Genomic DNA, 552,500 nt, shown 5'->3' on the forward strand with positions numbered 1-552,500 from the left:
CCACATGCTCAGCTCGGCAGCTCGTGTTTCTTATTAATGTGGCACCATTTAAAAGGGAAATAAACAAGCTTTCCAATGGTATAAGAGTTATTGCCAAGAAGCTTTATTGCAACCAAGAAATTATCGACCAAACACAACTTTCCTTTTTTTTTTTGTTGTTGGAAAGTTGTTTTTACCCAATAGGGGGGTTTAAAAAAAATAATCCCAAAGCACTACCAAAAACCAGGCTTCATGTTAATTCTCTGTGGCAATAAATGTTGAATACATCAATATTTGTTGAACAAATTGATGTTGTTGCAAAACTTTAATCATTGTCAAAGCCATGGTAGATTCAGAGAAGGTCAGTGGTTTGTCAATCCATTGACCTGCTGAAATAGCACATGGAATTGTCTTTACGTTGTTTTTGTTGTGTCGTTTTTGTTGTTGTTTTTCAATCGTAAAGTGGCCCTAGCTTTAGCTCATGCATCTTTCTGTCTGTGCAAGCAGTTCCATCTTTTTTTTTTGCAAGCTGGATATCTGCCGAGTTTGAAGAATAATTGTTTTTCCAACCAAAAGCCTGTCTATGAAATAGAAAAAAGGTGCAGACGTTCCCAGATACACATCCTCCTCACTGCTGACTCACTGCTCTCGCTCTCCCTCCACTCTGCAAGAGGAATGTTTTGCATTGGTTTTTCTTGAAAAGATTCAAAAGAAATCTGCAGCATGTTCGAGCAAATTTGAGCGTTAAGTCACAGACCACACATACAGTGTGAGTAGGCACGAGCCTCGTCCTGATACCCAGCCACTCATTTCTCTTTGCAGTCACTGATAAGAAATGAATTCTCAGTGTCCCTTGCTATGAGTTTAAAAAGTGCACAAAGAAAGTTGTGTCTGTGTTCCGTGGATCTTTGTTTGGTGAAACACAATTGGCAGGGCAGCAGCCACAGCAACTGGAATTAGCCAAATTATCTGTAATTGATGTTTATTGAACATCAGGAAGCCCGATTCGTATCCCGCTGATCGAAAGGCCGTTTCCTATTAAATCTCGCTCCCACTAATTGGAGGCAGATGTGCGCGGCACATCTGCGGAGTTGAGGAAATGGCTTAGCTAATGCGCTGGCATTATTTCAACGCACACCTCAGTTCTCTTGGCAGAGCGGCGTCTGCACAATTGGAGGAGCCTGTCTGTCGTCTCGCAGGCCAGCGGTCGACGGGCGTAAAACAGTAGTCATTTTAGCAGCACAGGCTGGACCCGAGCGAAGAGCTCTCGGGTGGACATCTGCACTTTTGGAATATGGCTGAGCCGCTACGAATGTGCTTCGGCGAAAATTGAAGACATTTCTCATAAGTCAGACGCACAAAAATTGATGAAGCAGTTCAAAGATCTCAATAATCAGTTTGCGGTCATTTGGTTATTGCATTATTTTTGCTTGCTTGAGCTTTATCACGGTTTCTTTGTGTGCACGTACAAAAGCTAAGCACTGGTAAAATGGCACTTGGGTCAGACACCATCTGTGAATCTGGCCTGTGTGAAATTTAGCAGCTGCTATCAATCTGGGCTGCGACCAAACTGGTGCTAGTTTCCTTCCCATTCACTTCATTCATTTTCAAGACATCATCTTTAGGGAGATCCTGCTACAACACTGTGGAAATCGTCGTCAGTGGATGCACTGACGACGATTTCCACAGTATTTTCGCAGGGACTGAAGACCAGCTTGGCTCTGACACAAATACCTATACTTTTACTTGAGTGCATAAGGATTGATAATGAATGCTGGCACCTCTGCTCGACTCTAACCGACAAAAGAACAAACCCCGCCACATCTCAGCATCAGCAGTCAGACACACACAGAAACCAAACGTGAACGGGAAATAAGGCAGAATTACGTGAGTTTATTTCTCAGGTTGCCAACAGGCCAAGTATTGATACACAGGTAACAGCGTGCAGATATGTTACAGCTATGGGAGGGCGGCAGGAGGGAAGGTGGCGGGGTCCTCTGCTCAGTCAAGGCGTCGAGCGGTGGTGCAGGAAAGTGTCCTAGACCTCCCAGCATGGCCGGTAGACCCGGCCCACCATGCACCTCATGGTGTCCCTCCTGAGGATGGGGATGTTCAGGTCCTGGCTGGCGCCCCGGTGGTCCGTCACCTGGTCGTTGTCCTCGGCCCTCTTCTGGAGGAGCGACAGCCCGCCGTGCGGCGCCCGCAGGTCCCTCCACATGCCGGGGTCGGCCACCACGATCACCCTCTGCGTCCTGGTTTTACCGCCGCCCGCCGGCTCCACGTCGGCAAAGTTGCTCTCTTGCCCGTCGTCGGCCAGCAGAGAGGCCAGCGCTTCCCGCTCGAAGGAGCCGTCCTCGCTCTTCCCCAGGGGCAAACCAGCACAGCAGCCCTCGAACAGCAGCGCGGCGACAAAGACGACGAGTATGATGGTCGGTCTCATGGCGGTGGTCTTCAGACTGGCGTTGGCTTCAGAGGTGACTCTCAGTGCGCTCTCGCTTGCTCCTTCTGAAACTGCAGACAAACTTCGCCTACTTTTATATGGTTTTGCGCAGGACTGGACCACGTCGGCACCATTTCCCATTACGGCTTCTCCCGTCGCGTTGGGGAAATTAGCTAAAGGACATTGAATGGCCGTCGAGCAGAACCCTTGCGGCGTTCAATAGTGTTGTTTTCTCGCAAAGTTAATTGAAGGCATCTCCAGCACGGTGGCTGATGATTGAACAGTGGGTATTCTTTGTGGGCATCCGCGCCTTGGAAAACATTCATCCAGAATAACTGCCCTTTGAAAACAACGAGCACGGATTAGCGACCTGCGACGTGGCATTGTCGCAGGGATTGACGTCCGATATGGGATTTGGCCTTGGATTAGAGCAGAAAAAGAACCTGAGCTAATGGCTCCTGAAGTGTTTGTCCACCTTCAAGTGTTTTTGTGTTTTTCCGATAAAGGGAAGTCAGAAAGCAGCACTTGGAGGAGCAAACATGTGCCAACGTTCTGCAGGAGGTCTGGGCTCAAGGGAGACGAGCTCGATGATGGTGACGTCTCACCATTTCTGTGCAGAAGATCGCAGGAGGAAAAGAGTTGCGCCCGCAGAAGATCGCACAGCCGAAAAAGAAAATCACTGCAAACTTGTCAGGTAAGGGAAAAGAGGTCTGATTAAAGCGCGGCGGGAAAAACCCGATGCCTGAATGTAAACTGGATGTCATTATGCCATTACGCTTATTTTGGTCTTGGTAATGCGCAGACGGCTCTTGCAGCTCCCGATGCGTAGAGGAAACCGTGTCTGTGGTTTGTGCAAAGTCTGGCATCTGAGACACATCTGCAGCCTGTTTTTATTACTGTCTGAAAGGCCCTGTGTGGGTTTGTAGACTCAGACAGTTTTGTTTAAATCTTATCACCATTCCTTGGTGTCAGGTTGTTGTGTGTCTCATTACGGAGGACTCTGGAGGAACTCTTCTTTTGTATAAATGTGGAGACACACCTCCAGTGAAATCAAACAAATATCGAAGAGGGATGCAAAGTAAGTTGTTTTTCAAAATAAACTCTTGCGTTGCCAGTTCCATGTTCACGCGGTAAGCAAAATACTTCAAGTGGGAAGACGAACCAAACAATCCACCAAACTAAAAGTAAGAACTGAGAAGGAAAATAAATGAATTACAAGGCGGGTAATGACTCAGATTTTGTAACCGACTTAATTTACAATTAAACGAGCCAAGAGAATATTGGTGTCTATATGTTTACTGCTTTCTTTGAGTGATACTCACACAGGGTGTTACTCTCAGTTCAGTTTCACACCCACAGGGTTTTTAAATCACACTTCTGTCAATGCTTTTTGCTTTATTTGTTCTTCTCGAGGCCTGATTAAAATCTAACCACAGATAAAATAAATAGTTAAACCACAACACATCCGACGCTCAAACCCCAGCATGTGCTGTTAAGCCCCCACCCACCCCATCCCTTCCTTTATATAATTAGAAAGATCTGTGTTTATCCAGATTACATTTCAGGAGGCTAAAATGGCAAGATTTAAAGGAAACCAGCACTGTCTGCTGGTAAATGATGAAACCTGAATCCTGGTTTCTGGTATTGATGTCACAGACTTACCCTTAATGGCGTCTTTAGACTCGGTGCAAACAACAAAGCTTATAAGTGCATGTGGAGACGATGAAATGAAAAAGGTTTCGACTCAAATTCAAAAAAAATAATCAGATCAGATTCTCCAAGTTAAAATGAAAGAACACAGGACACATGACATTAAAAAAGCCAGTTACTCTACCAACACAGAACTTCGTATTCATTATTCTTGATGCGTCTGGATATTATCCCTACATGAATGCGTCTTCATTTACGGACATTGTTTTTAGGCTCTATGCCCACTCAGAGAGCCAGAGCAGAGGGACGAGGGACTCGCTGGAAGAGTCCTCAGAGGGAGCTGAGCAGCTGACTGCACTGACGAGGGCTGGCCAGACAAAACAGAAATTCTTTCTCTTAAGGATTTTGAGAAGCGGCTGCGAGAGGAAACCTGGGAGGCTGGTGGCCCTGGGGAGACTCTCATAACATTGTTCCCGAGGGCACAGGAGCACTTCTCCTTATGATGATATGAATCAGAAGAGCCGCCCGACGTGTGTTATTCCACCTAGGTAAACACAGGACACGGATCTAACAGCAGCAGGCCCATCAGCAGGCACAAATTGAATTATGCTGTCGCAGTTTCCAGCTCGGTGTGATGTGCCAGCAGGTTCTGAGGTCGGACACGCTGGAATCTCAGTTTACTTTTGCACGCGGACGAGCTGGGGAGTCGCTCACTACATCGTGGAGGAGGAGCACTGCCATTGACGGCGGCTGGAAGTCGCTGGCAACTCCTTTAAGGCTCTCACTTTGCAAAGTAGGTGACAAGACACTCGCGTTGTATCTACCGGCACTTTCTATGTATCTACCTCTTCTTTTGAACCCCACCTCCCACCTTCAACGGCATTATCACACTTTCTCCTCAGCCAGGACTCGAGGGAGATAGAAGGCAAGGTCACTGGCAGTCTGAACAACAGAGCAGCTGCTTATGTGATCCAGTGAGATGCTGTTTTGAATTAAAGAAACCCAAAGTTTCTGTTTTAAATTGTTGCAATGTCCCCTTGGCAAACTCCTCTCTGTGTCCACACCTTGACATGCACATCCAAATTGGCTCGGAGTGTGAAATCTCACGCCACGCAACTCAATTGACACGGCTCTTGAGTGAAGTTTCATTCCGTCTTTGTACAACGATGAGATCGATCAAACAGGTGATATGGGCAATAATTACACCTCTCATAGAGGAGGTATAATTGGTGTTGATGCCGGGTTGTCAAAACTGAGGACATATGGTCGTGAAAGAAAAGCCATAATAACGCAGCACGACGTCCAACTGGATTCATTTGTCAATAATATCGATCAATTTGAGCTAGTTTACGATCGAAGCTAATGTACCTGTAATTGCAACAATCTTGCTGCTTACGCCAGGTTCAGATTGAACAGACTCTGGCTAGCTTCTCGTCCCAACTTCATTTCTGTTCTGGCCAAAACAAGTCATTGAGTACTGGACAAATGGTGCAAAAAGAGCAGAAGCAGGAAGGATCGATATGTGGAAAGCCCGCAAGAGGTCACAAAGTCTGACGGAAGGACGGCAGTGATGCTCCACTGAGAACTGATGGCAGATCAAGAAGAGCAGTCGGGAGGTTCGGCTCTGAATTCACAGTGTAAATCTGCCTAACAACTCCTAAGATCTCAGGGCAAAATAGGCTCTGCCATGGTTATGTGCACAACATATGCCAATAGCTGGCTGGAGATTGCTTTTATGTGCAATTATGTGCACCACAGTTATTTCAGCTAGCTCTTCCATTGATGAAGGCGGACCTTCCACTGCAATTGGTTTTTTTTCTGTCCGGTCTTCAGGGTCACTTTGGTGCCACCGCTCCAACAAAGACCCGCCGACCTCATCCAATTTCGAGCCTGTGATGTGAACGCTTACAAAGTCCTACTCGTGGATGAGTCTGAGATGGATGCTACGTGTGTTTCACCACGATAGAAGCGCAAGACACCATTTTCAGACTCAGTGAGGCGGGATGAATGGCAAACGTTGCTTTAAGACTCTCTGACGCCGGAACCAGAGGGCGCCGCATTTAGTCGAGGAGCCACATTGGGATTGCAGAAGAAGATGAAAGGCAGCAGATCTTGGGAAACGGTGCTGCTTCCAGGAAGTAATAATCCTGAATTCCAGAAGGCAACGCTTTCAAATCAAATATCGGTCTCTTCTGTCAAAGAAAGGAAAAGCTGTGCTCTCCGAGCAACACAAACAAATGCTCTGAGCAGCTTCCTGTTCATAAAAACGCATGTGGAATGACGGAGCAACACTTTCAAAGTGGACGAGCTCTTTGATCGAGGGGGAAGAGGGGGGGTGGGGGGGGACTGGCAGTAAGACGTGTTCATATCTCATAAACACATCTGCAGAGACGCTTGTAGCCATGGAGATAGCTGGATCAACATGTAATGACCAAAAATAGCAACATGGGAATACGGCTCGTTGGTGAGCAAGTGGTCGATGCCTATAGAAGTTCTTGGCATCGTGTTTTCCCCCCTGCAGAGATGGAAAAATAACTACCAGAAAAGGAATTTGGAAAATGTGATCCTCGTCTATTTTACACCAGCAACGGTGTCCAGAGAGCCAAAAAATGTGAGGGGGAGCGTCGCTGTTTGTTTTAGTGAGTCCGGCCGAGGCGCTTCCATGACAAGCTCCTTTCATACCTTGGAAATTGTCTTAAGACATATTTTAGTCCATTTGTTTTTCCTACATATGTGATGCATATGGGTCTGTTCACAGAGTCAAGACAGGATCTGGACCTGAACACGCTAGCACGACTCAGAGACCAAGTTCAAACGCACAAGCTTGTCAATAACGAAATACAGAAAAACAGAGAAACATAATAAAAAATAATAAGTAGTGATGTTTTGGAATTATTATTCTCAGAATATGTTCACATCTAAAAAACAACAAGTGTACTCGCTTTGGGTGGCTATCAGGACTCCAAATGTGCAGAAGGCCAAGAGCTCAAATCAGTCCAAACAAACAAACACAACAAGCAGGGGCAAAGTCCAAAGACAACTAAACAGGCTGGTAAGAGAAAACTGACACACCTGCGGTAGACATGGCGGAAGCAGAACTGCTTTAAAGGCACGTTGGTGCAAGTCAGTGACCAAAACTCAGGCAACTGCAAAGCCCAACAGAACCTTTGAAAGTAAAATGGGAAACAGACCTGGTGTCAAACATCACAAAACGGGTAAACGCAACAAATCACACATTGCAAAAAAAAAATAAATAATAATAATAAAGCATAACAATAAAAACAGCTGCAACGTAAAGACGTTTTAAACAACGTCTTCTTGGGTGTCGCAATAGAGTCCACGAATGACATTTTTTAGGAAACCAGTGTGTAACAATGCTCATGCGTTGCTGTCCTCTGCTCATTGTGTGGTGTGAGTATGTGTTTTATATACGTGCTTTATGTATTGTGTCCTGATGTAGCTTCAGCCCTTTATTTGACGGACTGTGGATTATGCGAGTGGTGAGAAGCCACGTCTTGCGCAGACACACTGCTCCTGCTCTGTGCCACTGCTCCACCGCCCACGGTGACACAACATCGGCATCGTCAGCGCCGCCGCTCTGCTCTTGCAGTACACCCAACACCACGTTTTCTTGTTTGTTTGATTGTTTCCCACTCCCCCACGGCTATCACAATCAATTATCTCGTGCCGCTAACGCGGTGGGCGGACGCCGATTAGCTCGTGTGACACAGTTTGACAGGCCTGTCGTTCCCACGAAACGTCAATTAGTTGTGTGACTACGCCTCATGCTGCTCTCGACTCGCTGGCCGCCTGTCGAAGGAAACTCCTCTGCTGTTTCTCAGCAACAGACTCGCTAGTTTGCTCCGCCACTCACATCCACAGCAACGAGCGCAGAGGGTTAAATTTAGCAGAGTTCGCATCCACACAGCGATTCAACCAGGCGGCTGAATGGACAAAGCAGAGTGGGTTGGTTCGTTGGTCTTTGTTTAAGGGAGTTGAGAGGAATTTGTGCGTGATTCTGCCGCCGTCGGCGGAGAAATTTCTTCATCCACTTTCAACCTGAATCATTTTCAGCCCGTCCAGGTGTTACAATTTCCAGAGCACTTTTTGAATGAAGCTGACAAAGTCCCTCCAAAATTTTAATTATTCCATCTTATTATGAAGGTACATACATCACACCACTGTACACAGAAAGGAGGTCGAAACCAGGACTCTTTCGTCAGAGGAAATGTTGTTGTTGTTGTTTGTTATTTTTAACCCATGAAGTTAAGGTTTTACCGTACCATAGGAAAACATTCATATTCAATCCTATTTATTCTTATATTTAATTTCCGATATTTATCTAAGTAGGTGCTCATTTACTTGGGATTCCTGCAATACGTGGTTAGAGAGCTACACAATTTAGTAAAGATGAAAACAAGAAAAATTGAAACACAAATCGCAGACTCTATACAAACAGTCCATTTTTATTGGAGTTATTAACACGACCCCCCCCCCCCCCCCCCCACACACACACACACACACACACACACACACACACACACACACACACACAAAACAAACACATAGCAAAACAAATGATTTCAACCACAATTTTCATTTCAAGCTTCACAGCAGCGGTAGGCCGGACTTTGAACACTCTGGTTGTGCCGGTTGCCACAACAACCCTGACTGGAACGGCCGGGCTGGGTGGAACAGTGGGTGATGATTGGATGGATCAATCAGTGGATGGGCGGGAAGACATTTTGAGCAGGTGATCAGAGGAGCGGCGACATCTGCATTCCCTCTAATTGCACCCCAGGAGACGACGCGTTCCCAGCAGCTGCCTCCCCTGCAGGGCGCCGGCTCCTCCGCTCGCTCACCTGGAGGAATGCGGCGCTTCACTGCTTCCCCAGCATTATGCAAGCTCATGTTTGGTACGTCACTAATTCAGAGGGAAGAGGTGAATGTGTTCTTATTGGGAGCGAGTTATAAAAAGGCCACACAACCCCAGAAATAATTCTTGGGGAAAAAAAAATGTGATGCTCATCAATTTCCGTGCACTTGGGCGACTCCCCCTTGGCTGACGCTGTCCCAGTCTGTTAGTCATGAGAACTGCTTATCACCTGAGCCCATGGTTGCAGACAGCGGCACGGAGACAAGACCTTCTCATCGGCTTGTGCTCCAGCCAGTTGACCCCGGTTCAGTTGACACCAGGCTCCTCAGTATTCCATCCTCACCACGACACAATAACCACCAGAATGTTGTCCTCCGAATGATCACGAATATCTGCTCCGAAAAACATTCCAGGTAACTTTGTATTTTCTCTCTTTTTTTTTTTTCTAGAATCTGTTAAACTTGTCTTGGTTTGGTCAGTCGTTGTCAAATGAGTCCCTTGTCTTTCCCACTTAAGATCAGAACTCAACCACACGACATTCTTTGCATACATTTGGCGTAAAATAATTCATCGGGGTTCAAGAAATGTCATTTTGTGCAGGTGGCAGTGTTTTTTAATGTCATTTTCAGTGGCACACATCTCATTACAGTCAAGCTAATTAGATAAGAAATATTATGGACATTTGTGAGAGAAGCACCTTGCAGGATTTGCTTTGCGGTGCACCGACAGACAGGATTCCTTCTCTTCAATATTATTTTTAAACTGTTTGGCCAGTTGTTGTGATGAATAATAGGAAAAATGTGTTCCAAAAAGAGAAACTTGGGAGATTCTCTGCCTGTGTTTCAACTTTAAATCCGTCACCACTGTGGGAGAGAAACTGCTGGAAATATGGCACTCCCCCCCCCCCCCCCCCCCCAGCAGTCTTATTACTCGCAAGTGACGCTGACATTACCGTTAAGTTTTATACGACAGACCCAGCGAGCCAGTCAATAAAAGTAAATTTTCCAAGAATTTACGGCATTACATCTTCATCACATCGTTTTGTTTTCTGCAGCAAAGCCAAGAGCAAGAACTTTTTCTTACTTTTTTTTTTCTTTCATTGGGCTGGTTTAATATCACATGAAAAATTCCTTGCATGCGGGGGGGGGGTCCGTGCTGAGGACTTTGGTGCAAACGTGCAATGAGAAGTGAATGATTGCTCTACTTTGTTCCTACCACGGTGTATCCGTCAGATGGCGTTGCCGTGGCGACACTTCCGTCAACTGCAGCGGTGCCGTGTTGGTGCCTCATCTCTTGACGTGCATCGGCGCGGGCGCGCGCGCTTCTTCACCTCGCTGCTGCGTTTGAGTCACCGTGGAGCCGCGATGAGCCTCCAGTCTCGGTCCACGCAGGAGAACGAGGTTGGACACTCTTTAGTTTCTGCTGTTCTGTGCGTGGCTGATGTCACGCCGACCTCCGCAGGCCGCTATCAGCTCTCAGAGACTTGAATGACTGCTACGCCGCCGGAAACGGAAACGGAAACTACTCTTTAACTTTAAGTGTTGCTCACGCGTGGTCCTATTAAGAAACCACTGTGTTTCTCAGTAGTCATTATTTAGCTTCACTTCACTCGTATTTCATCTCTTACATTCATTTCCTTCTGCGGTTGCGTTTTGTTGTTTGTTTTTGATTTATTTGGGGTTTAAAAAAAAACAAAAACAAAAAAAAACAGCGGAAACACACTGACAACATCCAACTATAAAGTCAAACAAGTTCTCTGAATTCCGGGAAAATAAATTAATAACGATAATAAAAATAATAATTAAAAAAAAAATCGGAATTCTGACTTTAAACTTAGAATCCTATGGGAGAAGTCAGACTAGTAATAAAACACAATGTTGTGTCAAGCTTTGACATTCTTCCACCGTTCGATCCGAGCCAGGGACACATGCCCGCGCTTTCCGTCAGGCATGCGCAACTGTGCATAACATCCGGGGGAAATGGAGAGTGGGAACTGCGTGGTAAGAGGCAGGCAAACTGGATATGTACAGTTTAATAATAATACTTATATATTATTGTAATAACCCATAAGTTTGATAATAATTTTATATATAACATTATTATAACGTTGGATTTGTACTCTCTCAGAAGCTTTTCATTTGAAAAAGATTTTTTTTTTTGTTTCAATAAATCAATAAATAAACCAATAAACATACATACATACATACAGTCTTCAACACTTCACCTTTTCCATATTTACGCAACTCACTTGCAGAAGAGGCGTCGCAGTCAACAAATGCCATCACATCAAGACTTTGATGGCTGCATTTCAATGTTGTCTCACGCACTTGAAAACAAACCTCTGCTTCGTTTTAGCTATTTAAAATGGATCTGCAAAACGTCCCATTTGAACTCGTTGCTCCAGGTGCCTTGCAAAGTGGACGCAGCCTCGGCAGTAGCAAAATAAACCTCCTTCTGCCTTGTTTGCAGAAATGTGTATTTTGCTTAATTAATCAGTTCTCATCAAGTCTCTCACTTTATTTTTTTTACATTAAAAAGCGAGCCAACAATGTGTTTGTTTGGTGTGTTTGCTCACCTAGACAACAGCTGCAGACCTCAGGGCAGAGAAGATAAGGCTACAGAAACATGGACACAAAGGCATCATCTCGATGGACCCCAAGGCGAAGATGGAGGCCGTCAGTACATTCACAGCCACTTACATCCCGCCTAAGAGCCCCGGGGTCAGGCTGCGAGGTGAGCGTCTGTGTTTTTCCCCACATAGTCCAGCGCAAACTCAAGAGCCGGTGTTTTTTTTTTTATGACTCATAAAAAGCTTTAGTTGACCTTGTTGAAATTTCTGCCCAACCGGCCTCACTTGGTTGTGTTCCCATGGTGCAGGCATCAGGAGCGAGCGCTTGGAAAAACACGTCACTGAGCTGATAAGGTACGTGCACCAGGAGATGATTGCAGGATGTGGATGATGGATGGAAAAGCAGCGCGCTGTCTGAGACAACGTCTCAGCGAGGGGAAAACCCCGACCCAGGGAGAAGGAACAGCAGGAGGGAAGCATGGCGCAGGACAGTGATGTAATATTTGTGCCTCCTGGCCGGCTTTATTTACAGATGCGGCTGTCCTGCCCTTAAATCAGCGTTTATGATGTTATTTTACACGGAGGGCCAGTCATGCTAGGATCCTCGGGGGGGTTTATAGAGTGACGCCAACTTTCCGAGGCCTTCACCAGCGCACACCTTTCTAGAATGGGTTGTGATGAATCACAAGCTGAGAGGAGTCGTTCCAGACTGACGCAGGCACTCTGTACCAGCGCTTCTCAACTGCTGGAGTCTCAGGACACACACACACACACACACACACACACACACACTCTTTGTCCTTGTCACGAAGTCGCAACTATAATTTATTCCTCAAAAATAAAAAAGCTCGCCCACTTTCTATCATGGCTAGTCAATAAATTACTGAAAATATTCAATAGAATTGTGTCTTGTAAAATGAATGCCTAAAGTTTCTCTCTCTCTCTCTCTCTATATATATATATATATATATATATATATATATATATATATATATACACATATATATATACTGTATATATGTATTTTCAAATCCCTTTAAAAAAAATTTAAATGGAAACTGCCCACAAAGTTGTAGCCCAATCAAAACAGCTCTGCGACGCACTATTGGGTGATCCACCAGTTGAGAAATGCTGCTCTGTGCTACAACCTTGGATCGACCTTGGGTCGCGCAGGGACCCAGAAACTTTCACTTTCGTCGACGGGGGGTCGGCGGTGCCGGCGGAGGCCAAGTTTTTTTTTTTGGCCAGTCTTTGGGTGCCCCCCCTAGTGGCCGGGGCTCCAAGCAACTGCCTGGCTTGCCTGTCCGCTAGCCCCGCCCCTTTCCCCCTCGACACCTTGAATTCAGGAGGAAGCGGGTATTGAAAATGGATGGATGGATGGATGGATGGATGGATGGTGATCCATACTTGTACTGTTACAAGGCTCTCATTTGATGTTTTTAATTTGGTGGTTGAAAAGGGAGCGCAGGATGAGCGGCTAGACACCTTGAAGACCCAGCGACTGGTTCACTGAAGGATTGCCAAATGTTTTTAGAGAAGCAGAGTCTGCTGCTGCTGCTGCTGCTGCTGCTGCTGCTGCTGCTGCGCCTCTGGCCTGATTCTTCTGCTCCTCCTCCGGTGCACTTTGCCCACATTTGAGTGAGAGTGAGGAAAAGCAGCCCATGTTTATGCAAATCTCTGCCACGGCCAAAAACTAAAACAAATCATGATTTACCATCTATCAGCCACCCAATTTGTTCTTCCCAGCACCATCATCATCATTATTAGAATTTCATTTGTCCTCCCCTTGACTGAAGCCACCGTGTCACCGTCTCCTCCAGTCTGCTGCTGCGTGGTGAAAACAACCACAACATCGGCTCTCATCAACAGTTGCCACCGTGATTGCAGTTCTCCTCCAACCGAGCGAGGCGTCATTCCGCCGCTTCTGTGTAGCCTCTGCGCCTCGTAGGTCACGTTCTTCATCCATCTCAGCCTTGTGACACAAGTGCGTGTTTAGCCGCAGCAATTGCAGGGCGCATGCAGCGAGGGCGCAAATTGCTCACGACTGCTGACCCCGAGGGGCGTGTTTGATATCGTAAGAGGAAGGAGCTTCGTGGAGGCAAAGCGGATCGCGGTGGAAATTCCTGTCCAGTTTCCTCTACAAGTGTTTGCAGAATTTTGTTTAAATTTATATCACAATCAAAATGGCATTTTTGTAGAAACATTAAAAAAAGAGGATGAAGAAACACGTAGGTCTCATATACGATATATATATATATATATATATATGTATATATATATATATATATGTATATATATATATATATATATATATGTGTGTATATTTACAAATATGGCAAAAATGTAATTTGTTAATGGAGGTTTTGGTATATTATTATAATACATGACTTGTAGACCAGAGGTGGCAAACAGTGAAAGCACCGATTCAACTCCTTGACTAAAATAAAAGTAAGAAAGTTCAGGTTCTGAAATGTATTTCAGTAAAACAGCAGGTCAGGCGCCTCTTGACCTTCTGACCTTGTTTCCACAGTCAGAAGGTCAAAGCCGAATTTGAGCCGCCGACTCCCAAAATGTCGGACTTCCGCACCACCACCAGGACGGATTTCTGTGCCGACGGCTTCGTGCCCGCAGCCCCGCAGCCGACGCAGGTGAGTCAGTTCAGGTAGAATCTCAGGTGAGGGAACAGGAGAGAGAGCCGCAGACAGCAGGAGACAGCAGAAATACATCAAGGTGAAGAACAGTGAAGGCCACAGTGCTGCTTATCTAACAGGGGCTTCTTGCTTCCAGGGTCTCGACTACCGGACGGACCAGGCCATCACCTTTTGGAGTGAGAACTACCAGCGGCTAGAGGTGTGTAAGTTACATCCAGGGGGGTGGGGAGGGGGGTTTGCTTAACGGATGGATTTTATTTCCACACATCAGGTAAATAAATGCCTTGATCCCCCAGTGGGGGAACAATTGTTGGCACTAAAGATACAGTGACCATCATCTCGTTAGGCTGATGTGAATGTGATGGACGGGAAGGTTGGTGGCGCTGATTCTGGAAGCTCCTCGCCCACTCGTATCTTCTCCATGAACACACTGGATGGCAGCGCATTGACATCAGCCACTGTCCTTTCCACTCAGTCTTTCTGTGGCCCAGGTTTAGTCTTTAAAATCACACCAATTACCGAACAGCAAGCCGAAAATAATTAGCGCCATTACAATGAGCCTAACAACGCATTTCCAAAGCACAAAAGACACATTCATGTCACATTCATTGGCTTTTTCCGCTGCGCCTTCGGAGGGAAAGACGCCCAATTAGCCTCCAAACAAATCCCCCCTCTTCTTTGCGTCTGGGCGCTGACAGACTGAGTGACACTTGCCGAGTTTTCCAGCGACACGCAGTGATCGAGCGACGCTAATGGCACCGCATAATGGAGGCAGAGGGCGACGACGGTCGCCGGAGCTTTTAGAGGCGCTGCTCATAGGTACCAAGGTCAAGAAAGAGAAGATGAGGAAGAGGAAGAGGAAGAGGAAGAGCAGCTGTAGAGGCTGAATCTGAAAAGTTCATTTTGCCATTAGTTGCTCTTTGTGTCATTCAAAAGCAACTCCTATTATCATGTCCCAACCATTGATCACTGATAATAGCTCTGTGTGTGTGTGTGCGTGCGTGTGCATGTGCGTGTGTGTGTGTGTGTGTGTGTGTGTGTGTGTGCAGGGAGTGACAGCCGTGCACAGCCTGACGGCACCTTTCAGGAAGTCGGCGAAGTTCAGCACCCCGATCAGCGAGCGGCTGAACGACTTGGAGCTGCCGGCAGACAGCTGAGGCTGCGCAGCGCCTCACCATCTCGTCACCCAGCGGTGGAGTGCAGGGTGCACGCTGCAGCGTCCCCACTCACTCCTCAGCCAGCACTGTGTTCATCCCTCCCCTGTAAAGACATCATTCAGTTGCGTCTGCAAGCCAAGTGGTTGGATTTTTATTGATTATTGGTTAAATAAAACCTGTTTATTCAAATTGCAGCTGTACCTAAGCGAGGCTCTGGTCATCTATACAAAGTTCTGTTTCAGAATCTTTCATTGACTTCCAGGTCCTGGAAGTGAAGCACGAACAGACTCTGCTTCTACCTCTCGCACTTCCTGCTTTTCTCTTTCGTGCTGCTGTGATTTCTCTCAAGTCCTGAACCTCTCGTTTGTTTATTTGCCCATTGATGGTCTTGTGTCGCTCTGTCTGTGTAGCACCACAGCACTGATCTGCCGCCTTGGCTGCAGACTTTGCCTCTGCAGCTCAGCAACAGTGTGTGATGGGGGCCACGCCATCATCTGGTTGGGCTGCCCAGTAGGTTGACTGAGCTCCTACACTTTCACCTTCAGCTTGTGTGTTCATCAGAATCAGAAATAAGCTCCTCAGAATCGTCTGGTTTCAAATCCCTTTGAATGGATGAGATGGACGACTGTGTTGTATATGAATGTGCTCTGTGAGAAGAGGTGTTCTGGTATCTCAGGCCACACATTCACCTGGTGGACGTACAATATTCAGCTCTCATCTATGGCCTCAACACACACACACATAAAAATGAAGAATACATATTTTTAGAATGTGTATTATTGTCTTTATTCCTCTGATGCCAATGTTGCGTGTTTCATGCATTTTTTAAATCTTTTCTTTGATGGTTTGAAGTTTTAGAATTAGACCCGCAGCTAAAAACAAGGGCCAGGTTTGTGATGTCTTGATCTCAATGCTCTCAATGCTCTCTGGTCTTGATAAGGTCTTGGTCTGGGGTTGGTTGGTGCGGTCTTGACTACAACACTACAGCAAACCGCACCTTTTGCAAAAGAATTTGGATCAATAGTTGCCAGCTGAGCTCAGTCTCCTCCTCCTCCTCCTGTCCAGGACTTCGATCTTTATCTGCTTCCCTCTCCTGTCTCTCTTTCTCCTGCTGGGGTTTCTTTGGGTTTGTTGTTTTTTTTTTTTTTAAAAAAATCAGTGTCTTGCTTCCAAAATGCAACAAAGCAATTAGAGCTCAGCACAGCTGCAGCAGCAGCAGCAGCAACAACAACAGAAGCCACTTCTCTCCACTACCAGGTAAACAACCGCTGTCCTTGAACAATAACAGCCTGTTACCGAGCCTCCTTTCTTGGTCTTCACAAAGAGCCCCGTGCAGAAGCAACAATGCCCACAGTGGAATCACATGTTGCACTCCGTCAATGGAAGGACACTCCTGGCTGCTCGGGCTCCTCGCTCTCTGAGCTTCGGCAGGGATTAGACGGGCGCTGGTCGCTATGGCGACGGGTCACTTTCTTTCATAGTTGTGCCGCCTCTCCTCCCCAAACACTTCATTATCTCGTCAGCTGACACAGGAAAACCAATTTGACGGCTTGAAATTAAAAGATACAAAGTTAGATTCAATTTGCTTGGGCAGACTCCCTCAACAGCAATCAAATATTCTGAAGCCAGGGGATGAGACGTCTGCCAGACTGGTTCAACAGACCCACTCCAAAAAGCAGGTTGGCTGACTTGGATTAAACTGACTTTATTGACATCATTCAAAATGTTATCATGTCCCCCCCCCCTCTACCTAAGAGACTTTTAGTTAAAGACAACCTGTTTATTCAAATTGCAGCTGTTTATATGTGAGGCTCTCATCATCATAGAAAAGGTTTGGTTTTCGTATCTTATATTTAAATTGACTGTCAGGTCCTGGAAGTGAAGCACGTCGGCTTTTAATGCCCTTCAGCACAGAGCAGTTGATCACACAGCAAGTCTGCCGCTCATTTAATCCCAGAGATCCAAGTGAAACAGTGAAACCCAGTCCAGGTCGGCCAACCATGGTGATCCGCGAAATTAAAAAAAAAAGAGGGGTCCAACAAACTGTGGCAGAGTCACTGTGAGGAGGTGGGCGGTAATTACAGGCCGTAGGTTGGTTGGGGAGGGGGGGGTTATGAAAACACACACACACACACACACACCAAGCAACACGTGGCCTCACACATGGCTCCATTCCACAGCTGATAACGAGCTTGTAATGAGCGCTGATGTCATTACCAGCAGCTGCCTGCACATCTCTGCAGCAGCTGCCTGCGCTTAATTAGGCTCCACTTACTGCTCCCTGTCCACTTCTTCATTGTACTTGAAATCCTGAAATCCTCCTCCTCCTCCTCCTCATCATCATCATCCCCCCCCGATGTGTCTTCAAAAAGAAGAAGAAAAGCTTGTTCAGGCCGAGCCTGAGGTCCAGCCGAGCTGTTTGTCAGGACCTTCAGCTAAGGTAGAACCACGGTGAGATGTTTTCTTCCAGCCGGCAGAGCAGAGGATGAAAATAGAAGCTGATGTCCTCCACTGAGCAGAGCTTCTAGTCTCTGGACTGAGCCCAAGCACTCGGTAACTCCTCCTTCCTGGGGTGGTGAAAATTCTGCATGATTGTGGATATTTTTTCCAATTCAATGACAATTTTAAAGTAACAATTAAAAAAAACATCCAGTGAGAAAGAAACAAAGAAAATTCTGTGTGTCAAAAAGTTGTTTTTTTCCCCAAGAATCCCTCTTTTACACGCAGAGCACACACCTTGCTGTGGAGGCGTGGCCTAATTGTGGGATAAAATGTCTGGTTTCTCTGGAAATAACGAGGAGGAAAAACCTAAAAATCAATCCAAACCAAAGCATTTCAGTTTCAATTTTCTGGTGGTGCAGAAGAACACAGCTTGGTCTACAAATGGAAAAAAAGGAGTGTTTTATTCAGTTTATTGAACAAAATATCTTACAGTATCTTGGATATACATATATACATATATAATGTACGGTGTAACTCGGTCAATGAACCCCTGCAGTGACAACAATGGAAAGTCGGTGCCTCCAAAACTTCAACAGACCTCTAGGAAATATTAATACGTCATTGACGTCCAAACACATGATACAAATCTTAATATAGAAAGCACGAAAAATAAGAATTTATCGGTGAAAAGTACTCACTCTGGGGACACAAATGTTCTTCATACAAAACCAACTGTTACAATATTTTGTCTCGGTTTCTTTTTCTTCTTTTTTTTGCTGTTTGAATACTCAGGTAATAAATATACCTGGACATTCGTCTCCTCCTCCTTCTCCTCCTCCTCCTCCTCCTCCTCCTCCTCCGTCCTCCTCCGTCCTCCTCCTCCGCTAAGGACTTATTCTAGAACAAATAAAGTAGTGACCGGGCCGCTGGAGCCCGACTGCTGGCGTCTCCGCTGGTGCTGCCGCGCAGTCAGCAGGCCTCTCAGATAACGTACACATCAGTCTTCTCCCCGAGGAGCCAGTACGTCCTCATTTTGCCTTTGCCCTGGAACAACACACACACACACACACACACACAATCAATGAGCTCATCAATGGAGATGAAGCCGAGGAGGGATGCAGGGATGGAGGGATGCTTGCCCTTCATTAGAGGGTGACCCTGGTCACAACTGCGGCTCCACTAACACCACAAACTCCCTCACACTCTAATCCACCATGCTGGAAGGTCAAACGCCATTAAAAACACTGACATCACAGAAATGAACGGAGACCTCTCAAAATATCGTCATGATTCTTATTTTTGTTTGTATTCACATTCATGTTCTTTTTTTGGACGCCTCAGTCTGAGGCACTGGAGGCCTCAGACTGAGCTAAGAATCAGTGCGAGGCCTCCAGTGCAGTTTATTTTAGTGCACTAAACCAACACTGACCCACATGCTGCACTGTGCAACTGATGGGTCCAGATCAGAAGTGTGTGTTTCAGCAAGACGCCGCCGCTCGCAACACATGCACAGTTCAAGAAGCACAAGGATTCAGTTCTCTTATTTCGTCTAATTAATAATAAACAAACAAAAATATTGTCCATCTGCTTGTGTGTCTCTGATGCAGCCAAAGACAAAAACATAATCTGTCAAATATTTATTATTTATTATCATTATTATGATGTATTTTATTCTATTTATTTTTAATCAATATAAATCAATCTAGTTGCTGTAATTATGCACATTTCCCCAGTGTGGGATTAATACAGGCTTCTTCTTCTTCTATTCAGGCAGCGAGTGTGCAGGGATCAGGCCTGGATAATAAAGACGTCCTTCCAGGCAACGGAGGCCGATTTTACCTTCATTTCCACGTCTCCTCGCAGCTGGAGGTCGAAGTAGCCAAATTCATCCAGCACTTCTTTGGTGGCGGAGGACAGGTGGACCTTTAAGGCTGCAAAACACAGTGCAGAGCACCACAAGCCTGAGCTTCACTTTCACAGCGCAAGAGTCAGAGTGAACTGGGAGAGTCTGCAGCGCCGCTGCATCGCACTGGCAGTCTGGAGAACTGGTGTCACTGTCCCAGCCCGACAGTGAGGGCCGTGGCCAGTTGCTCGCGCGCAGGAAGAATCAGGAGGCAGATTTTACTGTCAACTCACGGCCTCTCAGCGCCGGTGCCTCGCTGCCATCAATTATTTAGCGGCGGAGGCGCAGCAGGAAGCGGCTCAGCAGTTAATCAATACATTGGATTCGCCGGGAAGATTTTGACCCCCACTTCAGAAAAGCACGCGGGGTGCGTGTATTGTATTTTATACCTCCTGTTGCAGCAGCTCACCATATATAAAATGAGAGAGTTACATCTATACTGTTATATTGTCACGAGACAACATAAACGATATTGTAATTATGAGTAAAACAGCTTTTGAAAGCATTATAATGCCCTTTTGCATGTGTTCATAGTGCAATTTACAACAGATTCTGCTAAAAAAAAAAAAAAAAAAAAAAAAAAAAAGAATAAAAGTTGCCAAACAAATGTAAATGAGAGCGAGAGGTGTCAGGTCATGGAAGACTTGCCGCTGGTGTTGCTCCAGACGTCGACACTGACTCACACGGTCACATGATCCCTGCCTGATTTTGTGATGCGTGTTAGTTTTGACATCTGCGACTTTGTTTTGTATCGGGGGGGGGGGAAAGAGAGACAGAAGGTGGCTGCGGAGGAATCGGCCAATCGGGCGACGGCAGACAGACAGACTCACCCTCTCCGTTGGACTCCATCCGGGACGCCGTGTTGACGGTGTCTCCAAACAGACAGTACCTGGGCATCTTCAGGCCCACCACGCCGGCACACACTGGTCCTGCAAGAGGCAAAGTCAACACACTGCTGCTGTCACAGAGGAGGAGAGGCCACGCTGAGCTGCTTCCTGCTCTGACGCTTACGGCCACGTGCTTGAAACAAGATGACCGAGGTGCCAATCAAACTGTCCTCCAGACGCGTCTCGCTAAGAGTGACTCTGTTCAGTGCCCTGGATGGGAAGCAGTCAGCCAGCGACTCACTGCAGCCGCTCCTGGAAGCTGCAGACGGCTCGAGATAAAATGTCTGGCGCCGTGTTTATGTTCGCTCACAGCGTTCGGTTTGGTTCAGTTTGGTTGAGACTGGTGGGAAGTTACAAATCACAGCCGCTGGCTCGTCAGCTCGGCGCAGTCCAAGCTCACCAACACTCAAAGAAAAACACATTGCTGGGATGACGAAGGTCGGAGCCGCTCGCTTCTTTTGCTTTTTTTTTTTTTTTTTTTTTTTTTTTTTTTAGCTCCCTGAAAAAAAGTTCTGGTAGAGCCGAGATGGTTGACAGAGCCGCTGAAATGATACTTTTAATGATAAAATATAATTATTACTATTACTATTAATTTACTATTACAAGAAAGAGAGGAAAAAAACGCATTTGCAGTGTGAGAAGAAAATAATGATTGAATGCTTTGTCAGAGAATTTGTCAACTGGAGGCATAAAAAGGTGAATTTGAACTGTTTGGTCAGTCATTTCAATGTTCAAAAAAATTGTCAAGCACTGTACACATTATCATACAGGCATTAAATGCCTCAAATAAATCCAGACGAGGGCGGCTGGGTGACTTCTCAGCAGGATGACATCATTAAAATCCCTCCAATCACCTTCAGCACCAAAGAGGAAGATTTACAAAGTAGCTTCAGTCAGTTTGTGCGGCGTGTTTGAGCGCTCGTCACCAAAAGCAACTTTTCAGACCTTTGAATAGACTGCCCGCCCGCCCGCCCCCCACCATTATAAAATCCTCTGCTACCGCATCCTCAAAATGGCCTTCTTTCCCCTCCTCCGATCAATCGCTCATCCTCGCAATTAAGAATGAGACAGTCATCATCCTGAATCGCTGCGAGAACAGAAGCGGATCAATAGGCAGCAGTGGGCGGAGAAAAACGCTCTCAAAGTGGAGACAAACGCGTCAAAAAGAAGAAGAAGAAGAAGAAGTGAAAGTGGGAGCACAATGTGGACGGATGAATGCAACGAGGAGACGGTCGATAGGTGATGACTCTGCTGCTCAACACAGCCGTTGAAAAACACCATCCCTCTCTCTCTCTCTCTCTCCCCATCCCTCTCTCCCTCTCTCTCCATCCCTCTCTCCCTCTCTCCATCCCTCTCCCCCTCTTTCTCTTAATGTTACAGCATCTTATTCCCCAGCGCTCACCGGTGTGGATTCCTATCCTGAGCCTCAGCTGGTCGTTGGGTCGGTGTCGGATCTTGAAGGTCTTGACCTGCTCCAGCAGCGCCAGCGACATGCCGGCGATCTCCCTGGCGTGCAGCTTCCCGTTACGCACCGGCAGGCCCGACACCACCATGTAGGCGTCGCCGATGGTCTCCACCTGGAGAAGGAGCAGACCAGACCAGATCAGACCAGACCAGACCGCCGGGGGCTGAGAGTGCTGAGACGACTAAACACTACTAATCGCGAAGAACAAATCACAACTGAAGAACGACAACTTCTTCACTTGAAGATGACTGGAAATGCAGCGGTGCGATCATCTCCACTGACCTTGTAGACGTCAAAGTTGTCGATGATGGCGTCGAAGCAGGTGTACAGGTCATTGAGCAGCGTGACAACCTGCGGAGAAACAAGGAGATTACACATCAAGGCTGGATCAGGAATGCGCAGATGCAGGTGGAAGTGAGCTTCAAGCTGAATATGGAGCTCCACATCTTTTCCCATGACTGTGATAAACGCGCGAACGTCACACGGACCCTGAAGAACAAACTGAGAGAAGACACAGCCTCGTAAAAACACCTCACTGTGATTTATTTGCCGGTTGACAAAACTGAAACTACTAAATAATCCATCGAGTTCCTCTTGTTTTCTGCCTGAGTTTGATCCAGTGGCCTCACAGGGCTCACTGGGCTCACTGGCCTTCTCCCATTCGACTTGGTACAACTGTCGGACCAGGAAGCTGAGGCCAGTTTTCAATCTGAAAGCAGCCTGGACTTTCTCCAGATGACGTCTGGCATCAACAGAGTATTTCTGGACTACCGTGCAGCTGGGAGAAAACAGTGGAACACTGATAAGGCACCTTTTCATTTGCCGGTCCAAACTATATTTATCTGATTCACGTCCACGCCGCTGCTTTTTTTCTCTCCTTATTTTCTCACAGCGTGACTCAACCAAAACAGCTATAAATCCAGATGGCGCTGTGGCATCACTTCCACTCATTGAATCTTCTCACAATCTTCTGCTGACCTGTCAGTCACTCTCCCTCACAGCACTGATGATGAACCTCCTGGTGAGACAGCTCCCCCGCTTGCGGATTGTATTTTGAACCATTAAAAAAACACTTTGCTTCATAAAATTTCTTAACACGTGAACTGGAAATAAAGGTGGAGGTGTGACTCTGGGTGAAACAAGCTAGCAGCTAGGTTTCTTTCTGTTATTACCGTGTCATTACAGTGTTATTACAGAGTCCTGACCGGTCTGGATCAAAAACCAAGGGTCCTCCCAGTTCGAGACTGAGACCAGACCCAGTAAAAATGCTTCAGACTCAGAGACCCAGACCCGTGAAAAGTGGCCTAGAGACTGAGACCAACCTGCAGTAGAGCAACACAGTGGCAGCGGAGGGGAGCGACGGCCGCTGACGGTGACGTGCAATGGTGTTTTCTCATAAATTGAGGAGGACAGATTGAGATGGTCAGCGTGTCTGCAGGCCTCCCACTCCGTCCTGACCGACAGCGGCCAGCGCTTCCACTGCATCGTACATCACATCCGCGGACGCAGCGCCGCACACAGTGGGAGTGCAGTGGCTCAGCCAGTGCAGGGCCACTGCAGGAGGCAGATTATCATTCTTATTGTACAGCGCAATATATTGACTAATGTTTCTACGGACTCATGTGAACTTTGTGAATCAGTCCTTGGCCTGAAGATTTGATTTGATGTACTTTATTAATCCTTTACAGGAAATTCCATTGTCACAGCAGCGACATTCATACAGCACCCTCACCTCTTAGGTAACAAAAATAAAACCAGTCCACCCACAACTAAAACCAACCAATATAATAAATAAATACACACACACACACACACACACACACACACACACACACACACACACACACACACACACACACACACACACAACCAAAACCAAAACAACTTGGGCTTAAAACCTTTACTAAAAGAAATAAAAAGCAGGCCAAGCAACGCAACGTGCAGGAGTGATTAAAGTGCTGAACATGAGTACTGGGCTCACAGTTATTGCTCATTAAAAGATTGAATGCACATTAAGAGTGCTGATGGTGAATTCAAACAGTTCTCTGACCTTTGAAACCAACGTGGCTGTGTCTGTCTGTGCTTGTCTTCAACAAGGACACACTGCATGGAAACAGAACTGCATGGAAACAGAACTGTATGGAACTGTATGAGTTCTTCCTACCCCCTTTCGAACATGAACAGTATTATTCTCTTGTATTTTCACTGGTGTTTGCGTACTTATTCTTACCTTGCTGCTTTATTCCTAGATATTTTTTGTTATTTTCATTTTCTTTTGTGTGTTTTGGTTTTGTATCCTTTTTAATTCTCTTTCCTTTCTTACATGTTTGAAATAAATCAATCAAATGAAAATAAAAATCAAATATCTTTTACACAGAAACCCTCTGTCTGACTGATTTGCCCTGAATTTCTTGCTACTGAGAAAGGCAACATGTGGCGCCACGGTGTGACTCAACTCTGCGTCAGTCCACTCGCTCCCCTCTAACTTTGCAGCACTATTTTAAGTTTGGGCCTGCGTGGGGAGTGGGGGGGGGGGGGGTGCGCTGTGAGCACTGTGGGAATGATGAGACACACTGTAGGAAGTGAGGGGGGGGTCGGCGTGATCACGACTACTGATTAATACCAGCGTCCACTGTGGTCTCATCCTGAGCGCTCGGTCCTTGAGAACACAAAACATCACGGCAGAGAGAGAGAGAGAGAGAGAGAGAGAGGGAGAGAGCGAGAGGGACAGAGAGACAGAGAGAGAGAGAGAGAGAGAGAGAGAGGGAGGGAGAGAGCGAAAGAGAGAGAGAGGGAGACAACGAGAGGGACAGCGAGAGAGGGACAGAGAGAGAGAGAGAGATAGAGAGAGAGAGAGAGAGAGAGAGAGAGAGAGGGAGGGAGAGAGCGAAAGAGAGAGAGAGGGAGACAGCGAGAGGGACAGAGAGAGAGAGAGAGAGAGAGAGAGAGAGAGAGAGAGAGAGAGAGAGGATGACGTGTGAGAAAAGAAAGAGTGAAGGTGGATGTTGTGAGTGAGAGGCTGTGGTGTTGGTTGAGGTCTTTTCCATCCCACAGTGTCAGTGCATGTGAGTCTCCGCCTCCTCCGCCTCCTCCTCCTCCTCCTCCCCCCGCCCATCCCAACAGCTGTCCCACCACCAACCTGAGAAGCAGTGAGAAGCGCCGACAGAGGCCCAGCGCCTCCAGAAAGCACAGGGCAAAGAGCAGCAAACGCACTGCACATGAGCGACGACACTAATCCCAGCGTTGTGTTGTGTTTCCGAGGGGACGGCTGAAGACAGTGACAGCGGCGGTGGAGCAGATCCAGTGTGCTGCTGCCACTTTAACTCACTCTGTCCGGGCCCGGTGTAAATGATTCACTTGTACTGCACTCCCAGAGGCATCGCAGGGCTCTGACTGTTTATAAACACACGTAATAGTATCATCATCAGGGATGACGGGAGGCAAAGAGCCAACCTGGCAACCCTGGCTCTTTATATGATGTTATAACGAGCAGCTACAAAAAGTAAAGACCTCATTATAAGACATCAACGTTTGAATGGAGTATTACCTGAGCCATGCTGTGTAACGCTGTGTGAATGACTGGTACTGTATTACACAACAGACCTCCTCCGCCGGCCTATGTTTGCAGTACAAATACTCTGCTGCTGTACCCAAGTGCAGTTTTCCCAGTCTACCGTACTCTACCTGGACTTTTACCGTGGAGAATTTGAATACCCGTCAACGCCCCCCCGCACGCTGAGAGCTGCGTCGCTGTTGTGAGCCTGCGGCGCAGTGTCTGCCCGGGCGGCTCGCGTACCTGCAGCGGCGTGCTCTCGGCCGACATGGACGTGAAGCCCACGATGTCGCTGAAGTAGATGGTGACGCTGTCGAAGGCCTCGGCCTGCACCGTCTCCCCTCGCTTCAGCTGCTCCGCCACGGAGCTGCAGGGAGGAGAGGAGAGGTGTTACTGTCAGGGGAGCTCCGTCACCCCGGCGTCTGCAAGCAAGCGGCTCCAGTCGACGAAGACGCTTGAAGCGAAATATTGAACAACTTCCTTGGCCCCAATCACAAAGGCATGTTTGGTAAATTGGCCTCTTGCGCTACGTTAATAACTTCCACATAAAGTATGTATAATATTTTATTTATTTATTTATTTATTTTAATGTGAATGTATCTAGTCGAGCAAATTTTCTTTTTTTGGAAGGTTTTTTGTTGTTGTTGTGTTTGTGTGTTTGTTCAATTTACATTGTCAATGAAAATAAAATTCAATTCAGTATAATATAATTACGCATGATGCTTGACGTTGAGCTGACTGGCAGCGATACAATAACAAAAAACAACAACAATAACAGTAGTAACAACTACATCATATATTTTTAATATAAAATTGTGCATGATTCTCTGGCCTCTTGTTGACTAAATGTGTGTGTGTGGGAGAGTGTGTGCGCGTCTTACTGGGGCAGGATTTGGTAGAGGAGGTTTTCGGCCTTGCGCTTCTCCTCCAGGTAGGCTTGAGTTCGTTCCTCCACTAGGTTCTCCAGGTTGTTGGCGTACTGCTCCATCCTGGACAGCAGGTTGTTGAGGATGCTGGTGCTGCCCTCCCTGAACACAACACAAGCACGGGGGGGGGGCTTTTACAACACAGCATGTGAACGTGTAGAAATATTCAACGTTTTCTTCACTTTCACTTTTTCCTGACACAAGAATGTTATTTTGTGTTGACTCTGCGTCGCTTCATTTAATCGATGCTTCAATCATCGCTGCTTGGCTGGGACTGACGGGGAAGAAGCGCGTGGAAGAATTCACAGTGGCCTCGCAAAATGCAAACGCATCCCTGGCAGGTGGAGTTAATGAGGAAGCTTCCCTTGAAACTGCATCTGTTTCACCTCCCCACCAGGTAGCAGGAACAATGGCCCTCCCAGTGGCAGAGCAGCAACACACACTGAAGCAAATCTCCATGAACAAATGACACACACACACATAAATACATACATATAAACACACGCAAACATACACAGATAGATAGATAGATAGATAGATAGATAGATAGATGGATGGATGATAGATGGATGATAGATGGATGGATGGATGGATGGAGGATAGATAGATAGACAGATAAATAGATAGACGGATAGATAGATAGATGGATGATAGATAGATAGATGGATGGATGGATGGATGGATGGATGGACGGACAGATAGATAGATAAATAGATAGACAGATAGATGGATGATAGATGGATGGATAGATAGATAGATAGATAGATAGATAGATAGACGGATAGATAGATGGATGATAGATAGATAGATAGACGGGTAGATAGATGGATGGATGGATGGATGGATGGATAGATGGAAGAAGTGGAAAGTTTGGCATCACCACACGCTCTCTAACAATACGGGCGACTGAGCCGCGTCGCAACACAGCAAATGCAATGTGTGTGTTTGTTGTGTTTGCCATTTGTAACAAATGTTTTTGTTGACGTGTTTGTTTCATTCCTCTGCCGGCAGCGTCTTGAAACTGCACCACAGACCTTCCGCAGCCAACCGCCAGCACGCGCGTACACGTAAAAATACATATTCCGTGTTGCATAATGCTAATCCCATGCGATTTCTAAAGCACCGCGCGCGCACACACACACACACACAGACACACACACACACATGCGTGCGTTTCCCCTGCCGGAGGAAGACGGTGAGTCATCCGCGCCACCGTAGCGGCTAAGAGCATCAATGCCTGGCATCCTTCCACGCTGCTTGTAGGTCAGGGAGCCTACACACACCCACACCTTGTTTAAGTTGACAGAACAAAACATCGGCGGGAGACATGAAAGGCGGCCCGCGATCATCTGGGCAGCCGCGCGCCATGGAGCAGCGAGAAGAGAAGAGCCGCGTCTTCTCTCCGTCCACAGAGTGCAGGAACGGGACATCAGTTTGGCTGACGACGCAACGCTCGCCTTCCACACATTCTGAGACAACGCTTATCCAATCAGAAGACACCGCAGAGCGCCGTGAGGCCCAGCAGGAAGAGGAATCCAAAATCCTATCGAAAGTCTGAAATCCGGTATCGTGACAACACCACAGCAGACACATGGAGAAGATGACAACTACCACACAGAGAGGCCAAAGGAGACCCTGGGAATCAAACCCACAACCTTCGTGCTGCGAGGCACCAGCGCTAACCGCTGCGCCACCGTTAACTTTTGTATTCGGTATTTTCTGAAAATATCCGAGAGCGTTTTTGGATAATTGAATAATAACAAAAAAAAATCAGTTTTATTCTGAGGATTGTCGCCCCAAAAGACACAAATATTGGAACAACAAATGAGAAAAAACGTTCAACTCAAATTGAGCCTCATTCCAATGAGTCGTCTGACTTGTTTTTCACAAGGAGACGATGCAACAGGTTTTCCGGGAACTGTGTGTGTGTGTGTGTGTGTGTGTGTGTGTGTGTGACACCGCCCAGCTGGCGTGCTTCGCGTCTGTGTCTGTCCAGATGTCGCCGGCCAGATGTTTGTTAGAAGCCGGAGCGTTGTTGTCTGAGGTGCTGGCCTCGCTGAGGAGCCTCCACCTGGGCTCCAAACTGGCCCAGCCAGTCTGGAACCAGAACCATTCACACTGCACGTGGCGTGGACTCACTAGTTTATATAATAAGAACTTTAAATAAAGGGTGAATTGAAACACAGAGCCCTGTGCAGGGCTGGGGATCATTCTAAGTCTTTTCATATGCTGCCAGTTTTGGTATCGGTTCCAGAACAAAACTATTTTTGATACCAGATTTTTTCTTTTTTTTCTTTTTTTTTTTTTTAAGCAAATTGAGCAACAATAAAAACACATTGCCATGACAGCAGAAACTATGATGATTCAAATCAGGATTTCCTCCAAACGCAGTGAGCTGTATTCCCGTCACTGCCTCCCAGCATCCAAACTCTCCAGTTTGCTTTATTTTCATCCACCTCAATCTGGCCAAGACAAACTCTGGAACTCTTTGGCACGATGCTAATTCTCACTATGACAAAACAAAAGTCTTGTTACAGTGTGAAAACCCATCACAACTTTAGACCTTGACACACGTTTGTCAAAACTATAAGCATGTTTGCTTTTTTTTAGTTTTTCAGTTGTAATTAATAGCTGAGGTACTGACAACTGGTGATTTGTAAACGGCCGTTATTATATTTGAATATATTGGAATAAGGATATGTTATTATTAATAATTAATTATATTATGACTACAACAACAGTGATGCTGCTGCTGCTGCTGTTGCTGCTAATGAGATGTAAAAAAAATAATTGCTATTATTTATATAGAGATTATAAGGAATAGAGAGCGGGGTTGGAATATTCAATTTTAATTTTTAAATGGTAGTTATTTTTATCTTTTCTTCTGTCGGTTTATTATTATGTATTATTTATATATTATTTATTTATAGTGCATGTGAGTCTCCGCCCCTCCCGACTACTCAACACCCAGACTCTGGTTTCCTGTTACTATGCCCTTCAAGAATACACACACACACACACACACACACACACACACACACACACACACACACACACACACACACACACACACACAGACACAGTCCATCCATCACATCTCGTCACTGTGCTACATTTACCTAATGAAAGTCGGCAGCAAACAGTTGCATTAAGGCTGGAGGAGCTCGCTGAGGTTCCTGGTGTCCAGGGCTTCCTGCCTGTCAGAGCTTTAGAGGACGTCAGTCACAGGAAAGCTCTCAACTCCAAGCCCCTCCCCTCATCCCCCACCCCTGCCCCTGCCAATGTAAAGCCATCCATCAGTGGGGTGGTGGGGGGTGCAGTGGAGGAGAGGTCAGGATCCAACAAGCAGTGTTGCCAGTGCAGCAGCAGCAGCAGTTACTGCTGACGAGGATGCTGGTGTTTAGATATTCATTGATTTTGCTTCCTGCTGTTGTTTGGCTTTTTTTTTTTTTTTTTTTTAACTTATCATCATTATTGTTATTATCATTATCATTATTTTAGGAAATCTGGTGAAAATCTTCACCCATTTTGATTTGTAATTCTTGTAATGGCTTGATTGTTTTTCCATGGAGCCCAGGAAGAAAAGTCTTCACATTGTGGAAACTAATGGGGATCCCGATTAAATAAACCAATCAACACACAAACCAGGAGATGGTGCCCCTCCCCCCACCTTCAGTTTACTGCACCAGCCATCAAGGCAACAGCACCCTGATGCTTTGAGATGTACTGTATGTCCGGTGCGTTTCCCACAATCTGGCTGCCTCGTGTCCACTGTCATAATATACTGCAGCATATTCTGAGGCGTAGCCCTCTTTGGAGCTGTCGCTCCTGTGACTTCAAGACGTGTAGATGATGAAGCCTTTGTCTTGTAGGCAGGTGGAAATATATCTCTGATTGACCAACTTCATTTCACCACAAGTTGGACTTGGAAAAAAAAAACCAAATGCTTTTAAAGTAAACCAAAATCGAGTATAATAATCATAATACTCCTAACAATAACACCTGGCACCGCTGGCAGAATGGAGGCCAGTTGGAAGAAGCTTTTCAGCAGCTCTGTGAACACAGCTGAAAGTGGTGAGTTCCAGTCTGGGAGCCGCTGGTTTGAAAAGATCCGTCGCCTCGGGTCTTAAAGTGAGTATGCGGAACTAGGAACAACCTCTGACCCCGCCGACCCCAATGACCCCAATGACCTTGGACTGTGTGGGAGGGGGGGGGGGGCGCGGCAGTCAGAGATGAATGCACAGAGCTCTGAGAGTTACCACACAGACTAATAGAACCTGTGGGAAGTGGTGATGGCTGAGGCAGCTCTGATCTGCTGCTGTCTGTTAGTTAGTTAAGCAGCGATGGCCATGGTCTCCCTCCCTCCCTTCCTCCCTCCCTCCGTCCATATTCACTTCACATAACACTTGAAAGAACCGCTGCAGTAATCTGAACAAAGTGGGGTAAGAGCCTGGCTGATTAGATCCCATTACCTGCAGCTCTGGGTTGTAGAATCTTGGAATAAAGCGCGTCAAATTAATGTGGCTTTCAACGTCTTTCACCTCCCGGCCGCTGAAGAACAAACTGCTCCAAACTGCTTCATGCAGAAACGCAACAACTTGCATTCTGAGCAACACTAAACTAAAATGTGTGTGTGTGTGTGTGTGTGTGTGAGGTGGAATCGGCGTTACAGATGTTCACGCAAACATATGCAGACACCCCGTGTGGCTTCACACGGTGCAGTGTGTGTGTGTCTGAGAGGAGAAATAAATCTGCATGTATTTCCTTCAGCTTGGATATTAAGCTGTGAACAAAAAGCAACACGCACATGAATCATTCATGCGACCCTCGGAAATTGGACTGGAGACACGGACGTGTGCACTCTCCTGTCTGCACTCCCAACACACCAGCGTTCACACTGAGGAGTGGAGCAACGGGAGGAGGCTGTGGGAGGGGGTCGGTGATCACTTCCTGTCTAGCGTTGCGAGGCCCGGCTGACTGGCTGTTCACACGGTGGCCTTGGCAGGAAAGAACCCGACTGACAATATCAGCGCTGACCCTGACCCCCAAAATGGCCACCGCCGGTTTCAATGAGTCCTGCGGCTCACTGTGAGAACCCACCGGTGGATGAGGAGCACGAGCTGGGAGTTCACTGAGGGAGCGCTGGTGAGGACCAGATCAATTCTTCCAGTCAGAGGCTGGTTGACCCGCTCAAGTGAAAAGCCTCTGACTCTCACCAGGACGTGGACGTGCACGCACGCAGATGGTGCACCAGCAGCCTGGTGAAGTGGCCTGGTGCACACTGCACCACACCCTGGCTGCAGGCCAGGTGGACACTGCACACCCTGGGTGGAGGCCAGGTGCACACTGCACACCACACCCTGGCTAGAGGCCAGGTGCACACTGCACACTCTGGGTGGAGGCCAGGTGCACACCACACCCTGGCTAGAGGCCAGGTGCACACTGCACCACACCCTAGGTGGAGGCCAGCCCCCCCCCAACACACACACACACACACACACACACACACACACACACACACACACACACACACACACACACTTCCTGTCAGGACACTGTAGACAGTGAAAGAAAAGGAGGAGTCAGTCTCACTTGTTGAGTTTGGCCACATAAATTTTGATGTGGCCGAAGTCGGGCCTCTCGGCGGGGTCCTCGGCCCAGCAGCCGTCCATCAGGATGGTCAGCTCCTCCGAGTGGTACCTGGTGTCGGTGGTGGGCCGGAAGAACGGCTTCTGGCCGTTCCTCACCTTCTGCACGATCTCTGCGGTGGACACAGGCAGCGGGGGAGGGAAGTGAAGGTGTGTGTCTGTGCACGACGCAAATATAGCACCAAACAACAACTATGACATTAGAAAACCTCTGCAGTTACCAGACCAAAAAATACATATATGTAGAAATACATATGTACATATGCTGAACTAGATCTGTTTTGAAATGTTTTTTTAAAAAAATTCTAAAGGCCAGAAAACCATCAGAAAAGAGTTTCTGCCCAGCGTGACGTCACCACGTCGTAGTGCTGCTGCGTCTCAGCTCCTTCTGATTGGCTGCGTCCTGACGTGTCCAGGATGGTTCTGATTGGCCACACAGATCATGTGAGTAACATGATGGGAAGTGGCACTACTGCGCGTGCTCTATGGGCCCATTAATACAGAAGTCAAAGACTTTTTGGGCGTCTGACATTGGACCCTGGGGGTTCGGGACGACCAGACTGTCAAAACAAAACCAGGAAGTGAGCAGACAGCAACCTGTCCAATGAGACTTGCTGTTTTATTTTGGAAGTGTCGCTGTCCGCTGGTGCCCCCCCCGACCCCCTGCTGTTCTGCTCTGATTGTCCTTGGCTGCCCTGATTGTTTCACCTCTTCCCAGATGACCTTGTTTATATATAGTCTGCATCTCCCTCGGCTGCGACGCCTCTTCCAGCCGCTCAGTGGCTCCATGTCACAGTTACCCAGCCACCATTCTTGGTTAATATTCTATTTAGAGCTTTTTGTCCACTTGCACTTGATATGAAAAACCTCCTCAGGTCAATCTGGCAACTAAGAGAGAGAGAGAAAAATCTCAATTGTCTAAAGAGTTGTGGTTCCTGAGATCTGTAAGTCAGACGCCGTCCCGTCGACCTCCTGGCTGCTGCGTCCTCGCTGACTGGCTCTCTGATTGGTCCTCCAGCTGTGTTGCTCTTGCTCCGCTCTTTAAACTCCTTCCTCTCCTCTTGGTTATTTACTCGAACCGCCGTGAAGCGCTCAGGAACGCTGCCGCACCACTGAACGGAGACACAACGCTCTGTTTCACGGCTGTTATCTGCTGAGTGTGTCAATGTTCTCCTCCGTTCACATTTTTCTTTGTCCATGAGCTCTTCATCACAACACAAAACCTTTACTTATCTGCTACCCAATGTCACAACTGCGCAACAATTAACTATGGATGCCGACAGATCTTCAGATTGGAAGGAATCCACAGCGGAGTCTCTGACAACCTTCTCCTGCTTTAGTTTTAACTTGTGTTCCCTTGGCCTCCTGCTGACTGCTCAGTGTGCTTTGCTGTGATCCATGAGCTTCACGGAGCTCCACCTGCCCGTCACACGTGGCCACCATGTGTTCCGTGTTTGTGCTGCATAGCTGCAGGGTCGCCACGTAGTAGCCCGACCTCGGCCCGACCTCGGCCCGACCTCGGCCCGACCTCACTTTGAAACATTAGCGAGAAGCCAACAAATGAAGATTTTCATGAACTCATAGTGATGGCAGAGAACTCCAGATCATTGTTTCATCAACTGCTTCTAATGCAGAACTGAGTCAGTGAGCCTGAACTGTTGCACGCAAGTGCGTCAGATGTTTTCTTGAGCCAGAAGAAGAGACGCTGACTCCTGGCTCGCTCGCTCACTCGCTCGCTCGCCGGGCGGCTGCGTGCTGGCAGAGTGAGAGGATCCCGGCGCTGCTCGGCCGAGGCCCAGAAAAGACTCTGGTGTTTACCTTTGGGGCTGAGGTCCATGCCCTCCACGTAGAAAGGTCCATTCCGCAGGGCTATTTCTTGCAGTATGATGCCAAAACTGTACACATCCCCCTTCTGGGTCCCCTGTGGAGGATGGCGGTCGTACAGGAGCTGCTCCGGGGCCGTCCACAGCTTCTCTGAAAAAAATAAAAATAAAAGCGGCGGTGAGAAAAGCTCACGGGCCGAGGTAAATATAGGCCGAGCTGACGGCCGTGCTGAGCGGTCGAGCGGGGAGACGTACTTGCGTAGAGGGCGTGCGAGTCGTCGTTCTCGCTGGACGAGCGGAAGCTCACCAAGCCGTAGTCGGTGATCTTCAACACAAAGCGACTGTCCACCACGCAGTTGGACGACTTGAGGTTGCCGTGGCAGCAGATGTAGCTGTTGTGCAGATAGTTCATTCCCTGGTGTGTGTGTGTGTGTGTGTGTGTGTGGAAGGAAATACACATTAAAATAGCCAGACAATAAAGTCCATCCATCCAACCATCATTCATCCATCCATCCATCTATCCATCCATCCATCATCCATCCACCCATCATTCATCCATCATCCATCCACCCATCCATCCATCATCCATCCATCCATCATTCATCCATCATTCATCCATCCATCCACCCATCATTTATCCATCCATCCATCCATCATCCATCCATCCATCATCCATCACCCACCCATCCATCATTCATCCATCCATCACCTTATTTGGCCAAAAAAAAAGTGAATAATAATTTTAAAAATGTAATATTAGACAGGGTGATGTTAAAGACATTTAGTGACAATAAGTGACAATAATAGATATGTGTGTGTATATGTGTATATATACAGTATGTGTATGTATACATACACACACATATCGACACACTACAGTACAGACAAGGTTTGTCTACTATGATCCACTCTTGTCATGACGAGGAGACGGAGGTGCCAGAAACTGACTCTGACTTGGAGGGTACACCACTGGAACACACTAGACTCCACCACTGCCAACCCCCCAATCCGGAGAGCTGACCTCCTCCAGTGGGGGTCCGCCAGCTCTTTGTGACCGGGAGCCTTTTCGTGGACTCGGCCGTCTCGTCTGAGTCCTGCGGTCGCTCAACGCCACAAAAGGAAACATTCGCTCGAGCCGCGGCGCAGACGCACATCTGTCTGTGTGTCCGTCCGTGGCCTCTCTCTTTCTCCGCATCTCTCGCTCTTTCACCAGCCCTCCGCACGGAACCATGGCAACTGAGAATTTTTCTTTTTCTCTGCTTCCCCTGCGTCTCTGAGGCACAGGAGCGCTGAATGCGGCGTGGACCGGTGACCTCTCTGGAGACAATCATGCAGCGCTCTCATCCCCTCTTCAACGTGCGTCTCGTCCTCGCAATTTTTTTTTAACCGGCTCCGGAGTTGCACGTACCTTCACGATGTCGTTGATCAGCGAATAGCGGAACATCCAGTCCAAATTGATGCTTTCGTTCTCCAAGATGTCCTGGAGGAAAAACACCAGAGAAAAAAATCCTTTTGAAGTTTCTTCAGAAAAGAAATTCATGTCCGTCCAAAGTGTTTGTTTTTGAAATCCAACTGTAAATCCCACTGCTCATAAGATGTAAATATCTTGTTTTCATTGTAACCACACAAATACTTTATTGCCTTATTTCTTTTTGAATCACTGTAATTTTCCATCTTTTTCTGCACAATTTCTTTGCTGCTGTAATGATGCAAATTTCCCCAATGTGAGATTAGTAAAGGTCTTCTGTTCTTTTCTATTATATATGTATATATATATATATGTATATATATATATATATATATATATATATATATGTATGTATATATATATATGTATATAAATATATGTATATTTTTAAAACTACACAACTGCCAATGTTAATGTTGGGGCTAAATATTTGCTCTGCCTCACCCTGGGGGTCATGGACCTGCTGGCCGCCAGTGCAGCTGGCTGGTGGCTGCGACGGTTCAACCATCAGGCAGCGGCTCTTTGTTTTTACACACAGCTCCGTCCCTTCAAGTGAGACTGATGAAGGCCGCGCCACACTGTTTCTCAGTGTGATGGGAAAGGAGATGGGTAGAGTGGTGGGCGGAGTCGGGGGGGTCGCAAAGTAGACTTAAAAAAAAAAACCAAGACTCTAATGTGTCGGTGAAGAGGCTGAGCGGCCGTTCCCCTGGACCTCCGTCTGTGGGCTAAATAAGGACCTGACTCGGTACCGAGCAGCTCCACACAAACACACCGCCAACAGCAGCTGGACCAGTGTGTCGGCACTGAAAGACCTCCGCCCGAAACATTTCCTGCTCCCATGATGCCTTTGGCTTTGTCTCACTATCTAAACATGCGGCAGCAGCAGCAGCCGCTCAGCGTTTGGAAATTCACAATGAAGCCAAATGAGTTCTGTTCTGCTGCTGGGAATTCACTTTGCAGAGGAGTTTAGTTTTTGTTACCAAGAATTTAACAAAAGTTGACTTTGTTTTTATTGAAATAAATTGAGATGTGCTACTGAATATAGTACAACTCAATATCTTAGTGCACTTTAAGCTGGTACTGAAGAGTATTTTCCAAAGAAATAATGGTGAGGTTTGGTTGTCCACAGGCCTGTAGGTGTTTCCTGCCGCTTAGCGGCTACGTGTTGACTGTGTTCAACAAAAACTAAATACGTACAAATAGGTTTAATAAAACTCAGCAAGCGGTTGTAACTTTGCTCTTGGTTGCTAACGGGGTTGATGATCCCCATCGCCTTCATATTACCCTCGTACATCTGCTGCGGCCACTGACGCCAGACTCTGAGAAATCCTGCACTTGGCCAGTTAGCTTGGTTGTCAGTTTAAAGGCGACATACATTTAAACTCGTCTCTGGCGCCCCCTCGCCCAAAAAAATAAAATTCCCCTAATTTCATCCAAATATCAGATGAATGGGATTAATATCTGAGGTCGCCTGCCTCCTCCGCTGGGTTTTCAAACCAGATATAAACCTATCAGCCTATAAGCCACGCTGCCCGTCTTATCTGATGCCTCTTGCTGCATGACTGTATCAGTTAATTACTGCTTCAAACTCAACTGCCCCACAGTAACATTAAAGATTAATGAGAGATTCTACTTGGATTGTAATAGCTGACGGGCATATTTCAGTGCAGTAGAGGTGGCAAAGTACTCGCATTCTGTGCTTGAGTAAAAGTACGGATGCTTGGGTAAAATAATACTATTTTGTAGTTAATAATACTGATTCAACTTTGTTACTCCAGTAAAAGTAAGAAGTACAGGTTTTGAAATGTACTTGATTGCTTCCCACCTCTGCATAAATTCACTCAGACTATGGCCCGGGGGCCACGTGTGGCCCGTTAAGCTTTCTGATCCGGCCCCACCGAACTTGAAGAAATTACATTAATGGTCAGTCAGTCATAAAGTAGCTGTATGTCCTCCATGTGTCCAGTGTTACTTTCAATAAAGAGCTAAACACCCTGGTGGGGCTTCAAACACACTGATCTGCTCCATGCATCTGCTGCTGCTCCGCTACCCCCCCCTCTGGCACACTGCAGAACCCAGTGGGGCCCCACCAGTCAAAAACTCTGCCCACCACCTGGTTCCAGTACTGCCTGCTCTCCTCCACCATAACCTGGATCTCTCTGTGTTTCCTCCTGGTGTGTTTTGCGCCTGGTTTCTGCTCCCCCAGCCTGGTATGGAGCTGACGGGTCCTCACCTGCAGGCTGCCCCTGGGGCAGTACTCCGTCACGATGCAGATGTTGGGGGGGTCGATGCAGGCGCCGATGAACCTGGTCAGGTGGTTGAACTGGACGTCTCTCATCTGAAAACAAGCACAGCGCAACTGTGAGGCGGACGCAGGGGTGTAGTGTCTCTACGTGATACTCAGCTACACGCTGTGTAACCACCAGAAAAGGTCCCGAATGACCGTACAACCACTAGAAAATGCACAAAGATACATTTCAGTGTGTTTTCATTGACTCAAAGTTCACTTTCCAGTTTAAAAAATGTGATTAAAAGGAGGTTTGATGTTCTGATTCATTTGTGAGAATCATTGACTTGTGTTACCTCCTCCCAACGTGGAAACAGAGGACGGTGGGAGGAGGAGGTGAAAAAGGGGGCGGGGCCGCAGGACTGACGCTCCATTTATACACCGGGGTTTTTCGAGGATAAGCGGCGTCGCCAGCGGTTGAGGGTCAAAATAGTCCATTTGTCGTCTTTTCCAGCGTGTTGAGACGCATTCCTGCTCGGGGCAGCCGCTTGAAACGTGTGCATAAATTGCCCTCAGAGGTTATGAATGAGCCTGTGTGCTCAGGGTGATGAAGACATTTTGAAAAAAAGAGAGAGAGAGTGAGAGAAAAAAGTGAGGTGTTGAGAGGATGGACAGACAGGAGTGTCGGCCAATCAGGGCCCAATGTGCAAAACTGCCCAAACTGTTGAGCTTTTCAATCCGGCCCACCAGACGTGAAGAACTGATCCTAGTCAGCAGTCAGTCATCAACACCCTGGTGGTCTAGGGGAGGTTCTAGATGGTCCTAGGAGGTTCTAGATGGTTCTAAGAGAACACCGTGCAGCTTCAATCTATCCCATAATATATTTTTTCCTCCCCTTGAGGCGGCTCAACAAGACACTCCATCCATCTGCTGCTGCTCCGGCTCCTCTGTCACATTTTACAAGCCACTGTGGCCCAGCAGTCAAACAGCTGGCCCACCCCTGGACTTGATGCTAAAGGATGACACCAAGATGAATCCAGAGAACAGCGCAGACTAAGAGTGAAAAAGTCCCTGCGGGGATTTTTTTATTTTTCATTTGAGATCCAAAAAAAAAAAAAAAAGCTGAAGCGACGTCGGCCACGTTTGCGTCCTTGGTTTTCTTTCATCCCGTGGTGCCAGGTGAAGTCAACCCTGGAGGTGTTTCATAATTTCAACAGTGTGCTTCTCTTCTGCGAGTGACTGACAGCTGCTGGGGGGAAAAAAGCAGCAGCGGGCAGTGCAGTGAGCCGCGCTCCTGTTTCACGGCTGCGGAGATGTTAGCCTACCCTTTGGCCTATATAACTTCCCCCGCTGCACTCTGGGGAAGTGGTGGGGGGGAGGTGGGGGTCTGCGGTGGTGGAGGTGGGGGTCGGGGGGGGGGGGGGGGGAGGATCACCACCAGGAAGGGGAGGAGGTGAGGAAGACAAGTGGTTAAGTTTCCACTGGCAGGCCTGGCTGTCTTCTACCCCATCTGGCTCTGGCTGCTCCTCGTCGTTCTTTCTTCTTTCACGAGCTGAGGTTCGACAGCCGATCAGCCCCCCTCCCCCCACCACCACCCCACCCCCCCGCCCCCGGAGGAGGGCTGGGGATGGGCGAGTGAGGAGCTGCCAGCTCAGACAGCAGCCTCTGCTCTGCTGCTGACGGACCGAGAAGCTTCCAGGAAGCCGGAGCTCCTCCTCCTCCTCGTCCTCCTCCTCCTCTGAGCTCACGGCCCACCGAGGCTCCACAAACACACTGACTTCGTTTACATACACAATGCTTTTCTGTTCAGGACCCAGAGTCCTTCTCCGGTTCTGTCAATCCAAATGCACATGGCCCGGACTTTGTCTCCACTTTGTCGCGAATCAAGCTATGCTCAAAATTCACTTTTCTTCACTTCTCCTTGCCCCAGCAGACATGCAGCCGAGAAAATCCAATTACTGATGGGAATGTGTCCTCCTCCCCAACACTAGGGGGCGATACGAGTCTCCCCAGTGTGTTAAAACTTCCTGTTTCCGCTTGAACTCTTGCGTCGCATAATAACAAAACGACTGGAGTGCGATGCACATGGATCTGTGGATCTGGGATTATCAGAACTGGATACCGGACTGGCAATATGGCAGCGTGACGATTTTTCCCAGTGGCCACTCGAGGTACTGTAGCAAAAAAACAAAAAATCCCAAGGGCCAAAAAAAGTATTTTTCCCATAGACCACAATAGAAAAACAAATGGCTTTCAAAAGGCAAATCTTTCTATTGTAGATTTTTCACTTATGGTCCGGAAATCATCAGCAAACAAACACGAGCAGCTGCAGATTCAGTGGATTGGCCAGAAATTCACCAGCATACACAAAATATTACTGGCGATTCCTAAGGTCGCAGCTACAACTACTAACTCTAGTAAGCGAGCGCTACGTACGAGCGACGTAAAAAAAACAAAACGTGATATCTGCTAATTATCGTCGAGCTGGACTTCATTTCATCCGAATAAAAACTCGATATCTACAATATCTACAATATACTATATACACTACATACTATACTCCAGTATCTCTGAGCCGTGAGCCTCTGAGACTCCAGGCAGCAGTGAGTGGTGTGGGTGCAAGAAGGCAAGCAGGCCTTCAAAGGGAGGCAAAAAAAAAAAAAGAAGCTAAAAACAGCACGAGGTGCACATGTGATTTGATGTGGCGCGCCGTGTTTTCCATCCCGACACCCTCAACCACATTCTCTTCCCTTCTCCGTCTCTTTATCGCTGATGCTGGGAAGCAGTTTGCTTCTTTAGGGAGGCGGGAAGAGGAGGGGGTGGGTTTTTTTTTTTTCATCTCCCATCAGCTGCCCGTCCGCTGCTTTAACAAGCGACTTCCTGCATCCTGCAGCGCCGCTCGCTAATGACGACGCGGGTCCCACATCCTACCCACGTATTAAAAGGAAAAAAACCTCAACAGCTTAAATGAAGTTTTTTTTGCGGGGGGGGGGGGAGAAGTTGCGAGTGCGTGGTGGGAATCGCTCCATGTTGGTCTTTAGAAAAGCAGGTGAAGACTCAGGTCTCTCCCCTCCAACCTCCCCCCACGGTGCATTGAAGTCAATCATTCAACGAGGGACTCAGAGATTGGCCCCAGAAAAGCGCCGGTTCAAAGTTGGAGGGTTCTGGCGCTGTGCAGCTGGAGCCTCAGGTCTCCCAGTTCGCCAGCAACTTCTCCCACCCATCTCATGGCTGAACGCAAGAATGTCTGGATTCCTCCTGCCTTCAAACAACAACAACAACACAAACCCCACCCATGAAAACCAGAGGGCCCAACTGAAAGAGCAGGAGACTGACAGAGGAGGAGGAGGAGGGCGCGACCTGGGATGGCAAACATCCAGTAGATAGAAAATCTCAAGTTGATGAGGTCGATGAAGCGAAGTGAACCTCGTCGGCAGTTGCTCAGCAAAACATCCAGCAAACTACGGCGCGGTAACTTGAAACTACATGAATAAACCTTGTTCGTGATTTTGTGTCTCTGATGACGATGATAACGATGAATAACCTGAGGACGGAAATTCTCACTAGAACCGAAGCAGACGTGTGAATGTGTGAATGCGGTGCCGTGCAGGTTGATCAATATACATGAACATGCTCTGATCTCTTGTTAAATTCAAAATGTTGTTCATCACATTGTTGCAATGCATGACTTTGCTTTCGCTCTCCTTTATTTATTGGTTTACGCTATGGAGCAGAAGTCTGACTGCAGGTCACCTTCAAGAGGCCGACAGAAGTGCAGCACAAGTGAGAGTTGTGAGAGTTGTAGAAAACCAATCAGAGATGGGGGGGGGGGGATGACTTCACAGCCGTTTCACTTACTTATCAGAAGCTGAAGGGAGGAAAAAAATGAAATTGAATTATTCATAACTCAGCAGTCGTGTGCGGCGCAAATTTTAAAAGAGCAGAGTGACGGCGAATGGTTGCAATTTTGGAATAAGTTCACGTGGAAAGACTTCATCCACGTCATCGGTGTTCGCCCCACTGCAGTGCAGCTTCGGAGCCACTTCAATTTCATTCCATGAAAATAAAGAAATGTTTTTTTCGCTCAATGTAAACCACCGAAGAGACGTTCGCCGCTTCCATCCCAAATCTGGCAGGTGATTGGCCCGTTCGTTTTCCAGTCAGACGCCCCCCCCCATGATGCGGCACTCAAGGTCATCAACAGACCGACAGACTCAACTCCGGTGTTGAAGCCCTGGTGTTTGATCAGACGCTCCGCAGCGCAGCCCTGCCTGCCTCGGTGGCAGCTTCGCCAGGGTTGTAAAGCAGCGCAACCTTCAGTCCAGCTCTCCACAATCCTCTGACTGCTCTTCCTTCTTGTTGAACAAAGCTAATTCCCCAGTGATTAAAGGCTTGAGCAAAAGTAAATAAGGCCGTGCGGTTTGAGCCGCGCCGAGAAAGACATCAACAAAGTCAAGACACTCACGTGTTTGAGTTCCAGCAGAACTTGTCGGGTCAGCTCGATCCTCTTCTTGTTGACGTGCTTGATGGCCACCAGGTTCCCCTGCGAGCGGCACCAGAAGCCAACACAGTGAATCCTCACGCTCCACTGCAGTTTTCTGTTTTACAAAACTCTTTCTGACACGAAGGAGACGTCAAAAGGCCTCAACAAAGAAGCGTTTTGGCTCTTTGTGTAGATTTGGCGAGGAAATGTGCAACACAATGCAGGATTTTTGACATTTTTATCAAAGAAATGAAAGACAAAAAAAAGACAGCAGCATCGTTTGAGCCTGCAGTTTGAGGAACTATTTCAGTCTGCTGCAGCAAACCCAGCAGCATCAGTGGCTGGGAGGTGGACTCAGGTCTCAGAGTGGAGCTGCTGGTGAGCCGCTGCCAGTTTGTGAGTCAGTGTGCGTGTCCACAGCGGCCGTGTCGGAGCTGAAGCGCTGCGCTGCGTTGCTACATGCAGTTTCCAGAGACTCCAGTTGCCTTTACTGGTGACGGTGGGAGAATCACCGGGCGGATTTGTTCAAAAGAGCCGTTCACCGAATCGTTCGTTTGTCGGCCAGCTATTTTCTTTCCTCTCAAATTTGGTGGATTTGGTTTTTAACTTTAGCTTGACGGCAACACAATCTGTGAGCCGGTGAGAAGAACGACGTGTGGTTTCACAGCCGAGTCTTCAAGACGAGCGGATAAAGCATCCACATTTGCCGCTTGTCGCCGGAGGGATCCAAACACTGGGCTAAATGTATCGCGGAACCAGAGTCTTCTTTTTTTTTTTTACGCATTCGCAGGAGTTTCTGTTTGTTTCCGTTTGCAGCTTTGGCGAAAAAGCTGCAAACAGAGACAAAGAGAGAGAGCGAGAGAGAGTGAGAGAGAGAGAGTGAGAGAGAGAGAGAGAGAGACAGGGAGTCTCGTCCTCTCATTGTTCTCACTCTTCGCTGGTGTGTTTGTGCCACATTCTCTCACACCTCCGCCATCTCAAGCGGACAAATTAGCGGCGAGCGGCGAGTCGACAGCGGCGTCCAGACTGCGATGGATGGCGGCCGAGAGGAGACAGAGAGAGAGACAGAGAGGAAGAGAGAGAGAGAGAGGAAGAGAGAGAGAGAAAGAGAGAGAGGGGAAGGGGGGAATAAAATGAAAGAAAAAAAAATAGGACGATTCTGCCGCTCACATTGAAACTACCTAAATTCGCCCACTCACTCTATTTCTCTCTCTCTCGCTCGCTCGCTCTCTCTTTTCTCCAGCTCTGCAGCGCGCTCTCTCAGAGTGAGTGTGTGTGTGTGTGTGTGTGTGTGTGTGTGTGTGCGTGTGCGTGTGCGTGTGGGTGGGAAAGGAGTGCGCAGGAGTTGAAAATGTCAGAACTCACTAAGCCTTACCTTAAAATAGCCCGTTTTTGCGAAGAGCTGATATTTTCCATGGGCAGTTATCAAGGAGCCGTAGCTGGAGCCTCTCTGTGGGGGGGGGGGACCAGAGGAGAAGAAGAAGACAAGTCAGTTGTGTTGAAGAACCACAGCATTAAAAACAGCAGCAGGAGATTAAATGTTGGACGAGAGGCGTCGAGAGGAGAAGATTCCACCTCTCAGCCAATCACACTGCACACAACCACCGTGTTCACTCTGCTTTCACTCTGCTTTCATTCTGCTTTCACTCTGTGTTTTTTCCTTTTTTTCCCCCTAAAATACCAACTGGAGTCCTTGGGCAAACGTCTGCAGCGCACAGAGTGAATAGAAATCAAGTGGGCAGCGCTGGAGCACTGCTGCAGACGGGCGGCGCGCTGGACTCAGTATTTATACAGGATGCAAATACTGGCAACACATGGAGGTGGGGGGGGGTTAGTCTGGGAAAAACCGGGATGTTGTGAATGTGCGTGTCGGCCTCGGAGCCTCGGCGCCTCAGCGCCTCTTCTCGGAGCTCTGCGCTTTGCAGCTTCGTCTTCCACCAAATCAACGTCTCTCAACTGGTGGCTCGCGGCCCAACAGTGGACCGTGGAGCTGTTTTGATTGGGTCGCAGCTTTGCGGCCACAGGGGGGATTTTAAGATTTATGTAGCTTAATATATTGATTAACAGGATGTTTTTACGTTACGTGACGTGTTTTGACAATCAGCTGTTGCTTCGGCGTCGCTTCAGAGGATTGATTTGTGTTGGCACCACTTTTTGCACCTGGTGGCTGAAACTTTTTTTTGTTGGTGTTATTTTGAAGTAGAGGAAGAAGCAGCAGAAGAATCAGAGGAATCAGAGGAATCAGAGGAATCAGATGAAGCAGAGGAATCAGAGTTCTGCCCACTACAATAAACCAGACTCCACCACTGTGTTATGTCTTAGTTGAAGCCAGATGTGGAGGGGCGAGCGCAGGCAGGCGGAGGTGGACGTACCTGCGACAGGGTGAGTCGGCTGCCCGCCCGCTTGTGGTATTTATTGGGGCTCTCGAACTGAAGGTCCTCCCATCGAATTCTCCACAGCATTCCAGCCAGCTCCTTCTCCAGCTTCAGCTTCCTGCAGAAGCAGAGGTGAAAGACAACAAGAACACACCAGGCGGTGGAGGTCAACAGGGAGCCAGAAATCCCAACTATTCCACTGGAAATGAAAACTCTTGCTCTTTGAACTCCCGGCGAGACACCCGAGGAGCTCACCGCTCCGCCGTGTGGCGGAGGAGGAGGAGGAGGAGCAGCACCGTACCAAGAGTACTCTCAGTCTGTACTTGAGTAAAAGTATGGATACTTCAAATACTTTGGTCAAAGTAAAATTACTGACACAACTAATTTACTCAAGTGAAAGCGAGAAAGTACAGGATCTGTAAAAAGAAGTTATTTTTTTGCACTCAATGCATCGACACACGTGTTGATATATTGTTGCGTAAAGCCGAGACACTCGAAAATATAAATCTCCCTCTAAAATATGCTCCAGTTTTATATTGAACTACACAACACTGTGGTTCAATTAGCTCCACTTCAGGTAACAACAACTGCAGTAATGATATGAATGACTTTGTGTAATGAATGTGTGACTTCTCAAAGCTGTTGATAACAAACAAGTACTTCTTGAATTGAGTTTTGTTTATTTCGATTGTGTGTTTGTGTGTTGTGTTATTGTACACAAGTTGGTCAGTCTGGACCAGTCTGGACTGGATATATATATATATACATATATATATATATATATATATATATATATATATATACATATATATACATATATATATATATATATATACATATATATATATATATATATATATATATATATATATATATATATATATACACAGTACTAGCCAGAACATGAGACTCTCTTGTGAGCCAACAACCCAAGACAGATTTTTTGCAGGTGTTTTGGATTCTTTGGACTCTTTGAAGCTACAAAACTGAAGCTTTTCACAGTATTCTCATTTTCTCAGTTTGTGGCTTTGTGGTTTTAATAAGCTGAAAATCTTAAATCAACAAAGTTACAACAAGGAACTGCTTGAGATGTCAATTTGCGTGGAATGGCTCAATAAAATGTGTTGCTTTCATCTTTTATGTTAAATTGCCAAAATAAAACAACTTTTACTGATATTCTCATTTTTCAGGTAGTACCTGTATATTTATATATATATATATATATATATACATATATATATATATATATATATATATATATATATATGTATAAATCCCAATTCGATCCCATGGTTTCTTAAATGTAAATGTCTCATCCACCAAGTTCAGTTTGCTATTGGTCGGTACTCTGTCCTGGTCCAACCTGTCCTGGTCCACCAGCAGTGGATTCTCCAGAGGGTCAGTGGCGTTTTATCGAGAGCCAGTTCACGTGCAGACGTGTTTGTTATCAACCTTGAAACGATGCAACCACGATTGAGTTTCTCATAAATTCCCAGAGCTTCGTCCAGTGCCGCTCAATGTTTTGACTCCATGTTTTTCCAGTTTGCTTTGTCACATCGAGGTTTGCGATCTTGTGCGTTGTAGCTACTCTGGGTATTCCGCTACATATATCGTCTTACTCCATACACAAAGCTGTTTTATTTTTGTTTTCGTTTGAGCGGAAAAAAAAAAAAAACAACTTCAATTTCTAGTCGGATATCATTTTTGGCATCCGTCGTGTTTGGGAATATTTCCAAGCAACGTGCCGGGTTTAAAAATCCCCCCCCGAGCGCCACGGAGGAATTCCAGAGTGGAGTCGACACATCTGGCGGGAATCTCGGCTGAGCTTCTGTTTCCCCCCTCACGTTTCTGACTGGGTGCGAGACCCTCAAATGAAACAATTAATCCTGACTTGAGCAACCCCCCCACGCCCCCACCATTGCTTTTTTCTTGACTCAAAAACACAGAAGAAAACCCCGTGAGTGTTGGGAGCCAGCGGGGAATTCACTCGACAGTCTGAGACGCTCACAAATGGAAAAAGGAGCCGAGCGAGCGCATTCCAGCCTAATCTGGAAGGTGTAAAACACTTCCAGATGGCAGCCCAGAATTATTGCAGAGTTTGCATATGACTATTTTCTCTACCCCCCCCCCCCTCCGTCCCCTCCACCCCCCCGATCACGCCGCGTAGCACACGGCCTCCCGTGGATGCAGTTTGTTTGCTCTGTTTATTTACTCATTTCTCTTTCTGTTTGGGTCCAAGAGTTCGAGGCCTTGGAAAACTTGTTTTTTTTGGCGTGGAGGGTCACGCGCCAGGCGGGGGCGCTCTGCCCCGTGCCACCATTTCTAGGACAGGAAACGGCGTTCACCCGCCGGTGCCGCCCCCCCCCACCGCCCCGACCACCGTCCGTCCCGCCCCCACCTTCTGCCATTGAGGTATTTTTCTATTTAAGGAGCCGACTTGTTTGGAGACCTCTGGCCAGCCAGAGGGGCCAAAGTTGTTGAGCTCCACACTGGGCCTTTTGTTTCATAAGTGCCATATGTGAAAATACCTCTGCTGGACCGGGCCGCCATTAAAATAACAGAGCTGCTGCTGCTGCTGCTCAACGTCTGGTCGCGCTCGTGGTCGCTGGAGCACCTGCTGCTGCTCCCACATGGACAACGAGCGGCAGACCCTCCTTCCATATTGACCCAACCCGAGTCAGCGTTATCTTAGGATGACGAAGGCGCGCCGTGCCAAAAAACAAGTCTGTTCCACCCGCGTTTTTTCATTTTATCCCACCAAGCCCCCCCCCCACAAACCCAACCCAACCCAACCCAACCCACCCTCAAAAAAAAAATCAAAGACGCTGCAATTTCATACACAGATTGTTATTTTTTTTATTAAATACTTTGCTCACCAAAAATGATACCATCATGTGCATTATTTTTAAAGTCGGGCAACAGCTGTGACACAAATCACATACATATTATTTACCCTCATACAAGATTAAAAAAAAACGAAACAAAAAAAAAACCCAACCAGCCACCGATTATATCCACAAAAAAAGGAAACAATTTGGTCCACGTTTAATACATTCAGAATGGAACTCTTGATACTGCAGCGATCCCACTAACCCAGCAACAACACCTTTAATTGATAGGATCTTACATGTATTAAAACACACAAGTAGCAGCAAATATATAGAATCACCGATGGAAAATATAAGATTTCCCCCCCCCCCAAAAAATACTGTTCCGATTAAAATATTTCTAATATATTTCTTTTATTAAAATAAATATTTGCATGTCATTCATGTGAATCACAACCCTCGTTGCAAGTCGAGGTGAAGAAGCTCCCGACTAGACTGCTGACAGTGACTGAACTCCAGAGTATCTGCATCGTTTTTAGTGGTGCATTTGTTGTTTTTTGTTTTTTAAATTTTCATATATATATATATATATATATATGTATATATATACATACATATATATATATATATATATTTTTTTTTTTTTGAACATTTTCAGAGGCCTTTCAGCAGTTCGGCGATCTTGGAGACGGCTGTAAACAGCTCTGCTGGTTCTGTGTCCTGCGCCCCCGTCAGCATAGCTCAGCTGGTGTCTGTAAAAACAGGAAGCTCGTTAGTCACGAGGCTCGCCGTCAAAAAGACGCACAGCATCAAAACATGCTCATCATGCAACTCTCATGCTCGGCACTGTGAGCATTTGTAAACGCTGTCGCGTCACTCAGAGGGCGAGATGACTTCAAATCCCAGGGAATATTCCCGTGGGCAAGTCTGTGCGACCAGCTTCCCATATCTGTATTTGTCACTTAGAAAAATAAATATAGCAGGACTGAAGTAATGAGAGCAGAGCTCGGGGGTCAGGGTCCATCATGGATCATAGCTTCTCTGCACAGTTGTCAAACAAAAAAGGGACATTAGTGTCAGAATCTCATGTAAAATATGGAGGCAACTGATGCCCAAAGGCTTTGAAACACAGGTGTCAAACTCTGGCCCGTGGGTCAAATTTGGGCCCCCCAGTGTAATTATATTTGGCCTGCGAGGCCATTACAAACTCACTGCTAGAGCTGCTGGCCCGCTGCTATTAAACTGCATGTTATTCTATTTTTAAATGCATTATCAGCCCGTGGAAAAAAGGTTACTGTTGAAATTTAAATCAGAAGGCTGCAAATCAAAAAAAAAAAAAAGGCATACCATTTTTATTTACATTTTATTTATTTAATTTACATTTGAAATTCAATGCTGTGTGTGTGCAATATGAGGTTATTTATTGTATAGTAGTAAGCTTCGCTTGTCCCATATTCAGGTTGAAGCGAAACCTGTTGGGGTCCACATGAGGGGACTCACTGTTCCGTCTGCAGGGAGATTATTTCAGTGTTGACTTGCTACCGTGTCCAAGTTTGAAATGCTGGCCCACTGTGTTTCTGAGTTTGACACCCCTGCTTTAAAACAAAACAAGGGAAAACGAGGCTGAGAAAGTGAGAGAACTTACTGGCCATGGCCGCAGCCAACCGCTGGCTAGCTAGCTAGCTACTGTAGCTAGGTAGCCCATGTTGCGCTTGGCGAACTGCAAGCTGGCGAGAGGGAGAGAGAGGACATAGAACAGGTCAGCCACCTCCGCAGGAAGCACACAGACACACACACTTGCTGTTGCCAATTGTTGATTTGAAATCAGGCATGACGGAGTCAATCAGACCCAGGGTCAGTGGGAATTACCTGGAGTGGATGGCCGCTCCTCCGTCTCTCTTCCACCATCCCTCTGATTAAAATCCATTCTGACAGGCTGCTGATTAACACTCGCTTGTGTTAGTCAGTATTAGAAAATTGATCGGATTACCGGTACGATGCGTTAGTGGGGGGGAAGGGGTGGGGTTAGTGACCAACTTTCATCCAGACAAATAAAGGAGGCCTCTGTGACCATCACAGGCCGGTGGCTCCCAGTGGTCGTCAATCACAACTTCACAAGTGTATGGTTCACATCGTTCAAACCGCTTTGTTCCCAATATACATGAGAAATAAAGTTTAAATTGTATTGAAATCTTTTCATTGAACATATTTTTTTTACACAACAGTCAGTAAAGTGCAGGATTAATGGCTTTTAAGGAAGAAATGAAATCAACGTAGCTGAACAGAACCAGTGATGCTGAGTCACAGCCTGCTGCTCTGTGAATGCTGTGAATGGGTCGGCCCATGGTGTTGCCTGCAGCTGCATAGACGACGACGGTTAAGAACGCTAAATCTACAGAAACTAATGCGAGTTTGCGTTGAAAATAAACGGGACGAGTCAGAAATGACTCGGACGAACCGGGCCGAACCGTTTCATTGTCGAGTACGGGACAATTGTGTATTTTAAGGGACTGCTGGCAACTCTGTGCGAAAGCCAGAGGACGGTCCTGTTTGGCGCCATCGGGCCGCCAACGCACACAGACGCCCCTTGAAGGAAAACTGGAAAACTGGGGGAGGGTGGGGGCAGGGTGGGGGGGGGGGGGTGGAGTGGAGGTAGAGAAAGGTTGATTTTCTTCCATTACACGCAGGCTTGGACCGCCACCTCATCCACTAATGAGGCCAATGATGGCGTGCACCATTAACCTGCCGGGGTTTAATAGAATTCCACTGAGTGCAGATTATGCCACATGGGAGAGCTTTTTTTTTCCACACATCCAGCTGATTGCAGATTACGGCACGGCAAAGACACGCCCGGTGCACAGCGGCCGGCGTTACTGCAAGGAACGCCGCGCCCAAGCCGATGGCATCGGGGGGGCGGGATGGCATTTATTCCTGGCCGAGCCGTCAACACACGCAGTCTGTCTCAGACGTGAACGCCGCCCTTGCTGCGAGCTGATTTTTCGTGGTTTTTTTTGTTTTTTTTGTTGATGTTGTTGCGCGACTCTGCCTGCCAAACAACTTTGAGGGGAGTTGTCTGTCGCTGAATCAAAGAACATTGGATTGGTTTTAAGGCAGCAGCAGCAGCAGCAACAAGGCCACAGTCATTGGGGAGGATATTGGTGCTGGAATGCAGAGACACACCAGTGCGTTGGCACTGCAACCGTGGGGTGAAGCGACCTCGCAACATCACAGGAACAAATTCTCACCATTGTGAAAATAGATGAATAATAACTTTATGAGGTTTTAGAGGTTATTGACCATTTAGCTCGACTGTTCTTTGACTGTAGTTAAAGTTTGACTACTTCCAGAAAAGTAAAAAAAAAAAATAAAAAAAACTGATCCGATGATCTTTGCCCAAAGCCACGGCCCGGTCGAAGCAAACATACAACAAAAAAAAATGATTGACAGTTTTGTGCGGTGAGTTTTCGGGGAAAACCCGCTCGACAAGGCTGAGGAGAAGCTGAGGGAAAGTTGAGGAAAGACATCTCACACCTTCCCTCACCTCCGCGTTCCAACAGTAAAACAAAAGACTCCAGCGAACAAGTCACACATTTCGTTGTTGTCAAAGCGTCGAAGAGTTGCACGCAGCAGGAACCTCGCACAGCGCAGATTTACAGTGTTGGAAACGAGCGTCGTTCTCCCGACTCGGCTTTTGAAAGATTTACGACAGAGCCGTCAGCCAGGAGCGGAGAAACCCGGCCCGCTGGTTCTGTTCCACCGGCAGCGAGTCGGCCGTTGCTCTCCGACGCCGGCGCTTCGGCTGGCGCTCGCCGTCCGTGCTCAAATGAGAATTGCGGCAGGGCCTAATTAGAAGCAGCGTACGAGCTGGTTGGCAGGTCGCGCTGCTGCCCCCCCGCCCCCCCCCCCCCCGTTGCTTTAGCACCGCCACCTGCTGGGGCAACTCTTGTGTAAATATCACCGCCGGCGCCCGTCAACGGGCCAGACCCATAAATCCACTTTCAAACACAGCTCTCCTTGAGAGCAACAATGCCGTTTGTGCTGTTTGTGCCGTCTGCACAGCAGCAGCAGCAGCAGCAGCAGCAGCAACAAAGCCCAAAAAACAAGAGTCGTCTGCAAACTCACCTGTAAATGAGGAAACTGGAGATGCCGAAGATGATGAGCGCCAAGCCCGATCCCACCGCCACGATGCCCAGAACTGGCAGGTGACCTGGAAAAGCAGGAGAGGGACGTGAGAGGTCTCTCTGATGACCAACAGATGTCCACGCTGACGTTTGTTCCCCCACTTCAGGCTGGTGGGAAAAAAACAGAACTAAACGACCGGGACTTCCTGGAGCTCAGCTCGGCGACGCTGCTTTTGCAATCGGCGAGCCGCTGACGCCTACGCAACCTCTCACTGCTCTGCCTGTGCTCAATGAAAAGACCTGCAGTGATACCATTAGCAGTGAGTAGCCAGATAAGCCGACGCTCGCCCCAATAAAAGCAACGTGCTTTCCAGAAAGTCACAGAGGGCTTTCCTGAATTCTTCTGACCGCAGCAACGCTCTATTCTGAGACTGAGATAGGATGATTGACGTCAACAGGGTGCATTCGCACAGGTGGGAGTCGGGACACATTTAGAGCGGCTGGGTGAAACCTCCCCCCCCCCCCAGACGGAGGAAAGAGCCGCCTCAGTCTGCATCCAGGGCTCCGCTCGTACACATTGAAGACGTCAAGGACGACGTCTTGTTTCAACTCAAAGCCACTGGAAGGATTGGAATTGATGCTGATCACACGCTGGTGGTAGAAACTGACAGCCTCACCTCAGATTTTTTGATGAGTCTTTAGTCCGATCCCTTCCAGTATTCCAACTCTGAATATCAACCGGTGGCATTTAGAATGGGTAGCCGAGCCTCTTTGGTACGTTGAAGAGTCGGATCCAGTTGCCTGAACTCAGCCTACAGTAACACAATGGCGACTGACGGACCACCTGATTCCACACTCCCAGTCATTGTCACATCCTGAAGGAATGCAAAATCTGTCCTCTGCATTTGAGCCATCATCCTCTGAGAGAGAGGTGGGCGGTGGTGGTACTGCACCCTGGAATCATCGGCTGATCCAAACCCCCCCCCCCCCCCAAACCCTGAATGCTGAGTGCCAAGCAGGGAGGCAATGGGACCATTTCTTACAGCGGGCATCGAACCCACAACCTCCCAGTCTCAGGTTGGACACTCGACCACTCCAGTTTTCTGGAGTTTTACTACAACATTTCAACAGTTTGTCTGCTGCATGGACTCCTCACTGAGTGACTCTCTGCAGAGGAGCCGCTCTCACAACTCACTGTAAGTGAGTTTGACTCATTTTGCAAATCCGAGTACGTAACCCAGCCAAAGGCTTTGTTTATTTAAAAAAAAAAAAAAAGTACCACAATCCCTCTCTGACTGTCTAGCAGATGGTTTGGATGGGCGGGGGCGGAGTCTCGTACCGTCGTTGCAGGAGGGGTCGTCTGAGGAGAAGACGCAGGGGGGGTTGTCCAGCGGCGGCCCCCCGCTGGGCCACTGGATCTTCTCCGTCGGGGACCACGTGATGTCCTTGGTGGTCCCGTTGTAGTAGGCCACAATCTGCACACACAAGGACCGGCGTCAGCGACGGAGCAGCCGCTGCCGTCCACCTCCCGTCTTTCGGCAGCGGGGAGGAATGTGGACGGGAGTCGGGGGAGTCGTTGCCGTTTCACACAAAAACCACCTCCGTGTTCTCAAACTCGCCAGGTCCATGTCGGAATATTTTCCAGCGCAATTTTACACTCGCGCAGTATTTATGTTGCGGCTAATTATCGCAGGAGCTCGGCGGCGGCTAATTATTTCAAGAGGTTGGCCGGCGTGCTGGAAAAGAACCCCCCCCCCACCACCACCAAACACACCCCGGGGGGGTGTCAACGGTGCTTCTCTGTGTCTCCTGGCAGTGAGTAAAAACAGCTGCTTTCTGGAGGAAAAAACACACACACACACACACACACACACACACTGGTGTGTGTGTTGTGAGGAAGACGCTAGCAGGACAGTGATGCCTGGAAGGTCTCGGTGGTTAAACCAACCGGACCCATCCTCTGGAATCACATGGCGACTGGCTTCAGTTGACTGATCCAAGGTGGAAAATACTAAGCTAGCCTAGCATTTAGCACCAAAACACAGCGTGGCCAAATGTACTATTGTGTTTTATTTTGTTTATTAAAGAAAAAAAAAAGAATAAAAGGCTTGATTTAATTTGAAATACTGCTAAAATGAAATCTCGCACATCTTTTCCGTCTCTTATTGCACCTATCAATGCGAGCCCGTCAAACCACATGATGGCTAATAGGTTGGTGCTATATGAGAGCAGCTGTCCTGCTAGCTCCTTGGCTTATGGACATTACAGTGGCGTGGTTCTGGTTTAGCGCCACAGCACAAGAGATGAAAGGTGCATCCTTCCCAGGAACAAACCTCCCAGGCCTTCAAGTCTTTATCAAGTCCACCATGCAGGATCCCACTTTGGACACTTTGGAACGTTGACCACCCGTCTGCTGTTCACGTCAAAATAAGAGCCGGAGGCAGGCACGTGCACAACCCGCGAGCAAACGGTATCCATCCAGAGAGAACGCACTGGTGGACGGATAACCCTGCCAAACCACGTGACCTGCGCTCTCAATCGAACCGGGGGAGCGAGCAGAGTTTTCCCGCAGCAACCCGAGCCCCCGGCGGCGGCGGAGGCAGCGGCCCTCCCGACAGCGCAGCCTCGTCAGGAGCATCTGCTGCCCTGCTGTGAAACACGACTCCTGGGGTTTTTTTTTAACAAGCCCCAGGGACCTTTTTTTCTTCTTCTTCTTAATGTTTTGCGGGCATGTTGCCACCGTGTCGTCTCCTCCCTGCTGAAAGCTTGAAGGGCCGTCACCGACGCCCCAACAGAGGGTCGACAAAACAACGCCGACCCTCAACCAGCTCTGGTTCTCCCTCATCGACAGATTCCACTAAGAAATCGCCAAAAGAACAACCGCAATGTGCAGTTTCATCACTGGAATACAGCAGAAGTGTCACGGGAAGACTTTTCCCACATTGACACGTCGGCGGACGTTGACCTACGGGGTCACGTGACCAGTTCACTGACCGGTGAAAATGGCGCGTTACGATTGGACGGAGGAGGAGGAGACGGAATATATTTTTCATATTTATTTTGTCATCAAAGAGAAAAATAGAACAAGCATTCTGGACGGCAAACAGCTGCAAACAAACAATCGCATATACGTGACTTTTGTAAATTTCGCCGGACGAGATTTTTTCCCCCGAAAACTACGGCTCCTGCGCTTCACACCACTCAATGGAAACGGTGCCTTGTTTCACCCGATCCAGCAACTAAAGCCGCGTTTCCGTACGCCGATCAATACAAGCGTATGCCACTGACACTGACGAAGAACTCTCTGACTGGAGAGATGCTTGATTTGATGAGGCTGCTGCCGATTCGAGCAGCGCTGGTGAACTGAGACAAGAGCGCCCCCCCCCCCCGCAGTTCTGAAAGAAACTTAGCGGCCGTCCAGTTTAGCTCCTCGCTCGGCTAATCGCTCCTCGTACTCTTACGCGACAGAGATCGTCTAATTATCGCCAATTATGACTGTGATTACGGTCATTTGGCACGCACCTGTCAGTTCACGTCAAAAAACCAGAGTGACAGACGGCCAGAAGGTCGTCCGGCGCTGCACATTTCTCAGCCGAGCGCTGAGGTTTGAGTGCACGGGTGTGCAGTGGTGAAATAACAGCGTGTGCTGTTCGTACACTGAGAACAACAATCACAAAGTGACTGTGGGAACCATAAAGGCTTCACGCCGTTAATACACGGCATACCTGGGGCCATTAAACAGCAGTTGGTGCTGGCGCAGGTTAAACAGCCTGTTGCTGGGAGTGCACATCTCAATCCGACTCTAATATTTTCTCTCACTTTCTTTCACCGACTATGGTCCATGAAACGCCCCTCGGCGAATCAAAAACCCATTTCCTTTCAACTTCCATGCAGAACCGACTGCCATGTTAACATCCAACAATCCACCAGGACAAATCCCTCTGTAAGTCAGACCTGAATATTTCATATTGGAATACGTCTCGCTGCGTTCCCCGGTCTCTGAAAGCTCAAGTTTGACCCGCGCTCCTCTCAAGCGGGCCGCTCGGCGGCTCGGGTCACTCGGCCGCGCCAGCCAGCCAGCCGGCCAATTAGGAGCCGGGGATAAATGAGTCCGGGACATCATGCCGACAGCCTCGGAGGAGCGCTGTGAAACTCTGACTGAAGTCACGTCCAGCTAACCCACTTCGCCTGCACCGGGGAGGAGGGCACGTTGCGTGCGTGGCCGTGTCTGCAGAGCACAGCATGCACTTCTGGGGCTGGTGAAGGAAACCTGATGCTTTCTTTTCGGAAAGAGTCATAATATATTATGTTACTCTTAATCAACTTAATGTCAGAATTGGTCACACTGGACCCTCAACATTATCCAAGCGTTAAAAAATGTCTTCCTGACACAGTTTTCATTGTGAAATGTAACTTCTCAGGAAGAAAAAAAAATGTTGCTTATCAATTAATCATTAATCGATCAATAAGGTCAGCCAACGAACGATTAATGAACTAATCGATAATTTGTATCCTTTGTCAAAAAGCTAACAAGTAAAATCTTGAGGAATTGTGTGAAATGTGAAACAGTATTTTGCAACAACACAACAGTTTGTGGGTGCAGTTTGTGTCCCGGCAACAGATTGGAACATCTCGACCACTCACCCCGTACTCTCCCGTCTCCTGATTCGTCATCGCCCACAGGTCCACGTCGATGTTTCTGGCATTTTTGTCGTCTGTCGTCACCAGGCCGGTCACTCCTAAAAACCAAGGACACGGTCAAGGTCGAGTGCCTGGCTGAGCTGTCAGCATTGGGCTGAAAGATTTATTTTATAACACATTTTTCAACTTGCTCTAAATTCCTTTGACATTTCATGAAAATTGATGTCGACCAACTGCTGATTACATTCAGACGGAGTCACTGGCAGGGATGTCAACGCCACCGCTGCAACATTTCTGGTCGACGCACTTGTTTATTATTTTGCTGAGACAGTTTTGTCTCAACGTCTGTGGGAAGTCCCCTCGAAAAGATTTCAGCAGAATTCCCTGTTTGGAATTGGGAATTTCTTCGTCTGTACCAGCTGCTCTGACAAAGCCATCAGCCACACTTGAGATTTATTTTTTTATTTTTTTTTGCAAAACATTTATTTAAACATAGTGCAAGAACAACAACTTAAAAAAAAAAAAAAAAAAAGAGACTCTGACCTCCAGTAAGCAATAAAATCCAACAGTGGGTAAAACCCCGACCAAGGTAACCGCAAGACTCGCCAAATCTACACAAGTCGAGTGAAACTCTCCAATCTTATTCTCAACTCGTGCCTGTTATTCTTCTCCACTCGCCATCGCTGAGGCGACTTTCTCTCATCTCTCTCATCAAAACTGAAGCAACGGAACCCCAACAGAAACCACTCAGGCTGCCAGCAGAGAAAACACTCACAACTAACAATGAGTGCCAGCACCTGCACCACGAGGCAAATGGATGATGGTGATGATGATGTTGCCGATGATGATGCCATAATTGTTTGTTTTAATCACATTCAGGGAGTTGGCAGTTCTTTAAACAACCAAATTGCTCAACAGAGAAGCTTTAGGGCACCAATCAGCTGCCTCACAGCCTCGGTTTTCACTGCATCTTTGGCCAGCCAGAAATATCACCAAAGCAGAGAGAGAGAGAGAGAACGAGAGACAAAGAGAGAGAGAGAGAGAGAGAGAGAGAGAGAAAGAGAAAGAGAGAGAGAGAGAGAGGGAGAGAAAGAGACAGAGAGAAAGAGAGAGAAAGAGCGAGAGAGAGAGCAGGTCGGCAGGAAGAAGAACCTTAATGTCCTCCTCTCAGTGCTAGCTGATGCTTCGTATCACAGTGCAGTGGGAGAGCACATCACATTTATCCTGATAGGAAATTTGGCGCTATTTTAATTTTTATGAATTTCATTAAAAAAATTTTAAAAAGGTCCAGTGTGAAACACTTGGCTGCATGTATGACTTTTATATTGGTAAAAGCTTAACATGCTGCCCATTACATACATTAAAAATGTATCATCGCAGGACAATGAGTCATTTGCTTTTCTTACCCATAGAACGGTTCTTTTATAGACAGAATATAAAAAATCTCCATAGATCTACAGGAGTCCATTGCTGTGTCTCAATTCAGGTTCTGCACCCTTGAGACCGAGTGTCCTCCGTCTGAAGGAAGCGTTCTTAGAGTTCCCAGCCTAGAAGGACGGACCAAACCCCGCCTCCCCGGTCACCACTCGGGACGGTCTAGCCTTCGGCGTATTTCCTCGTTTCGTCACCGCCGTTCCCTCCTGCTGGCCAGCCCCGGAAGTGACGTTTTCATAGCATCAAGCTAACCATTGGTTCGCCATCTAACGATGCCGTTGAATGTTCAAATAAATAACAAGTGCGTATTTCCGAGTGCGCATTTTGAGCGTCCTAAGCACCCTCGGGAATTGGGACAAGCCTTCGCGTAGTGCGATGACGCAACTTCCTTTCAAAATGCGTACTTCAAGGACGCAGAGCCTGAATTGAGGCACAGCATATTTCCTAGTTAGCCGCCATCTGGCCCCAGCATCTTTCTAAGGAAGCCTGGTGTGGACAATCCAGCTGCCTGACAGCAGAGAGTGTGGTGTTTAGGCTGAACCCTAGGGGGCGTCCTCGAGTAAAGCAACCAATAAGAAGGTGGATGCAGTATCCAGGTTTGTGTCCACAGGCCACCGTACTTCACAGGCAAACTCAGGAGGGGGAAGGAGAATGAAATGCCATCTATAATAAAAATGCAACCGCGTGATGTCGCCGCTTCGTCATCAAAATCTCCAAATATCACACACCGGCCCTTCAGGAGGTTCAGTGTGTAAATTAACTTTATCTGCTCCACCGTCGTGTTGAGAAAGCTGAATTTAAAAAAAGAAACGAGCGGATCGGCGCTAAACGTAAAGTTCCTCTCTCAGTTCAGACGCGTCCGTCCTCATTGCTTTTTCTCACCCCAGATCCGGCGGTTCTGCATCTTCCGGGTGATGCTGATGCCGTCGTTCTGGGCTCCGCCCTCTGCCAGGGTTTCCTCCAGAGCCATCGCATACAGCAAGAATCCATCGTAGAAGCTCCCGGCAATGAAGTCCATCTGCGTGAAGAGCAACACGCCGCGATGAAGACAAACGGAAGCCAAAGAGCAAACAACACACCAATCCCCGTCATTCTTCATGTAAATGATATAGAAAGAACTTGAACTGGATGATTAGCGCTCCCACCCCCACCCCCACCCCGCCGAGTCTCCTCCCCCGCTGAAGCCCAGATGAAAGGGACGAAGCATTTGATGGTGAGCATCACTGTCGGCGCCATCCATCATTAATGGCTGACAATTAGTTTTGCCCAGTGGGGACACAGCGCTGCGGCTGATAAAACATTGAGGAGGCGACGCTCAGCTCAGAGTGTGCGGTGCTTCGGTGGGCTCGCAGCTCACCAGCGATGGCTCTAAATGCACGCCAAAGTCCCTCTGAGCCTTGGCGTGGAGCTTCCTCTGGAACTCCTTGTACTCGGGATTGTCGGGAGCGCGGTACGTGATGACGAACACAGACTGCAGGGGACACAGAGAGAGAGAGAGGGGCAGGGGGGTGGGGGGGAAGGTGCAGAAACAGGGTCAGAAACGACAAACGGCGGCTTCGTAGACTCACACAGACACAACGCGACACCGAGCCTTCAAAAGTGCGTCAGTTGGTGACTAATCTGTGGAATAACGCTGCTCCTCACCGTCTCCGTGGAGGATAAATGGATGAATTCCTGTGTTGCTGTGAGAGCTTTCTGGTGTTAAAACCTCCTGTGTAATGATAACTTCTGGTTCTGGAGTTACAACGGCAGACACATCTGACTTTGTGCCACATGGTATAATACGAGTGGTGTGGCTATATTTTGTATATTTATAATGAGCATCAAACTGGGCAGACAGATGTTCTGTAGTAAAGGATGAGACGGTGCTTTACTTATTTAATTGTACTGGCATTTGCAGATGTTTTATTAAAACTGGGATGCAAGTTAAAAGTGTCTCATTGAAGGAGAAGCTCCAATTATAAACTGGATTATTAGTCCTTCAGCAAAGAAAATATTGTGGTCCTAAAATGATTGACAGCATATAATTACTTTTTTCACAGAAATTGGTTCCAACTTGGTTACAAATTGGAGTGAAAGAAAAAAAAATCCCCCTTTCTGTCAAACTTTCTTCCCCAAGTGACCCTTTGCTAAACTGCAGTTACGCCTGTTATAAAAAATACGTGTTGACATTTCAATGAAGCGCTCCAGTTTTGCTCTTAAATCAAAGTGGTACGTGTCTGCGTTGCTCTTTTAGGCAAGAGCCACTGGAACGCCACCACCAAGTCCCACTTACTGCTGCCGAGGGAAAGACGCAAGGCCGCAAGGAGCCCTGTTATGGATTAGAGTCGTATTAATGGCCCGCCGTCGCGAGAGGGGAGCCAGAACGTGCTCGAGCTGCAGTTAAAGAGGTTCACTCTCGTAGGGAAACACATTCACTCACACACACACTCACTCCAGGGTTCCTACAGGTTTCTTCAAATTAAATTCAAGTCTTTTTAAGACCATGTATATAAAAAAAAAATAAAAAAAATACCCGTTTTTCCAGAACATTCATTTATTCAACAAACAAAACAGCTAGCTGGCTAGCGTCTGCTGCTTTGGGCGCATTAGCAGCTAGCTGGCTAGCTGGTGGGAACCCGGCGGCGATGGAAGGAGTTTGTTCCTTTCCTAGGACATACTTGAACATACTTCCATGTGCTTCGTCGATTTGGCACGAGAGTCCGACGCCTTCACTCCCATTGTTCCGGGTTGAATCCTTGTCGTGCACACAGTGCAGCAAGCCTCAAAAACGTTGTCCGACTTTTTAGACATTTTATCCATCCACGCTGCGTAAAACGTACATTTCCACGTGTTCCCAGCACGAATTAGCTAGCTGCTCGCCTCATCGTTTGTGTCTGTGTTGTGACGCTGTAGCGTGCTTCTTTTTTTTTTAACCGGCAGTTGGCATCCAGCATATTGGTGCATTGACGACAAATGCGGTACAGAGAAGTTACATACGGCACAATTTTTAACACCCAGATATCAAAACAGCCGCTTTTAACCAGACGTTTGCTTCCCTTTGTGACTCTGTCGCGCTAGAACTTCGATAAAATGACAACCACTCACTCCTGACTTGCGCTCCTCTAAATCAGTGATGAATGCGTGTGTGAGCGTGGCCGTCTTCCCCTCCTGCTGCTTCTGCTCTCGCCACACCTGCTTTCAGCTCTGCTAATCAGCGCACCTGCAGCTGCTCCCTGCAATCAGTGCAATCAGCCGCCGCTCCACACTCACTCACTCCTTCTGCCTGATTGATGTCCTGCTTCCTGCTTGTGTAGCGCATTATTCGCCGTAATTCCAGGCAACTCTTGCGCTGCGACGCCCCACCTTGAGGAGGATGGAGGTACAAAACATTCTGTGTTTTAACTGGTCGGTGAACTGGTCACGTGACCCCGCACGTGTAAAAATGAGAATAAAGTGTTTCCATGACATTTTTTTTTGTTGCGATATTCCTGGATATGGATACGTGTGGGAAAACCACCTCGCGAGAGCATCGAAACCTTTCAGCCATGTTTGAGAGGTTTTTCCATGTGGCGCTGACTGATTCTGAGCCTTTTCATGAGCTCGTCATGGCAAGAAAATCCTGCACATTAAACAATTTCCTTGCACGGATGGATCTCACTGTGTTTTAAAGCTGTTTATTCACACTTGCATTACTTTAAGAGGAGTCAACGTTGAAATAAACTGTGGATTTTTCAAACATAATTGAAACGTTGGGGGTTTGAGTGAGTTGCTATTAAAAAAAACAACAAGCTCAGAGATACAAATAAATCAGACATAGAATGGATTGATGATGATCCCAACGAGTCGAGCGGTAAACGCACCTTGAAGACGTTGATGGGGTCGAGTAACTCCATGTCGGACTTCTGCCAGGGTTTGCCCTCCGTCAGGCTCTCGGCATACACGTCCAGGTAGAAGATGGCGTAGTTTTCCGGGTCCTGGATCTCACTTTGGAACAGCTTCATGATGTTCAGGAAGGTGTCCAGGGGGCCGCAGATGTACACGACTGCAGACACAGGAAGAGGAGAAATGCTCACCACTTTTGTCCTCTGCGCCCTCCAAGGGGATTTTATCCTGTCCGTCCTAAAGCTAAATGCTAAAGCTAGACGCTAAAGCCTAAGTTTACTCCGCTGCCGTGGTTTTGCAAAAACACGTCGTGACTTTTCTTCAGCCGAGTCGTCTCTTTCTTGTTTAAACACTACACAACACTCGATCCCTTGCCCCCAGAAACAAGTTGTGTGCTCCTAACAGACGGGATGTGGAGTTGGGGAAGCAGCTGCGACTGCACCACCAGCCTGCAAGCTAGAAATCGCTGTCGGCACATTTCTGCTTTAGACCCTTTTAATGTTTTCAGTCGCAAACGTTGCTGTTTCAGAATTCAGAAGTGGGTTCCTGCTCCTCACGGCTTAGGGACAGTCGAGTGTACACGGATGACAATAAGGTCTGAGAACCTCAAACACACAGTGAGTTTAGTGCGGAGCTCTTTCAAAGAGCCAATCCCCTCGATGAGTTCACGGAACAATCGGCCGATGCATTTCTGCTCGTCACGTGAGCACATCGCCGCAGCCATGAGCGCCGTTGCCAACTATGTTCTGGCAAATACGACGATTTTCCAGACCCTCAAGAAAAGAAGTACAGCCACCACGTCTGGACGTTGCAACAATAAAGAAATTCACAACACAAATGTTTGAGTGTGAGCTGTGTGTTTTCACATTGGGGCCACTTATGTGGACGGATATAACAAAACAAAAAGAAAGTTCATTCCTGTTCTGTGAATGCATGTGAATTTCATGGCGGAGATGCACACAACCCAACGCACGCTGGAGCGTCAATCTAAACACTGCAACCCAGCAAGCAGACAATGTAAACAACATCCAGGTTAGCCGACAAAAATCAAAACATGCCTATATGTATGTGTGTATATATATATATATGTATATATACATATGTATATATATATATATATATATATACATATATATAACAAGCGATGAACACATTTGCATAAAATGAGAAGTGAACATCATTTACATACAGATACCTGGAACACAATGCGTGAACACCTGCACCAGCATTCATTGGCATCGAGGTCGTTCTCGGCCTTCACCTCCCCGATGCCGCCGGCGCTCTGAACCAACATGCAGCATTATTTCCAGTGGTGTGTCAGGGCCGCCTGCCACCAGGCCCTTTCACTTTGCAGACGTTTCTTCATGAGTTTGAGCCGCCGCAGCCGCCGCTGCTGCTGCTGCTGCTCAGACCCCGAGCTGCACCTCCACCTCCTCCTCCTCCTCCTCCTTCCCCTCCTCCTCCGCCTCCTCTAGCGGGGCACCCCGTGCCAAGGGAGCCCTGCTCTGGCCTGGTGGACCTCTCCCAAGGTAAACACGCAGCGCAGCCGGGGGAAAATGCTGTAGTGGGCCGGCAGTAAATGGGCCCCGCTCAAGGCTCCGCTTTACACACAAGATCATTAAACTGTTGAGTACAAGCCGTTCCACAGCACACATCGCCCTGCGCTCCATCTCAAATCATCCTGGTGTTTTTGCACAGAAGACCGAAAATAATATCACCGTCAGACACTTTGAAAGCTTTTCACCTCAATTCACTTTGTCTGGAACTGAATGCAGCACAAACACGATGTCCTCACAAGACATTCATAGGGAGAGACCCCAGTCCTTCCATTCACTGTCAAACACACTATACACACTTTTTCTAATGAAATCTGACAATTAAAAAAAAAACTTTATGCAACACGTCCTACATGCACACGTCCAGTCGGGGGTGTCATTCTTTCAAACACACACACACACTGGTGCACATTATGTGCTCCAGTTGCGTCAGGAAGAGAGAAGCTGGGCAGGCTGAAGCTTCCAGAACCAGAACACGCAGTGAGGAAAGACTCTGAGTTTTCACTCCTGGCTGCGGCCCCGTTGGAAAACTTTTTAATTGGTCAGGGTTCGCAGATCTGAATTCCTGCAGACGGATCCTCGAAAACCGACGGCGTTGGTGCGCGCGTTTCACCAACAGGGGGTGAGTCGCTCACGCCCGACTGTTGCCCCCCCCCCTGATTGGATTATGCTGGATTTTGAAATGTGATACTGCATCCTGTTTGTCTTGCTGGGGATTATCCTCTCGCCCCACTGTGTCTCTGTCATGCTCCAAACAATCTGAGGGGTTTTTCTTCTTTTTTTTTTTTACCTCGCTGTTGAAAGCACATGACTCAAATCCATATCTCTCCCAGGGGAAGAACTTGGAAAGGCTGAACCCATGAAAGAAACATGAAGGTCTCGCAGCACGTATCACACCCAGCCTCCTCCGCCGTCCAATAAAACAGGGCGGCTGTGATTGAGCAGATGCGCCGGCTTTGGCTGGATGGCGAAGAAAACCTTCTTTCACCACCTACCAAATGCAAACCACATGAATCCAGCAGGACAAAAGAAATGTTTCAGAGCCCAGTGTTCCTCCTGCACTCGCCCAGCTGTGATTTTTTTTCCCCCCGTCCATCGGGTGCCAATAACAAACTGAAGAGCATGAAAGCATGATTGCTGGCGGGAGCGAGGCTCAGCCAATATGGAACAATGTGGAAAAGAAGGAAAATAAAAAAATACTGTGACAGACACGTCAAGGCAGCGCATTACCCCCACGCGCAGCCATCGTTTCTAAAGTGAAAGCGGTGTTTGGAGGTCGCCGGAGTGATTTATCGTCCTCCGGCTTTGAACTGCACACACAGCCGCAGCACCGCACCGGGGGAACCGCTTCAAAATGACACGTGCTTGCAAGAAAAACCCAAAGTTTTAGGGTCAAACTGCGGAGGAGTTGATAGAGAAAAGACCCTCGGGCAGCGACAGGGTAGGTCAGCGGATGATGAAGTGCCACATGGTAACACTGAAGCACAGCTAGTTCACTGAAACACCATCACTCTTATCAGGAAACACAATGGGATGGCAGTGAGGTGGGAACAGAGCAACAAGCCAGACAGGAAGTGACGCGACTCTAAACACACCACCAACCTCCAGATAGATTTCATTTCAGTTCCGTGCTCGACTTCAGGAGTGTGTTTACACACGAAACTATCCAGCAAGCCATCGAACAGGTAGCGGCACTGGTGCAATGGTGAAGTGACTGCACTTGAAATATTGCCGTCCATCAGGAGCTGCGTTTCCATCACGCCGACAATCACACCAAACCGAAATATGGCCATAACAAAAGTGCTGATGGAATCAGCTCGACTCAAATTACGGCTGGAAGGTTTTGAGGCTCTCATCAGGTGGTTTTCCCACATGTATCCATGTAGAGGAATATCGCAATAGTGTCATGGAAACACTTTTTTGGCATCGACGTACGGGGTCACGGGACCAGTTCACTTTTTAACCAGAATTACGGCTGAAGATCTTCACACCACTCAATGGAAACACCTGCAAATTGCATTTGAAATATTGCTTTTATTTTGTATGGAACTGTGATGGAAACGCAGCTAGTGACTCATCATCGACATGCGGCTGCGATTCTCAACTTGCACGGTGTGACTGGTGCTTTTTGCTCCTTGCTGGCTGCTTTGCTGACCGTATCTAACGTGCAGCACAGGTCCACCACAGACTGTGGGACTGCAATCAACCCCATCACCAGTATCCAAGACAGTCTTTGATTGACAGTGTGCAACAGCCTGTGCTTGCAATCACTTGATTTCTTGCTCACCTTTCAACGCAACATTATTTGGCGTCTCTGCCAATCAATCCCGCCCAAAAATGTAAAACAGTGAAGATCAAGGTTTTTTATTTTGCCACAGTTCCTTTCTCGACCTTTTTGCTTTATAAATTTTGATTTAGCGCCACTAAAGACCAGCGAGCTCAAGTCAGCGACTCAATTCCAGACATTCACACCTTACACACAGCAACGCAACGACGCGTTTGATGTTTCACTCGACGGCAGCGGCGTCCATGAAACCTCACATTTCCAAAGCACGGGGAGGCGTGCGCGTGGGAAGCGTGGCAGGAAGGCTTTCTCCTATTTTCAAAGAGTCGTCCTGGTGTCAAAGATAAAACGCATCCCTCGAGTGCCTCCAATTAATCTTTGAGCTCCAAAGAACATTCAAACCAGGCCTGCGCCGTCTTCTACGGCACCGTTTCCAGGGATTCAACACGAGTTACTCGGCAAACTGGGGTTGCTTCACTTTTCCCCTCACCTCAAAGAGCCAGCAAGCTAAATGTTATCTATGGAATAACAGCGAGGTGGACGGCAGGTCGAGACAAGCTTGGAAAAAACAGAAGGCAAAAAAAAAACAACAACAAGGAAACATTGGTTTCTCTGACCTCCAGCCTCTGCCACAGCTCCATCATTCTTCTGCTGGAGGGTCAGGGTGGGGGTTGGGTATTGGGGTAGGGTTTGGGATGGGTGAAGGGGGGGGGGGGTGGTTTGGCAGTTTGCACTTTTCACCTCTATCCACTGCAGCCGAACCCTCCCTTCCATTCTAACTTCACACTCTACTCATTGTGTTATTTGTTGCTGCCGTTACTGTAATGACAGAGAAACACGTTTTAAACTGTTTGTGAGCGGCTGTGCCAGAAACCCCAATCAGATTTAGTGGTTTTTGAGATGCCTCCAACAACGGTTGCCTCCAAGTGTTCCCACTGCGAGGAGATAAAAAACAAAAGAAAATAGCAACGTAGCACTGACTGGCAGAGGTGGATGCAGGTCTCAACACTCGGCACACTTTTTTAGTTCTTTTCATTAACGGTCCTGATTTTTCATATGTTGCACCCTCCCTGAGGTTGGAAGAGGGGAAAAAACCCTCAGAGAGTGGAATCAACCCCTGGCTGGGGGCGTTGCCACTGATCCCAGAGAGGTTTCACTGCCCTCTGTGACATCACAAAGGGCTGGTTTTCAGCAGACATCTTCCAAAAGGTCACGTGCGTGCAAAAGAAGGTGAAGGCCAGACTTCTGTCACTCCTGGTTGGTTCATGAACACAGACGCTCATTTAAATTTAATTTTAATGTTCATTTTTTGTTTGTTTGTTTGTTTGCTTTACAAGCACTGTGTTCCCTTGTCTCTGTTTCTTTAACAGAAAAAGTAATGATTGGGAAACTATGAGCTCCTCCTAGGATTTCTGGTCTGACTGGTACAGTGAAGGTTAACATTAACTTCTGCCTCACGACAACGTGTCCTCCACAATCATTTTCTCACGTCTTTATTTTCTCATCTCTAATTTTGGTCAATTTTGCAAAGAGATACACGGCAAAATATGCCGACGCTCACATGCAGAAAGAAAAACAAAATACTTTATTTCTCCCCCAGGTGTCAACTGAGACTAATGAAGGCCTGGAGCAGAGGCGGAGGGAAGCCGGTGGCTCTCCCCAAAGTTCAAAGACACAACCACTCATCTGCCAAACTCCCTTTTCTCTAATCAACAGGCTGCATCTTGTCACCGCTCCGTGCGGTTGTGGGCCGACGGTCCTGCGTCATTAGTGGTTCCTGACGATGCAACAGACTTTCGTGGGAAGACAAGACAAAACACACACACTGCACCGTGTGAGTTCACTTGCCCTGGAAACACGCTAACCTGGGACCTTTTCTCTCATTGTAAACCAGGGGTGACCAAACTGTTTTCATTGGTGGCAAATAAAGGTCATCTGAAAAGACCCGCGGGCCAACACCGGCGACCAGCGGTGGAGATCGCCATGGTTGGGGTCCTGCTGAGATCGCGTCGGGGAGTCCAGCGGTGCAGATTGAAGAATTCCGAATCAGTCGGCGGGCCGGATTTGGCCCGCGGGCCGGACTTTGGGCATGCCTGCTGTAAACCTTTCAGAACAGTCAATGTTCATCAGACGTTCTTGTGAAACCAACGCAGGCAGCAGGGCCTCCTTGCATCTTCAGTCAATGAAGATCTACGGCGGCTCTCTGGTGCACCTGACAGGTTGAAACAGTGCAGGTGGGACTCAGCGACACCTCACCTCATAATGTTTCCTCTTTGAAATTATAGCCATGACTGCAATGAGCTTCACTCCGGGGTTTGAACCTTCACATGCACAGGAGGCGTGGAAACCACGACCACAGTGAGGCTCAGTCACTACCAGATACTGAAAAAAGGGTCTGGAACACTCAAACACCTTATTGCACTTTTTGTTTTTTTGTTTTTTAATTCTAAAAAAAAATATGTCTATGCAGCCTGCGTATTATCAGAGCAATGAGAGGGTTTGAACTGGTTTCAATCACCAGCGTGCGACCTCAGGGTGAAAACATCCGGGACGAGGCAAAAAAACAAGAGAAAAAAACGATGACAGATGACGCAGCGGTGTCTCCCCTCGCACGCACACAGCAGCTGCGGCCGCACGAGCCGCCGCGCACGCCTGCAGACACACAATTAACTTTTCAAAGCGGCGCCAATCATTAAGTCCGCCCCACGCTGCTCAACTTAATCACACTCGGGGAGGGGACGGCGAGGAGTGATTTAGCCGCCGCTGGAAGTGCGGCTCCGAGCGCTCCGAGGAGAGGAGGGAACCACTTCATCACCGTTTGAGATTTAACAAAGAAAAGTTGCCATTTTGCACATGGAAGACAATTTCTTGTGATTTCACACGTTGACTCATCTCAGTCTTTTTCTCTCGTTCCTCCATCATCCCCCCGTCCGTCCACAGTTTTCAGACAGAAGCTCTTGCTTGCACTTTAAAAGATAAAAAGCTCTCCTGGGTCACCAGAACTGAGATTAATATCACGCCCCCAGATCCCCCACCCAACCTCCCACATTTTTACTATAAACCCTTAAATTGCTATTTGTGCTCTTCAGAGGCAGCAGGCACATTTACTTGTTTGTGTGTTTGATGTTCTGACAGTTTTAATTCCACCGCCCGTTCGGCGAGGTCACGCTTGGAAGTGGTCATAATCTCAATGGAGTTTGTTGTGTTTGTGTGTTTGTTTGCTGCTCGCTCGCTTCCTATGTCTGCTTCGACACGCTTCCTCATTAAACTCCAGGCCCATTCTGTGAACTTAATCAACTTAATCCATCCTAATAATGAGGTGAAGCCTGGCTCAGCTTCTGAACGCTTTAATGAGCAGTGAACTAAGCAGTTGAAAGAACTTAAAGGAGTGCGCGTGGACACACACACACACACACACACACACACACACACACACACACACACACAGCGTCTTGCCCTGACCCCCCCCCCCCCCCCCCCCTTTAAAGACGCAGGTGGTGGTCTCTCTCTTCCAGCAGTAAACTAGCAGCAGCAGCGCTGAACTGCCCAAAGCTTTAACATTCCTTTATAATAAGTCAGGGATAAACAGGCCTTTCCCTGTTGCCCACAGCAGTCCACATCTGTTTGAACACACACACACACACACACACACACACACACACACACACACACACACACACACACACACACACACAGACAGACAGACAGATCACCCTTTGTAAAGCCTTAAATACAGATGTATCGTCCCTGACTGCAGGAGGCAGAGGTCGGCGGATGAGCGCATCATTTACTCCCCCGAGGAGAGTGAGAGAGAGAGAGACATTGAGAGAGAGAGAGAGAGAGAGAGAGAGAGAGAGAGAGAGAGAGAGAGAGAGAGAGAAGTGTCAATCAGCCCGAGGGGGCGACCACACCGCTTTACTACAATCCCCCCCTCACACACACACACACACACACACCGTATTCTCTGTGCTGTGAGATTGCGCAAAATGTGCGCCCACCCAGCCAACAGCACCAACACAAAGCCAAACTCCCAGCAACAAGAACAACAACAAAAAAAAACCCAACTCACTTCTGCCGTGCTCCTTCATGAAGGTGATGAGGTCCTTGTAGTACTTGTAGTCGTCCTCGTAGGGCTGCGCCTCCACCGTGACGTTCATCTCCACCTTGAGGTTCTGGTAGATGCCCTCGGACAGGAAGTAGTGCGGTCGGTCGTCGTGGCGCAGGTCGTGGAAGATGACCACGGCGCGCGACGTCCAGTTGAAGTGCGTGTGCAGCGCGTTGGCGAAGTCGCCCAGCTTGGTGGTGGAGGGCCCGCTGCGCACGATGGTGCGGAACTCGTCGCGCTTGTCGAAGCCGTACGCGGGCCCGCCGGCGGTGATGAGCGGCAGCTTCCAGTGCGAGGCGAAGCGCGCCACCGAGGCCAGCGGGTACACGCAGCCCGGTCCGAAGAAGGCGTCCGGCCGGATGTAGAGTTTGGCGTCCACCACAAGCACCTGCGCGCGGCTCTCGGCGCACGAGCCCGCCACGGGGTCCTCGGTGCTGTAGTTGCGGATGCTGACGCTGCGCCCGAGCAGCAGCCCGTGCTTGCTGTGCAGGTCCTCGTGCGCCATGAGGATGGCCGGGAAGGCGCGCGGCAGGGCCCACGGGTACTTGTGGTGGTTGTCGGGCAGCATCACCGCCACCGTGATGTTGGCCGAGCAGCCGCGCGGCGCGCAGCACGAGAGCAGCAGCGCCAGCGCCGCCGCCGCGAGCAGGCAGCAGCTTCTTCTGCTGCTGTTACTGCTGCTGCACCCCCCCATGGAGCCCATGTCGGCGCGTGCCGCCGCCGGCTGCTGCGCGCGGATCCCCGTCGGGAGTGAGAGGAGTGCTGCTGCTGAGGAGCAGGAGGAGGAGGAGGAGGAGGAGAAGGCACGAGGCCCACGGTGGCGACCCGAGTCCGGACCACAAGCATCCGCGTCCCGCCTCGGTACCTGGCCACTGGAGCTGCTCGCTGGCTCTGGTTGTCGGTTGGCTTGAAGCAAAGAAAAGTCAAAGAAAGTGGAGAAAATGCGTCATCCTGCTGCGCCAGTGCGGGTGCGCCATGCGTAAAAAGTGCGTTAGGATGAGTTGAGGAAGGCAGGAGGACGACAAGAAGAAGCTCAGCGCAACGCAGCCCTTCGCTCCGCTGCTCTCTCGCTGACTGACTGACTGAGACTGGCTGAGTGAGTGAGTGAGTGAGTCCATCCATCCACAAGACTGCAACTTAAATCAGAGCGGAGCGGTGCAGCCCTCTGCTCGGCCCCCACACGTCACACACTGCGAGGAGAGGCAGAGAGCCGCGGCTAATGTGTTGACCAGCAGCCTGCAGAATAGACTCACTAGTTGGAAAATAGTGGGAATTATTCCATATATACTTATATATATTACTGTGACTGACTTCACACGCGTCATCTCTTTTCATCAGCCTTGATCAAACCTGTCCGACTCTTTCATGGCTGTCCGTCAAACCATTGCAAGCTTTTTTACAAGTTTGTGAGATTTGTAATCAGAAGCAAAATGAAGAAATAAAACAATGACGGTTTACAGGACACGTTTGTTCAAGGCAGCGGGTTCGTCCGATACGGCGCGACACAAAAACATATCAGCCGGTCTTGGTCGCCACCTGGTGGCCATCGTTCGGCACTATATTGATATTTTAACGTTTACCTTTTTTCTTTTTCCCAACGCTTGAGCGTCAGAACTCTGAGAAAGTTGGGACAGATTGGGATCTGGATGCCACCAAAAATATGTTTTGTTAATGTCGATCATTGAACCGACATTCAAAAAAAAATCATCCAGATTAAAGATAATCACAGAATGATGTTTGGTGTTCACTCAGACTGCCGCAGGCTCCGTCATTCCTGGTCTGAGGTGTCGTCTGAACAAACTTTTTGACAACACATTTTCAAATTTATAACGCAGCAAAACTCGAACAGTGTGTGAAGCAGGGAGCAGGTGGGTCTGAGGTTCGGCCCCCTCAGCCTCTGTCAACCACTGATACGCATGATAGCAGAGAACCAGAGAGAAGAGATGAAAGATTCTCCAGCGGCTCCCTGCTGCACCTTCCAGGAAAAACACACACACACACACACAGGTCAGTGATTTAAATTTATTTGGGGGGGGGGGGGGTCAAGGAGTGGCAGAGCCGTAAGTGTGTGTAGTAACAGGTAATAACAGTCATTTGCTCCGGCCACATTTACAGCAACATACGGTCCATGACAATCATCACAAACAGCAGTTGAGTGAGATGGTGGTTAATGCAAGGATAATGCAGAAGCTTTGACATTTATCACACCAGGGCCCTCTGAGAGCATCAACACTATGAAACTGATCACATGACGTGAGCATCTGATTGAACAAACACAAATCCCTCAAAATCTAACAATAGACTAAACGCTCTTTAATTTTGCTTCTTTGTCCACCGCAGCTCCGTCCGTTGGTCCATCTGGGCGTCTTCTGACCATGGTCTGGTAGCTTCTGGTCTTGGTTCTTCACTCCTTCAGCCAGCTGAGCAGCTGAGGTGTGTAATAGGTGATGATGATGTCAGCGCCTGCGCCACAAAGCATGAAAACACCATCAAAGTCATGATACTTATATTCAAGGGACTTGGCTGGGAGGTTGATCAGGCAGTGAGAATAATTGCACTGATAAGCCAGAAGCTGAGCGGTCGCCTGGTTTGGGGGTTAAATGGTGAAACAGCTGAGAAACACGAGTTACTGTCATGCTACACAGGTCAGCTAAGCTTTTCTTTTTCTAAATAAAAACCAGGAAGTGCAAGTTAGCAACTTGAGCCTCTGCCAGGTTCAGGAAGTTGCAACACAATGCAACGCATCAGGAAAAAGACAAAGCGCACAAAGTGCTGCAGAACGCCTACAAGAACGGAGGTGTGGGTCTGTGAGTCAAACCTGGCAACCTGCAGAAACCACAACCGTAGAGAGGCAACAGTGAGTCTGGCACTCACTGAACGGGAGGTAGGAACCACATCACCTTTAAAGAGTCAAGACTTTGCACACGTGTCCGTGGAAGAAAAACTACCCATGATCACCTGCGATGTGATGATGTTGCTCCATTAAAAATAAATAAATAAATAAAAATAAAACAAACAGAGTTATTTCCTCCTCAGACTCACCTGCTCGGCGGAAGGCGGTCATGGCCTCCATCACGGCGGCCCGCAGGTCAAAGGCTCCGGCCTGCGCTCCGTGCCACATCATGGCAAACTCTCCCGACACGTTGTACACGGCCAGAGGGTGGCAGGGGAACTGAGGAGGGAGACGGAAGAGGTCAGAGGTCACGGTAACCGCGAGGGGAAAAGGCTTAAGGCCGTCGGTCAGTTTGACAGGGTGCAGTTCACACCCATGACCACTTGGTGGCAGTGCTGAGTGTACCGCAAGGTACCCTTTGTGGCTCTCTCACACAACCACACCTGAGCTCAGCCAATCACAGGTGTGTTGCCTTCACTGGACAATGTTCACCAACACCATGGCTGTGTCTCAATGCAGGCTCTGCATCCTTGGAAGGAAGCGTCCTCCGTCTGAAGGAAGCGTCCTTCAAGGACCCGGCCCAGAAGGACCAACCCAAACCCCGCCTCCCCAGTAACCACCCGGGAGGGTCTAGCCTTCGGCGTATTTCCTGGTTGCGTCACCGCCGTTCCCTCCTGCTGGCCAACCCCGGAAGTGACGTTTTCATAGCATCAAGCTAACCATTGGTTCGCCATCCAAAAATGGCGTTTGGATGATCAAATAAGTAAAAACCCTGCGTTAAAAACTGAATATTTGATGTGAAATTTCAATACTTAAATTTATACGTCGTGTCTTTGCCAGTAGATGGCGCTAATTTCAGCTGACTTCCCAGGATCCCAGGATGCTTTGCAGCAGCACACAAAGCATCCTGGGATACAGAAGGAGGTGAAGGATAGTAGCGGTGCGGCCTTGGAATGGGTTAACAGTAGGGCGCATTTTCGAGGGTGCATTTGGAGCGTCCTTCGGACTTCTGGGAATTGGGAGGAGCCTTCGCGCAGTACTATGACGCAACTTCCTTTCAAATGCAGCCTTCCAAGGATGCAGAGCCTAAATTGAGATGCGTTAATATTTAAGGTAAGCGACTGACGTGGTTGGAGCCTGAGGGCAATTAAAAGACTCTACTGGTCAAAATGGGCAGTGAGGAAACAGTCTAGCGCCACCTGTTGCAGTCACCAGGACATTTCCTCTGCAAGGCATTCAGTGTTGAGTGGGATTTGTGAACGCACCTTATCCTTGACTTCTCTCACGATGTCCAGGTAGGGCAGCCCCGGCTTCACCATCAGCATGTCAGCGCCTTCCCGCACGTCTCTCTCCTGCAAGACACGTCAGAGTGGAGGCGTTGCGACGACTGTTTGAAGGCAACGGCAGTTACATGAAAACAAGGAGGAGTTCCAGATTCCAGACTGACCACAGCTCTGATGGCCAGTCCTCTGGCTCCAGGCGGCAGCTGGTAGCAGCGGCGGTCTCCAAACGCAGGCTTGGACTGTGCAGCGTCTCTGCAGGGAAACACAGCAACTCTCACCACCGCTGCTTTCTGCTATTGTTAATCACAGAGGCAGTGGGCCTGCACGACTCGGGGACTTGGAGAGTTAGATCCGCTGTGGCACCAACAGTGGGTTTTACGTTACAATGAGGTTTCTGCAACAATGCATGTGACTGCTGAGGCGAGCCTACCTGAAAGGGCCATAATAACAGGAGGCAAACTTTGCACTGTAGCTCAACACTGACACCTAGAGGCAGAAATCAGAGAAGGAAACTTCAAGAAGCTCCTATGAAAATGTCTTATTTATGTTTTATTGGCATAAACAAGTAAAAACAGACTCGGTTCGTTTTCATTTGCATTTGGCAGGAGATGAATCACAGCCTCGTTATCAGTTTGCTTGTAGAAAAAAAAAACAATTGTTGTATCGAAAACAAATCAATCAATCTGAATGCACAAAATCACCTCACCTTGTTTCCCAAACCATTGGAAATCAGGCCTTGCTTGATGGCTCGGACTCTTCCATCCATCATGTCAGAGGGGGCGATGATGTGACAGCCTGCACAGTGAAAGAGAACCACACAGGACTTCACTTTACAAAATCCACACACAAACACAACGCGGCGAAAAAGTGGCAATTAGAAAGTCAGAAATATAATAACCCGTCCTCATCTGCAGGTGCTATAAATCCAAGGCAGACATTTATACAAGCAGCAAACCTACACAGAAAAATAAAATGTATAAAGAAGTAAGAGGCTTACCAGCTCGAGCATAGGCCACTGCCACCTCTGCCAGGCGCAGGCAGCTGGCGTCATTGTTCAGAGTGCCGTCATCGTTCAGTATCCCTGTGGGAGAGTCAGCAGGACCGAAGCTCGGTGTTTGCTTTGCGCTTTCTACCACCACCAAATCCTTTTTCTCGAATAAACACAACATATCACATCGCACTGACTGACCACAGTGTCCGTGTGACGTGTAGGGACACAGACAGACGTCACAGGCCACCAGCAGCTCCGGGAACAGAGACCTGATCTTCTTCACTGCCTGCACAGCCGGCGTGTCGCTGGTGTCTGCACCTGAGCCCCTCTCATCCTGCCAGCGCAAAGAGAGAGGGAGGAGGAAATTAGGGGGGAGGTGCTGAGGGAGAACTGAGGAGAAACAGACTTTTAACTTTTAACCCCAAAGTTCTCCTATACCTTTGCGATTTTAGCAGGGACCCCGAAAATCAGCACACATTTCAAGCCATTGTCCACTAGCGGCCGCAGCATCGCTTCCAGCTTGTTCACCCCATACCTGTGGATGGCAACATGTCACTCAAGAAGATGAAGGGGAAAAAAAACTCACACACAAAAAACATGGAAAGCTTAAAGTGATGACAAAACCTCTTAAGAATGGAATTCAAGGGAATTGGTGAGAAAAAAAACCCACACATTGGAGTGCATTCAGGGATCAAATTAAAGAAAAGAACTGCAAAGGAATGGAGTCACACCTTTAGCAGACAGCATCGTCCCATTTGGAAGATCGAACTCCGAGATGCTCGCAGTAGAAGTGTAACGGACTGTGTTCTTATCTCAGCCCCAGTGTTTGGCTGTGGAACCGCCCTGCCTGCCTGCCTGCCTGCCTGCCTGCTTGCTTTTATCAGACAACCACACCCTCGCTGGCTGATATTTGCTGTGGCACTGGGCAACGGTGCAATGAGACACAACTGGAATTCAGTCAAGAAATGAAGATCTAAAATTGGTCCCTGAGTCCACGATGGCATCATTTCCAGCCACAAGCTGTGGGCTTTACTGAGGTTCTCACCTGGCCTGGCCCGGCAGACTGCCGATGGGCTCCACGGCATCGTCGCTGTCCCTGCGAGAGAAGACAAAATCAAGTCCATGAAGTCGAGTGAGGTGCTGGAATTCTTTTGAGAGGTGCCAGAGACTTCTTACGTGACGAAGATGGGGTAGATGAGGTTCTGCGGGGTCAAGTCGGCGGCGCACGTCTGCCAGCACCGGAGTGTTGGGTGGAAATAGCCACTGTGCAGGATGGACTCGGCAGGCGTCTGCATCTTCACGCTTCAAACACACACAACATGAGTGACAAAGCACACGGACTCCAACATTCCTGCTCAGCCGCCAGAAAACAGCGGGCAGGCACGCGTGAAGCAGACTGAGAAAACACAGAGTCCACTCTGCGTTCATGCAGGGGCAGCTTCAGAACAAAGTGCCACATCTGGTATCAGCAGTTCTTTTGATTTCCTTGCTTAGGCAAGAATTAAATATAAAGAATATTTATATGCATATTTAATAAATGTTGATACAAAGTACTTTCTTGGAGCCCTTCACTAGTGTCTATGGCACGAGCTGGCCACGAGTCACAACACACACATTTCTTTGCAACTCTATCCTGTCAACAAGCCAAACTGCTGCAACGGAATTAAAAAAAAAAGAAAAAAGCATCAAGTCTAAGGAATGCAATACAGCCTTAACTTGACAAACTATCTCATCCGCATTAAGGCGTGACGTATGCAGCAAGTTTAATTTTATTTTTATTTCTATCAAACACAATATACCAGCCAGGTGACTCGACACAACGCCGCGGTCAAGACAACACAAGAATAAATAATTATTGTCAGGCTCTTAAATTCACATCATCTTTTCTTGCGTAAACATGACGAGATTCAGTCTTCTCGTTTAGCGCGTCACTTGTCACCTTGGCTCGTGCGCTTGCTATGCGCTGTAAACTCGTCAGACTTGCAGTAAAACAAATCGAAAGTGCGAGAAAGTAACGTTAAATTTGAAGTTCGGTGAGCAGAGATCAACGCATAGAACACGAGACCATCAGTAAGCGCAGCCCACTCACCAGGGACGAAGATCAAGATCAACTCGACCACACGTTCAACCCACTCACTCACTCAGTCGAGAGGGTGTTTCTTCTTTGCTCCTCTTGCCAGTGACCGAGTGAGAGGTGCGATAGAAGCACATTACCGCCACCTACTGGCCATTGTGTCTAATGTTGAAAAATATTGAATAACATATTGAAAAATAAAGTAGCGTTGTTTATTATACCCACTCCGTTTTATAAGAAATTATTGCATTCTGAATTGTATAAGTTTGCACTAATGCATTAGTACAAAACTATGTTAAAACGAATCGATTACGGTTTTTCCATTTTCTGTCGCGTCAATACACTTCCCGGCCACCGTCCAATCCGGGCTCGTCTTCTCGCGATACTTGATCGGAGGCGAAAAGGAGTAGACGAAGCTACGCTAATGCTGAGATAGCGTTGTGTTCAGACAGTTTAATTCCAGCCCAATGGACGAGGAAATACGCAAATATTGTTGAGGTAAAGTCGTCTGTGACCACATTAAAATACATCCCAGTGTTCGCTGCTGTTGGATGGTCTGCATCGCCACATTGTCGCCGGTTAGCCTGAATTGTTGCCACAAGATCTCGGCACCAGTCTGTAACATTCCCAGTGTGTGTCTTCTGACACAGTACCACAGCCTCGGCATTTGCCCCTCAGTGTGTAACGACGGCTAATCAAGCGAAGCGTTCAGCTGACAGTGTGATTAAATTGTCAATGTCTCGTGTTTACTCATCTCCTGATATGATGTGGCGTGGCGTGGCGTGATTCGCTAAATTGCCATCTAGAAATGTTTAATCAGACTTTATTGCTTTTTACGACACAGAGGACAGTAGTGTTGTTATTTTGTTTTGCTAACGTGATGTTTCCTTCTCAATTGCACAACGAAGGCCTTGAAAAGAAGATGGTGCTGGTGGCAGTTCCTGAGGCCACTTCCTGGATCATTCACCTCAGCGTGGGTTTAAAGATGTAGCCTACACTAAAGCAGCTCCACCCAGCACCATCTCGACATTGACCCTGAGGTACCCGGGGACCGCCAGCACCCTGGAGCACCTTCAGCTCTAACCAGGGCGACCCAGTGCGAGACTCGACCCCCCCACCGTCCAGTCCGGCCCTGCTGGAAGACCCTGTTGGCCTCAGCCATGCTGTTCTCACTGAGAGAGCTGGTCCAGTGGCTGGGCTTTGCCACCTTTGAACTCTTTCTCCACCTGCTGGCTCTGCTGGTCTTCAGCATGCTGGTTGCTCTCCGAGCGGACATGTTCACCCCCACGCTGAGCTGGTGGCTGGTGTTTGTCCCGCTGTTTGCTGCAGATGGCCTGAGCACCTACTTCACAGCCATCGTCTCCATCCGTCTCTACCAGGAGAATGAGAAGCGCCTGGCGGTGCTGCGGCTCCTCTGGGTGCTGACGGTGCTCAGCCTGAAGCTTGTTTGTGAGGTGCTGCTGTGCCAGAAGCTGGCAGAGCAGGAACAAGCCAGAGACCTTTGGTTTGGCCTGATTGTGTCGCCGCTATTTATTCTTCTGCAGCTGCTTATGATCCGAGCGTGTCGCGTCAATTGAGGAGAGGCTGTCGGCGGCGGTGCTTTCACGATGCAAAAAGCAATCTTAACGTTGCATTCAAGATGTAAACGCATAACAAAGACGTAAAAGCATAACATTTTATTTGTGTTTTCATTTCCTCTGATTGCTGCATTGGGCTTCATGACATGCACATGCAAACACTAGTAATCAATCAGACGTGGTTGTAATGATGAGTACAAAAACTCTTGTTTTGTTTTTGTTTTTTTGCGTTAGCACCTAGCTTCACTAATGCTCTTGAACAACTTGAACTCTGCAATAGTAATGTCTTGACATTTTAGGCTTAGCTTTAAATCAATCCAACTAAGCCTGTTTTTTTTTTTTAAATGAAATGTTACGGTGAGAAAAAAAAAATCTTATGAATTTCAGGGTGACCACGTGCTCTTTCTCCTGCGCTCTTGTGAGAACATACTGAATGGTACGAACATGAATGGTAGCCAATGAATTTGTGAGAAAGTCTATATCAGAGTTATATTTTAATACACAAGTGCATGGATATTTAAATAATTGTTTCGACAAAACTGCTTTTATATCCCGTGCACCTGTGTGTACTTCAATTGTCACCCGGCCTTAAGTGCCATCTTTCCTTCTTTCTTTCTTTGTCTCTTCTTCCCTGAGCAGTGCATCGCTCGCCAGTACAATTCTGCTTGATTATCTGGTGTCTTACTGTGTCTCCTGTTGCTGCCAGTGTTTGCCAGCCCTACTCCCTCATACCGACAGTAAAAATGGTTTTTAAGGCGGTGGGAACCTGATTCTGAAAGTGGCCGTTGCGTGCCAGTCATGCAACAATGTAGAAATGCTGAATGTGATTCCCACAAGCAGTAAACTGTGTATTCATTGAATATAAGTGTTTATTTGTAAAATATTAAATGTATGAAGTTTGTTTCCGACCATACTTTAAGTATGTTTTGCATGTATTTAAGGTAGCTTTTAAGTCATTTCTCGTGAAGTTTGCAATATGTATATAATGTTTATTTTGATGGGTTTTTTTTGTTTTTTTTTTAAAGAAATACACTGAATATTATTTATGCTCTTTTGTTATTGCCATGGCACCCTTGTGCTCATCTGTATGTATTATATGTAAATAAAACATCCACGTTTAAACAATTATATCCAATAATGATGCGGTTGCATTTGTGAGTGTAGGTGCTATTATATGCCGCCACACGGGGGCGTCCCTGCCTATTTATATGGGCGTGGTGTTCTATGAAGTGAACCACAATACTGAGATTTGCCTGCTTTATCTATTGGTCGTATAGCGCATTGTGCATTATACAAAAGCACCAGTTGGTGACCTCCATATTCTGATCTGAATTTCTTTTAAAAATAAAAATTTCCTTAAATTATTAAAAAAAAAAAAAAAAAATTAAAAAATTGCTGTAATCCTGAGGGAGTGCATTTCACATTGAATCCTGTTGATAGTATCGTACCTGGTCTAAAATAGGCGCCGATTTATGAGTCATGACTCTGTATGTCAGTACATTGTTGATGAAAAATAATGATTGTGGGTGGCATAAAAATTCTCAAGAGCCATGCGACGATCATTCTTCCCAACTCGTAGTAGTTTTTATTTCCTCCTCTTTTTTTATATATATATGACCGGCCCTACGTCATTTTATCGTAGCGCTCTTTGTCATTCTTGATTATGGTTCGACGATAAATGTTTAATGAGCTCTTGTCGTACCAAGAATAGCCCTCTTAAGTGCTGATTCATGTGCGTGGAGCTAACGTTTCTTCTTCTCGGCTCATGTGTGTTTACTTCAGGAGGAGGATTATCGACAGGTGGCGTCGCCAGCGAGCGCTGTCGTATTTTCCGTTTCCACATAAATGCCTCGAGGGTGCGAAGAAGCGGAGATACAATCCGAACACGAACGGAAGGAATTCTGGTGGAGACAAAAACAACAACAACAACAACAACAAACACAATTAATGTACATCAATTACATCAATAAACCTTCGAATATAAATGCTATTTCTGAAATATATCTTTAGTCTTTTCAATGACCGCCGAATCCAACGGCAGAACTGTGTGATAATTGGCGTTATCAGGAAATGGTACGCAACCGTAAACCTCTAATTTTCGTTTCATATCCGTGTTTTTAAAATAGAACATGGTCGGGTTGAGGGTTGGGTGGAACGTGAACGCGGCGCAGCGTTTGATTGGCAGCTCCTCCTTGACCAGTCAACAATAGAAATGGGAGTGGCTTGGGGGGGGGGGGGACGTGCTGAGTGGTGGGCGTGTCTTCGGCCGAAGCCACCAGTCGTGAAGCGGATCGTGCTGTCGTAAATGCTGTGTGTGGTGTGGAGGGGGCGGGGCTTGCGGAGAGTGAGAGAGCGAGAGAGAGAGAGAGCGAGAGCAGAGCCGGGGGAAGAGAGGAAGAGGAAGGAAGAGGAAGAAAGAGAGTCGGCAGGCGGCAGCCAGGGATGCATTTCAGTGTATGGTGATCGGTGTCGCAGGTACACCTCGGGCCGGATACAGCTTTTCTAGCCGCATCTGATAGCGGCAGAACCGAGTCGAACCCTCCCCCCTCCCCCACCTCCTCCACCTCCACCACCTGCAGTCCCTCCGCGATGTCTGGCGGAGGAGAGGTCCGGGTCCTCCTCCAGGAGGCCGGCCAAGAGAGCCCGAGAATGCCGGCCTGGAAACGGGAGATTCTGGAGCGGAGGAAAGCCAAGAGCGGTGTGTCTGGAGGAGCCGCCGCCGCGGAGACGGCACCACCCGGCGGCGCGGCCCCGCAGCGGGCCAACGGCGAGCTGACGGGAAGCGTCAACGGCGGCGGAGGAGCCAGGAGTGACGGTGGAGGAGCGAGCGGCGGGTCCGGGCGGAACTACACCATCAGCACAGCCACACAGCACTTTGCACACAACAAAGAGCCCCGGCCGATGGCCACGGAGAGGTCGGTGTCCAGGGAGGACGACAGCCAGGAGAGTCTGGTGCTCCAGGAAAGCCTGGGCCCGCTGGAGGAGAACCCATTCATCAAGCTGGAGAAGGAGCGGCGGAGGCGGCAGGATCAAGAAAACACCTCCCGACCGGTGCAGCACATCCTGGAGCTGTACGGCAGCGTGCCCGGTATACGGACTATCCGCGCCGAGAACATCATCATTATCGAATCGGATCCGGATTACTTTCAGGAAGGGAAAGGTGGGTCGAGGTGGCAACAGAATGGTGTCAGTGGTTATAGCTCCCTGAATGACCTTCTGGACCGGAGAGGTAGCGCTGTTACCGAGATAAGAGCCAAGGAGGTGGTTATTTACGACACCACGTTAAGCAAGAGCGAGGAGAACCTGAGCACCCTGGGCCGCCCTGATCGTGATGTCTCCTCGTATGAGACGGGCGAGGGGCAGGGCAGGGTCAGCAGGATGCTGCAGAAGTTCGACAGCAACTACGGCAAGCTACAGAAGAAGTCGCACAGCACCGAAAACCTGCTTGACCTGGATTGCGGTTCTAGCAGCAGCAGCAGGCAGAGACCCTGGCCCAAGTCACAGCCAGATCTGGTGCCAAAGCCCAGGCGGGGTCCGTCTGTCAGTAGCCCCGGCGGCAGCCAACCGTCATCGCCCGTCTTCCAGAGCCCCTGGTCTCCCAGAGCAAAGTCACAGCCTGCTCCCCTCTCTCCGCTGGGCAGTCCCAAGCACCTCCCCGGTAGCCCGCAGCCTTTGTCTTCCTTTCGTCAGCGGTTTGGGGACAGCGGTGCGGCCTCCGGCCCCAGAGACGAGCCCGACAGGGGGCCAACCAAGCTCACCAAAGAAAAAGAGTGGGAGAGCACAGACCTGTTTCCCAAAGCCAAGGTGCCATGCTCTCCGGAGACCCTTCGCGCCCGTGCCGAGTCCTCCGCCAGCTCCGTTTCTTACAAGGCATCGGGCGACTATGAGATCCGTCCTGCCCCAAAGCCGGACCTCACCGAGATCCCAGACGGGGACATCCAGGCGCGGGCCCTGGCAAACCTGCGCTTGCAGTCCAAAAACTCCTTCACGGTCATTCCCAAGCGCCAGCTGTCTGCCTCGCCTACGGGCGGAAGCCCAACTCCGTCCAGCCCCGTCAAGGGGTCCTCCTCGCACAAAGCGGCGGAGGTGCCCAGCCCAGGAGTGCCAACCCCCCGGAACGCCGTCTCATCCCCGGATGCGTTGAAGAGGCTTGAGGAGAAGAAGGTCAAGACGCCAGCGAGGCCATCGGAGCCTAAATCCTCTCCGTCCTTGCCCAGGAGTTCTTCACCCTCTAGAACCTCACAATCTTTCCCAGCATCTCCATTAACTCAAGTTCCCACCGCCCCCCCTGCTGTGTCACCCCCTTCTTCTTCCCCCGCTGTCCCAACCTCAACCCCGTCCCCCGGGTTGAAGTCACCCACCCCGGCTCTTTCCCCCCCTGCCCCAGAACAGCCCCCTGTGGACCACCTGCCGGTGACAAACATCGACGACATCGAGGTCGAGCCCCCGCGGCACGACAACGCGCCTGCTCCGAGCCCCGTGGCCTCCAGGAGAAAGGGGAACACCTTCACCGTGGTGCCTAAGCGCAGGACAGAGCCCGTGGGCCAGACGGACTCACCCGAGTCCCAGCTGGACGGCCCGAGCAAGGCCCCACCGGGATCCACGCCGCCGCAGGCGCCCTACTCTCAGCTCGGCACGCTGATCAAGAAGCGCTATCCTGCAGTGGATGAGATCGAGGTCATCGGCGGGTACCTTTCCCTTGACAGGTCCTGCCTCTTCAAGGCTGGATCCACCGGCAAGAAGGTAAGAGCATTGCTTCTTCTTTTTTTTTTGCGGTATTGTCAACAGGTTTTGCCCTGCGATGAACTGATGACTTGTCCTGACGGAGCAGTGGGCAGCAGGCTCCAGCGGACCCTACAACCCTGAGTGTAGTTGGAGGCGGGTGTAGAAAATGGGTGGATAGACAGATGTCTTTGAGTGTGTGTGACACGTGCACAACAACAACAATCGGCAATCAGTTAAGAATCGTTTTAAAGTGGGAGGAGCCCAGTTGTGGAAATAAACGTTTTAATCGCAAGAATTAGCCGTCACCTTAAATTCTTTACCTTTCAAACTGACTCCCTGGTTTTCATAATGCCAGACCGTTATGTCTTGCAGTGAAAGATTGAATAAACAGTTTATCAAACGATACACTGGAGCATGTTTATGATGCCAGAACCAAATTGCCTGCAGCCCTGGTTGCACGCTACCTTTTACAATACACTCTTATCCAGACTATCAGTGTGCGTGCCAAATTTGCCTTAAAGTGCAAACATGTCCTCTGATCTAAATTTAGCAGACCCGTCATGCAAGAAAGGTAGTTGTTCCCTTTTGTTGTCGCCGCCGCTCTGCTGTCACTGTATTATACTTTCACCACAGTGCTGCTCTTCACTCGCCTGCACCTGAGACATTTGCGTTCCCTGCCGGCGAGCGGTCCTCACTGCTCATTTTCGCCGTGTGTTGTGGTGTCGGTGACCGCCTGCCCCCTCTTCGAGTCTCTGCGCTCGCACCTCTTGACCCCGCAGTCGGTCGGGCCCCGACGGATTAAACGCGTGTGGGACATTTCCTGCTGCCCGCAGGCCCACACGGGCGTGTTATTGGTCACAGAGCGCATTATTGAGTTAGGTGGCACTGGCCCTCCAAGCCTATTGACTGAAACAATCTCATCAAGGCTGTATTCACCTCTGTAGGATTTGGCTCGGGGATTCGGGCCAGCTTCGCAAGCCGCTCTCAGGTTTGAGCGGCACACTTGCAGCCGCCGCTGCGAAGGACAGCTTGTTCAAATGGCAGCAAACATTGCTCAAGCTCCCAGTCACAATGAGACGATCGAAGTCTTTCTTGGCTCAGGTCTCGCCCCCACTTCGTCTGTTTCAGGGATTAATTAAATATCTGAGAATGTGTCTAATTAATGATGCAAGATGCTGCAGGGCTGCCACGGGATTCTGCTCTGGATCTTCCCCCAGTGTGGAGCGTTATTCTGCAGCACGCCACTGTTGATGTTGCTCTTGACAGCAGCCTGCCTGTGGCTTGAATTTTAACAGACATTCTTTGGGGGCATGTACTGGCTCAACATACCCGAGGCACGGGTCCTGGTGCGGACCCGGCTGGGTTACACCTGTGGGTACTGAGGTGTAATAGACGGTTTGACAACTTTAGGATGCGTTTTGGTCTAATTCCTCCCCTCTCTTATGCACAAAGCCTCGCTGGCACATTCATCCTCAATATTTTGAGTCTTTTGGCAGCGTTTCAATCCAGACTTGTGTGTCAATTCCTGGCCCGCAGTCTTGTTTCCGAAAGGGTTCGCTCTAATCCTGGGCTTTCCAAGTAAATCCAGATACCTCTCAGGAGTCATGGCAAGAAGATGGAGCCGCCGTGCCCTCTGATCAACTGCACCTACCGGCTGCTGTCAGTGTGGAACTTGGAAGGTGTTTGTTCGAGGCAGCTCCAGGCTATTGAATGTCTCCTTCACGGTCCTTCCTTCATCGTGTTGGGCTTCAGCGTGTTCAGTGGTGACTCGCCACTGGAGCATTTTGTGACTTCCTTTACTCAAATGAGACGGGGCTAAATATGTTTGACCCTTGTTTTTAATTTCCTGCAAGCATGAGACCGACAGACTTTCTGCTGCGTCTGTGTGTAAATTGGCCGTCGTCGAAGCAGACACTTTCTCTCGCTAGTATTTTCGGTATTGTCGCTTTTGACTTTTAAAGTAAAGTTTTGTGGGTTAAAGTAAGGAGCGTCTGTGACATATCTGCTTGTGGCATTCATTTTCTATTATTTGTCCCTCACAAACCAGACACTGTCTATCTTTGTTGTCATTTCTATTCTTCTGCGTCATCCCCGAACCTTTTCTTTTTTTTTGTCTTTTCTTTTCTGGGCAGGGCAGCCTAGGCAATTACAAAAGCATCAAGGCTTGGCCTGGCCTGTGTAATTTGTGCGGAATTTCTTTTCTTTTTTTTTCTGATCAGCAGTGCCTCTGTGTGAGAGCGGCCTCGGCCTCGGAGAATGTTTGGTTTTTCCAACACGGACCCAGCCATATTTTTTTCTTATGGTGAATTCTGCTGTACAAGAATGTTCCATATGTGCTTCGGGACCTGGGAAACTCACTCAAGTGTATAATCTTTTTGCGTTTTTCCAAAAATATGTCGCCGTGACCTCCACATTCAGCACTCTCTCTTGGATTGACTTGCACGGTTGCTAATTGCAGGAACACATCCAGCACCGTCCCTCATTTTTATCGCTCCACAAGCGCCATTATACTTCCCCCACTCTCCTCACAGCTCGTTGCCTCGTTCCTGTGCAGCGCTAGTTAATAAGGCCTGTCCCCCAGCTTGCCAGCTTCCTGTGATCTCCCCCTTCTCTGTTGGGGAAGGAATTGTGGATGAGCTATGTAGGTCAAGTGCAGCTTCTTGTACCGCATCACTCTTGCATTAGCATAAAATTGACTTTGGGTTTTCCGTGGAAGTAAACAGGATGAGGAATTGACTTGGTTTTCACCTCCAGCGTGATTGGCCCAGCCTCTCCTGATATCCCCCAGACAGGGTCTTTATTTTCTGGCTGTTTGATTGAGTAGCGACTGCTGGCAGCCGCGCACTGAGGGCAAGCTGCGTCTCTTTTAAAGACTTTCCTCAACATGACTTGTTATTATGGAAAGAAACTGTGGTCATTTCTTCAGCGCAACATACAATTTTTTCTGAAATACATACATAAATAAATAAATAAATAAAGGAACATTTTTACAAGCACAGTTTGATTTGGATCCAAAGAGACATTTTGGTCAAGAAAATAGTGTGGCCGCTCCTGAAAGTGCAAGTGCAAATTAATAAGTTGTACGACTGTGATTACTCCAGTGGAACTTTGGAGGTTTGGTCGGATCTGTGAAATTACTTTTGACTTGAAATGAGCCCGAGTACGTGACTCACCTCGCCAGTCTGATGGATCTTCAGCTCAGTTTAGTTTCGCATCATCAAAGCTTCTCATCAAAATGCAGCAAGTACGGTGACATGTGACTGTAAGCATTAAATCAAAGGCAACATCCATCTCCTTATCTGCTGTTGGTGGGGAAAAGGAAGTCATTCCCCCTCATTACCTTCGGGGATCCCACTGACCCCATTTAGTTGGTTAGTTAAAAACATCTCACTGCTTTCAACAGCAGGAAAGTCTCTGGGAAGCACTGGGATACCACTGATTCCTGGTCACCGTGCTTCCAGTATTATCATATCAATGTTGTATTAGTCTATGCCAGGAAAAAGGCATGGTGCTGTGCCAGTAGTAGCCCAAAGATTTCCCCTAATGTGGAGCCCCCTTGTGGCTTCTCTCTTTCAACCCATCATTTTCCTTTGCAGCCAAAGCAGCTTCTTCACATCACGAATTCACTCAGCTGCTGAGGAAAAGTCTGTCAGAGTGCTGGTGAAAATCCCATCTCTGGCATTTTTTTTTAGTTAGTTGGTTGGTTGGTTGGCTGGTTGGAAGATTCAACCACCACCCACCATTTCTAAAAATCACATTTTTTATGTCCCAATCCGCTCAATCCGTAGATTGACCGCGGCGTTGGTCGGTTGTAATTATGTTTATTTAGCTTTGAAGCTCTGGACAGCATCAGTCACGAGCATTTGCATCATCCATGGCAAATACAGTCGTAGTCACATTTCTGGCCCCTGAAACATCTGCGTTACCTCAGAGTTCACTTCCTCTCCGCTGCAAAATGTCAAGCGTAGACCGTAGTAGTTTAAAAATACCCAGACTGTATTATTTGCAGGCTCTCCGTGACACAGGAAGGCCACTGAAAGGCCACGCTCCTCCATTTACTCCGTGCGTTTGAGCCACAGGTGTGAAAGTCCATTGTGTTTAATTATTTACCAGCCAGCAGACATTCCCGTCGTCTCCTCCCTGACACTTCCTGAAAAGCCAACGCCCCTCCCACCTGTTTAAAAACACACAGGCTGTCTGATTCTGAGCAATGTTTTTGAAGTGCCAATATAAGTCAAAGCGCTTCTTGGGATAGCATTAGCTTGCTGGGGCCTTTTCAGCCATGAATTGATTAAACGGGAATAAATCCATTCATCTCTTTTGCAACGGGCTATTGGATGTCAACTCAGCTGATCGCTTTTTATTGCGCTGTTATAATGTTCATCGATTGGCACATCACACGGCCCTGAGAGAGTTGAGCGGCGCTTCCTTGCATGCCAAAGTGGAGCTGCTTTACGATGTGTGCCATTGCTGCGTAGGCCACTCGGCGTCCTTGTGGTCCTCGGCAATGTCACGCCATCTCCGGGTTGGACAAAGTCTGGAGCACTTTCAGGGGGTCTTCGCTTAGCAACTGTGTAGCATTGTGTGCATTTACCCGCAGGGTCCCCCAGTTGTGTAAGCACGCACATCGACACTGCACGAGACTGGAGTTATGCATATCAGGAAGAATTAGACGCAGAGCAGCTCAAGAAATTCTGAGCGGTTTCACTTCATGGATATACAATGAAATCACAGTCTGCAAACTTTGAGATTTTAATTTTATTTAATCACCTAAACCAAAAAACAACAACTTTTCTGAATAAAGGCTACGAAAATGATCTCATACTGAAGTCAAAAGCTCAGGTTTTGTGATAAAGTGAAGGGAGGTAGCCCTGCATATATACACAAATATATATATATATATATGTACAAAACTTCTTAGTTTTGCACGTGGCCGCTTGCTTGGAGCTGTGCAGTTGTGAATAAGACGTCTTCGCTCGGCCATCATTCCAGTGAGAGAACTGAGACCCCTGTCTGTCTGTTAGCTAGCTGCTGTCACTTGAAGACAGACGTGTTTGTTTCATTTCACTGATCACCGAGAACCAACCCAACACCCCAACACCTCCCCCCCCGGCTGAGGCCTCTGCGGCTGCAGGATGTGGACGACACACGTGTACTCATTTCTTCTGCACACACACACACACACACACACACACACTGAGTGAGCTCAGTGCCTCTCTGGCTGCTGTTTGATAAAGACGCGACTTCATTAACCAGCGAGCAGGCGCTGGGAACACTGGAAACATGGAGGGAATACAGCGACTTTAGGACTGACTGGCTGTTAATATCATTTCTTCAGGTTCGGCAGGCCGGATTAAAAAGCTTAACCGGTCGCATACGGCCCCCGGGTCGTAGTTTGCCCACCCCTGTGCTCGCCTGTAAAGTCAATGTAATTAGAATTCATCCTGCCAAGCCCTACTATCAAAGTCATGTTTAATTCAATGTGTGTGTGTGTGTGTGTGTGTGTGTGTGTGTGTGTTCAGAATGTGCAAGTAAAAAGGCGAGGCAGCTAGCAGCAGTCCCTCAGAGACGGCAGTTTAAGTTTTCTGCCATCCTCATATCATTCCTGGGTCAACACGTCGGAGCTGTGCTCATCATCCCAGCGCACAGGTGTACAGCTAGAGATGCAAAACCACTGGTGGGGATCTTCACACCTTCCTTTTCATGCTCAACTTCAACTCAAATCAATTCAACTTCTCCCGCCGCCGTTTCTCGCCCCCCCCCCCCCGAATCGTCCGACGCCTTTCGGTGACGCGTTTCCCCGTCCCGTTTGGCTCGACGAGGCTGTCGAGCTCAGGCACGGGCAAACTACGGCCAGTTCAAGCTTTTCAATCCAGCCCACCAAACTACAAAGTCACAAAACAGCTGCTCTTCATCCACTTCTTCAGTGTTTAAAGAGTCATTTCAGTAAAGAGCTCAAGACTGTCAAGCTGCAAGGAATGGTTTCTCCATGATATCCCAGGATAGATGGTTTCCTCTAGTGAGGTGGCTCACCAAAACACTCCATCCATCTGCTGCTGCTCCGCTACCCCCTCTGTCACATTTGACAGCCCGCTGTGGCCCCACCAGTCAGACGGTTGCCCACCCTGGTCCAGCTCTCCCACCATGTTTGCTCCTCGCTCCGGCAGTCCTCCAGGGGTCAACGCAGCCAGTGGCCGTGCTGTCCTCTCATTGGGACTTCCAGGATAACACACGTTTCCCTCCGTCTCGCTGCTTCTGCTGCTGCTGCTGCTGCTGCTGCTGCTGCTGCTACTGCTGCTGCTACATCACGCTAACAAGGAGCTTCTGGACTCGGATAAAGTCCCTCATAAAAGAAGGAGATCTTATCAGAGAGGCTTGCAGTGGGTTTCCTTCATCTGCCAGTCAGGGTGGTGGTGGTGGGTGGAGGTCCACCCCTGCACCTCCTATGTCTTCTCCTTGGAAACGATGTGTTCTCTGATATAATAAGCCCACCACGGATTATCCCTGCCTCCATCCCAGTGACGCTGGCGCTCGTAGAGGGTTACACAATACATTATTGATGGTTGAATATAAATTATATAGAGTGACATTCCTCTTTATCCTCGGCTCCTCGGCTCTCCAGCTGAAGGTGAGCGCTGAGATGCTCATTGTCAACAGATGAGGTGGTTTCATTCAGGCCAGTTGAAATGTGGTTATTCAATAGGTGTCCAAAATGGAATTGCTTTGAGGGTAATTCTGGTAGTTAAGTCCAGGTTAGGTTGTCGGGGTCTCTGTGGCACAGACACACACAAGGGCATGATGAGGATATACAGCAGCATGACCACAGGTATATTTGTATGATGTGAGTTTTAGGTTCAGGATCTATCTATGTGTATATCTACAATCTATCAATACTAATGGCTACGTTTTAATTCCAGACTTTAACCATGTTGACCCTTTGTTAAGGTTTTATCCGCTCAACATGGAACGCAGTGCTGCACAAGTGAATGCAATATATCAAAAACAAACACCCACCACAATACAACCGCCATGTACAAGTGAAAGAACATCGACGACAAAACATCACAAGAAGACAAAAATGCACGTTTGCAAAACAAACAAAAAGCAGCATTTCACTTCACACACACACACACACACACACACACATATTTATATCCACTTCTGTGAAGGTATTTATTATTGGGTTTATCCCATTTCTAACATTATCTTTTTGACATTTCTCTATCACGCGACGTCTCCACTGAAACTGGTTCTGAGTCACTGCCGACTCTGACAGCGACCGCATGTGGATCATCGAGCCGTTCCCTGTTTGGGCTCCTGAGCCCAGCCAATCAGGAGCTGAATCGGTACCGGTTGGTTGGCCAACGACCTGTCACTCGTAGTTGTACAGCAGCAGCAGCAGCAGCAGCAGCAGCAGCGCAGGGCCTCCACGTCCCCACTACGCTCACCCTGTTGCTCACGCTCGCTCCACACTGGAGGTGGAGATGACTCACACTGTGTCGGAGGTGAGAGCCGTGTTCAACTCTCCCATTGGCTGCTGCCCACACACACTCTGCTACCTCGAGCCCACACTGCTGCTGAGGAGTTTCCAGCGGTTTGGAGGTTGTGATAGTTGACTAGTGGTGCTTTCCACCGTGGTTTTTTTTAGCTTCAACGCTGAAGCGGTTCCACACTGATTATTTTTGGAACTCGTGACTCATGTTCAGTTGTCTTTCCCTGCCGTCGCTGTTCACCCTGAAGCCCTCACTGGCCAGCCAGGGCGTGGCTTTATTGACGTCCTAATGTGGCATCAGCAGCCATTTGCTGGTAATCACCCTCAGGAATTTACTGACAGGAGTGATTAGGTGAGTTTCTAGTGAGCCGTCTTGGTTAATGATTGGAAGTCTTTCCGGCCTTGTCATGTTGAGGTTGGACACTCCTGCTGTTGAAGACCGTAGGAGAGGAAGGTTGATGTGTGCAGTCTGAGCTCAGTGCTCTCAGTGGTGGTCAAGTGAAGTCCCTGGGAACCTGGTGGTGATGCTTTATCCACTGGAGGAAGTTCAGCACTTGGTTTTTGAGTGACTGGTTCTGCTCCTTACGAGTGTGTACTTTTACACACTTCAATACACTTTTATTTTTTTATGTCCTTCTCAACAAAATGTATTTTTTGCTCACCTGTGTCTTGTTGTCAGTCCTGCCCTTGATTGAACCCAGGCAAACTACGGCCCGGGGGCCATTTGCGGCCCATAACGCTTTTTAATCCGGACCGCTGAACTTGAAGAAATGATATTAATGATAAGTATATTATAGGAAGTCATAAAATAGCTGTATACCAACCTTTTTTCTCAGTGTTATGTCAACTTCTTGTTTGTTGTTCAAAATCAAACAGCAAACACAGAAACAAGAGATTGCAACAAGTGCGGCAGCAAATGTAGGGCGACAAGCAACGAAACAAAGATGGACCAAAGCAAGAGGTGACTTGATGCGTGACTTGATGCGTGACGTGATTGCGGCGCTGCTTTGGTTCCCTCCAGTCACCGAGGGCCTCCAGCCTGGCAGGCAGGAGGTCTCAGTCTGCTGCTGTGTTCAGCAGCATCCAGGCTGTCAGCAGCTGAACTACTCGCCAGCTTCATGGTGCCGCTGTTCTAATATTATCCACCTGGTCTGGAGATTATCTCTAATCACCTGGCCCAGCTGCCTGCTCCTGCTCCACCTCCTCCTCCTTTCACCTCCCCCTCTAACTCCTCCTTCTTTCACCTCCTACTCCCCCCCCGCCTCCCCCTCCTACATCTCCAGATGGCTCTGATGTACGGCGCTCGCATCCAGCCGTCGTCTTTTTTTTCTCTTTGATTTATTTTCATGGAGGCGTACCGGAGTTGTGGCCTGATGTTGCCGCTGTGCCCCTCGCCGCTGTGCCTCACGCCGCCTCCCGTTGGAAAAAGGAGCACAGGCGGAGACGATGCAGAGGGAGGTGCAACCGGTGGCGCTGGTATCGGAGGGAAAAGCGCCATTGTGTCGGCGCTCCGTTGTAACTCAGCGGCTTTCAAGTCCGGTCCAATCAGCTTGCCCTCCCTCCCTGTGTGCGTGTGTGTGTGTGTGTGTGTGTGTCCATTCAGTAGGAAGCACTTTCCTCCAAACCAGGACACGCCATGTTGGTGGCCTGGAAACTAATTCCTGGCCTCCTCCACTCCATCATCTATTGGCCGCCGCTCCTGTTTTTAACCCTGTCGACTCTTCGCTTCCTCTTTGTCTGACTTCAGCTCGACCTCGTTCACGCTCACGCTCGATGACTGGACGCAAAGTTTTGTGGAGCTGTCGTCTGTTCAGCTGTGTCTCTACCAGCCGGTGGAGTAGACGTTGCTGCTGCTGCTGCTGCTGCTGCAGCTGCAGGCAGTGACCACTCAGACAGGTGTTCTTGTCTTCTTGACCTTCTTTCGACGACTCCAATTCCAGTTCCTCACCATTCTGGATTCTGATTCTTTTAAGAAGCAGCGTCAATAAAGTTTACACGTTTTGAATGAGCTAGCTCTAGCTAACCAGAGCTCTTTCCCAGGGGTTGTTTCTTTTAGATGTGTGTTTATTCACTGATCCTTTTTGCAGCAGTTTTTGTGACTTTTGGTGTGATTTATTTTGGTAGAGTGAAGCTTTACTGTTGAATGACTGCCTTCCCCAAATCACAGCAGCAATAGAAAAAAGATGTGAAGATTTCCTTCTCATCAATACTTCCTCAAGTGTTGGAGCAGCAGAAGAGACTCTGCTGAAGGTTGCCCAAAGGTTTCCCCTCTCTCTCTTTCTCTCCTCCTCCTCCTCCTCCTCCTCCTCCTCCTCCTCCTCCTCCTGTCAACTTTAGACGCACTAGTGCCATGATAGTCGTCCGTCTTTGAATATTAATATGTGAGACGGTGCCTGGGTGGCTCGTTAGCGCGGCGGCGGTGGCGGTTTTTTCTCTCCCCTGTGGTGACGGAGGGGTACAGCAGGCCGGGATCAAACCCCTGTCGGCTCGTCCTACAGCCTGAGGACAGCAGACCAATCACTGCGTCCTCCTGCAGTGGAGGCTCTTCATCAGCCAGATGAAAAAGTGCCGTGACGTGAGACTCAAACATCAGCCGGATGGGAAAGTTGTTCCGCCAACGTCTCACTTGTGTTCCCCTCCCTTAACCCACTTTCTCTGTCGCCCGCTCTCTCGGTCCTCTGCCGGTTTAATGCTGCAGCTAAATTGTGAAGTCAAGGAGAGGACACGCTGGGGAGAGTCGCGTGCACACTGGTGCGCGTGCACGCAAGTCAAGAAAGGAAAGAGAGAATGGAGAGCAGCCCAGCAGCCCAGCAGCCAGTGTGATTTATGGACAGAGTGGCTCTTGGCTTCCACTGGCTTCCTCTCAGACAGGATGCCAGTTTGGTGGCGGGTTGAACAGGAACTGTGAAAGAGTTTTCAGGGACTAAAAATAGGTGGTGCCCAGCAACCCAGGGCCTTTCCAGAGGCTCCCGCATCCTTTGCACGGCAACCAACTTTGTTTGTAGGAAGTACGAGAGAAGTCATCTGAAGAGCTGTTTGGAAATGACTTTACTGCTTACTGTGCAAGCAAGATCTGTTAGGGTTGAAGTGGATTTGAAGCCACACGTTCCAAGTTCAGGTTTTAATGTCGGACCGTCAAAGACTTTGAATAATTCCTGGGACCGGAGCAGCAGCAGATGGATGGAGTGTTTTGGTGACCTGCCTCATAGGAGGAAACCATCTATCATGTAGAAAACATGTTGCTTAATGTCAGTGTGAAATGAAGCAAAGCAACGTTGCAACCAAGTCAGTGTCTGTGAAGCCCCACCAGGGTGTTTAGCTCTTAGAACCACCCAGAACCACCCCTGGACCACCAGGGTGTTGGGCTCTTTATTGAAATGACTCTGAAAACACTGCAACATGGAGGAGATGCAGCTGTTTGATGACTGACTATTAATATCATTTCTTCAAGTTCGGCTTAAATTCCGGATTAAAAAGCTTTATGGGCCACATATGGCCCCCAGGCCGTAGTTTGCCCACACCTTCGTTAGCCCTGTGATGAGTCCCGCCCACGGTGCCTGCAGCGCTGTCAGCTTTCACTCTCGTTTCTGTTCTGCAGGAAGTTCAGTCGACCACATCTGCCCAGCTGCAGCAAGACATTTACGAGATTTCCAGATGTCCCTGACTAGAAGTGAAAGTTTGAATTTGTTGTCAGCAACCTTCTCTCTTTTCATGACAGCACCCACTGTGCACGCACCTTCCGGAGAGTCACTGGAAAACTGAAGGTTCTGGAAGTGAGACGGAACCAAGAGCAGAGCAGCATGTTTGCAAAGGAAATGTGTACCAGCAGCGAAAGGCAGAGCTTCCTCCTAAACTTGGCTCCCAGGCTCAGTGAAGATGTAATTCTCTATCTTCAGAGACATAAAGAAGACATTGATATATCAGACTAACCGGACTGAAAATAGGATATCGGCTCGGACAAATTGTTCAGAAAGAAAAATCTAAGAAATGTTCAGTGAAGAAAACCCAAAGTGCTCGGACAAACTTTGTATCCCGGCCCTGTTTCATTGCCAAAACTATGCTGTAGTTTGTGAACTTGTCAGCCAGCACACTGGAAGATTCCAGTTCATGCACTGCATGGCTGGAGTTATCAATCAGAGTGGCATTAAATCCTTCATTCTTCTATGGGGCTCTCCGGTTCATGAAGTTTTTTCCCAGGCGTCTTCCAGAGAAAAGTGATGTGAAAACACCAAACCTCGCTAGATTTTGCTCTGCGTGTGTTCTCGCTGACTCAGACAAAGTTCCACGAATAAAAAGTGATTGCGCTTACGCAGAGACTGGACACAAGAGGAAGTCGTGGAAGAAAGAAAAAACAAGCAAGCAAGCAAATGGTTGTGCCTGGAGGTTAAATGCATAAGCCCTGGCTGGTGGTGTGTCAGAGGTGGCCGCTGGCTCCTGGCCCTTGTGATGGAGCTTAGGGCAGATTTGGCCTGCAGGGTAGAGAGAGCCAGGTACTGCATGTGGAGAGCAGTCAGCTGACACATCACAACACTGCTACATGTGAGAGTCGACTGTCAGACCTCGGCTCTGCTTGGGTTTTCGCTGTGAAACGTGTACACACCAGTGGTGGACCAGCGTCTTGACTGGTGGGGCCACAGTGGGTTGTACAGTGTGCCAGAGGGGGGTAGCGGAGCAGCAGCAGGTGGATGAAGTGTTCTGGTGAGGTCACCTCATAGGAGGAAACAACCCATCATGTAGAAAACATGTTGCTGTAATGTCATTGCAAATGAGACACAGGTGAGCACAAAGGTGGGAAACCAGAAACAGGAAGTAAAGCAGAGAAAAATGCAAGGAGACGAGACTATCAAAATAAAACAGGAAACACAAAGCACAACAGATGATGACACAACTGCGTACAAACCTCTCATTTACAGCTATTTTATGATTTACTTACTATTAGTATCATTTCTTTCAGTTTGGAAGGCCGGATTAAAAAGCCTAGCGGGCCCCATATGGCCCCCAGGCCATAGTTTGCCCATCCCTGGCATAGTTCATGTTGCTGGAACACATGAAGATAAAACGTTGAGAAAGGAACGATTCAAACCAAATTCTTTTTTTCTTCCCACAGTGAAAACATCTGTGTAGTTTGAAGATAAAAGTCTTATTGCGCACTGTAGCTGAAGATTGCCTCATGTTTATAAAGCGTGCGAGAATGAGAGACGTGTTTTCTGGGGATTTTCTGGTCTTTGTCATTTTTGGAGAAAGATTAAAAGTCCACGACGTAAAAATCTACCATAGAAAGATTTGATGAACAGGGGTTTGACTGGGATTTCTTTTTGTGTTGAGGTCTTTTTGGCTGCTGTACCTCGAGTGGCCACTGGGAAAAAGTTGTAAAAAATAAAATAAAATGGGAAACCCGACTCCCCCAGCCGGCCTGTGAAAATAACTCAGAAGATGAAAACAAAGGAAAAGGCAGTGGGTGGGAAAGCGTAGGAAAACATTGAGCGCAGGTCACGTCAGTCGTAAACGACAATGATTAGCGAGCCCGTAAAAAAACAGCGCCGCCCCCGAGGACGGCGGTGAGGACGGTCAGAGCCTGGGCTTTGGATACCAGCGGCGTCCTGATGTTTTCTCCACTATCAGGATCTTTCAACTTTGTGCAGCGCCGCCACCGGCAGAAATATTCATCAGGGAAAGAGTCGGTGGCAGAGCAGCAGCAGCAGCAGCAGCAGTTGTCTACCAAGACACCCAACTCAATATGGTGGTGGCGTCCAATCAGCTGAGTGTTTCCTTCCTGTGTCAGCTGATGTTATATTGGCCAACCAGCAACAGCTGGTGCACTGTCATCATCGGTCAAAGGTTAAACCAGTCGTGGGGAAACTACGACCCGTGGGCCATATTAGGCCGCCCCTTCAGTTTAACCTGGAGAAATGATATCAACAGTCAGTCAGTCATCAAACAGCTCACCCACCCGTTTGTGGAGCCACATTATTTAAGCTGTTGCTTTGATTTTTAGCCCTCTGTTTGTACTAAGGAAAAAAATTCTCTTTAAATAATCATTAATCAGACAAATTAGGCTTTAAATATCCAGCAAATTCTTTATAAAGAATAGAAATGATGTTTACTTTGCTAACATGGAGACATTCATCACCTGCATTGCAACCAGCTGCCAGAGGTGTCACAATATTTCCCAGTCACTTTTTTTTAACATTCAAATTTGAGCAGGCTTGCTAACTGCAATTCAACAATTCTGTAACATGAAATAACATCGTAATAAAATTTGAGGGAGCAAAATGATGAAAACACAGAAAAGAAAAGGAGTGAGAAGAAGAAAAGCAGGACTGATCTCTCTCTCTCTCTCTCTCTCTCTCTCACCCTCCTTGCAGCTCAAGATCTCCTTCAACGAGTCCAGCCTCCACAGCACGCACGAGTATCCGTCGGAGAGCAGCGTGTGGGACAGCAGCGAGGAGGAGGAGGAGGAGGAGAAGGCGGAGGAGGGCGAGGAGGAGGAGCAGCCCAGCATGGTGGGACGGATCCACATCCCCCGGCCCACCTTCACCACCTCGCCCATCCACACGAGCAACGGCAACGGTGAGGCCACAGCGGCAGGTTCCGTTCTTTCAGTCCTTGGCTGGGTCCTCACAGTGGTTGGTGCTGCCACCTCACTGCAAGAAGCTTGAGGTGTCAGTGGTCACAGTGTGTGCAGACCAGGACGCTGAAGTCAACCAGTGGCCGTCGATTTGAATGAGATGTTCTCCAGCTGGAGAGTTCTGGAGCCCCAAGTGAAGTGAAGATGAAGATGCCACGTTGACTTTTGCTGTTCAAACTCTCCCTGCGTGGGTTCCTCTCAATGAGAGGATTAGAGGTCCATTAGTGAGTGGAGGAGGAAGAGGAGGAAGAGTCCCGGTGTCATTTCTCCTCCGTCTGAAAGCTTCCTCCTGTTGACAGTGAGCAAACACAGCCCAGTCAGTTTTCTGCCGCAGCTTTGTTTCTCATTTTCATCTTGTGTTTGACACTGGAGTGTAGAACTGCAGCAGTGGCGGAGTCTCTCCATGTGGTACGCAGCTATACACTGTACAACCACTGCAGAAGGTCCTGAATTCCTGTGCACTGTGCATCAGGGAGTTTTTTTTTTTTTTTGTCTCAACGTTGACTTTCCTGTTTAAAAGTGTGATTCAGCGGATGTTTCGTGTTCTGATGTGTTTGAGTGAGCGTCACTGGAGCACTGCGTTAGAGGATTCATTGGTGTTGGAGCCACATTCTGCACTCGATTGCTGCAACTTTAAGTTTTTTTAATCATTTATTCATTTTCTCTTTATTCTAACAGATTTGTCTTGCGATGCTGCTGGTCAGTTCATTGAAGTGCAGCAGTAAATGACTGTTATACGTCACGTGTTGCCTACATCGTCGGTCTGTCATGATGTCACCTCTATGTGGATGATGGACAGGTGCGCACGAGGCTGAGAGGGGGATGAAAGAACTAGAATAAACTAGACCACACCTCTCAACTCCAGCGTTTTCCCCCTCAAATTCTACTACTGATAGAAAATTCTCAACTGAGAAGACAGAGACCCCTGCTGGACGACCTGCGAACTACATTCAGTGAAACGTGCAGATGGCTTCTCCAGTGGGCTGGCCGCTGGAAATGCAGGAAGACAGGAGGTGACGTTGAACTGAGGGTGTGTTCTTCATCTTCATCTTCTTCTTGTGTGTTTTTCAGACCTGGCCAGCTACGTTCCCAAGCACGCCATGGACTTCAGCGCCTGGCAAGAGCACAAACACAGCAACAGTATTAGCACCCAGGAGGACGGCAGCGGCCCGCAGGCCGAGCTCACCCAGGAAGTCATGGTCAGTCTCTGAAGACTCTCATTTCACCTCACGTGAGCACCTGTGGAGGTTTCTAACTACCGATAACTACAGTAGAAAACCAGGTTTATAGCAGGGGGTGGGCAACATGTTTGACTGGTGGGACGGGGGGGGGGGGTTAGCGGAGCAGCAGCAGATGGGTGCAGTGCTGTGGTGGTGAGCCACCTCATAGGAGGAAGCAATCGATCCTGGGATATGATGGAGAAAACACGCTGCTTTGCTAGTTCAATATCAGAGTGGTTGGTATTTTATTGGGAGATTATTTTTTCACTCGAGAGTTTTCATGATAGCAATTTAACAGTTTTACTTTCTACTGCAGTGCATTTCAGGCAGTGCACTTTCTTACTTTAACTTGAGATGGGGAGTTGACACATACTCGTTCGTACCATTACCTCATTACAGACTGTGAATATATTTGCCACCTCTGGTTAAAAGCACATATTAAAGCCTGAGTGTCGAAGGCAGCAGTGTTTCCAGTGTGACCCGGTGTTCTGCTCTCCTCAGCTCACCCCGGCCGACAGCTCCTCTCTGACCGACTACAGCAGCGAACCAGCCCTCTACTTCTGACTGGCTGCACTGGTGCTGCAGCCACTGCAGCTGCTGGGGTGGCAGCTACTGCAACCACTGGACTCCTGCACTGCAGCCACCGCAGCCACTGCAGCCACTGCAGCCGCTGGGCTTCTGCACTGCAGCCACCGCAGCCACTGCAGCCACTGCAGCCGCTGGGCTTCTGCACTGCAGCCACCGCAGCCACTGCAGCCACTGGGCTCCTGCACCGCAGCCACCGCAGCCACTGCAGCCATCACTGCAGCCACTGCCTCCAAGCACAGCAGCCTGATCAGCACCACTCCAGGACTCTTCCTCCTCCTGCCACAGTTGTAGCTCCTCCAGCTCTCAGCTTCAGACAGACAGACAGACAGAACTCCCTGGATCCACCCAGAACCAAAAGCAGCTGGACTCTCTCTCTCTCTCTCTCTCTCTCTCTCTCTCTCTCTCTCTAGCTACGTTGCTGTAAAGGCAGTTGACCTGTCTTGCCATCACCCCCCCCTCTCTCTGTCTCTGTCGCCCCCTACTGACCAAACATCTGGCTGGCTGCTGCGTGCCCTCCCTCTTCCTACTTGAAAGCAGCAGTTGGATGAAGTGGGATCATCAGGATCCTCCTAGTGAACAGGAAGCTGCCAGCGCCGCCAGTCAAAGTCAAAGTGCAGCAGTTGTTGGAGAGAAAGCAGAAGAAGAAGAGGAGGAGGAGGAGGAGCCCTCCCCCACCTGGAGCAGACGGTGGGCACACTTGAAGAAGAAGAAGAAGAAGAAGAAGAAGTAGAGACAGCAGATGAGGGTGACAGGGTGCCACAGTTGTCTTTTTGTACCTGCATGTTGTTTTTTTGTGTTAGTTTTCTTATTTTCTCCATCAGCCCAGCCGGCGCAGTCGCTCCTCCTCTTGTCAAGCTTCAGCTTCTCAATGCCTTTTGGTTGTTTCAGCTTTTCTGCAATGCAGGCGAGCTGCTGGACATTCAGTTCAGAGCCTCTCGGGGGAGGAAAGAAGTGAAAAGAAAAGGAAACTTCGACCCAACTTCCTCCACTGAGTGTCGCAGCAGCGGCGCAGGGAGGGTTTGTCTCCGTCGACGGCTCCTTTCTGAGTGAAAATGTGGACAAAAAAAAAAAGAGACAATAACGCAGCAGTGGTGAGACTGTGGAATGTTTTCCGTGTATTGGAGGAACCGTGTGGCCTGTCTGAAGCTGCTGAGGCCTCCACTGTGTCCTGCTGCCCTCTCAGCTCATTGTGTCTATTTATTCCACCTCCAACTTGATGAACTTTGCATGTCTGAGACCTGCTACTGTATGTTTCCTCTCCCTCTCTCTCTCTCTCTCTCTCTCTCTCTCTCTCTCTTTATTTTTTTTGTAAAGGCGACCTCGCCAGTGTGGAAGGAAGCCGGAGACATTTTTACGGTTTTATTCTCCTCGGACCTCATGTACTTGACACATTCCACGGCAGAGCAAGAGCAGCCAGTGACGAGAAGCAGCTGGACCTCTGGCAGCGGTGGCCAGTGCGCCAGAGAAAAGATGCAAAGACTGTTGTCGCACGCTTGAAAGAATGTAAACTCTTGGATTTTTCTTTTTTTTTTTTTAACAAAAAAAAAAATTGAGATTGTTTTATATACAAGGATGCGTCGTCAAGTTTTCAGATGATTTTTTTTTTTTTTAAAACTCAAAATGCCAACACGATGAAAGTGGTTCCTTCCACACGCGTGGAGTCGAGCCTCGGGCCAGTATTGCTGTACAGTTTCCATCACATTTTCACACGGTGTGTTTTCGTACTCCTGTGGGATTTTTTTTTTGTTGTTGTTGTCGTCATTTTGTTTTTTATAAGCAGTCAGATGATCGGCTGCCTGGATGTCGTGTCTTCACCCCGTGAGTTATGGAGGAATGAAGGAGTTTTTGTCTCTGGATGTTCAACGTCCTGCTAGGCAGCAGTGGCACTGGAGGTGGACAGCAGCAGCAGCAGCAGCAGTGGGAACAGGAACATGTGCACTTGAAGGAAGAAAAAGAAAAGAAGAAGGGAAGCCGTCGCTCTCTCTCTCTCTTGCACGAGATGAAGATGATAAATTGTTTTTGTAGCCCTGCAGGTCTTGTTGCTGTTGTTCATTTTTTCTATATCGAAACCAACGGTGTTTCCAAGTTCGTCTTCTTCAACTGTACATGAACGCACCGCCCGTGAATGCCATGTTTGTCTGTTTTTTTTTAGTTTTTTTTTTACTCTGTTTCACTGCAGCTTGGTCTGTCTGAGAAAGAAAAGGAACGGAACCGTCGGCCTCGACGCTGCCACTGCAAACTGTAGCCTGCTGGCTTCCCTTTTGTTTTCAAAAGTCCCTTTTGGAGTCAGCTGACCACGACATGTGACCACGGTGGTTAAAGGACCACACCGGTGGTTGTCGTCACTTTAGTGCGCATCACAAACGCTGCATTTGTCGCTTGTTTTTGTGTCGATTCCACACAGTAGCCGACTGTTAAAGTTGTACCGGCGTTTTCAACGTTTCTCAAAAAAAAAAAATCTACGTCTCAAAAAAAAACAAACAATGGCTGTAGGAGTATTATATCCATGCTTTTTGTTATGATCTGCAAGTGAATGTCAGAAAAGCCCCCCCCCTTTTTTTTCTTTTTTTTTAAACAAACAGCGGCTGCGAGCTCGTTCAGCGGCTGCCAACACACAAAACACAAATTTGCAAAAGCAAAATCAAGCCGTACGTGCGACATCAAAATAATTGTCAATTTGGGAAAATTGGTCAATTTTTGCTTAAGAAGAATAAAAAAAAAAATCCAACTGAAGCCTGTGATTCTTGGCTGCATGTTGATGTTCAGCATTGATTGCAACTGGGCAAAAGCTGCAAGACACAAATGTTCTTGCAACGCTGAGTGACGACGCTTGAAACAGTTGTGTAGAGTGAAGTCACCAGCAGGTTCAACCCACTGGCTGTGTGCATTAGTTGCATTAGGCCACTAGGGGGCGCTCTGCCTGCAGCTCAGAGCCAACAGCGCCTCCTGTCTGGGAGCTGTGAAAGCACCCAGCACAAACACCTGGTCAGTGAAGGTCACCTATGGTCAGTGAAGGTCACCTAGAGGAGCCTCTGCCCTCTCCAATGGGACTGAAGCAGGCAGCAGAGTGGAACTGTGGGAGAATCCTCCAGTGGTGGAGGACCTTTACTGAAGCCAACCACTGCCAGTGTGGACTCCTCGCTCTTCCCACTGGTCCGTCTCTGCCTCAACTCTGGTAGCAGCATCACCCCCCCCCCCCTCCCCCCTGCTACCCTCAGTCTCAGCAGATGTGCTCACTGTAAATTTATTGTCACTGACTTGGCGAGATTCCAAGGAGGGAGAAAACTAAACGTGGCAAACTTGTACAAATGAAAGCCCAATAAATAGAAAACTTGAATAAATGTAAACGCTGTGAATCTCATTTTTCATTTGAGGCACAACTGAAAAATCTTGCAAATTTACATCTCGTGCAAAACTAATGAGTTTTCTCATTCTGCAGAATTTTCACATTTTACAGACTTACATAAGCGAGACGGCAATAAAGCAGAAAAAAACATTTATTAGAATAGACATTTCACAATAACATTCAAGATATTCCAAGTGGTCCAGAGTATGCAGAGTGTGGAAGTGTGCTGTGTGCTGTCGGGTCGGAGCCACTAGTGCTCCTTCCTGCGAGGTTCTGTGGCTTTACTGAAGTTTCCCGCCTCCTTCTTCAGGACGTTGAGGAGCGACTGAGAACTCTCCAGGATCTGAACGGTGAAGAAGAACACAGGAGCATCATGTGCACTGAGCAGATAATTGTGTGATACTGTGTGTGTGTGTGTCGACCACTGTGTTGTTTTTTAATAAGAGCAGCTTCAGGTGGGAGGGACTGGGGGCAGGGGGGTGTGTGTTTGTAGGGAGCCGTGCGATGCGTTCAGGGAGTTCAGCACAACACTGAAGTGATGACCGGTAGAAACTTCCAGCAACAAGGTGAGGACTAATGAGTAACAATGTAACAGGATGACAGACTACGATTGGATGAAGACGCACATGTTTGAAATAACTAATGACGACCTGCAGCTTTCTAGATGCATTTGCCTGGAAACACTTGGTCGCTATTAGGATCTAGAAGTCCATGTACCTTTGTGTAGGCAGCTTCAGTTTCTGCAATGGTTCGGTCAAAGGTGGCGCGGGCGGCCAGTCGCTGGGCCAGGCTCTCGTTGACTCTGCTCAGCTTCTCCGACAGGATGCGGACGTCGTGCTGCAGTCGGTCCTTCTCCTCTTCCTCCTGCCGGATCTGGCGGTTCAACTCCTCCCGCTTGGAGTGCAGGTCCTCGATGCCTGGCGGACAGCCAGACGTCAGCGCGGTGCCAGAGGGACGCGAGGCGCCAGGACGTGACGGTAAAAAGTGTTTCCCCCAGGTCGGCGGTCACGAAACCATTCAGGATTATTAGTTCAATCAATGCCGAGAATAATTTTTATCGTCACGCCTCAGTCATTCAAGCGGGATGATTATCATGAAAGAACTATAAACCACTTCTTATTATATACTGGTCGTCATAGCAGCGTTAATATGTCAGTTATAAGACATCTTCGATGGAATGAAAAGACGTTTATGTTTGGCTGAAACAAATATGGGTCAGTTGTGGTTGTTGTGGTGATAGTATAGACCAGGTATGGGCAAACTACGGCCCGAGGGCCATGTGCAGCCCATGAAGCTTTTTAATTTGGCCCGCCCAACTTGAAGAAATGATATTAATAGTCAGTCATCAAACAGCTGCATCTCCTCCATGTTTCAGTGTTTTCAGAGTCATTTCAATAAAGAGCTGAACACCCTGGTGGTTCTGGGTGGTTCTAAGAGCTAAACACCCTGGTGGTTCTGGATGGTTCTGGGTGGTTTTAAGAGCTAAACACCCTGGTGGGTTGCCCTCCCCTGGTATAGATTGATGATTGACATGGTTTTTTGTTTGTTTAAAAAAAAAAAGAAGAAAGAAACAGATTCCCTGGATTACAATCCATGGGACTCACACCAAATAATCGGATGAAAGCCTTGCGGCTCCCCGTCAGTGTGGAGGTTAATCTGATGGTACAGAGTCAGACTGTAAAAATCCTCTTTAGCCTCGACAGTAGCTGCTCGATGACAGACAAGAGGAGTGAAGGTGAAGAAGGTGAACCAGTGAGCCAGTGAACCAGTCGACTGTTCAGTGAATCCTAGCAACAGTAGTACGGACACCATTCAACACACACAGTAGAAACACCAGCAGGCCTTATCGCATTCCTGACTATATATAGCACACTAAATATTTAACATCAAATTAAAAACAAAGAAAGTAACAAGGACCATCACTTACATTTGACAAGTTCGTTGTTGTAGGTCTGCAGCGCAGCAGCTTGTTGTGTCATGATGGATTGAACTCGCGAGAAGCCGGTGAAATGCGTCACCTTATCCGGCTTTATATGGATTCACAACTTCCAAGGTGTCATTTAAGGTTGTTAGCAGAGCAGCTAATGATTGAAATCCGTCAACTCCGGAGGGGTTTTCGCCGAACGAAGCGTTCATATGTGGCGGGTTTCCCTCAACGACTGAACTCCAACTCACTACCGGTTCTTTCACCACACACTGACGGGACGGAGGAAGGAGTGTGAACCAATCAGATGGAGCGAGGGGCGGGACACTTCTTGGACATTTGCGAAATCACCTCCCCTCTTGCGCCCTCTAACGACTAATAAATGTATCTTCAACAGGTTGTTGGCTGTTTATTTACTGAAACTTGAATCTATTCAAGGTTTCTCGGCATACGTGTGACACATGGGTTTTATTTGATTGTAAACGCCACCCTGCAGCAGGTACGGAGGCCTTCTGGTGACAATAAAAAAAATAATAGTAATGACAATCATAATGCGCGGCCAAGGAATAGTTTGTTCTCTCCGGTGGTTTTGAACGGCTCTCTCTCTCTGTCAGTTTTAACAGGTTGTCATGAGAATTCCCGAATCTTTTCAGAGAGAACTGGTTTTTCGGCTCGGCTCACTAAAAAGAACCGGTTGACTCCTTAGGCTCCCAAACGACTCTTTTTAAAAAATGTATTTATTTATTTTCTTTCTTTTTTTTTTTTTTGTTGCTTACATTATTTTACGACCAAATTCTGTGTTAAGATTAATGACGAATGTTCATTATATTAACGACATTAAATACGTATTACTTATACATGCTTGCGTCATCAAAGTGCGACCTAAACATTGAGGCAAAACAAATGAAGGCAGCAGCAGCAGCAGCTAAAGTTGAGGCGCTACCACGCCCACCGTCACTGCGTCTTCGTATGATTACTGAGAAGAATTTTATGAGCAGGTCAGTGATGATCCAGGTGTGGAAGATCCACCACCACCATGGCTCTCCTGTTTTTACTTGCATAATTCACAATTTCTGAAACCAACCTACATGTTGGTGTGGACTGAATGGGCAGTGTTGAACTGACCATGTGGAACAGTGCTGATATAAACAGTGATCATAATGATGGATTGATGGAATGGATGGACTTTGAACAGTGTTGGTGCATTTTTGATTCTTTGAACTGAACTTTGAACGAGTTGGTGTAAAAAGTGAACTTTCTTAACGCTGCCAGACGGGATGGCCGATCTAAAAAAAAAAAGGGAGTGGATGTGTGATAGTCATGACTTCTGTGGTATTTATGTCATTTGTCCATGTGTGATTGTGAGGCCACAAATGATTACACTTCGGTAGTGTCCCTGTATTGGTCTCAACAGTAATGAGTCATGCTTAGGAAATAACGTGTATTAAAGATAGTTGGACACACAGCTGCACGTCTCTTAACAAGCAAAACAAACACAAATAAAATAAAAATACGGCTCCAGTAATATTCTACCTCCACTGGCTTTTAACGTATAGCACCACCTAATGGTGTTATAGATAAACTCACTCTGACACTGTCCACACTAGTGTTGCATTAAGGTCTCAGTGACTGGGCGTGGGCGTGGCCACTAGTGGTCCTTCTTGCGAGACTCGGTGACTTTGCTGAAGTTTCCCGCCTCCTGCTTGAGGACGTTGAGAAGAGACTGGGAACTCTCCAGCAGCTGTCAGGTGGATGAGACAAGTCACAACATTATATTGGGTTGCTAAGAAAGCAAACACGCAGCGGTGTCATGAATCCCCACTCACATATTGCAATGGATGTGCACATCCCAATAAAATAATGATTGTGGAAAAATACAGAAAAGTGTTACTTCACATGTTAGTATTTTCTATTCAGATTTTTTTTTACTTTGTCGTTCTTATAATGAATTACTTTGTTATTTTTTGTGATTTGTTTTCAAGGATGACACTGTTAATCTGAGGCTGTGTGTCCATGATATTTAAAGTCCACTGTTAAACAGTCAGCACACCTGCAACCTTCCTATATGTGTCTTGATAACTCAAACCAGTGATAAGATCAGAAGATTAGATCATCCACTGCAGAAGGCCATGTGGGCTGATCCTGTTCCAAGATCCCAGGTCCATCAAACAGGCTTGGAATCAGGAAATTGTTCATTAACATTAAGATCTAGAAGTCCATGTACCTTTGTGTAGGCTGCCTCAGTTTCTGCAATGGTTCGGTCAAAGGTGGCGCGGGCGGCCAGTCGCTGGGCCAGGCTCTCGTTGACTCTGCTCAGCTTCTCCGACAGGATGCGGATGTCGTGCTGCAGTCGGTCCTTCTCCTCTTCCTCCTGCCGGATCTGACGGTTCAGCTCCTCCCGCTTGGAGTGCAGGTCCTCGATGCCTGGCGGAGGTGACAAATAACCAATAGAGGTGTTTTTCATTGCATTGGTCTGTCTCTCTCGGTCAGGCAAAGTGGGCGATATAAAGTTAGTCTTTAAACTAAAACACAGTCCCATATCCTCATCTGACAATATGAAATCTGTTTTTCCAAACTGAAGTTCAAAAATCATAACAATAAGGTGGCCCAAACCATTACACCAGTGTTTATCTCCAGTGTCAGAGGACAGGAGCAGGAATATTATCATGTCACTGTTCTCATAAGGATCTTTTTTGAATTTAGAAGATATATTGGACAAACTAAAGGTAATGTGGACAGAGCCGCCAGGCAGGAAGAAAACAGAGAAAGTTGATTGAGTTGACAGTCATGATGTTTGCAGTTCCAGTTTCAATAAAGGCCGATCCCATCTTAACTCCACCAGCTCCAAAATGACCAGGAGGAAATTACTGGGAGCCACCAATAGCACCTGGGCTTACATTTCACAAGTTCATTGTTGTATGTTTGCAGCGCAGCGGCTTGTTGGGTCATGATGGATTTGAACAAGCTTCTGCTGAGCCCACAGCCTTTGCTTCAGCTGGCTCTTTGTCGCACCAGTGTCTCTCACAGTCTGCTTCTGAGTTTGCTGAAGATAAAAGCGCCTTTCATCCCAGAAGGTTATCTCACAAGAGATGTCTGAGGCAAGGTGAGCTGAGAAGAATTTTCTCCGGCTGTCTTTCTGTCGGCTGACCACACCTGCTGTTTTTACTGGACATGTCTTTTTTGTTTTGTTTTTCTTTTAAATATAATGTGATTAAAATGTCCTGGTTTTCATAATTTTCCATTGGGCTGTTAGACTGACCGGCAGTAGGACACAAAAACTGCTGAGAAAGATCAGCTCTACAGTACAATATAGATGGACAAACAAGGAGTATGGTGGGAAAAACAAGATGAATAGAAAACCAAAGATGAAGACGAAAACTAACAAAATTTGTTGTGCGTTGAAATATATTTTAATTGCTATAATTTCATCACATCATTATATTGAAAAGTTTGTTAGCGATAATTTTGTTAAAGCTGCATTTGCTAATATAGGATAGGAGTTATTTCATATTTCTGATGCATTTATTTGCACAAAAAACTTGTGGTTCATGTCGTCATCTCCTCTGGTGACCTTTGCCCCCTGCTGTGGCACCTGTCAATAGCACCGCTGACACCACTGACACGGTGGACAGAAGCAGCAGACAATCATTTCTCAAGTGTGAAATGAGTCCAATGTGTCCTCTTGGCCTCTAAGTGGTGCAGTCGAGCCCGTGTGCCCCTTCCGCCCTTGTTCCTGGTGCTGAAGGGTGATTGGCTGGTGCCCGTATTTAATTGGGAGGACCGCAACTCATCTCTCTCTTAGTTGTTCTTCTCGCTCTCAACTGGAGGCCAAGTATAGTAGCAGAACTTGTTAAGTTTGTTCTTACAATTGTTAATTTGCTGAGTTGTTCTTTGAAACAGTCCACTTGCCTTTAGGGAAGGAAAGACAAATTTGTGAAAACCATTTTCCTGTTTTCAGCGAAGGAGGTTAGTTTTGTTGTATTTCTCTCTCGTTATTTTCCTTTAACAGGTCAGATCTTCAAAAGAGCCATTGTGTTTATTTTGGCCACGCCCTCCCTGATGTTTATGCTAACATGGTTGACATGAATAAAATCCTTCTTGTGGACTGTGGTATGCATGGTCTTCTTTGAGAGCTGGGAGAAGGGGGAGGGTCTTTATGCTGTGCTGTAGTCGCTGCCCCAGCACTTTCGTTCTGAGACATCAGAATGAAAGTGAAAGCATTTTGTTGTGTGTCACTGCAGTCAAGACAGACAAGACAGTTTTGTGCCAGGCTACCAAAGGCAGTTTCTCGTCAATCTAAAGCAGGGTGAGTCCTACTGAATAATAACATTCAGTTTGATACTTCATTACTTTTGGTGGGTTTCTGTGGGATTTTATTCTTCTAGGAACTCGGTCTGACTTTGTGCTCCTCTATGCTTCTTCCTGTTCTTTCTGTTCCACACTTGCGTTTCGAACTGACTGCCAGATATCTTAAGACTGACTCGAGTTCAGAAGATGGACGTTTGTGCGGATGAAGAGGAGGACGGAGGTGAATCTCGTGTTTCCAGCTGTGAGTCTGTCAAAGAAGCGTCCATGTACGAACCTATCTCCTTCAGAAATGGGAGTGGAGAAGAGACAGCCAGGCCCTGCTGGAGTGGAGCCTCAAATAAGAAGTAAGATACAATACAATTAACTCTGGACAAATCAAACAAAACACATCCTAAACTTTAGTTAAATTGTCTTCATCCTGAAGTGATCATCTGGGTGGTTCCCAGTTTGTGGGCCATCACACGGAAAGAGATAGCAAGAGATTCAGTAAAAGTGAAAGTGAAAGCTTCCAAAACAGTGATTCTCCTGCAGATTATCATAAGATATCTTAATAATTGTTTCCATCTTTGTGAAAGATGAAATATGATTGGCAATGCTAAACAATGTCACTGAGCCTAACCCAAACTTCTCCACAGAAAGAGAAAGATGAGTCATGGTTGTGTGGAGCACCAGTCTGCTACATCAGGAGAGTCCTCATGTCCTAAGCCTGGAACGGGACTGCAAACTGTCAGTCACATCAGCCCTGCTCACAGTAAGTCTGTCCACTGTGCATGTCCTTCACAGACCGACAGTGAGCCCATTCACTTATACACCAAAAGATATATACACAAAAATAATGAATCAATCATTCAGGAACAATGCTGCTTATTCTTTTAACATCTATCCGTGTGAGTCACAATGACTTTGAGGAGTTTCAGGATCAAGTTGGCCACACAGTCATACTGACATTTTATTCATTTTATTGTGAAACCTTTGCTCTCTTGCAGTGGATGATGTTCCGCAGGAGGTTTTAGACCAACATAAGATCAGTCTGAAGAGGAGATGTGAGTGTGTGACTGAAGGAACCAATGAAGGAAACAAGGAAACCCTCCTCAACAGCATCTACACTGAGCTCTACATCACTGAGGGATTCAGTGAGGAGGTCAATACCCAACATGAGGTCAGGCAGCTGGAGACAGTTCCCAAGACCAAGAACCACCTCCATGACACTCCCATCAGGAGCAGCGACATCTTCAAAGCCTTGCCGGAGCAGCAGGGACACATTAGAGTGGTGCTGACCAGCGGCGTAGCTGGAGTAGGGAAAACCTTCTCAGTGCTGAAGTTCACTCTGGACTGGGCCCAGGGCCTGGAGAATCAAGACCTTCATCTGGTGATCCTGCTGTCGTTCAGAGAGCTCAACTTGGTCAAAGGGCAGCACTTCAGTCTTCTGGAGCTGCTCCGTGTTTTTCATCCAACATTACAGAAGCTCACAGCAGAGAAGTTGGCTCTCTGCAAAGTTCTGTTCATCTTCGACGGCCTGGATGAAAGCAGACTACCACTGAATTTTAGGAGCAATGAGATTGTGACTGATGTCACGCGGAAAACTTCAGTCAACCTGCTGTTATCAAACGTCATCCAAGGAAATCTGCTTCCCTCGGCTCTGGTGTGGATAACATCCAGACCTGCAGCAGCCACTCAAATCCCTTCACAATGTGTTGACAGGGTCACAGAAGTGCAAGGCTTCACTGATGCCCAGAAAGAGGAGTATTTCAAGAGGAGGTTCAAAGAAAAAGAGGTGTCCAAAAGTATCATCTCACACATCAAGGCCTCCAGGAGCCTCCACATCATGTGCCAGATCCCGATCTTCTGTTGGATCACTGCCACAGTTCTAGAGCACATGTTGATCACGAATCAGAGAGGAGAGCTGCCAAAGACCCTGACTGACATGTACTCACACTTCCTGCTGGTTCAGACAAAGACGAAGAAGAAGAAGTATGAAGGGGGAATTTCAAATCTCCTGACAAATGTGGCATCTTTTCTGTCAGGCAAGTCAAAGAGGATGAACGGACTGACAAAGGATGACCAGGAGGGTCTTCTGAAGCTGGGTCATCTGGCATTTAAACATCTAGAGAGTGGAAACATCATGTTCTACAAAGAAGACCTGGAGGAGTGTGGTCTTAATGTGACTGAGGCCTCTGTGTACTCAGGAGTTTGTACAGAGATCTTCAAAAGAGAGAGCGTGGTCTTCCAGAAAACAGTCTACTGCTTTGTTCATCTGAGCATTCAGGAGTTCCTGGCAGCAGTCTACTTCTTCCACTGTTACACCAGCACAAACACAGAGGTTCTAGGGCATTTCCTCCAAGAATCTTACCATGGTGCTGAACATAGGCTGGACAGCTTTCTGAAGAGAGTCATGGAGAAATCCCTGCAGAGTCCAAACGGCCACCTGGACTTGTTTGTTCGATTTCTTCATGGACTCTCTTTAAAGTCCAACCAAGGACTCTTAGGAGGCCTGCTGGGTCAGACAGACAACATGCCAGAAACCATGCAGAGGGCCATAAACAACCTGAAAGAGATGAACGTTGATGGCATCTCTCCTGACAGAAGCATCAACATCTTCCACTGTCTGGTGGAGATGAAAGATCAGTCAGTACATCGAGAGATCCAAGAGTTCCTCAAGTCAAAGAACAGATCAGAGAAGAACCTCTCAGTGATCCAGTGTTCAGCTCTGGCCTACATGCTGCAGATGTCAGAAGAAGTTTTGGAAGAGTTGCACCTGAGAAAATACAACACAACTAATGATGGGAAACTGAGACTGATTGCAGCTGTGAAGAACTGCAGAAAGGCCATGTGAGTCCAGATGTGTCTGTCAACTGACTACTTCTGTGAAAACAAACTACATACAGCTGCACTTGATAGTAGTTCATTTTCCAAAGAAAACAAGCATACAATGCCCAGGAAACAACACATTTTTAACACATTGGAGGTTCATATCTTTAGTTTTGTAAAATGAAAGGCCACATTAACCATATCACCTTCTCCACTGCCAGTGTTACATAACTAATCTAATCTTAATCTCTCATCATAACACATCCATGTCTTCCATGTTTTGCCTTTCAGCAGCTCAACTTTTCTTCAGAAATGAAAGAACTGTCGTGAAACTAGATCTTCACAGTCTGCTGATTTTGATATGAGTCGTTTGGAAAACAGTGGTGCACATTGCTGCGCTTGCACTTTGTTGTAGTCGTCAAGGATGGTTTCATTTTTGCAAAGTGTGAACCTTGTGTGATACCCTGTGGCAGTCATAGTGTTACAGTTATAATGTGCAAAGTGTCCCAGGGTAACTTCTGCTTATTGTTTACTTCATTGTAGATTTGCCTGCAGTGGACTTTCAGTGACTCACTGTGAAATTGTGGCCTCAGCGCTGAAGTCCAGCACTACCAACCTCATGCAGCTCACACTGAGTGAGAACTCTCTGAGGGATACTGGGGTGAAACTGCTCTGTGCTGGACTTGAGAGTCCAAACTGCAAACTACAAGTTCTCAGGTCAGTCTCTGGTTTCTACCGATGCACAGTGTGTGTCCCCGCATGAAAATCCATTTCAACATTTAGTCTAATTGTTTGGATTCTCAGTTTGTTTGTGTGCAAAATGAGAGCTCATCTTTCAAACGTACTTCATCCCAACAGTTTGGACAAGTCTCTGTTGGATCTTCTCCTCACTTCTCTTCCACAGAAAGAAGTCAACAGAAACGTGATTTTCTTTAAAAAAAAAAAAAAAAAAATCATATTTTGTTCTTTGTTTAAATGGAATCTGCTGTGCTTTTGCTATTGAGAGATGCTGAAGAAAATGTCTCACATCAAATTTTTTGAAGTGATTGAATGTTTTTTATTGGAGTCACGTGACTGAGCAGAAGATCCTCAGAACAAATGCTTGAGACGTCTTGAAATTGCAGCAGAATTTCAACGTGTATTTAAAGAAGAAACATTTCCACAAATCAGTCAGTCACAAGAAGGCTGACATTGTTTTACATGTTCACCACTTGCTACAATGTACTGAGACAATGTTGAACACATCAACATATGAATGTTCCGTAAATAGAAATTAATGACATAAACATACAATAAGTATTTATTCTGTTTTCAGATTGAAGAGCTGCAGCTTGTCAAAGGTCAGCTGTGGTTCTCTGGCCTCGGCACTGAAGTCCAACCCCTCCCACCTCAGAGAGCTGGACCTGAGCAGCAACAAGCTGCAGGATGCAGGAGTAAAGCTGCTCTGTGATTTTCTGCAGAGACCAAACTGTAAACTGGAGACCCTGAGGTCAGTGCGGTCTGATCATATCACACATCTCTGTCTCTCTCTGTCTCTCTCTCTCTCTCTCACACACACACACACACACACACACACACACACACACACACACACACACACACACACACACACACACACACACACACACAATACATACATTTCACTCTCAATAATTGATTGATTCATTGATTGATTTTTTTCAGATTGGTTGGCTGCAGGTTATCAGAGGTCAGCTGTGGTTCTCTGGCCTTGGCGCTGCAGTCCAACCCCTCCCATCTCAGAGAGCTGGATCTGAGTGACAACAAGCTGCAGGATGCAGGAGTGAAGCTGCTCAGTGGTTTTATGCAGAAACCAAACTGTATTCTACAGACTCTGAGGTCAGTTCCCTGCACACGTTGAGATAAAACGAGGCAAATTCAGAGGCACTTTACATTATTCATTATTTTTATTTGTTTTTGATTCACTCTCTCATCTTCCACGGAATTTGGATTGAGGCAATCTGATAAAAGTCTGCTGCCAACATTTGGACTGCCCCCTGTTTTGTGATGCTCTAATATTGACAGATGGATTTAGAAATCAAAAGGGTCAGTTTGTGACAGGAAAGGAAGCAAATGACTTGATTTCTGTCTTCTTTTCAGATTGTGGTGCTGCAGCTTGTCAGAGGTCAGCTGTGGTTCTCTGGCCTCGGCGCTGAAGTCCAACCCCTCCCACCTCAGAGAGCTGGACCTGAGCAGCAACAAGCTGCAGGATTCAGGAGTGAAGCTGCTGAGTGGTTTTCTTCAGAGACCAAACTGTAAACTGGAGACCCTGAGGTCAGTTCAGTTGGAGGTCAATTGACTCAGTCCAAGTAATATGTGTACAATTTATAAATGACCTGACTTAACTTAATTACCAGTCAATCAGTTCATCAAGTTTTTCTGTGCTCTCTCTGTTCAGATTGTTTGACTGCAGTTTGTCAGACGTCAGCTGTGGTTGTCTGACCTCTGCGCTGGAGTCCAACCCCTCCCACCTCAGAGAGCTGGACCTGAGTTGGAACACTTTGCAGAGTTCAGGAGAGAAGCTGCTGAAGGATCTGTCTGTCCATCCACATTATCAACTGGCCACCCTGAGGTCTGAGCGCTGGTTCTGATTCAGTCGATGATGGTTCTGACACTCATGTGCAGTTAATGACAGAGCAAAGACCCAGAGTTTCCTGTCAAACTTTGTCTCAGTGAAGCTGTGAGTGGAGGATAGTGACAGGTTTTGTTCATAACAACAGAGAGGCCATGGTCCTCAGTCATTGAACTGTTCTCCCTTCAGATCTGCTTTTAAACTGTTGCCTCTATCATGTTTAGGCTAAATTATTGCATTTTGCATGGCTTACTATCAGTTCAACAAACTCCATATTGCCACTGGTAACGTAACATTAAAGGAACATACTGTAAATAGTAATGTTGAAATACTTCAGTGTGATTGACTCCATCATCTAATGAACAGGAAACTCTGTGTTGCTGCAATGACACTCCATCCTCGTACCAGTCTTGACTTTTGCCTTCTCTTCTCTCGTCAGGTATTGAAACATGTTGGTGCTGAGCAAGGATCAACTGGTCCTGATGACCCACCAGCAGCATCTCTTACTTGCAGGGGTATCTGAAGTATGGCACAAAACAGCATGTTAAAGAGCTGAAAGATAGAACAAAACCTTATTTATTGTGTATTATTGTCACTTTAAAGTGCTATGAAGAGTCTCATTCAATGTCTGAGCTGCGGAACAGTCAGTGTCTTTTTTTGCAATGCAAGCTCCTTGGTCTTATTAACCCCACAGATATCATTTCCCTCCTCATACCATTTGGACTGTGTTGAATTAAGTATTTAAAGAATTATGCCTTGGCTTCACAAAAATGGACATTTAATCCAAGGACAGCAGAGAACTTGATACTATGTATTGTTTAGCTTAAGATGCGTAGTATGTCTTAATAGCATTGATAATGATGACACAGGGCCAATTGATGCCCTTTTTAACTGTATTTTAGATGTAAAGTCATGGATGGCAGAAAATTTCCTACAGCTCAACCAGGACAAAACTGAGGTTTTAGTTATTGGTCCTGAAGGCCAGAGAGAGAAACTTTTACCAAAACTACAAGATCTTAAACCCACACAATATGTTCAGAACCTGGGCGTTATTTCTGACCCTGAGCTCACCTTTGTTCCACACATACAAAATATTACGAAGAAGGTTCTTACCATCTTAGCCGTTCCCCTCTCTCAACTTTATTGTCATTGCACATGTCACAAGTACAGAGCAATGAAATGCAGTTTGCACACATCCAGAAGTGCTTAGCAAGTATAAATATTTTTACAAATGTACACAGTATGAAGGAAATATATACATTGGTATACCTGATTATGTAACATTGTTATGAATATGCTACAACTATAAGTATGTACAGGCTATAAACAGTTTATACAAATGATTATAAATATGAAGGCTATAAACAGACTATAAATATAAGTATATGACGGATAGCTTATGCAGTAGTGAAATGTTGGATGTATTTACAGTAGTGCAGTGGGAGTTGACAGGTTTCAAGTGGGCTGTACAGATGTCAGATGTCAGGAGGCAGAGTTCAGGAATGTGACAGCTGTGGGGAAGAAGCTGTTCCGTTACCTGCTGGTCTTAGTCCGGAGGCTCCTGTAGCGCCTCCCAGAGGGTGAGGTTCGTGTGCTGGGCGACTGAAGTCTTTAATGATCTTCTCAGCCCTTTTCAGACACCGCTTCCTGTAGATGTCCTCTATGGCAGGAAGTGGTGCTCCTTCGGTGAAGCGATGGGCGGCCAGGTGAAATTCTCGGAGATGTGGACTCCCAGGAACTTGAAGCTGTTCACGCGTTCCACCGCCGTCCCCTTGATGTAGATGGGTGGATGTGGGCCCGTATCGGTGGAACAGCCTGCCAGAGAGCCTCAGGGCCGCAGAGACTGTTGATATTTTTTAAAAGAAAGCTCAAGACACATCTTTTTAATTTTGCTTTTAATTTTTTATTTATTTTTAACTCTTACTTGTTCCTATTTTATATTCATATGCCTTTTATTGTCTTTGGTGAATTTTTAGACATTTCCTATATCCATATCCTTAGCGCCATGCTATTTTATCCGTGTGTATATGAGTGTGGATGTATGTGTGTGTGAGTTTGTGTGGAGGGACGTCCCTCCCACCCATTTGAGTGGGTGGGAGGGACGAGCTTTTTGTCCATTTTTCAGCATGTTTTGTTTTAATGAAGCACTTTGGGTTGCATTTTTTTATGCATGAAAATTGCTATATAAAATATATATATATATGCTATGAGTGAAATAAACTTAACTAACTAAACTAAAAATAAACATCCAACAAATGTGTTTCTTCATGTTATAATATTTAATTGGACTTCTTGCAATCATTGCTTTGATCTTTAGATTTGTTTTCTGTTGTTATTGGTTTCCATTTTTTTGTATCTTTGATTTTGAAAGAAAGAAAATATGATATATACATTTCCAGCTGAAATAGTTTTAAAATACTGAACAGTTGAAATTGGAATAAAATTAGGAAATTGAAGTGTTGGTATTGTTAACAATCTCCTGGGTCCCTTTTGAGTGATATCTTTATTGTTGTAACCCAAACACATCGTTAACGTTTGTTTCGCTGCTAATAAAAGCTGCACTCGTGCATCCCACTTCTCTCTCACACTTATTCTGTATCCCTTCCATCATCCACTGATCAGGACTTTAGCTCCCTCTAGACATGCACGGGAGTGAGTGTGAAGTATTGTGTGTCTCTCTGTGGTGGTCATCGGGAGAAGTGGTGAGGACTGGATTACTCTGATGCTAGCTACTTTTGTTTTAAACCTTTTTAAAAGTTTTCAAAGCTTATATTGATATTTATTTATTTTTTACATCGCAATACTGTTATTGTGTTGGATTTTGCAAAGTCTACCGATCACAAACACATTTTCATCCATTTAATGAAAATCAAATGTTATTCAGCAACAGTTTGATTGCGTTCGTCTACACTCGAGTTTGTGGTTATTACGCGAAGCAGCAGTTTTACATTCATGAACTCAAAACCCCGACGTGATTTCAAAACACTTTCCCAGGCGGAGTATTGCGCCTTCTAGCGACTCAATAAATGTGACGTAATGGCTGAGGGCGGAGTTAACGTCCAGGCACCATGGCTTCGGTTGGACCCGAGGTGAGTGTGTGCTCAGCTTTATCTACAACCGAGCGCCTTTTCCTTCCACACACACCGTCCATGTTGCGGGAATGTCGTCCTTTCCGCCACGGCCACAGCCCTGTGCTGGAATGTGACGGCTCGGTGTCACCGTGTGTGTTTTTGCTCGTCATTTGCTGGCTGCCAGTGCCGAGTGTCTTGCTTTGTGCTGGACCGGAGGGCAATTGAATGTGCAGGAAGATGCTGCGCCCCGGAACCTGAATGATTCATCCGGGTAGCGTTGTTGGCTTTGCCCCGGAGTTTGTTCATGCATGGTCCAGGCTCGCCTTAATGCCCAGCTCCTGTGCAGCTTTAGCGAGTCAAAATCAACCTCGGCCAGACGTCTACTTGCTAGTTTCTGAGTTGAATGTGCTGTTTTATCCGCCAGTGTTCGGTGTGAACCGGCGCACCGCTGGCTGGCTAGTGTGTCGGCTGGTTGTGAGCTAGTAGCTGCTAGCACAGTGTGAACACTTCTCCCCACCTCCGCCACCCGAATCCACGTTCAAAAAACCCATTCTTTGCTCCTTGTATGACCGAACAAAGTGTTTCGCCTCTGTTGGTTTGATCGGAACCGGTGTCGAAGCAGAAACACCGGGCGGAGAATGCCAAGTTCCCCCCTTTGTCGTGATGTGTGTTAGCTCCATGATAACTGATGCTGAGGAATCATGTCAACGCTGGCAGTGCTGCTCTCTGCCCACTGTGGTAAACATGCACTGACTCCCACACTCCCAAAGACCCGCTTCTATCTACATGGTTGGGTTAAAACGTCATTTATTCATTTATCCGAGACTATTTTCCCGCCGAACGCTTGGTTTTGGTCGGATTCATGGGGCAAATTGTTGCTGTTGGCAAGTCGCGACGGACCACTTCCAGCCAGAGCAGTTGCTCCGCTGATGAATCGTCTCCGATGTAAACGGTCAAGGGGGTTAAATGCAGCAGTTGCCCGGCGAGAAGGTTGCAGAAGGACTGTTTAATCGTGCCAATTGGTTGGCTTTGCTCTTGAGCAAGGTAGCGTCCAACATTGGTCGACAGAGGTCGCTGGCGCACCGTGAAGCAGTGTTGGCAATGTCCTGGACTGTGGACCGAGAAGCGTCCATCTCACCCAGCAGTTGCTGCTCATTTACTCTCTGTCAGTTGTCAAAGTGCGTCCCCACTCCTCCAAATCTCACTGAATGTCCGTGGTTTGTTATTATTATTATTATTATTATTATTATTATTATTATTATTATTATTATTATTTAAATGAGGCCTGGAAATGCATACCCATAAGTCCAACATGTCAAAATCAACTTCACAGGGTTTTTTCTCTTTAAAAAAAAGTTTTTTGGGGGCCATATGCGGTCCGTTCAGTTTTTTTTTTTTTTTTTTTTTTAATTTTACAACTGATTGTGGACCCACCAGTCAAGAAGTTTGCCCAGCCCTATTCCATCCACCAAGAATAAAGAAAAGTCTTTTTACGTGCTCCTCTCTTCAGAAAGGGTGTTCTACAACATGCACGTCTGCAAAGCGGCTCTTTGTGAAGTCCGTGCTCGGGTTTTGTCCCCTTTTCAAACGTGTGCGAGGTGCAACAGCATCAGTTTCTGCAGGAAGCCGAGTTTGAGAACATTACTGCGGTGGCAGTGATCAGAGGGCAAGACTTGGGCACTGTAGTTTAGGAAATGGCAAGTCCACCTGTAGATGTTTTGAGGGTCGTATGGCTCAAGTTTACCAAAGGGTTAAATCTTGTGTTCCTTGCACATTTTTCATTGTGAAATTTAGCTTCCCAGGAAAAATCGCCGCTTATCAATCGTTAACGATCGGTAATTATTAACATCTAGTATGATTAATAATGAATTAATGGATAATTTGCATCCCTCGTATTGGTGCAGCCATACTTCTTATGTAACTAAATGTTTGATGCTCTTCACTTCAGTCTGAACAAGTGAAGATACACAAATAAGTTGGCTTTTGTTGTCGAAGTAAAGTGCGTTATTCAGGTGTCGTCACCGTGATCTCGCAGCGTGACGCATGTTCTGCCGCTCTACATGAAACTGAAAAGGTAGAGCAGGTCGTACATGTTTTCAGCTGCAGAGGCCAGGCTGAGTTCTTTGTATGTGAAAAGAGGAGAAGGGACAGATTGAGTGTATCAGTAGAAGGATGCTGAAGTGGAAACTGGCTGGCAGGAGGCCTGGAGGAAGAGCAAAGAGGAGATTTATGGATGTGAGTGAAAGAGTTCATCAAGTCAGTCAGTGAGGGAAGAGGAGGGCGAGATGGAGACAGATGATTGGCTGTTGCGGCAGCTGAAGGGAAAGGCCCGTCGGAAGAAGAAGAAGGAGAAAATGAGAAACGGGCACGAGAAGAAATTAATCTGTGAAAAGTTTCTGTGTCTCCTTGAAGTGGCTTTTAGTGGTGGAAAAAATGGAGTTAGCATTTAGTGAATAGTGATTGTGATCGAGCGAGCGAGCCTGAGACTTTCTGGCAACGCTCTGTTGGTGCTGCTGATGGCATCTTTCCACTTTCCCCTTCACGCCATGGCAACACATCCGGGAGCGACAGCAACAATGGATTTGCGTCAATGAATGAATGGAGGGGAAAGAAATAAATATTGACTGGTCTCATCTGTGAAACATGTAGAGAAGCACAAGTCAGACTCAACCCCAAAGCAACATGCCAAGTTGCATGTTGCCAAGGAACTTCTTCTGCCTCTCTTATGGAACACAGTGTTAGCTGCCCTGAAGCTATCACAGGAGGGGGCAAACTTTTTGACTGGTGGGGCTAACACAGTGGGTCCTGTAATTTGACGGAGGGGCCGGAGCAGCAGCAGATGTTTAGCTCTTTATTGAAATGACTCTGAAAACACTGAGAAATTGATGGAAATACAGCTATTTTATGACTTACTTAGTATTTATAACATTTCTTCAGGTTCAGCGGGCCGAATTAAAAAGCTTTAGGGGCCTCATATGGCCCCCAGGCCGTAGTTTGCCCATGCCTGACCTAGGACCTTCTACACGGGTCGCTCTGTCTCTCCCACAACAGTCTGTGACCCAAGAAGACTGAAATGAGAATGTAGAAGGTGCCAGTTTGAGAGGGTGAAGTACGGTATGGGCCTCGGTTTCCTCCTGGGTTTGGCTCTTGGCAAGGCTTCCAGGCTGACTCAGCTGCTCGTGTGAGACGTCGGCAGTTGCTGAATAACAGGAGCAACAACTCAAGCGTGTCACTGGCTCGTCAGGGAAATTCTCCGCCTCAGCGCTCGTGCCTCATCGAGCTTTCTTTTGTTTTATTCCGTGGACAAACTAATTTTATCCGAGACTTCCTCCCTCCCTTTCACTCCAGTCAACAGCAACAACAGCAAAGGCCCACGCCCATTCACACATTGCATTAAGAATTGCTCTAGAGGTTCGCTTCAGTGTTTTGGATGTAGGACCTCTTTTCCAAAGTCAGTGTGCTATATCTGTTGCCACGGTTTCAGTCAGATCTCACCCCTGGACCATGGCTGCTACACAAACTTCGTTTGGTTCTCTTTTCCTAGAAGCGAGAAAATAATCATTTTTTTTGTGTCTATCTGATGCAGCCACAACTTTTGAAACGTAAGACATCGGAGCTCAGGTGAGAAGAGTCTGAGGTGTCTGATCCACAGCACAGACTAGTGAGGTTTTTGAGAAAGATGCACGTTTTTATTGACACCACGAGGGGCAAACAGTCACTGTAGCTTCACTTTCAGCCAGGAAGTGTTTGTGTTGCATTGTCAACCGTGGCCATTTTTATGCTACCTTTTTTTTTACACAGTGGTAGGCGCCAGACCAGAGGCTTTGGTGTGTCTCCTTTCAAAGGTCTGGCTGTACATCGAGTGAAAGTTGGGTAAGTTCATGTCCACTTCCTGTCTCTCTGGTGCTGCGCACACGGTCGGCCTTCCAGTCACAGTGAAACCAGAGGAGGCAGGGGAAGGTCGCACAATGACGACAACGGAAACTTGTCCACCCCGCTGTCACGGAGGCAGGAGTTGCAGTGCGGCCATGGTTGGCGGAAGGCACGCGTTCACTTTGTCCAATGTGTTTCTGAGGCAGATCAACCAGTAGTTGACCAAAGAAAATGATGTCCGATTTCTCAAAAAACCTGTTCCGGAATCAGGGAGAAGTAGGCAGAAATATGTACAGTATGCGTACGACGGCCGCATTCACATGATCATTTATTATGTAAAGAATGACAAGCAGCCATTCACACAGTAGGAACAATTATAACGTTCCTGGGTCGTGCCTCACATGCATGTTTTTGGAATGTTGGAGGAAGCAGGAGAACCCAGAGAGAACCCAGAGAGAACCCAGAGAGAACCCAGAGAGAACCCAGAGGGAACACTGAGAGACCACTGAGAGAACCCAGAGGGAACATGTGAAGTCCACACAGAATGAACCCAGTGACTTTCTGGCTTTGAGACAGCAGTGCTAACTAACCACATTGATACGTTTGTCAATTGTAGCTACAGCCTTTGTGAAAGGTAGGCAAACTGGTTTGACTGTGGCGACTCGGAACAATAGTTTGTCTTTTCATTTTCACTGCGGTTCTTTCTTTTTGCATTTGGACTGCAAAACAAAACAAAACAAAAAAACATGTTGGACACTTGTGAATAATAGTTGGCATTTTCTGTTCAACCTAAATGAAGCCGCGTTAAAAGATTGACGGCCACATGAGAGCGCTTGCAAGTTCTTTCACACCATGTGGCTTGAATCTCATTCCTTCCTTATTGGCTATAACTTGACAAGATTACTTCCAAAAGTATACCCAACACCTAGGAGTGGTCTTTCTATATGGCAGTGTGTAATACTTTCTCATGTGGCCGAGAGGGTCCTTGTGAAAATTGAAATGGAACCAAACTGAATGTAGAACCAATATTAGTCCACTGCATTGAGCGCTGGACAACTTTGGAACGTTAGTGTTGCCTTGCTCTTAGCTGAGCATTGAAGTGACTTCATTCACTACTAAATTCATCCAAGCGTGTGTTAATTTACCCGCTCAATGCTTTTGTTGGTCTGCATTCTGCAGCAGAAACATGGTTCTGGTTCTGTCTGCCCCGAGGCTCGCCGAAGACAAAGAGCCACCTGTGCAGAGGTTTGGACGTGGCTTGACGATCTTGATTAGAAGGCTTTGTGATAGTGATGTGTCGGTCGCGAACGAAACGGCGCGATATTATGATTTAGCGCACGTTACGCTCAACGTCATTCCGTGCGGCAGGTAAAAAAAGGTGGTGTTGTCCCGGGTGTCCCAATTCCATCGCAAGCCGATCGGTGCGGAGCCGATCGGAGCTGATTATCACCCGGGTCGCTTGCCGTGTTGTTTGACCCGTTTTGTCGCGCAACAGCGCGGCTCGGTGAGCAGATTCCACCGCCACGAAACTGCAGGCTTCAATTGACCGACGCCTTACACATGTGATGGCATGGAGACTGTGCATTGTAGCAACATCAGTCCCCTCAGAGAGAATCTTCTCCAAAGCAGGGCAGATATTTACAGAGAGAAGAAACAGGATCAGCCGCACAAAGCTGAGGCTCTTGGTTTTTCTCAATGTCAATCTTCACTAAAGGACAAAACTGTTCTCTGAATGCTGATTTTTTTTTTCTTTTTGTTTTACACATTTTAATTTATATTTTGTTGTGTGAGTTTCTGTAAGCTTATGTTGTTTGACTTTAAATTTGTTTAGTAGTAAAAAACTAAACGTTTAAAATTGGTTTCATTTCAAAGTTCATTTGTAAATAGTTAAACATTTGTTTTTTGCACTTTCTGTCTTAGTTTTTATCACTCTAGAGTGTATAAATAAAGGTTTGTTTATATTATAAACATTGGATATAATCCATGTTTCTTTTTTTACATTAGTAATTCATATTACGCATAATCTTTAATTATTGTTGGTAATAAATTATTTTAGGCACCAAAAAAATTTGAAGAGCCGTTTGGGAGCCGAAAGAGCCGGCTCTTTTTAGTGAGCCGACCCAAAAGAGCCGGTTCTCTAAAAAGAGCCGGAATGCCCATCACTACTTTGTGACTGCCGTTTACCTTTTTTTTTTTCTTTCTTCTTTTCGTTTTTTTGCCACCGTCCTCATTGCTTTTGACTGCAGGTACTGTTGTTGCTGACCATCAGAATCCAGTGGTTTGTGAGACACTGTACGGAAGATGCAAAGTAGGGTTAGTCTCCTGTGTTGTCCAAACCAAGCAATCGAGTATTAAAACGGAAGGCAATAGTCTTGCAGTCTCAACAGGCTGGCTATGCTCTGTGGTTGGGCCTTTTTCAAGGCAGCAGATCCGACAGAGGGAGCCACTAAGTCACATGACTGAGGTAAACGTGCGTGCCGGCAAAGGAGAGGAAAAAGACGAACAATCAGTTTGAGGCGCTCTTTCCCTGTCCTCCTCCTCCTCTGTCTGTCCCTCCCTCTTTCTTTCTCTCTATTCCATGTGCACACTCCTCTCTTGCACTCTCCCTCCCTGACTCCCTTTTCAATGGAGGCCTTGAGAAGAAAGCAGGTACGGGGGGGGGGGGGTATTCTGTGGTAGCACGGACGGGAGCAGAGACGTTTTAGCCGAATGCTCGCCGCCCTCGGTTGGCTCCAAATGCAGTCCTTACTTTGAAGCTGGTGTGACGTGCAACGGATTGCCTCAGTCTGCTTTCGCCTTTCGTCTGCATGGGGTTGTTTCTCTGAGGGTTTCTCTCAGACACTTGCTGCCGCTGCTGACTATCAGCCACTGATAAATGATCTCTCCTCGTGCACAACCCCGTCTTGTGCTGCTCTGTTTATTCGGGTAACAGTCACGAGAAGGACAAGACGCCAGTGCTGGTTTGGATTCATCTGTTGAGATCAGAGATCAGCTCTTGAATTAGCATACCGACTGTGTTGAAGGCAGCCACGGCAGGGATGTCAGGATGTGGCTCAAACGTGCTGATGGGGGCGGTCTTTGGGTCTGACTTCCCTCATTTGCTTTGGTCCGACCTGCGTATGTCCCCAGTGGTTGGTGTATAATGAAGTCTCCTGAGAACGGCTCCATGGCGCCGACTGATCTAGAGTCGTACGGTAACACGAGACTCCCCTGCCAGAAGATTCTTTTCAGGCTCTGCCATCAAGTTCCGTGTTTGCTTACAGAGTCGTCGCTGAGGTTCAGGCCTTTCCCATCTCGATCAGTCAGATTTGTGCAGTAGATGACGGATCGAACCGAGTTGTTGCTTGTGCCATTAAAATAAGGTTCTCTTTCAGCTCCACTTCTCTTGTCAGATGTCATTTGGATATCAAGGTGTCGAGCTTTTTAGAAATATATTAACACAAAGTCAAATATTTCCAAGTCGACCTTGTTTTTCCAGACGGTCCTATTTGAACATGGGGGAATCGATGCATTTGTTTGAGATTAAGGCCTTTGCTGTGGAACGTCACCCAGGGAGAAGTTCACAGGCCTCGTCACGCACCGCAGTTCCTGAATGTGTTGCAGGAAATGAGAGGTGCATTTGAATGTTATGGTGACCAAACGACATTCATGAAGAGAGAGAGAGATAGATGGTGGCTTGTTTCCAAGTTTCACATTCAGGTCTCATCTGGAATATAAACCCAAGCACTCCAGATCTTCAGCCTTCAGGTCAATTCTACCTTTATCCGTCTTAAAAAAAATGAAATGCGCTTTTTCAAGGCTCCCCTATTAGCATTCAGAACGTTGGCCTCACGTTTGGATCTCCTCTCAGCGGCCCACATTTCCCTCTCATAAGCCTCCAGGCCTCCTCGCTCCACCATCTAGTGGAAGAACACTGCCACTGCCTCGCCGTGTCAGTAAACAGCCTGGTTGCGAAATGGCGGAGATCTGCAGACGGCCTCCTCTGGCTCTCCTCCTCTCCCCTCCCCTCTCCTCTCGTCTTTGCGGCCCTCACTGTGCATTTCCACTCTGTGCCACCAGGGGGAGAGATGGAGCCAGTGTCCTTTGCATTCCTCAACTCGTCTAACAAAAAGAAGGGAAGGTCTTTCCCCCCCCCCCTGTCGCCTGAGCTGTCCCGTGGCTCCTGGTTGTCCTGGACTAGATGTTCTTTGGGGAAGCACCCTTGATCATTAAGACCTCTGACTGACTCTCACTCCTGCCTGGACCTGGCCTCGTCTCACCCTGTCACAAGGTTCACCTTTCAGGGCCAGGGTCTTCATAAAGCACCTATTCAGAGGTTGATTTGAGAAACGCACCTTTAAGACTGTTCTAGATGGGCTCTCGGGTTGCAGGCTGGATTTAGGACACACATGACCACAGGGGTCTCGGAAGAGGCTTTTAAACTGGCTACACTTGTTTTTGTAAAGGAAGTCTTTAGTGATATCTTCCTCTTTGGTGCTGACTTCCTATTACTGCTCACTCGTCATGACTCGGTAGCACCGCATGTCTTACCGAGCCTCAGGTTTTGCACAAAGCAGACCTCTTTAGTACCAGCACAATTCCTTTCAAAGTAAAGGAATGGCTCCATTTGCTTTTGACATCTGTTCTGTATGGTCACCTGCATTCATTGGAGGAGTGCTTGATGAATTTCTCTCGTTCCAAAGCGGGGACATACTCTCTCGGGCACTCAGGAGGAAGACGCAGGCTTTGATTTTCATGTTTCGCCTCTTGAGCTACGTCCTGTTGTGAAACCAAGAGCTTGTCTGTGGGTGGTGGAGGTTTCTTTTCACGTCTTGGCAGCTCATCCAGAGCGAGAGCGAGAGAGAGAGAGAGAGAATGGTTGTGGGGGTTGGCCTTCTCCTTTCGGGGTTATTCAAAGCTTATTGAATGACATTCTTGAGAAGCACAATGAGCCGTTGCTCACTGATCGGATCGATGAATTGTGTTATTGCTGAGTTATTGAGTTTATGGAGAGTCCTCTGCTGTTTTCACCTGTGCTTCCAAGGAGAGGTTGGCGTGTTTATTTAGGCCTGTTTGTCTTGTTTCTGGCAGTGCAATGATCTGAAACCCTCTTTCCTAAAAGTATGTCAGGCCCGAGTCTTCTGGTAGTAATTTAGTTGTTTATATCAGTGCTGCACCGCTTGTTGGAATAATGTGACTGAGATCACACTGGTCAGCGTGATTAGAAGCAATTGACATTGGAATGGCACTGGTTTGGTTGTCAGGGACTGCTGTCATTTGCTGTGTGGGGAATTTATTTTCTCACTTCAAATTAAGATAAGGAAGAAAGTGACTCACCACCATGAAGAAGCACTGAATATACAGAATAACAGAGATTGGTACAACTATCAGGCTCACTCCGTGACTGCAACTTATCGTGATTTACATTGTGGAGTGCTCATGTAAATCACTCCACAGTGCGGTCTGCTTGCGCTAATCAAGTTACTTAGACCATGACAAGACGCCGCACGCTGTGCCTTCCTACTCAGCAGCCCAAAATAATAAAGTTTGCCTCCTACCACCCCTTTCAAATGGTGTGAAATGGTTCAGTCCACACCCTAGCTTGGGGAGATTCAACTCGGAGTGAGCGGACTGTGGACAGAGCAGGAGGAAGGTGGAACCTGCCACGGTCTCGTCAGCTCTCGGCCCAAGAGAGAAGAATCATGCTGCTCAAATGGATTAAAAAAAGATTCTAAAAATATTTAGCAAATGATGAGGAGTGGCTGCTGACTGATTTATTTGCGATGACCACTGAGTGGAGAGCAGCACTGCTCAACAGTTAGTTTGAGCTAATGGCTGCAGCATTGAATCTTAAGACGGCACAGATAAAAAAACAACAACAACAACAATCTAAATATCACTTGTCCAAGACTTTGGTGTGAGGTTCTGCATGATTGCAAGGTCAAGTCTTCATTGTGACTCCACTCACTATATCATCAAAATCTAGCAAATGAAGTGTTCTGCAGCTGTTTGGTGACAACCTCAGCGGTTCCGAGTAGCAAACTCCGTCATGAAGTCCAAGTAAGACGGCTCGGGGACAAAGTTGTGGAGAAGTTTGAAGCAGGGTTCGGCTGTGAGAAGCTCTCCCATCCTCTGAACTGCTGATGGGGATTCTGGCTCTTTGGAGAGAACCGTTTCTTTTGGCTCGGCTCACTAAAAAGAGTCGGTGGCTCTTTTGGCTCCTTAGATTCTTTTTTTGTTGCTTATATTATTTTATTTATAACGAAATTATGTGCTAAAATGAATGACTAATGATGATATCAAAAATATTGAATGTGTATTATTTATACACTCTACAAGATTAAAACCAAAATTTGCAAAACAAAGAACAGCATTCAGCTAAATATGTTCAGTTTAGCCAAGATTGGCATTGTGATTGATCCTGTTTCTCCTTTCAGTCATTGAAATAAATAAATAATGATAATATATAAAAAGTTGTTGTAGTATTTTTTGGCAACATGCAGAATTGTTTTGGACCCTTACCTTTAAAATTGTGTTTTTGAAGAGACTCAGGTGAAGGGAGTCTTGAGCTGAGTCAGGGAATGGTCGACGGCTGAGCGACTCATTCTGAAAATGACAAACTGATGAGGTGCGGAATCAAAATTTTCCCTAAATTTGAGTTTGTTTTCCTCGTTTGTCCCCCAACAGCCGGCTGGTCCAGCCAAGGGCAGCATGGACAGCGGTCCCTCTGCAAGCCAAGACCAGATGGACAAAGAAGAGAAGAAACCTGGTACGAGCAGATCTTCTCCTCCAGAGCTCACAAATCACTTCCCGCTCTCACGCGTCTGTTGATTTTGTTTGTCTGTCGTTCCTGGGCTTCAGTGACGGACAGGGAGGCGTCGGCCAGGCTGCGCTCGTCGCCGGCCCCGGACGCCGTGCCCAACGGCGTGGAGTGCGACAACGCCAGGCGCAGGAGCCCCAAGCGCTCCTCTGAAACGGACGGCGACGAGGCCAAACCGTGGGCCAAGGAGAATGGCGTGTCCGACTCGGAGCCGCCGCACGGCTCGGTGGTGGGCAGCAATGGATTTATTCTGGCCAAGCCTCAGCAGCAGCAGCAGCAGGGGGTGAAGCCAGCTTCCCCCCACAGGACTAACTGCTTGCCTTCGGGCGCACTAAGGACTGCGTCAGGGCAGGGGACGGCAGACACTAGGAACCGGCCGGCCTCCACACCCCCCCCAGGTTCCACCCCGGCGCCAGCAGTCACCATACACAGAGCACGCAAGACCATGTCCAGGCCCGCCGTGAGCCCGGCACAGAAGGTACAAACACAACAAGCGCACTGCAGGAAAAACTCACTCATTAATAACGGGGGTATATTGGTTCGTGAATCGTTAGTTGATTGACAGACTGGGATGGAGCGGGATTTGAACCGCCAACCTTTGGGTCATTGGACCAGCTGCTCTTCCTCCTGAGCTGCAGTCACCCGGTAGAATCGTATTGCCTTCTCCATGCTAGATGTAAACGTGTGTTTCTCATCGCTCCATCGGTGCTACTGAGCCGTATTGCTGCTAAAGTATTCACATTGTGTACTTAAACTACACATTCAACTCCTTTATTCAGTCAAAGCAGGAAAGTACAGGTTCTGAAATGTACTGAAGTCAAGGGAAGTTAATTCGTTCAGAATTTTGCCAAAATAAAAAGTGACCCATCAGCAATTTTTGTTTGTTGACACTTTTAATAACAATAACCAATGTTGTTTTCTACATGTTTATTTTTCTCTCTGTTGAAAACTGTACAACAACAACAACAGTAGCGAGTGTGGAAGCATTTCTACAATGTAAGAAGAAGAAGGTCCAGATATTTGTGTACCAATGTTGGGGGGGGTAAAAGTATAAAGTTGGCATGAAAAGACAAGTAGAGTCCAGCTAACTGTAAAATCTCCTTCAGTACAGTAACAGTAAGTCTGTGTACTTTGTTACTCCCCACCTCTGTTGATTATTAACAGTGTGATTCCCTGTAGAATTCATTACAATGCTAAAACCTCCTGAAGACTTGAAGTCATTAGAGGAGCAACACTGTGCCTGGGTCTTCTTGCCGCTACACTGCGGCCTTGGGCTGTATAACTGCACCTCACGTCAACAACTTCCCCCTCAGAGGTGTTTGAAAAACTCTCAGTCAGAGCGCCTCACTGTGGTGGGAGTCTGTAGTGCGATACTTCCGCTGGCCCTCAGCTCTAAGAGCCTGCTCTCTGCTTATTTATCCACCGTGATGATGATGATGATGATGATGATGATGATGATGATTGAGTAGCTGAGTCCAGTTTGTCAGCGTTGCCTCTCGTCACTGCAGCTGCTCAACAAGGAACTAAGAGAAGCAAAGAGCGCCCGGCTGGAGAAAAGCAGGAGCAGCGACCCGGACTCGTGCTCGCGCCAGTCGCCTCTTCAGAACCACCTACCTCAGACTCCAGCACACACGCCAGCAGCTCCAGCACAAGCTCCTCCACCAGTCTCACCAGCGCCTCCTGCAGCCCAGCCTGCTCTTCCTCCTCCTCCTCCTCCACACTTGGCCAAACTTTTTCTAGGTTGACACTTTTTTTCTGTCTTTGGTTCTTTCTTCTAACTCAAAAGCTTTTGAAGAGAGGAAGTCTAAAGAGTGGTCTTTCTCCAGGCACGTGCCAAGGCCAGGGGGCGCTGTCGTCCCGCAAGAAGAAGAGGAGAATGGGGACGTACAGTCTGGTTCCCAAGAAGAAAACCAAAGTGCTCAAACAGAAATCTGTCCTGGAAATGTTTCAGGAGCTGCACAAGTCGGCCAAGCATCCGCAGGTTTCCGCCCTTACACACACACACACACACACACACACACACACACACACACACACACACACACACACACACACACACACACACACACACACACACACAGGTCTAGTCTCCAGTGGAGAGAGAGTTCCTGCTGCAGCTGTCATGGGGCAGATGCATATTTCACAACCATTCAAACCACCACAAAGTTTTTATTAATAATCACAATTGTTTATAATCTACTGAAGTGCTTTGCGTTCACCGGATGAAAACAAATCTTATCTCATCATTACGAGATCAGGATCTCGCATTGCACTTCCGTACCTGCGCAGTGTTGACATGGTGACATTATTACCATCCTCAGTTTGAAAAAATGCAGGTATTTCCCAGTGTGTCAAAGCAAGGAGGTAGTAATAGCAGATTAACGGCAATAGCGCCATCATTGGCCACAAATTAGAAAGAATTTACAGTAATTACGAGATCCTGATCCCTCTTTTTTTTTTTTTTTTTTTTAATCCAGTGAATGCAATGCGCTTCCGTAATAATCTCTTTGGTTGGTATCCAAACTTTATTTTTATTAGAATCGAGTACATGTTTTGCTTTATCAAAATAAATACAAAAATAAAACTCAAATTGTTAAAAACAGAATCAAGAAAAGACAAAAGTTCTGAAGAATAATTTCCAACCTGTCTGCAACACGATGATTATTATTATTCTGATTCTCTTTATTAACTGACCTGACATGACGCTTCAACCACGACTCCAGTAGAACATTGGAATTGTGTTCATCCCGGACTCCAGCATTGAAAAAAATGTGAAAATGTCCCAGCAGCTCCTCGTGCCATGTTTGTGTGACCGTGTGCTGTCGTGCAGATCGAGGAGGAAGTCGCCGTCAACGGCGAGAAGGTTGAAAACGCCTCTGAGGAAGAGGAGTCTGAAGAGATGGAGTCTGATGAAGAGGAGCGGCTGCAGCTGGCAGAGGGAGCTGCACAGAGAGGATCCTGTGAAACCCTCTCTCAGGTTGGAACAAAACAACGACTCCGCCTTCGCTAGAGAGCAGCTTCCCAATCTGGGATCAGCATCGTCTGCCTGCCTGCCTGCCTGTCTGTCTGTCTGCCGCCTGTCTGTCTGCCTGCCTGCCTGTCTGTCTGTCTCCCGCCTGTCTGCCTGCCTGCCTGCCTGCCTGTCTGTCTGTCCGTCTGCCTGCCTGTCTGTCTGCCTGCCTGCCTGTTTTGCCTTTGGAGTGTTACTGTGTGGGTACATTCATTCATTCTGTATGGACTGCAGGTGGAGGACGAGCAGGAGTCTGAGGACTCTGGAGAAGGGGAGGAGGAAGAGGAGGAGGAAGAAGAAGAAGAGGAGGAGGAAGAGGAGGAGGGCACCGAGTCGGACCTGGTACGACCAAACGCTGGTGCCTGATCAGAAGTTGGAAAAGTCGAGTTTGCCTTTTTCAAAGTGCGTGTTTTGTTGCGTGTGTTTTTGGAACGGCGCCCGGCCGCCTCAGAGCACCGAGTCCAGTCTGAAGAAGAGGATGAAGAAGAAGGTGACCAAGGTGGACGCTGCGTGGCTCAGGCCACCCAGGAAACGGAAGAGGACGATAAAGGCCAAAGGTGACAGACGCACTCCACGTTCTCCCTCTTTGACTTGGAGACGTTCTTCTGGAAAACATTTGATTTCATGGAATTCTAGCACGGAAAGGGAAAAAAAATATTTTCAATTCCCTCCCTGATCCTAAATGTTAAAACGAATGTTTGTGCGACAGAACGTTGCTCCAGGCTTCGTCGCGTCTTTCCAGATTTTTTTTTTCATTACACCACGATTGAAGAAAATAGTGGAGGTTATATTGATTAAGAAGAAATAAAGAAACGAAATAAAATATTCATCGGCCAAGAAGGAACAAACAAAATATTCACATTGTACTGACAGTTGGAATATTGTACAAGTTATGTCCACAATATTGACATATACTGTAAATAAGTGTTTTATTATGAGCTGTAAGTGAGGAGATTGAACATCGTCTCCTCGCACTCAGAGCTGGAGGCCGTGGATCAGCCTCAGACTTCGGCTCCTGCCCAGGTGGCCGACCACAAGGCCTACACGCAGGTGGACACGCACCAGCCCGGCGGCCTCAGCAGGGCCCTGGAGCCGCAGGTTTCCCCACAGGACAAAGGTGAGCTTGAAGAAGAACAACATTCCAGCAGGTTTCTCTGACACTAAGGCCTCTACACTGACCACCTTGAGAACCGCTGGCTCACTGCGCCCCGACCCTCCTGCAGACTCTGCCAGCTCGGCGGTGGAGGAAGCTCACGAGCTGCCGCTGTGCAGCTGCCGCATGGAGACGCCAAAGAGCCGCGAGATCCTCACGCTGGCCGACAGGAAGTGCATGGCCACGGAGAGCGTGGACGGCCAGCTGACCCGCTGCCAGGGCGCCATCCTCAAGCACGAGATGATGCGCCCGTCCAACTCGGTCCAGCTGCTGGTGCTGTGCGAGGACCACCGCGGCGGCATGGTCAAGCACCAGTGCTGCCCGGGCTGCGGCTTCTTCTGCCGGGCGGTGAGAAGACACGCAAGTGGAAAAAAAACTCACAACACGTTTTATTTTGAAATTCTTCAAAATAGCCGACTCTTAGAAAAAGCATATTTGGAGTTATCGAAGGTGTTTTTCTTTGCTGTATAATAACATACAGTATATAGTGCTCATATATTTAGTGTCTTCAGTATCTGCAGTGGAGAAAGTTGTAAAGATCAAAAACAACTTGCGTGAGAAGATTTTGTCCAAACTGTTGGCTGCTAGTGAGGCTGTAACTGGCACAGAGCCTTGAGATTTTGTTCCTCGGCGACCCCTGGTGGAAGGTGTGGGTTTATTTTCTAAGTGTGTGTGTGTCTTCTTGCTTGCGGTCCTACAGGGGACCTTCATGGAGTGCCAACCGGACGTCAGCATCTCTCACCGCTTCCACCGCGACTGTGCCTCGGTGCTGAAAGGTCAGAGCTTCTGTCCTCACTGCGGCGAGGAGGCGGCCAAGGCCAAGGAGGTGACCATCGCCAAGGCCGACACCACCTCCACCGTGCCCCTCGCCCCCCCCGCCGCTGCCACGGCCGGCGTTCCGGAGGGCCGGGCCGACACCACCACCGGCAGGTCAGCCGCTCTACTCGCCGCTCCTCTTTCTTCCCGCTCGTGGCGGCGCCGCCGGTGAATCAACGGCCGCTTTCTCTCGTTGTTCTTGGTGAGCAGCTCCTCTCGACTGCTACTGGGGACCGAGGTCAGCGGCCGAGCCGACAGCTCGCTGGCCGCCCGCGCTGCTCACGGCCTGGAGGCCTCCGCAGCGCCGCCGGTCAGGGTCGCGGAGTCGACGGAGACGCCCCCCGGCCCCCCGGGACCGACCAGGGAGACGCTGGAGAGCATCCTGGTGGCCCTGGACACAGAGAAGTGAGTCTGACCTGTTTGACGTGGACGCAAAATAAAAGCATCCCAATGTTGTTTCAATAGAAACAAGTCAGGCGCGTGCACACTTACTAGAAGAAACGCTGCATTGTCTGCACCAGGCGTGGGCAAGCTACGGCCCGGGGGCCTTATGTGGCCCATTAAGCTTTTTAATCCGGCCCACTGAACTTGAAGAAATGATTTTAATAGTCAGTCAGTCAGTCATCAAACAGCTGTATTTCCTCCATGTTCCAGCGTTTCCAGAGTCATTTCAATAAAGAGCTAAACACCCTGGTGGTCTAGGGGTGGTTCCAGGAGGTTCTAGATGGTTCTAAGAGCTAAACACCCTGGTGGTCTTGGGGAGGTTCTAGATGGTTCTAGGAGGTCCTGGAATGGTTCTAGGAGCTAAACACCCTGGTGGTCTAGGGGTGGGTCTAGGAGGTTCTAGATGGTTCTAGGAGGTCCTGGATGGTTCTAAGAGCTAAACACCCTGGTGGTTCTAGGAGGTTCTAGGTGGTTCTAAGAGCTAAACACCCTGGTGGTCCAGGGTGGTCCAGGGTGGTTCTAGATGGGTCTAGGAGGTTCTAGGTGGTTCTAAGAGCTAAACACCCTGGTGGGGCTTCAAAGACACTGATTTGGTTACAACTTTGCTTTGCTTCATTTTCCATTGACATTACAGCAACAAGTTCCTCCTATGAGGTGGCTCACCAGAACACTCCATCCATCCTTGGGTCACTCTTGAAGCCCCACGCGTTCCCTTCCTTTTCCGTTAGCTTCCTTTTTGGTTCTTTTTCTTCACTCGAACCAAAAACCTTTACCTCCTGCATAAGACGCCATGAACCTTTCTGAGCGAGGTCCACTGTTGCCGTTCTCTCCAGTCAGCCGAGTAACATAACGGTGTGTGCTGCAAAGGCTGCCTGAGGTGATGATGCAAACAGCATTGACTTTTTTTCAACTTGTCGCCACCCTAGTAATCTGTGGATGTAAAAGTGTCGCTACTGTTGCCGTTCGTCTGCCTGCAACCTTCAAGAAGCCAATCGTCTGCTCACCCTTTTGAATTCCTGCGTTGCTTTGTCAAGGCCCAAAAAGCTGCGTTTTCACCCAAAGCAACTGTACCTGTCGGCCAAGCAGGGGGAGCTGAAGAAGGTCCTCCTCATGCTGGGTACGTAGTCCGACTCCTCTGTTCTGTTCTCGCTGTCCGGGTTCCCGGCGCTTGACCTCACGAGACCTTTTCTCTTCTCTTCGCTCCGCTTCCAGTCGACGGCATCGACCCAAACTTTAAGATGGATACCCAGAGCAAGCGCACGCCGCTCCACGCTGCGGCCGAGGGGGGACACAAAGACATCTGCCACGTGCTGGTGCAGGTACGGCGGCCGGACCTTCTGCTCCCTTGGCTCCTCAGACTGCGTTGTGGCGTCATTGGCTGACACTGTCGCCCTGTCGTCAGGCGGGCGCCAACTTGGACATGTGCGACGACGATCACAGGACGGCGCTGATGGAGGCCTGTGAGAACAACCACATGGAGGCGGTCCTCTACCTGCTGCGAGCCGGAGCTGATGCCAAGCACAGGGTGAAGGAAATAGTCTGTTTAGAAAGGCAGCTGTGGTTCCAAACGGAAGACGATGTCAGTTTGAAGTTGCTAGATGTCAGTGACTGGCTCGTCTCCTTGCTGTCCACTGGTTTTTAAGCCGGGACCCCCCTTGCTGTCAGTTAGTGTCTTTGTAAAACTCTGCTCTGACCCACAATAACTCCCTTCTGCTGCTCTCAGGACGCTGAGGGGTTCACGTGTCTCCACCTAGCGGCAAAGTCTGGTCATTACAGCATCGTTGAGCACCTCTTGACGACTGGATTGATCGACATCAACTGTCAGGTCAGTGGCATCTGTCTGTCCTGTATTGGCTGCACGGCCCACTGCTGGGTCACTTCCACAACTCCTGTGCTGTAGCGCCAATATCCCTTGGTTGACTGTGATGTTGTTTCACTGCATTCAAGTTATTCAAGTATATATATATTCATTGTCATATGCAGCACAGCAAAGAAACACGTTTCCCTGTACAATGAAATTCTTACCTTGCTGTCCACTCAGAGTGCCAGCAATAAGTAAACAAAGAAATGAGTAGTATAAAAACACGAAATGGTAAATATTAAGAAAGTAACTGTACATTAGAAAATGAAGGCGTGTTTGAAACAGAGTAGCCAGGTTGTGTTTTACAAACCCAGACTTTCTTTCTGTCTGGTGCAGCTCAGTGTTACAGAGTCACTGTGAAGTGATTAATTCACAAATTCCTGGAATAACACTGATTTATTCCCATCTGAAAGATTCAGAATATTTCTGAATCATGATGTGAAGTCTTTTCTATGGAATGCATATCACAAGTTTTGATTCTATTCCTTTATTTTAAACTGTTTCCTCTCTTCGCCCGTGGAGTCGTGCCAGATTAAAAGTTGAGATTTTTAAATGTCCACTACGATTCCAGTTGTCTTCACCAAAGTGTTGAATACCATCTAAAGCTCAGTTACTCATCTGTGACTTCCTCTGGTGTCCAGTCGACGTGGTGACTCGTAGAATCGTGGCTCCTTTTGTTCCTGTCATTAAACACTAAACTGAGAGTGGGTGATTGACCTCTGACCTGAAGAAGCTCCTCAGAGGACAGAGTGTCTGCTTGTGCCCTGAGAAGCTCCTCCAATGCAGAACCCTGGGGAACGGGCCTCCTGTGTTTCCAGGAGTTTCATGCGATTGTCATTCTCTCGTACCAGGACGATGGAGGCTGGACAGCCATCATCTGGGCCACGGAATACAAGCACGTGGACCAGGTGAAGCTGCTGCTGTCCAAAGGGGCTGACATCAGCATCAGGGACAAGGTGAGCCCAGCCGGAATAAAGCCTCCAACATTCCAGGATTTCCCAGCTGCTGTCAGAGGTGGTAAAAAGTACTCGCATTGTGTACTTCAGTACGAGTCAAATACCTGAGGAAAATCAAGCAATACTGTCAAGAAAGTAAAAGCACTGATTGAACTACTTGACTCGAGTAAGGAAGTAGAGGTTGGTTCTGAAATGGAAAATGGAAGCGGCATTGGTGAAGAATCCAAAGCGTCTCGGTGTGTGGTCTCTCGCTCAGGAAGAGAACATCTGCCTCCACTGGGCGGCGTTCTCCGGCAGCTCCGACATCGCCGAGCTGCTCCTGAACGCTCGCTGCGACCTGCAGGCCGCCAACATCCACGGAGACTCTCCGCTGCACATCGCTGCCCGCGAGAACCGCCTGGACTGCGTCACGTGAGTCCAGGCCGATGATCGAGAGATGGATGTGTTTATTTCTAACGGCCCAGCGCCGTCACTAAACCCTGGACCCCCCCAGGCTCTTACTGACTCGGGGAGCAGATGTGTTGAAGAAGAACCGGGAGGGAGAGACTCCTCCAGACTGCTGCAGCCACACCACCAAGACCTGGGCGGCGCTGCAGGCCAACAGGCGCGAGCGAGAGGCCGAGAACAGCAGGAGCAGGCCGGAGGAGAAGCTCCTCCACAGGTCAGGATCAGGCCGGGCTGGGCGGGGGGAGGGGGGGGGGGCTCTAACATGAGACAGAGGGGCCGGAGCAGCAGCAGATGGATGCAGTGTTTTGCTGAGCCACAGCCAAAGCAAAGCACAGTGATGACAAAATATCTCTTGGCTGAAGTGATTCTTTCAACAGATTTCTTTTTCTAGTACTGACAGTCACTGCTGTTTAAAAGTGATTTTTTTCACCTCATCATCATCGTCACTGTGGAAGGAAACACCAGGAGGCTAAAACATTGATAAGGTTTATTAATATAGTTTCATGTTTAGTGGGCCGAATAAAAAATGTTAACGGGCCGCATATGGCCCCCGGTGCCATGGTTTGCACCATCCCTGGGTTAGTGCCACGTAGCTATTTCACTGGGGGTCAGAGAGGTCACAGTTGGAAGACCACACTGAAGAACACCGCAGCAGTTTAAAGCAGGGGTGGGCAAACCGCGGCCCGGGGGCCATATTGCGGCCCATGAAGCTTCTTAATTCGGCCTGCCCCACTTGAAGAAATGATATCAGTCATCAAACAGCTGCATCTCCTCCATGTTTGCAGTGTCTACAGAGTCAATAAAGACCTAGACACCCTGGTGGTTCTGGATGGTTCTAGGAGGTTCTGGGTGGTTCTAAGAGCTAAACACCCTGGTGGTTCTAGGAGGTTCTAACAGGATCCCAGGATAGATTGTTTCCTCCTATGAGGTGGCTCAACAAAACACTCCATCCATCTGCTGCTGCTCCGGCTCCTCTGACACACTGTAGAACCCACTGTGGCTCACATGGTTTAAAGTTTTAATCTGGAGCAGAAGTTGAAGTCTTGTCATGTTCTCCCTTGTGTCCTGGCTGCCAGTCTCTCCATTCTGGACCGCTGTTCTCTGTGTGGCGCTCAGACAGCCAAGTCATCCTAGACTGCCTGTGCTGTGTTTGCAGTGACATCGCCCTGGGCCAGGAGAGGGTCCCCATCCCCTGCGTCAACGGCGTGGACAGCCAGCCGTACCCCGACGGCTTCAAGTACATCTCTGAAAACTGCGTCACCTCCCCCATGAACATCGACAGGAACATCACGCACCTGCAGGTCAGTGGCACGTCTGAAGCCGTCCGGCCCGACCCCTGGTGAAAGCACCGACCCTGAGCTTTGTGTGTGTGGCCAACAGTACTGCGTGTGCAAGGAGGACTGCTCCACCAGCATCTGCATGTGTGGACAGCTGAGTCTGCGCTGCTGGTACGACAAGGTGAGGAGCTCTTCTTCTTGCTCTTAATTCCAGCCTGCGTGCTTCACTCCATTCAATGGAAACACCCGCAAGTCGCAGTTGTGCTTTGTCGTAACTTTGGAAATATTGCTTTTATTTTGCAAACAACTGTCCTGGATGGAATTGTATCTTCTCTCGGTGTCCAGGGCGGACGACTCCTACCTGAATTCAGCCGAGAGAAGCCTCCTCTCATCTTTGAGTGCAACCACGCCTGCTCCTGCTGGAGGACCTGCAAGAACCGCGTGGTGCAGAACGGACTCAGGTATTTCAAATGCAAGAGCAATACGCCCAAACATCTTTGCCTGTTTAAGCACACGGGTAACTGGACGTCTGGTGCTCGTTCCAGGACCAAGCTGCAGCTCTTCAGGACCAGTAAGAAGGGCTGGGGCGTCCGCGCTCTGCAGGACATTCCACAGGGAAGCTTCGTCTGCGAGTGAGTCTCATCTGCAAAGAACCCAAGCTCCTCCTCTCTTGTTGTTGTGGAAGCCGCCTGGATCCACTGACCCAGCCCTCTCGTCCCGCCCCCCACCCCTCCTGCTACCCCAACATCAAAGGCTTCTCACACTCTAACGCTTCACCCGCCTCTGAACAGGTACGTCGGCGAGATCGTGACGGAAGCAGAGGCCGAGATGAGGCAGAACGACGCCTACCTCTTTAGCCTGGACGACAAGGTAAGGAAGGGAGGGGAGGGAGGGAAGGGAAGAAGGGAGGGAGGGGAGGGAAGGGAAGAAGGGAGGAAGGAAGGAAGGAACGGGAGGGAGGGAAGGAAGGAAGGAAGGAAAGGAGGGTGTGAGGGAGGGAGGGAGGGAAGGAAGATGGGATGGAAGGACGATAGGAAGATAGGAAGGAAGATAGGCAGGGAAGAAGGGAGGAAGATGGGATGGAAGGACGATAGGAAGATAGGAAAGAAGATAGGAATAAAGGAAGATAGGGAGGAAGGAAGATGGGAGGAAGATGGGATGGAAAGACAATAGGAATAAAGGAAGGAAGGTAGGAAGGAAGGAGGATGGGAAGGGAGGCAGCAGTCTCCTCATCCTCGTCTCCTCTTCCAGCCGCAGGACTTGTACTGCATCGACGCCCGTTTCTACGGCAACGTGAGTCGCTTCCTCAACCACATGTGTGAGCCCAACCTGCTGGCCTGCCGAGTGTTCACCACCCACCAGGACCTCCGCTTCCCCCACGTCGCCTTCTTCGCCAGTGAAAACATCTCAGCCGGAGAGGAGCTCGGGTCATTTTTCATTTATTTGTCTTTCTCAACCCATTCCTCCGCCGCCGCCGCTCTGAGATTCCTGAAGTTCTGCTCGCTGCTGGTGGCGCTGTGACAGTTGCAGCGGTTGTGTCACACATCCATCAGGTTGTGTAACTGTCTGAAAGAAATACCAGCCGCTGCTTCATCTTTCACCTGGCAACACCAGCTTCAATATCAGTAGTTTGTATTCAATGTAAAGATTAATTTTAAAATTCATCAAATATGCCAGAAATTTGTTTTTTGGCCATAAAATCTTAATATCAACATTCTGTGTGCGGCAAGAAAAGTGTGAAGCTTTGCTGCCTTTATGCTCTCAATTTGAAACAAATGGACTTTATTTGAAAATTCCGTATTCCATTTTCAGTTTAGCCTTCTGTTTAAAGCCTCCAGAGAAAAATCCTGCTTTTATCTTCTTTCTAAAACAAACGCTGTTTGAAAAAGGGGCAAAACAAGCAAGCAGTGACGCAGCAGCAGCAGCAACAGCAGCTGCGGAAGAACTACTTCCTCTTTCTAGAGGAAGCTAGAACACAGGTTGTCTATTATTATCAGTACTGCACCTTCATATCTCCCCCGTCCTCCCTGTGCAGCTTCGACTACGGCGACCACTTCTGGGAGGTGAAGAGGAAGCAGCTGAGCTGCGAGTGCGACTCCTCCAGGTGCAGGTACTCCTCGGCCGCCCTGGCGTCGCTGCAGGCCGACAGCACGCCGGAGGAGCAGCAGCGGCAGCCCAGCGCTTCGCCCGACACCAGCTCCACCACCAGCCCCTCCTGAGAGACCACCCTGACCCCTGACCCCTGACCCCTGACCCCCAGCCCGCCACAGGACTTCACTACGTGTACATACATACGACTGACGGGCTCGAGGAGGAGGAGGAGGAGGAGGAGGAGGAGGAGGAGGAGATTTCCGTCCTTCCTCCCTCCTCGAACTTTGTTGCTTCTCCTGCGTCTCACCACCTCCGACTCCGCCCACCACCACAGGCCCTGCCAGGCGCACACACACCAGACGCACAATCCATCCCAGCGGGAAGTCACTCCTCTGCAGAGGGACGGTGCCGGTGGCGGCATGCACAGGAAGGAGAGGAAGAAGGGGAAACGGTCTTTACACTTCAGTCTCCATGAGGAAGGAGCAGGACATTGTGCATTTTTTCCTCTTATCTTTTTAACACGAAAACGGAAAACAAGGCCTCAGCTGGCTTTGACTTTTCCTTTCTTTTTTCCCTCTTTTTCCGCTCGCTTGTCATCAACCATTCCAGCGAAAATTAGCCGATATCTTTTTTTTTTTTTTTTTTAATTTCCTCGTCACGTCCGCCCGCGCGGCGTTGTCGTCTTTGTCTGCAGAGTTTGAGCGGATGTTTGATGCACCAGAGCCTCTGGTGGGACTCACCGGGATGAGGTTCCTCTGCTGCATCGTCATCCACGTCCATCCATCCATCGTCGCATGTTTGGAACAAAGACTGGTGCTGAAAACGCTTTTTACATGGTTCTTCTTTTCTTTTCTTTTCTTTTTTATGACAAAAGTGAACATAGTCTGTAAAATAAGAAGTTTAAAGTTTTTTTTTTTTTTTATGTTGTTTACCCCCCCACATCGCCTCCCACTCCCCCACCCCTCCCTCCTCCACTTTTCTAATGCTAGGTATTGTAGTTAGGTTGTTTTAAATTGCGTGCCCTGATTTCGCTGACAGAAGCCACCTCGTCTTTTTAAATGTCGTTAGTGAAGCCGTGACTGTTGTGCAAAGTCTTGAAAGGTGTAAATGGGAACGAAAAAAACCAACTATAAAAAAAAAAAATGCACTTCCATAACTCTGTTACATATTTCTGGATCATCGACCATCCATCCACTTGGTTGTATGTTTTTCAATAAATTTACTACTATTGCATTTTGCTTTCAGCAAGCTGTCCTTACTTTTGGGAGACGTCTCATTCTTTTTTTCTTTTTTTTTTGGGGGGGGGGAGGGTTGTCAGTTCCAGTTTGTCAGTGGAGGATGTTCACAGTGGAGCCTGCAGTCAGGCCCTCCCACCGCCCTGCAGGAACTGCAGAAGCCGCAGCTGCAATTTGACAGACGGAGCGCCGAGTGCTGAGATTTTTGAAGCATCTGCGGCATCGAAGCTGCTCGCTGCGGCACAACGTCTCACTCCCCTTGCTCGTTGGAGTTGAAGAATTTTCCGAGCTCCTCGTCAAACTAATTGAGACTGAGAACGCACTGAGAACCTCCTAGAATAACCTACGACCCACACAGAACCACCCTAGAACAACCTAGAACCACCTCGACTTCCTAGACCCACCTAGAACATCATAGAACCACTACAGAACAACCTAGAACTGCATAGAACCCCACAGAACCACCTAGAACTTCATAGAATCACCTAGAACCTCGTCGGACAACCCAGAACTACTTAGACCCACTGAGTCCGTCTAGACCAAGAGTGGTTTATTGAAATGGATGAAATTCAGCTTTTTCATGACTGACTGTCTATTGATGGTTTCCTTAAGTTCCACTGTCCGAAGTAAAAAGCTTAACGGGCCACTGTATGGCCCCCGGGCCATAGTTTGCCCACAGCTGTCCCAGAATCTCTAGGGAGGTCGAGCTCAATCAGCAGAGATCTTGTCCAACATGGAGGACAAGGTTGAGGTTTCTGGAAACAAACTCCTGGGAGTTTGGAGCAGAGCAGTGGTGCTGCACTGTGTGAAGGCAACATCAAAAACTGTCGGGAATCAAAGCAGTTGAATCTGTGAGATTTGTGCTCACCAGCTTCCCTGTGGTGTTCACAGAGGACCCGGGGGGTGGGTGTCTGGTTTGCAGTGTGTTGGTCTGATAAAGCAGCTGATGATTGCACCTTTCCTGGTTACCAGGGCAGGCTGCCAGAATGGTGGATGATTGAATCGGGTTTCAGAGCCTTGAAGTCCTCTGCTTGATGAGATAACACCACCGCTGAGTGGCAGAGCAGGAAGCTGCCTTTCCGCATTCCAAGGTGGGAAGTTCTCTGGGTTCTCCTGCGCTGCTCGGCGACCTCCACCCTGGCTGCTCTGGCACACGGGGACGGTGAGAGCAGAGCTGCTCCTCAGGGTTCATCTTCTGGCTGCATTGATCTCAGTAACCCTGGTGAGAGAGAGAGAGAGCAGTCATGATAAGGACACCTCCTCATTCCAGATGGGCGGAGCGAAGATCCTCAGTGATTTACGGTACGCTGTTTGCCACCTTTGTTTGATTGTGTTCTTCTGTTTTGTTCTGGTGGGGCACAATTGGGTCTAAAATGTGCCGGGGGGGGGGGAGCGGAGTAGCAGCAGATGGATGGAATGCTTTGGTGAGCCACCTCATAGGAGGAACTTGTTGCTTTAACTTGTTGGGAGAAGCTCCAGCAGAAGAAGCAGGTATTAGAGATGGATGGATGGATGGCAACAAAGATCAAAGAGTCTGTTCCTCCAGTGGAATGTGAAATCCTCCTCTCCTCCTCCAGCGGTGCGCTCGGCCACGCTGGGCTCGTGGAGGATGCTCACCATGGGGGCCGAGTACGAGGACACCTGGTTGGTTCCGTCATCCGCCAGGAGCCACAGCACCAGGCACCGCCTGCAGGTGGAGGAGGAGCAGGAGGCGGAGGAGGCGGGGCCTGAACAGGAGGCGGAAACGGAGCCGCCGTCATGGACGCACAGCGACGCCCAGAAATATGACGCAGTTCTGCGCCTGGACGGGCAGAGCTGCAGCAGTGGTGTGCGTCACATGATCAGGAGGCACGAGGAGCAGAACCGCAGGTGAAGCCAAGACACATCACTGAGGTCCTCAAGTCCATCACGAGGAGCTCAGGGTTATCTTAGAAAATAAGCTTTTCTTTCTTTCTTTCTTTCTTTCTTTCTTTCTTTCTTTCAAACCCTGCACCAAAATGGGGAAGAAAAGGGGGTCCAGTGACTTTAATGGTGGCTTTGGTGCCGCACCTGCTGCTGTGCATGTGAGCCTGGTGAAATGACCAGTGAGCAGCAACCAAATGGCAGTAACTGGTGCATCCGCTTTACTAACTGACTCCCTTCTAACCAGCGAGCTCCACCAGTTTGAACTCTGAAGCTGACAGACTGCACATTTCAGCAACTGTTGAAATCCTTTGCAGTTCACCATATGTGCCACCAGGTGGCACCTTGGCTAAAGGAGCCATTCAGTGCCTTTATGGCTTCACTTCCATCTCTCTCTCTCTTTTACACACACACACACACACACACACACACACACACACACTATTGGGGACTCATAGAGATGAAGTCAGCAAATGGGAACTCAATATAAAAACAAAATAAGCCTTGTATTTATGAGACAATAATGTTTTTCTTTTTTTTAATGTGCTTTCTAAATGCAGTTTTCCAAGCAGTGACCTGCTGTCCTCAGCAGGAAATGCCACAGAGAGCATTGCCAGTGCTAATCAGCGCTGGGCGGAACAGGCCCATTATATCCAGTGATAGTGCTGTGAAGCACTGTAGCCTCCTTAAATACAGCTTGCTGCTCTTTACTCCCCTCCTGTGCCACTGACACGTCCAGCAACACAATGGATCATTGAGAGCCAGTGCTGAGTTCACTGCCTGCCTTCCTCTTCCCTGTCACTGGTGAACACCCAGAGTTTGTGCCGCTGGTTGTAGTTATTGTTTGGGACAACGACAGTGGTCAACAACTGAAGGTCAGATCACAGAGGAACAGTTTGACACTGTGGAGGGAAACAACAGAGAGGCAGCAGGAGTGGAAACAACGAGACACGGGTGCAGCACAGGTGCAGTGGGTGGGTCACTGACAACCACCTGACCAGCCAATGGCAGGGAAGGAAGACTCAGGTTGTTTCACAGCTCACAGTCCAGGTAGACTCAGTAGGAGTGGGGGTGCAAACACTAAGAAACACTGTGGCAGTGCAACTCTTCATCAGGCTGCAGGTCAACGACTCAACCTGGAGCCATGTCTTCTTCTTCTCTCTTCACTCTTTCATTTTCATGCTGACGCTATGACTTTGTCTCACCTGCTGCTGCTGCTCGTGCAACTGAGAACATGGCTGGTGAGTGTATAATAACAAAACTATAACTATCATAGTAGTAGTGAAAACAATTGGTTTCAAAAATGTCCTTTCTTACCATGATCCGAGCATTTTTTTTTAAAAAAAAGTAATGTATTTATTTTTCTTTTAAAAGACGCGCCTAAATCCACCTGAAGCGTCTTTCAACAAGTGGCCTTTAACTCTGCGTCACAGTTGGTAAATAGCAGTGACTGTTTCATTGTCTGCAGTTCACAAGATACACCACTAGATGGCTCTTTCACTCAAGCATTTTACAGTATAAGGAGGTATAGAAATTTAGTGAATACAAAAAAAATTCTTTATACATGTCAGCAAAAGAAAAAAAACAACCATATATGTAATATATATATATATATATATATATATATATATATATATATATATATATATATATATATATATATATATATATATATACACACACACACACACACACACACACACACACATGCTCATGCATTTGCTTTTAATCTTTCCAACTTTCCACTGCAGATACTGAAGACATCAACTATATGAGCAAGATATATGGAATTATGCAGCAAAGAAAAACACGTTCAATAACTCTAAATATCTAAAAACTCTAAACTTTGAAGAATTGAAATATAAAATGTAGTGTTTGAGTTATTTGACACTTTTATTGTTTGCTCCATAATTCCATGTGTGCTCATACGTAGTTTTGATGCCTTCAGTGAAGAAGTGCAACGTCAGTAGTCATGAGAATAAAAGAAACTGCATTTAATTCATAGGCCGAGTCCAAACTGTTGACTGCTAGTGTGTATATGGCGATGTGTAACATGTGTACATGTTGTCAGAAATAGACAATTAGCATGTCATGTATGATCATGTATGATATGTATGACCTGAGCTCCTCTGTGCTCACCTGTGTCTGGCCCTACTGTTCATATAGAATCAGTGGGGATGGGTGGAGGTGGGTGGAGCTAAACACTCAGACTTCTCGCTCATTTGCCATCGTTTCTCTTGTCAACCTGCTTCCTTCAAGGTGCGTTTGTTGCCCCGGTCGCTGTATTTTAATGAGCGCGCAGCCGCGAGCCTTTGCGCGAACTTCATTACAGTTGTAAAGTATTTTCCCCCTCAGCAGCCAACAGACGGTGAGCGCGTCTGCACGCTCCACTCGGCGATAGGCCGGCCGTGGTCACATGCGCTCTTCCTGATTCCTCCGAGGAGCCGCTTTATAGCCTTCAGTCGCATCCAGCCAGCGATCAAACACATCAGCCGCCCAGCCAGCGCGCGCGCGCGGTGGATTCTGCCTGGGCTCTGACTCGCTGCTTGTCACCCGCTGCCACCAAAGGGAGGAATTTTTGTTGTTTTTTTTCCTATGTATTTTTCTTGTGATTGCGTTGCTGCGTGTTTCCACCGGTCGCCCGCGCGCCTCAACTGGTGTGTGTCCGCCGCTGACACGATGCTGTTAGGGTTGTGGAGCGAGACGGGCTGATGTGGTGTGCTTTCACCCCACCCTTCACCTCCGCCTGCCATGGATTCAGCCGCGTCCCTGAAGTGAATCGTGTTTTTCCTCCCACCACCTGCTGAAGAGATTTTTTTTTTTTTTAAATCCCAAACTTTGTTTTTCCTCTGTCGTGTTTTTTGCGTTGCCACCGAAGATCCAAAGATGGATGAAGGGAGAGGAGCCGAGGAACCTGCTTTTCTATGAGGACACCTTGTTTTCCATCCCTGCCTACACACACACACACACACACACACACACACACACACACACACACACACACACACACACACACACACTCCCGCCGTGGCTTGGATGAAGCGTGCCCGTGGTGATGCGTCTCCCCTTCATTTCCACTGACACCACTTTGGATTTTCCCGATCGGATCTGTGCGTTTCCAGAATGGCTCGCTTCGCGGAAGATCTCCCCACCCGCTATGGAGGCAGCGCGGGCGGAGGTGGAGGCGGCGGCGGAGGAGGAGGAGGAGGCGGCGGCGGCGGCGGCAGAGGAGGACCGGGCGCCGGCAGAGGGGGAGCTCGGGGCGGCGGCGGCGGCGGCGCTCCGGGCGGCCAGAGGGTCTACAAGCAGTCGATGGCCCAGAGAGCCCGGACCATGGCCATCTACAACCCGAACCCCGTCAAGCAGAACTGCCTCACCGTCAACCGCTCCCTCTTCATCTTCCGCGAGGACAACCTCATCAGGAAGTACGCCAAGCGGATCACAGAGTGGCCATATCCTCCCATCAGCGGTGAAGTCTGCTTTATTCTGGTGGAGATGCTCTGATTTGGTTCTCCTCCCAGTCTGTGGTCGCATCTGTCCATCAGCAGCCGCTTCATAACACAACCAGAAGCACCGCCAGGCTCAGTAGTGCGTTCAGTATCCAGCATCCACATAGAAGTGACATCATGAAAGGTGTATAGATACATTTATTGCAAGCAACACAATATGTGTAACTGTCGTTTACAGTTGGACTTTAATTAACTGGCCTAAAATAAAGAAGACGTAGATAATCAACTCAAGTTTCAGCAAAAAGTGGCGCAAACACACCAATCAGTTCTCTCAATTCAAACTGCGACTCTCAAACACATCAGGACATAAAACCTCCTTTGAATCACATCATTAAACGGCAAAGTTAACGCTGCGTCTCAAAAACAGACCTATCTTTGCGCATTTTATAACGGTTGCACGGTAATTCAGGACCCTTCCTCGCGGTTATACGGCGTATAGCTGCGTATCGCGTAGAGAGACTAGTTGCACGCAGCAGGTGCACCAGAAGGCTTTACAAAGCGCGACACACACACACACACACACACACACACACACACACACACACACACACACACACACACACACGTCCCTTTGCCTGGCAACCAGATACACACGTTTGCCGAGCAAAGGAGGGGGAAAAAAAAAGAAAAGCAGCAGCAGCACCACCACCACCGCCGCCCTCCGCACCTGTTTGTCAGCTGCTGAGTTTGACCGTCGGCGGTGGCTGCGAGTCAGGGTTTTGCTCGTAAAGAAAAACAAAAGGCTTCCGGTTGTTTTCAGCAGCGGCCGCATTGAGCGCCCTGTGCGGCTGCACCTGCCGCTCCTGCCGGCCCTTATCTCGGTGCTGCTGCTGCTGCTGCTGCTGCTGCTGCTGGTGGTGGTGCTGCTGCTGGTGGTGGTGGTGGTGGGGTCGACACACAAAAGACGCCCCCTAGATGAGTTTCTGTGTCCCCACAGTAGTCTTCGTGGTGGGCAGCGTCACTGGTCACCACATCGTGAGTGACGTAAAAACCAGGAAGTCCGGTCGGTGCCGTGGCTTCTGTAGAGCAGACTACGCATGTCACTGGCCCAAGTTCCGTTTCAAAGAAAATCCTGGAGACCCGCTAGAACTCCTGCTGCTGCTGCTGCTGCTGCTGCGCAGGTCCGGGCCGCGCGAAGCCGCCTGCTGCCGCCTCGTCACGCGCGGTGGGAGCCTCTGTCCATGGTGCTGAAGGCGCCCACTTTATGCTGCAAGGAAAGGCAAGGCAGCTTTATTTATTATATAGGGCGTTTCATACACGAGGCGACTCGATGTGCTTCACATGATTCCAAGTTCAAGAGAATAGAAATAAAAAGATGATGGTTAATTTATAATAAGATGAATAAAAGGCGCTCAATCGTCAGAATAAGAGTCTCTAAGCTGCATTTAGAATCACTCCCACTGACTTCACTGCTGCTGGCCGCTTCTTCCATCAGTGTGAAGCATCGCAGCTCAATGCTGCTCCACCATGTTGAGGTTGAACTCTGGGCTCCACTAATCTGGTCTGAGTCTGCAGAGTCCCACAGTCCTGCCTGGTTAGGGTTAGAGTTGGGTCTAACCCCAACCCATTGCATTCTGGATTCAGTGACTCAGTAGCAGAACTTTACAGTGTGTTGTACAGCTGACCTGGAGCCAGTGGAGGGTCTTCACAACTACTTGCCGTTAACATCAAAGAATAAATAATAATGACTTTTTCTTTTTTAGTATTTTCTCTAGAAATGTCAGGAGCAAAGTGTTCACTTTGTTTCTGAGTTTAAGGCCAAACACAGAGACAAAGCACCAAGAGGATGGTGACGTTTAGTTGAACAAAAGTCTTTGAAACTCGTTATTATCTGTTTGAAATAGTAAAGGTAGCCATAGGCTTCCTGCAAAAAAAAAAAAAAAAATTGAAAATCATTTCTACAGTAGATTATTCTCGTCACATAGTTCCTCTTAAACCTGCTGGATTACCAACAGAGAGAATCCCCTGGTGCTGTGGCAGCCGTGTCTCAGTGCGGTGCAGCGGCGGCGGCGGCTTTAAAGCCATTCGTGCAGTTTTAAGACCCTGCGACGTGGGAATCGGCTCTGAAAACAAGTTTTTTTAGAAAAGTTTGAAGAATCCGCCGCTACCATCCCCCCTCCACAATCCCCAGTTTGATGAGAAAAACAGGATTAAATACATGCGTTTGCACTGCAGCTTCTGCCTGTGTGCTCGGCAAACGGGAAGAGCATTAGCTGCAGTGGAGAGAGAATATTGGGATCACGGTGATCCCTCTTTTCCCTCTGTTTGAGGAGGAACTTCAACTTGTGACCTCACAGGAGACGTGCAGACACTGTGTTTGCGGCCAGTTGCTAAAGTGAGCGCCGCCGCCGCAGCGTCGTGCTTGTGTAATCCCGCTGGGTGGGCGTCTCATGAGTAATATTTCTACATCTTTGCTTTAATGCTCATCGGCTTCCAACTCTCTTGCCATTCACATGCCTTCAATGGGCCCTGACCTGCGGGCAGTGACCCAGTGAAAATGCATTGCAGAATGAGCCGAGCATTGAAAATGGTTTGAAATGGTCGACCATCTGGAAGGATCGGGGCCGCGTGTATAGGAGGCCTTTCTCCTCGGAGCCTCGATCATTGTGTGATGGGATGTTTCTGCCACAGCGGGCCGCATGCATCCCGGTCTAAATGTAGCAGCATCTCGCTACGCAGCATCATGTCATAGTTTGTGTCCTATACGCTCTGCTTTAATCCGCATCAGCTGTTTATTTCATTTAGACCCATTGTAAATGCCTGCCCCACTGTGCTGTTTCACCTCCTATTGACCCACAATAATAATAATGTTGTTGTGTTGTGAATTGTCTGTGTGAGCGCTTTGATTTTCACATGTTAACCTTAACCCTCGCACTCCATTTGAGTACATGATCCTGGCTACAATCATCGCCAACTGCATCGTCCTGGCCCTGGAGCAGCACCTGCCGGAGAGCGACAAGACGCCCATGTCGGAACGCTTGGTGAGTCTGCCAAACATGTTGCTAAAGCCAAGTCGCAATCAGTGTCTTTGAAGCCGCACCAGGGTGTTTAGCTCATAGAACCACCCAGAACCACCCAGAACCATCTAGAACCATCTAGAACCATCCAGACCACTACACTGGAAACACTGAAACATGGAGGAAATGCAGCTGTTTCGTGACAAAAACAGCCGTTTAGCTGTGTTTTCCTTCCATCGCCTGACCTTTTCCTCTGAGCTGCCTTTGATCCGCGCTGCCTCTGGCTCCTTGTTCCTGCACACCAGCTCTTTTCAAAGCACCGTTTGAACTTTGACAGTCACATCATCGTGTGAGAGAGAAAAACCAGAGAGAGAGAGACTAGAAGCACGGACGGGTCAAGTGGCGAGTCACTGCGAGCGAGTCTCTCCGAGAGTCGCTGTTCAGCACTTTGCTGCTCGGTGGCCGGACCTCCTCCTCGCTCGGGGGCGGGAGGGCGGGGGGGGGGTTGACTGTGTCTGAAAATAGGGAGAGTGTTACGACGAGCAACAGCTTGACGCTGGGAAGGCGGCGAGCGAGTTCCTCCCTCTCATATTCAGCCACCTGCTCTGCTGTGATGGCAGTTCGGCAGGTGCAGCCGCTGAAGTGCTGGTACTCTACTGGCTGTGTGAAAGAGTGGTCGGCATCGGCGCCATGTCACATAGGAAGGTGCTGCGTTCAAGTTCGCCGACCAAGTCAGAGACAAATCTCGTTGGTCTGCTCGAGAAATACGAGACACCATAAACAACGCCGACGACAACGCTTGTCCGGGTTTCCAGGTCACCAAATTTCAGATTTTAGAGGGGAGGTGCTTCTGAGAATGTTGCCTACATGTTCCTTGATCAGATGGATGGATGACATAAATCATATCTGCTTATCTGGGCAAATGTTTCTCCACTGTGCTCGACCGACGGAGCCGTTCTCTTTTCACCGCGGCCGCAACCTTCAGACTTCACCCAGTCGCTCTTGTCCGACAGATCTATTATCACTGGATGTTCCCTGGTGGGCCGCCCCGCTATAGAAAAGGTCACATGTCTTATAGAGCGCCGCGCCTGTCACACCGCTTTTATGGCGTTATTTATGCCGGGAGGCGAGGGGGGGGGGTGGGGGGGTTGGTTGTCAGGTTGTTGCATGCTGGGATGGGAACGAGTGGGAGAGAGCGGACGGAGGAGACGGAGGAGGAGAGGTTAGCGGTTAGCGCAGGCGTGAGATGTCCTCTGCTCATGCCTTGTGAACTGCCCCCTGGTGGTGGTGGTGGTGGTGGTGGGGGGGTCTCGTGGATATTAATGGAGGAAGGAGGTGGGGGGGATAAAGTGTCACATCCTACGTGGCTCCTCGCTGTTGTTTTTGAAGCTGTTAGCTTCGCAGTAGCTAACAGCTAAACCAGGCGGTGGTCAAACTGTTTGACTGGTGGGGCCACAGTGGGTTCTACAGTGTCCCAGAGGGGGGTGGCGGAGCAGCAGCAGCAGATGGATGCAGTGTTCTGGGGAGCCACCTCATAGGAGGAAACCATCTATCCTGGGATCTCATGGAGAAAACCTGTTGCTGTGATGTCAATGGAAAACGAAGCAAAGCAAAAATGACTGTGAAAACACTGTGAAAAACAGATGAATTGCAGCTGTTTGATGACTGACTGACTGTTGATGTCATTTCTTCAAGTTTACACAGCCAGATTTACAAGGCTTTAACGGGCCGCATACTGCCCCCGGGCCACAGTTTGCCCACGCCTGGTCTAAACCGTGGGCGGGCCGTTATAATGCAGAGTCCCAATCAACGGTGCTCAGTCATGTGTGCTCTGCTACCCATCATGCTCTGAGTGCCCATTCGGGTAGAAATGTGTTTTTTTCCCCTCTGTTTTCCTGCTAGTGGGTGAATGTTTTTTGCTTTTTTGATTTGCCCTTATTTTATTCTGTCCTGGTTCCTGCAGCCTGACGCTCAGCAGCCGCTGCTGCTGTGCTTCTGCTCTGCGGCTGCTTCTCTGCTCTCTCTCTCTCTCTCTCTCTCTCTCTCTCTCTCTCTCTCTCTCTCTCTCTCTCTCTCTCAAGAAGCCTGTAGCTCCTGCACTTTGTTTTCAGATTTCCTCCCTCTAGTTTACCCCAAAGTTTTCCTAAGTACCTTGGACAGCAGCCCACCGTCCATCCAGCCATTCTCTTTAACCCTCTCAGTCTCCAATGCTTCTTTAAACTAAAAAAATGGTTTCCAACAATCATCCACAGTCCACCAATAAGATCTAAAGCATCCAGAGCAGCAGGCACAGCTCCAGCTGTGTTTCCATCACCACTAGAGTCGCACCAAACCTAAATATGTCAATAAAAACTGGTGATGGAAACGGCTCAACTTGGAAAAACCTCTCAAATATGGCTGAAAGGTCTCATGAGGTGCTTTTCCACACGCATCCATATGGAGGAACATCGCTAAAGTGTCATGGAAACACTTTTTTGGCATTGACACGTCAGCGGACGTGACGTACGGGGGTCATGTGACCAGTTGACTGACCAGTGGAAACGGTGCGTGATGATTGGAAAAAGGAGGAGGAGACGGAATATTCTTAACAAGTGACGAAAGAGAAAAACAGAGCAAGCATCCTGGACAGCAAACAACATGCAAATGCAGATTTCAACAGGGAATGTTGTCCCTCCATCCTCCTCACAGTGGAGTCTCGCAGGATGAGATTTGAGCAGAATTGCAGCTGATCATCTTCACACCATTCAATGGAAACGCCTGCAAAATCGCAGCTGTACTTTGTCGAAATTTTATTTTAGAAATGTGGCTTTTATTTGACTTTAAACTGTCACGGAAACGCAGCTGCGGTCGTGATGATGCACATCAAGAAAGAAAACAATGAGCGCCATCTGCTGTTCTAAAGGCCACAGCAAAGCAGCGTGAAATTTTCCAACATGGCCAAGTCACCTGATAGGAGGTGTTTCAAAGCAGCAGGTGCAGGCGTGGTGTTTTCCACCGACAGCAGTCAGACGTCGCTGCCTGTGTGGATCTTTGCTCCTCCGCTATTTCCTCTCATTTTCATTTAAATGTGCCGCAGTGAGCGGTGAAAGGAAGCCATCTGTCGTTCTGTCTCTTGCTTACTTAACAGCGTCCTCCTTCACGTCACGCTTCACTTCCCGCTCTCTTACCTTCTCCCCCACCCTCTTTGACTGTGTGTGTGTGTGTGTGTGTGTCTCTGCAGGACGACACGGAGCCCTACTTTATTGGAATATTCTGTTTCGAGGCTGCCATTAAGATCATCGCCCTGGGCTTCGCTTTCCACAAAGGCTCCTACCTCCGCAACGGCTGGAATGTAATGGACTTCGTGGTCGTCCTCACGGGGTGAGTCAGTCGCTTGCCCCCGCCGCCGGGTGTCGGCCCGAGATGGAAGTCATAAGCCAGAGAGAGAGAGAGAGAGAGAGAGAGAGAGAGAGAAAGAGAGAGAGAGGATTCTTTTGTGCGTGATGTGCGAGGAGAGAGCGGTGGAATCCCCTCCGTGCCTCTGTCTGTCTGTCTGTCCGTCTGTCTGTCCGTCCATCCGGCCGCCAGCGTCCCCGCCTGTTCAACAAGTAGCAGCAGCCTCTGAAAGCCTGAATAGAGCCCTTGATGTTTTCTTTTTTTTCTATGATAACATGTTGCTGGATTACGCCACCGATTGCTGGAAAGCCCTTTTTAGTCTGCAAGGCCGGAGCCATGCATGAAACAGAGGGAATCTCAGTGTCATGTGTGAAAATGTCCAAAATGAGGATAATTTATTTTACAGGATGTCGAAGCTGCAGATACACCAAAACACACCACCACCTTCAGAGTGACGTCACTGACAGTCAAAAGCCATGGCTGTGTTTGGAGCCGTTCACACTGAGGCACATCTGTCCAAATGAAACTAAGCAGAAATCGGATTCAATGTTACTGTTGGGACTACCAGACTGAACGCCGGGGGCGTTCAGTCTGGATGGGCTCAGAATCAGATTCGGGCTGCCAGTCTGAACGCGGCTCCAGTCTGCATGGAAACACAGAAGCGAGATCCTGTGTTTGGTTTCTCTCAGTGTGTGAGGACCGGTGTGTAGCTCGTGAAGCCGCAGTGCTACTCAGTCAGATGGGGTTTATAGTTAAAGGTTGCAACTTCTTAAAATGGACTTTGGACAAGTTGAAGATGTTGCGGGCGAGCCGCCAGACTGAGCTTTGAAGAAATGGACTCTGTTTCTTTTTAAGATGGGGAATCAATAAAAGAGTAATGGCCAACTCCATCCTTCCCACTAATTACTGCTGCGCTTTTTATTTTGCTCTGCACTGAAGCTCTTTGTCTGCGAGGCGTTTGAGGAGCCCTTCATCTGCTGCTGGTGTGACTCCTCCTCACTGCTGGAGGAGAGCGGCTCATCTATTGATGTTTTCCATTGGCACCATGTTGTTGTTGTTGATGTTGGGTGGTGTTCTGCCGCTTCAAGCGGCAGGATGAACCCTGAACCGAAGTAGGTTGTATGATGATAGAAGTGGGAAGTATGCAGAGTAGTGGAACGCTTCCACCATGCATCGCTCCAATGGCTTTGGTTTGTTCTCTTGAATGCTGCAGGTGTCAAACTGTGGCCCGCAGACCAAATCTGGCCCACAGTGCAATTATATTTGGCCCGCGAGGCCAATACAGAATCACCACTAGAGCTCCTGGACCGCTGCTATTATACAGAGCCGCTAATACTCTAAATCCCAGACTGCTGTGCTGGTATTTTGGCGCTCCAATCAGGGCATCAAGTGCATTGATGGATATTATTATTATGACTTTATTGGTTTATTGTTGTTATTTTATTTAAAAGGGTTACTGTTGAAATTTAAATCGGAAGGCTGCAAAGACTGCAAATGAAGAAAAAAAAAATCATTTATATTTATTTACTTTTTTAATTATTTGAAATTCAGTGCTGGAGTTTTAGGTGTTCCATATTCAAGTAAAACTTGTTTGGGTCCTTGTAAAAAGGTTCACAGTTCTATGTGGAGGAAAACATCAACGTTGGCCCGAGACTCCGCTGGGTGTTTGACTCTGACTCTCCTGCTGCCGCAGATCCTGATCCATTTCTAATGACGCCTCAGCTGTTGAGTGACTTTCCTGCTTTGAAGACGTGTGAGTTCCTCTGGAGGTGTGTGTGTGTGTGTGTGTGTGTGTGTGTGTGTGTGTGTGTGTGTGTGTGTGTGTGTGTGTGTGTGTGTGTGCAGTGAAGAAGGTCCCTCCTATTAGGAGTCTGCTCACATCTCTGAGCACAACGAGAGGGAGAGTTCCACCTGAGGCTGAGTTTCATCAAGCACCTCCACACTGTGTTGGTCACCTCATTACGAGCGGATTATCAACGCAGATCAAAACAAGAGTAAAGGCTGCTGCTGCTGCTGTTGTCTGCTTGTTGTCACTTTGAAGAGCTGCCTTGTTGCTTTTTCAGCGCGAAGAGAAGAAGAACAATCAGGGACTCAACAACAGGGATTCATTTGAGCGCTGAAATATGTTTTACTCTCTGTTGATTTCATTGGGTCGCCTCGACTCGTAGTAAACGGCAACGACAAATCAACGTGAGAAGGGTGTTCATGGTTTATTAGCCTCAAGAAAACCATGACATTTGAACTCTGAAATCCAGAGCTGGTTCTGGACTCTCGGGAACCTGTGGTGGTGCTGACAGAGCAGCTGAGAGACGGCTTTTCTTTCACACGGAGCACAAGTGGGACGATGTTGCTCCGCAGCCTGTGATTGGATTGAGTGTTCCTGCAATACCTACACAGTGGAAGGATTCTGGCGTGTTGGAAGATGAAAGGAGGCGGGTTTTTTTTTTTCTATTGTGGGTCGAAGATCACACGGAGGCACGTAGCTGCAAGCAGAAAACACTCGAGTTTCTCTCTTTCTGCAGACGGAGCCCAGAGTCCTCGTTGCTTCTGCCATGGCGCTCGGCTTCTCCTGTAGATTTGTTGATTCCGCTTCCTCCTGACACATCAATACTGGTGATGCTTTCAAATCAGAAGGGCTGTTGACTGTCAGTGGGCTAAAAGAGTTTCAGAGATATCCTTTACCACCTTCCTCCCCAAGTGATGAATTAGTGACTACTACGTACATTTTCACAGTGTTGTATTTCTTCTCTGGAGTTCTGCTTGGGTTACTGTGTGTGGTTTAGTGGACATCTGCTCAAGTCAAGCATGAGCAGCAGGGGTTGCAAGGCAACAAAGTTGCTCCCCTTCGTGTCGTATGCAATCAAAGGAACAGCCAGGGGAAGATCAGACTGGGAGCCCGGGCCATCTGGCCAAACCCAAGTTCTAACCACGTTTATTATATTAGACTTGGAAAAAAAAAGTTGCAAATTGCTTCATCCATCATAATAAAAGATCTCCGGTCCAAATAATCAATGCTTCTCGGCCAGTTGAAGCGTCAGGCGGCTGATTTGTGTCCTCGCACTTGCGACCAAAGTCAGAATCAAAGGTTTGCGAGCGTCTCCCTTCAAGACCGCGGAGTCAGCAAGAAGTGGGAGGTGCAGGTGTGTTGGCTACACCAGGCACTAGCATGGATGCTGCAGTGACGCTGATGACATTTGTTTTGTTTTTTTTCCAAATGGTGAAACAGTCACAGCAAGCAACAGTGTCATGGTTGGAATTGTGGAAGAGCAGTGAGAAGCGCTGGGTCGCCGCACACTGGTCGTACATTTCAGTCCCAGAGAAACATCCCCATTCTTTCTGTCCTGTATGGAAAAGTAGCTTTTTTCCTTGTACTCTCTCTCTCTCTCTGTCTCTCTCTCTGTCTAAAAAACAAAGCTGAGGCAGCGACGTGTCAGTTTCCGACTCTCCATCGCTGACTCAGCTGGATACAAGTGGACCATTATTTTGTTTCTTTGCGCGTCGCTCAGTGTGGTAGCCCAGCAACCACAGCCGTTAGTGTTGCACAGTGTCATCGGGGGGGGGGGGTTTCTGTGTGTGTGTGTGTGTGTGTGTGTGTGTGTGTGTGTGTGTGTGTGTGTGTGTGTGTGTGTGTGTTTGCTCTCTCCTCAAACGTGCTCCTGTGGGATGGGGTGGGGGAGGGGCCATCCGGTCGCAGACCACCTTAATGGGAAATTGATCAGATCACCTCTGGATGGGGTCTGGCTGGCTGGATGGCTGGAGTGCAGACCTGACGGCTGGAGTTCTGGTCCTGGTCTGAAGTGGCGGTGCTGCCTCCCTGAGGAGTTGGAGCGGCTTGAGGAGGCACAGCGGGGCGCTAAAGTCCCGTCTGGTGTCACAGCCGCGGGAAGGGGGCGTCATCAACGGCAGCTCCAGCAGCTGCACCTTCACCTGCACCGGGTTCCTCTGAGAACAAGTGTCTGGTGAGTCAATATAAAGAGCTTCAAGGTCGGAGGTGTCATTCAGCAGGAGGTCTTTGACTCGCTGCTGCCTCTCTAGGGTCTGGGACTGGTCCGCCCACTCTGACCTCTGACCTCTGACCCCTGCAATCAGTAAGCCATTCAGCTCCACCCACTGAATGTTTTTTTCTGTAAACCCTGGAGATGGTTGTTGGTGGTTGGTGGTTGATGGTTGATGCAGCGTGAAACCCCTGCGAGATCACTCAGGACTTCCTGTCTGCGTTAACAAGTGACTCAACGCTGGACGTGATAAAGTCAAAATGCTTACTGCATAATTTAAACAGGAAGTGCAAATGGAAAACATGCAGACCGCTAATAGGTGAACGGGATTGGCCGATGCTTGAATGATTGATTAAAAAAAGAGCAACTATTTAAAAACCCTGGCTAATCCATCAGCAGTGTCTTGGAGGTTCGATCCACTGGTTGGAAATCTCATTTGCAGCCACTGCAGCTGCACCGGGACAGGAAGTAAACGATGTTGCTTTGAAATTAAAACATATTCTTTTCTGCTCCATTGATTATTTTGTACCGCTTACGTCAATAACGCATCAAACCCCGCCCACCCCCTCGCCTCCAATTTACTGAAAATGAGAATCAATTCTGCTTTGACAATTCCAACGCGTGCTTTCCTCGAGCCATGCAGTCACAATGAAAGGCTCTCCAAGCATGCTTGTAGCTGCAGGCAGCGGGAGACCTTTCATCCGTCCTGATCAGGCATCAGAGGCCCTAATAAGAGGATAAATCTGCCCTGGTTGCCTCAGGCCTGATCAATACAACAAGGAGCTGGCCGCGCCTCATCAGGAGCCCAGACAGGACCAATCAGCAGAGCTCCAGCGGCAGACCGAGGTGACGAGCCTGCCAGGGTCTTCCATGACCCCTGGAACTGAGCCAAACCTAAATATGGCCATAAAAACTGGTGATGGCAACAACTCAACGTGGAGAACCCTCTCAAATATGGCTGAAAGGCTCGTCGGTCTGCAGGTTAAAGCTGAGGTGAAGTCCAGTCTGCAGTCTGCAACCAGGGACTTTCCAGCCAGGTCAATCATTGTTCATGGCCGCTCTCTGACTGTGGAACAAGACATTTCCTTCGTCCTGAAATGTGGCGGCTGTAAAGCAGGGAGCAATATTGTAACGCACTTCCTCCGACTGACAGCTTTACGGTGGCGCAGCACTCTGGTGGGAGATTTGTGAAGTCTGAGATAAAACAACTCCATTGGCATCATGCAGGTATCAGGAGCAGAAGGTCCTTCCAGGGTGACTGAGCCTGGCAGAATAATCTCTGGCCACGTGACTTCAGCGGCTCCGCCTCACTTTTTATTGGTCGTTTTCGTTTATAGTTTCCTGTCGCTAGAAGACCTCCACAGCACTCTCACATTTATACACCCATGGCTGAGCACCACAGTGGCAACATGAACACACACGCACACACACACACACACACACACACACACACACACACACACACACACACACAAATGGGACAGCCATGCGTAACCAGGGACTGAAGTGTTGCACATCCAGCAGGATGGTGTCTCTGATTGGTTGGTGCGAGTGAGCCGTGTGATTGGCTGGATTTTGGATGTCTTTGGTTTCTTCTCTTCACCTCACATATACAGTGGCCCACCTGCCACTGCCCTGTTGTAATAATGAAAGGCCCGCAATGGTAATCCAGCCCCTTCAGTTGCAAATGAAAGTGTGAGTTGTTGTGTGCGGCGTTTTAAATGAAATAAACGCAACGCGTGTTGTTGGTGAAAGTAAGCACCTCTGACATATGCAGAGCCAAACCCTCCAATAGTATTAACACTGGTGACCAGTGTGATAACAATGGAAGAGAACATTGGTGAAAACCTCCGGAGCTTTGTTGGTATTCAAAAAGAAATCAAACACTGCATCTGGTGGCCGCACCTGCTGTCTGTGAGGAGAAACAGTGTGTGAGAAGGTTTCCTCTGAGGAAACTGTCGCACTTTGACCCCCTCAGCATCAACACGCTCTGCTCTATGGATCCTTACCTTCTCAATTGAAGGCATTGTTGGGTGAAATTGAACTCCGGTCACTTTGTCCTGTGCAATGAGTCCGTCATTTGAAATCATGTCTTTTTCTTGACGTGAGCACATTGACCTCTTCTTAAACTGGCCATGGAGGAGTCCATTACTGTCATCTTGGCAACCTAAAGGGTCTCATAGTTTCTCCCATCAGCCAAACTTTCACTTTTTTCCCTGACAACTGTCAAGACGTTTTTCATTTTTCACGTTTTTTTTTTAGGTGTGAAGTCAGATCATCCAAAATCTCAGCTCCCAATAAATTGCACTGCTGCACTATCTGGCTGCTACTGGGCTTTTCAAATGTGTAGGAGCGCTAGCTGGCACTCATTTGCCTTATTTGCTCAATTATTTAACACGCCCGGTGCAGATAAACACTGTTATATAAGAACATTGCATTGCACTGCTTCCAGCTCTTCTTCATTCCATGCACTGGAGATGGCACGACGACTATTGCATGGATGACGTGACGCCGACGAGGCGGCGAACACGCTTACTGTACGCGCTGAAATGCACGTGTGATGACCAAGATATGTTGGCGCGCATGATATGCGGCCGCTGGAGCCTTTTACAACTCATTCATTATTCAAGTTTGTTGTTGTTTTGCCCGACTACGTGTAATGTTTTATTTAGGGGGCAAAGACGTCTCACGTCTGTGAGCTTTTAACCGGCAAACCTACCTGACCAGAGGTCCACGTGTGTGCATTAGAAGGCTGCATTAAAGCCCAGCCTGCCTGCCGCTATGACATGTTTGATCAATTGAGGGTTTTCTCCCGGGGCCGCGGCCATTTGAAGCACGCAAATATAATACAGCTCCCGTTAGATATGAACCTTCAGCAGAGCCTTTTCCCTGCTCATACGTCCCAAAGAGGAAGCAGCAGTTTGCAGGGTTTCTTCTGTCCACCCAGCGGAAGTCAACATCCAAGCACTGTGGATTTTAAATGAGTTATGATTGGATGCAATTAAACTCTAATCCAAGTGCACGACCTGGACCAGGAGGCGGTGCAACTGTTGGACTGGTGGGGTGACAGTGGGTTCTATAATATGACCAAGGGGCTGGAGCAGCAACAGGTGGATGGAGTGTTCTGGTGAGCCACCTCATAGGAGGAAACCATCTATCCTGGGATGTTATGGAGAAAACCTGTTGCTTTAATGTCAATGGTGCTGAGCTCTTTATTGAAATGGAATATTTTTTACCCTTAATATCATTTCTTCAACATCGGCGGGCCGGATTAAAAAAGCTTGGCGGGCCGCATATGGCCCCCGGGCCGTAGTTTGCCCATCCCCCGTTCTCGACATTTTGTGGCACAAATAAATGCAGAGACAGAAATTAGGCTCAAGTGTATCAGGAGTTTCCATTGCGCTGCCTGTGCCTTTCAGAAGCAGTTATGTCATGACATGAACACGTCTGTCTTCTGCAAATTGCAGCATAGAGCCACAATTTATGACTTTAGTAGCCATAGTAACAGGCTGGCTGCTCCCGCTGCTGCTCCTCCGTCTCCAGTGAGCCAGCCACTGCCTCTTCCCATCCCCTCAATTGGCTTGATGGAGCTCTGCCAGCAGGACTTTCCTCTTCCTCCCAGCTGATGGGAAAGTAACTGGGCAAGGTGGAGACTTTTTCAGAAGAAAGACTGAAGATTCTCCAATACTCACTTTGAAGATGAACATATACTGTTTTTGCATATGTATATTTTGAAGACATTGCATTAATAGTCAGTCAGTCATCAATTCTGGATGGTTCTATGAGGTTCTGGATGGTTTGTTAGAGCTAAATACCCTGGTGGGGCTTCAAAGACACTGGTTTGGTTGCAAAGCTTTGCTTCATTTTCCATTGACATTGAAGCAACATGTTTTCTACATTTCTTCTTCCTATGAGGTGGCTCACCGAAACACTCCCATCCATCTGCTGCTGCTCCAGCTCCTCTGGCACACTGTAGAACCCACCAGTCAAACAGTTTGTCCATACTTGAATTGTTTATTCTTCAGAGCCAGCAGCTCCGTGGTCTTGGGCTCCCGGGCAAAGTCTGCGAAAACAGTAATCCTGCTGTCATCTCGGGGAAACCTAAGCCCGGCGTGCTTGCTTTCCATTTATTCTGTATGTTGGATCGGGCCGCACTAAGTGGTCTGGACACAGCGGCGCTCCTATCATCTTCAAAGTTGCGCTTCCCCTTTTTATGTGGCTCTCCAGCGTCGTGCCGAGACACAATAGGAGGCATCAAAGTGCAGCAGGGACCACACACACACACACACACACACACACACACACACACGCACACGTACACACACACACACGTACACACACACACACACACACACACACACACACACACACACACACACACACACACACACACACACACAGGGGTGGGCTCACTTTGGCTGGCGCTCAGAACCCGGCGAGCAGCATTAAACGCTGCCTTTGAACCCGAGCCTGTGAGAATGTGTGATGACTGGGCAGGCAGGTGAGACCGAGCTGCAGGTGAGACTGCAGGTGAGGATAAGCTGCAGGTGAGACTGCAGGTGAGACTGAGCTGCAGGTGAGGCTGCAGGTGAGGCTGCAGGTGAGACTGCAGGTGAGGCCACGCTGCAGGTGAGACTGCAGGTGAGGCCACGCTGCAGGTGAGACTGAGCTGCAGGTGAGACTGCAGGTGAGGCTGCAGGTGAGGCCGAGCTGCAGGTGAGGCTGTGCCACTGTACAAGTCAATGATGAGCTGGATCTCACATTTACACTCTGTTTTCTTTGAGTCAGAGTCCTCTCTCTCTGTCTCTCTCTCTCTCTCTCTGCATGGAGCAGAGCAGCTCATCTCCATCCTCATCGTCATCTTTGACAGAAGCAGGAAGCTGCAGCCTGCTGTCAGGGGTGTGGTGGTGGTGGTGGTGGTGGGGGGGAGGGGGGGGGGCGCAATGGTAGATGAAGAACGTCAGGAAGGGACTGCAGGCCTGTCAATAACGCCTGCCGCTAAGGAGATCAGCATGGATGCTGCAGCTGCGGCTGCTTTATCAGAAGCGGTGGAGGAAGAGCAGTGGCGGGCGACGCCTCCAGTCACACCACTGACACCAGCAGAGAGCTGCGAGAGGTTAGCAGCTGGGCTACAGGCAGCAGGGGGCGCTGTTCGCGCCAGCAAGGCTTCTCTAATATACATTTTCCTGTCAATATGATAATAAAGTAGATAGCCTCCATAGTCTGTTCCTATCATATAATATCCACCTGGTGGCGCTGCTTCATTTGTTGTGTATTACAGTGGTTTTTATCCAATCAAATTCCAGCTAGCGACTCCTGGCTGGAAGCTGTTGGAGCCTTTAGTGCGCCACCACTGGCGACTAGACAAACTCCTCAGAGTTCTGACAGCGGGCTTCTTTGAGCACCGCAAGCGCCACCTAGTGCCCATAGATGTCAGCAGGTCGCTATCATAGAAACCAAAAAAACAGCCATGAAGAAGAAGGAGCCCTACAGGTGAGAAGGTGGTATTTATTTCACCACCACCTGTTTCCTCACTGGCGTCTCATCTCGTCCTTCACTCACATCGCCGACCCTCCTCCCTGATGTCCGCTGTATGGACGGGAGCGGGTCGGTTGTTGCCGTCGGGTTTGGGAAGGTGTGAGTGTTGCGTTGCGTTGCGTTGCGTTGCGTTGCGTTGCGTTGCGGTGGTTGTGTTCCTGGCCGCTGCTGCTCCTCGTCTCCCAGGCAGTAAGTGATCTGGTTTTATCGAGCGATCGCTGTGTGCTGTGCGAGGCCCTGCTGACTGCTGCTCAGGCCAGAGCCCTGCCGCTTGCATCAGAGCGGACCGACACCATCTGTCTGTCTGATTGTCTGTCTGTCTGTCTGTCTGTCTGTCTGTCTGCCTGTCTGCCTGCCTGCCTGCCTGCCTGTCTGTCCCTCTGTCTGTCTGCCTGTCAGCCTGCCTGCCTGTCTGTCTGTCTGTCTGCCTGTCAGCCTGCCTGCCTGCCTGCCTGCCTGCCTGTCTCTCCCTCTGTCTGTCTGCCTGTCAGCCTGCCTGCCTGTCTGTCTGTCTGTCTGCCTGTCAGCCTGCCTGCCTGCCTGCCTGCCTGCCTGCCTGTCAGCAGCCGCTCTAGAGTTGTAGAGCAGCGGGAGCGAAGGAGAAGCACTCAGCTCCTTGGCTTCCTGCTCACGCCCCACACAGGGATTAAGTCCACAGTACAAACTCCAGGGAGGAGCTGCTTTCAGCCATACATGTTGCATTGTAGTATGCGCTTATCAATTATGGCAACAAATATTGATTCTAACGCAATGTTTGGAGGCATATAAAAAGATCACAGAGCAGAGATGGCAAAGTAGAGAGTGCCTGTGTGTGTGTGTGTGTATGTGTGTGTGTGTGTGTGTCCTACATCCATTGTGCTTCTCCTGTGTGTCTATATGGTGAAGACTAGAACAGTGTGTACAAAGGAAGCCGATTGACCTTCCAGACCAAACACACGTTTCTTTTATGACCAGCTGCCTCATTAAAATCTTGCCGAGGCCAGCCAGAAGTAAATAAAGCATATATCCACCCATCCATCCATCCATCCATCCATCCACCCACCCATCCATCCATGCATGTTCAATCCCTGCTTCTTCTGCTGGAGCCTCCCAGCTGTCACTGGGTGAAGGCAGGGTGACACCCTGGACCAGTGGCCACTTTATTAGGGCCACATACAGACACACAACCATTCACACACACACACACACACCTACTGACAATCTAGAGTTTCCAATTCACCTCACATGCATGTTTCTGGAGTGTGGGAGGAAGCTGGAGAACCTGGAGAACCCAGCAGACACATGGAGAACAACACAGAAAGACCACAGGAGACCCCAGAATAATAAAGCAAAGCCTCCCAAATGTCCTCAAGTCGATGCTACCACAGCATCGATGTTGTTTCTGATACAAAAGAGTTTTTGGTCGCCCAGTGTGTTTGTGATGCACGGCATTAAGAATCACATTTAAGTTTCCAAGCGCAATTTCCTTAAACAGAGTCAGCCACAGCCCACACGCTCGGCAGTCGGCACATAACCAAGGAAAGCACAGGAATTGAATTTTTCTTGTTAAAAGTAAGTTATTAGCATTTTATTTAGCATATTTTTCAGCTCAAACAGCTGATTATGTTTAGAAACCTCAGACTGACTACAAAGAAGCTGCTTCTGTATTCAAACTTTTTTTTTTTTTTTTTCTACTGCGACTGAACTGCAGCAAGCAGCAGCAGCTTTGATGAAAGACTTTTCAAAGACCAACAGGCTGGAGTCTCCAGTAGGTCCATGTGTATTCATGAGACGTGCAGTTGGTCAAGGTGACTCGGCGCCACGCCACGGCTGGAACTGATCCAGAACTGATCCACTTCCAGCCGTCTGCGCCGTCGACGCTCTCGTGCCTCCTGCCACCCCAGTGAAAAGGCTCCTCCGCAGGCAGCGACTCCACCTGCAGTCCTCCCGACCGAGCTCGCCAGCGTCTTGGTGGCGAGACAGGACCGCTTTCTGACATCTGCAGCAGTTGCCACACGCAGCCCCCTGGTGGCAGAAGAGAGTGTTGTAGTCCTGGAGGTTGGTCTTGGTCTCCGGGCCGCTTTTGAAGGGTCTCGGTCTGGAAGCGGCAGGCTGGCAGGTTGCTAGCCCTCACTTACCTGCAGTCGCAGAAAGCTAAAACAAAGTGAATCCCTATTGGAAATCCTCTGCCTCCAATCATCTGTCATTCTCCGAGTTGGTCTTCCTTTGTTTTTCGGAGCTTTTATTCAGTCACACTGAAGACAACACTGCTGTTGTTTTCTCTCGTGTTGAACTTGTGTGTGTGTGTGTGTGTGTCTGTGGTTGTGTTGAGGAGGTGAGGGCGGCTCTGCAGCCCGCTGGCTGTTTGTTGAAGTGACGTTTGACACGAGCCAACGCACCGTTTTCCCTTATAATTCAGGGGTGTGTTAAAAAGCGCCAGGCCTTGGACCGCAGGTCGCAGCTTCACTGCTGCGCTGCCTTCAGCCGGCTGGATGCTAACACAGTTTGAGAGAGAGTCACTGTCGGTTTTGCATGAAGAACACTGACCAGGTCCGGTCAGGTTTAATTGGACCTGCGTCTTCCTCCCAGCGTGCACACATGATGGCAGTGGATCTATATATTGACCCCAGTGTGTCTGCGTCTGCTGCACTCTGCATCTGCTTGTTAGCATCACAGCTTCCTGCGGGTGATGCACGAAGGAAAAGTTCCTCACTTTGATGAATCATCTTCACCCAAAAGTGCTTCAAACCGAACTGAAGCACTCGTGCATCTTAAAGGAGGGCGGTGTGGACTGCAGGTCCGTCACTGACACCGGCCCCCCTGGAAACACAGCAAGGCCACAGGAGTTCTGAGAGAGTGAAGGTTACATACGGTACTGCCCAGAACATGAGAGTCTCCTGAGAAGGTTGTTGTATTTGCCCATGTGTGAACTCTGCTGAGCCAAGACAGACTTGTTAAAGGCTCAGGAGCCTTTTGCAGGGGTTTTGGATTCTTTGGACGCTTTGAAGCTACAAAACTGAAGCTTTTCACAGTATTCTAATTTTCTGAGTTTGTGGCTTTGTGCTTTTAATACACTGAAAATCTTAATCAGCAAAGTTACAACAAGGAACTGCTTGAGATGTCAATTTGCGTGTAATGGCTCAATAAAATTGCCAAAATAAAACAACTTTTACTTGATATTCAAATTTTTCGGGTATGTATATGTGTACATATATATATCATGCCATTTGCATGCCTTGTCTGATGGTGGGCGTGTCCCACTTCCAAAGCTTTCCTAGCATTTGGTTGGTCAGATGAGTTGAGTGTGAATAAGACGCAGTTCCATTGCGCTCCTATGAGGTGCATGCACTCTATGTTAGCATTGCAGTTTGGAAGTGACGGCGGTCACATGGAACCTCAGTGCTCAGAACAGCAGGTGTTGCCACCGAAAGGCCCGGTGCAGGCGGGTGAGAGGGGAACGTGCTCTCTCTCAGCTCCAGTGCACTGGGCCGGGTCTTCACACTGCGAGCCGTCCGTCTCCACAGCAGCCGCCTGACCTGCGACACGGCGCTGTTGGCCCGACTTGGATCGGTGAGGCGGTGCTGCTCTCAGGTCCCAGGATCTTTCCGTCGCTCGCCGTGTTCTTCTCACTGTTCAGCTGGATTTCACTCCATGAATTCATCAACTGATGCAACCAGCCGTCACGCTCGGATGCTGTCAAGTATTTTTGAACAGTGCGCCGGTCATCGTCCTCGCCTCTACTAAATCCACCTGAAGCCTGTAGGGCTCTGCTCTCTTTCTCTCTCTTTCGCAGGAGGTGGAGTGGAGGGTGGAGGAGGTGGGGTGGAGGGTGGAGGAGGTGGGGAGTTCTGCCAGTGAGCTTTGGTTGGAGAAGCAGCAGCACTGCTTTTGTGTTTTCTCCCTCCACCCTGTGTTTCATTAGACGCACCAGGAGGATGCAGCTGCTCCTCCTCCCCGCCGCACCCCACCCCACCCTCCTCCTCCTCCCCCACCTCCCTCTCCTCCTCCTCTCCACTAAGGCGAGACGAGGTGCGTCGTGTTTGCTCCTCCTCTTCCTCTTCCTCCTCCTCCGCCTGTGCACGAGCCCTATCAGCCTGGAACAACCGATGGAGGGGTGGTGGTGGTGGTGGTGGTGGTGGTGGTGGGGGGGAGTAGGGAGATAAGCGAGGCTGAGACGGTCGCACCAGAGTATCAGCCGCCAGTCATAATTGCGACCTTTACGCACTTCCATTCTTTGGCTGCAACAAGGTGTTTTTCCCTCCTTCCACTTCCTCTTCCTGTCGCTCTGTGGAACCATCCTGCACTGCACTGCACTGGACTTTCCCAGCCAGTGGCTGCTGAACAGCTCCAGTACGCCTGCGGGTTTCACCGTCGCTCAGCAGGCCAGGGGGAACGCGGTGTCGCTGGTGGGAGCATAGAAAAGGAAGATGGTTCATCATACATGACTTCTCGCGCTATCAATGCAGTCTAATAACAATGCCATACATTAAGTATGTCATTATTATTACATGATGTTACATTTCTGAGGTTTTTAAACACAGCATCGCCACCCTAATCCAGTTGCGTCGTCTTCTGTGGAAGCTGTCTGGTTACGAAGGCCTTTGACATCTTCACTGCTGACAGAGTTCAGAAAACATCCCTTGTGACTCAGTTAACTGGACGGGAGCATTTCTCACAGCAGCCACTAGTGGCAGCATCTGAACACAAACAGTTTGTGAGGGTGAAGTTGGGAGTCGTTGGTCCAGAGAAGCAGTTTGGTGCTACTGCTGCTTCCTACTGCTGCTTCCTACTGCTGCCTCCTCCTACTGCTGCCTCCTACTGCTGCTTCCCACTGCTGCCTACTACTGCTGCTGCCTACTGCTGCTTCCTACTACTGCTTCCTACTACTGCTTCCTACTGCTGCCTACTACTGCTGCTGCGTACTGCTGCCTCCTACTGCTGCTTCCTACTACTGCTTCCTACTGCTGCTTCCTACTGCTGCCTCCTACTGCTGCTTCCTACTGCTGCTTCCTACTACTGCTTCCTACTGCTGCCTCCTACTGCTGCTGCCTACTGCTGCCTCCTACTGCTGCTTCGTACTGCTGCTTCCTACTGCTGCTTCCTACTGCTGTCTCCTACTGCTGCCTCCTACTGCTGCTTCCCACTGCTGCTTCCTACTGCTGCCGCCTACTGCTGCTTCCTACTGCTGCTTCGTACTGCTACCTCCTACTGCTGCCTCCTACTGCTGCTTCCTACTGCTGCTTCCTACTGCTGCTTCCTTCCTGTGATGCTGCACAGCTACTGATCCTGCAGGGCGAGGCCGTTGATATGATGAGTCGCTCGTCATCCTTGGCTGCCGGGACGGTTTCATTCTGTGACGTTTTGCCTGTGTGTCGTAATGGCGGAGCGAGGCAAATTGTGTTTGTCAGCCTAAAAAACAGACAAACCCAAAGGAGCCCAAGAATAAATCGATTGCACTGGAAGCCGTCAGGCAGTTGTCAGCTGTTGCACACGTGAACTCATTTGAGAGTGGTCCTCCCTTCCTCATTATTGCAGTGGGCGTTTTCTGCTGCGCACACTCATTATTGCACTTAGCCTGTTAATATTATCCCGCAGCTAATTTGATGTTTTGCAACACCGTAATTAGCTGCCCTGTTATCTCAGCAAATGAAACAAACAGAGGCGGCTTCCTCCTCTGCAGCAGCGCAGCAGCGCAGCCGCAGCTCTGCCGAGGCCTCCTGACAACCTGAGTGCTTCACTGGAAATTCACCAAATCAATATCCTGCACGGATGGAGGAGGGGGGAGGGGGGGTGCTGGTTGAGGCAGGAAATCGGCGCGCCATCTCTGGAGTGATGTGCCAGCTGGGTGCGTGTTGATTGGCCCATGTGATCAGGCTCCAGGCCCGTCAGCACCCTGGCCCGAGGAACTGGACCAGCTTGTGAGCATGAACGGGACGTCAGGGTCCATTTGGTTCCCCAACATTGTTTGACTGGTCTGAATGATGGACTCAAACACTGCAGTCTGCACTCGCGCACGTCCCTGATATCTGTGAACAACCGTCGGCTCCTTTTAGTTTTTGGTTGAAGGGCCGACGATCCTGAAGTAAAAGTTGCCTGAACAAACCAAACAAAGGCACTTTTTCACCTTGGGTCAGCTGCCTCAGGTAGAATTGGGGTCAAGAGAGGTCAACGTAGCTGCAGCTTCAGACTTGTACGATTTCAATAAAGAGGGACTGATGATTTCATTTTTAAATGCATTTTTTCCCTCTTTGCCCATCACATTAATTAACGCAAATATTTCTCTGTATTCTGCGACGCGAGTGAATAATCATCGCAGATCCAAGGACTGCAGGCTGTTAATGTCGACTGGCAAATCCCTTGAAAAGAGGCGTTGGAAAAGCCGCAGTGAAAAGCTTTTTTTTTTTTTTTTAAACTTTGAAATGTAAAACCTTGGAGGCCGTCCAGGCTTTACGTCCCAGCCATCCCTCAATGCAGAACGTTCAAATCAACGTCCAACACATTTTCAGGGCTGCTCTGCTTTTGTCGTCTCTGTTGTCGGTGATCAGGTGCGTTTTGAAGTCGGGACTCCTCACGGCTGTTGCTTCTGCTAGTCGGCTCTCTGCAGTTTGCCATCGAGTGTCAAACGAGCCGAGTGAATAGCCGAGCCGAGTGAGCCGGCCAATAACACTGTAAGGCCTTGTTTCACTCCGTTGGTGACACCCTAAATTATTGAAAGGCACCTTGCTGCAAAGAGATGTTGCTGTTCCATCTAGAAGCAAACTCATTTGTTCAGTTTGGTTGTGATTTTTCTTTCTATCTGCAGTCTTGCTCTGGTCTGGATCTGGATGCCCTCTAGTCTGGTTCAGGTCTCGGTTGGTGCCGTCTTGACAGCGCTACCTCCGCTGTGGGCCGCTGCCAACAGGCACCATGATAACTGTCTCTGTCTCCATCCCGACACCTCCTCCTTCCAATCAGCACCATCGCTGACCCGTGACGGGTCCTTTCCAAAGATAGAACCAGGGTGTAAACGGAGTGCGCGGCTTCTTGACAGTCTGAGAGCGAGCGCCCTGAGAGAGGCGGGGCAACTGTGGCCGTTCAATCATCGCAGACCCCCCACTCTATGAGTGTAAATAGGAAGGAAGTGGCCCATCGCCCCCCCCAAACCCCCGGGGGGTGGAGGCACAAGCTGTTTGTCCTCTTCGTTGCTAAGAACCTGCAACGTGTTGCCATCGCTTCTCAAAATGTTCCTTTGAAATGAAAAACGGAACCAAAACAATCCAGGCAGCTTGAGTGGTTTCCACGAGTGAGTTCATGGGAATGAAGAAGCTTGGCTAAAGTCATGCAAAGGAAGTCAAGCAGAAAACCAGAAGAAGAAAAATGTTGGATGTCTTTTCGCAAATGAAACTGAAGAAGTCTTTGGTCTCCTCGCCTCCTCAGTGGTAATTGGTGCTGTTTCCACTAGAGATTTTGCGCTCTGATTCACGTTGCTTCCAATTCTGCTCTTTCTGTAAATTGTGGAATGCAATATGCATTACTTGCTTCATGCTTTCACACGCTGTCAGGCAGCCACGGCACGCCGTCGACCGCAGAGGTGACAAAATCTATTCAAGGTAGAAGCGTGCGAGAAGTTTCCACTGCTGTCGACCTCTTCAGTCGCCATGACGCCATCCAAACTGACCTTCAACAGGTTGGACACACTAACGGACTGATCTGCCCACACAAGTGGAACTTTTTGCTGCTGTGATTGTTCACTTGGCCATGGTAGCCTGTTAGCCATCAGCGCTAGCAGACGTCGACATAGACACAATATCGCTTCCCCTCCTCCGGGCCAAGATGCTCTGTGTAACTGATCAATAATCCTGTTTCTCCCTCCGGCTTCCTTCTGGGATGACGGATGGACTGCATCCCAAGTGCACCTCCTGGGGATCTACCGTGCTTTTTGCCTGCTGTGTGTGTCTTGCGATGGCAGAAACCTGTGAATCAGCAGCTGTGGAGCCACCAACACTTGATGCATTTGAACAAGCCCTTCATTCACCCCTCAAAAACAAACAGAAATAAGTAACAAGAAAACAAGTGGCGTGTTTCCTATTCCAGGCCGTTAAAGGTCCTGTGTGTCATCTTTCATCTAAAAGAGCAAGTAATCTTCCCAGTTGGCTGCCATCTGGCACCACCATATATACAGTGTATATACTGTATAAGGAAGCCTGGTGTGGACAGTCCAGCTGCCTGACAGGGAGTTTCATATTTAGGGTGAACGTCTTCAAACAGACCAACGAAGAAGAACGTGGACCAGGTATCCAGGTTTACAGGGCCACCGTAGTTCACTGGCAAGCTCAGGAGGGGGAGGTAGGGTGGGAGGGTGAAAGGCGCTACAATCTAAAATGTAACCGCTTTATGTCGCTGTCTCCTCCAATATTACACACTGGATCTTTAATGGATATTTCCAGTCCGTCTGCTTCCAACAATTTGGTAAAAAAAAACAACCAAACTCTTATTAAAACAAGTGTTTCTCTCACTCTGCTTTGGAACTGCTCACTCACTCTCCTGCGATTGGCCAGCCACTCACTGCTAGCGCCAGCTAGCGTGGAGGATGATGCCTACAAGCTTCCTCTCTCCAAACAGGAGCCTTTAAAGTGGCAGGACTCTGAGTGAGTGAAAGGAGGAGATTGATGAGCGCGACTGAAAATAATCAGCGTGATATTTGAATGGCTGCCGGGTCGATTGCTGATTCTTTTCTCTTTCCAAACCTTCAAACGGCGTGCGAGGAGAAGACAAACCAAGAATAAGCAGAGCAGGTTGAGAAGCATTTGCCACGTCTCCATGTCAACCACGGCGTGAATATTACATTTTATTCACCTCCTGAGGCCGGCGGCGGGGGTTTGTTTTTTGTTTTTTTTGTAACGCAGCCCTTCCGAGAAAACAAAAGGAGCTCCTGCTGCTGACCGCAGTGTTTGTGCACTTTTGAATCGATATCTCTCCCTTCTTGATTCCCCTCTTCCTCTCCGTTCCCACCGCAGTGTCTGCCTCTCGCCCAGCGCCTGAGGATTTTTAGGGGCAACGTTTGAGACTGTTGGGAGGATCTTTATGCCACATGGGAGAGAGAGAGAGAGAGAAAGAGAGAGAGAGAGAGAGAGAGAGAGAGAGAGAGAGAGGGAGAGGTGGTGAGGTGGTGTTTGAGTGGAGATGAAGGGATAAATCTAGCAGCAGCAGCAGCAGCGACTGGTGGGATTTGAACGGAGGACAAAGGCCACTAATGACCAGGCGTGAGGTTTCTGCTCCCGCGGGCGCTTGGCTTCGCCTCAGCCGCTTTTGACAGAGTTGTATATATATATATATATATATTTTTTTTTTTTACTTGTTATTGTCGAGCCCCAAACGGCCACAGTGCCACCTGAGCACCGGGACTGCGGGAGCCAATCCAGCCTCATCCTGCATGTGTTCTCATAAATACGAGCGTCAGAGGAAACCAGACAGGTTGCAGTGAAGCCAGTGGCTGCATCACTGGATTGTTGCCACAGATGATGGAGATAATGTTGACTGATTATTGATGATGCTCTCTTTGGACCATTCTCTGATGGTTGTGCGCAAGAACTGGATACCAGACTGGAAAAATGGCGGCGGGCCGATTTTCCCCAGTGGCCACTCGAGGTACTGCAGCAAAAAAAAACGAAAAATCCTATTGGCCCAAAAAGCATTTTCCCATCGATCACAGTACAAAGATGAAGACCTTTAAACTGTGACCTGTGACCTGTGGGCTGGATGTGTGTGCTCAGTGTTGTGTTTCAGCGCCACTTTAAACTCCTTTCTTCCACATTCTGTCGCCCGCTCTGAACTCCAGCACTTCGTCTTGGCCGCTTCCTCGGATCTTAATGCGCTGAGTTGCCGCCACGTGATTGGCAGACGAGCCCATTGTGCAAACAAGCAGCTGGACGTCGTGCCTAATAAAGCGGCCGCTTGGTGTAAGTAGTCATGCAGGAAATGGCCTCTCTTTCTTGGAAAGCGCTTTGACTCATCCTCACTCCTATGTGAAATCTGGCCTCAGCCAGGAACCTGATGACACCGCTGGGTGTAAATCACAGCACGCTGAACACACTGAATGAACAGCTTTTGCTATATCTACATTTTTGACACATTCCTGGAATATCGTGCAAACACGTCCCGACGTCAAAGGCAGTGTCAACATTGAGAAACAGACATTGAAAGTGTTTTGGCAGCCATATTGACAGGCCTTTCTCTGGGGTCTCCATCTGAGCAGTCTTCAGTTAGCTCTAATGTCATTAGCCCCGCTGCTAACCCACTTAATGGACCAAAACTATTTGCAGCAGAAACCAGACACCCGTTCTTTCTTTTAAGACAACAGAAACAGTGCTCACTCACTATCAGCTGGACAGTGCACCAGCACTCCATGTTTATTTTCATCTTCCATTCTTTCAACTTTCCTAATATTGGTGGCTAGCTAGCGCTACGGTGGAAGTGTGTTTTCTCATTCACTCATGCTAAGAAGGGGCTACACGCTACCTTCACATATAGAGGATGTTTGTAGGAGCTTCAACCAGACGAACTCTTCCTTCCTGTCCTTCCTCATCCCGTTTCTCATTTAGCATTTCCCGCTCGCTTCTCGCAGTTCATCTTGAATTTTAATGTCTTTCCGCGATGCTCTCACATCTATTTATTTTTTTGCCCAACTGCGATAATTACCCCGAGGTGAGGCGCAGCCAACAAGTGCTCATTTCTCTGCAGATGACATTTAAAAGCCAGCCGAAGTCACCTCAGACGTCCCCAAGACCCTCTCAGCGCACCGCCTCGCTTCCCCGCTTCCCTGCTTGCCTGCTTGGTGCAGGGTGTGTTCCTGCACCTGTGCCTGACACATCAGAGGGTTTAAAGGCCTCCAAACACAGCCAGTGATCAGATCAAAAACTGGCCCTCCCATCCTTATCACGGAGACAAACACCATTCAGAACGCTCCTTCTATTTCTATGGAAACATAAAAATCCAGCCGGCGTGTGATGTCAGTCCAGGGTAGACAGGAAGCTCCTGGGAGTCCGTTTGCATCCCAGGAAATAAAATATGAATCCTCCTCTTTATATATTATACATCCACACATCCAGACCTCACTTGTTGGCTGTTTTCCTCCTCCTCCTCCACCACCTCCTGTCCGTCTCTGGCAGAGTCTTCCTCTATCTTTGGCGGATTATCTCTGCCTGCTGTCAACGCACGGCCACGTCGACGCTTTGGGATTCTTTTTTTGCAAAAGAGGCGAGGGGACAAAAAAAAAAAAAAAACAACGCATTCTGGGATGGTCGTTGGATGGCTGTTGATTTGGAACAGCTGGTCCACTTGGAGAACCTTTAGGTCTCTCATTAGTTTTGATTTGCACAGTTGCAGAGAAGATTCTCTCTGTATGCGTGGGTGCGTTGTCGCGGCTGCTGGCGCTTTTTACACGCGTGTGCTGCAAAAAAATACATTCGTACGTAAGAATTTCACAAGCAACATCTGGATGGGCGGAGGGTGGAGGGGTGGGGGGGGTGGGGGGTGGGGGTGGAGGGGGTTGGGAGTGGGGCTTCCGTCCAAGACGAGGCCCGGTGGTGTCGTTTGTTTCTGCTGTATTGTCGTCATTAAGAGCGTCCATATGTCGGCGCCACCACACAGTGGGATTAAGAAAACAAACACAAGCTGTGATTCATTCCTCATCTCCCTCACCCGCCTCCCCCACCCACCTCCACCCTTGTCTCCGTCCCACCCGCGTCACTCCCACCCTGACTCTCGTGCTGTTTTTCCACCGCTGCTGCCGCCCAGACCAGCGCAGCACCGCCGTGGTCGTGTCGCCTCCCTGTTGCCATGGCGACCAAGAAGTGCGATCTGTCGCCGGGAGTCTCTCGCCTCGTCGCTCCCTCTCTCTCTCTCTCTCTCTCTCTCTCTCTCTCTCTCTGTCTCTCTCTCTCTCTCTGTCTCTCTCTCTCTCTGTCGCTCTCTCGTGGCTGACAGGTGGATTTGGGTTCTCACTCCGTCTCCAGTTCCGTCCAGACGCACAAGCACATTCAGGCTGTTCAACTACCGCGATCGACGACGCATCCGATCCCAGAAAGATAAAAAAAGAAATAAAATAATAGAAGGCATCGTTTTGTCTTTCAAAGTGAGATTTTAAAAGCACGCTGTGACTCAGAATGCACCATAATGCAACGTTCAGTCGCTTGTTACCACAAATAGCTCATCAACCAATCGCATGGCAACTACTGATTGCCTTCACAAGATGGAAAGGTCCTGTGTTTTGAAGGGAGTCTGCCTGACAGTGCGTTTGGTATTCAGGCCATGCAAGATGGCAGCTAACTGGGAGCACTGGGACCATTATGGATCTATGTTCCATTCTAAGGCTTGGACAACCAAATGACTTTCATTGTACTGGGAGTATACACTGTTATCAATGCATTTGTGGGCAGTATGTTCAGCTTTTACTCATATAAAAAAAATCCTAAATCAAATTTGACACACTGGATCTTTGAAGGTGGTGTGTGTGGTGGTGTGAGTGTTGCACAAACTGCTGCTCTCCTGGGATGTTCACGCTGCTGCAACCATCTCCAGGGTTGACACGCACGGCCTATAGAAGAGGAAACAGGTTGTGCTGCTGGAAGTGTTGATGACCGGGCACCGAGGAGGATGGAGGAGGATGGAGAAGGTTGGAGGAGCATGGAGGAGGATGGAGGAGCATGGAGGAGGATGGAGGAGGATGGAGAAGGTTGGAGGAAGATGGAGAAGGTTGGAGGAGCATGGAGAAGGATGGAGGAGCATGGAGGAGGATGGAGGAGCATGGAGGAGGATGGAGGAGGATGGAGGAGCATGGAGGAGCATGGAGGAGGATGGAGGAGCATGGAGGAGCATGGAGGAGGATGGAGGAGGATGGAGGAGGATGGGCAGACTGGCCTTGAAGCAGTGCACATACACTGTATGTCAACCCTGTGTTTAACCCCCTTCACCGCAGACATGCAACAGTCAGAAGCTTCCTCTGCCCTTCAGGCGCGCAGCTTCTCAAATTCTGAAAGCTTTGTCGTTGTTTTTTTTTTTTGAAATGCTAATTGTACACACGTTTCTGCGAAATGAGTGCGAGAGCTCACTGCTACCAAGAATCAATATTTATCGATGTGTGACGCCATCATGGTTGAGCTCAGCATGTTGCCGTGGTGTAAACAAGGGAGTGTAATGTTGCTGTTGAATTGCATTTTTCATGTTTGCACCGGCGATAAGTGCTTGCTGACTTTGTGTGCAGCTTTTTTTTTAATTGTTTTTTTTGGGGGGGGTGAGTCGCTCCAATGGTTGTGGGTGGATCACAGCTCCGCTATGTGGCTGTCGGGCATTGAAGCGCAGCAGCTCGACTCGGTGGTGTCGTTGGTCCCTGTAGAAGTGGATGCTCTCTTAATTCATGGCCTTTCTTAATGCAGCCTGGTCAGCAAATGATACACACCTTGGTTCATAAACACTGCCATGTAAGGCGACTATCGTCAGTTTTTTTTTTTTTTTTTTAAAAAAGGGCCAGTACTGTTTGCACATTGTCACATCATTCTATTGATGAAATGATGTAATTACTGACCCAATACTGCCCCCACAGGCCAGTGGAAGACGGTGACATAATGATGCATTTGGAGTGAAATATTCCTCAATTCTTCATCCACCTACACCTGGATATTGGACACCTGCTCTGTCACCTGGCCACTACTCCTCAGTGGCCACTAGTTTGCTTTGTTTGCTGTCTCTTGGAACAGCTGATCTGCAACAGGATGGTGAAGGCCAGAGACAGTTTGCCACCAACCCTTTTAGCGCCGCGCTCCAGTTGAATGGACCGCCAGGAAAACGGTGGTGTTTTCTAGATGTAATAATAACAAAGGTGAATCCACTGTGTTCACGTTTGGAACATTATCAGCGGCTGCCTCTTAACATGGCGACAACAACACAACATACAGTACGCGTAGTAGGGTGGGTCAAGCCCTCGCCATCCTATGAAAGAAAATGGGACCACTTGGCTCGCAGGCGCGACTGAGTGATGCAGTATAATAGAATCAATAGTGTGTGTGGTGTGTGTACGCCATGCTGACTGAGGAGTGAGTGGCTGTAGTAGATGCACTCTACACCACTACACAACTACACAACTACACCACGACACAACTACACAACTACACAACGACCTGATGAGGGGAAACACAACACGGCTTCCCTCCAGCGTGCCGCCGCTGTTTCCTGCTCCCTGTCACCAGCCTCCTCCAGGACCTCCTTCCCAAACTGCCCTGTCTGTATCTGGAGGTGTGAGCCCAGCAGCGCCCAGCAGCGCCCAGCAGCGCCGAGCAGTGCCGAGCGGCGCCCAGCAGTGCCGAGCAGTGCACACCTGCTCTCCCTCGCGCACGGGGGAAAAGGCTTTGGATGTGTGTAACGCCGTCGCTCAGCTCAGCTGGTGCCGGACCCTCCCTCTCTCTCCCTCTCTCTCTCCCTCTCTCTCTCTCTCTCTCTCTCTCTCTCTCCCCCTCCCTCCTCTAACACGCGTGTGCACCGGTGTTGGCGAGCGTACGCCAAGCGTGATTAATTACATGTTCTCTCTAATGTGCGTCTCTCTCTTGGCCGCCGGGCCTCGTAAACAGACATCACGCGCTCTGCCGTCAGGCCCCCAGGGGGTCGCTGTGAAAAATACTTGTTGTTTTGTTTTGTGTTGTTGTTTTTCTGCGGCGTGTTGTAAATACGAGATGAGCTGCTGCTGTTTCTTCTTTTTCTCATCATTTATCATTTATTTTTCCATAAAAATGCTCCCAGCAGATAACTGGCACAGGGACAAACCCAAGAAAAGATTGAACACGTGTGGGAAACCCCCTGTTTAAACAGGCTCCAATACAGGCCGGTGTTATGTAACACTGCTGTCATGGCAACATCTATCTATCTCTCTGTCTATCTATCTATCTATCTATCTGTCTGTCTGTCTGTCTGTCTGTCTGTCTGTCCGTCCACCTGCACTAAACTAATATTTAGTGTCGAACAACTTGTCCAATATTACAAATGTAGCCAGCATGTTTCGTATATAAAAATCGCACCACAGTTTTCTTCGCTTCTCCCCCGAAGACGCTGGATTATATTCAGGCTGCCTGCTCGGTGCTCTTTCAGCTCAGCCAAAAACTGATTCTAAGTGGAGCATTTGAGAGAGTTAACAAAATGCAAGCCACCTAGTAAGATTTTGTGCTTAAAAATCAAGTGCTGGATGCCGCTTATGGTTAAAAGCAAGTTTAAATTAAAAAGCCTCTCAGTGATCCTACCTGCTTCTGGTGGAGTGTTTATCTTAGGTGTGGTCATTTGTATTGTACGTCTTTCAGTCATTGCGATGAACATGTCGTCCACTGGGCAATAAAGACGACTTCTTTTTCTCGGGTTCACACAGGGTCCGTGGTGGTGGAGTCCAGCAGATAAACTCCTAACGCCGCCCCCCTGGTTGCCCTTTAAAAAAAAAAACAGCATCATTGTTGGCTGGATGGAGGACGGCGTTTTCCCTCCCTGCAATCTCCCCTTTCATTAACAACAGAGATTGCAGGGCTTGATTTAAAGGAGCAGGCCGCTGTAAATCAAGGCTGCATGTGACCTGCTGCTGCAAAGAAAGCCCCATTAGAGGCTCCTCTGCGTCACCTTAACGACTCCACTGAGAAATCATGCGGCTGCAACAGTGTTGGACGGGTGGGCTGAGACAACAGCAAAGGCGAGATCCTAAAGTGGGCGGGGACTATCTGCGCACGTCGTGATAAGCCTTGGCTCTCCTCAGCTGCGAGCGTAGAGAGCCTTCTGGAATCATCCATCAGCATCCACACAAAACAATGCTTGGAACGAGGAAGCAAAACAGTCATCCAAACTCCAACGGACCAATCAGATGCTGCAGATACTTGTTATGTGTGCTACTGTGCTACTGCTAAGCGGCTAGCCGCTGTCGACCATAGATGGAACTAGGAGCCTTGCTAAGGCAAACACAGGGCCAAGGTTCAGAGACTGTCCACTAGGAAAGCATCTGGTTAATGCATCTCGTTGTCACCCAGTTGCGCCTCTCAAGCAGCTTCCATGCTAATTGCTTTAGCAGCAGCGGCAGCAGCAGCTGCTGTGTTCCCAGCTTCCGGGCTTCTTCCTGGTCCTGGTCCATGGTTTGGACTCTCACTCTGCACCTCCTGCCCACAGACCCGTGAAAAGAGGGAGCTGATTGATTATTGAATCAGCTGAGATCTTCTGTTTTTTTGGCTTCACTCGCAGTTCATCTCGCAAAAATTGCTTCTTCACAGTCGGCGTGAAATGAAGCCTTGGCGAAAATACAGCTTGGTGAGAATATTTTCCAGCTGAAAACCTTGACCAGGTAATAGAAAGTGTGATTCTTTTGATGGCAGATATGATTCAGTCTAACTTGAAGGTTTTTCTCGTCTTTTCTCCACTCCGCCGACAGCACCGTGTCGCCAGAAACAGACGCAGCTCTTAAACACACCCGACCAATCATTTGCGTGTGTCAAACTGCTTCTTTATGTGCAAAGATTGTGCTTTCTCTTCCTTTAGCTGTGAACTCACTGCTCAGTCGGTTCAATGCTGCCTCGCTTCCCCATTCGATGCAACGTCCTGCAGAAATTGAAGGCCATTACTTGTTTTATGTGCAGCCCCATCGACGTCTCCTTGCGCAAATGCTCTCTTAATTTATGGCGCTCTTTTATAATCTATCTGAACCCAAATCAAATTTTCATTTGAATATAAAACGCAACGTCTTGGCGATATAAAGAAATACCGACATGGGTTTAAGACTGATTGAGAGCAGGTTTTTTTTGCAGTCTTAATCCTCGACACCATCGGGGAAAAAACCCGAGCAAACCCTCCACTATTTCTTTTGTTCCCTCCGGCTACAGCTTGAGCATCATCAACAACATGCACGTTGTGCAGAGTGGAGTGCGAGCGGCCAGCTGGTCCGCTGTGTTTCCAGTGCAGCTCCAGTCCACCACTGCGGCGCTAGATGGGCACAGCCGTGCGCATGATGCGTGAGTGCGGCGGCTCTGCATTAGCGGCTCAGTGTCAAGGCGTCCCGCTTTCTCTTCAGCTCCAATTCACCGCCATAATAGCGCGGCATCAAGGGTGTGGGGAGGGGGAGGGGGGGGGGTGCGGGGGAGGCGGAAGGAGACCAAACACAGTCACCGGCAAGTTGTTTTTGTGCACGTGTGGCTAATGTTCTTGCGCGCTTATGCTCTTGTGTGCATGTCGTCCTCTGTGGCTCCTCCCCTCTTCTTTTTTTTTTACGGTTGTCATGACGCAAATCACTCGGGGCACTCGGGAGATGGATGATGTATTGCTGCAGCGCTGCCGCTGGTGTGTAAGTAATAAAGATATTGAAGGTAATTAATCATGAAGGGACTCCAGTCAGTTTGTGCAGAGGACATTGTGATGAGCAGCAGCCTGTGTGTGTGTGTGTGTGTGTGCGTGTGCGTGTGTGGAGGTGGCACAGGTGTGAACTTTGCCGGACTCCTTCAAATAGAACCTTTTCACAATCAGTTTTCATTAACCTCCACCTTCGGTGTTCAACATGAGGCCGGTGGGAACGACGCTGAGCGGCCACATTGTGAGAGGGGAGAATGTCCAATGGTTCTGTGTGAACACAAGTAGCTCATCAGTCAATTCCAATCACATGGCATCAACAGAGAATGTACTTAGGAATTTAAGACCAGGACAACTTGTTGTGCTCCAACAAGAAGTTGCTGCTGTAGCAGGAAGTTGCTGCTCCAACAGGAAGTTGCTGCTGCAGCAGGAAGTTGCTGCTCCAACAGGAAGTTGCTGCATCCACACAGCAACAGCAATAGAGCGCCTCTAGTTTGCTGAAACAGATCCTTCTGGTCCTCTGGAAAAACGTCAACACCTCTGCAGCTTTTCAAGCTTTTCACAGCCAACAGCACGACCAGTAGGCGTCTTGAACTTTGATAGCGCGCCGCCGATGCTACCGCAAATCGGCGTTCTGATTGGATGGAATGTCTGACCGACGATGGCTTCGTCCAGCCAGAATCAGTCGTAGCTTTGGCTGTTTTTGGGCTCTGCTGCACTTGGTTTTATCAGAACCTTCCTTTGCGTTCCTTCTCTTAATGAACACACAGCAGCAGGCCGCCTGCTTATTTGCTACAACAATCAATGTGTTTGTGTTAAGATGTGTTTTTGTTGTGTTTTACGGGCAATACTCATGGGCCGCGGCGTCTCGTGTGCTGCTGTTTGTTGCCGGCGCTCATAAACAGAGATGAGTGGGATGCTGGACCGCCTGCAGCCACTGACTGGAGTTCCTGTGATAAGAGCCCAATTACGCAACGGCCGCCGTGTTGATTTATCTTCCTGTTACTAATGAGCTGAAGGCTGATTGCTGCATTCCTAATAGCTCTCCAGTAAATGGCCGCGCGTGGACAAGGTGATTTATGGCCGATGGAGTTCAGAACACAACTGGCCGCTCACAGGTTCATTTTCCACATTGATTAGCCGTCGGCCCCGCCTCCTGGTGGCGGCCCAGCCAGCCAGCGTCTGGGGAAGAAGTCGATTTTGAATTTCGCTGCGTAATTACAATTTTTGATGAAACTCCCGTTTTATTGATACTGCTCAGCCTTTACGGAGGATCTGATTGGGTTTGGTTTGTTGTTGGTTAGGATGTTGAAGGCTGGAGTAAGGGTTGTTGTTGAGGGGTGCCAGTGCCCTTTGTGACATCATATAACACTCTAGGCAAAGCAGGTAGGTCATTTTCCTCTCCCTTGCAGGGAGAATTGATGAGCAGTGTACAGTCAACTCCAACAAAGACATAAAGAGACGAGCGGACAGATTAAGAGAAACTACGTAGTTTCAATAATGTCAAAATACAGGAAGATTAAAATCAATGCAACAAACAACGGAAGCAACTGCAGTTGCATCATTAGTGGGAAGCTCACTGACACACACATTATCGTAAAGTGAGTTTTGCATAAAATCCAATTTGCTGAGCGGAGGCCAGAGACCTTTTAGCGCAAGAGTTGTCACAAATAACCAAAGGTGAGACCAACACTGCAGCATTAAACGCGACAACTTCACATTTCACATGTCGCGCGCGTTGCAGTGCGGCGCGTCGTCCGCGGTCATGATGATAAAAGTTGTGATTGTCCCGCAGCTGCTGGGTTTACCGTAACGTGGTGAGATCATTTCCCACACGCTTCTCCCTGCGGGTGTCATTACAGAGCACTTCTGCTGCAAAGAATCAACTCGGGATCAACTCTTCCCCCTTCTCCCAAGTAACTTGGGCAACAATTAGGCCAGCGGTCAAATGGTGACGGACCGAAAACGTCCGCCTTGAAAACGGCGGCAAATGATCTTTTGAAAGCGACGTGATAGTAACACAATAGGCTAATCGATGCGCGCCCATCATCCCCACAGCGGGCCTTGAAATTCATCTCATTGCTTCTCATCCAACCACGCACGAAGGAAATAATTATCTCCCCCAACCAGACGCGATTGTTAATAAGCACCAGACGCACAACAGCCAGCCCAACCTCCATGAAGGCAATAACTCAATGACTTCTAAATCTCATTTTGCCTGCTGAGGGAGGTTTCACATACGCCACAGACCTTCATTCAGTCGGCAGAACACAGCCTCTGCTCCAAATGAACATTTTGCACATCAGGATAGTTTATTTATTTATTTATTTTTTTTGGTGATGAAGTTCCGTGTTTGAACGCAGCTCTCGGGCTCAGAAGGAACGCATCAGTCCGCTACCTCTGGCGCTCAATAACTTTTGACAGGAGCCTGGAGGGCTTGAAGGAAGTGGAGCTGTGACAGCAGCACTTGTGTAAACAGATTAGAGGCAGTGAAACAGGGCCAGCGTGGAGCTGCGTCCTTTCCTTGCTTTCTGAACCACGTCTCGGAGTCTCTTGTTTCCAACGTTGCCTTAAAGGTCCAGTGTGGAAAATTTGACCTCATTTATGTTTTGTTTTTTTTAATTAATAAAAGCTTAATATGCTGTCTATAAATACGTTAATAAAACACGAGGTATCCAGGTGGCCTGCGCAGGCCACCGTAGTTCACTGGCAAACTTGGGAGAGGGAGGGTGAGCGAAAGAGCGCCGCAATCTAAACTGTAACCACTTGATGGCGCCGTTTCTTTTCAAAATCTCTAAATATTACACACTTAACCTTTAAATGCTTTAAAAGTTTATTTTTTTTTTTTTTATAGCCGTCAACACCAACGCAAGGAGCTCTGAGAGATTCAGTGGATGTCAGTAAAGTGGAGAGTGTGAAAGTTGCTTGGATTTGTGCTGGCAGATTATCTGGAAATTGTATATGGATGGATCACATCAGACTGATACCCTAAACCTGCATAGATTGGCTTGGGTGCAGTTTATTGGATTTGTATCTGACTGTGTCTACAGTGAGACGCTGTGATGGAAGACAGGGCCCTCAGTTGCTTGATGGCTTGGTTGACTTGGCCAAGGCGGCTGTTGAGCCGCTGCAGCTCTCCGTGGCCTTGGCCCGAAGAGACGTCCATGTCCAGATTCCGGTCCGCTCGGCTGGTCTGTGCCACGGCGGACCGGGTTTGATTTGGGTCGCAACAATCAGCCGGTCTGAGTTTGTGATTGAAAAACGTTTAGCAGCTCTTCACACAAAGGAAACGTGTTCTCTTTGTCTGTGGAATTGCCACTTTTGTTCTCCACGGCTCCGCTGTACGGACGAATCCTCGAGGCTCCATTAGCTGCTAATTAGTTTGCAACACTTCATTGTTCTTGTGAGTGCTTCCCGCCAGTTGTGAAATAGTTTGCCCTGACCCACTGACTGTATACATGGATGGTCGGTGGATGGAGTCATCGTGATGTCACGCACCGGCTGGTTTTGGCGCTCAGCGCCATCTCCAGTTCCCAGGAGGTGTGGAATGATTGAGCGCCTCAACGCTCGCCCACCTGCTGGTCACTGCACAAAGCTGTAGCCACGCCTACAACTTCATGGACATTTTCAGTTGAAATCAGACAAAATCTCATTTTGTGTTTTGTTAAATTTTTTTAAAAATAGATTTAAATGAATAAAAATTGTTCAACAATTTCTTAAAGGTTTGAATTTTGCTTTGTTTCTCTGCTTGTCTTTCATTTATTGTCTTTTTGCAACCATTTTTGGCGGTCCCAGCTGGCCAAACGATAGAATGCGGTCTTTTTGGCACTTCTGGGTCGGCCTCATCTTTTGCATACAGAAGCTCCGTTCATCTTAATGTATAGTCAACATGCTTCACGCATGTATGCACAGGCGGTGCAGCTAAACCCACAATGCCCTGCGCCGTGTTTGCTTGACGGCGGTTCACTTCTTTCATCCGCATTGGAGTTTGATTGGACACCAGAGCCACAGATAAATGCCCACCTATGCTGAGATTAATATACATATAGCCTTAATATATGTATATGAAACAACCTATCTACTGATAAGGGCAACGTCCCAATAATATTTGAGCATATTGGAACACACAGCGACGGTCATTAAAGCAGGTTGTGGATGAGTATTGGCAGCTGTGTAGGACGGCTGCTGCCCTTCCATCATTTCCTGGTTAACTGAGCACCAACGGGTTTGATCTCCAAAGGTTGCCAACGTCCTCATCCCCAGTTACATTCCGCCAGTCAGTGCATCAGGCAATATGTTCTGTTTATACATGCAAACATACGTCTCAAAAAAATATTTTTTTGGACGTGAAGGTTTTCTCCTGCCACACTTTAGTTGTGCTTTTCCACCTTAATTCAGAGAATGTCCTGGCATATTTATAAATAATATAAACATATGGTTTGATTATAAATATAAAAGCATACATCAGCATTGGCAGACAGTGTGTGGCCTTGTTAACTGGCGTTGGGCCTGTGAGCAAACAGGATGACGTTCATAGACAGCACTGGCTGATGTTCAGCCAAGCGTTTTGTCTTTGTTTGTTTGTTTGTTTGTTTATGTATTTATTTATTGAGAATATCTCACTGACTCTGGAGCAGGTTTGAGTTGTTATTTTCTTTCTTTATTATTATAATTTTTTTTTTTTAAGGCAGTTTAATGTCAAAAGAAGTGTGTGAATCAAGGTAAATGTTTCCCTTGTGAGTGTGATTCAAATTCCGGCCCAGTTTTATTAATTACTTTGTGTTGTTTTTGTCTAATAAAAGAAGAAAATTAATATAAAATGCACGAAGCCTTGGCGCTGCGTGAAACAAAATGAAAACCAATCAAGCATCGCTGTTGGAAGACTTTCATAAGAGTCCAATTCCTTTTTCACAATTTCTATCTGCGGCATTTGTTCACATTCCTGCCATTCGGGCTTCTCGCCGCGTCATCGGGTTTTTGTGCGTGTGTGTGTGTGTGTACGAGTGGGATTATTTCCGGCGTGCGGATGTCCTTCCACAAATATTTGAGATTTCCTCCCCATGGTGCACACGATGGACACGATCCCCGGCTGAAATATTTGAAGTGCGTCACTCGTGCGCCACGCAAACAGCCAGACATGGACGGAGATGCTTGTCCAGATCCCTGCCAGGCCAGATGAGATAAAGAGAGAGGGAGGAGGGAAGGAGTGGGGCGGAGGGGGGGGCATCACTCTTCTTCCTGCCTGGGTGCAGAGCTCAGGGTGTGTCCTGCTGGAGCCCTGCCCTTCCTCGCACTCTTCCTCCTCAGTTAGCTTCGCTATCTGTGGTGGTGTTAAACCCGCACTGATGGAAAACCACCTGTGATTCTGACACTGAGCTGCTTTCTCTGGTTGCTTGGTGTGTGTCAATGTGTGTGTATTTTTGCTTCAACCACCCTTGCTTTTGGAAAGATTACCGTGCATCTTTTTTTGTTGTCTTGCTGCTCTCGTGAGCAGTGTTATGCTTCGTGACAGACAGCGTCTGCCTGAACGGCTGCTGTACACATCGCTATTTGCCTGACTGAAGGCCTCAATTATTTACAAATTCTATTTTTGGTTTCTTATTAGCATTATTGCCCGAGTCCCCACAAAAAGCCTCTCGCAATTCAGCAAGGATGGATGTCTTCACAAAAACATCCTGAGATGGATGGATGGATGGATGGATAGATAGATGGATGGATGGATAGATGGATGGATAGATGGATGGATAGATGGATGGATGGATAGATGGATGGATGGATGATAGATAGATAGATGGATAGATAGATGGATAGATGATGGATGGATGATAGATGGATAGATGGATGGATGGATAGATGGATAGATGGATGGATGGATGGATGGATGATGGATGGATGGATGGATGGATGGATAGATGGATGGATGGATAGATGGATAGATGGATGGATGGATGGATGGATGGATGATAGATGGATGGATGGATGGATGGATGGATGGATAGATGGATAGATGGATAGATGGATGGATGGATGGATGGATGATAGATGGATGGATGGATGGATGGATGGATAGATGGATTGATGGATGGATGGATGGATGATAGATGGATAGATGGATGGATGGATGGATGGATAGATGGATAGATAGATAGATGGATGTACCTTATTGATTCCAAATTGGGAAGCTCCAATGCTGCAGCACTAAAAAAAAAAAAACAACAAACTGTTTTTTTTTTACACTTGTACTGTAAATTCTTGTATTGAGAACGTTCATGACAGATTTGAGGGAAACACTTTTTTTTAAATGACCGTAATCCAACATCTCGTGGCGGTTGCACATCGGGGAGCTCTTCCTCTACGGCAGGAAGAGCTCCCCGCTGACGCTGCCTGTGCACGTGGCAGCCTGGCTGAAGCAGAGCCGCTGGGGAAGACTTTATTTTCGCCGTCGCCGAGCAGGAGACACCAGGAAAACACAGCTCGCGCTTATTTTAGCGCAGCAAAAAAAAAAAAAAGTGGAGTCGCGTTGCAAAGACGGCCCTGAGAGAGGATCTTGTTTTCCCGCCGGACGCTTGTTGTGTTGTTGAATTTGAAGTCCCTGGCGGAGCGCAATGGTTGTTTTTGATTTGGTCTGCGGTGCAAACGTTTCCCTAAACACAGAAACCCCAGTCAGATGTGTAACAATTTCATTGGACTACCCGCCATAATCACCACAAAAATAAATATTCTGTAAATCATAAAATCTTCCTCACGACTGAAAATGTTTGTCACTTATCAGTCAAATGGCAAACTGAGAGAGGTCAATCCCTCCGCTGAATTTGCCGTCTTATTTCTGGAATGTGTGGCGGCTCATCGTCAGGGAGAGAACTGCTTTCTTTCTGTTCAGGACTGCAAGGCAATAACTGCAAACTCTAAATCTATAAATAATAATGTGCTTTGCTCAGTTTTATAAGATAGTAGATTAAAAAAATATATATATATGTGAATTATTATATTTCAGCATAAAACACATGGTTCCAGTGAAGGAGCTCCGGCTGCTTGTGTGTTAACCATTAAAGAAACATAAAAATTGATTTTTGCAATTAGCAATGCTGTTAATTTAGCGACTGTGGCATAAACCTGGCACTGGCAGGTGATCTAATAACTCCTCAGCACGGCGTCTTCATTTTTCATTTCACAGTAAGCATTGCCTCGGCGTGCATGCTAATGTTGGAAATTACACTCACGATAACTCAGTGTCTTGTGATTTATTGAACACTGTGACTAAAGAGTGCACGAAGCCGGACGACTGCACGAAACGTGTTGTTGAAGAGTGTTGTTTCATTGACCTGCAACCATCAGTCAATCAGGAGCTTTCACTTTTTCCACGCAGCATAAACATTCAGCCTAGAAGTCCGTATGAAGTGGAAAACTGAGAGCCATAAAAGTGCAGATAGTTGTGGTGCAACATTCTTGTTGGTCTATAATGAACTTCCCCAAGCAGTGTCGTGTGTTTGGTGTTGCAGGTGCAGACAGGTGGAGCTTCACTGCTCTCAGCTTCTATATTTCATCCCTTATAGACTCCTGAGACAAACGCAGTCTGTCTCCATCCGACCTGTCTGGCTTTATATTAATATCAACTTTTATTATCACTATTATTATTATTATTGTTATTATCATCACCACGGTGTGCGTTTGTGTTTTCCGTCTACTTCCTCCCTTTTGTTGTGCTTTATTACTTTCATCATGGAGCTCCTCCCAGAAGGGCGGCGCTCATGTCACCAGGAAAACAAACTGGATGAGAAGCAGAAAGTCCAGCAAGTCTGGACCTTCGTCTCCGGGCTGCGCTTCCAACGAGGTTCCTGAGCCGCACGACCAACATGCACTGCAGTAATGTCACATAGGTGCATTGAAGGAGGCTCCCGATGACTGCCTTCCCACACATCAATCAAAGCAAATCCACTCAGGATGTCTCTGTAGGGGAGGTGGGGGTGGGGGGGGGGGGTGAAGTGTCCTCTGACGCCAACACTCCAGCCGTGAATACATTGTCTTCCAGCCAGCTGCTGGGTTTCTGTGCGTTTGCGCTCCTGCTCCTCCTCCCTGCTGTTGTTGTTGCTGCAATGGATTCACTTTCATGGGGTTGGAGGGATTAAATTGGAAAAGAACATTTTGGCAGGGACTCGTGGGAGGGGGTTGCCAGGCTTGTCACTCCTTGTCATGTCTGCCTTCTTTAAATTGACTGTAAAGACATCCTGTCGCCGCTGAAGGCCATACTAAAAAAAAAAAAAAAAAAAACGACTCTTTTTTCTGTGTGACGGCGCCTCTTTGACAAATTTGACAGGCGCTCAACAAACTCCCCCCACTGCCTTCATGTTGTGCATCTGCTTCTGATTCAGCTGAACTGAGCTCTCACCTGCACACCTGCACTGCATCTTTTCACGCTTCCAATCACTCGTCTGTTGGGACACGTGGTCCTTCTGTTCATCTTGAAGCAGGTGTAGCCTGTTGCCTGCGAGTGTGTCCATGTGGCACCACTGAGGGAAAAGATGCTTCTTATGCTTCTTGTGCACAAGCTGTACCTCCAGTACACACTTGATGGAGTGTTGCGGTACTGGAGGTTGGTCTCCAGATCACTTGTTAAGGGTCTCAGTCTTGTGTCAGACTCTGAGGCATTCTTACGGGGTCTGGTCTCGGTCTCTGACTGGACGGACTGGGTGGTTTTTGATCCAGACCAGTGGATACTGTAATAACACGATAATAACAGAGAAGAGTCCAGCTGCTGCCTTGTTTCACTCTGTTGGTGACACCCAGAGTGACACCCTGACCCCTTATTCCGAGTACATTTGTTTTTTAATTTTATGAAGCAAAGCTGTTTTTTGAAAAATGTTCCAAATATCTGGCAAAGCAGCAAAAATGTTGAAGACAATCATTGAAAGATGCCTTGCTGAAAGGAAACGTTGCCGTTCCGGTTTAGGACTTGGTCTGGTCTCGGTCTGGATGCTCTCTGGTCTTGATCAGGTCTTGGTCTTGAATGGTCTCAGTCTTGACTGCGACTCTAACCTGATGCTTCCTATGCTTCCTGAAGGTCTAATCCTCGATTTCTGCCTGAGCTGCTAAACGCTCGTGGTGGGATTCTACAGCAAATTCACCTGTTGGCTGTTTTGCATTCAGCGTGAGCAGCGTGGTGCTACTCGCATTTCCTCCAAGCCTGGAAGCCAGAGCCTCATCATAAAAGAATGTTATCGTCAAGCACAGCGATTCAACCCAACTTTTTCCAAAGCCCAGTAGCCTCTGAACGTCCAGACGTCTTCTTATTTGCATCGGAGGAGTCGAGAGCAATTCAGACTTTGCCCAGGAGCTTCCTGCTGCTTGGACGGCACAGTAATTGGCCTCCTACCAGCAGAGGGGTCATGCACTGTGTCGTTGGTAAACATGAGGTGGCCACGCCCATTCCAGGGACAGGAAGTCAAAGCCGTTTGGTTCCTTTTGTGCAGCTGTTGATGCTCCTGTCATGCAGCGTCTTGGCTTCAGAAGACGCGAGCTGCCTCCGTTACCTCATGTCTGCGTTTGACTTCGAGTGATATGAGCGTGCACGGGCGCGTGCGCGTGCGCGTGCGTGCAGCGTTATTTTCAAAGCGCAGCTGTGGAGCGTCAGCCATGTTTGACGGCGAGCGTCTCTGGCAGCCAGGATGAGTTCACCAGCCCCCCCCGCCCCCCTCTGTCCCCATGTGCATTGTGGGAAACGCTCGCTCTCGCAGCTGTCCGCTCGCATCCTATATCATCACAGATGAAACCCAGCCCCCCCCCCACTCCCCCTGTCCCCGTCACACGGAGCGCCGCCTCATTTCCTGTTGAATGAAATCATAGAAATCTGAAGTAATTGGCAAAAAAAATGTGTGTGTGTGTGTGAGAGAGAGAGAGAGAGAGGGAGAGAGAGATTGTGTGTGCATCAGATAATACTGATTGCGCACAAGTGATCACATTTTTACGATATGACATTTTTTTTTATCACACACACACACACACACACACTTCATGAACAAAGCCCAATTTCAGACTGCATGAGGCGCCACAGTGAGACGGTGGCAGAGTTGAAGGAGATAAACAACAGGTTTCCTCCTGGCTGAGGGTGACTGGGGATCACTGGTTGCTGCTGCTTGAATCGCAAACTGTGGCTTCACCAGCTGATCACACACACACACACACACACACACACACACACACACACACACACACGCACACAGGTCCTCAGTGCCATGTTCTCCTGCCTGCATGTGTGAAAACTCCATCTCAGCCCTGCGGCCTCCAGCTGGGCTCCACCGCAGCAATTAAACCTCCTCCTCCTCCTCCTCCTCCTCCTCCTCCTCTCAGCGCCGCCTGCTCCTCCATTCTTCTCCCTGCAGCACCAGCCTCACCTTTTCTCCCCAGTAATACGTCCACATGGAGCCACCCCACGCGCCTCCAACAGTTTTGTTGGAGTGTGCCTCGCGTTCGTTCTTTTGTTGGTGCTTTTCACGAGAACCTGCGGGATTTGATGCAATTCCAAGTCTGAACTTCTCACACACCGTCGGTCACAGGTGGGACGGAGGACGCCGCCGCCCGCGCCAGTTTCTCCCCTCGGTGGCACTGCCAAGTTATTACGTTCCAAGATGAAAGCACGAAATTCGTTCGACTCCCAACAATAATCGTCATCATCTTCAAGATATTCTTTCCTCCCCAGTGTTTGCTCTCATTGTTGCTGCAGCACGTCGCACACTGAATGTCAACCAGAGGTGTTTCAGCACATCAGTCTGGACTTGGCAAGCAGAGCGGAATAAATATTGGACTTGCCTGCCGCTGTGCAAAGTTTAAAGGATAAAAAAAAAGAAGAAAATAGATAACCAAAGGTGAGAGAGAGAGAGAGGAGTCGATATGAAAAATGAATGAAGAGCAGAAGAAGCTTCCAGCTTCTAGGATGTCATTTTCCGACGGTGCTCGCAGTGTTTCCCCCGAGATGGGAGAGTAAAGCCTGCCCCGCCCCCCGCCCGTTGAGCATGTCTCTGATTGGACGTCTTCCACACTGTTATCCATGTGTAAGAAAGCTCATCCGTCCAGCGGCACGGAGAGGAGTTGGTTTGTGGTGCATATCCATCCAGCAGGCCGAGCGCCACAATCAGTCCGATTCCCTGAGCCCAGAGTGCACAGGCAGCATGAAGATGAAGATGAAGATGAAGATGAAGATGAAGATGAAGATACTGCTGGACGAGCCGTGCTGCGTTCGGGTGCGCCCGGGTTCTTTGCCTTCTCCACATCCGTCCGGCCTTCGCTTCTTTCACCAGGACAATTGCACGTTTTTTGAAAAAAAAAAAAAAAAATTAAATCCACTCCGTCCACGCTGTCGGGATGTTTGGAAAAGCTCCACCCGCTCCAGCTGATCTCTGACAGCTTCACCTGTTTGTCACCGGGAGACGTCGGCCTCCAGTCAGTGCCAGACGATAGAATCGCCCTCCAATATATCTGCTGCGCCCGCATGGAGATACTGTGCTTCTAATAAAGGGATATTAAAAGTCATGGCTTGCTCTTCCTCTGCCCCACTGTCTGTCCATACGCCATCAACACGCCCCTCTATGGCCAAACACACACACACACACACACACACATACACGCAAACACGCACAGGTCCAACAGTGACTCACCTGCAACTTTTCATCCCCAGTCATCACGTGTAAAGCTTCATATGAATGTCTCAAGGAATCGCAAACAGGTTGATGGTTGATGGGTTTTTTCTAGACTGCAGTATGCAGAACATTAATTGAAGCCAATGAAGCATCAGCAGTGGCTCGGCCACGCCTCCATGGAAGAGAGCCCAGCCAGAACCAGCGCTGCCATTAATATTTATATCAAAGATCCTTTGGTAACACAAGACACTTACCCAGAGTGGCGTCACACTCTGCCCTGCGCACTGAGACGGAGACAGAGTGGAGATGGAAAACAGAGCAAACTACTGACTCACTGCGGCTCTGAAGCAAGAAGACAGTCATTATCCTGGCTGTTCTGTGCACTTTGAGCCTCGCAGGAGTTTTTCATGCCTTTTATATTGGAGAGGGTGCTGGTGGTGGTGGTGGTGGTGGTGGGAGAGGGTGCTGCTGCTCGTGGTGGTGATGATGGTGTTGGCGGTGGAGGGGGCGACTCGGCCGATTTCTCCCCGAGGCGTAAATCTCTCGCCAAGCGGCGGCAATTATTAAACATTAACACAACTGAGAGGCCTGGTGTGTCTTCTGGTGGCTGGACTGTCGGTGATCCAGCGCCCATTGATTCCAGTCTTCAATGTCCCCATGTTTGCACACACACATACACACACACACACACATGTACACACTGTCCATTGTGTTCTTGTGGTGGTTATTGATTTGCTTTGCTTCTAATTGAAACGGCCACACGGTGGCGTCATCTGGACTCCAGCAGGAATCAATGGTGACAACAACAACAACAACAACAACAACAACAACAAACAACAAACAACAAACAACAAACAACAACAACAACCATACATACATACATACATACATACGCACACACTGGGGCCACACTTGTTTCTGATGGTGGTGGCGACCGCGCAGGGCGACGAGGTTCAGCACCACGGACAGAGACAATGAGAGCGGCGGCTTTGTCCTCGCTGTAACGCTTCCTGTAACTTTAACCTCATCTTTATTATGTATTATGTCATCTTTATTTATATATCTGGAAAAGTAATGGAACCCCCCCCCGCCCCCCACTTTCCGTTCATGACATCACTACCTTCTGTTCCACTGAATGAAGAGAATTCTAGCATGTGTTTTATTTATATCCTCCCTCAGCATCCTTACATGGTCTTTGCCCCCCCCCTCCTCCCTTGTCCCCCCTCCCTCCTGCCATAGGCCCCTCCTCCTCCCTCCCCCCCTCTCCCTCTAGCCAGAAGCAAGATTTTCTAGGTTTATTCAGTTATTTATTTATTTCCTCAGTTTCAGCGTAGCACTTAACCCCCCCCCCCCCCCCCCCCCCCCCCCCCCCCCCCACACACACACACACACACACACTTGGTGTCTGGGCTGTAACGGGAGCTGCCAGCTGTGGCTATATAATGACCAGCAGCCACTCCTCTCACTCCCTGTCTCTCTCCATCCCTCCGTCTCCATCTCTTGTCCCAACCCGTCCTCTCCTTCAGGGATCTGTTTTCAACAGAATTCAGCTCGGTCCGCTTGACTGTTTCTTCTGTTCACTCCACATTTCGAGGAAGCGTGATTAAGAACAGGCGTGGCTGCTAATTAGCTCTTTGTTTTGGAGTTTTAGCAAGACGCTCAAACTGAGTGTGTTTTTTTTACGCCGTCAACAAAAGGCTCAACGTGCTGCTTTCTTGAAAATGTTTGACATTTTATTACATTTCCTCACTGCTGTGGCTGCTTCCTTAAAGTCTACTGTGAGAACTAAAGATCAGGCACAGGTCGGGCAGCCTGTGGGTCCTTCCAGCTTCTTTCCAGCCACTGCCTCTCAGGAGCTGCTGCTGCTTTTTAACCGTCCCCTTTTTATATACATGTAAACAGGCTTTTTGCTGTATGCTAATGTATGGTGCGTGGTGTATGGTAATGCTGTGCATGTGTCTGCTATGATAACTGTCTCCTTCATACTGATGCAGTTTGCAAAGCTTCTGTCTTAATGTGGTTGTTTCTGTGTCCTGTTTAGTTTCATACTCACTTTCATTTCACTCTTACTATGTGATTTTTATTTATTTATTTTTTATTGTCAACCCCGCAAGCTGACAGTGTCTATGAAATTTTTAGTTGATTGTGATTTGTCAGCCTAACTTTGTGCTGCTTCTTGGCACTTTCTCTTCCAAGCGTGAGCAGGTTAGCTGTGGCTGAGCAGAGGAGGTTCTGACTGCTTGTGTTGCTCTGCCTGCAGGATCCTGGCCACGGTGGGCTCAGACTTTGACCTGCGGACGCTGCGGGCAGTGCGAGTGCTGAGACCCCTGAAGCTGGTGTCAGGAATCCCCAGTGAGTCACTCCTGCACAACATCTCATCAACATCTCATGGCTTTGACTCATGATAAACTCATTCTAACCAAATCCAATCCCTGTATTTCTTTCTTGACCACTTTTTCACTCCTTTACACAATCAATCATCCCAACCTCTCCTCCCTCTGCCCCCTCGCAGGCCTCCAGGTGGTGTTGAAGTCCATCATGAAGGCCATGGTCCCTCTGCTTCAGATTGGCCTGCTGCTCTTCTTCGCCATCGTCATGTTTGCCATCATCGGGGTGGAGTTCTACATGGGCAAATTCCACATGACCTGCTTCAAGATAGACACCAGTGAGAGCCCAGACTTCTTCTTCTTCTTCTTCTTCTTCTTCTTCTTCTTCTTCTTCTTCTTCTTCTTCTTCTCTTCCAGAATTGTTCTCTTTACTCTTTGTCCAGATCATTTTCTTCATTTGAGTGGTGTCCAGCAGTTGGGAAGCACTGTGGCAAATCTTGTGAAGGAAATAGAAAATGAGAGCTCAGGTCAATTATGAGAGTTAGATCTCAATTTGGCCAATCAACAGCCACTGGTAGTTTTTCATTAAAACTCCCCTCATCCTTCTTCACGTCAACAGTCCTTTCCAACTCGATGGTAAAGTCTCTGCTGTAGATATTGACCAGGCCTTAAAATAAGACGCAGTTTCCTTTCAAGAGGCCACCTGTGTTTTTCCAACGAGCTTCACCGTCATTATCCTGGTGGCAGGCTCCTCACAGCCGACAATGGGAACCACTCGGCTGCCTGAAAACAAGGGGGGGGGGACGCCTCTTCCCCCCCCGCTGGGAGACAAAAAGCGTTTGCGACAAACGGCGGCCCGACGCTTTTGTCACGGCATTACGGAGAAATAATTACAGGAAACAGTGGCACGGCGTTGCTAGAAATGAGCCATTGTGCGACTCGGTGGTGAAAAAAAATGTACTTGGCGGCTTTGGCTTCCCCCGCCCTCCCCTTCCCTCTCCCCCGCTGGTGTGAGTTAGAGTGTGAGGCAGTGGTGGAGTTTCTCTACCTGATACTATATGCCCGTACAACCACTAGAAAAGGTCCCGAATTACCGTACAACCACTAAGAAATGTGCCAAGATTCGCATTCGTATGTTTTGTTTGTTTGACACAACGCTCACTTCCCCACTTTAAAGTCTGATGAAGGCAGCAGTGAGCCTGATGGAGCTGCTGCTGTTGTGTTGTTTTACTGGAGAGCTGAGAGAGGAATGAAAAAAAAAAAAATCAGCGCATAGAACTAGAATAAACTAGACTACACTCTGGTGTGAAGCCGTGTCTGGATGGTTGCATCTGTCTTTTTTTACGCGTGCGCTGGCACGTGATGCCGGCTGCGTGGCTGAGCTGTTGCGACAGGCCGCTAACGTGCAGCGCATGTGTGGCTGAGTTATTCCCGGCACGGGTGGAGCCAGCTGGGTGTGATGAAGGCTAGTGGCGGCGGCAGCAGCAGCAGCAGCAGCAGCAGCAGCAGCAGCGGCGGTGGTGGCTGCACCCTGAGGCTGCTGCTCAGGCCTCTGTGTGTGCTTGTCAGTATTGTGCATATTGGAGAATTAGGGAGGAGATGGACTGTAAAGGCTGCAAGTAGCTACAAGTGTGTCATAAAAAGGAGGTGGACGCTACTATCGATGAGCTAATAGCTTGAAAGCTATTGGAACAGCGTGGGTGCTTCAGTGAGCCAGACCACCTGTTGAGAGAAGGATGACACGTCAGTGGTTCAGAGACCTTTCAAAAGCTCCACGTCAGTATTTATTATGCAAACTCAAACAGCTGAGTGGTTCCTGTTCATAACTACATTTGAACTGGTTCACCGAGCCTCTCCCAGTCTGAAATTAGCATCAAGCTTCACATTCAATCACTAAAACTCATGTTTCTGTCCAGGAATGCACGTAAATGACCAGAATTTAGTTATAATAAAGAATAATGCTCCAATGGTTTCCTATGTTGTCTGCTTATTTGTATAACGGTAAATAAAAAAAATGATCAGTCACTGACAATCGTGGTCATTTTAGACCTGGAAGTATCACTTTGATTGGAGAGCGTCCACATGCTGGTGCATCAACGTTTTCGAGGAGCTGTGGCGTATTGTACAAGTTAAGCACTAATATATTCACTGCACTCACTTATTATGAATCCCTGCGTTCTTCCCTCTCTGAATTCTCTCTAGATTTGTTTCTTGAATCGTATCATTTGGCCGTTTGGTCATTTGGGCGTCAATTCTTCTTCAATCCTCACTGCCGACCTTTAATTCTTTCTCTCTGAGTCGCCGACCACTCAGATCTTGTGCGTGCGTCGCCCTGAGGTGCCCCTGCGTGGAGGTGGGCTGACGCAGCAGCTGTCAGTGTGCAGGAGTGGAGCGGCTCCACTGCACTGACACCAGTGGAGGGATGTTGGCGGTGCAAAGTGGCTCCGCACATCATTGTTAAGACTTGGCACAGGTTGCTGGTGGCCAGCGTCCCCGGTGAAGTGCACCAGGCATCTGTTCCACTCAGCACATTTATTCCTCATTCCTCATCCCCATCTGCTGACGCCTGTGCCAGCGCATCCTTTAAACAAACTCCCGGCCGGCGCCCTCAGCGCCCGCTCCACATTTCACTGCCGCCTTCCTCTCATCCGGCTCCTCAACTCTGCAGTATATGGGTCACATGACAATCAGAATCTGCGAGAAATCTGTGTGTCTTTGTCATATTCTTGATAAGTTTAAACGACATTGTGACAAATGTTGAGCGTGTTCACTGTATTCCGCAGCGCTTCCATTTGGAAATGGCTGTAGTGGCGTGATAAGACAGAGACGTGTGAACGCAGGCTTAATAATTAATAAACACCACCTGTCATCACAGAAATTAGTATCAGAATTAACACATCTGAGCTTGACACCGGGCTTCAGGCTTCTCTGTGGTATTTCTGCTGCTCCCTGCAGTCTGTTTGCTTCCCCTGCTGCCCTGAATGATGCTTTATGAGTTTATTTTAACGCTGCTGCAAGAAGCGGGTCAGAAGTGGAAGACGCTGCTTCCACCTCCAGGCGGTGTCAGAGAGCGCGTGATGCACAAACCAACAGGCTTGAACTCTGTTTACACTTCCTGTTTGATTTGTGTGTCAGCGGGTGATTTGATTCACTTGTGAAAGGACGGTGCCGCTTCTAAAGTGAAGGAGAAGAAGAAGCTGCAGATTTGCATTTTTCTTTGGGGAATCAGTGTGAACGTAGAACCTGGAACAGGGAAAACCTCCACTGAACCAAGCGCCCATGTTGCACGGCGCTGGTCACTCTGGTAGCTCGCAGGAGGAGGAGAGATGGCAGCTTGTGACTTCACTGGAGGCCAAGTGTGTAGTGAGAACTCCTGAAGGCTGGCGCCACATCATGAGAGACATTCAAGGCCGGATGGTCCCTCAGCATCTGGCTGGACCATCCTGCTCTGTGCTCGCGCTTTCTAACAGTATTTTTGAAAAGTGCATCACAAGCAAATGAAATAAAGCGACAATGAACCGCCGCCTCCTTAGAATGATCGCCTCATTTTTGTCTGAGTCAGCAGATTATGAGGCTGTTAAAATTGTTAAAACCATTTTGTGTTTCTTTGGGGGGGAAAAAAGCAAAAAACTTGAACGTATGACTTTGGCTTTTATTTGAATTGTATTGTAGGTAATTATTAAAATACTTACAATACAAACAAGTTAATGCATGCAGTGTCAGTGCTGGACAAACATCTCCGATAGATATTCAAAGTACAACTAAAAGAAATACAAATTATTTAAATAGTAACGAAATTTGTTCGGAGCATCCCCATCACCACTGGCATCAGTACTCGATAACAATAATCATAAATGAATGGGGAAAAAAAATCACCAAAGTGCAATAGTGCTAGTGCATATGAAATATTTTGAATGCCAGGGAACCACTGGCAGACACTGGAGGAGCACCTGGTGAAAGCAGCTCCATCCAATGGGTTCATCACCAGCTGCATCAAAGCAGCTGATGCTGAACTGGCAGCTTTCCAGTGTGTGGCGGCCTGACAGAGATAACAGCAAAGAGTAATTGAGCCCGGCGGTGCCTCTAAGTGTTTCGCCACTGATAAGCTCACTATGTAGTCCATCATGTAAAAGCCATTACTGCCATGTAGCACATTCAGCAGAATTCCCTTTGCCATTGTTTTATCCCGGTGCCTGCGCTGATAATGAACTTCTGGAAAACAGAGAAATCCATCTTTGCTTTTCCGGAAGTGTGTGCTTCAACTATGTGATGTCACAAAGGGCTCTGATGTCCCCAGGTTAGCGACAGGTGACTTGATATACGGTCAGTCGACACAGCTTGACCTCAAGGGGGCGCTCTGCGAGTGAATGCCAGGCTCTGACATCACTATGCCAAACCAAACAGGCCAGTTAATCCACTGTAGTGACCCCTGCAGGAAGCCGCTGGACTGAGCTGCTTTTCTGAGTGGTTGCAACAATCTTTCAAATGAAACTTAAATTCATTAGAATGAATAAAATCAAATGAATAAAAATGGAAATTGGGTAAAATTGGCCGTGGGAGTCGGTTGCTATTTTTTATTTTTCCTCATGCCACTGTCATAGAATGCACTGATATGAGCGCTGATGCCCGTGCAGTGGCTCCTCCCACCAGGAAGCCCCTCAAGCAAACAGTCACATGATCCGGACTGACAGGCAGGCCAGGGAAAGTGGCAGCTGAGCAACAGGGAGCTTGGCGGTGTTCCGGGTGAAGACTGAAAGGAGCAGTGGCTTGGTGCTGGCTTCAGCAGCCACTCCAACAACATGCATGTGAGGTGAACTGGAAGCTCTAGATTATTGTCAGTACTGGAGGGTTGTGTGTGAGTGTGAATGGTTGTGTGTCTCTCTGTGGCTCTAATAAAGTGGCCACTGGTCCAGCGGTTACACTGTTGACTGACATTTCCACAGTGCGTCCCGTAAAGAAACAAATGAAAAATGCGGATGCTGTGTTGTGTGTTTGCAGATGAGACGGCAGCAGACTGGCCTTGTGGTTTAGAACCGCCGGCCAGGTTGTGCCCCAGTGGAACCAGGTGCAAGGAGTACTGGACCGGGCCCAACTTTGGCATCACCAACTTTGACAACATCCTATTTGCCGTGCTGACCGTCTTCCAGTGCATCACCATGGAGGGCTGGGTGGACATCCTGTACAGCGTGAGTCCACCTTCTGTCTCCACCGCCTACAGCAGCGTCTTCCCTTCCTCTGTTTTTATCCAACCTGCTTTTAGGCTTCGGCTTGTTTATTGAAACAGCTGTGTGTGTGTTTTTTTTTTTAGAAGCCTTCATTGAAACTAATTGATGTGCAGTCGATACAAAACAACAAAAGCAAGAGCAACCGTTTCAAAGGTTGAAAGATCCAACGTTAGAGTTTTGTTTTGTTTATGATTTTATATTAAGACTTAATGTGTGTGAATGCATAATCGCAGTACGAACAAAAAAAAAGTACTTTGGTTTTGGTTTTCCTACCCTTAGGACAGTAAATATATATACAGGTACTACCCAGAAAATTAGTAGCGGTAGTAGTATTTCTGCAATTCAACTTAAAAGATGATTGTGACATATTATATAAAGGAATAATATGCAAATCAATATATTTCAAGTTTTTATTTCTTTGGATTTTGCTGATCAGGTCTTGCAGCTTAAAATAAAAACCCTCAAATTTTATAATAATTTTCTGAGTTTGTGGGTTTGCGGTTTTAATAAGATGAAAATCTTAATTAGCAAAGTTACAACAAGGAACTGCTTGAGATGTCAATTTGCGTGGAATGGCTCAATAAAATGTGTTGCTCTCATCTTTTATGTTCAATTGCCAAAATAAAACAACCTTTACTTGATATTGTAATTTTTCGGGTAGTACCTGGATATATAAGAATCTACATAGAGCAAAGGTCCCAGTGCTCCCAGTTAGCTGCCATCTGGCACCAGCATATTTCTAAGGAAGCCCGGTGTGGACAATCCGGCTGCCTGACGGTGTGTTTGGTAATTTGGCTTGCTCTTCAATTAAACCATTGAAGAAGAAGGTGGACGTGGTATCCAAGTTTGGGTGCACAGGGCCACTGTAGTTCACTGGCAAGCTCAGGAGGGGGAGTGAGAGTGCAAGACTCACTTGACGTCACTGCTTCTTCTTCAAAATCTCCTTTGAATGGCGTCCAGTATGCAGCAGCTTCTCTACCTTCCCGACCTCTCTGCTGGTTTGAGAGCTCGCAGCTCCACGCAGGCGGCGAGCTGCAGATTCCCTGGCGGTAACAAAGCAGGGATCAATGACAATAGGAATCACAATGAAGTCCGAAGTTTGCAGCGTGGGGGCGGCGATGGGATTCACGCAGCTTTGGGAAGATGCGGGAAAAGCAGCTTTGTTAGCGCGCTCCGCTAGCAGAGCCGGCGGGGCGAGGGGTCCCGGCTCCCAGGCGTGGGATTTTGCCGAGACCCTCGGCCGAGCTTTTCCTCCGATGACGTAACGCAAAGCTGACGGATTCCTCAAGTTTCTCCCGAGGATTAACCCCCCCCCCTCTCCTTTCTCCCTCTCCTTCTTTCTTTCTTTCTTTGGTCTGTGCTCGGCTTCTTCTGACGCAAGGCCACAAATCAGGACCCCGCAGGCCCCCGTCCCCCCCTCCCCCCTGTCCATTCTTATCCTGGAAACAGCAAGGCGTCTCATTCTCTAATGAGCAGGCTGCCGTTCATATGTTGAATATTTTTAGGTGGGCTTGGAGATAAATCAGGCTGATTTTAATGACCCTGCGGACCCCCTCAGAGTGGAGGCCAGGCAGAGCGCAGTAACAAGCCAGCAAAGACTAACTAACACCACCCCATCACTGATTCCATCCGTCACTTCTGATCCCCCCCCGGTAACCATCTTCTTTTCGGACTCAGCCAGGGGAGATGTTTAAAACTGATGCCAGCATGAATAATTTATTCACTGATAGATTTGGTTGACTATGCATTTTTTTTTTTTTTTTTTAACTCTGCCATGTGAGCGCAGCAACAAAAAACTTATTAATGAGCAGCCGAACCACACCAATGATGAGAATTCTTTTTTTAAGCTGGCCATGCTCTCATTTATTAATTTGCCCTCATAGATTTTCCACCTCATGGATTCCAACACTACAACCTTCTGCTGCAAACCTGCACAACCCACTGATGCTGTGAGGCTGTGTGTGTGTGTGTGTGTGTGTGTGTGCTGGCTGTCTTTATGCAGGGTTCAGTAAGTGGATGCTGATTGGATGAGTCCACTGTTCATGAGATGTAAATATCTTGTTTTTTTTCCTTCTATAAACTACACATATTTTAATTAAATTTTTTATTTCCTTCTGTCTATTTAATTAATGTAATTTTTCATTTTTTTTCACTGTACTGTTGCTGTAATGATGCAGATTTCTCCACTGTGGGATTAATTAAGGCACTCTATTCCAGTTTATTCTCTTTTTTGTTAATCTCATAAATTTTTTTTTGGTCACTTTCCCGTCGGTCACCTGCGGGGAGAACAGGTGAGACTTGGCTCGAGTCGGTGTGGGTGGGGAGCGGAGCTGCTGAGGGCGGCTGGCAGTGTGGCTGCGGCTGGACCGGCGAGCAGAGATGTTGTGTCTCATGTTACATCTCGGTCACTGGGACAACGCCTGGAGCCATTCAGCTTCTTGGCCCAGTCTGTCACCAACCCAAATGGCTTTGTTACCTAAATGCTGGCATCTTTTAGCGCTGCCTAAAAAAAAGACAAAGTATGATAGAGCACACCCGAAGAAAAGCGGGAATCCCCGAGGGACGAGGTGAACCCGGCCGAGCAGAACTGAAGTAATGACTGAGTGTCTGCAAGCATCCAGCAGAGCCCGTCTGACTCAGAGAGTCGTCTCCTCTGGTGTTAACGTTGCAGGGGGGAAATGGCTCCACAAATCATCTGAACAAACATCTTGTACACTTCCTATATTGGCCATTTCCATGTTGGATTTTTCCCAAGTGATGTGGAATTATTCCAAGGGATTTGGACGAAGGTTATTGTACATATCGATGTTGAGGAAGCTCAGATCTTTTTCTGTGCCTGTAGACCAATGAGCACTTGTTTCTATTGTCTTCTACTCACGGGATTTTCAGTGCTGGCACTTCACCCACGTTCGCCAAGCCGTGGTTCCACCGTGAAGGCGAGCAAACGTTCTGATGGAGACTCATTCAGTGGATTTTAAGGCACTCGGTTTAGGGTTTAACAGCTATGTGTGCAAAGCCAAAGGAAAGGAGGGGGCGGGGAGGGGAGGGGGGGGGGTCGTTGAGAAGCACGCTGTCAAACAGCAGCTAACCTAGTGGCTCAGAGCACAAACAGTGCAGAGCCACTGGAGGAGAAAGGAAAGAAGAAAAAAAAATGGAGTTGGATTCATGCTAAAAGGAATCAAGGCTTCTGCTCCATGGATTCTGTCCTGGTGATGAAAGTCTAGAGAGATCAAACTGTCACAGCATCTCCTTGTTTTATAGATGTAGCAGGAGAACCGCTCGCAACCGCTCTGGCGCCCCCTACGTTTTCTTTAGCTGTGAAATGTTGCTAGTTTCATTCTTTGTAGCTGCTCGCCAGCCGTACCTCTCAACCAAACCGTGGCTCTCGACCCTGAGTTGGGTCGTGTATCGGTTGCTCTGGGCCTCTTGGGTGAGGAGGTGCGAGGAGGTGTGAGTAGCCGGTGATTACAGGAACTGAGGTGCTATGAGTTGCAAATAAAAGCAACAAAAAGCATCGCTGAAAAGCCTTTCGAGCAGTGTGGACGTGCAAATTGTAAAAGTTGAACGACGCGACTCTCCAACACTGGAGACAATCTCAACGCCTCTGCTCATCCGTCTGCCCCCTCGAAAAATCCTCGCTGACGTTGATGTTGATTAGCTGTCTTGTCATCTCCTCCTCCTCCTCCTCCCCTTCTTCCTCCTTCTCCTTCGTCTTCCTGCTCTTCCTCCCTGCTCCACTCTCAACACCTCCTGTCGCTTTCTCTGGCTCATTATCCCGAGCACTGCAGACCCTCGCTGCTGCGATCTGAGAATGCCGTCTGCCTCAGCAGGTGGCGTCCCCCCCCATCACTCCAAACTTCTTTAGTTTTGATCCTTCCAGTTATTTTTGCTCTGGCTTTTTTTTTGGTGGTTGTTGCTGCTGCTTTTGATGCAGCGTGTTTGCTTTCCACTGCGCCCAGTTTAATCTTTTGTCCCTCCCCCGCCTTCCGATGGCGACGCTTTCCTGCCGCAGTGTGTTGTCAAACACCCAAGTCAGACTGACTTGTTGCCACTCTCAAAGTCCGGTTTGCGTTTGGTCGCTAAAGTTTCCACGGCTCCTCCCACCCCTCCGCGCTCGCAATCGTCCGTCGCCTCTGCAGCGGAGCGTCAGCGCTGCCCATAGATGGCGGAAGCGATGATGTCATGGTAGCTCCACCCCGCCTGATGGTTCAGTCCAATCTTTAGCACCGCTTGAGTTTGTTTTATGTGTATGTGTGCACTGACTTTGCCAAAATGTAACTCTGAGCAGTCGGTCCACCTCAAGAACTGCATTGAATTGCTGTTCGTGCTTCTGTTCAGGCCTCATGTACTCAACAGGACCGGGACTTTAGCGCGTTCATTCGATATTTAATGCACCAAAAGAAACATATTCCATTTTATAGTCTAGACAGCATAGGCAGTGGAAGAGTTTTGGGCATATGTAGTGCTGGACTGTGTGACGTTCTACTGTGCGGCGCACTGGTGACAGCAGACGAGCTGAAGGCGGAGTAGCAGTTGTTACTTATGCCAACTGCAAACATGCTGGACAACAACGATAGCACCGCCTAGCTTAGCTCAGCGGGTGATGGGAAATTAACATTTCAAAACCATTATAGGAATAATACGATTAATGACGACTAATTCAATAAAAAGGCCGTAATTCATTTTATTAATTTTTTTAAAAATAAAGTCCCATAATGATAATAATAAGGATTTTCTTTGTGAACCGAACAAATTTGAATATTTCAGACACCTGACAGAAAGTCTCCGTCCAATCCTACGTTCGAAACCGACGACTGTGTGGGAGGTGATGGGATTGTTGGCAGATTTTTCACCAGGACGAAAGAAACAGCAGCGCTGATTCTCCTGTTCACACTCAGATTGTTTTGTCTGCCACCTGCAGTCTTGTTCAGGGGCTGGAGGACATGGAAAGGTCCTCCAGACCCGATGGATCGCACCCATGGTTTAAGTTAAGAAGACAACATGAACGTCGCTTGATGCGAGTGGAGGAGCGGGAAGGAACAAACCTCCTGCTGTCGTCGTCTGTGTCGTGCAGGACGGTGGCAGTAAAAATTTAGTGCTCAGTTTGTTTGTGTTCCTCCCTCAGTTTTAACAGCCTTGTTTCTGGGCCATCCTTTGTTGTACTGGCCCACCCAAAATACAATTTCCACCTACACTGCTGGCACCAAGGAGGACTTCCTTGGAAAAGCACACACACACACACACACACACACACACACACACACACACACACACACACACACACACACACAGCTGAAGATTCCGGTCAGTGCCATAATGTTCCTCAGAGTTCTTCCTGGGAACGATGGTGGTGGTGGATGCAGTAGCAGCAGCAGCAGCAGCAGCAGTGGCAGCAGCGGCAGCAGCAGTGGCAGCAGCAACAGCAGCAGTGGCAGCAGCAGCAGCAGCAGCAGAAGCAGCAGCAGCAGCAGCAACAGCAGCAGCAACAGCAGCAGTGGCAGCAGCAACAGCAGCAGTGGCAGCAGCAGCAGCAGCAGCAGAAGCAGCAGCAGCAACAGCAGCAGCAACAGCAGCAGTGGCAGCAGCAACGGCAGCAGCAGCAGCAGCAGCAGAAGCAGCAGCAGCAACAGCAGCAGCAACAGCAGCAACAGCAGCAGCAGAAGCAGCAGAAGCAGCAGCAGCAGCAGCAGCAGAAGCAGCAGCAGCAGCAACAGCATTAGCTGCAGAGAGTGCAGAATGGCGTGCGCGGTGGCGCCCTCTATTGTGCGGCTCTATCGTGGTCTCGGGTGCGAGGCAGCGTTGTCCCAGCAGACCCTGCAGACTGATGAGCAGCGCGGCCCCAGGGGGCTTCGCTCAGACCTCCCCCTCCCCCGCAAAGAAATGCAGCCAACCCCCCCCGCCCTTCCCGTCACTCCGGCCCCTCCCCCACTCCTCATTACTCCCTGTCTGCCCCCCCCCTCTCCCGCCGCTCCGTCCATTTCCTGCTGCGCTCCACCTCACCCTCCCCACTGCCAGGCCACATCCTGCCATCCTGTGGCCTCCCGCCAGCTGAGGTAGTGAGAGGCAGCGGTGACGGTGGTCAGCAGGACTCTGCAGCACCACCACCATGGCAGCACTGACACTGTGTTCTTGTCGGGCGTAATGGAAGCAAATCAAAAAATGAAAACCTGAGACGGAACATTGAATGAAAACCCACCTGCTCCACAAATATGGTCTGATATTTTTGATTCATTGTCTTCTCTTCTGCGTTTTGAATTTATAGCTTCTATGTTATTTATTTTATTTTGCTCTTGCTCTGCATTTGTAATTGCAATTTTATAATAATGAAAAAGTAGTTTTGGAATTAATTTAATAGTAAACAACAATGACAATAATGATAATAATAATGATAATGATAATAATAAATAACTCCATCTTAAGAACCAACCTGGAGCTGCTGCTTTAAAAATCTCCTGCACACTTCGTCCCTGCTCCGTTCCCTCCTCTTCCCCGGCGGAGCCGTCCAACAGACACTAACTTATATAACTGCACACACGGCCTTGCCTTGCAAGATTTCTAATTCTGCAAATGTGCGGCTACATTTATCACTGAGATGAGAAGGAGGTGCGCTCGCAGCTCAGAGCTCACTTCAATATGCGCTGCTACATTTATCACATCCACGCCCGACTGGGTGAAATACCAGGCGCTTCAGGGACGTCCCCGCTTCCACCGACTCAGCCGTTTTTTTTGCAGTGCTGGGATCCAGCAGGGTGTAAAAGCGATAAGGCAGAGTCTCAGTGTCTCCCTCAGAGCCCTGGCTGCATCTTCAACTACACCAGATAAAACTCCACTCATTGACGGGATCAATGTCGGAGGTGGCAGCACAATGCCGCACCAGTACATTGGAACCACGTCCATGGACGTGTGCGCTCCAGTCCAGGTCCTGAAGAACCCTGATGGCAAACTGAGGCCAGAGTGCCGCAGCGTCTCCTTGACGTTGAAGTGTTGAAGTGTTGAAGCGGAGGGAAGAGAAGCTGGTGAGGCTTCTGCTGCTGCGGTGGAGTCGCACCCTCCCCTCACTGACCACCACCACCGCTGGAGAGCAGAACATAGACCATCATCAAGCTAGAAGACATGAACATCAGCCAGTGCAGCAGTGAGAAGACAACACTGCTCCCTCCCACCTCTCCACTCATTCACCACATTATCCACTATTCCACCTTTCATTCTAGAGAGTTTCATCAGGTTTACTGTTGTTGTTAAGGCCAGGACATTATCAAGCGATCATGTACGATGAGGTTCAAGCGAATGCAATGAAAGCAACGCTAGGGTCAGGGTCAGGGTCAGGGTCAGGGTCAGGGTTCTAAATCAGCGGTGCCCAACCTTTTTAGTACCATGGCCCGGTTTAATGTGAGACAATATTTCCACGTTGACGAGGGAAGGGGGCGGGGGGTCATGTTGCTAGCTTGTGGGTTTAATCTGGCGGCAACGTATCAGGTGACCGAGACGAGCGTCAAGAGTCGAGCGTTAGATGGACGTAACGGAGAGAATGCGGTCATTTTTCTCACGGGTCCGCGGGCCGGTGGTTGGGGACCTCTGATCTAAATGTTAAAGCCTTTTCCTGTGGGCTAGTGTGTACCATGTATTGATCTTTCCTGTCACAGTCCTCAGTTCCACTCACCACAGTGTGTTGGAGGAATTATCATAGTAATCACTTTAGTGGATTGTGGGGGCCACAGAGTGCGAGATGCTGAGCTAAAATGCTAAAAAACAATTTTAGCTCAGGGTTGTCCAAGTCGCCATCAATCCTGAAAATATATCCTCACGTACGCCAATGTCCCTTTTTCTCCAATATTCACATTTTCACAAACGACCCGATCAAAAACCTCTTGAATCAGCTTCTGCCTTCGCCTGCAGGGGCACCGCTGTCGCACAGAAGACCTGAACTCCTTCAGTTGAGTTTGAATGGGATCATCGGGGGCGCTGACGCACCTGTCTTGGCTTGAATTGGCTGGGGGAGGCGACGCTGGCGTAACTGTTGTAGCTGCAGCACGAGGTGGGCGGAGTCTGTCCCGGCGTTAACGATGTGCCAGTCTTCCTTTCATGGCCCCTGATTTTATTTCATTTCCTTTATCTCTCCTGGCCACTCAACTGCTGCCATCAAATTAGAGGCGGCGCTAATTAGCTGGGCTGTGGCTGAACGCTGTGATGGGCGGATCGCAGCGTCTCCTCCACTCTGAGCGAGAGAAAAAGAGAGAGAGAGAGAGAGTTTCTCTTTAAACGGCCCAACTAGTGTGGGAGCGTGGATGTTACGAGCCGCTTTGTTAAACAAAGGCCCGTAAAGCACAAAGAGTCGACCCGATTAAATTGCCATTGACTTAATAAGTCATTTATGAGTAGGCCTGACTTTTAGTTAATAAAAGGAAATGAGCCAAAAGTACAATAAAATACAAATGAGCAATAAATGCCTCCAAATCACTGAGATCTAAACCACAGCCAGCCATCGTCTGGAGAACACGGTGCATTTGTCACGTAGAAAGTCATTTCTCATGTGATTTCTGCAAAGTGGAAGCAGACTGTGTGGCTGGAAGGTGACAGAGTCGACCAATCAGAGACAAGCAGACAAATGCAAGCAGGTTGTTGAAGGCATCTTTGCTTTGCTGTCTTTTAAATGCATTTAGCAAAGTAAAATATAACTCTCAGTCATTTCCTATTGTGTTGCTCCGTGCGTGTGTGTGTGTACGCGTGTGTGTGCGTGTCCTCATCTCTCTTCATTAGCTCCATGTGAGCGGGAGAGACAGGTGCACCTTGACGGTGTCAGGCTGATGTCAGGCTGATGTCAGGAGTTGAGCGGCGCAGACGACTGTTAGTGACGGCGTGGACGCTTCACTCACTGCCGGCTCTCCGTCCCAGGCTCCATGTGTTGTTGTTGTTGTTGTTGTTGTTGTTGAGCGTCCAGTCGCTTCTCACATCCTCTCAATCACCTTTTGTGTGCAAGCCAAGGCCTTTTTTGTGGTCCGACTTGAATAATAGAGCAAAGAAATCCAAGTTTGAGGCGGTGAAATATGTGCGGAATATTTCAAGTATTCCAGATTGTATTGTTTGGGCGTAGTTAGTCTGACTGACCAGTAGTGGAGAAATTAGTTGAATTCACAGAGTGGCCATGAAGCATTAAAGGTCCCTCATGATCAGAATCACAAGCTGGAAACTTTCTCACCTCCGCCTCCTCATTCAGGAAACGTCACTTTTGGGAAGCGCGTGCTGGGTGGGTGTGCGCCGGTGCGTGCACGTGTCGTTCACCCAGCGCTCTTCACACTTTCACAGCGCCTGCGTGACTCCGCGTGATTTGGCGCTTTTCGCTCCCTCTCCTTGCTGGATAACTCGGAGCAAGTCGGCCAGAAATAACTCACGGGAGCGACGGAGGTGGAATAACAACATCCAGCAAACTCTTCTAAAAACAAACATCCAGCTCGGCATCGGAGTCCACACCCACTGTTTACTGTTAGGTGTGGAAAACAAACTGAAAGCACAGAGAGAAGGAGAGAAAGAGCCGAGCGCTGGCTGGGCGTCCTGGCCTTCACCTCTGATGATCCATCCATCCATCTATCCATCCATCCATCCATCCATCCATCCATCCATCCATCATCCATCCATCCATCCATCCATCCATCATTCATCCATCCATCCATCCATCCATCCATCCATCCATCCATCATTCATCCATCCATCCACCCATCCATCCATCATCCATCCATCCATCCATCCATCCATCCATCCATCCATCATTCATCCATCCATCCATCCATCCATCCATCATTCATCCATCCATCCATCCATCCATCCATCCATCATCCATCCATCCATCCAGTCTTCTAGGTTTTATCAAACTGCATTTTCTGGGATTCATGGAAAGACGGCCTGATGTCTACCAGACAGAAGGTCAGCTGGAGGTCAAAGAGAAGCACCTCAACATTAACTTTTCATCCTGCTGACACTTTGCTCCATGTTAGAAACACTGTTCCTTGCTTTGCTAACAGGCTGTGTTGCCTCTGACTGCTGGCGTTCTCCTAAAGAGCAGATGGAGTGACGAGACTGGCTGAAGGCAACGCAGCGCAGCGCATCAGCACTCTGATGAGCTAATGAGCTGCGTTAGCGTAGCCGCCAGCCTCCCGGGCCAGATGCTGTGTTTGTGTCCTCCGTCCTCCCCTCCCGTGCACCCGCTGAACTTCAACGGGGCCTCGAAGAAGAGGAAGAGGAAGAGGAAGAGGAAGAGGAAGAGGAGGAGGAAGAGGAAGAGGAGGAGAGCGTCCTCGTCGTCAGATGATGCACAGATGCTGCAAACGGCAAAGATACAGGATACAGGGTTGTCAGTGTAGGATGCTGAGGGCGTCAGGTGTGATTGGTGGTGATTAGACCTGCACACGCAGCAGTGAGTCAACTCAAGTCATTGACTGGACTTACTGTCACACTGCTGCTGCAGAGCGAGGGAGACTGGGCTCATCGTTCACAATGCAGCCAACGTGCACTGCAATTCCTCTCAACTTGTTTTTAAAAAAAAAAAAAAAAAAAAACTTCATCCGTCTCAATGTCATCGTTGTATTTCAACAGGCCTCTGGGTGTCAGTGGTCCCACTGAGGGGGCATCGCTGCTGCTGCCACGTGGGTCAGGAGAGCTGACGCCTGTCCATGGCTTCTGTGTTTCTGCGGTGAGGGAAGCGAGGGATTTGTTACCGCGCGCAGAAAAGAGCTTTGCTGAATTTAAAGCGCAGATGCAAAACAGGAATTACATATTTACATCTAAAAAAAATGGAACGTCCCCGTGGGCCACTACAGCAGCTTGAACCGCCTAATAGCACAGCTATGTCTACGTCACACACATCCCTAATAGCGACAATAACTCAGTGAAATTCTCTCCTTTGCATTTCTGTCGTCCTCGTGAATACGATTTCCTGCTGCTTTTGCTTTTGTTCTCTTTGGAACCTGTGCAGAAATACCAGGCACCTCTTTGAATACTTTATACTTTTCACTCATACAGTTCATTTACCTTCAATTGGTTTATCCGAAGCTCAGGCAGAACTGCTGCTGCTGTGAATCAAGATTGCACTGAAAAACCTGTTTCACCCTGAATTACAATCTAGACTCACATCTGTTACACAACAACAACTGGCATCAATTGTGTGATGCAATGAACACAATAATCATAAAGCCAACAGTCTGTCAGGGACAGAGATCGCATCACTCTTATGTTTTAATGTAAGACAGAGGGAAACTTGTGTTGCTGGCTGCCTCCAACAGTCCTCAGTGGGACTTTGGCCCGAACACACGCAGAGGAGTGATGCAGATGCTCTCCCTCCCTTTCTCTCAGAATGAAGGAGCATGTTTCTCCAGAATATTAAAGGCATCCTTGACGCTGGAGTAACTTGCGTGGAATTAGGGGAGAGTTGCGATCGCAGGACGTTGATGCAACTTTGAAAGAGCGAAGAAGAGGAGGAGGCGGAGGGGGAGGAGCAGGAGGAGGAGGGGGAGGGGCAGGGACGGAGGAACTTTTTGAAGAGCACAGTGAGGAGATGATGAAACAGTGACGACTTGTTGGACATGACCGGAGAAAAGAGGGAGAGGAAAGCAGAACGCAGAGCGAGGCTCCTTCCTGTCATTTATCCACTGCTGCTGCGTGGGTCGCTGCTCCTCTGACAGCTGCTCCCTGTGTGTGTGTGTGTGTGTGTGTGTGTGTGTGCCTACAAGGGGTGCACAATATGAGGTCTGCGGCGGCCGGCTGATTCAACCGCCCCGAACCTCCCGTCACAGTTCCAGGCGGCGAGTGGCAGCACTGCGACGCTGCTGCCGTCTGTGAAATGTCAGCGTGCTTCACACAACTCATCAGTCCATCCAGGGCTGCTGCTGCTGCTGCTGCTGCTGCTGCTGCTGCTGCTGCTGCTGCTGCTGTGCTGACTGGGAGGGCTTGGTTTGCTCCTGGACTCCTCCTGGCTTTGTTCAGTGGAGGCTGATGCCAGTGGCCTTGGTCAGTGTTGATGAGTCCAGAGCCACAGCTGTGTTGAAAGCATGGGCGGGTGGTTTTTTTTTTATATCAAATACTCACTTCTATATGATAATGGCTCCATGCAACATTCACATGGGATTATAAAACTGTTCTTCTAGTTCAGTATCACAACCCTCATGGGACAGTTCCAGTTTGAGTTTGTTCAAGTGTGTGTGTGTGTGTGTGTGTGTGTGTGTGTCCAGCATGACTCTCGTGCACCAGCACTGGCACCAGTTGAGCTGTTGCTGCAGTTCAGTTGGCCAGTTGTCTTGTTGTCATTGCCAGAGCAGACTGACCTTCTCCTGCGGTCGGGAGCTCAGACTGATGGATTCTCTAACGTGACTTTTCCGTCCATATTGAAAAGTTTTCAATTTTTTTTTGTTCACTCAGTCAGTAACAACAGTAAAATCCACTGCTGCTAATTTAAAGCACATATCAGCTCTCGGCTCCTCGTGTTTCTTCTGGGCCTCATTTTTCTGTTCTTGGTTTTCGTTAAAAACGTTTCTAAAAATGCATTTAGGTTTCATAAACGAGGGATTATAAACAAAAAAAAAAACCCAACAACAATCCGTATGCTATTACTTGCCCACTTTGTGTGGTGAGGGTGGAGCAGACAGTGGTGCTCCTGCAGTGTCAGATGTAACATGGACCTTTGTCTCACCGCTGCCTCCGTTCTCCTCTCGTCCGTGTGCTCAGACCAACGACGTGGCGGGGAACGCCTGGAACTGGCTCTACTTCATCCCCCTCATCATCATCGGCTCCTTCTTCATGCTCAACCTGGTGCTGGGCGTCTTGTCGGGGTAAGTCACGCAAACAGATGTCATATCACCTGCTATCCTCTGTGATAGCAGAAGATGCTAATCACTGTGTACAATGGGATGATGGTCGATGGGGACCAAGCGGTTTGAGGCGGAGCTCCGCCCTGCAGCGCGTCGGTGTGGCTGGGAGCAGAGCTCAGCCTCAGTCACCAGGTCACCAGGTCACCAGGTCACCAGGTCGGACGCCTCCTCCTCCTCCTCTCAGTCGGGGACCTTCAGCTTTTTCATATCTGCCCTCTGATCGTCTCTCAGCCCTGGGGGTCATTTATTAAAAAGGGGAAAGAAAAGGCACTGCAAGCTTTAATCATGGTGGCCCTCGCTGCTCTGATGTCTGTGTGTGTCTTTGTGTCTTTGTGGCGCCCGCACCTGCCGACCCACACTGAACACCTCCCAACTGCCTGCTCATTAGTTTAAACCCAGTGTTTATGACGCTGCACCTCATCGCCTGATGCCGCAGACCCACTTTGTTGTCGTTTACACGTTGACTATATGTGTGCATGTCAAATCAATACCGAGTACACTTTATCCATCTGGGAAAACAGCCCACAGAAAACACTTTCCAAACCGCCTCCTTCCTGTACGTCACTGTTCAGTTCTGGCCAATCGGCAGCCTTCGGCCTGCAGCTCAGCCAGTTAGTATAGTTGAGATATCAACTAATATCTCACCGGCCAGTCAGCAGAGCAGCAGAGCGTAATTGGCTCTTCCTTTACTGAGGAAACACCGTCCACTTGTGATTGTGTTTCCTCTCAGCCTGCAGCAGCAGCAGCAGCTTCCTGTTGTTCCCCTCGAGCCAAGCTGATTGGTCCAGTCACATTTCAGCCACTTTGTGGGGATTTGCTAGGGATTTAAATGTGGATTTTCCACTTGCACATTTTGTCTTTGTGGTTTTTGGGGAACTTGGTGGCGCAGGAAGAGCTTTGCTTATTCTCCGCCTGCCAGATGGTGAATTCCCCACTTCCACTTTTTGCCAGTGAGACACCAAATGTTCCAAAGTTGCTAACTGAATGCTAGCTTTCCTCACAATGACTCAAACAAGGTTTGAAAACTTCAAGCACAGCGGCGTGACTTTTCATTTTGCTCCTCTGTGGGTGAGATGACTCTGCAGAATGCAGTTTGACTGCTGGAACACGCAGGTGCCTCGGCTGTCTGCACTTCTAATAAGGTCTCAGTACGTGGGGAGATAACGGCGCCCTCGCCAGCTCGCCACGCGTCATTACTGTGCAAGACGGAAGAAAAAAAGAAAGGCTCCCCTGTGACATAAAAGACTGTTGAGTAACGTCAGCTTTCAAGCGGCTGAGCTGCCGATGTAAAGGAAATGATTTTACACCATTTATACCTTTTAATGCTGTTAGCATTAGCATAGTGAAATTGGATCTTTCAAATTGTCAAGGTTTCTCTGGAATTTTCTCTGGGGAAATGTGTCCAATTACGCTGAACATATAGCTCAGACAGAGGTGAGGCCATGGCTGCCACCTCACACAGCTGCACAGCAGCATTAGTCAGAGTGGAGAGGCTCCGTCCACACCAGCAACCACATCGAGACCCAGTCTCAACTCTCTCACTCTGATATTTTGCCACACTTGGACTGAAGAAACAACGTTTATCACATCACATTTATATATGTTGTATTTAAACTCAGAGAAGCTATTTTCTCAGTTGCGCTGCCTGTTTCCTTCATGCTAAGCTAGGCTAGGCTAAGCTAGGCTAGGCTGAGGAAATGCTAGCTTCTGCATTCAGACTAAAACATGTGGCAATTTTTTTTTTATTTCCAGGAAGTGAAGCTGAATATTTTTTTATCTTGAAGCTTCTGACGATTTTCAAACTGAACTGAAATATTTCAGTGCTAATCGATCCATTACATGAATATGTTGATATTATCAACTTCCCTCCGGGCCTTTTCATGACTTAGTTTGCTCCAATAAAAAAACTACGTACTTCTGCTCGTCCGCCGTTAGTCCCCCTTTATTTTCAAAGACTGACTTTTAATGGCTGTTAAAAAAAAAAAGAAAAAGAAAGACACGTTGCCGTCTTATTTTGCCCTTGGTGTGTCCGTGTTCTCGACAGCGAGTTTGCCAAAGAGAGAGAGCGCGTGGAGAAGAGGCAGGAGTTCCTGAAGCTCCGCAGGCAGCAGCAGATCGAGAGGGAGCTGACCGGCTACCTGGAGTGGATCTGCAAAGCAGGTCAGTCACAGCGTGTGTGTGTGTGTGTGTGTGTGTGTGTGTGTGTGTGTGTGTGTGTGTGCGTGTGCGTGTGTGTGTGTGTGCGCTCATATGCACTTTGTCATGTTGGGATATGTGTTGCATCACAGCAAGAAGGTCGTGGGTTCGATTCTGGGCCTGGGATCTTTCTGTGTGGTAGTTTGCAGGTTCTCCATGTGTCTGCTGGCTTCTCTCTATGTTCTCCATGTGTCTGCTGGCTTCTCTCTATGTTCTCCATGTTCTCCATGTGTCTGCTGGGTTCTCCCTATGTTCTCCATGGGTCTGCTGGGTTCTCTCCATGTTCTCCCTGTGTCTGCTGGCTTCTCTCCTGGTTCTCCATGTGTCTGCTGGGTTCTCTCCTGGTTCTCCATGTGTCTGCTGGCTTCTCTCCTGGTTCTCCATGTTCTCCATGTGTCTGCTGGGTTTTCTCCAGGTTCTCCAGCTTCCTCCCACACTCCAAAAACATGCATGTGAGGTGAATTGAACTCTCTCTCTCTCTCTCTCTCCCTCTCCCTCTCTCTCCCTCCCTCTCTCTCTCTCAGAGGAGGTGCTACTGGAGGAGGAGGATGAGATCGCAGTGGAGAAGTCTCCGATGGATGGTGCCTGGTACAAGAGGAAGCAGAACCTTCCAGGTGAGAGTCGGCCAGAGAATCTGTTCCCTGGTTTCTTTGTGGCCCAGTGGAAAGCAGGCAGCGAGAGCTTCAATTCATCATTTCCCCCTGGTTTAATTGTTCTGCTCGGCACCGGTGCACTGGCATTAATCACTGCAATATGCAGCCACCAGCATAAACTCTCTTATGTGAGAAGGTTCAATGATGCAGTGTTCCTGGTCAGTGGAACGTGGAGGACTTCATGCTTTATAAAGGTTGTGGAGAGAACCTTTCTTGGGATTTGATTTGAAGGATTTTGCTGGAAACTAATAATATAATATAATATAATATGATATAATATAATATAATATAATATAATATAATATAATATAATATATTATAATATATACACCAAAAAGCCGGCTGCCTTTTTGTTGTTGTTTTTTTTCAAACTCAATCAGGGTCGCTTTCATATTGAGTCACAAACCACAGGTGTGTCTGATGTATTGGAATGCAACTTTCAGAAGACATGGAGTGTACATTTGGAGAAGTGGGTTCCTCAACCTGCGTCACAACCGCAGGACAGAGTTTCAGCAGATTGCTTTCACTGCGGCTTTTCAAGCTCCTCCCGGCAGTCTTTTGAAGTCGAGATGCTGGATGGATTTTTTTGAAATTATATTTTGCACCCTCAGAAAGGAAACCCGCCGCTGCCACGACGCAAACAGCTCACGTGACGCTGGCGTTCATGTTGACGTTCATTCCATGGCTGGAGGAGAGAAATTCTGTTGCTGCTATTCATAGTTTCCAATTAGCTGCTGGCTTCTCCTGTCGCTGCTGCTGCTGCTGCTGCTGCTGCTGCATGTATTTCACGCATTAGATCCGCCAAACATTCATCATCTGTTTCTGCTTTTCTGCTTCTTTTGTTTGTCAATTCTTTATTTTTGTCAGTGCTGAAACGAGGGAAACCAAAGAAGGGCAAGAACGACCTGATCAGCGCCGAGGAGGGAGACGATCCCTTCGCTGACATCTCCTCCGTCGGTACGCCTCACCCACCCTCTCTCTCTCCATCTCTCTCGCTCTCTCTCTCGCTCTCTCTCTCCCTCTCTCTCTCCTCTCTCTCTCTCTCCCTCTCTCTCCCTCTCTCCCTCTCTCTCCTTCTCTCCCTCTCTCTCTCCCTCTCACTCTCTCTCTCCCTCTCTCCTCTCTCTCTCTCTCCCTCTCTCCCTCTCTCTCCTTCTCTCCCTCTCTCTCTCCCTCTCTCTCTCTGTCTCTCTCTCCCTCTCTCTCGTCACCTCTGACCTTCACACCCTGCCCTCACAGAGACACAGATAAAATAATACAGTAAGAAAATTGAAGGAAGCAAAATGATTAAAACAAGTGACTTGCTCTCATCCCTTTCTCCATATATAAACAAAGGAGATAACAGTCAATCAGTAGTAATAATAATACTAGTCAATCTAAACTAATCTTTGCTGGAAAGGCCAAGGTGGGACTCTGCCCCTCCCACACCCCACACACCACCCCACGCCCCTCCCCTCGCTCATCTCCCTCCGTCCGCTCCATCGCCCCCTCCAGGGGAGAAAAAGCATAATTAACTTTTCCAATTAGACTGTAAAATTAGAATAGCAGGAGAATCACCTGCAGCACAGTGGATTTTTCCTATTTTATTTTAATATTAATATTAATGGACTTCTCGGTTCTCGCACAAAGACAACAAGTTTCTTCTCTGTGGGCAGAGGACGAGCGTCCAATGATGAAGATTTTCCTGTTTTGTTTTTTCATGCGAGAGATTTCACTCTCCAGCTCACCCCAGTTTAATTCTGCAGTCACGTTGCAGCTCAATTAGGAGAGTTTTTTTTTGGTTTCGCTTTCTTCTCTGAAATCAGCTGGTTTGTTAACATAACAACAATTTAAATCCATTTCAAAAATCAAAAAAAGGAATCAAGTCTGTGCTGTTCCCACTTCAGACAGAAAAGCAACGTTGTCATTCGCAGAAGGTGAAAGACTCTTTTTGTCCTCCATCCATCCCTCTCTCCTCTCCACCCCTCCGCAGCTCCGCCCGGCTCGCCGTTTGGCCGCGCCAGCGTGAAGAGCGGCGGCAAGCTGGACTCCTCCTCCTACTTCCGCCGCAAGGAGAAGCGGCTGCGCTTCTTCATCCGCCGCATGGTGAAGGCGCAGAGCTTCTACTGGATGGTGCTGTGTGTGGTGGGACTCAACACGCTGTGCGTGGCCATCGTGCACTACGACCAGCCGCAGTGGCTCACCACCGCCCTCTGTGAGTGCCTGCGCACGCAAACACACACACACACACACACACACACACACACACACTCCCTGGTGGAGCCTGGCTTGCGCCCCCAGTGGCTGCTCACCAGCTGTGTCTCTCACTGTGAACACAGACACGGCAGAGTTTGTCTTCCTGGGTCTGTTCCTGACCGAGATGACCTTCAAGATGTACGGCCTGGGGCCCAGGAACTACTTCCACTCCTCCTTCAACTGCTTCGACTTCGGGGTGAGTCGCTGCTCCACCCTGAACCTCCAGCTGGACCAGCGTCACTGGAGACCGAGGCTAATGTCCTGCTCCTGCTCCTCCTCCTCCTCCTCCTCAGGTGATCGTTGGCAGTATTTGTGAGGTGATCTGGGACATGATCAAACCAGGGGCGTCCTTTGGAATCAGCGTGCTGAGAGCCTTGAGACTCCTCAGGATATTTAAAGTCACCAAGTGAGTTCTTCTGCAAAGCTGCTGGATTCATGTGTCTCTGTTGATCTTCCTCCTTTAACAAATGAAAAAAGAAGAGAAAAAGGAAATAAAATGAAAAAAAAAAAAGACGGATGCACGAACCCGACCCAACACCTGGTGCATATCAAGGCGGCCGCCACCTCTCTGAGCTGGGCAGATGAGAGACACTGACGGCCATCCTCTCTTCTTCATGAGACTGAGCTGTAATGCTGTGATTCACTCACACTGGCAGCTGCACACCCTGATGCATCCGCTCACTTCCTGCCACCTACCTACACTTTTTGGAATAATAATCATCATTATCATTATTAAGATGATGATGATTATTATGGTGATTTACAATGATTCCGTCCTGTCTCCTCTGGTCCTCAGGTACTGGAACTCTCTGAGGAACCTGGTGGTCTCCCTCCTCAACTCCATGAAGTCCATCATCAGCCTGCTCTTCCTCCTCTTCCTCTTCATCGTGGTCTTTGCTCTGCTGGGCATGCAGCTCTTCGGAGGACAGTGAGTCATTTCTCTCACTCTCTCTCTCTCTCTCTCTCTCTCTCTCTCTCTCTTCCTCCGCTCCCCCTCGTGTTCTCCGACACACACACACACACACTGGCAGGTCTAATCCCCTGTCACACACTGTGTCTGTGTGACCCCCTCCTGGCCCGGCATGGTGACACTGACAGACATGTGGACGCAGCAGGTGGTTCAAGCAGCCCTTTGATTCGACTCTCAGCAGGAGCCTCATGTCACCTAATGATGTGAACACCTCCTGATTCTGAGCCGCTGTGGCAGCCGAGCCTTCCTGTGTCACTTTGACACCGTGGCACAGTGGGTAGTGCTGCTAAGCAGCTAGAAGGTCGTGGGTTCCATTCCCAGGGTCTCCTGGGACCTTTCTGTGTGCTAGTTTGCATCTTCTCCCAGTGTCTGCTGGGTTCTCCCCATGTCCTCCATGTTCTCCGTGTGTCTGCTGGGTTCTCCCCATGTTCTCCATGTTCTCCATGGGTCTGCTGGCTTCTCCCCATGTCCTCCATGTTCTCCGTGTGTCTGCTGGGTTCTCCCCATGTCCTCCATGTTCTCCATGTGTCTGCTGGCTTCTCCCCATGTTCTCCATCTTCTCCATGTGTCTGCTGGGTTCCCTCAATGTTCTCCATGTTCTCCATGTGTCTGTTGGCTTCTCCCCATGTTCTCCATGTGTCTGCTGGGTTCCCTCAATGTTCTCCATGTTCTCCATGTGTCTGTTGGCTTCTCCTCATGTTCTCCTTTTGTCTGCTGGGTTCCCTCAATGTTCTCCATGTTCTCCATGTGTCTGTTGGCTTCTCCCCATGTTCTCCTTTTGTCTGCTGGGTTCCCTCAATGTTCTCCATGTGTCTGCTGGGTTCCCTCAATGTTCTCCATGTGTCTGCTGGGTTCCCTCAATGTTCTCCATGTTCTCCATGTGTCTGCTGGCTTCTCTCCAGGTTCTCCAGCTTCCTCCCACACTCCAGAAACATGCATGTGAGGTGAATTGGAAACTCTAGATTGTCAGTAGGTGTGTGTGTGAGTGTGAATGGTTGTGTGTCTCTAGGTGGTCCTAGTAAAGTGTCCACTGGGTGTCACCCTGCCTTCACCCAGTGGGAGAGGCTCCAGCGGACCCTGCTAGTGCTGGCTGGCTGGCTTCATGTGAGGTTCTGCTGGGAGTGGACCTCCTCCAGCAGGACGTCTTGTTGCCACGGCGCCGGGCTAATTTACCACCGTCGGCGTCGCCATTAGCGGCACATTAGTGTGCGGTGACGGAGACGGAGTGTGAGATGAGTCTGACGTCCACACGGCTGTAAACACTGCCGCCTGCGCCGTGACAACAACAACAACAAGAACAACAACAATAACAGTCGCAGTTGTTTCAGGAGCCGTGGAAAGTTTCGTCCTTTTTGTTGGTGCTGAGAATGACGGCGAAGCCGAAAAAACGCTCTGCGTCTGGCTCTTCCAAGCGCTGCCGTTGTTTGAGGGAAAGAAAGACAGAGAAGATGCAGACTCTGACTCTGACAACACGCCCTGAATGGCTCAGCTGGAACGTTGTGGCGTCTGCAGAGAGATTTCTCTGAGATAATTTTGGAAACTCTCCGAACGCTCGACTTAATCTCCTGGTAAAATTCTAAGTATGAAAAATTAAACAGCTTGGAGCAGACGAGTGTCTCTGTGCAGAGATTCCCAGGACGTCACTGTCAACGCGCCACAAGTTGACGAGCTTAAAGACGACACGCTCAATTTATCCAATAGTCAAATTATATATACATATGTATGTATATATATATATATATATATATATATATATATATATATATATATATATATATAATATATATATATATATATATATATATATATATATACATATATACATTTAATTATTTTTTTTCAGTTTCCTGCTTGATAAAATCCACTTTATTTTTTTAAGGTGCAGCTTCTCTCTCTCTCTCTCTCTCTCTCTCTCTCTCTCTCTCTCTCTCTCCCTCTCTCTCTCCCTCTCTCTCTTTCTCTCTCCCTCTCTCTCTCTCTCTCTCTCTCTCTCCCTCTCTCTCTCTCTCTCTCTCTCTCCCTCTGTCTCTCTCTCTCTTTCTCTCCCTCTGTCTCTCTCTGTCTCTCTTACAGTCTCCGATACAAAGTCCCAAAGTGAGGCTATAAAAGGGATTTTGAGCAGCGCCAACAAGTCAATTTGCATCCTGAGCTGCTGTAGCTCCTCTGAAAATTTACAAAGTTTCAGCGTCTAATTGTCTGCTGCGTTGAGGAGCTTATTGTCAACACCTTGATAATATTTATCATTATTGGTTTTGAGCAATACGACTCGTTCACGTGTCTGTGTGAACCTTGGCTCCAGTCCACTCTCAAAGGTCAGTGTGATGTGATGTCTGTATGGTTTTGTGGTTCATTCAGAACCATCCCATGTGGTTTGTTGTGTTGGTTTATTTGTATTTTATTGGTTTCATTGCTTTGATTTACTAAATGGAAGTTGACCCTGCCACTGAGAAGATGAAGCAATTTCAACGCTGTTCATCTAGACCATAAATCTAAAATAATAACACGCCTGTCTATGGCCTGCATGGTTTCTTGAGTCTCCCCCTGCTGGCTTGCAGAGAGAATGCACCTCTCAGACGGGATTGTGGCTAATTTCTTCCAGTATGAACAGTTGACAGACATTCTAGTCCAGTGGAGTCAGTACTGTGGCTGACTGCAGCTTCACTGCACTCATTAGGCTGCCTCCTTGTTTACCGCTGCTGTCGGACAATAAGGAAACAGTGTCAGGATGTGGTTTCTCCTGCTGCAGCTGCTGCTGTCTTTAGCACGTCCCCCGTGCACGTCCCAGTCAGAATGCAAAACCGCCGCTGCCAAAGGGATGGATGCAGGGAGGTGGTGCTGGTGGTGGTGGGTGGAGGTGTGGTGGGGTCAGGACACAGGCTTGTTGGGAGTTTGGCCTCGCACCGCTCTGTTTTATTCCAAATTGATTTAATGAAGTCCCTGTGGACGTCAGCCGAGGAAGACAACAAGCAGCGCTGCAAACTGCTGCTACTGCTGCTGCTGCTGCTGCTGCTGCTGCTGCTGCTGCTGCTACTGCTGCTGCTACTGCGGCTACTGCTTCTGCTGCTGCTGCTACTGCTGCTGTTGCTGCTGCTACTGCTGCTGCTGCTGCTACTGCGGCTACTGCTGCTGTTGCTGCTGCTACTGCTGCTGCTGCTGCTGCTGCTACTGCGGCTGCTGCTGCTGCTACTGCGGCTACTGCTGCTGCTGCTGCTGCTACTGCTGCTGCAAACCCTCTCATCACTGCAAGCTGCTGCTGCTGTTACTGCTGCTGCTGCTGCCAATCCCCCTCATCACTCTTCACTCACAAAACGATCTGATTCAAATCTCGATTCGCAAGCTACGATCCGATTCAGGGACGATTCATAAAAATCGTCTGTATGTTTCTATGTCTTGCTCTTGCTGTCGAATTCTGGTCCGACTCCATACCAATTTACCGAGGTGACCAGCGGGACCCCGCAAACAGCTCCGCGGTGCGAGTCCAGAGTCGCAGGCTCGCAGCTGCCGAACCGATCCGCTCCGCGAACCCGTTTCCTGACGAAACACCTGCGGCTTATAGTCCAGTGCGGCTTGTATATGTACACATTTGTTTCCTCCTCTAAATTTAGCTGCTGCGACTTATATTCAGGTGCGCTTTATAATCCGGAAATTACGGTACTTTACCGATCTTTACCGATCCAGGGCTCCATCAACCGATGCACTCGGATCTTATACGTCACAGACCGATAACCGATTCAAATCGGTTTATCTTTACACCACTACTGCAAACTGCTGCTGCTGCTGCTGTTACTGCTGCTGCTGCTGCCAATCCCTCTCATCACTGCAAACTGCTGCTGCTGCTGCCGCCGCTCCCTCTCCACGCATTAATCTGAAAGGAGATGAAGAAGGCAGGAGAAAGAATGGAGAGGTGAAATGAAGAAAGTGATGGAGGGAGGAGCTGTGGGTGGAGACTGTAGAGAGAGAGGGGGTGGCGGTGGAGGGGGGCAGTAATGAGTCTGAGCGGGAGAAGAAGAGAGGCAGCGAGGGAGAGATGCTATGATGACACGCCGCTGGAGAGAAAAGCCTTATTGGATCAGAACCTCATCTCCCTCCTGCATGTGCACCAGACAAAACAGAGACACTAGTGACTGCCTGATGCAACTAGTCAGTGGTTTCATCTCACACACCGCATGGAACCTTGCCCAATATGATCATGTAGAGCAATCTTACATGTACATGACATGTTTGTCTAAGATGTCACAACATTGGCGTTCCTGGAAGAGCCGATGGTGATTGGTTGAACCTCCCCTTCTGGGTTCCCCTAGTGGCTCTTTGACGAAACCCTTCGCCCTCTCGAGTCCATCGCAAGAGCAGAGGACTGTGAAGAGGCTCTTTGGTTCTCCTTCACTGTGAAAACAGCCATCCACTTCAGATGAAAAATGCTCTACGCCTGTTGCACGAGCAGCAGCAGCAGCAGCAGCCGTTGTCTGCGTCGTCGTATGAAGTCCTGGTTGCTTCAGAGAGAAGGTCTCCTCTCATGAAGGTTTCCTCCCATGAAGGTTTCCTCCCACGAAGGTTTCCTCTCATGAAGGTTTCCTCCCATGAAGGTCTCCTCCCATGAAGGTCTCATCTCATGAAGGTCTCCTCCCATGAAGGTCTCCTCCCATGAAGGTCTCCTCTCATGAAGGTCTCATCTCATGAAGGTTTCCTCCCATGAAGGTCTCCTCTCATGAAGGTCTCATCTCATGAAGGTTTCCTCTCATGAAGGTTTCCTCCCATGAAGGTCTCCTCCCATGAAGGTTTCCTCTCATGAAGGTCTCCTCCCATGAAGGTCTCCTCCCATGAAGGTTTCCTCCCATGAAGGTCTCCTCCCATGAAGGTCTCCTCTCATGAAGGTCTCCTCTCATGAAGGTCTCCCCTGCTGCGGCCAAACTCTACATCATGCAATAAAAACTTGGCCCACCTGCAGATCAATATTTCTGTTCTGGCTCTGAAGCCACTGGAGCCCACTGTGCCAACACACAGTGGGCTGCAGCCGTGACGTTTAAAGATGCGTTTTGCCAACTCATCATTGTATCCTAATTCATCTGCTCCTGCAGTCCATCGTCCCGATGGCTCTCTGCACCGTCAGCTGCGCTTCATTTAGTCGCACAGCCTTTTTCAAACGCCGCCACGGTTTTGTGCGTCTGCGACAGCTGCCAGAGGAATTGTGTTGCCGAGCTGTGCGCGTGCATCATTGTGTTGGCGGCAGCGCTCCGTGTCCAGGACGCACGGCGGGGATTTTCTTTCTAAATCCAGCACGTATATCATTTATAAGAGCGGCTGCAGATTTCATAGGAGAAGAAAGTGGAAGAAAGGATTTGTGCTCATACCAGTCCTGCCTCCAACGTCCCAGTGCAACCGTGTACATCCACGGCAGTATGAACATAAAAACCTGCGTGCGCGTATTAAACGCACAAATTACCAGTTGCGGTGCTGTGAGTGCACCAGGGAGCTGTGTGTGTGTTTACGACTTCACTGGAAAGGCATTAGCAGTGAATTAGAAAAAACATCAGCGCTCCCACAGTGCACCGTGAATGCAGATGTTCCTGCCAGAGATTGTAAATAACGCTAAAAAATGCAAATCATAGGATTCAACGCACTTGCGCAGTTGTTGACTCATTTCCTCCTCATCTGTCTTCAAACCGTCCAATGAGGAGGGTCGAAAAACACTGGCACTGACTGATGCCCCCCCATCCTCCACCTCATCCATTATCAATACAACTCCTTTCCTCTGAGTGAGTACCCCTGCCAGGCCAGAGAGGAAGACGAGTGGAAGTGTGGGTCTTTCTCTCTCAGCGGTTTCACTCCTTCCTTCACAGGGCTGCAAATCTCTGGGCAAAGCTTTATTCAGACCTTGTGCTGAAACGTAGAATAGAGGCTTAAAAAAGGAAGATATCACGCTGTCATAATCTGACAAGTTGTAATCCAGGGAATGTGTTTTATTGGCTGCTATAAGCGCTTCTCCTCAGGAAGTTTTAATTCACTCAGGCACTTGCAGGTGAAGTGCAAGAGCACTGAAATCCAGTTGGTTTATTTGAAGACACCAGCGTTCGCCCTATACATGAATCTCTCTGCTGTGACGGGCTGGATTGTCCACACCAGGCTTCCTTAGAAATATGTTGGTGCAAGATGGCAGCTAACTGGGAGCACTGGGACCCTCAGTGATGGAGATTCTAACATATATTTATTGTACTGCAATTCTACTCTGTTGTTAATGTATTTGTGGGCTGTATGTTAAGTTTTTACCAATCTAAGTGAAATTGTAATAATCTAATAGTCTTAGATCTGGGTTTAAAACAAAAACATCCTTGCAGTCCCATGTCAGCAATAACCACACATTTCTTCATATTCATTAACTTTGAAATATTTTTCCTCCATAGGTTTAACTTTGAAGACGAGACGCCGACGACAAACTTTGACACCTTCCCAGCCGCCATCCTCACAGTGTTCCAGGTGAGGCCTCCACTTCCCACAGCAGCGCCGCTCCAGTTGAAACACACCAGACCATTTAGACTTTTACGGAACAAGAGAGATTCTTATCCGTCTTTTTAATTAGAGAGAATGACTCGTCTGCGTACCTTCTGCCTCCTAACGGGTTTGCTGATAATCCTTCAATTAGTCGCCGCTCCTCACCCCGACGCCTGCAAACTAATTTGAGTTTTTTCTTTTCTTTTTTTTTTTTTTTTTGCGGCCGTGCGGGTTTTTCTCAGCGCTGCTCCGCTGTCTTTTCGCCGCCTCCGTCTGACTCGTCTGTCTTCCTCAGATCCTGACCGGCGAGGACTGGAACGCCGTCATGTACCACGGCATCGAGTCCCAGGGAGGGGTTCGCCGCGGCATGTTCTCCTCCGTCTACTTCATCGTCCTCACGCTCTTCGGAAACTGTATCCTCGCTGACCTCTCCGGTGTTCCAATGTTAAAGTTCAGAGCGTAAATATTGAAACTTTGAAAAATGTCAAAAACTCTATTCAAATTCTCAATTTGTTCATTTTAAAGACAGATCAGTTCCTGCATTTCAGTTGATCAGAAAAAGAAACTGTTCAACAGAAAATAGTTTCCTTTTTCCTTTGAATACAACTTACGTTTTGAGAACCAGGTAGCAGCAGTAGAATATAATGATAATATTTCCAATAAACTCATGACTCTTAATGCTTTAACATAGTAAATCAGTGAGGGATTGAAGCAAAGTTCAGCCGCTAAAAGCCTTTTGAGGTTTGGCCTTTTCTGGTGGAAACCCAGGGATACTGGTGGCGGTGTCCTGGTGTTGCAGCTGCAGAATCTTTCTTTGTTTGTGTGTTTGTTCGTCCGCCTTTCTTCGCTTTGCACGCCTGCGTTTTCTCCTGAGCGCCGCCGCCAAACCGCAGACACTCTGCTCAACGTCTTCTTGGCCATCGCCGTCGACAACCTGGCCAACGCGCAGGAGCTGACCAAGGTATTTCTTCTCGCCAATCCTCCACCTGCGGTTAACCCGCGGTACGACGTGATGCGAGCTGTCTGCGCCGTGTCTCTAACGCCCCCTACAGGACGAGGAGGAGCAGGAGGAGGCGGCCAATAAGAAGCTGGCGCTGCAGAAGGCCCTGGAGGTGAAGGAAGTCAGCCCCATCTCCGCCGCCAACATCTCCATCGCCGCGTAAGTCTGAACCCCTCCCTCCCCCCGCCCCCGGCTGAGCCCCTCCCCCTCCCCTTTGTCAGTCAGTCAGTCAGTCAGTCAGTCAGTGTTCTGTCTGTGAAATCCTCCCCTCATGCGCTCCCTCCTGCTGTGAGTGTCGCCCGCTTCTACCGCAGCTCCATCGCGACGAGCGATTGAGGAAGCCCACCTGTCGGTTTCTTCTCCTGCAAACAGCAGCGCCAGCTCTGTGTCTGTGGAGCTTCTCAGCCATCCAGGGCATCTTCCAGGAGAAGGTTCAGTTAGGTTAGGGCAACTGCACTGCTTCTGGTGCAGTTGGTCAGTGACGTCTTCGTCTGCTTCCTGTCGCAGCGACGCCTCTGACCCCGCCCACCTCCTCCCCCTCCCCCGCTGTCGGCCTGTGACTGACAGGTCGGGGTCTCTCTGTGTCAATGAGGAGAATTAATTGCGACTCCGAAAAATTTGGGCCTATTTTTAGCGGCGGAATGATGAGAGACACTCCGGCGTCATTGGTGGTGATTAATAGCTTTAATATGTAACACTGGAAATTAGAACGGGGCCTCCTCGTTGATAGCCATCTGCTCCACTTCATCTGGGGGGCAAAAGGGAGAAATAAACCCCCAGTTGAGTCGCGACTCGGCCTCTCGGCTCAGCGGCTGCAGGAAGGAAGGAAGGAAGGAAGGAAGGAAGGAAGGAAGGAAAGGTTGCAGGAAATAATCAGCTCTCGCTCACCTCCGCCGTCCACCGTGTGTGATTGTGCCTTGTGTTGCCTTCACTGTCCTCCTGACTGTTTTGTCCAGAAGTCTTTCAATGCCTCAGTTGGTTGAGTTCAATGAACACTGTGTGTGTATTGTGTGTGCGGCGAGACTCGGGGCTTTCACGCCAAACCGTGGCGGCGAGGAATTTTCCCAAAACCGAGACGTCGTGTTGACATCATTTCGAAAAGGAAAAAAAATAATAAAAAATTCCGCCGTCACTTGGATTGGATTGACAACCCCCCCGCCCGTCCCCCGCAATGTTTATTTATTTCCCGCTCTGAGTTTCCTGTTTCCAAGCATCTCTAGCTGCACACTTCACTTTGGTTTGCTGTTGTGTTAACACTGTAGTTGCTGTGAGAAGGTGGTGGGGGGAGGGGGAGAGGTGTGGGGGGGGCGTCAGGGGGGTGCCCCTCACCCACCCACCCGCTCACCCCCTCCTCTTCCCCCCACCGACCTGCACATTTGTGTCTCATTTTTTTCCTTTTTGTTTTTTTGTTCTGCATGTCCAGTTTTGTAAAGCAAAATCGAGACGCGCTCTCTCGCAGGTCGTCCGTCAGCAGCATTCAGTCACCGTGAGTTACCGACTCTCTGTTACAATCTTCTCCCCCCTCCCTCACCCCCTCACCTCCCAACCCCCCCTGCCCTGCTCTGCTCCTCTCCGTGCTCCTCGTGGTTATCGCCTGTTTTTATTGGCTCTCTCCCTTCATCGTCTCCCTTTCTTCCTCTTCTTCTTGTTCTTGTTCTTGTTCTTGTTATTCTTCTTCTTCTTCTTCTTCTTCTTCTTCTTCTCTTCACGTTGTCTCCCCTCTGGACCTCTGGACCTCCATGAAGTGAAACTGCAGCTCATGGTCTTGTCATAACTGCTGAAATTCACTGTATTCATGGTTAAAAAAATACAAAATGTAATAAACACAAAAGGGCTCACAGAGTATTTGAGAAGAACCACAAACAACATAATGACATAGGCACAAACCCTTGCTTTTGAAGCAACGAAGGCCAGCCTGAGGGTCATTTCCTGCTCTGTCTGGACCTTCTGAACCCTCTGGACCCCTACACTCTGTGGATTGTGGCCCCTCGGAGCCTTCAGTAATCTCGTGGTAGAGCGTCCGCCCTGAGGTTGGGAGGTTGTGGGTTCCATTCCCGGCTGGCTCAGACCAAAGACTGTAAAAATGGTAGCCATGGCCTCCCTGCTTGGCCTCAGTGTTGGAGAGTTGGATCAGCCAACGACGCTTCCCTCAGGGGATGATGGTCACATGCAGAGGACACATTTCACTGGGCCTGTATCTCTCAATTGGCCTTTGCTCCTCTCCCATGGAAATAATTTGTGCGTCAAAAAGTTTCATTTCCCTGAGTGTTTACATTGTTTCAAAAGACAACATGAGACCTCGTGGGAATTTAACGGAGCCAAACCCTCTGGCGCCACCACTATGTTATTCTATTGAAGTGAATGTTTCCCCTTCCTCTTCCTCTCAATTGATGTGAGTGGCTGCTGAGACACTGACTTGGCACCTTTGAGACATGGCAGCCATTCCAGTCCAGCCCACTGGCCCTCTCTTCCCCTTCTTTTGTGTGTTCTTTAGTGTGTGTGTGTGTGTGTGTGTGTGTGTGTGTGTGTGTGTGTGTGTGTGTGTGTGTGTGTGTGTGTGTGTGTGTGTGTGTGCTGGAACCCTCGCTTCCTTCCCATCTCTCATTCTTGTCCTGCTTGTGAACTGATGAACTTTACCTGTGCTTGTCTGTCTGTCTGTCTGTCTGTCTGTCTGTCCATCTGTGTGTGTGTGTGTGTGTGTCTGTGTGTGTGTGAGTGTGACAACCTGCCGTGTGTCCTCTGTGCTTCCTGTGCGTCTCCTGTCTTCTGTGTGTCTTTCTAGGAGTTACACTGTCTACTCCTCCCCCGCCCGACGCATTATGAGGTACAGGTGACCAGACGGACCTAATTTGACTAAACCCATAAAGCCCCCGTGTAAATGAATCTCACTGTGTACAAACCAATGCCTTCATACATACATGCATACACACATTGGTGCGCTGGGCTAACGTTGGTAAATCCCATTTCATCCTCGGACGTCTCGCCAAGCTGTTGCTCCCAGCTCGGCTCGCCATGTCTGCCTGCCTGACCCATTGACCTCGGAGGCAACGCTGTTTTACTGCTTGCTTCCTGCAACCGCTGGAACGACAGGACGCTTTCTTCAAAAACAACCACCTAGACTATTTCTTGCTGTCTTTTTGCGCCTTTTTTTTTCATGCTACTCGAATCTGATCGTCGTCCACATCCTGTGATTCATTTTATCTGAGAGAATCACTCACGAGTCTTTACTGATTAGCCTTAAATTTCAAGGCAGCAGATAAAATACAGCTCCAGGAAGTCGTCCAACCGGGTTTCAACTGTCCAAATACACGTACAGTATGTTTTTCAGCAGGCTTCTAAAGCGGAAAAATGTCTTTAATTCTGGCGTCTGATAGGTTCAGAATGCACATAATTAGCAATTAGTGTAAATTAGACAGTACAACCTGTAGAGATCTTGGTACAAATTTTCACCTGCTTTTGCTTTTGTTCATTTTTTGCCAAGATGTTGGAAAAACTTTCCATTCTTGCCGAGGAATTTTCCTCCATGTAGCAAAAAGGTGACAGAACTTCCAAGTCCTACAAAGAAAGATCTTCCAACATCTACTAAATCATATTATTAACAGTTTTTTATTGTATAAAAAAAGGAAAGTGAGATTTTAATTTTATGACTGGGTCACCATTAGTCAGGTCAGGTCATGTGACAGGGCTCAGCTGTTGCAATAACGTAGCTTCATTTGGTTTTCCGGGGCAATAAGAATCATAATCTGTGGTGGGACCCTGCAGCAACTTTTCCATGCGAGAGCCGAGCATGGTAGGAGAAATCCTCACCATGGGAGACGTGAGTGGCCGCTCATCCATAGCTCCGCAGCTCTTGTCACTTTTATCCCTGTGACGAAGAGCGCAGTTTGGCTGCGGCTATGGATGACGAATCTCCTGCCGCCTCCATCCAGTGTTCAGACCAGTGTCACACATGAGAGCGGCGTCATAGGATGGTCACGTGACCGCCTGTTGGTTCTCCTGTGTGCAGCAAGGAGCAGCAGCGAGGCTCCAAGACCATGTCCATCTGGGAGCAGCGGACCAATCAGCTGCGGAGGCACAACATCCGGGCCAGCAGCGAGGCGCTCTTCAACGAGCTGGACCCCGAGGAGCGCCGCCGCATGTCCACCGCCCTGCACCTGCACCCCGACATGAAGACCCACCTGGACCGCCCCCTGGTGGTGGAGTCCGGCGGCGGCGGCGGCGGCGAGGAGGAGGGGGGGGCGGCGCCCGGCGAGGGGGGCCGGCACGACGGCCACGCCACCAGGAGGCACCACCGCCACCGCGAGCGCAACGGGGATGGCAGGGAGGGGGGCGGGGGGGTCGGCGGGGGTGGGGGTGGGGGTGGGGGAGGGGGTGGGGGAGGTGGAGGGGGAGGAGGGAGGCACCACACCCACCACAGCCGCAGCAGCAGGGACCACAACGGCGAGCAGCGGCGGGGGGGCCACGGACGCAACGGCGGCCAGGGGCACCGACACCACCACCATGGCGGCGGGGGAGGGGGGGGCGGCGGGGGCTCCCCCGAGGAGGAGGGGGGCGGCGGGGGAGGGGAGGAACGAGCTCATCGCCACCACCACTCCCACCGCCCGCCCAAAGAGGGCGGCAACAACAACGGCGCCGTCGCCAACGGCGATCGCAAGGGGAGGGGGGGCGGCGGAGAGGGGGGCGACGGCAACGGGGAGCAAAGGAGGGGGCGCGGCCCCCGCCAGGTCAAAGGTCAGCCCGGCGGGGACGGCGACGAGGGCCGAAGGAGCAAGAACGGCGCTAAGAGCCACTGGTGAGGATCCAGACAGACGCCACCTGGTGGTCGGGAGGGGCGTTACCACACTGACATCGTCCCGGTGTTTGATTGATCTCATTTTCATTTCATTACACCCCCACCCCCCACCAGGGAGCGCCAGCCGGACGGCGGTGAGGGCAGCCTGGCCTCCAGCCCCCTAGAGGCCATGCGGAGGAGCAACCTGAGTCTGGGAGAGAAGCAGGAGGACGCTGACAACCAGAAGAACTCCACCAGGGCCAGCCAGGCCGGACTCAACAGCAACACCATCCACATCCCCGTCACCGTCACCGCCCCGCCGGGGGAGACCACCATCATACCCAGTGAGTAGCAGCCCACCGCAGGCCGGCCAGGAGGCCAAGACCTGGAGATGAAGCTGTTGAGTCAAAGTGTTTCTCTGTTATATCAAAATAAAAGCATATGAATTAGCACTATTGTATCAATAGGAATCTGAGTAAATTCCACAATACAGATTGTTCATTGTGCCAATTTGTATTGAGACAACACTGCGAAATGTTGCCACGTTACTACATTCACTTCTTCATTGATTGAACCTGATACTCTAACATCAGCGTCTGTTTTATAACCTTACCTTCGTGAACTGCGTTAATGTGGTAGCCTCGGAGGAAACAGTCTCTGAGACGGGCTGCACTAAATGCACGGCCCTGTGACCATTCTTCCACGCCAGTGAACAACATCGACTGCGACAACTTCCAGCTCAGTGAGGAGAAGAAAGATCTGGAGGAGGAGGAGGCCAACCAGCCGCGGCAGATCCTCCCCTACAGCTCCATGTTCGTCTTCGGCCAGACCAACCCGTGAGTTCAACTCATGTTCAGGGTGGCAGAAACCATTAGAGGAAGCTGAGAAAAACTTGTAAATTAATAAAAACTGTAAGTAATAGAAATTCAGCCGTCTCTCTCTCTCTCTCTGTCTCTCTCTCTCTCTCTCTCTCCCTCCCTCACTCTCTCTCTGGCAGGGTGCGGCGGCTGTGTCACTACGTGGTCAACCTGCGCTACTTTGAGATGTGCATCCTGATCGTCATCACCATGAGCAGCATCGCGCTGGCGGCCGAGGACCCCGTGCAGGCCAACGCACCGCACAACAACGTGAGTCAGAGCCGCGCCACGACTTCATAAAAAAACATGCGGGGGGGCAAGGGGGAGGCGGAGGGGGCGGGGATAGCGAGGGGCGGGGATAGCGAGGGGAGGGGGGCGGGGGGGGTGGCACTTGGACGCACAGACGGGGGTCTCTGAGCGGAGCAAAAGGATTGGCGCTCACTGAAAACAGCCTCTCGTTGCTGTGAGTGATTTGTGGAGACTGACTTGAGCAGTGACTCCTAATGGGAGTGATGGGAGCCGACAGCTGGGCTGCACTGAGCACCAGGAGCTGCAGCAACAATAACCACACTGCAATCTTCAAGTGAGGTCAAAACCAAGTCACTGTCTTATGTCACAGATATGAAAAGACACATCTCAGTGTTTTCGCCAACATGTCTCGTGGTGTGTTCCTGTGTCGGGAACCTGAAGGCAACACGAGCGCCAGAGAGGTTCGTCGTATGGACAGACAGTGACGCTAAGTGGCCAGCAGGGAAGAAACACAGACGTACAGGAAATAACATTGGTTGTCGTTGACAGTAACAGAAAAACCTGAGCTTTCTTACGATTTACTGAAGGTGGAAGAGTTGAATCAGTTCTTTTACAGAAGTACTGTCAGTACCTTCACTTCAGTACATAATGTGAATAATGTTAATTCACATTCAGCTCAGGATGGCGTTGGAGCTCCCAGGTGACGTCAGGCACCGTGTGTCCCTGCGTGGGTGCTCAGGCACCGCCTGTATGTGTGTGTGTGTGTGTGTGTGTGTGTGTGTGTGTGCAGGGGGGTGTGAAGCAGACAGACCTCTGACAGGTCAACGGACTGTGTCTGGCTTGTGTCCGTCCGTCCGACCGCACAGTTCCAGAGTGTCAGTGGGTTCAGTCTCACTGCCGTCTTCCTTCCTCTCCTCCGCAGGTTCTCAAGTACCTGGACTACGTCTTCACCGGAGTCTTCACCTTTGAGATGGTGATCAAGGTGAGAGAGGGCTGGCAGCTCACTGGCGCGCGTGTGTGTGTGTGTGTGTGTGTGTGTGTGTGTGTATTTTATCTTGGTATCTTGGTGCAGACCTGGTTTGAAAGGTTGATCCAGGACCAAACCAGTGGAAATGCTGCGTTCCATGGCAATGACTGATGTAGAGTTTAGCAGCAGAGCAAGGGTGTTGCTGTCAGTGCTCCTTGTGACATCACCCAGGGCTGATACCCAGAACGGTGGGTTTTAGGACACGTAATCCGACAGGTGGAAAAAGTGAAATGTTTTTTTTCATGTTTTCAGAGAAGTTCAGTCGACAGGGAAGGAAAACAGAATGTTCAGAAATGTTGATGTTTTAATGAGTGGTGAACTCTGCATCACATAACATAACGCAAGGCTGTGTGTGAACTTTTCATCTTTCCATTTCCTGAGATGCAGCAAAGCTCGGAGGAATAAATCAGGAGAGAAATCAGACTCAAACTTTGTCTTCTCGTGCTTCTTGTTCCTGAACTCCTTGCTGTGCCTCCACAGATGATTGACCTGGGCCTGCTCCTCCACCCTGGTGCCTACTTCCGAGACCTGTGGAACATCCTGGACTTCATCGTGGTCAGCGGCGCCCTGGTGGCCTTCGCCTGCTCGTAAGTCCCCCTAAAACCCCCCTCGCTAGCTTCACTTCAACCCCGTGGTTCTCTCCAGCTTTAGACCAGGGTGGTGGTCACACTGTCAGAGTGGTGGGCCACAGCGTTTAGCTCTTAGAACCATCCAGAACCTCCCAGAACCAGCCAGAACCACCCCTGGACCACCAGGGTGTTTAGCTCTTTATTGCAATGACTCTGGAAACACTGCTAACATGGAGGAAATACAGCCGTTTTATGACTGACTGACTATTAATATGATTTCTTCGTGTTGGGCCGGCCAGATTATAAAGCTTAACAGGCCGCGTATGGTCCCCGGGCCATAGTTTGCCCACGCCTGGTTTAGAAGAATCCCCAGGACTGTTAGTGGATGGGTCGACCCAGTTTCTGAGCGCCTCGGCACCGAGCGACACTGTAATTAACTGCCTGTATTTAAGGTGGCGCTCTGTCTTAAGTCTCACCACCGCCGGCTGGCTGAGACATTTGAATGCCCCCCCACCCGCTGTTCCACCTCCATCCGTCTGTCCGTCCGTCCGTCCGTCCGTCGCCGAGCAGAACGACGTGGAGTCCTCGGCCAGGATGGAAACTCGAGCGCCTTCCTTCCTGATGGAGTCTGTTGTCCTCAGTGAGCGACCACCCGTCGGAGGCTGAGGCAGTTCATTAAAGAAGCGCACCTCAGCGCCGTCGCTTTAAAAAAAAGTGCCGCTTTAGCAGCCAATGAGAGCTAAATGTCATCCTGTGAGAGTTAACGAGCCCCCGTGAGTCCTCCTCTCCAGAACCCCCAGAGCAACAGGAAAGAAAAGAGGATTAATCTGTGTTTAAACCGCTTGGTTTCTACTTCCTGTTTCCTCATGTTGATGCTCAGAATCATTTTCCCTTCCTCTTTTCCTCAAGTTCCCCCTCAGAATGTTGATTCTAGGGATCCAGGTTGTGAGGTGTGAAAGAGGTGAAAGAGGTGAAAGAGGTGAAGGTCTATTAGAAGCAGACAGTGAACGATGCTGCTTTGCTCTTCGCTCTTCTTCCGTTAGTTGTCTTGGATCACTTGGAGATTCCTATCCACCTTCTGCACCTGATGTTAAAGCTTCTACTGTCATCAAGCTTTGTATTTGGAACCACAGTTCTCCACAGTTCTCCACAGCGACTCAGATCATCCAACCACTCCAGAACACAACAGTGTTTCTTCGCTGTCGGTTTCTCCAGCTACCAACTGTCTTGAATATATGAGTGTGTGTTTGCCTGTTTATTTTGTCTCTGTGCTGCTCTGTGTCTGCAGAGCGACGCTGCTGTCCGCCTTATATCTGTCGCTGACTCCTGCTCTGTCTTCTGTCTTTCACTTCTTATCCCCCTCTTCCTCCTCGTCCTCCTCCTCCCCTCTTTCTGGCTTGGATTGCTTTCAGGAGTCTCATGGGGTAAAGCTTGTTCTCTCTCTCTCACTTTTCTCTGTTTGTGTGTGCGCGCGTGCACACCCGTGCAGCTCGTCCACGTGCTCGTCTCTTTGTCGTGCCCCGCGCATCACTCCATCACCCCACCCACCCTCCTCACTCCCCCCCCCTCCATGGCGTCCACAGCTGCAGAGGTTCTGATCAAACGTCCTGTTTTACCGGCCGCTCGCTCTCATCATCCACGCCGCAGCCATAATCACAGACGCTGCCATTTGCTCTGTTTGCATTGCGTAACGGCGTTCCCGTCGCAGGCTTGCGTAAGCGCCATTACCTTCCTCCAGTGAGGGGAGGGGCCTGCTCCGGGATGTGTGTTAGTAGGAACACTCTGCTAATGCACGCAGGCAGGCAGGGAGGGAGGGTACCGTGGCGGCCGAGAGCCGTTCCAAAGCTTTTCCAGCTTCAAGAATAACAAGAGGCAAACGTTCCCGGCAAAGGATGAGAGCGCCACCGTCAGTCAAACACAACACAAACACAGGAAATAGATCTTGTGAGCGTTTCTCTTTCATTATCGAGTGACTATGAGGATCTGTAAGTGCTTTTTTTTTTTTTTTTCAAGAAAATGTCACAATTCCTCCAGTGCTCGGGATAGATTTCCCATTAGAGGAAAAAAAGAAAACACTGGAAAACATTGTTTTCTCCTTTTTTCCCACACTGTGCGGAGCAGCAAAGCAGCCGAGTGACTCAAGTGGAGCCGAGCTGCTGTTAGCAACCCAGCGATTTGTTGGCCTACAGCTCAGCTCAGCTCAGCTCCAAAGCAGAGCTGCTGCTTCTCCCACAGGGCCAATAGAGTCATTAGCTGGATATATTTACACAAACACGTGCCGTCTGACCTCTTCTTGGTCGTTAGCCAGCCAGCGGCAGTCGGGACGAGTCAGTCAAGGTGTTTAAATAGAGACAAGAAATCATGACTCACATGGCGGTAAAGTGACTCTGTTCAGGGAGCCGTTGAGAACCGTTCATTCAGGACTAATTCAAATCTTGCATGCGGTTGAGTCGCTACCGCTGCTGTTCCTCACAATCACTTTAATAGAGGCCTTTCTACAACTTGAACCATAAACAACTATTATCCACGGGTTCTTGCTCTTTGGGTTCTTTAAGTTTACAGAAATGGAGACATTACATCACGGCATGTTTCTATATTATTTTTACCTCATAGGAACGAGAAGAATATCACGCGTATCCCTAACAAAGGAAACTATCCCTCTGCTGTGTTGTGCTTGCTGGACCCTCCAGGACCCTCTGGTTCAGTTGGCTCTCAAACCAGTGCAACTGTTTTTTCAAATTGCTAAGCTAAAGGAAAAAGCCCCACCAATCAAACCGCTATCATAGACACATAGAGATGCAGCCGCTGCTGTACGAGTCAGTTTGGGAGCGAGAAGGACAGCACGTCCTTGCCTTTCCCTCACTGTGACTGCGTCACTACGTCCAGCAGCCTCTGTCCAGTGGCTGCCACCTCGCCTCAGAAACTCGCAGGAGTCAGATTCAACCGCCCAGGTGTTTGCACTCATCTCCTTCCTCCACGCCCACTTCCTGTCCGTCCTACTGTCGCTCTCATCCGAGGTGCACTCACGTCCTCCATCTCATGGTTCCCGTCAGCCTTTCTTCTGAAAGACAAAAACCAGATCCATTCACACGTACGGTACCAATTCATTTCTGTTCCTCTTTCTTAGACTGTTTGTCTGTTGCTTTGCTCTTTTGCAGGATAGTTTCAGTGCTTCTTTTTTTTTTTTTTACTTTATTTTCCTTATAGCCTGTTATGATGTTTGATGGCAAAAAAAACAAGCAAAAAAAAAACAGTCACTGTTTCTGCACTTGTGTGTGATACTTGCATAAAAAAAAGCCGATGTTTCTTTTGGCTCTGTCTTTCTTTACACGCTTGTTTGCTCTGTTCATGCCGACGGTGCGTGTCTGTGTGCTTCTCATTGCTTTTCTTCTCATCAGATCGCAACAAAGCGTGGCCAGGTGGGAACTGTCGCTATCTACCTATCACTTCTAGACCCCGTCTGCCCTCCCCCAACTCCCCCGCACACGTGACACACAGGACGTGACCTGGTGTCAAACCTCCAAAAACGACTTTGCCATCCCAAGACTCTTGGGATCTGCCCATGATCCCCCCCCCCCTCTCTTCCCTCATAGAGCCGAACTTTTGTCCCAATATTTGAACATCCGGGTGAAAAGACAATATTGGGAACGCCACCTCATAGCTTTCAGAAGACTCTTTCACTGCCGCTGACTCGCTCATATGTGACTTTTGCACACATTTTGCAACCTACGATGCATCGAAACCAAATCCAATCCATGCTTTTGTCTTGGAGTGACAAACTCCTGAATCAAACTCCTGAATCAAACCCCTGAATCAAGCAAGTGCATTGATTGGTTAAACCAGCAAAGGCCTGACTCAGCCCACTGCCTCTCACTCACATCTGCCTTTAGTGAGACAGTATTTTCATTAAAGTCAATCGAGTGCCTGTATGGCTTTGCACCTGCATCCAACTTCAGCTTCTCCACTCAGAACAATGCATGGTTGCATTTGGTGTGCACTTGCTGGATGAATCATCTAGTGGCAGTCTTGAATTCCCCAGAGGAAGTTTTCCAGATGTTCCTCGAGCCATTTTAAATGTGTGCAGAAATATAAATACGAGGTCCTGTTTAAAACACAGCAGAGTGCAGGTCCATGCGAACACATAGAGGGAAACTCTGCCAAATTACTCAATAGCAAACAAACATACAAACTACCAACAACGCTGCACTGGTTCAATCTTTCAAAATGAGACCAATTCCAAACTATGACAACACAACTGCGATGTGCGCGGCTGCACACGGCCGTGTTTGCCGCTGTGTGTTTGCGGCGGCGAGACAAAGTGCTTGTGATGGGACGTCAGCTCCACCTCCAGAGGATCAGAGCGGTGGTGACTGAGCACGACCTCACATGCCTTGCTGCCCAGCACGTGAATTAATCAGTCCTGAACTGATGCCAACACGCCCCCTCACACACACACACACACACACACACACACACACACACACACACACACACACACACACACACACACTCCATCTTCCCGCCCCCGGCCCTTCTGAAAGCTATTGGGAGGCTGTTCTTGCCGTCTCAATGTGTGGAGGTCCTTGAATAGCGAGGCCTGGCATTGACTCTCCAGATGCATGCCGGCGTAACCGAGTCATCCGAGCATGAGCGCTGCATGCCATCTCAGTCCAGTCCTTCATTGAGAAAGGAAGAGGGCCCGCGAGCCAAGAATGTATGGAGCCGTGCCCCACTCCCGCCTCAGCCCGGCCCCCACTACATGTCAGAGGTCTCATCAAGTCATCCTTTCAGTAAACAAACAGAAACCACCACCATCGCAGTGCTTCTGTACAACCAGAGTCTTGACTCGCCGGTCGACGGCGGCTTCAGAGTTGTCTCATCATGTTTCAGGACCAATCCTCACTGATGACTCGCATTTTCTCCGGTGTTCACCAGTTTAAGAGTCAAAGTTCTATTTTAATTCTGTTCTCCATGAGTGATTATTTAGAAGAGGTTTGCAACCCAATATTAAGAAGCAGCTGGGATCCCATTCCTTTGCAGTCTTTGCAGTTCTATTGTGATCTGTTTTACAAAGAAACAGCAACATCAAAGTGTGACGTGCTCTGCTTACAGCCAAGGATGTATTTTAGAGTGACGGCTCCTTGTTACAGCCACTGCTGGAGTTAGCAGAGGTCTTCTGGAAAGATCACGTAGGCGTGCAGTTTGATGTTTCAAGGATGAAAGACAATCCTGACAAGGAGCTAAAAGTGTAAAAAATAGTGAGTGCACATTGTACAAAAGCTGCATCTTTGTTGAACTGGCCTGTTGGATACATTTTTCCTGCAAGAACAACAGCTGTTTGGATCCTGGAGGATCCTGACAGCTGTCTTTTTATAAAGACGTTGGTGGAAAGAACTAAACAGCCTCTAGAGGGCTCTAGAGCTGACACACTTTGTTTTATTTCACAAGGAAGATATTTCCAAAAAGGAAAAGTGTGCATGTTTGGCTCTGCCGCTGTACAGCGTCAGCATTATTTAACTGTCAGACCACTCCCTCTCCCTCTTTTTCAAATGAGTCTTTCTTTTTTTTTGTTTTTTTTGCCAACATGCGTTCCACTCACAATGGAAATTAGTCATAGAATGACTTTTTTGCTGCCTTTGGCAACCGTCAGTCTCTAAGCAAACAATCCAACTCAGCTGGGCTCAATGCTGTTAGCATGGCAGCTACTTTTTGGAAGGCGCCACACAGAAGCCAACTCGTAGTGGCTTCCAGCCAGGGTTCCTGTAGTGGGACCTTGTGAACATACTCAGACTGCAGTGAAGAACCTTTATGTCATTTAAAGCAGCTCTAGGTAACTTGAGCTTGCTACGAGTTTGCTACGACAACAACGTCATAGCAAACGTTCAACACTTTTATTACTTCGTCTTTCATCGAGGTTACTTATTGGGTTCCATTCGGCCATTTTACAATCTTATGTATTTGTAATAGTAGTCTGTAAGACCGCCTCCAAATAAACGTGTGACGTTGCCGTAAAGTGGTTCGTCCGGCGTGTCGGGTCGCGCGTGAAAGTCACGCAGTGCAGTGGAAAAGTTACCTAGAGCTGCTTTAACAGGATGATAATACTGAATGTTCATGGCCTTTGAGCTGTTTGCTGGAGGTCCGATACAAACAAAGTCTGCAGTGGTGCCAGGTTGAGTTCCTCTAATCCAGGAATTAGAGCCGTTCAAGCCTAAGAAACTAAAAGAAATGGCAGGAAGACGCAGAACCCAAAAGGTATACATGAAGAAGATGAAGGATAAATAGAAAAAGAGAGATTACAGGGTAACTGAACGCTGTGAATGATGAAAGTGGCTGACAATGAGCTGAGACTGAAGGAAAAGGAAAAAGGTCAGAAGCTGGAAGGAAATATCAGATTTGAAAGGAGGGAACAGGAAGAGTGTATTGAAGCGATTCCAGGCAGCAGCCAGAGCAATGTGTACTGGAGTAAATGTACTGGAACAACTCTGAATATTTAATCATCTCCACAGTTGCATGCTTCTGTAGAAGACCAGAAACAAACATGACAAACCCACATGCATGCCCTCTACTAACAGAACACACGCAGGTACTTCTCACAGTATACCTGCTGTTGGGCGGCCGGCGCTTAGTAGCGGCCCAATGGATAAAAGTGACAGTGTTGCTCCTCAGGCGGCTGCCGTGGTCCACTCTGACTGTACTTTCCATCTGCACAGAGGGACAAAAGGCAAGGACATCAACACCATCAAGTCCCTGAGGGTCCTGCGGGTGCTGCGGCCGCTCAAGACCATCAAACGTCTCCCCAAGCTGAAGGTACAGGGATGCATCTGTCACTCCACTCATCCTAACCTGGCCTGCCAGAGAGGATGCCAGATCTCTCGATCCATCTGCTCAAGATCCCACTGAAGGCAGAGAGAACAAACTTGGAAAGTGGCTCAGTTGGTAGAGTGGGTTGGTTTCCTCTTTAGCAGCGACAGCTGATCAATCCAGAGCAACGGAGCAGAAGACCAAGAGATGTGATTGCAGTAAATAGAAGTGTGATGATGATTGAAACAAATGGGAGCTGGCTGACACGCCCTCATCCACTGTGTCTCTTCCTTAGTTGGGCGGGGGAGGGGGGAGGGGTGGCTTGACGGACAGGCTGTCAGCAGCAGGAGAGATGTATGGCCTGCCCTCTCCGAGGAGACAAAGAGCCGCGGCGGCAGCCGTTCATGCGGCAGGATGATGTTCATTGGCTACATTACGTACGTGTCACGGCGTTGCTTCTCTCTGTGGGAGATGGCAGCTCTGAAAGGACGGAGCTGAGCCACGGAGAGTGACAGGCAGGGGGCAGGAAAGAAGCATTCAGCGCATGAATTCAAAGCGTCTTCTCAGTGGCCTGCAAGTGCAGCTGGATAATAAAGATTTCAAGCATTTTATTTTAGTGGGAGAAACCAGTCAGTGTCCGTTTTAGCGTTTGTTTTGGGACACCCTGTACAGTACAATTTCAAACACCTAGAATGTTAAAAGAAAGGAGAGCCACTCCAGCAGACAGTCTGTCCCTTTGCTCCTGGCCGCTGTGGCCAGAGTTGAGGCTGGAAAGAAGAACCTTCACAGATCTGTACTGCAGGTTAAAGTGTCTCCACAAGCAGAGATTCCATGACGCAGCCAACGTCACCTGAAGTGTGTTTGTGTGTGAACCCCCCAGGCCGTGTTCGACTGCGTGGTCAACTCTCTGAAGAACGTCCTCAACATCCTCATCGTCTACATCCTCTTCATGTTCATCTTCGCCGTCATCGCCGTGCAGCTCTTCAAGGGCAAGTTCTTCTACTGCACCGACGAGTCCAAAGGTCTGGAGAAGGACTGCAGGTAAACCCTCCACACTCCCTCCATCTCCTCCGGCCTCTTCATCGCTCCTCCTCCTCTTGCCTGACTGCGAGCTGCTGTCCTTCCCAGGGGCCATTTCCTGGACTATGACAAGGACGACGTGACGGCCAAGCCCAGAGAGTGGAGGAAGTACGACTTCCACTATGACAACGTTCTCTGGGCGTTCCTCACGCTCTTCACCGTCTCCACTGGCGAGGGCTGGCCAATGTGAGTGGCACTCACCTACGTCTAGCTTCGATAAAGACAAAGTGTTGATAATGAATCAACTTATGGCGTCTCTGAAACCTGTGTGGAAGAATTTGTGAAATTGTGCTTTGGAATTGGGTTTGGGATGATTGTTTACACTGGCAGCTAACTGTGGTGGTCGCTGGTGGACCAACGTTGCCCACAGTAAAGTGGAAACTGCTCTGGTGAAGATGTAGCTTCACCCCTGGCCAACAGTATTGAGACTCTGAGAGAATAGACGGGACAGGTTTAATGACTCTGAAATAGATGTTAAACATTTGTTAGTTTCATTCATTCGTTGCTGTTTTTTTTTTTTAATTGAGACAACGTCCATGTGGGAAAGAGCCACTGCACTCTTGAGTGGATGGATGTGTGGATGGATGATTAGAGTGTTTCTCACCTCCGCCTGTTTGTCCCTGCAGGGTCCTGAAGCACTCTGTGGACGCCACCTACGAGGACCACGGGCCCAACCCGGGCTTCCGCATGGAGACGTCCATCTTCTACGTGGTCTACTTCGTGGTCTTCCCCTTCTTCTTCGTCAACATCTTTGTGGCTTTGATCATCATCACCTTCCAGGAGCAGGGGGACAAGGCCATGTCCGAGTGCAGCCTGGAAAAGAACGAGGTTTGCAGTCGCTTTGACATCTTCTCAGGCATCGCCAGCGCTCGCTGATTGTTATTCCAGGAGAGGCACTTCTTCAACAAACCCCTGACATCATTGCTTGCCAGGCTCCTTTACTTTATTAGCGCTCAGGCTGATCTACTTTAAACAAACCGGTTCTGACATGACTCCCAGCATTCTGAAATAGAGGCAGCGACAAACAAGCCGCTGTATTAATGCTTCCCTGCCCTCTTTGTCTGGGGGACGGAGCGACACAACAACACGGCGACACAGCGACAGTGCGACACGGCGTCACAGCGACAGTGCGACACAGTGACAGTGTGACACGGCGACACGGCGACTCGCTGCCTTTGTCTTGAAAATCAGGAGTCTGTTGATTCTCTCCTTGAGGAATGTGCGAAGGTGCGATAAGAGAGGGGACGAGCTCACTCTGTCTTTTTTTTTTTTTCTTTCATTTTGGTCCCCGTCCTCCAACAGAGGGCCTGCATCGACTTTGCCATCAACGCCAAGCCGCTGACGAGGTACATGCCAGAGAACAAGCAGTCCTTCCAGTACAAGATGTGGAAATTCGTGGTGTCGCCCCCGTTCGAGTACGCCATCATGACTTTAATCGCCCTCAACACGGTGGTGCTGATGATGAAGGTCAGTCGCTCCTCAAACCAGGGACACAATAAAGTGGTTTATTGGCTCAGCGGCTCAGTGCAGCTTCCCGCGATGATGAAGGCTATTGAAATATTCAGAAGGATTGCAAAAGTAATGACTGTGGAAGCGTTTACAGCAGGCAGGCAGGCAGGCAGGCAGGCAGACTGGGCTGGCCCGGCAGATATGGCGGTACCACTGCCAGCCACGACCCAATCCGGTCTTGGCACTTGTTTTGTTTTCAGAGGAGCGAGAGCGACTCCCAGGAGAGTCACTTTGACTCAGTTTGCAGAGAGACTCGGCTTCTTCCGCCAGTCGTTGCTTCGTGCACTCGTTATTGTAACAATCGGTTAATGTCAACACTGTGTCTTATTATTATATCCTTGTATTTTAATGATGAATTCCAAATGGGAAGGAAACTGTGTTGTGGTGTTAAAGTGTGTTGCAGTGATCGTAACGCAACCTCAGATTTCAGCCACTTTGCCAACTCTCTCTGTGCAGCATTTTCATTTGCTCGTCATATATTATTTCTAGGACCAATCAGGTTCCCTTACTTCCAGATAAAGAGGTGGCAGCTACAAGAGCATGAGGTTGTTACAAGCTCTCCTGAGAACACAGAGAAGATGCTGCCACAGCCGCATTTCATCAGAACTGAACAGCACGTTCATATTTACAGAGTAGTCATCATTGAAAAATAGTAGTGAGGGCTTTTGTCAGTAATGAACAACGTTGTTACCACAGATGATTGTTCACCAATTGGGTCCGAGTGTAAATATGACACCTCTTGCTGATTTGGCCAAAACTTCTTTTGCATGATGTCAGAAAATATTCAGCAGTCGAGAAATCGTAACTTTACGACAGCGTGAATGTTTTGCGTACCACTGGGGAACTTTTCTGTGGTGGTTATCAGAATACTGACTGCCTGCTTTGCCTTCTGCCCAACAGTTCTATGGAGCACCAGACCTGTACGAGGCCATGCTGAAGTACCTGAACATCGTCTTCACAGCCCTCTTCACCTTAGAGTGCATCCTCAAGATCATCGCCTTCGGTCCGCTGGTGAGGCCTGGACGCTGGGGGTCCACCTGGGCTTCTTGGGTTTAACACTGGTGTGGAAAAATCGCACAAACCATTCAGAATGTTTGCGGTGCTGATGAAGATGTAGAGGTGGATAAAATGGTGAATCCTCCTGGCCACCGTGGGGCAGTCTAGCCCAGAGCCAGGCACTTTGTCTTCGGCTTCCCTCCATTTCCCAGACTCATTTATCCAATAGCTTTTCTCACACACCGCTGGCCTCGGCCTGTTTAGCCGTTAAGCCCAGAAGGATGAGCTCGGCCCATCAGCAGCAGCAGCAGCAGCAGCAGCAGCAGCAGCCTCCTGCCTCAGGGAGCCAGTGAGTGACCAGCATGATGGCACCGAGGCTGCAGGGACCGCTGGCTCCGGGCATCATGTGTTCAATATGCGCATATATGCAGTTGTGTCCTCAGGGGCGATGGCGATGTTTGTGTGTTAGTGCGCTAGTAGTTCTGGGAGGAGTTTGTTTGTCTTTGTTTTGTCCACAAGACCAAAGTGACTCCGGTGTTTTCTTCTGCAGACTTAAAAATGTAACGTTGAAATCCATCTGTTCATGCAGCCGTGACCAAGGAATGACTGGCTGTCACTGCTGAAAGACGTGCATTGTGACGTGAAATATTTACAGAGCTTTAAAAGGGTGAAACACAGGCATTTAAAGGTCCCATGCAATGACATGTTGATTTTAAGATCTTTATTGTTTCACTGGCACTCAGAAAATCTGTTCATTGAAATAATGCTTTCAATATAGCAAAGACTCCACTGCTCTCTCTCACATCTCTGTGTCATACCTTTTATATTTTTGAAGGCAACTGCAAGTTGGTTGAGAGAGTGGAACCAACACCTTTCTTGGACATGGTGCCACAAAGCTGGAAGAGATATTAGGGGGATAGAAGGGCCCTTTGTGACATCACAAAAGGCTCATTTCCAGAGCTATGAGCTCTCCTAGCACAAACTCTCTCTCAAAAAAAAGTGGAGCAAACAGTGCCGGACACGTTGTTGAAAGCACCGGTGAAGTGGACGTGTCATGATATGACTGACTAAATGCAACGGAATGCAGTCTGCCCACCTGCTGTAGCTGATGTTTGGACCATGTCAGCTGTCCAGGAGTGCAGGAGAGCAGCTCAACTACCGTGACCTCTCCTTGTTTTGACAGAACTACCTGAAAGCCGCCTGGAATGTGTTTGACTTTGTGACGGTGCTGGGAAGCATCACAGACATCCTGGTCACCGAGATCAAGGTAGGAACCAGCGGCAGCAGCACGTCGACCCCCTGGAGGCTGCACTCAGCACTGCAGCTGGTGGCACTGTGGAAACACACCAGGCAGTGCACTTCATGCATTGAAGAGTGGATGTTTTTCTTTCATGTTAGATTTGAGTTTATTGTGTGTTTTTGATAACGGATTGATGGATTGATTCCAAACTTGTAAAGCTGCAGCAATGTAGGACAGAGAGAAAATCTGCATGATTTAGCATTTTTTACTTCTATTTTTTTTTTTTTTAAATCCTTGATTGAAATTCATTGTTTGTGGGGAATTATTGATGTGATTGTGTTCTTTAACTCTTGCTTCTCTCTGTCAAGGTCCTGCGCCTGCTTTATCTCTCAGCCTCAGACCCTCCGTCCAAACCTCAGCACGGCAAAAGTGCAGGCGGCAACGCAAAATAGAAACCAATCCTGCCAAAAATTACAATGAAAAAACACGAGACTGATCAAAACAGAAGCGGCGGGACGGCCGACGGTTGCCTGCCTGCCAGCAGCAAATTTCCAGTCTGTATTTGGCTGAGTGGCTGCAGACCAACCTCAGCTGGTTGGTCTGCAGCCGAGGTGGAGGGCCGAGGACGAGCGCTGCTGCTTTCTCTCTGTGCCAGAGTCGCTTCTCTCTTTCTTTCTCTTGGTGTGACCTTCTTTTCCATGTGACCATTAGTGTTCTTCTCTCTGGCTTTCCTCCCCCTCTTTTTCTTTTTCTCCCTGTCGCTCTGTTCATCCTCTGCTGTGTCTCTCCTGGCGCCTGTGCCCTCCTCACTCTGCTCCTCTGTCGCATCTTCCACCTCCAGACGGTAAGTGGCTTTCCTTGTTGGCCGCTGATTGGGTTTTTATTTGATTATTTTCTTGTCGATTTCCCCCGTCGATGTTTTTTAAGCGTCCGCCGTCCTCAATCCTCTGTGGGACATGAAGATGTAATAGAAGAAGTGGGTGGTGGACGGAGCAAAGATCTCAGACTGAGCTTCATGAGAGCAGTTAAAACAAAGCAGTGGCTTGTTAAACGTAATTGGCCTCGTTTATTTGCGTAGCAGCTTGACATGAAGCCCCTCCATGGATGAATAATATAATAAATATTTCACTTTACTTAGCACGGTGCTATAACAAAGTCATCTCAGGGCGCTTCACAGCACAGTTAAACCTCCGGCTGTTCAGGTGAGGTGACACCGGCAAATAAAAATGAAGGGCAGGCAGTTTATAGACAGCATCGTCTGTGTGCTGCGTTTGTGAATGAGAGGAACCCCAGTGGAGCGATAGAGGAGTCAAAGCACCCTGCACGCCAGAGCAACAGAGAGTGAGGTGGGGGTGTGACCTCTGCATGCAGGTTGGAACAGGTGGAGATACAAAGAGAAGAAGAAGAAGAAGAAGAAGAAGAATTTTTCCAAGTATCATCAAAAGAAAGAAGTGTATTCATTTTCTGTTCTCCAAACAGTCCACTTAGGCAGCACAACGTACTGTACGTGTCAATGTAGCATCGCTGTGTTTAATGGAGAAAAGGGTGTTTTTGCTTGTGAATGTGTTTGGAGCTGAGCTGCAGACCCACCAGCCGGGGTTCTGTCTTCTCTCCGCAGGACAAAATGATCAACCTGAGTTTCCTGAGGCTCTTCAGAGCCGCCCGCCTCATCAAGCTGCTGCGGCAGGGCTACACCATCCGCATCCTTCTCTGGACCTTCGTCCAGTCCTTCAAGGTGACTCCACGCTCAGCAGAACTAAATACACACACACGCACGCAGGCAGGCAGGCAGGCAGGCAGGCAGGCAAGCAACAGCGCTTTACAAATGGCCATTTCAAAAGAAAAAAGTGACTGTGTAAACACGGAGCTGTTAAACTGTGCGGTGCAGCGCGGAGCTCTTCCAGGCAGGCTGATGAATATCAGGGTGAGAGGCTGGAGAGCAGGCGAGGACGAGGCCGCACTGCAGCCCTGCGCTTCACTCACACAATATTTGCTTTCAGCAGACGGCGGCTGGGATTTTCACACAATGCTGATTTGTTTGGCAGAAGCTCCCTCGGATAGAAGTGCAGCTAAAGGCCACAGACGCTCCGCCGCAGCCGCTTGGAATTTGTAGCAGGTTCAGTGTTGAGGGAAGCTTTGCAGCACCGCTGGAAAGGTTGAGGGGACTGCAGAGTGTTAAGAAGGTGACTGACTGTGCAAGGTGATACACACTGCTGCTTTAGAGGCAGCGACCCCACAGGGTGGTCTTCCCAAGCTGGCACGCCAAACGTACAGAACTGAATCATTTCCCCAAACGATTTGTTCATTTCACAGTTGATTCAATTCACTTCAATTCAAATAACTTTATGTATCCGTAAGGAGCGTGTTTGTGTGTATTTGTGTAAAAGTGTCAGTGCGTATACAGCTGACGTACAGCTCAACACAACAACAAGCATATGATAAATACATTGTAGGCGATGGTTAGACGAATGAAAGCATGCAAAGTGAGTCACAAAAGTGAGCAGCACCAGTGACTCGCTGGACATCTGTGCTGCCTTCAGTGAACGAATCACTCGGGGAACGTGCTGCCTTCAGCGAACGATTCACTCGGGGAACGATTCACTCGGGGAACGATTCACTCAGTGAACGTGCTGCCTTCAGTGAACGAATCACTCGGGGAACGTGCTGCCTTCAGCGAACGATTCACTCGGGGAACGATTCACCCAGTGAACGTGCTGCCTTCAGTGAACGATTCTTGCCCTTCTTTCCGTCACTGACTGATTGTGAGTCGTCCCGCCAGCCAGTGGAGCCAAATAAAAGTTTCCAAAATGCGTCAGATTGGGTGGAAGCGGAACGCTGAGCTGGACGTCAGTTGGAAAAACTGGACCCGCATATAAAACGGGTCACAGTTGTCTGCATTTATTGAGATTTTGAAACTGCCTGCTGCGTGTTCATGAACGCGGCGGCACTTCCTGTTGACGCGTTGATCAACTGAATGATTCGGTGAAGGAGCGATTCGTTTCGTCCTACTGATTCAGTTCCGCGTAAAGAACTGCTTACAGGCTTACAGCTCAGGCTCCTGTCAGACTTTCCAAGGCCTCCGTGGAGAATCCAATTATTGCGAGGGAGCGAGCAAGCGAGCAAGGGAGAGAAAGAGAGAGAGAGAGAGAGAGAGGGCGAGGATCAAAGCAGTGGCTGCCTGAGAGGATTCTGTGTGTGTGTGTGTGTGTGTGTGTGTGTGTGTGAACCTGTGCTGGTCTCCTCCAGGCTCTGCCCTACGTCTGCCTGCTGATCGCCATGCTCTTCTTCATCTACGCCATCATCGGGATGCAGGTGAGTCTGACTCAGCGGAAGCAGCGACTCCTCATTAACCCAGAGTCCTGACTTGGGCCCACCCCACCCCACCCCACCCCCCAGCCCCCACACTCATTAAGCCCTCCCTTTAAACGTGCTGCTCTCTGGCTGTGAACATTGACCTTCTCTCAGTTCTCTGCCACCTGCTGCTGCTGCCTTCACTTCATTAATACTCAGTGCAGTGCAGAGTCGGTGGAGGGCAGCAGTTGGATTAGAGACTATCAGGGGGCGGGGCTTATCGAGTGATCATGCATGAATAACGATGTCGCCGTCTTTAACTGAAGTAAAACACAATTGAAATGACATCTCAGTTTGATCATGTGACCCTGCGGTTGAACGAGCGTCGCGGTAGTTTGGTAGTTTGGCTGCGTTGGTCCTGCTTCACCTTCTGCTCTCCTCAGGTGTTTGGAAACATTGAGCTGAGCGACGACACGGCAATAAATCATCACAACAACTTCCAGAACTTCTGGCAGGCCTTGACCCTCCTCTTCAGGTGAGCTCCCTGCTCCTGCTCCTGCTCCTGCTCCTCCTCCTCTTGCTCCTCCTGGTGACTTTATTGAAAGCCTGCACTGTGTTTGCTTTGGCCAGGAGTGCGACGGGCGAGGCGTGGCACGAGATCATGCTGTCGTGCCTCAGCAACCGTCCCTGCGACAAGCTGTCGGGGACGGCAGGGAAGGAGTGCGGCAGCGACTTCGCCTACTTCTACTTTGTGTCCTTCATCTTCCTCTGCTCCTTCCTGGTCAGTACGGACGGCGGGAGGTCAGAACCGCTCTCCCGGGTTTCCTCAGCATCAAAACAGTGATTTCACTGGAGCGTACATCCACTTGCCAGGAATGAAGCACAATTAAACTGTTGATGCTGGCCGGATGCCTGAGTGCTCAGCGCTGGCAGCTCACAGCAAGAAGGTCACTGGTGCAGCTCCCTGGTGGGCAGCTGAGTATAAAAACACACTTTAGGCTAATATTTAGCCGCTGACCTGCAGCAGATGCACTGATGGACCTCTGGCCCACCACTGCCCAGAAGGCAGTGGGTGCAATGCAAAAAGCACATTTCACTCAACATCGAGGAAACGTTTTCCAACACGTAAAAACCAACAAGCTAATGTCTAGCACTTGTCCTGGGTGTGTGTCATAAAGCCATGTTATACTGAAACATCTCATTGTTTTGACCTGAACAGAGCAGCAAACACTTTCCCCCTGCAGCTGCATAATAATCCACAGCACTGAAATAATCCACAGCAAGTAGGCTGGAAGTAATACTGGAATGCATTTATGAGATACAACATTCATCCATCCATCCATCTTCCATACCCTGAACTCAGGGTCCTGGGGGTCTGCTGGAGCCTCTCCCAGCTGTCAGAGGGTGAAGGCAGGGTGACACCCTGGACAAGTCGCCAGTTCATCGCAGGGCCACATAGACACAGACAACCGTTCACACTCACATGCACACCTACGGACAATTAAAGTCTTCAATTGACCTCACATGCATGTTTCTGGAGTGTGGGAGGAAGCCGGAGAGAAGCCAGCAGACACAGGGAGAACAATGCAAACTCCACACAGAAAGGCCCTGGGCCCCGGAATCAAACCCACAACCTTCTTGCTGTGAGGCGGCAGCGCCGACCACTGCGCCACCGTGTGGCCCTGAGATACAACAACAAAGATGAAATAACAATTCATTAAAAGAAGATCTTGGAGAATCAGTTTTGTGGTCTGACTCACTCAAGAGTCTCCTCATTGCTTTTAACGTCATCAAACACTTTCAGATGCTGAACTTGTTTGTGGCCGTCATCATGGACAACTTTGAGTACCTGACCAGGGACGCCTCCATCCTGGGACCTCATCACCTGGATGAATTCATCCGCGTGTGGGCCGAGTACGACCCTGCTGCCTGGTGAGACCTCCGGCCGCACGCTGACAGTCTGGGTCGACACAGGGGGCCTTCAGCACTCATGGGTTTTCATGGCAGAGATGCATATGATAAGCACAGCCCACACACTGCTACTGCATTCTGTCAACAACCAAGTTGGCTTGAGTCATAAATCCTGTGTGGATTTAAAGAGGAGCAGAGTTTATCAGTGAAGCTGCGCAGCGCCTCCTTGTGGCCGCAGCTCTAGCGGTCAGCGCCGCGCAAGTGCCGGCCGAGGCGTCGCCGGCTGTGAATTGTGCCTCACATTACGTAAGGCCCGTTCAATTTTTCAGGAGGCAGCGCTGTCGCTAAGTTGTAAGACGTGCAGAAATATAAAATAAGCATCTGCTGACAGAACTGACGGGGGAGGAATTCATTTGTACGCTGGTGAATATGTATTAGCTGCTCTCAGATGTGCGCTGAGAGAAACACACAGCGCGCCTCCACCACTCCGCTGCATGTTAGCGGCTCATCCTCTTCACACTGTTCAAGAGGGAGGTTTAATTTTATACCAAAGTCCATCATTTATTTAAACACTGTATTAGCTGAAACATCCGCTCCACTCCAGTCTGAGATGGAGGCAAGTATACACTTTGCATTGTAAAGGTTTGTCCGTCATGTTGTGGCTTAGAGTCAACACTCTAAACCTCGTCCACTCTACAGTGGCTTTCTCCCCTATGATTTCTTCTGAACGTCCTCATTAATGAAAGCATGCTGCCCATCTTGTGGGCCGAGTGTCTTCGGCCGGGAATCCCCACCTTCACGGATACATTGATGAAAGTCTCACTCCGAGCTGGCCAAGCACTGGAGCTCCAGAGCCATGCTCCAGTCACAACCAGCAGTCCGCAGCACCTGTGTGCTTCCTCTCAGTGGGCGCGACTCACCGCCGCGCTCCTCACATGCTGCCCGCCCTCACAGAGATCAGCGCCGAGCGAGTCCACAGCGCGGCCTAGGAGGGAGCGCTCATAGGTGGACCGGTCCGCTCGTCACTGCCAGCCCTGTCAGCCTGCGAGTCTGGAAGCCTGGCCTGGCGCCCTGGCTCCAGAGCAGCCAGGCGCTCTCACCATGGTCACCATGGTCACCTTCAATCACGCACAACTGCTGGCTGATAGGGAAATATATACAAATATAGAAAATATATATATTTAATGTCTGGATATATGTTACACACACACATATACACTACTTGTCAAAGTTTGGACACACCCTATGAATTTATGACAATTGAATTTATGACATGTTTCATATGTAAATTCTTCAAAGTAGCCACTTTATTTTCCATGTGCTTCTGTGTAATTGCAGATATCTTGCTCATCTGTTTGATGTCTTCATGGTCAATGTACAAGATAGAAAGTACTAAAGATAAAGAAAATGCATTGCGTTCGATAGTGTGTCCAAACTTTTGACACATACAGGTACTACCCAGAACATTAGAATATCCTGAAAAGGTTGTAGCATTTCTGCAATTCAACTTAAAAGGTGAATGTGACATATTATATAAAGGAATAATATGCAAATCAATATATTTCAAGTTTTTATTTCTTTGGATTTTGCTGATCAGGTCTTGCAACTTAAAAAAAAAAAACTCAAATTCAAAAATTCAGAAAATTAGAATGTTACATAAAGTCAAATCTTTATGAAAATCTTAATCAGCAAAGTTACAACAAGGAACTGCTTGAGATGTCAGTTTGCGTGGAATGGCTCAATGAAATCTGTTGCTTTCATCTTTTATGTTAAATTGCCAAAATAAAACAACTTTTACTTGATATTCTAATTTTCCAGGTAGTACCTGCACATAGTGTTTATTAATAACAAATAGGTCATTGCTGCTATAAAGTGCAAGTATGAAATGAATAATCTATATATTGATACAGGTATGCACAGAATATAACAGGTGAATGAATGAATGAGATGAGATGAGATATCCAGATAATCAATGCTAACTGCACTTTAACCAATCTGGGAAAAAAAAGAAGATTATTGTGTCTTCGTCTTCTTGTTATGAAGCCTGGACTCCTTATTGACTGGCTGCTGCGTCACTCTGACAGTGGCTGTGGTCAACTCCTGTGTGAGCTAACCCTCTTCAACGTGTCTCATGTCTTTCAGCGGGAGGATTTGCTATCAGGACATGTACAAATTGTTGCGTTTTATCTCCCCTCCCCTGGGCCTGGGGAAGAAGTGCCCCAACAGGGTGGCCTATAAGGTTTGACTCCCCTCACAGCGCCTTTGCCTCCAAAGCAAAGGGGCCGTGGTTGCTCCTCGTACTTGTGCCCCCCCGCCGTGCCGCGCCGCGCCACTAGGGTGGCCCCCGGCGCCACATGCATAACAAACAGGCATCGATCCTCCACTAACCAGCCGGCAGGTAACCATGGCCAGAGCAGGAAACAAGGCCGCAAGTCAGCCTCACGGAAAAAAGAAAAGGAAGATGAATCAGGCACCGTGTGCCACGCCTGAGACCTTCCTCTCTGCTGGTGCTGGCTGGGAGGTGACCAGACAGAGAGAGAGAGCATTGGGGGCTTTGTTTCCATCCCTGGTTCCTGCTTTATGCCTCTTAGCATGCTGAACTGGAGGGCATCTTAAAGCGACACTCCTCCCAAAATCTGTCCACCGTGGTCGCTGCCGCCGAGCCTGGAGGGCTGGAACTCAGTCCACCGTCTGACTGAGTCAGCGCATCGCAGGGAGAAATAGCCAGGGAAAATTCTGGAAGCTCTCGCCGCTGCCTGTGCTGCCCGCCTTCCCAGAATGCCGAGTTCTGAGCTGTGTTACTAAGAAAAGCAGTGCAGGAGGCAGAGAAGCGGAGCTGCCTCGGGATGTTTGTCGTTGTGTGACTGGAGTGTTGTCTCGTCATCATATAGACATTGTGAGATGCACTCAGTGAGCCAACGACACTCCACTACTGTCGCTACAGCCACATTTCAAACACCGTCTTTATGGCCATGAAACCAAACTGGACCATGTAGACTTTAGTGGCTGTTTATTGATCGATTCATCTTTTTTTTTTTAGAGCGATTTAGACCAAAAAAAAAAAAAAAAATGAAGCAGTTTATCAAGGTGTGAATTTTCTGCTGCTTTCCAGCCGAGCATTTAGCAGTTTATTTGCAACCGTTTTTGGCGGCCCCTGCTGGTCAAAGAATAGAATGCAAGTTTCCTCGGTCCTTGCTTCTGCACAGGCAGCGGTTGGCCAGCAGTTGTCTTCCACCTCTCGAGCTCCATGCGTGGCAACAGGACAGGTTTTTGGGTGGAATGCTTCTTTAAAGTGAACAGAAAACAGTCATTGTCCACCAGGATGCCGCCATTCATGCAGCATCTGCTGGGCTCCTGGGAATCCTCTGGACGTCCGGCTCAAAGGGCCATTCCACAATCCCGTTCACCTGGAAATCTTATTAATGAGGATTTCTGTGTTTTCCTCTCTCTCTCCCCCCCTCCTCATTCTCTCCACTGGGCATGGCCCACTCTGGTGTGATGGTTTGGCCCTCCCTCCCCTCCCCTCCCTTCCCCCCCTCCCCGCCCTCCTCCACCTCTCCCCCTGGGTGGAACTCTTCATCCTTTCTTCCATGGGTTCCCGCCAACTTTACCCCCCCCCCCCCTCCTGTGAAGTGGCCGCATGAGTTACCGCGACATGTACGAGATGCTTCGCGACATGTCGCCCCCGCTCGGTTTGGGGAAGAAATGTCCCCCCCGAATCGCCTACAAGGTAGAAAAACGACCCTTCCTCCTCCTCCTCCTCTTCCTCCTCCTCTGCCACTCTGCCACTGGTTCCCTGCTTCATCCCCGTCGCTCGAACCCTCGCCTGCTGTCCTCTTCTTCTCTCTGTTTGTCCGAGCAACTCTGTCGTCTCGTCCTGCTTCAGATTTTATTTTCATCCTACCTTATTTTGGTTAAGTTTTGCTTAAGTTGCAAGGCTGTTGCCTTCTTATGAGCCACAGACAGTGAATTTAAAGAGGGAAACACTCAACAGTGGCTTTCCCTCGACATTGGCCTCATGCAGGACTTTAGCTTTAGTGATGATTTATCATCTTTTCTCCTTGTGTGCCCCGTGAGGTTCATGTTTTTTTTTGTACTTTTTTTTTTTTTTTTTTTATCCCATGCAAAGTCTCCCAGTTGTGGTGACCCCCAGGGATGTCGGCAGTCTGCCTGAAATAATTAAATATGTGCTGGAAGGAAAAAGCCGTTTTATTCCAGCAGCAGCGGAGCTCACAACTCTGTGACTCCTGAGAGCGACTGGAGCTCAGCAGGATTTCCCTCACGCTGCTGTCGTCCTGCAGTTGACCTGTTGTTATTTTATTAAATCCAAAGGATAAAGTTTTAAAGAAAACAACAGGAGGTTTTTTTTTATTTTTTTTTTATGTCAGTTGAATGGCGCCCCCTGTGGGAAATGGCCTGAAAAATATCCACGGTGCATTTTCATCATTGATTGGAGTCGATTAATCAGTGAATTGATGGAACATTTCAGCCCTGACTGTCAGCCTGCTGTCATGGACCGATTTGAATCTAAAATTTGACACGGTTTGCCAGAACACACACACACGCGCACACACTTGTCAAGCGTGTCTCTAGTGTGCAGCTTGACAAGTGTCCAGGTAGCGCCGGCGCCAGCTGCTTCACCTCTTAGCATGCAGACTTAATGCGAGTGGTTCCACCGCCTGCACAGCTGTCCAATCAGATGGCAGCTCAGCCGTCGGCCTGGACTGACTGTCTGGCTCTGACGTGGCCGCAACGCCACCACGCCAAATATAACTGCTGGCTTTTTATGAATTGACGGACAAAGACACCAGCAGAGACGCCTGGGACGCACGCAGCAAGTGCACTTTAGAGCCTTCAGTGTGTGTGTGTATGTGTGTGTGTGTGTATGTGTGTGTGTGTGTGTGTGTGTGTCTCCCCTTCCCGTTATGTCTTCAGCTTGCTAAAGTCACCAGTCTTCTTTTTCCCAAAGTCACATTTGTCCTAGTCGCCCTCCCTCTCCTTTTCCTTTTTTTCTTTTCTTTTTTCTTTCTTGCCTTCCGGCGGAGCTTCTCTCTCTTCTCTCTCTTCTCTGTCTTCTCTCACCTTCTCCTGGGATTTCTGTCGCCTCTTCTCTCCCCGCCAGCCCCTCTCCCTCTCTCAGTCTGCCTGCCTGCCTGCATGCGGATGAGCTCTTTGATTATGCGACTCTCCATTTGTCCGACGTCTTGCAGCCTGCGTTCTGCTGCGTTCTCTCTGTTTCTGGGGAGAAAGATGCAAGACGTCCTGCAGCGTGGCTGCTCCCCACTGGAGCTCCTGCTCCTCCTGCTCCTCCTGCTCCTCCTCCTCCTCCACCTCCTCCTCTTCCTGCAGCTTGGCTTCCCTCCTTCCTTCCTTTGTTCCATATTGCTCGGCTCACAAAGTGAACTTGTTGTCGTCTTGCACTTGTTTCAATGGAATCAAACATTGGAGGTGATCTTCACGCCCTCCACGTGTTGCTCTCTCTGCATGTCTGTCTTGTCTTCTACCTCATTTCCACCTTTTCAGTTTCCTGTGTGAGGCCGCCCGTGCAGCAGAAACCTGAAAAGTTGTTCACCCATTTCAACCACGCCCGCCTGCATCATTTGTTTCACCCATTTCACGGCCCTGCATGGTGGCCAGGTTCCAATAGATAAAATCCATCTGAGCTGCCGTCTTTCACTTCAATGCCAAACAGAAAATGTTAGGTTCATATTTCACCGTTTTCTCCATAAAAAGGTTGGAAAGCCGTGGATTGGTTGGTCTTTAATGTCTTCATCCAACCGGCATCAGCCACCAACATAATGACAATGAGCAGACAAGCTGGACGCTGTTAAATGATGTGACTTAACCACACATATTTCCATTCAGACAAGTGTTAGTCCTCCTACAGACAGACTGCTTAAAGAATCTGTCTCATTAATGAACAGAGCCGTCTCCCAGGCCGAAGGGGCTTTGATGTTGGATTCTACTCACAGAAATATTTGGAGAAAACAGCTGAGAGCAAAAGAGTTGATGGGAGACTTTGAATATTTCAAGGATGTGGACTTGTTAAAGCTTCTCACTTTCATTCTCAGACCTTTAAATCATTCATCATGTGAGAATGAAGGCAGTGAGTTCCAAGCAGTGAGAGTGAAGCTTGTCTGCAGGTTCATCTTGCAGCCTTGAACAGATGGTTGCTACCTTTCAACGTCTCAGCGACGCAACAGCAACCGTTCGTGTGGAATAGCATGAGCTCAGGCATAAACACTATAATATATATATACATATATATATGTACACACATATATATGTAAAATCCAACCAAATAGCAAGTCATTGGCATTTGTAAACTTGAGACTGGAGACTTATTTTGGAAGCTTGTGATTGGTTGCTGCCGCCTTATGGCTCCTCCCCTCTGCCTCGACCTGTTTCAGCGGTTGGTGAAGATGAACATGCCCATCGCGGACGACAACACGGTCCACTTCACCTCCACCCTGATGGCCCTCATCCGCACGGCCCTGGAGATCAAACTGGCGTCTGGTGAGACTCCGACTGAGAACCGGGAAGTCCCACAATGCCTTGCAGCTGGCCTCAAGTCAGTGGAGGCGGGTCCAAGCACGGTCAACTGGGATCAGTTGAAAAATGGCAATTGTCTCATTTTGATGTTTAGAATGTGTCGTTGATTTGATGGAGGGTCCTCACACAGCCCCACCCTCCCTGGACATGTGTAGAAGGAAATGAGAAGCAGACTTTCTGGAGGATGAAACCTGGTCTGGAAGGTTATCCAGGTGTCATCAAACCTCCCTAACAAACGCACATCCCCTGGTGCTCCTCTTAGTCATTGTAGTCTGCTAATCTTTCACATCAAATATGATCCCGACTGGGTTCACATGGGTTTACATTGGAGATGGAGATGATACTGGTTGCAGATTTGATGCGGCCACTCTTCCACACAGGGGTTCTGGCTCAGCGCTTGAACGACACCGACTTGAAGAGGGAGATCAACCAAGTTTGGCCCAGTTTGTCTGCCAAGACAGTCGACCTGCTGGTGACGCCGCATAAATGTGAGACACCACAACTATGTCCCTCTTTCTGCACTTATTCTCCTTGTTTTTTGTCCTCCTTCCCCAGCCTTAGGTCCAGAAGTCTCGTCTCAGCTCTTCTATTCAGGCTGACATTCAGACGCAGTTTTGTAGAATGTTCAGAAAAAATATATTTTGTTCATATTTTTCAATTGATGAAGAATGTTGGATCTACTCTGGCTTACCCACAATGCTCTGTTGCCCGAATGCATTTGGACATGGCCACATCGTGCCGAGTCTACAAGTGAAATCCTGCTGTTGTTCTATTAATTCTATGCCTTATAAATAAAAGCATGCATGTAATTACACAGTAACTCGTTAGCCACATGTTTTCATGTTTTACAGCCTGGGCCTTGTTTATTTCACCTTCCTGACGCAGCAGCGTCACTCAGCTTCAGCTTCAGTTCACACAGTGGCACTTTAGCTGCTCCTCTTGCGCCACCTAATGTCCACCTGGTGGAACTGACTCTCATTCTGCAGACAATGAGCTGACGGTGGGGAAAGTCTACGCGGCTCTGATGATCTTTGACTACTACAAGCAGAACCGAGCCAAGAGGCTCCAGCTGCAGCAGCAGTCCACAGGAGGACCTCCGGTGAGTTGAAGTCAAAACACAATTGTGATTGTCTTTATTTTCTTGTCTATTTAATTTGCTGCTTGTCATTCTATTTATTTGAGAGCCTTCCTCGAAACACGTGCCTGTATTTGTGATAATGACACCAGAGTTTCTCCAGGCATTCATTCAAACCCACAACGTCTTTTTCTTCCCACCGCTCCCGACTTGAGATCACTGGCACGAGCGGACGATGACGAGATTTCTCCTGCGTCTCTGCAGAGCAAACTGGGTGCGTTGTTCCGGCCCGTGCTGCCCCGCACTCAGATCCGGGAGGTGGAGCCTCCGTTCCCCGGCCTCAAGAAGCCTCTGTCGCCCCTGACGGAGCCGGAGGCCAAGCTGGACTCGCTGCCCTCCGTCACCACGGCTCTCACCGCCAGCGCCGCTCTCAGCGCCACCGCCAACACCACCTTGGACAACAGAGAGATCATGTGAGATATCCACCAGAACAGTTCATCCATCTGCTGCTGCTCCGCTACCCCCCTCTGTAGAAGCCACTGTGGCCCCAGCAGTCAAACAGTTTGCCCACCCCTGGTATTGATAGTATTTGATGTTATTATTACACAGATTATTATTATTATTATTATTATTATTATTATTATTATCATAATTTTGATTGTTGTTAGCGCTGCATCATGCCCTCTTGGAGGTCATTCAAGGAAGGGGATGGAAGCTGGAACGAGAGTTCTGTCTAGTTTGGTTTCTGTTGCTTCTCTGACTGACGGCCTTCTTATCAAAACCAGGAGTTATTGAACAATTTCTGATCAGACACGGTGTGTGTGTGTGTGTGTGTGTGTGTGTGTGTGTGTGTGTGTGTGTGTTCGCAGACCAAACAAGAGGAGTGCCATCAAACATTCTCAGTCGGGAGATGTTTCTCAGGCGGCCTACAGACCCAAAGGCAGGAGGAAACTCCAGCGGGGCCAATCGGAGGACGTGCCATATTCCACCAGACCTCAGGTTCTTCTTCTCCTTCTTCTTCTCCTGCTTCTTCTCCTTCTTTTCTCCTTCTTCTTCTCCTGCTTCTTCTCCTTCTTCTTCTCCTGCTTCTTCTCCTTCTTCTTCTCCTGCTTCTTCTCCTTGCCCTCTGAGCCACCAGTGGCTGCATCCACCCACGTTCTTGTCGCGTTGTTCTTGCAGGAAGCAGTAGAACTCCAGCGGGTGGAGAACGTGTCAGACACGGAGGCCTATCCCAGCCTGGAAGGCCAAGGCAGAGCTGCCTCACTGCCGCGACTCAACGCCGAGTACTACGTAAGCCCTCCCCTGCCCCTGCTCAACATCTCTGCAGGCCATCCTGGTTGTTGTGTGCTCTCAACTCTCATGGCGTTTTTTTTCCGCACAGTTTCAAATCCACTCGTGTTGTTGTTGTTGTTTTGCTTCGTGGCGTTGTTTAAAGTCCAGGAAATTCATTTCTACTGCAATAAGCAGGCCTCACTTCTTCAGTGAAAATCCACCTGCGGTTGTCGCATCGCACATTTGCATTTTTCTTTGGAAGCGCATTGATGAGTCATCACAGTGTCTGCAAAAAGTAAACAAACGGTGTTCTGCACTCTTCCAACTCAGAAGTGAGATGGGGTCTGCGGGGCAGAGATGGCAACATTGAACCTTGTCTTGCATTCATAAAATATTCAAATATTGGAAATAGAAATGGGACACTGAGCCCATCTTTTTTTTTTTTAGTCATTAAGAGCCTTGAAAGCGGCACAATTTATTTTTTGATATTAACAAAATGAATATGTATTATCCAGCTGATGTAAGCCTGAACCTTGATGTTGTTGCATGATGATAGATCATTGTGCAACTCGTAAATATGAAGTCTTTATTAAGCCTGGTTTATCAATATACTCATCATTTCAGAATGGTCTTAATTCATGAACGCCGTTGTTATTGAGTGGATGATTGTTCAGATCCTTCATGCACTCTGTTGCAGTGTTTCCATCCTTGTCCTCCTCAGTCCATGTCCTCATGGTTTCTTAGTTTCTGCCGTTGATTGTCTTTGATTTTTTTTTTCTGTGTGACACGGACGATGTGCTGCTGTCTGCATATGGAGGTCACGCCAGGATGACTCCTCAGCCGCTCATCTTCTCTGTGGTCGTCAGATCTTTGGTTCTTTCAGCCATCTTATCCTGTCTGTCTGTCTGTCTGTCTGTCTGTCTGTCTGTCTGTATGTCTGTCTGTGTGGCTTGGCTGTTTGCTCCGTGCTGGTTGTTTTCCACAGCAGTAGACTCCTGCTGTCTCTTTGTTTGCATAGTATTTTTAACTTTCACCTTGTTTTTTTTTTCCCCCCCCCGTTCAAAAGAAGGCCGGCCTTGTGCTGTGATTTTCTTTTTGTGTATTTCCAGCACACGCTGTGAAAGGACCAGTAGCAGCAGCAGTGTGTGAGCTTCAGTTCAAACACCTCCAAACCTTCTGCATTCAGGTTGCTTTCTTAACGACAGTTAACAAAACGCTTATTGAGACCCTTTCAGAGTAAAAATCTGAACTTTCGGGCTTCTGCTGTATCGTGGCTCCATCCAGGAATACAAGCTGAAGCTGCGCCACAACTTTCTGTTGTTCAAATTCAGGCAGAAACAGTGGAGTTATCAGAGTCTGAGACATAATTAAAGTTGAGCTCCATTCAGGTCTTAGAATCCAGTCGTGGTTCAGCTGAAAGGCTGTGAACTTTATGAAGTTCAGCCCTCAAGGTTTCACATTGACTCAAACATTTCCTGCCCACTTTTTCAGTCCGGTGTTGTTTGCAAACAGGATTACAAAGAGCAAATATGATGGTATTTGGTGAGTATGTGCCACGCTGTGGCTTAACTAGTGAAGTTTTTCTGGGTGCAGTCATTACACTGAGCTGCACGCTAAAGTTTTAAAGGAGCCATATGCAATATTCACTGTTTCAGACCATTTCTAGACCGTTTTAAGAGCTCGCCGTCATGAAGTCTGCGGCAGAGAGTGACGTCTCCACCCTCCTGTCTGTTCTCTTCCTGCTCCGTCTTTCCCACCTTGTTTTCCACCTTGTTTTCCACCTTGTTTAGATGCACTTTTCCTCCTACCTCCCTTTGGAACGCTTCATCCTCTCAGCAAACAAGTCGTGTAACTTGGATTGCAAAGCAGAGGCGATGGCTTTGCGTCCGTTGCGTTCGCGTTGGTTTTAGCAAAACTGCGACCCCCGGTAGTGAAGTGATATTACATATGGCCCCTTTAAGCATTGGCAGGGGACGTATTGACGTGTTACGCTCAGCTTCGACTTTCATAAGAATCGTGGAAATGATCACCGGCCTTTGCCCCTCTTGTGCATCTCCTCTTCTGTTTTCCCTCTCTCCTTATTTCGATGCGCACTGCTAATGTTTTTGCCCACCTCCCCTCTTGTGTGTGCTGTCTGATAGCGGAGCCACCCTCGCCACGCCCCTGGGACCCACCTGGCAGTATGTACCACCTGTTGTATCACCTCTCTCCCTCTGTCCTCCTCCTCCTGTCCCTTCTACCTTCTCATGTCTGTGTGTGCCTCCGTGTGCTCCCACCATCTCCGTGCACAGCTCACACTCATGGACCCACCACCACCACCACCACCACTGTGGATATACACGCGACTTGCTGGTTAATTAATCTGTAAAGCTTCTGCACAGCAGCACACACAGCATCCACGGAACAAAGCTGTCCTTGAAAAGGAGTGGGGTGTAGTTGTCCGGGATGCATCAGCACTTTGTTCAGCCATCAGCTGCAGCGGCACAGTACTACACTTGGGTCAAACGTGGTTACGTGTATGTGATTGTGGTTTTGTAGTCGAGTAGAAGTGCAGTAGTGTGTAGTATTTTTGTATGTCAGTGTGTGATTCTTAACACCAAGCAAAGGCTTTTCTATTCTTTTTTTCTGCTTTGAAAAGTGACTGTTTTTCTCTCAAGTGCACCACAAAACCCATCAAGCCGTTTATGTCACTCGATGTTATTGCCAGTCTTAAACTCTTACTGCTTGAATAGAGCATTTTTAATCCCAGCTGTTGGATTAATTCATTCTTAACTGTTAGATGAATAAATAAGCAGAGACAAAAGCTAGTTTGCTGCTCTCTGTTATCGCTAGTTTCGCTTTACTAGATCTAAAGTAACATTTTAAGACTGCATACATGAACAAATATTGGATTTGTATATTTTTCTGTTTAATTGTGAGATTGTCTTTGTTCTGACGGCAGCTATTGGCTGCACTGTGAGGAAGGGATAAGAGAAACGGAACACCACCGAAAAATACAAAACAACAAATGTTATGTGTTCAACACCTCTTGTAATCAGTTATAATTATTATACATTTAGTGCAAAGACTGAAATCACTTTTTTTTTTTTTTTTTTCAATAAAAAAAAACAAAAACAAAAAAAAAGGATTGTTGCCATCACCAAAATCAGCCACCAGGTGGGGTAGTAGCTCAGTGGTGACTGCCGTTTCCCGCTCCCTGACAGTTTGGCGCCTGATAGCTCTGTCGGTCAACATGATAAGAATCAGGTGGGGTGAGTGTCAGCGTCCTCCAAGCAGCAAAGCCCTGAGATTGGTTGGTTTCAAAAGTGAAAGAGCTAAAGCCAAGCATCCAGACTGCGCTTGAGTCTGCTAGGACGCGACACAGGGTGATGTTTTCATGACCAGAAACCAGGACACTTGGACCAGCAATGAGATGTTCAAATGTTCAAAAGATGCCTTTTAATTCCAATATAAAGAAAGTATGCCAGGACATTTTCCTCTTTTTTAAATAAAGGAAACAACTGGACAGGACATGAAAAGATGAGGTTTGGTTCGGTCACTCTGATATATTAGCATATTAGCATTAGCTCTGTTTTCAGCTGATTTGATTTCCTCTCGCACCTCAGTTGTTGGTGATATTCACCAGTATCCTGAGAGCAGTCAGTTGGTTGGTTAAAGTCAATATAGTGTGGTGTTCCACAGAATGGTCAGTGTTACTTTGCAGCCAGTGACAGAGAAGAGTGCGGATTAATGGACAAGAAGAACACTTTCCTTTGAGGTTCGCCAAGAGTTTTATGTGTTAAGAAGGTCCAGGTCAACACCCCACCTCTTCTTGGTTTGCCCACTCAGACATCAGCTAGAGTACAAATTAGTATCAGCTTTGTAACAGTAAGTATTTCAAATGGATGTTCATTCTTCTCCGACGTTTCTTACATCTGTGACTGGTGAAGAACCACTGGGATGAAAGGTTGCCGTCCGCAGGGTTTTCGTGTCGTTTTTTTGTGTGTCGTGGACGTATCTGCTGATCCGGAGCGACGGACTGCTTGAAAATCACCAAACCTGCCTCTGTTTGTCCCCCTTCTTCTCATACCTCCCACCTTCTCCCTCTCAGCCCATTGTTGACCTCAGTCCCATCAGACGCTCGGCGTCCTCGCTGACGCAGAGGCACCAGTACGAGGACGGCCTGACGAGCTACAACCTGGAACGGGCCGAGGTGGCCCACTCGTCGGCCGGGCCGGGCCAGAGCCAGAGTCAGGAGAGAGCTCACCACCATCACCACCATCACCGCTGCCATCGACGCCGAGACAAGGACAGAGAGAAGAAGCAGAAGTCCCTGGACCGAGTGACCACTGTGCAGCCGTCCAGCACTGTTGGTGAGTGAGGACGGACCGACCAGAGGAGACTGTCATGTTTCTCCTCAGTCACCGTTGGTGCTTAGTATTTATTGAACACTTAGCCTTTTGTTTGCATCCTCCTGCAAAAATGTTCAGTTTCAATGTATGACTGGTGCTTTATGCCATGGTGATGCAGCTGAATGATGGCTGAAGAACCAGAACAAAGTCTGGCGAGGTATTAGTGAGGTGTGAGCTCCCTTTGTGACATCACAAGGAGCTATTTTTCCAGGACTGTGTGTGTTTTGGCTCGCAATAGCTGAAAAAAGTTCAGCAATTAAGTAAAGAATGTTGGGTTTTTATTTCTATTTATTACCTCAGGATAGAGACCCCTATACAGAGTGGAAAAAAGATTTCACACACAATCACATTTTTTCTCAATCCCAAATATTGTCATTAAAGTCTTATCATCCTTGTACTCTTAAACTCTGGATGTGTTGCTGGAACGTCCAGTCCGGAGCTGGACAGCACAGTGCACATGCAGCATGTGGACGAATGCTGTAGACTGCCTTGAAATAAACTGCACTTGGAGGCTTAAGACAGAACTTCACACAGGCGTCAGGTGTCCACAAAGGTTTTTTTTTTTTTTTTTTTTCCATCACCGTCAATCATCTCACACGTCACTATAGCTGCGGACATTCTTTCCTGGATTACTGTTGTGTGATGGGGTCGTGTGGGTGAAGAGACTCCCAGCCAGTAGGACTGGACAGTGAAGACAGCTTCTCCATCTGTCCAGCGGGTGGAGCATCAGAAGAAATGTCTTCACCGCCTCACTAGTGAGGGTTCTTGAATTTACCAGAGAGTCCTCTTGGTCCTCAGCCTCCTCTCCGAAAAAAAAAAACAACTACAATGTTGTGTTGTTTTGATACAAACACAATACAGATACACAGTGAAAGGAAGAAAAAGTTGCTAAAACTAATATGCAAACTCCACCTCTTGATAAACTGGGGGGGGGGGGGGGTGCCGACTCATCACTTGGAAGAAGCAAGAAGTATAAAATGAAGACAAGATGTCTTTGGCTGGACAGTCTGCTGCATTATGCAACCTAATGCTATAGACCGCAATGCAAGATACCTGCTGCTTGGAATCCATGAATGTGTGGATTCAGGAGGAGATTAAACCGATCTCGGCTCAGGGGGGAGGAGGGGGCGGTGGGGGGGGGGGGGGGGGTTCATTTTCATGGGCTGGGGATGAATGGAGGGACTCTGAAGGGGGAATGGTAAGCGTCAGACAAGGTGGCACCAAAGACATCTGGCTGGGATTAGCAGCGCCGCCACTTCAGGTTCTGATTTGTTTAATAGAAGTTCTGGATGGGAAGCCTCAGGCAGCGGGTTGGACCAGTGCTTCACTCACCCAGTTGACAAACTGAACCAGCGTGATAAATAAAGCACTGATTAACTGTGAACCAGTGGCCTCACACACCTGGGTCTTCAGTCCGTCAGTGCCACTAGTGGTCAAACTGGGCATTGCAGCGTCTGTTTCTTTTTTTAATCACTCTTTCAATGAAATGTTTCACTGTCACTCTGTATTATCAGGCATTGCTGTCGATGACAGCACAGTGAGGCTTGACACAGGACGGGATGGTTGCATTATTCCAGCGTTGGATGTTTTTTTGTCTGAGCAGACGTTCATTTGAAATGACTTTGCAGGAATGAGTTTGGTTTTGATCCGTCATGAGTGAATATTCAGCTCGACGGTGCAAGAATCCCTCCTGCCTGTGGGACGTACAGTCGTTGGCTGCACATGTGCGAAACAGAGACAGTGGATGAGCTCACAGCTGACTCAACAAGTGACAACAAGCTCTTCCAAAAAACCTTCTCTTTAATTTCCTCTTCCTGGAACCTGTGACGCTCTCCACTCAGGTGAGGTCAGAACCCAGCCAGAAAGCTGCTGGCCGTGCGCTGTTAGTGTCCACACTGGAGGGCAGCAGCTGGGCTTTATTGCTGAGATGAAAGGCAGTGGCAGACGGGTGCACGCTGGGGATTTATGGGCACCTTTGGGTGAGATAGCAGAGCATCCTGCACCCCTCCACCAACCTTGATCCATGAGAGAGAGAGAGATGGAGAGAGAGGGGGAGAGAGAGAGAGAGAGAGAGAGGGAGAGAGAGAGAGAGAGAGAGGAAGAGAGAGAGAGAAGGACTTGCTCTGGGTGAGGCTGATCTGACTCATCAGAATGATGAATGGACTCCTGTGTTTCTGTCATCACTTTCAATCTGAAAACTGGAAATAATCCAGCGCCCAAGCGAATATTTTCCTGACAGTGCTCTGCTTTATGCCCACACTGCCGCGGCCTATGCATGCACACACACAGATAGAGAGATGGATGAGGAACACTTGCTTAGAGGGATGCCGTGAGAAGATGGTGGAGGCGACGGCGACGGCGACTCTCCACAGCATCTTGCTTTTCATTCACAGTTAATGCAGTCTTATTGTTTTATTACCTTCTCCATGAACGTTGCTCACCAGATTGGATCTTCTTGATGCTGCTGGATGCATTTTGCATCGACACAGAGAAGATCTCTGGAGCCAGATCGCACCACGTGCAGCATTTCATTTGGTGCAAGCCGTCACTTGCGTTTCAACACGACAGGCCGTGATCACATCAGGGAAGAGCGGCGAGCTGTGGCGGTGGGGAAAGGGAGGAGACACATTTTACTGTGGACAGGCTGGAGCAGCACTGTGACGCACAGTATAGACAATATGCACTTCACTTTTCCCATCATTTTTTATGTTACAGCCTTATTCCAAAATGGGTGAAATTCATTTTTTCCTCAACGTTCTACACACAACAGCCCATAATGACAACGTGAACAAAAGTGTTTTTGAAATTGTTGCAAATTTATTAAAAGTAGAAAACCTGCCAGGACCGCTGCTACCAGACTGCAGTATCTACGTCAAGGTGGGCCTGTGTGGCACTGCCTTGCTGACACACTTCTCTCCAGTGTCCACTGGGCGAGCAGACACATATCCAGTTTGGCTGCAAAAGCATGACCTGGTTCTCAACTATCAAAGTGCATTTTTTATGATCTGCCCGAGGCAATGTGAAGATTTCCCTGCTTGTTTGCTTGATGGGTTCATGTGAAGCAGGCTGTGAAGCACCGCCTGGCAAGCTTTGCACTCCGGCGTTCCATCACGACACACACAAGTGACGTTGCAACATCTTCCCTCTTCTCCAGGATCCTTCACTGACCCTTCGGCTGAAGGACTGTCCAGAGAGAGAGCGAGGGAGCGGGACCGCAGCCGGCCGCACGAGCGCAGGCACCACTCCTCGGCCGGGGAGAAGCAGCGCTACTACTCCTGCGAGCGCTACGGCAGCCGAGAGCAGTGCCACACCAAGTCGGCCGGCCCCAGTCGCTCCACATCGCCGGGCGAGAGCCACGACGTGACTTTGCTCAAGCAGGTAGGAGACCGACCTCAGTCATTCATAGGCAACCTGTCATTCACATGTCAGATCTCATTGATAATACACACCCATCATGTGAAGATAGCACATCCCAAAATCTTGCAGAATGTCAAAAATGTAAAAAAAAAAAGAAAAAAGCTTTCTGGGACTGTCGTGTCTGAAAGACCGAAGCAGAGAGAGCCAATTGACCACAGGCTGAGTCATCTTGGAGGCAGCAGTCAAGATAATGATGATGAAGTGTGGATGGCCCAACAGGGGCCCACCCTAAGGAGGGGCCAGCCAGGACTGTGCATGTCTGAAGTGACTGCTCTCCCCTCCAAACATGTTCTATATTCACTCTGTAACATCTGCAGAAGCTTCCCAGAGTTGCAAAGATCCTTCCAATCATCATTGCAACATCATATATATTGTTGGAGACATATCGTTGCTCTGTGGTAGCCGGACCGAACCAAGTATTTGGCTTGCAGATATCGAGTTTGACTGCAAAAGCATGAACACGACTATTGAAGTCCTTTTTAATGGTTTTCCACAGTCAACATGCATATTTCCCTTGAGTTGTTTTCTCAGTGGGTTCATGTGAAGCAGGCTGTGAAGCACCACCTGGCAGGGCTTCTTCTTTGTGTCTGTATATACCCATCTCTAGTGTTGTGTTCTAAAAGTCATCAGTCATGTATTAATACTTCTCATCAATGGGATGAGATTTGACCAGAATTCAATTGAATTCAATTTTTTTTGTGAGAAACTGTCATGGAAACGCAGCCAATGTTGGATTTAAAGAGTTAAGGGGGAGAAGACGGCAACAGTGTATTCTTCCATTGAGGACGAAGGCTCGGCCATTTGACAAGGTGGCTATGAGGAAGTGGATGAAGAAGAGGAGGAGAAGGAGGAGGAGGAGGAGGAGGAGGAGGAGGAGACACCACTCAGCTGTTGATGTGCAGCTGACTGCAGAACTGTTTGAGAGAGGAGGACTGTGGTTTATTCTTTGAACGTGAGTGTGATGAGCAGACTGGCCAGGCGGTGTGCGATTGGCAGACTGCTGCTGGCCCTTCACACTCTGATGCAGACGCAGGAAGAGCTCGGTCCTCGGTGGGACTGAGCTGCACCAAAGCTGGCTGAGGGTGGGTCGCCCTCATCCATCAAGACAGCAGTGGGAGCCCCCCGCCTCTGTCATCAAGACATCACAATCTGCCACCAACACTTACAACACACAAAACCATTCATGAGCTGAGATACATGTGTGCTCGTACACACACACACACACACACACACACACACACACACACACACACACACACACACACACACACACCAGTGCCGTCCTCCATTTAGCCACATAGTCTCATTCCTCGCTGTCTTATTTCCTCTGACAAGCCATCAATAAAACAATGTCTTTGCTTTAAAGGGATTTCTCCTTTATCAGGTTAACATGTATTTGGTCTCCAAAGCTCTTCAGACTCATTTCACTCCTCTCGGCCAAAATAAATCAGCGCGCGAGCTATGTTTGGATCTCCAGAGGCCTGGAAAAGTGCAGTGGCATCGTGCAATAATCAACACTAACACATATGATAATATTTCAATGCAGGGTTTCCATCACTATCGCACTTCACTAAAACTGCACTTCACCAGAACATTCTTGTCCAACTGATTGTCACATTCCAATGCATGGGATTTTTTTTTTCTTTGCATTTTCTCTGATAAACTGAAAGAATTAATAGCGGCTAGACAGCAAACAAATTCCAGCAAGTCAATACACACATATTGTTTCCCCTTGAATGTGCTGTGGTGTGAGAGAACTCCTTCAAAAGAAGCAGCCCTCTGCTTGGCTGTGTGGGAAGTCATGATGACAGCAGCTACAGAGTGATCTGCAGGTCACTGCGGTGCAGCAAGGGGGTGAAACAGTTCACTCCGATGTTCCGGCAGGTCAGTGCTTCCCAGATGTTGGACGTCGCGCCCAATACATGGTGGATTTAATTAAATCTTGAGTGAATGAATGACAGAGAGTGACCATACAAAGGCCGCAATATATGGAAGTATGAAACCAAATCCTTCTGATAAGGAATCTTCTGGCAGCCACCCTGAGAGCCTCAAAGCCACTGAGGAGGAATTGAAACCTAAACAGAGGAGAAGCAGGAAGCTCAAAGAGAAGCAGAGAGGATGGGCTGGACGTGCAGTGATGTGCAGTGACGTGCAGTGTGAGGTTGTGTCCTCAACTCAATGAGTAGCTCAGCTTTCAGACAACTGATCTATTTTCTCTATGGCAATCTCAGCTTGCTTGTTGGCCGAGGTGCAACAGTTTCATTCTGGGTCTCACCAACTCAACCCGAGAGGAAGCAAAGCCTGTCGGAACAATGCAGCCACTCAATCCAACCAACTGTTGAAATAAAGTGCATCCAGTTTCCTTGTCTTCCAACTTCTCTCTCCCTCCCTGCGATGAGGCTGAGCAGTGAAGCAACAGATCACTCAGTAACAGCTCCCAGTAGCAGGACTCCACTCACAACATGAAGTCACTCAGTAGCTCTGCCTTCCTGCAGTCTGCAGTCTAACCCTGGCTGACAGTCATACAAATGACTGGAAAGCCTGATTGGTTTGGCTGTGGTGAGTGATTCCTACAAGCTGGACCCAGTGAAAGGAACAGAGTTTCCCATCATTAGTCAGAAATCCTTCAGTCTGCACTGGAACTCCATCTAAAGCAACTTAGAGCTGTTTAATGTTCAATAAAGTTTTTAATCACGATGAAGCTCTGAATTTCCTGTGACTGTGATTCATCGTGGTTTGATTTGCATGTTCAAAATTCTATTACTTTTCCTTTTTATGTCCATATTTATGCAAGCAATTCTTACCAGAGTGTCTTATAGTGTTGTAGTCCAGACCACACCAACTGAGCCCAAGACATCATCAAGACCAGAGAGCATCGAGACCAAGACCAGACCAAGACCAGACCAAGACCAGACCAATACTGAAGATATCAAAGAAAAATAACACCAAAACAGAACCAAATGACTAGAATCTTTGATCAATTCCAGTTTGCTTCTAAATGGATCAGCAACATCTCTTCTCAGCGAGCAGTCTTTGAATCATCTTCTTCATCGTTGTGCAACTATTTTGAAGCATTTTCAAAACGACAGCTTTGCTTCCTGCTGACACCGCTGCTTCTAACACTTTGTCTTCTGCTCTGCTTCCTCAGCATGGTAGCGGAGTCTTCAAAGCCGGCTCTGGGATGCAGGCCCCTGGTTCCGTCACCCCGGGCCGCGGGCGGAGGCAGCTGCCGCAGACGCCCCTGACCCCTCGACCCGCCGTGGCCTACAAGACGGCCAACTCCTCCCCGCTGCCGTCTGCCGGCGGCACCGCGGGGTCGCACGCCCGCTTCAGCCACGGCCTTTCGGAGCACGAGCGCCTGTTCAGGGCCTTGGACGAGTCCCCGATCCCGGTCACCCGCATCGGCTCGGACCCCAACCTGAGCCAGCAGCCGGAGGCCGGCCCCTACCGGGCCCTGCTGGAGGAGAGCGAGGACTTCCAGGACACTGTGAGCAGCCACGGGGGGGGCGGGCGCTCGGCCAGGACCACGCCCACCTCCTCCTCCTCGGCCTCGGCGGGGACGGCGGCCGCGGCCGTCACGGCGCCGGCCGTGCAGGCCCGGGCCGGGGTGGTGGCCAACGGCTACCACTTCACCCTGGGGGTCAACTCGGCGTCCGGGGGCCGAGCGGCAGGGAGTCTCAGGGAGAGGGAGGAGGAGGACTGGTGCTAACCTGGCACCGCTCGGCCCACGTCAGGCCCAAGCAGGCCCAGCCAGGCCGAGCCAGGCCGAGCCAGGCTGACCCAGGCCCCACGCTGGAGAGCCTTGGTGGCACAAAGCCGGAGGAAAAGTGCTGTAAAGGGGTGGGGGGGTCAGAAACCATTCCAGCTTTGTCTTGTTACTCTCCTTTTTATATGACACAACTCTTTGAGGGACACAACAACTGACAATGAGGATTTTTCTTTTCTAGCCCCTTTACTTGCACTGAAATTATAGCACATGTGAGGACCCTTAAATATTTTTGCCTTGGCCAGTAAATCAGTGTTGGAGCAGAAGACCAATGCCAAAATCTCCTCAGTCTCTGAGAGAAGCGAGCTGTTTCCGAGTGACCCAAATGCCTCATTCCTGGTTTCACCACGGCTGCTCACAACACTCTTTTCTTTGGGTTTTTCATTTTTTGTATTTTCCATTGACTTTATGTTTGGCATGTGGATGAGAAAATGACTTTTCTGATCATATAAATGGCAGCGGCCAAACTGCTTCCTCTCCCTTTGGGTTTGGGTTTGGGGGGTTACTGCTGCATTCTGACCCGAGCCCGTCAGTCTGAGACATCTGCCATCACGCCTGCCGTGCAGAGAGTCAACGTGGCCAAACTGAACATCAGACGCGCTGTGATTGGTCCAGGCCCGACTTTTCAGATCACCTTTTCTTTTTCTCCTTTTTGTAAATTGTACGAGGTGTAAATCTTTTGAGTGCACGCTGGGAAGAATCGATCTCTCTCTTTTCTGTTGAAGTCGTGTGGCTAAATACTAAGTGCCTCGTTTTTTCAAGATGTATTAAGATGCAGCCTGAGCAGGTGGACTTGAATATAGACATAGCGGTGGGAGATTACAGTGCGTACACTGCGGATGAACAAACGCTGGAATGGCTACGGTGGAGAGAATGCAAAAAAAGATGAGAAAAAAAAGACTTTTTGTACTGAATCTTGTGGTAGGTAAGTCAGAAATCGCAGATCCAAAGTAAGCAACGTAGTGCATGCCAGGATCTTGAACTTGTCGATAAAAGAAAAAAAAATAGCATCTGTACTTTTGCTTAAGGGTGTGTTGTAAGCGTTTGCCTTTCTCTTTCAAATATACTGCCAGACAGTTGCGAAAAAATGGTCTCTGAAAAATTGAGAAAAGTGCCATTTTCTTTTTCATCTCCAGTCCACCCAGTCCACCCAGTCCACCCAGTCCACCCAGACCTTCCCCTGTTTAGACTCCGCCTGCCTGATGATGACCTGTATCTTGTCTTGGCCATTCTCGCCCTCCTCTCATGGGGCTCCGCCTCCTCGAGTCTTCTCCTGAGAGCAGTATTGTGTTAGGATGTGTGTCCCCCCCCCACCTCCCTCCACCACCCACCCCACCGTGTTGACAGGCACAATGCAGAGTTGTGTTGTTGTTGCTGCTGACTGTTGACTTTAGGGCTATGCAACAAGACGACACTTCATCTGCCCTGTAGCTTTACCCCCCCCGCCCCCCCGGGGTGCCCAGGTTCAGGCTTTAGTGTGACTGCCACCAAATTCTTTTTCTTCTTTTAGCTATGAGCTATGGTGTAAAGTTGTATTATACACAATGTACAGTTCAACCCGACAGAAAACGTCCGCCAGGCGTAAGGATCGCAGCGTCCTGCAAGTCGCAGGGCAGTTTTTTCAGCCCCTACTTCCAAAACAGGTGTGTTTGCTTCAGACTTGGATCGAGTTGTGGTTCTCAATGTGTCTTCATTGTGTTCAAAGCTGCGACAACAAAACGCAGATCAACACTGAGATGTCATTTCAGAGCTCTTGTGCTAGAGTTTGCGTCAGTAAATCAATCGGTGCAGAAATGGCATCGCACAGCTGAAACGAAGTGGAATTCTCTTCTTACTGGTCACACTCGGAGCCTGCCAGCCGCACTGTTTACACCAACAACAACTCACACACGACTTGCTAAAAATGCTCTAACAAAGAACTCGTTGTTCTGTTTCATGATTTGAAGATTTCTTTGGCTCTTGATCTGTAACAACTTGATGTTTATGTGATTAGCCTCTACTGCTCTAAAAGGTGAATACGGACCTCAAACTGCAGACTGCGTACAGCGGTCACAACAAAGAGTCACGAAGGAACAAGTTTCACTCTGCCTGTGGCTTTCCAAGTTCATCGGTTGCCACGACTAAAAACATCCATCTTTGAATTATCTCAGCAATTTTCCAAACTAGCCGGGCGCCGGCGTTCAGGAAAACATGGCCCGATGTCATTTAGAGCGCTCAATGGTGCATGACTGCGGGCCATCTACAGTAATGGCAGTGATTTCTCTTTGATTTTTTAACGATGGGCACGACAGAGTGCGCAAAGCTGATCAAAAGAAAGCGCCGCTTCTGCACGTTTGTGGGTGCACTGCGGTTCACTGGAAACACTGCAGGTCATTCCTTCCCACTGACGTGGCTCCACTAACAACACTTTCACCACTGCTGGGGGTTTGGGTTTGCTTTTCAATCGTGAAATTTACATCATGTTGAACATTATTTTTTAAACAGTGATCCTGTCTATTCTATTGAGAGAGTGTGAGAGAGAGAGAGAGAGAGAGAGAGAGTGAGAGCTTTATATTTAAAATCTATCACAATGTGGACATTGAAATGGATTAGATCAACAACATGAATCTGAGGCTCTGAATCTGAGCTCGTTCTTTGTTTGGACCCTCAGCAACTTTCTAAAGATGTAAATTTGAAGCGTCATTTGATCCAAGTCTGATTTTTTTGGGGCTGTTTTTCCCCCTTGCTGATGTCTAATATTTGTGCAATCTGTTTCATGGATGATATAAAAGGTAACATTTGCACAGCTGCGAGGTCTAATGGCAGGATGTGGCTGTGTCGTTTGTCAAGGTAACCTCATAAACTGCTTGTTGTCTCAAACTTGTTTGTGTCAGGTTGCCATCCTGGAGCAGACGTTGGTTTGTGTTTGATTTCTGCCGTAGTTTGGGAAGAAGGAGGACGGTGTGCTTTCAGACTTTGATCGAGCCCCAGACCACCGGGGTGGGGTGGGGTGGTGGTGGTGGTGGTGGGGGGGGGGTCTCACTTCTCCACGGCTGATCCTTGTTCTCGGACCTCTTCTATTTGCATGTTCTGCAATGAAAATGTGCATGCGCGTAAAAACACAACACACACACACACACACACACACACACACACACACACACAAAAAAAAAAGATTTATCCATGATTTGTACAATTTGTTTCCTGGTTGTACAATCTGACTATCAAAGCAAAGTGTGTCTCTTTCAGGTAAAGAAAAAGAAAAAAAAAAGCAAACAAACACAAGCTTGAATGAAAAAGTCACAAAAGCACGACGGTTGAAACAAAACTCTTGCTTACAAGGAGTCTCTGGAGTGGCTGAATCCTTTGAATCTGTTACTTGACTGTCTCGCCCATGGTCATTTCGACTGTACCTATAGATTTTGTATGAATATAAATCCTTAAATAAAAAGGTATGATTATGAAACGCCTTGTCGTTTGCTAGTAGCTCTTCATTTAATCCCATGTTTTGTTGTTGTTTGTTGAAATGTTTCACTCCTCATCCACTCCAGTGTGCAACCGACCACACTTCTAGTCACACCAGTGGGAAGTGTAGAGTTCTCAGCTGGCCGCAGGTGCACGTCTCTGGTCTGCTGGAGGAACCCAGGACAGAGCCCACTAGCACACGAGCAGACAGGACAACATCCAAACTCCCAGCTTGACCTTGAACCCGTGACCTTGCTACGGGATGACACTGAAAGGCAACAGCAAAAGTTAAAGATGTAGAATCTTTTTGAATTGACACATCTGTGAATCTAAGTCATTATTTTACCAAAGAACACCAGCAGGAAGAGGAAATCATAAAGTCTATGTCGTTGAAATGGTGATATTTCTGCATGCTGAAGATTCATAAATCTGCTTTCCTGGTCCATTTGTATTTGTCTGTTTCCCACCCATCCTCTGCTATTAATCCTGAACATCCTGTGGTGAATAGCAGGCTTGAAGCTTGCAATAGACTTTGTGATGGGGACCGAGGTGGAGGTGGCACCTGTGTCACTGATGCTGCTGCTGCTGCTGACCCCAGCAGGTGCCAGTCTCAGAGTCTCTGGAGAGCCTGCAGCTGGCTTTCCATTCGAAGCCTCGTCCTCCTTCCCTGGTCTGATGCTGCTTAGAGCCTCAGCCAGCATCTTCACCAACAGCCTGCAGCTCTCAGTGGATGAGTTGCTACCACCTGATTGGCTATTAGCTATATGCCAGTGTAAATCAATTGAGTGTGTATTGCCATTTACCCTCTGTGAGGCAGGCGATGCAGGTGATGCAGGTGATACAGGTGATAATGGTTTTTCCACATGTGAAGAATCAAGATGATTGACTTCCAGGGTCGGTGTTCAGCAGCAGTGGGAGGTGAGAAGATGTTTATGAGAAATGACGCAGCTGAAATACTGTAAACTACGTGCGGTCACTTTTCCTTCTTCTCTTCTCTCTGTATAGGAGAGGTGGGCGGGGCACTGAATGGTTTTAATTGGTTCACATTAGAGGCGAGGGGCGTGTCACTGTAGTTCCGAGGAACTTGTTTGTCTTTGGCTGGCCGTTGATTTGATGCAGCTGGTGCGGGAGGAGAGGAGGAGGAGGAGGATGAGGATGAGGACGAAGAGGCTCAATCATCCATTTCCGAACAGAGCCGAGGAGCTTTGTGTCTCGCCTTGACTCCAGCTACACTTTACATGACAGCAGGCAGCCGGTGGAAGCGGGAAGATGCGCTGCTGGCTGCTGACTTGGTCTCTCTGTCTGCCGGGGCTCCTGGCTGCACGCGCCGCCGCACCGGACGAGCCGCCGCCGCCGCCGCTGGAGTTCGGCGGAGATTCCGGCTCCGGGATGCTGGACACAGGTGAGCTCGGAGCGGGAGTTGTTTTATTGACTTATATTCTCCAGCAGCGGCTCCTCGTTTAGCTCGCGATAGTCATGAGCACAAAACAAATGAAACGCGTGGGATGCTGTTAATATTACATCGAAGTGGAACAGTGAGTTTATGCAAACTGCAGCGTTCATTTCTCACTATCGCCACCTGCCTGATTGTGATGCTCGCGGCTACAATGTGCGTTAAGTAGCTGCAATTAAACACATTTGATGTGCAATATGTGCCAAAAAAAAAAAAAAAAATGATTTAACATTTTCCACCTTTGCTCCAAAAACACAAGTTTATTCATTCATTTATTTATTTATTTATTTATTTCAATGTATTGTAAGGAATGTGCTCTAATACTGCCGCTGCGCTCCACACTGTACTGTCAGGGGGTGGATTTCACAACATTAAATCTAAAGAGTAACATCAAGCTTGAAGCTGTGTTTCCACTCTACCTTGTCGACAGTATTCAAAAGCAGATGTTATCAGCTGGACCTCATTCCGTCGTGCCCAAAACAAAGTCTTTCTTTTCTCACCAGGACACCGTAAACGGATTACGTATCCGGCTTTTAAATCTCCAGTCGTGTATTTGTTCTCTATTAGTCTTTACAGTGACTGTAAACCCCCAAGAAACTGCAAGGGAATAACTTTAGCCAGTTAAGGGATGGCAGGGTTAGGGTTAGGGCAGATAACAGACCACAGATATGCTTTTGGGTTGTTTTGCAGGATTCAGTGTGTTGTAGATCGCTGGCGAGCCTCATATTTATTTTGACAGCACAGCGTGCCACAGAGCGCCCGTTAGAAGAACCAAGTCTCCCAGAGAGAGGAGAAGTAAATGTATCTCATCTCTGATTGGAAGTAAAGATCCAAGACATCGTCTGGAGAGGAACCCACACACTTTGATGGATTGCTACACGCCTGGGCCAAGAGAGTTTATTCAGAACTCGTTAGAACTTTGCTGCACTCACAGTTTTTAATTGACTTGAGACACACATGGGAAGCAGAGCCAGAACCTTGCCACAGCTGTTGGTCTCTATCTGGCAGCAGACTTGGTGAATAACGGCACAGCTTTTGACCTTCCCTTTTTTTTATGATTTCCTTGTTCTCCATCTGTACCTTCTGATGTCTGGATCTCAACAAGCTGCAGCGGAGTCGTTGTTATCCGTCATGTTTTAGAATGACACGGACCTCTGGGAGCCTTGAGGGAATCCACGTCTGGATTCCATAATGTTGGCTTTTTGGGTTAAAGCTCTGCTCATCGGTGCTCATTGATATAACTGATTTCACATGGATGTCAGTGAGGCGCATTACAGCCCAAGAGTGGTGTCAAAGGGCGGGAGAGCAGCTGAGAGCCGAGGTGATGGAGGAGTCATGGAGTGTGTTGGCTGGAGCCCCTGCTGCTGGGATGTTTTCACTGCGTGGCTTCAAGTGCGTCTCCAAGTGCTGAAGAACAAGAAACTGTTGTCTGAACTTTGACTGGGGGCCATTAAAGAGGTCGACGGTTGGATAATGCTGCAATTTCTGTTGTTCTTAGGACCTTCTCTGTCTCTGTCTCTGTCTCTGTTTGCTGTTGCTGAGCGTACAGTTGCTCAACACCAATGCAATGCTGTAAAGGTTAAAGAGTTTGACAAAGCAGCCTCAGCTGGCAGTCTGTCTGTCTGTCTATCTATCTATCTATCTATCTATCTATCTATCTATCTATCTGTCTATATCTATTGACTTGCTAGATTGTTCAATAGGGTTCTCAGGTTTTTGTGTGATTGCAGAGTTGCTTTTTCATCCGTCTCCAAGAAGCACTGCTTTCTGATTGGCTGATAGGTTTCTGATTCAAGACAATTGACCAATGTGTGGCGAGTTCAATCACTTCCCCACATGAGAGATGTCATGTGTGACCTTGTTAAAACAAACCTGTCTCCCATGAACTGCGTGAGACCTGAGAGCTGTGATCTGTCTGTCATTTATAATTCCATCATCGTCTGCATGCATCATGACATGAAGTAACCAATCAGTTGTGCTGCACTGATATCACCTTATCAACCTGCTGGCGTCACCACCACCACCACCACCACCACCAGCAGCAGCAGCACCAGCGCAAGCAGCACCAGCGCCAGTCGCTCAGTCTTCAGTCGGCTCATCTCATGAGGTCATTGCCAATATAACGCCACATTTCCCTAAAGGCATCTGCATCCAATAAAAGGATTTGTGTTCTGAGCCCTGCTCTGGAGCCCATTAGCCACATTCAGCCAGGAGAATCTCTGCGCTCTGGTATGCACTGCAAGTCTACGCTGCAATATACACAAGGGGGTCATCGGTCTGGTTGCGAGGGTGAAATAGGTTACAGCTTGTGCGCTGCTTTATGTGAACAAAGCTGGTAGAGAATGCTTGGTGCAGAGCACATGTTCGACCAGACCGCTTTTTTTCTCCCCTTGTTCTTTAATCCCTTTTTAAACCAACTGGAACCAGATGGCAAATGGAGTGAGCTGATCGTGTTCAGACAAGCAAGTCAGATGTTTGCTGTTAGAGAGCGCCAATAGAGAGTTGTTAATTTATTTGCTTTGCTTTTAATTTTTCTTCTTCTGAGTATTTGCAGGAATACACTCTGGGACTCTGCAGCTGGGTCCTTCATCAAGATGTCTTTTTCCCCTGAAAGAGCCGTCAGACACTTGCAGTCTTTGAGAAAACACAACACGAGGAGATGTGAAGTGGATGTTTCTGCTCTACCTGTGTTTGCATGAGTGGTAGTTGAAGATCTTGGTGTTCAGTAACAGAGTTGGTGGTTGACGACAAGCATCTCGAGGTCTTCCAGCTGCAGTGCTTCTCAGCTGCCTCCTACAGGCCTTTTGCTTTGTGGTGAGTTGTGAACTTGGATTTGAATGTGTGTGTGTGTGTGTGTGTGTGTGCGTTTACAAAGTGCCACACGGCCTCAGTGTCAGCGCTGCATTGGCTGCACTAAGTGGGGCTGTCACTCGCTGCCTTCACTGTTTGCTTTGGCAGGAGCGCAGCGAGGACAGTGGCTCCAACATTCTAGCAACACGGACAGGAAATTCCAGTCATTGGTAGTTTTAGGGCGCTGAGAGAAACACAGGGTCCAGGGTATCATGATGTCACAGGAGATGATGGCTGAACGCCAGCCACGCTGCACACATCACAGAGGCTGAAATCAGACAGCGGCCAGAGGCTGGAAAGAGTCGCACAGAAAAGCATCCTGAGGAGTTTACATTGCACGAAGCATCACACTGAGTCACAGTGGTGAGAACATAGCTTGGATTGTATGGTACAAGGTGCAGAGAGGTTTTCCCCTGTCGGCCTTTCATTTCATGTGCGGGTGTAAATCACTCTTTATTAGCACCTTTGGGGAAACGCGGCAGACGGTGTTGCCACTGAGAGCAGCTCACTGGCTGCTGTGAGGCCTGCAGCTCTGTCTTAATGTCGCAGGCTAGACGGCTCAGAGCAGCTCGCAACACCACAACCCCACAGGCAGTGCTTGTAGTGTGGAGGCCGTCAAGCTGCAGCAAGGCAATTACTACACACTGTGCAGAATATTAATCACTCAGCTCAGCTCGGTTTTATTTGACAATGTACCAAAGAGGATGAAGAGAAAAGGATATCACAGGAAGGATATTTTTATTGAAGTTATCATTTCCCGTTTTAAGTTGAAATCTCATAAATAAAGTCGACGTAAAAAAAGACGAAATTTAGTCAATAAGGTTGATGCAATCCTTGTTTAAATTTTGTCTTTTTACGTCAACTTTAAGCTTGAAATTTCGATTTTAATCTCGAAATTTTAACTCGAATTCCATCTTAATTTTCGTTTCTCTTCTCGTTGCCCTCGTCCTTCCGTGCCAATATGTGGATTGGTCGTCGCCGTCTTCATTCTTCAGAGGATTTGGTCGCTATTTATTATCGCCCCCCCCCCCCCCCTCCCCCGTTGGAGGAGGAAGAAAGTCCCTAAACAACATTCTTCACGTGGTTGTAAGATGCCACAGCAATATTTATAACCCACATTGTTCAGCGGTTAGAGAAGTTGAGGAAGGTGCTGCAAGGCTGCTTTTAACTGGCGCAGCTGCGACAGGCGTCAGCGCCTTAATGAACTGGCCCTGCACTAAATGGCTGCCAGGCCATGGTGTCATCCGGCTGAGAAGAACACACACTCCACACTCTATCTGCTCGACACTCTCCAGCTCCACTGCAGCGCTCGGCCCATAAAAAGGTGCACGCACGTTGGTGACACCTCATCCCACCTGCTATCTACAGCAACCAAACCATGAGGCCGGAGGGAGTTATGTTGGGGGAATTCTTGATGTTTTCAGGCATTCACTCTTCTCTGGTTTCCATCTGAGTTCTGACATTTGGTACTTTATAGGAAACCAGCAGCTTAAAGGTGAAGTGTGCAATATTTGGAGAGGGGAGAAAAACTAAGTTGCATTTATTGTGCAGAGATCAAGCCAAGCATTGCACACTGGACCTTCAAGGATATTTCATCGTCTAGAGTTCATCAGCAGACGTACTGATCAACTTGAACTTGTGTGTGTTTCAGTGGTAGCTGCTCTGAACTTGACTGAATGGTTCTGACTCCCAGTGCTGGGGAGGCCTGAGGGAAAGGATCCAAATGAAGATCACACTCCTTCTTGCGGTGTGATGCGGCTGTCAGCTGCTGTCTGTCAGGACTCCTTCAATATGTTGAACGTTTCTTTGCTCAATGTGATGGATTTGTTCTGAGGTGGCTGATCAGTTCAGACTGCTCAAGGTTTGTCAGTCCAATTACCCCCAAGCTCCTTTGCTAATTTTTCGGCCAGTTTGATTTGAGGAGAAACATTTTGCTCAGTCTGTACCGTACGAGTAAGTCTTGCTGTCAGTCCCGGCAAATGAAATGTCATCAGTAACAAAAAGGATTTCTTTTTTTTCCACATTAAAACAACTCATTATGCGACCCCTCAGTCACGCTGGCAGAGCGAAAATACAACAGTTTAGGTTTTTTGGACGACTATTTTGCACAGCTTGTCTGCTATTTGGGACAGTTTATTAACGTTGCGTTTGCACTGGAGGAACATTTAGACCAACTGCACCTCATCCCAGTGCAGGCTGATCTTTCAAAAACTGCAGTTTAGCGCCTGGAAAGGCCTCCTCTTGTACTGAGGCGATGAGAACCTGCCTCTCGTCTTCCAGCTCTGTCATCTGCGCTGAGGAGGTGAGAATTACGCAATCCGCCGTCGGGCCGGGCCGCTGACAGGCCTCAGGAGGAACACGCTAGAGTTACCTGCTGGCCGCGAGGCTTGTTCTCGTCAAGATGTCCGAAGCGCTGCAGTCGTGCACTGTTTCAAAATGCACGAGGGAGGATGGAGTGCGTCTGTCAGTTCGTGCAAAACAGGCCGGTATGGAGGTTGTCTTCATGTTTAGTCATGATTAACGGGTCCAGATGATGAGCCTCGTTGTGACAGAGGAGACGCACTGTGCTACGGAAGAGTGATGGTGGTTTAAACAGGACTGATCCTAGAGCTGTGTTGGAAGGTCAGGATCCTCACCACAGCTAATCAGCGAGTCTTGTAAAGGTTTTTACAAGAAGGTTTTTACAGGCGCCTAAATGATTTTGGTCAAAGTGAGTCTGGTGTTGGCTTACAGCCGTCTCTCTCCAGAGCCTGTGTGACAGTGACAGTGGTGGCCTAAACCAGACCGGTACCGGTCCGCGGGTGATGTGGTACCGGGCTGCGGGACTTCTTCAGCGCCATCTCTAACCGCGATCTCCAAGGTAAAGAGAACACAAAGACGACTAGAACCTTGGGAATACCTGAATCAATGTCGGCTTACCAGGATTTTCAGGAGTCTGATTGTCAGTGTCGGACTCATCAGCACATCACCGCATCCCTCAGTGTTGGTTAGTTTGGGTCTACGTTGGTTGCAGCCACAGCCGCACTGTAAGATCTGAGTGTTGCAACATAATGTCCTCTGCTGGCAAACTAAATACAGGACAATTATTTCCATTGTATTGCAGATTCCAGTGTTTTCCACTGCTACTCCTAGACTCCTAGACCACTGACCAAAGACGTCATGGTGTTTCTCCAACAGCCGTTATCTTCACGTCTGTTTTTACCATTTCACCTGAAGGACTCCAGTGTTTGTCAGTGAATGCACCGCAGAGACCTGAGGTGCTGACTTGATCTATGGAGCTGTCATCCCCCCAGTCTCTAAAATATAAGCAGCAGTTGCAGTTGTGCTCATAGGGTTAGGGTTTTTTTTTTTACCACATGGTATATTTGTGAATCCAAGAACAAAAAGAAGTCAAATAGAGTTTTTTTTTCTTAATAATGAAGTGGTGAGGAGTTCTATTGCAGTTATGCAATCAGAAAGCTCCTTGTTTTGCCTCCATGATTCACGGCTATATGTTTCCTTGGTAACAATAATAATCATGGACAGAAACCACAAACTGAAGGGCGGTGTAAAATTAAAAACAAATTACATTCTGCTGATGTTAATGTTTTCACTGGAAATACTGCGGCTTCACTGGCCACACACACACACACACACACACACACACACACACACACACACACACACACACACACACACACTACTGTACTGGTATTTCTTTCTTAGTTTAACCCTTAACCTGAACTCTAACAAGCTTTCATCTCAAAGACTGCGTCCCTGCAAACGTCCGTCCTTCCCGCTGCTCTGATCAAGAGACAAAACCTTTTCCCTTTTATTTATTCCTTGAAAATCCAAAAAAGGCAGTTTGGTCTTTTAAAGAGCAAAAAAAAAAAAAAAAAAGAGAGAGAAGAGAATCTATGAGTGAAACCCCTGAGTTCCTGTTTAATGGAAGACCTGACCTGTCATGGAAGAGCAGCTCTCCTGTTGCATGGGGATCATGTCAGCGCACGACTGGAGGTGCTGGTCGTGTCTGCTCACGGTGCAGCTTCAGGGACTTCTCCAGATGTCCTCGCAGCTCGTCTCGCTGAAGCCCTTTCACCCTTCTCATCTGCTCCACCGCCCTGCAGGTGGCGCCCGGGGATGCGGCGCTGCGTCCCCGGAGCCGAACGTGCATCTCACCGTTGGCGCCGAGGAATAAAACGTCCCTCATGCGAAGCTGCGTGTCAGGCGCACATCTGTGAAAACACGCAGCTTGTTTGCTTTGGTTGAAGCCGCCGAATCTATAGACTGCAGCTAACGTCACGTTCCCACACAAGCAACTGCAGCGCGGTGCCATTCAAGCTGCAGTTAACAGTCAATAATGATGTAATTGATGGTAAATAACAAAATGAATTGCAGGTAATTTAAGACCTTCGCCGTAGAACTGCATGAATGGGAATCTACCAGACTTGACTTGTTTTGTCAGCAGTGGCAGACAAGCCTGCAAAAATACACACCACCTATTTTTCACTTTTACTAGACCAAAAGTAAAGCCCTGCTTGTATGAAAATCCTACTAGCAGGATTTTATCTGTGCATGTGATGGAGGGATGAACACAGTAGAAGGAGAAATCCTGAAAATGACGTTCAGAGTTCTGTTATTGATTAATCTGCATTGTGCAAATCTCACTTCGTAGCTCTGAATTCTCGTGCGTTCTCTACTTTGCAAACTCCAGGGGTTTTGTGAGCTTGTTGAGGCGGCTGCTGAGTGTCATGCCGACGTGAAGACACCATCATGACGAGGCTTCAACCCTCAAACTGTCTGCAAATATGAGCGTTTATATTGGGATTTTCTTCCAGGCCTGCAAGCTGCTTCCTCCAGTTGCAGTCGTGAGCCTGGTGGATGTAAACCTGACGAGCTGATGGCTCATCATGCTGTCTGGGAAACCGAGCCGTGATGGATGAGCTGCATTCCCCGCAGTCAGAATGAAGAACAGCTCTCTGCCGCTCTCGTGTCATCCACCAATCACATAAGGCAGTGACTGGCCACTGAGTCTGGCGTCTTCATTAGCTGCTGGCGTGTTGTGTTCACTAATTGTCAATATTTTGGGAAGGAAGAATTCCCACCAAAAAAACAAAAAAACAAATGTGCAGTAATGTTGTGCAGAGGGAGTCTGGAGCTTCAGGGCGGAGAGCCGCCGTAACTTCAGCGCCATTGGTTCCACCTAAACCAGCAGGGAACCTGACCCCAACAACGTGTTCACCTCTCCATTCACTTCCTCTGGGCTCCACAGATGAGTTGGATTTTTTTTTCAACTGATATGTTTTAAAGCCCGGTCAAGTGTTGACGACTGTTCTGTTATGTTTCCTTTTCCGAAGAAAAATTCCTCCCGAGGGAACTCTGACATTGTCCGGTCTGCAAGCACGCGGCTGTCTTGACCATGCAGTCGCCAATCCAGTCCGAGTAAAAGCAAACAGGCTTGGATCAGCGCCGCCCAGTGTGAAACTTCCTATGCCGCTAATACTTCCCATCTGGAAAACAAAGTTACCATCTGGTCATGAAAGCAGGTCTAATGAGGAATTGTTGGTTGTAACAGAATGTGTAGGGTCAGAGTTATAAAGACTTTTATGCACAAACTTTATGTTACTTGACATTACAAAGAATTTAAAATAGGATTCTCTATTGAAATTTTTTGGGAAATTATTTTGAGGGTAAAAAAAAAAAAAAAAGACTTGCTACAGAAAGGATACAACATAGCGTGTTTTATTGGTTGGGTGTTTCCTCTAGAAGTCTGCTGCTTTATTTCAAGCATTAGCCGCAGCTACAGCAACACTGAGCGACTGAGGGGGAAACTGTCTTGCTCTTCACATCTCCTCAGACAGTTCTGGCTTTTAAAGTGTATCTCATTCGTCATATGATGGGTGAGACGGTGCACTAATTTGTGATGTCAAGATTTATTCTTGAAAGTCCTTTCCTGGTCGTACTAAAGCTGGACAATGAAATTTCAAACTCCAACCTTTGAACAGGACGATGCTGTATCATGAAGATGCTTGAAGGAAGCATTTCAGCTTATTTGATGCCAGCAGCAGAACTTTTCCATAGTCCGCTTCCAACTGGAGCCCAACATGGTACCAAAGCTTCGGATCTTCGGCGTGGTGCTCTGAACAGCATCTGGCAGTGTTTCACACCATGTTGCTGGTGAGCAGCATCCAGTGGTGACTCACTGCTTTGTTGATGTGAGTCTGATTCAGCTGTTTAGACGACGACGTCTTCCTGTTTTCTCTTCAGTTTCCCATCTCTCACTTCCTGCGTCTCCGGCCCAGTGCCCCCCCAACATGACCACAGCAGGCGGAGGTCTTTAATGTCCTTCACCACCAACATATAATGGTGAAAGGTGGAGCTAAGTGTTTGTCCATGAAGGTGGAGTGATCCCTGTGCAGGATACATGCTTCCTGTCTGAACCAGTGCAAATCACTCCAGTCCAAACCAGTGAGACCAGTGCAGTGAGGCCACCAGTGATGGATTTTTGGAACTTCACACTTACAAAAGGAAAATGTTGCTCCCAGTGTTTTCATTGGAATTCCGTCAGAAAATCATAGCATTCTCTGTTTCAACTGATCCTGTTTCGCTGCTGTCACTGCTGGGTAATTAATACTAGAGCTCCTCACCCTTCCTTTCGTAGGAAGTCTCCTGTCGAGCCAATCAGGCGGCTCAAGGTGATTGACACACTGAGAGCTGAGGCGTCTGTGAGATGTCTCAGGTTTGAGGTTTGATTTTCTGTCTTGTTTGCAGCTGTCAACCAGATGTGTTCTGTGTGATTTAGTTTGCAAGCAGGAAAGCGGCGCAGCCTCTGGCGCAGCACTGCAGTGTTTGTGACCCAGGATGAATCGGTCAGTTAGCAGCAAGGAGCCTCCTGGACCAACCACTTCTGAAAAGTCCTCACTTATCGTGCGTTTCTCCTGGAAGAACATCTGTTTCACTTCAGCTGGGAGTAGATCAGATAGATCAGGCGTGACTGCCCCCCACCTCCACCTCGCCGAGCCTTGTAATGGCGTGATCCTTTAATTATAGCTTTGGAAGAAAGTAACACGACTTTGTGTCTTGGTTTTCCTGGAGGGTAAACGCAGCAGCGGCAGCAGCAGCGGCAGCAGCAGCGGCAGCAGGTGGAATCTTCCCTCACGCACCCATTAGTGTGTGCGTGTGGGTGTCAGTGTGTGCGTTTGCCTTTCGTGATTTGCATATTATGATCACGCAGCGCTTTTCATCAGAACTGGCTTCAGTGGGCCTGCGGTGCAGATGTGCGGCTAACTTTTCAAAGTGGAATCAGATCAAAGCAGGAAGCAGTCAACCCTCAGTTCCCAACCCGATGGCTTGGAGAAGAAAGAAGGTCTCCACTCTCTGTCCGTTGCACCTCGGAGGATCTGTGCAGATCTTAAAAATCAAAGGAATAAAAGGCCGTCGTCTTCTATTGCGGCAGAGCAAACTATTTGACCTCACGGCCCTCACGGCTCCCGACTGAAAGGTGGAGAGTTCAGCGCGAGCCATCACTCAGATGATTTTGTCCAACCCACTGCTTCTTGTCCATATATCTTGAAGCAGTCCATGAAACGCTGGTATGCTGGAATTCCTGGTGAGACACCAGATCCGTGTGCGGCGCTGCTGCCATTCCTCAGGGCGGCCGAGTGTGACGGCGTTCTCTCTGCGGGCCGCTCGTTTGTCTGCCGCTGCCGGGCCTCCGAGGCTTTGCATTAATTCACTGGAGTGCGGCAGCGACGCCGGCTTTAACCCGCACCAGCACCGAATCACTGCCGGGTGTTCTGCAGCGTTTCACGCCTTTTTTTTTTTGAGTTCTACTGCAGAGGGCCGAGGCTGCGCTAGCGATCATTCCTCCATCTTTTGTTCTTGTCATCTGTTGGCTGTTAGCTGCCAACTCTTAATTTCACACAGTCAATCTGCCGTTTTTTTTATTTTTTGCTTTATTCTCCAAAATAGAAACTTTCAGTCCATTCCAAAGCGGGTAAGACGGTGTAATGTACCGAGGACTGAGGCGGGATTCCTGAGTGTGGAACTGCGCACGACTTCACAAGTGGTTTTATCCTGTTGGTTCCGCCATTAGTGGTGCGTGTACAGTATTTTAACATTTCTACACGCAGGAGTATTTTTATGGTTCGGTCTCTGCAAATTGTTCCAAGCTGCATCCCCCCACCAAGCAATTGTAGGAAATGTAGAAAACATATGCTGAACAAGGCGCCATGTGTGCGAACGAGTGTTGAGACTGTTAAATGGCTCAGTCTGAACTGGAGGCGTTCACTGGGGACGCTTTAACCCGGAGCTGCAGTCCTTCTGCTGCGGGGTGAGGAGGGGGAGGAGGAGGAGGAGGAGGAGGAGGAGGAGGAGGAGAAGACGTTGACGTTTTCTCCCAACGCGTGTTGGCAGAAACACAAAAGTTGAAGAAGAGAACAAAGGTGCACAGCTGCCAAGCCAATGTGAAGACAATGACGCAGCAAACATTCACTCAAGAACATCTCCATCTCCACAGTGAAGTCTGGCCAAGAAAAGCTGCTGCACACGCATGCATACGTTTTGTCTCATGGATGCATAATGTATAGATATATATATTTCCATCCTCTAAGCCTTTTCCTGCAGTTTGTACGCCAGAATCAATCAAATGCAGGATAATTTCTCTCCACTGTGTCGCCTTGCTTCACTCCATCCACCTGCAGCTGTCCGCAGGTTTGACGAAGGCCAAGTCACTTTCCAACATGTGTATCACTGATGCGAAGACAACCGCATCACTTTATGGACACAAAGTGTGATCCAAGATAAAACACTGCATGACAACATGCAGTTGTTTTTATATTATTAGTGATGAGACATTCACTTCTTCCATCGTACGAGTTGGACTTTGCTCCTGTATTTGCACATGCAGTCACACACCGCAGTGGCCCAGCAGAGGCAAACCTGAGCCGGCTGCTTGCTTTCTTCCAGGTGAGGTGGACGTCCTGCAGGAGCTCCTTCTGCTGCCGCTGCACAGGAGCAACGCCTCCATGACCTTGGACGACCTCCAGTGTCCGGTTCTGCTGGTGGGACAGTACTCTACCTTGTCTTTGCCTCTTCGCTGGTTCCTCACTGATGGGTAAGCATTTATGCTGCTTTTGTTTTCCATACAATTTCGAGAAGGAAATGCAAGATGTTAACTGGTTCTTAGAAGGTCGTCCAGTAGAGAAGTGTTGAAGCCTGTTCTTTAAATCATAAATCAACTGCCTTTTCTTTTCCAGTCTATTATGGTGGTTTGTTTTTGATGTCGGCTCTGTGGTTGTGTGCAGACTTGCAGAAGAGTTCAGCCTGCTGGTGGAGCTACAGAGTCTCCGTCGAGAAGAATGCAGCGTCTTCACGATGCTCAGCCCCGAGAACCACGTCATGCTGCAGATGAGGATCAGCCCGCGAGCCGTCACCTTCACCGCAGCGCAGGAACAACACTACGAGTAGGTCCTGCTCTTTCATCGCTGACTAGTGCGGAAAAAAATGTTAGTTTTGCATTAATAGAGGTTTATGAGACCTTCACGTCTAACAAGAAACTAACAAATTAAACAAAATACAGTTTAATGTAGATTGAAACATCTGTCTACTGACTGTGTGTAAAGATGGACGATCTTTCTCAGGCGAAAGCAAACGCAAAAGTACCAGAAACCTGCATTATATCGTTTGGCCAGCAGGGACCTCCAAAAGTGGTTGCAAAAAAAAACTAAAGAAAGGCAGGCTGTCACTACGTAAAGGAGAACTAAATTCATACCTTTACGAACTGACTCCAATTGTTGTGTCAGTCTAAATTGGAAGTTAAAAAATGGTTAAAGTGACCTTAATGTCTAATGTGTCTAATTTTGAATACAAATGGCCATAAAGGTGTGGGCGTGGCTCTTGGTCAAGCAGTGGGTGACAGTGGCTCACAATGACTCCATTCATCTTTGTATACAGTCAATGATCTATGGAGACCCAGCCAATAACAATGTTCCCTGCTCTGAGGAAATGAAGGTCGGTGGTGCCAGATCAGATTAATCTGTTGCTTCTATCAATACCTGTTTGAATATGAATCTCAAATGGCTAAAATAATTAATTGCGAGTCTCCTGGCAAGTGTCGCCACCTCTGGAAACTCAGCGCCATCCATCAGCGCCTGCCGGCGGAGAGGAATCGGCCACGACACGTCGTCTCCCATCTCCTTTTTTTCTGCTCGTGGCGCCTCGTCAGCCAGCCAGCGTCTGTTGTTGTCGTCTGTAGTCAAGGCTTTCAGAGGAGTCACTGCATTGAAATAAAGGTGCACACAAGAAAGGACTTGCGGAGCGTCTTGGGGGGTGGGGAGGTGTGATGATGTTTAGACACGATGCAATCCTCGCAGTAAAACATCAACATTCATCACATATGTGCTGGGCTTGGTTTAGATGATGAGCCATCCATCCATCCATCCATCCGTCCATCTTCAATCCCCTCTTCTTCCTGGCTCCAGCAGAGGCCCCACACCCTGAGAGCAGGAAGGAGAGGGGATTGCGGATGGATGGATGGAATCCAGGTGATGAAAGGGAGAGAGAGAGATGCTGTGTTGCAGTGACCACTGTGTCTCCTCCAGGTTCCCGTTCAGCGACCTCTCCGACAGGAAGTGGCACCGTGTGGCCCTGAGCGTCTCGGCCCAGCGCCTGGCTGTGTATGTGGACTGCTCCCTGCTGGAGAAGGTGGACTGGCCACATCCAGGCATGAGGATCAGCCCTGATGGACTGCTGCTGGTAGGGGGCGCCGTCCAGCGCTACGACACACCCTTTGAAGTAAGTGGGTTATGACTGTGACATTGTGATGCACAAACGGTGATTTTTTTTTTTTTTTTTTTTTTCCACACATCGCCTTCAAATTCTTTCTGAGCTTGGTTGTTTTTGCCAGTTAGTGCAGTGAACAGTTAAAGAGTTCATTGACCAGAGTTATGAGGCCACAACAACATGAAAACACAGTCGTTAACTGAGTTAACATTCTTCTCTCTTGCACACACACACGCACAAACACACACACACACACACACACACGTGCACACACACACACACACACACACACACACACACTAGGACATCCCTCTATCTCATTGCAGCCACCAATGCTTGGAAACCGTGTTTGTTGAGTCGTTTTGGTGACGTGTGCATCAGAATCCCAGTAATTACCTGGCACCACTGTGATTACCTCCTGAGCAGCAGTGTTGCACTGCAGACCACAGAGAGCAGCAGTGTTTGAGACACATGTGGCTGCAGCGTGACGGTGAATTGTTTCCAGCCTTGCCGATAAGGAAAGTCTGCTTCCTGTTTGAGGCCGCTCACGTCTTCAATCCCCCGGCTGATATTTCTTAGAGGTTCCAGAGATCCTTTTTCTACTGAGTGCATCACATTGCACCAAGAACATATCCGCCTCATAACAGCAGTCATGTTTCATTCACACTGTGTTTCCCCCCCTCTTCTATCCCAGTGTGTGCTTCCATTCATGAACCTCATTAGACACTGATGTTGTCCTTGGCTGCTGCGTCTCCCAAAACAACTGCTCCATCACCAGAGCGCAGACGACCAAATCAACTTCTGTTTAAACTGAGAGCGACATTAGCCGCCGCACAGCTAATGTACCTAAAATAGTTGTGTTTCATTCGCTTGATCGGCTGATTAAAAAAACAACAAATCTGATTGGTAGCAGATGGATGAATCAGGTTGATCCTCACAGAAGGAATCACACGGATGAGAGAATTCACTGAGAATTAGAAGTGGACGGCACGAAGGCGCTGACTCATTAAACTGTTCCGATTGAACAGTTAGTCAACTGTGACTGTTGTAGCTCCAGAGTGTGGGCTGGAGCAAGTCAGAGTTCTGCATCTCGTTCACAGCACCCAAAGGTACAGTTGGCCTGATGTATGGTTTTTATAGTGGTAAAAGCTTAGTATGCTGCCCATAAATCCATGAGTTAAAGTGTACACTCACAGTACACTCACAGTAATGTGCTTTTCCTCCCCTTGAAACTGCTCTATAGACCAATCAGGGTCCCAGTGCTCCCAGTGAGCTGCCATCTTGCACCAGCATATTTCTAAGGAAGCCTGGTGTGGACAATCCAGCTGCCTGACAGCAGAGCCTTTGGTATTTAGGCTGAACACTAGGGGGCGTTCTCAAATAAACCAAGAAGAAGGAGAAGAAGAAGGTGGAGCAGGTGTCCAGGTTTGGCAAGCTCAAGAGAGGGAGGGAGCGATGGAGCGTTGCACTCAATGCAATGTAACCACTTGATGTCGCTGTTTCCTCTGAAAAATCTCCAACGTTACACACATCACCTTCATTGACTCTTCACTGTCCTGGTGTGTGCAGGGTGGTCTGCGACAGTTGACCCTGCTGATGGGAGACCCTGCTGCAGCCCAGCAGCACTGCAGCCAGCGACCACCGAGCTGCAGCGACGCCGCTTCAAAACCCCCCCGCTCTGCTCGCACCAACGCCGCCCCCAAGGTGAGAATGGATGGAAATAAAACATGACGTGACGTTGCACCTCCTCTCTTTTTATATAAACCTGCATCCAGCTTCAGAGGCTTCGTGTGTCGAATAAACCATGACTCCACGACTACAGTAACTCCTCACTCATAGCTGCTTTCAGCTGTAAGATGTTTGCATTTCTGTGAAATGTCTATCAACTCGGGGTCTGAACCGCCGTTTAAACACAGACCCTCTCGTTCAACCCTCCTCCCCCACACAGACCGGGCCGCTGTCCTCGAACGACCTTGAAAGCCTCCTGGGGAATCCAGACGACGATGAGTCAGTGTGGAGCTTTTACAGAAGTGTAAGTTGGATTAGAAACACTGACACACTGACACACACTGGCGGTGACGTGCGTTGGGGCCTTGGAACTGAGCAGAAGCCCTTTCCAAGCGTCACCTTGTTTGACACGCAGGCCCTCTCACTCAGCCCTGACCTCTGACCTCTGGACCAGAGCTCTGTTCTCAGTCTGGAACAGTCCCAGCACCTGTCACTCATTAGCCTTGCTGTGCATCGCCTGAGGCCTCAGCAAGGCCAGGCCAGGCCAGGCAGCGTTCATACACCAGGCAGCTCAATGTGCTTCACATGATTCAAAGTTCATTATTTTAAAAGCATTTTAAAAACAAAAGAAGTGCAGATAGAAATAGAGACGGCTTCAATGCATCAGTAGAGGAGAATTAAAACACACTGTGCAGTATATTGACAGTAATAAAACACAATAGAAATAAAAAGATGATGGTTAATTTATAATAAGATGAATAAAAAGCGCTCAATCATCAGAATAAGAGTCTCTAAGCTGCATTTAGAATCACTCCCACTGACTTCACTGCTGCTGGTCGCTTCTTCCATCAGTGTGAAGCATCGCAGCTCAATGCTGCTCCACCATGTTGAGGTTGAACTCTGGGCTCCACTAATCTGGTCTGAGGCTGCAGAGTCCCACAGTCCTGCTGGCTTTATGTCCCATTAGCATTAGAATGAGAACCTGAGCTGCAGAACTTCACATCCCAGTCACCCTGCCCAGGTCCAATCAGAGTGTGTGTGTGTGTGTGTGTGTGTGTGTGTGTGTGTGTGTGTGTGTGTGTGTGTGTGTGTGTGTGTGTGTGATCCTATGGCTACATGTCTGTGTTGTGTTTATCTTCCTGGGTCTGCAGGACACCTGGTACTGTCCAGACCTCCAGAACCAGAACCGTGCTCAGCCATCGGTCATGTGTGTTTCTCTGCGGGGTTGAAGAGCTTTGTGTTTACTGGTGGTTTTAAACCCAGCTGTTCCTTCCAGCTCCAAACCGCAACAGCGACAGTGTGCAGCTCTTCAGACGCGCACCGGGGGTTTTTTTTGGTTTGTTTTTGCTCGGAAAACAAACGGTTTGTGCGATCAGCGCGTGTTTGAGATGAAAAGAAAGCAAAGGCAGCGCTCTCTGCGACGTAGGAAAGCAAACTGTTTTTTCTACGTTTACATACTTTACATTTTTCGAGACGGCTCCGCGGTGCTGGGGAGGAGCTCGCCAGACTGAGCTGAGATCTCTCATCCAGATGGGATGTGAAGTCACTTTCTGATGGTGGAGGTGAGAACGACCTCGATCTCTGCAGCTGCGATGAAGCAGAGGAGGATTTTAAAAATAAAATCCCCGGTGGGCTTCAAGCCCCATCTTTCCTCTTTTCTTCTGTGTTTAGGGTTTTGTTCTGTTAGAAACGGTTGCAGGCGACTGTTAGCGCATCTCTGCTTCTCCTGTCTGCAGAATTGATTTCCCACCTCTTCCGTCTGGAATGGTGGGACATTTTAAACATGTATTTTTTATGGTTGTGGGGTTAATCAAGGTAAAAGCGATGCAGTTTAACGAGCTGTGAAACTGCAATGTCTTTAATGGTGTTGAAGACGGCAGATGTTTCCACTCATGAACGCATCCTAGTTGTTGTCAAGTTCACTTGGAGCGGTGTCGTCAGCGTGTTGCGTAATTTATGTCTCTTTATTTTGCCTTGAACGCTGATGACTGTCTTGAAATAGCTGCAGTCTGACTGAGGAGCCTTTATCTCTAGGCCGACTGCCTGTTTCTCATTAGAAGAAACAGAGCAGAGTGGTCCAGCACTGCCTGGCTCTCTGGCTCTCTTCACTGCGTGCACATTTGAGAAAACATGAAACAACATTAGTGCATCAACTGGATCTTTTTCTGCTTGGTTGACGTCAGCAGCTGTCGTCTTTGAAGCGCAACGTGTGCGACTGCGCTGGCTTTTCCTCCAAATTGACAACAAAGCTAAGCTGGCAGTCACCATTTTAAAGCCATAGTTGGCAAAGTCTAAACAAGGGTGGAGGTGTTTCACAGTGGGGCAACACAGGAAGTGCCTGCTGGGGTTAAGTGTTTGTGAGGGTCTTGATGGCACACATGTGTACACTCGCTAAAAGATAGATGAATTGTTTAAGTGATGTCAAACATTAAGTTCATTTTTAAAGGCTCATTCCGTCAATTTTATTGTTTTGTTGTTTTAAGGAAACTGCCTATAAAGATGAAGGAGGGCAGCAAGCTTTTCTTTTTGACTTCAGCCCATGTTAAGTAGAGGAAACTGCTCCCCAGTGGTCTTCAGGGAGCCTTTGCTCTGCTCTGACCTCCTCCACCTCATTGTCTGCTTTGGAAGTTTGCTTTGCCAGAGGCAGTAACTAACCAAGGTGAAGGTCGGGGGTCAGGTCAGGGTCATCTGGCCAAGTTGGAGACGCTCAAACGAGCCGCTGGCTTTCACCTCTTTTGAGGGATGTGTGAGCTTTTACAAAAGGAATTGACTTGGGGCAAATGAGTTAAAGTGCACAGGCTGTGAACTCACCTTAGCAGTGAGAGAGAGAGAGAGAGAGTGTGCAGTGAGTGCACTGCACACACTGCTTGCCAGTTGCCTGTGTTGTGCGATCAGAGATGCTATTCTGCCTCTGTTGGTTGTGACCAGTGGCAACCTGAGTTACACCAGACTTTCTGTCTTTGGTCTCATACATGTAAGCACATGCTGACCTCTGACCCCTGACATCAACAAGGCATTTTCCCTACACACTTTCATTTTTATTTTGTGTGGAGATCACACTTAAGTCCTACAATTATATGTGTGTAGATAGATGGATAGATAATGTAGATACATAGATGTATAGATGATAGATAGATACTGTAGATACATAGATGTATAGATGATAGATAGACACTGTAGATACATAGATGTATAGATGATAGGTAGATGTATAGATATATACTGCAGATAGATAGATAGATGTATAGATAGATAGATAGATACTGTAGATGTATCGATGATAGATAGATAATAATAATAATAAACCTTTATTTGTACAGCGCTAAATCACAACCAATGGCGTCTCAAAGTGCTTTATACAATCAAGCAGGCCTAGATAGATAGATAGATAGATAGATAGATAGATACTGTAGATACATAGATGCATAGATGATAGATGGGTCTCTGCTGGTCTCTGCTGAAAATGGTCTTTTGGGTAAAGTTGTTCTGAAACTACGTCAAAGACTAAAGCGCTGAAAGGAAGGACTGCAGTTGAAGCAGTGGGACTTGCCAGTGTGCTTTGAACGGCAGGCCTCTTTCTTTCTGCTAATCAACGGTGCACGGCTGTAATGCGTCATGACTTCCCTTAAATGGCCATTGACAGTAAGTGTTTCCAGTTTACAGTCAAGTAAGTACAGACGAGCGCGTCCTTCAAATGACCGAGATGAAGAGAATGTGGGTTGTTGGAAGGCCAGGATGAAAGATGGGAACCGTCTTCCTGGTGGAGTTCGTCTCTGTCTCCTGTCCCAACATGTACGAGCTGACAGTTTCCACGTCCACAACTGTATTTAAGCTCTGATTATTTATGGTGGATGTCACAATAATGGCACATCAGCATTTTTCAAACTGGTTTGTCTACCGACCTACAGTTCAAAGCTCCAGTGCAGCGGAGGAGTGTGTGTACGTCACCGTGTTTTGAAGGCCACATTTTCATGTTTACTGACCGAAGCTGGACTGCAGTGCTACAGTGTCCACCCACCCCCCGGTGGTGCTCTTACTCAGCTTTTCCTGTGAATTTCTTCCCTCCCAAGTGGTGCGCAGGCATCCCCTGTGAACGCAATCCAGCACCGTGTGAGGGGAAAACCCAAGTTCTCCACTGTCACTGGTTTCAATTATCCATCCATGTAGCCATTCTTCACTTTCAGCCTCCTGGAAGGAACAGCAGTTGTTCGCTCTCTCTCTGATTTGCTGCTTGCCAAAGTGAGTTATCTTGATTTAATGAGGAGTTCAGGCTCCTCGGGTGAAGATGATTTATGCTACTTTTTAATTGAAGATAAAAACTCCAAAGAACCCTTCCACACCTGCTGCTCCTGTCCTCTTCCTCTTCCTCACCGCCTCTTCCTCTTCCTCACCGCCCCTTCCTGTTTGTTTGCCAGCAGAGATGACGCTCGCCATAAAAGGACTGCGTTTATCTGTCTTGGAAATTCCAGATGTGATGCAGGTAGGTTGGTGCTGATGGAGGGTGTGCACCCAGGAGGCGTGGAGGAGTGTCTCTGCCTCTGGCTGCAGCCTGGACCAGCTGAAATAAAGACAAGGCGGCAGTGTCGGTGCCTGCAGTCATGCTCCACCATGTCAGATGGTGCTTACTGCTGGGATGCTTGCTGCTGGATTTAGATGGATTACACGCGCAGGGTCAAAGGCAGCGGAGAGGACAGGTACCGCCAGGTGCACGCCCACCTTCTGGCGTCTCTGCTTGGAGGATCTATGCATGGGGATTTTAATTGGATGCTTGAAGTTATAGTTTGCGTCTGCTGGTATTGACACCTTGACATTTTTAAAAGTGGGTCAGGTGCTTTACCCAGGTTTTCTCCTGACGTGAACTTCCGTCTCTTTGTGATTTTGGCCTCGCTGCAACCTTCTGCTGCCAGTCACTCAATATTTGCCTGATTCTTCTGTCATATTAATGCTTTCTGTCGCTTTGTTTCCATCGCTGTCTGACTGCCACAAGTCTCGTAAGGTCTCATGTGGTCACTTCAGCTGGCAGTGATTTTGATGTCGCGTCCACTGGGTCCATGCTAATCCGGACCACACCAAAGTGATTTCTCCTGCATCTGAATTGTTGCCTTTGTGAATATTGTTTGACCTGCTAATGGCCAATTGATTAGCAGCATGACAGAAGCCACTTTACTATCAACAGAGATTAGTGAGCTAACAACCCCCTCATGTTGTTAATAACGAACACTGCGTGTTGTGTTTGGACCAAGGTGTCACATCTGCGACTTTGTTTGGGGGGCTTTGAAAGAGCCGGAGCTGCAGGATAAAGTCTGGAGTGGCGGCCGGCTCCACGTTACACAGAAAAAAAGCTCTTTTGTCCGTCCTACGTGCCTAATAATCTTATAGCGCAGGACCACCACTGGTGGCTCGCTGGGCGCTTTGAACACGGACATGGGTGGTCCTGCAAGGAGCAAAATCCCTGACGATGACATGGTTAAGACTGCGCTTAACCCGTTAAGCTACTGAAACAGCAGAAAGCCACGCAGCAAACACACACACACACACACACACACACACACACACACACACACACACACACATATTTGCGCGTGACAATTACAATGAACGCTGAGAGATGTTTAGACATACGTGCAGGTATTAACATGCATTCTATAATTGACTTATTGAGACTGTGCTTCACCCCAAGGGATTCAAACGAGTGCATGAACACACACACACACACACACACACACACACACACACACACACACACACTATACACTCTAAATGCAAAAAACAATTGGCTTGGCTTTGTGGTCTGGAGTTATGCAACTGATGTTTGCACCTGGCAGGATCTTCTTGTCTCCTGAAACGTGAACCTCCTCACTGAGCTGCTCGCTGCAGCCTACAAGACCGAGCCAGTCTGAGGATGTCTGCATACCTCCGTCTAGGCCAGATTTGCAAAGACTTTTCGTCTAATTAGTCCTCTATCTGGGCAATTGTTCATTGTGTGCAACAGGGCTTTTGTGTGGCAACAGCAGCGTTCTCGCTATCAGCCTTGGCATCAGGCTGTAGGCTGTCTTTGCTCCGCCAGCAATCACATTGTCAAGGTGACTACTGCATCATGTCTAATGTTTGTGTGTTGTGGTTTCCGTTCTGGTTCCTGGGGATTAACCACCTCCCACCCCTGGTGTGTGAGTCAAGAGCCGCTGGAGGTTTGAACAGCAGGGTTTTATTTCTTGTCTTCTGCTGGTGAGCACTGGTGAGTGGGTGCCAGTGAGTGGTCTGATCCCCTCAACAAAAACTCAGCTGCCCTGAAGTCGCTCTTCTGACATGGCACCCAACAAAACAAAGAAAGCTGAATTGAATTAAATTGAACTGAAATGAATTGTTTCCTTTTGAAGTTCTTTTTCAGGTCTCATGCTGATATTCATCACTTGTTTCATGACACCGTCCATTATAATGCCATCACAAACAATCAGTCATGAAATGCACCACATTGCTTCCACATTCTCCCATGCAGTCTGATTACAAAACATGCAACACTTATTTCAATGGTCCCGCACTGCCCTGCCAGCTGCTGGATTGTGTTTTAATGAGAGCGTCGGGATTCATCACCATGTGACCAATAAGCACAAGGCTTCCTTAGTATTTCGTCCTGAAGGTGGAGACACTGGTCGACTGTTGGTGCAGTGTTTCCTTCGCTATTATTGTAACCTGACTTGACTGCTGGAATGTTTTACATATCCATGGGATATACTTCATGTGTGTCTAGCGCACAGCCTGTGGATAAATGTTTGGGAAGGGGAGGCCTCATGTGTCGTCTTTCACATTCAGCAGCAGCAGCAGCGGCAGCAGCCAGGTAGCCCGAGAGGAAGGAGGAAGCCTTCGGTGCTGATCTTCACTCATTTAATGAGAAAGTGATGCCCAGTTCAACTTTGACTGGTGCCTTTACAGAACACACACTGCGGCCTTTCAGCCTTCACCTCCTTTTATTTTTTTTTCTGCAGTGGCTGAAAATCTATTGGCCAGTATGTTTTGTTTTTTTTTTGTTTTTTTTTAGGATGGCTCTACAAGGTTTCCTTCTTGGAATGTCAGCAATGTCGCAGGCCTCAAATGGTTATTGCGTAATGCATATTTCCTGGCTATAGAAAGCAGGACAAGCAAACGCGATGATAGAAATTGTGTCACTGTCGTGCTCGTTCTGTTGTAATATTGACACAGATTCTGTAGGTGTTGGAGGAGAATTTTGGGCGGCAGTAAATCTGTCCGCCTGCAGCAACGATGCGCTGCTTGGCATGGAGTCGCGGCCGCAGTGAGACTGGCAGAGAGCCTCACGATGACTCCACCTGGATGTGAGTTGTTAGGACACAGATGGCAAAACAGACCTGGTCGTATCTTCATGCATGCTTCGGCTTGCTTACCGCCGAGCCTGGGCAAAGGTGTTAAATGCAAATACGCTGGGTAGGATCCAGAAGGAGATGCTGATCAAGATCATGAGGTGATTGTTAAGAGATAACTGAGCAAACCTGCAGTGACTCCAGGTGAGTTAGAACATGGAAGCGTCCTGCTCAGCCAGCAAGACTTTCATTATTTTAATGCAATATATGCCGCATTTATTTATTTATTTTTATACATACAATGGTTAATTCCATATACAAGTACTTCAACCTTTAATAGGTCGAGGAGCGGTGGCTGCTAAATTCCAGAGGCATCTTATTATTGCCGCTGTTTGCTGGTTGGATGCAGCAACTTGCTGAAAAATGGTTTTCCACTGCATCGTGCACTGTTTGAGCAAGGAGAGGTTCCTCATTACACTGTCTTGTCTTGTCTTGTCCCAAACAAAGTGAATGTTCCTCTAATTTTCTTGTCACATTAAAAAAAAAGTTAAAACAACAAATTGGCGATGAACTGCAATAAATGTCACAGTGAGAACTCGTTTGCCACCTTGGCTCATCTCTAAAGGCTATGCTGGGCTTTTATTTGGATATTTGTAAGGAAGGGCCGACCTGTTTCTCATGGACTGAAAGCCTTGAGATTGTGAATAGATGTGTTTGGACGAGTGTTAGCACCGTCGTCACTCACACTTCCAGAAGGAATCAACCGAGCTGCTCTCAGCTTACTGGCAGTGACATGTCATTTTTTTTCTTCTTTTATTTTGTAGTGGGAATGCACATTACCCAATGCAGCTCAGTTGACATGCATGTCACAACACGTCAGTCAACAAGTCTGCATGGTGGCCGCAAAGTCTTTGTGTGATTCCGATTAACATGAGCATTAAAGCTCAGAGGAATACACAGGAGGAGGAGATGGACTGGAAATGGGTTCCACGCGTGTTCTATATTTACTTCACTTGACCATTTAACAGCACGCATAATTCCATGATGCTACAGAGTCTGTTTGGTGGCCTAAACAGTGTTGTATAGCATAGTGTGTGTCCATGGCGTGTCTTCTTGTAAGGGCCTGATCATCATCTTCCATGCTGGCTCAAAAGTGTTGATATACCAAGGACTGCCAGTCATGTATGCAGATCAATGCCATGTGATGCCCAGAAAAGGTGTTAGTATAACCTGCAACATTCTGACCAATCACAAACAGTCTTGCAGGCGAGTGGAGCTCTGCATGACCTGCCGTGTGAACACAAACTGAGAGCAGCACCGTGTGAAATGATTCCCTGAATTGGAACAAATCACTTCAATCACTACACGGACCGCAAATATACAAACATAATAATGAAAGGAAATCCAACTGTACTGAGAGGAGAAGCAACTCCTGTTCAGTCAATTATTGCACTGTGGAGTGAAGATTATTATTATTCCTCCAAGCTAAACCATGCTAATTGCTTTGATGATTATCAATGTGCAGTAGTTTCCTCATCCACCATTCACCTCTTCACTGTAATGCTCTGCCCTCATGGAATGGCCCTGAGATCCATAGTTTTCTGCCATGTGCGTGTGTGTGTGTGTGTGTGTGTGTGTGTGTTTGGGTTGCGAGCAAAAGGTATATACCCAATTGTGGCTGAAATGTATTTTTTCTGGCAAAAGCAACTGCGTGCAAAAATCTACATCAGAAGTTTAAATTTGGGCTGATTTACAATGAGAACAAAAAACTAAAGTGTAATAAAAAAAAAAGAAAAGAAAACGTGCGCCTGGTGCAAAGATGGGTGCGTGGTTCTGTACTGTTGAATGCCAGCATTCATTTAATTATGTTTGTGGTTGGTTACTGTTAGGAGAGTCAAACTGGTACAATGGTGCTTGTCCTTCAGGCCAACATCTGCACCCAGTCTGGATAATTACATGAAACCTTCTCGCTCAGAAACCATGTTGATATAAATCATTGAATCTTCCTCCATGAGACCCAACCGGTTCTTCTAATTCCTTGCAGAACGTGTTGGCACGACGCGCTAACCTCCGGGGAGACGGGACGGTGCCTTCAGGAGCCAGCCGTTCCAAGGGCCTCATTACTGGGAATGTGTTTGTGGTGGATGAAGACGTCGACTTGCTCGAGTCCTTCAATGTTGGCGGTAAAGTCAACCCTGACTGGAGGCCCCCCAGAAACGGACCTAAGGGAAGCGTGAAGGGGAAGCCTGACACGCGGTCGAAGGTCTTGGAAGATAACATCACCACAGATAAGAAAGCCGATGGTGCGGGAAGGAGTCCGTCCCTGTTTCCCAGGAAACCATCCGACAATGTCATCGACCTGGACATTGAAAGTGCCACCAAGAAACCTCCAGTGAGATTTACCTTTTATTTTACACCTCCCTACCAATCCTTCAAATCCATCCACTCATTCCATCATGTGAAGAGAGGTAACAAATCAAAGTTTGTCCCTCCCGTACCTCAGGTCGTCAGCGCCGGTCCAACTGTAGAGGCAGGTGTTGAGGATCGGAAGCCAGTGACCACCACCGGTATTGCTGAGGTCGATAACCAGCTACCAGAGAAAGAGCAACCGGGCACTGTGACAGTCATCTACCGGGACAACGAGCTGGTTGTGGGCTCAGATGGGAAAAGGTACAGACTTCGGAAAGGACCTCCAGGCAGGGTGGGAGCCAGCGGACCACAGGTGAGTGGTCTGAACGTCCTCTTGTGGTGCCATCCACTGACTGTGTATGACGATGGATGGAGCTCCACTTTCAAAAAAATGTGTTAAAAATTTGCATTCTATGGTTTGACCAGCAGGGACCGCCAAAAATGGTTGCAAAAAGGCTTCAAGTGACTGACTGTCAATACGGAAATGAGCACAAAATTCCTCCTTTTACAGTTGTTTGTTGTTTGTCTAAATTGCCAATAAGAAATTCGAGATTGCGCTCAAAGTGAAAGCATCCTCTAGGCTGCAGACCTTGTCTTTACAAAGCAGTGGGTGACGTCACCAGAACTGAGTCCATCTCAACCCAGTCAATCACGTCGCCACATGTCAGCAACAGGAAAGAAAAAGGCCTGCCAGGCCTGCAAGATGAAAAGGTCCTAATGGGGTAATGAGCAGAACATTTCTGCGGTTTGTTTTGTGCTTTGTGAGAAGTACAAGCCGTTGGTCCTGTATCACTGCCGGATTGGTTTGTAAAAGAAGAAAGATAGTCGCAACTGCCTGATCTTCATCCCTGGTCATCTGAGTTTGATCAGGAAAGTTTGCGCCGCTCAAACAGACCCTGATCCACTTGGCTTTGATGCCACGGGCCGAGCATGACGGCCACTGCAGGCTTTAAGACTCTCCACTGTTTTCAAAGCATGATGCTCAATGTTGTTCTTGATCTGCTGCCAACTTTTCATGTTTTGTTCGTGACAGCTGCCAAGTTCTGAAGTAATGTATTTTGTCCAGTCAGGTGGTGTAAGGGGGCGGGTCATTGCAGGGACTACAGGGCAGACAGAACCAGGACCAGACTGCACATCTGCTCATGTCTGGGCCAGTCTGGGCCGTCAGGCAGCATAAAATCCAGGCGGTGCAAAAGCAACAGTGCAGCGATTGAAAGCAGCTGGAAACATGCAGGAGGAAATCCTGAAGGCCTGCTCCTCTCTGCTCCTCTCTGCTCCTCTGTGCTCCTCTCTGCTGCACCTCCTCTGTACTCCTCTCTGCTCCTCTGTGCTCCTCTGAGCTCCTCTCTGCTCCTCTCTGCTGCACCTCCTCTGTACTCCTCTCTGCTCCTCTGTGCTCCTCTGTGCTCCTATCTGCTTCTCTCTGCTCCTCTCTGCTCCTCTCTGTGCTGCACCTCCTCTGTGCTGCACCTCCTCTGTGTTTGGGTTGCATTACTCTGGGCGTCAATCCAACAGGCTGTTGCAATAACAATTTAGTCTTTGAGGAAAAAATATCACAATATAACTGGCAACTATTTTTCAATAGTACATAAACGGGTGCCTGTACGGCCAGACCTCCTGAGCGCTCTGATCCTGGTTGTGTTGGTCTTTAGTGCTCGGACCAGTCCAGACCAGTCCAGAGGCTTGCAAAAGTTGCATCATTTGTGAAATTGTCTGTTGTATCAGTTCAGTGTGCAGCCTTATAGTCTGTTATACATTCATATGGTTTGTTAGCATACACAATAGTTTGATTGAATATCTCTGTGTGTGTTTTTGTGTTGGTGGAATGAGAGCTGTTCAAGCTACCTAGTAGAAGTTACCTTTTCCTTTTTCATCATCATTGTTGTTGGAGGGATCATTGAGTTGTTTATTGACATTGTGTTTGTCAATGTCAATGTGTTTGTGCAGGGTTGTGCTGGGGAGACTGGCTTGCCAGGGTTCAAAGGTGACAAGGTCAGAGAGCCTGTTCAGCCAAAGTTCACTGTTTGGTCATCATGAAGTCGATTGCACCACATTATCATACATTCGTACATTCATACATTCATACGCTGACACTTGGGCTGCCGAGTGAATAAATGGCTTTATTGATGATTTTTAGGGTAAAACGGGACCTGCGGGGAAACCTGGGAGGAAGGGCGACCAGGGAGCTCTAGGACCTGCAGGCCTCCCCACCCTCTACCTGTGGAAGAACACAGCAGAGGAGTGGGCCACCTTTCAGGTAAAGTGATGGCAACTGTCCACAGCCTTGGCTAGCTCGCTCTCTCTCTGTCTCTCTGTCTCTCTCTCTGTCTCTCTCTGTCTCTGTCTCTCTCTCTCTCTCTCTCTCTCTCTCTCTCTCTCTCTCTCTCTCTCTCTTTGTCTCTCTGTCTCTCTCTCTCTGTCTCTCTGTCTCTCTCTCTCGCTCTCTCTCTGTCTCCAACTTGTTAAAGCAGCAGCGTGTGGATTGCTCTGCAGCATCTCCTAAAGTTCTCCTGTGGCTTTTGAGCCAAAGAGGATTAAATGGATTTCAGGTGACTGTACCAGGAAGAATGATGGAATCTCTGTCATGTTCTTCACGGAGATAAGATGACTCCGTTCAGTGATCTTTAAAGTGCCCATAACGGTGTGCTCTTCTACCTCCACCGTCCTCCAGTTCTTCAGGGTTCACTTGCAATATGTTCCCCAAGTCGGCATCAAATATTCCCCAAATCCTAAAAGATCCATAAAATCTTGACTCTGTGCTTAAACCTTTGACCTCGCGCTAACGGTGCGTGCAGCCTAAAGCCCCGTCTTCATCTGTTTTAAGTCTGTGCCGTGCCTGCAGCTGCATGTTGTAGAATACTTCCTCCACCATGTCAGCGTGATGGAGAACCGCAGGCTCGCCATGGAGAGAAGACGACCAAAGTCAAAGCCTGTGGGTGCTTTGTGAGGGAGATTGGTTTCTGCCTGGGCTTTGATCTCGGGTCTGACGCCAGCAACCTGAGGACCAAAGTCACATATTTCACTCCTTCAACATGTCAGTCAGTGATAAGACGAGGTTGTGTTTCAACTACAATGCTCAGTTTTATCTTCCAGCAGAAGGCTTGGTTCAAACATCCTTCACTCTGCTAGTTTGAAGTCATTTGGTCATTCTGAGTTTTCTCTTCTTCTCTCTAGTCAACAAACATGTACCAGCTTCTTCTGTCTGGTTGGCCAGTAAGTAAGATGCCTCCTATGATGTTCTTTGCATGTTGGGGATGAAGCGGTCGGTTGGTACCGGTCCACATGTGGCCACTCATCCCTGTTCTCTGTGAACTGCAGCCTGCAGAAGGGCCCATGGGACCTCCTGGAGAGATGGGAAAGCCTGGCGTCCCGGTGGGTGTGAGGCCACATCTCGTTCTTATTATAACGACAAGTCGCTTCTTAACACTGTGTTGGTTTTCTCTCTGGAGGGTCCACTAGGTGAACCTGGGGAGCGAGGGCAGCCTGGGATGCCTGGGGAGATGGTAAGCTTTCCTAACTACAAACATTCAGTTGCTTTGTTCAGACTCTCCAGACACAAACCCAACACAATGAAATGAGAGCAGCAGTAAAACACATGACCAGAATTCTCGCCTTCTCGTCCACTTTCTTGCCACTTTAAACGCTAAATAAATCAAATAAATGGCGGGGGGAAAAAACTGCCAGCATGTTATTATTATGAGCCTGAATTGGATGTGGGTGAGCTGTATGTGGACGCTCCAATCTGTCCCGGATGACGAGTGCTGCTACTGCCCAAACATGCAGAACATTGGTGACAACAGGGTGTGTCGCCATCCGCTGGAGAAAAGTGCCCAGATGTGAGACCTTTGGACAAGATCCCTCAAGGCCGGACTCCACAAGTTGACCTGTAAAAGTCATGGTGTTTTTTAGGTGCACTCTCAAAGTGTCATCGTCCACTGTGGCTAAAAATGTGAAATTTCACGATCAGCTTGGTGGAACGAGCCGTCCATAGTCTTGAGGGAAGGGATAGGAGGGTTTATAGCCGCTGTCTCACACACCGTTTATCATCATCGCTTTTATTATGGGCCCAGTCTGTGTGATGAAATGACTTTTGCCCAGTGGTGGGACTTTGCTCAGTGATTTAGCGGTGCCTCCTGTGGTAAAGTCTAGCAGACTAAACTAATGGGCTTGCCCTCTGTTTTTAATGAGGTCGCCCACATCTACAGTGACTCAGTCATAACTTCCCATGTTTGCTAGGGCGAACGGGGTCACCTGGGTCGTCCAGGACGAGACGGCCCCCCAGGGAGGGATGGAGATCACGGTGAAGATGGTGAACCCGGAGATCCCGGTGGTCCTGGACCACAGGTACATTTTTATTTCTTCATAGAGAGCTTTTACCAATTGTACTTTATTACTTAATTGTGCTTTTATTTTGTGAAAAACTGCGATGGGTTGCCAAACACACTGATGCTCCTAGTAAGATGGCACAAGGTGGATGCAGCGGCCCTCTGTCTGCATGGCCTTTGTGCTCCTCAAGTGTTGAGAAGCAGTGGTGCTGCCCTGCTTGGACAGTGAACACTGACTCAGGTGCTTCCACTTCATGGTTCACATGGTTGATGGCAGGACTGAGTGTCCTAGACCTCTCCCCCAGCTGAGGGGAGGAGCCTGAGTGTTTCCAGTAGCATTCTTGGTAAATGATCGCACTCCTCCACTCACTCCAACTCACTCCTCCAATGAAAGCCCATTGCATCTGACTGCAGGGTCCGTGGGGGTTCAGAGGAGAACGAGGATCCAAAGGGGAACAAGGTGACGAGGTGAGTCATGAAGCGACACTGTAGCCTCTCAGTCAGCCAGTCAGTCCATTTTGGGATTTCCTGCTGATTTCCTACTGATTTCCTTAGCAAAATCCAACCAGCGTGACAGGTTCTTGATGGCGGTGAATGGCTCAAGCTGCAAAGTACAAGAAAACAACTCACCGCTGTCTGCTGTTTGAGTTTTGCTTCAGAAACATTTGGAGTGACGGGGTGGTGCAGTGTTAGCATCACGTCACACCAGGGAGGTTGCGGGTTCGATTCCTGGGTGTGGAAGCCAATCAGAGGCCAGTCTGAAAGCCAACAGCCAACAGGATCACTGCTGCGCTATGTGCCTTTTAATTGCCCCCTGGGGACAAATAAAATCTTTCGAATTTGAATCTGAAAATCCAGACTGAACAACCAGTTTATTTAGAATGACTCTCCAAGCCCAGCAGCAATGTGACAGTGTTTGATGTGTTTGACACATCCTGGTGTTTTATTTGAAAGCACTTTACTCAACACTTTGTTGAGTTTGTGTGTGTGTTTAATTTCTGCAGGGTTTCATTGGGCTGAACGGTCGCACAGGAGATCCTGGTCAAACTGGAGAGAAGGTAGTCACCTTCACTGTGACCTCGGTCATCAATGCTTTCCCAAATTGAACCTGATCATCATCTCCTGATCATCTTCTGTGTCTCTTTGTCTAGGGATCTACTGGCCCTCCTGGTCCTCCTGGTCCTATTGGACCACCAGTAAGATTTTTCAAACATGTCATATCCCATCCTGAAGGTATGACAGTGTCGTGTTGTGGACGCTGAGCACCTTCATCTTCTGCGCAGGGTCCTCAGGGGATGAGAGGGATGCTGGGGCCTGAAGGTCCTTATGGAGCTGATGTGAGTCATGGCTTTGACTTTAGTCTCTGACACACAAGGAAACTAGTTGATGAATACTAACCTTTGCTTTATTGATTCAAAATGTCACCATGATGTGACTCGGTGACCTCAACCTTCCATGGTCAGATTGAAAGATTCACTCAGTTGCCTCAGCTGCGTGTTCACAGCATCAGTGGGTCAGCACAGTGCATTTGCTGTTTTTGGATCCTTTCTCAAGAAAACAACAACACCAACAACAACAGAAATCCATTAGTTGCAGCTCCTCAGACACATCGTTTTCAAGACAACAGTCACTCCACACCTCCTGGATTGAACCTTTGTGTCATCATCATATTATTGACTTGACCTTTGTTCACTGTTTTCCATCATATTTGAATTTCTTCCATTGTGTTCACTGTTCTGCCTCTCAGGGTGAGAGTGGACTTAACGGCGCCCCAGGACCGCCAGGCCCACCGGTACGCATCAGAACCACTGACTGAGCGTCTATCAGTCTGTTGGAGCCAATTCTGGAAGTGTTTGATTTGATTTGTGTGTGTGTGTGTGTGTGTGTGTGTGTGTGTGTGTGTGTGTGTGTGTGTGTGTGTGTGTACCAGGGTGCCACAGGCTTCACGGGGAGGGTTGGCGCACAAGGAGCCAACGGCTCACGGGTGAGTTGACGTCACCGCAGGAGCCCAGACCTGGCCAAGCCTGCTGATTGGATCAATCAATCAATCAATCAATCAATCAAATTTTCTTTGTATAGCACCTTACAACAGCCAAACAGTGCACAAGGTGCTTTACAGAACAAACAAACATAGTTAAAACACAAAATTACCGCAAATCCTTGAATTATAAAACAAGAATAAAATGCAAAATGAGTGAAGCGTAATGAAAACACAGATGTAAAACCAATGAGCAGCCGTCCAGTCAGAGGCTCAATGGATAAAATGCCTGTCTGAACGCATGAGTTTTGAACTGAGCCTTAAAAGGTGTGATTTCACTTCAGTTCCAGTTCAGATTGGATGTGAATGAAGTTTCTTTCTGGAGAAGAAAAAACAAGCAAGTGGAGAATGAAGAGAAGGGCTGGGCCCTCTGCGTTATTTAGGGGAGAAATCAGCTGCGTTCATTCAAAGTGTCACTGGCAGGGAACACATCATGCCTGCAAAGTTTCACAGGATGTCAAACTAAGTGTCACTGTTAGTCGCTTGTTTATTATCTTCTTCAGGGGGACACGGGACCTGCTGGAGGTGTCGGTCCCAAAGGCCCACAGGTGAGCCTTTCAAGGCCTCGGATACTGAGTGGGTTTTCCAGGAATGTTTAGACCATTTTGGCCCTGGATTCAATTGCATTACCCTCTTTTCCCCACTAATTAGGGACCTTCAGGTTTGGATGGACAGATTGGACCTCCAGGACCAAGAGGTCCCCAAGTGAGACAAAACTATCAATGGCACTTCATGCTTTATGCTCTTTGCATCCAGACTGGTGTAGAAAGTTGATGTCTGTGCCTTTGTCCCAGGGCTACCAGGGACTGATGGGGTCTCCTGGACCTAAAGGAGACCTTGTAAGTTTCATCCTGGTCCACTTTCCTCCTCTGTTGCTGGTGTGTTAGGAGTTTCATTTCCGAACAGTCCGTGCAAAAGACACACACACGGTTCCGCACGTTCAGCCTTCAAGGAACCTCGCCAGTGAGAGGTCCAGTCGTTTATATAAGACGAACACTGTGTTGTTTTAACACGTATGCACATTCACACAAATCAGCTTTGTCACATTCATCACAATCCCACATGGATGGGAAAGAGAGCTGCATCTTCTTTACTTCTTGCTTCATTTCCACTCATTTCTGGCCAAACTGAGCTTAAGCATCATTTCAAAATATTTGTGTGAACCTCCTTGGACCAGTGTGGCACCTGCAGAGGTGAACCTGCAGAGCTCCTCAGCAGCAGTCAGCTGTTTGTCCCCACCTGGCGTCTCTCCTTTTGGCTTTCCTGCTTTGGAAAAGAGTGAAAAGTCCAGAAACTGCCTGCACATTTTTCCCTGAAGAGGCCGTCAGACACGCAGCTCCTGTTAGCACAGCGTGCCTGCATATTAGCTTCTGCTGAAAGCTTGACAGGCCACCCTGCCCATAGTTACAGTTGGTGGACAATCCCAGCAGAGCCCATCTGAACTGAAGGCTCACTTTGGGTATTTATATGGAGAGATTTATAGCAGGGAAAAAGAGACGGAAGATCAGTTTGTTTTTCTAAGAGTTAACAACTAATAAATGCAATGTTTTTTTTTAATTGAACTGAAGTGATCTGATTCTACTGAGGCAGCAGGAGTGTGCAGGTCTTTGGTCAGGCAGCATCAGGTTCCTACAGAATGCACAGCAGCAGGTGTTCAGTGTCTTAGTGAATTCAACCTGTGTCTCTCTACTGCCAGGGCTCAGTGGGGCCCACGGGGTGCCGGGGGGACCCGGGCTTTGAGGGACCCATGGTGAGTTGCAACGGGAACATGCTGCAGTCTGTGTTGTCCTGCTGAAGCTCACTGTGCTGGAGAGATTTTATTTGTATTGTTTATTCCTATGTCTCTGTTTTTCTTGCTCCAAACTCAAATATGAAATGATGGCAGATGACAAGAAGAGAAGGAGAGTGGGAGACTAAAATAGCATCATTCATTCATTCATTCATTCATTCAATGTGCCTCCCTGGTCATGGCAACAAGTTAACAACTAGCAGTTCATGGCAATAGCAAAACGAGTCAATGAATGATGTGACAAGCACTGCTTTCTGGCTCAGTGTTTTTTCAGAAAGTGCTTGCACAGCACCATCTGCTGGCTAAATTGTAGAAGTGCGTCTTGACGTGACACTGAAGTGACCATTTGTATCCAGTATTATTATTGTCTTTGCTTATTTACTCTTGTAGATAGTTTTTTTTTATTATTTCAATCCTGTCTAAACCTTTGTCATTTACTGAGCACTTCTTTACTTCCCCAAGTCGTCATGTTGTTCTCTCCTCACAGGGGACACCAGGAACTCGGGGTCCGGTGGGTTTTCCCGGGGTAGTGGTAGGTGTTTGTTATCTGTTTACATCCATACAGCAACAGTCTAGGGGGGGAAACACATGTTAACTTGTGCATTTCAACACATCAGGGTGTCAGGGGGCCGGACGGAGACCAAGGAGAACCAGGAAGCAAAGGTGGAAAAGTAGGTGGCTTTATGAAATCTTTAAAAGAAGAAGAAGAAGCAGTGAACCTCAGAATAGAGTAGAATGGAACACCTCTTCCATTAAACCTCCCCATGTTGGAGACCCTCGGCCTTCTCACCGACTTAGACTTTCACTGTAGGATAATGCAGTTATATATAATAATGCAGTTTCCTTGTCATCCCAGGGAATTATGGGAGCTGCAGGCATTAATGGTCCTCAAGGAGAGAGGGGAGCTTCTGGCCCCCCAGGATTCCCAGGTTCCAAAGGCCAGCTGGGCCCCTCAGGACCGGAGGTACTGCAGGCGCTCAACTTCTTCCTGGACCCTGCATTATATCACTGTGATTGTTATATTCCAGTTGAGACAACAGACCTGCAGTAGTTGTGAGAAGTGATTCCGCTGTGGCAGCGTGCATGCTGTGGTGTTTGAAGTGATTTTCTCTTTGTGTTCTTCAGGGTGCAAATGGAGAAAGTGGAGCTCAGGGGAAACAAGGCAGCCGAGGGTTGAAGGTCAGTGAAGGTCACTCAGCTGTTAGTTGCTAGTGTTGCCTGGGAGCTGCGGCAGTAGAGCTTCTCACAGCCTCTGCTTACATTTAATGATCAGACTTTATAAATGATTGGATTTTTATTAAAAACATTTTTCAGCTGTTGAGTTGAATGCTGACTCATCAGTAATGAACATTTGAACCTCCTTAAAGGGCAACAGGGGACCGGACGGACGAACTGGAAAACCAGGACCCAGAGGAAACAAGGTTCTTCACAATATTCCAGCTGACTGAACGTTGATGAACCATATGATTTTCCATTTTATTGCCATGATATGGAAGCTCCCATAATTCCCTGCCTGCCGCTGATGTCGTCTGTCCCTCTGTCCCTCTGTCTGTCTCGGTTCCAGGGTCGGACTGGACAGAGAGGCCACGGCGGCAAACCAGGTCCAATGGTAAAGTCACAAATCTGTCAACTTCACCTGTCCAACTGAACTGATCAAGCAACTGTCAGTGAATAATATTGGATTGTGTTGTGACTCCTACCTGCCACTAGGTGGAGCTTCTAGTGAGATGTTCTGATGCAAGCAGATTAAACAGTGTTGATTCCTGACAGGGTTTGCCTGGGCAGCCTGGACCTGAGGGACCAGAAGGAAAGCCTGGTACACAGGTTCCCGTTCTCTATAATATTTCAATTGCATTATCACTCATTGCTTTGTTTCTGCACGTGTTGTTTTTAATCTTTCCGCAATACATTCATACAAACTTTCTGCAGTTTTTTTTTTTTTTTTGTCTTTTCTGACTTTAATTTCCTTGTGTGTGAAGTAAAACAAGCAAAATTCAGACAGTAAATGTCCATGTGATAACAGAAAAGGTGGCGTTAGTCTCCACTCCTCTGTTGTAATTTTGGATATGACCAGGAGGGGGCACTCTTTCACCACCCAGTGACGCTGGTTTGGGAAGCGGTCATGAAAATCAGCTGGAAAATCTCTTTATTTCCGCTCTCTTCCCTGTAAAATGGGTTATTCTTCTCAATCATTATTATTATTAGGGCATAGACACAGCCATTCCTAATTTCATTCCAGTCCTGGAGGCTTTTGCCATCTCACAGTGTGGATGCTGCAAGGCTTCTATGCATTGCAAATTGCAGTGTTTCGATTATTTTTTTTGCTTTCTGTATTTCAGTATATGGATAAAACAAAACATTCATTCTTGAGTTGATCAAGTGATTTTATTGCCTTTACTCTTTTACACCAGTGTTGTTGTAAAGGTGTGGCTGTATTCATTGTTTCACTCGCCTGTCATTTGTTTTTAAAAGAGCAGATTGTAAAGATGGGATCAGGGTTTTAACCGCAGCTTTAAGCCCACCTGAATGAAGCCAAGCCAGCGTGTTTGCTGCTTGCTGGCTCTGCGTCACCTCTGCCCCTGGGAAAATTGCCTTGTTGTGTTTTTCTGCATGTTCAGGGACCCCCGGGTGCAGACGGAGGTGTCGGCTGTAAAGGGCTGATGGTAAGACGAGGCCTCAGGTCCAGCACGCTGCTCCTTTACTGACATCCTCTCAACAAAGCCGCTGCCCCGCTCACCAAACGACAGCGCTTTACTCAGCCTTGAAGTCCTGGTATTCAATACGAAGGCTGTTATTGATTAACCAGGCTGCAAACACACCTAACATGATTTGAAAGGACGGTGGCGCTGTGGTTAGTGGAAGAAGAGCTGAACCTTAGCCAGTGGTGGCTGAGGTTCAGCTGTTGGTTAAGTCTGAGTGGAGACATCAAGCTCTCAGGCGGTGAGGCAAACATCTGCACATCGCTGAGATAACAGTCAAAGCCTTTGACAATTACTAAAGGAACACAGCGCCAGACTGGGAGTGAAGAAATACATATCAAGCTGATTGTGGTGTTGATATTACTGGATGTTTTTCCTCAGTGACTGCACCCTGATAAAGGAAAATACGCACTCTGAGTTCATTAGAACTCAATAACTGACAAAGCTGTGCCTCAAAACAGAACTTCTGCATTTGTAAAGGTTCGGCTGCAGGAGACAAAGTTTTATTCTGCTGAAATGAAGCACAAGTCTAACAAAGATGAACAATGTCACTTCAAGTTTATAACTAAACTATTTATAAAGGGGTTCTCCATATTGACATTCATGCTAAATCAGCTGATCTTCATCATTGAACAGCTCAGTGGTCAGACGTTCAGACAAATCTTCTGTTTTTTCTGTAATATTGTCAAGTCCTACTTCCAGCTGCTGTCCCTGTTGATGTATTGTGGTATTTTTTTCTCGTGTCTCTGCCACCTGGCCAGGGTTTTCAAGGGATTGCTGGCGACAGAGGCCCTGACGGAGCCAAAGGTCCTCCGGTAGGTTTTTCCAATCAGACACATGTGGCCCCCAACAAACACTTACACAAGTTGTTCACACTCTGCAGTGAAAAGGAGTTTTCAGACACCTTTACAATTTTACAAGGCCTTAAGTATTTGCAGAAAAAAATGATTTTTTTTTTTTGCGTGTTCTCAAAAGATGTCACTGAAAAAATTCTTGTTCTGGTCCTTGGACGTCTGTCAAGGGCCATTTTCTCTGTAAAAACACCCAGTGTTGACTTGGATGGAACAGTGTATGTGGGTTGTGGACTAAATGAAACTGCACTCTGAGACTGAAGGGTGGTTCAGAATGCGTAATGTGAGAAGTTAAGAACCTTCCCCCCCCCCAATGGTTCGTCAGTCTATCGTTCAAGTCAAACAAAATCATCAGCGTGACTTCAGAGTGTAGAAAGAAATCATGGTGACATCACCGGCTGCATTTGAGCTGATAGTCAGGATTCAAGGAACTTTATTGTGGTACCAGAGTTCAACTCAACTCATAGCCCAATGGTTCTAATGTCAGTGCTTTGTTTGGGTGTCTTTCAACCTGACAGGGTCTAGAAGGGAATCTGGGACCTCAAGGACCCCCCGGAGCTCCAGGAGAGAGAGTGAGTTCACTGACATCACTGCGTTGTATCTCTTTCCATGTGAAGAAGACGAGCCGTCATGTTCTGGCTTCTCCTCCTTGCAGGGTTTGACAGGGAAGGCCGGCTCGGAGGGACCGCAGGGTCCAGTAGGCATGTATGTAAGTGATTCTGTAGCACAGCCCAAAAAAATTAAATTACTCCTTTTCTTCTCCCTCACTGAATATCCATGATGGATGCAAGCTGGAATCAACATCACGCAGGCAGTTTACTCAGTGTTGACTCCATAAACATCTTGGCTTCTTCCCTCCCAAGAGTTCACTTCTTTCTGCACAGCAGCTCAGAAAAACTGACTGTGACACATTGAGCTGCTGCTGCTGGTGCTGGTGCTGCTGCCGCTGCTACTGCTGCATAAAAAAGCCCAGGCCTGTGGGTCGGAATGAATTTATTCTGCTTTCTCCTTCCATGGATGCAAACACAATAGTGTCTCACAAGAGTAAAATGACTTTTCCACAGTCAACACTCTGAAACACAGTATGGTGTTGTGTGAGAAATGTGTTGCACGCTTGCAGCCTCTGACCAGTATGAGACTGCAATTGAACAATTGGAGCTCCAGTATATTGGATTTTCCAAAAACTTTGATCCACAGACAATAATAAAATGCTAGTATTTCACACACATGCCGCTCGTCACCTGGTGATTTCTGCCCTTTATGGCAGACGGCTCACACTGCAGCAACAGTGTGATGGTGGGAAATGTCAGTGGTCTTGAACGTGACTTTCTCACATTGAAACCAGTAGCTGACCCGTAATTGGGTAATTCGCTGCTGTGTCCACTGTCATGACTGACAGCTGGTCTCTCTCTCTCTCTCTCTCCCCTCAGGGTGTCCAGGGAAACACTGGCATGCGTGGACATCCAGGAGCCATGGGGGAGCGGGTGCGATCATCTCGCTCGTCTCTTCAATGAAGCCTTCACTGTTGATTAGATTCATATATATATATATATATATTTTAAAAAGATAACTTTACTGTTTATGTTTTTAAAGACATTCACAAAAATATGTATTAGCTATGAAGCCATCAGAGGTGGGAAGTAATGAATATAGTACTGAATACTTTGTTCTATACTACCAGAGGGTTTGGGCACAGAGTGTGAATCTTCTTTGGTCTTTGTTTCTCCACCTGTGAGCAGGGTGAGCAGGGCTTGCGAGGTTTACGTGGGCCACTTGGGAAACCAGGACCTCCAGTGAGTATTTGTGCTCAATCTCACTCTGCTTACCATTTAACCTGATGCTCATCTTGCTGTTTCTGACCTGCCCGTTTTCATTGTAGGGTCTGCTGGGATCCCCTGGAGAGAAAGGACTGAAAGGACCTCAGGTGAGAACAAAAGTGTGCTTTCAAATGGAAGAAGACGCAACAGTTTTTGTGAGCCAGTCAACCGCTGACAAAACTGGTCGCCTGTGTTGTGTTTCGCAGGGTCGCCCTGGAGACATGGGACCTAAAGGAATCCAGGGCCCACTTGTAAGTCAGTGTTTGTCATCTCACACAGAGATCTGCCTTTGAATCAAACAACTGAACATCTGTCTTGTATGAATCCCAGGGTTCACCTGGTCTGCCAGGTCTGCCAGGGAAACCAGGAAGACCAGGACCCAAGGGGAGCCAGGGAGCACTGGGACCTCAGGGACCAGCTGGTCCAACAGGAATCCTAGTGAGTGGGTACTAACATCCCCTGCTGCTTGAACACATCTCTGTCTTCCTGACTGTCTAGATAGAAGCACATGTCTCACTTCTCCTGGTGTCAAATAACATTAACTCACCATCTATTGATACATGACCTCAAAGGCCTAACTGGATGGATGGATGGTTGGATGGTAGGATGGTTGGATGGATAGATGATGGATGGATGGATGGATGGATGGTTGGATGGTAGGATGGATAGATGATGGATGGATGGATGGATGGTTGGATAAAATTGTAATTTTTTCCATTCTTTGGTCATTTCCAGGGGACACAGGGTACGGTTGGATTGGTTGGAGTTGCAGGAGAAAGAGGCCTGAAGGTAAAATGCAGCCGTTGAAGGAAAGTTGTCAGCGTTGTATTTTGACTGTGTTGTGTAACCTTGAACGCTCACTTTGCGTGCAAAAAAATGCAGAGAAAGGGGTGCAGGAGGGCCAGTAAGCAGTCTGAAAGTATGGTGATGCTGGAGTTAAGCAGCGTCTGAAGTCGGTCCAACCAACTAGAGTTTATATCAAGTGTTTATGAAAAGGGATGTTTTCCATCTAAAGCAGCAGAGTCAAAGTCCTGTTTACACAAAACCGCTTTCATGTCAAGCTATGCAACTGTGTCTATCATTTATTCTCTAACGCAAACAGTTGACTTCCCCCTGCGCTCCCAGAGCTGCTCTCTACTTCCAGCCCCCAGCTGGTTTTTGTGCATCGTCAGAACTACGTCACTACAAGTAAAGCAATGATATTATGCAACGTAACCGGCTGATATTGCTACCATCAGGGTTTACCTGGATTACCTGGAGACCAAGGCCTGATTGGACAGGATGGACCACAGGTTGGTGAAGCTTTTAGGCAAAAATACACTATTAGAACATCTCACAATACAAAGTTTCAGCTATTAATTTTGAAAGGCAACCCATAAATGACTTCTACTACTACAGTATTTATGTACAGTAAAAATGAAAATCTTCATTGTTTATTAACTTTTTCCAACTATGGCTGAATAGTTGACAGAGCTAATTGATGCTTTTACACATCAGGGTCTTGATGGTCCAACGGGAAGTGAAGGTCCCCCAGGACGGAAAGGAGACCAGGTCAGTGAACGCAGCAGCAGCAAATAGTTGCATTTATATGTGGCTAAGCTGGAGAGCTGCTTTACTGCTGACAGGACCAACTTCAATAATGTTGATAATAATAAAGTGTTTGATGTATACATACACCAGGTACTCTTTACATTTGAAAAATTATGTTTTGATGATCATGGCAATCATATAATTTTTTTTTTTTTTTTGAAAATCATGGTCACCTTCTTGTGATTCTCCTCCTGTCAGGGGGACATCGGCTCTTGTGGGAAGCCCGGTCCAGCTGGTATCCCTGGAGAACGAGGGCTTCAGGGTGCTAAAGGCCTGCAGGGTTCAGCGGGGGATCCTGGAAAAGACGTAGGTGTCTGTGCTCCTGCTTCAGGAATGCTGTAATATAATAAACAGTCTTCTGACCATGACATTATTAGCTCCACCTTTGTTTTGTAGAAAAGCACATCCATATAGTTAATAGATACAACAGATTGAGTTTTATCTACCATCCTAAAAGTCATGAGTTGCAGGTGACGCTAATCACATCCTCCCTGCAGGGCGACGTTGGGCTTCCTGGTGAGACTGGAGATCCTGGACCAAAGGGGGAGAAGGTCATTATCCCTTAGTTTGCTTCGTCTTTCCAGCGGACGACTTCTTCATGACGAGAACGACTGTGTCGCTTTGACTTTGAGAGTGATGTCTGTTTTATTAGATCTCGGTTATTGTTGGTAGGGTGCAGTGGGACCTCTAGGACCACCTGGGCGTGAAGGTCCTTGGGGAGCCCTGGGAGACAATGGAGAAAGAGGCCCAAAGGGGGAGAAGGGCTTCGTTGGACTGAGGGTGAGGAAAGCTGCAGTCGCTTCGACTCAGTCAATATGTTCACTTTTCTTTTTGCATCAAATCAATAAAGTATTTAGATTAACTACCAACTATCAGCCTGTTCTCTGTGCTGGAAGAACAAAAAGACTGTTTGATGTCACCCTGAGGTGATGTTTGTCTCCCCTGACAGGGTGAACCAGGCTTGATGGGTGGACTGGGACCTGCAGGTCTGATGGGGCTACAGGTGGGTTGGTTTATATTCTTTCCTGCCATCCAACCATCAGAATAACGTCCTCTAATTTGTTCTGATCCGTTTTGATTTCATGTTCATGTTTTGAATGAAATAACAATGTTTTGTATTTTCTAGAATGTGTGCTTGTGCTTATTTCAGGGAAACGTCGGCCACCTGGGACCTCCAGGACTGGATGGACCTCAGGGACAAAAGGCAGGAATTGTTTTTCTTTGTCTTCAGCTCTAAACATGTTGCATAGCGTGCCTGGATTTGTTCATGCAGTCAAGTTGCTTTTCTGTTTTTTTCCTGAAAAAATAATCACTCACGCTACAGTTTATAATGGTTCCACCTTTAGAATGATTTCACACTTTGGACGTCAGGTTCAGTCAGTGCTCGCCTTGAGTAATGACCATCTTGCTGCGCTGCTCCTCTAGTGTATTTAATTGACCTCGAGCCGCAGTGCTTCATGACATCCATTGGTCTCTGCAGGGCAAGTCTGGGCCTAAAGGCAGTCCTGGACCCCCGGGCTCTATGGGCCCTCAGGTAATGTCAGTCATTGGCTCTCCAGGATGCAAAGTGCAGCTACGAGTTCCATCCATGTGCTCTTCATCCCTGTGTGTGTGTGTGTGTGTGTGTGTGTGTAGGGAATAATTGGAGCACGAGGTGTGAGAGGCGATGTAGGACGACCGGGGCCGCCTGTAAGTCTTCATAACCATCAGAATGGTTTTGTTGGTTTTTGGTTTGTTGGTTTGAGCAATAGCAGCAGCAGTAGTAGAACGTAATTGAATAGAGTTTTCTGCCAATAGTCTTCTCATTGCATGCATGTTTATTAACAAACATGGTCATTCCTCTCTGTAGGTAATAATGACTTCACTGAAGGCTCATGTCTGAATGTGTCTAAACACTAGTTTACCCACACCTGAGGAGAAGTGGGTGTCATGCAGCTGATGCCCTTTGTGTTCATGTGTGAAAAGTTTGCATAATTCTTGTGTTTTGTGATGCTTGCATGTCAGGGTCCCACGGGGAAAGTTGGTTCCCAGGGATACCAGGGAACGAAAGGGGAACCAGGACCTCAGGGACTGAAGGGGGAACCAGGAGACCCTGGTTCAGCAGGTGATCAGGTTTGTGAGAGGTTCTAATGGACATAAATCTTTATGAATATTAAATATTACATTTGTGAGTCAACGTTTATATTTAAATTTTAGCGCAAAAGTTTTTCCTGCGATTTTTATCATTTTATTCTGTATTTCTTTTTTTCCAGGGGGAAGACGGTCTGACAGGAATTCAAGGTCCTCCGGGTCTGCTGGGTCTAGAGGTAAACGTTTGTGTGTGTGTGTGTGTGTGTGTGTGTGTGTGTGTGTGTGTGTGTGTGTGTGTGTGTGTGTGTGTGTGTGTGTGTGTGTGTGTGAATGATGCAAGGAGCACAACATGTCTAACTTGCAGCTTTGTTGCTCCTCCCTCTCTTCTTCAGGGGCTTCCTGGAGAGATGGGACCTCCGGGTTCTCCAGGTTCCCCAGGGACTCCTGTAGGTCTTTGGATGTTATATTATTATGTGTTATTAATCTCTACAGATGACTGATCTCACGTTTTTCCTCGACAGGGCCTGAAAGGGAGAGCAGGACTGGAGGGGAAAGCAGGGCAGAAAGGAGAGAAGGTCAGGCCGCTGGGTTTGAGCTCACTGACGCAACATGAACCGACCTTGTTGAAATGTCGTCCACTGACTTTAGAATTCGACACATCTCCATGTAAAAACACATTTTTAACAACGGCTGAGATTTCAGGAGCATCAGAAATTTATCACAATTTCCAGTTATATATATATATTTTTTTACTGTTTTATTGACTTTAAAGGTAAAGTGTGTCATAAATGGATATCTCATATATACGACTGTTCTAAGGATAGGAAAACCAAATGACTTTTATTGCACTGCAGTTATACACTTTTATTAAGGTGTTTAGGGGCAGTATATTAAGCTTTTACCAATTAAAAAAATAATCATTCATCAAGGCAAATATTACACACTGGACCTTTAAGCTGCCAGGATAAGAGAAAAACTAAAGCTTCAGTTACTGCTTGTTAAAAAGAAGCCCCTCCCAACCTGCCTGTGTTTTCCCCAACAGGGAGACGATGGACAGAGCGGCTCACCAGGAAAGACCGGTCGTGTTGGAAGGAGGGTACGAGCTCCTCCTCTGTGCCCTTTGAAATCTCTTGAAGGAAAATACTGTGAAATAATGTAAAGGCCTCGCCAAGATAGAAACACAAGGAGCTGTGATGAAGTCTGTAGACAGCATCAGCTCTGTACACACCAGCCAGTCAACATCCTGGTGGTGGTTGGTGGAAGAACAGTTTGTTCAGTTTGATCTGTGTGTGCTTGACATGAGCGTGGAGGTGGAAACAGCCAATCTGAGAGCTGCATTCTCAAAGCATTGAAGTCAATTTGCTTTATTTCTGCTGCCCCATTAAAAAAAAAACTGTTTCTTTTAAAGGGCAAGAGGGGAAAGACCGGAGGCCGAGGGAGCAGAGGGAGCAGAGGGCCAAAGGTGAAAAGGTCACGCCCTTTGTGTGCATCTGCACAAAAGAGCGAGCTAATAGTGGTTTTCATTGGTCGTTCAGGGTGAGAAGGGCGACCCAGGAGCGGTGGGCCTGACTGGCTGGCCGGGCTTCATGGTAATTCACCGCTCCTCCATCTGTCCGTCTTTATTGTCAAAGCTGTGGACACGAGAGGTTGTGATGTGGACGCCGGGGATTGATGGTGGTCTCACGCATCGCACCCTCCAAATGCCTTTACTCTCCATCCCAACAGGGAACTCCAGGCCTCCGTGGCGAGCCGGGGGATCCTAGTGGAAATGGACCAGAGGTAAACTACAGTTCTGAAACCCACGGAATCCCACATGTCAGTGGCTTGAACAGGCCAGGGCAAACTATGGCCCGGGGCCCATGTGTGGTCATATATGGGTTAAGACTTTTAATTGGGCCCTTCAGCCGAACTTGAAGAAATGATATTGATAGTCAGTCAGTCATAAAGTAGATGTATTTCCTCCATGACTCGTTTCAATAAAGAGCCAAACACCTAAAACACTGATTTGGTCGCAACTTTGCTTTGCTTCATTTTCAGTTGACGTTAAAGCTGCATGATATGTTTTATACCTGTCCCTCAGTCACATTTCAGAACCCATTGTGACCCACCAGTCAAAAAGTTTGCCCCCACCCCCTGGTCTAGAATGTTATTTTAATCCCATTTCTCACCTGCAGACTTTATAGTAAGCTAATGTATTTTCATCTAATGCCCCAAAAATGTCATTTGCACTGACTGGCCACTTTTGTTTTTTGGTGCTCAGCCTCACTGCAGTGTTTGTGTCCTCAGGGAGAGAAAGGAGACGCGGGCCTGTCTGGAACACCTGGGCCCGATGGCATGAAGGTCAGCTGGTGGCTGCACAGACCTGAATCATCCAATTAGAGAGAGAGAGAGAGAGAGAGATCCCTAACCCATTCTTCTGCTGTGTGGTTGCAGGGACTGCGTGGTCCTGCTGGGTTGCCAGGAGTCCCAGGACCAAAGGGGGAGCAGGTGAAGCAAGTTGAATGTGCAGTTTGTGCACTCGTCACACAGTTTGCACTGCTGCTCCATCCTTTGAACTGTGCTTTATGTTCCTGTCCTGGTCTCTACACCAGGGCCACGTGGGGAAACCAGGAGGCCGCGGTGCCATGGGAACGCCGGGACTGCCGGTGGGTTTCTGGACACCAACACTCCTTCTTCCACTCATTATTAATGATCACATATTCAAAAGAAAAAATGCCAATGAAAATGCGCTCATTCCTTTCTTCTCCTCCTCTTCTCTTTGGTGCTGCAGGGAATATTTGGATTGAAGGTATGACAGGATCACTCAAGCACTGCACTGCTGACAGGTTAACCTCACTGCAGCTCCTAGTCGCTGCTCTGAAGCCCTTGAAGATTCACGCATGTCTTAGCGAGGCACAGTACTGTAAGGCTGCCACACACAGGGAGGTGTGGGGGGGGGCAATGCCAGAGGCATCTGTGGCATCTTCATTTCCACATGATGCTGCTTGATTGTACACCAGTGCAGTCTGACCTGGTCTGGCTGTTTCCACTCAGCGTCTTCTCTCCTGCCTGCAGGGCTACAAAGGCTACCAAGGTTTGCCTGGTTTACCTGGGAGAAGAGGCCTTCCAGTGAGTCTCATTGGCTGATCCTGGGGAGATACCTGTGATCATTGTATATTTCTATTATGTCGCTTTTCACTGTTTGAATTGACATGTGTTCAGGGTCCACCAGGAGCACCTGGACCTCCAGGGAAGTCACTGAACATGACAATGACTCAGCTCAAGGTGAGTAACAGCAGCAATATTGAGAAGGTGGAGTTATGCTGCGTGTTTTTAACAGTGCCAAACACTGTGGCTGTGTGCTCATTTCTTTCTTTTCCTTTCCTCTCCTGCAAGGACCTGATGTACATGTCAGATAAGCCCAACTACTCGCTGATCCAGACAGTGCTGGACTCCCTGCAGCTGGAGCTGCGGCTGCTCCTGGATCCTCCAGATGGCACTAAAGAGCATCCGGCCACCACCTGTCTGGAGCTGTGGCTCTGCCACCCGGAGTTCACCAGTGGTCAGTCGCACCTCCAGTTCACCTCCTCCACGGACTGACCTCCGTGTGGCTTGATTGCATTCATGTCACTGAGAATGATTCACAATCCCCAGAGTGAAGAAAAGTTGTTCTCTGAATTTAAACAAGACAAACAAACTTCAAACATAAGTTGTCAAGGCCTGAAACGAGTTTCTGAGAGTTATGTGGTGGAGGTTCAGGTACTGGATGGTACTAAACTGCTTCAGCCTGACATTGAAATATCAAATATATTCACTTTTCTGTTTTTTAATGATATTTTACAGCAACTTGTATGACGGTGACATTTTTTATTGTTAGAACCTTGAACAAACGTTGCCACTAATCATTGATATCAATACTAAACACTAATATTAGTCCAAATACTCACATACTAATTGGATGTATTTGATAGACATAGTTTTTTGTATTTTTTCAGTTCTTCTTGATTTAAAAAGGAGTCACGTAAACATAGTGAACCTTAAACGGTTGAAACTTTGTCATTTATCAACTGAGTTGTCGCATGGATGGATGATATATACTGTATATATTTCAGTTAGTATTAGCAGCAGTGTTTCAGCGTGTCATCTGTTTGTGGAGAACTCCTGACCATGCCTGCAGCCCTCACTGATCTCCCACTAACCTCTGCACCCTCTCTGTGGCAGGACTGTATTACATCGATCCCAACCAGGGAAGCCCTGCAGACGCTCTGCTGGCCTACTGCAGCTTCTCCTCCGCGTTAACGCAGACCTGCCTTCATCCTCACGACTCTCAGGTAGAAGCCGCGTCAGCAGGAAATGAGACTTTCTTTTGATGGATGGAGACGGTGCGATACTTTGCTGCTGTTGAAGGTTTAGGTTAATGATGCCTGTGTAGCCCAGTAGGTGAGGTGCTGAACATGTATTCATCTTGGTTGCAGAGGAGTGAGTGGATAGATCGTGACACTCGGTTTTCTTGTGCTCATGCACGAGCTGAATGCTGACGCAGTTGACGAGATGCTGTGAACCCACCGAGACCGCAACTTTATAACTTTCACTCGTTCCCTCTTTGTCTCTGTCATGCTGTTGGGCCTGCAGTTGGCCATGAAGGCCTGGATGGAGGAGCATCCCGGTGGAGAATCTTTCCAGTGGCTGAGTCGGGTGGATCAGGGCTTCCAGGTGCGTGAAGACCAGAGCCGGCTAAAGTGTTCACATTCTGTACAAGTATGGAAAATCTCTGGTAAAAAGTACTGATTTATCTCCTTCACTCAAGTAAAAGAAAGAAAGTACGAAAGGTCCTAAAATGCACAAAAGTAAGAAGGTAAATAAAACAACAATTGTCATAATTGAGACAATATTAATTTTACAGAATTTTACTACAGATGTTTCCAACATCAGGAGTGGAAAGTACAGTTGTTTGTGTACAGATGCAGGGAGTTTAAGTAAAATGTCGTCAGGAAAATAAATACTAAAGTAAAATACTGAAGCAAAGTACAGATACCTGAGGAATCCATCCAAGTAGAGTAACACAGTATTAGTACTTTGTTACTTCTCTCCTCTGGTAAAAACTTTTATTCTGATAAAATAAATAAAAAACATGATAAAAACCCAGTTCATGGGTTTGTAAATCGTTTCATTTTGCATCTTTTGTCTTTTCAGTTTCACTACCCGGGCGAAAGCGCGGTCCAGCTGCGCTTCCTGAGGTTGCACAGCATCACCGCCATCCAGAGCATCACCTTCTCCTGCCACCCAGGACACCAGCTGGGGGGGGCGGAGAGGGACGTCAAGTTCCTGACCGACAGCCGCACGCAGAGCTACCTGGGAGTGCTGAAGGACTGCGTGGTGAGAATCCGTCCTCTCGCTCTTCCCAACAAGTGTGGCTTGGCGGTGAGCGTGGAACATCACAGAGCAGGAAAGGAAAAGAGGGAATTTTCTATAGGAAAGAGCACGACGCAGAGCTAAAGGAAAGGAGGATAAAACCATGGTTTGGACGGTGGATCGATATTACGATATTTCAACAAAACAGTTTTGCTTCATAAATTACCCTGAATCAAAGTGAAAGTTGATTTTATTTATCTATTTATTTATTTATTTATTTATTTATTTATTTCATTGATATTCTTGAAGGTTGTCAAAGTGGATGAGCAGGATTTGTGTTGTGATGCGTGTGTGTGTGTGTGTGTGTGTGTGTGTGTGTGTGTGTGTGTGTGTGTGTGTGTGTGTGTGTGTGTGTGTGTGTGCAGCCCAGGGACGAGGACTCTCCTGCTTCTCGGGAGTCTGTGCTGCAGTTTGAAGACCTCCAGCTGCTCCCTCTGAGAGACATCGCGCTGCAGCTCAGCGGCAACCTCACTCATCCCTTTGGCTTCTCCATCGGCCCCGTGTGTTTCAGCTAGAATATGACAGGAACAGCAAAACCATACCGAGACATCCTGGAAGATTCACTCCAGATTCATGGGAAGGCCGCGTCCACGTGATGGATCCCAGGAGGAGCCGCCGGAACAACTCGTCCCACGTCTTGTTTTGGAGGATTTGATGTCTATAGTGACTCCTTTTCCTAAGTTTTCATGGAAATAATTATTTTGTTTACAAAGTTTATCTTGTCTTTTCTTGTGTGTAATTTAAAATGCTGGGTTTTTATCAATTTTAAACGTAATTTGGTTCTGTTGTTGTTTGTTGTGTATCAAGGGGCTTTTTTTCGTACACTGTTGTGTGTGTGTGTGTGCGCGTGTGCGTGCGTGTGCGTGTGCGTGTGTGTGAGTGTGTGTATAAGACTTTTCTCAGTGACCTCTTCAACAATGTGTCCTGAACTGGGGGGCACTGCTGCACCTGGCGTTGCTGTGTCATCAGCCAATGGAGACAGTGTGCCGTCAACAGGCCGCCTGTCTCGCTGTAACTTCACTACTTCAATGATGTCAACAGTGTGTCACTTCCGTTATGGTGCTAAGAAACTATTTATGATTTAACATATCAAATCAATACAAGAGTTGAATGCACACAAAATAGAACAACACACAATTGTCAGGTTTGTTCTTATTCACATCTCAGGAATGATGCAAAAAAAAAAAAAAAAAAGGATATTAAAATTTCCAATGAAGCCGCTGTGGCGGCAACAAGTTAGTTTGAACAACAAGTACATGTTGTCAATACAGATGAGAGTGAGCTGCATGCAATCTGCATCCCATTGTTCTTGTGATCAGTCAACTGGTGCTTCACATAAACATCAACATGAACATAAACTGAATGACATCACTACTTGGACTTTTTCTTTGTCATGGGTTGTTTTTTTTATATAACAATTTCATAGAATAGTTTTTTCTTTTTAAAAACAAAGTATATATATAATTTTTTAGTTTTTATAGATGTTGTTTTTTTTTTTACCTGTCGCTTCCAACCATTGCATTGTGTTTTGTTGTCTGATTGGGCTTTTAATTGCCCGCAAAGTTTGTTGTATCATATTATAATGAAACAATGCATCATATGTAATAAAAACAGCTAGACAAGTTTTGCCAAGATTGCTTCACCGTGATTGTGTACAAGCACGAGGAGACAGGTCAGACTGTACTAGTCAAATATAAGATCTCCCCCAACCTCTTGGGTGTGTGTATAAATATACTGTGTGTGTGTGTGTGTGTGTGTGTGTGTGTGTGTGTGTGTGTGTGTGTGTAGCCACAAATCTTTACTTAAACATTTAATACACAAGCATAAAGTGCACACAGAAAAGAAAAAAAAAACAAGTTCCGGCTACGTTGACGTCACCACGACGCACCTACGTCATAATAGTAGGGTGGCACGCACACGTGACACGTCACATGACCCTAATCGCGCCAGCCCTCTTCCGCGTCTGTCATTGGATTTACTTGTAGCGCTTCATGGACGGAACGACTCACGTTTTCCACCTTATAGTTGAACAGTAACGCCATTTGCGCGACAGTCTGGCGGAGTGCTGCATCTTACGTTTTTTCGCGGCGGGGGAAAAAAAAGCTGCTTCCTGCTGTTGAGGCACCATAGAAGAAGAGAGCTAGCCTCCGTTAGCTCGGCAGCTGTTAGCCTGGAGGAGGACCAACCAGCAGCCACGGTGAGGGGGAGTCTGACACTATCACTAACATGGCTTTATGTTATTTGACCGCATGTTTACACGGCAGTGTCACAGTTGTGTGGCAGGTAGACTGTCTCCAAGCCTTACACGACCCCTTCCTTCACCTTCAGCCTCGTTCCTGTAACGAGGTAACTGTACTTACGATGGGTAACGACCCGTGTTTGCAAGTTAATCGTTATTATGTTGGAGTTCAGTAACTTGGACAGCGGCTGATACTCGTGTTCATCAACATGTGTTTGTAACATGAATCTGTGTTTGGTGTACAAGGGTTAAGTTGGTGCAACTGGACTGGTTCTGGTCATCGTGAAGACCTGTGAGGTGAAAGGTCTTCATGATCACCACCCATGATTTCAGAGTCATTTCAGTAAAGAGCCAAGTACCGTAAATCGACATGATGTGTTTTCTTAAAAACCATCCCAGGATAGATTGTTTCCTCCTATGAGGTGGCTCACCAAACACTCCATCCACCTGCTGCTGCTCCGCCAGCCTCTTCTGTCAAAAACCCACCAGTCAAACAGTTGCCCACTGTCAGCATAGATGGTTCCAGAGTGAAGGCATGCAGCCTGTCCTTGAGAACTGTTAGAAAACCACTGAATGTGACGGCCGAGTGGGGAGATGCCTCGTGTGCAGAGCTCTGGTGGTCACAGAAAGTCAAAAACGAGGTGTTTTCACTCCTTGTGGTGCAGTTTCTATGCTCCTGTGACTGCCGGCCCCAAGCAGAGGATGTATCCGCCTTCCAGAAAGGACTTCATCTCTCTGACACTCAGTGACCAGCACAGCCACAGTTACAACAACGCCAAACAGCGGCGGCAGTCCTGCTGGAGGGTGAGTGATCCAGTGTCAACAACATTTTCTCAACACAATTACCCATTGAAACCAGTTTCAGCCTCCAGATTAAATTAGCTTTCCCTCAAGGTCAGGATGGCCGTATCTGTCAGACACACCTGTTTCCTGTGGGCGATATCAGTTCCACATGTATCTAGACCAGGCATGGGCAAACTATGGCCCGGGGGCCATATGCGGCCCGTTAAGCTTTTTAATCCGGCCCGCCAAACTTTAAGAAATGATATTAATGGTAAGTAAGTCATGAAAAAGCTATATTGCATCTATGTTTTCAGTCTTTTAAGAGTCATTTCAATAAAGAGCTCAATACTGTGGGGCTTCAAAGATACAGGTTTTCTTTTGTTCAATTTCAATAGACCTTAAAGCTACATGATGTGTTTTTGCCTATCCCGCCTACATTTTTATAGGCCCCTCTTTCAAATTTTAGAACCCATTGTGGCCCACCAGTCAAAAAGTTTGCCCAGCCCTGATCTAGACGCACCAAAACTGTGTCACACACACACACACACACACACAGGCTATTGTTTAGGTTTACCATTGATCTCTGTGATATTAGTGCAGTGGAGTTATACATTAAACTCATTTGGAGACCACAGTGGAAACAGAAAGTCTACATGGTTCATTTATCTGATTGATTCTAATTTAGATATTTAATAAACTACAAATGCATTACTAACACCGATGGACATTCATTGCACGTATATATATATGCTGATTGGAGATGTGGAAGTCACAACGGTATTGTGCCTTTAGCCCCATCTGACGTGCGTCCACGGCACACCTGAAGCACACACCTGAGTTCACCGCACACAGACGTGGCATTGAGGGAGTGGCGGCAGGAGGACGGCTGAAGACCACGTGTTTGTCCAGCAACAGAGCACAAACCGGTTCATCCAGATTCACGACAGCTCCCTCGATGCAATATTTAATTGTTCATTAGTTGCCCCGTCAGGCTTTTCTGATCTGAGGAAGCAATTGAGACCAACAGTTGGATGAATGGCAAGCTGCCGCTCCTCTGATGGAATCTGCACCCTGCTTCTTCCATCAGCGGCAGTCCTTTCAGTGCTTTATTTATTTGCTCCGTTAAGCAAGCAAGCCTGTGTGATAAACTGCTGCATGCCAGCTTATTTCTGCTGTATATCAACACGTACACCCCCCAGCCCCCAATGAAGCCAGTAACAAGGCGGCCAGGCTGAGGTCAGAGGGTCGTCCCATTCACCCAGGAAACCTTCACAGCAAATCACTTTCCTGAGAGCGGCTTGTTAGTGTTGTGATGTCATTCAGGACTCACATCCATATTTTCATGGTCTCCTTTATGCCTCCTTTATGATTTCTTGAATGACATATTATAAAATGTTTTATATTATTCCCCAATGGGATGACAGCCAATCACATTCTGCTGGCTAAAGCAGATCAGACACGCCTAGAGAAGACTCCCAGGAACTAATGTTGTTTTCTCACTTTTCCATGTGTGGAAACTAGTGTGGAGCGTCACTCTGTCACTCTGTCACTCAATGTCACTCAGTAGTGTTAATAATATTCTATGTGGCTGTTTGTAGACCTCACCACCAACTCCAGTTCAGTCTGCCAGACTGGCACCAGAAGGACTCTGCTGCACTCGGCCGTTTTGCACCACACCCACCTGTTGTTCACACCAGATAGTCATGTGACCTTGCACCACACGCTTGTACTTCCCCTCCTAAATAAAGTCTCACTGCTTTTCTTCTACATGAAATAGACTCTTGCACGTCAGTTGTCTGTTATAGCAACACGTTGCTTCGGTGTTGCCCTTCAATCCCCTCAAAGGCTCCACTACACAGACACAAGCAAACGCATGTTGAAAAGTAGAACAGGACAGAAAAACAACGATCATGGAAATACGAAACACAACGTTTCATCTCAACTGACTGCAACTCTGAGTTCATCCTGCACGCACAGTTTGTGTTGCATGTAGAACGGGGGGGGGGGGCACTGTGGAACAATATCACACAGGTGTGAGAAGGTTTAGTGGATGGTGTTGGATAAACTCTGAACACTCCACCCCTCCCTCTCCCCTGGGGGGACCTCTACCGTGTGTTGTGTCCACCTGCAGCTGCTGGCTCAACACCTTCACCGTGTTGTGTTGCACTGACTTTAATTAGAAGTTACAACAACGCCCCCCCCCCCCCCCCCCCCCAATCCCCCAGACACCCTCACCAAGCCGCCTCCTCTCTGTGAAGCCTGCAGAAACTCCACTGCAGAGTTCATCTGTCCCATTCATTCTAATTGTGATATTTAACAAACTGCTGACCTAAAGCTCACACTGGAGTTCACCACAGGCAGACGTGGCCTTCAGGAAGTGTCGGCAGGATTCCTGCTCCTATGTGAGGCTCATGACCACGTGTTTCTCCAGCAACACAGCAGAAACTGGTTCATCCAGATTCCCGAATGCAATGTTTTGATGTTCTGCTCTGTCAGCCGCCACCACAGCCGCCAGATGTGGAGTTTGCTTTGCTGCCCTCTTCTTTCCTTCCATCCCCGTCCTGCCCTGGTTTGTGTCGCCGTGCAAGAGGCGGGGAGGTATTTTTAGGAAGCGTGCGAGGGTGAAAGTGAAGTGATCGCTCTCTCTCTGGTCTCCGTCTCACTCTCGCCTCTGCAGAAATGGAAGCAGCTGTCTCGTCTCCAGCGGAGCCTGGTCCTCTTCCTGCTGGCTCTGCTGCTCTTCTTCGGCCTGCTGTCCTTCCCCAGCCTCAGCGAGCAGTGGCGAGGTAGAGCCTGAATGCAAATGATTTCCACTCTCTAATTGAAAGTGATTGGGAGAATTCCAAGTGTGCAAATTCAAATCAGTCGACTGTTTTAAGGAGTTTCAAACATTAACCGCAATGCTTTGTTGACTCTTTGAACACAACACAACTATGTGTGGTTATAATACAAAGCTTTGTTTTAGAATTTTTTTTTTTTTTTGGTGAGCAACTTGTGTCATGATGCACTCCTGCACTAGTGGTGTTCTCAGCTCTTTCCACTAGATGACTGCATGCAGCTGCTGCTGATGGAGTTCAGTGCAGGAAGGAGTCAGTGACCACAGACTGTTTTGCACAGTTGAACTTGGTCTTTAAGCCTTTCTGCAAATTCTGGACAAAGGTTCTACTGAATAATGGATGAGGACTCGGTGTGTGTGTGTGTTTCTTCAGGGTTGTCGGAGCGAGAGGACTGGCTGAAGGTGAATGAACGGGACGCAGAGAAGATCCCAGCGGCCGACAAGCCGTCCCGCCCCGCAGATAAAGACCTCGATCCGATAGCAGAGCCGCACGTGGATCCCGGTGCCGGTCCGGATGCTCTGGCACCGAAGAACCCCAGCGTGGCCGTTGTCCCCAAACCTCCCGTCAAAGTGAGAAACCTCCTGGTTAAAGACGTGCATCTGGTGTGAAATCCTGTCTAGAATTCAGTGCTGTGATGTGTTTGCTGAGAGGTGGAGTCAATAATATTGTGGTAGTGTCACATCTGATGTACACAGGATGTAGTGTGACTCGCCAACGGACCGCTTTCTTCCTAGCTTGCCCTCGACACTCGTCCGCCGCTTTCTTTGCAGAAACCAAACAAGAGGGGTCCGCCGAGACCGCCGGGAGACGCCGACGCAGCTCCGCCGGGAGACGCCGACGCAGCTCCGGCGGACGCGGCGGCGGGGAAGGAAAAGCAGGAGCAGGAGCAGGTGAAAGACGACGAGCGAGGACCGGAGGGAGAGGAAGAAGAGGAGGAGGAAGGAAAGGAGAAGAAGATTGTCAGGTCAGATTAGATTTATTTTGCGTCTGGTTTGATGCGAAGCCGCCGTTCCTTTGAGATGACGGCGCAGCTGGCGTCGCTTCCCACTCAATGGCGTTTTCACCCACGCAGTTGGAGAGGCGCCATGATCGAAGCGGACCAGGCCACCGAGCCGCCGCCCTCGGCCGACGACAAGGGGGCCGTCCTTCCGGCTGGCAGTGACCCGTCAGAAGGTCAGTGCTGCTAGGGATATTGATATAGTTGATATTTCCCTGGTCAGCAGAGTCAGCAGTCAGAGTCAGTGGGGCTGTGAGGTTAGACAAGTCGTTCCTTGCCATCACTCGCTCACACACACACACACACACGTCCTTATTGGTGCAAGGACACTTGGACGTCCATTCTTCTCAACTGTTGGAGTCTCAGGACCCACATTTTCATTTCCTTATCATGAAGTTGCGACCCAAATTTATTCCACAAACATAAAAAATACCAGCCGCACTTTCACTCACGTCTGGCCAAGACTTTGTTCCATTGAATTCCTGCAAAGTACACTTGTGAAACCTGGAGCTGTGCTTCCAGGCTGCTTTCTAGGAAGACAGCTCGACTTTCACATCTCTGCTTGTCTTCTCTCTTTCCCTCTGGTTCTTGAATGGCTCTCCGCTTGTTTGCAGTGGCAGCGGGATCGCTGGCCAGAGTGGAGGCCGTGCGAGATGCCTTCAGGCACGCCTGGAAAGGCTACAAGGACCACGCCTGGGGCCACGACGAGCTGAAGCCCATCTCCAAGTCCTTTGGCGAGTGGTTCAGTCTGGGCTTGACTCTGATCGACTCTCTGGACACCATGTGGATCCTGGGTCTGAAAGAAGGTATTTTGTGTCGTCCTCCTCCTCCTCCTCCTCCACAGCTGAGCTACTGACTCACAGTACAAACCCTCACGTGTATGCTCCACCTTGTATTTTTGTGTGTGCGTGCGCAGAGTTTGCAGAGGCGCGGGCCTGGGTGGAGAAGGAGCTCTCGTTCAGCAAGAACGTGGATGTCAATCTGTTTGAGACGACCATCCGCGTGCTGGGGGGCCTGCTGAGCACCTACCACCTGTCTGGAGACCAGCTCTTCCTCGACAAAGCCGTGAGTCTCTCTCTCTCTCTCACTGCTCAGGAAGGAGTGGTTGGGCCTTCACCGAGCGGCGTGACTCTCTCCTCTTGCAGATAGACCTGGGCTCCAGGCTGATGCCGGCCTTCAAGACGCCCTCCAAGATCCCCTTCTCCGACGTCAACATCGGCAAGGGCACGGCCCACCCGCCCCGCTGGACCTCGGACAGCACGCTGGCCGAGGTCACCAGCATCCAGCTGGAGTTCCGGGAGCTGAGCCGCCTCACGCAGGACCCGCAGTACCAGGTCAGGACACCAGGGGGCAGCGAAAACTGCTCATCTCACCATGAGTTCTAGAAAAATGATGCAATTTGACAGCAGTGGAGGAGCATCAGCCGCAATAGAACTTCCTCCTTCCTTCGTTGTCCTCTTCCTGCTTCTCCTTCTCTTCCTCCTCTTCCTCCTGCTCTTTCCTTCGTCTTCCTCTTCCTCCTCCTGCTCCTCCTCTTCCTCCTCCTGCTCCTGCTTCTCCTCCTCCTCTTGCTCCTCCTCCTCCTCTTCTTCCTGCTCCTGCTTCTCCTCCTCTTCCCCTTCCTCCTCCCCCTCCTCTTCCTGCTCCTCCTGCTCTTTCCTTCCTCTTCCTCTTGCTGCTCCTCCTCTTCCTCCTCCACCTCCTCCTCCTCCCCCTCCTCTTCCTGCTCTGTTACCATCACAGTGTGTTGCAGAAGCAGCTGCCCAGAGTGTTGAGAAGATGATTGATGTCAGTGTGTGATGTTATTGGAGGTGGAGGGCAGCTCAGCCCTCAGTATCAGAGTGACAGGCAGGCGGGGCGGAGGATTAGTTCTGGATCCGTCATGTTGTCACTGTGAGCGCACCACCACGCTAAAGCCTCGCTTTCTTTTAGCACGAGGCCGGAATGGTTTTTTTTTTTTTGTTAGATGGAGTGTCTTCATCAAAATGTGACATTACTAATAATCAGTTCACTTGAATGAAAAACCGCAGAAGTGGCCGATAGCGATGGCGGCCTTGGCCTTCGTGAATAAATTTTCTGCGTGAAGAATTAGCCACTGCTGACCAAAATGTGTCTGCAATCCAGGCAGCGTATTTCCAGAGAAAGTACATCTTTACTTATTTCACTCGCTCCACTTGCAGAAAACACACAAAAAGTTTTAGAAATTATAGTAAAAAAAAAAAACTAAATCATGCTTTGGTGCAGCGCTGGAAACTGACGGTAATAAAAGAAACAGATCTGAGGATTGTTAAAGAAAATATATGATTATGGTACCGTAATAAAGATGCATGGAGTTAATTCCATCACCCGTCTGTGTGCAGTTTCTTCTGCTTTGTTGATGAGTGATGTGAGTAATATGATGACTGTCAAAGGCTGTAAATTCTAGTGGATTTTGACTGCCGGCCAGGATTTTTATACAAGCTTTTAAATCACAGTCAAACTGGTGATAATGTGGTCGATGGTCCTTGTAGAAAGTTGTCGAGCGTCGGCGGTAAATAAGACCGCCTCTTTACATCAACAAGCCTTGCAGAACAGAATCCCATCGTCCGTGCGGCTCGGCCTTCACTCACCTCTGGCTGTTCACTCGCTTCCTTCCAGGAAGCCGTGAATGAAGTGACCAAGCAGGTCCACGAGCTCTCGGGCAAACAGGACGGCCTGGTGCCCATGTTCATCAACACCAACAGCGGCCAGTTCACCCACAAGGGGGTGTACACCCTGGGCGCCAGGGCCGACAGCTACTACGAGTACCTGCTCAAGCAGTGGATCCAGGGGGGCAAGACGGAGGACAAGTAAGACACCCCCCCCCCCCCCTAATCCTGTGTGCAGCATCAGCTGACAGAGAGCGCAGCTCTGAGTCTCTTAGAAATACTGGGTTGGATTTATTTTTGATGGAGTGCTCTCTTGATCCATGGTGGGAAAAGTCAGGGTTCTATCTTAGAAACTAGTTTGTTTTGTTTTATCGCAAAAGTCTGGTCGTCCTCCCCGGTCCCTGAACGCACCGCGGGCCGCCTCTGATTGGAAGCTCTGTGGTGTGCTGTGTGTCTTGCAGCCTGCTGGAGGACTACCTCCAGGCCATGGAAGGAGTGAAGAAGCACCTGGTGAAGCAGACGGGGCCCAACAAGTTGACCTTTGTTGGGGAGCTCTCCCACAACCGCTTCAACCCAAAGATGGTAAAGACCCCCTGGAGGGAGACACGGTGCTTTTAAACCCAGCAGAGAACACTGAGAAAATGATCTGACACTCCAGAGGTTGTGTTTTAAAATCCCTGCTGCGCCGTGTGAAGACGTAAAGGTGCCAAATGGCTCAGCTGATTGTCAGTCAATATCTTCCTCACCTCCAACAAAATCCGCCCGCCTTTGTTTCTCAGTCCAGCCATTTTTTTTCACCTGGCACCTCAGTCACCGTCCCTCCTTCCTCTCCTTCCTCTCCTCTGGCTCCTCCAGGACCACCTGGTGTGCTTCCTGCCAGGGACCCTGGCCCTGGGGGCCCACAACGGGCTCCCGGGGGACCACATGGACCTGGCCATGAAGCTGATTGAGACCTGTCACCAGATGTACAAGCAGATGGAGACGGGGCTGAGTGCGGAGATCGCCCACTTCACTCTGCTGGCCTCGGACAGCCACGACATCTTTGTCAAGGTGCAGAGCATTCTGGGATTTGTAGTATTAGCAGGGCATGTTTAGTGTATTACACATGCTGTATAATAGCAGCAGGCCAGCAGCTCTAGCAGTGATTGTGTATTGGCCTCGCGGGCCAAATATAATGAGACTGTGGGCCAGAGTTTGACACCTATGACTTTCCTGCACGTACGAAAAATGTTTTTCGGTGAGCAAACTCCTTGAATTGGAGCCAAACTAATGTCCGAGTCCAGCCGGACCCACAGCTGCAGTACTGATGCGGTGTCTTTATTTCCTGCAGCCTGCAGACAGACACAACCTGCTGAGACCAGAGACGGTGGAGAGTCTCTTCTACATGTACAGGTTCACCAAGGACCCCAAGTACAGAGACTGGGGCTGGGACATCCTGCAGAGCTTCAACAACTACACCAAGGTGAGCACACACACACACACACACACACACACACACACACACACACACACACACTCGCCGTGTGTCGCCATCAGTGTTGCCTTTAGAAGAGAAGAGACAGAGTAGATGTGCTTTACTGATCCCACTCTGGGAAACCAGGCCGCTGCACTCCTGCTAGTCTGAAGCCTGAGCATCGTCTGCTATACGTGGAAGCAACGGTGCCTGACGTCCTCTCTTACAAGTGTTTGACTCCATCAGCTGCTAGATAGATGATAGATAGATGATGGATAGATAAATGATAGATAGATGATAGATAGATGATGGATAGATAAATGATAGATAGATAGGTGATAGAAAGATGGATGGATCTATCTATGGATGGATGGATGTACTTTATTGATCCCAAATTGGGAAGCTCCACAACATCCGACGACTAAAACCCACGCCGCCCCCTGCAGGTCCCTGACGGCGGCTACACGTCCATCAACAACGTGTGCGACCCGGCCAACCCGGGACCTCGGGACAAGATGGAGAGCTTCTTCCTGGGGGAGACGCTCAAGTACTTCTACCTGCTGTTCAGCGACGACCTGGAGCTGCTCAGCCTGGACCAGTACATCTTCAACACGGAGGCCCACCCCCTGCCCATATGGCCCACCCCTCCAAAGTGACCCTGCCGCCCACCCACCGACCAATCAGGGCGGAAACCTCAGTGCCGCCACCAGGGTCCCAGACTCTTTAACCGCTGCTCTGGACCAGCAGACCTGTGGCCGCCGTCCAGCTGTGCTTCACTGCATTCCCAGTGTTCCCAACGTTCCCAACGTTCCCAGTGTTCCCAACGTTCCCAACGTTCCCAGCGTTCCCAGCGTTCCCAGCGCCGCCAGATTTCCTTTTATTTTATTTCCCCCTTTTTACTTTTCCCAAGGAAAAAGGGTGTTTGAGTCGCAGCTGGTCTCTAATTCACACTCACGGGGGGGGGGCAATTGCGGTTGTGAAGGGTCTGTGAACGCCCCCCCACCCCATTGGCGGAGGTGTGGCGGTGAAGTAAACCCATCATGGGGGGGTGTCCAGGGGATTTTGCAGATTTTTGCTGAAACTTTGGCTCGTTCACATCCTCACCTGCCGACACATCAGAATAAGAGAGGCTTGCATTCAGTGTTTTGAATGTCTCCCCCACCACACACACACACACACACACACACACACACACACACACACACACACACACGTTCCTTTGCAAGCGTTTGGAACAGAAGCCAGTGCCTTGCTGCAAAGCTAATGAAGATTTTTCTGCAGTCCGCAACTTAAGCAGCTTTTTTTATTTTCTTATTTTATATTTTTATTTTCTTGTTTTGTTTTTTTTTTTTTGTTCTGTTTTTTTTTTAAGTCGGAGCTCTTTCTGCTCACGTGCACGACGTGCACGTCTGCATTTCCGCCACCTCAAGGTTTCGTTTCCAGCAAACAAAGGCCAGAAATGTTGTGAATAGCCATGTACATGTGAACAGGGCCCAAACCATCAACAAGATGACATAATAGGATGCACATGATTATGAGCACTTGATGAAATCTGGGTGGTGACAGGTAGTTGTGTTGTTTTGTATTTTTGCAGATTCTCACTACGTCAGCCTTCAAAGTTTAAAACACTGATCACGATCTCTGCGTCGACTTTGGAAAGAGCCGGCACCTCTTCAAATGCTTGGCCGTTCCCAGGGAGTGGGGGTGGGATTGAGGGGTGGGCGCCAGCGTGCTCACCTGCAGCGGCAGCAGCAGAAGCCGACTGGTCAGCTCGTCCTCTGATTGGTTGTGGCTGTGTGCCAGATGTTTGTGGCGCTCCACTGGAACCTCCCTCCGTGCTCCTCACGGTTTGCTTGGTTGACTGACGGGAAGCCAACGCCGCTGGACCTGGAAATATTTCCCCCAGAGAGACTTCAGAAGCGTCTTCTGAGTGACATCCATTTCCTCCCCCAGCTCCCTTTTATATTTGAATTTCTTCGTCAAAGTCTCGTCGTGCCGATGAATGTAAACCTTTGGTCTGCCTCTCTTTTTACCCCTTTATTTTCTCCTATAAATTATTTGTTTATTGTTTTTTTTTTGTTGAAATGAAATGTTGTTTGACATGAATTGGGGCTGAGGGTGGGGGTGGGGTTGCCTGGGGGAGGGGAAGGGCGGGTTGATAGGGGCTGCTATGCAGTCTTGGATCTACACATGCTGTGAATTCAGGAAGGAAGTGACTCTTTGCTTCCTTCCATCCATCCATCCATCATCCATCATCCATCCATCCTGCTTGGTCTTCACTCTGACTGTGATTTGCGGCCTCACAGCTCGTCGTCGTCAGACTGCGACCGTCTACAACTCGGCTGTTTAACACGTTGCGTCGCCTCCAAGGTGCTGCTTTCTTCTCCTCCTCCTCCTTCTTCTTCTTCTCCTTCTTCTCAAACGGAACTGAAACCACTGACTTTAATGGCCGTCGCCCTGGATTCTCCTGCAGTGGTTCTTCAGACCAGACCGGAGCCATAGTGAGCAGAGCAGACTGCCACCCTGGGTCTTCAGCAGAGCCATACTAGAACCACCTGCTGGTTCCTGCACCGCACTGGGCAGTCGTTCTCGCGCTCTGTGTTTTCTCATCACTGCTGTAACGGTTGTTTCTCTTGTGAAGTGCGGCAGGTTTGAAGTCAGATTCTACGCTTGAATCTTTATCAGGGGCTCAAAGGGTACAAAAGAAAATGTCATGTAAATATGATCATGTAAATTGTTTCTAACTTGTCTACTGAAGGCTTGGTGTATGATGATCGTTGGCCATTTCTCGGGGGGGAGGGGGGGGGTCTGGACGTTCAACGCCGTCGGGGGGGGGAGAAATAAAGAAAGAATGTTTCTATCTCTTCACACTCGTTTTTCGTTCATTTCCTCGACGACGTGCCGTTGCGCCGTGCGACACGTTGGACTGTTGTCGGAGCTGTGTGGATTTGTTTGGGCACTTTGACATGAATTAAATGGCCATAGTTTTGTCCTGAGTGGCATAGAACTAGATGTGATAGACAGGATGTGAGGAAAACCATTTGGTGGTCCAACAATGATCTGATGTTCTGATGGTCCTCCCCGAAGAAAAGTTGTAAGGATGGCGATGCAATTTCCTGCATTCTGGTGCATTGGAGCATCTTTTTTAGATTGAAAATGATCAAGATAATGAAGCTACACCATGTCATTGTATTCAGATGTGGTGGGAATGAAGACATTTCTCCTGTTTTGGTGGCTGTGTGCGAGGCCATCCTGTAAAGTATTTTGTTTCTGTAGCACCAACACAAATTGGTGTTGAGGGAATAGCGTGTCTTCTCCTTACTGTCCACCAGGTGGCCATGAAGCTTCCCTTCCCCCCTGTGGCTGCACAACCTGGACCAGACTGGAGCCCCTTCAGCAGCGACAGCAGCTTCATCAGGATTCCGTTCAGATTCAGAGGTGTTTCTTTTCTTGGATTGCCTGATTTGGATGCGACCTGGACGTTGTTGGTTGACAGTGTTGCTTGTTTGTTGGTTTGGGGGGGTTGTTGTGCTGTCTGCTCTTCCAGATCTGGAGGTGCTGCTGGTTAACATCCAGAAGGTGTCGAAGCCAGACTGTGGAGAGAGGTCAGATATTTTTCACCTCCTTGGTACATTGATTTCTAAAGTTTGAAAGTCATTTATTTTTGTGTTGTCGTTATAGAGACAAGGGTTCCAGAGGATCAGTCTAACATAATTGTCTGTGAGTATCTATCTTTTATCTATACTGTTCTCAGTCTTGAAGACACTTGAGGACAAAAGCAAAACACTTGGTTGAAATATAAGGTGGGCAGTTTTCTATGAATAGGAGAAGTTCACAAACAGTAGAGACTACAAGGAAAGCTGCTCAGTGTATGGATACACTAAGTGTAAGTATATTAAAAAAAATGACCACGTATAATGTTTATTTTCTGTGTCCAAAATTATATATGGATGTACACACAGTATATATTATTCCAACAAGATGGGGGGAAAAAAAAATGAAGAAATAATCAAAGCGTTAAGAGAAGTCAAAAAGTGCCAAGTCCAACATCAAAACAATGAAAAAAGACCAAAATAAAATGTAATGAACTCCAACATCAAAAAATATATCAAGTGCTTGTACCTTGAAGACAAAAAAAAAAAACATTCAAAGTGTCAATCGATTGAACGCAAACCAAGAAAATGAGACAGAATCTTGATCCGGATGACATTGTGAGGACACCGTGTGTGTGTTTGCAGATGGTAAAATCATCCATGTGCCCATGAGGTTGGTTTGCGTTGACAAATACAGCGTCAGAGACATCAAAAACAGATGGCTGCGAGTACTGACTACATCTTCTCTGGCAGAAACGCTCTTCTCAGAGATGTCAGGTGAGTGTTTAGTGGGAGGCGGCTGACGCAGGGGAGATCAAGGTGCAGCATGCACTCACTAGGCCCCTGCTCACTTCCCTCAGCGGCTGTTTAAAATTCTCTCCACCTCGCTGCACTTTCCGATTCGCTTTTCACGGCTGAATCCTTGGCTGCGATTCCACTGAATCATTTTATCATCAGGCGGTGCGAGTCTGGTCTTTAATGCACAGCTGTGGAGCCGTGGCCAAGCAGATTCTCGCCGCTGTACCACATCTTGTTGCAGGGAGGCCGAATGGGATTTTATCTGCACTCTAGACGTCATTCAAAGTATTTCAGGGTGCTGTGTGTTATATTTACGGTTCTTATATTGTAAAAGCTTAATATACTGTCCATAAGTACATTAGTAAAAGTGTAAAATGGCAGTAAAATAGATGTAATTTGTTTTTCCTCCCCTCCTCCAACCCTGAGTGCAGGGTGAAGCAGGTGCTGAAGTTGGATGGATGGATGGATGGATGAGCAGAACTCTTCAGATGCTTTGAAGGTGAATCCAGAGTGGCCAGACTGGGATAGTGGTGGGTCATATATCAGTAGCAGGAGGATGCTGAGGTTGGATCTTCCAGGCAGGAGGCCTGGAGGAAGTCCAAAGAGGAGATTTGTGGATGTGAAAGAGCACATAAAGTTACAGTAGCTGGCGTGGGAGGCAGATGATTGGCCCTGAGAGCAGGAATAAATGTGTATTGAAGATGGATGGATGGATGGATGGATGGATGGATGATCAAGCAGCTACCGGGCAGGAATTGACCGAGTCATCCAACAAAATTTAGAGCCTTTTCAAGTTTTTTAAAGTTTTCTTCTGGTCGTCAGGGAGTTTTTCCCATCTTCGGCTTCTCGTCCAGAGCTTCACTGACGTTCAACTTTGCTGGGATGCGTCTCTCTCTCTCTCTCCGCACATCCTGTTTACCTCCGTTGATGATGCGATGACTGAGAGCTGATGCCTCCTGACAGCTTCTCTTTGAAGGCGCTCGTCTGTGCAAAGGCGAAGCGACGGAAGAAGGCGTGTGAAAAATGGAGAGAGGCCCCGGTGGAAGTGCTGCGGTCCCTGCCGGCTGTCACGCCACCACACACACCTGGCCAAGTGTCACTGGTGGAGGAGTGAAAGTGATTGTGACACTCTGCTGCCACAGGCTGCCACACAAATTATACACGTCACACAAAATTTAAAGGGGCTGTGAAATTTTTTTTGGCCTATTCATCATTTTCATTCTTAGGGTGCTAGTAGCAGTAGTAGGAGTAGCAGTAGGAGTAGTGTGCACAGTTTCCATAATGATAAATCTCAGAAATGTTTTTTTTTCTTCTTTTTTTTAAATAATGCTGGTCTGTTTTAAAATCAACTTAATCACAGTCACCGTTTCCAATGGATTAATCACGATTAATCGCAATCTCTAAACACTCTCCTCGAAGAAGTTTGATGAAATATTGTTGTGTTATTGGTACAGAAATGAATGTGTGAAACACAGATTAGATTAGATTGTACAACACAATGCAAACAGACAACAGCACACAGCACAGATGCTGAGGCGCTCTTCTCATCTCTGCTCTCTGATGCAAAGCAACAAACATCTGTTTAGCCAGTGAGTGAAATGCTGAGTGATCATATTTAAAACCCTATGTTTTTTTGTAATATATATATATATATACATATATATCTACCATTATGATTTCTTGTTTTTGGAAGTAAAATTTAAAAACCCTCATTCATTGAATGACCACCCAAGCCCTTATGTTCATGAAATGGTTCGGTTCTGAAGCTACGTTGGTGCACTTGTCAGTGATGGTGTGCTTCATTAATTGTAGAATGTGGGAATTTCACAAAAGGCAATGCCAAAAAACAACAACAAAAAAAGCAGGGTAACTTTTTGCAAGACGAGCAACAATATAAAGGAAAAGTCATTATTCCGCTCAGTGACGTGCGGTGAGGTTCATGGCAAAAAGAAAAGAAGAACCGTTGAGGACCCGGGTGCCCATGCGCCGCACACAGACAAACACACAGACAATATCAACTACGTAATAATAAATAAATAAATAGGAGAGATTATTGTTATTTTTTTTTTAAATCACAGTCACATATTTAACAACAATCACATCCTCTGTCTCTCACTACATCTCCTCTGCCACAAACACACAGACGCATGCACGGATGCGCGAACACACACACACACACACACACACACACACACACACACACACACACACACAAGCGATCGCGAGCAGAGGCTGACGTGAGCTCTGTTTTTGAAACCTGTGTCACAAACACACTCACACAAGGGTGGACACACACACACACACACAACATGTTTGTCCTTCACCTGCGTGCAAGATTGTGCAACGATCCGGGGGGGGGGGCGCTGAAATTGAGGTTTAAAGCGCAGGTGCCGAGAAAAAGAAAAATAATAATAATAAACAGAGCAAAAACAAACAGGTCTTCGCCTTGCGATGACCTGCTCTAATCGCCGGGGCTCAGTCCCGAATAATAGATGCAGCAGTCCAACATCAGGGGGCAGCAGAAGCCATCCATCACTATTGATAGTGTGAAAGTGCCTGTTAATGGCACTGTTCAGTGTGCAGGCGGGGGTGGAGGGTCTGTGGATAAGGCGCTAATAATAGCGTGCGTGTCTTCCTGTAGCACAATAAATACTTTCACTGTTAGTCTCCGTCCGTCTTTGCATTCAATAACATTCAATTAACAGCTACTTTGAATGACACTGACAAAGGGCAATTAGTAGAGACGGACTTGCGCAGACAACACGTAAAAGGGCACACACACACACACACACACACACACACACACACACACACACACACTGTGGAACCAAAAAGGAAGAGAAGCTAACGGCACCCTGATGACGACAGGAAATGAATTCTGGGGAAAATCATTTAGAAAAGAGAAGAAACAGAACGTGTTGTATCACCACTAACGCAGCATCCAGGGCCAGCACACTCACACTCAGAGACAGAAAGACAATGGCCAATTAGCTAATGTGTGTGCTGGGAAGGAGGAGAGAAGCCAGGCTGGCACAGGGAGAACATCCAAATAGAAAGCCCAAGACTGGAAGAGAAGTCCATCCATCCCATAGTGGCTGTGAAGCTGAGCTGAGCTGGAAGGAACGTCACATGTTAACTGCTCACCAGTCTGCTGATGGGGGTTCTGCTTGCTCATTATCTGGCCTGGTCTCACCAACTCAGCACCACTCGTGTGACACTGAGGCTTCAGGGAGGAATTGGGACTCACCCAAATTCCAACTTTACTCCTGAGCCGTTCCAGCTTTCAATCCCTCTGTCATTGGCTCCTTTCCCCAGCGTCACCAACCCCATCAGGAAAGTGCAGATTTGTCTTTTCGCAAAGAATTCTCTCGCTCGTCAGCTTCTTTTCCGACGAGCCGCTGCCTTCCACCAGAGTGTGGACTTTTCAACCCTCCACAGAAGTACCTGCCCCTCGTATATCGTAGTATATTAAAGAGCAAACCCTCTGGGGCTTTGGTTGAAGTCTCTGCTGCTCACTCTTAAAGGTCCAGTGTCTAACATTTGCCTTATTTGGCTTGATTTGTGATTTGTATCATGGTGCATGCATGGTGCACTGCATGGGACCAGTGGAAGCCCTGCTGGTGGTCCAGGCTGCCGAGTGACATCGTTGCATTCACACGTCTGTTTGATACGTCATGTTTGACATTTTAAGAGAGCAGGATCAGAAGTGATGCAGTGTAGACTTGACGCCTGCATATATTCCTGTGGGTGACATTAATGCCAAAAAAAAAAGTGTTTGGATTTGCTCTCTGCTCTCTGCAGGTTTTATTTATTTATTTGTTTGTTTATTTATTTATTTATTATTTTTCTACAATTGCGAGGCTACTTGTTAATTCTCTGCGAGCACAAACCCACACAGTTATTTTCTAAAGGTCTCAGTTGAGGTTTTTGCTTTCCAAGGATTTGATTTTGGCAACCGTTGGCCATCCCTCCCGTTCTTCATCTGCTGTTTGGAACGCAATGAGATTTTCTCACTGGCTCCCACTTGTGCCATGCTATAGTCCCATGGTATCGGCTCCAAGAATTAATTGGAGGTTGTCGTGGCTTCTGCACTGCACCTTATCAGCTGTTATGGGACTCGTGAAAGAATGGAGGAGGCGGAACGGAGACGTTTTCGTTTCTTTATTGTTACAGATTGCAGTTTATAGTGCTCTCTGTTGCCTTTCACACCGTTCCGTCCTGACGGGAGTTTCATGAGAGGCTCAAGCTGCTGATTTTTCTTTCTTTAAAAGCAATGTGTGTAAATCTGGAGCCCATAGCGACCGAGTACGAGCTCCTGTCGTGACGAGTTTGCAGAGTCTTTACGGGGTTTAATGGCGGCCTGAAGAGGCAGTTCTGATATCTCCTCCTCTTTATTGTCTGTCAGGCAGGGAAAACTGCAGCCAGGGGGCGACGTGCAGCCCGTTAAGCTTTTTAATCCGTCCCGCCGAACTTGAACAATTGACATGAATAGTAATAGTTTTATTTATTTAGCATTGTTTTCCAACTTTCTTTCTCTCTTGCACTTATATAGGGCTGTTTCGTTTGTTTTTCTGCATGGATCTTTCTCATTTTTAAAGGTCAAGTTAGTAATATTTGGAGATTTTGAGAGGAAACAGCGACATCAAGTGGTTACATTTTAGATCGCAGCGCTCTTTCACTCTCCCTCCCCCTCCTGAGCTTGCCAGTGAACTACGGTGGATGACGCACACAGATTTGGATACCTCGTCCACCTTCTTCTTCTTTGTTGTTTTTTTCTTTGCTGTATATTCTTATATATAAATAAGAACCATTGAGTGGGTAAGACAACCAAATGACTTTCACTGAACTGCGAGTATACACTTTCATGAATGCTTTACAGGCAGTTTGTTCAACTTCTACCAATATAAAAATCAGAGACGGGCGTTCCGGTTAGAAAACACTGGTAAAGGGAATTTTGCATAATTTAGGAGCTTTTAATGAGGAAAGCGTCGCCCATTTCAGATGAAAGTGTCATTGTTGCAGCATCCACCCTGAAGGCACCACTGTGTGTGCTTGCTGTTGCCTTTCTCCTCAAACGACTGGCCAGGCAACTGCAACCAGATCCATGGGGATGCTTTTCTTTTCCTGTTTTATGTGACGATGATGATGATGATGATGGTTAATCTCTGTGTAAAACCCCTCCACTGAGGCCCATAATGATCAAATAGTAATTGGAGAATAACCAGCAGAGCAGATAAAACAACAAAAAGCAGAAAAAAATAACTTTATAATCCAAATAATCATCAGCATTTTTATTTGCTTCTTCTCTCCAATTTTCTGCAGCGCCCCCTGGTGGCCCCAGCTTTGGAAACCACCGGATTAATTGACTGCCGGTAAAGTGCTGCAGAAAACCCTGGGAGAAGAAGTCCGCGTCCCTTCTACCTCTGAAGCCTGCTGGTGGCGCTGCGCTACTTTCAGCAGTCGTCCACGACAACCGAACGCTTTTTCTGGAAATCTTCTCAAGATGCTAATGTCAAAACACATTAAGTGTGCGAGCGAGCATGCAGGGAATCTTTTGATGGTGGCGAGGCCGAACACGTCCGCAGCACGTGGACGTGCCGACTTGGTTAGGTTTGCACTGGTGGTCGGACTCCCCCGCTAATGGAAGAAGATGTAAAAGCTGTGAAAGTCAAGCCAGCGTGTTGATGCAGACTGCAGGGCTGTTTTCTTCTTTATCTGGCTGTAAAACAGTGCACGGCTCTGCTTATCGCTTTCAAAGGCAGCCAGGCGCCTGCAGATTTTCTCTATCTGCTGCACAACATGCGGCAAGACTCGCCTCTGATCCCAGCGCAGCTTTTCCAGCATTGATTGATGCCCATCTTACCCCCCCCGCACATTATCAGAGCAGTCAATTTCAGGAAGCCAAATGATAGGCCTAGGTGCACCGCTTTCATGTGTGTGTGTGTGTGTGTGTGTGTGTGTGTGTGTGCGTGTGTGTGTGTGTGTGTGTGTGAGTGAGTGCATGTGTGTGTGTGTGTGTGTGTGTGTGAGTGCGTGTGTCTGTCTGTTTGCTGCTTGTGTAAATTGCCTGGAAGTGTGTCACCCATTCATCTCTTGGCAGCCGCCACTGATGCGGCGGCGGCGGCGGCTCGACACGCTGCGGTCTCACGCCAGGACAATTAATCAATCCCAAACAAAACAGCGGCGGAGCCTATTTCTGTCCCGGGATCAATGCACCGCTGTGAATTGAGACACAGCCCATCGACAAGCAACAAACGATTGGAATTAGCTCTTCTCCGACCCATCGATGCGCTTGTGCTCTTTAGCCCCACCCCCTGTGCTTTGTTCCTGGTTTAGATTTTTCCCCAACGTGGTTCCATCTGGTTTCTGCCGTGGGTCTTCCTGCTCGCGGTGTCTTCTGGCTGCTCTGCAGGGCGACTCTTCATCTTTGGAAAGTGCGGGAAGCTGCTTTGTGAGTTTCACAGGCAGTGAAAGAAGGTGCAGCATGTTTGCTTCGCTATCACACCTGCGTGAACGTCGTCATCTGCTGGACTCATCGTCGTGGCTTCACGTCCGAGCCAACGGGTTTAGAACTCTGGCTGATGGACCTCTGGAGCTGCGCAGTGAAAAACACCGCTCATTTCCCGTCGCTTGGTCGCATTGATCGACTTGCACTTGAGAATTTTAAGAGATCGCTTCAAAAGATGAGATCAAGGTTTGCTTTATTTTTTTAATTTTTTTTTTGCTGTGTGTGTTTGTGCAGGGCAGCCAAAATAAGGAATAAATCACAGTGATGCTCTTCCATATGGATGCCAAACGGAACATTAGGAGAGCGACCCCTGCACAGGCCAGTTGGTCAATACTGCTGAATATTTGATGGCCTTCTGCATGATGTGAAGCGCAAAAATGCTTCCACTGGGATATTAAGAAGAAGAAGGAGACCTCTGTTGATCCCACGATGGGGAAATTTGCATAATTACAGCAACAAGAAAAAAGAAATTGGCTAAAGTGCAAAAAGGTCAAGAATTATATGAACTGAAGATATTGACAAAAAATAAAATATTTGTAAGCATGTACAGAAAAAAAGCAAGATATTTACAGATTAAACGCTTGAATGTACATGTGCTACATGCTCCGCTAAATAGTTCCTATTGCAATCTACATGAGAAGTTTACAGTGAAGCTCAGCTTTGCTCGATGCAAAGAAAACTCACCATTTTAGACTGACACAGCCTCTTGTTGAAGAGACACAGGTGGAAAACATGCAACAGGAAGTAAGTATTATTTTTATATTGGTAAAAGCTTAATATACTGCCCCAAAAAAACATTAGTAAAGTATGTATACATAAGAATATACAGCAAGGGTCCCAATGCTCCCAGTTTGCTGCCATCTTGCACCAGCACATTTGTAAGGAAGCCTGGTGTGGACAATCCAGCTGCCTGGCTGCACTGTTCCTAATTAGGCTGAACGCTGGCACCCGCAAATAAACCAGCGAAGAAGAAGATGGACCAGGTGTCCAGGTCTCATCCTCCTACGTTCACATCAGTCTCCATGTTAAAGTCTCACCTCTTCCTTCCACTGAGCGGTGGAGCTGAAGAGGCTACTTAGGTCGTTGGATAATTGATTTTGACCTGAAATGTAATTAGCGGAGTTGCTTTCAGTTGTACAGTTTTTGTATTGTAAGTGATGCAACTTGGTGTAATAAAAGTAATTGGTTTCCTGTTATCCCAGCGATGTAACCGCGGCAGTAGCACCCTCGGGCCAGGCACCAATTAGCAGAAGCAGAGGCAGCCGAGATAAGAAGCTGCGAGCGAGCTTTTAGCGGCGCCAACACGCTTGGCTGCAGGAAACTCGGCAGCTGCGCAGCCACAAAGTATCCACAGTGAGGCCGGATGAGCAAAAATGAACTGCAAGAGGAAAGACGGCGGAATGTGTCGTTGTGAAAAACGCCACAGCAGCTCCGCTTCTCTTACCCCCCGCCCCGATGACATTGAAGCCAGGTTGGATGAAGGAGGAGCTCCAGCGCTCCGTGGAGCAGGGAGGAGTCCGTGCGTGCGGGATCGTCCACAGCTTCGAAAAAAAGCATATTGTCCGTGTGGAAAAGAATGATTTGTGCGGCTTCAAAGAGAACTGACTGTGGTTTTGAAAGAGCCACCTGTTAAAGGCGGCTCTATCTCCCACTTGATGCAAACTGATGACTGCGTTAAGCTGTTAGCCATGAGCACTTAAGCCTATTAAGAAGAAGCATTTAAGCCTTTGAAATGATTACAGTTGGCGTGAAATTTGGTGATTTGAGTGCGGAGAGGAACTTTTTCTGTGTTTGGCCGAGCGAGCAGGACATTCACACAGGGAGGAGTCAGTGTGTACCTCTCTCTCTCTCTCTCACACACACACACACACACACACACAGAGATGAGCCGCTGTCACAGCGGTCACCTCCTCATTAACACATCAATTGTTCTGCCACGAGGAGAGGAGGAAGTGTCTGTCTGGACGCTCGGCTCTCCACTTTCAATGGAAAAGCGCAGTAATGGTCACAATCATCCACTCTGTGTGTGTGTGGGGGTGTGTCCTCCAACTGCCCATTGTCTTCATTATCTGTCTTTCCCACCCAACTCTCTCTCTCTCGCTCTGTCTCTCTGTCTCTGTCTCTCTCTGTCCGTCTCTCTCTCTCTGACTGTCTCTCTCTCTCTGTCTCTCATTCCCTCTCTCTCTTTCTCCATGTGTGGCTAAGTGCTAATTACCACTAACACGATGTCTTATCAATATAATGAACTCCCTTCCAGTGTTTGCTGCTGCTCTTTGTGTCACCATTATCCAGAGGTGACCAGTAGTTTATTGGAATTCCTTGTCGGTTATTCGGAGCGAGATTTAGCGTCGGTTGAGCCACAACAGGGAAATTCAATCCCGGCTATGTTGCATTTTGACCGACTCTCACTGCATTCCCGTTGATTGTGTTGAAAGACGGAGGAGAGAATTTGCAGTGCAAACAGCTTCTATATGAGAACCTTCCATCACATCCCAGGTTCACCTGCAGGCTGTTCAAAGTGCAAAACACAGCGTATTGAAAGTTGCATTAATGTGGCAAAGCCTTCCTTCATCACACACACATGTAGAGAGTCTGTGTGGTCTTTGTACACTGAACACTCAGTGAAGAAGCACTGGGATTCATCACCGAGCTGTCATGCATCTCCACATCGAGACTCGGGATTTGTCATAAAGTGCACGTTCGTTTGAGACAGTTCTCAGCCAAAAACACTCAGAATAAAACACTCAGAGTGTGGGTGCAACAATAAAAAAAATGTTGCAATGTGCAGATGAAAAGAATGTGAGATTCATTTTCTGGATGAGTGGCCTTCTTTAGCCATTTCCTGTGTTCCTTGTTTTTATGATGTATTCTCCTCCTTCTTCAGGTAGTTTCTGGCAAAAGGGCCGTGATCATTTCTTCATAAGTCCATCGGGATATTGTTTTAACTACACAATGCTATCTGGATGGAAGGATCATTGGTGACTGTGAAGCTTATATTAATACTTGTACATTGTCAGTTATCAACTGCAACAGGGTCACTAACAAACAAACAAACAAACAAACAAACAAACAAACATGTTGCTAAACTGCAGCTTCAAACTCCAGCTACAAGTGAGACTATTTTCAAAAAGTTCCAAGGCTAATTATAAAATAGTTGCTACAGTTTGAACATTTCACCAGCAGGGCAATTAATACCAAAGTGGAGATAAAGAATTTCAATGGTATTCTGCCACAAAGGCCAGAAGCACTGTGCTTCTCCCAGCATTCGCTGCTTTGACCGTTGCTTCCCAACAGCCTCAGTCACCAGTCATGGTTTCCCTCCTTCTCTCAAAGTCTCATTTAGAGCATTTTAATTCTGAATAGTGCCAAATGTCCGCCTGGCTGTCTTGTTGTTCAGAAACACTTCTTTGACCATTCGGTTCTGACCCGACTGAATCGGCTGACGCTCCACTGCCAGCCAGGATGGGGAGTTTATATCCACCAGCAGTCCTCTGCAACTTCCTGGCTCTTGTTAAGTCTTATTCAAACAACCATTGAATGGGAAATTGGATTTTTTTTTTTTTTTTTTTTTTTTTTTTTGTGCATGCTTCTCCAGATTTAGTACAGCCAAGATGATCCCACCATGTTTTGGTCAGCAGATTAATCAACAGATTAACTGTGAAAAAGAGCAAACAGTATCCGCAGCACTGTGATATCAGATCTTTAATGGAATATAAGTGCATCATTTCGTGCAAAGACGACTGAAACCTGGACTTACAGACAAAAGCTATTTGTTCATGAAGGTAAAGTTCATTAATAATGGAACCAAACCTTGTGGCTGCTCTTGTTTTGTTGTGAGCGGCTTCTTCACTGCGGTGCTGTTTGTTCGAGTGAAGAAAGTCAGAGCTGTGTTACTGCAGTCTGCAGTGTCGGCTGTGGCCTTGTTTGCTGCTTATATTAAGCACTTACAGCAATGTATCCCAACGTGTCCCATCCTCTCTGTCTGGTTCTGCAGGCCCGTTTGAAACCTTCCTCAGACGTTGGTCAATTCTATCAACCCACTCACACTTGGAGAGGATTTCAAATTCAGATGATGCAACGGTTACTTTGTAGAAGCAAACAGTCGTCTGCCAGCCCCTCGACTACTTTAGCTGCTAGTGAATTCAGTCAATACAGAGAAGCACACACTGTGTCTTTATTAGCAGCACTTGCAGGTGAAAGATGGCTCCACATTTCTGAGTAACAATTCAAGATCAACATTTTAATATTAAAAAAAAAAAACCCAAAAAAACAGCCAAAATAGTTTCAGTCATTGAAAACAATGCAGCCAAATAAAATGTCCTTAAATATTATGGTGAAAAGGCATTCTATCAATCCTATTGATTGCCAATCATCCAGCTGTCCTAATCTAATCTAATCTAATCTGAAAGATGTGTGTCCTCCTGCTGATGATAATAATGCATCTTATGTAAAAGTGTCTTTGTCAACACTCCAGGACACCGTGCAGGACGAAATAACAAAAAGAATATTGTCATCTATAAGATGCACACAAATAACAACTGTTGCAGTGAATGATGGGAGAATCATGCAATGGTTAAAAAACTAAAGACGCGATTTCCACCTTGCACAGGTGCAATTTTACCAATTCCATTTGTGTCTTGTCATTGCCATGTGAAGAGTGGTAAAATAATAAATAAATAAGTCACTACATAAATAAATAAATAAATAAATAAATAAATAAATAATCAATCCATCGATCAATCAATCCACGTCACACCTGCGGCTATTCTCATCCATGATGGGAACCACGTGGTCACAGGTGACCAGCGCAAAGCTTGGTGTTTTTTTTGTTTTTTTTTTTTGCTTGTTTGTTTTTGTTTCAGGGGGGGGTAATTCAGGTCCCGCAGTTTTCAACTTTGCGCACTCCATTATGACGTGTGTCGTTGGAGCGCTACGCCGTGCGAGGTTGCGTCATTTCCTGGCGAAGGACGCGAGGAGGCGAGCGAGGAGTGCAGCCGCGCCGCCGCGCCGCCGCCGCCAGTCTGCGCTGCGCCGCGCTGCCGCCGGAGTCTCGCGCTGGAGGAGCTGCTGTCTGCGGCGGAGAGCACCGACACACCGACCGACTGGTGGAGGCGGAGGAGGTGGTTGGTGGAGGGTCACCACGGCTGACGGACGGAGCGGTGGAGTACAGCAGGTTTAAAGCTCGCTGGATTTGCATCGATTTACGCGGAACTCGCAGCGAGTGCGTAGCGGACCTGGAGGCAAGTAGTGGTGAGCGGGACGCTGCGCAGGTGCGTAGAAACAACTTTTTTGACGTGTGTGTGTGTGTGTGTGTGTGTGTGTGTGTGTGTGTGTGTGTGTGTGTGTGTGTGTGTGTGTGTGTGTGTGTTTACTCCATGTCCTTGTCTAAACGTCCGCTACACCTGCGAGCTTTTGGACCGAGTGTTGGTTTGTTTTTTTATCTCCTCCAGCCGCGGTGTCCTTTATAAGGAAGGAGGTGCTGGCGGTGTCACCGGAGCAGCGCCGGAGCAGGCTTACCTCCTGGAGCACCGCAGCGGAGCTAATGACCTCCTCGGCGCGGTGCGTCGCTAAGCTGTCTGCCGGAGGGGGAGCGACTGTGTCGGCGACGCTGTTGCGCCTCCACTGACGCGCCGCTAAGCGCGGAAAGTTATTTTCCCTCCCTCCCTCCTTCCTGCCTTCCTTCCTTCCTTCCTTCCGTCCTTCTTTCGTTCCTCTGGATCTAATTACAAGCAACCCCGTGACAGTGACAGTGCACCGCGGTTCATTAAGGGAATACTTTTTATTAGCCTCCTATTCTTTCTTGACCAAGCAACTCGCAAAGTGGATGTTTCCCTCTCACATGATGGATGGAACCGGAGTGCGCCTCCTGCCGCCGCGTCCCCACAACACCACCAGCACCACCAGCACCACCAGCAGCAGCAGCAGCATGCGTGCTCTCTAACCCCGCACCGGCGTGGCGTCGCCGGACACACGCGCACCTCTGCCAGCATGAGCAGCACCGACCTGGAGCGCATGTCGCTCAGCTCCTCGGCCAACTCGCTGGCCTCCAGCGCTCGGACCCTGTCGGCCAACGTGAGGAAGCTGCACAACGCCCTCAACCTGCTGCTGGACGACCTGGAGAGGGAGCAGTTCATCCACTGCCTCAACGTCTACCACGCCAAGCGCAACGTCTACGACCTGGTGCAGACCCTCAACGTCATCCTCAACGCGCCCAGCAAGAGGCAGCTGCTGCCCATGCTGCGGCTGGTCATCCCTCGCTCCGACCAGCTGCTCTTCGAGCAGTACACCTCCGAGGGCCTCTACTTGAAGTCCGATTTGGTGGCCAGCAATGGCAGCCCCGCCGAGACCCCGCCGGGCGACTACCCCGGCGCCAGCCCCACGCCCCCGGGCCACTATTCGCCCAGCAAGCCGGCCGAATTCCAGGTGGCCCTGCGCGACTCGCCCGACTCCTTCAGCAGCAGCAGCGACGGCACGGCGGCTCCGCTGGTGCCGCTGCTGGGCAGGAACTTTATCCACGAGCCGCCGGGAGAGCTGCGCCAGGTCACCATGAAGCGGCACAAGAGCAACGAGGGCCTGGGCTTCAGCATCCGCGGCGGCTCGGAGCACGGCGTGGGCATCTACGTGTCCCAGGTGGAGGCCGGCAGCCTGGCGGAGAAGCAGGGGCTCCGCGTCGGCGACCAGATCATGAAGGTCAACGACAAAGTCTTTGAAAAAGTCACTCACGCCGAAGCCGTCAAGGTGAGCGTCACGTCTTCATTTCCTCCTTCATGTTGCCAACGATTAACAGACACCTTGCTGAGAAGAGATGTTGCTGTTCCAGTTTACTGTTGGTTATTTGTTCAGTCTTGTTGTTGTTTTTCTTTGATGTATTCAGTCTTGATCTGGTCTGGATCTCACTACTCTCTGGTCTTGATAAGCTCTTGGTTCTTGGTTTCGGTTGGCTGGTGCGGTCTCGACTGCAACACGTCGCCTGTCCTTCCCCTCTGTGTGTGTCTAGAATGGCCGAATTGCTCAATCTAGCCGCCTGTGTTTCTTGTCATGGCCTCAGTGTAGCAGCCGTGTTGCTGTAGATGGAGCGCTGGTTGGTTGCCTGCTGCAGAACCATGTCAGATGCAACTGGACACCCGTGAAGCAGCTGGTAACTGTAGAGGGATGGTGGCTTCTTGTGGCTGCGCTCTCTCTCTCTCTCTCTCTCGAGCTGCTTCTTCCTCGGCGCACCGTTGTTAATAATGGCTTGTAAAGGAAGCCTATTAGTGAATGAGCTGATAACAGAGCGATTCTAACTGGGGTGCAGCAGTGACTGATGGAAGGAGGGAGGCAGGCTGCGAGAAGTTTTTAATGAGCTGTCCATGGTGCTGGAGGTGTCTGGGAGCAGGGCTCCGTTTGTGTGCGTCTCTGCTCCAGCGCTGCTTCCTCATTGGCTGAATCCATCACGTTGGATGACCTGTGTAACGTTGACCTTTCATAGAAATGTATCAGTAGTCGAGGTAACATAACATCATTTATTACAGAGCATTTCTTTGCAACAATCCTCACCGCTCTGTCTGAAGATTGTTGGAAAGTTCATTCATTTCTTTAGTTTTAGTTTCTTCTCATTTTTCCTGATGCCTCCCAACCCTCCACTCTCTCAGGAGGACTTTTGCACTTCTATGCATGTGGATTTAGGGCAGCGCCATCCTTGGTGACCACTGCACACACTGCACAGCGCTATGATTAATAGTACCAGTGATGCTGCTGCTAACAGGTCGGCACCCAGCCAACATGAAGCATGTCGCGGATCAGATTTCCCTGGAGGTCATGATGCTCATTTTCAGCTAATTTTAATCTAAATCTTATTAAAGTCTCTTGGATGTGTGGCGACGTTCACCCTCCGGCCTGCACAGAAATCCATTACCACTGATTCATCCTGTGCAGTCAAACAAAGACTGAGAGCTTGTAACATGAATAGAAACTATAATAATCTTTGTATTGCTGGCAGAAGACGTCACGAGTATGTGTCAGTAAGACCAATAATTCATTGTTCATGAATTGTTCTTTCTCTAAACTATTGTGAAAACCAAATGAAACCGATTTTTGAGTCAATTTCCCTCAAACCGACAGTCACGCTCAGGAGTGGATTCTAGCTTGGAGCGCACGAGACGCAGATGAAATGTCATTTCCAAATCAATCTGCACTCTGAGAACTCTTGATGAATCCAGACGTGACAGCAGTCACATCAGATCTTCAGTGCTCACCTCAAAGTCAACTCAGCTTCTTCCTCACAGTGGTAGTTGACGTCTCACCAAGTCCCTGTGTTGTGGTGAAGAGGCCATCTTGATAATCTGAGGTTCTTTCCTGAGTGTGAATAACTTTTGAAGCTTAAATAACCCATAATAATACAGGACAACACAGCGACATAGCGGTGAATTTAAATCACGGTGATGAGGATCCATGACCGCATTTAAACATGGACACAAAAAGTCGCTTATATGACAACGGTGACGAGACAATGACTGTATTAACTGCAACTTTTGAACTTCTGGGACGTCCCTGTTTGTCAGCTTCTCATAGTGTTGACCGAGTGCACAAGGCCCCATATGTTTCCACAACATGCAGTTGCAATTAAAAAATAAGAAAGACAAAAACACCTTTAGCTCGTCACCAATGTTTCCTTTGCAACTTATTTGCATTCCATCACTTCTTCACAGAGCTTTTCCTCTGCACTGTGTGTGTGTGTGTGTGTGTGTGTGTGTGTGTGTGTGTGTGTGTGTGTGTGTGTGTGTGCTTCCACTCTTCCAGGCTTTATCTGCTCCACTTTAGCAGACCTGTGCTGCCTGATGAGTTCAGGGATGGCTTTTGAAAGCAGCAGATTGTTGTTTGGCCCAGGGGATGCGTCTGAGGCTTACAGCTGTATTTCTCTTGCTGTCGGTCTCTCTTGTGCGGCGGCCTCAGTCCCCACATGCCTGCCAAGGTCAGCTTCCCAGTCAGCGTTCATTTCTCCTGATGCTCATCTGTGAGCCCTGCTGGACAGTCAGGAGATGTGATGGGACGAATCAGGGGCATCAATCAGTTGGTTTTTCTGAGGCGGAGCCACGTCTCCAAGGCAGGTAGTTTAGTCTCAGTCTGAGTCGGAGGCAGCGTCTCCTCTGTCTCCTCCATTATAACTGGCTGAAAGTTTGGTTTCTGGCTGGGAAGGAACAAAGGTGGGATGCTGGCCAACAGACACGGGTGCATATATATATTTTTTTCTTGAAAAAAAGAGTGCGAAAATGTCTCAACACAGTCTCCTGGTCCTGTGTCTAAAAATGTCACGGCATGACTTTTAAAGCGGCTGAATTCCTGGTCCCAATTCGGCAGCCTGGGTTTGGCTGTCGCTAAAGAAGAATTTCTGCTCCAGATCATCAAACAGTGCTGGGGAAGCAGCAGCAACCTGCAGTAAATGAGGTTTGGTGCCTCCAGGCGTCGCCTCTTGGGCTGTGTATTACATACATGGCTTAGTTTGAAGCCGCTATCACTGCGCATGGAGATTCCACATACAAGTTGCCAGAAAGGTTTTGAGTGCATATCTTTGTCAACAAGGCCCCCTGGAGGTTGGACTAATGTGCAGTAAAGAGCAAAGTGTGTCTGCGTTGCAACTTTGCCAAGCAGATGAATAATTTCTCCCGTCCTTTGTTCCAAACTTTCAAAACCTTGGTCAACTTCCCTGAAGCCAAACCTTACTCAAGTTGCATTCAAGTGAGGATCTGCTCTCGTCTGACCAGCTTCCTTCTTCCGTGCATGAAGAAATAAAGCGCAACTCAACCTGGCGATTTTCACTGAAGTCATCTCACATAAATCCAAGGTCAAGTTTTACACTCGTAATGAATCTTGTAGCTTTTCATGCACTTCAGCTCTCTGTGTGTCCATGACATGGTCAGAAGGCCTCCCTCGCCAAGCCTGTGTGCACATGCTGAGTATTTGCCAGAGGCAGTTGATGAAAGGACTCACCAGGAATGTGGAATATCAATGAAAACAAATTCCCAAAGCAGCAAACACAGCAGCATAATAGCAGAAATGGCAACATCAGAGAGAAGAGCGGCGTAAATTGGAAAAACCTGATGTGTGGTGCGCAGGTCTGTGTGGAGGTGTTGGCTGGTGGAAAGACTCAGTGGAGATTTGCACTGCAGGTACATTGTGTGTTTGTCACAGATGAAAAGCAGAGGTCAGACATTGAGCTGGAGGTCCCTCAGCGCTGCCTCGCCGTGTTGATGAGGGCGGCAGTGGAGGCACACAAGCTGATGGACTGCAGCCCAGCGCCGGGGGGAAGCAGCTGGGAAGGCTTGTCTAATGGTGGAGGCAGTGTGGGGGGGGTATGCTACAACTGCTGTGGTCAGGGTCCCCCAGGCGAGGCGGAGACTCTGGGCCAGATTGCAGATTGGAGCCAGTGACCCTCTCGCCACAGTAGATGATCAGCTGCAGTCTGGCCTCGTCCTTCCCTCCAGCTGCAGCTGCACACGTTCCATGGAGGAGGTGGCGCTCTCTCCTCATTGGCTCGTGGCAGTAATGGTTTTAACCGACTCACCTGGGGAGTCGTGCAGGGGTTCGATGCAGTCGCTGAGATTGTGGTGTCAGAATTCAGGATCATGGAAGTTCATGTTGCCTCTGTCGTCATCATTTCATATTCTCTACTTTTGCTGTCAATTCCTCTGATAAATGAATGGAGGTCACATAATTATATTCATTTTCATTTTCGTTATTTGTGGCAAGTTATTTGACAACAGCAACCAGACAGACAGACAGACAGACAGACAGACAGACAGACAGAGGCAGGAAAACCCGACAAACTAACTGAAGCAAAGCTTTGGGCTCTTGATGCAGAGATGCAGAGATGGAGAGATGGAGAGATGGAGAGATGCAGAGAAGGAGAGATGGAGGGCAAACTAAGCCACGATGACCATCCTTCCTCTTCTGCCAACTAGAATGACTCCAGCCACTTTATAGCAGACCCAGTGCAGATGTACCATTGGCTAATATGTTGTCTGACACGTGTCTTTGGAATCAGTGTTCAGAACCTCCCCGTCCAGAACCTTCCAGTCTCTGGTCTTTCCTTCGGGTCTGCCAGAGGAACCCATGAGCAGTGGTGGCTTTTGCTTCACCCACTGAAACTGTGGTTGGAACACTTTGATGAGACAATGTTTTTGCCCAGACACCATCAGTGCAGTGGCGATAATTGTTGGTTCAGTCCACAAGTCAAATTGAAGGAGGCAGTTTGGGCAATGACCCTCGTGTTGTGCTTGAACGAGACTCTTCAGGCCTTTTATCCTTCACCAGCCGACACTCACCAGCTCAGTGGCTTCCAGTGGCCACTTCCCACTGCTGGCTGCTCGTGCATGGGTTCAATACACAACATATACACAATATATATTTTTCTGCCTTTATGAAACATGTCTTTATTGAACCAGAACAAATTGTCTTGTGTCTTGAGACGAGGACAAAGCCAAGACGCTGGACTTTTTCAAAACTCCCATGTTTGCTCTTCACTGCTGAAGCATATTCTCCTCACTGGAACAGAGCTCACTGGGATGACTGAATTGCAGGCGTGGACTGAGAGCGCTTTTTGGTTTCCTTTGTCAGACGAGCAATAAAAGTGCTGTTCTCAGAGCTGGAAGTGGGAAGTGATTGAATGCTGCCACTTGATCCAGGTTGATGAAATGACAGGCGGAAGCAGACTGGTGGAGCAGTGCACACGCTGATTGCTGTTTCGCAGCCCTTCTAAAGGGAGGTGCAGCCCCTCAAGTAGTAATCAAGCACCTGAGCTGTAGTCCTCCTTGTGATTATAGTCTGAAATATTTATGAATGACTTTAATTAAGTGGGAGGGCCCAGCTCTGACCGTCACTGTGCTGCTGCTGCTGCTGCTGCTGCTGCTGCTGCTGCTGCTGCATGTTAGCGCTAAACTCTGACTGATGCTTCTTCTACTACACTTATGGTATAGATTTGCTTACCACTCGCTCAGTGCAGCACTTTGCAACAGGCTCTAATAAGTCAAAGTACCCACTCTCTCGCCACTCACGGCCCAAAGTTCAAATTTCACCTTTTTTGTTCGTATTAAAATGTGACATCAAATTCTGGCAGCATTTGAATCCTCTACCAGTTGCCCCACCAGGTGTTCAACAAGCAGATCTGCAGCCAAAAGTTGCTCTATTGCAGCATCATAATCACTTTACAATGGAGCTGCCAAATGCCTTAGTTCACTGCAAAGGTGTCCCCAATCCATCAGCTGGTCCCCGCAGTGCTAAATCACCGGAAGCAACCATTAATATCCGGCCAATGAGGCAAATCCTCCACTTCTGCTGACTTCTGTCCACACACAGGAAATGGCTTCTTTTATTAGTGCCTGGGGACTCTCACACACATCAAGCTGTATTAAAAGGCCTTTATTGAAACACCTTTTTTTTTTACATACTGTGAGAAAGTAGAGTTTAACGAGATGAATGGCCAGAGGTTCACTGGAATGGTTTGAGTGGTCAGTCTGTTGAGTCTGATGAGGCTCCACCTAAACTCAAGTCAACAATAAATCTCACCTTCGTCTCCACACTTCCGTGTCCACAAGACTTTTCTTCATTCCTTATTGTGCTGCTTCCAGAAGCTTCCAGTTCATATGTTCAGCATTCCTTTTGTCATGATATATATATGTACAGTATATATATATGACATATCAGTTGTTTTGCTGTTGGCTGCAGTGGAACTACACCAGAGTTCACAGCAGATCATTGGTGGATGGATGTTTGCAGTTGTGTAATTGCAGTATTATGTGGTCACATTATGCATACTGTAGCCTTTGCACGTACCAAAGTGAGTCTGGACTCCAGCTGATGTATTCACAGCATGTTCTGATGCAGTGCCCTTCCTTAAAGGCCCAAAGGAAATAAAGGGGGATTAGTGGTGTAATGGGATTCATGGAGCTGCATGTAGGTTTTAAAAACTGCCTCAAAGTATTTCAACTTGTACACTGCATGTGTGTTTGAGCTCTTTAAGCAACCACACCCACATAAACCCAACTCAAGCATACGTTTCTAAAAACGCAGTGAACTTGACATCAGCGGAGCCAATCCTTCATTCACAGAACACAGTGATGTTTGGTTTGACAGTTAATTGATGGGGTTCAGTCAAGCCCCTGAGACCTGTCGCTTGAAGACTGATGCACCAGTGCTCACCAGTGCTCACCCAGCTGATCAGCTGACCATGGACTCTGACGGTTGAGGTGATTTTAGTTCCGAGGCTCTGCTGACGTGCCAACGTGGGAGTTGTGAGGCTGAAGGTTTGCGCTGAATATAAATGAGAAATCAAAAGGCTCATTGTTACCTTGATTCAGTCTGCTTCTATCTGACAAGTGTAATTATGAGCCTGGCCTGGTGAGAGAGGTGTGCGGAGCCACCATGGGCTCAGTCATTATGACCGTGCTCAGGCCAGCGGCTTGTTGCCGAGGCGCTCAGTCAGAAAACTCAGAGGTGAGTCGCAGCTTCCGGAATAATTTTTTTTTTTTTTTACAATAATTCAGTTCAACTTCATTATTCCACTCTGGCTTTTGACAGTCGCACCCTCTTGACTCCCGCACACATCCTGTGAGCCTCCATACCATCAGTTTTATTACATTCCATCACTGGGTTTGCTTCTGTCTGGTGTGTGGTGACATTATTGAATTTAACGCCTGCGTCCATCGCTGGGAGCAGCCGGAGCTCACAGCCTTTGATCTCCACGTCTCCAAGCAGCTGCACTGGAGCCAACTGGGCCACAACTTGCACCAGCCCAGTGTAATTAACCTTTGTCTCTCCCCTAATGCCCCCCCCCACCCCCCCCTCCCAACGCTTGCATTATATAAGCTGCAGACCATCGGACCTTTTATTTACATCCCTTCATCATCACCAAGCTTCTAAAATGGCCAGAAACCTTTTTTTTTTTTTGCTTCAGTTTGGATCCCTGTTTTGGCTCTGGGGTGTGTCAGAGTCGGGACGGATGGCCCTCACAGTGCTCACAGTGCTCATTGTGCTCAGACAAATTCTCCTCCGCTGTCTGATGCAAGCGGCCATCTAATGACTGCTGCTCTGGCAGAGGAGGTGAAGTAGGGGGAGGAGGAGGAGGAGGAGGAGGGATTTAATAGAGTTACGTAAGCACAACACGGGACGATTTAAATAATCTTCCCAGGAGAAAAAGGGACTTTCTGCGAAATTGTGAAGCCTTCTGATCTGAGCGATCGGAGCAGGAGAGGAGTTGGGAACAAAGGACAACAAGGAAAAGGTGGAGCGGCTGGGAAGGACTCCAGTGGGAGTCACACCAGCCTGATGAAGGTCTTTAGAAGTGGCTGCTTTCAGTCACTGGCTGCGTGGAGATAGTGACCACCAGCCCACTCTAAAGCCTCTTTTGTGCGTCTGTCAGATTACATTGTGTCCTTCACAGTCCAGGCAGTGAGGGCACACCAGGGTGGTCCCTCCCCTCCCTCCCTCCCCTCACCTCCCTTTCAGGATCTCAGACAACAGCAGAAGAGCCGCGCAGGTCATCCGATACCTGTCACCCCAAACACACACACTCACACACACACACACACACACACACACACACACACACCACGTCTCCCTGCGTCTCTCCACTCGCCATCTGCTGCTCCTCACCACCAACACCAGAGAGAGAGCTGCACCAAAACCTGCAACGAGCTGCTTTCCATCACACCAAACCTGAATATGGGAATAAAGTCTGGTGATGGAAGTAGCTCAGCTTGGAAGAACCTCTCCAACACGGCTCAAAGGTTCTGACGTTCTCATCAGGAGCTTTTTCCACACGTATCCATGTCGAGGAACATCGCTAAAGTGTCATGGAAACACTTTGTTCACAATGACACGTCAGCGGACGTGACATGCGGGGTCACGTGACCAGTTCGCTGACCAGTGGAAATGACACGCTATGTTTTGGCTTAATTCTGGTCAAATCATGCGGGATGAGATTTGACCGGAATGACGGCTTATGATCTTCACATCATTCAGTGGAAACACCTGCAAATTGCAATTGTACTCTGTGGAAATTTAAAAAAAACTTTGCTTTTATTTTGGGAAAAGCGGTGATGGAAACGCAGCTGGTGTAAAGAAGCAGCATTGAGGAGCAGCGGCGGAAGGAAAAAAAGAATCTCGTGAGTCAGGCAGAGCACCGCACGGCTGCGGCTGTACGTTTCCCAGCGATCCGTGTAATTATTTGATAAGACCTTAATTCAAGGCACAAATGAAGCACGTAATGGACATTCAACACGTAGCCTTATCTGCAGCCGAGGCCTCCCCGCCGTGAATAATTCAAGAGGAGAGAGAGCCGTCAGCGTGGAGCGGCCGCTCTTAATGAATGGACTGCTGCTGCTGCTGCTGCTGCTGCTGCTGCTGCTGCTGCTGCTCGGGTGCAGGTGGGAGACGCTTTCACATTCCACACTCAACTTTTGCTCTGCTGACCAGCAGGTTCGTACTGAAGTTGTAATGCGGGGAAGTTCTGGTGTGAGGCTGTTTGATTCTTCAGTTTACCACTGAGCTGGATCAGGGCGATGATAACACATTGCATGCTTGGTGTATGGTGCCCAGGGCTGGCTGTCATTGGAACAATCAATACATTTTTCAATATGATGCCAATATTGGATACTTTGGATCTGAAGCCGGTTCCAGAACGATTCCAGACTTTTTTTCACACCAAGTGTTTTACAATCAATTTGAACGACGACAGAAACATTGCCATTACAGCGCAAAGTCACGTCCGCTGACGTGTCAATGTGAATAAAGTGTTTCCATGACAATTTTGCGATATTCCTCTGTATGGATCCGTGTGAAAACCACCTGATGAGAACATCAAGACCTCTTAGCCAAACGCAGCTGGTGGAGACTCATCAGTGACCTTCAGAGGCTTCCATTTACTTTCCTGGATATTGAGCACCAACTTTGAAGTGCCACATAATTTACATGTGTACATAATGTACACATGCTGACTCTCAAACACAGCCACCGCGTTGAGTGAATGTGTTAAACTTCTGAAAAGTGGCCATCAGGTGACCTGTTGAAGCCGGAGGGAAGCCCTCACGCTCGGTGTTGGTCGGGCCGCACTGTGCTGATAGTGCACAGTGACTCACACAGGCAGACATGATGCACCATATAGGTATCAAACAGCAGCGTGGAGTAGAACGCAAACAGAGTGGCCGAGCCTGTGATGTGCAGAGAGCTGCCAGTGAGCACTGTAATGCACTGCGGCGCCTGCTGAGCCATTAGCAGGAGGGTTTGATGGCTGCTGAAGATGTTTGTCACACTTACTGAGGCGACACTCTGAATCCATCACAGCCCAGTATAGATTGGCTGGAGTGGTGCAAAGTTTGCAAACTATTCCTCCAGAACCACCTGCTTCTAGAATAGTTGGCCACTCAAGAGGAAAAAAGCAGAGTGTGATTTCATTTGAGGAAACGCTACAAAGATTGTGATTGATTGTGTCTTCTTTAAGAAGAGTAATTGGCAGAGTAGGCAAGGCTCCCGGAACGTCGGGGAAGTCGGAGGCCAGTTGGATAAGAATAAATTAAGCAGTTAAAGCATCTGACAACAAACTGCAGCTGGTCTGTGGACTCTGACGGTACCGAGACCTCCTGAGTGTTTTGCTTTCAGGACAAACATTCCACCCAAACATAATTCCAGACAAAAACTGGTTTCCTACATTTGCTGTCAGTTGCTAATGCAGGGCCAGTGGTGGAGTTCAGCACATTGATGGGAACTTTTCTCAATGAAGGTTGAATGAAAACTGAATGTAGAGTTTTCCCACTGTCTTCATTCACCTCCCTCTTTCGGAATGACATTTCTTTCCGGATCTAATCAGACTCTTCCCGTTGATGTGTTTGCGTGAAGCATCTTTGTTCTGATTACTTGTGTCCAGCATGGCCGGTGTTAGGGCTTGGAAAACGTTGTCCTTTGCTTTGAATTGTTTCTGTCTCTTTCAAACCAAGGTGTCCTGAGGTCACATCACTTAGAGGATTACTGGAGGATATCAGCAGGTCTGTGTAAAATTGAAAAGTGGAGGACAATATGGATGGCAATGCGCTATTTGCCCTTGCACTGTATTAGCATCTGGGGCCGGGAGTCTGTGTGTAATATCACCAGCGTGATCTTTATCAGACGGGTGCACAGCAGAGCGACGCCTTGATTGCTTCACAGTGAACTCGCAGGAACAAACTAAGCAGCTTTCATTGTGGCCTCAGATTAACATTCCTGGCAAGGTAATTTATTTAAAAAGCTAAAACCGCCTCAGACGGATAATTGACTCCACGTTTTGGAGGGACGCGCTGGTATTAGGGGACTTAGCGAACTAATGGAAAAAAGAGAAATGGGAGGGAGGAGGTTGAAGGAGATTTATCTCCACTGTTCCATCCTGCTGCTGTGTCTGGTCAGGAGTCAGTCCAGTGTCCTGGTGGCCAGTGTCCTGGTGCCAGTGTCCTGGTGGCCAGTGTCCTGGTGGCCAGTCCACTGTGTGTCCTCTGTGGTGCCACTCAGTCCACACCACATCTAAAACCTGAGGTCAAAGGTGAGCGAGGGAGGTGAAGAGGACAGTGTGTGTGACTGTGATTGCAGATTCTGTTTCTTTTTGTGTTGCGGTTCTTGGAGGAAAAATGCTTTTTGGGCCAAATGTGATTTTGGCTGCAGTACTTTGAGTGGCCACTGGAAAGGTTATTGCCATATTGCCAGTTTGGTATCCAGCTCTTATAATACACCCATGGGTTACAGACTGGACAATGGTGCTGGTTTAAAGAAGGACAAACAACCACTCGCACTCGCAGACAGAAGGAGAGGAGGAGATGCAGCTCCAGACTCTTCACCTAGGTTCCCATCCAGGTCTCACTCATTCAGTCATCTGTCTCTCTGAACTCCTTGCTACTTTAGGTCTGCACCAGGCTGAGATGCTCAGGTAGCAACCTGCGACTTATCTCCGTTGATCTCCATCTAGCCAGTGTGTGTCCATCAGCATTTGGACCTTTGACCCTTGAGCTGCGTGTTTTTGCTAGCGTGCAGAGATCCTAGCTCAGTGTTGGATGGGTGAGGTTGTGAGGAGGTGCAGCACTCCCTCCCTGGTTCCTCCTCCCAGACACAGCAACATCACTTGTACGTTAGCACCTCCTCCCTCCCAGCCAAGGCCTTGTTGTTCATGACAGACAGGCCCTACAGTGCTGCGCTGGCTGACAACTGGGCCTCCTAAATCTCCAGAAGTGCTCCTGGTGTTTGTGTCTCAGCGGGAATCCTTCCTCAGTGGCGCCGCGTCTTTCCAGTGGGAGCGTCTTGCACGCAGCTGGACGTCTCATTGGCCTCCAGCTTCAATACATCGCAGTGATATTGTGCAGTGACCTCTGCTGTCTGGCCATTAGCGGCTGCTTGTCTGCAGAGCCCATCACACAGCGAGAGGCCGGCCCTCTGTCAGCTCCCATTCTCTTCTGGTTTCACAGGTGGGAGGGGCCACCGCTCTCGCTCTCTCTCTGTCTCTCGCCCAGGCTCTAATTAGAATCCGCTCGACGTCCTGTTGTTGGCCACCCGAGTGGAACAATTACAGCGTTTGCTGGCCGTCACGCCCACTCCGCCCTCCGCAGCGCTGTTGACATTCATACAGATGGATGACGCGTGCGCGTGCGTCTCCGTGTTGTGTGGAGACGAAGCTGCTGAGAGCTCAGCGGTGAACGGCAGCGTCTTGGCAGCTGTAAAGGTCAAACAGCAGCGCCGCAGTGTGTAGTAAAAAACACAAGTTAAGACATTCAGGACTAGTTGAGGTTGTTCTCTCCTCATGGGACAGAGACTAACAACAGCTGCAATGTTCACGTCATGTTGGAGGAACATCTGCCTCTATTTCAGCAAATGGGATCTGCACATTGTTGATTGGTATTTTTTTCACAACAAAATCCAAAAGCTGCAGAAATGCTTTTTTTTTTCTAAATCGTGCCATTAGTGCAGTGAAATGTCAGCGAGCCGTCCCCCCAGGGAGCAGCGCTCAACATATTTAGCGCACTGCATAATGATGAAGTAGCTGCACTACACCTTGCCATTGTGGTAGGCACTGTAGTTCTCTGGATGGAAACCACTGCTTTAAATGTGTGATTTGATGCACCAGACATGACATTGAAACCCCCCCCCACCCTGCAGGAATGTTGTCACGGCTTTTCAATTTGCCTTGGAAGCAACTCTCTGGCAACACCGCGTTATTATTTCATGGTGTGACAGACGTGCAAGTTACAACTGTCCCCACTAGGTTGTGGTGGAGTTGTTGGATTGTGTATTTGAAACTGGCATCTCTGGCAAAACAACCCTGGTAATTAAAGGTAATGCACCTGGCCGTGTGGCATTAGGGATGTGTTGCTGTTGTTGTTTCAGTATTGATGGTCGGTGATGCGATTGGTTGGCAGCCTCTAAGCAGCAGCTGTCAGGCGATGACTCGTCCCTGAGTGACACCTCAGGATGCAGCTTCCCCTCCTCTGCTCTCTGATTGCACTGCTGTTGGCAAACACTGCTATCCCAGCTAATAGGTGGACACAAGGGGAGCAGTGGGCTGACAGATAAGGGCTTTAGAGGGGGAGGGGCTGAGGAGAGGAGAGGCGGGACCTTCACAAGACAGAAGGAGTAGGACAACAGTTCTACTAAGAAATGCACAAAGATACGTGACTGAGATTGAAAGGATGCTTTGTGTTCTGATGTGTTTGAGAGGATCAGCCATGGCTTCAGTCAGGTCAAAGTTCATTTATGGAACACTTTGAACACGACCTGGTCTAAAGTGTCAGAGTTTAGCTTCATCATTTATATGAAACTTGGAAGAAACAATGCAAGAAAAGTATCTGCAATAACCAGCTGCAGTCCTCAGTGGCTTCTTCAGCTTCCAGTCCACCGTCCACCTTCACGTCTTCTCATGCAGGAGGAAACCTCGCCACCCAAAAGAGACTTCCTCTCCCCTGCTGCTGAAAGTTGCATGAAGTCCACTAGAAATGCATGTTTTAACGACGACAATGTCACCCAAGGGCTCCATCGGCGGTCCGGCCGAGTGAGGCCGACCCGGTGCCAGTTCAGCAGGCTGCTCTTAGTGCTGCTGGTTTAAAAGCCACTCAAAGTTAAGTGGTGCTATATAAAGGAGCTGTGGGCCGATCAGAACCTGCCTGTCTGGTTGCCCTGTCTTCCAGAAACACCCATGAACACTGGCTCACTGTGTGTGTGTGTGTGTGTGTGTGTGTGTGTGTGTGTGTGTGTGTGTGTGTGTGTGTGTGTGTGTGTGTGTGTGTGTGGGAGACACAGGCGCCACTGATTAGCTATGGTGTTGGATGACCTCTAATGAATGAACAGAATGATGCACCAACCAGGAGCCTTCATCTGCCCAGACACACATATGAAGTCATTTAAAAGACATGCAGAGATTTGCTAGTGCTTCCAGAGGTCTGACGAATGTTCTGTATGACTTTGAGCAGCACCGTCGGGGCCATAATGGCTCCACTCTTTGACTGGCTGAGTCCACATATAAGACTGGACATCAACTTTCTAATAACAGCATGAACCGTGAGCACATGACTGCTGCTAACAGACATATGGCCGGCACCTGTCTGCCTTGGATACCTGAGTAGAATCCCAAATGCATCATTATTTGCCACCCGGAGTTCTTATATGTATATAAAAGATTTTTTTTTTATTGTGTAGTAATTACTTTAATAGCACTTTAGTCAGTTCCCATGTACTTGCACCATGTTTCCAGCCCAGCTATGATTCCCCTCCCCCCACGAAAACCTATTTGTTAAACAATCCTTCATTTGTTTTGATGGCAGTGCCTTTAAACTGCCTCAGTGACCAGCAGCAGTACAGCTGCCCATGCTGTGTGTATTCTCATAATATTATGGTGTGTACTAAAATGCCTATGGAAATTGCCATGTGGTTGTGGTTGTGCGAGCCACTATGAGGTTGTCAGTTACTGTCTCTATATGGTATTGATTGACTCTGTATATGGCTTGAGGTAAAAGCTAGCGCTGCTTATAGGAGCTATTCAGAGCTGCTTGTGCGCTCACTAATCAACTAGAGACACACACACACACACACACACACACACACACACACACACACACACACAGGCTGTATACACAACAGCCGGTGGCTAATCAGCTTAAAACTGGCTGCCAGCAGATTTGTCTGTTACTCTGCTGCCCTCTATTTAATTATTTATTTATTTATTTGAAACAATGTGTGGATTTACCAGCCACTCGCTCAAACGGCAACAAGACTTCTGGCTTTTCCTGTTAGCAGATATTTATTTTTACAGATGCATTGGTCCAACAATAAAAGACGCAGTGCGCCGTGGTCGTAGTCGTCTTCCTGCGTTGTTTTTTTTTTTTGCATGAAGCATATGGAGGAGCATTAAGGCCGATGAGTTTCCTCATCCTCTGAACGCATGCATATCATGCGCATGCTGCAAACACAGCAACGTCTCTGAGGTGTCGAGCAGGTTCCTGAAATGCAAGGCTTCCTGCAAAGTGGCGCACGTCTGAGTGCTGATCAAATCTTCAAGGCCAGAAGTCAGATTGATGGAATCATCAATGGCAACACTTTGTTCCAATAAAACATTTCCTCAGGCTCTGAAATCACTTCCACGGGTTGAGGAAATGCTTCGGTCTTCTGCAGCAGTTTGGGAAAGCAGATCCCGCTATGAATTTTGCAAAGAACTATTTTTACCTGAGCGAACTTACATACATTAAGAAAGCACTTTAAAATCTACCTTCCACTCCACTCTTTCTGTTGTTTGTGCACTGAAAATAGTAAAATGCCTCTTTGGCTACGTCATGAAAATGACCATCCACTTTATTTTCTTTGACTCTGCATTCTTTAATTCAACAGTTGTGCTTTTGTCTTCTGGTTGCACTGGCAACATGTGCAGCTCTGCAGATCTCGCCTTATGTCCACTGTGAATGCTCTCAACCACAACTTGCCCGAGATTATTGATGCGAAGGCACTGAACCCCTCATGAAGCCCCTCCCCCGTCTCTCCCAGCAAACACACCAGCACATCATCACTTACAATGTTTGCAATTAGCGAGCCCCAGCTCATCACACGACATGAATTCATTCATTCATTCAGATTCATTCAATTCATTGATTTTAGTCAATTTTTAATCCGTCATTATTATTATTATTATTATTATTATTATTATTATTATTATTATTATTATTATTATTATTATTATTAGTTAGTGTTGGTTAAGCAGCCAAGTGTCAGCCTGGAGATCCTGCTCATCCTCTCTAATATGTGACAGCTGCTCCTTCATGCAGTAATTCTAGAGTTTCTTCTTATTACTGCCTGTTGGTCCTCACAGTGTCCACACACACATATCTGTGATCTGCAGGAGATGTAATTATGTTGTCAGTGTCTTGTGTACTGGTGCAACCCCCCCTTTGGCTTCTCCCAGGTTGCTACTTACCTCAACCAATAAACAAATACACCCACAAACGCACATTGTTGAACTTTGTCACAGCGCTGAAAATGTGAAGCTTGATATTTTCCAAACGGTCTGATTCATCCGTCAGATGATGGTGTTTCCTCCTGTCAGCAGCGACGGCAGCAGTAAGCATCTTGTTTACGCCCTCGCTGCCTCTCTGATTCTTCCTACTTTTATCACTTTCATTGATATTCCAAACATAGATCACAGCTGAGTCAGTGAACTTCCTAGAAACGGAGGAGCGTTCAGTCAGCTGCTTTGGCTGGAATCTCCAGAAATCAGGCCTTTGTGATGTCACAGAATAGCTGTTTTAGCCCCGCCCTCCTCTATTTATTTGTGTTGTAATTGTCATGGTGTTACACACTTGATTTGATAGTATTTGAAGAGCAGGATATCAGCAGAGCTGTTCTATTCCACCCAGCAGTGTGTGTGTGGCTCTCACTGCACTGCTATTCCTGCTGGTTTCTATCTGTTGCCTATGATGCATCGACACTTTATGGGCCAATTCCAATTGCTCCCTTAACTCCTCAATCTCAACCCTCGCCCTGAACCCTCAATCTTTGGCCCTCAATCTTGGCCCTCAAAAATAAATGTAAGGGCTTAGAAATGGGACACCCCTTAAGTGCAGTTACGTCTTCAGATTGTGGGGGGCGGCCTTACGCCAAAGCTACGTCCAGTCTGTCAAGAAGACGACGACGAAGAAGAAGAAGTACTCCTTCGCTACACAACGAGGTGTACAAGTAACGTGAAGCCAGGACCGCCGGTCCGGCTGACAAACATCGTAAAGTAAAAAAAAATAAACGATGTCAATAATCCATAAAAAAAAGTCTTAAACTAAGACAATAAAATGGTCTCGTAATATTTATATCTTTATTAACTAAGAAAATACTTCCATTTGTAGCTCGCTTTTTTCATCGCCATTTTTCGAAGATGTCTTGGCGAAAATACGCAATGCCTTCTGGGTAGCCCTTACTGCCAAGGGTGGTGCCGGAGACTCTCAATATTGAGGGCGATACAGCCCTTAATCTTGTCCCTCAACTTGACCTTCTGAGAATCGGGACAGCACTTGCACCTCGCTTCGCGGGAGCGCGCATCTTTGAGATTGAGGGTTGAGATTGAGGGTTAAGGGAGGAATTGGAATTCACCCGATGTATCTTTGTATCAAATAGTTGAATGGAGACGTGGCACTAGAGTTTCTAATCTTTCAAGAGGATTTCCAACAGTTTGCTTCAAACTTGCTTGACACTTTATGGCACTGGGTTGATCTATACTTGATGATAGTATTATATCAGTATTATATTAACTGATGCCTCTTTCAGGTTGGTGGAAAAAAGACCCAGCAAGGCATCACTTTCAGCAGGAAGCTCTCTCACTGACTGTCAGCTGGTGATTGGCTGTTCCTTGGAAGATCTGGCAGGTCTACGAGTTACAGACTGTGTTGAATTAATAGTACAAGGCTGTGATTTCATTGTTTTGGTGAATCTGAAGTTATTTTCAGCTGCGGTGTCCCCTGAACGCTCGGCTCAATGCTCTCTATCCAACACGGATGTTCTTGCATGGGGGTCGATGTGCAGCCCGGGGCACGTGCATGGACACGCCACGTGGCGTCATGTTGAACGGGGCCGCTCCACACGCATGGTTAGTTGTGTTATCGGCTGGCCCTCGCAGGGTCGGTGTATAGCGTCTCTGTAAATGCACCCAGGGGAAGTGGACCACGCTCTGGGCCGCTGCGGGTCAATGAGGTCGATATCTGTGCCGGGCCGCCGCTCCCCTCTGCAGCCCATTAGGATCCACCAGCCTGCTGGGAAATGGATCAGGCCGCACCGATGTGGGCCATGGCGTCACGCTGACCTGGTCGAGTCGTCAATAGCGCCACTCACGTGTCCGTATGAATTTGTTGCCACTGTTGTGATGGCCATGACAGTCATTGAAATGTGATCAAAGCCTCATTAACTTCACCTAATTATTGTTGTTAAGTGCAACACATCAAACAAATCAGCAGAGCCAGATGGAGTAATTATAATTCACACCTGTGTGCCTCGGCTGCAAGCAGAGCCGCATTAATTGGCTGTCATCAGCGTCCTCGTCTTGAGATGACAACTTTTCCTTTCACTTTGGCTGCTGCCAACCGTCAGAGAGAGAGAGAGAGAGAGAGAGAGAGAGAGAGAGAGAGAGAGAGAGAGAGAGAGAGAGAGAGAGAGAGAGAGAGAGAGAGAGAGAGAGAGAGAGAGAGAGAGAGAGAGAGAGAGAGAGAGAGAGAGAGAGAGAGAGAGAGAGAGAGAGAGACAGAGACAGAGACAGAGAGACATCCTGGCAGTGAACATCTAGCGAGGGACTGAACGCTTCTGCCGCTGTCCTGTTTGTTCTTCAGTGGTCCCACATTACACCCACTTCCACATCTTCACCTTCCCATCCTGAACTCAGGGGGGCCTTCTCACATGATGTATCATCCAGGAAGCAGCAGACTTAGCACAGTGTTTACAGCAAAAAGCTGCACGTTGATTCTGAAGCTTGTCTGTCCTTCCTGCCTGGAGGAGATAAGAAGCAGGCGATTGGAACACCTGGCTGGAGGTGTCGCCTGGGAGAGGCGCTCTCTCTCTCTCTCTCTCTCTCTCTCTCTCTCTCTCTCTCTCTCTCTCAGCCTTTTAACACAAGGCAAAACACAGCAGCAGCAGCAGCTCAGGAGACCTGCCCATCTGACAGCCCAATCTGCCGCTTCCAAGAGGGAAAAATATATACAGAGGGTTGCCAGGTTTGCTTTCCTGAAATTGGAAAGCCAAGGAGAAACACTGCATCACATCTTCAAATCTGTTTTTTTTTTTTGTCCAAACTTTCTCTCGTCCATGTTTTTTTTACCTTTTCGTCTTCTTCTTTCCGACGCCTTCCCCAGGAAATTCATCGTGTTTTCTTTGCTTCGCTCTGTCCTGGTGTCAGAGCAAATATCCGTAGCAACAGTAACCAAGGAGGGTGAGACTTGTATCATCTCATCTGTTGCAGCTTCCTTCTTCCCCGTCGATTAAAATGATCTAAAATTGTACAATTCATAGTTTCATGCAGAGCACTTGAATATTAAGCTGTAATGATCCCACTCCTGCAAAATACATACATAGAAAGATGTCTTTCTTCAACCAAAATATCTGAGGTGTTTGCCACCTGCCTCGGTGACTTACTGACAGTGTTGGTTTCAGATTGGACAGATTGGAGTTTTCCCAGCTTGCCAGAGTGTTGAGCAGTGCTTCCTTCATGACTCCCTCCACTGTCCCTGAGTGGGAGGAGAGACCCAGCTTGGCTTGCCATCAAGCATTCCTCCCTGAAATCAAAAAAAGAAAACCAAGATCTGCATCATAAATCAGGCACTCTGCATCATTTTGCATGACAAAGTGATGCCACACCTACGATGCTGAACTTCTTCTTCCCATTGACTGAAGTTGGATGGCAGAAGCAGCAAACACTGAAAGGCTCCTCGGCAGCGACTCAGGGAGGTTGTGTAGAGGACAGTGTTGACAGTCAGAGGAAATGAGCAGTGAAACATATAGATGGCGTATCTCCCGTTGCATTGTCATTAGTTAATTACCCATATTCTGATGGAGCTCATTTATGTCATCCCAGCAGCCTTTGATGATTTATCATATTTTCCCCCAGAGTCACACAGACGGCCCAGTGAGCTGCTAGTCAGGAAGAAGCCACGTTGGGGAAGTAACTGACACGTTCAAGTCCACCACTTGGTGTTCTGAAATTAGATTTGGTCTCTAATGCTGATGGAAGAAAAACATCCGTCCGTCTTCTCTCAGGGCTTCTCCTGCGCTGAGGCTCACTGCAGCCTGTCGCTGCTGCCTGGGGGGGCGACAGAGGACAACCTGGAGGTCCAGTGTGAGCAGAGTCGAAGCTCTCAGAGTTCAGTATTGGTGGACTCATTCAGACTTTGTTGAGGAATCTCTGAAAATCACATTTTATTTCCCAGTGCTGACAGCATCAGTGGCCTCAGCTGATGATTTAGATGCTCCAGAAACTAAGAGTTGCTCCACCAGGTCCCTGCATGAAGGTGATGTGATGTGTCAGTGTGATTCTCTATGGAGCCCTGGTGTCATATTGAGGGTAATCTGAGGTGTTGATTTAGGGGTGGACTAAATATGCGGTCGCCGCTGGCCTCTGGGTGTGAAGTGCTCGGCCCACTACTGCTGTGGACGGTCGCTAGTTCTCCTGCTCTGCATGTCTCTGCACTGCGAGCGTCTGGAGCGAAGCCAGGAGCCACAGCGCTCGACTGCAGCAGGCTGAACGTCCCTGCACAGAGTGCCTTGGTAACGCAGACCGGTGTAATTAGCTGTCAGACGCTGCCATTAGTCGGTTCATCGCAGGAGGCAGGTTTTCTCACACCTGCTCCCATTTTTCTCCAGGCAAGTGGGAGCAGGTGCAGGTGCAGGGAAGTCTGGCAGCGAGCTGCAGTCAGAGAGGAGAGCAAGCAGTCAGCAGGGCCACCAGGCAGCAAGCAGCTCTGCAAGGCTTCTCCTGGTGCTCCAGCGTCTCTCAGTGCAGTAGCAAGAGGGCAAACACAGCCAGCTGGTCAAACCTCTTCTCCCCCCTGAGGCCTCTCCGCTCCTCACTCAGGCCATCATTACAACAGAGGAACAGTCTGAGGCATAAAACACAACGTGTGTGGAGGCAGGAGTTGAAGTACGCATTTTGAAAGGAAGTTGCGTCATAGCACTGCACGAAGGCTCCTCCCAATTCCCAGAAGTCCTTAGGACGCTCCAAAGGCGTACTGGGAACGCACCCTCGTTTTAGCCGATTTCCAAGGCTGCACTACTACTATCCTTTGCGTACTTCTGTATCCCATGGTGCTTTGCGTGCTGCTGCAAAGCATCCTGGGATCCTGGGGAGTCAGCTGAAATTAGCGCCATCTACTGGCAAAGACACTTCGTATAAATTTAAGTATTGAAATTTCACATCAAATATTCAGTTTTTAACGTAGGGTTTTTACTCATTTGATCATCCAACGCCATCGTTAGCTGGCGAACCAATGGTTAGCTTGATGCTATGAAAATGTCACTTCCGGGGTTGGCCAGCAGGGCCAAATACCACCAGCTTTATGTGCAGCAACATTTTCTCCCTGCGTCTTATTTAAATAGCTGTGAGTCACACACAAGTGAACCCTGGTGAGTCACTTCGTCTGAGTCACAAGACTCGTGGCCTTTTGAAATGGAATCCATCTTGTAAAGGCCATAGTGATAGAATGAGGTGTTGTTTGCCCAGTCTGTTGGGAAAGCCTGGAGAGCAGCTCCTTCTGTCACGTTCAACGTCGATGCTCCCAGAACTCTTTCACTTGCATGCTCCACCTTGTTATTGTGTCAGTGTATTTGCCATAATGAAGCGTTGTAAGGACTTTCTTCATGTATGGCGTGTGACACCTGCTCTGTCTGCTGCATCACAGAGTCCAGAAGCAGCTTCTCCAACTCAGTTTTCATGTCAAGTGATTTCAAAAGGTGCCATGTTTCTCTCAGAGGTTGTGATTGACAGCCGTTATAAATAGTGACAATGATCATTTAGTTATAATTAGCAGTTAAAAGAAATTTCAATCCTCTTTTTCTATTCATGGCAAGGCTCTGCTTCTGCTCTGTGGAAACGAGGGAGGTTATCAGTTTATCTCATTTCAAACACTCACACTTTTTAATTTATCACAGCCCTCAGCGTCATCGTAGCCCCCCCCCCCCCCCCCCACACACACACACACACACACATCATAGTTGGCAGAGTTATCTGTGCAAAAACGTGTCAACGCTGCCTTTAATAGGATTTGTGGTAATGAAGCTTTTACATGTGACTGCATGCTTGACAATGAGGCGCAGCAGGTGCTTCTCTTTCTGCATATTTAAGGATCACACAAAGCATCAAACCATGAAATACTTTTGATTGTGGGGTTTTTTTTGGGCTCATTTGAAGTCTCATACATAATTTTTTCTTTTTTTGTGTTTTTAGCGAAAGCTGACCATTAAACTGTCATTGTGACTTGATTAGTACATTTAATCTGACATTTTGTCGGTCTTTCTGGCTGTGTGTGCTAAGCTGGCTCAAACTGCATTTCAGTCTGGGACTAGGCTTCAGTCTGGGACTAGGTTTCAGTCTGGGATTAGGCTTCAGTCTGTGAAAGACCGAGCTTTGTGAAGCAGCCAGGGCTCCAGTGTGAGTGACGTCAGGGCCAAAGAAGCATCAGGGCTCCTGAATTTGCATGGATGAAAAATCATTTAGTTGTGGTTGTGCCTGGGTTGGTTTCTCCAGTGGTGGGTGGAGTGGGAGGGGTCCAGATGGGGCCGTCCCTCCTGGTTTCCCAGGCTGCCTGTTAGTGTCACTCTGAGTCCTCAGCTGCTGCCAGCACCTGCCACTCCTCCCCTCCCTGCGCCTCCCACACCTCCTCCTGAGACCTGCTTCTGATCCGCTGCCGCCAGCCTGCCTCCCTGTGTGTGTGTGTGTGTGTGTGTGTGTGTGTGTGTGTGTGTGTGTGTAGGTGGAGAAGTGGGGCCCGTGGTTACGGAGACGGCTGATTGAATGAAATGATCTGTGCTCGTGTATCTCGCCACACATTTAGTCCTCAGCCGCGACGCTAATGTGAACGTCTGGGAGGTGATGAGCAGCTGTGGGGGGAGGAGACTGACACCACTGTGGCACACACACACACACACACACACACACACACACACACAAATTGTATATACATATTGACATATATCTATATATATAGATATATGTGTCATATATATATATACATACAAACAAACATATAATGTACACTCACTCACACACACGGTGTATAGGTTAAGAGGTGATCCATGCTGAGGCTGTTGCTCTGGGCTCTTGGGAACGTCTTGGGAACGTCCCCACTCAAAGAGATGATTTGCTGTGGAAGTGGACGTGCTGAATGTGGAGCAGCAGGTTAAAGCCTTGAGTGGTGCAGAGGTGCAGGTCTGCTTATGCAGACCTTCACATCAGATGCACATGATTGACGGCCGTCACCGTCCCTGCTGCTGCTGCGGCTGCAAAGGTGTGGATGGATGCTGGAGGTTGAGGGGTCCTGCACAGTCAGAGCTGTCATCACTCTGGGTGGGAGGGAGGGAGGGAGGAGACGCAGGGCTAACGGACGGAGGTGGCGTCGGTAGCTGCCGGAGTTAATTTTCTGCACAGCTGAGCACTGAGAGAAAGAACAACAGCTGCAGCTGCTGAGTGTTGAGGCTGTGCAGGCTGGCTGGATGAAGCCCTGAGGAGCTTCACGCAGCGCTGCCTCCATGAAGGCCTTGAATCCTGGGGCCATCATCAGTCAGCGCCTGACACTCCTCCATGCAGCAGCAGCAGTGTGAGTGAGGGGACTGGCCTCCATGCATAGCTGATGAAGCTGTGGCTCAGGTTCTCACTGGAGTGAGATTCACGCAGCCTCGTCCAGTTGACGCTGTAAACAAGTCGGATCAGAAGGAAGGAAGACGTTCAGCCGGACTTTTCTCTTCTTCTATTCTGGGATCCCAGGTGGAAAATGTTCCCAGTACACTCCATCCATCTGCCGCTGCTCCGGCTCCTCTGGCACACTGTAGCACCCACTGTGGTCCCACCAGTCAGTTTGGCCACCTCGCTCCTAGTAGGTGTGAAAATGTGTTTATTTGTGTGTCTTTCAAGTCTCTGTTTTGGAGAGAGTGGGTGGAATTAAATGTCCATCTAGATTCTTCCCGCTTCAGTTCTTTGTATTGTTGCTCGCCAATTAGGTGTCTCACCATCACAGCTTTATGCAGCTCTGTAACGGAAGAAAGCCTCCATTAGTGTTAGTAATAACTACTGTGCTCTTGTGTTGTAAAAAGAAGGAGAAAGGTAGCAGTAGAAGGAAGAGGATAATGAGGAGCAGCGCAGGAAGTGTCAGAGCTCAGCTGATCCTGTTGCTCTCAGCTGAGGAGTGCAAGTGGAAGCCGAGCCACTGGCCAGCCGAGCCACTGGCCAGCCGAGCCAGGCCTCCTCTGATGGAGCACAGTGTGATCATCACTGGAACAGTCTGCCAGTACAATGCTGGGGCCCGTCTCTCACGTCTCACTCTGGCAGGAAGCGTCAGTGAGTTGAGGGGGCGGGGCTTAAACAGTGGCTGGAACACACGTTCGGAACTAATGGGCTGGAGTTGGTGGACGCCAAGAAACAAAACAAACCAACCCAAGCTGGCCATCCAGCAGTGGTTCTGCTGGGTCTCAGCACTCACATTGGGTTCCTCATGAAGAAGTCAGGATTGATTCCACAACAGTGGAAACACGGGCCCACTGTCTGTCATGTCAAGAAAATCAATTATCGAAACAATTGAATTGAATTTGGTCTCAGCTTTTTAATGCGGCCCTTCGGCCGAATGTCCATCACATGACGCCGTACTTCCACCTGGAGCCCTGGGAGCTCCTGGGTGCAGCTCCCAGTGTTCATGCTGGGAGCTGCTGAGAAGCTCCAGTGCCGGTCTTCACGGTGGAGCTCCGTGACTGGACAGTGTTCAGCCAGCGGCTGCAGGGCGCAGTTCAGTCGTCTCACACCAGCCGCACTCGGTGCTGCAAAGCAGCGCCGGCATCATCCGTCACTCGCAACATTTTCTACAAGCCAATTAGAATAAAACAGAGCGGTGGGAAACAAAAAGCCATCGACATGCGGCCGGAGCGACGAGCGTCTGTGTTATTCGCCGCCTTTTGATTCACAGCTTTATGACGGCGGATGCACAGCGGCGGGAAAAGGGTTTTTCTTTTGCGAGCAGCGCAGAGAAAGTGCATCAGTTTAGTGTGGGATTATTCATGAGCACCTGTCGCACTCAGCTGCTGCATTTTAATTGGCTGAGAGCCTTTAAATGTTCTTGATAGAGCCAGTGGCAGCAGGGTGCAGTAGAGATTCATCTGTGCTGACGAGCCGCAGACATCCCACAGCTTTTCCTGCCAATCAGCGGCTGGAAAAGCTCCCGCTTACTCAGAGCGACATGAAAGCCACCAGTGACTCCAGCGTGGTCTGGTGCGCAGTGACAGGAGACCTCACACCACAGGGCAGACTGGTTTAGTGGTCACCTGACTCCTGCTCCCCATTGCACCACGAGGTGTCTCACTGAACACCACGTTCAGCAGCAGTGTTCCTCCTCCACTGGGAGGGTTGTTGCGTCAGATATTACCTGGCTGTTCTGTGAGCAATCGGAAGGTTAATCCCAGTGCTGATCTACTGACTGACTGCTGATGGTGTCCAGCTGTGGCTCCCACACAAGGGCGCCCTGAGGAAAGCACTAATGTGAAGTAAGTGCGGTGTATTGCGTGAGGTTGCAGTCTCCTGCGCTGGAAAGCGTCCGTGCTGAGTCTCTTTGCACTGTGATTAATGGCATGTGTATCCGAAGAGCAAAGAAAAGTCATCTTTCTTTCTTTTTTTCCTCCCTCGCTCGCAGCCATTGCATCTCATTCCATCTCTGCGGTTATCCATCTTCCTTCCGCCGTGCTGCTGCGCTAAATCAAAGACAGTGGAGCAGAGCGGCGGGACAAATACCGCTGGAGTCGCAGAGGTCGACGTGCACATTCCTCATATTATCTCTGTCCCGCCGACTCTATGGGCTTTTATTTTGACGGGACGACAGAAGTCAGTTTTGACAAGACACAGAACGCTGCCAATGAGCGACACACTTTTATTGTAAAACACAACACTGTGCTTTTGCCAGAAGGCCCAGATATGAACTTGCCATTAACGTTGCCGTGTGGTGTGTCTCCACCGTCACGCTCAAGTCTTTCCTCTCTGCTGGAAGCGGCGCTCGTGCGCCATGTGCTCTCCAACTTTGGCCCAGTCTGCTGCAGTCCGCCTGGTCCACTGGAGCAGTGCGCTGCTGAATGGGACTAACATCCTCCGTATGCTGCACACGCTGGACACTCTGTCGTCTCGCCGTCCTCCGCCGTGCATGTCTTTGGTCTGAGATCCAATTTTCCGCTCCGGCATTCGTCTTCAGAGTTAAATGGCAACTGTATACCCAAGTGAAACACTGGAAGTGCATGCATATGTAAGTGGAGTAGGGGTTGTGGTCGGTGGTGTGTGTGTGTTTGTGTGTGTGTGTGTTGTCATCCTCCCAGGAGACTTCCTGTGGCCTGAGTTGTGATTTGACAGGCATGCTGATGAGGAGGCTGCTGCTCCTCTGCAGGATGGAGGCAGCGCTCGGCCACTGCTGAGAATCACACAGCATCCCTCAAGTTGTTTTCCCATTTATCCACTTGTGTTTTCTTTTCTCTTTACATTGTAATACGATACTAAATTGCTAAAAAAACAAACAAACAAAAAAAGAGCCGCTCAGATATGTATGAGCCTTTCATAGAAGAGCCAAGGCACAGCAATATGATTACACAGCAGGGAAAGAAGTGTCAGGAGATGGAATGATGTCAATGTCCAACCACCACATGCAGGCCTGGCATTCATTCCAGCTGTTGACATCTTCATCATATTGAATCCTGATTGGCTCTGCTTGTGTCAGCCACTCCTCTCTTTCGTCATGCTTAACACACCACACGTGTGAACCTGCTGAGATGGTGGAGGTGATGCTCGCTCACTCTCTGCTTCTTCACCCTGGTCCTCCTGGTCCTCCTGGTCCTCCTGGTCTGCAGCTTGCAGTGTCTTCACGCCACCACAGTACACAATGTACACTGGACACTGTACATCAGCCAGAAGTGTTTCCGCTCTGTGCTACAGGAGGAGCCTCTCATCTCCACAGCAGTGCAAACTAAACACGCTCGCACATGTTGGTCACGCATGTGTGCATAATGTGAGCAACACACTCATTAGTCATGCTGCAGCTCCTCAGGCAGTCCACTGCTTATCCAGGTAGCGATGCACACACACACACACACACACACACACCCACACACACACACACACACACACACACACACTTTACACTTGCCTTCATCTTTTCATCTTCCCACACACAAACAAACCCCCTCAAAGCCAAGGTAAACACACACACACACACACACACACACACACACACAGCAGAAGAGACGCTCGCTGGTGGTTTTGCATACACTCAGGATGTAGCAGTGTGGAATGAGACCAACTTGTCCACTCAGAATCTGAATTCCTGTTTCCTCAGCATGCATGTCTCTGGCCTGGGGCGGTGTTCCATTGGAAAATGAGGCCAATAGCTGAAGCACTGGAATGAGGAGCTGCTGGCTCATTGGTGGGTGTCAGCTGAATGGAGAGGCTGGTATTTACCTTCAAACACCCTGCCAGGAGAAACTGAAGAGCTGATGAGAAGTTTCCTCAGGACGTCAAATCAGCTCATATGTGTTCCAACTTTCTGTAGAAGAGGTTTTTCTGCGTTTGTGTGCCACAAAGAACATCATGGTCATCCGAGTCATGAGCTGAGTTTGGCTTTTTCAGTCAACATTCATCCAGTATGAGGCACAATACAGGAAAATACATGAAAATGCTTGCGAATATCAATGATGATCATCAACTCCATTTCAATTTTCCACAGTTTTGCAGAGCCAATGCATGTTAGATGTCAGGGTTTAGTGTTATTTCTGTAACCAGTGTACAAGTAGACCGAGTCTAAGGTCTTAACTTTGTTGGGACCAAAGAGAGTTGAGTCAATGAAATAAAATACATCAAAATAAAATTTCAAGTTATGGAGTAATAATAGCAATAATAAATACAGTGTTGCCAGAGAGCCGTTTTCATCTTTCATTTTTAATACCCAGCATACATTTTCTTGCTTACTGACTTGATTGTATTCAGACACATTCAGCTCGTTGCCTGCTGTTGCTCCCTCTAGAGGCTAGATGTGCAGTTGTAGCTGGTAACCCTCATCACCGCACACCGCCTGCAGCATCCTTAAGGCCTCTGACTCTAACTGCGATAATTACCACAAACTATTCCAATTGATACCTGGGACGCTTTTCCAATGGCTTCTGTCGGAGCTCTAGTCGGGACGCAGAGGTTCCATCGACCCATCCTGGAGTGCAGAGGCCCTTCATTGATTGGCTGTGAGCCGCTTAAAAAGAAAATGCCATCAGCGGCTGCTGGCACCTGCAGCCCAAAATCAGCTTGTGTCTGGTTTTCCCAAGCAGTGGCCAGCAGGGGAGCAGACCAAGAGCCGCTTAGTTATTCCAATGAAAACTTGAATGTGTTTGGATTCACAGCAAACTGATGCACTGATTCAGCTCCTTTACTCAAGTCAAAGTAAGAAAGTCCAGGTTCTGAAATCTCCTGAAGCAAATTGTCAACATTTTTTCCATGAATGAAATTATGCATTTGTTTGAGACTTTGAGACGAACGTCCTTGAATTTTCCATTGTTTTCTACAAGTGAAATCAAACTGCTGCCGACCTGCAGGAGCCCCCTGCAGTACTGATCCATTCCCAATTGATCCTTCACCCTGTCAATGGGACCAAACCCTGCATGGATCACGGCAGCTCCACCTGCTGATCCCAGGAATGAATTCCTCCCCTGGACACAGATGACCAAACGGTTGGGAATCGTCCACAAACACTGAGAGCTGTTGCAATGCTCAGAGGCACGAGGGCAACTCACACCGGCACAGAGCAATCTCCTTTTAACTGCCGTTTTCCATCCTCTTCTTCTCTTTCTGGCCGCTCAGTAAATATCTGTGAGTGATGTCCGGCAGGGCTGTCTGGGCGGAGCCTCGTAAATAACAGCCGCGGCAGAGATGGCGTTCGATACGGCAGAATGGTGTGGGAGGGGCGGAGATATTGGAGGCGAGTTTGATAAATGAGGCGGTGCAGCGGAATGAGGGAGGCTGGGATTGATCCATGCTCTTGCCAGCCCTTCCACACACTGCTTCTCCATCTGTGTCACCTCTTAACAATTGGAGCTGTTCGTGTGGGATGCTGCAAAAAACCCCAAAAAATAATTTTTATTTTTTTTAGATTTTTATTGCTTATTCCAAACAAAAGTGTAAAAAAAAAAACCCCGGCAGAGGAATCGATAGGTCGTCTGATTCTGTTTTTCACGTGTCAAGGCAACACAAATCCTGCCAGGCTGCTGCTGCTTCTGTTGTTGTAGTTGTCATTGTTGTTGTTGTTGTTGTTGTTGCATCGCCCCGACTGACGTGTTGTGGCCTAGAAGGACCAAACACCTCAGTGGCGTGTGCAGATAACGGTGCAATCTTCAACAGTGACGGTTAAAAAGTAGCCTGATAGCAGAATGCAGTGTTGTGTGTGTGATACAGTAGCTGTAGTGGTTCCTGCTGCAGTGTTTGTGTGGTGATGAGATGCAGCGTCAGGTTTTGGAACCAGCGTTCCTGTTCCTGACACCGCCGACGCCGGGAAGCACACACCGCTTAAAGCTTCCACCCTGTCAACCTTGGCACCTCGGAGGAAGAGAGCAGCCGTCCCCCCCCTGCCCATCGCCCCCTCCCCGACACAGCCTCTCCCTATTGGCTCACACTGTCCACTACCATCTTGACTGTTGCTGACGCAGCAGGAGATGCAAAGTGCTGCCGTCGTCGTATAGAATCTGAAGAGGCCCAAAACAATCCTGTATCTTCACCTGCAGGTTGGGAACCTCTGCTGTGATGCTGCTATGCTGCTATGCTGCTTAGGAGCTATTATTATTAACACAGGGTTGCAATAGACAATTAATAAGTTTCAGGATCCAAATCTCTCTCAATATTTTGTTTTTTTATCCATCCTTTTTTTTTTTTTTTTTTTTAAATACACCACCAAACTGTCCGGTATTCGCACTATCAAGGGTTCTAATGGTAGAGTAGCAACTTCCTGCTCCACTCACACACAAAGTTAGAATCGGTTACAATGACCACATGGAATTCTATTTAGTTGTTATCATTATCAAATAATATACCGTAGCTGTGCAAATACGACGAGAGGGACAGCCTTGCATTTCTGGACCGACCGAGCCTTCAAATGAAACTGCTAACAGATTCTGGTCACTCAGTGAAGTGAGTGTGTCAGCGTCTCATCCCTGCAGTTGCTTTCAATTTCCTGGAGAGGAAAACCACTGAAAGCACATCACTGCCATCATCTGCTGGGTGAGTTCCAACTCATGGATGAGCAGCAGCTCGGTTCTGGAGTTAGCTGGTGGGTCATCACATCGTGCTGGAGTTCAGCTGTGAGACACCAGGCAGAAGCAGAGAGAGAAGCAGAGGGAGAAGCAGAGGGAGAACCAGAGGGAGAAGCAGAGGCAGAAGCAGAGGGAGAAGCAAAGGGAGAACCAGAGGGAGAACCAGAGGGAGAAGCAGAGGGAGAAGCAGAGGGAGAACCAGAGGCAGAAGCAGAGGGAGAACCAGAGGCAGAACTAAAGGGAGAACCAGAGGGAGAACCAGAGGGAGAACCAGCGGGCCGGGGGTCAAAATCAAAGCCACAGCCTTGATGCTGGGAGGTGACCTCTGTGACGCCCTGTACAGGTAGTCAAGGGAAATGCCATTTAAACGCTCGGTCAGAATTTTCAGATATGTATCATCAAGATTTTTCTTATTTCATTTTTTTAAAGAGAAATATGAGCTGTAAAATCAAGCAAAAATCAAAGTTGTATAAAAAGTATTTCCTAGATGACGTCATCGTGTTCCTCGGTCTATGAGTGCGGTACAAGGTTCCAAGACACTTGAGCAGCTGTGGCCTGCTGCGATCACAGAGGAGCATTAAATTTTCAGGCTTGAGGAGTCGAGTCGGTGACTTGTCAGGCCTTCACGCTGCAGACTGACTTGACTGCCTGCACTCAGTGCTGCTGCTTGTCTCCTTCATTAAAACCTTGCGATTGAAATCTCCCGCTTCAGATTTTTTTTTTTCTTTCATTTGTTTCGCATGCAGTGAAGTCGCAATTATAAAACACTTGTTTGGTCTTGAAATGCAAACATCTCCCCTGCAGTCACTGAGGAGCAGACACAGAAATCAGCATCACCAGAGCGCCGAGCGTCAAACTCATCTCCTCACAGACGCTTGGAAGAACATCTTCACTACTGTGTTGCTTGTAGTTCCGGCTGTTCTGGCCGGACGAATGCAACACCTCCTAGGGTTAATGAAATCCTGGCGGTTCTACATGGGGTGCTTGCATAAAATTACACCAAATGAAAAGCGAGTTGGGGAGCTTCTTATGTGAACTCCTGCAGTGCAGGAGACCAAACTGGAGAAAAACAACCTTTAATGCATGCGAGAGGGAGAGTGTGCCTGCGGTGGAGCATAAAGATGAAGACAATAATGACGACAGTGAGACAATAGTTTCTAAGACCTCGGCCGTTCACTGTGCAACGCCCTCGGGAAGTTGTTCCAAATGAACGCACTTTTGTTAGATTCATTACTGAGTTGTATAACCAAGCTGGAGTGCGACAAGGCTCCAGTCAGCAGTGGTTTACTGCCACACAATTTATGGATGAATTTGGCAATTAGGAACTAAAGCGACATGACTGGATTCATCAGGACAGCCAGGCTGCAGCTCTTTGTGTGCTGATGTCTTGTTGATGGGCCTCAGTGTTGAGGCTGTGGGGCCATGCAGTAATACACAGACCAAGTTGTCACTGAACCCTAAACTCAGGTCTGGCTTCTTTATACCAAGATACAAATGGCAAATTTATCAAAGCAATAAATTATTGTCTTTCTTGATTTCTTTTTTCTAAGCTAACATATTGCAGTGGAATTTAAACAAGTTGTGCCACTTTCACAAGGTGTGTTAACGGGAGAACTTTAATTTAGTCAGGAAACAGTCACACACTCCTGCTTCTAAACTCTGAGTGGCTTGTTTTGAACTGACTTTGAAGAAGTGACCAGAACCGTGTTCAGTGTTACCAGCCAGATGAGCCAGTTTCCCTGCAGTGGTTTCAGTGGGCAGCTGTAAACACAAACCAAGACCTGTTTAAGTGCTTGCAAGCCGCCCTGCAGAATTAGACCATTAGCCTCCTATTAGCCTCCTATTAGCCTCCTGCTCTCCCTCACAAGTGTGATTGGGGAATTTCCTCAGGACGTCATGTGTTGATGGGCAGACTGCAACCATTAACAACCAGTTTATTCCCTTCAATTGGCCCAATAGCTCCTCCCTCCACCCCCACCCCCACCTCCACTTCCTAGTGGGCTGGTGAAATGAGACCCACATCCGTGCGCTGGGCTCATGTGTAAAATGGATCGCTGGGGTTCCTGTAGACGCATATTGTTTTTGCTCTCTCTCTTTCTCTCTCTCCCTCCCTCTCATTCCGACACAGTTTACCTGCCGGCCGTCGCCTATTTTCCCAGCGCGCTCTGATAATAGTGTGTTCCATTTTCCTCACGCCGGGTGTCACAATCAGCCCCTTTCTCCTCCAGGACGGCCGCAGTAGGACCACCGGGCCGTGACGCCGTTGCCTCTGATTTTTATTCACAAGACGTGAATAAAAATCTGCCCCCCCCCCACCCCCCTCTGCACCAGTGGCCTCGCACCAGTGGCCTCCATTCAGTCAACCAGTCAGCTGCAGTGTGAGCTGTGCAGCCTGGTGACAAACACACTGCATCAGAACAAATGACACATTTGCATTGGCAACATATACATCCGTTCGTATTAGTGGTGCCTCTGTTCTGTTATTCTGGAGAAAGCGTGGACACAACTTCCCAACATCTTTTCTTTAATGAAAAAAGTTGCTTCACTGGAGTACACTGGAATAAACTGCCCCTCAAAGCCTGGTCTAATGGTCTAGTGGGCTAATGGTGTAGTACTCCCTGAGGAAAGCTCAACACATCAGCCCTGCAGCGCTGTTTGTCATCCGCGCTTCTCATTTTCCCTCCTTCTGCTTTTCATGGCTTTTTGCTGCACACGGCAAAATCATTACTGCGTTCCTGTTTTCCCCGGGACCCCCGGTGAGATCTGATGGCTCCAAGGGATGCGGCGCGTCACGTGACGCCGCTGCGCTTTGTTCAAATCAGTGTTCAGATCAATCAGCTCTTTCCATCGACTCTTTTTGATGCAACGATGACGCAAGAAAAACTGGGACATTTTCCATTTTGACTGCAGCTCCTCACTGGGAGCCTTTTTCCATTCCAGTGCTTTTGCCTTTATTGCCATGCAGTCGGGGAAAACATCCTGCTGGTGTCCGACTGTCATCCAACCATTGACTTTTCCATTTTCACTTCTGCATTGAGGCAGTCCATGAAGAGGGTGGGTGGGGTTCAGGTTGTTTTACTGCTTCTGTTGGGAACTGCTGTTTTTTTTTCTCAACGAGGCTTAAATTTAGTTTATTTTCCATTTTTTGGTCCGGTCTTCATTCATTTGTAGATAAATCAACTGAGGAGGTGGAGAGACTTTGGATGCGAGGGAGGAGAGATGGAGGGATGCAGTGGACAAAGCTGATTTTAAGGGTGGTGAAGTGAGGAAGAGTGAGGAAGAAGAGGTGGAGGTCGCTCTAGCGCCCCCTGAAGGCAGCTTGAGAGCCAGTCAGTGGAAACAGCGACACAGGCCTCTGCAGTTTCAGCTGGAGTGGCCGACGCCCTGCACTGGACTGTCTGTGATTCTGCCTCCACTGGTTGGATGAATCACAGTGAGTCATGGAGACGCCTGCAGCCATGGAGATCCTTCCAATCCAAAGCTCTTTAGTCACTCCAGCCTTCCATGCCGCCCAGAGGAGGTTGTCTCATCAGATGTGCTCTGCATGAAGAACTTCCCTCGTTGTTTTTTAACACAATAAAAAGCAAGTGGATTTCTTTTCCCTCCCTTCTCGCCTGGTGGCAGCGTTGGTGCTTATCATTGTTCCAGCATCAGTAGTTGTCTTGCTTGTGGTGCACATGGTGCACATCAGGAGCACTAACCTTTCTTCACTTGCTTTTTTTTTTTTTTTTCCTTTTATTTCTCACACGGGAGCGACGGCCACAGTGGCTGCACAGCCGGCTCTTCCAGTGCAATGAGGCGCAGCAAGCAGCAATTTTCATGACACGTGTATTTGTCCGTAGTGGGTGTTTGGTCATTGAGGGTTTTATTCTTACAAGGTGCTGGAGCTGAACTGGGCCGCACACATTGATTTCCTGCCTGTGATGTTGCAGTGTGTGTGTGTGTGTGTGTGTGTGTGTGTGTGCGTGAGGATCGGGTCATTGAGTGAACTGCTGGATGGTTTTAGAAGCACAACCTCACAAAGGTTGCAACATTTCCAAATCCGTTGATTTTGAACTGCGTGCTCGTCACTCATGGTGTTTCTCCATCTTCATAACTTCCATGTCTTGGTTTTGATCGGCGTTTGTTCCCTGTTAGGCTGGAAAATATTGTAGCCAATAAATATTTGTATTTGATTTGATTTGATTTCCTTCTTTCCTTTAATCCATATAATCTCCACTCTTTTAAATTGTATTGTTGCTGTTATTGTGTACATTTCTCCAATGTGGGATTAATAAAGGCTTCTCCTCCTCCTCCCCTCCTCCTCCTCCTCTTCTTCCTCCTCCTCCTTCACTCTCCAGGTGCTGAAGGGCAGTAAAAAGCTTTGTCTCTCCGTGCGCTCGGTCGGCCGGATCCCCGGCGGCTACGTGACCAACCACGTCTACACCTGGGTGGACCCCCAGGGCCGCGGCGTGTCCCCTCCCCCGGACCTGCTGGAGCACCGCAGCGCCACCCTGAGGAGGACGGACAGCCAGCGACGCAGCAACATGCAGCTGCTGCAGGAGGGCGACGAGAAGAAGGTGACGCCTGGCAGGAAATCTAGACAGACACGTTCCACATGGACAGCAGCTACAGCAGCAGCACCACCACTTCACATTTAAGACTATTGGAATGTTTCATGTACATGACACAACAACACGTCGCCCCCTGCTGCTCTGGAGGATCACTTTCCTCTGATTGTACGAAGCGCTTTGAGACCCTTTGGTTGTGATTTAGAACTGTACTAGTAAAAGCTGATTGATTGATATCAGGCTGTAGAGCAGCAGGTGGACCTGTCACTGCTGTGCATGGCATGGCTTTATTGAAATTCTAATTTTAAATGAAACTAAACTATTTAGAATGTTTATAAATAAAGCGCTTTCGAAGCCCTCAAAGTAATGAAACGCATGACAGAACAATGTTTTGCATTCTTCATCTTATTGCATTCTTGGTGGGTAAAATATCCATTTCCTTTTGCAAAGCCATTGGCGGATTTATGATTTCATCAAACAATCAAGCGGAAAATATTCCACCAAAGCAGATTTGCGCAGCCTGCGACTTGGCGCCGGTTTGACTGCAGCATCTCTCAGGTTGCCGAGACAAAGAGCAGAAGCTGCAGCAAACCCAACATCCAGGGAGGATTTAGAGGAATCGCATTAGTGGCTCCATCCCCAGACCTGTGTTTGATATGCCGTCACTGATGATGAGCTGCTTTGATTAAATGCCACTTATCACTGCAAAACCAACCACTGCAGACCGCTGGGACTCTTTATGAATAGCACGATGCGCTAAAGTGATGGCATGATAACTGCTGATGCAGAAGGCCGCTGTGGGCCAGGCTGCCACTGAGGACGCGGCTGCTGATTAAAAGCAGTCCTGCGCAAATGTCACCCAGAACCCGAGCAGCAAAGCTAGCTGGCTCGTTTCCAGTCACTTATTTCAAAGTTGCACCGGCGTGTGCACTAAATGAAAGCATGGATTTGTGCGCCAGATGCCAGGCGTACAGCAGCAGGGGAGTGAGGGGTGCAAAAGCGTTGCTTAATAAAGGCTATTTGCATATTTGTCAACTTACAGTCCCAAGGTTGCAACGGGATTCCTCTCCATCGTTGGCAGGGTTCATTATGAAGAAAATGAGGGATGGCAACGCCACTACAACCAACGCCTCTCAACCTGCAGAGACCAAATCTGAAAATGTGCTTTTTAAAGATAGCAGAGTAAAATATATAAAGAGCGAATCCACCATCGCACACTGATTCCTTAGATTTCATCTCCAAAGAAAGCTGAATGATGTCAGCAGCGGCAGGGAGGAAGCTGCAGTCGTGGTGGAATCACCACGTGAAGTGAAACAATTGACTCTTATCAAACCCAACACACTGCACAACTCACCACCTACGTCAAAGAAATCCTTGCACAGAACAGTTTGCATGTGTGCCTGGAAACCAGGAGGCGGCGAACGACATTTAGCTCTCGGAATCATTCAAGGAATCCTGAGCAGCGCTGCTAATTTTGGAGTGTGTTGATTGCCAGCCAGGTTCAATTCACCATCTCAGCTCAGATCTGACTCCAGACACGGAGCTCATTGTTAACAAACACTTTTTTATCCTTTGCTCACATTACATGGCATTTCCCCCTTGGTGGTTGGATGAAGCAGTGCGCGAGGACTGACTCCTGGTTGACTCAGAGTTTGTAGTTACAGAGGCTGCTGCTGCTGCTGCAGTTTAATTGCGTTAAAGCTCAAAGTTGTTGTAGAACCAAAGCTGAAAAACTCAGCGGTGTTTGCCTCGATTTTCCAGCCTCAGTATTTTCATATTCTTCACATCCTCAACAGCAGAAAGTGTAAATGTAACATAACTAGCAGAGAAAGTTGACGTTTCCATTCATGCATGATGAGAGATAAAACCAAGCAGTTTTCTGGGTGGTTGTGACCTGAGTTAGTGGTCAGTTGTCTTTATTATCTCTGTGGATGAACGGATTTAAACCCTGGTTGTCTGAAAAAGCTCATCAAACCCAAAGTCAGATTCAATTGGCCGGTTTTGATCAAAGCTGACAGTGACGCGGCTCCGTGTGTCATGAGTTCCCTGCCGCTGTTTGATGGCAGGCCAAGGTGTTTGACCGTCGCCCAATGTGTCCGTTTGATGGGTTATTGAGATTTTGTCCTAGTGGGTTCTGCTCACCAGGCTGCGTGACTCCGAGGAGCCTCGCCAACAGGCTGATGGACCAATTCAACAGCCGTCACTCCTTCAATCAGGCCGCTTCCCGTCCTCCGCTATTAATCACCGTCGCCTCCCAGACGCTTCCGCTGCTCTTTGATTTTCTCGCCGGCAAATCTGCTTAGAGCAGTGGCTGTCGATGCGTCCGCGCTTTGTGTCTCAAATCCTCATTTCAGAGAACACGGCTCCACGCCGCCGGCAATCTGGCAGCTTGTCAAGCAACACAACGGAGGCGCGAGATGCCTCTGAAGGAGCCGGTGTTGCAGATCCGACTGTGTTTCCTGCTGGATTTAGATCCTAATCCCTTCCTCTCTCACACTGAGCTCCTCCATTCCGCCTCTTTCTTCTCAGGTCAACCTGGTTCTGGATGACGGCCGCTCTCTCGGCCTGATGATTCGGGGCGGAGCCGAGTACGCGCTGGGCATCTACATCACTGGAGTGGACCAGGGCTCAGCAGCCGAGTGTGGAGGACTCAAGGTATTTCTTCACTCTCTCTCTCACTCTCTCTCTCTCACTCTCTCACTCTGGCGACCCCTAGTTAGACCGGACTGCAAAGTGATACACGTGTTGGTTTGGTGCAGTCAAGCACTTCAGTCCACATGGTACATTTTGGTGCAAAACTTTAAAGTAACACAACAATGTCCTGGGAATTCTGGTCTCTCTCCGGTTAATCCGTCGTTTCCTTTTGTATTATTGACACCAGTTGATGTTTCAGTGTGTTTCTAGGGGGATACAAAGGTTTTGTTGGAATTTGTCAAATGTATCATTACTGATACATTTGACACAGCAAGTGGACAAGAATCATTGTTTGGCCGACTCAACGGTTGAGTTTGAATGGAGTTTGGAATGGGGCTTAGTCCACTGTTCTTCCTCCTCTTGTTCTGCTGCGTTAGGTGGTCTCCACCTCCACCTCCAGCAGGTTGGTAGACTCGCTGCTATTGGGGCCTTGGTTCTGTTGGGGTTCCAACGTTCTGCTGCCAAACCAGCCCAGTCTTTAGAGGAGCCGACCATCTGGAAGGCTGCTCCTCCACCTCTCACTCACTGCTTCTCAGGCTGTCGTGTTCTTGTGAGGTCTTCTCCACACTCGTCTTGTGTTTTGGTCCGACCGTATTTCTGATCATATTTTCACCTCATGCCCAGCTGCGTCTGGCCGGAACTATTTCTCACGGCTCTGGTGCACCTTTGTTTAAGTATTGTAGACCCTGACTGCCCTGCGTTTGCAGCTCCCCTCCTGCACGTTGTTGGCTCCAGGCAAACGCTGACCTGCCGATTTGGTCGGACCAGAGTTTGCTGCTTTGATGGCTGGCTTTCCAAGTCCCATTAAACGAGGCTGCTGTGGACGCTCCCCAAAAGACAACACTTTGGTAGCTTGGGGTTTCTTCTTCTGTCTTGGTTTCATCTTCAGAACCTGCAGAATAAAGAGGGAGCACAAACGTGCACAGCAACAAGAGGCGCACAACATACAAAACATGTTTCCTCATTAAAGTGGTTCTGAATCAGTGGTGAATGACAAACCTGCTGCTCCTCCTCCAACTCTGACTCATCACAATCTTAATGAATACCAACAAATATTGCGTTGCTTCCCCAAAGGAAATCCCCTCTAATCCTAAATTAGACCTGAAGCGAGTCCTTTGGCACAGCGTGTAATTAGTGTCACAGTGAACCTATCACACTGGGACCATGACACATGTCTCCATGGTAATTACCAAAGTAGTAGAAGTGGGCAGTACTTTGATCACTAGTCCTAAAACTCAGAGATAGGTGCGGTCTGCCCCCTGCTGGCAGTGTGTTCACCATCCGTGTCATTTTGTGCGTGTGGGCCACGAGCGTGATGGGCGGCTCTCGCCCTCCGGGGTTCCATCATCAAACTGTTAGCACGTCGTCAATGCAAATGTGCATTATCTCTACAGTCAACATAGAGCACAGTGGTGTAAAGACAGTGACAGAACACTGGGTCGTTCACCACCGACCCGTTGCTGCTCTCAGGGTTCAGAAGACTTTGGTCCAGTCGCCGTCTCACCGACACCACGTCACATCACAGCGCAGTGTCTGAAGGCCAAACAGCCCCCCCCACACACACACACACACACCCACACACACACACACACCCCAATCCCTTCCACAGTTGTTGGCCCCTGTTTGATTTGCCGAGGCTGGAAGGTCACACCTGGTGTAAGGTTCACACATCAAGGAGAAGACAAAGGTTTGCACTGGAGGTTGTTTGCTTTTCATCTTGGATTTCAATACTCGCAATAACAAAAATGATATTGATAAAAACTATAATGGCAATGATGACAATGAGTGGGAGTAAAAGCAATACAGAGTGGAGGTGGGTGTCTCTTTATTTGTCCATCCATCCATCCATCCACCCACCCATCCATCCACCCACCCATCCATCCATCCACCCACCCATCCATCCATTTACCCACCCATCCATCCATCCACCCATCCATCCATCCATCCACCCACTCATCCATCCATTCACCCACCCATCCATCCATCCACCCATCCATCCACCCACCCACCCATCCATCCATCCATCCATCCATCCATCCTTCCATCCATCCATCCACTCACTGGAGGTTGTTTGCTAATTTGATCCGCTGCTCGTAGAATGTGCACGCCCATCCCGGCTTGGTTCTGCCTGCATACCATTTGGTGCCAAACACGTTGCTGGATTAGGGCCAAATATTTTCAATTTGCACAGAGGTGATTTTCTGTCTCCTCTGATTAGAAAGCAATCCTGCTGAAAGAGCAGGAAACAAATCTTCCACCGCCAGCGCGTCTGTGTGTGTGTGTGTGTGTGTGTGTGTGTGTGTATGCGTGCGCATGTGTGTGTGTGCTGATTCTTCTGTGAAGGAGAACATGTAACCTTTTTATTATGAATGTTCAAACAAGGACGTGATATTGCAACACAAAGCCTGACTGCAGAATGCAGTGTGTGCTGCACTCACAATATTCATACATGGCAAAGCCCACATTTTCCTCTCTGTCTCTGGAAATGCAGCGAGTGTTGGCTTATGGTCTGCAACCAGTCTACCCACCCAGATCCCTGCCATAAGCGCAGTGCGTTCCTCCACACAGCTGTCGTCCGCTGGGTTTTCTGTGTAGTTGGTAGTTGTCTGTGTAAACTCCAGCGGTGGCTGCGGTGCTGTGAAAAGCCAGCAGATCAGCACTTTGTGAAATTGGCAGCGACGACCTCATTCAAAGTCCCTTAAATCCCAGTGATGATGTTGGCTTTGTTCTGCTGCCGCTGTTTGTGTTAACAACCTTGTCAACGTGGTCCCATTAATATCAAGTCTGGCACCTCCGCTAATAAAAATCTCATCCATATAAAATGTGAAACTGTTTCCTTGGAGAAGGGAATCATCTGAGTGAGTAGCTGCTGACCTCTGACCTGAGGATGCAAGACTGCAGGAGCGAGTGTGAGGTTGTGTGAGGTTGTGTGAGAGGGAGCTCCTCTGTTCAGCAGGAGAGTTAGAAAGCCAGTCACAGCTAACCTGTGCAGGGATTCTAGATCAGGTGTGATGGTGATGATGATGTTCTGCCAGCGGAGCTCCTCCCCCTCCTCCCAGCTGCTCAGGGATTCCAAATAAACTTTCACACTATCTTGGAATGAGCTAATAAAATGTCTGCGCTGCTCTGGACTCATATTTGATCATTTTTTTGTCGGTGGCCGACCTTTGATGTTGAAGGAAGTTGTTCACTTTTTTCCCCCGGCCTGTCAAAAAGCATTTCCATCCTCAGCCACAGCGTGTTAAGCCACTGGGAGCGTTCAGAGGGAATTTGGTTCGATTGAGTGACTTTAACTTCATAGAAAATAGATTAAAGGAAAGAGAAGTAAGAGCCGCTCGCTGCAATGATGGCTGTGATTTTTACCTGAAGCTCTGCGTTGCTTTGTTGCATTTCCTCAGTTCAGCAGCTTCTTTTCTCTCCAGTCCAGAGAACCGGTGACTTTTCAAAGCTTTTCGAAAACCTTTCAAAATGTTTGCTTAATGTTCTTGGACTTGACTGTGAAGTCACGCGTGACGGGATTGAAAAATAACAGAGCACTCACTCTTCACACGTTCAAACTGCTCCATCGGCTCTCCTGCAGATTGAAAGGTGTGTTTGAGACGCCGTCGCGTCACTTCTTCCACACTCACACGCACTCACACACACTCACACACACTCACTGCTCTTACTTTATGAGGCAGGCGCGAGGAGGACGGCAGCGTCTGCGTCCTGTCGCACGCCGTCGCTCCTGGCTGGGATTGATGCACCTCAGCAGCTTCCTCCTGCCTTCCACTGGAGGAACAGCAGGGTGGACCAATAGGAAGAGTGTGTGTGTGTGTGTGTGTGTGTGTGTGTGTGTGTGTGTGTGTGTGTGTGTGTGTGTGTGTGTGTGTGGGAAAGAGATATATTAGATCAAAGAAAGCGTAATAGTAGCGTTTTATCCCAGTGTACTACAGTGTATAGAGGTATAGAGGTGCGCCCCCCCCCCCAGAGGTTTTGCGCTGGATGCTGACAGTGCAGCTGACAGGAGATGAAATGGTGTTTTGGAAGGAGAGGCAGAGGGGAAGGAGGAAAAGGAGGAGGCAGCCTGGGGCGTTTGTTTGCACTCACTCTCCTGCACTGGCACCTCGTCCTTGAGAGGTAAACACCCCCCACCGTCTTCCCACCATCACAGTCTTCCCACCATCACAGTCTTCCCCCCATCACAGTCTTCCCTCCATCACAGTCCCCCCCCCCCCCCCCCACCGTCTACCCACCATCACAGCCTTCCCACCATCACAGTCTTCCCACCATCACAGTCTTCCCCCCATCGCAGTCTTCCCTCCATCACAGTCCCCCCCCCCCCCCCCCCACCGTCTACCCACCGTCTACCCACCATCACAGTCTTCCCACCATCACAGCCTTCCCACCATCACAGTCTTCCCAGCATCCCAGTCAACCTGCTGAGGCCGGAAATGCATTCCAAGCCTCCTCCCGGGATGTAGTGTTTGGTTCCCAGTGAGCCGCTCGATGCAGCTGGAGCAGCACCTTGAAGGCAACGCCAGACGTTCGTCTCCACGTCTTAGAGACGCCAGTTTGCTGGCGAGCGGCAGAAGAGCGCCTTGCTGTGGCTGGCCGTGGAAGAGCAGGTGCTGTTTCCACTCTGACAAACACCACATTTTTAAAGCAGTGATGGGAATTCCAGCTCTTTGCTGAGAACCTTGGTTCAGTTCACTAAAGGAGTCAGTCGCTCTTTTGGCTCCCAAGTGGCTCCTTAGAGTTTTTGTTGCTTATATTTTTTTATGACCAAATGTTGTGATGCTAAAATGAATGACTAATGTTCACGATACCAACAATACTAACTGTGTATTATTTAAACACTCAACTTGGAACGCAGTGCTGTAAAAATAAATATAAAATACCAAAACAAACACCCACCCAGATACAAAGTGAAAGAACATCATAAAACATCACAAAAGGATAAAAACAAACAAAAAGCAACTTTCCAGTCAAAAAACTCCTCACAAAGCGTAGTGGCTGCTCAGCTTTGAAGGACTGACAATCAGCTCTGGAAAAAAAACCCGTCTCCCAGCCAATCAGGAGCCGGCCCTCTTTGCTGCCGGCTCTTGGAAGGGGTTTGTTCAGGAAAGTCCAGGCTGCAGCTCGGAGCCTCCGTGATGGAGTTTGTTGGCGCCACCTGAGCTGCGTTGTTCCTCAGCGCGCTCGTCCATCGCCCACCCGACGCTTTATCACACTTCTGCACTCTGTGGTAGCTTGGTGGCGTTCCAACGCTGCCCAAGTCGCATCCAGCGCCGCAGGTTGACCCACCAGCGAAGTTCTATAGCGACCTCTCAGTGAAGACCAGCAACATAATTAAAGTTGGGAAGAAATCATTTCAACTCAGTTTGATGCCAGTTTATGCTGGGCTGTGTAATTGCTTGTGGCAGTCTAATACCCGTCGCTCTTCACAGGGGTTATGAGGCAGCACTCACAATGATGTGCTTTAAATTCACACTCAGCCTCAAGTTTGTCTGGCCAGTCTGCCTCTAGTTCAGTGTCTGTGAATCTCACTCATTCCTCCTCCTCCTCTCGGAGCACAAACACCTGGAGCGGCAGTTGGCACAGATTCACTTCTCCTCTGTGCAGAGCGACGTTGACAAACGTGTCCAGCGTCAGGAAAACGAAGCCGTTGATGAAGTGGATGCAACAATGGAGCAGCAACCTGGCAAGACCTGACAATACCAAGTTGTATGCAAAAACGTTTGTGTGTTGTCTCTGTAGGAACATGTCAGTTTGTCTATGAGATATATTGATAGCAAACAGGACTTGACAGGTTGTGAGCACTTTATTTTGAAGAGATGAACGTTGATGAAGCAGTAAACTGGTGCTGAGGATGTGAGAAGCAGCACGACTCAGTGGAGGAAACTCTGGAAGCCTCCATGGAGCCGTCAGATATGGAGAGATGCTGCTCTTCAATCCCCAGGTGCAGTTTCTCCTGCAGTCGCCCTCAGCCCACATGCTGCATCCTGCACACAGCCGTTAATAACTCACTCAGGTCTGCTGCTGCTTGCCAGCTTTGCTTCACTCAGCCGCTGATAACTAAATATAGATATTTTCATATATGGCTTTTTCTTTCTTCTTCAACTCCTCACACTGACACACCAGCAATGTCACTCTCTCTCTCTCTCCCTCTCTCTCTCTCTCTCTCTCCTTCTCTCTCTCTCCCTGTCTCTCTCTCTCTCTCCTTCTCTCTCTCTCCCTGTCTCTCTCTCTCTCTCTCTCTCTCTCCCCTTCTCTCTCTCTCCCTCTCTCTCTCTCTCTCTCTCTCACTCTCTCTCGCTCTCTCTCTCTCTCGCTCTCTCTCTCTCAGATGTTGCCTTATATTTAGAGTCAAAGTGGAGGGCGAGGGAGCCGAGCTGGACTGCAGCTCATTTGTTTGCCTGTGGTGCGGCTCCTGCAGAGAGTTGTGCAAATTATCAGTGGCCCCACTGAGCAGATAGCAGTGATTGTGTGTCTGGTATCTGCTGGCACAGACTACAAAGTCATGGCAACTGCTCCCTCATACAGTTGGCATGGCCACAAATGGCTGATGCCGAGGAGGGACGTGTAGCACGTTGTGTGGCAGTGACTGTCACTGTAACAACAGCAACAGCGATGTACACTATTACTTTCTCTTTGTCCTGGCCCAAAGTTTCCTAATAAATGGAGGGCCAGGCCTGTTTTGCCAGTCCAGCGCTGGCGAGCTGGAGGGTTGATGCAGCTCATTAACTTAATTGTTACTTGTCTGAAAAAATGTTGATGTGTTTGCAGGTTCTGTTGGATACATCAAGATGGGAAAAAAAAACTCAAAAATCATGTGTTTGTGATTAAATATCGCTTGGCCACCGGTGCAGCAGATTTGAATCATCCAAGTATTTAAATGTCTTTTATTTGTGAACACATCTGTTTGCTCAAGTTATTCTCCCCTCTGACTGCACTGACTTTGTTGTTGCTGCCTGGCCAGCAGCGTGAAGGCGCCCCTGCTGTTTACCAGTGTGCACAGAGTGAGCCTCTTCACGCTAATATGAGCTTTGGGCTGCGCTGATGCAGTTTAAGGAAGCAGCATGTGGGGAGGGATTATTCCAGGCGCTCCAGATGTGGGCTGGTTATTAGCATGCTCGGGCAGGATCAGTCTGTCGGCTTTATACCCTGACATTCCATTCAATTGGACCCGCGGCGCCGCTGCTCTGCTGTCAGGGCCGAGTCATTAAGACCTTCTTCCTGTCCAGCAGATTAAGCTGCTCTGGGCAAGAAGCAGGGAGGAAAACATTTAGATCTCAATCCACTCCAATCTGATGGACATCATAACGTTATAGTTAAAGTTCAGGAACCACAAGCCTCAATATTCAACATCGAGCCAGCATGTAGCTGGAGGAGCAGGTAAATTCAGAGGTTAAGAGTATTGGGTCCCCTTGAAGGTTAAAATCCAACCTTTATTGACTCACTGAGACGACCGCCTCGATGAGGTGTGTGACAGTTGGTGGAGAAACGCACTCGATGATTTAGACACAAGTTCAGCAGTTACAGGAGTTCCTGGGGTTGTGCCAGTGCAGCTCCTTGGAGGCAGCCCAGATAGACTGCTGCTGAGTGGTTGACTAGCTAACTGAGGGCGGGCCATGATGTGGAGGGAGACTCTCCACAGTGCAAATCTAATTCTCCCCTCAGTCATCCTCAACCTCAGGTCTTCGCTTCACTCGCTCCCCAACAGCCAGAAAGTCCGAGAGCAATGTTCTTCATCCGAGGGCGAGTAGCTGGAGGGGCAGCGGGAGGACGGATGGCCGACAGCGTTGGATTCCAGAGGAGGGAAACCGTCCGTCTCCTACCTTATCTCACAGCCCAGCCACTGGCAGCAGCAGGAACGCAGGAACACTGAGTTTATTGAAGTGCAGCAGGAGTGCAAAACACACCCAGATGAAAATGTTGAGTTCCTCTTTGCCGGTGAGCAGGATGGATAGGATCAGGAATGAGTCCATCACTGGGACGTTTGGTTTGGAAATGCCGCCAGAGAGGCCAAACTGAGATGGTTCGCACCTGTACAGAGGAGGGACGGTGAGTGTATGGATAGGAGGATGCCGAGGTTGAAACTGGCAACCAGGAGGCCTGGAGATGAAGCAGAGAGGAGATGTATGGATGTAGTGAGAGAGGAACGATGTTGGTTGGTGTGAGAGGAGATGATGCAGAAGACGAGTGGGATGGAAGCAGATGTTGGAGGGCTGCAGCCAATCATCTGAAGAGGCCAGAAGGAAAGAGCAATATTTAGTAACAGATATGAAAGAAGCAGAGCTCCTGCCTGAAGGGACCCTTCACTGTCATCTAGCAGGAGCTCCGCATTATTGCTACCATTCTGCTTTTTACTCTTGAACATCAGTTAGTGTCCCAACCAGAGGCCACGCAGCCAAAACATTGTGATTGTTCCAAATCAGCTCAGATTGAACACACAGTGGATATTATTGTCATAAGTTATATTATCAGATTCTTTTGCTGGAGCCTTGAAATGTGAACCTAATTACCTGAAACGGCTCTGTTAATTAAAGCCATCTGCACGTGTGAGGAGCGTCACTCTGAAGAATGTGCCATGTGACATCATCCCATGGATCAGTCAACCAAAAAGGAATCAATATGGCCTGCAGCGCGCGCGCACACACACACACACACACACACACACACACACACGCCGGCACCTTATGAATCGTCAGTCATGGCCGTACGTGACACAGCACAAAGTGCTGCGCCGCCACCACCAGTCTTTTTAATGACGCAGGAAGTGTCATTAAAGAGGCTGATCTCCAAGGAGACCACCTGATGATGGACGACGGCAGCGGCTGAGGAGACAGGACGGAGGTGACAAGACGCACGCATGACAAGAGCACGAACAGGTTGCTGTGAGTGAGGGGTGTTGAGGGATGAGGAGGAGGAGGAGGAGGAGGTGGAAGACAAGGAGGATGGACTGAAGAGGACGAGAGGTTGGAGACAGAAGTCACAGAGGGGAAAAGAGGATTTAAGGATTTGCGAGAACAGACTGACTGATGAAATTATAATAGAAGTACAGTTGAGTTGTAACAGCTACTGTTTATGATGAGGTCTACTCCAGGTTTAGCATCCTGAGTCGCTAATCGCAGATGAATGCGTGAATTTCTGATGTTTTAAGAAGGAAGACAAAGCTGAGGGCCAAGCATGCAGCAACGAGCCAGAGTCTCTCCGCCAAGTGAAGGAAGTGTGCAGGAGAAAGAAATGGGAAGAAGAGAACAGGAGGAGAAAGAGGAAGCACACGCAGTCTTCCTCACTTTGTTGAGAAAAGAAAAATTATAACAACACGTCTGAGGGGAATATATTGTAATGTGATTTTAGCATCTCGGAGAAAAATGACGGCACCATAAACCTGGTGTGAAATGAATGGCGCTGTGTCCTGCTGTTCAGGGAGGACTCCAGTCAGCACCAGAACGGCCCAGTCCCACTCCCGATGGGCTCAACGCTGACAAATGGGCCAGAAAGTCTGATGGAAAAGCATTTTAGAGGAATCCAATCAATCTCATGTTTCAGCCCCACTTGGAATCTCGGAATATTAAAACACATTCCGTTAAATCAGCTCCAGTTGGAATGTTGCAAAATGATCAATTAAGGGTGAGTTGGTTTGTTGCGTTTCCAACAGCCATGACTGAAGAGAGGAGCACGCATTAACCCGTGCTCTGTTTGCTCAGCCAGTCAACAGAATTTGAAGAGTTTAGTGAAGTGAATGAGGGGCGGAGCTCTGGTGGGACTTTCCCTCCTGCAAGACGTTGGATTTTCTAGCTGACTTTCGCAAAGAGAGGAGGAATCTTTGTAGTGCCTCAATTGGCCAGTGGTGCAGTTATAAGAGGAGGAGTTTCAACAGATAGAAAAAGCAGTGTTAGAAAGGCATGCATTTGGGCAAAGTGATGGGAGTGGATGCTTTGCTTGGGCAGAAATAGACTGCAGAGCAAATGCAAGCTTTTTCTCTCTAAAGTGTGGGCGGGCTGGCAAAATGAATCTCCATACATTATTCAAATTCTCCAGGATTGTGCGGAGGGAAGTTGCTTCATGGAGTGGTGGCGGAGATAACGGCCCGTCTGGGTTTATCAGCAGGGATCAGCCAGAGTGACGAGCAGAGCCCAGAGAGAAGCCAAGGGGGCCCCGCAGCCAGCAGATAAAGTGGTGGCTGTGAGCTTCCGTGGTGTGCAGCTCCACTTCATCTCCCCACCGTGCGTCCACTGAGTCTGCTGATAATCACTCCTCGCTCCTCCACAGAAAGCCAGAGTGCCCACAGAGTGCCTTTCTTTCAAAGAAGGAAAAAACATTTGCAAAAATATGTTTTGACTGCTTGTATGTTTACCACCTGACTGTCTGGCAGACGCCAAGCCACTCTCAGGAGAAACCTGACCGTCTTCCAGTCGGCGGAGGCACGAAAGAGCATCGACTTGGAAATGGGAATTGTGATGAACGCTTAGATTTGCTGTGGAGCTTTCAATGGTAGAGGCCTTGCCGTGCATTGAAGTAGTAGCTAATCACAGGACATATGCTGAGCAGCTGCGTTTCCATCGCCCCTAGAACTGCACAAAACCTAAATATCACAATAAGTTTCTCAGACGTATCCACACAGAGGAGAGTGCCAGCCTGCTTTTCATTGTTGTTGAGAGCAGTGAGAGTGCAGAAGAAGAAGAAGAAGAAGAAGAAGAAGAAGAAGAAGACGACGGGTCTGCGATTGACTTCCTTCCACCTGCAGAGTCAGATTCATTTACATGTCAGCTTTGTTCTGAATGGAGGAGAGGGTTTCTTGTTTCTTGATGGGGTCGTTTGTACGACAGCGTGGTGGCAGCGGGGCCATTTGCCAACATTTACTTTGATATGTTCAAGTTCACGCTTGTTGCTGTTGCTGCTGTTTGTTATTGTGAGTCTGCAGAGCATAGCAGAGCTGCTGCCTGCACCGCCTGCTGCCCTCAGTGCAGCCACACCGCCAAGACAAATGGCTTTGGCTTATTTTATTATGCAGACTGCGGAATTTATCGCACTAACAAATCTTCCTCGCTAATTCAATTAAATAGTCTTCGCAAATGGGGGCCATTTCTGAAGAATGAACAATTAACTCCTGGGGATTAGAAATCCAGGCCGAGCCGCCGCCAGCAGGAGTTGCCTTAGACCGGGCGTGGGCAAACTACGGCCCGGGGGCCATATGCGGCCCGTTAAGCTTATAAATCCGGCCCGCCCAACCTGAAGAAATTATATTACTCGTCAGTCAGTCGTCAAACAGCTGCATTTCATCCACGTTTGCAGTGTTTCAACAGTCATTTCAATAAAGAGCTCAACAGTTGACATTAAAGCAACGTGTTTTCTACATACCCCATCTGCTGCTGCTCCGGCCCCTCTCTCACTGCAGCTCCACCAGTCACACAGTTTGACTGGTCCGCTGCTTCAGACCTGAAGCTGCTGTGGAGGAAATGAAAGGCAAACCCTTATGGCTGCCAGTGAAGCTATTCCAGTGTCATCACACAGAGTGGAGAGTTAACGGGGATGCATCTTTCTATCTATGTGAAACAACGTCATCGTTCCACTACAGCCAAAAGTGACCAACAACTGAGAACACTGGCCACCGCCGGACTCTTGAATTCTGTAGCACTTCATCATGCGATCTCAGCGCGATGACGTCAGCAGACTCGCAGCGGTGAAAGCGGAGGGGGTGCAGCTTGCCGGCGGGGGTGACACCCCGCTGGGTTTGGTGCGTGGAGACGGAACTCAATGCCGATTGCTTCCGCGACGTCCCGCGTCCAAAAACATGGTGACATCCCGCTAATTTCAGTGGAACAGAGGCTTATGGGAGTGAGTGCACCTTGTGTCTTTGTCGGGCCTGTTTGCCTCGGACCTCCAGCACTGAAGGTTTCCAGCAGACCACAGAGAAGCTGTTTGTAAAGTCTGTTTTTGTCGGCTCGATACTGCAGATGCTGCTGTGTTGTGTGATTGGCGTTCCAGCCGTGATCATCCTAGTCATGTGAAGCAGCTATCTTACTAGCAGGGGACAATACAGACTTATTGATTCACTCTAACACTTACAAATGGAGAAATCTTTCAGGCTGACAATCAGTGTGTTGGAACACTTGTGTATTGAACACAGGACGGCCCGTCGATGGCTGAACTGAACACACTGGCTCACACTCACATCCTGTTGAAAACAAATGAAACATTTCAGATCTCCGTCCTTCTCGGGCCGCAAAACAAAAGAAACGGACACCGCAGACACCTCATGGTGTGACACACACCGACCATGGCCTCAAGGCCACCGGCTTTGAACGGTGCAGGGCGCCAAGCTGGGAGTTTGAGTGGAGTGGGTGGTCTGCCTCCACAGTCCCTCTATTATTAAACATCAGCATCCATTAGGGCTCCTAATTGTCGGCCTTCATCGCCACCGCTTTGTGGTTTAATTGCCTGGAATGCTGCAGTGCAACTCCGGCGTGACGGCCAGATTGATCGCAAAATATGAAGCGCTGGCGACTCGGGACGGGGCCCATCTCCCCTCAAATAGAAGAGTAATGAGGGAGAGGAGCCGGGCGGAATAATGAGAAGAGACGGAGGGAGGGAGGCGCCGTCGAGTGGCTTCACTTTAACCACAATAAGGCTCAGAGTTTGCTAATATGAGACACGGACGCGATTGTGGGACGGAGGAGGCAGCTTTGCGTTGCTGAAGAATCCAGACGTTGGAGTTTGTGGTCAAATAGTAGTCAGCAGCAGTAGTAGCAGTAGCAGCAGCAACAGTAGTAGCAGTAGCAGCAGCAACAGCAGCAGTAGTAGCAGCAGCAGCAGTAGTAGCAGTAGCAGCAGCAACAGTAGTAGCAGTAGCAGAAGCAGCAGTAGTAGCAGTAGCAGCAGCAACAGCAGCAGTAGTAGTAGCAGCAGCAACAGCAGTAGTAGCAGTAGTAGCAACAGCAGCTGTAGCAGTAACAGTAGTAGTAACAGTAGCAGCAGTAACTACAGCAGCAGTAGCAGTAGTAGCAGCAGCAGCAGTAGTAGTAGCAGTAGTAGCAGCAGCAGCAACAGCAGTAGTAACAGTAGCAGCAGCAGCAACAGTAGCAGTAGCAGCAGCAGTAACAGTAGTAGTAGCAGTAGTAGTAGCAGCAGCAACAGCAGTAGTAACAGTAGCAGCAGCAGCAGCAGGAGCAGCAACGGTAGCAGCAGCAGCAGAAGTAACAGTAGCAGCAGTAACGACAGCAGCAGAAGTAACAGCAGCAGCAGCAGTAACAGCAGCAGCAGCAGCAGCAGCAGCAGGAGCAGCAACGGTAGCAGCAGCAGCAGAAGTAACAGTAGTAGTTGCAGTAGTAGTGGCAGCAGCAGCAACAGTAGCAGCAGCAGCTGAAGTAACAGTAGCAGCAGTAACGACAGCAGCAGAAGTAACAGCAGCAGCAGCAGCAGCAGTAACTACAGCAGCAGTAGCAGCAGTAACAAAACACTGCAAATGAATCAGTTCTGGCCGCTGCAGTTGTAATTTGTGTTTGCAGTTGGTGCCACAAGAATCAACAGAGCCTCCGGCTGAGTGAAATCTATTCATTCTAAATTAGAGGGTTTAAGAAAAAAAAAAGACAAAAACAAAAAATAATTACATTTTCCCTTTTCTTTCCTTTTTTGTTTGTAAAACAACTGAAGAAGCAGGAGTGTGGAGTCAAGTGATGTGACGCCGCTGCTCGTCTTTCAGTCAATAACACAGGAAGCGGTGTTTTTGCGCAGCTCTGTGTGCGACTCTGGGGACGCAGCGACCAAACGGCCTCATTAGCTGCTGTGACTGTTAGTGTGTGAGTTCGACAGTGACGTCAATCACTGCTCAAATCCACTGCCTCATTAAGTCATATACTGTGTGTGTGTGTGTGTGTGTGTGAAGCTGCATAGATAAGTGTCTGAAAGCTAAATCACATTGTGCTTCATTATTTTTTTTCTTGTTTTGCTTCATTATTTAAAAGCCGGTGTTTCAGTGCGTCTCCAGCCATCTCGCATTGGAAGGAGAATAATATGAGATCCACATTAAGAATTGAAAGCCGTCACTTCCTCAGTCGCCAGCGCTCAACTCCACATCACTGCAAAGTCCCGCTTCTCCATTTGGATGCAGCCAGGCTTCCTCTGCAGGCGGTGTTGCGCCGCTTCTCGTCCTCCGTGTCGTGACACTGAGACTAAAAGGGTCACGTCGCTCTCGGTCGCCCGCCGACGCCCCCCGGGGGCTTCTTGCTGAGTTTGCGGCTTCTCGTCATTTATGCGCCGGCACTTCGGCTGATTGCAGTCAGTGGCGTATTTCTAATAGTAGGTGGGGCCAAGAGATGGAGGGAGGAGGCCCCATGATGCCTTTCACACACACTGTGTTTGGCATTTGGGGCTGTGTTGTCAGTTTTCCGGGGGGGGGGGGGGGTCAGTCGGCCAATTCGTAAAGCACTCGATCCCACACAGAGGCGTCTCAAAGCACTTTGCACAGTCAGAGGACACCAGTGACTGATGGTCCAACGTCTCACTGCCTCCAACAGTGGAGAGAGAGGGAGATAAACTGTGTGTGTGTGTGTGTGTGTGTGTGTGTGTGTAAAATAGCTTATTAGATTGTGAAGAAGTGTGCAATATTTGGAGATTTTCAGAAGAAACGGTGACATCAAGTGGTTACATTTCAGATTGCAGCTCTCCTTCGCTCTCCCTCCCTCTCCTGAGCTTGCCAGTGAACTACAGTGGCCCTGCACACCCAAACCTGGATACCTGCTTGTCGTCGGTTTATTGGAGGACACTGAGAGCTATTCTAAGGGGAGGAGTTTATTGTAGTAGTATACGACAACAGTGTATAACAGTATACACTATTATATACACCTTTTATCAATATATTTATGGGCAGTATGTTAAGCTTTTACCAATATAAACATATCAGGCTGAGTTTTACACACTGGACCTTTAAGTGGTGGTGAATCTGCTTTCCTAACGCACAGAGAAGGTCGTGCGTGTCTAATCAGTGTGTGTGGTTGTGCGTCTCTTCCTCAAAACCTCTAAATAATGACGATGCTCTCAGGCTTTAACGCCCTCGTCAGGAGCCATGAAGTGTGAGCAGCAGCAGCAGCAGTGGCAGCAGCAGCAGCAGCAGCAGTGTTGATTTGGGGAAGATTTTCTTCTCTTATGGGAATAAACAACAGGAAGAATCTTCATCAACAGTGTCATCCTGGTGCTCGTGTTCATTACTTGTGTTGGAGATGGGACAGGAAGTGGCGTGCAGCAGGCACAGCCTAATGGCAGGAACGCTGCCCTACTTGGGAAGCACTGCGTGTCAGGTGACACGTTGAGATGCAGTGTTCCAGCAGCACACTGCGGGGGGGTTCTGGGACAGGACCAGAACCATGAGCTGGAGCCCAGACTCAACAGAACATCCACTTCTCAAGAGGGAGTTCTACAGAGCGACTCATTACTGTGATCACTGCGCTGATCACAGTGGATCCGGGTCCAATCAGAGGCTGAGTTAGGACTCTGAGTCAGTGGCTGCCACTAATGAGGAGTGATGTCACAGTGGGCCGGCTCTGCTGTCACACTCTGATCAAGATGGATTGCAGGTTTCTGGGCCTACGAACTTTCTTTAATGTAACAAATCATAATATCTGCCGTGGAATTAAAGGGCACTGCAGTTAAACAATTGAAGCGTCCATTATAATGTAGGACCTGCAGTGGCTTCAGCCCAGATGAAGGCTGCTGTTGTCTGCTGTTGGCTGCTGTTGGCTGCTGTTTCTCTCAGTACTGCGGCTCTCAAATGGCCTCCTTGTTGAGTTTTTTGGGTGGCTGAGACTCAAACTCAAACCCTCTGATGTTGTTGTCTGCTCCCTTTGTGCCTTTTTCCTTTTTCATTGGCGCGGACGCCCTCATCTGTGTCAAATCCGAGCGGAGCCGAGATAAAACTGAGCTGAGCCCTCCAACCACAGAGTTTGTGTGATGTCAAGTGAAGCCAAACCTCCGTAAGAAGCAGATTATTGACTCCTTTTCCTTTTTTCTTTTTAAATCTCCTTTTTTTTTTCCATTACTGGAACAAACTGCTCGTCGCATGTCGTGAAATCCTCCTCTCATCCCCGGGGCCTTGCAGCTCAGCACTGACAGCGCAGATAAGTGCAGAGCGCCGCACCACAGCGCAGCGCCACCTCCTGTCCAAGTCATACGCTATTAATGACAAGTCCCATTTCATTTTGGCAGCAGCGTGGCGCGACCTCCGCCCAGAGGCATTGTGGGATCTGCTGGAAGATGTTCAGAGAAGGTCCATGGTGCAGAGGCTGCTTTGCAATCAGTGGACTTTAACACAAAATATCAAATTTGCCAAAGAAATTTCAGATTTACTGTTTCACAAAAAACAAAAACCAAAGAGCCGAATTATTTCTTGACTGACTCAGTTGCACTTGCATGGCTTGGTTAGATGATTGATTGATGTTTCAGCTTGATTGATGTCTCACTGGTGGGAGAAGTGGATTCAAATGTAGAGATTCGCCGTTGACTTCTAGTCTCAGTTTAAAACGTGTTGGAAAGATTTCTGAAATGTGTTTTCTGCTCACTTGTTGGAATAGATTTCAAACATCATCACATACAGGTACTGCCCAGAACATTAGAATAGCCTAAAAAGGTTGTTGTATTTCTGCAATTCAACTTGAAAGGTGAAGTTGACATATTATATAAAGGACTAATATGCAAATCAATATATTTCAAGTTTTTATTTCTTTGGGTTTTGCTGATCAGGTCTTGCAGCTTAAAAAAAAACGTGTTACATAAAAATGTTACATAAAGTCAAATCTTTATGAAAATCTTAATCAGTCAGTTTGTGTGGAATGGCTCAATAAAATGTGTGTGCTTTCATCTTTTATGTTAATTTGCCAAAATAAAACAACTTTTACTGGATATTCTCATTTTTCGGGCAGTACCTGTACACGCGACGTGCACACATGTAATAACAAGGCTGTAGTGAATGGGCTCGTACCACATTGAATTGATGTACTGCACAGTGCAAGATAATAACGGCTGTACCCTAAGTGGACTAACGAGGGACGATCTGGGAATGCGTGCAGAGCAGCCTGAGCGTAATCCCACCAGTCACCGTTCATGGCGCCGAGACCCCACGGCCAGCGGAGCGGCGGTGCAGATGAAGCTGGGAGGAGGCGTGAGCTCCAGGGGGAGGAGCTCCAGCTTGGTTTGGAGCGTGGCGGGGCCCCCTGCTGGAGCCGCGGGGCTCGACCTCAAGGTCAGAGCGGCTGTTGGAGCTTGTTAGGAGACGGCAGCGCAGGCTGCCACCCGGCGTTAAGTGCCCACTTGATTATGCTTCCCCCGCTCGCTGGCGCTGCCTTCAGGTGCAGCAGCTCTAATAGAATGTGAAATTACATTGCAAGGCCTTTTTTCAATGTCACACTGAAACTAGCGTTGCAGTTCTGCAGGTTGGTCTCAGTCTCCAGAACACTGGTTAAGGTGTGGGTCTGGTCTCAGACTCTGAGGCATTTTGACTGGGCCTGGTCTCGGACTGGGACTGGGAGGACGGACTGGGCCTGGTCTCGGACTGGGACAGGGCGGACGGACTCGGGGGTTTTGATCCAGACCAGCAGAGACTCAGCTAATAACACTGTAATAACACCTCCAGGCTCTGCGGTCTTGATCAGATCCTGGCCTGGGTCTGGTTGCGGACTCTGAGGCATTTTGACTGGGCCTGGTCTCGGACTGGGACTGGTAGGACGGACTGGGGGGTTTTGATCCAGACCAGCGGAGACTCAGCTAATAACACTGTAATAACACCTCCAGGCTCTCTGGTCTTGATGAGGTCCTGGTCTGGGTTGGTTGGTGCTGCTACCTGAAACCTCCCTCATTATTTCATTATTTCACACCCTGTGACCCGAAACCCAGTGAAGTCAAAGTCCAGTTAAAGTCCAGTTTCTAACGCGCCCCCTTGTGGAACCCCGATGATCCCACTCTGATCCATGGAACTTCTCGCACGACGCCTCCGTCCGACGTCGCTCCCCCCCCCCCCTCCCCTCCCCTTCTGAAACCCTCAAACACCCTCCCCCTCCCCCCGTCTCCCCCTCCGTGCATGCCGACGGCCTCAGCTGGCTCCGCCCTTGCCGCCTTGCTCAGCCCCGCCCGCCGCCCCTCCTCTCTCTGCCCTCCCCCCTCCGCAGGTGGGCGACCAGATCCTGGAGGTGAACGGCCGCAGCTTCCTCAGCGTCCCCCACGACGACGCCGTGCGGGTCCTCAAGTCCTCGCGCCACCTGATGATGACGGTGAAGGACGTGGGCCGCCTGCCGCACGCCCGCACCGTGGTGGGCGAGACCCGCTGGATCGCCAGCTCGCAGATCGCCGAGAGCTCGGCCAATAGCAGCGCAGCAGGGTGAGACGTTCTCGCACCACGGCAGCGGCTCAGCTTTACCACAGGGGGCTTTCTAAAGTGGGGGCTATGGCTGCCAGGGGGCGCTAGAGAAGTGTGAAGATGTGAGAAAAAATGCCAACAAATCAAAAAAATGATAGAATCTATTTTTCTATTCATTATTATTATCAAATATGATCTAGTTATTGTTTAATAACCAATAATAAATATAATATATAATAATATAATAATATAATAATGTGATTGGCTGCCAGTCAACAACATGGTTCATGGAGAATGATGTGCCATTTATCAAGGTGACATATATATATTATAAGACTGAAAATGAATCTGTATTTAATGTGTAAATGACATTTACTTTAACACATATAAGAACATGCAGCTTTTTACTTGTGGATGACTCATGGCTGCAGTGTCAATTAGACATATAGAGTGAAAGAGAAAGTGAAGCAGGAAGATGCAGCAATGTCTTTTAGTCTCGTAGTCATTGCACTGATGCATCACAACAGTCAAGGAGACATGAAACTCTAATAGTCAAGAGGCCATTTCATCTGATCATTCTGAACCATCTCCATCTCCTGCTGGGAAATGTACACATTCCTTCCTCTTTTGCTCAGGAAGTAAACGGCAGACCTGCTGGGAAATATTCTTCAATGTAATAAACATTATATTATGGAAGGAGCCCTTGTGTTTAATTCAGCATCCATCATCCCAACAGGCTGAGTTGTTGCTTTGAAAGAATTGCTCGTGTTGCTGTACATAGAATGGAAAAGCTTCATGCTGCACACTGTTGTGTGTCAAGAAAAAAAAAATACAATTTGCAAGTATAATATCTATTGTGAACATTGTGTGTCTTTATTACAGAGACACAACTATCATATTTACATAAATTCATGTCTGGAGACGAGCACACAGACGCCAGGTGATGTTCTGGTGCACCTGTGGACGCCTGTGTCATTAGCACCTAGCATATTAGCATATATTAAAGCAGCGGCATTGTAATGCAGCGCACGAGCTCTGTTTTGGTGGCTCCTCTTTGAAAGCAGTCACTTCCCGCAGCACAGAGAGGCGGCCAGGGATCAGAGGAGTCAGGAGGAGGGCAGAATAAAGACTGCAGGCTCTCACCAGTCAACAGGGCTAATTGAATTAAAATCCCCACAGAAACCAGTTTGATTGTCCATCACTGCTGGGACTGCGGCATCTCTCCCACTGAATATTGTCATTATTTCTGGCCCTGAATGCTGCTGGATTTAAAGCCCATTACTGTGTTGGCACTTGAGGATGTAACAACGTCTCCTCGAGTCATTGCACTCGGGATGGAAAAGTGACAAACACTTAGTATTGTGTTTGCAGAGAGAGAGAGAGAGACAGAGAGGGAAAGAGAGAGAGAGAGAGAGAGAGAGAGAGAGAGAGAGAGAGAGAGAGAGACAGAGAGAGGGAGAGGGAGAGGGAGACAGAGAGAGAGAGACAGAGAGAGAGAGAGAGAGAGAGAGACAGAGAGAGAGACAGAGAGGGAAAGAGAGGGAAAGAGAGAGAGACAGAGAGAGAGACAGAGGGAGAGGGAGACAGAGAGAGAGAGAGAGAGAGAGAGAGAGAGAGAGAGAGAGACGCAAAACACTGAGTGGAAGAGGCTTACAGTAGCTCCCCTTTCTCTCTGGAGCGCCCCCTCTCTGTGGCGGAAGGTGGTGCATCTCTGAAGAGCGAGAAAAGCTGCAGGAAAGATTTAAAAAGAATAAATCCCAGTGCTCCCAGTGTGCTTCTCCATTAGCAGAATATAAAGAATATAAATATATATAAGACAGAATAATCTGCATGTCTTGCATGAGCATGCAGATCATTTCTAAGAGCTTTGCTACATGCAGTGCCAACAACACTGTAATCAGCAGCAGTGGTGACCACTGAGACGATATTGGATTTTAAATAACCAAATATTTTTTCCAAAGTTTTATTCTTCTCTACCCTGAAAATGTATTGATCAGTGACTTCTCTAAAATAATCTCCCTCTAAAATCTGTTCGCAACTTTATATTGAGCTACAAAACAGCACGATTCAAATAGCTTCATGTCGAGCGACAACAAGCAGGATAAATAACAGGAGTCAGTGAATGACTTTTGATTTGTGTCTTTTAAACGCAAAAGCAAAACAGCAGTTTTTTTCCAACGTAAGAGGTGCACAGTGCAGATGCCTGCGTACAAATGTAGCGAGTAGAAGTAAAAAGTGGTCAGAGGAAGAAATCCCCCAATACAGGAACAGAGTATTGTAGCTGGCCAGTGGCTCACTGCTGCTCTCCAGAGACACTTTCACACCAGTTGCATCAGAGCCACAACCATCGTACCTGTGATCATGTTGGACCAGTTGAGGCTGCTTGACAGGCTGCTTGACAGGCTGCTTGACAGGCTGCTTGACAGGCTGCCTGACAGGCTGCTGGAGAGTCGCCATCAAACACACCTCAACCTTTAATCACCACTGCATCCACAGGCGTCTGAGAGACGGTGTTATGGGCCAAAATGTAAAGATATTTACATAAGGACTCTCCGTCAAATCCTTCACTAGGAAGGTTTTATTTAGACTTTCATCCTCGTCAGCATTGTTTTCTCACCGGATGTTGAACGTCAGCAACAAGAGCGCACATTGCGTGTGAGAACTGTAAAATCCTGAACACGGCGGCGTTGCTGTTTAGCTGTTGACAGAGTTTTCATTTCAGCTGCAAACCCTCCGCTGCCTCCGCTTTAACTTCTTCCTGTCCTGACACTGGCACGTGCACGGCAAGGGGCAGTGTGTCAGTGTGAATGTGTGTGCACGTGTGTGCACGTGTCCCTCTGTGATCTTTATCATCTCCTCCTCTGTCTCCCTGCAGCTTCTCCCTGGACAAGGGAGCGTCTGCCGGTGGAAAGGTGAGAGTCACACAACAAGTCACTTTGTTGCTTTGTTGTCGTCGTCGTCGTCGTCGTGTGTGTGTGCGTGTGCGTGCGTGCGTGTGTGTGTGTGTGTACACACTGTTGTCGGCCTGTGTTTTTCCTGCAATGTCTTGGCTGTGAAAATGGCTTTGCTGTGTCAGCTGCACCACTCCTCCGTCTCATCGCTCACTCTGTCATTTATGGGTTTTGCGCCACTCGCGTCAACTCTTGGCTTTTCCTCCTCACCTTGAGCGCCGGCCTGAAGTCTCCACGTGTGAAACGCAGCTCGTCCGTCTTGCCAGCGTCCCGGGCTGACTTTTCAATCCGCCTCAACATTCCAGCAGGTCCCTCTGCCGACCAGCTGGACTTTACAGAGTGACAGTCAGGAGGGTTGCCAGCAGGAAGTGACAGCTGAGGGGGAAACAAAGCCAAGCAGGGAGAGCAGGGAGGAGAAAATGAATGGGAATCTTTATTGAACTGACTCTTTACTGACTCAGTCATTCAATAAGTCTTCACTTCTTCAGCTTCTCAATCCGGGCGGGCCGCATTAAGAAGCTTCACGGGCCACATATGGCCCCTGGGTCGTAGTTTGCCCACAGCTGTGTCTCCTGGTCTGATGCTGTGACCTCCAGACTGACAGTGGTTCAGTGCAGTGACAGCAGCCTGAGGCTGCTGCCCGAGGCTGCTGCAGCCTCACGCTGCTGCAGCAACGCTGCATTCAGGGCGTCTGGGACATCGCAGCCACTCTGAGCTGCAGGATGATGGTTAACGAGAATTGTGTGGCCGCAGCACCAGCTTGGTCTTGACATGATGACGGATCGAATCTATTCTGCGCTATTTTTGTGTTTTCCCCCCGTCCAAGCCGGGAGCGTCGTAATTAAAAAACTTTTCTTTTTGGCTGTTTTCCCACTCGGTAAATCTGGACTCTCGCTGATCCCCTGCAGCCCTGCAGTCACTCACTCTGACTTTCACTGCTGCCTTTGACCGTGACCATCAGCCACAGGATGGAAATATGGAGGCCGAGCTGTTGGGGGGGGGGGCTCTCCCTCACCAGAGGGAGCGCTCGTTTTCAGTTATTGGGAGTTGAGCCAGACGGAGGGAACGGAGCAGCATGGTTCAGTCTTCAGGAGGCGGCGGAGGTGAAGAGCCGCCTAGGGAGAGATTCCACCCAGCCAGCCCCCCTCCTCCACCAACCTGTAGCTGCTGTCCGCTGGAGACGCACAACTGTTGTTAGTTTTCTCCTCAGTTCAGCACTGCGACTGCCAGGGAAACACAGCACGCACATCTTTACACAGCACATCACAGGCTAGCGCACGTGTGTGTGTGTGTGTGTGTGTGTGTGTGTGTGTGTGTGTGTGTGTGTGTGTGTGTGTGTGTGCAGCTTTGACTGGCCATGTGTGTGGATGGTAGATGCTCATTATGGAGGCCTTCAGGCTCATCTGCAGCTTTGCCTCTGTATCCTCCATCACCTCCACAGTTTGGTGAGAAGCATCAAACGTTCGTAATGATTTGACTATTTTTCACACGGTGAGTTTTCCATTTTGTTCGGCCCTCACGCTCGGCGCTGGAGCTTCTCACGCTGTGCGAGGGAATCGGGGGGAACCTGCAGAAGCTCATTACACGAGGCTGTTCGATCGATGATGAGGCGATGTTCTTCCAGTGGAGGCTGGAAATATCTCCACTAAACTGACACGCATTATCTCAGCAGAATGTTGCCTTTTGGAGATTCTCTCCACTTCCTTCAACTTCTTACAAGTTGAAACATTTCTCACAGCTGCCACCACCACAGAATGGATCAGAACCTGAATTGTGATCAAATAATAATATATCAGAAATGTTCTGAATAGCAGTGAGATGTCCACAAATTAACCAGGCAACACCACAAACTGCTCTTAATGGCTCAAAACCAAACCAGCTCACCAGGAATGAATCACTGACTTGTTAGAGGAGTCGCTGCCCATGGTGACATCACAAAGGGCTGATGTGTGTTGAAGTGAGGATGGACTTTGAGCAATGTGGAGAGTTCACTGTCACTGTTGGACAAACACTGAAGTGGATGATATTTGTCAACCTCAGAAGGTCGTTGTGTCAGAACAAGCCCAGAGAAAGACACCAGAGGACCCCGGGGGTCCGGCTGCAGATACAGAGGTGATCAGTCACTGGCCTGCTTCACCTTGATGTGAGCCAATAGGCTCCCGCTGGTGTCGCCCCCTGCTGCTGACTCACACACTCACCCAGCACCAACATTCATCTTCCTCTGAAGATCTGACTGCCATTGTTCTACTTAAACAAGCTCAGATGCATCTCCATCAATCCCCCCCGCAGGGCAAAGGCCAAGCCGCCCAATAAGCTCATTAATTAAGAATAGGTCACCAAGCAATTCTCAAAGCAAATCATTCATTCCACTCTGATCCAATTTGGGCTCTGATGGGGATCACATGAGAGGCAACAGCAGGTATTACAAGCGCACAGCGAGGGCACAGATTGCATCAGTCAGTCAAACATAACTGCTTTACTGAAAGCTGTGCGCCGGGATTCCAAAGCACATCAATATCAGGAGAGGCAGGAAGCAGCGGCGCAGTCGGGAAGCTGAGCTCAGGTGGGAAAACATGAGTTGTTTTGTTTTTTTTCTATCAATGTTTTCTTTCTAGGCAGAATTATCAGTTTAAATCAGCAGGATTTCTGCAGCCGCTGGCTGAGAGCTGTTGAGATGGTCTGGAAGTGGAAATCTAAAAAAAACTCATGTCATTGAAACATTGCTGCTGTCAGTAAAAACCACTCGAACCACTCAAGAAAACTCTTGCTTCTTTTCAAAGCATAATTTGATGCCAAATCCACCGCAGCAGTGGAACAACAACAACAACAACAACAACAACAACAACAACAACAACTCTGTAGCCTGAACTCACACAGTGAATCCTTCACCAAAAACACTCCAACATCTCCCAGGTTCATGACACGAGGCCACGTTCTAATGCACAGAGTGAACTGCATGTGTTGTCTTGCATGCTTTTATTTTAGTTTGACTATGTGTGTGAACAGAAGGAGGCAGTTTAATTGAATCAGGCCACATGTTTCTCTCTGTCGGGGTTTCTTTTCTTTTTTTTTCCCTCCTTTTATTCCAGAGGGGTGTAACTCTGTGCTCTCATGACACAAACACACGCCTGCTGTGTGGCGTCCTGACACAGGCCTCATTTTTCATCCACTCATCATTTGCCAATGAAGATAATTAGAGCCGACACAGAGGCCCGTCTGGGATCAACAAGCTCCACTTGCTGTGTAGTCAGCTTGCACCTCACTCTTCACCTCCGTTATATGACATGAAACCACCAAGATGGTCTGTCAGCACATTTGTCATCGTCATCATTGACGGCTGTGAGTTTATCGTCCGTATGGACGTCTCTGGCTGCACAGGTCGCCTTCATGTCTTTGAAGATCAACACAGAGTTGTTGTTGTTGATGTCCACTCACCAACCACTTTATGAAGGCAAATGAATAGAATAGAATAGAATAGAATAGAAGGCCTTTATTAAACCCACTACGGGGAAATTTGCACCATTAGGACAGTGCAGAAAAGGTGGAAATTAAATAAGAAACAAGGCAACAAAAATAATAATAATGAAATATTTGTAGGTCATCAAAGGAAAAAAACATCAGCAAATGTTCATATAATGTTTCTTCCTATGAAATAGCTCAACAGCCAATCACATGGCAGTGCTTGGATGCGTGGTCTTGCTGAGGTGCAAAGCGGCATCAGATGGGTCAGGATCAGGGTTCTAGAGAGGAGGTGCAGCCAGACTCAGTCTAACCTCTGGTCACCAGCGAGGTGAACAGAGCAGCAGCATCCCTGGAAGCAGTGTGGCGGCCACCATCAGCAAGGTGGAGCTCATGAAGCGGCTGCTGAGTGCATCAGCCATGGCACCCACATCGTGAGGCTGAAATATGCCTGAATTAAAAGTGACAGCGACACCAAGTGAGTCACGGGAGAGATGCAGATATAATGTTGCCAAATACAACCAGTGTTCCAACAATCTCAGTGGCACACGCATATAATTTGCTCATTTTAAATGACAGTAATCATCACGACAGCAGTCAGATTGTTCATGCTTATACAATATTGTCTAAAAGTGGCTCATTAGTTGTGAATCATCCTCTGAACTTTTCCCTCGTTGTTCCAGCTCAGTTTTCTGCTCTGGCGTGACTGTGACGTGGAGCTCCAGGTCTAAAATCAGTGACCGTCTGTCCTGTTGCACTCTGGTCGTAACTTCTTCACGCTGAATCTGTCGGGCTTTTGGATCGCCGGCCGATTATTCCCAATGTTTCAAAGATGGACTTGATCTGAAGCAGCCGTTTGTTAAAAGCCCCGAGCTGCAGGTGGTGGAACCACTGTCGCCTCACTCTGTCTGTGGAGGCCTGAACTGTAATCAGATTAGGGTTAATTTCACTTCACTCGGCCATGTGTTGGGAATTAGATCGAGGCTGGTTGGACTGCAGCTTGAATAGTAATCAGAGGAGGACGCCGAATTCCCCCGAGGAGCATTAGCTCTCGCTGTGATTCAATCAGATCACAGTCGGCCTGGGGAAGATCTGCCGGCCTGGCAGTGGAGCCCAGCCAGTGGGAAAGTCGGGAAGACGTCACGCAGACCTCCAAGAAAGTTTCCACACGGACCGGGAGCTTCCGACGACCAGCGATGGCTGTTGGAGTGGAGCACCATGGACGCTTATTGTTCACCCTGTGAGCTTGCTTGGTTGGCTGGATCTCCTGCAGTGGTGCTCAGCTGTCAGCAGCAGGATCAGACCAGCAGACGCCAGCTGACAGCCTCTGTCTTCTTAGTCATCTTCCTTGCTCTGTTTTAGAGAAAAAGAGCATTGAGTCCCCTTGGCGAGGAGAAAGTGACGTCTTCACTGAAGACTGGGAAGGCAGCCAGGAGTCCTTGGAGATGAATATTCAAGAAAATCAACGTAATTAGAATCTGGCTGTTTATTAGACCAGCTAATTAGCGAGCGTTGAGGGAGCTCCATCTCTTGATCCAGACCTTCAGAGGCGTTTCAAAGCCTCGGCCCTCACTTCATTGTCAGGCTCATTTTGCAGTGCCGCCGTAAACAAAACTACTGATAATTAGGTCAGATCATATTTAGCCGTTTTTACAATCCAGTTATTTTTTTTCATTTTTTTAGTTTTGTAATAGAAACAACCTAATCTAATTGGACAAATATCTAAAGGCCACGATTTGAAGTTCAAATAAGGAGAGTGGCAGCACTTTTTCCCGAGTGAATCAAATGGATTGAATGTGGTGAGAATGAATGTGAGTCAGTGAACGAGCTGTGCAGATGATTCCGATGAACTCACTTCCTCCTCCTGATCATCCTGTTGAGCTCGTCCTGCTCAAAAAGTAAAAGTTGAAAGAAAAAGAAAAATGATCAAAGTTCTAGTGACAGCGAAACCAAACAAGTGGTAGGTTGCATTTCCACGCAGCAGGAGAGAAAGAAGCTGGTAATGAGTGCAGCTCTGATGCCTTCTCACATCCAGTTTTTCTATTAGGAAGCGAAAATGTTGCAGGCAGCCAAGCGATGAGCTCAGCACAACACGCTGTAATAATGCCAAGGAAGTGAATACAAATGAAATATCTGGGTCTGGATAGGAAGCAGGTCATGAACTGCTGCTCAGGCACTTTTCACTTCTCACTGACTCACCTCTTTGTTTCTCCCACTTGCTGCAGATCTTTTTGTATTTTTGTATTTTTTTCAAACCTGACAAACACAGATTAGTTTCCCCTCAGATGCAGCGCTCGTCTCTCTTCTCTTATTCAACAGCCTTAGTCATCCCCTTCTTATCATATTTGCTGGAATGCAGGCTTTTTGCTGAACATGAGCGCCTCTTCACTCCAGCAGCTCTGTCAGTCACGGGCTCATCTCTTCATACTGCGCGCTGATGCAGAAGTCATGTGAACAATCCTGAGACACCTGTTTCTAAATGAGGAGGTGCAGCCAAAATGCTGCCTAACGCTCAGCCAGCAGCAGCAGGAAGGAGAAGCTTCCACACAGCACTGAGTGGACGATGTCCACAATCACAGTCCCAATCAGAAGGAGCAGAATCCATCCATCCATCCATCCATCCGTCCATCCATCCATTGGAGGGGGCAGCAGTCTCCACAGAGACACCCAGTGTTCCCTGGGCCCCAGTCACCTCCTCCAGCTCATCCAGTGGGACTCCAAGGTGTTCCCAGGCCAGCCCAGAGACCTGGTCCCTCCAGGGTGTCCTGGGTCTTCCTCCAGGCCTCCTCCTGGTGGGACAGAACTCTCCAGGGAGGCATCCCTAACAGATCCCGGAGCCTCCTCAGCTGGCTCCTCTCCATGTGGAGGAGCAGCAGCTCTACTCCGAGCTCCTCCTGGATGACTGAGCCCCTCACCCTGAGCTCCTCACCCTGAGCTCCTCACCCTGAGCTCCTCACCCTGTCCCAGTGGCCTGGTCTCATCCTCACACACCACCTTCTCACTCAGCCAGGTCCAATTAGCACAAATGTGTAGCGCTATTTACATTTGCCCCCCGCCAGCATGTAAAAACAATAATAAAATACAAAGCAGTGGGTCTCCACTGCTACTGTTGAGACGGAACCCAGTTCCCTCTGCGCCGCCCTTGAGCTGAAAGCGGAGACACGCTCGCCGTACAGGAGTTTCAGGGTAAGCATCCGAGTCATTAAGATTCATGCTGGGTAGCAGCGGAGTTCACCTTGGGTATTAAACAGTTGTTGGCATGCCTCAGGGTAGAGGGGGGGAAGGGGCGAGGGGGGGGAGGGGCGAGAGTCGAGGCGCCAAGTAGGAAACAACGGGCGGGGCGTCTCCTTCCTCCACCTCCACCTCCACCTCTCAGTGTGGAAACACAGGGCGGGAAGCCAGTGGTGGGCCGACCATCAGTGGTATCACATTTAGTCCATCCTAGATGGATACACCCCATAATATCCTCAATACGGCTGAAGAATCCATAGGGAATCACACTGACATCAGCTTCAAACATGGACCTGGTGGAGCAGCACTTAGTTTCTGGAGCGTTTAAGTCATCATGCAGCCTCAGTGACTGAGGCCACGTTATTGACATTATGAATTACAGATGATTCAGCAACTTAAACTTCATCTTCTCCTTCAGCCATGGTGGCAACTGGATTTCCAGGTTGAGTTCAGTCTTCGAGGTTCTCAGGGCCTCTTATCCAATCACAGGACGCCTACGTGTCAAGTTCAAATCAAGCAGCTAGCTGGTCTCAGCATGCAATGATAGATATGATTGGCTTCAATTGAAACTGACTGTGGTGCGTTCACTGACGGTGGTGCGTTCACTGACAGCTAGCAGGAGGCTGCTGTGTCGGTTCTGAAGGCCTCAGGCAGATTTCATAGAACCTGAAAACACAAGCTAGCTGGAATAGGATTGATAAAAAACTCTACAACACTATAAGACAGCGGAAGCTGCGCCAACCAAGTGGATATTATATGTTGTGAAAAGAACAGACTGTAAGGAGAATAACGTTATGATGGTATTTACAGTTAAAGGAACTTCTCTCAGTGTGTTTGGTCCAGCGGAGGAGAGGAGACTCTCCTGGCCCTGACGGACCACCACTGCCTGCAGCTGCAGCAGTGAAGCCCGGTGGTTTAATTAAGCAGCAGCTGCAGCTGCAGCCAGCGAGCAGACAACAGAGACGAGGAGAAGAGAAGCGGGTTGCAGGTGTGGGAGGGAAGGTGATTCTTTGATTGGCGCAGATTCATTTGAGGTGCTGCAGCGATAGATTGAAAAAAAAATGTGGGGGGGAGTGGGAAAACAAGACACCCCCTGCCCCCCTCCACCCTCCACCCTCCACCCACTCCACCCCCAGCCTGCGTGGCGCTGCGAGCTGCCGCCGTGTGATAGATAACTGATGGATGGCGCTCAGACGGTGATAATTTATTCCTGGTGGATGAGACGGTTCGTTGGCGGATGTGGGTTTAATTTATCTCCTTCTCAGGTCGCCTTCCTGCCCTCGCCCCCCCCCCCAGCTTCCGTTTTCACCTCCTGTCATCATCATCATCACCACCTTCATCATCCTCTCTGTCAGATTTAACAGTCTTTATTCGAGCTGCTCCGTTTTCCCTCCATCACTGATCAGCTTTCCCATCGCGTCCCCTCCTGCTCTCTCCTCACCCTTCACCTTTAACACTCCCCCCTTTCTTTGTGATTCCGCTCCACATTTTCTCCCTCATTTGTTTCCTTGATCTCCTTTCTACCCTCGTGATCCTCCTCTCTTCCATCAGCTCCAGCTCCCTACAGCTGCTGCCATTTCTCCCCCTCGACATTCCCTTCCCTTCCATTCCCTTCCCTTCCCTTCCCTTCCCTTCCTTCTCTTCCCTTCCCTTTCCTTCCCTTCCCTTCCCTTCCCTTCCCTTCTCTTCCCTTCTCTTTCCTTCCCTTCCCCTCCCCTCCCTTCCCTTCCCTTCCCTTCTCTTCCCTTCTCTTTCCTTCCCTTCCCTTCCCCTCCCTTCCCTTCCCTTCCCTTCCCTTCCTGCCCAGTCCACTTCTTCCTTCCATGCTTCCTTCCCACTTCCACAGACACCCCTGAACACTCCATCGGTTGCAGAAGTGGACCTAATCCAGGGGTAGTCAAACTGTTAGACTGGTGGGGCCACGGTGGGTTGTAAAATGTGCCAGAGGGGGGTAGCGGAGCAGCAGCAGATGGATGGAGTGTTATGGTGAGCCACCTCATAGGAGGAAACAATCTAGTTTGCGGTTTGGTAGTTTGCCTGAAGTAGTTTTGCTTTGAAGCCCCACCAGGGTGTTTAGCTCTTAGAACCATCCAGAACCACCCAGAACCACCAGGGTGTTTAGCTCTTGATTGAAATGACTCTGGAAACATGGAGGAGATACAGCTGTTTGATGACTGACTGACTGCAGGCCGAATTAAAAAGCTGAATGGGCCACATATGGCCCACCAGCCTTAGTTTGCCCACGCCTGCCATAAACCCTTTGTGATTGCCAAAAGTCAGTGGATCCGTTTGAAAAGTGCAAAGACTCAGCCTGAATTCCCCCTCCTCTCCTTGTCTGTCCTTCTCTTCTTCTCCTCCTGCAAAGCAGCCTGGCTTCTACAAAGGTGTGGCGGGCTCCCAGGTGACCCTGTCCAGCCTGGTCAACCAGTCGCGGGCCATGCTGGAGGAGCAGGCGCGCCACCTGCTGACCGAGGCGGAGCGGCAGACCATGGGCTACTACGTGGAGGAGTACCGGGACGGACACATCGGCGTGGAGCAGCTGGTGGTGGCGCTGTTTGAGCTGCTCAACACTCACGCCAAGGTAACTGCAGCTGCTGCAGCTGCTGCCAGCCAGGACCAGCAGCTGGTTTTGCTGTAGGTTTGTCAGTTGTTGATATTAGGAATCTTCTTGGGCGGAGTCTGCGTGCGGTAGATCTTCCAGGCCTTTGGAGATTTGGGTCAAAGCTTCTCTGCCTCGTTTTGTTCCACCTTCCCCCTGGACTGCGTGGCATCTGCTGAGTTTCTCCCACTTTGCAGTGGTTCACTTGTTTAAAAACACAATAAATCAAAGCACCGCTATTTCACATTCACAAAAGCGTTGCTGAATCGCACTGCCAAAGAAATCTCCTGGAGCTGCACCGCATGCATATTCAGAGGTGCTGTTCCTCCAAACTACGCTGCTCACTTCTTCTTCTTTGGTTTTAAAAAGGGAAGAAGTGCTTTTTAAAGGTAACCGAGGGATTGAAAACAACTCGTTATTGATGCGATCTGTCGAAACTTTCTGCCACTTCCTGTCTGTCGGGCTGCGTTCACACCACATCACCCCAGGCTCCAGGGTTTGTGTCAGTGTGGCTGGCAGGGACTCGTCCATTTCCATATGTCACAAAGCAGCACTGACTGCGCCAACTTGCTGCATGTTACATTTATGTCAGATTGCCGCCAGTCTGCAGAGGCTGTTTTTCACACCTGTAACCACAGCGTGTCTGAGTGAAAACAATAGAAAACTCTGGGTTTTGTGTCCCAGGTTGGGATACAGTGTGAACGCAGCCTGAAGCCGAGTCAGTGTCAGTGCACCGACACGTTCGTCTGTCACTTCTGTCGCTTCATCGCATCACCGCTTGAAGTTTGGGGGAGAAAAACTTGAGCCGGTTTATGAGCATCGATCAAATGAAGGTCATCTGTAGTGTAACTTTATGTCAGCAGCGTCACAGCAGCAACACTTAGCTTCAAACTGATTGATGGTTTTTCAGTGGTCAGAAACTTTGTAGTAATTGGAGATTTTGAGAAGAAACAGCGACATCAAGTGGTGACGCTTTAGATTGCAGCGCTCTTTCGCTCCTCCTCCCTCTCCCGAGTTTGCCAGTGAACTACGGTGGCCTGCAAGCACAAACCTGGAGACCTCATTCACCTTCGTCTTCATTGGTTTATTTGAGAACATGAGCCATGCTGTCAGGCAGCTGGATTGTCCACACCAGGCTTCCTTAGAAATATGCTGGTGCACGATTGCAGCTAGCTGAGAGCACTGGGACCCTGAATGATCTAGGGAGGTTCTGATCAATAGATAAGAATTGTTCTATTGATAGGAAAACCAAAGTACTTTTATTGGACTTCAAGTATTCATGTATTTGTGGGCAGTATATCAATCTTTTACCAAGATAAAAATCATAAATCAGCCAAACTTTCCACACTGGACCTTTAGAAGTCTTCATCTGGAACCATGGATCTTGGAGTACCATCTCTCCACTCTCCTCTTATTCAATCCATCTCTCCCTCCCTCCCTCCCTCTCTCTCTCCTCTGCAGTTCTCCCTGTTCTCGGAGGTGCGAGGCCTGGTCACTCCGCAGGACCTGGAGCACTTTGACGCGTTGGTGCTGCGACGAGAGATCCAGGCTCTGAAGGCGCGGCAGGGGTCGGGCGGGGCGGCGGCCCTCCAGCAGGACTCCCTGTCCATGGTGTCGTACCCGGACACGCTGACCTCGTCCTCGGCCAGCTGCATGACCAACACCACGCTCAGCTCTGCTCGGGTAGAACCACTGCTCCTCGCTCTGCTCGCTGGTTTTCACTTCCTTTATTTTGGTAGAATAGATTCTCCTTCCTGCTCCTGAGGCACTGCCACTGGTATTCGTCAGGTCGGGGGTCACTGTCCAAATACTGGAGTTGAATCAGTTTGCGCCGACTGTTCCGTCCTCGTTTTAGTGTTGTGCGTGTGAGAGAGAATTAAGAGCGAGGTGAAGTTTCTGCATCTCCACGCCAGACTCTGCTGAGCCTCAGTGGGGCCAGACGGTGTCCAGATCAGCTGACAGGACTCAGATGTCTGATAGGTTGTCTGTTTTCTCCCCCACCTACTTTAATAACTTGGCAACCCACCTGGCAACCCTCGCTCTGCTTGCTCCTCAACAGGAAAGGCTGCTGTGGCTGATAGATATGATGGAGGTAGGGAGGCTGCTGAAGTCCATCACTGCTCTCCAGCACGCTCACACACACACACGCACGCAGAGCACTCCTTGTTTTGTGACTTGCGGTGATTTTGCTGTGTCTTCTCCTCTTGTGGCGTCACTCCTGCTTAGAGCAGATGCAGGCGACGCAGGAGGAAAATCCTGCTGCCTGAAAATTCCAGAGTGTCTGGAAAATTCCAGAGATTTCAGGTGGACAAAAGAAAAGAAACCTTTCCTCAGGTTTCTCACATATTTGCTTGAAGGAAACGACGACCGGTTCCAAATGTATCATTCTCAGGCGTTGCATGATGGATTTTCTTTTTTTTTTTAATCATGGTTCGGTGTCACAGGCCGGGCTTAAATCTGCTTCCTCTGTGATGAATGTGTTTGCGATGCAATTCAGCCTCAGTCTGTGTTTAATCCCCAGGAAGTATGGAGCCTGAGTGGTGATTCATTCAGGCTGGCAGCCGGGCGCCGCGTCGTCCACGTCTGCGCTCAGCACATGCATGAATAAAGCCGCCCCCCATCCCCCCCCCACACACACACACACACACACACACACACACACACACACACACACACCCACTCTGCTGCTGCTGCAGCTGCAGGTGGTTGCGACAAACAGTCAAATCCAGTTGCTACGTAGCTGCTATTTTCTTTGTAAATATGTCGTGTTTCTCCACTCCAGCAGCACCAGCAGAGCTCAAGCTGTGTAAAATACACATCTCAGCAAATAAATACACACTCAACAAAATGCAGCAGTTTGATCCCTGGCCTGAAGAGAGACGTCTGGATGAGTGATGAAGCATTTTTAGTTCACTGACAGTTTAGTTTTGCACATCACCCCTTTGACTTTACATTCACACACTCCTCTCTCTCTCACACACACACACACACACACACACACACACACACACACACACACACGCACAGTGTCTCAGCTGACGGTGGAGATCAGCCGTCACAGGGCGCAGATTTTCCTCTCAGATGTTTTGCCTTTTGTTTCCCTCCTCAGAGGTGCAGGATTCACTCACTGTGAACTTGTGTAGACGCTCATGCGTTGGACGCCACCTTGTCTTGTGTGTCTCCACGTGACGTGTCGACTGTTTGTGTTGTTTCTTTGGGGGGGTCTCCTGTGACTGCTGCCGTGGCTGTGGTGTCAGCGGATTAAAGCAGCGGCTGTGCTCGGCGGGAGAACGCCTCTAGATTTCACTATCAGGCAGAACGCCGGCTTCCATGTTTCGCAAAAGTCACTTTGCCAGTTTTTCACCACATGAACTGCCTTTGATTGGAAATATAGTTTACTAATGCTGCTGGAGGCTGTCAGCAGAGGGCTAAATGACATGATAAGGCTGCTCCACTGGAGCTTTGAAGGACAATTAAAGATCTGAAAATTGATCAAAGTTTATTATGGAGGAAGAAACAACAGCAAAGTTGTGGCTTCGCTACTCTTGTGAGTCAGTGTTCAAATCCAGTCCAATACTGCCAGTGTTTTGGCCATCATGAAAAACAAAGCACACTTAAAGACATCACGCATGTCCATATGATAATAACTGTGCTTTCACACAACACTCTAGAACAGTGGACTGTCAGTGTTGTCCCAACAAGCCAGATTTCCGAGCCGTGTTTCCTCCTCCCTCACTGTCATTTGGCCACTGTGTTCACAGTTGGACTGCTGCCCTGTCCAACACTGTAAAACAGCCATTTTACCCACAACACCTTGCACGACCAGCCATCTGTGGGCAGCTCTTCACTGATTGGAGGAACAGAATTCACAATGTAGTTGCAGTTTAGCATCTGCTATCCTGTTAGGGTCCATTTTGGAGGGCGCAGCTTGAAAAATTCCACCGCATGTTCAGCGTGTTGAGTCAGGTTGGCCTTTGGTCTCAAATGAGTCTGTTTTATCAATAATGATCTACTTTTTTTCTAATTGTGACCATGTGACCAAGACCTCTCAATAGGACTGCTTGTTATACAGTTCACAATATCAGGGGATTTTTAGGCAGCGGTAATGAAGCTGTTGTCAGACACGTTGACAGAGGAGGTCGGAGTCATCGCACACTTGGTTCCCTTTTGCCACAAGTCACACACTCACAATCTGCTGCTGCTTTCAGCTGAAAACATCGTCTGGAGTTCACGACCCTGGAGGAGTCAGAAGAAGCGATGGTTCTGATCCACTGTGCACTGACACGCACAAAGTGCAAACTGCCTGCGTAGGCTTTTTACACAGCTATTTAAAGACGGGGGAAATAATAATGACGGCAGCCGCGGCACCTCTGCAGGATAATTCCAAGAGATGAGAGACGCCACGCTCCAGGGTTGCTGTATCTGCACTGATAACAATGTTGTAACAGTCCAAGCACCCATACAATCCATGCAGAGCTGAAGGCTTCAGAGGGAGGAGGGAGTGGAGCAGAAGAGGCCTCAGGCTCCACTGGTACAACTGGCCATTGCAAAATTAGCTTGTGCAAGTTTAAAAACTTAGATACACATTTGAAATGCACCAGCAGTGAAAGGTTTGCACGCAACGCCTCAAGCAATGTCTCTGCCTACATCTGTACTGTTTACTACATTGTAGATACACAGTGAAGGCATCAGATATATGAGCGAGATATATGGAATTATATTGCAAATGTCAAGTGACTCTAAATACCTATATATACATATATATACATATACATACATACTCAAACACATTATATATATATGTATATATATATATATATATATATATATATATATATATATACATACATATATATAAAATGTATTTGAGTTACGTCTCACCTTTTTCCTTTCCTCCGTAATCCATACGTGTTAATTCAAAGTTTTGATGCCTTCAGTGAGAATCTACAATGTCTACAGTCAGAGAAAGTGTTTACTTAGAAGGTCGGTCCAAACTGTTGCTCTTTGGCCATCTTGTGTGTGGCTATAAATTCCAAAGAACTATTTAATCCCAATCCGTTCATTCAGATAACAGCCGCCTCCTGCAATGTCCCAAGATGTTTGCATGGAAAAATGTTGGTTGTGTGTCAAGAGTGAATCCTGTCAATACCCACCATTAATAAGTGGATGAGCAGGACGGCACACAGTGGCAGCAGCTCCTGCTGCCTGGTGACATCTTGACGTCTCACCCTCTCACCCTGGCCTTGGAAAACGTGTGTGTGTGTGTGTGTGTGTGTGTGTTTTTTGAGATTGTCAAGCAGCCACTGGCATGTTTGTGTCTTTCTTCACTGAAAGCTCATTCCTGCAAATTAGATTTTTACATTCGCTTTGGAAAAGTCTTCTTTTAACGTCCTTTCACTCTTTTCTCTCCCTCTCTTTTCTCTTCTCCTCTGGCGTCACACGGCCTCTCTCCCTCTCTCTCTCTCTCTCCCTCTCTCTCTCTCTCACTCTCTCTCTCCTCCTCGCTCTCTCTCTCACTCTCTGTCTCTCTCTCTCTCTCTGTCTCTCTCACTCTCTTTCTCTCTCTCTGTCTCTCTCACTCTCTCCCTCTCTCTCTCTGTCTCTCTCACTCTCTCGCTCTCTGTCTCTCTCTCTCTCTCTGTCTCTCTCACTCTCTTTCTCTCTCTCTGTCTCTCTCGCTCTCTGTCTCTCTCTCTCTCTCTCTCTCTCCCTCTCTCTCTCTGTCTCTCTCACTCTCTCGCTCTCTGTCTCTCTGTCTCTGTCTCTCTCTCTCCCTGGGTTTCTCAGAACGACGGCATGGCAGAGAACCACCATGACGTCCCGTTGGAGAGTCTGAACACGCTGCTGAGCGACATCTCTCTGGTGAGCTCGGTGGCCCCATGTAGAAAAGATAGGATGGCGAAGGCAGGCCGTGCGGTTTTCCCAGTCGTGGGGCTTCATGAGATGAAGTGGTAGTGAAGAGAAGCGGAGGAGGTTTGTCAGACGTGTGCAGTGGCTGTGTGCTGCTGGTTGGCAGTGAAGGACTCAGGTCTGAAGCTCTGATGTATCAGATGGTTTGATTTGGAGGAAGAGGTGGAGATGTGTTTCAGAGGCTACCTGAAGCAACAATCATTGTTTTGCTTTTCCCCCACTGGAGGAGACTCGTCTTCACTCATAGTGTTTTCACCATTTCACCGTTGAGTCGCTCGTGTCTCTGTGTCGATCATCTCTGTCTTCACTTTGTCCTTGGAGAAGGTTCCCGTCCAAACACTGCTGCACCACCAACAGCATCAGGCAACAGGATACTAGACTGTAACTACAGCTGGTCGCAGAGGCTGAACTCAATACACTTTAATAGTTCTGTTAAAGTGTAAAGAGGAGGAGCACGGCGCTACACTGCTGGAGTTCTACAATCTCCCAATCAGAATTCTGAACCTCCAGACGTTCAAGAGTCACTGAGTCATTCCTGCATTCAACTCCATCAGCAGCAGCTTCATGTCATAATCTAGTGGAAAGATCATCACGAGTGCAGGAACATCAGTCAGGGTGTGCTGAAGTCATTATGGGATGGCTTTGACACTTGTTGCCTTCAGTGACTCATTGAATGTGATTTTAGAGAACAAGTTGAATACGTATCAATTCAATTGATTCATTCATTCATCCTAAAATTGCCAAACCAAAAAAGCATCATGGTTTATTTTTTATCCTCTTTCAAACAGTCGGCTGTTGGTGAGTTCACACTGAATATTGCACACACAGTCACAAAGTGAGAAAGAATTCTCTCCATCACTTCTAACACTAAAGTGTTGCCAGAGTTGTTCAGCACATCTGTGCTGATGTCCCTGCACTCATAATGACCACAGAGCATCCAGGTGATTTATATTTCACTAAGCTGCTTATAATGGAGTTCACTGCAGAAATAAGAGAGAGAAATTCTGCAGCCTTTTTGTGGAGGCCGTGAGCTCCGCCCTCCTCTCCCCCCTCCCTCCATCATTGACCACCACATATCCTCTATCACCTCAGGACGACGTACAGTCGGCTGCGGCTGAGTCCCCTCCATCCTTCAAGCCTCCGCCCCCGCCGGGGGTGGGCAGGCGCCCCAGTGGCTCCGAGCAGCTCGGCAAGAGCCCGTCGGTGGACTCGGTCCACTCGGGCCTGTACTTCACCGCCCCCCGCAGGCAGGGCAGGGAGGCGGCTCGCAGCTCGGCCTCGCCCGCTCCGCACCGCAAGGAGGAGGAGCCTCGGGACTACGCCACCATCAGGAAGAGGGCTCCCGCGCTGCCCTCTAGAGGGCAGCAGGGGAGGAGCGCCCACCTGTCCCTGGTCTCCCACCACATCATCGGGCCCTTCCCCAGGGTCCAGTCGCCCAGCAGGGGCCTCAAACCTCATGTTGCTCCACCCTCGCCCTCCCCTCCGCCCCCTCCTCCCCTGCCCGCACCTCCCCCGCCCCCGCTGCTCCCTCCCTCTCTGCCCGTCAAAGCCCCCGCGCCCCCTGCTGGCGGCTCGAAGCAGCAGTTTGTGACGGTGGAGGTCCACAGGCCCAACGCAGAGCCCGACGTCAACGAGGTGCGGCCGCTGCCAGCAGCCCGAGGTAAAGGAAGCACCTGCTCACCCCTATGTGTACATGTGTACAGTATACAGTATAGTCTGTAATCCAGTATGGATGTAGCGGTACCGGGTTCCTGGTGTGATGGTGACTCAGGTGTCTCAGTGTCACTAGAACATCCAACACTTTCAAACAGACAGAGTCACAGCAGCAGTTGCAAGCAGAGCTGCCGTCACCCTCTCCACTCCACTTGCAGCAGAGCGTCAACCCGACACTCAAAGGTGGCAGGCAGACAAGAACAACATGCAAACACGTTGACCGTTTTCCAGTAACCTGCACGAGCACTGACAGGAAAATGCACCTGCGCACAGAAAATAAGAAACAAACAAAAATCCTGCACATGCTCAGTGAGTATTTCAATTTCAGCCGACTTTCTGTGAAGTGGAGGCTGTTGGCAGGAAGTCCTGGCCAGTATCACCCCAGACTTCCTGCCTCTCTCTCTGTCTCTGTCTCTGTCTCTGTCTCTCTCTGTCTCTGTCTCTCTCTCTCTCTCTCTCTCTCTCTCTCTCTCTCTCTCTCTCTCTTCTTCTTCTGTGGTCATTAAGGAAATGCGTCACGTAACACCGTCGTGATTTTTAAACGCTGTGTGTTACGATGATAGATGTTGTAAACAGGAGAGAGCGCTTTGACCTTCCTCGTAACGCATCCCAGAAATAAGTGGCGGCCGCTTCTTTGTGTCTTGTGAGCCTGTCAAGTTACAGTTTAAAAAAAAGGACAACAATAAAAACAAGCAAGAAAAAAAACCGGATGCAATCCGAATTGAAAATATAGCAACTTTAAATAAAGTTGGACAGACAGAAACGTGGTGAGGTCGCCCACTGGTTTGCCAAAACCTGTTTGGAAGCTGCAGAGATCGATCCCACGCTCAGCGCCACCTAGAGGTTCGAACTCAGGTGGACACTGGAAGATTCCACATCTGGAATACGTGAGTTTGCTACTGGAGGTGAGCTCTGATTGGAGCGTGGGCACAGCGTATGCCCCTGCCCCTCCCAACACCTGCCCACCTGCTCGTCAGCTGACCACTCACGGCTACCGTCTGTAGCCACGCCCTCACCAGTTTTTGAGGGAGATTTTACAGCCAGTCGTGTTTTTGCAACCATCTTTGCTGTCCCTGCTGGCCAAACAATAGAATGCAGGTATTTTTCCCATTGGCCTCCTTGTTTTATAGTTTAGACAAGAAACACTTTTAGACATTTTAGCACATCAAGCAGACAATGGTTTGCTAAGTTACTGGTAAACTCCACTACATAATGCTGCTGATGACTGAAGCGACCCCATCACTGTGGTTGCTTCGCTTCGACTGGGAGACATAGACAGGAACATAATGTTCAGTGTGTGCAGTATGGCCCAGGCTTTATATAAAGGCTGCCATAAATGCAGGCTGTAAATAAAAATACTTTGCACCATCAGCAGCTGGTCCACACCAACGCTGCACCACTTCACTGCTTTCCAGTCTGCTCTTAAGCCCTGAAATCCCACTTCCCACTCTGCCAAACTCCATCACTGTTTCCTCTTCTTCTTCTGCAGTCAGTGATAAGTTTCCCCGCGTTGCCGTCTTATTATTTGCCCACATGTCATGAGGTTTAAAGCGGCCTAAACCGCACTTGAAGAAGACTCTTATTGAAATGATAATTGTTTTCAGCTGCAGCAGTTACCAGCGCCTGCTCACGCTGATGTTTCATGAGCTTCACTTTGACTGCTGTTAGAAATTAAATGAGGGCTCTTTGAACAGTCAGCCACTGTTTAATAAAAGCCCACTGCACTGTTTCAAAAGTACAGGAGTGCCTTGCCGCCATACTAGAAAAGAAACAGGACTCAGTATCACGTTGCAACGTCAAACTATCGCGTTATTTCACCATAATTTTCATGTTATTCTGTGAACTTTCACGTAATAACATGAAAATGATCACATTGTTTTGTGATAATTTCACGTTATAACGTCAAAATCATAACATAATAGTTTTTATGTTATACTTAGCCCTGTTTTTTTTCCTAGTGTGGCAGCAATGCACTTCCATACGAAAGCACAAAGTGGTCTTTTCTCTTAATATCGCAATAAATATCGCGCTGTGAACTTGAACACCATGTTACCGCCGTACCGTTAAGACTTTGGCACCGTTACATCCAAACTCCTCCCATCCCCCCCCCCCAAAAAAAGGCTCTATGAAAGAGATGACTTTGGTAGTTGATAAAATTGAAATTGCTGTGATGACTCTGCCTGCTTGCTCTCAGGTGGCGGCCTGTCTCAGCTGTCAGACAGCGGCCAGACTCTCAGCGAGGACAGCGGGGTGGACATAGCTGAGTCAGGACACGTCAGCAAAGACAGCAGCAGCAGCAGCAGCGGCAGCCACTGCTCACACACATGCACCCCGCAAGACAGCCAAGGTGTCAAGGGGGACAAAGCCACCTCCAAACCGGTGAGGGACGGTCGTTTGAAATCAAAGTGTTGAATTGAAAAATGGAGAACAAGCTGACGAGGAAACCTAAACACTGCCGGTAAAGGAATAAAAACTGCTCGGGACAGTTCAGTCTGTGACGCTTCAGGATTTATCAGCGGGGCAAAGGTAAGCTGGAGGCAGGAAACGTGTTACATCAGGCCACCTTTTCTCCTCCACAAGTACAAATGAAAAATGAAGTAGGATTTGTGGAGTTGATGGGCTGTATGCACTAATTGTTCTCCGGATGCTGCTTCCACTCCCTAACGATCGCTCTCTTCTCTTCTCTCCTTTTGAGTTGTTTTATTCGTCCTCTTTCTTTCGATCCTGTCATCCATTGAGTCACGTGGTCTGTCTTTTTTTTTTTTCCTCAACCATCACTCACTGCAGCGTAGCCTAATGAGAGCCTCAAATTGCTCTTTTGATTGATGACGAGATGAAGGGAGGAGGCCCGACGGCAGGGAGATTGTGTTTAATCTGCAGTTCTGGTTCTGATTACCCGACGTGGAGTGGAGGCTGTGTGCTGAAGCAAGGAGTTCAGCCCACGGCTGTTTGTGCATCCGAGGAGAAATATTGCTCCTCATAAGAGTCGTGTTTAGCCTCTGCAGGTGGTTGAATCTGACAGGTTCGCAGGCAAACAGTCTCCAGGTGGTCTTTAATAAGATCTGAATACATCTCATTATCTTAATGGCTCTTGGGGAACACGGCTGGATCTGATATGTGTACACAATAATCAACATCCTATGATGTCATAACCCATGCTTTTTAAATGATTGATTAATTGTGAGTTCGTCATCAATGGATTTACGCTCCAGGCTGCTGAATACACTTCGGCAGGACAAAGGCATGGATTCATTTGGACAATAATGAAAATTTAATGTTGCTTGTAAAAGGCAATCAAGAGCTCAAAGGAGGAACGAGCGCGTGAATAATTCAAGGGCCAAAACGTCATGTTTGAAACGAGTCAGAGGTTAAAAGCAGGGAAATGAGCGGGCATGGTTTCGAATTAATCGCTGTTGGACCAAAAAAAAACAAAACAAAAAGGAACACAAAGTCCAACAATAAACCTCAGGCCTTCAACCCTCATCTGCAGGGAAACAGAGGAAGCAAAGTTAATAGCAGAGCTCTGTATGCCTGAAGCTCTTTCTGCTGGAAGTCTGTGTGACTGGGTCAGTTTGAAAAGGGTCAGAGGTCTGCCTGCTAATTAAATCCATTTATTTTATGCTTTTTGAAATTGTTTCGCACCAAACAACCCTGACTGGCAGTGACGTCTGCACAGGTTGCAGTGAATTCTTTCTCCGAGAACGAGGACGTTAAACTCTGGAGGCTTCACGAGAGCCACATCAAGTGGACTGAACCACGTAAGACTTTGAACCCGGAAGCAAGGCAGGAAGTAGTGAAAGGTGGTAGCAGCAGGGCTATCAATGGCTGCTATTAGATGGCAGCTGTGACTGTAGTCCAGATCTTCCCAGGATGGGAAAATGTTTTGCCTGCAGGAAGAAAAGGTGAATTGATGGGAACATCAAGGTGTGCACAGGTGCACAGTTCCAATGCTCTGGCCTTCTAACTTGGAACTTTTCCATTTCTCCTGTTGTAGCCGGGCCTGTTGGAGCCCACGTCCACGCTAGTGAGGGTGGCCAAGAGTGCCAGCACCCTGGGCATCGCCATCGAGGGCGGAGCCAACACCCGCCAGCCATTGCCACGCATCGTCACCATCCAGGTGAGTGTGAAGGTCAAGAGGTCAGGCCGCCTCCCTCGGCTCCACCTCCTCAGACTACCTGGAAAGAATTTCATTCAATCAAAAAGTTGTTTTTTTAAAAAAAAAAAAAAAACATTAGAAGAATTCAGACAAGGCGTCTTTGGAATTTGCGTTCATTCCCAACCTTTTCTCCGGCCTGTTGTGACTGAAATCCCAATGAAACGGCAGACTTAGTGGCCACTCAGTGGGAAGTGACTGCTGCTACTGAGAGTGCATTCATCTGTCACTCCTGGCTGTGTAGTGTGTGGACCACGCCTCCTATTAGCTCAACACTGTCTGCCAGCACTGCTTTCCTGAACACACAGAGCCCCAGCGTCACCACTGCTACCACTGCAGGATGTGAGCAGTGATCAGCGCTGAGTGTGGGGGGGGGGGGCTGCTCCACTCTGGTGGTGATTGAAGTCAAGGAGGGACTGCTGATTGCAGGGGGAGGGGCATCCAGAAGGAGGGAAATCAGCTTATTCACAATCAGAGTGGAAGCAGACAGCCAGTGCAGGAGTGGAGGCCTGCTGGAGCAGTGGCTGCACTGCATGCATATCAGATACATGCATCTGCACTGGGACCAGAGCAACGTCTCTTCATGATAGAGGAACAAGGAAACGAGATGTTGACCACAACACCAGTGTGAACCATTCTATCTGCTGCACCGGTGCATCAGCTTATTTTGTGCCCTCTGGGTTTTGAGCCAAACCTGCAAATCATGTCACACTGCTGCTACACGTCCCCATGCACCATAAATCAGCATTGGCTTATTATTTTTTTTTTTTAAATCCATTTTCGATTCAGCTGCGCCAGGTGATGCAGCAGTTTGATAAAAGCAGAAGCAGCTGGAACCTTTGCACGTTTTTAAAATCAATTTTAAAACAATTTATTAGCGGTAAACCATGTGCTGTTTCTGTTGAATGAGTTTAGCACCGCAGCTGTGACGCTTCCATTCTGCCTGTGGTGCCTTTGTGTACGCAAGGATTTTCTGAGGCTGCTAAAGTACGCAGCATGAAAACACCTTTTGGAATTCAAACTAATCTAATAATTCTGTCACAGACAATTGACGGTGGGGATAGTGACACAACAATTTAGGAAAACTCCTCTTTGTAGTTGCAGTGATGGCTGTTTAGGTGTCGTGAGTGAAGTCTCCCAGTTCAACTCCACCAGAAGGATTCATCTCCTGAACTCAAAGCCTATTCAAGCCATTCTGGGAAGATCTAAATCACTTTGAGTCAGTTTGAATCAGTTTAAATCAGTTTGAGTCAGTTTGAATCAGTTTGAGTCAGTTTGAATCAGTGTGGATCAGTTTGAGTCAGTATGAATCAGTTTGGGTCAGTTTGAGTCCGTTTGAGTCCGTTTGAGTCAGTTTGAATCAATTTGAGTCAGTTTGAGTCAGTATGACTCAGTTTGAGTCAGTTTAAATCAGTTTGAGTCAGTTTGAGTCAGTATGAATCAGTTTCAGTCAGTTTCAGTCAGTTTGAATCAGTTTCAGTCAGTTTCAGTCAGTATGAATCAGTTTGAATCAGTCTGAGTCAGTTTGAATCAGTTTGAGTCAGTTTGAGTCAGTTTAAATCAGTCGTCCCTGAGAGTAAAATTGCTGTTTTTGTTTTGTTTTTCTTTAGTTTTCCTCCTTTAAGCCTCGACTTACCGGGTTTCTCACTGCATCAATCATGCGGCCAGACAGAGCGCAACGCTACGTGACACCGCCGCTACGTCCCTCAGCAATAACCCCTGCAGCGCCACACTGTTATTGAGAGACATTTATAACACAGCCGCGGCAGCGGCGGCCTCGAGGCGGCGAGACCTACAAACCCAATCAGATTAGTGGGTGTTAGAGGTGAGAGCTTTAAACTGTGGCTCTGTCACCTGGGAACGGCTGAGTCCACGTTACTAGAAGGCTTCCACACAGCCTCACTTCCTGCCACCTCCAGGGTCCAGGTGTTGTACATGAATTACAAACAGCACAAAAAATAAAGAGGGCTGTGATGCAGCAGAAGTGGGTGGAGCCTCAGCTCACTGAGTCCTGACTGTCAGCTCCCTCCTCCTGGGTGGGACGGTTGTTATCTGTCTCCATCAGAACTTATTGCCTTCCCATCATGCCCTCTGACTGTGTGCCTACCAGCCCTGGACTAATAGTTGTAGGTAGGGGGCGCTAAATGAGGTCCGCAGGGGTTTGGCCGTCCACCTGCCCAGGTGAATTTAATGAGGTCAGCAGCAGAACAGTGGACCAGGGGTCCGCAGGAGAAATGCATTGTGTGATAAATTGCTGCTGTCTTGTTTGACAGTGTGTGCACCACTGCCTCTTTATCAGTGTTGCAATACAGTAGCTGCATGCAGACCGTAAAACACAGTCATGACAAAGCAGAGCAGAAACTGAACTTCTTAGAGTTTGGCTTTGTGTCGACCTCGTGAATAAAGGCCATGCCAGTTACTGTTGTAGCGGCTGCTTAACACCACACGCTAAATCTGGTGCTGTTCAGTGGCGTTTGGTGCCTGAGTGACATGAGGTCCACGCCAGGGCCACGTCAGAGGGTTAGAGCCGTCCCAAATATTCTGTCACAATGACAAAGGCTTTGCAGCGACAGCGGCCACAAGCTGCCATGAAACACTTCCAGCCCATTCACTGCATTTAGGAGCATGCGTGTGGTCAAGCCGTCCGAGTAAAGTTCAACCAGTGTTCCACATCTGGTGGTGCTGGAGGTCAGGAGACGATGGCCAAACTGCAACAGCAGCTCAGAAAAGAACTCTTGTCAAAACTGCGATGTTGTGAAGGCACAGCATCTTCACAGCCAGAGGCATTGTGGGAGGCCATGATCTCCGTGATGGAGAACGGGATGGGATCACTCTGCCAAGTCAAGACCGGACCAACCCACCGAGACCGAGCCCAAGACCTCCTCGAGACTACAGAGCATCGAGATAAAGTTTAACAATCCATTATTTGAGTTATTTTTTTATGCTGCAAAAGTAAACAGACTGATTATTTTCAAGGAGGGAAACAAGAGTGGAAAAAAGGAGATTAGCTGAAAGCAACTGGCCAGACTGAATGCTTTCTGCAGAAACAGGCAGCAGCTCTGCTCTTGCAGTCCAGCTTGTGGACAAATAGAGTGAAAACGATGACATTCCCACACTGCATTGCTACTCGCAGGACTCCAAGACCTCTTTTCTTTCCTTTTCTTTTCTCTGGGAGGATTTTGATTTTATTTCCACGGGGCCGGAGTTGTGCATGGATTTCATCGTGTGAAGGTCAGGGGCTTTGGCGCCGCAGCAGTTGTTGGCATATTAAACTGCCGAGGACACGGCCGCGGTGGGGGGAAAGCGTTCCGTCTCGTCGTTCACGGACGTCTCCGTGCAGACGCCAGCGGGCTTCTTGGAGCCGCGGTTGATCCCTCGCTCACGGCGCCGCCGCTCGCTCGCTTCTATTGACGCGTCTGTGAGGCTGCGAATGTGTTTTCCCTCTGACAGGCAGAGCATATTTGTATGCTAATGAAGCACCTGTCACATTTAAGGGAGGATGTTTAAATTCTGGCGAGGGCACAGAGACGCTCTGGTTTGTTTGAGTGGAAAAGAAGCAAAAACTGCAGGCAAGAGGATTTCTACCTGGCTTGGACTCATCGCGTCCCTGCAGAATTAATCACACGTCTTGTTTCATTTGAATGTTTCCATAGTTGCTGCAAACACGGCGGGAGATCTGTTTTGCTGTTCTGTTGCAGTGGCAGAGCTCTTTTGTGTTTTTGCAATTACACGGCAGAAGTACATTTTCTTGTTTTCAACCTCAACTTCTGACTCTTATATTCCATTTATTCCATTATATTCTTTAGAATATAAACAACACAAGAATGCATACAAAGACTTCTCACATCTAAAATACGTTCCAATTATGATGGAGCGACGTGACATTTACTGTTATATTCATCTGGTAGAGAGGCCTCAAAAAGCAAAACGGTAAATTCTAATGAAAAAAAACTTCTTGGTGTGAGTTTAAGTCGAGATGAAAATGTTTCAGACAGGATCTTAACAAGATGGATGAATGGGATTTTAACAATGAAACCAGTGGGAATGTGCTTTTATTTTGGAAACTCAACCGTTCCTAGCGTTCTGTGGCTTTGAGCTGCTCTTCCAATGAGAATTCTTTCTGTCTTTCTCCCTCTGATGTGTCTCCACCGCAGAGAGGCGGCTCGGCCCACAACTGCGGCCAGCTCAAGGTGGGCCAGGTCATCCTGGAGGTCAACGGCGCCTCCATGAGGGGCCGCGAACACAGGGAGGCGGCGCGCATCATCGCCGAGGCCTTCAAGACCAAAGAGCGGGACTACATGGACTTCCTGGTGACCGAGTTCAACGTGGCTCTATAGCCACCAGGGGGCGGGAGAGAGAGGACGAGGGAGGTGCGGCGCCACCAGCAGGGGGCACTGTGGGAAGTATTTGAAAGGTCCTAATGGCACAACTCTTGTTGATGGTCTTGATGACCTCGCCAACTGCTCTCTGAGCCAATTCTCCTCCTTCCTGGAAAAGAAACCACCTCCCCTCCCCCTGCTGGTGGACGCTGGAAGCGGCCGTCTTCTCCTGGATGTCTTACCTCCCCACTGTGAGCCCTCATGCACTGCACATGGAGAGTTGTGATGAGTGCCCCTGGCGGTGTTACCTGTGGATTTAGCACCGTCTGAAACCTCGTCCTGAAGCACTCACGCCTCCCGTTGGTTGATTTATTTATTGATCTATTTATTATTATTTATCATTTATTTGTTTCACCCCCCCCCCTCTATGGTAGACACAAGTGCACATCAAGGACGGCTTCACGCACCAGCTCGCAACCTCCCATTTATATAATGTAAAAAGGAATGTAGATACAGAGGCATATATACTGTACACATGAAGACATATATATATATATATATATATATATATATATATAAATGACAACATCCTATAGCCCCTGTTGCATCATCAGCATATATATCTAGTCAATGTATATATTAGAAATATGATGATAATTCAGGCCATCCTGTGTCAGCAGGATTCTCCATTTTTCTACAGCGGTGCATCTGGAATGTCTCTGTTCCTCGCAGAGTTTTAAGCCGAGACCATAATAATCAGTTAAGCTGTCATAGATTTCTTTGATCGATCCTCCCAGAATACAGCATCCAGTTGTAATTCTATAGAATCTTCATGTGGCCTCCACAGAACGTGCTTATTTTTCTCGCTTCCTCTTTGCATCCCAGTGTCTTCACGGACAAAATGGACTCATTTTGATTTGTTTTTTTTACCTTTCTGTTCATCGCTCATGCACTCACAGGCATCATGGGCAACCCCCCCCCCACACACACACACACACACACACACACACACACACCCAACCCCTGCAGACACTGAAAGCTCATGCCCAGGAGGTGGCAGCAAGACAAGTCAGGAGAAGCAGCGCAATTGCACGACATTCGCAGCCCGACAGCCAAAACCCAAAGGTTACCTGAAGGTTACCTGAAGGTTACCCTGATGCTCATTGCAAACAAGTCTGACTGAATATGAAATCTTGGGCATTATCATCTAAAACAAAGCGCTATTTAAACTCATCGTCACAAACAGCGATTCAACCCCCTTCCCTCCGCCCGCCCGCCCGCCCCTCCTGATTAATTATTGTTACGTTTTTGTTCTATTTTAATCACTTTAATCATATTCACCCCTTGGGTCCCGCTGGAACCCAGATTAGTTCAGCAGCAGCAGCCGTGAGACGTTTAGAGGACGACCACGCCGCCGTCGGCCCTCAGAGGCTCGTCGGAACGCAAGCGCTTGCTAACACAACACACATGATTCACTTGTAGAGTCGCAATTAGATGATAAGCAATCAGGTGGAGAGAGAGAGAGAGAGAGACAGAGAGAGAGAGAGAGAGTCAGTCATTGCCGGGCGGAAGATGTCACTTCCTCTCAGGAAAGGCGGAAGGAAGCCGAGGAAAACATCCCCCAGCTTTATGAGGCAGTGAGCTGCGAATCAGAAGGAGCTCAGTGGATCCCGACAGAGCGCCGTGGTGATCTCGCTCTGTTTTCACATCCCGCTGGCCACCTCTGAAATGTCAACCTGTAGCGTCTCTTGTTAGGAGTGGAGGAGTGCACTGCCTGCTGCACCTTTTTATTAAATGTCACCCGGTGTGTTTTCACTCCTTACACACCAAATGAAAAACAGAAAAGAAAATAAAAAGCCAGGATAAAAGCTGCTTCAATCCCGGTGCGTCCTGGGAAATCTGAGCCCATCCGTCCCCAGATGGGAAGAAATGAAACCAGAGACATTCTTCTTCCTGCAGCCGGCCATTTATCTCCATTTCATCCCGCCAGACATCCCTCACCAAGGGGTCAGATGGGCTGTGAAATCCATCCAACGGGTCCCTGGTCTCGGTCCAATGGGACACGCCCCCGACAGGCCTCGGAAGCAGAGGTGGAATCTCTCTACGTGATAAGCAGCATTATGCTGTACAACCAACAGAAAAGGTCCTGAATGACCGTACGACCACTAAAGAAGGTGCAAAGATACGGATCAGTATTTTTTTGTTACGCCACAGTCAACTTTCCAGTTTAGAAAGGTGATTAAAAGGATGTTTTATATTCTGGCGTCCTCATCAACGCTCTTATCTCTCCCTCTGATACGAGGAAGCAGCAGCAGCAGTGGTGGCTGAACTCGGGTCTCCCTCCAGCACGGCCACTTCTTGCCTCTGGGCTCTGAGGCTCTGAGGCTCTGAGGCTTCAGCTCGGCTTCAGCCGCCCGTCTGCCTCCTTCTTTTCTTTTTCCTTTCCTTTTTGATCTTTTTTTCAAAGATCGTGTCAGGGCGGAAACGCAGGTGGAATGTTAAAACGACGCCTTCGTCTTTTGACTCGGAGTCCCTTTTTTTTTTAATGTATATACGAGACCAGTCATTGGCAAACTATGGCCCGGGGGCCATATGCTAAACTATGATCTCTTTTTAATCCGGCCCTTAAACTGAATTTGGAGAAATTATATTAACAGTCAGTCAGTCATCAAACAGCTGTATCTCCTCCATGTTTCCAGAGTCATTTCAATAAAGAGCTAAACACCCTGGTGGTTCTAGATGGTTCTGGATGGTTCTGGTTGGTTCTGGAATGGTTCTTGGAGCTAAACACCCTGGTGGTTCTGGATGGTTTCTTGATGGTTCTGGATGGTTCTTGGAGATAAACATCCTGGTGGTTCTAGATGGTTCTGGATGGTTCTGGGTGGTTCTAGACGGTTCTGGATGGTTCTAAGAGCTAAACACCCTGGTGGGGCTTGAAGACACTGATTTGGTTGCAACTTTGCTTTGCTTCATTGTCCATGTCAGGAAGGGCACCCGATGTTTAAGATAAAACAACGCTACAGTTAAAGGTGCCTGTTGATTGGCTGCTGCGACCCGTGGAGGGAAACTGCTGTGAAATAATTCTCTTCATAGACTGAAGCAGTGGCCTTTCTCCATGAACCCAGACTGATTGCAAAGGTTACCAGAGGGCGGCAGCAGCAGATTGGCCGCCCATTGGACAGATTTAAATAGCTGTTGAAACTCATTATAACTGATGACTGCTTGGAGTTTTGTCATTGAGGACGCTGGGGTTACCTCCACCCCTGAGACTGGATGTGAACCAGGCAGAGCAGTTGTGTGTTGGGTTTTTAAAGAAGTCATCATTCAAGTTCAGTTTTAATCGTTGTCTCCTGTCAAACTCTCATTGTTTGTGCCGACCAGTTTCCATCGCTGGTTGAGCAGCAGCTGATCAATAACAACTTTTTACTGTTTGTGTTTGGGACACTGCGCCCTCAGTTCTATTCACAAGTGGCGCCTGGTTAAATGTTTGCATTCACCCAGATTTTGAAAGAACTGTGAGACGTGTTTGCAAATTGCACACAGTATCAGTATCGAGTGAGCAACTACAAAGAGACTTGAAATTCAGGACACATCAGCCTGTGTGCGTGTGTGTGTGTCAGTGTGTGAGTGGGTGTGTGTGAAATACAAGGAGCCAGATAAGAAGACGGGGATAGATGAGAGCTGGAGTGCGTCCTCAGTGGATTCACTCGCCGTTAAACAATCTAATCTGCAAAGAATCGCAGCAGCAGTTTGGCGGCGGCGGCAGGGTCGTCGCACATCAAGGCTTTTGTTTTTCTGAGCGGTGCGTTTAAGGACCCTCTGAAAGGATTCAGAGCCGAGCAGGAAGAGAAGGTGGTGCCGCCAAAGCACTGAAAGGCCTTTTTTTTTCCCCCGAAAGCGTCGGAGGTCAGCTTTCGCAAACAGAGCATCGGCGCTAAATCACAGCCGTGCGTATGAATGCAGGGACGCAGGAGGAAAGAAGTGAAGTGTCTGAAAGATGCATGGTGCTTGTAGAGAACCACACACACACAGGATCCTCTGTGATCCCAGCAGCTCAGAGACGTAAATACTGAGAGAAAAGGTCCAGGAAGTCTCGTGTTGAACTTCCAGTTTAGAAACCATTCCCTTGAAACTGTGTTTCCGTGTGTTTTCATGTGGAGTGAACTGAATGCAGATGAAGAATAACGTCTAAATGCAAAATATCTATTAGTATTGAGAAACAGGCTTTTTATTAATAATGTTGCCTGCAGCAGCACATTAATTATATACATTAGGCTCACATGATTGTTTTGTTTTTTCTATTTTATCTATGGAATACAGACGAGCTATAAGAGAACTGCTGCCTTCCCGGGTCAGTTTATTGACTTCAGCAGTGGGAATCGTTGAACACAGGCCCCAGATGCTCATCTAAAGATTCATACATCTTATTTATATTGCCGGGTTTTGTCAATATTTGTCATTTATCAATAGTTTATTCTGTGAAGAGGCTGCTGAGGGAGAAACAGTCAGCCAGTGTTTGGCAGGCTGGCTGGCTGGCTGGCTGGCTGGCTGGTTGGCTGGCTGGCTGGCTGCACACTGCTGCAGATGGCCTCAAATGGTGGCTTTATTTTTTAGGAGGGCAGGAACGGCGACAGTTGTTGCTTTAAATGCACTTTGTGTAATGAAGATGAATGTGTGGTGTCTCTTCTCCTCCAGACAGCTAATCAGCGTGTTGCAGGCAGATTACTGGCAAACACTGAGGCAGGAGGAGGGAAGCACTGCCACTTTCAGCCGGTTATTAATTTGGTGCTTTAGTCCCTTGAACTGGACGAGTGGTGATGAAGCAGACGGGGAACCAATCAGAAACATTAGCATCACACTTTCGTCTGTGGAGGGAAACAGAGAAGGATGATGTTCGTGCCAAGCAAGTGCGTGAGAAAACAATGCCAACAAATACAATTGAAACACAAAGCCCAGCCTTTTCTCTACAAATTGGTCAGACGTCATTAAAATTGTAATTGCGAATAATCCCACGATCCATCCGTCCGTTTTCCATCCCTGCTTCTTCCTGAGGTGAGGACACCCTGGAGCAGTGGCCACTTTATGAGGGCCACATAGAGACAAACAACCATCACACACACCTAACAACAATCTAGAGTTTCCAATTCACAGCACATGCACATGTTTTTGGAGTGTGAGAGGAAGCTGGAGAACCTGGAGAACCCAGTAGATACAGGGAGAACCTGGAGAACCCGGAGAGAAGCCAGCAGATACAGGGAGAACCTGGAGAGAAGCCAGCAGATACAGGGAGAACCTGGAGAGAAGCCAGCAGATACAGGGAGAACCTGGAGAGAAGCCAGTAGATACAGGGAGAACCTGGAGAGAACCCAGCAGATACAGGGAGAACCTGGAGAGAAGCCAGTAGATACAGGGAGAACATGGAGAACCTGGAGAGAACCCAGTAGATACCTGGAGAACCTGACAACTCCACACAACCTTCTTGACCTTCTTGCTGTGAGGCGGCAGCGCTGTCCAATTACCTCTATTTTTATAATTAAATGACGTAATGAGGTCACATGTAACTGGTCAGTCCCCAACACTGAATTCAGACCTAATATTAAAACATCTGCATCCCACGTCTCTCTCCCTCTCTCTCCCTCTCTCATTCTCTCTCTCTCTCTCTCTCTCTCTCCCTCTCTCTCTCTCTCTCCCCCGCTCTCTCTCTCCCTCTCTCTCTCTCCGCCACCCCAAACGTTGGTTCCTCCTGGACTCCATGAAACGTCCCGTCTCTGAGACAGGTGTCGTGCGGTGTCGCGGCCGTCTCGTTGACCCGAGGCTCCGGGGCATTGATGATGGAGGGGAGCCATCAGCAGCGGCTGACACGCTGATTAATCTCCTCCCCTGCAGCCGACCAGGTGCCGCCGAGGTGTCGGCCTTGGCCTGGGGTCTGACACCAGACGCTCCTGCTGTTGCCCCTCACACCACCACCACCACCACCACCACCTCCACCGGGTCCCCACACTTGCACTGTCCAGTGTCTGCAGGCTCCCTACCGCCACCTACCTGTTGACACCATTGATTCCTTCCTCTTTCCGCTGCAGCTCACTGCCTCCTTCTGTTTTCTTTTCTTTTCTTCTCCCATCCGTCCATCCGTCCTGTGTTTCTTTGCCTGCCTCCTGCACAGCTGAACGAGGAGCGTTGTACAATGACGTGTTATTTATACAGAAAGTGTGTTTAATTTTTCAATAAAGAAATCTACATGGAAAGTCACGGCCTGTTTCTTTTTATTATTAATAGTTATTTTATTGGCTATGTTGCTTTATTATGGATGTTTTTAGCATGCTTACATGACATTTTTATGTGATCATTTTCACACTTTCACTTGAAACTGCTACATTGTTTCATGATAGCGAAAGGCTCAGCATCCCATAATTAAATAAAAGTTTCATGCTTCCGCCGGAGGATTTTCACGTTACTTCATGATAGTGAATGGAAACTAAAGGAAATGCGGGAAGCCAATGCACTGCAGCATTGCTGTACTCATATTGATGACATTGACGGCTCTCACCGTGTATCAAACCAAGCCTGAAGTGCAGTTTTCTAATGGTGCAAACGAGCAATCGCGCCCTGCTGATGCCTCATTTTGTTTGGTTTTGAAACGTTACCATGAAACAACATTGAAAAATGATCTCGTAAGAACGTGAACATTGTCACATCAAAACACAACAGCATTATGCTTCTGTAATTTACAACTCTTCATCATGGCAGAACTTCTTGCTTCGTCTTCATAATTGCAGTCTGCTTCCACTTTGGCAGCAGCATATGTGTGACCCTGTTCTATTTAACCCACCAGTGCTTTCATGGACCAAGCCAAGCCTGCACCATTACACTGATGTTCCTGGTTAGTTGGAGAACAGCTTGACGCGCTCGAACGCAGCCTGATCCCCCAGACAATCCCACACGTTTCAACTGAGGGCGCCTTTTCTTTTCTGCCCTGAATGCTAACTGCTGCATTCTGAGCAGCTTTAGCACAAAAACCAGGGGCGTCAGAAAGGAGACACAAAAGGGAAATGTATTTTCCATAAACTGCAAAATGTTGCCGGTTGTCTCCTATCATCTGTTTTACGAGTTAGTGAAATGTGCAGCAACAAGAAATACCTGAAATTCTAGGATTCATTAATTACTGCTAAGTATGCTTTCATTGCAGTTGTAAATGATGTGCAATACAACAACACTCTACCCAACCTTTAGAACCGGGGGGCCTCTGCTTTCTGCTGCTCTGAGCGCCTTCTGAAGATGAGACCTCTTGGAGGCGATGCTGGGAAAAGCAAGCAAACCACTCGGTGAGTTCCGAGTTCAGCAGGTTCTCAGTCTCACCACTCACAGTTCAACTTACTATTCTGCCAAATATTCCTTAATAATAATCAGCAGACTGGGAGCAATCAGGGCAAAAACTGCAGGCTGTGCTGATGTGACCCGGCTGGGTGGAGCTCTGATCTAGTGTAATGAGCACAGGGGGCGACCTTGATAGGGTTCTCCACTATAACTCCTCCTACTGTCCTCCTACTGTCTGGATCCCCCCCAATAAATCACCTCAACATCACAATAGTCTGAGATCCAAGGCTGAATAGAAATAATGTCCATCATTGTGCAAAGTAGAGCTTGACATTATGAAGAATACATTGGAGTTCTTTCAATGTCGCCATTCTTAACTATGCAGCACAAACACGCACATGCAGGGACACCAAACACGTTTCCTCTCCAGGATGCATCATTTACTTCAGGCACAGCAGATACAGACTGTTGTTATATAGATAGTGGCTCACTGCAGAAGGTGGTGGGTTGAGTGAGGACCTTCATTGCGTTAGGATAATTGGAAGTGTGAGTTATTGGTAGGTGTTGGTTACTCGTCCAGGGTGAAACTCCACCTTCTTCCCCAGACAGTAGGGATGTACAGTCGGCTCCAGCAGCTGCTACCCTCACTGCTGCACTCAGTGGTGATAGGAGACTCACAATGTGTGCCGCTGCCTCGTGTCTTTTCTTTTTCCACCTCCGGGCTGCTGCTTGCCTCTACATGCATTGTTCAAAGCCACGCAGATCCAACAGCGAGGCTTTATTTTCTAATTCACTTTCCGTTTCAGATGTTTTCCCTGGAGTTTCTCTCATCATCTGAAGATCTTTTTTATGCTTATTTTCCCACAGCATCCATCGCCTCTTTCTGTTGAAAAATAGCTCAAAGCTAATAGGTTTGTTCCTTTTTATCGCGCTTTATCTCTTCCCCTACGGGCCGGGTTGTAACAACAGCAGTTATGCTGTCTGACAGTCTGTTCTCATGGTGCGTCCTTAAAGGATTCACAAAAAGCGTGACGATTTTAAATGCATGAATTTCTGAACTCTTGTGCAGTTTTTCTTTTTTCCCGGTTCGGCAGACATGAAGCTCGCAAAGATTACTTCCTTACGGTCACATGACGCCTGCCGCAGAGGCTCTTTGTGGACCCACTTTAGTTCAAATGGAGCATCTTTTTTTTTTTTAACTTGCTTTGGCAATGGAAGACACACACACACCAGAACACACAAAGTTCAGCTCAACAAAAGCTTGATGTTCATTGTGTGAAGACCAAAAACGCTCAACTAAATAGTTTTGTTTTCACACCAATCCCTCCATCTGTGGGCAGCTGCCAACAAAAGTGCCTTGCAGGGTGATTTCAGAGAGGTTTCATTTATTTTTAACTGTGCTTTATTATTTTCATGCATTGTCTTGCTGCATTCAACATGAATGCTGAGATGTTTGGATGAGACGCTGGCCACAGTTGGTGTCTTGAAACTCGACTGAAGCAGCGTAAAAAAGAGTGTTGTCATCACAACGGCCGATCTTTGATGACGTTACCATTTCTGTCAGCTCCACAGGCCGCTGCCAAGTCGATGCATATTGGACATCTTTCAGCCTCGCTCCCATTTCAGGGACCATTTGCTGATAGCATCAAAACACATCGAGCATTCTGCCGCACGGGAAACTGCTTCTGCTTGGTTTCATTTCAGGGGAAGATTGTGGGGCTCAGTGGAAAGTTTGAAACGACGGGGATAAGATGGTTGATTGATGTGATGAGCTCATTCTTTATATCACTGCCCAAACCTGACAGTTTAATAACAGCGAAGCAAATTAGAACGGATGAAATGCTGTCAGTGTTGATATAGTTACAAACAGGTTTCAGAGGAATCATTAAGTTTTAAGTCATATTAGAATATATCTTGGACACCCACTCATCAGCACACACATACATTCCCATCCTCCCCTTGGCTTCAGTGGACCTCAGGATCACATTAATTATTTTATTCTTTGCTGTGTAAATGAGTCTGGCAGAGATCAGAACCTCGCTGGAGGGAGATTGTTTTCATAGAACTCAGCTTTTTCCATTTCATCCACTACTTTAGAAACCAATGCAAACTGATTGCAAATGAATGACAGCACTTTCATTCTCTTATTTGGCGCTATAACAAAAGGAAGTTCCTCTGTGTTGTCACTATCACAGTGAATTACTGGTGAATGTGGGCCATGAAAGAGCGTGAAGTAATACAACGGTGTGCACTGTTTCTGTTTGAGTTGTGCACAGGTACATACAGTAGATTGGTTGGTGGCAAATTAGACCAAAGGGTTTAGTTTATTTGCCTCTCACTCAGAGAACAATCCATCCATCCATCCATCCATCCATGCATCCATCCATCTTCAACAGCTTCTTTTTCTTGAGCTCGGACTCCTGGGGGTCTGCTGGAGTCTCTCCCAACTGTCAGGAGAACAATCATGGAAGGAGTTCAAACTTTGAGCAAAATGAGCAAATACTGCCGCTTTGTGGTCAGTTTGTAAAGGTGCAGCAATCTTTTCCCTTTAAATGTGGAAGTTTCAGCCAGGACTTTTGTTTGGCAGGGACTGGAAAATGTGGTTTTAAGGGATGATTTTCACACTGATGCGGTTGATCCACTTTACGCACTTGACTGCTGAAACTTTAAATAAGTGTGTTAATTATGTATTCATTATTTTATTTATTCTCACAAATGTAGAAAACCGTAAAGAAAACCTCGGCACCCCGTTTAGTTTGAGTTGAGTTCAGCCCTGCGCTGGTTTGTTGTGGTCCCGGTGTCATGGTGACACGCTGCCTTCAGGATCGTCGCATCTTTTTCTTTCTGCGGTCGTTTCAAACCAGCTTCTCCTAGATCTTTGGTGCGTTCCTATTCTTAACATTACGGCAAATTGTTTGCGGTGACGTTTCCTTTTCTACTACTTAGTTTGTTTGAATTTGTCGCTTGAGACACAGGTGTGCGCAGGTGTTTGTGTTTAGATGAACACGTCTACTTTGTCATTTAATGTCAACACTGTTTGACTTTAATTCCAGATCAAAGTCGCAATTTCTCGGTTTATCGCAAACCCCCTGTTTGCTCGCTGCACTTTATGCTTGCACCAGTATTCTGCAAAAGTGACTCGCTGTTATTAATGTTATTAACGCTATGCATGCGCACAAGCAATGGGTTTTTAAGTTAACGTTTCCGGAAGTAGACTGGAGCAGCTTGTTAAAGTTCTACCAACAGGATTCGAATTCGAACGCATGATGTCACCTCGTTTTAACAACACGGAAGCCAGTTCATCTGCACTTCCGGTCGCGATCTGTGCCGAACCTGGCGAAGTCTAACAGTCTGTCACAGTGTAAAAGAAGATATAGTGAACTTCGCTGTTATTTTACCCCCGAGTTGAGGTAGTTCTTCCAGTGTAGGAACTACGAGGTTTGTTGTGTTTTTACCACAACTGTGGGAATAGACGCGCACTGCGACTCTGGGTCTTCTGTTAGTTTTCGGTTTTCAAGGCAACCGACAACTTCCGGCGGGTGAACCGCTGAAATCTGTGCAGAAAAGCCTGCAGGCTGTCCGCATGAAACAGGTCTGACCGTGTTACAGGCTTGCAGGTGAGTGTGCAATGTTCACTTGTCTTCTTGACACGGTTTGTTGGTGTTGGTGTTGGTGTTGGTGTTGGTGTTGTTGACTGCAGTAGTGCAGCAGCGTGATCGCGTGTTTGTTTTGTAGTTGAGCAAGTTGTGTGCGCGCTTTCCCCACGAGTTCGATGGACTCGTCAAAGCTCGAGATGTGATTGTAACTGGCTGAAAACAAGAAGAGTCGTCGTTGGGCCGTCATTGGGCCGTCACATCCCACAGGAAACAGCTGGTGTGATTTGGTGGAATATTAGCAGGCGGCTGGCAGCAAAACACGAGACTTTCTCAAAGCTGCGATGTCGTGCCGTGTTTGGCGCCCCCTGGCGCCTTTAACCAAACCACTGGTGATTCCATCCTGGCTCAGCTTTGGCTGTCATTTGTATTATACAAATACGTTAAGTTTGAACTGAAAAAAAAAAAAAAAAAAAAGTTGCCTGGTTCTTCAACACTATTTAAACTTGTCAGAGACAAATTAAAAGTCTGAAACGATAACTTTTCAACACAACTTTTTGCGGTGGTGAGTTTAATATTAAAAGCACCTCCAAAATAGGGCTATCGTATCACCACACTTGGCTCCACCTCACCACTTCCAGCTGAATGATCTGCACATATCGTATTTGTGGAAACATGTCTAAGCAGCACTAAAATAAAAAAAAAAAATGCCCCTTTTAGATTTTCATTCCCAAAGGTAGGAAAACATGACTGTAAGTCTCAGGCCAGCCTTGTTCAATTCTGACATTCCGTTTTGTTTTATTTTGAAATGGAGCAATGTAAGCTCCTCTCTTGTATTCGAGATCGCTGGATAAAGGAAACAGCAACTGGCCCGGGACTACTGGGTAAACGTCCTTCCTCAGGCTGTAGCTCGCTGCTTTTACCTCTCAGGCCATTGGTTTTACAGTCACTTGGTAGAACAGGTTACATTGGTTTTACAGTCACTTGGTAGAACTGCTTATGTGGCATAGTTGCACTGCTTCAGTACGATGTGCTGCGACCTCCTGCAAATCTAATTCAACTTGAAAAGCTGTGAGTTTGAGCTCATTTCAGGCGTTGAGTTTCACAGCCAAATGGAAAACAAAGCCTGCAGAGAAAGTTTCATTTTAAACATGTTCCTGTTTTAATGGACACGACCTAGTAGTGGAGAACCTTAAGCAGACACAGAACTCGTCTAACTGCTTATGCTGTAGCACAGAGTCATCAGTCAACATCAGTTGGTAGGGAAGAGAGGAACTTGTCAGAACATTTAAATGAGAACTATTTGGAGTGATAAAATCTAAATTCCTCTCTGTTCATATTCACCTTGGCCAGAGTGTGTAGTAGGAACTGAGACACACAGGGCCTGGAAATCAGCCCTTTGTGATGTCATGAGGATGGTACAAGAAATAGCAAGGACAAGGAAGAGAACACTTTTTATTTATTCAACTCTGTCTTTCTGTCACATCAGCTGAGGTGATTTCTGCATCAGCCACCAACCAACTGCTGGTGAGCCAGGGCCACTGCTGGTGAGCCAGGGCCACTGCTGGTGAACCTGGGCCACTGCTGGTGAACCTGGGCCACTGCTGGTGAACCTGGGCCACTGCTGCAGCCCCAGTCTGCCCTCCACACTCGGCCTAAGCAGATTTACAGCTCACAGCTCAGTCACTGGGCCGTCCAGTCAGACACTCACTCACTAACTCACTCACTCACTCACTCCCTCACTCCCTCACTCACTCACTCCCTCCCTCACTCACTCACTCACTCACTCACTCACTCACTCACTCCTGCTGAGTGCTGACTGCTGTGCTTCAGGTGTCTGCAGCCCTGCAGCCTGTGAGGAGCCTCTTATGATCATTGTCTGTTTACTATTGGCACCCCCAACACACACACACACACACACACACACCTCCCCCCACTGTAAGGGCCATAAAGCAGCTTAATCAGCCCCATATGGCAGCAGGATAAATCCGTAGTGACCTCAGTGATGAGCAGCAAGCGCTGCTAGCCGAAGGAACAGGTGAGGTGTCTGCTCTATCTGCTCTATTATAATTATTATTATTGTTGTTATTATTATCATTATTATTATTTTAGTTTTTTTAGTGTGTTTTTTCCCTTTTTGTCCACTAGCTTTATTTTTTTCCACCTCTGCTGAACTTCATCCTGCTGCAACAAGCTGACGGTACCAAGGTTGCCAAGGTACCAATCACCTTTGGCACAAATACCAAAGACTCCTCTCTTGACCCTGTGGACTCTGCAGGTCCAGAACTGTGGTCCTGTTTAGACGGCCTGCGTTCAGCCTGCGAGCCCCAGCTTTAACTCCAAACCTTCTGTTCTCCAAGTGGAGCTCCCTGCCGCTCCCTGCGCTTCTTTGTGGTCTGCTTTAAATGCATGTTGCATGTTGAGGCCTCTGGGTTGTTGACGGTCCAGCAGTGACTCTATTGTTTTGCAAGCTGTCGCTCACCGTGGCTGTCCCGATCCCAGAGAGCGCAGTGTTGGGCTCGTGGTGGTCTGGCTGTCCCTCATTCTCTCCATTGTTGGTGCGTGATGGTTCTCCGCCACCTGTTGGCCGCTACAACCACTGCAGCAAGACAAGTCGCTGCGAGAGAAACAAGGTTGAAGCTGCATTCAGTGCGTTTGCAGCACATTTGGTCCTTTGAAGAAGCTCCACACTGCAGCGTGGTGCACTTGCTGGAGATGCTTTATGGCTCCTCTCACTGGTTGCCCAGCGTTTGTTCTTGTTGTGGCGTTGCCATGGTGACCTCCACAGCTTTAGACAAACCTATGGGGGATTTTTAACCAAAGCGCCTTCACTTGTAAACGTGTTTGTTTCGACCGACCTCATAGTCGCACCAGTTGTCGCTTCACCGTCGTCTCCTTCACCTCCTAATTCATTGATACAATTTCTTGAAAACTCTGACTGGTTTTCTGCTTTGTTTCAGAATCCTCAGAACCTGCGCTGGGGCAGAACCCCAGCCTGGTCCTCCTGCTCACTGACATGAGCCGCAGCCTGTGAGTGGAGGTTGACATGGCCGTCAAAGCAGTCCTCCATGTGGACCTGGACAGGCCAGTGAAGATGTGCAAGGTCTCCGTCCCGGGCTGAGACGTCCCGCCGAGGCCAGAACTGAGACGGAGCGAATGTGAAAAAAGCGCCATCACCAGAAGGGAGAATGGAGACGCCACAGAGGACCAAAGCAAGGGAGGTTTCCTGGACCGCCGCTCCGGACCCACCGTCCCCCTGCAGCTCCGGCACCACGTCGCCCTCTGTGGACGAGGAGCCGCTGGACTTCCTGCACCTGATGGATGAGGACGGCATCATAGGCCTGTCTGAGGCGGTTGAAGGTGGCGGCTGGGGAGAACCTGGTGACACCGGCTGGGGAGAACCTGCTGACACCGGTAGCCACCGCCACCGCCACCACCCCAGCGTGTTCTCAGGAACCTCGGGTCCAGAGGGGACGGGAACCCCCACTGAGGAGCTGAGCTCCAGCCTGAGCGAGCGGCCCTCCCTCACCCAGTCACTCTGTGAGTCTCATCCAAGTCAAGTCATTTAGACCATATAATTATATGAATTCTATTGGTTTCAGCTTGGTTGAGCAAATTTAAGTGACGTTGATTGAATTCATTTGTGGATTTAATTGCATCTTAAAACCTGTAAAAGTTCCCACTGGTTCATTGTGGTATAAGAGGACGTAGTTCTCCGGAGTAAGTTGGAGGGGGGAAGAACCAACGTCAGTATTTCATCACTTGTCAAAGTTCAGAGATCTTTGGAGACATCTAGTGCTGGGAACGTGGAAGAGCCATTCAGTGTCAGTCTGGATGGGCTGAAATGGGCTTTTGGCTGCCAGTCTGAACTGCAAGTGTTTCAGTGCAACATTTAAGATTGTGTGACATTTGAAGGTGTCCACAAGCTGTTTTCCCACATTGACTGCGGCTACGAACCACGTTGCCATGAAACCACTTCGCCTTTACTTTCACCAAGAGCTGTGTGTCAATCACCACATGTGTGTGTTTGTGCAGATGACTTGGTCAGCACTCTGAGGGCAGACACGGCCTGGAGTGCGATGAAGGGAGAGAGGGCGGAGGAGTGCGAGGAGGGTGGAGGCGTCGACTCCAGGAGCGCCGCAGGAACCAGCAAAGAGGAGGCGGAGACGAGCCCCACGCCATCCAGCTGCACCGCCTGGCTCTCCCCGGGACCCTCCGGGCTCTCGGACCACCGCCACTGCCAGGCGTCCCACCCTGCCCCGCCCACCGCCGCCCCCTGCTTCCCTCACCTCCTCCACCTCAGCGCCGAGGAGATGGACACCGCCTCACTCATCGAGGCAGAAACCTGCCCCGAGTCGTACCTCACGGAGAGCGCTTCCGATTCTCACAGCCTCAAGTCCAGCCCTCGGTCCGAGAGGGTGGAGCCCCCGCCGGCGCCCCCTTCTGGTGGCCTCCAGGCGGACGAGGTGTGGGGACGAACGCGTGCCTCGGCGAGGAAGAGCAGGCCATCCTCTCACGGAGGAAGCAGTCTACCTCAGCGGGAGACGCAGATACCCAGAGCCAAGAGCGACTCGGCCCGGTCGGCTGAATCCAGGTCAGTCGCCTTTCACCCTCTGATGCTCGGTCAGCCAATCAATCAATCAATCAAACACTTTATTTGTCCCAGAGGGGCAATTTGAAAGGCTTAATGAGCAGCATGAGACAAACATCAGACAACATAAAAACATTCACAAGTGCACCTCCAAACCCATTAAAACCACCGTAAAAAAAACAAACATAAAATGTGCCTTTCCAGAAAGCGACCTCCGAGCTACCGCATTCCCGACTTCTCCAACGTGAAGTCCAGGATCTGCTTCCCCGACGGCGCCTACAAGCCCCCCAAGAGCCGGCACGCGCCCAGGAGGGAGTCGTCGCCGCCCGAGCCGCCCCTGGTCTTCAAATCCCCCGCAGACATCGTGAAAGAAGTCCTCCTCAACGTCCCTGACAGATCTCCTGCCTCCTCTGGAGACCACCGAGGAGCAGCAGCAGCAGCAGCAGCTGCAGCAGCAGCCAGCGGTGCCCCCAACTTCACAGTGCCTCAGGAGTTCAGGTCCAGGCAGCAGGCCACCGTGCTACTGGAGCAGCTGCAGGTGAAACACTGGCCTCAGACGTTCTCCTAGAACGTGGTGTCTCACCTCTGGCCAAGAAGTTGGCCTGCCCATAATTTTTTCTTAAACCCAGACTAAGAGTAAAAAACAATCTTTTAATTCCGACTTCCATCAGTTCCTCAGTTTTAGGCCCAACTTTACTCTATGGGTTTCTTCACATCCCCTACCCCCCAACCCCGCCTCCTCATTTTTCTTCCCTTTCTGCCACCACACTTTTTCATTTCCCCCTCCCTCCTTCCTGCAGGAGAACTACAACACGCTGCTGATTAAGTACGCCGAGGCGGAGAACACCATCGATCGCATGCGCCTGGAAGCCAAGGTAGTTCATCTGCAGGTCGCACTGTCATTTATCACAGTTGAATGTTGCACTGCACTTTACCAGAGAAACCTTTTCTTTGGTGACGCTGTTATTTATTGTGATAATTCAGCCAATGAGGAGGCTTATCACTTGTAATAAAATCAATGTGAGTTGATTGAGTGTTATTCAGTGGATGAGTGAGGTCAGGTCACTTCAGGTCACTCTGATTTACCTGCCAGGGGTGGCGAGGCGCCCGTTCACTCTCCATCCTATTATATTTCATCAGTGTGCTGACTTGGAGGGGGGGGAGGATGGGCACACTTAATCTCAGTGTGCACTTAAGCCACTGCTGTTGTTGTTGAAGGAAGTTGTTGTTGTTGTTGTTGTTGTGTTTTGTATTTTATGGATGATGGTTCCTTTGTATGGAAGCAACGATTCATCAGCAAGCAGCGTCTCTGCACCTTCATCAGCTTCTGTCAGAGGAGCAAAATCAGCTGATGTGAAAAAGCACTCCTATATCTTTTTCCAGTGTTCTCTATAACTCACACACACACACACACAATACCATTGTATGAGTTGTGGTTGTGAGATTGGCTGAATGTAAACAGGAAGATGTATCTGCAGGCTGCCATCACTGCACTGTGTAACGGACGTTATATTGACCTTTGTCAATATGGAGCCGCTAACGTGTGCTTTATTGTTCTCAGTCATTTGTCACAATCACTGTCTGGCTGCCCGCTGAGGCAGGTGAGCAGAAACAGTGACATCTAGTGGTTACATTTTAGATTGCAGCGCCTCTCTCCTGAGCTTGCCAGTCAACTACGGCTCTTATTTTACTCTAATCTGCTTTGATTTATTTGTTGGTATATTTTTAAATTTAACTGCAAATTTTATTCTGATGTATTTTAACCTTTTCTTGTTGTAAGGTGTCTTTGAGGACTTGAAAAGCGCTCTATAAATAAAATGTATTATTATTATTAGCATGTTAAAATAATCATAAATAAGATAATATTTTACACACTGGACTCTTTAAAGAGTGGAGCAAGCCAGAGAGTTGACCGTTGACCTTTGACCCCGCCCTCCACCAGGTGAACATGTTTTCGGATCCCCCGAGGCCGGCCCGCCTGCTGCAGTCGGTAGCCAATCAGGAGGCCTCCAGGTTGATGGAGCTGCACTTCCCTCAGACTCAGAGAGCCGAGAGCAGCTGGTCTCCACCTGCTCCAGCCGAGCAGCACAGCCGCTGGTCTCCAGCTGGTCCAGCAGAGCAGCAGAGCAGCTGGTCTCCTGCTGGTCCAGCCCAGCAGCAGAGCCGCTGGTCTCCTGCTGGTCCACCCCAGCAGCACAGCCGCTGGTCTCCTGCTGGTCCAATGGAGCAGCAGAGCAGCTGGTCTCCTGCTGGTCCAGCCGAGCAGCCCAGCCGCTGTTCTCCTGCTGGTCCAGTGGAGCAGCAGAGCCGCTGGTCTCCTGCTGGTCCAGCGGAGCAGCAGAGTCCTCCTGGTCCAGTCGAGCAGCAGAGCAGCTGGTCTCCACCTGGTCCAGTGGAGCAACAGAGCAGCTGGTCTCCTCCTGGTCCAGCCCAGCAGCACAGCAGCTGGTCTCCTCCTGGTCCAACGGAGCAGCAGAGCAGCTGGTCTCCTGGTCCAGCCGAGCAGAGCGACCGCCACGGTGGGTTCCACTCTGCTGGGTGTCTGCTGTCAGTTTGATCATTTCTGAGGACTGTGAGCACGTTGTCTCTTCAGCCAGTGAGACGACAGCATCACTTCAGAGCTGCAGCTAACGGCTTTGTCATTCCCCCACCAGACTCCTCAGCTGCCTGCCAGAAAAACAGAAGGCCAGAGCCTGCGACCAGTCGCCTTTCAGCCGACATTCTCTACAGTCAGGCCAACAAGCTGCTTCAGCAGGTGAACCAACAGCTCTTTAAGTCTCAGGACCCACAGCATCAGTTTCCTCATCAAGGCACAGACCCCAATTTATTGCAACCAGCCCACTTTCAATCACAGTCTAGTGAATAAATTGTTGAAATTATGGAATTGAATTGTGTGTCCTGCAAAGTCATGACCCAATCAAAACAGCTCGGCGACCCTAAAGTGGGTCACCATCCACCGGTTGAGAAACGCAGGTTTAAACCACCTGCGAAACCTACCTGCTAATCTGGAGTTTTTGCTACTAAAACATGTTTTGTTTGTTTTATTCACTCAGCTCCACAATTTTGGAGGTCTTCTGAAAGCCAAGAAGCTCAAGGCCGCAGAACAGAAGCAGGTGAAGCTTCGCCGCTTCTGTTATTGTGTGAATATAGAAAACAAGGCCTCAGCTAATGAGCCAACGCTGGCCTCACTTCCAGACCCTCCTGAAGCTCAGCCAGGGCCTGAAGTCGCTGGAGAAAGGTTACCTGCTGGCCAAGAGGGAGGTCAGAGCCGTGCGGCAGCGGGACGGAGACGGCAGCAGCTTCGACCCTGAGCGGTGAGATCCTCGCTGTCTGCCTCCAGAATACTGCTTCAGGATCTGGCACGCAGAAGCATGTAGACTGGGTGTGGTGAACCAGCCGCAGCACCAGCGGCTGCCTCCTGGTGGCGCTGCCTGGCCTCTGACGGCGTGTGTTTGCAGGGAGCTGGAGGGCCTGATCTTCCAGTGCGGCCTGGACCTGGATGAGCTGAAGGAGACGGTGGAGGTGATGCACTCTCCCTCTCCTCATCTCACCCCTGTGCCTCACCCCACAGACGGAGGAGACGCCCCCCCCAGCCTGTCAAAGGTACCGTCAGCATCTCGGCTTTGATCTTCATCCTCTGGTGGCTCTTCAGAGCCCAACAGAGTCCTGCTGTCAGATTGTCTGTGGATCACAAAGGTGGAAAAGTCCACGTTCACATCACTTTGTGTTGTTTTGCGAGGGTAATTGTGTATTTAATGCCTGATTGATCCAAGCGCTGCTCTGCTGGACTAATGGGAACATTTAATAAGTACTATAAATGAAAAATACGAATGCTGCCACATCAGGTCTTTATGATGCATTGATGTGTTGATGCCAGAGCCCATCAGTGACGTCACTGGCTGATGAGGAGGAAGCAGCAGCAGCAGCAGCAGCAGCAGCAGAGACGGATTCAGCAGCCGAGGAGCCTGATGGGGAGAAGAACCCAGAAGAACGTGTCGAATTCTTGTCTCCGGTGGAAAATTGTGGATTTGACCAGCAGGACTCGGCCCCACCAGCAGATCAGTGAGTGCTGACACCTGAAGCCAGACGTCCTGGTGGTCCTCTGCTCTCTGTTGGAGGGCTGTGACCTTCTCTGCTTACTGTCTCCAGCCAGCAAAGAGTGGGAGGGCTTTGCAGTTCTTGGGACAGCGGTGTGTCGGACGGAGTGGCCTGCCTGGCTGCGCTGAGAACCAGTGTGCAAACCTGGGAGGAGAGAGAAGACCAGCGCGCACCAGGTAGCAGGAACCAGGAGCAGAAGATCCTTCCAGTGAGGTCAGTCAGTCTCTGAGGAGACACAAGATGAGCTGCTTTCAAATCATTTCTTTTCTATTATTATTATAATATTTAGAACAGGCCTAGATGTTCGTTGGTGCTCTCTCTCATCCTGGTGACCTCACGCTCTTCCTACCAGCAGGACGTCTGACTGCGGAGACTCTCTCACCTTCTCCCCCGTCAGCCAGCAGACCAGAAGCCTCACTCCTCACTCCGTCAGCCGCTCTCCTGCGCTTCCTGGCGAGTCCTCCAGCAGGAGGAGGAGAACATCTCAGGCGGGAAGATCCCACAGCAGCAGTCTGAGCAGCCTGGGAGAGATCACTGGCTCCAAGAGGGAGTTAAACTCCAGCCCCAAACTCCAGAGTGGCAGCAGCAGAGTTCGCTCTCAGGTCAGTGCCACAGCAGCAGCATCACTGTCGGCATCTCTCTTTCACAGTCATTACAATAGACATTGTAATTTAAGATCAGTTGTTGACTCCATCAATACTTGCTAATAAAGCCTTCATGCTGACTGCTCTGCTTGGTGCTGCTTGGTGCTGCTGTGCAGGACGGCATCGTCTCTCCAGGGACCGACAGCGGCTTCGTGGGTTCAGAGAGCAGTCGACTGACTCCAGCTGCAGCTGCTAGTCCTCTCCACCAGAGGGCCACAGAGAGGCGAGGCCCGCACACCTTTCACTCCTCAACCCCTGGTTCATACCAACAGCGTCTGCCACTGTGGCCACCAGGGGGCGGTGCGGGTGCCCAGTTCGGACGGGTCAAAGAGTTTAGTTTCACTGTTGTTTTCTTTAAATACACGCTAAGCTAGCTGGGTTGTAGCGCCATCTTGCAGTGCTGGCGTGAACCAGTCGAGCTGCTGCACTACTGGACTCAACGCTGGGCGGTACGACGACGTGCAGACGCACTGCAGACGCACTGCAAACGCACTGCAGACGCACTGCAGACGCTGTCAGTGTGAAGCAGGGCTCAGTATTCACCGCTGCCTCCTCCTGCTTCCCACCTCACTGGTGCCGCTCTCCTGTGTCCGTGTCCCAGCCTCCCGGTGGCTCCGGACCCCAACCCCAGGCCGGAGGACCCCCCGTGGCCGTCGGCCGAGCCGTCCCGGTCCAACCGTCTCGGAGGTGTGGAGGACGGCGAGCTCCTTGTGCGTCTGGGCCGCGATGAAGCCAGGAGCAGCAGTCAGAGGTCCCGCTCCTTCTCCCGCTCTCGACGGCAGCGGGTCAGTGTGGTGAACCGGACCGGCGGCCCACACAGCGACTGCAGTGAGTTCCGTCACTTTACAAGGAGTCATGTCAGATTGATTCAGTCATAAAGTGTGGATCTCAGGAAGCCTGCAGCTTTAGATGCTCACGGTTAAACATGTTTAGTGGCTTTTATCCAGCGATGTTCTGCTCTGACGATGCCCTTGCCTGCTTTTCATAGCTGGGTGGTATTTTTCAGTGTGTCGTTGGCACTGCAAATTAAAGGTCCAGTTTGTAATATTTGGAGATTTTAAGAGAAAACAGCGACATCAAGTGGTTACATTTTAGATTGCAAAGCTCTTTCACTCGCCCTCCCTCTCCTGAGCTCGCCAGTGAACTACGGTGACACATCATCTACCCTCTTCTTTGTTCAGCCTAATTATGAAGTGGATTGTCCACACCAGGCTTCCTTAGAAACACGCTAGTGCACGATGGCAGCTAACTAGGCTAAGTTGCTCTGTGGATATTCTCCCCGTTCTAAGGGTTGGAAAACCAAACACCTTGTTTTGTGCTGCTAGTAAACACTTTTATCACTTTTATCTCTGGGCAGCATATTAACCTTTTGCCAATATAGAAATTATCAATCAGACCACAGCTCTAAATAATAAGAGAGACACACTCAGATGTTGCATCCTTGTTGTCAGGCCTCTCTGCAGCTCACGCCGTGTCTGAAGTGGAACACAGTGACCCGCCCGCGCAGTCTCTCTCCTCCACCCACAACTCTGACTCCGCCCCCCAGTCACCACCCCCGCCACGCTACGACATCACCGGGTGAGTGAGCAGCAGCGAGAGCCGCTTCCACCGAGGCTGGTTCACTGTGTGGAAATGAGCTCAGACGTGAGTTGCACAGCCTCGGTGTAACAGTCGAGTTGTCAAAGCAGCTCCACCTGCTTCCACTGCGTCACTGCACCAACCTAAAGCACCACTGAAGGGATTTAATGGCATCCAATGGAATAACAGATGTGTGTGTTTGGAATATGGATGCAGCTGAATCCCGCCCACTGGACTCTCCAGTGTTCATTGAAGCCTCCGTCAGTCCCAATCATTGGCAGTCCTTCATAATTCAACCGTCTTCATGTTGTGTTGTTCTATTGCAGGGTCGGCTGAGGTTGATTGTGCTTGCGTATAGAGGAGGTATTGTTGATTGTGTGGTGCTGCGTGACTGCTTTTCAACCACTGCATGCGTGTGTGTGTGTGTGTGTGTGTGTGTGTGTGTGTGTGTGTGTGTGTGTGTGTGTGTGTGTGTGTGTGTGTGTGTGTGTGTGTGTGTGTGTGCACTCATGCCTGCACCATAAACTGTAGAATGAAACCATGACTGTCCCAGTCACAGACCTCTACCAGTGTTGGTGCCGTGTGGGGAAATGAAAGCCTTGCAACTGCGATGACATTGTTTAAAAAAAACATTATTTTCAACATCTTTTGTGTGCGTTTTGCAGCGACGCCATGCATGCACTGCGGGCCGAGGTGAGCCGACTGCAGGAGACCATCAAGAGTTGCCTGAGGAAGACCACGTCGCCCGTGTCCGTGCCCGTGACAGCGCCCCCTAGCGCCGGGGAGGACCACGCGCACGTCAGGATGTCCACGCCCAGCGCCAGGTCCGCCTCTTCCTCTCCTTGCGGGCCTCCTTATCGTGCTGCTCTGCCTCATGCAGTCTCCTCCTATCGCTGTCGTTCAGACCCGCGGAGCGGCGCAGGGCCACCAGCAGGGGGCGAGCCGCCAGGCCTGAGTCCACGCCGGAGCCAGCGGTCAGGATGAGAGTGGCCTCCTCTCACAGACAGAAGCCCCAGAAACCCGACAGCTGTAAGTGGAGCTCCAAGGTGTTGCAGAGTTGTGACTTTAAAAGCATGTGAAATACTGGAAGAGCTCTGAATGGAAGAAACCTCCTGTAGAGCAGCGCTTCTCACCTGGTGGACTCTCACCATACACACCGTTTCCTCATATTGAAGTCAGGACCCCCACCAACGCCCCCACCCCTTCTATCATGTCTGGTAAATTCTAGACATGAGAGTAAATAATCTAAAAATTAGCCAAAGTATTGAATTGGATTGTGTGTTCTGCAAACAAATGGCCAACATTCTCTCTATAAATATACTTAGGGTAACTGCCCATGAAGCTGCTGCTGATGATGATGATGATGATGATGATGATGATGGATAGATAGATAGATAGATAGATAGATAGATACTTTATTAATCTCCAAGAGAAAATTTGCATTTACAGCAAATTTGCTGTAATTTCTCAAATTTCTCAAATTCCCCCTTTGGACAAATTTGTTTGTCCAAAGCGGAAGGATCGGCCCAGGTCGTCACCTCAAGTGAACTGATGCCAAGAAAGACAGGAAGACAGTTTGATTGACCTGACTTTTATTTTGAAGGTTCTTCAGCTCCGTCCTCCACAGACCACTGCAAGCATGTGGTGTCCAGGTGCACTCAAACATCAGCGGCGACCACTGGCGACTCACTGCACACTCGCACTAGCACGCACACAGGTAAGAGGTCTGCGGCTCCAAGTCATGGAACCTGCTGCATTAATAACGGCCATCGTGTTCGTCACGTTCGGGTTTTCCTCTTTTTTCCCTGTTTTTTTTTTTTCCTTCCTTTTATTTTCTTGATGCAATATCATTTCCTTTGAGTTGAAATATCCCGATGGTGTTTTTTGTGCCATCTAGAGGAAGTCGTTGTGACTGCGAGTCCTTCATCTGAGTTTTCGTGTGTGTGTGTGTGTGTGTAGCAGGGCAGCAGCCCAGTGTGCCAGTCCACCTGTATGTGGCACCAGGAGATCCTGACCGCAGAGCTCCTCAGGTTGCTCCTCAGGTTGCTCCTCAGGTTGCTCCTCAGGTTGCTCCTCAGTTTGCTCCTCCTTGTCCTCACTGTTGCTCCCATCAGCCTCAGCAGTCAGCAGGTAACTTTAACTCCGCCCCTCGCTTTATTGTTTCACCTCTGGACGTGAGCTCTGCGTTCACCACTACGTGCTCTCACCAGCAGATGGCAGCGTCACAGCGCCGGCTGCCCCCTCCCGCCTGGCTCGCTGCCCTCGCTGCAGATGTCGTCAGCAGCCCAGGAGAAGCAGCACTTCTGGTGAGCTCATGCGATGGAGAAACCATCGTGGGTCAGGCACCTCAGGTGTTGACGTGACGGCACCATGCAGCAGTTTGCTCTCCACCGGTGGTCCTCAACTGGTGGAGTCTCAGCACCGTCAATTCTTCCTCATAATGAAGTCACTCAAATTATTTCCACAAATATAGAAACACTAGACTCACACTTTCTAGGGGGTTCTGGGGTTACAGTTAGGGTTGGGGTTACAGTGGGGTTGGGGTTGGGGTTACAGTGGGGTTACAGTGAGGGTTTGACTTGGACTGAACATTTGCTCTCACTTTGCGGGGAAAACTATCAGGATATGTATGGTCTATGGATATTTGGTCTTAATATATCGGGATATGACTTTTGGACCAAATTTTTAGTCCATATGGGCTCTAGCATGAAATGAGTCTAAAGTGGCCTAAAAACGTGAAATGAAAACCTATGAAATGAGATTTGCTGATACTTGCAGAAACCCTGCACTGAAACGATGCTCCAGTGATAGTTCAGTCTGAGATCAACTGCTAGAATGCAAAATCTCAACATGTCTGAAAGCTCATGGCTTGACTCGTCATTGGCAGAATGCCGCCGCCTGGCCTCCTCCCCACCGCCCCCTGCAGGCCGCCACCCAGCCACTGCACTGCTGCACTGCACGCCGCCGTCCTCCATCCCTCTGCTGTGAGTCGCCGTCCTAGCACACAACTAGCACACACCTAGCACACACCACTAGCACACACCACTAGCACACACCTAACACACACCTAGCACACACCACTAGCACACACCTAGCACACACCACTAGCACACACCTAGCACACACCACTAGCACACACCTAACACACACCACTAGCACACACACCTAGCACACACCTATCACACACCTATCACACACCACTAGCACACACCACTAACACACACCACTAGCACACACACCTAGCACACACACCTAGCACACACCACTAGCACACACCTAACACACACCACTAGCACACACACCTAGCACACACCTATCACACACCACTAGCACACACCTATCACACACCACTAGCACACACCACTAGCACACACCACTAGCACACACCTAGCACACCACTAGCACACACCACTAGCACACACCTATCACACACCACTATCACACACCACTAGCACACACAACTAGCACACACACCTAGCACACACCACTAGTACACACACCTAGCACACACCACTAGCACACACAACTAGCACACACACCTAGCACACACCACTAGCACCCAGAGAGGTCCCAGGAGAGCCAGCGAATGGAACCCACAACCTAACCACTGCCCCCCCTCACAGACTACTAATTATTTTCTTCTTCTTCTTCCCTTCTGCCCTCCTCTTCAGCTTGTGCTCGTCGCCTCTCTTGTTGTACCCGGGCTCGATGCTGAAGGTCAAAGGTCAGCACCAGGAGACGGCGAGAAGCGGGAGGAGCCTGGTGGCCGCTGACAGGCGGCGCTCGGTGGACGCCTCTCTGAACAGAGCCATCAGGGCAGCTCGGGACATGAAGGTCACCTCCAGCAGGATGGCCGGCTGTCTGGCCACCGGCCTGCACCAGATCCACCACTACTAGCACCACCAGCAGTAGCACCACCACCTGCACCATTCAACCAGTCACTTTACTTTTTGAAATGATAAGAAGGACGCATTTTATTTCCATTGCTTTTTAACCAAAGTTGAGCTGAGCAGAAGATCCAAGCCGTCACGTTTCCTTCAGAAACAGCTGACTGTGGCCTCAGTGGCTCCATGTGGACACAGTGAAATATGACTTCTACCTCTGACAGACAACTTCTCGTGGCTGGAGGCTCAATCCACCACTGGACACTGGAATTACCGGCGCCGTCGCGTCAGTTGCCACCATGTGGCCAGGGGTGTGAATTGCAATTAGTCAAAATGACAGACGGCCTCCGTCACTGTTTGAAAAAAATGTTATACCAGTGATGGGAAATTGTGAAGGTGACTTCTGCTCCTCAGACCTCACAGTCGGAGCCTCCACTTGTTTCCTGTGTGTGTTTTTATTGGACCGTCTTCATGTTTTCTAACGTTTTCTAATGCGCGCACACACACGATTGTTTCAACGACATCAGTGTAATAGGATCGTCAATCATATTGATTATCAGAACCCTTTTGTATTTTTAATAAAATGACACAGCTGCAGCTCATTATTGGGCACGCGTAAAGATGTTTGTTCATCTTGTGACGCCAGCTGAAGTGTTTTTTGTGTTGTTTTTTTTATTTTGTGTAATGTCTGTCATGTGGTTCATTGCACTATTGTGTTGTTCCCAAACCAAGCCAGAAATGATCTGTCTCATGAAGATTAAATGACTTTCATATTGTCCAGGCCTTGGTCCAGTGCCTTCAGTGTGTCCTCTACACGATGTGTTTCATTTAGGAACTCACTGAACCGACCGTCCTGGGAGAGTTTAGCGAGAGACGCAGTGCTAGAATGCAAAAATCTCCACACGTCTGAAAATTTAAATAATAATAATAATAATAATAATAATAAAGGTTTATTTGTACAGCGCTAAATCACAACCAATGGCGTCTCAAAGCGCTTTATACAATCAGAATGAATATTGACAAAATGTCGTCTTTTTTTCACAGTCAAAAATAAGAAATACTCTAATTAGCCTGAAAAACTGAAAAATCGACACAAGATGACGATTTTTCTGATTCTCAGACATGTTGACATTTTAATAATAATAGAATAATAAAACTGTATTTGTACAGCGCTAAATCACAACCAAAGGCGTCTCAAAGCGGTTTATACAATCAGAGAGAACCAACCGGGCCCCGGAGCGAGATGCGACAGTGGATGGGAAAAACTCCCCTGTGGGAAGAAACCCAGGGCAGAACCAGACTCCAGAGGGCCATCATCTGCCTATGAGTAGTTGGGGTGAAATACAATAATAGATGAGTAATGATTTTACTTGGAATAGCTCCATCTCGTGCTAAGCTATGCTAAAAAAAAAAAACAACAAAAAAACAAAAAAACGCTGAAGTTGGCGCCACATTCGCCGCGGTGCTTCTTAAGGTTTCGATTCCACCTTAAAAACAAACATTTCGCAATTTGACCGCTAGATGGCGGTGCTTATCCCAACACTGTTCAACATATAAAATTCAGCGAATCATTAGGTCTACGCTGAGGTGGATTTCCCCCCCCAAAATTATACAGTAGAAATGGACACGTGAAGTATCATTGTAAAGCATGGGGGCTCTACTGTCACAATCAGTTGACATATTTCACGGGAAATCATTTTTGGCCCTTTTGGGGAGGGACTCCAAATTTGACAACTTTGCCATTTTTCAGGTGGATTAAATTATACAGTAGAAATGGACATGTGAGGTATCACTGTAAAGCACCGCGGCGAATGTGGTGCCAACTTCAGCGTCGCGTAAGCGTTAAGGCTGAAATTAGGGTTATGGTTTCGGGGTTCCTCACGCACTTAGAAGCCCCAAATTTGATGTGTGTGTTTATTGGGGGCTCCTGATGGAAAAGCAAGTGGCCCCACGTCTCTAGGACAAAGTTGACTTTTGACCCCCATAGACTTGCATAGAATTAGGGTTAGGGTTAAGGCTGAAACAAGGGTTAGGGTTTCGGTGTTCCTCACGCACTATGCATCCATGCACCTAAAGCAGGTGTTGCTAAAGTTCAAAATGATGGCGATCACAACACAGGCTGCATATTGTATTGATTAACATGTTTAGGACACTTACCTGGTGTCTGCTACACTGAGGTCACGCTACTGCCTCGACCCCAAGAGGAATTACCTTCCTCCGCCTCCTTCAGAGACACTGAAGGTCCTAAAAGTGCAGTAAAAGGTTCAGACAGAGCCAGGTAGAGTTGAGGTTTTCTCCACGATGGAAGCCAATTTATTATTAGACAGCCTTGGTACATAATTAGGTACACATGGAAGTATTGTTTTGTGCTTCAACACTTGCAAACATACAATCCCAATAACGGTTCAGGACAGACTAAGCATCATAGTTCTTTTTTCTCTGATAAATAATTTGATAGAAATCAATTGATTTGACGGCGTCGACCCTGAACAACAGCAAATAATAGAAAAAAAACAAACACAAAGTCAAGCATTTGCATCACAGAAAATGCAATATAGTGCAATATACAACTTGTTTGGCCTGGAAAGAGAGGAGGCGGGGCTATGGAGGGGCGGGGCTAGAGGGTTCTTTTACTTGCAAAGCCATTCAACAATGAAGGGTCTTACGTTGCACCAGAGGAGGAAACAGACAAAGAAAAATAGTAACTTCTTTTTCCCGGGTCGACGACTAAACATCTACGGCTAAACATCACAAACACGGCGGCTTCACGTCGGCAATCGGAACGGAAAGAAACATCACTACTTCACAGTCAGAAATATCACCAGTCAACAGTGAGACGCTAAAACAGCAACATATGGCAGATACACAACACTACTCAGTGCATGGCCCAATGGAAACATCATTACTAACCAAAGATAAGACTTATTCTGACAGGATACAATACTGAAATACAACTGGCCCTTTTTAGAGGTTTTTCATTAAATATTAGCAAGCAACGGCCTTTTCAACATTTAAAACATGAAGTCTCTCCACTCAAAGGAAAAAGGTTGTGGCGATAAATACTTTACAGTCTGAGCGGCTGGAGGAGGGACCACCTGGCTTCTTCACACTCTGCACTCGTCTAAAAGCCAACGACCCCCAGGTGAGAACCTGTGTGTCTGGACGCCAAGGTTGAACTGTCAGCAGAATCCAGCAACTCCTCCACGCCGGCTGTGGTTTCACTGCTCGGCGTGTCTGCAGGAGCTGATGTGTCCAACACAGAGACTCTCACATGAGTATCATGGTCCTACGTCAAAGCCAAACCACACACATCAGTTCTGTATATTGCTTTTTTGCTCCTGACACACCTCCCTCTCCTGCCTGCCTCCAATAAAACTCACAGCAAGTAGGAAAGCCAGAGGATCAGACAAGAGAAGAGGCCCACCTTCATGTTCTAGCAGGTTTCATAGCATACAATATTACACTTTGGTCATTTCACTCTTAAAATGCCCTTCCGTTCTCATATTCAAACCTTTTTTCCTTCCTTAATGCGCTCCTCTGAGTTGCATTCATCTTAAACGTAAGAATACTTGCAACATTTTTATTCTTTGATACAACATAGATTTTTTTTTTAAACGTGTCTTTTTTTTCTTCTTTTTTTTAGTTTCTTTTCAAGCAAGATGCATACACAATTAATGTGGGAGTCGGGGGAAGGGGGACAGAGGGAAGACGGGTGGCGGGGTGGGGTGGGGTGGGGTGGGGGGGCAGAGAGGCGTGTGATTGGAGGGTTTTTAGCTGGTCACTTCCTCATCTGGTTTGTTCATGGACTTGAGCTGCTCCAGCACGGTGGTGGGGGTGACGATGCTGGTCGATCCTGAACACACACACACACGCACACACACACACACACACAGTTAGATCTGCTCATCAGCACAGCAACACCATAGAGGCAAAATGTGTTTTCAGCTCTGCTTATGAGGACTGGCGGTGGTCTTCATCACCAATAGTTGAGATATTAATGATGAAGAAACAAAGAGGAGGCTGATCTGTGTGGAGTTACTGTAGGCAGGTTCAAAGGTCAAACAAGCCCAAATCTCAGCGACACCAAGGTTAATCATTACAATTGAACAGACCTTTTACTTTACTGTTCAATAACTGTGCAGTTTCAGTAGGAAATGCATTGATTCCTCTGAGCAGCTCTGCACCAGTCAGACTTTGTCATCAGGTGCGTGACCATTGACAATGAAAGTTTTAGCTCTTAATGAAATCAATCAATCAACTTATATTTGTACAGCGCTAAATCCCATCCAAGGACGTCTCAAAGCGCTTTGACCAATCAGAGAAACAGGAAGCCACTGGGCCCCCGGAGCAAGCAGGAAAAACTCCAGAGACTCCAGGGGGCGCTCATCTGCCTATGGCTGCCTAGGAAATCACTTTCACTTCCTGCCAACCCACACAACAAACAGTATGAGGAGTTGTTACACTATGAGTTTTAATTCTTATTACTTTGTAAATGTTTTTGCAATATTTAAAGGACTTCTAAATCAGGAATATAATGAAAATGCAGAAGCAAATAAACTAGTCTGTATTATCATGTTGGTGTGTCACTTTCAAAGGTCAATGTCAAGAGGTCAAAGCTGTTAGCTTTAAACCTCCACTTCCAGCTTAAAGACCAACTTCATCTTCAACTCCTGATTTTCAACCAAATTTACAACCTGACAACTACAGAAATCACCATCAGCTAAAACTGGGCCAAAGCCCAATATGACCTGGCCAATCAGGTGCTAGGATCACGATCACATGGCCATGTGGGCCTGTGAGACACGTCGACAACTGGCCAATCCTGCTAGAAATGAAAAGCAAAAATAAAAACAACAAGCAGAAGTCGAGTAGTTTTGAAATCCAAATAGAATTTAGAGTCTTTTAGAAATAATATGTAAACATATATAACAATGTACACATTGAATAGAGGGATGAGCTGTGGCGACGGCTGAAGACACATTTCTGACATTGCAAAGCTTGAAAGGTGCAGCGGCAGAGTAAAGCAAACGTCTCACTCTGAGCTTCGTTCTGTTTGTCGCTTAAAAAAAAGTGAGCAGACAATTTAATTTACTCCTCGCACCTTTTCAATATCATCATCAACACTGGAGGTTCTAGGTTGCGCTGTTTCTGTGGCAAAGCTGCGTGTTTAAAGTCAGTGTCTTTGAAGCCCCAGCAGGGTGCAAACATGGAGGAGATACAGCTGCTTGAGGACTGACTGACTGACTGACTGACTGTTGATATCATTTCTTCAAGTTCAGGTTTAGGGCCGGATTGAAAAGATTAATGGGCCACTTATGGCCCCCGGGCCGTAGTTTGCTAAGAGAAAGAAGCAAGCACATCTGCTGGCGTGTTGTCAAGGTGATGCAGGTGTTACAGGGGTTGTTGTTGTCGGTGGTGCAGGTGGTGTTGGTGTAACCCTGCTTCTCTTGGCTCCCCCCTCAAACACGCAGCTTTGTGGGACCCTGCGGCCCAGAAACACGGAGCCGTTGATCTCCAACGGCCACAGAAAAAACAAAATAAAGAAGAAAAAACACACACATGTGCATGTGTACGTCTGGAGCAGACTGGTTGTTTTAGTAGAGTGACAGCCATTTTGCTCAGGAGGTGCTTGAATGCAGCAGTATGCCGGCTAGCAAACAGCCATACTGCTAATGGTGGGGGAGGGGGGGAGGGGCGCTCACTGAGAAAACGTTGGCTCGACACGATATCGCTTTAGCAGATTAGTCGGGAGTGACATGGATGTCCAGGACTTCAATGTGCAACCTCAGGTGGGTGAACATCTGCTGTGTTTAGTAGGTGTGCAGAGTGCAGAGTGGGGGAGGGGTAGGGTGGTGGGGGTGGGGGGAGTAGGGGTGACCTCCATCAAGACTCTGGAACTCTCTCATGTTACAACTGAAAGAAACAGGATGTGACCTGAAAAACTACTGAGGTGGCATAGGGTGTCGACATTGCCCCCTGGTGGAGAATTAGCGCACACCATCACACGTGGCAACGCGGAAAAAGCTAGCTTTCCCTTTTGGTAGATCTTGGATACGACAATAGAAATTCTTCTCATGTTCATCTTCAATCTAAAGAAGATCTTTGTTCTTTAGATCCACAGACACCAGCAGTCAACAGTCTGGACACAACTGTCTCCACTGCAGACAGATGTGTCCCAACCTGTTGACTGCCAGTGTGTATTGTTCATTCTACTTTTGGTATTTAGCAAAATCATGCAGGGATGCTCTGATCACTGACAATAAAAAGCCCAGTTATAAATCTTGAGTCCTAATGTGCGTTTGCACTCCACCAGAAACAGATTTGGAGCAAAATCTCAGAATGTTTAAAACAAGGTCGCAAAGCGGTCGCATGGCTCTACTTGTAGGTCTTGTTGCTGTGCAGCTCTGCACTACAGTTGGCCAGGGGAAATCAGTAGCAGCTGTTTAGCATGTGTGGCTGTGGTTGACCAGGGGTTGCTAAAGCATATCAGGTGGATCTCAGGTGGATCGTTGCTCACTTCCCAGACTCAGTGTCAGCAGAGAGGCGTCGCAAACAAGTCCAACCTTGTTGCTCCTCCCCTCATGGACTCCTCACGGTGTGAGCTCTAAGTCCGCGCTCTCTGCCGACAGGCCGTGAGCCGTGTGAGCATGTGATGGTGGGCTCAAAGAAACAGGGTGCAGTCAGAGGCACTGGAAGCCCCTCCCAGGAAAAACAACACAGGAATCTAAGCAAAGGAAAATAAAGGAGGAGAAGATCTGGAGTTGGAATCCAACAGAAAGTCAGAGAGCCGTCCTGGCAGAGAGCAGGAGCAGATCCGGTGCCGGGGGGTGTGGCTACTGCTGAGGTATGACAACTGAGGAGGATGGATCTCAAGGGTGGATTAGATCTGATTGTCTCTTTAAATAATATGGAGTTCTTAGGCTCAAATGGGCCATTAGGTGGCAGTGAAGGGGCTGATTTAATCCACACACCTGAGATGATGGGTGGGAGAGGGGTGGGGGGGGGGGGCAGGGATGGGCTGGTGACCCCTTCAGACAGAGACTTCAGTCAGTGTGGTGGTGGTGGTGGAGGCTTCTGAAGCTCCACAGAGATCATGGCTTCCTTTGCCTGAGGAAGGTCAGTGTCTTCACTGACTGCTGTCACAGTGACTGCTGTCACACTGACTGGCTACAGCAAATGATGGCATCAGACAAAGTGTTTTTGACCAGTGAATGTGGCATGATTATTACTTCTCTCTTATTTGATTGATTTGACCAGGAAAAGTCCCATTGAGATTAAAGCCTCTTTTCCAAGGGACCCCTGGCCATTTATCATCATCCAATCATTCCATGAGTCTAAACGGTGCTGAAGTTCGCTGGAATATATATTTTTTAAAGTGATATTGCAGTGTCGCAGTGGAAGCAGCCAGATGTTCTTTGTGTCCTGAGCCCAATGCAGATGTCGTCTGTGATTTTAGGGAAGTTCACAAAGGGTAGATTCCCAGCAAGCAAGAGACAAACTCTTGTGATTTCAAAGGTCGTTGACCTCTAGAAACCTTGACCTTGACCTCTGCGATGGCTTGAAAACATTGGTCGAGTCTGTGCAGCTCTCTGCCGCCTGATTGGCTGAAGCTGAGCGTGTTGTTGACTAACGGCGGGGTTGGTTCAATGCTCACAGGCAGGGGGCGCCCATCCCTGAAGGAGGAGGAAGAAAATAAAGAGGAGGAGGAGGAGAGGAGGAGGGTGGAGGTACAATAGAACAGCAGTGAGTGAGTGAGTGAGTGAGTGAGTGAGTGAGTGAGTGATGGCAGGAGATGGAGGAGAAAAGCCCTTGTGCTGTGAGGGTTCAGAAAGGGCTTCTGTGGCGCGGCTGCCTTTACTTTGTTGAGTGTGACTGTCTCTCTCTCTCCCTCCCTCCCACTCTGCCTCTGCCTCACTCGGCCGAGGCGTCTGCGTCCTCAAAGGACACCCTAGTGGACTCTCGGAAGTCGGGGTGCTGCAGGTCCGATAAGAATTTGGTGGGGGTGAGCGTGTGGGTGGAACCTGCGGAGGAACAGAGGTGGCTTCACCACTGGTCTCTGGGCACACGGCACCGCCCCTCCCCCACTCGCTCAGCCCAGAGACACACAACAAACAGAACAGAGGGTTAAAGACAAGCACGCACACACACGCACACACGCACACGCACACACACACACACACACACACACAGACACACGCACACACACACACACATGCGCGCACACACACACACACTGTTCACTTCTTCGAGCTAATGTTGTAGTGCTGGAGGTTGCTCATGGTCTCCAGACCAATCATCTTGATTGGCTAAGGTTCTGGGTCTGGGTCTGGGACCGGGAGAACTGGAGGTTTCTGATCCAGACCAGTGGAGATTCACTTTTCCCAGTTCATTTGTAAGCAAACTGGGATTTTAAACAAGATTCTGCTCATTTGTTCAGTTTGGCTAGGATTTTCCTTTGATATCTACAGTCTGGGTCTGGACTTGGTCTCCATGCTCTCTAGTCTGGGTTGGTTGGTGCCGTCTGGACTACAACACTAGTTCTAGCACTCACACACAACACACACAGCACACACACACACACCTGAAGCAACATACAGACACAGAGAAAAGACACGGCGTCGCTGCAATACAAAGACAACAGTTGGTTTTTAGAGGAGGCGGCCAGAGTGAGGAGACACTGTGGCGGTGAGACAGCCTGGCTGGCCCAGCATCAGCTGACCACACTCATCAGAGAGGGAGAGGGAGGCTCAGCACAACCTGGTGCCCAGTAGAGGGCGTTAAATATACAGTATATACATAAACTGCTTAACTGTTAAAATAAATAAATAAATAGAATTCTAAAATGAATTCCCTTTTAACCATTTTCAAGACTTTTTCCAATTCCTGCGGTGTTCACTTCCACCGTCAACCTTTCTGTTTTCTCCCATTTCTGCACAAACCTTGACTTTCTTGTCTCTCTCTCTCTGCTTCCACTTCTGGATTTGGGATATTTTATCTCGCTACCGTCAGACAGAAAGTCTCCTCTGTCCTCTGATGATTGATGACCATTAAAGGGAATCTAGAGGCTGGTCATGTGACCAAACTGTCCCTTTAAGCTGTTTGTGTTGAGCTGTCTGAAGATCAGGACTCTGAGTTCATGGACTGCCTTCTGTCTGAAAGCTCATCAAAGAGACAAACTTCTGCTCCTGCTCGCCAGCACCACCTAGTGGTGTACCTGGGCCACGTGTTTCTCAATGAATCCATTAGCTTGTTGCTTCCTGCCCGCCGACGCCTATCGATCTCGACCTGTCGGCCCCGCCCCCTTCATTCTCTACTCACCAATCAGGGCCTCCCACTTCCCATTGGCCTGTGTGACCTCATAGGCGCAGCGCATCTCGCTGAAAGACACGCCGCCGATGATGAAGACGATGACGCGGGGCCCGGTGCGGTACTCCCCGGGCGTCTTGTTCTTGTGCCAGTGGCCGTAGCGAGCGCTGCCGGGACGCAGTGGACAGGACGACACAAGCACGCAAGTCACAACTCAACTTTGGCCAAATGCTACAAATAATGCTTTTATTATTGTGAAAAACTGTCATGGGCAGCTAATGACGGTGGGAAATGACCTCATCCTACACATGGTGGCGCTATTCTACTGCTAAGAGCAGCATGACCCTATCACCTAGGAGATGTTTTATGGGTATTTTAATGTCAGAGCAAACAAAAAAAAGAAAGTGAAAGCAGTTGAAGATGCTCAGCTTGCAGGTGTTGCTGTACCTGACCGCTGTGGTGCTGAAGGAGGCGGAGGAGCGGGTGGAGATGTAGGGGTAGTGCTTGGTGTCCAGCTTGTCGTCAATAGCGTCCTGCATAGGAGCAGAGCAGCATTAATCACACACACACACACACACACAGCCGCTCCTCAATAGGGCCTCCACTGTTGCCTCACGTCTCTTAGCAACCAGGTGGCGCTCCATCAGCGAGGCCCATCGGAGAATTGCCTTTGCACAAATAAGGAGCTAAATATAGTTTCCAGCAAGCAGGCTGGAAAAACAGACTTTAGAGTTTCCCAGGGAGAAACTGCTGAGAGAGACCAGCTGGGTTCAGTTTAGCATTCAGTTTAGCATTCACCCTGCGGACAGAGCGGAGAACCTCCTCCGACTCAGCCGAAGCTCCTTGAACGCACCTCCATGATGTCCTTGACCAGCGGTGTCCAGCGGGACAGCTGGTAGGTCTGCTCGCTCACGCGCTCCTTCCTGTCCAGCTTCTTTCCTCTGCGCAGGGTGGACTAGCACAGGAGGAGACGCTAGTTAGCCTAGCAGCAGCAGCAACACTCCAGGCATGAAGGACAGTGAGTGAGTGAGGGGGTCTCACATCTGTGATGATGGGAACTCCCAGGTGAGCCATGTTGGTGATGATCTCGCTGTCCTCTGGTGGGATCTGAGCGTGCTGGATCAGCTTGTTCAGGTTCTCCTCGGTGATGCCTGGACACAAACACAACAGGGATTATCAGCTACCTTCATCTTTGTCTTGAGAAGTGGAGAAAGAAACAGCCCTGCAACAGCCATCACACTTTAATAACGTCAATAAATGAGCCTCGGAAGGCAGCGAGATGTTCCCAGTTTTCATGCAGCCTCCTCTTCCTCACCGTTCTTGAGGAAGATGTAGAGCAGGATGATGCGGATCTTGTCGTACGTGCTGACGTTGGCGTCCAGCAGGATGGGCACGATGGCCCTCATGGGGTCTTTGATCTTCTCCCCCTCAGCGTCGGTGCCCATGGCCAGATCCTGCAACGCAGACGCACGCATGAAAACCTTCTGCTGGAGCTGCGGAGGCAGTCAGGCTTTCATCCTGCTACGTCTCCCTCACCTGCTCCACGCGGCACAGCTTGTCCACTGTTCCCTGGTAGTGCTTCATGCAGTCCTCTGCCAGCTGCAGGTGAGTGGAGTACTACACAACACAGGGAGAAGATGCAGACGTTCAGTGGACGCGTGAAGCCACGAGCAGCTTCCTCTGTCGGAGACCACGACGCACCTTGCTGAGCTCCTTCTGGTACTGAGGCATCTTCTTCAGCATCTGGGACAGGTCCCTCATCGTGGTCTGAGAACAAAGACAACAACAACTTTTCATAATTTATTGAAGCCGTGATGAAAAGTCAAAGAGGATCAAAAACCCTCATTGAAACCCTGAACATCATCAGGCTGCACGCCATACACACACCAGGACCAGGCATTCAGGGGGCATCATATCACACACACACACACACACACACACACACACACACACACACACACACACACACACACACACACACACACACACACACACACACAGCGATCTTCTCTACCTTCTCGCCGGTGTTCATCCTCTTGCTGGCGGAGAAGTCCTTCAGCTGGCGCGTCACCTCCCTGCAGAGACGAGGAGCAGCAGAGAGACGGTGCGACCACAGAGTGGCTGTGAAGATGGTGAGGAAGAAGAAGAAGACGAAGAAGAAGAAGAAGAAGGCGGCAGGTGGACTCACTGGGACACCTCGGCGATATGTTTGTGTCTCAGGCTCACCCACAGGTCATCGTCCTCGTGTAGAAGAACCTCCTTCTCACGGGAGTCGCCGATGCCGCTGGTCTCGTACCTGCAGGGGAGCAGACGGTGAGAGAGCGACGGGAGACGCTGGCTGACTGGCTGACTGACTGGCTGACTGACTGACTGACTGGAGACGCTGACTGACTGACTGTGTTGACCAACTCGTGATCTTGGGAAAGAATCTTTAAGCAGTTGGCTGCAGAACACAGAGCTCCTGGTTTGTTCTGCTGATGCTCTCTCATCATCTTGTTGACTTTCACTGCTTCTATTGTGTTGTTGTCTGATTGTCAGATGTTGCCGCTGCTCCTGCTGATGAGCAGAGTGGACCTGCCAATCTTGCGGGAAGCACTGCTGTATTTTCTGTTCCGTTACTGACGATGAGTGCAGAATAAATCTTAGTTTCTTTGTCATCTTAACTCTAAACAAGTAAACAACACTGCTACTAATTTCCCCCGGCACTGTGCAGCCCTACTTGTAGACGTCGTTGTCGATGGGCAGCAGGTCGTAGCCCATGGCCTGGAAGGTGAGCTCGTGCAGGACAGGGGACACGGGATCAAAGGCCCGGTCCAGGATGATGAGCTGGGAGCGAGCCTTGTCCGGACCCTGGAGGTGGGGGCGGGCGGGGGAGGGGCAGACACAGCAGCGGTCATCAGGAGGTTGATGGAATCCATGTATGAAGCAGGCAGCAGGTGTCTGGACTCACACCGCCGCTCTCACCTCTCCCATGGTGGGGTCGTCGGCCTTGTAGGCGTCCAGCTTGTCCTGGACCAGCTGGGCCAGGGTGGAGTTGTCCTTGTACTCGCTGACACGCGGACGGATGGACAGATGGACAGACAGGATGGACAGATGGACATGTTGGCAGGAGGTGTTTGTTGGTCAAACACACAGCCGCGTATGCAGCCAGAGATGAGAAGAGGAGAGAAAAACAGACGCAGTCGGTGAGGAACATCGAGCAGGTTCAACCGGAGCTGCAGTTTGCATCATCTGATCCCTTTGCAGCCCAACCCCTCTGCCTCTGCGGCGCCCCCTGGGCCTCACCCTCGGTATCTGACGGCAGGGTACTCCTTGAGGGTGGCGCAGAGTGTGGCGATCTGCTCGGCCAGCCGCTCCATCACCGGGTTCTTCAGCTGGGTCTTGTGGGGGCTGTAGAAACTGTGGAACGCATCAGGGTTGTCCATGGAGTAGACCTGCACACACACACACACAGTCAATGTGTGTCAATGTGAGTGGAGGATGGTAGTGGGTGACTTGATGTAAAGAGCAGCAGGTGGAACACACCTTTTTTACACATTCCCTCTCTTTTCCAGATTTTTTTGTTTTTATTTTTAGCATCTAACTTTATTTTGCTTCATCATTCATCTCCACTCCCTTCAGCCACTGCCCCCTCTCTTCTACCAGCCTCCTTGGAAAGAATGGAAGGATTAAGAGCATTGTCCACCTGATCTTCTCCATCACTTCTCATGTTTTTCATCCATTCACTCCTTCACCTCTCTGCTTTCTACATTTCCTTGCATCCCTGATCTGTTTTTCCTCCTCCTCTCCTCTCTTCCTCCTCTCTCTCAGCTTCAGCTCCATCTGTCCTGGCCCTCATGCAGCTCTGCAGATGGAGTCTTGTGTCAGCAGCCCAGCAGCCATTGGCCAGCGCCTGCTGGAAGATGTCCACTCCAGCCAATGAGAGCAGAGCAGCGTCCTGTGGGGGCGGGGCTACTGAGCCCCACAACCCCCACCCCTCCTCCGCCGCCGCCTGCAGCGTAAAACCCACTGAGTGTGACTTAATGACAGCAGACAGCGGAGGAGAGCAAAGCATTGTGGGTCGGACAGCATCTTCAGAGCAGCCAGTCAGAGACAACAGCAGCAGAGAGGATGAACAAAGAAAACAGTGGGAGTGAAAAGAGAAAGTGGGAGTGAGTGAGTGATGAGAGTGATGGAGGAGTGAAGGAGGGATGGAGGAGTGAAGGAGTGAAAGAGGGATGGAGGAGTGAAGGAGGGATGGAGGAGTAAAGGAGTAAAAGAGGGATGGAGGACTGAAGGAGGGATGGAGGAGTAAAGGAGTGAAAGAGGGATGGAGGAGTGAAGGAGGGATGGAGGAGTAAAGGAGTGAAAGAGGGATGGAGGAGTGAAGGAGGGATGGAGGAGTGAAGGAGTGAAAGAGGGATGGAGGAGTGAAGGAGGGATGGAGGAGTGAAGGAGGGATGGAGGAAGGAGAGGACGGCTGCGGCGACCGCTTTAAAAACAGTGGAGGATGAACTGGTGACCCCCACTGACCCCTCCCCTCTCCTCCCCTATCCAAAAAGGAAGGGTCCTGCACTGAGTGCTCTGCACCTGCTGTCATTGGTTTGCACATGGCAACGTTTTCTGTGGTTGCACCACAAACTCTGAAGGCTGTGTTTTTATTATTTTTCCTGAGAGTTTTTTTTCCTGGTGTTTTATTCTTGGTGTTTTATTCTTGGTGTTTTGAGTTGAGAACGACCTCCAATGAAAACCTCGTCATGTGCTCACAATGACTGATAAACAAGCGTGGGTGTGGAATGCGATGTGTCAAAGGTCAAAGCAGGGAGAAGGTGGAGCAGTGTGGGAGCCGAGAGCTCAGCGTCAGTCAGCAGCTCCTCTTCTTTTTTCCAGTGTTCTGCTCCAAACGGTGACTACACTGTCATGAGTTTCAGTTGGATAATTCAACACTGTGCACTGTGCAGTGCAGTGCAGTGCGGTGAGCAGAGCTGCAGCTGTACCTGCGACTCATAGGGCAGGAAGGCGATGTTGATCTCCGTCAGGGTCTTGATGGATTTGGAAGCCCGACTCTTCACCACCTCGTTGAACAGAGGGTCCGGGCAGGCTGCCAATAAAGCACAACACATTTAGAAACCTGACTTCCTGTTCGGAAACCACATCCACAGCAGCGGCCACTCCATCATTTCCACTGGTTAGAAACAACCGTCACACCTGCACCAGCCTGAAAGCACACAGTGGAGGAGGAGGCTAGGAACCGGGTCAGAGGGAGGGGCAACACAGACACCATGTGATCAAAGCCGGGTGTTGATACTCACAGTCAGTGAAGAAGACATGGGCGGCCTTGTATTTAGCTGAGTGAGGGTCTTTGAAGTCTGAGACGAGGGTCTGTACAGACTGAGGAGAGCACAAGCAGAGGAGGTCACCACACACACACATACACAGTGACACAGTGTCAGTGGAGCAGCTTCAGGCAGTGATGCTACTGTTAGCAGCTGCTGCTCTCTGCTTCCTGTTTATTTTTTGTCTTCCTGCTTCACATCCTTTGTTTTTAAACCATCTCATGCACAATGGTGCCTCGTGTGGACAAACATCAGAACTGCATCAGAGGAGGAGAATTTCAAGGCCGTTTGGCAAAGTGGACGCTGCTGCATCGTCAACCCATGCACTGCATCGGCAGCAGCCACAGACTGCAACTTCAGTTTGTTCATAGCCTAACAATACAATATATACACACACAATAGTAATTAGTAGTATAAAATAAAATCAGTAGATGTCAGTGGATGAACCATTGAAGGAGTTTCTGCAGTGACGAGCGTTGACACTGCAGCCACTGACTCTCAGCTGAGAGAGAGAGACAGAGAGAGACAGAGAGACAGAGAGAGAGAGAGAGGGAGAGAGAGAGAGAGAGAGAGAGGGAGAGGGAGAGTGGGAGAGAGGGAGGGAGAGGGAGAGAGGGAGAGAGAGAGGAAGAGAGGGAGAGGGAGATAGAGAGAGAGAGAGAGGGAGAGGGAGAGAGGGAGAGAGAGAGGAAGAGAGGGAGAGAGAGAGAGAGAGAGAGTGAGAGAGAGAGAGAGTGCTGCTGACCTTCTCAGTGGGGGTGATCAGGTAGATGCACTCCAGACTGGGGAGGGGCTCTCGCCTCTTGTTGATGTCCTCCACGACTGTAGGGGGCAGCAGAAGACACACAGTGGAGATGTGGACAGTTGCACGTACGAGGACATGAAATAGAGAGAGAGAGAGCGAGCGAGCGAGCATGTCTTACTGGTGATGCCCTCGGTCATGATGTCCGTCATCTTGCAGCAGGACGACAACATCCTCATGCTCAGCTGGTCCACGATCAGAGCCTGCAGGACGCCAGCAACACACTGCATCATCAACACACCTCCACAGTGTCTGAAGGTCTTCATATACTGGGTGTGGAATACTGCGTTGTTCACACCAAACTAGACCAAACTACACAAAACTACACGAAACTACTCCTTTATTGAGTTGTATGTTTTTAAACCCCTCAAGAAGGAAAAAGCTGTTTGATGAAATATTACTGTAGGACCTGTGTCTCTGCTGCTGCTTACCTTCCATTCTCCCTTCTTCTTCACCTTCTTGATGACATCATTCATAATCTCTGCAAGACACAAGCAAATAAAGACCACGAGGGTTTGAGGACACACACAAAACAAAGTAGAGGAAACCTAGGGAACTGTGTTAACATCTGATCTGGTATCAAGGGAGGTTGTCAGTGCGTCTGTGTGTGTGTGTGTGTGTGTGTGTGTGTGTGTGTGTGTGTGTGTGTGTGTGTGTGTGTTGTCACATATGGACTGTACGCTCCATTTATTCCTCATCCTGCTCTGACAGTCAGTCTGAAGGGCTTTTTATTTCATATCGTTTCATTTTACAAATTTAATACATTTAGAAATCTCAATTATTTTCTTAGTTTGCAACAGTTTTTTTTTTGCTATCACATGGGCGGTCATAACCATATCATTTCACTGGGGGCCAATAACACAGGAGAGCCATGACCTTTCCACAAGGTCAATGACCTCAGACCTGCAGTTCCACCACCAGAGGGCGCTGATGAGGTTCAGTTTACCTCCAGATCAGAAAAAAAAATAATCCGGATGAGTTGCGAGTTGTAAATCGACCTCAGAGGTCACAACACGACCTCAGAGGTCACGGAAGGCAGTGATGTGGCCACTGAGCCCAGGCACCGTCATTGGCCAGATCACTGAGGGAAACACATCTGCTGCAGCATTAGCATAAATCCAGTGAATTACTGTTGGACACACACACACACACACACACACACACACACACACACACACAGGGACAGAGCGGATGGCCGCCAGTATTAATCTCTAATCCCATCTGTGTGGCCCAACCTGAGCGCTGGCCGCTGATACTGGCAGATTACAGCAGATTAAACGCCTCATTCACAAACAGGAAAAGAGGCGGTTCAGGCTCCAGTCTCTTTTCAGTCCAATGAGATGTTGGTCTCAGCGTTGTTACAGTTCTGCTTTTAGGAAAAAAAAGCCCAAAAGGAAAATAAAACACAATGATAGCGAGGAAATGCTTCCAGAATCCAAGCCAGTTCCTCAGTTTCTCTTCGCTTTTCTTCCTTTTCTCCTGCATTTTCACTTTGAAGCTGAACTCTCGCTCAAACATCTCCATTGTCCCAACGCCTTCCCTCCGCCTGGCTCTGTGTTTTCATCACCAGGAGGACGAGGGCGCCAGCTGCAGGGGGAGGAGCCCCAGGCCAGGCCCAGGATATTTATGGCGCCTATAAAAGTGGGCGATGGCCCTTTAAGAAGCCGCTCCTCGCTGCCCCCTGGCTGCGAGAGAGTGACCGAGTGAACGGTGGACGACTCGGTGCCACACCTGACTCAGTGGAAGTGTGCCCCACCCAGTGGGATCGTCGTCTCGGAATAGCAGCGGCTGCTCCTGGCTGCAGACGCTGGAGACTCCCAGGCTCTGTAGCTCAGCACTGGGAGCAGCTCAGCAGTGAAGGGAATTCCGAGTCAGTGCTTCCAAAAACTGCTTCGAAATCGCCGCCGACTCAGAGACTGGATGTGGATGGTCGAGCCTCCCAGCCAATCAGGAGCCGGCTCTCTTGGTTCACTTCTAAGAGAATGGGTTCGTTCACTAAAGAGCCGTCACTACAACAGAGAAAATCTGCTGACAGATGTATGCTGCGGGTCCAAAGGTCCCGGCAGGGCGCTAAAACCCCTCCCTCTTCCTGAAGAGCGATACCCCTCCCTCACTTCCCCTGATGTGCTTCCTCTCTGGCTCTGCACTGCAACATCCTTGTGATAACCAAGCCTCTGAGGTCACACTTTAGTGCAAACACAGCAGGAGGGTTGAAGTAGGACAACTGGACCGGTTCTGGAGATCCAGTCAGATGAGAAGAGAAACGTCTTCATGACAGGAACTCAGAGAGTGATTTCGGTGATTGCTGATAGAGTCATTCACACACACTGGGTGGTGGGAAAAAAACGAAATAATTATAGTGCGGTCCAGTGGTTGGCGCTTTCACCTCACATTGGCTTCATCGTGAGGAAGATGAGTTCCGTTTTTCACACCAAGGACAGAAATCTGGGTCAAATACGACATCAAAATTCATCTTGACAAAAAAGTGTAAGCGGCCACGATTTAGGAGAAAAAACGCAATTATTCTGTAATCTTATGAAGCTTTCCCTGGTCTCTATTAATGAGGAGGAGGAGTCTGAATGAAGTCGGAGCCGCTCCTCTTTTCCTGTCCCGACCGTCACTGTGCAGCTCAAACAGAGGAGACAGCTGATTGGTTGCCAGCCAGAGAGAGAACAGAGAGCAGAGAGCAGAAACCAGGCTGCGGCTGTGTTGGCTGTTCCTCTCTGACGTCCTCACACACACAACAATCAGCAGACAGGAGGGGAAAGACCTGAAACAACACGACTCGACAGCTGTGTCAACCAAACAGAGAGCGCACACACACACACACACACACACACACACAGAGGCTTCAAAAGACTCATAATCCCCTCACTGCCACTTTAACAGGACACACATCCTCCTGGAACGACCGGGAGACGGACTTGGAGGTTGAGTCCAAGCTGAAGTGCAGAAGCTGCTGCTGCAGTTGGACAACAGCCACAACACAACACAACACAACCAACACAATCAATACATTAGCATTGTGTACAAAATCAAGGCAACCGTGCCAGAGTTCCCATGAAGCCGCTGTGATAGAAGCAGCGTGAAGGAGGCGCTGGATGATTCTGCCGACTGATTTCACACACACACACACACACACACACACACACACACACACACACACACACACACACACACACACACACACACACACACACACACACACACACACACACACACACACACACTGCAGAGCCGACAGTCCCTCCAGGGACTTCACCTACGAGTACATGACCCATTTCTCTGTGTTTTTGCTTTCTGTCTCTGGGCTGGATTCTGGCTCCACGCAGACATTTCAGCCGGTCTGGTGGTGCAGCGCCAGAGACAGACTTCCATTTACATCTACACTCTCAAAGCATAGAAAACCTCATCACAAAAAATCATCAAACACACCGAAGGAATCACTTGAAGGCTGCTTGAAGAGCGACAGGTGAGTCCAGGGCTGTGTCTCAATTCAGGCTCTGCATCCTTGGAAGGAAGCATCCTCCCTCTGAAGGAAGCGTCCTCCCAGGGCCCGGCCCAGAAGAACCGACCCAAACCCGCCTCCCCGGTAACCACACGGGACGGTCACGCCTTCGCCGTATTTCCTGATTGCGTCACCGCCGTTCCTGCTGGCCAACCCCGAAAGTGACGTTTTCATAGCATCAAGCTAACCATTGGTTCGCCATCCAACGATGCCGTTGGATGTTCAAATAAGTAAAAACCCTGCGTTAAAATCTGAATATTTGATGTGAATTTTCAATACTTAAATTTATACGAAGTGTCTTTGCCAGTAGATGGCGCTAATTTCTGACTTCCCAGGATCCCAGGATGCTTTGCAGCAGCACGCAAAGCATCCTGGGATACAGAAGGAGGTGAAGGATAGTAGCGGTGCAGCCTTGGAAATCGGCTAAAAGTAGGGTGCATTCGGAGCGTCCTTCGGATTTTCGGGAATTGGGACGAGCCTTCGCGCAGTGCTATGACGCAACTGGCCTTCAAATGCATGCTCCGAAGGATGCAGACCTTGAATTGAGACACAGCCCAGGTGTGTCCAGGTGAGGCCAGGGGAAACGTGCAGCCTTTGCAACGTTCACTGCCGTCACAATTCAGTCAGTGTGTGTTAAAGTGCAGAGCTGCTGCCCCTCAGTGATGTCGTGCAAAATGGCATTAAAGCACACACCCCTGCACACCGCTGCTTTGACACCTCCTGGATGACCGCATAGCATCCAAATATAATAACAATGCCTGATGTTTAGTCTGCAGCCTGAGTCTTAGCTTGCCACAGTTACACAACACTTAAACCAGCCTCAACCAGCTCAACTTAGTGGCAGAGGATCCACGACCTCTTCTCCACATCGGCTTATTAATATCGCAGAGGTCACACGAGTGGAAGCCAGACGGCTATAACAGCAAACAGCCGCTTTCCCATGATGCCACACTGTCAAAGGTCAATGACGTCCAGGGGCAGAAGGTGCAACCTGACGTCTGTTAAGAGTCGAGTGTTGAGTGTTCAGTTTTACTTCCTTTGCACACTGATTTAACAAACTCGTGTGCACAATGATCCTCTCTGATGCAGAGCCACCACTGACACCGGCTGACTGATAGATGCCCCCACAACAACTGCTGCAATACTCCTACTAAACACCTGCGGTTGGAGCTATTTCAGGGAGATTGCTTTAATCAGAGCAAAATGTTCAAGCTGTGTTGACCATGTGTTTGCCATAGGAAAAGAAATGTTACTTGTTCCAATGAAAGCAAGAGTTTCACTGTCAAAGCATCTCTCCAGTGGTCCAGTCTGAGCTGTGGCCTTTAGATGTCTGGTGGCTTCAACCTCAAGAGTGAGCCCAGCGTGCACTAAGAGTGAGCACAGCGTGCACTACACTACAGGTGTGACTCTGCACCACTTGACAAACCCTGACTGGGAATTGTTTGGATTAACTGCAGGCTTCCCAACAAGGAACAGAGAAAAACCAAGCCAAAAGAAGCCGATGACTTGATTTGCTGAGTCATGGTAGCACGGTAGCGCGCTAGCTTGGATGCTACAGACGACAGCTTCATACAGTCAGTAGCAGCCAGACTGGCTCCACTGCAACATCCCTGCACTGGTGCAATAAAATCCCAATGCCCTCCCATGGCAACATTCCCACCTGCTCCTTATTAACCTGTCACACCTCCATCACTGCTCTTCTGTCCTGAGAGCGTCTGGCTTCTCACACTGCTTCCTATAAGAAGACAGTTTTCAGTGTCCCTGCGTATGAAGCGTCTCTGCAGCAGCCAGTGTCTATAAATAAACTACACACACAGAAAAAAACAGGATGGAGTGAGCAGTCACGTGCCGGCTGAGAGGAGGAGGAGGAGGACGGCCGCCAGCTCTGACACAGCACTCTTCCTCACCGAGCGAGCGAGCGGGAGAGAGAGAGGGTTATTCATGAAGGAAGCTGTGCTACTCTAGCCCCCCCCACCGCTCCACCATGACATTGTAGGGCTGGAATTTATTGTGGAGTTTGTGCGTTTGGCTGTAGTTTATCAGTGTGATACAGGGAACTGCATCACTGCATCACTGCATCACCAGACCAGCTGTGGTTTAGCCAGGCTCTCAAGGTCAGCCACAAGCTTCACAGCCCCAGTGTGTGTGTGTGTGTGTGTGTGTGTGTGTGCGTGCGTGCGTACGCCACTAAAGGCAGAGACATTGACGTCCTCTGCCTGACCTCTGATTCCATCCTACAAAGGTTCAGACCAACAGGAGGAGTAAGAAAGAAAGTCTGTCTGTGTCTTTAGTTCAAAGTATCTATAAATGAATACAGACACAGATTAATAAACAAAGACACAGACTGATGAATAAATAAATGAAGCATATCAACACCACTACACCTTTACATAAACAGCCGGCCAATGATACGTTGGTTGTACACATTACTGTCGACCATCCATCAAAAACTGCCATCTTCCACTGCTGGACGGTCTGACAACAAGTCGCATTTCAGCTGCTCAGGAACACGAGCGGACCAATCAGAAGAGAGAAAGAACGTCGCTGAGGGCGGGGCTTAGTGCTGATAAGACCATTGACTCCAGTGAAACACTCAGATCCTCATTGGTCTTTAACGCTCAGCACGCAGCTGCACTGGCAGCACTGCCTCCAAACCACCTGGACCACTGCTTGCTAGCCAGTGACTTCCCACTGCTGAGCCCTGATGGTTAAAGCTCAGCAGAAACCTCCCACACTCTCCAGTGCTGCTGAGGTGACTGGGTGTGTCCAGCTGGGCTCAACTACCAACACCAGGACTTTACTGCACCAGGACCTCATTTTCACATCAGCACACAAGACAACGTGAAGCTTCACCAGGGTGAGAGCAGCATCATTGCACTGCTGCAACGTATTTCACCTCTGCAGTCACTGGTACAATGGAAGGATGGTGCCGCCCTCTCATTGGCTGAGATTTGCAGCAATTTTCCTCACATTGAAATTTGTGTGTTAATCTGTGAAAAAAAAGACTCCTATATCTTCTAAATATGTAAAGATATAAATAAAGCTGCACATCAGCCTGCTGGGCTCTCGTCGCTCGGCCCTATTTCCTCTGTGATGCTCGCACGCAGCCGTGCAAGAGGAGGAGGGTGAGGCTGCTGCCCATCCCCCTCCTGCATCCAGTGCTGCAGAGAGAGAGAGCGAGAGAGAGTGAGAGAGAGAGAGGCCCACCATGCTCGTCGCCCTCCCCCCCTCCCTCCTCCTCCTCCTTCTATTTCCCCCCCCCCCCCCCCCACCACTTCCACCAATCCCAGCCTGGCCTGGTCTCTGCCAATCAGAGCGCAGGTGTCCTCCATCCCTCCGTCCCTCCGTCCTCACCTGAAGGAAGGAGTGTTTACACTGTGCAGGACTCACCCCAGGCACTGCCTGTGTGTGTGTGTGTGTGTGTGTGTGTGTGTGTGTGTGTGTGTGTGTGTGTGTGTGCGTGTGTGCGTGTGCTCTGCCTTTGGCCTCACCATTCTGGGTTATGTAATTGTGAAAAGGCTCTGCGGTTAATTAAAGCAGGCAGGAGAGAGACGGAGGGCGTGTGGTGGAGTCGTGGACGGTGCAGTGAAACACCAGGCCAAAGAATAAAATGAATGAAAAAACATTTTACGGCTTACAGTGAAAAAAAACCTTAATGACCGGCAAAAATGAAATACTGCTGTCCTGCTGTGTCAACTGCAAGTGACGGAGCAGTGAAGTCATCACCAGCGGAGGAATGAAGGAGGGAAGCTTTGAAAATACACCAATCATCTTCATCACTATTATTATTAATCACTGTTCAATGTCCTGCACCCTTTTATAATGGACACACTCACTAGAAAATGGTGTAACACTGCATGAGGAGGAGGATGAATATAAGACCAGAACCAGGTGGAAACTGGTCCTGATGGGAGGAGGAGGAGGAGGAGGAGGAAGAGGAACAAGAGGAGGAGGAGGAGGAAGAGGAGGGTCCTAAATGCAGCAGTGGTTTGATGCTCGGCTGATCAATCAGAAGGTGCGTGAAGGTGTAAACGGTGGACAGGTGAGGACTGAAGCATCCACTGGTGGGCAGCAGACCACAAAACAATGATGATGATGATGATGATGATGATGATGATGAAGGTGGAAGAATCCTGCCTTCATCCCTTCCCAGTGGTCTCCAGACAGGACCACCCTGCTCATCTCCACCCTGCATGGATGATGGCAGTCTCACACACCACCACCTCTTCCTCCTGCTCCTCCTCCTCCTCCCCAGTTGACCCCACACCACCTCCTCCACCACCACCTCCTCCTGCTCCTCCTCCTCTTCCTCCTCCTCCTCCTCCTCCCCAGCTGACCCCACAGCACCACCACCAACACCTCCTCCCCAGCTGACCCCACAGTACCGCCACCACCACCTCCTCCTCTTCCTCCTCCTCCTCCTGCTCCTACTCCTCCTCCCCAGCTGACCCCACAGCACCACCACCACCACCACGCTCATCAGTGAGAGAACCGCTGAGCGGACCAGTGTCTCCAGTGTCTCCAGTGATGGTGGGTGTGAGCGGGCTGGTCTGATCAGTGGCGCAGCGCCAGTAACTGCTACCACTGCGATGCCGAGTGACATTCACGGAGGCCGGCAGGCAGGGAGGCGCAACACAAACAGAGGAATTGCGGATTTCTTGACGCAACTTTGCCCTCCTGGATGCACGCGGACTCAATCCGCCATTAAGGTGCACCGGAGCCGCTCGGTTCTGAGAGGCTCTTCCTTCCCCGGGTTTCCTGATTTCTTTATTTATTAATTTACTGATTTTACGCAACGCACTGAGTTCCATCGCAGGGGTGAGGCTCTGCCCAGAACAGGGAATCCCTCGTTTCTGCGCCGTCAATCCGCACCTACTGACTGCGCAGCCGAATGTGGTTTCACTGCCGCTGGTTCCGCAAGCAGCTGCTGCCCACTGCCTGCAGAACCAAGCGTCCGCGGCGCCGCAGGTAGAGGGAGAAAGCCGCAGTTTTTGCGTTGCATCACCGAAGCGGCGGATCGCTCCGGGACCGAAACGCAGCTCGGTTCGGGCGTTAGAAAAATAAAGGGCGTGTAGTGGCTCTGCCAGGGCTCGGCTGCAAGCGGTCCGACCTCCCTGGAGCGGAACCACACCGTCACTATCAGTGGCCTCGCGCCGCCGCCGCTGCCGCTGCTGCTGCTGCTGCTGGAGACATTTTATTCTCGTCTCTACCGCTGGATTCTAAATGCGCACCGCAGCAGCAGCAGCAGCAGCAGCAGCAGCAGCACAGGGGCCCCGGACTGGCAGAGACCCCCACAACCCCCTCCCCCTCCCACCCCCCGCCCAGCTGCCTCTGTAGGCCGAGCCTCTCCACAGGATACAATGGACGGAGCACCACCTTCTTCATCTTCATCATCCTCCTCATCCTCCTCAACCGAGATGCAGCGGCCTCACATCCGCATCCCGACAAAAACCACCGCGCACAAACACCCCTCCCTCCCCCACCACCTCCGATAAAGAACAATCCCCCAGAACGCGCTTCTTCATCACCATCATCACCATCGTCATCATCATCATGCAGTTCTTGAAGCTGATTAGCATTAGCATAACACTGGATTATAATGAGAAGGCTCTCTTACTCTCGCCGACCACCGCCTTCAGTCCGATAGGTGCCATGATGCTGCTGAGAGACTGTGGCTGCTCGCCTCCTCCTCTCCGGATCCACTCTCACCGCACCGCACAGTCCGCCTGCTGACGTCACTGCGTAGCCTTCCGCACCGTCCTTCCATTGGCTGCGGCGTTCAGCCCACAACTGCGACTCATTAGCTGAAACACAAACTCGTAGAAACAGGCTAATATGCATAGAATTCGATGGAAAAGGGGATTTAAGCATTAAGTGTTTTAGTATTCTGAGGTGGGAGTCATGGTCATTATCATTTATGAAGGATTATTATTATTATTATTAGTAGTAGTAGTAGTAGTAGTATTATACATTTTCATTTCATTTTCTTGCTTGGGAGAATGTAATGTGACAATAAAACCCTTCATCCCGGTTGTACATGGGATAAACATCAAAGATATTTTAACATTTATTAAGATATATTTCCAATGTATTTCTTGCAAAACGCATCATAACTTCAGTCTTGCTTTCATGTAGTAAGTCCATTAATAACCCTATCATATCATATCATATCATATCAAATGCCAGTGTTTTTTCCCCCAGACAGTGAGGTCAGGTTAGATTCCCAGAAGCCTCCTCGAACTCCACTTTGATTTGTTGACATCGTCTCTGTTTGTCTCTGCGTGTTTGCGTGACTGTGTCCCGATGTCAACCTGTTAATCAGAAATAATGTCAGGAATGTACCCGGTGGTTTGTGGGTCGTGATGCTGCCGAGCCTCTCCGCAGCGGATCCAGACCTCTGGCAATTTGAACATTTGTAAGGAAACAATCTGTCCGCCAGAGGGCAGCAGAGAACTCTCCAGCGCCTCAACACACAGTGGACCGACCCGCCCCCTCTAAAGTACCTCCGAACTGCTGCCGAACAAGTTTCATCCTGATCATCTTGTAAAATAAAGTTTTGCGGTGTTTTTGTTTGTTTGTTTGTTTGTTTGTTTGTTTGTTTTGAATGCTTCTGTCCCTGAAGCGCCAGGTGGAGTCGAGTGTGTGAAGCTGGTGTTGGAGGCCGCGCCCTTGGCAGGCTCGACTGAACACGTCGGACCAGTGATGACTCCCACCGGGTGCGTCCTCCCACAGGGTGCGTCCTCCTGCCGACACCCAGGCCAAGCCAGCGGTAGTGGAGTTACGCAGGTAGAAGCCGTAAAGCCACTAGAAAAGGTCCCGAATTACCGTACAACCACTAAGAAATGCGCAAAGATACATATCAGCCTGGTGTTTCGACACAACGTTCATCTTTCCGCTTTAAAACTGTGATTAGAATGAGGTTTTATATTCTGTTGGCGAGTCAGTCACTGCTTTAGCGCCGCCTTGGAGAACTGCTTTGTGTTTGCGCCACTTTTTGCACTTGATTGCTGAAAGGAAGAGTACAGCCGCTAGACTGCGCCACTGAGTCCTCCGCCTCCCCCCGGCTCGGACTCAAACTGGCGGGGAGTTCCTCGCCTACCTCACGCACTGCCCTCCTCCTCCTCCTCCTCCTCCTCCTCCTCCTCCTCCAGTTGCAGCGGAGTGGCGCAGGGAGCAGCGGCCAGTGAGGGAGCTTCTCTCGGCAGGGAAGAGCGCGTTCACACGGCCGGAACTCCTTCCAGGAAAGAGCGCAGAGAACTATTTTTGTTGGTTTGGTTTGGTTGTGTTTTCACCTGGAAGCTCCCGGACTGCATCTGTAGGGCGCTCGTGTCACCATGGGGGACGTAGTTTCCTCTCACCTGGATGAAAGCAGGCGGGAGAGCATTACAGGTAAGAGGAGGGGAGCGTAAAATGCGCACTGTACTCAAAAACTTAAAGAGCGCTGTAAAATGCGCTGCGACGCAGCATTTATGTCTTATCTACATATTTTACTCACTATGTATGTCGGCTTTGTCGCTCGGTTGATTTGTGGAGGCAATCAGTGTCGCCAGCAGCTGTCACTGTAAATCACACAGCAAGTGAAGCTGTCACACCTGCGCTTCCTGACAAGGGAGACACGAAGACAAAGCAGAAATGGGACGATTTTAATGAGGAAAGAGTGGAGTGGAGAGAAGCCAGCAGGTTTATTCTGAATCACTGAGGCTCCTTCATGATCTCACTGCTGCCCTGCTGAGTTCCCCTCAGTCCTCTCCCTCTGCTGCTGCTGCTCTCACTCTTTTTTTCTTCCTTTTCTACAGACATAATGAGTAGGTTCCCTAAAGCGGAGCGTGTTTGTTTAACTTTGGGACTGGCACATGGCGATTTAGCTCTCAGATTGCTGCAGTCTGTCAACTGTGCAGCTCCTGGGAGTTCCTCCCCCCTCCAACGACGTATCGGCGAGCAGTCGCTGCACTGGCGTCTGAATGCATAACTGCTCTCTGGGTATTAGAACGTGAACACAGATGAAAGCAACCAGGAGGGAGTTCAGGTCGTAGCTGCGTTATAGCTGGAAGGCCACATCTGGAAAGCAACCAACCACTGCACTCCAGGAGTCTAGAGAGCCTCCGGTTTCTATGGTGGCTCTGCCTCTCTCTCTCTCTCACTCACTCTGTGTGTGTGTGTGAGTGTTAGAGCGAGAGAGAGAGAGAGAAACAGACAGAAAAATGCTGCCGACGTGCTTTAAAATAGGAATGGTCATATTTTTAGACGCAGACTTTTCCCCTTTTTTCCCAGTTTGGACTGCAGTCAGAGTAAACACACTGAGCTGCAGTCTGGGCGCTCTGCAGGGCCGGGGGGCGGGGGGGGGGGGGGGGGGGCTGTTTACGGAAAGAGTTCTTTTAAAACAAAAATGTTTCCAACACGCTGCATCGCTGCAACCCAGGGATTGTGTGACGGACGAGGAAGCCCGTCACACAATCCACTGGCGCCCCAGTTCAAACTGACTGGGAGGGGTGGGAGAGCAGAGGAGGACTGGGAGAGCAGGAGGAGGACTGGGAGGGGTGGGAGAGCAGCGCAGGTAGTGACACGTCACATGACTCATGGGCGAAACCACTGTCTGCTGCTGCTCACACACCCATTACATCCACCTTCTGCTCAGCCATTGTCTCCACCACCGCCCGCATTCAAGCACTGTGTGCATGTGTATTGAAGAGTACAGACCAGGCTCAGCATTTTCTTCCCAGTGGGAGTTTTGCTTTAGGTTCACCTCCCATAGGAAACTCCATGACTGTGTGTGAGGAGTACATTCCTTGGAGATGTTGCCCTCCCAAGGAACACACACACACACACACACACACACACACACACACACACACACACACACACACACACACACACACACACACACACACACACACACACACACACACACACACACACACACACACACACACACACACACACGTTGGAGACGTCCTGGTTGAGTTGAGGTCCAGCTGGGATCAGGTCCCCACTCAGAGGGGCCTCTGTGGGGTCGGCGCTGTGTGCAACATGCCGGCACTGCAGCTTGTGGGTGGTCTTTCTTCCTTCAAGCGTGTGGTTGCACCAAATGAGTTCATGCTGGGGAAAATGTGGCCGAACCCTCGATGTGGTTTGATTTCTGGCGCCGCAATCACAACTTGGGAGCGACTTACCTTTTTGACCAAAGCGCTGGAAGATCCTGTTTTTGCAGTGAACTGAACAGAGTACGAGTGGTTGGATTTTAAAAAGGTCATTTGTCAGCAAAATGCAGTTTGCTTGTTGCCTTGGTGGATGAGTTGAAGTGGGTTGGCAGTGTCTGGGTCACTGTCAGAGTTCAACTGCAATCAGTCTGATTACAGTCGCACTGCCGCGGCCTTTACCTGCACTGGAGTCGTCCAGTCACAGTCGGACTAAGGCAATAATTTGGTTTTCTCCAGTGTCATGTAAACGCAGTGAGTATTGTGCCTATGATGACCCCCCCCAGTGTTCCACTGAGCTTGTCCTTGTTTTGCCTCTCGTCCTCTCTCCTCCCTCGCTCCCTCCCTCCGTCCTGTCAGTGTTTTCCTTCCTGCTGTCCCGCTGCAGTGCGACTCCTCCTGCCTCCTGTCACCTTCCTTCCACAAACACACCGTCTGCTGCTGACCCAGCCTCTCTCGCTTCCTCAGCTCGTCCTCCAGCTTCCGCCGCTCCAAAGCTCGCAGTGGGAGTTCTGATTCTGGTTCTTTTAACAAGCTCACAGCCAAGCTGCTTGTGTTTGTTGTCAGTCAGCTGCTCCAGGTTCCAACATTGAGACAGAAGGACATTAGGACCAACTCAAAGCTGAGCTCCACCTCTCAGAGTGCACGATGGTGATTCCAGTTGGGGTAAAACTGTTTTGGAAGGCAGGTGTGCAATAGCGCCACCCAGAGGGCAGGAGGTGAAGGCACAGTGTACAGGGTGAGTGAGGTCCAAGATGATCTTGTGGAGGCTCCGTGCTGTGTCTGATTGAAGGGATGGTGGAGGTGAGCCAGGGATTGTGGAGGTCCAGTTGATGATGCCGTGCTGGAGAAAGAGTCCAGACTGAAGCCAACCACTGAGGTCAGAACACCTTCCACGTCCCAGTGAGTCCACAGCTGAGTGTGACAGCGACAAGCTGGCAACCAGCACTTGGTGCTCTGAGGATCTCCAGCCTCTTGATAGGTGAGGAGCTCCAGCTGTGTGAGGATCTCCAGCCTCTTGATTGGTGATGAGCTCCAGCTGTGTGAGGATCTCCAGCCTCTTGATTGGTGAGGAGCTCCAGCTGTGTGAGGATCTCCAGCCTCTTGATTGGTGAGGAGCTCCAGCTGTGTGAGGATCTCCAGCCTCTTGATATAGGTGAGGAGCAGCTCTCCTGCTGCCTGGAGATCCACGACCAAAAGACAAGGAAAAAAAACAAGCAACAACAGCCAACCAAACCCCTGGCAGCCAATCACTGGCACACTGTCTCCATACGTCTACTACTGCATCAAACTGGGAGCTAGTTGCATCAATGGTTTCAAAATAAAGCACTTGAAAGTACTGAAATCATCCGTTGGCTGTCACTCAACATGGGCTCAGGTTTTTTTACTCACTCACTCGTTATCTTGCTTGTTGACTGACCTGGTTCTTGCTTTCTTGCTCTCCTACTTTTCTCTCTGCAAATCCTCCATGCTGGAGCTCAACAATGTCGGGGCTGAGCCAAAGCCACCACGGAGCCTTTGAAGTTCTCTACAATACACACCAAGACGAGTCTGAACCTGAACTGAGATCACTGAGAGCCTTAATATCAGCTGCTTCTCTGCCAGCACAGCCTCCACAGCCCACTGCACCTTCTTCACTGTCATCCTCAATTCATGCACGTCTCTCTCTCTCTCTCTGTGTGTGTGTGTGTTTGCCTTCCCTAAGCTCGGACCAGGGATGTGATGAAGCGGTTTGGCGACGTGTACGAGCGGCAGTACGCGGTGGCCCTCTTCAACAGCGTCCGCTTCGAGATCGAAGGAGGAGGACGGCCGCAGTCGCAGCTGCTTCACAGAAAGGCCAGTACTGCTGCTGCCATGTGTGTGTACACTGTGTGTGTGTGTCCAAGAAAATCAACAGCATTGATTCAAATTAAATCACCTGCAATCAAGAGAAGGACAGGGTTATAAATCACAGTGATCAGGTCCATGATGAACTTCACAAACAATGATGGTTTGCAAACCGCTTCCACTTATCAGCTCACTGGCCTTGAGTTAGCGCAGCGAGTCAAACTCAAACACTCAGTGGGGCCAAAAGGTCAAACTGGGATAAAGTCTCAACATTGATATTTATTGAAAACATCTTCCTCCGGATAGAACAGAGAACCTGTTTATATGGAGTCCAGTCTTTCTTCAACCTAAACACGAAGCAGAGCAAAGCTCCACACGAGACAATAAATAACTTCATGTTGCACTCACGCAAATCACATTTCAAATGAAAAACTCATACACATCCACAGTGGTGGTGGAATTGATGTGTGACTCCAAATGATTCCAGAGTTACTGCCTGGGGTGGTGGTGGATGGGGGAGGAGAGGGGGGGGGGGGGTTGGTAAATACTGAGAACAAATTTCCCATGCGTTGGTATGTGGCAATTAGTGAGTGGGAGTTTAACCTTTAACTCCCGCTGCTTCTGATTGGCCAGCAGCGCTGGTGGTGACCCTGCTCAAGAGGTCGGCAGAGATTTCTGTTATTTCAAGACGTGATCAATGATGTCACTGCACTTATTCATCAATATTCCCATTTTCTGACAATGCTTGCTAGCTCCAGTTACTGAGATGAATGGTTACGTCACGTTACGTTACGTATTTTATGAATTCTATAGTGCGAACAAACAGATTCCAGCAGAACTTCCTCCTGGAGACGTGCAGTGTGAACGTGGCCCTGGAGGTGGGACTGAAGGCCTCAGTTTGGTGCAGGAGCTCCTCCAGCGGTCCGGTCCTGAGCCCTGGCAGTCTCGTATTCCTCGTCTCTTTGTTTGCCGAGCGAAGCCAAGGTTCCCACTTTTGTTTGCACGTTCAATCGGCGAGGAGGAAGTGGAGCACGTTTCACGCCTGAGCAGAGGCGCTGTTTGGAATTTCTATTGTGGCCGTTTGGTTTTCCCTCCAGCTGGAGAGAGCACGGCAAACACTCACGCAGTGCTCACTGGATCTGTGGTTAATATGTGGCATTGTGCCACCATCCAGTGGAACCACATCGGGCTGGACGCGTCATCGTGTGTTCAGCTTAGACCATAGTGAAGCAGCACTGAGCTGCGATGCTGCTACTGATGGAAGAAGTTGCCAACAGCAGTGAAGTCCGTGGGAGTGATTCTAATTCCAGCTGAAAGACTCTGTGCTTATGCTGATGACTGAGAGCTTTAATTTGGCGTATTATAGATTTTATATCGTATTGTTATTTCTGTTCTCCTTTATTACTGTTCATCATTATACTGCGCAGTGTGTTTTAATTCACCTCTCTTGATGCATTTTATGAACTGTGCTCTATGAATAAAGCTGCCTTGCCTGGAGTTCCTCAGTGGCTGCTGCTTCCTTCTCTTCCTCACTGAACTGCTTCGGTATTTCTCTGGATTTTAGAGCGCAAATCCCCAAACGCTGCCTGCAGCTCGCCATAAACCCTCGTAAACACACACATCACTCACCACAGATCAGAGATGGAAGGCTTGCCAGAGTCGAATGTCAGCCTTGCCCTTGACTCACCAGGTGATGACACCACATGTTTTCCTTGCTGCTGTCCGCGTGGTCCTGCAGGATCCCCTGGCGGGCCGCTCCATCTTCTCCGGGATCCTGTTCCAGTACCTGGAGGATAACCGCAAGTGGAGGAACCGTTTCATCTCCGTGCCAAACAGCTACACTATCAGCTACTATGACAACAAAACGGTGAGGCTGCCGCGACCCGGCCCGGCCCGGCAGAACTTGGTGCTTTGTGAGGCTTCGCAAGTCGAAGCGGATTTGTCAGCGTCTCTGATCTGTGATCTCAGGCTCACGAGCGAGGCCTCCACCCCAAAGGGACCATCAACTGTGCTGGCTACAAGGTCCTGACCTCCTTAGAGGAGTACGTGGAGCTGATGGGCGCCAGCCTGCCAGGTAGGAAGTGCAAATACACAGCGTGGTTCAACAAGTCTGAGTTCCTGCAGCTGTTTTTTTCCCCTGGTTCCACATTTTGCTTGCGAAGTCATTCACTGCCACTGCTCATTGAAACCCCTTCCAAAAATACCAATGAGACCTGAAGAACAACTTTCTGCGCGTTCATTTTCAATCAACACTTAAGGTTCTTACACACCGGCCAAAAGGCCAAGCGACACGAAAAATGCGAATTTTTTGCCAGCAAGTTTTTTCTGTACACACCGAGCACAACGTAAATATACGTATAAAATTCACTAAGTAAATAAAGTTTGGGGTTAGATCAAGCTCAGGTGATAACACGGCGGCGCAGGTGGGAGACACTCAAGGTTTGGTTAAGAAGTTTTTATTTTTCTGACCACATTATTTAAGCTCCTGTTGCTATGAGAGATTTTTTCCTTTTCTTTTGGATGTGCCTATAATTTAGAGAGCTGTCAGAACAGATTTAAACCAAAGAATGAAAGCTATGATTTTTTTAACGTGTGGCGACCGAGAAGTTTTGTTTTACGTGCGTGAAACGAACCGCCGCCTCCTACACCACCAGAAGAGGAGAGGGTGAGTTCAACACCACCATCCAGGAGCTCAAATCTGACCCACTGAAATTTGGCCACTACTTTAGAACAATTGGACCAGCGTTCGCCAAAAAATTCGACACAAGCACAAAAAGAAGCAGCCGCTTTTTGGCTCAGCGAGCATTCGCTGGCGGTGTGGAAGGACCTTCAATCTGCTCTGCTCCACTGGAGTCTGAGATGTTGATGGAAGGTGTGCAGTTTGCTCCAGCAACTCACCCAGCGCTGTGATTGGCTGCAGGTGTGAAGGCCAAGATGGGCAGCGGCCCCTTCATCAAGTGCGCCACCGCGTTCCCCCTCATCCTCTGGCACCCGTACGGCCGCCACCACTACTTCTGCGTGATGACGGAGAAGGAGCAGAAGAAGTGGCTGGCCGTGCTGCAGGACTGCGTCAGGCACAGCAACAACGGTAGGAGCTCTTCCTCTGCCACCGCAGGAGTGTGTGTGTGTGTGTGTGTGTGTGTGTGTGTGTGTGTGTGTGTGTGTGTGTGTGTGTGTGTGTGTGTGTGTGTGTGTGTGTGTGTGTGTGTGTGTGTGCGCGCGCGTGCCATGTGGCTGAGCTGTCAGCTGTGAGCCGCTGCAGGAATGTGTGGCGCTGGCAGCGTCTGACTGTCCTGCCCTCGGCCGCAGCTCACATGTTTTCCGCCGCAGCAGGTTGTTGTTGCGGAAAGACAACATGCGTCACTGGAACCGGTGGGCGGAGCCTCGCTCACTCACTGGGAGGATGGAGGGAGGATGGGATTTACCGGCTGGTCCAGGCCTCCCTTTCCAAATTGCGGCCCTGGCCGCTGTTTCCTGGCGCCGCTCTCGGTGCTGAAAGAGCAAAGAGTCGTCTTTTCAACCTGGAGACGGCGACTTCACTGCAGCCTAACGCACGAGGACAGTGACTGATTCAGCCCGAGTCTCCGAGTTCACTGCTTTTCTAACATTTCACATCGTGACCCTGATGAAACGCTGCTCAGAGCAAAGGGCGAAGGCTTGAAAGGGAATCGCGGTAATACTTTCAGCGAAGGTCTGTTGATTAATGCATGATGGGAACCTTTACAAGGCAAAGCTTTCAAATGATCAACATGCGCTCCCGGACCGACAAGCTGGCGGCCGTGCAGTGATTCACTGGAGCGTCTCAGCTTGAAAGCAGAGTGCTGGTTTCTATTGACAGGTGTATTCATTGATATGATGTGGTGAGAGGTGGTTGAGCAACAACACTGTGGTGCTTGAGATGGAAGGAATTAATAATCAGATCAAACTTCATGTATTTCAGCTGGTGCTGCACCATCTGCGGCCGCACTGAGCAGAGCAACGGGTTCTCATGGACCAGGTGTCTCTCAAAGGCCCCTTGCTGTTCAGTGCAGTGCTTTGTGTGGCAGTTGTGGTTCCTGGGAACTGAGAGTGAAGCTCTGCAGTTCCACACTGCAGACTGGCTGATAACGGCTCACTGACAGCAACACGACTCAGCTTGTTCAGACCCTGCTGGCAACAACAGGTGTTGATGGTTTTTCTTGTTCTTTCTCTGAACTCGGGATAATGGTCTCAGGATGAGGTTGCTTTCATTCCAAGCTGAATTCAAAGCCACAATCGATGCGTCAACGCCTTTCCTGTGCTTTCCTACCTAAATCTTTATTTTCTCCTTTCTATTCTTTCACTGCAATGTAATGCCGACCTGATCGGTGATCAACCTCAGTCAACCAGTGTGTGTGCTGCGGCCAAAGGCTACAGTTACATACACAACATGCTTATACTACAGTTTCTTAAATCTTTGCCTTTTTTTTCTTTTAATTCAGATCATTTTCCATCTTTTTTGCACTGCACAGTTGCACAGTTGCAAAGGTGCAAACTTGTTGGCTTCATTGTGTCACAGGGCCACACACACACACACACACACACACACACACACACACACAAAAGAACAGTTTATGTTTGGTGGTTTATGGAAACAGTCAGTAAATGACTACATGTGCTACGCTACCTTTAGCACCACCTCCACCTGTCTTGATGTGAAAGCTAAAGCGGCGTCATCAAGCACGCCTCAGTAATTGTGGCTCGCAGTGAGGAGTCGGCTTCATGAGTTACACGTGTACAGAAGCCGGCCAGCAGGGCGGCGCTTTCAAACTCGTCCACACCTGGAGAGCCTCAGGAATCTGCAGCCAGGCTTGGTGTGAACAGACTCTTGGAAATGGTCTCAGCCCAGAACCAGAACCAGAACCAGGACGCACTGGAGCGCAAGTCTTCTGTCTTTCTCTCTTCTTTCTCTCCCTCCTGCCGTCCCACACTGGAACATAGTGAGGCTCTGTGTGTATCCAGCTCTCCCCCTCTCTCTCTCTCTCTCTCTCTCTCTCTCTCTCTCTCTCTCCTTCTGTCCCTATCTCTCTCCCTCTCTCCCTCTCTCCCTCTCTCCCCCCCCCACCCCCCCCCCCTCTCTCTCTCTCTCTTTCTCTCTGTCCTCACCTGCTCAGGCACGCTCGGCAGCGCAGCAGAACATTCCAGTGGTGTGAAACAGTCTCCTGCTGTCCCCAGTGGGTCGTGGCTGCCGTCAGTGTCGATTGCTGCTGAGTTTTGTCCTGCTGCTGGAGGGGGCGCTGTTGAAGACTTTAGCTGGGACGGCAGTGAAATGGTTTCAAAGGTGCTGCTCGGTGTGATTGAATGGCTCCTCGCAGTCACAGATGAATGGAGGCCAACTGGAGCCGGAACGATCAGTCGATCAATTGGTTCATTGACTTGAATCGATTGATCGATTGATTCGATTGCTTTTGTTTGCACAGTTTTGCTTTCTGACGGCACACGACACCAGGATTGATTTTTTTTAATGCATCCCAATATTTTACTAATTTTTGCAGTTGTTCATCAAGTTGTATAAAAAAGTATTTTTCACGTTCAGTTTTTTTTTTTTTTAGCTTATTCAAAGATTTGTTTCATGAAATTGAATCTAAGAAAAGAATGGATTGATTGGTACCAAACTAAACCTGAAGCCAGCCGTCCTCTTCAGTTGCTTATTCTCACACTGACATGAATAAACTGCAGATTTAGGCAAGCGGGCGCTGATGCAGGCTGATCGCACAGTGACATGAAAAGTCCAGTGCGGCAGCTTGTGTTCCCACACTTGATGTCCAACCCTTCGACCCAACAGCAATAGTAGTGGGCAGTGAGACGTGGCCGAGATGAACCAGATGCAGATCTGGCGGTTTGGGATGTGCAGACTAGACAGGCGCCTCTAGAATCAAGAGTGAAACTCCACCAGAAACCAAAGTGATGGTCACGCGTGACTTCACACTGGAAAAGGAGAATTGTCCCCAGGAAGTGACAGTGATCGTTGACGAATGCTGATCTCACATGTCCTGACCTGGCCTGACGTCTTCCTCATACCACCGCTGATCAGTTTCATGACTTCCTGTCAGGTGTTGAAACCCTCTGCAGGAACACAAACACTCTCTTTTATCTCCTTCCTGTGTGTTTGTCACTAAAATCCAGATTTTTCTATATTGCACAGTCAATAGACGCCTTTAAATAAGTAGTAGTAGTACTACTAATACCACTTCTACTATTGCTACTACTACCACTACTACCACTACCACTGCTACCACTCCAGCCGTGGTTGCAGTGCTTGGTGTCCCAGCAGGGAGCAGTGGTGGTGGTGGTGGTGGTGGGAGGGTTTTGAATTCATGCGGCCCCTGCGTGAATCAAACCGTCAACATTCCAGCGTTCATTTATGTTGCCACCGCCACACAACCACAACAACACTGTGATGAGGAAGAGAATCAGCAGCAGCTTCTGTCAGTTCCCCACCAGAAACACATGTTGGCGCTCATCAAATGGTTTGCCAGTCAGGACTGCAGGAGCGTGTTCATTCTGCGGTTCCACTGGGTTCCACTGGGTTCCATGCAGCCATATGTGTAAATCTCACTCATGCGGGTCTCTAGGAAGAACAGCTGTGAAGCTGTGGAGACCTGCGGTGGTACTGCAGCCAAGAGTCTGAGCAGAGTCTCTGCACTGGACACCCAGCAGCCACTCACTGCTGCCTTTCACACACGGGAACCAGTTTTTACACCAGCATGCACACTTTGTTTTGTTAATGTGAAGGCCGGGGACTTCCCTGGAGCTGCCGCTGCTGCTGCTGCTGCTGCTGCTGCTGCCGCTGCTGCTGCCGCCGCTGCCGCTGCCGCTGCCGCTGCTGCTGCTGCTGCCGCTGCTGCTGCTGCCGCCGCCGCTGCTGCTGCTCCACCGCCAAAGAGCACAGTGACACAGGCAGAGAGGGCAAATTCCTCAAATAGAGGGACCGTGGTAAACGGTGCCACATGTGTCTTTTACACACACACACACACACACACACACACACACACAGCAATCTGTGCCTGGATCATAGAAGACATGGGTGAGATACTTTTCTTTGTACTATGGTGCTTTTAATTCATTCAAAATATCTGAAAGACTCTTGTTTTATTTTGAAAATCTGCCTTTGAACTGTACTTTTTTTTTTACCCATTTTGACCTCTGATATCATACAGAAAGTCACAGAATATTAAGACTATATTAAAACAAATATTCTGAGCAGCGTGACACGGTGGCGCAGTGGTTAGCGCTGCCGCCTCAAAGCAAGAAGGTCGTGGGTTCGATTCCGGGCCTGGGACCTTTCTGTGTGGAGTTTGCATGTTCTCCCTGTGTCTGCGTGGGTTCTCTCCGGGTTCTCCGGCTTCCTCCCACAGTCCAAAAACATGCATGTGAGGTCAATTGAACACTCTAAATTGTCCGTAGGTGTGCATGTGAGTGTGAATGGTTGTTTGTCTCTATGTGGCCCTGCGATGAACTGGCGACTTGTCCAGGGTGTCACCCTGCCTTCGCCCTAAGACAGCTGGGATAGTGACCCCGTGACCCTGAGCTCGGGACTAAGCGGGTATGGAAAATGAATGAAGGAATGAGGATTCTGAGCAGCTTTGTTGAGGCAAAGGAGGTGAAAATGTTCATGCGACAGTAAAGTGGTTTTTAAACTGCAGCTGCTTTAGTAATGTTAAGAACAAATATTCAATGGATATTTTTGAATATCTGTAAAATAGAAATCACAGCTTGCACCTTTAATTTGCTGGTGAATGAAATCCTCAGAAGAAGAAGCTGTGACCCAGGACTAAGACTCACTACACCTTTAAATACAGCAGCCTGTGTGTGTGTGTGTGTGTGTGTGTGTGTGTGTGTCAGACTGAGCTTTACATCAACTGGCAGAGAACACACTGCTGCTACTGCTGCTGCTGCTGCTGTTGCTGTTGCTGCTGCTGCTGCAGCTGCACTGCAAGACTCTCCTCCCTGCATTTGATCCCCAAACGTGTCTCAGCCAGACAGCCAGCAGGTCTCTCCGGGCCAGTCGAGTTTCTCCAGAAAGCCAAAACACACCAAGTCCTGGGAGTTTCCTGCCAGGCTCTCCTCCTCCTCCTGCTCCACCTCCTCCTCCTCCTACATCTCCTCCTTGCGTCTTGCTCACTTCCTGTCTTTGTCTAGCCAGTCTCAATCAGACAGCCAGAGACAAAACAAATTCAGGGGCGGTGGAGAAACAAATACGGGCGCTCAGTTTGCGTTCGATACGCAGATTAAAGGGCTTGAAACAACACCTCCTCTGGGAGCAGCTGCACCTCCTGGTCTCTCCTGCAAAGCCAGACAGCACGTCCACGTCACGCCTTCTTTGCAATGGCAATGGAACAAAATAACAGCTCATCTTTTATACCTTGCTGCTACGCCACATTAGAAACTTTCCAATAAACAGCAGTTTGATTACTGAGAAAAGTCCTCTGACTGCTCCACTTTGCAGAGGGCTTGTGTTAAAATCAATCAACTTGTATTTTCAAAGCACTAAATCACATCCAAAGGCATCTCAGAGGGCTTTGCACAATCAAGGAAAACCCACTGATCCCTAAAACACACAGTTCTGCTCATGGGAGCCTTGTGATGTCACAAAGAAGGAGCTGCTGCTGCTGAGCAGCGTGCAGCCGCTGGTCATCAGTCTGCTGCTGCACGCAGTCATTTCAGGGGGGTGCAGCCAAATTTGGCTCATGTGTGTTGACACTGTTTTGTGACGCATGTGTGACTCTCTATGCAGAGACCCCCCCCCCCCCCCCCCCCAAACCCCTGCCCCCCCCCACCGGAAAGAGCCAGGCCTCCTGCACTGCCAGTGTATTTTCATGTCTGGGTTGCAGCCACATGAAGAGTGACTTCCTAAAAATAATCTGTGTGTGTGTGTGTGTGTGTGTGTGTGTGTGTGTGTGTGTGTCACTGCAGCAGGATCCTCTGTGGAGCTGCTATTGTCCACCGCTAAACACAGCCACCACATCAAGTCCGGCCTCCTACTTCCTGTTTTGAGGGATGACACAGCCGTGTGTGATGCGGTGGCAGAGGGGAGGGGCAGGTGGTGGTGGTGGGGGGGGGGTGTTGTCCTCCTCACACTCAGACATGATGACCAACCAGCGTTGGCCTCGTTGTTGCTCTCAGCCAGTAAATATCAGTCCAGTCGTCAGCAGGATTCTCAGCTTGGTTTTTGCCATTGTTGCTTGTGAAACACACACAATGACACAATCTCACTGTTTGTTGTTCACTAGTGCAGCTTCTTCAGGGAGGTGACAGTCAGTGGGAAAACGGGGTCTTTTCTAAAGGTTGATGTGGATCTCATCTCCACGTCTTGTCCTTTCCAAGGGCTTGTTAGCGATGATGTAGCTATTTGATAATAGATAGATAATAATAAAAGTAGATATTTGACATGATGATCAATAACAAAGACACCACAGCGTTCCTTTAGGAGGATTCAGTCTGCAGTGACTCTCTGAAGTTGCTTTTACACTGTGTCATGTGCTGTTTGACTAATGACAAGTTCCTCATTACTATTGTCATGATGTCCAAAAAGGAAATCAATGTCATTGCTTGACATCATCAAGCAGGCAGGGGGAGAGAGCAACAAAAGTCTGTGCAGGTTGAGTGAGAGGAGTCGACTAAAACCAGGAGGGCTTCTTCATTCTTGAGGTTCTTCATTGTTGGAGGCAGAGCGGCTGAATGAATCTATTGCGTTTCAAAGTGGTCACCACAGGGCCCTCTTGAATTAACGCCGGCGCCATCCTGTGGCCAAACCAACACAGAGAGCTGAAACCACCTGCAGCTCACTTTAGATGAGTTACACCAACACAGCCGCTGTGCATTTCCTCACAAACGGCAAAGTTCAGCCGCTACCAGTGTGACTGTTACCACACCGCGCACGGTCGGCCTGCAGTCACCCAGCAGCTGCTGCTTCCCCTCTCGCCCCCTGCAGGTCTGTCAGAGGACAACAGCGTTGAGACGCCGGCCTTCACCGACGCTGTCAGGCTGTACAGACAGGACCAGGGCCACTACGGGACCTGGGACATGATGTGTGGAAACCCCCCGCAGGTCAGAGCCTCCGTCAAGCCTCTCTGCAGACTCAGCACTCCACCACATACATTCACTTATAAACGAGTTCTACTTCTATTGAGGAACAATGCGGGCAGGCGTGGCCAAAGTGACCTAAAGAACTCATGGTGGATTCCAGTCACCTCAGCCATGTGTGAAAAACAATTCAACAGCCAATCAGACACTTGAGGGCTTCAGACATACTTAATGAGCAGGTCTATTACATCATAGGCTGGCAAGAACAAAGTGTGCCGCGCTTGGCTGCTGTGTTTACTGTCAAGCCGAGCGCCAGGTTACATTTTCAGCAAGTGTTTTTCTTTCTGAGCTTAATCATCTTAACTAACTCTCAAACACTGTCGCCTCAAAGCATTTTGTTGTGCAGAGCGCGGAAGATGAGCTTGTAAGCTGAACATGGTTCCAAACATCTTCGCTCTCTTCCTTGATAGAAATACAGGCAGAAAGAAGACTGCAGGTACTGCCCAGAAAACTAGAATATCCTGAACAGGTTGTTGTATTTCTGCAATTAAATAAAAGGTGAATGTGACATAATTATATAAAGGAATAATATGCAAATCAATATATTTCAAGTTTTTATTTCTTTGGATTTTGCAGCTTAAAAAACCCCTCAAATTTTATAATAATTTTCTGAGTTTGTGGCTTTGTGGTTTTAATAAGCTGAAAATCTTAATGAGCAAAGTTACAACAAGGAACTGCTTGCATCTTTTATGTTAAATTGCCAAAATAAAACAACTTTTACTTGATATTCTAATGTTTCTGTACTAAATGCGAAGACGTAGCAAAGAGAAGCAGACGTCCCTCTTAACCAAGCTGTCGGCCCGGCCGTCACACTGTCAAGGTTGTTGCTTTTCCCACTGACGGCAGGTTCGACAATGGCCGATTGTAACTGCGATGGTTCGTTTGGAAACGCCGGCCTCACATTTCAACGGCACCTGAATGCGTTCATTGTATGCACTCCCACATTGAGAGCGTTTACGCAAGTCTGTCAGAAGATCCAACCTCTCCATCCCTCCATCCAGCTCAGGCTCAGCGAGGCAGGAAGTCGCAATCCTGGTGCGCTTCCACTTTCATTTCTGGAGCACACACGACCGTCAAAAGACACACTTTTGAAAATGTTGGGTTGTTGGGAGGCCTTTGCCAGGATGGGTTGCCGTTCTGGACTTCCTGGATTCCAGGGGCCCAGGAGCTCAATGTTCTGGTTGTGGGGCACCGCAGCCTCCTGGAGGGCCACGCTGATGGACGACGGAGCCGCTAGACCTCCGCCGATAAAACTTAGGAAAACAGTTGGCAGCAACAGAGGCCCATTAACCACGGGGTGAACGCACGTCCACGGTGAGGAGGCGTCGCCCGGCCGGGCGGGCGCTCACACCCCCTCCAGCTGTTTATTGGGGTCTCGGCTCTGAAAGGCTTCTTTCAGGATCACACAGCAGCTTCTCGCTCTTGACGGCAGTCGCTGTTTTTCAAACGAGTCTCCACGCTTCCTGTCGGTGAGTGCGTTTCCTCCGCTCGCTCACTCTGCAGGTCACATGACTGTGTGACGCCACAATGATGAATGACTGAATGAATGAATATCTCCTTCATGGCAGGATTAGAGGTGATAGTCAAAAGGCTTATTTTGCTCTCTGCCAGTAATGCTGTTTTGTGCACACTAATCTCATCAGGTCCATTTTCTACAGACGATGAGCGCTTTGTGTTTGTCGCCTTCTTGTGGTCGCCATTAATGGTGCGTTTACGTCTCGTAAGCGTCGGTGGCTGCCAGCGAAAGCAGCATCGTGGCTAGCTGGGTGGACGGTGCTAGACAGTGGCCTACAGTTACTGATGAAGATCAACGATTGCTTATTGAAATCGATTCAAGTAGACAGAATTCAGTTTAGGTTGATATTGCTGTAATTTAGTAGCTAGCTAGCGTTACTTTCGCTAGCAGAGAGTTGCGAACCGCCCCTTCAAATACACGACTGTCCAGTCGTATTTGCCAGTGACACGGTTCGTCCCGTGTTGAATGTGGGCGGGGTTTGTCCCGTTTTTCTGACTGGTCTTCAACGTACATTTATTTTCCAAACTCGAGTTTGTTTCCCGGGAGTTTGCGTCCAAAACCGTCATCGACGTAGCTGCAGGCAATACCATGGCGCAACCCATTCACAACAACTACGTACTGGCTGCGTAGCAGCAGGCTATGAATCAGGATGGCTCGTTCTTGTCAGCTTTATTTATCCATTTCATTTGTAAAAAAAAACCAAAAAAAAAACCCATCCATCCTGCACTGTATTGATGTGTAAAATATGTTCAATTCAAAGATTGTAATACAATTTAAACATTATTTCCAATGTCTATTGGTAACAAAGCCGTCTTATTTTAACGCTACTACCACCAGTGCAGTTGAATAGGTCAGAGGTCGTCTCACTCGTCACTCAGGTGTTTCCAGGGGGAAACTCTCCTGCTTTTGTCACGGCCACTGATTCGACCTGAGAACACGTTGACCAATCTGTAGTGAGGCGGTGCGTGCGTCGGCCGTGAGGGCAGTGAAAGCAGCTTTCCTGCCTCCAGCTGTGCTGCTCCATCACCGCCCCCCCCCCCAACCACCCCCCAGGGCACCCAGAGGAAGCAAGGCACTGCACTGTGGCAGTATTTTTAGTTGTCTGGCTTCTCGTCATGGCACAAGGTCACCTGCTGGCACCACAGTGCTGTTTAAAAGCCGGCACGCAGAGACTAATTACAGCTGTTTGTCGCAATAAAATAACAAGTTAGGGTGAATTCACTTTGCTCGCTCCACCTTTGAAGGAAGTCGCTCTTCATCATGAAGACAACATGGGCGTCATCGCTGCTGTGTGTCTATTGCTTTATAAAAGCTCATGTTTACCACTTCAGAAGTACATTATTAATTATACAGTTGAAGAGTTTTGTGACGCTGAATACCGTGTGTGTGTGTGTGTGTGCGTGTGTGTGTGTGTGTGTGTGTGTAGATCTTGGCCAACCTGGTGATGGAAACCCTGCACCCGCAGCTCAGAGATGCTATCGCTCCTCGTCTGAGGGGGAAAATGCAGCAGAGGCAGAGGAACTGGATGCTGGTAACTTACTGTTTTTGCACACACACACCCAGACACACACAGAGAACACGGCTCAGATTAAAATAATGAAATGTTTTGTTTGTTTGTTGCGTTGGCCAGATTTCAGATGCAGTGTACAGGCAGGTGCTCTCTCAGACCAGCAGCCAGTTCAGCGCCCTGGTGGAGGCCTCCCAGGTCCAGAAGGTTCAGCTGGACGCCAGACTGAGAACCGACATGGACCAGATCGTCACGTCTAAAGAACACGTCAGCGGCAAGATCAGAGGTGAGCGGACAGAGTTTAACTGGCTCACTGATCTAAAAGCATCCGGGCCCACATCACTGAAAATGCAGCATTGTCATTGTATTGCCATAGAGTGGACGTCAGCTTGCAGAATGAAGAGTGGTTGATGAAGGGTACTTCTTGCTTACAAACTAACGTCCAAGGTCCAAAGTATTTCCCATGTCAACTGCATCAGTTTCTAATGTTGAACACAGGCAGGACAGCTCACAATCTTTCATCAGCTTCCATCAATAGACTGAGGATCCTATTGAGGAACTAAAGGCTCCTGAGGGAACATTTGAAAACACAACGTTAGCTGCTGTGCTTCATGGTGATCAGCGGTTAGCTGGTGTTAGTCAGGCTTCACTCGCTGTCACTCTTTATCCATGGCAAAGTTGCAGCTGTGACTGCTGTGACAGATGGAAATATTGGCAGCGATGGGGCCGTTCACTTCTTTTCTTCCCATGAGCGTTGTGTGTCGCACTGAGCAGAAGTGGCTGATCTGCATTCCATCAGCCGTGTCTGACTTCACCCACCTTGAAACTGAAGTCAGCGCCACCCGCAGGTGCAGCCGGGGAACAAAAAGCAAAGCAAACACGGACGGCGGCTCGTTGGTGGAGCTGCTGGGCGACGGCGTGAAAGCTTTGCGTCCGGCGTCTTTTGGCCCAGGTTGTTTTACTGAACAGAGGGTGGAGCAGCTAAAAGCAACAAGGCTTCCACTGGAGCAGCGCCACTGTGTGGCCACACGTCATCCTTTTCTAATTAATGCACCTCCTGCTGGCCGCAAATATTTACTCTGCCCTTTTGAAGTTCGCCTGTGTGTTTCTTTGTCTGCCTCCCTGGTCCAGTCATGTGTCTGCAGGATTTCCATGCGTGTCCTCCGTCACGCCTTCCCTCTCATTAACCCCCGCCCCCCCGCCCCCCACCACCACCACCACCACCAACTGTTGCATGTGCTCTCACCAAACTGCAGCCGTGGTGTTGCCCAGAGCCGAGCAGCTCCTCCGCAGCAGCGTGCAGCCCTACATCAGCTCCATCCTGGAGGCCCTGATGGAGCCCACCAGCCGAGGCTTCTCCGAGGTCAGAGACGTCTTCTTCAAGGAGCTGGTGGAGATCAGCAAGAACTCGCTGAACGGAGGAGGCAAGGAGAAGCTGGGAGAGGTGAGAGCCTCCAGGGTTTAATGATATGAATTAAAAAGAAATGAGGCAAAAAAACAAAATGAAAATAAAATATTTTGAGGGTATAAAAGGAATAAACGAGATGTTTATGAACAGCAGTTCTATCAATTCAAAGACGTCAGGGGCAGTGGGTGGTCTTGTGGTAGAGTTGGATTAGTTTGAGGTAATTTCCTGTTGTGGCCACTATGTTATTTTGCAGCGGAGGGAAGGAGAAGAGGGCACGTTTTAAAGGCACATCAGCATCAATGCCTCAAGCTGTGTGTCTGGGATTCAATGACATCATTCAGGGTTGACAGTCCATCACATTCCTCAGTCATCTCCGGGAAAGTTTCACTTCTTCTTGCAGCAGCTTCCTGAGATTTCAAGGAGTTGGGGAAAGGTTCAACAAGTGACTCTGATGCAGTGCATCTCCTCAGAGTTGTGGCCTTGTGTCTGCAGAGTCACAACCTTTATAACTTGCAAACCCTCCTCAGCGTCACTGTCACCTGCACCAGGCAGCACCTCTCACCGTTCCAACCAATCATTGGCTGCCACCCCCCGCCGCCCTCCTCCCCAGGGCTTTGTAGTCATGCACACGCTAAACAATCACAACCGCACCTTAGCGACGACATACAAAAGTAAGCAAAGTGCATTTTCACCATCGGCTCCAGCAGGAAACCCTCAGAGACCTGAAGCCTTCTGAGACCTTCCTCCAACATCTACTGCGCCAGGAAACTGCTTCACACAGCAGACACACACCTGGATTCCGGATAAAAAGATGTTTTTTGTTTTCAAATTGCTTGGAGAGATACAGAGAGAGAGAGAGAGAGAGAGAGAGGGAGGGAGAGAGAGAGAGAGAGGGAGAGAGAGAGAAAGAAGCAAGTCACAGAATTCTTAAGACTGAGTTGCTGCTTGTACTTTGGAAATATCATTCCCAAACATTGACACGGAGTGTGTGTGGAAGTGTGTGTGACAGCAGGGGTGTCAGGAGGACAGGGAGGCTCCTCAGCTGCAGACACTGACTCATTCTGAAGAATCACCTCCGCATACAGCAGCTCTTCATTCATGTTGATGAGCATCGTTTTCTGACTCTTGCATCTGTTCTTCTTCTTTGGTGTCCCCCCTCTGGTCAGAACCTGGAGAGGCTCTCCATGCTGGCGTTCCACCCGGTGAAGATGCACAGCTGCTACGAGAAGGTGGAGCAGCTGAACCTGGAGGGGCTGCAGCAGCGCTTCGACGTCTCCAGTCCGGCCGTGTTCGTCGGCCGAGCTCAGATCCTGATGGGGGAGGTGAGGAGCTGCTCACTCACCCACCAGTGAGACCAGTGAGACCGGGAGGAGGTTCCAGGAGGCCCGGACACTCCTGCAGCCTGTCCCTGCCGCTGGTGGTCAAGGCTCTAGCAGCACCTGCTTGACAAAAGCAGTGTGGCAGTGTGTCACAGACAGAACTGTGAGCTGTGAGCTTCTCGTTGATGTGGTTTTGTTCTATTTTTTGCAGCAAATGGACAACTCAGTGTACACATTTGAGCAGCTGCTCCAGCAGTCGTTGGACTCCAGCGGCTCAGGCGACCTTTGCAAGGTCATCCAGCGATGCCAGGACCGAGTCCTCAAGGTGAGGATGACAACACCCCAGCTGGCCAAGTAGCAACATGGTGCCCATGAGGCACGCAAGGAAAACTGTACAGCAGAGCGTCACCAAAGTGGTGCCCTCGGCCAACAGGTGGCGCCCTCCCATTCCCCAAGGACCACACAAGTCGCCCCCCGCAGGCCTGTTTGAAGAATAGCGGCTAAAATTCAATCGTTGATACTCACTGAGGACTTGTTCACGTCATCAGTGTCTTCACATAGATCCAGATCATTAATGATGAGATGTACCTGAGAGTTTGATGATTGTAGCAAACCGGTTGTCCTTCATGTGACTGAGGAGCCATGCAGCAGCTCTCAGGTTCTAAAGGTTCTAAAGGTTCCAAAGCTTCTAAAGGTCGGTGACTGCTCCTGAAGAACAATCCCCCAGCGAGGAAGGTTAAAGAAAAGGACCGACTACTGTTGTCACGCATTGATTTTCATCATCAACATGAAAACTAAGACAAGTGATTTTTCTTCCTGCCGCCGCTCCACAGAAATACGACTATGACAGCAGCACCGTGCGCAAGAAGTTCTTCAGGGAGGCACTGCTGCAGATCACCATCCCCTACATGCTGCGGCACCTGCGGCCGTCCTGCTCGCCCGTGAGTGCCGCCCCACACACTGGTCCTCACACACACTGGCCCTCACACACACTGGCCCTCACACACCTGCGCTGTCACTCAGCGGCGCTCTGCACTGAGATCAACCACGAAGCTCCTTCACCGCTAGAAACAACAGCCAGTCAGAACCAGTCAGAACCAGTCAAACACACTCACACAACAGACGATTCTGAAGAATCCGCTCTTCCTCTTCATCCCTCAGGAGCTGCCTCGATTCCAGGAGCTCATCTTTGAGGACTTCTCGCGCTTCCTGCCAGTGGAAAACCTGTTTGAGGAGGTGGTGCTGCACTCCGTCTCCAAGGACATCATGATGGGTGAGGAGGAGTGCAAGAGTTTAGGTTTCTGTTTGTTTACGTCGCTTTAGTTCAAACCATTTCAGAAAAAACAACAATCAAAAAAAAACTTTAAAATCTCAATTTTAGATAATTTGATTCTCGTTCCCTCCCAGTTTGATCTCATTCAATTTATTACAAATTCTACCATACAACACAAGCCCACTGTTTCTGGATGGATGTAGTGATGATGTGCCCCCTTTTGGTGTGTTCAGCTGTGAAGGAGGCGGCCGTCCAGAGGAGACACAACCTCTACCGAGACAGCATCGTCCTGACCAGCAGCGACCCCAACCTGCACCTGCTGGAGGACCAACCCCAGGTGGACTGGGCCGCCAAGTTTGGAACCGATGACATGGACGGCATCGACGGAGGAGGAGGAGGAGGAGGAGGAGGCGGAGGAGGTGCGAGCAAGAGGCGCAAGCAGGTGGTGTCCATGATCCAGCTGGAAGGCCTGCCGCTGCCCTACGAGTCCTGCCTGGACATCCCAGGAGTGGAGCTCATCCCCGAGGAGGACGGGAGCAGAGAGGAGGACGAGGAGGACGAGGAGGACGAGGAGGAGCAAGCAGCAGCCCAGGATCCAGAGTCTCCCGACAGCGTGAACGAAATCCGGGACTTGATCAACCCGGTGGTGGAGGTGGTGGTGCCCTCCAGGGAGGACCCCGGGGACGCCACCCAGCCCACACCCTCAGCTGATGGAGACGCCACCCAGCCCAAACCCTCAGGTGAAGAGGTTGTGACCCAACTGACACCCTCAGTTGATGGAGACGCCACCCAGCCCACACCCGTAGTTGAAGAGGTGGTGACCCAACTAACACCCTCAGGTGAAGAGGTTGTGACCCAGCCCACACCCTCAGGTGATGGAGACGCCACCCAGCCCACACCCGTAGTTGAAGAGGTGGTGACCCAACTGTCACCCGTGGGCAACGGAGTGGAGGTCGAGGCCGAGGAGGACGCGGTGCCATCACGGAAATCCCAGCAACAGAGATCGTCCCCACACTCCATCCTGCAGGAGCTCAAGGCCAACAAGAAACCAAAGGAGGCTGAGGAGGAGCAGGTGGAGGAGGAGAGGGAGGTTGAGAAGGTGCAGGAGGAGAGGGAGGTTGAGAAGGTGGAGGAGGAGAGGGAGGTTGAGAAGGTGGAGGAGGAGAGGGAGGTTGAGAAGGTGCAGGAGGAGGCCGTCCAGGAGGCCATGGAGGCCATGGAGGTGGCAGTGCAGGAGGCCGAGGTGGAGCTGATGGCTGAGGCCTCAGCAGCAGCAGCAGCAGCCACAGACTCCAGCACAGGGGGCGACAGCGGCTTCCAGTCCCCCTCCATGGAGGGTCCAGATGAAGAGCAGGCTCAGCCAGAACCGGGTCAGAACACTGAGGTGGAAGCAGTTATGGTGTAGAGAAGACGATCGGGTGGAAGGTCCACCTGAAGAGCCTGACACAGCAACAGTCTGCAGCCACTGACTCCTCCCTGCATTGAACTCCATCAGCAGCAGCTTCATGCAGTCATCGAGTGGAAAGCTCTGAGAACATCATGTGATCACATTGACTGTTGCACACTTGGAATTCTCTCCATCACTTCTAATTAGACACTGGAAAGGGTTTTGACTCAACACTAAAATGTTCCCACACTTGTTCAGCACATCTGCACTGATTGGCTTGAACTCACAATGACCACAGAGCATCGAGGTCTTTACTTGAGAAACTGCTTCTGATGGAGCTCACTGCAGGAAGGAGGCAGTGGGGCCAGACGCTGGTGTAGCATCAGGGAGGGAGGAGGGTATCATAGCTTTGTGTGGATTGTGTTTCAATGCTGAACTGCACTCTACTAAAAGCCACCTGCTGGGTTTCAGCAACAAGGCTGCACATCAGTGACAGTCCAGGGGTTTTACAGGCACTGCCCGAAAGATTAGAATATCCAGGAAAAGTTGTTTTATTTTGGCAATTTAACATAAACATGTAACTTTGCTCATTAAGATTTTCAGCTTATTAAAACCACAAAGCCACAAACTCAGAAAATTATTATAAAATTTGAGGTTTGTTTTAAGCTGCAAGAAATAATCATAAATGTATCAAATATCAAGAAATATAAACTTGAAATATATTGATTTGCATATTATTCCTTTATATAATATGTCACTGTTTAAGTTGAATTGCAGAAATACAGGAACCTGTTCAGGATATTCTAATGTTCTGGGCAGTACCTGCAGGTCCAAACGTGCAGTGGGTTTTTTATTTTATTTTTATTTTAATGGCATTGTTGGCTGTTGGTGACGGCGCTGCTGTCGTTCAGTCGTCATCAGAACGCTGGAATCCACAGTGAGTGTAAATATTTTTAAAACAGGCCTTCGGTTAGTCCAGATTCCTTTAAAACTGCCGACTCAGCGAGGTGCACAGACCGCCAGCAGGGGGCGCTGCACGCTCACTTTTACGTTGAATGGGGCTTCATATGAAAGAATCTTATTTCTATTTTGGTTCACCAGTATTTTGTAATATGTACATATGTATTATTTTAACATGAAGTTGACGGTTTCCTGTGTTATGTAAATGGCCTCAATGTTTCAACACAACATATTTTAGCAACGCTTCGTTAGAACAGAAAGCTTCCTGTTTGTGCCAGAGGGGTGAGTTTCTCCTCAGGGTTCACAGGAGATTCTGAGGTCTTTGAAAATACCACGGAGGGTTGCACGGTGGAGGTATTTATTATCCAGTCAAGCAAGAAACTAGAATCCACTCCGAGTGCAAACCAAATAAAGAGTGAGAGTGGAGGCGCAGCAGGGTTGAGTGTTGTCTACTGAAGACAGTTGGACTTGGCACACGGCTCAAACACTCAGGCAGAGACACGCTGTGCAGGATGAGACTTTATTGGGACTGCCGCGTTCCTTTACACAACCTCCTCTTCTGAGGCAATCAGCACCTGACGCCACTCCGCTTCCTCTTAGAGGTCACATGCCGAGTCCCGTTGTGAAATCACTGCCTGAGCTGAGCCGAGTCGAGTCTCAGCTGAATGTCGGGTTTTAGTCGGGACAAAAAGTCTTCCAGTCACGTACAAATATAAACCTTTATGAATTAAACACTTTGCTCAGCTCATTGTTGTGTTTTTCAAAGTCCTTTCAAGAAGTTTCACCTTGCTGAGAACACAGAGGCGGAGACGTCGATGAGCAAACCTGCCTCCGGTGATTAGACAGGTTTCACCGCAGAGTCAACCCCCACCAGTGAACAGCAGTCGGTTAGAAGGCAGTGAAAAGTTATTTTGCTACCCGGCAGGATTCCAGTTGGATAAGCATTGATCAACTTTGTGCTGCCACATAAGGTGACACACCCTGCTTGTGCGTCATCTTGTCATCAGAAGTCGGTCGGCGGCATTAAAGCCAGATTAGATCAGAGTGGCACAGCACAGTCGCAAAGCAAAGTCTTCAGGGTCAAGCAGTGGTTTTTCCCTTTGCAGCCGCAGCGTCGCCGGCCGTCCACCAATAAAAACCTCCCGTTGCTCCCACTGCTCGCGTCGTCGCAGCTGGAGTTCTGGAAGACTGCTCCAAATGACACTTCACCAACAAGACCATGTTAGACTGTACATGTAGATCTGGGTGGGGGTGGGGAGGGCGGGGGGGGGACAGGGGGCACATTATTCTCCCCATGTTAGAAGGTTTGTCCACACTGATAAAACCACATCAAGAAAGGTTGCCATGGCAACAACAACACACACACACACACACACACACACACACACACACACACACACACACACACACACACACACACACACACACACACACACACACACACACACACACACACACACACACGAGTGTATAGAGTCACATTTCAAAAAATGACAACAGCAACTCTGGCCAACAATGGAGAGGAAAAAGGAAAGAGGAAGACAGAAGCTTGTGAGGAAGTTTCAAGACTCGGACGCAGCGGCGCAACAGTCAGTGCAGTGACTCTTTACTAGGAGATTCATCCACGTAGCCCTTTACAGTAGCCAGCTCCACCACCGTGTCCAGAATATCTTGTTACCCTGCGCAGCACTGGACCGGGCCGAGCCGGGCCGGGCCGGGCCTTCGCGCCCAGTCAGACGTCTCTCAGCAGCGGATACGCCACAAAGTAGCCGAGGGCCGAGCCTACGACGACCCCCAGGAAGATCCAGGTGTTGTAGGTCATGACGCACAGCATCAGCATGTAGCCCAGAGTCACCTGCACCAGGTGCAGCAGCGTCTGCACCAGGTGGAGCAGCAACCTACACAGCAAGACCAGGGAGAGAACACAGAGGGGTCATTAGTGCAAACCTCTGGCTCTGGTCCACCATGACTCAGGGTGAGGGTGAGGAGGGTGAGGGTGAATGAAGGGGCACAGACTGGTGACACAACACTTTACAACAGTAGGAATTTTGAGACCAGTAAGCCAAGGAATAATAATCATTTTAAAGAGAGGTTGATCCTGAATGACATCACACGCTACATGCTACATGCTACATGCTACGCTGGGCGACGTCTCCACTGCCACCTTGTTGCTACAGCAGCCTGTCAGATGGCTCAATACTGTGGGCCAGTCTGAACACAGCCACACCCCATTTGGACCCTGGCTACAGACAGTGTGCACAGTCAGCCCTGCAGATCAGATTTAAGGAGGAATCTGATTTGAATCAGATTCACCTGCAGTCTGAACACAGCCTGACACGCTGGTTTAATGACCAGTGCTGTTCATCTGGTTTCATCCATCAGTGCGTTTGCCTGCTGGTTCTCCAGCTGCTTCCACCTGGTGCTCCCCACCTGCTGCTGGTGCTGCTGCTGCTGTGCTGGGGTTGGAAGGGGCAGAGGGACGACTCCGAGGGGCTTCCCTCCAGGATGGAGTTGCAGTCGGAGGAGGCCTGGCTGGGGGACTGGGCCCGTGGCGGCGCCGGAGGCTGGCAGTGGCTCCCCAGCCTCACGCGCCACACCTTCAGCACCTCGTAGAACACCGTCAGCAGCAGGACCACCAGCACCGACAGCGCCATCCCTGGAGACCACGAGACAAGGCGGCCAGAGTTGATTCTGCTGCTGAGATGCAGGTTAGTAGCTGGTATCCAAGTGAAGCTGCTGTGGATGAAGACATGAAGCAACAAGACGATGGAGAGGCATTGGCACGGATCACCCGTTCAAAGCCTGTTCTAACGTAAAGCAGCTGTGATGGATGAGGTGACACTGGAGCCAGCGGCACTGCAACACCTTCAAACTGACGCTGTGTTTGTCCTGAAAACATCAGGAGACATCAAAGGCTGCAGCTAACCTAGCTGATGCTAATCTAGCTGGAACACCTCCAGGAACTGGGTTCAACCACTGACCACGGCTGGCAAGAAAAACTACGGCCCGGGGGCCATATGTGGTCCGTTATTAGTCATTTCAATGAAGAGCTAAACACCCTGGTGGTTCTAGATGGTTCTGGATGGTTCTAGCTGGTTCTAAGAGCTAAACATCCTGGTGGTTCTAGGTGGTTCTAGGTGGTTCTGGGTGGTTCTAAGAGCTAAACACCCTGGTGGTTCTGGATGGTTCTAGGAGGTTCTGGGTGGTTCTAAGTGGTTATGGGTGGTTCCAAGAGCTAAACACCCTAGTGGTACTAAGTGGTTCTAGATGGTTCTAAGTGGTTCTGGGTGGTTCCAAGAGCTAAACACCCTGGTGGGGCTTCACAGACACTGGTTTGATTGCAACTTTGCTTCATTTTCCATTGACATTACAGCAACATGTGTTCTCCAGGATAGATTGTTTCCTCCTATGAGGTGGCTCACCAGAACCAGAACCCAGAACACTCCATCCATCTGCTGCTGCTCCGCTCCCCCCCTCTGGCACACTGTAGAGCCCACTGTGGCCTCAGCAGCTGCACTGTGTGGTGCTTACCTGCAGGAGTGTGCACGTCCCAGAAGTCAAAGAGCAGCATGACACTGCTGGACGCCTGGAAGGTCATCTGAGAGAGGAACATGAGAGAGTTTGAAAGGACAGCCTTGACAGACGCTGGAAGATCTGCTCCAGCTGCTCCATCAGCAGAAGTTCTTTACGTCTACAGTGAGCTGGGACCATCATTAAAGAGTCCCACCATCTCTGATAGCACATGAGGCAAAAGCATGCATGCAGCACGTGGAACTGAATGAATAATTGAATTAAAAAGTGTCCATTGAACAAACGCGTGTGTTGGTCTAATGAACGATTGTGATCTATGTGCGCTGCTTCTATGTCCAGGTTCCATTACCCGTGGGTTTCTTTCTTTGATGTCCAGTCTGTTTTCAGTAAGTTCTCAGACGCGTCTAGAATCAAAATATAACAATAAAGAACCTCCAGTGGAACCTGTTCCAGTTCCTGTGTGGTGCTGGTTGTCAAAGCTGTGGTCAGTGAGCCACCTGGCTTCACTGCACCACCACCACCACCACCACCTGTGTATGGAGACATCCCTGTGTCTGAGTTCCACCTCAGCCCTCACTGGCTCTCACTGTTGACTGTCTGATGGAAGCTCACAATGTTTCTTACTACTCACACAAACATACGTCTGCTGTAAAGATGCCTAAAGCTGCGGATGATTGGTGCTTTCAGGCTAACATCAATATGTCTGGATTAAAAAAAAAGACATTGACTTCTGAGATTAAACTTGCACACAGACTGGAACTGCTGGCGTTTGAGAATGAAAGCACGCAGCAGGGATTTTCCTGCTGATCAGCCGTCCCTGACGGGAGCCAGCAACACAATGGAGAGACTTTATCTCCTGGTACTCCTCCAGTTCCTGAGAGAGAATTCCAACAATGTGCACATGCAGTCAACTAAGCTCAAACTGCCTCCTCTGTGCTGCTCAATGCTGCAGGATTCCTAGAAGAACAAGAGGAACTGATGTGATAATCGCTGTCATTCGGGACCAATCTACCGAGCCGCAGTGGGCCGGGACGTTGTTCAAGACAATGTTTGAAAGACGCCTTGCTGAAAGCTTGGAAAAAAAAAGATCCTGGTTCTGTTGAGTTGTTATTTTTCTTTGATATCTGCAGTCCTGGTCTGGTCTTGGTCTGGTCTGGATGTGAATACTCTACAGTCTTGATGAGGTCTTTGTCTCGGTTGGTTGGTTCTGGTGCCTATGCTGGACTTCCCAGCTGCTGGGGACGGAGGTTCTCTCTCAGCTGTGGAAACCTGCAAGTGCTGCAACTTGAGTCAGACACCACAAATCCAGAGGAATTATGTCCCTAATCCGTCCGGGAGGAGCAAAAAAAACAACAAAAAAAGCAAATAAAACCCATCGAATTGAGCAAACCTTCTGGATTATAAATTTAAGCTGGACAAACAGTTTAGTTTCAGTCAGCCAACCAGCTGCAGAGGATTCCAGTGCTGCTTGACCTGAGGCACTGAGTCACGGTGACACTGCAAACCTCCACCTCAGAGGTGGAGAGCAGCTCTGTCGTTCCCTGCTCTCCTCACTGGATGGCTGACGTCTGTTCATTGCGATACAATACGTCTTCTGGAGAAACTTCTCCTCTGCTTCACTGAGAAGATGCAGTGGCCACCAGACACTGCAGACCCTTGACAGACTTGACCGCTTGTTCCTTCCAGATTAAATTACCTTCTGTCATCTAAACTGCTCTCAGTGCCTCTTGGATGGTGGCAGATTGATTCCACCAGAACAATTGGAGAACTCAGGGCTCCGGCTGAAGGTGCAACATGGAGTCTATTCACCCCATATTTCATAGAACAATGGTGCCGGCAGCAAAGTGCGAGGCGGCAGCGGAAACCCCGGTGTGAAAGAACAGGAAGACGGCTGGTAAACAGGTGGTGAGGTCGCAGAGATTATGTAAGATCGTACGCCAGACGCTGAAACCAAGAGAGAGACAAACTGCAATTGAGGTCATTGATGAGCGTCACCCCAGGATGCACTGCCACGGTTCAGCAAGAGGTCATTAAAGTGAAGCTGGTTTTCACTGACAGACCTTCAACCCAGCGTCTCTCTGAACGTCTTTCACTACCAGCAGTCAGTCAGTAGGTGTCTACTGTCCTGCAGGGGTCATGGTTTCCACACGTCAGACACATGAACAACAACAACCACAGAAAAACTCACACATACACAAAACAGACCTACAGGTTGAAACACACAAGAGAAGAAGGTGTGCTGTAATTGCTATGGGGTTGTGCGTCTGTCAGTTGTGTTGTGCCAGTGAGGGACACTGTCCTCCACTGCCAGAACCACTGAGCTGGAACCAGATCTGATGGATGTTGTGGGAAAACAACAACGTGACTGTGAGAAAAGAGGAAGAACTGGTCCTGCACGGCACTGCAGTGTTTCATGCAAAACACTTCTCACTGGCGCACAAATCTCCTGACTGACTCAAACATGACTAAAGACGAGAAGGACTGAAGGACCGAAGGACCGATCAGAGGTTTGCACGCAGATTAAACAGTACCAACAGGTCGACGAGGCCTCCTCTGGCTTGACAGCAGCAGTGTCTGATTAACTTAGGTTAAACTTTGGTTGAACTACAGGTTAAACATTATTTTAAGATTAACTTTAAGCATTTTGCGAAATTGTTTTTGTGACGTCACAGAGTGCGCGAATCGCTCAACCATGTAAATGACAACTCCCCAGCCTGGTCTTTGTCATCCGTTTTGACACAACCGTTTGTCTGCCTTCCAAAAATATTGATCCCATCCCCACCTCGCTCCTCGAGTTACAGTGGGCTGCAAACACCAGACTAAGACCACTGAAAATGCAGACTGATACCAGGGTTCCACCTGCTTTATCTATACGTCCCAGTGACTCGCAAAGTGGGTCAACGACACAGACATGACTATAAAGTACTAACACACACACACACACACACACACACACACACACACACACACACACACACACACACACACACGAGAGTCATTCCTAAACAAAAGTTGTTCCGGTGGACTGGCAGCGTTCAGCGTGTTAGCACTTTGAGATTTCTTAATGTAAAGTGCAATATTATTATTATTATTATTATTATTATTATTATTATTATTATGAGCAGTCGGTGCAAACTTACCGACATCATGGTGCTGGTTGGTTGTGACTTCAGCTAGCAGCTAGCAGTGTCTGCGGCTCTCCATGCTCCGGAGCCCCGGGCTCTCTCGCTCTTTGTCCCGGCCACCAGCCAGCAGCCACCGGCGGGGTCCTGGAGACGCTGCCCCGCTTCACCAGTGCAGTGCAGAAGTACAGCAGCACCGTGGGTGACGCTGGGTAGTGGAGTTCTTTCTCAGTGAGCGCCGATGAAAACACCGCCGCTATAAATGAATACATTAAATGGCGAAAAGTTCACCGGAGGCGTCAACACGTTGCTGCTCGTAGCGGCTAACTTTGCACAATGCGAAAAGCTGCAGCTGTTCGACGACGAGATATGACGCATGCGCAGATTCGCATGGTGGAAGTAAACCTCAGGGGCATCCGTAGCGTTTCGGCTCGTTCCTTAGCAGCGTATTTAAGACTCAAAAATAAAAGCTCTGTCCGTTAAAGCAGTGTCATCATTATTCACTTTACTGATAATCTTTCAAATCTTTTACCAATCCCTATATTACATACACTTTTCATTGTTCATATTTACATCTTAAATTGCTTAGATATTTTGTTTGTTTGTTTTTTTCTGTTTTCTTGCTATTTAACGATTCACACATACTTGTTTGCAGTGCTTTTATTGTGTGTTGCTGTCCACTTTTGCTGCTGCAATGCTGGAAATCAGTAGGGGTAGGTTTGGATAAGTCAACTACTTCTTCCTACTCCTTTCGAGCACATTTAAGTTGTGGACATTTGTTTTGTTGCTGGTGTTGTTGTTTTTTCTTTCAGTATTAAGCCTACATATCTTAATGATTGTATCCTTTTATTTCCTTTTCCTTCTTTGTATGCTCGAATAAAGAATTAAATAATGAATTTTAACATTCCCCACTGTGTGACTAATAAAGGAATATCTTATCTTATTATACAGCACCAATACAGCGAGCAACTCTTAAATAAAGCTTCCTTTTTCAAATAATAATAATAATAATAATAATAATAATAATAATAATAATAATAAAAATAATTTCCATGCTATTTCTTTCACCTGCCTACTGTGTGACTGGACGACCTGCATGCTTGTCCCACCCTTGGCAAACACTCAGCCAAACCTTCACCTCATCTACAGTCACCAAACTTTCCCGGGACATTTTCTTTTTTATTATTTAAAAAGTAAGTAGTGGAAATTTGATAAAGTTGTGGGAAGAAAGCCAAACTATCTATGCATACAGAGGAGGGAGACTGTTAAGCTGAAATATTGTGTGAGTGACTGTGAGCATCCTTTGAGTCTCTAACTTCTGGGACAAAACAGGAAGTGGAGGTTTTTATGATGCCAATGAGCTTTCTTTTGAACGTGTGTGTGTGTGTGTGTGTGTGTGTGTGTGTGTGTGTGTGTGTGTGTGTGTGTGTGTGTGTGTGTGTGTGTGTGTGTGTGGCTTTATCAAAACAAGACAATGAAACAAACCAACAACAGGTCCAGTGTGTTTTTTGAATTTCAAAAGCTACATCTCTGTACATGTGAAGTGCACTTGGCACAGCTCATCAGTCCACAGGCAACAGCAGAGGAAGAACCAGTGGGACACATCCTGGAGCCACACGGTCCTCCAGGAGCTCCAGATGCTTTAAGGCGTGCATTCACAGGTGGTGACGAGCAGAACGCCATGACTTCAGTCCAACATCACAGTTCCTCACAGGAGCGGTCGTCAGTGGGGAGAGTCTGAGTGGAATCTACAAACTGGACACATTCTGCTCAATCGGTGGCGATGCGAGCCACAGCCTGAATCCACAGGACCACACTGGTCAGACTTCCAGCAGAGGACTTGTGCTTTAGGTTTTCAGCGGCGCTGCAGCCGTCTGACAAGAACCAGAACCCAGGAGGGCCTGTAGTGGCCAAATGAATAGAAACACTTCAATTAGCATTGTGGTTGGGGGCTTCATGATAAACCAGAACAACACAGCAGTGGATGACGTGGAACACCCCCCCTCCCTCCCTCCCCCCGACAGCTGCAAACATGGACATCATGGTTTTGGTTGGTGTGACAGTGAAAAGCTCCTGGAACCAGTTTGGTTTCTGTTTATTTCCATCTCATCAGTCAGAGAATAAAAACCATGGAAAACCTGGAAAACCATGACAGTCATCACAAGCCAGAGCTACAGACCATCAGTGAAGACACACACACACACACACACACACACACACACACACACACACACACACACACACACACACACTCTTTTTCTTTTTAAAAAAAGTTGTGTTGTGCCCACCCAGTTTATCTTCACAGACTGAAAATGATCGTATTTCCATGTCACTTGTGTAACACCAGAGAAAGTTTAAGGCAACAAATAGAAAACATACACAATATGTCACATACATGTGTCTACAGCAAGGACTAATGCATTTGGATTTGCAGGCCCAAAATACTCCTACACTTCACTGCACTTCCACAGGGTAGGATAAAGCTTCTATCACAGGTCACCACAAGAGGGAGACAAAGACTAGATTGGTATCAGGACTGAAGCGTTCACTGCTTGGTAAAGGAAGCTCGGAATATGAACCTCATCTACAGATACATTGTCACCTTTATGCAGTCTTGAAGGTTGGAACCTCTCCATCAAAGACCATCAGTGGAATGTTTGGAGGAACTGTTGGCCCAAAAAATAAAAGCATCTTTTCTGCAGGAAGACTGTCCCCCTACTGGCAAAGACTGGTTCTTCAGGCCTTTAGCTGGAAGGCAACAGTCAATTTAAACCATCATTTGCCATCGTTTGGTTTTTTTTCTATGTTTCCGTGGCTTTCTGTGAATTGTGACCAAAAGAAACTTCAAGTCTCTCTCATTTGGTTTGTGTCAAAATAAATTACACCTCTCATCTTTTGGGGTGAATTAATTTGGTACAAACTATCGTGGAGTGCGTTTGACGAAATATTTTTTTTAAATGTCCGTGAGCTGTAGGAGACTCTTGCAGATGAAAAAGGAAACGGCAACACACACAAACACACAATCATACTTTTCTTCAACCATCTGAACGCTGATAAAAAAAAAACCCAGAGAGATGCAGCCTGACAGGCCTGACTGCACCACTGCTGAGCACACCTGCCTTCACCATCCTGTGTTCAAAACACCTCCACCCTGCTGACAGAAGGAGATGACTGAGGAGGAAGAGAGGAATGCATAAAGGGCCGGTGGTTGGTCGGCTGCTCCACCAGGAGGTCTCCAACAGGCCCAACATCACTTTCATCAGCATCAGCATCACAGATGCAAAAGGTGTACTTGGAGAACCAGAAGAGAACCAGGACACCACGGTCGGCCCTCCTCCAGTTCACTCACTGGATATTCCGTCAAATCTGCTGAAGACGACTTCTCTTAGGCACAGCGGCGTCCTCCAGTGGCCTGACACGGTACTGCACACGAGGGCAAATGAAACCTTATATTCGATATAAGACGTGGTCCCCTTCCCCTTCAGTGAGGACAGGAACATTCTGTCAGCTGTATGGGGGGAGGTGGAGGAGATGGGGTGGGGTGGGGGCTCCGTCTTCTGCAACCAGCCGGTACTCCGTCCTGATTGGTGGACGGCCGAGTGCAGACAGGTGCGCAGGGGGAGTGGAGTTGAGATGTTTCTGGTCTACTGCTGGCTGCTGAAGCTGGCGTTGGCACTGCTGCAGCTCTCCTCATAGGTGGGCGGAGGCTCTGCAACACACAGGGGTTCAGACACAGAGTCAGTGCTGCAGTCCCAGCAGGAAGCCACTGGTCCAGTGGGTAAATGGTTGCACCGTGACCTCTCCCTCCCTGCTCTTCACTTTGTTATTACATTCACTGAGGTTTGAGAGTTTCTACATGGCCAGCAGCAGCTTTGCTGCAGGTTGATTCCACTGCATGTCGATGGTCATTAATATCTGGCCTGTTTATGAAAGGCAACAACTGCCATTGGGTGAAACAAAGAGTGTTTGTCAGAGTGGGACGGCCATGTCTGACCCTGGTCTGACACATCAGTGACACTTTCCGACAGGACCGGCTGCCACCTGGGGTGCAGAGTCACTGCAGTCACTGCGGCAGTGAAGGAACGACCAGCATCGTGAATTTCTCTGTTTTGTTGTAATTTTATATAAATATTTTTCTTGGATATTTAAACTCTTGTTCTGGTCCTGATCTCGATACTCTCTAGTCTTGATCGTGATCATATCAGTCATGCTGGACTACACCACTGGCTGGTCACCTGACCCGGCCCTGCTCTCACCGTGCGGGTAGTCCCAGCTGCTGTACTCTGGAGGCAGGATGAGGGAGCAGGAGGTGGGGATGGGCGTCACGTCGTTGCCCTCGCTGAAGAAGGGGATGGTGGCCCCGGTGGAGACGCAGAAGAGGGGGGCCGAGGCGTCGGGCTGGCGGTGGCTGGGAGGCAGGGCCACCCGGGGGGCGTGGCTGAAGGCGCTGGGCGACATGGTGACGCTCTGGCCCAGGGGGTCCTGCTGGGAGTGGCTCTTAGTGGGGATGGGCTCGCTGGTGAAACCCCCCGCACACAGGCCCTCCTCGGAGTCGTCCTCGGCCGGCGGAGCGCTGGGCGTCACGCCCGCCGCCGCCACCACCGCCGCCGCCGCCGCCGCCGCCGCCGCCGCCGCCGCCGCCGCCGCGGGGCCGCCGTGCATGGGGCTGGGCGGCACCGGCCTCGACGGAGACACGTTGACTGCGATGTTGCCGATGTAGATGGGCAGAGTCACCACGGCGTCCGGAGACTTGAGCGACACCTGCCAGCAGAGAGGGGGTTTGGAGAGGAGACAGGGTCACTGGTTAGCTTGGTTAGCACTGCACCAACATGGCAGGAGAAGAACCCGGCCATCCCGACCGTGCTGGTTTCACTGGCCACTGAGGGCGAAGCCCCACTGACCTGGATGAAGTAGTCGATGTCGATGAGGCTGCAGCCCGCCAGCGCCGACTGAGGAAGAGGAGGGACGATGATCTGCTCCTTCCACTCTGCGTGTTTCCCTGCTTTCACTCCGGCTCCCTCCACCTCGGCGATGGTGCGCAGGTCAAACATGGGCCGCTTGGTCTTATAGGTCACTTTCTGGAATGGAAATAAGGGCGAGACAATAAGAGCATTGGCGACCCGGAGTTCACCTCAATTACTGTTATCTTGACCAACAGCGGCTCCCACACTGCAGGGCTTCTCCCCGTCTATAGATTTCGAGCGCCGCCAGTGATTGATGAGGCACCTTCTAAAGGTCACTACCTCCTAAAAATGGAAATTTCCAGTGCTGAGAAAAATGGGAGCTGGCAAAGTGTTCAGAAGATGAGAACATGTGTGTGTGGCCTGCTGGGACCATCATCATGTTTGACATCATTCTTGATGGATTCCTGAGTTTCCCCCTCATCCATCCATCCATCCATCCATCATTCCTGCTTCTCCAGCACTGGCAGGGGGGAGGGGCTGGAGCCAATCCCAGCTGTGGGTGGGTGGTTGAGGGCGGGGCTTAACCCTGGTCCTTTTTGCAAGGCCACACAGAAGACAGGGAGATCATTCAAACTCCACACAGAGAGGCGGCAGGGCCGGGAATCGAACCCGCAACCTTCTTGTTCGTATCATGCTGGAATCATTTTCCCAGTGATTCATAACAATAACGCGTCTCTAATCTGCAAAGTCCATGCTTTATTCATTTGGTTTGACCCACATGGGCTGAGAGGCACAGCTCAGCTCTTTGTGATGTCACAGAGGGTGCTGCACCTCATCGATTTCTTGCTTGCTCCGGGGGCCCGGTTGGTTCTCTCTGATTGTATAAAGCGCTTTGAGACGCCATTGGTTGTGATTTAACACTGTACAAATAAAGTTTTATCATTATTATTATTATTATCGATACCTATGCTGCAATGCTACACACTAATAATTTAGTTCCTCCTGCTCAGCAAACTTGTTTCTGCGCTCGTTCCGCCACCAAGAGTTTTGGTTTTGACGAGACGTTGAGATCTGCTGTCTTGTTAGTTCATCATCAACCATCACTCCTCTGAAACAGAAGCAGGGCCTTTATTTCTTCCAGGTTCTTTTCTCTAGTTGCTCTGTGATGCTGACTGCGTCTAACCACCTGGATGAGGCTGGCCAGAACATAGCCTGTGTCCTTGCCAGACTTGTTGTGGATCTCGGCGGCCAGCTTGATGACCTGGCCTGGGATGTAACCCCTCAGGTCGCTGCGGGCCTTCAGCATCAGCGTGCCCGTCTTCACCAGGAGGTAGTTGAACTTCTTTGTGATCACAGCGCGGCTGAGATGCTGCGGAGACAAACGAGACGTTTCAGAGTCTGCCGCTGATCCAGCAGCTGCCCGTCGAGCTAAAAGCCAATAATAGCGGAGCGAGAGCGAGGAAGGAGATGATGAATAACGTTCTGCTCTGCCGTGGAATGAAACGAGCCCTCCACCAGGAGCAGAACGCTAATCACACTCCTCCTCTTGTCCCCGCTCCTCCCAGCTGGGAGATCATTAAACTCACTTCAATGTCAGGCACGTCGTTGAGATCAAGAAGGTTGAGGAGATAAAAAGGCTTGTGGGCTTTGTGGTCCTTGGAGAAGCGCGGGGTGTCGATGACCGCCCTGACTCGGTAGATGATCTTCCCAAACGGCCCCTCGAAGGAAGTGGGAGCAGCGGCTGCAGGGGGAGAGAGAGGCGGCGACGCGTCAGGGTCGTGACAGCACATCGACTGTGAAGACTCTCGTTAGTCCAGCTGAGCTGAGTGTGATGCAGTGATCAGTGGGAGAGGTGGCTGGTTGCTTAAGTGTCAATGCTGATCATGTAGATGCATCAAAGTCAGTCTGTTTGTTTTGATCATAAGACAGAAGATACATCACGTCCATATATCACAAGACAAACTGGAAATTCCTTCCATCAAAAGCCAGGTTCAAGTCTCATCACATTTTAAATATGCTCCTTGTCTTTTATTGCCACCGTCAGAAAGTGACGACGCTTTAAAAAAGCCCTTGAGAGCGACTCCTGCACGACTCGTCCTCCACGACTCATCCTCCACTCAGAGGACAGCCAGCGCAGCCAAGGGCGGCAACGAGGAGGAAACAGAGGGAAAAGGCTGACGGGAAGGGAATTTGAAGGGAGTCAGATAGAAATAACGTCTGGCGGGGCGAGAGAGACGAGAGGGGAGAGATAGTTAGAGCAGCAGGAATTAGCAGCGGCAGCAGCAGCAGCAGCACAGAGAGACGAGGATGCAAAACATCTCCGTCAGCAATTAGGCAAAATAATCTGCAGAAGTTTTGATTTGAAGATTGATGAAAAAGATGTTCTTCTGACGTCCTGTGTGGTCTGGCGTGATTGGCTAATGTCAGCAGGGAGGAGTAGGGGGGTAGGGGGGGGGGGGCAGACTGCAGCCTGGGGGTCCAGTCTGCCGCTGTCCATAACAATTAACCAGCACAGAGCTGAGGAGCTCCTCACTTTGCTCTGTGGCACAGACACACAGGAAGTGGTGACGCGTCGTTTGAGGATGAACCCGAGAGTCGGTTCTCTGAAGAGCCTGACTGGGTTCTCTTCAGGTGTTTCTGAGTGACTGAAAGGAGAAACACGATCAAACCCTCAAAGCTGAGGAGGTTTCTTTGAAATCTTGGCTAAACGGAACATTTTCAGCCGAAATGTTGGTTTTCATCTTGCTGTGATGTTCAGTTGGTGTGTGCTGTCACTTGGAGGAGTTGCGCTGTGGTGGGTGTTTGATTTGGTATTTTACATTTATTTTGACGGCAGCGTTTGGCTCTTTTCAGTGAGCCGAGCCAGAAGCAGCGGTTCTCTGACTGGGAAGACAGCGGCAGACAGCAGAGAGTGGAGGAGACCTACGGCCGCAGAGTCTCCCTGGAGACACCACCGACCCAGCTGGTGGGGACGCTGCAGGATTATGCAGTGTGACACGTGGCCTTGTGACCAGACAGAGAACTTTGTGCAGTGCCAGGTGTTGGCAGCGCGGCACTGGAGAAGAGCTGCTAGCTGATAGCGTCTGGGCTGAAGGCCTCAGAGGATAAGACCCTCAGGACTGGCTTGGCTGGCGGCACATTGTTTCCTTCATAGGTTGCTGCTTCACTCTGAAGCACTGCAGAGTGCCGTGAAATTCAGTTCAGGCACTAAAGGACCAGTGGGTCACATGTTGCCTGATTTACAATTTTTACAGTGGTAAAAGCTTAAAATACAGCCCATAAATACATTGAATACATCTGGTCTTCCTCCCCTTAGAATGGTTCTTATTTATATGTCAGAATCTCCAGGTCCCAGTGCTCCCAGTTAGCTGCCAACAAAGAAGGAGCACAGAAGGAATCTTCCCTGGTCTGAAAGTCTGAGAGAACCTGCAGCTGGGACCTCTGTCACTCGCTAACTGCATCACCATCATCATCATCATCATCATCAAGCTCAAGTCGTTGTAGTATTTTTGTCCTACTTTCACAAACACTGAACAGTCAGAAGCTGAGGCTGTTCCTGCTGGTGCTGTGATCCAGTGCGCAGCATCAACACCATCACAGAAGCGATCATCTCCACCTAACCCTTCTCCTTCTCGTCCTTTATGACATCACAAAGGGTCGATACCACAACTGTGTTGAAGAAGCGGCGCACACTTCCTGAAAAGCAGGAGCAACTTCAACAGAATGGAAAAACTCTTCAAGAGACTGTGGGACTGAAGGCAGCGCCAGCAGGGGGCGGCAGAGAGCCCTGGATTCTCTGCCGAGCCTCTGGTTGTTTCAGCCTCTGCTGCTGGAGGTGAGGAGCAGAGCAGGAGACCCTCCAGACCCTTCAAGAGTCAGAGCACTGCAGGAGGGCACCCGGCAGTAACTGGCAACAGTAGGAGCTCCTCTCCAGGCGGTGGCTCAGGGTGCCAGGCAGGGAGAGCAGGGAAACAAAAACAAGCGCCCCTACATGCGGGTTGGGTTGTCTTATCTCTTCCACCACGCCGGAGCCATCACAGCTGCCGTGTAGAAGCGCTCCATCTCGGTGGGCGTGGCCACCGCTCAGTCACACAGAGACACTGAGCGCATTGTGACGACATGAAACATCTAAACGGAGGTCCTTCATCAGCCGCACCTGCTGGCTCCTCTCGAGGACGTCATGGGAAAAAAAAAACGAACGCAGATAAGGAGCCGCACCTGAGGAGGAGTGGCTTTAATGCTCTGGTCTCAAACTCTGGCCCGCGGGCCAAATTTGGAACGCAGTGTGATTATATTTGGCCCGCCGGTATTATACAGCACCTGCAGTGATAATACTGCAAATCCCAGAATGCTCTGCTGGTCTTTTGGTGCGTCAACCAGGACAGACATTTTATTTTGAAGGATATTATTATGATGACTTCATCGGCTTATTGTTATTTTATTTTTAAACGTGCTATTAACCCGAGGAAAAGGACGACTGCTGACATTTAAATCAGAAGGCTGCAAATGAAAACGAGCGTCAACGTTGGCCTGAGACTTTGTCCCAGTTAGAATGTTGCCCCGCTGGGCGTAGTGGGTCACTGCACTCACCTGGAATGACGAACTGGAAGGGGAAGTTGTGCTCGCCAGCCGCCAGAGTCCCTGCGAAAAGACAGATGACCAGTAGGGGGCTGAGTGACGAGTGTTGTCACGCTGGTACGTAATTAGATTGCAAGACATGGGACAAGATAATGGTGAGCACAGCAGTTCGATTACTGGGAGAAAACAATTACATACATCTTCATTACATCTCCACCAGAGGCTGACTGCACACCAGCGCAGCCCTTTGATAAAGTCACTGAAATAGTTACACTACTATTGCAGTTTCAATGGGGTAACTTGTAATTGTAACTGATTACATCTTCCCAACACTGCAGATAAGGGCAGGCTAATGAGTCATTACAGAGGGGAGGGTGAGTGTGTGTGAGTTTTCTATGGAGCCCTCGGTCCACCTCCAGGGTCCTCATGAGTCACAGTATCTCAGCCCGCTCTGCTTCCCCTGCCAGGAGGAATTATTTTCCCGAGCTGGGCGTTCCCTGTTTGAAGAGCAGCCTGAGATCAAAACACTGTTTGAGAAGGTGTGAAGCTTGTGTTTGCCCAGCCAGCAGAGTTTCCAGGTCCCCCTCTGGCCAAGTGGCTCAATGATTTACACAGCAAGAGGCGCTGTCCGCTCCAGCAGCTTGCAGGGTCAAACCTCTGGGACCAAACCAGATCGGCCTCGGGTCTCCAGACCGCTTTTTAAGAGTGTCGGTCTCGCCTTTGCTGGGTCTGGTCTCGGTCTCGGACTGCACGGACTGAGTGGTTTCTGATCCAGGCCAGTCAAGACTGTAATAACACGATAATAACAGAAAATAATCCAGCTGCTGCTGTTTTACGCTCTGGTGGTGACACCCAGAGTGACACCCTGCCCCCCCCCCCCGTATTGCTAGTCAGTTTATTTTTACTTTTAATTTTATAAAGCATAGCTGTTTTTTGAAAATGGATTAAAATAGTTGGCCAGGCAGCAAAAACGTTGAAGAAAATGATTGACAGACTCCTTGCTGAAAAGAGATGTTGCTGTTCCATTTAGAAACAAACTGGAACTTAGAAAAGATACTGGTCATTTTTTTCTGTTTTGTTGTGATTTTTCTTTGATATTTACAGTCTTGGTCTGGTCTTGGTCTTGATGCTCTCCAGTCTTGACAAGGTCTTGGTCTGGGTCGGTGTGGTCTGGACTACAACACTAGCCGAGACACTAAATGATGCTGATAAACACGGCCGGGACTGGTTGTCCCGGCTGACTGCTCCAGCCTTGTTTTCATGCAAAGGTCGGGACCAATCATCACCGCAGCAGAAGGCACTGATAAGGTCGTGTGAGAGCACCTTGCCTCCGCCGCAGAGATTAATTCTCCCGTTGAGCCGACGGCCCAATTAAATCCTTCCAGACAGCCGCACGCATCGCTTCATTCCATGCGGACGCAACTTTTTCCAGGTTCCTCAGATTCCCAGGAGGGGGAGGGGCTCTGCGGCTGAGGCTGAGTTTCCACAGGCGCCACTCGGCCCGGCTCGGCTCGGCTCGGTCTCCACCAGCCCCTTCAGGGTTCCAACCATTCTGGTCCCTGCTTTCTTGGGGTTCCAAGCGGGCTGACCAGGGACCTCAGTGGTGACGTGGCAACGCAAGGCACTGACGGTTTTATAGCCGAAACTCTGACTGTCACCGTCACAGCAGGTGATGTTTGATTTGTAGCTGAGCAAAGTCAAAGGCCCGGTTTCATTGCGGGCTTTGAGACTTGACGTCGGTGTCGTCGACAAAATGTGTTTGGTTTAAAGATTTCAATGTGTGAGGTTGTGAGTGTGTTGACACAATGACTCCCCTGGTTAATTATTTCTGCCGCTCTCAAGGTGTTTGTATTGTCATTCCGCTGGCTCAGGCACGGGCATCACTCACAACTATTACTCGCCATCGCTAATGAACAGCGAGAACGCATGTTGGTGAGAACCTGGTGGAAGGCTGTGGGAGTCCATGCTGTGCTTATCTGCCTTGTGCAGTGAATGTCTGTAGACAGTGAAGGGCTCTAAACTGCAGCAGTGCATAAAACAACAACCAGCGGCCAGTATCAGTGTTTAAAGTCCATGCACTGGTGCACTGGTGCACTGGGAGGTGAGACTATACCACACGGGGTCGGGGGTCAGAGCATCCACAGCAGTGCAGTGAACCGGACGACACCACTGCCTCAATGCGACGTCAACATTAAGGCAGCCGGTCAGGGTAGAGAAAGGGGCGCTGCTGAGCCCTGAAGAGCCACAACTGAAACCAGCTGCAGGGTGACGAGGGTGACATCACCGTCTCTCCCCCTCTCTCTCTCTCTTTCCGGCCGTCACTGGCATTCCACATTATCAGTCAGCCGGGGCTGAGCGTCGCTCCCATTGTGTAAAAGTATGCGTGGGCATGTGTGTGTGTGTGTGTGTGTGTGTGTGTGTGTTGACGGTGGTCTTCCGTCAGCCTTCCTGTCTCGCACTCCCAGTCTGGCAGAGCAGCCCATACTGGGAGGCCATCCAGACGGCTGGTGGTGGTGGTGGTGGGGTGTGGGGGGTGGTGGGGGTGTCAGAGATAATGGGGAGGAGCACAGAGTAGGGAGGTGGGGGGGTGGGGGTGTCATGAATTATTGACGCCGTGTCTTTAACGGCGTGCTGGTGTGCTGCGCCTCTCAATGACTCACACACATCATGATTTTGCAGATGTGGCGCATTGTTACAATGCCCCCCCCCCCCCCCCCCTCAACCTCCCACCCCGCCCCAATTATTGCTGTCATTCCTCCAGCTGTGGGCTGTGGAGTTGATCCTCCTCACAAGGTCGCTGCTGCTCAGATTACAAGCAGTGCTCGATACTCCAATACTCAGTCCAGCTGCCACATTGTCACATTGTCACCAGTAGCAGAGCAATGCTAACACACCATGCAGCTCACTTTGTTTTCATTTTGGCGCCTGTTTGCCAATCGCGTGCCAACCTGCAGGTCTGGGGAAATCCTGCCAGTCGGCACTCGACCGATAAGCGGAAGTCAAGACCAGAAAAGCAAGAACGTTGAGCAAATAGCAGCAACTCTCACTTCCTGTCACAGTCACAGAGAGCAGGAGCGCTGCAGAGAGGAGCGCTGTGCGGAGCATGTGGCTAGTGGGTGACTGGTACCAGGAGGAAGGCTACTGGGAGACTGAGGAGAGGTTCTTCAAGCCATGGATGCACTGAAGACTTCAGGCATGCACGGCTGCAGATGGCAGCAGAAGATGATTGTTGCTGGAAAACAGAGGAGGTTGAATGTGTCAACAATCCTGACCAGCAGAGCGGAGCAACAGGAAACTACTGATGCAGGCAAGACCGCCTTAGCCAAGACCAAGACCAGGACTGAGACCAAGACCAAGACCAGGACTGAGACCAAGATCAAGACCAAGACCAGGACCAAGACCAAGATCAAGACCAAGACCAAGACCAAGACCAAGACCGAGACCGAGACCGAGACCAAGACCAAGACCAAGACCAAGACCTAGACCAATCCCTGCTGGAGCTGATTCTCCCACAAAGCAAACCAGGTGAAACACATGCGGGTCTCTGTGACCGTTATGTGGCTGATTTGGAGGAACTTGACATTTGGGTGCATGGTGTGGACGGCGATGAAGGAGGTTGTTTCATTTCCAGGGTGTCAGCAAGATGCATCCAAACGTTGACGGCGGCCATCAATAAATCAATAAACTGAGTGCTGGCGCTGAATTAAAACCATTAACCAGTTCCCTCTGTATCACACTGATAATTGGGGTGCGGGTGTGTGTGTGTGTGTGTGTGTGTGTGTGTGTGTGTGTGTGTGTGTGTGTCGGGGACGGAAGGAGGGGTCATTTTCTGCACCACTGGTCGTGTGTCTTCTGGGTCTTTGGGCTGCTGGTATGAAGCAACCTCAGGATGATAATATAACAGAGGAGATGAGGCTTGTTGCTTTGCTCTGGGTTGGGTTTTTAACCAAGCAGTGTGTCTACAGGGAGATGTTCTGGTTCCTTCCCAGACACTCTGGGTTCCCACATACATTTTGAAGAAGAAGTTCTTGTAGACGGCGGCGGCTCATCGTATCATTATTCTTATATTTCTTGTAGTTTTGTTTGCAGCGTTACCTTTGTCAGCCACCGACAGTGTGCTGTTGAAGTACTGCTCCTCCACCATCCAGGCGCTGTCGTTGACCTTGCTGGAGACACCGCAGGAGCCCTGGCAGTTGACCTTGATGGCTGCCAGGAGGAGGAACAGGAGGAGACAGGGGGTTAGAGGAGGGTTAGGGTACCACTGTCCAAGCAGCAGTGCTTCTCTGCTTGGTTGATCAGAACAGCATCAGTCTGGAGAACCGCATCAGTTGGAATAGTCGCGGTTGAACGCACACCGACTTGGATTGACTTCCACAAGGGAAGCTTGGTATGGAGACCAGTAAACAGCGCTCACACCCTCAGGATGCAACTGAGGAACAAACCTCATCCTTTAAATATGAGGTTGATTCTAAGCAGAGTTCTGAAGGTCTGGGGTGAAAATGAAGAAAGTAGGGAGGCTTTATGTGACTTGATGCAGATTAACAAAGCAACACAGCGTATAGTTCCCCAGCTCATGAGGGCACTACACGGCCACCAGGGGGACAGAGAGAGAGAGAGAGAGAGGGTGAGAGAGAGAGGGGGGGAGAGGGAGAGAGAGGGAGAGGGAGAGAGAGAGTGAGTGAGGAGGTGAGAGAGAGAGTGAGTCCTTATCCACACGGGAACGTTGCCGTTTTGTTTCTTTCCCGAGGTCGAAAAAAGTGTCGTCCACATGCTGGCAGATGGAAACGGAACGGTGGGTGAAAACGATGTAATGCGTATGCCACACCGAAAGGTGGCGCTGTGAACAGACGCTGACACAGCCACCGAACCCACGATTTAGAAAGAGGGCATTTCCGCTACACACTCAACACACAACAAAAATGGTGAGTAGTGGAAAAAAATGTGAGTCTGAGGTTTTGTGAGGTTGTGTAGTAATATTGCCAACAAATCTTGAAGCGCCTGCGATACGAAGACAACTCCGCTGGCCGCTATCGTTGTTGTTTGTGCCGCTGCATGCCTTGTTTCTTCCGGTCACATGACAGTGACGGTGCGATGACGTCATCGTTTTACAAGGAAAAGACGTTTTCACCGTCTGTAACGGTTAAATACTTCATTATGAGTCGTGAGTCATTATAAGTCATTACTGCATGCAGTGAGAGTAGCAGCCATGCAGGGTTTGGGTCCGAAGCCCTGGAAGGATTCGAATAGAGTATCATCATCATCAACATCAGTGCTCTCTTGTTATGACTGCACTAATGATTGTGGGTTTAACCTGGGGAGAACCCAGGCCCAGCTGTTGGGCTGGCACCAGCAAACAGGCTCAACTGGTTCCACTGCACCACTCTCTCTCTCTCTCTTCCTCCCTCTCTCTCTCTCTCTCTGTATCTCTCTCACTCCCTCACACTCTCTCTCTCTCTCTCTCTCTCTCTCTCTGCTGCTCACTATCTCTCTGCTCATCTCGTCTGTGAGGAAATGAAAACCCTCTGATAATACCAGCGTGCACGCCCACACACTCACACGCAAACAAGCGCAAAGCAAAACGGTGACTGGAGGATTTAAGCAGACAGACGGCCCAGTCCTGGCTGACAGACAGACAGACAGACAGACAGACAGACAGACAGACAGACCGACCGACCGACCGACCGCTGGCAGGGGTGCTGTTGTGCTGGCTGCTCCCTGCACCAGACTGGGGCCGCGGGCCAGAGTTTGAACCCTGCGCTTCAGACCAAGCAAGCAGACCTTCCTCCTGGTGAGAGGATGTTGCTGCTTGGCACTGCTGCTCCACTGTCCTCCTGCATGAGCCGCTGTCACCTCCCTCCATCCACACACACTCTGCTGCTCCTCAGTCTTTATTCTTTGGTTTTGTTTTCATTTCAGCCGCTGCCGATTCAACATCGACATTCAACGTCGCCACGACCGAAGTCTGCTTATTCAATCAGCAGTATGTCTCCGGCTGGAGTCAGACAACAAAGCAGCATTACAACCTGCTGCCATGAAGAGAAGTCAGCAGCCATGGAGCAAATTCCAATGCAACACCAGGACAGACGACGACGACAAGGCCCATTCTGAAGGGAAGGAAATAAAAATCTTGGACCAGAATGCACTGACCACACAGGCTGCCACTGACACACACACACACACACACACACACACACACACACACACACACACTCAAAGTGGCAGATGGCTGCGCTCTCCACAGCGGCGGGATGGCACTGGCACAGTTTTGAGGGACGATGGGGGAGGTATGAGGGTGTGAGGGTGGGGGTTGGGGGGGAGGGGGGGCCAGGAGGAGGAGTTAGGGGGGACGGGGGAGGGGCTTTCTGCTCCTGGAGAAAACAACAAAAAGTGAGAACCTGCAGCCTGCCATGGCAAAGCGTCGCCCTTCAGCCACACCGACCGGCCTCCAGTTATCCGCTCATTAATTAAAGCCGGCAGTCTGCCTGCTCCTCGGCGCCATCTGCCCCGTTAGCAGGGAATAATACCTTTAGCACGTGGCGCTAACGCAGCGAACCACTTCCTCAAGTCATTGTGCCACACAGAGAGGGAGCCATTACTCCGAGGAGGTGCTGTTCACCTCCGTCTGCCCAGGGAAGACTCTGAGTTTAGTCCAGGGGAGGGCAAACTATGGCCCGTGGGCCATATGTGTCCCATGAAGGTTTTAAATCCGGCCCGCCCAACTTGGAGAAATGATATTAACAGTCAGTCAGTCGTCAAACAGCTGTTTCCTCCATGTTTGCAGTGTTTCCAGAGTCATTTCAATAAAGAGCTCAACACCCTGGTGGTTCTGGGTGGTTCTAGATGGTTCTGGATGGTTCTAAGAGCTCAACACCCTGGCGGTTCTAGGGTGGTTCTGGGCGGTTCTAGATGGTTCTGGATGGTTCTAAGAGCTAAACACCCTGGTGGGCTTTAAAGACACTGATTCGGTTGCAAGAAACAGGAGAGTCTTCCTTTGAGAACACCGTTGAGCCCTAACAGAAGGTGGGATTTCTCTTGCACACTCCACACTGACAACTTGACAGCAGTCACTGTGTTCTGTTGGGAACAATCCGCTCTACAAGAGCAGGTTCAGACCTTCCTTTGCTTTTGTTGTCCATTCCACGCAGGAAGTGAACCGTGAAGGGTGTGATTCTGTCTAAATGAGTATCATGCAAATTTTAAACGGGCGAGCGTGATATTAATCTGAAGAGCCAGTTGGCTCCGCTCCCACTGAACCGCAGCCGGAGGGGCACCAGCAGTCAGCCAGTGGTGCTGGTCCGCCAGCAGGGCCGCTCTGACTCAGCAGTCGCCTGGTTGAGGTTCGGGAGGTTTGATTGTTTGGACCGTGTCCCAGGACCCTGTGCGGTTCAGAGAGCGTCCGCAGACCAAGCTCCTCCTCCACCTCCTCCTCCTGCTGCTACGACTCACGACATCATCTTTTAACAATGCAGCTGTGCGTGGGCTGACAGGTGAGGGAGTCAAACTGCAGGAGGTGGAGGGTGGCGGCGGCTGTGGCTGGCTTGGCTGGGAGGATGTGGGTGGAGGTGGCGGATGCGCGGTGCATGTTGAGTTAGCGGATGAGAGAAGATTTCTATCAGTTTCATGCTGCTGCTGCTGCTGCTGCTGCACAGTGTGCTGCGAACAGACACAGCAGAATCTGTGATTCTCACAGTGACCCACCAACCTCATTCACAAACAGGTTATTTTATGATATTGAGTGTCCTTTGAGAGCGTAATAGGTTGTTGGGTTTGTAGTGTGAGGCAGCAGCGCTAACCACTGCGCCACTGTCGCTCCTGGGTCAAGTCGAGCTGGACAATTGTCAAGTTGTCATTGTTTTTCTATTCTGTTTTTTTCTGGCTCCCTCCATCGATGGGTTGGATCTTCTGGCCTCCCGCTCCCTGCGCAGGAATGCTGTCCTTCAGGGCACAACTTCCTGAGAGGGTTTATGGCAGTTACGCAATCCTGTTGTTTCCTATCCAAAGAAAGAGACACCAACAAACAAATGGCACTGTGTGTGTGTTTCCTTATGGGAAACTGTGCCGTAGGGAAAAGATTTTAGCAACGAGTGAGCAACTCATGGACGTAGCTGCTTGCTGCCGATTGCATCAGTTAATGGGAAACTGTGTGGGAACAGGGGAATGTTGGCTAATGACAGTTCCTTATTTACACTGATTATTACTCAGAGTCGCGGTTCGGCTGATGGCTGAACGCACAAAGGAGTCTCTGTGGTTTTGTTGAAGCTCTTGAACTCAGTGAGAACAAAGCCCAAGGAGGAAGTCTTCCACTTTGTTCAGACCGAACAGGAGGGCTTCGTCTCTGCGACCTGAAGCGCTGCTCTCGTTACTTGGAACTGATCAGAGTTCCACACGTGTGTTCAAAGGCTCCTCAGACTGGGCGCTGCTCCACCTGAGTGGCAGACTGGAGAAACACTACCAACCAAATGCAAAACAACACTTGGTATGTTGCATCGTAGGTGACTTTCAGCTGTGAGGTCATAAAAAGGACTGTGTGAAGCTCTCGTGGTGCTGCTTCTTCGAGGGTAGAACATCACATCAACCTCACTGTGTGTTGACGTCAAGCCTTTGCTCTCCTTGGGTTTACAACTGTGAATCTCTGGCCCTCCAACAGAACCATCAGAAATGCCGCTTCTATGCAATGTTACAAAGCACAGGCAAACAGCATCAAACATGAATGGAAGCTAACGCTAGCTAAGGCTATGCTGGATACAGCCCTAAATCCAGAGAGTCGCCTCCTGCTGCCAGCAGTTGCAGTGGTGTGGGCTCTGTGTGAGGCCGGTGCACTGCAAGTCTTTTGAAGACTGTCCAACACACACATGTATTGCAGTAGAATACACTCACTGCATGAAGTAGTATCTAATCCTGGCATCTCAGCACGAGTGTAGCACAAGTGCCTTTTTCTTGAAGCACACATTCATCATTCATTCATGTAGTTTGACAGGTCGGACCACGGTGTGTTTGTGGTATTTAGGTAGAGGTCACATTTCTTTGACAGCACCACAAGTCGTCCAGGTAATTGGTCACCGAACGGCTTCATTAAATCTTCAGGCGGTGCAAACAATTAGTCCGTCTCTCGTTTCCAGCATCCCTGAGCCGCTGTGTCTGCTGGAGCCTCTGGCGGAGACACCTGGTACACCTGGTATACCTGGTACACCTGATCTGATCCTCTGCGGCTCAAGACAGCAGGGGAATCCCCTGAAGTGGGACAAAGCCGCGCTTGTTAGCGCAGACGTAACCCAGGTTACCTTTCAGCCCGGTGCCGTTCCGACCGACGCACTGCTCCGGGAGTCGGAGGCAGTGGAAGGGAACGGAGAAAGGAATGCGAAGATTTGCCTCTTTTGTGTTTCTGCGGCATTTTAAAGAACAGGATGAAGAGAAGAAGACGTTTGACTACAGTTTGAAACCTCTTTCATTGGTCTGACAGCCAAAACGCTTGCCTAGCATCGTTCTTAGTTTATGGACTTTTGTATTATGGTGACGCAATCAGGTCACTGAATCTCCTTCTTCTCCTTCGGGGGAGAGGGGGTGAGGGGGGGCACAGCCAATCATCTGCCATCCATCAGATCTTCCAGAGCCTCTTCTCTGACTCCATGTCCACCTTCACTACATCCATTAATCTCCTCCCTGCCCTTCATTCAGGTCCCCTGCCTGCCACTTCCAACCTCACCGCGTCATTTTGCCAACATGTTCACCGTCCCTGGACTGAACAGGTCCAAACCATCTCAGTCTGTCCCTGAGGAGAAGACAGGAGGCGGGGCTGGAGGTGGGAGAGACTGATATGTTGATCCTCTTCATCTTTTTTACTCACAGTATGCATCAGGTTACTTTGTCACACCATAATTATCTTCCCACGTCCTGTGGAGTGACGCATCTTTCAGAAGCTTTTACAGCGGTGGATTTAATGAACAATCCATTCCCCCTGGTCCCGACAAGTGCTGGATATGTTCCAGTGGTCCAGTGGGCCGCAGTGCATGTCGTACTTCACGTAGTGTAGATTCTGCAGGATCAGCCTTTCTGAATCACTCTATTACCTCAGACAGGGAAAAATAGTGTCTTCTCACTTAGTGGCTGTTTTCAAACTGGTTTTGCATAAACCCACAACCCTGCTCGCAGTTTCCACCTTTACACACGCACACACACACACACACACACACACACACACACACACACACACACACACACACACACAGTTTGCCTCATGCATCCCCCACATCACACAAAGAAACTGCACAAAACAACAAGTCGGCCCTCAAAACCCACCACTTCAGACTTGCCTACCCTACCTGAACCCTCCTACCCACTACACCCCCCAGCCCATATTTGCCCTATCAACCCTGTCTGTTTAACTGATTTTATTCTTGTGTTACATCTATTTTAATCGTTTAAAAAAAAAAAGCGACTCTGAGCACCTGTAAAAGCGCTTTATAAATAAAAAAAACATTATTATTATCATTATTATTATTATTATTAAGCTATTAAAAAAATCAAGTCCAAGTTTGCGTCCGCTAATCTCACGCTAGGAGTGACTTGGCTGTGGTCAGGGAGCAGGCCCAGGTAGCCTCCGGGCTACAGAGTAGCTCCTTATGATGCTGGTGGTGTCGTGCACAGAAGATGGGTATCCAGCTTCCCAGCCGGCCAAAAGGTTCAGGAAGGACGGAGCAATCTGCTTCGACCAGAGATAACTGCAAATGCTATAAACACCAAACTACCAAACTAGGAGGAGGTAGTTGCCGATCCTCAGGAGGTGTCAGACTCAGCAGCACAGGAACTCACACCAGGCTTGACTGGCAGAGTTTGGGTCGCGAGGCCTCCCAGCAGGGCAAGAGGCTTTTCATTGGTAACATCAGTCATGAAGTTGTTCGATGAAGTTGACACTTTGGCTGCAGTGCGACGCTGGGAGTCGTTCAACCACATCGGCCAGTGGAGATGTGGCTGATGATGCAAGAACTTTGATGAGTGTCGAGAGATGTGCAAGGCAACGTTTGCATTGAGCGTGTCAGCACATCAAAGCTGTGAAGAAGCTTTAGAAGCCAGTGGAGCACACTGGCCAAGCCGCCTCCCTCGCTCAGCCGCACCATCTGTTTGCAAGCCAGCCAACAAAAATAGCTTCTCATTAATGTTTTGGGAATGACTTCAATGCATCTTTATATATAAATGCTTTGTTTTTTCCTTCAAGTAAAAACGTGCTGATCTGATGAATGCAAAAGTGCAAAAGTAAAGGAAACGAAACTCCTCGAGCCTCTTTCACAGGCCGACAGCCTGTGTGAAACCGTTACCACTCCTTCAGAAACACACCCTCACTTCCCCATCAGGCAGTGAACATCGTCGCTCCTTCACAGTCGCTGCCCAGTTTCACTCTGAAACGTGTCGACAGACCAATAATCAGCTCAGCTGTAGATTTCCTGCACTCGCAGCCACAGTGCCGTCAGTGAGTCTCTGCATGAGGAAGAAGCTCCAGGCTCCTCCTCCTCCTCCTCCTCACCCAGGCACTCTTCACACCGCCGCTCAGACTGCCTACTGGCCGAGCACTGCTTCTCCACTTCACGGTTTATGAGTGTGGCTGTCATGAGGTGAAGCAGGCGTCCCTCTCTGCCGCCTCGGGCTGCAGCTCCACCGCAGCAGGACAGCATCTCCTCTTCTTCACAAAAGCAAAGAAGTAACGGAGCAAAGGTACTTTGTTACTGCACTTTAGCAGACATCCATACTTTTACTGAAGTACGGAATACGTTTGACCCTTCTGAGGTTTAGTAAGGATTAACCCTGACCCTGACCCTTAGACTAGGATTAACCTTAAACCGAACCCTCACTCCCAAACCCTCATTTAGAATCATGTTTATGCTCATCTTTTGGATACATGTGTGAAATAAATCAGATGACTGTGGGAATCATTTCCCTTCCGCAGTGTCGGTTTTAAGCTAACGCGCAGCTAGAAGGTTTTTAACACATAAAAACATGCAGCAACAACATTTAAACCCCCCCCCCCCCCGGCCGTATCCCAATAGTCACCTCCACTTTGGTTCCATCATCTGACTAATCCTGACCAAGACGTATGAGCTGTACAGCTGCTGTGGACTGACACAATCAATCAGATCGAGAGCATTTCCACGCCCGCCAGGTTGTCGGCGCCACCGCCCACCACTCTTGACTGAGTGCTGACAGGCGTGCGAGGCACAGGCCACGCCCCGCCCGTGTTCGCATGCATGTAAGAGGCTTATCCCTGCAGAAGTTACATCACCAAATAAGAAGCAGATGTGTGATCTACTCTCACGCCACCAAATGTGAGCGCGTTAGCATGGAGACACCGGACACAGCCGGCTTCTGTCCCTCTGTCCTACTGTGAAATATCACACAAATACTGACAAACTCAACCAAGTCAATTATCTTATTTCGAACATACAGATGTTAAAGCCATTGTATGAGTAGAGAGACTCACACTTATACAGTACGTTAGTCCCAAAAGCCATCTGAAGTTCACACCTGGTAATCCATGATCAGAACAATCAGACCAGGTGTGATCGACTGAGTCACGGAATTTCCTTTTCCAAGTCCTTCCAGGAGCGGCTGCAGCATAGTTTGACCGCCTCCTGTCTGAGAAAACACCTGACAGACACGCGTCAGCGGACCTGATCACGAGGAGACTCACTGATTCCAGCTGAGCCCCAGAAGTGACCTCCAGACCTCTGCTGGCTCGCAGTTGATGTAATGATGATGGGTGTGTTTGGGGTGGTCCTACGCATGGGTTCGCTTTTTGGAACACAAGAAGCACAAACGCTGCCAATACTCCCTGCAGTGCAGTCACACAGTTATAAAGCCGACTGTGACCAGGGTGAGATGTGTGAGTTGAGTGTTGATGTTGGAGTGGGCAAGGTGAGTTGAAGGAACCCCATCTATCCATCTATCCATCTACTCCTGCTGCGAGCAGGGTCATGGTGGGCCGGAGGTCATCCCGGCTGTCATCACAGCACTGACGTGGACAGGCAAGAAGCCGTTGACACTCACATTCACACCTGGTGACAGTGGTCAGTCTGGTTGCTTGATCTTCTGCTGGTTGGACTGGAGGAGTCTGATGGACTCTGAGAGAACATAGAGAATGCAACCTCTCCACAGGAAGACCAAGGCAGGTCCCTACTCAGACTATGTGTCTGAGGACACTCATGCTTTGGAGAGATGAGGTCATTGGCAGTCTGGTGTGGGACAACTCATTCATTTCATCCCAGCTAAAGAAGCCGACGAGGTTGAGAACAGCGAAGACGCAAAGTCTTCCTCGGTTCCCGTCTTGGGAGTGGAGGCATCTGCATCGCATCCGACCTGGCAAGAGCAAGCTTTATCATTGGCCGGCTCGGCATGCGCGATCACAGTGTGTAACATTTAATAATCCATCAGCGTGGCCGTAAACTCCCAGCTGATGCAGGGTCTATCTTTAGTCCCATTGTTGGGGCTCTTAATTAGAATTTTGTTCCACTTCCATGAGCGTCCTGTGGAAGTCACTTCACACAACCTAGGAAGTGGGCCAAGCTTGACGGAGGAGGGAGGGGGAGTGGACAGGCCGGGGGAGAACCGACTCAATCCTCTTAAATGAAACCTAAATAGCCAGATGTGTGGGGGTTGCAGAGGATCCTGGGGGACAAAGGGTAGCAACAGTGCGGCCTGGAGGTGGTTCAAGCCGCGGGTGGAGCCACTGGTGTGGTCACAGGACCGAGCGATGAAGTTCTGGCGGATCAATGTCTCCCACCCACGGTGAAGGGCAGCGCAGGGAATGGAGTCACTCTGAATCAGCGGCGCTCTCGCTGAGTAACCGCGGCTCTCAGCGCCAGAGTGGGAGGGATTAAAAAGCCTTTTGTTCTTCAGCTCCATATCATTCGTTCGCGCCGCTTAATCCTTTCAATCCGCCGCGTCTGAGGGACAACGCAAGCACAAGCACAAAACAAAGAGAGAGACGGTACATTGGAAGGTCACGGCGACACCTAGAGGAAGCTTTTCTCTGCTGTCCTGCTGTCAGTCACAGGGAGAGCTTCAAGATTTGCTTTCACTGACAGAGGTCAGCCATGCGCGTCTAGTCATTCTCAGATGGACCTCCTTATCATTGGTCCTCAGGGAAGCGATGTGATGATTCAGTCGGGCCCCTGAGTCTAGACAGCCTCACAGGAGCCCTGGCCTGCAGCATCAGCAGCAGCTGCTTGCTTTATTTCCTGAGCCAGCAAGTCTTCATTTCTCTTTCATCAACTTTGCCTCAGTTTTCTTTGGATGGCTGGAGTTGCAGAGCTCAGCAATAATGGCTGATGAGCTTAACTGTCAAAAGAGCATCACTCTGCTCTTGTGGGTGGTTCCTTATTTCCCAAGAATGATCTTTGTCATGCTATGCTATCATAAAGCTTATTGAGAAGGAATTAAGACTCCTCAGAATGTAGTTTTCTTCCAGGTTATAAACGGTTGGTGTTGCTAACGAGATTAGCATGAGTGCTTTGGTAGTTTCATCATTGTCATGGGCACCGAGGGCTTTGCTTGTTTGAACATGATAGACGGTGGCTTGTCCAATCACTTTAAGGTTTCGCCTCCCCTTCCCAAAGACTTTCTGCGGCCTTTACCAGATAACACCTGACGTTCGACATGGGCAAAGCATTTCAGCTGAGTTCCAACCACAGCCTACAGCCCTGTCTGCTTTGTGTCGGGCATCCACGAATAGAGAAACTGTATTTGTAGGTGAGGCACGCAGGTTCAGAATGAGGCAGCACAGTTCTTCTGGGTGCCTTGCAGTGAAACCACGTGCCAGCCGGCAGGTTCCCAGCTGCAAGTCGGCCTCAGGGGGAGGAGGGGGTGGGGGGGGGGGGATTTGCAGATTCTCCTCATGCCTCCTTCGCCTCTCTACAGACACTCTGGCTTCCTCCCACAGTCCAGAGGAATCCACGCCAGATTAGGAGGCCGTGTGCCTGCCTGTAAATGTGACTGCGAGGGTGCGTGCGATAAGAGTGTCACTGGTGCCGAGCCCCGGCGAGAGGATGAGGCGGAGCAAGGACTCAGCGGCGCCCTGAAGCTTCAGCGTGCTTAATATCCTCTCTAGGTTGACTCTACATGACTGTAGTCAGGCCTTCAATACTTCTGCATGCACTTCAGGCCTGAGCTCCAGAAAATATCTCATGTCACGTAGAAATATTAACACTGCCTGTTGTAAGTCCACCCAAACCAAATAGATCACAGACAAAGTAACATATCAGTCACAATACCGATGTGTGTGTGTGTGTGTGTGTGTGTCTTTCCCTGTGGTAGTTTCATGTGAACCTTGTTTACATGAAGCCGGTGGTTTGTGTTACCACAGATGACAGTCGGGTTACAGTGAATGTTTGTGTTTCGTTCTCCCTGCAAAGTAAACTGATATCCACTTCTACCACCCTTGTCACCACACACACACACACACACACACACACACACACACACACACACACACACACACACACACACACACACACACACACACACACACACACACACACACACACCTAAAGACTCTCTGAGCTCGGCCTGCACTCCAAAGCTCACCTGCACCTCCAGCATACAGAGACCAAACCAACAGAGCCGCATCAGCTCAACAGAACTTTCACTCAGAGGGAAAGTTCTGTAGGTTTGCTCTCCCTCTCGCTCTCTCTCTCCCCCTCTCCCTCTCTCTCTCAACAGGAAAGTGCATGTTGTCCTTGAAGGCCGAAACCTGCAGTACAGTGTCAATACAGGTGTGACCTACATCGGGCTGAAGCTGAAAGCAACAACTCCCCTATCGGGTGACGATGGGAGCTTTCAAGAGCTGAAAGATGAGCGACAGCCAGCGGAGGACGGCTTGGTGTCGGTCGGCCACGCCAGTGACCTCCAACTGGTGTCGTCCCAATGGGAGCTCCTCCTTCACAACGACTCCCTTCCCTGCGAGTAAATGACTGTGAGACTCAGCAACACCTCGCCAGCTCAGCAACGTGGAAAAATAAACCTTAAGTCTGCAAAACACACAATAAAACATCAAAAACCACTCCTAGCATCACAGCTAAGCTAATGGAAGCACTCGTACAGCCGTCTCACTGAGGAAGCTAATCAATGGCAACACTGCCTAATGGTCTCCATCATCAATAATAGAGTGGGGCTGAGAAAACGGCCACAGCATTTTCCAACATTTCAGGGAGCATCTGTTTTAGCTATCGATTTTATTTTATTTTTTTAAATGTACACTTTTGGCTATAAGGTGAAATGAAAACAACGTTGTTTCATTATAATGGTGGTAAACTTCCATGACTGGCTTGGAGCAACTTGTTATTTCATATTAGAAACCCCAAAACTTCAAATAAATCAATAAAGTAAATAAACTGACACTGACTGAAAGTGGTTTGGATTCATGTTGTTTACTAGTGATGAGGGAAGCGCTATGTTTATATGCTCCTTTGAAGCCCCTTGTCGCCTCTGTGTGTGTGTATGTGTGTGTGTGTGTGTGTTAATAGCAGATGGTGGCTCAGGTTGACGTTACTTACACACAAATCTCTTATTTGGGTAAAATGGTCCCAGGAGCGCTTTTAATCTCACTGCGGTGCTTCAAGGCAAGTGGAGAGGGTTTCTCCTTTCACAGTGAGTGTGACTCATCATCTCTGCCATCAACCCAATGAGACGCTGGCGTCGTCAACACGCTCGCAGAGGGAACGAACAAAAAGAGACGTGTGCAAGGAAGAGTGGAGGAAGAGCCACGACTCCCGCGTGGTCTGAGCAGGGTGACGGATAAAGAGGTGATGTCACTCCACTCGTAATGCAGCACATTAACCGACTGGCTAAAAGCCTGAGGTGGAGCCTGGTGATGGAGCGCTGCCACGTCAATGTATTGAAACGCACTGCCCAGACTGGGACTTTGCAGCGACAAGCAGCTTTCTGGCTCGGCTTCTGTGCCACCAAACATTCTTTAGCAGGGACAGAACCCCCGCTGCCACACTCTGAAATCAGTCCGGCAGTTCAGGTCTGCACTCCATCGACACAACAATCACCCTTCATCATCTTGGCAGTCTGAAGGAGCAACGATCTGAGAAACAAAGAAACCATCTCACGCCTTCCTTCCTGCATTGTCACGCAGGCGCTGCAACACTGAGTCCAACCTGCCGAGGTCAGCGGAGAACTCGCCAGCGCTTTGACTTGACTTGAACACGGCTGCACTGCTTGAACACAGAATCTGTCCCACTTTGTTGCAGGTGTGGAATCTCATGTTTGGCTCGCAAAGAAAAGACGCTGAGCGAGAAAATTCAACAGGAGCCGCTTTGTTGTTTGGCACCTGGTATGAAACCATCATTCATAAAGGTCACGTGTGCTCTCTCTCTCTCTCTCTCTCTCTCTACACGGCCTCTGCCGCATCCCAAAATAACTTAGATTAAGGCGTTGCCAGGGAGGAGGTCTCCGCTGGCTGCCATCTGGAGGCATCGCCACACCAGCCAGCCAATCACGGCTCACCGACCGCTCTCATCTGGGACCGGCGCCCTGGCGTCAGGTGAGCGCCAGCCGCATCTGTGTGACCTCATGATGCCTTGTGATACACTGTAACCGAGCTCATCTGACCTCTGCTGCGATGCCATCTGCTGGAGGTCAGCCGTGCATGATGGGAAATGAATCCCGTGTTGTGGACCCTGCAGGTGGAGACGCTGCCAGAAGATGGCCTGACAAACACCATCCTGGACTCAGAGTTCCTGCTGGGTCACATTTACACGCATCCATGCCTGCAAAATGCACTAAAAATAAATCAATGAAATGTTTGCATAAATAACTTGTTGTATTTTCCCCTCCAGAAGCAGTCCAGCAGTCGGGAGGGGGACAGGCTGTGTTCACCACATTCTAACTGTTGGTCCAGAACCTGGACCTGCTGCTGGTTTAGTGGCCCTGGCCCAGTGCAGCATCAGAAGACGGAGATACGGCTCACAACGCATTCGCTAGATGCTTCTGGCTGATGAGAGAAATCAGTCTGCAGAGCTGCAGAACAGCTCCACCCAACCGTTTGCAATCTGATTGGACGTCTCTGATGAAGTGACAACGGGGCCATGGGCAAAACACTGTTATGACAACAGAATACAAAACAAGTATCAGTCTGTTTTCAATGTGCTTATCACCAGATTCTACAAACTCTGTCTCGCTTCGCCTTTAAATAATCTTCCTTTTATTTTGAAAACTAAAACGAGCTCAAGCAACAAAGCGTCTTCTAAATAAAGAAAGCAGAAGTTTGCAGCGGTGTTACAAAGCAATAGGAAGCTGCTGCCTTTGGCAACAGGGTCTCTGAAGCTAAACTCAGCTCAAACATTAACCTGCTGCTCTGCCATCAATCACCTGACACCACCCAGCAGACGTCACCTCTCAATTCTTTGCCAGTCAGTGATGGGGGTTGGGGCTGTTATCATGTAGCCACTCCCACCCACCTGACAACACAGACCACTGGCACTGGGGATGCAACAGCATTGGGCGACGGAACAGAGCGCACCGAATCGTTCACCCTGTTCGGTTCAGTACAGAGCAGCAACCGTCGCTAGTTCAGTACCGACAGTCACGAAACCTGATTAAAATGCTCATGTTGTGCCAGTAGAACCAGACAAGACCAGAGTCCAGACCAGAGTCCAGACCAGTGGCCTGCTGGTTTCTGACGACCCGCAGGTCCCGCAGGTATCAACCGTGTCAATGATCACAATCCTCCTCAGCCGCAACCCCCCATCCCCCCACCCCACTCAATAGACCAACATGTCTTTGAACACCACTTGGTGGTTGCAAACAGCACCAATAGGCTAATGTCACTTACAAGTGATGAAACAACAACCAACACAACACAATGGCATCACAAACTCACTGTGGGGAAACTAAGTAGATTACAGCAGCCTAGAACCACAACTGCGGTCCAACTGCGGTCCAACTGTCTGTGGTCCGAGAACATCGCTCATCTTTCTCCTCCCTGTTCGTGTTGTTGTGGAGCCGCATCTCTAATCTGGACATACATAGCGATTAGTGTCACCCGCTTCCATTGTTACACAAACCCAGAACCCAGGACCCAGAACCTAACCCAGAACCTAACCCCAGCAGCAGCAGCAGCAGCAGCAGCAGGAAAGTGTCTCAGTGAGGGCAGCAGCAGCAGCAGCAGCAGCAGCGTGGTGGGCAACACCTGTTGTTGTCACTTCCACACGGAGGTTCGCGTTCCCTCACGAACACGAACCTCCGTCCGAGAGGCAGGGACGAGACCTCGGGCACGCGAGGTTCCGAAGCACGAGCTCTCCGAACGGCACGAGGACGGAGGAGGAGGCTGCCTTCACGACTCATCATGGAGCCAGCCAGCCAACACACACACACACACACACACACACACACACACACACACACACACACACGAGGACGAGCCGCGACCAGAACCTCTCGACACACGCGGCATGTCGCTGTTTTAAAGCGCCGCGTTCCTCAAAGTTGATGTGGGCGGAAGACAGGGTCAGCCGCCGGAGGGGCGGTGACAGCGCGCCGCGGAGGAAAACACGTTGTGGACGGAGCCGCTTTCTGTTGTTTTTACCTTTGTACGGTAGCGAGCTGCCGGTCCGGATCTTGACGGTTCCGCTGATGGACTCTCCCGGTCCGTAAACCACCTTGTTGTTGGTGAAAGTGATGTCAAATTCCTGCAGCTTCCCCATCGCTGCGCTGCGCTCCGCTCTGCGGCTCAAACTGATCCCTCACCTGCTGCCTGCCAGCCGCCCGCGAGCGCCCCGGAGACCGGTGACGTCACGGCGACTGCCCCATTGAGGAAGGAAAAAAAGAAAGACAAATCACATGGGAGAGTGACGATCGCTGTTGTTGTTAGTGTGGTACTGTAGTGGATTGTGTAGTGTGGTGCTGTAGTGGATTGTGTAGTGTGGTGCTGTAATGGATTGTGTAGTGTGGTACTGTGGTGGATTGTGTAGTTTGGTACTGTAGTGGATTGTGTAGTGTGGTGCTGTAGTGGATTGTGTAGTGTGGTACTGTCGTGGATTGTGTAGTGTGGTGCTGTAGTGGATTGTGTAGTGTGGTACTGTAGTGGATTGTGTAGTATAGTACTGTAGTGGATTGTGTAGTGTGGCGCTGTAGTGGATTGTGTAGTGTGGTGCTGTAGTGGATTGTGTAGTGGATTGTGCAGTGTGGTGCTGTAGTGGATTGTGCAGTGTGGTGCTGTGGTCAAACTTTCCAAAATAAACTCAAGAACAAAAGATTCAAACGTACCACAACCTTTTGAGACCTTGCAACGACTATCAAAATAAAAGACCAGGTCTGCGCTGGGGCTCAGTGCCGAATGACAAAGTAACATGAAAGAACACACAATAAAGGTGGTAAATGTAAAACATGCAGAATTCAGTGATGTGTCAAAGCAAAGGGCTTTGAAGGTGTCAGTCAGCATCACGTGGTGGCTTCTTCATCTCCGTCAGCCTGAACCACAACAGTCTGTGGTTGATTCATAAATCACACACGCTTCACCAGTGGCCTTGTTAGAGAGCAACGTGTTGGGCAATAAAGTGGTGAGACCATCAACAGTTGGACTCGTACATTCAAAAGTTGAAAGAAGGTCAAATGGGGTGACATGCTGTGAGACGTTGCTGTGCATTTGAGGTGTTCTCAAATTCCATCCCTCACTTTTTGTGAGTCGTCTAGATGGATAGACAGACAGACAGACAGACAGACAGACAGGCAGACAGACAGACAGACAGATAGATAGATAGATAGATAGATAGATAGATAGACAGACAGACAGACAGACAGACAGACAGACAGATAGATAGATAGATAGATAGATAGATAGATAGATAGATAGATAGATAGATAGACAGGCAGGCAGACAGACATAGATCTAGCTGAAATGCAGTTTCTCCACAGAGAGTCAGGTTCCAGGGAACCTCCCTTCACTGCATCAGCAGGTGAGTCCCGGACCCTGAATGCAGCAGGCGTTCAGTTCAAACCCTCTGCTACCGTCTCCACCTGTGGAGCTGCACCAGGATCATTAACTAGAAACCCTCTCCTGGAGTTTCCTGTTGTGTCCCCTGTGTTCCACTCATGGTCCAACAGCAGCCTGGAAATAAATCCTTCTCTCAACTTCCCGTTGGAGGTTTCTGCTGCATCTCTAACTCCAGCCAGGCCTCCAGGCTGTGGCAGAAAGCACTGCAACCAACGTGCGTCACTGACGGCTCACTCGACCTCTCGCACATGGCTGCTCTGTGCGTCCTCAGAAGTACTTCCTGTCTTAAACTGTACTAGTACCTGTTTGATGGGATGCCTCAGAGGCAGAAACAGATGTTGTCCCTGCAGTGACAGTTGGCATGCAATAAAACCACAGCAGCAAAGGCACACTTCAAGAATTGACAAGCGCCACTTGGCAGCCTCACCCCAAAAAATCCAGATGCTACAACTGGTTTCCATGACGACGGACAAACAGCGCGGTTGCCACGTTACGGCTGGTAGCCATGGAAATGTGCTATGCGGAAGCGTGATGGCTTTTCCTTTTTTTGTTGTTTACTAATGTGGCAGAATCCTTCTGAGCAAACAGCTTGAAGAGTGAGTCACACTCAGTGTGCTCTCCGAGGATCGTCTGTCCAGAAGCAACAGGACAGGAACGTCAGACCATATGTTAGAGATGCTGCTCATCAGGCTGCGGTGGAGCCACGCCAGCACCCACAGCTCCCAGTCAGCTTCCACAGCTCCCAGAGTTCCCAGTCAGCTCCCAGAGCTCCCAGAGTTCCCAGTCAGCTCCCAGTCAGCTCCCAGTCAGCTTCCACAGCTCCCAGAGTTCCCAGTCAGCTCCCAGTCAGCTTCCAGTCAGCACCCACAGCTCCCAGTCAGCTTCCAGTCAGCTCCCACAGCTCCCAGTCAGCTCCCAGAGCTCCCAGTCAGCTCCCAGTCTGCTCCCAGTCTGCACCCACAGCTCCCAGTCAGCTCCCAGTCTGCTCCCAGTCAGCTCCCAGTCAGCACCCAGAGCTCCCAGTCAGCTCCCAGTCTGCTCCCAGTCAGCTCCCAGTCAGCTCCCATTCAGCACCTACAGCTCCCAGTCAGCTTCCAGTCAGCACCCACAGCTCCCAGTCAGCTTACAGTCAGCTTCCAGTCAGCTCCCACAGCTCCCAGTCAGCTCCCAGAGCTCCCAGTCAGTTCCCAGTCTGCTCCCAGTCTGCACCCACAGCTCCCAGTCAGCTCCCAATCAGCACCCACAGCTCCCAGTCAGCTCCCAGTCAGCTCCCAGTCAGCACCTACAGCTCCCAGTCAGCTTCCAGTCAGCTCCCAGTCTGCTCCCAGTCTGCACCCACAGCTCCCAGTCAGCTCCCAGTCTGCTCCCAGTCTGCACCCACAGCTCCCAGTCAGCTCCCAGTCAGCTTCCAGTCAGCTCCCAGTCAGCTGGGACAATACATGACTGCAATGCTAATGGGACATAAAGCCAGCAGGACTGTGGGACTCTGCAGCCTCAGACCAGATTAGTGGAGCCCAGAGTTCAACCTCAACATTGTGGAGCAGCATTGAGCTGCGATGCTTCACACTGATGGAAGAAGTTGCCAACAGCAGTGAAGTCAGTGGGAGTGATTCTAAATGCAGCTTAGAGACCCTTATTCTGATGATTGAGCGCTTTTTATTCATCTTATTATAAATTAACCATCATCTTTTTATTTTTTTATTGTGTTTTATTACTGTCAATATACTGCACAGTGTGTTTTAATTCTCCTCTATTGATGCATTGAAGCCGTCTCTCTTTCTCTCTGCACTTTGTCCTTGACGACTGTTCTGCTGTTTTTTAAATGCTTTTAAAATGTAGCTCATTGATTTTCCTTGTGAATGAAATGTGCTGCGTCAGCAAAGCTTCTGACCACGCCCACTCATCTTCTGACCGCTGATGGCCCTGCTGTCGCGTGTCTACCACCTTCAGGCCAGGTTATTCACACAAGTGGGTGGCGACGCAAGAGTTGACGTTACAGAGAGCAGAGCAACTGTGCACCAAGAGTTGGACCTGGAGCTCCCCCTGGTGGCCGTCACTCATAAACCCAACATAACTCGTAGACAACACTGCCAAACACGGCAGCGTCTCCTAGCAAATGTTACTTAGTGTCTCAATAAGAGGCCTGACCTGACCACGTTTGGTGGAAATGTGTACGCAAAGCACGGTAAATCAGATTACATGCATGCAAACACACGATAGCAACGCCAGGCTCTTGCAACAGGGCAACGAGTCCTTTGTGCCACAAAGTGAACAACTTACAGGAGGCTGCGTTCATTCATTGGTGTGGTGTTCAGGTCATGGATACTGGACTGCTGCTGATCTCAAGGTTCAGTCATCTTAGGTACAACAGCAACAACCCACGTCCTAATGATTTACAGTAGTTCATCAACTACCACTGTAGTTTCATTCATTACCAGTGAGTCTGTGAGGAAACATGACGACCCTGCGGTGGACGTTCACAGCTGCATCACAGCTGCTCCAGTGGTCTGATCAGGTCACTGGGATAAACAGTCACATTGTTCTGATCGCCTTCATCGTCTCACCCAGCCAACTACTCAGGTTGGCTCGGACATGTTGCTGGAATGTGTTTGTCCGGCAGCTTCCAGTCCTTCTGAAGACGCTTCAAAAGAAATGAGTGACTCGGACGCTGGACGGCTCACAAACAGAGAGCGGAGTTCGTCGAGGCTTTGGTTTCTTTATTTCCCCGTCACACAAAGATGACTAATTTAACACAAACACGTGGTCACTCAGAAGAATAAAAGCATAATTAAAACCACTGTAGCACTTTAACACAGATGAATTAGTTCTAAATGATGCGGCTGGTATTGCCAAACAAAAACAAACATCAATGTGTCAGGTGTTTTCCTGTGCCTGGTCAGTTCAGTGCACCTGGGATTCCTTCACTCTCCTTCTTCTACCATCGACCGTCTCATCGTTCCAGCGTCCAGCAGGCAGGTGGCAGCGATGGCCGCGGTGACGGTGTACGGGTCGCAGTTGGCGGCGGGCCGGCGGTCCTCGAAGTAGCCCTTCTTCTCCTGGCCCACCTGGCGAGGGATGCGGATGCTGGAGCCGCGGTTGGCCACGCCGTCCGAGAACTCGTGGATGCTGGAGGTCTCCAGGTGGCCCAGCAGGCGGCGCTTGTTGTCCTCGCCGCCGTGGGGGTCGTACACGGCGATGTGCTCGGCGTGTCTCTTCCCCAGCTTCTCGATGGCTCGCTCAATGTGCCTGGTGGGGAGGACAAACTCAGCAACGGAGGAATCTCACATCGCACCGCCTGCCGATGCTGGAGTTTAAAAACTGCAATGTTTCATTCAGAGCATCTTCATGCTGCTGTAGAACTGCTCTGAAAAACAACGTCTTGTCCAGAAGCTTTCATTTCAACTCACTGTTCTGCTCAACGGGTTCACAGGAGCTGGAGGTTTACTTCAATTTCAGTTTCATCTGGAAAAAATTGCTTGTGACTGGCGTGCAGTTTGATTTGCTGGAGGGAAACTATGGTGTAAACTGAACAGACAAGCACAGTGGCTAAAGCCATACAGTGGCTGAAGCCATATAGTGGCTAAATCTATACAGTGGCTAAAGCCATAGGCTAAAGCCAGTGGCTAAAGCCATACAGTGGCTGAAGCCATAGCCATACAATCCATACAGTGTGGCTAAAGCCATACAGTGGCTAAATCCATACAGTGGCTAAAGCCATACGGACTAAAAAAAATTATCAACTGCAGGCAGTTTAGTTGCAAAACCTTCAAGAATTTCAAGACGCTATGGACATATTTTCTTCAGTCTTGCATTTGTTGACTTTTGTTAAATTTTACTTTGGAGGGAAGAATTTTTTTTTCTTTGTAATTTAGTCCAGCTAGATTCCATTTCTTCCAACCATCTGATTCAAAGAGAGTGGTGTTGGTGTCCAGTGTTGACTCACTCCAGTCCTCCGTCCTCCCTCATCTGCTTGGTGCTGACGTTGGTGTGGCAGCCGGCGCCGTTCCAGTTGCCCTTCATGGGTTTGGGATCCAGGGTGGCCATCACCCCAAAGTCCTCGCACACGCGGTGCAGCAGGAAGCGGGCCACCCACAGGTGGTCGCCCATCTGGATGCCTTCGCAGGGGCCGACCTGGAACTCCCACTGAAGAAGCAGCAGCAGAGAGGAACAGGCAATAATTCAGCGAGCGTCTCCAGTTTGTCACGCCAACACCCATCACTTCCCCTTTGGCTTGGACTGCTGTTTTAGAGATACTCTCCTCTTTGTGATGTCACAAAGGGCACTCCTTCCTACCTCTCCCAGGGCGGTGTCAGCAGCACCACCCAGATGTGACGTATTTATTAGTTTTGCTCTCATCCTTGCTGTCTCTATTTTTAGTTGTAACCTGTAACTCTTGCTTCTCTTTGTCCTCGGCCAGTTTGTCCGGTCCTGCCAGTCACACCACCAGGTCCGCTTCCTCGCCAGGCTCACCGCGGAGCCCAGAGCCCAGAGCCAAGTCTGGACTCCTCGTGGATTCTTCTCTGACGCGTCACAGATGCTTCTTCCTTTTGATTTATTTTCCCTACAAAGAGCGATTTTCTTTCCCTTGCCGTCAGTGTTTTTCCTGCTTTTCCAGAGAGACTTTCCTCCCCTCGTACAGCCCTGGGGTTGACAGACAGTCACCTTCCAAGCAGCTGCAGCTTCATATAAAGCAGCAAATTATGGCCCGAAGCTAAACAGAAGCATGTCTTTACTGGGGGCTTAAACACAGTGTTTCAGTCATGAACGCAGTCTGGAAAAAATAGAAAGGAACGGCTACAATGTGGACAGAATATGGCCTTGAGAAGAACACGAGAGAACACCTGTTGCTCTCTCCTCCTGACACTGTGTGTGTGTGTGTGTGTGTGTGTGTGTGTGTGTGTGTGTGTGTGTGTGTGTGAGTGTGTGTGTGTGTGAGTGTGTGTGTGTGTGTGTGTGTGTGTGTGACACTGCGGTCAGAACCTACCTGGGACGGCATGACCTCGGCGTTGGTGCCGTAGATTTTGACTCCTGCGTAGAGACAGGCCTTGTAGTGGCACTCCACCACGTCCCGACCGTACGCATTCTGAGCTCCCACACCGCAGTAGTAGGGCCCTGCAAGCCAACAACACGTTACAACCTGGCTAGAAAGAAAATAAATATATATATATATATATATGTATATGTATACATATATATACACACACAGTACCGCCCAGAACATTAGAATCTCCTGAAAAGCTTGTTGTATTTGCCCATGTTTGAACTCTTCTGAGCCAACACAAGACTCAGGAGCCTTTTGCAGGTGTTTTGGATTCTTTGGACTCTTTGAAGCTACAAAACTGAAGCTTTTCACAGTATTCTCATTTTCTGAGTTTGTGGCTTTGTGCTTTTCATAAGCTGAAAATCTGAATCAGCAAAGTTACAACGAGGAACTGCTTGAGATGTCAGTTTGCGTGGAATGGCTCAATAAAATGTGTTGCTTTCATCTTTTATGTTCAATTGCCAAAATAAAACAACTTTTACCTGATATTCCAATTTTTTCGGGTAGTACTGTATGTTTACATAATGGTGCTAGCAGTAGTAGTAGTAGCAGTAGTAGCAGTAGGGGGAGGAGTTCTGGCACCTTGGGGTCCTGGGAATCCATTTGCAGGCCAGCTGTACGGATGTCCATCGATGCCCAGCAGTGTGTACTCCTGCTCCATGCCA

General features: G+C 48.7%; 20 protein-coding genes across 32 annotated transcripts in view; 11 read left to right on the forward strand and 9 right to left on the reverse strand.

The window, feature by feature from the left end:
• Nucleotides 1-1,866: 1,866 nt before the first annotated feature.
• Nucleotides 1,867-3,811, reverse strand: pmchl (pro-melanin-concentrating hormone, like). Its single transcript, XM_076029346.1, has one exon. It carries the CDS (start codon nt 2,558-2,560, stop codon nt 2,018-2,020), a length of 543 nt encoding a protein of 180 aa, XP_075885461.1. The 5' UTR covers nt 2,561-3,811; the 3' UTR covers nt 1,867-2,017.
• A 5,526-nt stretch (nt 3,812-9,337) lies between these two features.
• spag8 (sperm associated antigen 8) lies at nt 9,338-15,336 on the forward strand. The gene is made up of 6 exons (XM_076029348.1): nt 9,338-9,358; nt 11,525-11,678; nt 11,823-11,868; nt 14,045-14,162; nt 14,302-14,364; nt 15,215-15,336. The coding sequence occupies exons 2-6, from the start codon at nt 11,594-11,596 to the stop codon at nt 15,320-15,322; spliced, it is 420 nt and encodes a 139-aa protein (XP_075885463.1). The 5' UTR covers nt 9,338-9,358; nt 11,525-11,593; the 3' UTR covers nt 15,323-15,336.
• A 2,881-nt stretch (nt 15,337-18,217) lies between these two features.
• npr2 (natriuretic peptide receptor 2) lies at nt 18,218-70,448 on the reverse strand. 2 transcript variants are annotated; one of them, XM_076029316.1, is made up of 23 exons: nt 70,042-70,448; nt 69,320-70,011; nt 61,389-61,570; nt 58,904-59,017; nt 58,429-58,564; nt 56,116-56,210; nt 52,811-52,946; nt 51,473-51,557; nt 44,520-44,640; nt 43,523-43,597; nt 42,130-42,207; nt 37,671-37,775; nt 35,378-35,449; nt 34,225-34,384; nt 33,965-34,120; nt 32,091-32,259; nt 26,454-26,600; nt 25,816-25,939; nt 22,302-22,370; nt 21,957-22,131; nt 20,498-20,596; nt 19,604-19,695; nt 18,218-18,808 (listed from the first exon to the last, which is right to left on the reverse strand). In XM_076029316.1, exons 1-23 carry the CDS (start codon nt 70,056-70,058, stop codon nt 18,746-18,748), a joined length of 3,162 nt encoding a protein of 1,053 aa, XP_075885431.1. In that variant the 5' UTR covers nt 70,059-70,448; the 3' UTR covers nt 18,218-18,745. The 2 variants fall into 2 exon arrangements, with proteins under 2 accessions (XP_075885431.1, XP_075885430.1); XM_076029315.1 differs by having other exon boundaries at nt 69,320-70,448.
• Nucleotides 70,449-71,388: 940 nt separating this feature from the next.
• Nucleotides 71,389-76,636, reverse strand: alad (aminolevulinate dehydratase). 2 transcript variants are annotated; one of them, XM_076029336.1, is made up of 12 exons: nt 76,612-76,636; nt 75,699-75,824; nt 75,568-75,618; nt 74,961-75,057; nt 74,721-74,856; nt 74,529-74,612; nt 74,238-74,326; nt 73,962-74,017; nt 73,696-73,783; nt 73,514-73,600; nt 72,398-72,527; nt 71,389-71,818 (listed from the first exon to the last, which is right to left on the reverse strand). In XM_076029336.1, exons 2-12 carry the CDS (start codon nt 75,815-75,817, stop codon nt 71,760-71,762), a joined length of 996 nt encoding a protein of 331 aa, XP_075885451.1. In that variant the 5' UTR covers nt 75,818-75,824; nt 76,612-76,636; the 3' UTR covers nt 71,389-71,759. The 2 variants fall into 2 exon arrangements, with proteins under 2 accessions (XP_075885451.1, XP_075885450.1); XM_076029335.1 differs by lacking the exon at nt 76,612-76,636 and adding an exon at nt 76,399-76,421.
• Nucleotides 76,637-76,956: 320 nt separating this feature from the next.
• On the forward strand, nt 76,957-79,298 carry tmem203 (transmembrane protein 203). Of its 2 annotated transcripts, none has more exons than XM_076029349.1 (2): nt 76,957-77,106; nt 77,516-79,298. In XM_076029349.1, the coding sequence occupies exon 2, from the start codon at nt 77,757-77,759 to the stop codon at nt 78,171-78,173; it is 417 nt and encodes a 138-aa protein (XP_075885464.1). In that variant the 5' UTR covers nt 76,957-77,106; nt 77,516-77,756; the 3' UTR covers nt 78,174-79,298. The 2 variants fall into 2 exon arrangements, with proteins under 2 accessions (XP_075885464.1, XP_075885466.1); XM_076029351.1 differs by having other exon boundaries at nt 76,962-77,094; nt 77,505-79,298.
• A 1,232-nt stretch (nt 79,299-80,530) lies between these two features.
• tprn (taperin) lies at nt 80,531-100,430 on the forward strand. Its single transcript, XM_076029324.1, has 4 exons — nt 80,531-82,916; nt 96,756-96,960; nt 98,090-98,217; nt 98,740-100,430. The coding sequence occupies exons 1-4, from the start codon at nt 80,763-80,765 to the stop codon at nt 98,800-98,802; spliced, it is 2,550 nt and encodes an 849-aa protein (XP_075885439.1). The 5' UTR covers nt 80,531-80,762; the 3' UTR covers nt 98,803-100,430.
• Nucleotides 100,431-102,305: 1,875 nt separating this feature from the next.
• Nucleotides 102,306-104,379, reverse strand: LOC142890376 (microtubule nucleation factor SSNA1-like). Its single transcript, XM_076029352.1, has 3 exons — nt 104,100-104,379; nt 102,890-103,089; nt 102,306-102,515 (listed from the first exon to the last, which is right to left on the reverse strand). Exons 1-3 carry the CDS (start codon nt 104,149-104,151, stop codon nt 102,423-102,425), a joined length of 345 nt encoding a protein of 114 aa, XP_075885467.1. The 5' UTR covers nt 104,152-104,379; the 3' UTR covers nt 102,306-102,422.
• A 1,225-nt stretch (nt 104,380-105,604) lies between these two features.
• LOC142890377 (microtubule nucleation factor SSNA1-like) lies at nt 105,605-107,230 on the reverse strand. The gene is made up of 3 exons (XM_076029353.1): nt 106,994-107,230; nt 106,321-106,520; nt 105,605-105,837 (listed from the first exon to the last, which is right to left on the reverse strand). Exons 1-3 carry the CDS (start codon nt 107,043-107,045, stop codon nt 105,745-105,747), a joined length of 345 nt encoding a protein of 114 aa, XP_075885468.1. The 5' UTR covers nt 107,046-107,230; the 3' UTR covers nt 105,605-105,744.
• A 1,107-nt stretch (nt 107,231-108,337) lies between these two features.
• Nucleotides 108,338-114,360, forward strand: LOC142890352 (NACHT, LRR and PYD domains-containing protein 12-like). The gene is made up of 10 exons (XM_076029317.1): nt 108,338-108,402; nt 108,562-108,748; nt 109,040-109,155; nt 109,391-111,233; nt 111,756-111,929; nt 112,528-112,701; nt 112,896-113,069; nt 113,331-113,504; nt 113,629-113,802; nt 114,242-114,360. The coding sequence occupies exons 2-10, from the start codon at nt 108,591-108,593 to the stop codon at nt 114,246-114,248; spliced, it is 2,994 nt and encodes a 997-aa protein (XP_075885432.1). The 5' UTR covers nt 108,338-108,402; nt 108,562-108,590; the 3' UTR covers nt 114,249-114,360.
• A 2,464-nt stretch (nt 114,361-116,824) lies between these two features.
• ehmt1b (euchromatic histone-lysine N-methyltransferase 1b) lies at nt 116,825-140,833 on the forward strand. 2 transcript variants are annotated; one of them, XM_076029310.1, is made up of 26 exons: nt 116,825-116,891; nt 127,413-127,494; nt 127,587-128,023; nt 129,054-129,285; nt 129,372-129,526; nt 130,376-130,522; nt 130,790-130,897; nt 131,007-131,112; nt 131,535-131,672; nt 131,779-132,056; nt 132,409-132,638; nt 132,735-132,929; nt 134,003-134,085; nt 134,181-134,287; nt 134,371-134,493; nt 134,692-134,793; nt 135,681-135,785; nt 136,042-136,196; nt 136,279-136,446; nt 137,389-137,533; nt 137,613-137,690; nt 137,855-137,970; nt 138,055-138,141; nt 138,301-138,379; nt 138,761-138,936; nt 139,545-140,833. In XM_076029310.1, exons 1-26 carry the CDS (start codon nt 116,871-116,873, stop codon nt 139,726-139,728), a joined length of 3,837 nt encoding a protein of 1,278 aa, XP_075885425.1. In that variant the 5' UTR covers nt 116,825-116,870; the 3' UTR covers nt 139,729-140,833. The 2 variants fall into 2 exon arrangements, with proteins under 2 accessions (XP_075885425.1, XP_075885424.1); XM_076029309.1 differs by lacking the exon at nt 116,825-116,891 and adding an exon at nt 123,357-123,395.
• Nucleotides 140,834-141,779: 946 nt separating this feature from the next.
• cacna1bb (calcium channel, voltage-dependent, N type, alpha 1B subunit, b) lies at nt 141,780-272,092 on the forward strand. Of its 6 annotated transcripts, none has more exons than XM_076029300.1 (50): nt 141,782-142,137; nt 142,413-142,704; nt 145,860-146,188; nt 149,121-149,227; nt 152,424-152,563; nt 193,312-193,403; nt 193,564-193,716; nt 198,377-198,564; nt 211,315-211,418; nt 213,502-213,617; nt 214,178-214,267; nt 215,174-215,263; nt 216,279-216,500; nt 216,625-216,737; nt 216,835-216,947; nt 217,338-217,469; nt 223,910-223,982; nt 224,293-224,410; nt 224,891-224,958; nt 225,050-225,156; nt 226,421-226,483; nt 229,004-229,789; nt 229,904-230,112; nt 230,478-230,604; nt 230,766-230,895; nt 231,797-231,856; nt 232,382-232,488; nt 239,181-239,277; nt 240,152-240,312; nt 240,400-240,537; nt 240,978-241,179; nt 241,654-241,818; nt 242,761-242,871; nt 244,040-244,123; nt 245,715-245,831; nt 247,343-247,408; nt 247,831-247,922; nt 248,018-248,168; nt 249,192-249,319; nt 251,441-251,537; nt 255,709-255,814; nt 256,231-256,338; nt 256,837-256,949; nt 257,190-257,398; nt 257,795-257,924; nt 258,105-258,215; nt 260,339-260,377; nt 262,288-262,549; nt 265,743-265,966; nt 269,154-272,092. In XM_076029300.1, exons 1-50 carry the CDS (start codon nt 142,080-142,082, stop codon nt 269,712-269,714), a joined length of 7,659 nt encoding a protein of 2,552 aa, XP_075885415.1. In that variant the 5' UTR covers nt 141,782-142,079; the 3' UTR covers nt 269,715-272,092. The 6 variants fall into 6 exon arrangements, 5 of the variants coding, with proteins under 5 accessions (XP_075885415.1, XP_075885414.1, XP_075885418.1 ...); XM_076029299.1 differs by lacking the exon at nt 251,441-251,537 and adding an exon at nt 252,932-253,028; XM_076029303.1 differs by lacking the exon at nt 226,421-226,483.
• A 2,280-nt stretch (nt 272,093-274,372) lies between these two features.
• On the forward strand, nt 274,373-323,925 carry LOC142889897 (uncharacterized). The gene is made up of 69 exons (XM_076028572.1): nt 274,373-274,617; nt 286,465-286,612; nt 286,803-286,961; nt 288,099-288,291; nt 289,849-289,983; nt 290,228-290,311; nt 299,365-299,712; nt 299,824-300,042; nt 301,677-301,721; nt 301,867-301,986; nt 302,904-302,942; nt 303,048-303,101; nt 303,179-303,232; nt 303,966-304,073; nt 304,469-304,522; nt 305,059-305,112; nt 305,206-305,250; nt 305,338-305,391; nt 305,802-305,846; nt 305,985-306,038; nt 306,596-306,640; nt 306,744-306,797; nt 306,887-306,931; nt 307,789-307,842; nt 308,369-308,413; nt 308,499-308,552; nt 308,738-308,845; nt 309,007-309,060; nt 309,249-309,302; nt 309,446-309,490; nt 309,652-309,705; nt 310,500-310,544; nt 311,342-311,395; nt 311,950-312,003; nt 312,087-312,140; nt 312,862-312,915; nt 313,171-313,224; nt 313,311-313,355; nt 313,455-313,499; nt 313,579-313,686; nt 313,984-314,037; nt 314,487-314,540; nt 314,746-314,799; nt 315,037-315,144; nt 315,336-315,389; nt 315,511-315,618; nt 315,788-315,841; nt 315,989-316,061; nt 316,278-316,372; nt 316,474-316,527; nt 316,843-316,950; nt 317,091-317,144; nt 317,301-317,354; nt 317,430-317,483; nt 317,951-318,004; nt 318,317-318,370; nt 318,444-318,497; nt 318,634-318,687; nt 319,195-319,248; nt 319,342-319,395; nt 319,500-319,553; nt 319,679-319,696; nt 319,963-320,016; nt 320,110-320,172; nt 320,284-320,449; nt 321,109-321,218; nt 321,520-321,600; nt 322,081-322,263; nt 322,665-323,925. Exons 1-69 carry the CDS (start codon nt 274,485-274,487, stop codon nt 322,812-322,814), a joined length of 5,451 nt encoding a protein of 1,816 aa, XP_075884687.1. The 5' UTR covers nt 274,373-274,484; the 3' UTR covers nt 322,815-323,925.
• A 304-nt stretch (nt 323,926-324,229) lies between these two features.
• man1b1a (mannosidase, alpha, class 1B, member 1a) lies at nt 324,230-335,987 on the forward strand. Its single transcript, XM_076029298.1, has 14 exons — nt 324,230-324,496; nt 325,204-325,342; nt 327,999-328,107; nt 328,531-328,727; nt 328,929-329,122; nt 329,231-329,331; nt 329,770-329,961; nt 330,072-330,220; nt 330,301-330,489; nt 331,793-331,983; nt 332,244-332,364; nt 332,638-332,832; nt 333,113-333,244; nt 333,682-335,987. The coding sequence occupies exons 2-14, from the start codon at nt 325,241-325,243 to the stop codon at nt 333,889-333,891; spliced, it is 2,082 nt and encodes a 693-aa protein (XP_075885413.1). The 5' UTR covers nt 324,230-324,496; nt 325,204-325,240; the 3' UTR covers nt 333,892-335,987.
• Nucleotides 335,988-349,629: 13,642 nt separating this feature from the next.
• whrna (whirlin a) lies at nt 349,630-435,528 on the forward strand. Its single transcript, XM_076029354.1, has 13 exons — nt 349,630-350,872; nt 384,979-385,197; nt 387,718-387,843; nt 406,026-406,234; nt 409,089-409,125; nt 418,223-418,435; nt 419,915-420,136; nt 420,513-420,545; nt 424,241-424,315; nt 425,456-426,023; nt 428,271-428,455; nt 430,071-430,193; nt 434,384-435,528. Exons 1-13 carry the CDS (start codon nt 350,123-350,125, stop codon nt 434,564-434,566), a joined length of 2,943 nt encoding a protein of 980 aa, XP_075885469.1. The 5' UTR covers nt 349,630-350,122; the 3' UTR covers nt 434,567-435,528.
• A 9,309-nt stretch (nt 435,529-444,837) lies between these two features.
• On the forward strand, nt 444,838-461,033 carry akna (AT-hook transcription factor). The gene is made up of 23 exons (XM_076028585.1): nt 444,838-445,479; nt 448,416-448,995; nt 449,491-450,049; nt 450,251-450,584; nt 450,847-450,921; nt 451,989-452,565; nt 452,701-452,801; nt 453,100-453,159; nt 453,242-453,360; nt 453,505-453,649; nt 453,924-454,108; nt 454,196-454,357; nt 454,500-454,746; nt 454,905-455,101; nt 455,318-455,616; nt 456,240-456,366; nt 457,032-457,190; nt 457,271-457,395; nt 457,979-458,083; nt 458,326-458,496; nt 458,577-458,672; nt 459,254-459,350; nt 460,038-461,033. The coding sequence occupies exons 2-23, from the start codon at nt 448,644-448,646 to the stop codon at nt 460,261-460,263; spliced, it is 4,518 nt and encodes a 1,505-aa protein (XP_075884700.1). The 5' UTR covers nt 444,838-445,479; nt 448,416-448,643; the 3' UTR covers nt 460,264-461,033.
• Nucleotides 461,034-462,534: 1,501 nt separating this feature from the next.
• Nucleotides 462,535-486,403, reverse strand: stxbp1a (syntaxin binding protein 1a). 3 transcript variants are annotated; one of them, XM_076029358.1, is made up of 21 exons: nt 486,281-486,403; nt 484,799-484,985; nt 476,105-476,154; nt 475,795-475,876; nt 475,617-475,693; nt 474,848-474,926; nt 474,533-474,636; nt 472,842-472,990; nt 472,521-472,605; nt 472,276-472,406; nt 471,745-471,852; nt 471,571-471,631; nt 471,258-471,323; nt 471,093-471,173; nt 470,872-471,010; nt 470,598-470,707; nt 470,410-470,511; nt 470,004-470,089; nt 469,569-469,723; nt 468,109-468,271; nt 463,969-464,103 (listed from the first exon to the last, which is right to left on the reverse strand). In XM_076029358.1, the coding sequence occupies exons 2-20, from the start codon at nt 484,833-484,835 to the stop codon at nt 468,162-468,164; spliced, it is 1,812 nt and encodes a 603-aa protein (XP_075885473.1). In that variant the 5' UTR covers nt 484,836-484,985; nt 486,281-486,403; the 3' UTR covers nt 463,969-464,103; nt 468,109-468,161. The 3 variants fall into 3 exon arrangements, with proteins under 3 accessions (XP_075885474.1, XP_075885473.1, XP_075885475.1); XM_076029359.1 differs by lacking the exon at nt 468,109-468,271 and having other exon boundaries at nt 462,535-464,103; XM_076029360.1 differs by lacking the exons at nt 484,799-484,985; nt 486,281-486,403 and adding an exon at nt 477,405-477,511.
• Nucleotides 486,404-486,437: 34 nt separating this feature from the next.
• On the forward strand, nt 486,438-511,140 carry niban2a (niban apoptosis regulator 2a). The gene is made up of 15 exons (XM_076029362.1): nt 486,438-486,570; nt 490,081-490,211; nt 491,941-492,069; nt 492,171-492,276; nt 493,123-493,290; nt 500,155-500,270; nt 503,249-503,353; nt 503,453-503,615; nt 504,586-504,773; nt 505,904-506,059; nt 506,268-506,381; nt 506,890-506,997; nt 507,218-507,329; nt 507,563-508,143; nt 508,177-511,140. Exons 1-15 carry the CDS (start codon nt 486,516-486,518, stop codon nt 508,732-508,734), a joined length of 2,790 nt encoding a protein of 929 aa, XP_075885477.1. The 5' UTR covers nt 486,438-486,515; the 3' UTR covers nt 508,735-511,140.
• Nucleotides 509,563-516,716, reverse strand: slc31a2 (solute carrier family 31 member 2). Its single transcript, XM_076029361.1, has 4 exons — nt 516,348-516,716; nt 513,208-513,274; nt 512,107-512,332; nt 509,563-511,574 (listed from the first exon to the last, which is right to left on the reverse strand). Exons 1-4 carry the CDS (start codon nt 516,354-516,356, stop codon nt 511,409-511,411), a joined length of 468 nt encoding a protein of 155 aa, XP_075885476.1. The 5' UTR covers nt 516,357-516,716; the 3' UTR covers nt 509,563-511,408.
• Nucleotides 516,717-517,818: 1,102 nt separating this feature from the next.
• arrdc1b (arrestin domain containing 1b) lies at nt 517,819-545,623 on the reverse strand. 2 transcript variants are annotated; one of them, XM_076029363.1, is made up of 8 exons: nt 545,388-545,619; nt 529,907-530,017; nt 525,824-525,874; nt 522,820-522,974; nt 522,420-522,602; nt 521,231-521,407; nt 520,586-521,090; nt 517,819-520,038 (listed from the first exon to the last, which is right to left on the reverse strand). In XM_076029363.1, the coding sequence occupies exons 1-8, from the start codon at nt 545,503-545,505 to the stop codon at nt 519,974-519,976; spliced, it is 1,365 nt and encodes a 454-aa protein (XP_075885478.1). In that variant the 5' UTR covers nt 545,506-545,619; the 3' UTR covers nt 517,819-519,973. The 2 variants fall into 2 exon arrangements, with proteins under 2 accessions (XP_075885478.1, XP_075885479.1); XM_076029364.1 differs by lacking the exon at nt 525,824-525,874 and having other exon boundaries at nt 545,388-545,623.
• A 3,871-nt stretch (nt 545,624-549,494) lies between these two features.
• Nucleotides 549,495-552,500, reverse strand: part of LOC142890406 (glutamine synthetase-like) — a 5,578-nt gene continuing 2,572 nt past the window's right edge. The window contains exons 4-7 of the mRNA XM_076029399.1: nt 552,418-552,500; nt 551,779-551,906; nt 550,738-550,937; nt 549,495-550,040 (exon numbers count right to left, since the gene is read on the reverse strand). The exon at nt 552,418-552,500 is cut by the window's right edge and continues 64 nt beyond it. Coding sequence (XP_075885514.1) covers nt 549,716-550,040; nt 550,738-550,937; nt 551,779-551,906; nt 552,418-552,500 — 736 coding nt within the window. The 3' untranslated portion in view covers nt 549,495-549,715. The remainder of the gene's footprint in view (nt 550,041-550,737; nt 550,938-551,778; nt 551,907-552,417) is intronic.

This window comes from Nelusetta ayraudi, unplaced genomic scaffold (genome assembly GCF_046127955.1).
Source record: "Nelusetta ayraudi isolate G7.1 ecotype Tasmania unplaced genomic scaffold, CSIRO-AGI_Nayr_v1 ptg000026l, whole genome shotgun sequence".
In the NCBI taxonomy this organism is placed as follows: Eukaryota; Metazoa; Chordata; class Actinopteri; order Tetraodontiformes; family Monacanthidae; genus Nelusetta; species Nelusetta ayraudi.

Bases quoted from the DNA above. Each gene is read 5' to 3' on its own strand.
- arrdc1b (XM_076029363.1), bottom strand. From the start codon at position 545,505: ATGGGGAAGCTGCAGGAATTTGACATCACTTTCACCAACAACAAGGTG. The intron at 525,875-529,906 runs GTAACGCTGCAA...GTCTTTTCGCAG, and splicing joins ACTGTCGGTGGCTGACAAAG to GGACTCTGGCGGCTGGCGAG. The intron at 521,091-521,230 runs GTCAGTGGGGCT...CTCTGCTGGCAG, and splicing joins ACATCGACTACTTCATCCAG to GTGTCGCTCAAGTCTCCGGA.
- akna (XM_076028585.1), top strand. From the start codon at position 448,644: ATGGAGACGCCACAGAGGACCAAAGCAAGGGAGGTTTCCTGGACCGCC. The intron at 450,585-450,846 runs GTGAAACACTGG...TCCTTCCTGCAG, and splicing joins TGCTACTGGAGCAGCTGCAG to GAGAACTACAACACGCTGCT. The intron at 452,566-452,700 runs GTGGGTTCCACT...TTCCCCCACCAG, and splicing joins CGAGCAGAGCGACCGCCACG to ACTCCTCAGCTGCCTGCCAG.
- LOC142889897 (XM_076028572.1), top strand. From the start codon at position 274,485: ATGCGCTGCTGGCTGCTGACTTGGTCTCTCTGTCTGCCGGGGCTCCTG. The intron at 301,722-301,866 runs GTCAGAGAGCCT...GATGATTTTTAG, and splicing joins CAGGGTTCAAAGGTGACAAG to GGTAAAACGGGACCTGCGGG. The intron at 319,249-319,341 runs GTCAGCTGGTGG...GTGTGGTTGCAG, and splicing joins CTGGGCCCGATGGCATGAAG to GGACTGCGTGGTCCTGCTGG.
- stxbp1a (XM_076029358.1), bottom strand. From the start codon at position 484,835: ATGGCACCTATCGGACTGAAGGCGGTGGTCGGCGAGA. The intron at 471,632-471,744 runs GTGAGTCCACCT...TCGTCTCTGCAG, and splicing joins CATATCGCCGAGGTGTCCCA to GGAGGTGACGCGCCAGCTGA. The intron at 471,324-471,570 runs GTAGAGAAGATC...CTTTGTTCTCAG, and splicing joins GGATGAACACCGGCGAGAAG to ACCACGATGAGGGACCTGTC.
- ehmt1b (XM_076029309.1), top strand. From the start codon at position 123,372: ATGGAGGCCTTGAGAAGAAAGCAG. The intron at 128,024-129,053 runs GTACAAACACAA...TCGTCACTGCAG, and splicing joins CCGTGAGCCCGGCACAGAAG to CTGCTCAACAAGGAACTAAG. The intron at 134,288-134,370 runs GTACGGCGGCCG...CCCTGTCGTCAG, and splicing joins TCTGCCACGTGCTGGTGCAG to GCGGGCGCCAACTTGGACAT.
- niban2a (XM_076029362.1), top strand. From the start codon at position 486,516: ATGGGGGACGTAGTTTCCTCTCACCTGGATGAAAGCAGGCGGGAGAGC. The intron at 490,212-491,940 runs GCCAGTACTGCT...GTGGTCCTGCAG, and splicing joins CGCAGCTGCTTCACAGAAAG to GATCCCCTGGCGGGCCGCTC. The intron at 492,277-493,122 runs GTAGGAAGTGCA...GATTGGCTGCAG, and splicing joins GATGGGCGCCAGCCTGCCAG to GTGTGAAGGCCAAGATGGGC.
- alad (XM_076029335.1), bottom strand. From the start codon at position 76,421: ATGTTTACGCAAGAAAAGATGAT. The intron at 75,619-75,698 runs GTAAGAAGTCTC...CTTCTCTCGCAG, and splicing joins ATCTACCCCATCTTCGTCAC to GGACAGCGACGATGCCGTGG. The intron at 71,819-72,397 runs GTGAGTCTGAGG...TTTGTGGCGCAG, and splicing joins GACCGCCTTCCGCCGAGCAG to GCGCTGACATCATCATCACC.
- npr2 (XM_076029315.1), bottom strand. From the start codon at position 70,058: ATGGGCTCCATGGGGGGGTGCAGCAGCAGTAACAGCAGCAGAAGAAGC. The intron at 51,558-52,810 runs GTACGAGACTCC...CTGCTTTTCCAG, and splicing joins CGACCCCTCCTGCAACGACG to GTCACCTGCCAGTTCTGGGC. The intron at 26,601-32,090 runs GTGAGACTGACT...TGTTGTGTTCAG, and splicing joins TATGTGGCCAAACTCAACAA to GGAGGGCAGCACCAGCATCC.
- LOC142890377 (XM_076029353.1), bottom strand. From the start codon at position 107,045: ATGACCCAACAAGCCGCTGCGCTGCAAACATACAACAATGAACTTGTG. The intron at 106,521-106,993 runs GTAAGCCCAGGT...CACCTCCGCCAG, and splicing joins CAACAATGAACTTGTGAAAT to GCATCGAGGACCTGCACTCC. The intron at 105,838-106,320 runs GTACATGGACTT...TCCACCTGACAG, and splicing joins CTGAGGCAGCCTACACAAAG to CTGCTGGAGAGTTCCCAGTC.
- tprn (XM_076029324.1), top strand. From the start codon at position 80,763: ATGTCTGGCGGAGGAGAGGTCCGGGTCCTCCTCCAGGAGGCCGGCCAA. The intron at 82,917-96,755 runs GTAAGAGCATTG...CCCTCCTTGCAG, and splicing joins CTGGATCCACCGGCAAGAAG to CTCAAGATCTCCTTCAACGA. The intron at 96,961-98,089 runs GTGAGGCCACAG...TGTGTTTTTCAG, and splicing joins CCACACGAGCAACGGCAACG to ACCTGGCCAGCTACGTTCCC.
- spag8 (XM_076029348.1), top strand. From the start codon at position 11,594: ATGGACCCCAAGGCGAAGATGGAGGCCGTCAGTACATTCACAGCCACT. The intron at 11,869-14,044 runs GTACGTGCACCA...TTGTTTCCACAG, and splicing joins CACGTCACTGAGCTGATAAG to TCAGAAGGTCAAAGCCGAAT. The intron at 14,163-14,301 runs GTGAGTCAGTTC...TCTTGCTTCCAG, and splicing joins CAGCCCCGCAGCCGACGCAG to GGTCTCGACTACCGGACGGA.
- LOC142890352 (XM_076029317.1), top strand. From the start codon at position 108,591: ATGGACGTTTGTGCGGATGAAGAGGAGGACGGAGGTGAATCTCGTGTT. The intron at 108,749-109,039 runs GTAAGATACAAT...ACTTCTCCACAG, and splicing joins AGTGGAGCCTCAAATAAGAA to AAAGAGAAAGATGAGTCATG. The intron at 111,930-112,527 runs GTCAGTCTCTGG...TTCTGTTTTCAG, and splicing joins TGCAAACTACAAGTTCTCAG to ATTGAAGAGCTGCAGCTTGT.
- man1b1a (XM_076029298.1), top strand. From the start codon at position 325,241: ATGTATCCGCCTTCCAGAAAGGACTTCATCTCTCTGACACTCAGTGAC. The intron at 328,728-328,928 runs GTGAGAAACCTC...CTTTCTTTGCAG, and splicing joins TCCCCAAACCTCCCGTCAAA to AAACCAAACAAGAGGGGTCC. The intron at 333,245-333,681 runs GTGAGCACACAC...CGCCCCCTGCAG, and splicing joins GCTTCAACAACTACACCAAG to GTCCCTGACGGCGGCTACAC.
- whrna (XM_076029354.1), top strand. From the start codon at position 350,123: ATGAGCAGCACCGACCTGGAGCGCATGTCGCTCAGCTCCTCGGCCAAC. The intron at 350,873-384,978 runs GTGAGCGTCACG...TTCACTCTCCAG, and splicing joins CTCACGCCGAAGCCGTCAAG to GTGCTGAAGGGCAGTAAAAA. The intron at 385,198-387,717 runs GTGACGCCTGGC...CTTTCTTCTCAG, and splicing joins AGGAGGGCGACGAGAAGAAG to GTCAACCTGGTTCTGGATGA.
- pmchl (XM_076029346.1), bottom strand. From the start codon at position 2,560: ATGGGAAATGGTGCCGACGTGGTCCAGTCCTGCGCAAAACCATATAAA.
- slc31a2 (XM_076029361.1), bottom strand. The intron at 512,333-513,207 runs GTAAGCACCACA...CGTGGTCTCCAG, and splicing joins GGACGTGCACACTCCTGCAG to GGATGGCGCTGTCGGTGCTG. The intron at 511,575-512,106 runs GTGGGGAGCACC...CTTGCTGTGTAG, and splicing joins AGCAGCAGCACCAGCAGCAG to GTTGCTGCTCCACCTGGTGC.
- cacna1bb (XM_076029300.1), top strand. From the start codon at position 142,080: ATGATAAGGACACCTCCTCATTCCAGATGGGCGGAGCGAAGATCCTCA. The intron at 240,538-240,977 runs GTGAGTGGCACT...TTGTCCCTGCAG, and splicing joins ACTGGCGAGGGCTGGCCAAT to GGTCCTGAAGCACTCTGTGG. The intron at 242,872-244,039 runs GTGAGGCCTGGA...TTGTTTTGACAG, and splicing joins TCATCGCCTTCGGTCCGCTG to AACTACCTGAAAGCCGCCTG.
- tmem203 (XM_076029349.1), top strand. From the start codon at position 77,757: ATGCTGTTCTCACTGAGAGAGCTGGTCCAGTGGCTGGGCTTTGCCACC.
- LOC142890376 (XM_076029352.1), bottom strand. From the start codon at position 104,151: ATGACACAACAAGCTGCTGCGCTGCAGACCTACAACAACGAACTTGTC. The intron at 103,090-104,099 runs GTAAGTGATGGT...GCTGTCCGCCAG, and splicing joins CAACAACGAACTTGTCAAAT to GCATCGAGGACCTGCACTCC. The intron at 102,516-102,889 runs GTACATGGACTT...TTCACCGTTCAG, and splicing joins CTGAAGCTGCCTACACAAAG to ATCCTGGAGAGTTCTCAGTC.